We start from the raw sequence: 539,501 nt of genomic DNA, 5'->3' as shown, positions 1-539,501 counted from the left end.
TGTAGCCATACATTTCTATAAGTCATGTTGGCTCTCAGTTCTGACTATCCTCAAATAACTCTATCATTTTTTAGATGTACACTGTATATTCAGGATACTTTTAAAAAGAGCAGATAGCCCTAACTGGTTTGGCTCAGTGGATAGAGCAATGGCCTGCGGACTCAAGGGTCCCAGGTTCGATTCCGGTCAAGGGCATGTTCCTTGGTTGCAGGCACATACCCAGTAGGGGGTGTGCAGGAGGCAGCTGATCGATGTTTCTCTCTCATTGATGTCTCTAAATCTCTATCCCTCACCTTTCCTCTCTGTAAAAACATCAATAAAATATATTTAAAAAAAAAAAAAAGAGTGGATGGCCAAGTACATTTACCCACAGTGGAAACATTATTTGGATAAAGACTCAGTGGTCCACCCTATAAAATGAATATCTTTATTTGTTTCTTCTGATTTTCTAGTAATTTATTATCTCAAATGATTATCCCCTTCAAAAATATCGGTCTGTGCTTTGGTGCTGTGGTTTCATTCTTCCAGCAATGATGAAATAGTGATTAGAAAACACAGTTCTTACCTCTGTTTCTGAGGTGGTTGTTTTTAAAGGAGATGTGTATCATGTGGATTTTCTTTATTAATAAAATTTTCATAATTCCTGAAGACAATGTGTTTGGATGTGCTTTTAAGTGCGGGAACATTGCATATGAACTGGTATATGTACAATCTCTCAGATTCATGTTTACTTTACAAATCTGGCTTTGGGATATACCAGAACTAATATTCATTTTGACCCCATTGTTTCAGGGACTATCTTTACTTTGGATATCTTTACACCTATCATAGCAGTTAAGATGGTAAACGCTCCCCAGGCAAAGGGAGCCAGAGCTGGAAAATATCTTGCCAAAGGTACTTAGAACGCTGATCTTCATTTATATCCATTAATGCCAAGTAAAGCTTGGTCTAAAGAAAGGCATCCATGCTGAGTGTCACATGTTCCATCACAGTATACATTTAATTACATAGAAAATCAGCTGGCCTAGCCCATTTCAAATCTGAACACAAGGAGTCCTTTTTACCAACTCTGAGGCTATTTAAATAGTTGATTATGCTATAAAATGCAGGGGTCCTTTTTGTTTAATTTAGTTAGAAAAGCTTGTAGAATGCAAAAGGAAAGAGAGACTAACTTAGGACACACACTCTGAGCTGGATTTCCTATCCTGATTGTCAGGGCTGTAGGTCTTAGGGCTGGACATCTGTCACTTTCTGGCTCTGTGATTTTGGATAAACCATTTAGTCTTTCACTTCCTCTTCTGTAAAGTGGAGAAAAACATCACTGCCTCACAGCATCATGGGAAAGTTCAATGAAATGGCACTTAGCAAAGTGCCTGGCTTATGGAGGGAGCTTAATACACATTTGGTGTCTTCCTTCCTTAGCTGAGTTTTACGTACCTTGTGACATTTCACATTGATGCAAGCTCTTGTCCCCACATCCAACTAGCAAAGTAGCTGTTTTGCTCTTCCCTCTGTGATTTCCTTTTTATAAGCCAGAAACATTAGCAAATGGGCCTCAAACAGAAATTCTGCTTTTGCTGTAAGATAGCACCAGGTCTTACTGATGCTAGCTCATGGAATGGTGTGCTGGCTGGGTTTGTTGCTTTATACATCTAGATGTTTCTTGAATGCAGCTATCTTCTCTCGGTTCTTCTCCCAGGCAGAAGTAGGAGCTGAGACCTTTCTCCTTATTTTCATATTACTTCTCATTTAATGTAACAGAAGCATGTGTAACCCCAACTTTTAAAAAACAAAACTTTTGAAATAAGCCAATCAGAAAAAGGTAAATATCACATGACCTCACTCATATGTGGAATCTAATGAACAAAATAAACTGATGAACAAAATAGACCCAGAGACATAGAAGCATGGAACAGACTGTGGAATCTCAGAGGGAAGGCAGGGAAGGGTGTGTGGGTGGGAAGAAATCAACCAAAGAACTTGTATGCGTATATGCATAACCCATGGACATGGACAACAGGGTAGTGACTGCCTGGGGTGGGGGTAGGGGTGGACTAGAGGAGGTAAATGAGGGGGAAAAGAGGACATATGTAATACTTTCAACAATAAAGATTTTTAAAAAGAGAAGTAAACAGAAAAAATATGAAAATGTTGATTTCCTGTAAAAAAACAACAACACTGTATTGAGCTTTGATACATTATCCGTTCACTATATAATATATATATATACCCTTATTTATTTAAAAACCAACCATCAAATACCTTCAGTATGCTTGACCCTGTGGGTCACTGATTCTCATTCAAGAATCATAAAAACATTTATGTTTGAGCATAATTGGGAAATACCAACTGGAGCTTCATTCTCTAGGCTGAATATGGAAATACATGAATCTTTACATTTGTAGCAAGTTTTATAACCAGGAATCTACTTTTTTCTCTTAATAAAGTCCATCTTTATAGTTTATAATAAATTATTGTAAATTATTTTTTTATTTGACACATTTATATCTTTTATAAGTTAGTCTTTATGAAGTGCAGGACTAATATTGGTTATGGTATTTTTAAAAAAATCAGATTATAAGCAAATGAACATGAAACTAATGATAGACATGCCAGCTTGGAGACCATTCATTCTGTCATTTCTTTCCAACAAATATTTATATATGTTTATTCCAAAGCATGGGTTCTTAGAGCAAGCCTTTTTGTTGTTGTTTGGGAAGATCCTTTAACCAGAAGGCGTGGGACACACACTCCTCTGTTATTCTTGGGAAAGAGCAGATACAAGGACAATAGTCCAAGTACAAAGATTTCAACGGAGGCATGAAGTCTTCTGTTTAACAAGTTCTCTGCCTGGGGAGTGAGGTGGTGGGGAGGAGGCCTGGAGATTCCTCTGTGGGACCTTGGCTTGTCCTTCCTCTTCCATGTGGAAGCCTGTTGGAGGAGGCAGAGGTTTCTGAGATGGGGTCCAGGCCCACCTGCTGCGGCCAGGAACTGTGGAGGAGGCTTGGAGCATACCTGATGAGGGGGGTGAACAATGAGATGTCAGCGGGCACTTTGGAGTCCCTAAACCTAGAGACTTTGGCCTCTGTGTGGGGAGCTCCATTTACTCTGTGTGCGTTCCTACTCAGACCCCTCTCTCCAGAAACTCTCCCTGGGTAGTCATTGCCGGACCAGGTGTGATTGTAAAGAGTAAGAGGATGACTCTCAAGGACCACAGGGAGCAGTGGCCCTTGGGGCCAGAGAAGATGACTGTAATCTCATGAAGTCCACCGCAAATTGATCTCCCTACATCTCCTCAGGCATGTGTTTATTAGACCATTGGTTACAAAGGGAATGCCTGAAAGTGATGTGCTGGCCACAGTGAATTGTCAGAAATAGAGGAACCAGAGTCTGAAAAATAGGTGACTAAGGTTGGCACTAATCTCAATGCAAGTTTTCTTTCTCTTCCATTCAGGATTGAATTCGTGGGCTCTTACAGAACAGACAATGTTCCCTTAGGGACCTTTATGGGCAAAAGCAGGCTTTTAATTTTTTATTAATATTTTTTTCTAGGTTGCAATAAAGGTGACCCTAGGATGGTGATGCAACTGAAAAAGAAGAGAGAGCTTACTTTATTTTAATATAGAGAAGCCTAAGACACGCGACATTGAGCTTGGCTATTTAACCATAGCTGGGTATGGGCACCTAGACAAATGTAGGGAGGAGTGGCTTCATGAGTATATTTGGGGCCTGTAGAAGGTGACCACCAGTGAAATCCTGGATGCCATCAGGCCTAGCTTGGGTTAGAGAAAGAGCAATCAGCCCTCACACTCACTGACACCTAGATTTTAAAGTTGCCCTGAACAGCTCTGGGTAAAATGACCAAGAAGGCCACGTCCACTTCTGGGATTTATATACCTCTCTCCTGGGCTCCCTTGACTCTTCCAGAGAAGAGACTACTAGTCCCCCTCCTTGCCCCAACCTCATTCCACAGCAAAATCTGCCCCTCCTTTATCTCCTGTCCCCTTTATATGAGACTCGACTGTGGTATTGTTAGCTCAAATGCTGGGGGTTAAGGCTTTAAATAGAGAGCTCTATAAATATTGTTTTCATTGTAATAGCATATTCCTAAAGATCAGAAGACTTTTCAGGCCTAGAGAAATGAGGCATGATGCTGGGGAGGAGACACCTGCCACTAGTCCTCCAAACCCAACCATGTAGGTGGCCACCTACTCTGTCTGGTCAGAAGAACCAGTTTCAGAGCTGGTGGAACTTGGAGAGCATTTCCCAGCAGCCCCTGCTCCCACTGACACTTGGGACCCCTTGTGGGTCTGTAGCTGAGCAAATCTCTGGTTGAAGAGAAGTACCCGGAAGTCTGAGGGAAGGGTTTTTTCCTCCTACTATTTCAGAAGAGGGCATTTTATTGTTGAAGGTAGAAAGTAAGAAAAGGGAGAAATTCATGCAGAATCTCTTTGCCCCGAGTGTCGGGCTCCCTGAGCATTACTTGTGACAACTCACCAAGGTTGACTAACTTTGCTCAGACCCGGCTTCTCTATTCATCCCACACAGAACACCCTCAGAGACTGGCTTGGCTTCCCACTGCTGCCCAGAGGAGGACGTGTCAGGCAATAAGCAGGAAAAATGCTCATTTCTTGTTGAAAAAGTCCCAAATTGTAACTTAACAGTGTAATCTTTTTTTTTTAATTTTCAAAATGTACTTTCCCCCCAGAGTCCTTGAGCACAGACCTGCGGTTTTCTCTCTCCTGGGTTTTACAGTCTATCTGCCTCAAGCCAAGAGACTTGGCTCTGCTCCTCCTGAGTCAGAGTCTCGGCTGGTAGCTGAACCCAGGAAGCCCTGGCCCCACGTCTCTCCCTGGAACCACCAGACCACACAGCCTCCTGTACTCAATCCTTTGGCTGGATGTCCTGCCTCCTCTTTGTTTGGAAAGAGATGTCTTACGTAACCACACAACCTACTAAATGCTCCATTGTCTTCCACTTGGGAGAGCTCAAAATAACCCATTAGTGACTTATGACTTATCAGAAAGATAGACTCTATTACCATGTATCCACAGCCCCAATGAGGTGAGCCTCGCCTATCTTGCTTAGATCAATAATCAGCAACAGCTCAACGACTGTGGTCTTTGCAAAATTCTGAGTTCAGGACAAGGTGCAGGAAATACGAAGCCTAGTTCATCTATAGGTCACAGTCCTTTGCCCAAGCACCACATGAAAGTCATTTGTAATTCAAGAGGAAGACAGGCATAAACAATTCTGATCTGATTATTCTTTCATTAATCTGGTTTTGATAAACAGCTGATGAAAATGGAAGGTGTCTGGTCACCAGAGGAGAGATACCCAGGGAGTACAATCAGTTTCTCTTATCTCCCTGGGCAGGGATTTATTTTGAGGCTCCTATTAATAGCCCACAATGCCAAGGACTGTGATCGTGGCCCTGGATTGCAAGAGCCTTCTGAGCAGAATGAAAGAAACCCTTTGGGTAAGGTCTTCTTCTCCATCTTTATTTTCAATGAATCTCTGATTAGCCCTATTGGGAGTTCTAGCAATTACTTTGAGCTGGCATGTCTAGAAAAAAATATATACCTCTTAGGATTCAATTAAAAATGAAAAGAACCTCTGTGTGGTGTTGCCAAGGAGCTTTCAGTGTATAAGGCAGGGTGTAGACCAGGAGGAATAAAACACTCTGCATTAGGTGACATTTCCATCTGGTTCTGCTGCCAGAGCAGCCCTGGAGAGAGAAGCTGGAGAGAGAGACGGGACAGCCTGCTCTAGCCCGTTCTCTCTTCCCCAGAGACCTCAGAGTCTTTCAGGGATCCCCCACGGCACTTACTTCTTTCTTTCTGCAGCAGACGTCTTCTCATCTGGGATCAGCTACGTGCTTAGTTTCAGGTAGAGGAAGACATTTCTCTCCCTGCTCTGTGGCCTGTGAGCCCTCCGCCAAGCTTTCAGAAAGGGCCCCTCCCTGAACTTGGTGAAGTGCAGCCATTTCCAGCAGCCTTGTGAAGCATACCTGGGCCGCGAAGAGGAAAGAGGTGAGGGCTCTCTTCCCCTCCTACAGCTGCCCCTGCCTAACACCTCTGTTTCATGTGCCAATCCACCAAGTTCAGTGCATGGATCTCTGGACAGCAGCAGCCAAAACTGAGCATGTAAGGAATCTTGCTGTGCTGAGTTTTGTGTGCAAATGTGGCTCAGGTCTCATTATATTTAGCTCACTGAATTAGAGAGTGCTGAGAGTAGGAGGGGACTTCCATTCTAGTTTTAAAAGAGTGATTTCCACCAGGGTCTCTGAAGCCCAAGCTACTTGCTTAGGTGATAGGGCAAACTTTTACGCCACGTAATTGGAAAACCCCACCAATTTTGAAATATTAAAACAAATCTACTTCTTTTTTTTTTTTTTTATTTCCATGACACAAGGTGGAATTCAAGTCCACCTCAAATGAGAAAATGGGATAGTTTCCATTTTATTTGAATACAAGCTGCATCCAAAAATGGGTGGGGACTGCTTGTACAGCAAGAACAACTCAAAAGGCAGTGCTCAGGGTAGCTCATGGAAATGTCATTATAAGTCCATTTTCCTTTATAATGCTAACTTGCTGTGTAAGAACGATTTCAAATACACAGTAGGAAGAAATTCCCAAGTACAAATGTATAATATATGGAAGAAATCATCAAGGGAACTTGTAGAAACCCTATCCCTGCATAATAATCTTATCTGAAGATTATTAATAATATAGCAACACACTCTTTTTTAAAGAATAGCTTCATTCAAATTCTACCCAAAAGCTACAAGAAAAATTTCTTCCAACTGGACAACATGGAAATTTACCAAACCAACAGACTTCTAATTGTGTCGTGATCTCTTCTCATGTGTCTACTGGCCTCTTCCATGTTCAAACATACTTCTGGCATAGGGAATTTTGGAGACAAGATTAAAAAAAACAACAACAGGAAAATTAAGGGATAGTAGAAAGGACTAGAATTAAAATATCAATAAACTATCAGTTCAAGGTAGCAATAAAAATAAAATTTATAGCAAAAAAATCCTTAAGTACAGACTACATATTTTGAGCACATACATAACAATAATATACAAAAATATAGCCCGCTTTAGCTAGACTTGGGAAATCCCAGAATGTTATATTAAGGGCCCTTTGAATTAAGTGTCTGTAAGTCTTTGAGAGGCCATATAGTATGCTCATTAAGAGTGTGGTTCTGGAATTAGACTGCCTGGATTTAAACCCCAGTGTGTGGTCTCGTGCAAGCCACCCACCCTCTCTGTGTCTCCCTGCCTCAGTTTCTTCATCTGAAAAATAATAATAGGGTTGTGAAGAGTGAATAAATAAATGAATGAATTATTATCTGTACCAGATTTAGACAGTACTATGGTCGATGCTATGGAAGTGCTTAATGATGATTGCGATGATGAGTATAAACTGTCAACAAATTAAAATTTAGGGGTACATCAGGAAACCAAGAGAACAGTGCTAGCACCTAAAATTTCTATAGCAAAGCACTCTGCAAAAACACACAAATTAGTAGATTTTATCTTCTATAATCCCTTTTCCCTAGCAAACATGGGAAGGGCCATACACAGGATTTCCTTGTGTTTCTTTTCTAGCCATGATCTCTCTTCAGTGGGAAAAGTGGATTAGGGCTTCAAAGGTCTGGTATCTGAGAGCCCTGGCACACTAACCTGGGGGGATGATATGCCAGGGCCAGAATAAGACTTTTAGAACCTAGAGCCGTCCTGTGGGCCGTTCTCCCATTCCCTCAGGGGTGGGCAAACTTTTTGACTCGAGGGCCACAATGGGTTCTTAAACTGGACCAGAGGGCCGGAACAAAAGCATGGATGGAGTGTTTGTGTGAACTAATATAAATTCAAAGTAAACATCATCACATAAAAGGGTATGGTCTTTTGTTTGTTTGTTTGTTTTATTCATTTCAAACGGGCCGGATGCGGCCCGCGGGCCGTAGTTTGCCCACGGCTGCCATAGATACAGGTGACTCTAGGTTATAATGAATAGTTCATGTGCCTTTAAGGGGGTCAAAAAGTCACAGAGCTTCAAGCAATGGGCTGAATACACTGAGACAAGAAAAACTTCCACCCCTCCTTTGGCGACACTGGTGGATTTATGAATTCAGTGTTTGCACAGATACATATGACTTCTTCCTTCGATCCTAGCTGGATGAGTATTCTCTTCCTACCCAGGCATCAGTTCTGAGTCCCTGCTTAGTGCCAGCGACTCAGCTCCATGCAGGGGCAGAACCTTAGGAAATTCCTGGTAGAGACCGCTGTGTGACAATAATAAAAGGAGTTTTAGGGGTAAAATAGGAGTTTTAGGGGTGAAATAGGCAGGTCTAGGAAATTTTAGAAATTAAGGGGTCCATGGAAAAAGCACAGGGCTACAGAGCTGCAAAGGGTACATTTCCATAAGACAAGGGAACTGAGAGTAGCAAAAGGTACACATTACAGAATAAAGGGCAGGAAGCCCCTCATTCAAAGAGGGAGGAAGAAAGCCCAGAGGAAATAGGAGAACAATAAGGGAAAAGAAGGAGGGAACCTCAGTACTTCACATGAGGCTTTAGCTTAGGAGTTGCTAAAGTGACCAAATCAAAGGGGGACAGTGACCAGTCAGAGGGGATATCGAGGCACAAAATAACCACAGCCTTTATACACTGTAGGAAAAGGGACTCAGTGGGACTCTTCCCCCTCCCCAGATGGGAGCCTGTGCTTATTTCTCAATAAATTCCCACCTTTGCTATACCATTCTCTGTCCCTGGTTTCATTCTTACTCTAACGGACCAAGAGCCCGGGAACCATCCTGCCCAGGGGAACACTGCACATTTCCAATCCAAATTTCCCATTTCAATAAGATGACTCATAGCAAACTGGTATTCTTGAACTTTATGGCTCTATGTCCAGATAGATCAGCACTAGAGGTCAACACTAGAACCCAAGAGAGGACTTTCCAAAACTGTTCTTAACAGGACATGTTGACTGCCCCAAAACCCCCTTGTGCTGGTGCCAGAAGTGGGCTTCAAATGCAAGCCTCCTTTGTCCAATGCTAAATGCAGAGGGCTCTAAATGGACAAATTGGGTACTCTGAAGCTCTAAGATAAATGAGATTTAGATTCACTACATGCCTGTGAATTAAAAATGAAAATTAAATACAGACATTAGCAAACTAACCTGTTGGGGGAAGGGTGCCTTCCCTACCTTTAGGATACATGTAATAGGATCTGATCTGACCACCAGCAGACATTCCAAGCCACATCCATTGCTCTGAAAGTAGAACTATGACGTCAAAAAATAGACATGGAGCACAAAACTCCACCTCAAGCCACCTCCCGCATGCCCCATGTTTACTCTCTTTCTCTGCTTGTCTTTCATTCAGAGGAAGAACCACAACCAGGGAGAAGGACCAGGGAGACATTAGCACAAATGCCCTTGGCTATCTACCGCAGAGTATTGTATTCTTTCCTTTTATAACTCAAAAGCAGCTCTGGATGAAAAAGGGGTGGACTGTCAGAGTGAATAAAATGTGGGGTACTTAAAATGTATCAGGGTTTTCATACTGTGTTCTGTAGAAACAGGATTTACTGAAGGTTCATGTACTCTTTTGTAAGAGGAATGAGGCTTCAGGTGGGCTTTTCATATTTTACAATGTTTTTTAGAAACATCATTTATCCTATACCTCCTGATTATATTCCCATACACACTCTACATCTGTGCATGTCTCCAAGCTCAGTCATGGCCCTCAACATAAAGAAAAAGGGAGAAATATTTTTCTGCTTGTAAGTTTTAAACTCTGAGTTGTGTTATTTACAATCAACGTCATTTATTACATTTATATGACTATAATAAGGCAACATATAAAAAGGGAATAATGTTTTACAATCTCTCTTAGTTTACTGCCGAAGCTTTCTCTTTAACATGTGTTTCTTGTGTTCAAACCATGGTGTTGGAGCTGGAAGGGATCCTTCTTGTCCAACTTGCTCATTTTACAGAAGTGCAAACTGAGGCCAACAAGAGTGACACGTTCAAAGTTACTTGGTTCAATCTCTCTCTCTCTTTTTCCTTTTTAACATAAACATTTGGCATAAATTCTTCTTTCACTTTTTTCTTTATTCTTTGCCATATAAATTAAAATAGTTTACTGTTTGATAGAGATCTGTATTTATGCAACCCTCCGATTTCAGCAAGTTGGAAACCCCTGCTCAATATTCTCAGGTAGGCTAAGCAAGGTTTTGTTTATTTCTGGAATGGGAGAACACTTTACATTCATTTTGCTAATATATTCCAGGATATTTCTTTTACTCTTTTTAAAGAATATAATAAAATTTACTCATCTGCACCCAACCGCAATGACCCTGAGAGAGTAGAGAAACAGAAGGTGATTCAGGGGGACCCAAGACCCTGTTGAAGAGAAGTAGCTCTAAGAGTGACTGGGAAATACCAAGGAGCCGACCAAAGCCACCTCTTTGAGAATGTGTTCCTGGTGGTGATTAGATGGCGTTAGTGACTGAAACTCCCAGGGGAGCTTCCTCTCGGCCTTGGTTAAAAATTGACTCTAGAAACAGGCAGATTGCTATCGGTCCAAGTCTAGGTTTTGCTACCATTTACTAGCTATAGACACTTGGACAAATTCCCTAACTACTCTATACCTAAGTTCCTACATCCATCAAGTTGGAATAAGAGCACCCACCTCATAGGGTCATTGTGAAGATCACATGAGTTAATATCTGTAATGTGCTTGAAATAGTGCCTGTAACATTAGAAAGGCTCAATCTATGTTCATCATTAACATTACCTATTATCAACCTTGTGTCCCAATTCATCTTTGAATCTGAAAATGTGGGCCCAAGATGAAAGAGGAAAGAATTGTTTTATTATGTTTGACCTGGTGCTCAGGAAAACTACACAGTTATGGCTTGACTTGACAATGAGGAACCTTTTTTTTTCTATCCCTAAACCCAGCTTTAGCTATCAAGGCATATTTGCTCATAATTAACATTCAAAATAGAGAGCAGTTTCCAGACTATGCTTTCGTAGAGGACTCTCCGGTAGACCTCAGACTTTTATATTAAAGTCTAGTCTTTGGTTAATATAATGACCCTCTCTGTAACTAATATGCACCAGGTTTTCTCACTGTGGCACTAGATATGCAATAAGGGATAATAGTCCCATCAACTCCAAATCTTCAAATATAGGATTACTTTTAGACTCTACTCCAAATGCTCCTATTGCCAATACGCATTGGGTATTCCTTCCCAGTCACCTTCCTATACTTTTGGTGATGTCCTTTTCAAAGCCAGACCTGTCCTCTGGAGAGCTACATGTTGGTACTTCTAAAGAGTGCTAGGCCCAGCTGGCTTGGCTCAGCGGTTGAGCATTGATCTATGAACCAGGAGGTCACGGTTCGATTCCCAGTCAGGGCACATGCCCAGGTTTCCGGCTTGATCCCCATATGGCAGCAGTTCTCAACCTTTGGGGGTCAAACGACCCTTTCACAGGGGTCGCCTAAGAACATCAGAAAACACATATATAATTACATATTGTTTTTGTGATTTATCACTATGCTTTATCTCTTGTAACAATGAAACTGGGGGTCACCACAACATGAGGAACTGTATTAAAGGGTGGCGGCATTAGGGAGGTTGAGAACCACTGCCATATGGGGTATGCAGGAGGCAGTAAATCAATGATGCTCTCTCATCATTGATGTTTCTAGCTCTCTCTTTCTCTCCCTTCCTCTCTCTGGAATCAATACAGATATATTTAAAAATAAATAAATAAATAAAGAGCACCAGGATTTCAGTGCCAGCCCTCCTAGATGCATGGAAAGGTTCAGTGTACAAGTAATGAGCATTTCCTGTCAATCCTTTTGCCTTTAATGGGGTTGCAATGGACCTCTCAGGAGACGTCACACAATTACCAGTCCATAAGAAAAAAAGTGGGGAAGGGGATCTAAAGAAAATTCCTAGTGGCAATGAAATGACCTGACACTAATACATTCTGAAGTCCATTTTATGCTGGGAAGGAACACGTTGATCTGGGAGTCACTGATGCTGTTCATGGAATCACGCTGCAGAAAAACCTTCCACTGTTTCTAATTTTTTTAACCTGTGTTTTGTGTACAACCACTAATGTAAACACACAAAATGGGCAATAACTCGAGAATCTGGTAGGTGGATTGCATAACTCCTTCCAAAGCAATCAGGTCTTGTTCCTCCTTGCTGCATTAGAGGGAGGGATTGAATATTCAACCTCAAGCTAAGAACACTGGACTTCGAAGTCAGTAGGTAAAGCAGAAATAAGCAGTATCATTGGTCATGCCTCCAGAATAGTTAGAACCATTCTTCACCTGCTCAACTTGATAAAAGGAACAGACTCCTGCTTATCCCCTGCCCAGCAAGTGAATAATGTGAAATCAGCCATGGGGAAGCCTGCCATGGCCCCAGCACAGGCTCTGAGGTGCCCTGGCAACATCACCAAGGCTGGAGGGGCCGGGTGAGGCTGGACTGAGGAACAGAAAAGAATGGCATGAAATATGATGCAGCTGCTGAGCTTTCTTTTCAATAACTTTAAATTATAGCAATTTATGGAGTTTTGGATAACTACTGAAAGGAGAAAAAAGACAAAAAAGACAATCTGTCTGTTTTTAACTTAACTCAAAATGAGCAATAATGAAAGTAATTCAGCCTGGGGCAGAAAGACAGGCTTGCCTCTTTCCCTGCTCCCGGCCTTCCAATTCTATTCCATTTCAGTTAGAAGTTTCCATTTCAGCTCTCCTCCTCTGAGGCAAGAAATCCAGCTCCAGAAGGAGGCTGTCCCTGCAGCTGTCTCCTCTGCTAGGCCTTACCCCAAACCCAAAGTGAGTCCGCAAAGCAGCCCCCTCCAGCGTGGGGCCAGGGCAGTGTGTTGGTGACATGGCTGTAGGAGTGTGTGCCATCTTTCCAGCTTGCTTATTCATGCTGTCCCAAAACACATCTATTAGAAATGGCCAATAACACCTGGATTATTAAATTATTTATGTACTCCATATTCCAAGTGTAATTTGGGGAAGAGGTGACCAAGAAGATGTTTCTTGGTTGTGCTAGGCCAGCTGAGATTAGGATCTGTGGATGGGAATGTGATGGGTATAGAAATAGGTATTAGCTTTCATCTCCAAATCCCCCAAGTATTCTAGATCCCAGAACTCCATTTCCTTCTCTGATCTTCTGCCCTGAGGTGCATTTTATTAGAATTGGATCCATAGATCTTTGAATTCTCTGAGCTTCTTCAGAATGCCTGTACCTCTTAGTCACAGGATAAAAAATGAGGGAAAGGAAATGTAAAAGATACAATACTCCAATACATGTTTGAGTGCCTACGTTGTGTCAGTCATCATTCTAGGAACTGGATGTATAGAGATCAATGCAGTTTACATTCACATGGGAGAAACAGACAATGAAAGTATAAACAAATAAATAGAACATTTTAGATAGTGTCAGTATTATGAGGAACAAAGTCTTATGGGAGAAAATGAAGAGGCAGGGCCACCCTGGGATGATAAGAAAAGGCCTCTTTCAGAACATGCCATTGATCTGAGAAGAAGTCATTCCATGCAGAAGGAACAGCAAGAGCCCATGCTCAGGAAGGAGGTTGGGCAATCAGAGCAACAGAAAGAAAACCAAGGAAACTTGATCAGTGTCAGAGGGATAAGCTGTCACCAGACAGGGATGAGGGGGTAAGTTGGGATCAGATCACAGAGGGGCTTATAGGCCATGGGAAGCGGTTTGGGAGCCATTGAAGTATTTATAAGCAGTGGAGAAACATAAAGTTTATCCCATCTGCTCCCCATTCCCACATGTGATACACACTTATGTATACACACAAGCATAGACATACGCAAATAGGAAAGATATGTGATTAGGGTGGAAACTGAGTTTGGATTCTGAAAATATTTTATGTTTTTATAATTGAATATTACTTTAAATTTTAAATTCAGAAGGATGAACAATTTCTGAGAAATTCAAGAGGAAGGGCTAGGTTGGAAAATAAGGCAAACACTTCCTTGAAGCCATTTTGTAAAATCAACTAGAGGCTCAGTGCATGAAATTTGTGCACAGGGAGGGGGGGAGGAGGGAGCAGTCCCTCAGCCCTGCCTGCACCCCCTTACAATCCAGGACCCCTAGGGGGATGTCCGACTGCCGGTTTAGACCCTTCCTTCCCTGGCTGCTGGCTGCCAGCTGTCGGCTGGGGCCTTCCTTTGTTCCTCACTACCCCTTCGTGGTCAGCGCACATCATAGTGAGTGATTGAACCTCCGGTCTCCCAGTCGAACTCTTGAGGGGACACTTTGCGTATTAGCCTTTTAATATATAGATACCTGAAATGTAACAGCATCATTCACACACAAGTCATGCAAGACATGAATATTTCAAAGTCAACTTTTAAGATATTTCATCATGGCTAAGAACAGGGACACAACAGGGAAGAGATGGGCCATGGCTTTCTCACTAACTCCCCAGGACTTAATATCCATTAACACATTAAGTGCACTATCAGTCACTGGTGACTGACACTATACTTTCCGTCCAGAAGACAAAATAGGCTGGGCACTTAACGTGTTAAGAAAAGGCACCATTTGGTTTAAGAAACCAATAACCAGTGATTTACAAGTGGCCTGGTGTATCCATATTTGCACAGAGTTCCAGGTCTCCCTCTGAGAGCCAGATGAGAACCTTCAGCTTTAGCCACTTGTTTAACCACAATGGTCTCTCTTTGTTCCAGGATTGGCACCACTCTGGAAGATCCAGTCAGTGAAAGGACTTAGACAAGTAAATATTTTGGGGTGTTGACCTCTGAAATGCCTTCAACTATCTCTTTTCTATGTGACTTTGTTTCTCTCTTTCCTTCCTTATTTCCTTACTTCCTTACTTTTCCTTTCTTTCTTCCTTTCTAGAATTTTAAGAAAAAGGAAGGAAAATCCGAGAGAAAAGGAAGATGATTTTTGTTATGAACTCTGTGATTACGTCTACTATGGCTAAAATTACATAATATTTTTCTTGTAAAAGGATGGAGTTTTAAACACCTAGTGATTAGAGGCGTTCTTGCAGACTACAAATAAACAGGAGACTGTGTATCCACAGAATTTCTTGTTGTTTAAAGCAAATATGTACAAAAGTCAAACAAACACTTTTGAAAAAACAAAGTTAATGTCTGAAGAAAACTATGATGGCCTTGAGCTGAGTAGTTATTAACAGAGAATAAATAAAAACATGAATTACTTGTGGATATATTTTTATTCAGTTCATCATATTTATCCTCTGCCAACTTAAAGAAATAATATAAGATAAAATATTGTTTAAAAGTAAAGAAAACAGAAGTCAAATATCAAATAAGATAGGGAGAGCAAAGGTAAAATAGTAAGAGAAGCTACTGTAATTGAGCAAAATTCTTAACTCTGAAAAATGTGGACACTTTCTGCCATTATTTATATATATATTAGAGGCCTGATGCATGAAATTCATGCAAGAGTACAAGAGTAGGCCTTTGCAGCCCCAGCTTCGTCCGGAAGGTTGTCTGGACAGTTGTTCTGCTGTTCGGCCGTTTGGTCAATTTGCATACTATGCTTTTATTATTATGGGTCACTTTCACAGTGATTTTATCATTAGAAGCGGCTTAATGATAAAAAAAATTCAAAGAATAGAAGTATGGGAGATTGAATATTGACCTCCAAAGGTCCACGTTTTAATCCCTGGATCTTATGAATGTTTTCTTATATGGAAAAAAAATGACTTTGAGATGTGATTAAGTTAAAAATCTTGGGATAGGGAGATTATTCTGGATTATCCTGGTGGGCTCTAAATGTAATCACATGAGTTCTTATGCGAGGCTAAGGGAAATCTGTCATAGAAGAGAAGGCAGTGTGACCATTGAGACAGAGATTGATGTGATGTGGCCACAAGCCAAGGAATGCTGATAGCCACTAGAACTGAAAGAGGCAAGGAATGGATTCTTCCTTAGAGCCCCTGGAGGGGAACTTTTCTAACATCTTAGTTTGGGTGTGGTGATACTTATTACAGATTTTTGGACTCCTAAACCACTCAGTGGTAACTTTTTACAATAGCCCTAGGAAACAAATAGAGAAAGCTATTCTGAATTAACACACACTATCATCTTAAAAGGAGGAAAAGATAGTTGAAAGGGGGCAGGAGAACTTTTTTAATGAGGTAGCATTGAAAATGATCTGTATTTCTATATCAAAGGAGTAAAGCACAGGATTTATTTCATTGTGTATTACACATGACTTTAAGAAAAACAGATACTATCCAGCTCATATTGGCTGGTGAAGTTTTAGTACTATCCATATAGGAAGCATTGATTCTTCACCTGTGAAGAAACTATGAACTTTTAAACATTTCTATAAGTCAACATAATACATGCACATAGTAAAAAAAAAAAAAAAAAAAAGAAAAGAAAAAAAAAGAAAAAGAAAGAAAGAAAAAAAATTAAATAATACAGAGGGGTTAGACTGAGAGCTAATTCTCCTTCCTCAGTCTTCCCCACTCGTCCCCAGAAGTAGCCACATTAACCCTTTCTGACTTCATTGCTTCTGACGTCATTCCCACAACTCTGAATAACATGGTTATGCCTCTATTATTTCATTTGATCAACTTTAGGGGAAAAAAAAATACTACTAACTCTCCACTAAGGGTCAACTCCAAGGTTGGGAATCTGAATATGCAAAGGACTTATTGTAGTTATACATGGATTTTTGACTGGTTGATACCCCTAATGCCCACCTTGTTTAAGTGTAAACTGTACAGAAAGAGTATCAGCCCTTCACAAAATCTTTCAGAAAGTACAGGAGGGAACAATTCTAAATTCATTTTATGAGGCCAGTATTACCTACTGCCAAAGTCAGAAAGAGACATTGCAAGAAAAAAACTACAGACCAATAACTTTCATGAGTGCAGACACAATAATCATTAACACAATTTTAGCAATTTGAATCCAACAACATATAAAATGAAGTCAAAGATTGTGATTTATGCCAAGAATGTAAAGTTGGTTTAAGACCTGAAAATCCATATCCTATATAATAAAAGGCTAACATGCAAATCAACCAAACAGCAGAACAACCAGTCGTTATGACATGCACTGACCACTAGGGGGCAGACGCTCAACACAGGAGTTTCCCCTGTTGGCCATTGCGCTCCCACAGGGGGAGCACCTCTCAGCCAGAAGCCATGGTGAGTGCAGTGGGCCTAAGCCATCAGTAGGATGTCCCTTGAGGGCTCCCAGACTGTGAGAGAGTGCAGGCCAGGCTGAGGGGCCCCCCCACCCCCCTGAGTGCAGAGTGCATGAATCTCATGCACTAGGCTAGTAAAATATTAAGGACAAACACCACATAATCATGGATACAGAAAAAGCATTTAACAAAACATACATCCATTTATGATTAAAACTCCCAACAAACTAAGAATAGAAGAGAACTTCTTTAACCCTGGATGTTGTGCTTGAGCAACACCCTAAATTCACTACAACCATTAATTGCATATATACAATAGGTACATTTTAGTATATATATACCTTAGAATAGCTATTATAAAAAAATAAAAAAGATCTAAAGTGGTTAATTCTTATCAGAAGTTGCTATAGACAAGAAGTGTATCTTTATTATCTTTAGAGTACAGTTCACTAAGATTGCTCAATCAATTTTTAGAATGTATTTTAATCATGCTTTTAAAAATTAACCATGTTCCATAGACTATACAACCTATAGCCTGGCATTCAAGTTGCTATATATCCTTGGCACGATTTATTCTCTTTTATCTACTCTATTTTCCTCAAAGCAGCTTTTTGTACCCACTTTTTATCTCTGTGCCTTTACTCGCGTTGTACACTTCATCTACTAGGTGGCATGTTGGGCACTTGTAGCCTTGTTGCTCTCCAGAAGACCTGGAGTGGGTTGAGAGAGGGAGACACAATGTGTAAACAGGCCATTTCTTAGTTGAGTAGCCATAAGCAGAAGAGGGCCTTTATCAGATATAATTAGATAATTTTAACTCAGATTCATAGAATAACTCTTTTTCTTTTCCTCAGCAAAAGTTGAGCATGAAGAAACTCATGTTTCAGAGTTTTCCAAAATGTGGGTTCCTTGGATCATGTACACACAAAGCCAATCATAAGAGGGAACAAGTGAGCAGTTGCACAAATAATGGGGCTTCCATATTTACTACTCTTCAGCCAATATTTATTGAGCGTCTGCTCTGTGTCAAGCACTATTCTAGGTATGAACAGTACAGCAGAATACAAGAAAACAAGGTTTCTGTCCTCATGGGGTTTACATTGTAGTTGGGGAAGATAACCAACAAACAAATAATTGCTGATGGTTATTCTGTAAGGCCTTTGGAAAGCCCTGAAAAGCAGGAAAGGGAAAATGGGAATAGTGAAGGTGGCAGTCACCATTGTATGTGGAGTGGAGGGCCATAGCTTTCTAACAAGGTGACATTTAGTACAGCTGAAGGCAGTGAAGGAGGAAATCATGCAACTAACTTGAGAAAAAGCAACCCAAGCATGGAGAAAACAGCATATACAAGAAATGGTAGGCAGGAGCCTCTTGGTATATTCATGTCAGAGCAAGAGGGGAAAATATGTGGGTGTAGCACAGAATGTTAGGGGTCTGTCGTAGAAATAAGCTTGAGAGGTAGATGGTGCAGCTTATAGAGCATGAAGGACCTTGTGGAGCACTTGAAGGCCTGTTTATTTTACTCTGAGTAAAATGCGACCTATTGAAGGATTTTGAACAAAAACAGTGGCATAATCTGACTTCTGTTTTAAAGGGATTACTCTGGCTTCTGTGTTGAGATTGACTATAGTAGGTCAGAGGCAAAGAGACCAGTTAAGATGCTATTGCAACAAACCAGGCAAGAGGTGATGGTGGCTTAGATTGGGGTGTCAGCAATGGAGGAGATGAGAAGTGCCATATTTTGTATATATTTCTAAAAATGAGCCAATAAGATAAGCTGATGATTAGACATAGGGTGTGAGAGAAGGAAGAGCCAAAGATGATTGCTTATCTTAATCATTTAACAGAAGTTTATGTCGTACTAATTATAGGCTAGGCACTGTTCCAAGTTCTTGACAAATATTGACTCATTTCATCTTTGTAATAGCCCTATGAGATGAGTACTATTTTTGTCCTCATTTTCCTGCTTTCAAGGTTTTGGCTCTGAGAAGCTGGGAGGATGGAATTGTTATCTGCTGAGAGAGGGAAGAGTATGTGAAGAGCAGGTTCAAGTTAATATGTTAAGGTCGAGAGGGCTGAAACAACTGTGTAAAGATGTCAGGCAGGTGGTTGGTTATACAAGTCTGAAGCTAAGGATAGTGATCTGGGCTGGGGATATACATTCAGTGGTCCTCCCTGTAAAGAGGGTATGTAAAACCATGAGGGTGACAGGGATGGGGTGGAGGGGATCAATTGGGGACAGAGAGGGGACATCTGTAATACTTTCAACAATAAAGATAGTTTCTTTAAAAAAAAAATAAAGATAAATTAAATAAGTAAATAAAACCAGGAAACTGATGAGATCTCCAAAAAAATATTAACAAAAAAGAAGAGGACCAAGGACCATGCTGGAGGCCATCCAGCATTTAAATATGAAAATATGAAGACAAACTATCCAAAAAGATAGAAGGATGGCCAATGAGCTCGGCTTCCTGGAAACAAGTGAAGAAACTACTTGAAATCATTTGAAACCACTTGTCTTGATTTTTCCCTTCTAGAAAAAAGATGTAAGTGCCAACCCTTGGCAAGAATTGAGGATGTGGGGTAAGGAAAGATACCTGTGCTTAGGAGGAAAGGGGCTTCCCACAGGGATAAGAAGTTTCTTCAGATCAATAATACATTACAATTAGAAGGGTGTCTCTATGTCTATCAAACCCAAGTATATGTTGTTTCAGTAAAAACCCCTCCCAAATTAATAAATGCTGAGTAGCAACATACTTATTTGTTCTCTCCTCTACTATTATGGCCAATGAATTTATAGAGAATTTTCTTTTTTAAGAAGGCACAGATTTGGGCCACTTATGGGATGGCAAGAGAAAGCCAATGATAAAACCCATGGGCTCTGGAACGTCCCTTATGCTTGAGTTAGAATCCCAGTCCTACCACATCCTCAAAAGGTCTGATCCTCACTGAGAAGGTTTCTCTTTTATAAATCACTAGTGGCCCTGCACACGAATCCGTGGGCAAGTAGCTTGCTGCCATTTGCCTCAGCTGACCGCCCCGCCCATCACTGCTCGTAGCTCGCTGCCCCGCCCTCCTGCTGATTGGTTGTTACTGTCATGGCATAAGGACCATTCGCATATTACCTCTTTATTATATAGGATGGGCTACTGATGAAACCTGTTGTAAAATTAAATGAAACAATGTGCCACAGTAAATGTGCAGCACAGCGCCTGGCACACAAAAGGCTATTGCTTTCATTTGTATGTTGCTGGACTCTTAGGTGTTATCTTCCCTTTTACCTGGAGAAACAGCTAGAGAATTTCTGTTTATACTCAATCCAAATAACTAAATCCCACTAGCCAGAGGGAAATAAATGGAGAAGAGTTAGAAAGTGAAAAATGTATAGGCTATGTATTTTTGTGTGTGTGTGTGTTTTCTTAGAAATAACTTCAATACATGTGTTCCTTTTTTTGGGGGGGGCGGGGGGGGATGGATCTGGAACTAGACCTCACTTTTTTAAAAAGTTGAGATAAATTAGAGATGACATTATGTTTCAGGTGTGCAACACAATGATTCAATATAAAGATCTATTGCAAAATGATCAACACAATAAGTCTAATTATCAGGTTAACATCCATCATCACACATAGTTACAAAATTTTTTTCCTGTGATAAAAACTTTTAAGATCTACTCTCTTACCAATTTTCAAATATACAGTACAGTATTATTAACTATAGACACTATGGTTCACATTACATCCCCAGGGTTTATATATTTTACAACTGGAAGTTTGTACCTTTTGACCCCCTTACCCATTTTTCCCACCAACCACTAATGAGTGAGATTATATGGTACTTGTCTTTCTCTGTCTGACTTATTTCACTTAGCACAATGCCTTCAAGGTCCATCCATGCTCTCACAAATGGCAGGATTTTCTTCTTATTTTATGGCTGAATAATATTTCTCTGTATATGTATATATCACATTTTTAAATCCAACTATCTGTCAATGGACACTTAGATTGTTTCCATTTCTTAGCTAGCATAAATAATGCTGCAGTGAACACAGGGATGCAGATATCTTTCGAGTGAGTGTTTTCATTTCCTTCGGATAAATACCTAGAAGTAGAATTGTTGGATCATCTGGTAGTTCTACTTCTAATCAGTGAAAAATAGCCTTTCTAGGCTTTGCTTTTAATTGTTTCCTTAGTCATGTAAACTTGTCAAGGACCACTATATATTCTGTTCATCTCTAGCTTTCCTAACTCTGGAATCCTTAGGCAACAGCTGAGGAGGACATCTTTATTTTACCATAATATTTAAGAAGTTCCAGAAGGGTGGGGACCATGTGTCTCACTAAATTTAGTGGGGCTACTTACCAACTCATTAAATGAAGAAAAATAATCTAACACAAATGTGTAAATTTCCTGAGCAGTTGGGTTTCAAAAGACTGCAGCCATGAGCTCCATCCCAGACTGGCTTGGCCCTAGGAAGCGTGTGGGTGTGCTGGCTGCTGGAACTGAAGCTGGATTTAATGGTATTCTCCAACACTGAAGCCTTTGCTGATACAGCTGCCTGAATTTTGCAGCTGTTTCGCTGCTGGATTTTCTTATATGTCACAGTTCAAAATAAAGAGAGCAGGGAAAATCCTTGGAGCCACTTGGGGCTCCCCCATGAGCAGAGTGTCCGCAAGCTAGGATGCTTAGGGAGCAAGAGAGACCACGCTCTGTGTTCTGCAGTAAGCTCGTCCTATTACCCTGTGTATGAATCAGCCCAGGTTCTAGACCCTCTGACCGATGGAAAAGGTTGGGGCCCCGGGACAGCCCAGCCAGACACAGCTCCAGCCCATAACTGAAACTGCTATCCATTAAGCTGGCCAGGTGGGAGGGAGTCAGTCTGTACCTGACATACTAGTTTACAGGCCACAGCCATGGGGCCATACGTCTTTTACAACCAGCTGGAGTGTGGGGCCACTTCCACGCTTGGCACCTGGCCCTTTTCTTTCTTGGCAGGTAACTATTTACTCTTCTCTCTGTCTCCAGAAGCTGGGCTGGGGCTCTTAGCGCAACTTGCAGGTTATGCTGTGCAAAGGTTTTTAGCTTCTTTATTTAGCTATGGAATTTCTTCTCCCAACGATATCTCGCGCCAGAGTCCAATACTTAAAACAGTTAACTCTGGAAGTATTTGGCATGAAGTGGAAGTATACGATCCAAAGCTGGCCATCTCTACCTCTCTCAAATTCATCGCACACACATACTTTTAGAGGCACGTTTGAAGAATTTCTAGGACTCTAAACAGAAACAGTTTGATATAGTAGCCACTAGTCGCATGTGGCCACTGAACATGTAGAATAGCTAGTTTGATTTGAGGTCTGCTGTGGGTATAGCACACCCAAAACTTCAGAGTTGGTACCAAAAAAAAAAAAAAAAAAGAATTTAAAATATCTCATTAATGTATTTCTCATTGATGACAGGTTGAAATGATAATATTTCAGATAGACTAGGTCAGTGATGGGGAACCTTTTGATCTCGGTGTGTCAGCATTTTGAAAAACCCTAACTTAACTCTGGTGCTGTGTCACATATAGAAATTTTTTTTATATTTGCAACCATAGTAAAACAAAGACTTATATTTTTGATATTTATTTTATATATTTAAATGCCATTTAACAAAGAAAAATCAACCAAAAAAATGAGTTCGTGTGTCACCTCTGACACGCATGTCATAGGTTCGCCATCACTGGACTAGGTTCATGAAAAGATATTAAAATCAATCCCACCTCTTTCATTTTACTTTTTTAAATGTGACCACTAGAAAATTCACTATTATGCAAGTGGCTCATGTTAGTGGTATGTGTCAAAATTCTATTCAATGGCGCTGGTCTAGATATCCTGCTAAATGTATTCAAGGCTGCCCAGATCACTGGGGGCAGGTCAGGACTCCCAACTCAATGCTCTCCACATTCCTCCATTCTCACAGGTAACAGCTGACAGTGACATCCCTGGGCAATTTAATTGTATGTGATGGGCTAAGAGGAAAGAACTTGGAAGCAAAGGTGAAGGTAGGGTAATATTAGGCCCATGGATGGTTTTTTCAATCACATCTGTTGGTTTGGCATCTAGGAGGAAATCTACCCAGGGAAGGAGCATTGACTTAGAAACCGGAAGGCCTGAATCTTAGACACTTGGATTATTATGCTCTCTCTTTGTGTAAATTGCTAATCTTCCTGGGTATCATTTTCTTTATCTGTAAAGTAAGGGAGTAGGTTCCCAAGTGTCCAAAGTCCTCTTCCATCTCTGAAATCCTGTAATTTCTGTGTTATGTACCCTTGAATCAGCTCTGGCTCCTGGTGAACCTATGAGTGATACCCACAATGTCCTGTCCTCAAAAGCCCTGCTCAGCTCTTGTAGACGGGTGACTTTGGCATCTTTTATGGAGTCAATCCATCTCCTGTTTGGTCTTCCTATTTTCCTGCTGCCTTCTATTTTCCCAGCATTATTGTCTTTTCCAAAGAACCCTGCTATCTCAAGATGTCTCCAAAATGGGAGAGCTCCAGTTTTGTCATTCTTGCCTCCAAAAATGTTTCAGACTTAAATGCTCTAGGACTCACTTGTTCCTCCTTCTGGTGGTCCAGGGTACCCATAGAACTCTCCTCCAATACAATATTACAGATGAATCAATATTTTTCCTATCAGCCTTCTTCACTGTAATTTACCATTTGTGTATTCTCCTCTATCCCCCCTGCTAGCCAATATTTTTTGACAAGGTGCTCCTATGTCCACTTCTTCTTCCTCCTCCATATTCCATGCCTCCTAAAAGCAAAGAAAAGTTGGGTTAGGAATGGAAGATTACTTCAAAGACAACTTCGCCAGCACTTGTTGATTTGTTGATGATAGCCATGGCAAGTGATGATACATAAGTGCTGGCGAGGATGTGGAGAAAAGGGAACCTTGGTGCACTGCTGGTGGGAATGCAGACTGGTGCAGCCACTGTGGAAAATAGTATGGCGTTTCCTCAAAAAATTAAAAATGGAACTTCCATTTGACCCAGTGTTTCCCCTTCTAGGAATATATCCTAAGAAATCTGAAACACCAATCAGAAAGAATATGCACTCCTATGTTCATAGCAGCACAATTTACAATAGCTAAGATCTGGAAACAGCCCATGTGCCCATCAGTAGATAAGTGGACAAAAAAGAGGTGTTACATTTACACCATAGAATACTATGCAGCTATAAAAAAGAAGGATCTTTTACCATTTGAGGCAGTATGGAAGGACTTGGAGAGTATTATGCTAAACAAAATAAGTCAGTCAGAGAAAGACAAGTATCACATGATCTCACTCATATGTGGAATCTAATTAACAAAATAAATTGATGAACAAAATAGATCCAGAAACATAGAAGCATGGAACAGTCTGATGAATCTCAGAAGGAAGGCTGGGATGGAGGGAGGATAGGAGTGATTAATTGGGGAACTTATATGCATACTATATGCATAGCCCAAGGACATAATAGTGTGGTGAAGGCCTGGAAGAAGTGGGTGTGGAGTGAAGGAGGTCAAAGGGAAAAAAAGAGCGGGGGGGGGGGGGGGGGGACATCTGAACTTCCAATAGTAAAGATAAATTAAAAAACAAAACAAAACACAAAGACAACTTCAAGTACTTCCTTTTACCTTTGACCCTAAGAGCAATGAAAGATTAGCTGTGTGCTCTAACGTCTAGCCCAGGAAAAGAGGACCTGGAGAAGGAAGAAGGCAAGTAGAGAAAGGGGTGGGGAAAGTGAAAGGATAAGGGGGAGAAGAGGAAGAAGTTGAAGAAGAGATAATGGGTTTTTAGAAACACATATCTGAAGAAATGATTAATCTATCTGGACTCCTTGGTTTACAAACTCCTAGAAAGCAGGGACTATGTCCTCTGTTTTAGAGGGGGGACCTGTCTTACACAATTCCCAAGCACGCTGCTACACAGTGGATAATAAACATGAAGCAATCTCATCCTCCGGCTCGGCTCACTGCGTCTGTTTACAGCCCTGCCTTTTATGGCTGGCACAGTTATAATAGGCGTGCTAGCGAAGGCCGCTGAAACACACAAGTATGCAGAAGAAGTCACATTCAACAACAAATTTATTAAACTTTTTAACCTCCTTCAGAGCTCCTCTGAAGCAGAAACACCCAGACATTGTTTTAAGTCAGGGAGTTTCCAGCTTTGCAACCGAACGCCCTGGCGGAAAGCCAGGCCTGCCGTCAGTGCGTGGGAGCGCGCGGCATTCTCAGGGCTGTGTTGGAAGTTCCAAGTTTATGAGACATTTATGTCAGAGATTTCACTGTTACCTATGGGCTTAGGGTTTAATTTTTCCTCCAAAATACACTTCAGCTCCGAATTGCAGCATGTGCTAAGACTCTGGTTGTGCTCTGTGTTCTGAAGGGGTCTCTAAACTTTGTCTCAAAGGAAATGATGAGGCCCAAGCTCCTCTGCGGCCCCACCCATACCTGACCGCCCCAGGGAAAAGCAGTGTGGGGGGAAGTGGCTCTGAGGGACTGTCCTAAGGCTGGCCCACAGTGCCCCATTGTCCCCTGCCTCGTGTGGGCGTGAAGAAGTAGAGCAGCTTTCAAAGGCAGCTGTACTCAACCTTTCCTGCCCACACCAGGGATATTAACAGTTGAGGTTAGCTTTGTAGGGAGCCAAAGACCATTTAATTAAAACAGACCTTATGAAAAGGAAGAAGGGAAGGAAGGAAGAAGCCAAAACCAGAATATTTAATTAAAATATCAGATTTGTGGACGGTTATACAAGACTAAACCCGGTGGGGTATGGCCCTGTTGATGTTGGTGACTAATACCTGCTTTACAGGTGAGTTAACACAAAACTAAGCTCTACCAAAGCTAACAGCCAACCACCTAATACTGTGTATCGGGCCGGATTTCTCCCTGAAGGGTCTGCTGAGACCTTCTAAGCCAAAGCCTGGGATTACTTTCCCTTGATATACTCAAGGCATGTGGACAAACTAATCCTTTGGCAGTTTGTCAACTGAACAGGGGCTGCTAAATGCCTGGTGGGTCTCCAGAGAAATGGAGTTGAAACGTGGGGCTCAGGGAAAATGCCCCCTGGGTTGAGCGCACTCTGTTCAGACCGGAGTAGAAGGCCCACAGAACTGTTCCCCTACCAGGGCCTCAGGAAACACACAGGCTTCTCCTCACCAAGGCTTAGGGGACCCAGTCTCCACAGCTCCATTCATACTCAGGCATTGTAACGGGGCAAAGAAGACCTCTTTCCTCTCCACACCCTAGCTTGTCTCCTGAGAACTACTCATAAAATGGACTGGCTTTGAGCTGCAAAGAAAAGCCGAGGTCTCTAAATTGAGGGGAATTGTAGGATCACCATGTATATTAGTCTGCTGGGGCTGCTACAACAGAGTACCACAGGCTGGGTGGCTTAAACAATTTATTGTCACAGTTCTGGAAGTTGAAAGTCCAAGATCAAGTGTCAGCAGGATTGGTCTCTTTTGAGGACTCTCCTTGGCCTAGCGATGGTCCTCTTTTCCCTGTGTCTTCAAATGGTCTTCCTTAAGCATGTGCCTGTGTCCTAACCTTCTCCTCTTATAACAAGCCCAGTCCCATGGGATTAAGGCTCACCTGATAGCTGCATTTTAAATTAATTATCTCTTTAAAGGCCTTCTCTCCAAGTACAGTCACATTCTGTGATAATAGGGGGGTTAAGACGTCAGCATAGGAATTGAAGGTGGGGAGGAACGCACAATTCAGCCCATAATACCATGCCTGTGACTTTCAGGAAAGGCTCAGAACCTCAAGGCAGTGCCCCACTCATGGTGGCATACCACATTTGGATAACCCACCAACGCCATTCCATCTCCATTTCTTACCCAAGTGCCCCTGATTTACTGTCCTTCCTACGCGCCACAGGCCGGTCTTCTCCTGGATCTCATTTCTCTGTGGTGTTGGGGATGTTTCCTGGAACATTTCCCTTGAGGGCGGCAGCATTGCCAAGCTGGAGGCCAATGTGCTCCCTCACCCACCACTCCTCCCCTGCAGCCTTTCCCAGCTCAGCTCATGCAGACAAGGAGGCCCATTTAAGGAGGGTTGTGGTCTTGCCCAAGGAGCCAGGTACACACACACACACACACACACACACACACCCCAACCCCTAGGGGTGGCATTTAAAAAGATAGCCTTCTCTTCATCGGCTTGTACTTCCTGTGGTGTTTATAATCAAGCCTTCTCTGAGTGAAACAGGTTCCAGAAATGGATGTTCAGAATTTGTTGTGCCTCCCACCACTCCTCAAAAGTAATTCCTTGGTCATGCCGGCTGGGAAAGAGAGCAGGATTGCTGAGCCCAGAGATATCCAGCCCCTCTGTTTCTGTCCACGAGCAATTTGAAGTCACTTACTCCTATCCCTGAACCAGACAAACAATGATTTCCTTTACTCTGGGCTTTGCAATTCAACTCTATTTCCTCTGATCACAGCATTGAGCTTGTTACACAAAAAACTGTTATTTCCAATCCTCTCCCTAAGATGATCCTTCCTGGGTGGTCCTCCTTGGGTGGGTCCTTGGGCACCGAAACCCCACCCCAAGTGTTCTCCTCTGCTTAGCATGCTGGGCAGATTCTGCCCACGAAGCTCAGCTCCAGCTCATCAAGAGATAAGATCAGAGACAAGGTGGAAAGGCCTTGTTTTAACAAGGCAGAAAATACAAGGCATTCCAAACGTCAGGCCTACTGTGCAAAAAAACACCCCCCGCAGCACACCCTGGCTCTGGGTGTCCGCTCGCAGAGAGGCGTTCTCCCCTCGTAAAGATGGGGATCGTGGGGTGAGGAAAGAGTCATGTCCCTCCCAGCAGGGCTCCCAGGCAGAAAGCCTTCACTTTCAATTACCCCAGAGCAGCTGTAGGCTGTTGCTTATGTAACGGGCCCTGTGCCTCCTTCTCGGGAGGAGGATGTGGAACCATTTGGTGTTTGTGGAATAATGAGTCATGGTCAGATTTAGGGAGCAGAAACAGTGAATTTCGCCCCTGCATTGCTTCATCCGGAACTTCTAGTAAAGAGTGATAGGCAGTGAGTCAGTGCCCGGTGGGGCCCTGGGAAGGGAAAGCACCACGGAGGCTCTGGAAGGCAGGCCCCTGGCAGGCTCACGTGACCAGCTGCTGCGGGGACTGTGGGGGCATTTGAGGCTCAGCTGGGCACTCTGTGAGGCGACTCACTGTTGACTTAGGCCTGTGGCTGACCTGACAGGGGTTTTCCTATCTCGGTCATTGGCAGTCTCCTTCCAGGCCCCGGCCAGGATCCGGGAGCGTCAGGGTGAAGACAGAGGCTTCTAAATGAATGGAGCTTTCTCCCAGCCTCCGTTTAACCCTAAAAAGTGAAACAAGTCTGAGAGGTGAGAAGAGGGACCTGTTTATATCCACTGAGGAGCTCAAAGGTTTGGTTTTAGCCAGAAAGAAAAAAGAAATTAAGATATACTGCTGTTCGTTACATTGGGAGGTAAAACAGACCCTGAGAAAAGAAAACAAGCCTTGAAAGAAGATGGCCTCGAAATGATTTGTCCTTCAAATAATTTCTAAGAAATCCAGTCAAACTTTATAGATCTTGCACATCAGCAAATCATCTCTCGTAAACTCCTTTCTTACCCCATGGGATGCTTTTAAACACGACCAGCAAGAAATCACAGGCTCTATGGTTCCTCCTTAGCAAGCCACAGCCCAAATCTGTGTGTGTAGTCAGGGGTCTGTGGTGGAGGTGGGGGTTTACCTTTATGCTGTGGTAGGTGCTGCAAGAATTTCAGAGCAACTTGCTTGATAAACAATGATGAGAGCATTTTCTGCAGCAGGCAGAGCTTTGGGATGCTGGCAGCTCCACTGTGAGAAGGAGCATCATTGAGGTCAAGGTCAGACTGTTTGAGCTGAATCCCAACTCTACCTACGGCCAGCGATGTGACTTTGACATATACCAGTAATTGGTTTCGCTGCTGCTTGGTTCCTTCATCTGTAAAATGCAGACAATGAGAGTCTCTGTTTCACAGGGTGGTCATGAGGTCTGAGGGAAAGCATAGAAAGCATTTTGAATGTTTTTTAAACATTCAGTAATGATAATGATAGTGATATCATTGTCATATACACTGAGTGGCCAGATTATTATGACCACCTGACGCTTGTAGACAAATTAGCTATAATTTCGCGTTGAAGTTGCTTGAGGGACAGACCATTATAAATAGGGAAGCAGGTTGTTTACCACGACAGTAGAAGTAATTTTTTTTCTGAAGATATGGGTAAACAGTGCAATTTAACGGCCTTTGAACGTGGGATCATTATAATGATCATATAATGATCATTATCATTGCCACTATTGCCATGTTACTTAATGTTAACCTCATGTCCACCTCTATTCACCCAAAAATATTTTAGTGAGATGGAATAGCATGAGCAGGCCTTGTGGTCAAGCAGATACGAACTTCTCGCATCTAGTAAAATGTCTCTTTAGTATTTTCATTTGTAAAATGAAGAAAATATTATACATATATAGTGAAGGTTCAATAAAATAAAGCATATAAAGTTATTTAGCTTAGAAAGTACTCAATAAATAGTAGCTATTTTGGTTATAATTATCAAGACCATGAATCTGAATTTCTGCTCAAATATGTTTCAGATTCCTTTATCTCATGTAACGAAATGAAGTTCCAAGCCCCGGATCACAGATTCTCCTTCAGAGTATTTGTATGTATATTTATGATATACAATTTCAGAGGGGAGGAAAATTCATGGGAATCTACCTCACCACAAAGTTCAAAAGCAATCTATTTTGGTGTTCGGTTGAGAAAAGACAGGATGAAAGGTGAGGTAATTCTTTAGATTTTTTGAGAAGGGCTCTTTCGGCTGGAGTTATATTGATTGATTCCTGGTTTGATTTACTGCGTGGTATTTTGGTCGGCTCAGCTGACCACAGGAAGCAGACGGCACACCTCCTCTGCACTGGCTCCGAGTGCGGAGGCTGAAGGGACAGCCACAGTGTGACATCATTGTCACACAGCCTTCACATTTAGGGAGCACTGACTAGATGTGTGAGCACAGCTCAAAGGACTTTGATCTCAATTTGTCCTTAGACAACCTCTTTGGTTTAAGATTATTATCTCTACCTTAAGGATGGGAAAATAGTATTGTTGTTGTTTTTATATATCTTTATAGATTTCAGAGAGGAAGGAAGAGGGAGAGAAAGATAGAAACATCAATGCTGAGAGAGAATCATTGACCAACTGCCTCCTGCACGGCCCACACTCTGGGCATGTGTCCTGACCACGATTGAACTGGGACGATCTGGTTCATAGGTTGACGCTTAACCACTGAGCCATGCTGGCCGATGAGAAAACAGTGTTCTGTAGTGGCTTGCAACCCGCCCATGATCAATTACATCACTGTAAGGGGTGCATTTGGGGCTAGAATCCAGGGTTCTGATCTCGGAGGCATTGTCCACCGGGCTCTACCGCCGTTGCTGTGGAAGGTGGGGCCCGCCTGGAACACCCCTGCCGTTGTGGTAAACAAGACATCTGCTATCACATCGCCGCTGAGCAGCATCAGGTGACCTGCCATCCAGGAAGGCACAGGCAGTCTGTGTCTGAAGACACTGCAGCCATGGCGACGGGCTGCACCATCCGTTGCCATCCTTGGGCTCTCGGTGCAACTGAGATGAACTTGACAGAAACAATTCAATTCCACGGGAGAATGAAATCGCCCACGGCACTGCCAAGCTATTCTGTGGAGTCAACGGTAAGGGGAGGAGGTGCTCCCTCCACAGCTGTCCTTTGGTGTGGTCGCCGCCCACGAGAATGACCCCAACCCCCAGTGTCTTAATGCAGCTATCAGAGCCTTTTCAGAGGGCAGAGCTGATGGCTTGGACAAGTTTTCTTTTTTTTTTTTTCTCCTTTTTCTTGAAACAACGCTAATTCGTCCAGTTTTGTGGCTTTTTTATGTGGAACAACATTAGCTCATCCAAGCTTGTGGTTTATTTGAAAACGAAATTCCGGTAAATCTTTCGCACCATCTGGCAGTGCGGTGATTGGCCGTGAGTTAGGAACAAGCCACTGAGCACACAAGAAAACAAAGTGAAGAAAACCCACCCCAAACAGAGAGGCGCTCTGTAATCTCAGTGGCCAAGCAGCCCCACAGGGCTCTCTGAGGACGGGCTGCCCCGGAGCAGGGCAAACCTTCTCTCTCGGGTGGAAACCAGTGTCTCTCAAGAACTGAGGCCCAGGGGAATTTCTTAGGTTAAGCTTTAGCCAGGGTCTAAAATCCTTTCTATAGAAACAGATGAAAAGGGGCCCTCTGAGGGCAAACAGAGGATCTAGAAACCAACAAGAGTGATTAGGAGAAAAGGGAACTTTAAACATCAGTGGTTGACGCTTTGTAGTGTGGAAAAATGACTAGGCCTGGGTCCCCCAGGGATGTAGCAGATATTATTTTTACTTATGTGTCTGCCACACCCTCCAAATCCTGTCCCAGCCTTCAGTATACGCACAACTAGTGTTTCTTGCACTGCCTTGGGCACAGGAGACAGAACTGTGAATCAGACAAACATGGCCGTGCCTTTGAAGAGCTTATATTCTCATAGGAAAGACAGATGGGAAAACATCACTTAAAAGAATGGGTTCAAGTGCAATGAATGTTATTCAGGGAATAGAGAAGGGGTGAGATGGAGAATCCGCGCAGGGGGCCAGAGGTCAGGACCGTGTTTCGCTGGATAGCTTAGGGTAGACTCTCTGAGGAAGTGACATTTAAGCAGAGACTTCATGAAAGGATGTTGCTGGCTATGTGGGGTGTGGAAAAGCCTAGGATGCTGGAGGAACTGAGGGGCCTGTCTGATTGAACAGTGAAAGACAAGGAGGGACGCATGAGAGAGGGATGGAGAGACAGACAAGGGCCGCATCCATAAGGCTGTGAGAGGTCATGTCCCCCTTTACACAGGACACAGGCATGGTCTAACATCTGAAAAGAAGAGCACATTTGTCATTCTGGGAGGATGGACTGTAGGAGGTCAAGTGTGGGAGCAAAAAAAAAAAAAAAAGAACAGCTAAGAAGTTACTCCAGTAGTCCAAGCAAGAGACCTGTTGGCTTGATCCAAAGAGATGGCAGGCCCTGGCCAGTTTGGCTCAGTGGATAGAGCGTTGGCCTGAGGACTGAAGGGTCCCAGGTTCGATTCCGGTCAAGGGCATGTACCTTGGTTGCGGGCACATCCCCAGTGGGGAGTGTGCAGGAGGCGGCTGATCGATGTTTCTCTCTCATCAATGTTTCTAACTCTCTATCCCTCTCCCTTCCTCTCTGTAAAAAAAAAATAATCAATAAAATATATTAAAACACACACACACACACAAAAGAGATGGCAGGAGGGAGAGAAATAGAGATTTGAGGTAGAACCAACAGAATTCACTGATGGATTTGAGGTGAGGGGAAAAGTGAGAGATCAAATAAGGATGCTCCTAGGTCCTTTAGCTTGAGAAACTGGGTGGATAGTGACATTATATACTAAGATGAGGAAGACTGGAGATGGGAATGCAATATTTTGTGGAAAAAGTAAGAAATCGGTTTTAACCATGTTAAGTCTGAGATATCTGTGATGTAGCCAGGTATGAACACTGAGTAGATATTCTAGAGTTTAGTGGAGAAAAAATATAAATTAAGATGTCATTAGCATGAAGCTGGTAAACCCATGAGAATGAATGAGCTGATCTGGTAGATGGGGATTAGAAATACATTCCCGAAAAGACTGTTTGGGGCTTCCTCGTGCCCTGGCCTGCATGGGCCCCTGGGCAGGAGTATACAAGGAGGCTCTAAATCACATCAGGAGACACCTTATGCATATTGTACAGAGAACCCTGCCCACTGGTGCACAACCCCCAATCTCCACCACCCACCTCCCAACACAGCACTTATTGTCCATTAGTCAGAGATGAACCTGGGGAGAAAGCCCCAGGCAGGTCCTGAAAATGGGTCTTGAGTGTTTGGACAGGAATTCCAGGAGGGACATATGTGCTCTGGGTGAACATGTCCCCTCAGATCTGTAAACCCTCACTCATCTGGGTCAGGTGAGAGCAGGGGCCGCTACAACCTGGGATATAGAACAGGGACTCTGGCTAACATTGGCACTGTGCATGCTACACTCCTGGGGAAATTAAAGTCATTTCTTCAGACAGCTAATAGGTAGGCCCTGGGAAGGAAGCCTGTATGACTCACCCTGCCAACCCCTGGACTCCTCCTACGTTTCAGCTACATAGACCTGAACCGTGATCCATACTGATCTTGTCATAATGGGTGTGGGCACCCTTCTCAACTTGCCAAAACTTACATTGGCGAGAAGGAAGAGGAAGCTAACACAAAGGCTTAGGTGAAGGGGAAACAACCCAGCTGCAGAGGCCAACTTCAGCCAGGTTAGTCATAGGCTCCACGCACAGGGCCCAGTGGCCATTTGATGGGCTTTGAAACATCAAGTGTGGTTTACTTAGGTGCCATGGAGAGGCCATCCCTCAGGCTGTGTTCACAATGGGAGTTCCAGACCTGGATGTACAGGATGGTGAAGAACAACATGGCTTCAGTTGGACTGTGCATTCCAGGCCCCGAACCATCAGGTGTTGACTGATGGTCAAAGAACAGAATCCATCTAGTACCCTTCGATCCACATCTGAAAGTTAGCAAGAGTCAGCAGAGGAATTTGAGCTTTAGGGCCGATTTCCCAACATCTTGGGAGAGACAAGGTTATTGAGGATGAGCTACACTTGCTCCTTCACAGTGTGCTGCCCACATCTGGTTAATTTCCCAGAGTAGAGGGCTAAATTGCCTGTCTTTGACATGCTTGGCTCAATCCAAGGCTGGCCTGCAGGCTGGCCCCTCAGCATTCCCTTTTCAAAGATTCAAGGGCTGGCAGCCCTCCCGTCAATTCCAGGACTGGTGACCAAGCCTTATTTGCTCTAAGAATAATGAAATCCTTATCTTTCCCTTCTACTGAGCAAATTCAAAAGAGGCGGATGTCACATACAATAGGGTTATAAAAATAATACAGCTACATGTCACTTTCTCATTCCTTTCTTTTTGTCTTCCTAGCAACCTGGTATCCCTATAGCCAATGAGAGATAGGGCTGTCAGCAAAAGGTCCTGAGAGCCAGGAACGATATGTCTTATTCCAAACTCTGGTAGTGGCACATTCTGTGGCCTTGGGCAAGTCACCCAATCTGTCGGCTCCTTCTTTCCAAAAATGAGAAACAAACTGAAAAGGACTGGGAGAATTCATTAGTTTGGTGGAAAGGTTTGAGCAACTTGGTTCCATCAGTGCAATAATGACCTCTTTCTATTTACCAGACTTTGGCTCCTCTCCTCACTTCACTTTTGATAGTCAAGTGGATTTGCAAGTAAATGAGAGCTCTCAGCAGCAATCTGTAGAGCATTTTAAAAGCCTCTGGTTTGCAGCATCCAGAGAAACTGTTAGGGACTCTTTAGAGTGTTACTTAAAGGGGTTTTCAACAGGACTTAAGTCAAGACTGCTTTGAAAGCAAGTTTATATGGGAGTGAAATTATGCTATATTCCTTTTGCAAATTAAGGCAACAGAAAATTTATGTTTTTGAATTGTGGCCTTGAACTTCATATGTTCAGTTGCTTCAAAAGATTGCCTCACATCTAGTGCATCGCTCTGTATGTGACACTTTTAAATGGTTAACAAATGTTTTGGGCTAGATAGATGGGATGAATGGATGACTAAATAATAGTTAGTAAAAAGTCATGTATCATTAACTTTTACCCTAGCTCTGGAATCCTCAAGATTTGGGGTTTAGGATCCTCAGGCATACTTGATGTTAACTTCCATCTTCTTACTTCAACAGAGTTCAGGTTTTGCTTGGATTGAGATGAAACCAAAAGCAGATGCACCATGCTTCACGGCAGCTGTGGGAGGACACTGAAAAGTACTGTTTGTGTAGAGCAAAAACACTACAGTATGCGTATGTCTTACAGGAAAAAAACCTAAGGCTTGGAGACAGTGAGCATTTTAGTATGTCTTTATCCCTAAGTAGTCACCCATGATTTGAGACGCATTGAAAAAAAAAAAAAAAACCCCTGCACCCAAACTTCAGTCTACCATCTTGCTTATAATTCTCTAAATGCTCATAGATTCTCTATGTCAACACAGGAAGTCACCATCATTAATAATATCTTTGTATAATCAATCTGTAAGATTATTTTCTAAGAGTCTGAACACAACCAGGCCCAGAGAAGAGACTAGTCAACCTTAGTGGTCACCAGTCCATAGAACAGCCCAGACCAGCACTTCACAATGGAGGCTAGGTTTGACCCAGAGCATTCCATGTAGGCTCATAGATGCCATCTCCTCATTCAACCAGGAGGTCCCTGAAGACATCCCTTTTCCTTACACCCAGACTCTGTCTCTAAGAGAAGCAGGGGCAGGAGATAGAACTCTGAAGGACTAAGTATCTATAATAATAATAGCATAACATGCTAATTAGACCGGACACCCTTCCAAACGAAGCCAGGGCTGTGAGGGAAGTCTGGATCCCGGATGCCAGAGGGAAGCTGGTGCTGACAGCCAGGAGAAGGAAGACCTACTCTTGCATGAATTTCATGCATCAGGCCTCTAGTTTTATATACGAGAAACTGAAGAGTTACTTAGAGACTATTTAAATTATAATACCAGACTAAGCTTATTGTAGTTTCTAAAAGCCTTACTCAAAATGTGGGCCCCAATTCAGCTGGGAGCTCATTAGAAATGCACAACTCAGCACTGACTACAGACCTAATGAACCGTAATCCTCATTTTAACCAGATTCTTAGGTGGTTCATTCTTATGCACAGAAAAGTTGGAGGCATTTTATCTAAAGTACAGAACCCGATGTGAGGGCGATCTGGCTGCGACATCTGTCATCCCATTGATCGCCAGGGTTGATTCGGCTGATCTGGCTGGCTAGGCGGGTGTCCCCCTCCTCCCTCACCGATCCATGTGCGTCCCTCCCGAAGCTGCGCGCTCGGTCAAAGAGGACGACCTTCCCCCCCGAGGAGAGGACCGGTCTTCGGTCAAGGGTATACGAGTAGCTGCGCTCCCCTGCTAGAACCTCCAAACAAGCTCTCAAGTACAGAACCCTTTTTTTTGTCCCTTCCCCATTGTCTAATAAACTGAGTGACCAGAGAAGCTATAGCACAGTACAAAACTACATTTTATCTACACATCTCAGTGTATCTTAGCAAGTTGTGGCCCTATCACAGTTGAATGAAAACGAAGAGAAAGCAATGGGAGCCATGTAGGCAAGTTGTTTGAGCTTGTGGCTGCTGCCCTTTGGGATCTTGGGCTTGACGAGGGCCTTGATAGCCTCGGCATGTGTGCTCATGGCCTTGGCGTTGTTGGCTTGCATCTTCTTCAGGCCCTCTTGTGCTTCTTGGCAAAGAGCATGTTCCTCAGGAACTTGGGGTTCACCCCCTTAAGAGATTTGTACCTTTGGGGGTTTCTTGGTGCTGTCTCTGTACCATGTTCAGGACTGGTTGTGTGTGGTGTGGTTCTCGGACTTGGCCATAGCTGCACCAAAGCCTATGACTCCCAAAGTGTCTAGGACCAGAGCTCTTATGAATTTTAAAGGCAAAGATACTTTTTTTTGCAAATGCAGAGATACATTCCTTTGAAACTATGCTGTTTAAAAGAAATGCCATACTTAAGAGTTGAAAAATCCAATTTCTCATTTCCTTCCTTTCCTTATAGCATTATGGTAAGAGCACTGGCCTGGGACTTGAGATGACGTGGGGTCCAATCCTGATCCTCCTACATAACAGCTATGTCTACAGGGAAATTAATAAATCTCCTTGAGCCTCAATTTCATTGGTGACTGTTATATACAAAGCAATCAATAATTTTTTTTAAAGAAATCAATCCAAGCCTCTACCATAAATTTTATTTCATTTGAGTGCATATTATTGTTAATAGAGTGACTCTTTCATCTGTGAAATTTTCAGGGCATCTGGCAGATACTGCAGGTGGGAAGAGGATGAATCTCTTCTGCTAAAATCGTTTCCCTTTTGTCTTGAATTATTTCATGGCACAGAGCTTCCTGGAAACAAGAGACCAGGATGGAAGACCAGGAGGTCGCTGGCATCGTTAAGGTATAAGATTCCCTAAATAAATGTGGTCAGGTTGAAGAATATGAATAGAAGCAAAAGCACAATAGGAATCTGCCACTTAGCCTCCTCCTCCCAAGTGGCTAAAACAAGCAAACAAACAAACAGGCTCTTCAGATGGCTGTGCCTGTGCCATGTCCCTGGCAGGATCCGAAGGGCTAATGAGACTTGCCAGACTTGATCTCTGAGGGGCTGGTCCTGCAGTTCCCAGACAGACTGTTTACTTCCTGATTCTGAGGGACCCATTCCAATGGTACTCAGAATCAATTGCATTTGCAGGTGGATGTTTCCAGCAACAGTGTTCACACCCTGGACAGCTAGATAGCATTAGGGCTAGCACTCCCGGGCCCACTCACTTCTGGTGGGTGGGGTTGGAAAGGGCGGAAAGGCTGAGGTTCCCGGCCTCCCAGCTGCCAGTTCTATTTGGAGGCTGAGAGCAGGGACAGCAGATGGGAGAGTGATGATCTCCTCCTGCTGCAGGTGATTCATAGAGCATCCGGGCGCAAGGCCCACCTGCGACACCAGTGGGAGCAGATGTCACATGGATCCAAGAGCCTTTGCTGGCGAATGAGAACCACATGAGGCTGACGGGTGGCCGGGGAAAGGTGGGCATTAGTCCTCCCAGCCGAGGCCATCCCGGTGCCACATTCACTCTTCTTGCTTTTGCTGCCCTCAGAGGCTTTGGTCTGATTCTCCATTTGCATACTTAGGGCAGCTGCATCTACAGCCGTGTTTGCCTTCCAGTATGCCAGCTGCACTTCCTGCCTTGCTTTCACAGGCATACTACAGCCCTGGCTCTTTTGTGTGAGTTCTATACCACCTCCACTGACAGCCTCACCCACGAGTCCCCCACCTTCCAGCAGGACATAGCCACCTTCTCCCGCTCAGCAAAGCAGCATTTCAGCCAGGTCCTCTGGCACCTACCCCTGTGCAGTCGTGTGAGGCTTGGCTCCTGCTTTGTAGCGTGAGCACTCGTAGACTATGGGGAACTAGAGTAACTCAGCCATTTGGCTTTTTCCCACGAGACAGTCTCCAGTGGGGTTTGACCCATTTCCTTCCCTACTTACTCCTGCCCACAAAGATCAGGATATTTGGCACTGAAAAGCCATCATGTGCCAAGAAGGAATCGAGGTGCCCCTTTTTTTGGGGGGGCGGGGGGGGGGGAGGAATTTTGATACTTCCAGCATCATCTGAAGCAAACGGTGGTTTCTATCTCCGCTTTATCTGAAGAGTTTTCTCCCTTCTGGACACCTTGATGCGGCCTAATCACTCTGCCCTTCCCTCTCATCATCCTTCTCCCATGGAAGGAAACTGAGACCTCATTCGATCTCTAGTCACGGACATAACCCTTTGGTTTACCAAAGCGTATGTCTGTGCTGCCTGTTAGCCTTCCCTCTCCGCCTGGCTGGGCATTACCACAGCAGGAGTCTGGAGTCGCTTCCCGGCTCCCAGCATGTGACCCACACATGCCCAGAAGCATGAGGCACAACATTAACCTTTTAGGAGATTTTCCCGAGCAAATGAGACAGTCCATGGAGTGTTATTTATGTTTCTCCTCCTTTCCTCTTTTTGGTAGCAGCCATTTGGAATGGACAGAGTGAAACAGAAGTCAAAGACCTGTCTGTGCATCCTTTCCCAAGCTGTAATGAAGACGGAGGTTCATTTGCCATCCCGAGGATTGGTGTAATCAAACATACGGCAGAGCAGGATTTTGGAACACTTTCATCAGTTTTGGAAACTACAGCTCTTCTGTGGCTAAATCTCTCTCTCTCTGTCTCGGATTTCAGAGCCTGGACTAACATTTCCCGTGCAGACAGGCCATCCCTTTGCTCTTCTGATTCAGCTGACCACTGTTCACTGTAGCTGCATGCAACACATTCCAGCTCTCTGGGGTTTGGAACAGCACCTCCCATCCCCAGAGAAGGGATTCTCTGTGGGGGCTGAGTTGGCAGTGCTCAGGCTCGCCTTGCGGTCGGCCCATAGACCATCAGAAATCATCTGGGTGTCAACCTGCCAGCTGAGGCCATCCTGGGGCATAGGGATTTATTGTTCACAGGAGAAAGGAAAGAAGCAATTTCCTTAACTCTGCTTTGCAGGCCACCTCCATGTAAGAGGACGTCAACGTTGCCCCAGTCAGTTTGATACCTAAGTCGCCCTGCCTGTGTTCTCCCAGCAGTTCAGGCCTGTCTGCTACCAGGAGCAGGTGCCAACTTGGAGTGCAGACTTTTCCCAGCAGGCCCCAGCATGTGTTGCTGCCAAGGCAACTGTGGTTGGGATGAAGAATAATGAGTGAACCACAAATCCAGAAAAGGAAGAGGAGGCCGCCCTTTTGGCGTGGGCTGACTCAGGTACAAGCTGTCCCTTGAGGAAAGATGTGGGCTGTGAAGACCCCCCCAGAGCCAAGGCCAGACAAGGCCAGGACAGGCAAAGCTGGGCCCCACAGAGCAGCTTCCCAGAACTAGTTTAATCAGACCAGGTAAGGACAACGGCGAGTGTGGCTGCCTGCTCAGGCCATAGTAGGCTCTGCCCAGTGGCAGGAGCAGAAAGCAGTTGGTTGCTGGGAAAGTCCTAAAGACCTGTCTGTGTTCAGTGAGCAAAGAGCTGCACCAAGTAAGCATCTATCGAGAGGTCTGGTGCTAGGGGCGTGCCAGAGAGAAAGTAGAGGTGTGTGCCACATGGGGCCAGGCCTGGCATTCAGAATAATAGGAACAAAGCCATGGTGAGGTCAGGAGTCCAAGCCAAATGAGTAGCAACAGAGAAGCAAGTTCCTTTGGGCCAACCAGTGGCAAATACATGTTGGTATCATCTGATAGAGCATGTTTCTCTTTATCCTTGTGAAGGGAGCTCTACCCTCAGCCAACATGGTTTGCAGCACTCTTAGACAGGTAGGAGACTTGTAATCAGAGCTGCTCACCTACCTTTACTCATTCTGGGCTCCACAGTTTTGCTGTAATTCTGAGGCCAGATCCAAGGCCAGTGGGAATGAGCTGTCTGCCATGGGAAAGGGGGGTAGGAGGTAAGACTGAAAGGCACTCTGGCCATGGCCTTGGTTTTGTTCTTCCTGAAACTGTGCTTCATTTGGAGATTTCTTTAACTTCATGGAAACAACAAAATGTTTTGTTGAGAATGACTGAACTCGCAATTTAAAATAAGAATGGTAGTTTTACATTTTACTCTACATTAATTTAAACAAAATTGCCTGTAGCAAATTAAGAATGTGGATGCGATTAGATATGAAAGCCCAGGCCTTCATCACTAGACAGATGAATGCTGTCCCTCAGTGCACTTGATTGTGCTGTTCTTAACAGGCTTTGAATCATCCAGCTCTATTGCTCCTCTTCCATGTACTCCTTTTGAATAGAATTAAAATTTCTGGTTTGAAGTCTGAATTGAAATTCCCACTGGGCTGAAACACAGATACCATGGAAACTGTCTATATTTCAACGTTAAACATCCCCTGGGCAGCAAAAGCTTGAGATTTTCCTTCCTAAACACTATTGGGTAGCTATAGAAGAGATGTTTAAGTGACATTTTAAGAAAGTGGAAAAAAGCTATTTAATCCTACTTTTTGAAGGGACCAGCTATAAATGTCTAACATTATATGATGTCTGAAACGTCATGTTTGGGATATTCATCTGGTAGGAAGAAGAGTGAGTAAACACGTATTGGGTGGTCACGTACGAGGCACTGTGCTGGTGCTTCCCTATGATTATCTCATTAAATCCTCAGAACAACCTGTAAGGGAGTTTTCTCTCCTGTTTTTATATATGGGCTCAGGAAAATTCAGAGAGATGAAATGTTCCAGACTCATACCTGACAGACTGACATTGGAACCTAGGTCTGATTCTAAACCCCATGGTGCTGCTGGATTCTCTTCTCTTGGTGGTGGCTATTTTGAACTAGAGCTAATAGATCAATGACTGCCTTTCTTCAAGCACTTTTTGCTATAGCTTTGCAGTTTGAAACATTAGCCGCATTCATAATTACATAAATAAACAGACTAATGTAAAATAAACTGACTAATCAATTTGGAAAGAAGCATGATGCTCTCATTTCCCAGTGGCTATTATTGTTTAATATTGTTTCTGTAACTTAAATGTGAGAGATATGCCCACAAAACTTTTGATTCAGAGGCAAATTATTCTGCAAAGTTTATGGTATGTGATAAAAGTGAAAAACAAAAACGAAAAACCTACATGAGATGCTCCCTTCTGGACACCTTGATGCGGCCTAATCACTCTGCCCTTCCCTCTCATCATCCTTCTCCCATGGAGATTCCTTCATTTCCATTTGGAGGTTTTACAAGTTCTCAGATAAACCTTGAGCATCTTAATTCTTGCCTGGAACTGGGTTCCTTTTCCTCTATTATTTCTTTTGTTTCCACCAGCTCATTCTCCTCCATGTGGCATATGCAGATCTCCTGACTCTGGGATTTCAACTTCATAAGGAACTATATTTTAAAGCATGCGTAGTTCTAGTGTCTCTGATGGAAAGATCTCTGAGATAGTTAGAAGTATGAGGACAAAGAAATACTGGCCTGTGTCATATTGATTGTAAAATGCTCAAAGCCCAGACCTGTCCACAGGAAACCTGACTGTGGCAAAGAGAAAACAAAGAGACAGCATTTGAATTTGAAAACAGAAAATCAGAGGCTCTCAGGAGAGTCTTTAGAGAATACAAACTCTTGAGCAATAACAAAAAATTACTTGGGACACAGGTGCTGTTTTTATCACTTAATTCTATTAAGAATATGGAATTGAGATGAAAGGGAAAGAGCTAATAGATCAACGACTGTCTGTCCTGACAGTGTTGATAAACTGGATTTAGATTTGGGACCCATTGGCTTAAGATGCTGGAATACTAGGTTCTTGGCCATGGATATTTCACATGCACAGAAGGAATGTGTCTACCTAGAAGCCAGACTAACAGAACCAGAAGGCTTTTAATTCAATATAGTGGGGGAAGGAGGAAAACACTCAGATTCACCTGGGAAAACAGTTTTATCTGTTCTATCTGGAGGGTGGCAGGTAGGAACATGGAAAGAAGAAACAGAGTGGGAAAGGTCATGGTGAGTCACAAGTATGATGGGGAGCAGCCTTCAATGGGAGTGCATAGAGCATGGGGAATTCACCAGGGGAGCTGGAGATGATGATGTGGGTAACTGGTCCTCTGCCACTGGGCCTGCGGAGACTTCAAAACCAGTGCACACCTTAGATGGGGATAAAGCAAGAGGCCAGGAGGCAGAAAATCAGAGGCTCTCGGGAGAGTCTTTAGAGAAGACAAACTTTTGAACAATAACAAAAAAATTACTTGGAGCACAGGTGCTGCTTTATCACTTAATTCTATTAAGAATATGGAATTGAGATGAAAGGGAAGGAACTAATAGATCAATGATTATTTTTCTGGATTTAGATTTGAGGCCCAGGTTGTGAATTTGATCCAGAGTGGTTAGTAGTGACTGTATTCAAGAAGTAGGCTGTGATATTCTACAGGTAGCCAAGGGTTATTGAGACTGGCTAATGTATGTGCTTGGAAGGTGAGGAGTGGAGGGCGACTTGTTAGAAGGCCTATGGCTGGGTTATAAATACATCATTGGGTTTAATTTCATGCCGATCAATAAAATTGGTTGGAATTTGACAAGAATTAGATGGAATTTCTTATTCACTCATTTATTTATTCAACAAATATAAATTGAGTGCCAACTTTATTGGGGGGGGAGCTGAGAATAGAGCACTGAATGAAAGAGACAATAGCCTTTTAATGATGAAACTTACTAAAAAATAGGAGGGGGAGAGTAACTAAAACAGGATAGCAATTAAATAAATAAAAATATTTAATATGATTATTTGAACTATGAAAAAAGTGGTAAGATTAAGACTCTGACAGTAGCACTAGATGAGTTGGCTCAGTGGATAGAGCATCAGCCTGAGGACTAAAGGATCCCAGGTTCAATGCCTGGGTTGCAGGCTTGATCCCCAGTAGGGGACCTGCAGGATGCAGCTAATCAATGATTCTCTTTCATCATTGATGTTTCTATCTCTCTTTCCCTCTCCTTTCCTCTCTGAAATCAACAAAAACATAAAAAATAAAAAAGGAGACTCTGACAGTATAGATGTAATGAGGTGGACAGTAAACCTTAGATGGGGAGGTAGTCAGATTAAGTATCTCTGAGAGAGTAAAATTTCAATGAAGTTGTGAATTATGATATGGATCCACAATGTGAAGAAATGGGGATATAAAGATCCAAAGCAGAGGGAACCACATTCACAATGGCCCTGAGGGAGGACTACCTTGAAAATTTCAAGCAAAGAATAAGCCAGAATAGCTGGAGGATGGTTAACAAGGGGAAGGTGGAAAGAAATGAGATTGGTAGATAGGGCCTGATAATGTAGCTATTTGAGAATAATGGTGAAGATTTTGAATTTCTAAGTAAAATAAGAAGCCATTGGACCCCCATAAGACTATCAAAGGATTTCCCAGCAGAAATTTTTCAGGCCAGAGGAGAGTGGGATGATATATTTAAAATATTGAAAGAAAAAATTATGTCAGCCAAGAATACCATACCTGGAAAAGCTGTTCTTTAGAAATGAAGATAAGATGGACTTTCTCAAACACACAAATGCTAAGGAAGCTCATTGCCACTGACTCGCTAATATTGTAATGGTGATGTGTAAATCACTTAAAATTCTAGTTTAAAAGTTTAAAAAAACATATTAAAATAACCACAACTACAATAATTTTTATGTAGCATATGCCATAAATCAACGACTATGATATTGTGTGATGCCTCCAAGAGGTGGACTAAATGGACCTAGGAAACAAGGGGGGAAATAGGAGAGATCCTTCTTACCATCACTCCAAGTTGGAAAATTTGTGCTTCCTGTTCTTACAACTCTGGGGCCTATGAGTCTAGAGGTCCTAGTTCACAAAAGACATGCTCCAGCACAAAGAAGGAATAAACAACAACAACAACAAAGAGCAAAACATGTTATCTAGCAAAGAGTGGGTTCAACTTAGGAGAAGAATGAAGAGAAGACTTAAAATAATAGCTATACAACCTACATTGAGAGCAACCTGTACAGTTTGGAACAGCAGGATGGAGGCTTAGGAGGCAGGTATCTAGACTCAGTAGGGTAGAGATTATGAATAGCAGTGTGATAGCACATCCAGAAAGAATTAAGAATATGCATATGGAAATTCTGAAAGTGACAATTAGAAATATATATATTTGACTAAAAATAGAAAAAAATATATAAAACCCCTCAGGTGAAAATAAGTACTATGAAGGAAAAAGACAGTTCGTGATGGAGGGTGCTCCCCTAGCTAAGGTGTTGAAATAATACCTGAACATAGACATGACATGAATAAAACAAAGGAGTAAACCATGAAGTTGAAAAGATAGAGTGCAGGGGAGCAGTCAAGGCAGAGGCAACAACAAGCACAAAGGAAAAGAAAAGGCATTTGTATGTAGAAGGTCAGTGGGAGAGGGGAGGAGTGGGTGTTGGGTATTTGAGGAATAAGGAGATGTATGGAAAAAAAAAAGTCAACTAGGAGTGGCAAACAAACTATTAGAGAAATGAAATGGTAGTGCTAAACAGTGCTGTGTGTGTGCCCATTTGAGGATTATGGTCATCAATTTGAAGTGAGATTATTCAGTGTAGTTATATAATTTTTTTTCCAGAAATGTTAAGACTTGAGGATGTAGGGACAATATTAGTATATAATCAGAACCAGTTTAACCAGGTGAGTATGATGGAGGAAAAAAAAAAAAAAAAAGAGTGGAGATGATTGTGAATTATTCCCATACTGGAATTTAAGCTAATGAGGGAAGTGGGAACATGTAAGGGAGTGATGGATACTGAAAATTTTCTAGTTTCAATAGATTAAAAAATATCTAACCCTGCAGAAGAGGATATAGTTTAGCTGCATGTCAAGATGTACACACATATAGAAATGCATAAACTTGAGTATGAGAACATCAGACAGGCAAATGGGTGGTGTTAAGAAAGAGAACCCACTTGGGGCCAACTGGCAGAGAAGACCCTTTTCTGACCCAGATCTCAACACAGTTTAGAAGCCTACTCCAACCAGGAGGGCATCTGTAGGGAGTCTCATTTGGCTAAAAGTAGAGCATCTGACAAATTCTTGCCTTACTCTGCACACAGAATCATCAATCAGTAAGTAGAGGGAGAGACAAAAGGAGTTTCTACTTTAACAAAGAAGAATGTCTTTGTAAAAGTGAAATTGATGGAAATTTAGAGAGAAAATAGCCTGATTCCCTTACCTGCTCTAAATGAGTGCCGGGAGCCGGTCCATCCTTGCTATTTCAAGGGACCTGGCATATATGGCATACTGTTCTTAATATGTTTGCTCATCTTCTTGGCACTATGTGTTTTAACCAAGGTCACCTTTCTGAGAAATGTTGTTTCCCCAGGTAGGGATTTTCCCCTGAAGTTAGGGAGGGAATAAAACCCCTTAACTAAGTGCCAGGCGGGTAATTAATCACTTTAACTATGAACAATCATGCTTAAGCTACATAATCTTTACTCCCTGGAATGGAGATAAGAAACGCCCTAACCTTTGGAATAGAGATTGATAGGATTGGAATCAACTGGTATAAATACAGATGTAACAAGACAACAGGACACAGAACCTAGACACAGAACCTACACAGAACCTAGAGACAGAACCTAGCGAGAGAACATGGCTGAAGAACCTAGAGACAGAACCTGGCTACAGAACCTGGATAGAACATGGCAAGAGAACCTGACTAGAACCTGGTGACCAAACCTGGCTGGAGAATCTGGACAGAACCTGGCGAGGGAACATGGCTACAGAACCTGGCTGGAGAACCTGGAGAACCTGGCTGGAGAACCTAGCAAGAGAACATGGACACAGAACCTGGCTGGAAATCCTAACCAGAACTTCACTGGAGATCCTGACCAGAACCTGGCTAGAGGAACCTGGCTATGATGATCACCCGAAGGCTGCCTCTGTGTCATTCCTTCTTCACCAACTCCACACCTTTGGGGACCCCTAGACCTGCTGGGGTTGGACCCCAGCAAATGAGCCCTGTTCTTTAGGTTCATGAGATCACTGAATCCTCTATTGGTGTTTTTAGTAGAATTATAAAATAAAAAATCATCTTGGCAATAGGTATATATTCTGACTTCAAGAAAGAAGCTACCTTCTTTTTCTGCAAAATAGCCAAAGGACTACTGGAGAAAAGGATAATCAGATGGAAAAATAAATAGTTGTTGACTTTACCCAAAGGTTGAAGATTATTCAATCAGAAGAGATTTCTGGTGGCAGTTGACAGGAAGCAGGAGTAAAGGATTAACATGAAGAAGCTATAATCCTAATCTTATATGGCTCCAAATGTTTATATTTCGAACTAAGTCTATCAATGATAACAAATTGGTTTTAAAAAAGTTATATTGTAGTGTGTACTTATATAGACTAGCATTTATATACTTCATTTCTAATCCTTAAAGCAACTTTGTAAAGGTAATTCTTATATTTACCTTAGAGTTGAGAAAACTGGGGTTGGACAAAGTAATTGACTTTCCTGAAGTCTCAGGATATAATGGAGCCAAGATTCAAACCAGGTCTCTCTCTGAAGGTCATTCCAGGGTGTCTTTTGCATCTGAACAGCTCAGCATCAAATGTCTGTGAGAGAGCTTTGCAGGGATAAAGACTGTGTTTAGTTGGCAGAAAGCTCATTTAGAACTAACAGCATGGTGTGGTCATCGTAAAACCTAGCATTATCTTAGTTTGCATCAACATAAGTCTTGAATGGTCACCATATGTCTCAGCCATATCTATAGTATTGTGTCCAACTGTGAGTACCATGCATGAAAAAAGATACAGGCAAACCAGATTTTATTCGTAAAGAAATGACCAATTTAATGGAAAGTCAAAATCACATTGAAGGTTGATCAAAGGAACGAGGCATATGGAAAAGGGAATGCCTAGAGGGAATATGATATCTTCCCTAAAATATTTGACAGGCTTGCCCAACCAGTGTGTCTGGGTGGTTGAGTTGACCCATGAACCAGGAGGTTCCCAGTTAGGGCATTTGCCTGGGTTGTGGGCTTGATCCCCAGTAGGGGCAACCAGTCAATTATTTTCTCTCATCAGTGATGTTTCTATCTCTCTCTCCCTCTCCTTTCCTCTCTGAAATCAATAAAAATATGTATTTTCCCCTCTTCCTCTCTCCTGAGTACCTGTGATAGAGACTGGTCTGTGAGAAAGTAAAGTATCCAACAAGAACACAGTGGGGCTCTACTGCAGACAGCATGTTACCCCAGTGTTCACAAGAGAGAAGAAGATGATGGGGTGAGCAGGATGAGAAACCATTCTGTAGAAAGCAAAGATACAGGATCAACGTCAGAATCCCAGAATCATGAATGAGAGATGAGACCAAAGCAAGGCAGGTCAGGGCGAAGGGGCAGTGGTGTGGACCATTTGCTTAAAATACCCATTAATGTTTAAAACTTTTTTTTTGTGGAGCAGCAGGAGTACAATGTTGTGGTAGGTGGGCCTGGCTTCAAATGCTCCGGCAGGGACAGATAATTGGCTTGTTCCGACTCTTTATTAAAGCCTTGTCCCTGGTACTTTAACTTGATTTTCAAGGTCTTCTAAAATCCGATCTGACCTTTTCTTCCTCACTTTGCACTCTCTATTCTTTCTCTGCTCCTCAGATTCCTTTCATCTTCTGGTTTTTGCCTGGAATGCCTTTCTCCCGCCTCTCCTTTGTGCAAATTCTGTTCATGTTTAAAGCCTCCGTTTCTCTGAATGCTGTCCTGACCACTCTAGCCTGATGTGAACTCTCCCCGTTCTGAACTCTCACAGTCATTATTATCTGCCCACACATTTGGCAATTGGTCATTGTCTCCTCGAGATCCTTTTGGAAACAAATCCCCCTCCAAGCCAGCTTAAGCAATAAAGAAATTTATTATCTCATGTAGCAGGAAGCCCTGAATCCGGACAGGCTCCAAGGTTGATTCAGGGACTCAACTACGTCATTGGAGACCCAAGTTTTCTCCACTCGGCCATCCCATGTCTGGTTTCTTCATGGTCAAAAGGTAGCTGCCAAAAGCAGCTATGGGCGCACTCGTCTTCATTTTCATTTAGCGGCAGAGAGTGGGAGTGACTATCGGGTTCCTTCAGTCTGGTTGAGCCAGTATTTGTCACACGCCTATTGCTGGACCAACAACAGTAGCACAGGGAATGACACATGCTAATTGTCTTAGTAATTAGGACTTACAGCTGGTCTGGGGAGGGGGTCATCCTCTCCTCTCTCACCTGGGTGAAGTGGATACTTGAATAACGCTGGGCTTCTGGTAGGAAGCAAGAAGGAAAATGATGAATGCTGCACAGTCACAGGCTGCCCTGTGACAAGTGTTCTTTATCTTCAGTTGCTAGTTATACCTTTTATTGTTACCTTTTCACACTTTTTTTAAAAATCTTTTCTATTCAGGTAGATGGCAAACACCTTGAGACAAAGCCTGTATCTTACATTTTGTAACCCCCCATTGACTTTCATGCAGACATGTCAGTCACTATTTATTGTTTGGGTCTGACTGCTCTGAGAATGACCTACATTCTCTCCCTTACTGGCACCACAGAGGATCCAACTGAAGCTTCTGAGGTTCGGATGGTAAACGAAAATGTAAGGGTTTGGGGAGCCCCCACACAGAAGGAGGTCTTGTTTGGAATCATGTTGTGATTCCTCCTTGCCTCTGCCTCAGGAACCACGTGGATATTAGCATCAAACATTGATTCAGAGAGTAAGTCCGAGGAGACTGGAAATTCTGTAATGCAATAGTCTTCTTATCCTGGGTACTTGCATTTGGAGTGCACTCCATTGCTGAGAACTGCAAAGTTTGCCTTAGCTACAAAGCATGCATTTTATAATAATCCTCTCAGGAAAGATGGTAATCACAAAAATAGATATTTAAGGTAGTTCATTTATTTATTCATTTAACAAACATCTCTTTTTTGAGTACTTTGTTATCAAACTCTGCACTAGGCGCAACTCGATATATAAAGTTGAATAAGAAATTTTTCCTGCCCTTAAGCTGCGCATTAGTAGACATGCTATCACTTCGTCAAATTTGGTAGTTATTTCTGTGTGGCCGCTGGGTTCAGACCTCAGACAATCACCTGGGGTGTCTGCTCTAGAACTGTTTTGCTGTGGATACTTTGCTGGTTTTGGTGGTAAGAAGTACAGTTTCACCTTCCATTCAATGTCTAGCCTAAGGTGATTCACTTAGCTCAGCTTCCACATTACTAAAATGGGAATTAATACTGCTAACCTACTTCTAGTACTAGCTATACAACCCATTACCCATGCGTGAGGCATAATTCTGACAGCCTAAGCTGGAGAATATCATTAGCTGAAGTATAGTAAGATTGGGTGAGGTGGTTAAGAGGTTTCTGAATGAGTCAGGCCTCTGGCACTCAATTTATTAATGAGTCATTTTCCTTGCCTAGCAGACACTGTGGCAGAAAATGAAAGAAGAAGAAGCCATTCAATGTCTGTTTTTAAAAAATGTATTCTGGCCCTCAGTCCACCACAGTAGAGTTCAACATATTTTAGTATTTTAGACCTAATACTTGTCACCAAAGCATTTCCCTGGATTCTTTCAATTTGGAAGAAGCAAGTGAAGTCTTTTCTCAAGGAATGGGGGAATTGGTTTTTATCTAAAACCCCTCTTCCCAGGGGTTTTAGATAATAAATTCCCAGTAGCCAGACATGGCATTTATCTTGTTCTGTGCAGCACCCAAAATCCAAATCTAATAGTTCCAGCCTCTTCTAGAAGCTTCTCAATGATAATGATGATGACAGCTCATTGACCTCACATTTACTTGTCTTACACGATTTTACTAGGTTTCATCTTTATTTTGTGCCAGCTTCCAACCTGTATATATCTATATCCTGGGTCTCTTCATAGCCTTCCTAATCAAGATCTTAAATTTGTCCTTTCATTTTTCTGTTACAACCTCCTCATCTAGTCTCTCTTCCATTTACTCAGAAGAACTAAAAATTATCTTCTACCCTTCTACTCGTACATTAGCTTCAGTCACTTATAATTCTTACTACCATACTGGCACAGGGGACCCTGCTAACTCTGTTTGACACTCCATTCAGCTTGGGCTTCATGGTCATCTGTTATAACATTGCCCTCATCATCCTGGACTCCTCAATCCATTTGACAATTTGCCTTGTTCATTATGCCAGCCCCAAACCCTGGTCTGCACCCACTATGTTCTGTGGACCTGCCCTTGACAATCTGAGACTATGGAATAAAGACTCAAAGTCTCGTGGGATTTATCTTCTATAAATTTACACTTTAAATTTACTGATCTGCAATATAAGAGGGATTTGAAAATTCTGCCAGAAGACTTAAAACATTCCTTCCAGTAAATATTTCCAAATAGTCCATTTTCAAATCTCCAGCCACACCATCCTTGATCTTTGCAAATTAATTTACCTTCTTAACTTATAGAAAATATTAATGCTATTCCATAATTCTCCTTTCTCTTCCTTCTTCTCTCTCTCTGCATGCATATATGTGTGTGTGTGCATCTATGTACATCTATCCATCTATCATCTATCTATCTATCTACCTATCTATTTATCATCTATACTAATAAAAGGGTAATGTGCTAATTAGACTGGGAGACCTTCCGGACATCCTTCTGGACAAAGTCATGGTGGCAGGGCCGAGGCAGAGGCAGCTAGGAGTGATCAGGCCAGGTGAGTAGGGTAGTTGGGGGTGAGCAGGCTGATGGGGGGGGGGGCGGCAGTTAGGGGCAATCAGGCTGGAAAGGGGGGGCAGTTGGGGTCGAGAAGCCCAGTGGGGGTGGCAGTTGGGGGAAAGCAAGCTGGCAGGCAGAGTGTTTAGGTGTGATCAGGCAGCAGGCAGCTGAGCAGTTAGGAGCCAGCAGTCCCAGATTGCTAGAGGGATGTCCGGCTGCCGGTTTAGGCCTGATCCCCGGTAGCCGGACATCCCCCGACGGGTCCAAGATTAGAGAGGGTGCAGGCCAGGCTAAGGGACACCACCCCCTGTGCACGAATTTTGTGCACCGGGCCACTAGTGTATCTATAACTCCTTACTGCATGTCTCTTGGCTTGGGCCTCATGGTAGACTTGAAGATATACTGTCCAGATCCCCCATGAAAGAATGACTTGCTTCCCTGTTGTTTTTAGCTGACAATCTTCAGCGTCAGCTTTTTCAGGATCTGCTCAGCTGCAGAGAGTCACTTTGCCCGATCTCACATCCATATAGGAACAGTCCACATCTATGACTGAGGAAAGTGAAAAAAAGTCCTAGCTGCCAGCCCAACACAGGATGTCTGATGAGCAATCCTAGCTCTTGGGCTCCCTACCACATTCAAATTTCTCTACCTGTTTTTGTTCCTTCATCCTTCTTCTATAGGTGTTCAACCTAATATGTATCTTGACCCCAAACTCTTCTCAGTGTCTCCTTCTGGAGAACCCAACCTAGGAGTGGTTTCAGAAAATAGATATTAAGTTAGGTTTTGACTGCAGGCTGGCAATGAAGAGATCATTGCTGCTGGAAAATGAATCACAGATAGCCCTCACACAAGGTGGCTATCCAGTGTTTAAAACGTTTACCAGTGATGAATTGGGAAGGTCCTGGTGGAAGAGAATACATCATAGGATGTAATGTATCAGGTGCTTGACATATATGGAGGAAATAGTAGTAGAAGGAGAATGATACTGGGTAGCTACTGCTAAAGATCAGTGACGCTCTGCAGAAACTTAATGAACAGCTGAGTAACAGACAATTGAAAGCCAAGTGTAAAGGCCAGAGGGCTCTTTGTTGCATGCAGAAGTCATCTCCTGCAGCTGCCAGTACAAAAAGGGGCCTGATAATATGAAAGACCAAACTTCAAAGATGGTTACACTTTCAGCCAAGGCAGGTCTCTTATGCCAAGGTTGGAACCCTGCTTGAGGCAACTTGAGACCCTGACACACCTGAGTGGGTTTGTATTTCTGTTATGGCATTGGTAACATGATATTGTATTATTTGTTACTATTAGACTGTGAACTCCTTGAGTGTTGGGATTGTGTTTTACTCCTTGTTGTCTCCCTTTCTGTTCTTCTTCATCCCAAAGCTCCCTTGCAACTGCCTGTAAATAAACTAGTGAATGATCCGTACGAGTCTTAATGAATGACTCTCCAGTATTTACTCGAATTATTTATTCCTTAACATCCATTCTCTCATCTTTACTACTAAGTTTCAGAGGGACATATATTCACTTTTTGAATTGTAGCCTATTCCTTCTGACTTAGACTACGTTTCTTTTTCAGTTTTTTTATTCTTTTCCTCTTTATTAACTGCTCTTCCAAGTAGCGCTGCACACGGTATAGGTGCCCAGCAAATATTTGCTTAATAAAATAAATCTTGCATTGTTTCTCTCCATTGTTTGTCTTCAACCACAGCCATGATTAATTTCAACCTCACAGCATTACCCATACTGCTGTTGCCCACCTGCTCTAATCCTGCAGGATCTTGTTCAAGTTCTGTAAGCAAGAGTGGACACTAACAAAGGACAATATCCCCAGAGCAGTGACTTGTACTAGCAACAAGAAAGTATCTCATAGGCCAGGGTGAGATCAAGTCCCAAGATCTGCAGGGTGAGTCAGTGAGCTGAAGAGCCAGGAGAGCCAGTGGCTTAGCTCCTGTCTGAATTTGAAGACCAAGAACCAGAACAGCCAAATGGTGAAGTTCCAGTCTGAAAGCTGGGGATTTCAGATCCAGGAAGAGCCAATGTTTCTGTTTGAGTCAGAGGCCAGGAGAAAAAGCCAATGTCCCAATCTGAAGGCCATCAGGCAGGAGAATTTTTTCTTAGTTGGAGGAGGGTCAGTTTTTGGTTCTACTTAGGCTTTCAACTGATTGTATGAGGCCCATCCACATCAGGAAGAGTAATCTGCTTTACTCAATATATCCGTTTAAATGTTAATCTCATCCAAAACACCCTCCTAGAAACACCCAGAATAATGTATGACTAACTATTGGGCACCCATGGCCCAGTCAAGTTGACACACACAATTAACTACCAGAGTCTTTATCAATAATTTTCGTTCTGAATCACCAACTCTTTTAAATCTATATGGCTTACTTGAAGAATATGGGCACTAATTTCTGAATTATCTGTAGTATCCACAAGAATGCTAGGCACATTATGATTTGGAAAAATCTGTTGGAACAGTAAATGATTTAAGATAAGGACTAAATGTGAAATAAGAAAACATTGGCTTGGTGACCTTGCATTCTGCTTCTTCCTTTTTATCACATCCCCTGTGGCCTTCTCTTCCTCCATGACACCAGCCAACGTAATCCACCTTGGCTGTCTTGGTGTGAAACCTCGGTCAAGAGATGAAACCCCGCCCGAGATATGACAACCACTTTGGGGACTACCTATGTCTTTGATTAGTTCCTTCTTCATTCTTGGATTTGACTTTATTCATATTGTTGACAGTATTACAGATGCCCCCCATTTTTAACCCCCTTTGCCTCCCTCCACTCAACCCCTGACCCATCCCAGGCCTTTATCATGTCTGTGTCCATAGGCTATTGCATATATTGACTGTGTCCATAGGCTATTGCATATATGCATATATATTCTTTGGTTAATCTCTTCCTGCCCCCCACACCCACCCCACTTCCCTCTGAGATCTGTCAGTCTGTTCCATGCATCCATGTTTCTGGATCTATCTTGTTCATCAGTTTATTTTGTTCATCAGATTCCACATATAAGTGAAATCATGTGTATTTGTCTTTCTTTACTTGGTTTATTTCACTTAGCATAATACTCTCCAGGGCTATCCATGGTGTCACAACAGGTAAGAGATCCTTCTTTTGTTTTTATAGCCATATAGTATTCCCTGGTGTAAATGTATCACAGCTTTTTTATCTTCTCATCTACTGATGGGCACTCAGACTGTTTCCAGATATTGCCTATTGTAAATAACACTGCTATGAACATAGGGGTGCTTATATTCTTTCTGATGGTGTTTTGGAATTTGACTTTTTCTCTACTCAAAAGTGACTGTCTAGTGGTGCATTCCTATAGGGTCCTTGCTAGGTAACAGGCAAGTCTGAAAAGCTACCTTGAGACAAGGCGCAAATGGCCTGTGGTATCTTAATAGAATCCTTTGGTTTAAAGAGCAACTTTGCGTATACAACTCATTCAGATGAAACATAACTTTATTATCTTTCCTACACAACAAGGGCCCTGTCTTGGGTGTTTCCACATGTGTTATGTCATTTAATGATTACAACAATCACAAAAGGTAGCATTCCTACTTTAGATATTTAAAAGAATCAGAAAGAGTAATTTATTTGCTGAAGTCAAAGAAAGCTAAGTTCAAACTCAAAGGTCAGTGTCCTGTCCACTTGTTAATGGAGAGCTTCCAGGGCGACATTTAGGGCGAGCAGAACTTGGGGCATCCCTTGCATTGCCTGTCCTTAATGTCTATGCGCTAGCAAGGCCTAGATAAGCACCATGCTTTTGTCCCACAAAAAAGAGGTAGAAGACTGTTTTTCTACATTATTTTCAAAACTGCCACTTAATTCTAGTCTCAAATAAATATCAGCAAAATTATTTTTTTAACCTGTAGTTACTTTGTTAGTCACAGGGGTTTCAACTCGCCTCTTGTGAGGGAGTCAATAGGCAGGGGAAAATGTTAAATCTTCCATAGAGTCCTTCTCAAGACCGTACATTTGTGGCAACATGTATACAATACAGGGATATTATTATCCCATCTTTTGCTTTGGTTACTTAGTACCTCTGATCCTTTTACTAAACCTCAGACTTCTTGGTTTAAGATAAGTTATTTTGTAGTTAAGCTTCTGAAAGAAAAGTTCATTTGCTTGCTTGCGTTTGTCCTCTGTTCATTATCATCTATAACACAGTTAATTGCAAACCTTAAACCATTTAGAGTCTTAAAATCAAATGGATACTCCTTCCTAATATGATACACAAATATTAATTTATTAGCTGTAAAAGAAAAATGTAACAAAATGGACTTTATAAAATTAAAACATCTGTTCTTCAAAGAAAGAAAATAAATGGTAAGATATAAACTGAGATAAAATATTTTTAATACATGTCTGAAAAAGAACTAGAATCCAGAATACATTAAAAAAACACTCTTGGAATTCAATACTAAAAAGATAACACAAATAAATATGGGTAAAATGTGAACAGGGATTCACAAAAGAGAATCTATTAATGGCCAATGAGCATATGAAAACATGCTTAACACCAGTAGTCAACAGGGAAATAAAGATTAATACCACAATGATATGTCATACCCATTAGAATGGCTAAAATTAAAAGGACTAAAAATTCCCAAGTGTTGGTGAGGCTGTAAGAGAACTGGAACAGTTGTTGGTGGGAGGTTAAAATGGGACAGCAACTTTGGAAAAGTTTGGCAGATTCTTAAATGGTAAACATAAACTTACCAAAACTCCCAGAAATTTCACTTCTAAGTATCTACTCATGAAAAGAAAAAATGGTTATGTTCAGTAAGGACTTGTAGAAAATATGCAGACCAGCTTTATTTATAAAAGTTTGAAAAACAACTCAATTCACTATCTACAAATAAATGAAAACATTTTGGGGTAGATCTAAAAATGGAATTCTTAGCATTAGAAAGGAATAACTACTGATATATAAAACATCATGGATAAATCAAATACAATGTTATAAGTGAAATAATCCAGATACAAAAGATTATATATTGTGTGATTCCATTTCTATGAGATTCTAGAATTGGCAAAATTAATCTATGGTGGAAGAAATCAGATCAGTGATTGCCAGGGAGATGTGAGGAAGGGACAGGAGATTGCAAAGGGGCACATGGGAATTTTCTGAGATAGAACTATTCTACATCTTCACTAGAAGGTTGTTACATGGTGTACATATTTACAAAAATTCATCAAATTGTATACTTATGTATGTGCAAACTAATATTCAACTTATAACTCAATAAATTTCATTTCCAAGTGGATAGACACAATATTAAATATGTTGGTATATGCATATGAATTTAATCAGAAATAGATATAATATTTATGTTCAATGACAGAAACTGTCACAGTGGACCAAAAAAAAAAAAAAAAAAAAAAAAAGGCCCAATTGTATGTTGCCTACAGGAAATCTACTTTAAATATACACATAGATTAAAGGAAATTGATGGAGAAAGATATATCATGCTGGTGTTAATCAGAAGAAAGCACACATGGCTATATTCATTTCAGACAGAACAGACTCAGAGCTAGGAAGGTTATCAAGGATAAAGAGGGCCATTACATACTGATTAAGGTGTCAGTTCTCCAAGAAGACACAACAATTCCTAATCTGTGCCTAACAACAGAGTGTCAAATACATGAGGTGAAAAGTGATATAACTGCAAGAGGCAATATATATTCCACTATTATAGCTGGAGACTTCAACACTCCTATATCAGAAATAGATGGACCCAGCAGGCAGAAAATCAGTAATGACCTAGTTGAACTCAATAACATTATCAATCAACTAGATATAATGGTCTTCTACAGACTATTTCATACAACCACAGAATACACATTCTAGTTTTCTAAGGTAGAATCTCAGTTGATTGATTTTAAATCTTTCTCCTTTTTCTGATTCATTCAATACTATAAATTTCCCTCTAAACACTGCTTTTACTACATCTTACAAGAAGAGAAAATTAAATACAAGCAAGCAGAAGAAAAGAAATAATAAAAATTAAAGCAGAAATCAATGATATTGAAAAGAAATCAATAAAGAAAAACAATAAAACCAAAAGCTAGTTCTTTGCAAAGATCAATAAAATCAATAACCCTATAGCCAGGCTAACTAAGAAAAAAAGAGAAAGGACACAAATTAGTAATATCAAACATGAAAAAGGGGCCATCACTACAGATCCCACGGACATTAAAAGAATAAAAAAACAAACAAACCCAACACTATGAACAACTCTACAGACACAAATTTTTAATTCTTTGAAAGGTACAATCTGCCAAAACTCACACAAGAAGAAATAGACAATCTGAACAGGTCTATATTTATTAAATACATTGAATCAAAAATTAATAAACCAAAATAGAAAGTTTCAAGTTCAGATAGCTTCACTGGTGAGAAGATAGAAGAGGAGGGAATACTTCCTAATACATTCTATGAGACCAGCATTACCTTAATACCAAAAGCAGACAAAGTTATTACAAGGAAAGAAAACTACAGACCAATATCTCTCAAAAACACAGATAAAAAAAATCCCCAACAACATACTAGCAAATCAAATTCAATAAAGTATAAAAAGAATTATGCACCACAACCAAGTAGGATTTATCCCAGATTTACACCTTTGGCTCCCCTGGTTCTCAGGTCTTTGGACTCAGACCCTAAGGCAAACTATGGACCCTGGGTGATAAAATGTGTGCCATTGTAAATTCATCAATGATAACAGGTATACCACTATGGTGGGGGATGTGAACATTGGGGCTGGTATGAATGCACAGTGGCTGGGGTATATGAGAACTCCCTGTTCCGCCTCTCAGTTTTGGTGTGAATCTAAAACTGCTCCAATTAATGAATTCTATTAAAAATATTTATGTTCACCTGGCTCAGTGGTTAGAGTGTTGGCGTGTGGACTGAAGGGTCACAGGTTTGGTCCAGTCAAGGGCACATACCTTGGTTGCAGGCTCGATCCTTGGCCTCGGGAGGCAACCAATCATTGTGTCTCTCTCACATCGATGTTTTTCTCTCTCTGTCTTTCCCCCTCCCTTCCACTCTAGGGATCAATAGAAAAAATGTCCTTGGGTAAGCATCAACAACAACAAAACTTATGTTCAACACAGTGTTGTTTTAAATAATGAAAAACTAGAAACTACCTAAATGCCAAGCAATAAAAGTTTGGTCATTAAAACAGAGGACTTTGGTGTGACGGATATATTAGAATTTACAACTAGATTTCCTGCTCCCACCCTAATCTGCCCTACAGGCATTTGCAAAATCTCCCTGATCCAAAGTTCCCTCACAGGAACTCAGGGTCAATCTACTGGACACAATCAGAGCAGAGTTGGGTCCCAGTAGAAGTGGCTGGAGTCCCCTTTTCCCCCAGAGCTCCAAAGTACTCTCAAGATTCTTACAGGAACCAAAGACCATGCCATCCCTTCACTGTCCTTCCAGTTTACTCTGTCTCGACTCCTCCCCAAAACCCAGCTGTGGGGATGAGTCGACAGTCTTCTGCTTTCTCTCACCCCCTGTGTAAGGGGGCCACCACTTACAGGGACACCTGGGCTGCAACTCCCACTGTCTATGGCTAAGGATCAGAACAAAGCACAATGTCTGTGGAGGACCTAACTTCATAGGCACCATTCCAGTGAGTATCCAGAAGCAGACAGTAAACTGATGCAAGCATGGCCCCACTATGGACCCCCTGCAGTTATCCCCCATGCTGGTCCAACCGCCTGCGGAGTAAAGGTCTTATTAGGTTGGCTGACTATAGGCCACCTGAGTTGAATTCAGTTTACTGAATAATGGATAAAGTAGACAAGAGGCCTTTATCTTAGGGCCAATCTGTGTCACCGGGGGTTTTCTTACGTTGGTGAGGGTGCTCTAGTGCCTTACCCGGCTGCTTGAGTTTTATGTATGAGTCATAGTGAATGAGAATTTTTGTTTTGATCCAGTTCAGCAGTGATGTCTCTGAGTCTGACAGGCTCAGATGGACACCTGGATAGACCCATGACAAAACTTTATTGCGAATTATGTCATGAAGGGAAGCTACAAGTCATTCTCTGATTGGTTCCAAAAAGGAAAAAGAAGGCGGGATTACACATCATTTGGTATCACCAATTAGCAAAGTCATGGGGCTGACCCAGTCATTCCAAAACTTAATATCCATAAACTCCAGTGCAAGTGGCCTCTTTCAATTTTTCCCCAAAATTATTTGGGAATAATGGGCCTGAGGGAAGTGAGTGCTCTCAGCCTTGTGATCTGAGCAAGGTTGGGGAGCTGGAGCGGTTTTGGCTGAGTCACTGCTGGCTGCATGACCCCATGCCCATCACCTGACCTCCACAGGCTGTGGCTAGCCCAGCTGCAGAGATGAGCAAATGCAGCCCGGAAGGCCCGGAGGGCCCTGAAGTGCAGAGACAGCCTTCTACACACGGTGCCGTGCAGCTTCTGGGAGTGCAGGTTAGCTCCGTCCAGGAGAGGGGGACCCTGAAAGGGCCTCCCAGAGTGGTAGCCTCATCGGAAAGCCACCTCTGGAAAAGGGACACTTTCATGCTCTATGAGGAGTATTCATTGGCAAAAGCTTTCTGAAGCCTTAAAAATACTCATATATTTTTATGGTGTGATTTTACCTGAGTAAATTTATTCTTAGAAAATAATCAGAGATGCACATAAAAATTCATTCAACACTTTTCATCACAATGTTATTTTTAAGAATGAAAACTGGAAACTCTCTAAATGTTAAACTGGTAAGCGTTATTACATAAAAATGTTGGAATACTGGACAGCCATTCAAAAAAAAAAAATCACGGCTGCAGAATAATTAATGACCTGGGAACATGTTCACACTAGATTAGTAAATAGAAGAGGATTATAAAACAACACGGTTAGAATAATCCAACTGACTTGAAACTATATATACTCCCACACATATAGGCAAATGACTGTAAGGATAGCCACTAAATTGGTAACGTGTTTAGTCTCTGGGTCTTAGAAGTACGAGCCCCCTTTTTATTCATGACTCTTCCTGTATGTTTCAAATTTTTCACAATGAATCTGTGTTCTTTTTGCCGTAAGTATCACATTCCCTGACTCTACGTTAACTAGGACTGTGGTAGACGGGGCCAACCTGCGTGCATACATATGGAGCAAATGAATACAGTGACATATCTGTGAACCGAGGCTTGAGCAATCCCACCCCTGGAGGCTCTCCGGCCTGGGAACAGAGTGGGATTTTTGTTTGAGGAGCCAGAGCCTGGAAGAAGGATGACTCTGTGGGTGGCTTCTTAGATCCTCAATGCACGTGGCTTCCAGCCCTGACGCTGCCTTAAAATTCTGGCTTGCTGACCAAGACTGAAGAGTGAGTTTGCGAAGCAGCTACTTCCCCTAGAGAAGGCCATGGTTTACTCTGTGTCTACTTAATACCTGTTAAGCAACACCTGATCCTGTTCACCAGGAAGTACGTTCCAAGGGAAACTTTTCTTTCCAAGTTAAGCAACATCCTGGGTAAGGGGCCCCGACACCTGAGAATCTTGCCGTTAACTTTTCAAGATGAAATCGACACGCATGTCCCGAGTCACAATACCGCCATTGGCTGGATGGTGATCTCACTCTGGTGCATCCTGTATGGGAATGAACATTTTCAATTGGCACATCTTCCTTTGAGAATAAAGCTGTCTTCCTTTACAATTCATGCTGGGAAGAAAACAGGCAATGTATGAGACAATCAAAGCACATCATCTATAACAGGGTTTTTAAGATGCTATTTTCTGAAGCAACACAGTTATTCTTAATTCCCCTCACCAAAGTCAAGAGGCAGGGGCAGTAGACAATCTCGACATTCCTGCCACCTGGCTTTGAGATGTAGTGTGTCATTTGCCTTGCTTGGGTCAACAGTGAATATGTGCCTTCCCCAAATGGATGTGTTGAAGACGGCCCTATGGCCATGCTAAGTAAGCAGGAAAGGCAGTCCAAAGGCTATTTAACATTGTTGCAGGTAAGTCACAGGGTGAAATGGCAGTAATATTATCTCCGTGCCATGTAAAAGAAATCAAATAATCAATCAGAGTATTAATAAATTTTATTTAGCATCTACTTTGTGTCAGGTACTGGGGAATCAGCAGTGATCATAACACATAACGCCCTTGTCCTCAAAAAGTTTATATTCTAGTCCTCACCAGTGTGGCTCAGCTGTTTGGGTGTCATCCTGTGCACCAGGTGGTTGACAGTTTGATTCCAGGTCAGGGCATGTGCCCCAGTTGCCAGTTCAGTCCTCAGCAGGGAACATGCAGGAGGCAGCCTATTAATGTTGTTCTCTCATGTCAATGTTCCTCTGTCTCTCAAATCAATAAACTATTCTTTCAAAAAAAAAGTTTATATTTTAGCCTTGGCCAGCGTGATTCAGTTGGTTGGAGCTTCGTCCTGTACACCGAAAGCTTGTAGGTTTGATTCCTGGTTGGGGCACATACCTAGATTTCAGGTTCCATCTCCAGTCAATCTCTGGTTGTGGGGTATACATGAGGCAATGATTGATGTTTCTTACATCGATTTTTTTTTCTCTCTCCCCCCCCGCCCATTCTCTCTTACCCTCTCCCTTCCTCCCTCTCTAAAATCAATATCCTCAGGTAAGGATTTTTAAAAAGTTTCTATTCTATTGAGAGGAAACAATAAACAAGTTTATAGTATATTGGGTGATAACCAATATGAAGAAAATAAGGTAGGGTAAGGGGATAGAGAATAAGAGAAGCATAATTTTAAATGAAGTACCTAGGATAAGTTGATAGTGAGGAGAGACACAAAGCAGTAAGGAAATGAGCTAGGTGAATCCTTGCAGAATAATGTTTGAAGTAGAGAAGAGGGCTAGGGCAAGGCCTTGAGGTGAGATGACATCATGATGTCTTAGAGGATCACAAAGATGACAGTATAGCTGAATGAAGGCTGTGGTGAGGACTTTAGCCTTTGATCTGAATCAGGTGAGAAGCCATTGGAGGGTTCTCAGCAGCGTAGCAAAAAGATATGATGCATTGCCACATCAAGGCTTGAAACAAGGAAGGTGTAAAAAGTGGAGCAATTTCAAAGGAAGATATGAGAGGACTGGCTGATATATTGGATGTGAGAGGTGAGAGGAAAAGATTAACAAATATAATTGGCCTAAGCAACTGGAAGAATTAAGTTATTTTCTGAGGTGAAAATGGGGTGAGAAGAATTCAAAATTGAATATACAGTCAATTTTCATTATTTGCGATAGTTAACATTCTATTAAGTCATCGGGAACACTGAACCATGGCTTCTGGGAGAAATGTAGGGTTGGCATCCTGTGAGCCCCTGCTCACAAAAGTTTTCATCACTGATCAACACATAACCTTGTTTTATGTGTGCTTCAGTTAAAAGACACCTAACTTAATGTATATTGCTCATTCTTCATCATTGAACTCATGGCCAACAGCATTATAACTCGTGTCTAAATCCAGCTAATCTAACACATTCTCTCTGTTCGGCACACCACAGCCTCCTTGCGCTGAGGAACACTAGACAGCCCTTCAGCACAACACGTTGGAACCACTTTAAAAAGTAAAATGACCAACAAAAAGCACAAAAATGAAGGGGAAAAATGTGACATTAAGTAGATCACGAAAGGATGCTTATTTACATTATGAGAGCTGAAACAAGAAGGCAGAGTATTGCCATGCTTGCCCTCAGCTGGACCGTGCATGTCCAGTGACTCAAATTTTTCACAGCTCTGCACATGTGTGCGAATGACTAAAAGCACTGGGAGTATTGATTTTGGAGTCACAAGCAAGTTTTAGCAAACAGGCAAATTTGCAAATGTGGGATCTGCGAATAACGAGGATTGGCTGTAATAAGGCTGAGAGTCCTAGTATTCATCCTGGTGGAGGTAGGAAAAGTAAGTTGAAGTCTGGGGAACTCCAGGGGAAGTGTTGGGACTGGAGGTATTGATTTGGGAGTCGTTGCCATATATCTAAATCTATATTTGTAGCTACCATGAGACTGAGTGAAATCCTCTAGGGAGTGAGGAAAAAGAGGAGACGTGTTCCAGAGACGGACCCTGGGGCACTCCAGTGAGGAAGTGTCTGTAAGGGAAACTAGGAAAGAACGGCCAGTCGAACAAGAACCCAGAACGAGTTGTGTTTCAGAAAGAGGGTGTCAAGAATGGGCCAATTGCTGTTGAAAAGTTGTGTTCCATAAAACCTCTAGAATTGACCTTTAGATTAGACAAAATGGAGGTCACGGGTGATTTTGATGAACAGTTTCATTGGAACAACAAAGATAAGTGTCTGACTGGAGTGGATCAAAGAGCAAATGCACAATTCTTTCCAGGAGTTTTGACTTAAATGAGAGAAAAGGAATAAGGTCAAAACTGGAGGATGTTGGATCAAGGATTCTTTTTCAAGGGAACCACCACATACAGCATGTGTGTATGCCGAGGGGATGAACTGATGGGTAAGGGGTGATCCATGATACAAGAAAGGGCAATGGCAGGTGGGCCTCTCCACATTGTAGTAGCTCATGTAACTTCACATCAATTGCATGTGGTCGGTACTATTACTATCTTCATCCCCAGATGAGAAAAGTGAGGCACAGAAAGGCCAGAAACCCGTTCACAGTCACTCAGTGAGTAAGTGGCAAAACCAGGATGCAAATCTGGGCCTTCCGTTCCCAGAGCCTGTACGTTTAGCTGCTTTGCTGTGTTTCTGCAACTTTAGATTCCAACCAAGTCCCATGTATTGATTGTCTTGTACCTAGCAGTCACCAACCAAGGTTGAATGGTGAGAGGAAGGAAGGATGAAATCCCAGAGTTCTGCTTTTCCGATCACCCTGCTCTGAGACATAAACGCAAGCTGGGGAGAAAGGCTGTTACAGCAGCATGAAGTGAAGGCCTTGAAGTCTGGGTCAATGCTAATACCTGATACTTCAAGAATGTGTCTCACCTTCAGAAACACGACAAGGTCAATTTTGTAGCACATGGGAAATAAAATTCATTCTTTGGGGTCATTCCCAAATCAAGAATTTAATTAATCTTCCCATAAGCTTCTCCTGTTCTTATTTTGGTCCCACATGAGAGATTTCTGAGAAAAATAGCTCAGCTTTTTCCAAAATGTATGCAGTTTGGCATTGCTTGGACCCTGTCTACAGTAGTTAAATAAATCACTTGTTGCTAAACAGAGCAATTTATTCCCTTGACATCTACATGGCCCTCTTGGTTTATTTTAAAATATATCAACTAACTTGCCACAACTGCCATTGCTTTTAATGTGTCTGACACATCCAATTTCAATAGCTCAATGAAAATGTCATGTAATAAAATAGAGGCAGGCAGAGCAGGCGAGGAGGGCTGGTGTGTAGACACACCCTTGGAAAGTAAGCAATGAAAATGCTTACTCAGGTGGGATTCAGGAAAGGGTCTTCCTGCCAGCGGTTTGGGAAATTAATTAGATCACATGGAAATATCTCTTTTTACATATTTTCTTTAAAACATTAATTCTCCCATATGTGTTATTTTAACTCATAGACTCTACCCACTCTTCCAAGCTATTTCACAGGAAGTGAAATCACCAACACCTGCCTAATACCTTTTATTTTTCATGTCCATGAAACTTTTTTTTCAGAAATGTAGTTGCGTTATTTAACAAAGCAAAGAATTCTGGAATGTTAGATGTGTGAAATCCATTTATTCATTCCACAAATGAATAGATCCTGTGATTCAGTGCTATCATGCATTGATAAATATCAATGTTCTGGGCACTGTGATATATATTGGGGTCATAAGAATTAATAAGATCAATTCTGACCTCAGTGGGTTTGCAGTCTCATGAGCGTGTTCTGTCTCTAGAGGCAAAAGTGGAAGAAAGTGGCCCAGTCTTAGCTCCACTAGTAACTAATTGTGATAACTACGACAACTGATTTCGAGTCCTCATCTGTAAAACTGAAAAGATATTAAATATTACCTTGGAAGGATATTAAATACCCACCTTTAGGAATGCTGGGGGGATTAAAAGAAACAACGTTATGTCAAAACTTGATAAAATCTTGGTTCTACTTAACTGAACTCAAAGCATACCCCAATTATTGCATCTCCATCTGTAATGCTCAGGAAACTAATCCTGTTGCCAGATATCTACTATCCATCACTCATGTCTTTACAGCTATCGGGTATTGAAAAGAAGGTGTTAGAAGATCACAGTGATGATATCATTTTGTCTCAGTAATTGCAGAGTCTACGACAATATTCATTTGGATGCATTGTAGATTCATAGGTCACAAGCATACTCAGTTAGGAATTTTTTCTCCCTGCTAAGGGATATCTAACCTTTCTCACAAATGAGAACCTGAAGGTAATCCTCAACAACTCTCCCTCTATTGGTCTAAAGTCCTGGACCTCTACCTTATTTGTGTCCCTGGGGTCTGTCCACGCTTCTTCATCAGACCACTGTTGCTCTGGTACAGGCCTTTGGTTTTCTTGGCTGGATCTTTACAACAACCTCCTAGCTAACTGACCTCCCTGTTATAGCTCCTTCCTCTCCACTCGATCCCTTACTCTCCCTCCAGTTACATTCCTAAAACTTAATGTGACCATGTTATGTTTCTTATATAAAAGTTTCTGCAGCCCCCCTCACCCAACTGCTCTTTAAGGTAATGGTCTGGAGTAATTTCATAGCCTGGCTCTTGCTACTCCTCCTTAACCCACTAACCACATGTGACTTTGGTCATTCCATGAACACCATTCATTTTTCTTCTTCCTCTGTTTGCTTTCACTCTGCTTGTGCTTCAAATGCTCATTTTTCCCTGAGCGACTTTCCTTGGCCACTTCTAACTTCCCAGTCAATTGTTCAAACGTCATCTCCTCTGTGCAGTCTCGCTCAGCACTTTGGACATAGTTTTTTACAATGAACTCATGGAGGTTCAGGTTTTTTTGAAGCCCCAAATTTGTAACCTAGGGTTAGAAAGTGAGTTTGAACTGGTGATGATAATATGCTTCTCATTTAAAATCTCTTGAGCTTATATTTATCTGTAGTTTTTCATGTAACCAAATTTAAAAATTCAGGTACAGAGAAGGCTCTTCTGTCACTTCCTTTTTAGTTCAGCATTCAGTTGTATCTCTACGATAGGAAGGTTGACTTCTAAGTGTGGCTGGGACTTGCTTCCTTAGGGCATCTTGTGCTCCCCTGAGCCTGTTCAGTGCTGCCTTTCCAGCTGCCATCAATCGGCAGTGCTGGAGGAAGGAGAACCCAGGGCTCCTTTGGGTAGAAGACCATTTTCTTCACTCCCACTTTTGTCCTCTTGTTTAAACAGGTCGATATGAATGACTGCCCCTCCAAATTGCAATGGCCAGCAAATAATCCTTAAAGAAGCAGAAGTGCTTCCCCTCTACACTGATTTCTAGATTCTCTAAGAGTCAGATGCAGTGCATTACTTTTTATTCAAAATATGTGGAGAACCACAATGCCCAGTAAGCATTACTCCTAGCGCCTTTCCTTTTCAGGCTCACAACACTCTTCCTCCGTTGTCCACACATGCCAAGATACATCTTACTTCTCGTCCACCCCATTCTACTTATATGTGGTGTCATATACAGAAAGTCTATCTCTACAGGTAAAATAAGAAGTTTGATAGGAAAGGAAGGTTGACATGGGAACTGACTGACTCAGAATATAGTTTTCATGTAAAAGGGGATGGCCACCTGTTTTCAGATAAATTAAGAGCAAACTGTGAGAGTGAGTCAAAGTTTTCTCCTTTTTGTTCTTGCACAGGTCTATGATTTTTCTTTCTCATTTTCCCCCCTTCTTTTGATTGATTTTCTTTGGGGCTCTATCCTGGACCTTCTTCTCTTCTTAATGTCTACTCTCTGTCTTTTAGCATTTGTTTATTCCTTTGGTCTTACTGTCATGTATATCTCAATGACTCTTAAATCTTTTATCTTTAGTACCAACTTCTTTCATGGACTCTAGACCTATATATCCAAGTATCTAACAGGTAATTCTTTCTGGATTCCTCTTAAAGAAATAAAACTCAGTATGTTCAAATATAAACGCATCTTCTAGTCTCTCCACAGTCCCACCCCAGTCTACTCCTTCCAGTATTCCCTATCTCAACGGACAGCATCACTATTTTCCCATTAATCCAGTAAAAGCCCAAGACTTATTCTGGATTCCTCCTTCTTCCTTATTCCTCACCCAATTGAACACCAGATTCTGTAGATTCTCCTTTTTGAATACTGAGATAGAAAGAGGGGTTAGTTACAAGGGGAACTAATCCTGTTGCCAAATATCTACTATCCATCACTCATGTCTTTACAGCTATAGGGCATTGAAAAGAAGGTGTTAGAAGATCACAGTGATGACATCATAGTGCTTACTCTCTAAAATAAAACCCTTATCAGATCTTGCCTGGACCTCTGCAATATTTTTAAAATATAATAAGCACTAAATAAACATTTTAAAAAAATAACTGAATATATAAATATGGACCTAGAGCAGTGGTTCTCAACCTTCCTAATGCCACGACCCTTTAATACAGTCCCTCATGTTGTGGTGACCCCCAACTATAAAATTATTTTCGTTGCTACTTCATAACTGTAATTTTGCTACTGTTATGAATCGTAATGTAAATATCTGATATACAGGATGTATTTCGGCGACCCCTGTGAAAGGGTTGTTCGACCCCCAAAGGGGTCACGACCCACAGGTTGAAAACCGCTGACCTAGAGGTTGTTGAAAATCTCAAGGTTTCTTTGATTTTTGTCTGCTGTATCCTCTATTGATGCAACTGGGCTTTTTGGAGTTAAACTTTATATTTCTCAGTTAAAGTTCATTAGCTTTGTTCATTGTTCCAGTTTTCTGACATTATTGTTACTCTGTCATTGCTCATGTTCACTCTACTTCACAACTTTATGTCAGCTCCACATTTTGTAATTTTGCCATGTATTTCTTTATTCCAGACATTGAAATAAATGTTGACCAGGAAAAGGCCAAGGCAGAGATCTAACAATAGGCCAAGGATATTTTACTCTAATCTCACATTTAGTAGAATTGTTCACTTGCAGAAAACTAATCTGATCCAGGACAAATTTTTCTCTCTTGTACATAGGAATATCATGTAATTTTTCTTAAATGCCTAATTGAAACCATTATAAACCGTGGCTATGATATTCACTTAATCTACAATTCCAGTGATCCTATGAAAATGTAAATATTTTGGGAAAATATGTTCTTAGGAAATATTTGATGGAGTAAATACAACTTTAATTTCCTTTAAAAAATATTATTAAACTACCAAATCAATTTTAAAACCTAAAAAATGTCTAGAAAATAAAGAACAGGAATAATGTATAATACTACAGCTATTTTAAAACAATTATCATTACTGAGTATTTTGTTCAATTTTGAGAAACATGCTTTATATAGTTAGTAGTATACATATAATTTGTAGCCACCTTTTAAGTTTATCCTGTTTTCTAATGTCTCATTTTATATACTTCACATAGATTCATATTATTCTATCCCATGATTGAATCATAAATTTTAAGCTTGCCCAAATTACTGGATCTTTGGACTGCATTCAAATTTTGAATTATATATATAATGATATAATGAATACTTTGCATATATAGGTATTTCTTTATTTTATATTTTTATTGAATACATCCCAGAAGTTTTATACTTGGGTCAATTTTCTGGTGACTTATACATATGTTAGGTAGGCAGGTTAATGCTATAGTAACAATCATAAACTCCCAAATCTCATTTAACAACCAAAAAAGCTCTGAAATTTCAATAGTTTGACACATGAAAGTTTATTTTTCACTCATACTACTTCTGCTGTGTGTATTAAGACTCTCTAGCTTGACTGGTGTAGCTCAGTTGGTTGACCATTGAGCTATGAACGAGGAGGTCATGGTTAGATTTCCAGTCAGGGCACATACCTTGGTTGCAGGCTCGATCCCCAGTAGGGGACATGCAGGAGGCAGCCGATAGATGATTCATCATTGATGTTTCTATCTCTTGCTCTCTCTCCCTGCCTCTCTGAAATCAATAAAAATAAAATAAAAAAGATTCTCTAGGGTCCCTAGAGTAGTTCGCTTCAAAGAGGTGACTCAGGGATTTAGGCTGATTTCATCTTGGCCTCCATGATTGATGTGGGGGAGAAAGAACTGGAGGTTGTCCAGAGACTTTTTACTGCTTCAGCTTGTCAACTGCACTCACAATCCATTGGTCAGAACTAGTCGTGTGTTTTCACCAAACTGCAACAGGTACTAGGAAATGTGTCTGTGGCTCCAGTATGAAAAAGAGCATCACTATTGGTGAGCATTAAGGCCTACTCCAGTGGCGTAGCTTTGTACTATCGTGCCAGTTTGGCTTAGCTGGAACTACATTTCCCAGAATCTCCTTTCTCACAGGCTTACAGGTTAATTTTGACCACAGGAGATATTTTCATGAGATGTGGAAGTTAGAAGTGAAGCAATAGCCATTAAGTTCAGAAGAAGTAGGCAAAAGCACTGCTGCAGCTCACAGCTTGATCTCCTGGCTCAGGGGGTTGGCGTGGGGCAGCAGCTAGCCTGCAGTGCTCCAGCTCCCAGCAGACCTTTTCCAGTTTTCTGAGTTCTGAGTCCTGGGTCAGAGGCACATGCAACTCCATGGTGAAGGCCACCAGCTTCTTTTTTAGGTCACATGGGCTATGGAGTTTGGAGATGGTGAGAAGTAGATACAAATCTGCCCCCATGGATTCCAGTTTGCCCTCGCTCTTCCCTGCTTCACACCCAGCTTTTTATCCTGACTGCCAGCCCCCCTCACTTACAGTGACTTCAGACCCACCACCAGATGCAGAAGCACCAGCTTTCCATAGAGTGTTCACTATGGCTGCATAATGGGAAACCCCACTGTAAATCTCTCAGTCTATGCCACCTATCATGATTTTGCTTCCCTGATAAAGCCAAGTTAATACAAAATAAATGAATATTTTTTATAAAGTTGGGTCTAATTTTAAGGTATTGTCTTCAGAGAATTTTTATTTTAATATACTGCTGAGAAGATCAGAATCACAAACATTTGATCTACATTGAAAGAGAAGGAACAGGTTATGGCTTACAGAAAGGTAGATAAAATTGTCCAAAGGGAAGACAATTATAAAACAAAACTAAAAGCACAGTTATGAGAGCAGGGAGCAGCCTCAGAACCTTTTTCCTATGGAAACCAATTTTAGAGGAGAACTTTGAAAGGATGTGCTGAGGAAATCCACCCTGCATGCACGTTCCCACAGCTGTGAGGAGGGCAACTCTACCCGGACCTGCTTTTACCCCAAATAACTGGAGCTAAAAGGAAACAGACATCAGGGGAAAATCCATATTGAAGTGTAAAAACCAGAATTTTCTGTTAAATTGAGTTAAACTGAACTCAACAACTAATTTCTGTTCTTATACATTTTCTATCTGCATAAAATTTGGCTCCTGTGTTTCTTTGTTTGCCATGCAGTTGGCTCCATGTGATGTGTTAGCAATCCTGCTGTCGGGAGGAACATGGGAGAGGCGAAAGTTCACCGATTTCTAGCCTGCGGTTCTTCCCTGAAGTCTTGGCCTCCTAAGGTGCAAAGCACCCCGGTTGGCCAGTCAAAGGCAGGGTAACTTGCGGACGTCCATCACATCCCCCTCCACTTGCATACTCCTGCCCTTCGTGCCAATTACGCTCATTGCAAGAGGAACTCATTGTCCAACCTTTCCTCTGATTTCCAAACAAAACAATTTCTGCCACACTTCTTTAAGGAACTGTGGCACACTGGAAAAAGGCCACATGAGCAAAGAACTCTATTCATTGTTTGCATGTGATTCAAGCAACTCATTTTGATTTCAGCTGGCTGAGGGGAACTATTATTTGAAGTGCTGGATGTTAACAACTAGGAAATCCTAGATGACCAAATGCCTGTGCCCAATAAGTCTAAGCTGTGTATGACCCTCCCCCCCCCCATCCCTACCCACCCATCCCGCCAATACACACACCAATAGGTGTTGGCCAATTAGGGTTTTGACCAACTCTGCATAAATGCTGGGCACAATGTTCCATATGGATTAGTTCATCACCATAGTTCAAGTCACCAATTTTTTGCCTCTCATGTCTCCCTAAGTAAAATAGCAATAATAACGACTTTCATACCAATGGATATGTTATTTAGAAACATGGTCAGAAATGAATACAGCACTTAAAGTATCACACGTGAAATAGTTATAGATATCCAATTTTATTAATAATAATTTATAAATTATACTTATCTGGTCTTGACATATATTAGAATCATGTCTTTTTTTTTTTTTTTTTTTTGCAGCAAATAGAGCAATCCTCTACTTTTGGGGGGAAACCGTCTACTGGTGAAATGAGAAGTACTGGTCTGATAATTCAATAAATCATCCAAGTCTGTGGAAACCTGCCAGTTCAGAGATGATAACTGGATTTGTTTTCAGATTTCTCAAGTTTCACATGCATTTTAGTTCCTGTGCTTGGTTTTAGTCCTTTCTTCTATTCAATCGAATAGCTTTACAATGATTTCAGAGAGAGCAAATGAGTGACTATAAGGGAGATAACAAATGAGTGACTAGAAGGCCTCAACTAGCCTCAGGGATTTTCTAAACACTGGAATCAGTGGTCAAATTTTGCAAACAGAAAGCTCACCATGGCCTCCCCATTCCCTATGTATGGTGTGGATGCCACAATTTCACCCATTCAAGTGACTTGCCTAGTTCCTGTGGCATCTGCGTTTGTTTCAGATGCCTGATCCTCTCTGTTTTGTACTGTAGTATGTGTCATGGCATACTGGAAAGGGTCTGTGGGTCAGAATATGTCGATTTGTTATTCCGTGTAGCTTTAAGACCTGCTGAGGGAACATGCGCCCTATAGCTACTCTTCCACAAAGCTCTTTCCTCTGCATGTTTAAGCAGCATCCCTTGAGTCTGTAATCTGGTATGCCATTATGCCTGTGAAATATTTACTTATTATGTCCCAGTCTACTGGGCCCTGGAGGGTAAGCTCTTTTCTTCCTAGCATCTGTCATTTACTCCTTCTTTCCCCTAATCATAAGGAAGCCCCAATCTTCACTTTCACTGACCCCAGATCCCCAGTCTTCCCATTCATCTTAGTCCCAGGGCATGGAGATAGGGGGTGGCTGCATCACTGTTTATAATAAAACAACTATAAACTAAAAAGAACATTCAAAAGAATGAACTGTGAGTGGAGAATATGACATAAGCACACAGTTCCGACTTGGATGAAATATCTTCCAGATATTATCAACCATCTAAAAACTGCATCCTTGTCATCAACAGAAAAAGTTCAATATTTAAGAAAATAAGCCCTTTTCTAAACTAACTTTTTAAGGGGAAGAAAATGATAAATTTTACATGTATACAATTTATTTATTTATATTATAGTCTTATATGATACAAACATTTTCTCATCTAAAAATGATATTTTAAGAAACATACTTTCATTAAACTATTCAGCATTAACTGATACTTTTAACCTCGTGTGGATTTTAACAAATAAATAGGAAAACATTTCCCTTAACATCAAAATCAAGGATGATTGTATGTAATATCACTATATAAATATGAGAATGTTAACTAATACTTGTCTAGGTCAACTATTCCGGTTGCATTACAAACATATATGTAACATATAAATCAGATGTCAAATTTCTGCATTATTATCTTTGTCATGAATTAATAGCCTGCAAAATGCCTTTTTTGTTTGTTTTGTTTTGTTCATTTTGCCCTGTAATCTCTAAGTATTTAGGCAGAAAAGAAAGAGAAGCACAACTGAGAAATATTTTAATTCTGAACCAATAAGAATCTTTTTAGTTGCAATCTTCTGGCTGCTTCCCACAGGAGACAATATGCTGAGAAAGGGTGAGCTACCACTAACCCAATGGCTTAGTCCTATAAAAAAAAGAACTATCACAGTGTCAGGAAAGACTACATAGTTCATCATCTGAAAGACAGGTTGCTCTCATCTGTAAAAATTAATCTATTCTCTTGATGTTCAGACATAAAAAATATTTGATTTTGTGAGATCCCTAAACTAGAATATGCTCAATCTACCCCTTTTCTTTGCCCTACTCCCCAAACTCTCTGCCTAATTAATATAGTTATCTAATGATATTAAAACAATGATGGTCTTGGATGAAAACAATGGATGCTTTGTTTTACTTAGATTTTGGTGAAGACATTTAAAAAGAATCAAATATGTGAGAGGGTTTAAAGTTTTAATAAAGAATTAAGGGTGATTAGTGACGGTGGAATTCTCATACACTTATTGATTGCCTAATAGGTTCAAAGTTCTGTGCTGCCCGCGGATATATATCTCAATTTCTTCGTCTCTGGACTATGGTACTTCAGCAACTGGTCAGGAAAATGGCTTTCATGTCGGACTGAAGAATTCTCAATTTGGGGAGAGGTTTGGATTAGGGGGGTGTCAAGAGATTCAGCTCAAAAATTTGTTGATCGAGGTTTCAACAGTTTCTCTCCAAGTCAACATTTTAACAGCATTTTAACAGGGCTGGTCTAGGCATCCTTTCTAATCTACCTAGCCCAATGATTTGAGAATTTTAGGATCCAATAGCTTAAACTATATCAAAACAATCTCAAAGCTTTAAAAACAGTCATAGCAAACCTTGCCCAGACCTTCAACCTTGGTGGTAATAAGGTCAGAGTTGAAGATTCTGGAGGCAATTTTTTGTTCTTGGGGGGCCAGGGCCAGAAGGTCAACTTGCAAAGAATCTCCCAGACTTGGGTGTCCTGTGCCTTGCTCTCTGGCCACACAGTGGTCCCCTAACACTTTAAATATCTCAATTTTGCTTTAACACTCTGAAAACATCATTTCTAAGAATAACAAGGGTATGGCAGGTTATTTTCTCTTTCCACAAATTCTAGTTGCATTAATTTAACATAAAAATAATTTGGGGGAGAGATTATTATCTTTCTACATTCTGAAAAGCTCTCACTAAATACAGTTTTAAAATATGCAATTGATATGCTTCATTTTCTTGAGTATTCAATAAAGTCCTTAGATTTTTCCCTCCCTCCCAACTGCAGGAATAAAACCACTCAGTTCCTTTTAAGCACAGCAAACATGAATCAAATAGCTTTTACTCCATATTTATAAAATGCCACTCTCGTAAGTTTTTCAGTATTTCCCGTCATCTTCCACCATTTTCATTTATTAATCTCAATATATTTTAAAGCACACATACACTCAAAAAAACTCTTCCCTGGGGCTTACTGTAGCTTTTTCTTCCCCAAATCTTTGAAAATCTTAGCCTATACATGATTGACATGCTTTTCCCGAGTTCTCTGAAGACCACCTTTTGTGCTCTATATTGACAGAGCCCCTCTGGATCTGGGAGAAAGCAATCACATCCCATTGTGATGTCAGCTTGAGGGGCACAGGCTCCCAGCACTAGTTGCTAGAGCCGCAAATCCATTGCGTTGCATGTTATAAATAAGGACATTGCCCTGTGACAGCTACGGTTTGGAAACACTAACATTTTTCTTTGCAACTCTCATTTTTTAATCTTTTTCACTTATTTTCTATAGTAAAAACTTAGCCACCCAAATATGACTTCCTGTATCACTGACCTACATGCCATAATTAAAAGAAAGAAAGTCCAACCAACCGTGACAAAGGTTGCAGTCAGCGTTTAAGACAAAACCGACTCTTTAATGGCTTAGCAAAAGGTGGCTCTCTCTGCACGGCATCTCCTGCAGCCCTGCCTCTCCCTGCCCTCTCCGTCCACGTAAGTCCCTTCACGTTGCGTTAAGAAGGCGTGATGTGTGCTTTCCAGCCGCTGCATTTTTGAGTTTGGTCTTCTCAACCATGAAAACACAGTTATAAATTGTTCCCGGAGCTACACCAGGCAACATCTTGGCACTTGGTTGTTTTTAACTTTTCAACAATAGGCACTGTTCACTCCCCTCCAGCTCAGTTCTGTATTCAGTGGTCAGGCAGGGCGCTGATGAAAGGCCAGTCACGGCTCTCCCCCATGGTATCAGTGTGGCGGCATGTGATGATTCACATGGGGTGTGTTTGATCCGAGAAAGCCCAGTCTCTGCTTATTCTTCCTTTGTTCTGTCATCTGGGGAGAAAGAGACAGTGTGTTGAGCTGATTTCCTCACTCTCTCCCAGGGCTGGTGGGCCACACCGTTTTGGGTTAACATTTCCCAAGCACCTACAGGGCTGTCTTGGGATCGTAGAGAATATGTTTCTTCAAAACAGAGAGAATATTTTTTAAGTGCATTTCCATAAACAGAGAAAACAAAGCAAACCCGGTCTCTGTGGTTAAGAAACAGGAACCATGGTTCTTTTAAAGCAGCCCTTGCTTGTCACATAATCACCCCCCAACACCAGAGTCATTTTAACAGCTCCCACAGTCACTTTCGATATTATTTTTACAGATGCTAACAATTTTACACGATGTAGGGGATGATTATAGCGATGACAGATACTAATGATGATCTGCCTTTCCAATGAGTTTAATTACTCTGATGGCAGAAAATATGAGTTTCTACCAAAAAAGTGCAAAGAGGTCTTTGCATTTTGGCATTCGTGCCTTCCTTCCCCCTTTCACAGAAGGAGAAGGTTCACACAAGATGGGGAGGTGGAGAAGCAGAAGCCCCTGCTTGCTGAGATGTTCCAACAGCACACCATGGGCTTTCTTAATCGGAATTTATAAATTCCACAAGCTTGCTCCCAGGAGTCTCTGGGTCTCCCGCACTCAAGGTGGTGAATGACTCCCCCTCACTCAGCCCCAGCTCCCTGGACCCACTGACCTGCTCCTTGAGCTCCGCCAGCTGACCCGACAGCTGTTTGACCAGACTCATGGTTGATTCCAACTTCTCCTGCAGGTTCCGAATCTCATTTTGCTCACTGTCACCTTCATTGCTAACAAGGGACATGGCTCGCATCCGAGGAAACCAATCCAAGTTCTTCTCCTAAAAGCAAATAAATATTCAGGAACAAGGGAGTAGGTATGGAAGGAAGCCTGAAGACTGTTTATAGGTGTTCATTATTACTAACAGATAAATCAAACATTTTTAGCGCACTTTTTAGCCACGGATGGGGAGGGGCTGAGGGTTGGAATGAAGTGGGGGTTACATATTGCTCTTCATGAGCTGGGGGAATATCTTAACTATTTCAACAAACTTCCTATGGGCTCCCAGGGAGGTCTGGGATACAACATTGAGAACAGCAGCCTGAACCCTGCAGGCATTCAATGAATCTTGGTGAATGACAAGGTAGGCTCTGAAGGCTGGGGGAGCAGATCCAAATGTGTGGGTACAGCACAGGCCTGAGCTGTTTCTCCTCCCCACCTCCCCCGGGCACAAAAGAGAAAGGGGTGGAGGAACAGGAAAGTGGTAAAAGAAATGTTTCAGTTCCGGCCACCCACGCAAGTTTACCTCCCACTTCCCCAAGACAGGCTCGTAGCGGGCTCAGGAAGAGGGAAGTGGGAGGGCATGGCCCTAGGTTACTCTGTCTGCTCCCTTTGGAAACATTTTACTACAGAAGGGGTGAGGCTTCAGAGTCAGACTTCCCCAGAGGGCAACAGCTGGTCCCACTTCTGTTTTTCTAGGTGGACTTGGTGCAGGTATGTGTGCACGCGATTCCCCTTCATTGCCATGGAGACAAAGGGATAACCAGATACCCAGCTCTCTTGGAAACTGCCTGATGGCCCGGCATCATAGAGTCACTGTGCATTACTTACATTCCATCTTGAATCCTCAAAAAAGCCTGCAAGGGAAATCACACTGTCCCCATTTTACAAATGAGGAAACAAGCGACCCCAACAGTTAAATTACCCACGTCACAAACTAGGAACTGGGAGAGCTAGGATGTGAAGTCTTTGAAGTGGGGTGTGTTCCCACCACTGGCCAGGTATGTCAGTCTGTAACCTTATTTACCAGTTTCCCTAAGTCACCTTCTCCCAGCATCTCCAGAAGTGACCTTCCTGCTTAAGATGTTTTCTACTCCGGAAAAGCCCACTACAAAGTGGCCATAAAGACGTCTGCCTGGCAGATCCTTAGAATGAGCGTTAACACAGTACGTTCCTCCCTAAGATACAGTGGAAAGGCCCAACCCACATATCTCTGCTCTTCTGTCTGATTCTCACCCAGCCCTTGGCTTGGTCCTTTTTTCTTTTTGGTAGTTGTTCTAGTCTGAGAATAGCAAGTTCTTAATAATCCCCTACCTCCAATGGCAATGAAAAGGGATGATAAAGGATTAAGGATAAAACATCTTAAAGAGTTTTAAACTGCATTTAAACTGCTGTAGCTAATTAGCATTTCAAAAGGAGAGTGGTAACTTATTCTGAAATGCAGAGTGACAGCCAGATTCATTCATTCTCTCAATCCTTCCCCATCTATTGCCAGGTATTTAGAGATGAAAATCAGAGAAGACAAGATGTTGCTCTCAAAGAGCTTGTGGCTTCAGACAGCCCTCAGAGAAAAGTGGACAGTGCATTACCTATACCAAAATCACCTGGGCTGCTTGTTAAAATTGCAGATTTCCACCTCATCTCCTCTCACCAAGTCAACCTCTTAGGGGTTGTGCATTATTCCTTCGTGCACTAAACTTTAAGAACTCGGGTCCATAAAAACACAGAAGATAGATGACAACCCTGGGGTAGTGGCATAATAGGGATATGGAGTGAAGGGAAAAGAGCAGAAAAAGCTGGTGTGGGGAATGGCAAGTCAAATAGGGGGCCCGTTAAAGGCCTGTAACTGACAGGATGGGCGGCCTAGTGGGGTGGGAGACCATGCCTTCTAGTGACCACAGCAAAGACCGAAGGGTTTGAGAACCTTAGATAGCTGAGCCCAGGTCGGTTGGTGGAGGCAGAGAGCTGGACCAATAGAGGACGGGGTATCCCCTGAAATCGGTGCCAGAAAGACTAAGGTGAGAGGAGGATAAGGATGACAGCAAAGCAGTGATTGGAATGAGGAGCATGACTGTGGGGACTGGTAGGAAGGATGGAGAAGAAGACACCTGTGCTGAAGGTTCTATAAGCACCGAATCCTGTCAACCATCCAATGAACGCCAGCTCTCTTATCTCTTTAGTCTGTGGATTAAGTACAGTGTTATCTATTATCTGAACTTTACAAATGAAGAAACTGAGGCTAACAAATGTTTTAGCTGGGATCCCAACCCAGATCTGTGTGCATCGAGATTGCTTGGTAAGACTGGAGACTGTGGATAGAAAGTGCAATAATACATTTTAAAATTCGAAAAGTAGAACAACTTTAGGAAGTAAAAATTCTACAATGAGAGTCCTTTAAATCTGATAAAATATTGGCGAATTTGGGGAGTCAGTATTTAATGGGGACAGAGTTTTATTTGGGGGGAGATGAAAATTCCCTGGAGATAGATGGTGGTGATGGTTGCATAACAATGTAAATGTACTTACTGCCACAAAACTGTGCACTTAAAAATGGTTAATTTTATGTTATGCATATTTTACTACAATTTAAAAAAATCACTGTATTTGCAGAGGCTAATCTTTTGGATGAATCATGCCCAAAGTCCTTGAAGTCATCCTGGGGGAGGTCAGCGATAGGGTGGATGAGGGGGCTGTGGGCTGCCATGGGCCAAAATCTGTGATGAATGTATAGGAGTGCCCGGGCGGTATTGGAGGACAGTGATGTGGAGGCTTGGAAAATGCATTTCACGTGAGGGTGAAGGCGTGGTGATGTCTTGGCGGTGGGAGCCGAGTCTGCTGACTCTCTTCTAAGGCCCTTAGTGTCGAGGGGTTGGGAAGACGGCCCATTGCCACCAGCTGGTTAAAAGTGAAGGCACGCCTCTTGGGAGAACCAAGAAGGCAGCACTTGGGGAGAGGAGAGTTGGTCTACAACGGCAGACTCCGGGGAGCTGATGGGACCGAAGGGTTTGAGAACCTTAGATAGCTGAGCCTGGAGAGAGAAGGTACCAGGTGACATAGCGATACCCAAGGTGTGGATGGTGAAAACATCAATTTTCAGAAAGTTTTCAAAAGAAACAGAGGCAAAATATTCTCATGCTTAGCAAGCAGATGGTAACTGAGCCAAAGAGAACATGGGTGAGGTTTCATGACACGACCTGCAAAGAGGTTACTGTATTCCGGAGTCTCTGGCTCTTGAGGAAACAACTAGCTCTTGGAGGACCATCACCCCAACCTTTGGGCTACAGGACTCTCTTTCCTTGCACATTTTTTCTTCCCTTGTTCCTAGTTCATCCATTCATTTACTAATTCTTACTGTGTTTTCTATGTCTGTGCTGGGCGCTGGGAAAACAATAGTGAACAACACCCAGCTCATTCTCATGCTTATGGAATTAACAGTCTATGTGGAGGGAGACTTCAATCAAAGGATGAGAAAAACAACAGCAAGCTGTGCTTAGGGGCCGGGTAGGAAAGTACATGATAGACACTCTCATCCTTTCTCTTAGTCCCTAAAAATCATTCTCTTTTAATCCTCTTTTGGTTTTTCTCATCTTTCTTTCACTGCTTGTATCTTTCTGTTTTTGTCCTTTGCTTGTTTCTCAGTCTTTTCCCTCCTACTTCTGTGCATTTTGTTTCATTTCTCCCTTCCTCTGTATATCAACTGGCCATAATCTGAAAGTAAGAAAAAATGTGTAATTATGATTTTTTTCCATATTGAATGCTTTGTGGTTTCTTTTCTTGGTTTTTAAAGAACTTGACTTGAATGTCTTACATCTCTCACTGAAATGGGAGAAAAAAACACACAACAACACACCAACCTAAATTGTCTTTGTCCTCTTTTTTCACATAAAGCCAGTCTTTTACAGCTAATTTCCGTAACTGATGTTTCTTCAAATTAGTGTAGAAAGTACATCCTTTTCACCAAAATTAAGTCAAATACAGCAGTTTTCTTAGAATAAATGCTGCATTTGCTTTTTCATTCAAAGCGGCTCCCAATTAAATATTCCAAGGTTCCTCTCTCATCCAATGGCACCCTGAGTGGCCTCCATGCAAGGCTCACCCTGAGTGGGCGAGAAAGTTCAGACCAGGACTTGAACCTGAACCAGAACTGCAGGACAGACACCCAGAACAGCGGCCAGTGCACAGGACCTCACTTCCTCACCATGCCAACTTGTATGTGTCCACCCTCCAGCAAAGCAGTTAGATCTGATTGGTTACTTCTCGGTTACTCATACATGCTGAGAACATCTCATGATTATGATGAGCAGATTCCCATGCTGTCTTGGGTTAGTCAGTATGAAATCATTTCCTTATTTCACCAGGAATGAAAATATTTGACCACTGGGTAGTATATAGCCAGGGAAGTTAGAGATTGACTGTTAGACTCTGAGGCTGCAATGTGAGATCCCAATGTCTTGGTGGGTGGAAATTCAGAGCTTCTCAAGGCTTCTCAAATACAACTGGTCACGTCTCTGAAAAGGGACACACAGGGCTTGCTAGGCACACCCCTCTTGGTCTCCCTGAATTCTAACAATAATGCTGCCCCCCACATAGGTTTGTCTCACACAAAGAAATAAGTAAACCTTCTAGAAGACTATGTAAATTCCTCCTTCGGAATAAAAAATGCTCTTTTTTTTTTTTTTTTTCTTTGAGAGCAAACTACTTAATAGTTCCCAAATCTCAAAACTGCACAGGGGAGCTCAGTGAAGGGCCCCACACATGGCTATCATGCCAGAGTTTTGCCCATCATAATCTGATTAAACTGAGTTTGCAGTTGGCCAGCTCACCAGCTGATTTTTTTTACTAGTCCCTAATATTAAGACATTTTATCAAATTGTTCTTTAACTTGTTCAGTCTATCCTTATGTCTTTTTCTTTGTCTTCAAAATACTACCCAAGCAGAGGGGAAGAGTTGGTTGTCCTCTAAGCCTGTCTCCCCTGGGCTAGCAGCATCAACATCATTGGGAAATGGTTTGAAATGCAAATTCTCAGCCATACCCCAGATGTTCAGAATCAGAAGTCTAAGATTGGGGCCCAGTAATCTGTGCTTTAGTAAGCACTAAAAGTGATTCTGATGAGTACTGAAGTTTGAGAACAACCACTCTAATTCAAAACCAAACCAGTGATATCTTAACATCACCAATCATTGGATGAAACTTAAAGAAAACAGGGCCATCTGTAATAATGTCAACAATAAAAAAAGATTAAAAAATCATCCTTAAACAATAAAAAACAATCCTTATCTGTGCCCACGTTATACATTGATTGAGTAATCATATAATTTGTTGGCTTAACAAGGATACAGTTGAGCATAAAAGGAGTGTTATTAAAAACTTTGCAGAGCCCTGGCCAGTGTGGCTCAGTAGGCTGAGTGTTGTCCCATGCCCTCAGAAATAGGCTGGGGTGCACAGCCTATTCCACAGTTGTGGGCTATATCCCCAGGAGAGGGAGTGCAGGGTGCAGCCAATTAATGTATCTCTTTCTTATCAATACGTGCTCTATCCCTTTCCCTTCCTCTCTCTTTAAAAATCAACAAAAGCATTAAAAAAAATTTGCCGAGAGAATGGTATAACCAGGAAGGACTGTTCCAGTCAAAACTATGGTACCTCTGGACTCCATTAGGATCTGGACTATGATTTATGGTACCTGGACCAACTAGTTAGGGGAATGAAAGTGTTTTGTAACAGTATCTGGGCTGCCTCTGTAAATAAGAAAATTGTATTTATGTATTAAGCTGCTGAGAAGATGATTCTGAGGTATTATTTATTAGAAATTCATAATTTGGTCACTTAGAAATTTCCTATAAAAAAGGGATTTGACATATTTCTCATGGGAGTATTCCATACCTAACACTCTCATTATTCCTCATTCTTTCTTTTTCTCTTATAAAATGGATGGATATTAATACTCCTCTGGAATTTCTCCTTAATTCCAATGACCTTCTCTAAATAATTCATTTTTTTCTCTTAGTTTTATTTTCTAAATCATCAGTAGCTTCTCTACCGTCTCTGAACTGTTTCAAAGTCTATCACCAATAGCTGGACCATGGGCATGACACGGAGACCTAACAATAAACTCAAAGTTGGACCAAGATGATGTGCCAAGTTGAACCCAAGAAATCTTACACTCAGGCTGAACTTCCCATCAGCATCAAAGAGGTAATATTTCTTCACTAGATTCTTCAAAGAGGACATCATGTGGATTGAGGATGCTGAATTTAAAAAATCTGAATTGAGTCCAAACCAATATGTTCTTCTAGGATAGGGGCCAGCGAGGTGTGATGTCAGAATGGGACTGAACTCTTTAAGATTACAGCTTTGCAGAGCATAGCAGTGACCACTGTCTAGATGGCTCTGGGACTTGGAGCAACTACAGGATGGTGCACAGCTTGAAAAGAATCTTACTAAGGCTGCCAATGCATCAACAGCTGACTAGCTGTGTCCACAGACAATGTTGTTCTGAACACAATGAGCCCAGCAGCTGGGACCTGGGAGAAGAAATGAGGTAACTTAAAGTAGGATGAACAAGGAAAACTTCAAATGGGGCAGAGCTATGGGCTGCCCAGGATGCAGTGAGGCTGAAAGAAGAGTGTGGTCCACTGTCACTCCAGATGATGGTGGGTGTGGCTCTTTTTGAATAATGGCTCCTAGGCTGATAACAATAAGATGCAAAGACACAAAAGGCCCAAAGTTTTCATGAACAGGAACAGCAGCCATGAGTCACAGAGCAGTTTGATATAAATGCAATGTAGAAACAATTATTGATCATGCAGTAGGTATTACCTTTCTCATCTTCATGCAATTTCACAAATTTTTCAGCTGATGCTATTTAGGTTTTATGCATTTTTCCATACTTGAAACATTTCCCTGGTTGTCTTACTTGTTTTCCAAGTCTTCTATAGCAATCTGATAGAAGACTTGAAAAACTGAAAACAGAGGCTGAAGCAATTCCTACATGTAAAACTCATTTCTGACACATGATGGAGCCAGTCGATAAAATGCTATAATGCCTGGTTATGATTGGCTGCTGATGAGAACTCAGATGCTGCCCTGAGACATTTTATAATGAGCAGTGACCAACTTTTAAATTGCTTCCTAATTTGAGTTTATTTCTTGTCTCCTCAATTAGAGGATGCACATCTTGAGAGTTGAAACCATGTATATACACTCATGTTAATGGCCCCCATAGCAGCCTGGGCAGTTTTGTTCTCACATTTTTCTTCCAATTTGCTTCTTCCTCCACTGCCCTCCTTTTCACTGCAGACCTGCTCACTCCCAGGTCTCTAAGGGAAGACTCTAAATCCTTGGAATTTCCTGAATAAAAGACTTGAAAAACTGAAATAGATGCTGACGTAATTTCTACTTGTAAAATGAGAGAAATGTCGTTATTCATAAGGTCCCTGATCACACCTGCGTTTATGCTAATGAGGTGACACTGGTGAGCCCCTAGTTAGCTTCAGGATGGGGGATAGTTACCAGAAAGACCAAGCACAAGTGGCTAGAGGTTTGGGACTTTGAGAAAACCCAACCTTCAGGGTGGGGAGGGAGGCTGGAGATTAAGTTCAATCATGTGGCCTGTGATTCAGTCTTATAAAAGCCTACTAAAACCTCTAACTCTGAGGCTCAGTGAACTTCCTGGTTGGTAAACACACTGATGTGTAGAAAAGGCGATGCCCCGGATTCCACAGGAGAGGCATGGGAGCTCTGTGTTCCCTCCCAGACCTTCTCCCATGTGTCTATTTGGCTGGTCCTCCTGATTTGTACCCTTCATAATGAAACTGTAAAGATAAATATAATGTCTTTCTGAATTCTGCGAGTTGCTCTAGTGAATTATTGAACCTGAGGGGATTGTGGGAACCACTGAAATTGCAGCCAGTCTCAGAAGTGCGGATGGCCTGGGGACACCGGAAGCATGGTTGGCGCCTAAAGTTAAGGACAGTTGTGTTGGGGTCTCGCCCTCTAACTTATGGGGGTTGTGCTAACTCTGGGTAGTTAGTGCCAGAATTGAATTGCAGTGCCCCTAACTAGGGTTGAAATGGAATAGCTGGGTCAGAATAGGCTCCAACTTGGTTGTGGGCCATGTGGCAATCAGCTTCTGCAGGTGGCAAGGGGGTGGGAGGGTGTCCCAAAAGCAGTGGACAAACAATCAGGAAATGAGGCTAGTTGGGCATCTAATTTTCCGAAGTGTTGCTGGTCTGAGACCTATAAGTAGTTGGCATTTCAGAAGAGCTACAGAAGATAGAACATAGTCAGAGACCTGCGGCTCTATACACAGGATATGACCACACATGGCAGAAAGATTTATCCAGGGTGTGGTTATGGCAAAAGAATAAAGGGGAAAAGGATGATGTTTGATTGTGATCTTAAATAAATTCTCTCTTTTACCCCCTACCCGTTCTGCCTGAAGGGTTAGGAGCAATTTGAAATCCACCAGCCTGTGCATTTTCTCTGGTTTAGACGATTTACTCTAGTTTGTTCTACATAGTCCCTTGTCAGGAGTGAATTTTGTGTGGTACAAATAATCAATGCTGTTGAATCAAAATGTGAAAGCACTGATATATTTTTTAGAATAAATTTTTCTAGCTTAAAATCTAAACTCCTTTCCTAGCCCAGGGGACCCTAGGAGATTCAGTCTTTGTCCTTCTCCTGCACCCTCTTCCTTCCTCAGTAGGCTCAGCCACAGGGGCTGTCCTGGTAGTCCTCCTCACAACCCACCATTCCTGACAGAAATTGGCTCTTTCTGACCCCTAGGTCTTTCCAGGACTTGCTTACTTACTCCATCGAGGTCTCTGCTCAGATGTTACCTTCCTAGAGAGGTTGCTCTTGACAATGCAATTTAATATACCTCCATCCCTCGCTACACCTTTTGCTTGCTTTGTTTTTTCTCATTGTTCCCTGACATGACCTACATCATACACTTGTCTATTTCCAACAATAGAGTGCAAGTTCAAGGAGGGCAGGGCTTTGTCTCAATTGTTCTTAGGGCCTAGAATAGTGTCTAGCACATAGTCGACTTCCGATAAATGTTAGGCGAATAAACATAGAAGCCAAAATAGAGGATGCAGAAGGAGAAAATAATTCTGCTACTACTGCTGCTTTTTCACGAGGGTCTGAAGGTGAGGGGTACTCAGGTAAAAGGCGAAGTGACTTGTGCGGGGAAGGTATACGCTCTGTGCTAACATTAACCAAGGTGCACCCACTCTAGACAGTCCCCCCCTGAGATGGGGCTGAAATGTGCAGAGATCCAATAGAGCAGGCTGTGATTTAAAGGGCAGGGGGTTCTGAAGGCAGCCCATTCTCCAAATCCCAGCTTTGCCCCTCATTAGGTGTCTGATTGAAGAAGATTCTTATTGAAGTTGCTTCCTCTGAAAATGGGAAAATGATGCCTATCTTTTAGGATGTCTGTCAGGATTTGCTGAAACGATGTTGGAAAATGAATGCCATGCAGAAGCTTCTGGTGGGCGGAGAATGGAATGGGAGCGAGGGCAGGGCACTGAGGGTGCAGCATGTAGAAACACATGTTTGGGGCAAAGAGAATGAGAGTGGGAGGAGAGGTCTGTAACCCATGGGATTATGACATCCCTGAAGTCACAGATTTTCAGAGACAAGAACAAGGAGTCACCCTGACGTGTTACATTTTCCCACATCAAGTGCTACTTGGGAATTTCAGAGGGATTTCCCACCACTCTGTCCCACCCCACGGCTTCGTAACCTTGTGGAAACGAGGAGCCTATTCATTTGTTCCATATCCGCAAATGCAACCTTTGCCTATTCGTGCCCACTTTTTAAAAATGCAAATCCCTCAAGTTGCCATGGCTCTCAGAATCTACCGTCTGAAAATCACTGACACACGGAGAGAAAAGGGAGGCCACCTCAGAAGGGAAGGCTTCTATTTTTGTCTCAGTTTCTTTGCAAGAGCTCTGGCCAGAGGGGCGGCACCCCTCCCAGTCAGAGCTGACTCCATTTGTCTCTCCGGACTGGGACTTAGAGAGAGAGCTATGAGGCTTGTTTCCAGGGCTATTTTAGCCCTGCTGTATTTTACTAAACACACGAATCATCCTTTTACTTCCTCCTTTTCTGCTTATCTTACCCGAGGGGCACAGAGAGCCACTTTGACACATCAAGTTGATCTCTTCTCTCATCACCACCTTTCTTCAAAGGTCACTGTTTTAGGGAAGTGATGCTGACTTTTTGCTTTGCCTGGTACCCAAGCCCGGGGTCATGCTATGAACTGTGTTAGAGAAGCCTTGACTTTGAAGCCGTATTTGGCTTTGCCGTAGTTTGTGCTTGAAAATTAGATTATAGGAGATGTGTGCACTTTGGCCCGGTCTCTGGCTTCAATACGCGGCCAATGGATGCGTGCCTACTTAACTTCGGAGCTGACAAGGCTTTTTAGTGCCCTTACAAACAGGATTTATTTGGATTTAAAATTTATTGCCAGGAATGGAAAACTGATGGTTTTGCCAGTGTTGGTAGCCAAGGCTTCCAAGATCCCGTTGAGAGCTCAAGTTTATCCTTAGCTCTCCAACAGATGCTCCGTTACAGCCTATAAATGTCACCAGGCAGACAGGAATACTTTTTTTCTATTATGATTTTAATGTAACTTGAGTACATCTTTGTGTAACAGTTATAAATATTTTTAAAAGGCATTGTAGTTGTTCACCCCAAAGTTTAATCATTTTTTTTTTTTTTATATTTGGGATACTTACTTAAAACTTAAAAGAATGTCACCCATAGCCTCACAGTTAATTGTGTTGTGTTGGGAATTATGCTACCTATTGGAATTAGAGCAACATCTATTCAACATTATTTAAGAATTTGGTTATGATCTATAAGCCTGGTCATGATTTATGCATTATATAAGCACAGTTTCCCCACATTTCTGTCCATCAGAGTCAATCTTTGTCTCTCCTGCCTCATTCTTTAATTTGCTGAAAAAATGTGGGGAATGATTTGGCAAAACAACTATATAATACAGATTGTATTGGTATAGATTATCCACAATTACCAACTACTGGCAAAAAGATCTAATTATTTTAACCTAAGATACAGGTGCCTTTTGGCTAATACCCAAACCAACCAAAATAAAGTTATTTAAAATTCATTTCAAAAGCCTTCTTTCCTAAAGGAATAATCATTGGATTTCTTTAAGCAACAATGTGCCCAGTTGTATGGGAAGTATGTCTCAATTTTCAAGATAAAATACACTTACATGCAATGTTCCAATAACATGCCTAGTACAAAAAGTGAGGGAGAGGATTTTTTGATGTGTACTATCAGGTTAAGCTGCTAATTTTAAAAAATCTTATTTATACTAACAACCATTTTATTACACGGACAAATTTTAGAGGATAAAAGATGCACTGTGCAGTGTAAACTCTTTATCAGCCAAATCCCATTTTTAAAAAACTGTTGACAGTATTACAGATGTCCTCCATTTTCCCCCCAGCTCCTGCCCCATCCCAGTCTCTCCTGTGCTATTCCCTCAGTCACAGTATCACCACCTTAACTACATGGAATCCCATTGTAATAAATACACTTAGGACGGCTGATGCAAGGCAGCAAGGCATTTCTGATACGCCCAGCTTCCAAGTGGCCAGGGATCCAGGGGCTGGAAGACACTGCATTCCTGGGCTTCTAGCTGGCGTCCAAGTGCTAACACCCCATTAAACAGACTGGAATCACTGAGTGTTGCACAGAGCTGTGTGCCGCCTGGTCCAGTTCCCTCATGGAACTGATGAGGGAGGGCTTTCCCTCATGCTGGTCACTGTCAACTGACCTTCAGCCTGAGCTGAAGATCAAACCAGGAGCGCCTAAGAATGTGCTCTTCATCAAAACTAAAACAATGTACACAGCGCTTCTGGAGCCTAAATGCCAAGGTAACATTTTAGGAAACATGTCTTTCCATACTCCCTGATGTCACATGCCCTTAAGGACCACTAGCCTTTTCTGTTTAGTGCCTGGCACATAAGCCCAGCAAGAACTCGGACATTTGGGGGTTGGATGCACACTGCAAGACTGCTTGTAGACTTTTACAGATGTGATTTCTTTAAAATACATACATAAAAACATATCAAGTTCTCTTAGATGTGAAACGCAAAATGTCCTTACTGTCATCCCTCCCCCACCTGCTATTTTCAGTTAGTCACTGATTACTTGTAATTATATTTCTACTATGTCTCTCCAATCACACCCTTTTTTCTACTCCATAAAACCAGTGTCACAAGCTGCTTTTCTGCTCAAACACTACCATTTTCCAACCTATAAAATCTAAAATTTTGGTCTCTTGGTATAATACTGAAGCCTCACCGTTACGTGGCAACCCAACCTCATTTACAGTATGTTCTCTTGCATCCTAGTCAGTTCCTTCACTTCCCTCATCACCTCTTTGCAATGTCGTTGAAGGAATGCATAACTGGGAGACACAAAATAAGGAACCTACTGGCAGTGGATCTTGGGTAATTTGTTCCCTGATCCTCCCTTGGGAGAGGGATTCCAGAACTGACCTGGGAGGCTGAACTAGTTCTTGCAGCCTCAGATTCTCTGAGCCCAGGCTTTATCATTTCAACTCCCATTTTGATTTGTGGGCAAAAAGTTGGTAGATAGGAAAAGAAAAATGAAGGAGAAACCATCCACAGAATTATCAAAAATTGGTACTATTTCAATCAAAGAGTACTTTAAATATTTCATTGCTTTTTCATATTTGTTTTTTCATTTTATTCTCTCGCGAACCTCGTCAAGAGCAGCCCTAATTCTTCCCAAGACACACGAGAGAAAACCGAGGCACACACCTGTCATTGCCCAACCAGTGCCACATAGGTCATGGGAAAGTCAGAAGTAGGATGCAAGCTTTTGGTTTCCAGGTCACAGGACCCTCTCCCTGGAGATCATGAAGCATTGCAATTCCTTTATATGATCTCATCTTATAAAAGAGTCCTACACACCACTCTATAGAATGGACAGCTCGGAGAACCAAGATGGCGGCGTAAGGTACAGACCTGTGTGTGCTGCCTCCCACAACAACATCGAGACTACCAACTATAAGACAAACAGCTATCATTCAGAACCATGGGAAAGCTGGCCCAGTGGAAGCTCTAGAATGGACATCTCTAGAATGCTTGCAATTAGACATAAAAACTCAACTCCTGATAAATGAAATGTGTATAATGACTCCTTATGGATAAAATGTCTCTCAGAACAAAGAAAGACCCAACTGTTAATTAACTGGTAGAATTAACACATCTAATGCAATTCTGTCAATCAGAAGGAAGACAGCTCGGAACAAATGGGGCAGGAGGCAGCGGAACTGACTTGAGCCTAGTGCTCTGTGGGGCACATCTGGCGAGACTCCACATGTTCCTCAGGGAAGATAAAATAAAAGTACTAGTATTAAGAAGAGTAAAAAATATGGTACTCTAGGTTCTGTCATATTTATACTTATTATCGCTTAGCACACTATGTACTTATTTTGTTGATTGCCTGCTACTAAAACATAAACTTCATGAGGGTAGGGATTTTTGTCTGTTTAGTTTACTGCTCTTCTTCAGTGCCTAACAGAATGCCCAGCACATAGTCTGCGCTTAATAAATGGTATTGAACGGGCTTTCACAATAACCCTAAGGTAGGCACCAGTCCTGTCTCATTTACAGAGAAGCAAACCGACACATCAAGGGATTAGGTGTTTCTCAAGGTCACAGAGCTGGTAAGTGGTAAAGTCAAGATTCACACAGGATTCGAGTTCTTTTAAACTCGTCTATACCTGTGTGCAGTGATGAGGCTGTGTCTGCTTCTCTCAGACTGATCCACTGAACATTCATATCATGCAACTCACTTCCTTCCTTTGTTCCAAACCTCTGCCTATTAAGTAACCTTCTGATTATAATCTGATTTCTCAGGAAACCTTACACTGACCAGCCATCATGTGTGGCCATTCTGCTTGCATATTATAACTTACCTTGTTAACTTAACGCATGGGCATTCTGATTTATCCACATCTCTGTCATTTGATTCTGATTACTATGTTCCCACCCTAATTCATTCTGTGTGCCCTGATGGCGTCAAGAATGTGAGCCTGCAATGATTAGCACAGGATGTAGAATTTATCATCTAAGAAAAAGCCTATCTGAAGCCCTGTCCCTGAGAAATCATGGGTGAGCTGCCCCGGGTTAGCCTCCCCAGGCGGTAGCCCAATATCATTGCATTCCCATTTGATTGGATAGAGCATTTGTAGCAAAGCAGTATTCTATCTACAGTCATCTGGTAAATTTTGGGAATGACAACAATGAACAGAAGTTGTGAAACTAAGATTACTGGCTCAGCTAGGGTACCAAAGCAAGCCACAGTTTTATGCTGGAGTTTACTACTAACAAGGTTAAACTGGAAACTCAAAGTAAGTCAATTTTCATGCCTGAACACAGAGGACTTGAGGAAAGGAAAATGAACAATGGGACTGCATAGAATGAAAATTACATTAGTAACTGTCGCAGCCTGCATACCTAACAATATTTTTAATATAAGAGAACATTGCACATTTTCCAAACATGCCAGGATTCAAGAAATAGCTCCAGCAACTTTAATTACATGAATCATTTTTTATAAAATTATTTTTTTCCTTGTCATATTGTATCCTCAGACTCAAGACACAGGAGTTCAGAAGTAATAGATCAGAATTTTCATTAAGTACACATGACATCCTTAAAACTTTAACTTGTGCACGCTTGTTTGCCATTATATATATATATATATATATATATATACACACACACACACACACACATATATATGAGTTTACAGTTTTAACTTATAAAATAAATGTGCTCATCTGAGCACTTATTAAAGAAGGTAAGAAACAGAAAATATGTTCTCTATGGAAAGTAAACCGTAGAAAATATTTGCACATTTTTTAAAGGAATAAAATGTTTTCATTAAAAAGTAAATTTATCATTTAAAGAGTTTAAATAGGATGTTTCTTAAAAACCATTTTGTCTGATTAAGACAATGTTACATGATGAAGGTCGCTAAGGGGTCCAGGCCCAAGAGTAAGGGAGTGTGTAAGAGGAAACCCTTCCACAATGCTGCTCACCCAGCAGACGCCTGTGTAGAAACCATTTCTGATTTGAGTATGTTTAGGTAAGACAGTATTATTCTTGCACACTGTGCAATTTACCAGGAAAAGTATAAATTAGTTTAAACTAGAAAATAAAAATACTTAATTTTTTTAAAAAAGATACCAGATGAAATCTATTTTAAATTAATTTCCAGTTTAATAACCTCTTTTGCTTGTAGACAAGTTTTCAGTGATTATGCAACAAACATTCTCATTTTCTACATCAGTTGGTCTCTTCATGAAACAGTTTAGCCTGCTTTCCTTGTTCTCTTTGCCAACATTGAAGATATTACCCATGTGGTGTAGAAAATGTAGTTTCTGCTAGCTTAATGGCTAATTACAGTAACAGAAGGAGAAAATAAGAAAATCCAGCTAAACTGCAAAAATCTAATGAAGGGCAATGTGAGCTTTAACTACAATTTCACACTCTGTTGTACCTATGAGTGTTTTTGTTTTGTTTTGTTTGTTTTTTTAAATAAAGCCTTGTGGACAATTTTTTTTACTAATTTTAGTTTGATATTTTGATGTTTATTAGGTGTCTATTTTATGATTATCCTATATAATAAAACTGTAATATGCAAATTGACCCTAACAGCAGAACGACTGGGAATGACTGGTCACTATGACACACACTGACCACCAGGGGGCAGATGCTCAATGCAGGAGCTACTCCCTGGTGGTCAATGCGCTCCCACAGGGGGAGCTCTGCTCAGCCACAAGCTAGGCTGACGGCTGCCAGCACAGCAGTGGTGGTGGGAGCCTCTCCTGCCTCCCCAGCAGCACTAAGGATGTCTGACTGCAGCTTAGGCTTGCTCCCCGCTGGCAAGTGGACATCCCCCGAGGGCTCCCAGGCTGCCAGAGGGATGTCTGACTGCCAGCTTAGGCCCGATCCCCCCAGGGAGCGGGTGGACATCCTCCGAGGAGTCCCAGACTGCGAGAGGGCACAGGCTGGGCTGAGGAACCCCCCCGAATGCACAGATTTTTGTGCACTGGCCTCTAGTATTGTTCATAAGCAGGGTTGTCTTTATAAGGAATCACCCAGCTACAGTCCTATCTCGGCCCTATCTTGGAGATAAGATACATTCTTTTGTTGTTGTAATAACTCAAATGCAATCTACCTTGTTCTTCTCCACTACGGCTTTAGGGTTTCTTTTAGGAGAAGAAGACTAAAGAGAATGCAAGGTTTGATGGGAATATTCCTCCTCCTTTGTACACTCCTATTTACATTCATCACCGGAGGGAAGCACCACTTGATCTGGGAGAGTATACTTTACTCGAATATTTTCTTCTGAGAAAAAAACCACACACAATAAAAATGACCTACTGAGCATAAATTGACTACTTGGTCCTACAGAAAATTGCTCATACTCCCATTGAACTGGGGGACTGAACACCCACACTCATTGAACTGGGACTGATTAAAAACAATGCCAGGTTACTTGTGAGCTTTGAGGATTATGTACAACCTCAACTTTCCCCAAATTCTCAAGTTATACTGCAACTTTTGATCTATTCAATTCTGTGGAGTGCCTATATAGGCTTCTATTATATACTAGAGGCCCAGTGCATGAAATCTGTGCATGGGGGATGGTCCTTCAGTCCAGCCTCTTGCAATCTGGGACCCTAGGGGGATAGTCAGACATCCCTCTCAAAATCCAGGACCGCTGGCTCCTAACTGCTCGCCTGCCTGCCTGATTGCCCCTAACCACTCTGAATGCCTGCCTGATCACCTCTAACCACTCGCCTGCCTGCCTGATTGCCCCTAACTGCTTGCCTGATCATCCCTAACCACTCTGCCTGCCCATCTGATTTCCCCTAACCACTCCCTGCCTGCCTCACTGCCCCTAACCATCGCTGCCTCAGCTCCTGTTGCCGTGGCTTCGTCCAGAAGGATGTCTGGAATGATGTACAGAAGGTTGTTCAGCTGTCTGGTCTAATTAGCATATTATGCTTTTAATATTATAGATAGATTGGATGCACCCTATTTACAACAGTAGATATATACTTTTATCTCTGAAGGTCTTTGGAGGCAATTGTGTAAAATACTATATGAAGGATTGTTAGAAATACTGAAAGATTTCATGATGTAAAAAAAAATGCATCAATGTCATTGACATTGAACAAAATGGCTCCTTACTTTTCCATAAACATTTGAACTATCTTGTCCACAAACTTGTTCAATAAATAGTGCATGAAACAAGCATTTTGCACTTTGTCCCATAGATGCAATTTGCCAACCTGATTGATTTCTTTCTCTATAGCTCATCTAATTTCTACATACTCTATATTTTCTCCTTTATTAAAGATGATGTAATCTTGGTTGCTATCATATTCGCATCCACCAAACTATTGAGAACAAGATAGAGATGTAAAGATGAGGCTAGGAAAGGATAAAGTTTCACAAAGCAGCTTTGCAACCGAATATAAAAATATGACAAAAACTCATAATGCAGATATGGAAGATTAATGCAGCAATGAAATTACATGAAGAGAAAAAACATAGAAGAACCAAATTAAGACATATACCTGGAAAAAATAAGAAGGAGCAGTAGGAACAAGTTATTTATTCTGCGAAGATTCACTGTGCCACTAAGATAATAAACAGATCAAATAATTTGCATGTTGCCAGATAGAGAAATTACATTCATGTATGTTAGCCCACTTTCCTATCACGGTTTCTATCTAATTCTCCTTAGACTGTGCCCTGTCTTTCACTAATGAAACTGGTTTTTATTTCTTCTTAGGTAGTACTTTCTTAGAAAAAGAATGAGAGAGAAGAGATATGGCTGACATGGGTTATTGACCTAAATAAATCTGATTCCAGCTTCAATTCTATCTTCTTTGCCATTTTCCTACTCAGATCAGAGCTGGCAACAAAATGATAACCATCTGAACCATGCTTTTCAGTGACTGGTTATGTCTTGCCAAGTAAATTTAGTTGACACTGTAGGATTCCTTGGTGACCACGGGAATGTGCAGAACCTCCTAAGGAAAAGAGCTCCCCTGCTTTTCTTCAAGGTTCATATGTAACTCTCCTAACAACCTCTGGCTTTCAAGTCTATCCAGACTTGTGGTTGATTATAAAACCACAAAATATCAGAGATCGAAGGGTTCTTGATAGATTTAATTCATCTCCATTGGTTTTCATGAAAGGAAGCAAGAGGAGGCTAAATAACCTAGTCAAGCTCTCTTATACAGCTTAATTTCTAACTCAGTCTTCCATGTCTAAGAGAACCATTTTAGAACTGTTGGGTCGCTGATCCGGGTTCCACTTGAACATGTATAGACTGAAGTTATAGTTCCCTCCCAGTAAGTTCCCTTTATCCATTACTGGAAGTCTTCAGACATAGCTTTAAGTATTAAGGTAAATAATATTCTCTTTCTTTTTTAACATAGGAGGACAGTGAGGCAGAGAGGTTAAGCTAGGAAGTAGCCAAACTGGAGTATAAACTCTGACAGTAATATCGGTGTTCTTCTTTCTATGCCTTTTTGCTTACTAGTTAACATCTGCATTATTAGGAATCTGAGCCACTAAGGATATCTTATTACTTATTTCTTATTAATTTGTTTATTCATTCAATCATCCATCCATTCAGAAAATATTTACTAAGTACCTACTAAGTGCCAGTCACTGCTCTAAGTCCTAATGATACAGCACCAAACAAAACAGTCATTGCCCTAATGCAGATTACATTCAAATAAGAAAGACATACAAAAAACAAAAATACAATATCATGGCAGATTTCAATAAGTGGGGAAATAAGCAGGATACGAGGATTAAGAAGGATATAGTCAGGAGAAGAAACCCTTTTTGATAAGTGATTCAGGGAAAGTCTCTCTGAAGTGGTAACATTTAAACAGAGACATGCGGGATGTGAAAGAATGAGTTTTGAAGAATGAGAGAACAAATGCAAAGGCTCTCGGGGAGAAACAGGCTTGGTGTAGTATGGGAACAGCAAGGTCAGAGTGGCTGGAGCTGATGAAGGCAGAAGAGGCAGAGGATGGCGGGTGTCAGAACATATAGGTCTGGACAAGAAGTCTGAGTTTTATTCTATGCACTAGGAAGCCAGTGCAGGGTTCTGAACATGGGAGTGAAATATTCTGGTTTACATTTAAACTTTTACTACTTTGTTCTATGAGAAATACTCAGTAGGAAGAAAATACTCAGTATGGAAACAAAAAGACCAGGTTAGTGGTACCTGCAGTGGTCTAGGTGAGGTTTGGAGGTTATTTGAACAAGAGTGGTAGATGTCTTAAGAAGTAATAGAGAACTATCTATTTTATTGGATAGCGTGGATGAGATATTTTGGTGGAGTGTATGTTGTGTACAAGAGAGATAGAAGAATAAAAAGTTTTAACTTCCAGTTAAGGTTTAAAACTCACTTCCAATTAGTGCTTAAAAAAAAAAAGGAACAAAATGCATGTGCAGAAAATGGGGAGTATCCCAGTATCTGCTGTATAATAAAGTATGTGACAGGATGTGAAAGAATAAGTTTTGAAAAACGAGCGAACAAATGCAAAGGCTCTCGGGGAGAAACAGGCTTGGTGTAGTATGGGAACAGCCAGAGTGGCTTAGTCGGTTGAGTGTTGGCCAATGCACTGAGGGGTTGTCAGTTGGGCTCCAGTAGGGACACGTACCCAGGTTGTGGGTTCGGTCCCGGGTAGGTGTGTGCAGGAGGCAGCTGATCAATGTTTCTCTATCACATCAATGTTTTTCTCTCTCCCTCTCCCTTGTTCTCTCTCTAAAAAAATCAATAAAAGCATACTTAAAAAAAAAAATGTGACTTTTTTTAATCCTGATTCTAGAGAGGGAGGTTCTAAAAGCCTTGTGATAGGAGTGTGTTTTCATTCATAGTCCCTTGGATCACACTCAAGTTTACGTATGTTAAGAGGTGAGATGACTCAGAATGGGGGCTGGTCACCGGAAAGACCAACCATGTCATTAGACGGTTGGGGCTTTGAGTCAGTTGAGCCTCCAGGGAAGGCGAGGGGCCTGAAGATTGAGTTCAATCTTGTTGCAAATGACACTGAAGCTCAATGGAGCTTCCTGGTTGGTGAATGCATCACTGTGCCAGGAGTGTGATGCACCCTGTTCCACAGAGAGAGGGCACAGGACACTGTGTTTGAACCTACCCAGATCTTCTGCGTCTGTTCCTGATCAGCATTTCTTATAATAAAGCTGTAATTGAAAGTATGGTGTTTCTCTGAGTTTTGAGTCATTCTAGTGAATAATCAAACCTGAAGGGTCATGGGAAACCCTGACTTTGTAGCCAGTCGGTGAGATGTGAGTGGCCTGGGGACACTGAGGGCAGCTGGCATCTGAGCTAAGGGCAGTCCTGTTGGGTCTGACTAACTTGTAGGGTCTGAGCTAACTCTGAGTGGTTAGCATCAGGGTCGTACTGCTGTACACTAGTTGGTGATAGAATGGCATCCCAGGTCACTGTCACTGCATCAGACAGAATGAACCTGGGAAAATGACTTATTTACAGCCTGGTGCTGATGAGAAGAGAGCATTCTAATCCTACCATCAGTTTGTCTTAAACAGTGAGCAAATCCATGTAAATATTACATGTTAAAATTGACTTATGAAGCTAAAATCTCTTAACATCTTCCTTTAGGTCATTTTCTCCCATGTGGAATCTTCATTCCAATATTAATAGCTGTGCTTATAGTTTTAAATACATCAATTGTATTATTATCAGTTAACAAACAAGACTCATATAGGATTTCTAAAGCTCCATCTTTAGTTTTGATCCGTCTTCTCTCCTGAACCCATTTTGTTATCTCCAGGCCCATTGTCCTCATAGATGGAATGAACTGGCAACCAAAACCACTGTTCTCCTGAATGTTTGAGGGGGTGGGGGGGTGAGCTAACTATTGACATTTCAGTCAAAAAAGTATTCTTGTAGTCACCCAACTTGAAATCACAGTCTTCTTTCCCTTTCTCCTAACTCCACTGTCTGCAAACAGTTTTCTTATTTTATCTTTTATGGGGAATCAGGGAGTCAAAAGTTAGTGCTGAAAGGACCTCAGAGATCAGGTATTTCATTCATTTGTTCAGTAGATACTTGTTGAGAGCCCCTTTGCTCCAGCTCTAGGTACTGAGGAAACAGTGATGAGGATAATCAAGAGTCCAGTTTCCAGGAAAACAGAGATGATTAAAAAAATAGTTAATGAATTCGCAGGCAAATAATTTCAGATAGTGTTGAGGGCTTTGAGTAAAATATATCAAGGTACTCCTATAGAGGGCCTGGGATCTTCTTTAGTGGGGCTGGCCAGAAATGGAAGATTTTAGTTTCTGAAGGTAAGCATTCCAGGTAAAGGGATCAACAGGAGTCAAGGGTGCAGAATTAGAACCCTCAGAAAAAAAGCCAGGGAGGCTGGGCACAGGGAGAGAGGCAGGTGGGGCTGGCGGGCAGGCCCGCCTGGTTCATGGGTGGTGGAATGAGGACAACAGCCTATCCTCGCTTCTGGTCAAATCACTGTTCCACCTCACCCATCCTTTCTAATTCTGTTCTTTTCATCATCTTTCCCATCAGTGTGATTGTCACTGGTTTCCCTTTCTTCAACCTCTTGCCTTGTTACTACATCCTACTGTGGACTATAAGACTCCTCCTAAAAATTCCATTTAAAACACCATGTCAATCCCCTACTTAAAAATCATCAGTGTCTCCCCTTTGTGGGATCAAGCAGAAAGTCCTTACCTTGAGCAATTCATTCCTGCTACAATTTAGCCCCAACCTAATCCAGGGGGTGGATCCACCAATGCTTTGATATCGATGACTCAAATCTGCTTCTTTCCCTTACACACAACATCCTCTCCTCAACCTGCAGAACAGCTCGTGACTGGTATGTAGCTAGTGCAATCTTGCTGCCTGCTGTCCTCATCCAACCTTCATGACCATATATTACGCTCCCCCAATTAGGCCCAAGGTTCTTGAAGGCTGAGAATTTATTTGTCCTGTATTTGTGTCTCCCTAGAGTCTCTAACCCATTGTCATAGACATGGTAGGCATTAAGTAACAGTTGTTGAGTAAATAATGATTTCTTGAGCCCTGAAAGCTGTTCTGATCCTCAAACTCTCATGTATATTTTAAAATTTAATGAAACATCTACTATGTGTCAGATAGTGCATACATATTAACTTGTTTGATCTTCATAGAAACCATATAGGTAGGAATGTTTACCCAATTTACAGATGAAGAAACTGAGATCTAGGAAGGTTACATTACCTGCCCAAGACTCCCGAAGTCCCCAGTCCGTGTCTAAGCAGCATGCTACCCTGTGTTGCTCTCATACACAGCACCCTTCCACTAACTCCCTTCAACACCCCACATGCTCATTTCATTCTTGGTTATTTGGGCAGAAGTGCGATATACACTAGAAAACAGGTGGGAAGAACACGATGCTCTCAAGTAAGAAGAATATCACCCCCAATAAAATGAGTTATGATACATCCACTGGCCCTATGCCTTTGTCTTCTAAAATAATATCTCCAACTGGATTTAGTGCTTCCAAATGGGCCTCAGCTCAGGAAACAGGAATTCCCCAAGCCATGCAGCCCAGTAGGATGCCCATGCAGGAGGAAACTTAAGAGAGCCAGGATATTCTTTCTCAAGCAAAATGTGTGCCTTGTACTGGAACTTTTTCAAATGTTGGAAAAAAAATGAAAAAGGTGATTACACGACTGAAAAATGCTGCAAGTTCTTCACTTGAAGAAGCCGAAGATGCACTCTTTGGAAAATGAAACAGACATCCTCCGTTGTTCCCATCCTCCAGCCAGGATAAAGGCAAAGCCTGCTGCCCCTCCCACTCCAGGTGAACCGATAAAATTCATCCTTCTATAACGTTTGTGCTGACTCCGGCAGCTCCTGCCACCTCCTTTCACAACAGCCTGCCCTGTCCTCGCTGGGACACTGCCGATAGCATCACAGCATGCCTCTGGGCAAGATCTGTCCCGTAATCAGTTGTAAAGCTCAAATGGAGTTGCTGGTTCCAGCGATTCAAGTGGCGAAGTGAGCTCCTTCCGGACTTTGGTTTTAACAAAGGAACAAGTGCCGCGCGGACTGGAGTCAGAGGCAGGCCACAAGTCAGGAAGGTCCCTCTACCCGATCTGTCCCTGGGGTAACCCTTGCTAACTTTGTAACAACTGCTGACTTTTTAGGACCTGCCTTCTGCTCTCAACAGGAGACTCTGTGACAGGCCACACCTGGCCAATCTCCTCTGGCCCCTTTCCAGGAGTTCGTCCAGTGCGCTGGATTTCACAGGCGGTATTTACCGAAGAAATGGAAGTGGACCATTGCCTAACCTCTGCAGTGGTTCTCAACCTTCTGCCCTTTAAATATAGTTCCTCATGTTGTGACCCAACCATAAAATTATTTTCGTTGCTACTTCATAACTGTAATGTTGCTACTGTTATGAATCGTAATGTAAATATCTGATATGCAGGATGGTCTTAGGCAACCCCTGTGAAAGGGTCGTTTGACCGCCAAAGGGGTCGCGACCCAAAGGTTGAGAACCGCTGCAAGAGGAACGCTATGCAGAATCAGTAACTGTTTGACCCTTAAAAGGCTTAAGAATGCTCTGAATCTGCAAAGTCGCATATTGCTTTGAGCAGCCAAATATTTTAAATAGACGTAGAATAACCAAATATGTGTTGAGCAATAACCCTGAGCCAGCCAATATGACTGAGCCTGTGTTGAACATGAGGCTATGTGTGATTTTCCTTAATCCACATAGGAACCCTAGTAAAGGGGGTATTATCCCCACTTACAGGTGAGGAAACAGACTCAGAGACCAGGGGTAACCAAACCTCAGATGCTATCATTTCAAAACACCGTGATCTCTAAATCCACATTAGAACAACTGACTCCACTAGCCTGACATCAACGACTAATCCCTGGAACACAAATGCTGAATCATTTTTGTAAAATTCAGCAATTATTCTTCAGGAATTCCCTTAGGTGAAACTAGACCCAAATCCCATGGACATGAGCTTGCCTACGCAACTAGGGCAGTACCCCTACGTAACACAAGGGCAGTGTTTCAGCTCAACTGCCGTCTTCACTAATCACTCATGATGTGGTATGGGCTGAGCCGGTCTATCAAAAGCCACTGGACAGAAGTCGCGTATCTTTACGGTATATAGTGCTCGTTCCCACAACTTACAGTTTGATGGCATCTGCTACTCTCTGGAAGAAAGCCAGCATTTCTGAGTAAAATCTATCCATCCCACAACGTGGATTTTTACTGTTGCAGAGAGCCAACTGAGAATTGAACAAGATCTTACGGTAATGACTAGAAGTGAATTTCTTTCTTTTTCTTCCTGGAGTTCTTTCTTGCTGGATTTTTCTCTTTCCTGGCACAGCAGGGAGACATCTTTTTATTAAGTTTATGAGCATCAGAGATGTGAACGTCCCTTTACACGTTTAAAATAAGTGACTTAGGATAGGTCACGATTTCAAAGAGGCTCCTATATATTGAAGCAAATCCAAATCACGTTGCTCAGAACATTTGGGCTTGCAGCACAATCTCATCCTGAAACCTATCAGTGTTGGGTCACAGGAGATCCAAACACCAACCTAAACATTTCTAGGTTCACTGGCTGATGGAAAGTTAAATCTTTCAGAGTCTTCCAATGAAGACTGGTTTTCCTCCTTCCTGGTTCTACTGTTGGATGAGTACAATCTGGATGGTAGACTTTTGACATCATTATGATTAGTTATTGTTGGTATTACATAACAGAGCTCTGTGTCCTTCCATCAAAGGGCATGCTCTCTGAATTACTTTATATAATCTCCCTTGAACAGCCTCATCCAATCTGTGATTTCAACTATCACCTATACTCCAGTGACTTACAAATTGTTCTGAGCATTTATCAAATCTTTGTTGAGTACTTACTATATACCAGGCACTGCGCTAAGCTCCTGGGATACCCTAGTGCAGTGGTCGGCAAACTCATTAGTCAACATAGCCAAATATCAACAGTACAACGACTGAAATTTCTTTTGAGAGCCAAATTTTTTAAACTTAAACTATATAGGTGGATACATTGTTATTAACTTAATTAGGGTACTCCTAAGGCTTAGGAAGAGCCACACTCAAGGGGCCAAAGAGCCGCATGTGGCTCGCGAGCCGCAGTTTGCCGACCACGGCCTTAGTGAATAAGAGAGACAGCAATCTTATTCTTGTGTGAGTTGATTGTTACTAACTTCTTGCTGGAATTACAGACCCATGTATTCAGTTTTGTGTTGAACTTACGCATTTGGACACCCAAACTGTGCCTGTGCAAACTGAGATGATCTCCTCAAATGACTCCTGTGGAACCCCTAGGGTTTGAGCCCCACCTCTCAACCTGTAAGAACTCGCCCAGGCCAGAGACTTAAACCACCTTCTGCCCGCCTGCAGGGAGTCCTCTTCCTGAATCTTTTCATAGCTATCACTTCCTTTCAATCTCCAGTGGCATCTCATTTCAGCTCTCGTCCTTGTTTCTGGGTAATAAAATCTTTCTACCTACCTTCCTCTTGCCCAGGATGGCCCCCTTGAATCCACTTCTTACACTGCCAGGGAACTTGCTTTCTAAAACATACCTAACCTTGCTTCTTTGCTTTGCTATCTCTGAAGGGCTTCCCTGAGCTTTCAGGGGAAAGTAAAATCTTGCAAGCACACAGAGTCCTTGTGATCTGGCTCCTGACGACCACATGACCTCCTGCTCTGAAGCGCCTCCCTCTCCCCCCAGACAGGCCTGCTGCTTCCTCCACCTGCTGCATCCACACCTCCCTGACTCACTCAGGCATCCAGGCGTGACCTCCTGAAGCCTCCCTTTCCAGGCCATCTGCTCTGCGGCAGGCTCCCCCGCTGCACGGTGCCATCACCTCTCTTTTGTTTCATTTCTCCAACTCCTGAAGGCAGTTACAATCTCTGCCTCAACCTTGATTCCCTGAGCAGTCCAGGGCCTGGAGCACAGAGAGCACTCAACTTGTGTTTGCTGAATGAACAAACCTTTAACTGATGGGCAATGGGTTATCGATCTGCATTTTCAAGTCATTTTTTGCCATATCTTAGCTATTGCAGCTTAGACCCCAAGAATTCCAATTCCTTAAATTACTGGAGAAGCAGGAAGAGCTTTCTTCCTTCCAAAGGATGCCTTCTGTTTTTTAGTTTCGTTTTTCCCCTCTACCTCTTCTCCAACACTTGACATACATATATTTGATCTCAGTCAAAGTTTATCTGATTCTTCTGAGGAGAAGGCACAGCTAACAGTAAAATCATAGACATCAGCCCCCAGAAAAATCTACATTTGGAGCCTAGCCCAAGCACTTATTTACTGAGCACTATAGATAAATGATGAACTTCACTGAACCTCGATTTACATAAAATGGGTATAATGAAATAAGATAACATGCAAAGCTGCTAGCACCTATTTTAGTTTCTTTTCTTTTTTTTCTGTGCTCATCCTTTCCCTTTAAGATACACACTTTGCCTGGAATACATTCCCCTCCATTCCATCTGACAAAACCCTCCTCGTTGTTTAAGGTCCTGGTAATCTTCTCTGTGCACGGCCCCTGGTGCCTCCAGCCAGAAGGAACCGTCCTGTCCTCTGGGCTCTGGAGGCTCTAGGTCTTTTTTTTTTTTTTTTTTTTTAATATATTTTATTGATTTTTTTTTTTTTTTTTTTTTTTTTTTTTTTTTACAGAGAGGAAGGGAGAGGGATAGAGAGTTAAAAACATCGACGAGAGAGAAACATTGATCAGCTGCCTCCTGCACACTCCTCACTGGCGATGTGCCCGCAACCAAGGTACATGCTCTTGACCGGAATCGAACCTGGGACCCATCAGTCCGCAGGCCGACGCTCTATGCACTGAGCCAAACTGGTTAAAGGCAAGGCTCTAGGTCTTACTCAATTTGTTCAACAAACCAATGCTGAGGGCCTACTATGTATTGGGCATTCATTAAGTGCTGAGAACTCTGCAGTGAATAAAACAGATGTGTGAATGCCTAAGTCATACAGAAGAAAAATAAACATGTCACAGTATAAACACAATCTTAGGTCAGAGACATCTGAGTGCTCCACAGGGGGTCAGGAAAGAAGGCAGCTGGAGTGGGCGTGTCAGGGAAGGTGCTAGGCATGGAAAGAGCTGGGGAACAACTATAAATGGGTGGCACCCACATATCAAGGCCCTGACCAGGAAAGAAGTATGGCATGTTTCCTGCAAAGAACCGTAGTTGAAGCATAGTTGGCTAAGGAAGGGGAGATAAAATGAGATTGATGAAGTCGGCTGGGGCCGGACTGCGTAAGGTGGGTTACATCCTAAGTACCACTGAACGGCTTTAAGCAGGGACATCCCAGTAGAGTTTGTTTTGGGATTTCTCCAGCTGCCATGTTTGTACATTTATTACATCTCTCACCAGAGTCCTGATTTGCACTACAGCTCCTGGTGAATATAGCCGTCCTCTTTATTACATTAGGGCTGTGTGAGGGCACTGACAATGTTTATTCTTGTTTCTATCAATGCCTAGTGCTCCCCGGTAAATGCTTGTCAAATTAAACCGGAACTTCCTGTGGCCTCTGCCTCTCTCACCTGGCACTGCCATAACTGTGGATGTAATGTGCCTCATCTTTGTGGGAAGCTGCAGTTGCCCACCAGCTCTGAGCGAGTACATCTTTTCCTATTAGGATTCCTCTTGGGCCTTCTTGCCATTGTAGGATGGTCAGCTGACTTCCTGTCTCCCGCCAGCTCCACTCCCTTCCCTGGACTGAATGTGGACAGTCCCTCGTCTGCCTAGCGCAAGGCATCCTGCTGAGAGTGCTGGCTGCAGTGGCCTGGCCTGCTCTCAAAGGAACCACTGCTTCTAGCTCTGCATATGGTCCCAGAGCATTGAATAACAACATTCAATGGGCATTTATGGACCACCTGCGTGTGCCTGGGACATGAAGGACGCAGCAGCCCTTTCTGCTGGCTGTGCAACGTTGGGCAAGTTACCAGTCCTTTATAAGCCTCAGTTTCCTCATGCATAGACTGGGGATAGTAATAGCAGACTGCCTCCTAGGGCTGTTACAAGGCTGTACAAGAGATGTCACGTCAAACACTTAGCACAGCACCTGGAATATAGGCAGCATTCATCATATGTCAGGAGATTAGCAGTCGTATTGCAAGTCTGCATGATTTTATTTAATCCTCACAGTAACTCTAAGGAAGGTCTTATTCTATCCAAGGTCCATATATAGCTGGTACGTATAGATACTGCTGTACTAGTTGTTAAACCTTTGAGGTTTTTCCTAGTTGCTAATTTTTTTTTAATTTTAAAAAATATATATGTTTATTGATTTCAGAGAAAAGGGGAGAGAGAGAAACATCAATGATGAAAGAGAATCATTGATTGGCTGCCTCCTGCACGCCCCACACTGGGGTTCGAGCCGGCAACCCAGGAATTGAACCGTGACCTACTGGTTCATAGGTTGACGCTCAACCACTGAGCCACACTGGGCTCCTAGTTGCCAAATTAGCCATTGTCTCAAACCGTCCAAATTTTCCCCGCCCCCCTATGACCCTGGAGCCTTCTCTGCTTAGGTTCTTCTGGGATCCCTGCCTCCCCTTTCTCCCCATGATCAAGCAACTAAAGGGACAGGGCCTGGCACAGCAGGAGGCCTGCAGGACCCAGGCACAGTTCAGATGGTTCTGTTCTGGGTGCTGACTGGTTGACTGAATTTATTTCATTGACGGGTAAAGTAACGTGCAGATGGGAGAAGTGAAGTCTTTCCACCAACCCTGTAGGTGAAAATCCTACAAAGTCCAACATCAGAATCTACTGCCCAGGTTTGCTCCTTTACACAGAGCTTCTCTTTCGACACTGGTTAGAAAAAGTAACACAATCCATTTTTTTGCCTCTTGAACTTGGAGGACTATCACCTGGACACCAGCAAATTGGGTTTCCGATGAACTCAGGAAGTAGCTGCTGACTTCTCCGAGTCAGCGACTCACCTGCCTGCCCTCATCTTTATTCCCCATCCTGCTTCCTACCATGAATCCCATGAGGACACTCTTTGGCTCAAATCCTACACTTGCTTCCTGCCCTGAGGTCTAATAACCTGACCCCTGGGAGAGTCTTCAAGATGATGACGCTGTGTACAGCCACACAGTTAAGTACTCACCATTTCTATCGCTACTTGACAAACTAAGAGGAGGCCTAGAAAGAGGTTAAAATGTGTGCAAAACTGTGGCAACTCGCATATCTTGCATATGAATACTCTACAAGAAAGTAGAATAGTGTGGAGGACAGATTCCACGATGACACTGAAATCCAGGGCCGGGAATTGAAAGAGATCCCTCTTAAATTGAAGACACATGTGTAGACTTAGACTGTGGAAAGTGAAGGTGGTGGCTCCTTGAATGTAAACGTTCACTTCTTAATTGTGGCATTCTGAGCTGCAAGGACCCCCTGGGCTTGCCCTGATATGTAAACATTTTAAAAAGTGTCTTATTAAGGTTTAAAGTCTTTCAAATAGGTCTTCAAGACTGAGCAGTTACATAATTGGCTCAATTAGATCCAATTACACAATTAGTGTAGATTAGAAATAATAGAATCAGAACATATAATTTCATAATGATACACGATAATAATGCAAAAATTAAGTTGGCAAAGGGTGCTTGTGCAGGAGGGGTGCCTACAGATCTTAGAAGACGCGATGTCTTTCATGAGCCCAAACATCCCCCACCTCCGACAGTTACTGTTGGAAAATATGGTTTAACTAAGCAACATTTATTTTGAATTCTGGACATAGAAAACAGCATCTGGAAACGTGGTAGTTCTTTTCCTCCTTTATGTAGCTAAAGTCCTGGGTGACTCCATTTCTTTTCTGTCTCATTAAAAGGAGGATTTCTCTCTGAGGTCTTAATAGATGATTACAATGAAGAATCCGTGCTTAAGGGTGAGTTGTGCCGACATGCCCACCGACGCACAGGCCTGCCCCGCTTCGAGTGGAACAGCCCAGGCACACTCCGGAGGGTTTGTGCGTGAGTGGGAGGAGCTGGGCTGGAGAAATCCTGGGGGAGAGGCGACAGAGGGATTAAGACGCCTGTCTCTCAAATCCGGTTTTTAATATTGCCTTCATTATACTTGGTTCAGGTGGCCTGACCCTTCCTGCTGCCTTTTTATCTTCTGATTTTCAAAAAGGGGAAAGATGACATTTGATTAATGAGAAATTCATGTCCCAAACTCTTGCAGTTATGTTGGTGTATCTCTCTGTAAATTGTGTCCAACTACCAGAGGACTAAGAAGAAACCATTCATGTGTTAATTCGCTCATGATTTTATTTATTCATTCAGTAAGCATTTCGAGCCTCTCCAGGGAAGGGACTATTTCTTATTTATCCTACATATCAAGCCCACAGCACGACTGCTAGCCTGTCGGAGGGACTCAATGTATATCGAATTGTTTTTAATACATATCACAGATATTAACCTGTCCTGTTCTGTAATTACAGAACAAACAGCTACTCTATTCTTAGTTGTGGCCTTCGAGAAACTTACAATCATTTGTGTGTGTGTCAAGACGATTATCACGTTAACGAAAACATGACTTAAATTGTCCTAGTCGAAACTGACACAATGTCAGGAAACAGTTTTTTTGTCAAGAGTCAAATAAGTAGAAAAACTGAAAAGTGTCATGCACTGAAATGAGGAAATAATCCCCCCAAAACCATGGTCATGGGAGGGTTACAGCCCAGTACCGCCCGGACACTGGAGCACTGGGGGAGGCAGCCAGTCTCTGAACATGCAGTGGTGCCTCTCTGCCAGGCACCAGGGATTTCATCCTGCTGTTCGTCAAATTAACTAGTAAATATCCCCAAAGGCCCCTAACATCTCAGCAAATGAACACTGAAAATCTGAAAATGTTCCCCAAATGTCAGAGCAACATCTGAAAGCTTTGGGCATCTTTTCTAATGATCTCTATTTTGAGTTTTCCTCCTTGGTCATCGTCCTTTGGGTAATGGGAGAAGCGAAGGGGCTTAATGATGCTCAGAGGCCATTATGAATAAAGGCTACAGAATTTATCCCTTACACCCTCCCTTCTAATTTTTTATTTTTTAATTCCCTTTCTTTATTTTATTTTCCTGCACAGTCCTTCTTTTACCCTTCTCATTTTCTTTTTCTTCTTCTTTTTTTTTGATTAATTAAATCTTTATTGTTCAGATTATTACAGTTGTTCCTCTTTTTTCCCCCCATAACTCCCCTCCACCCAGTTCCCACACAACCCTCCTCCCTCACTCCCCACCCACTGTCCTCATCCATCGGTGCACAATTGTTGTCCAGTCTCATCCCGCATCTCCCTCACCCCTTTCCCCCGCAAAAATAGACAGTCCACTCCCTTTCTATGCCCCTGATTCTATTATAATCACCAGTTCATTCTGTTCATCAGATTATTCACTTGATTTTCAGATTCACTTGTTGATAGATGTGTATTTGTTGTTCATAATTTGTATCTTTACCTTTTTCTTCTTCTCCCTCTTCTTAAAGGATACCTTTCAGCATTTCATATAATACTGGTTTGGTGGTGATGAACTCCTTTAGCTTTTTCTTATCTGTGAAGCTCTTTATCTGACCTTCAATTCTGAATGATAGCTTTGCTGGATAAAGTAATCTTGGCTGTAGGTTCTTGGCATTCATCACTTTGAATATTTCTTGCCACACCCTTCTGGCCTGCAAAGTTTCTGTTGAGAAATCAGCTGACAGTCGTATGGGTGCTCCCTTGTAGGTAACTGAGTTTCTTTCTCTTGCTGCTTTTAAGATTCTCTCTTTGTCTTTTGCTCTTGGCATTTTAATTATGATGTGTCTTGGTGTGGTCCTCTTTGGATTCCTTTTGTGTGGGGTTCTCTGTGCTTCCTGGACTTATAAGTCTCTTTCTTTCACCAGGTAGGGGAAGTTTTCTGTCATTATTTCTTCAAATAGGTTTTCAATATCTTGCTCTCTCTCTTCTTCTGGCACCCCTATAATTCGGATGTTGGTACGCTTGAAGCTGTCCCAGAGGCTCTTTACACTATCTTCGTATTTTTGGATTCTTTTTTCATTTTGCTTTTCCGGTTGGGTGTTTTTTGCTTCTTCGTATTTCAAATCGTTGACTTGATTCTTGCGATCCTCTAGTCTGCTGTTGGGATTCTGTATAATATTCTTTATTTCAGTCAGTGCATGCTTAATTTCTAGTTGGTCCTTTATCACAACCTCGAGGGTCTCACTAGATTTCTTGTAGATCTCATTAAGTTTATTGGCAGTTTCTAGAAAATTCTTGAAAAACCTTAAAAGTGTGGTTTTGAACTCTATATCTAGTCATTTACTTTCCTCCATTTCTGTCATTTGTGTCCTGTTTCTTTGTCTCCGCATTTTTTATGCTTCCCTGTGTTGATAAAGTGGTTTTCTGTGCTAAGTGTCCTCTAGGGCCCAGTGGTTCAGCCTCCCCAATTACCTGAGGAGGACACTCTTGGTGCACCCCCTTGTGGTCTTTGTGCACAGTCTTGTTGTAGTTAAGCCTTGATTGTTATAGGTATCACTGGGAGGAATTGACCTCCAGGCCAATTGGCTGTGAGAATCAGTTGTGTCTGCAGTGGGAGAACTTCTGTGCTGGAGACACCCCTCCAGGGCAAGACTTGCTTCAATGGGGCTTTGGTGCTCACTGAGTCTGCCCCCTGAGTATGTGCTTTATGGTTCCACAGAGCTGCAAACTGGATGGTCCCACTCTGACCTCTGGGTGGCTCCTGGCTTCTGGATCTCTAGGGAGGTGCTAATCTAGCCTCTGCCTTAGGCTATCCAGCAAAAGCCTCCCTGCAGGGCTTGGGCAGGGCATGTCCCACGGGATCAACAGGGCGGGGCTAGCAGTTATGGCTGCTCTCAGAGGCTCTGCTTCTCAGTGTCTGGGCAATCACTGCATGCCCCTCCGAGAGAAAGCTGCCCTCAAGTTCCAACCGATGCCAGACAGTCCCGATTCTCCCGTATGAGTCTGGGTCCCCAGAGACTTGCCCGGAACTGGAGCTCAGAGCCTGAGACTCCCTCCCGATTGAAAACGACAACCGCGCCCTCAGCCGCCAGCCCGCTCCAAATGCACCTCCGCACCTTAGTATTTTACTTCCACACTGTGCCTCCTCTGAGTCTCGGTATGCTTTTCTCTTTCCTTCTAGTTGTGGAATTTCCACTCAGCCAGCCTTCCTGTGGTTCTGGATGATGTCCGTTCCATCTTTTAGTTGTATTTTTGAAGTGGTTGTTCGAGGCAGCAAACTCCGGTGTTTACGTATGACACCGTCTTGGTTTCCGCCCCCTTCTCATTTTCTGTTCCCAATAAATACTAGCTCAAAATATCAATTCTCTTATCAAAAATGATGGTTTGCTTGCAAGACAAAAAATCTATTCTCCAGAATACCTTGATCTACTCACATCTCCTATAACAATGTTCCAAAAGATGCTCTTTGTTAATTCAGATACTCAGACAGAGGATATTTGAACAGCGTGGCGTGGAGTTTGAAGGTGGGGGTACGGAAGTTTGGAGTTTCTATTAATATTTACAAATCTTGACTCTATCACTGGTTGGATTTAGAGGCACAAACATACTTCCTTAGGTTCTAACTTCTAGAGGCAATATATTAATTTATTTACAATGTATGTTTTAGTGCTTATTGGTATACATCTTCCTTATTGACATAGCAATAAAGTATAGACATTGGAGGTGAATAAATATTCAGAAGGGAGAAACATCTCCCAAATTTTTATATTCTTTTTTTCTCATTTTACCAAAAGCCAGGAAGCATTTCCTAAGGGCCTAGGGTAAAATCCAAGTTACTTAGTGTAGCAGAATTCAGATGACTTGTTTTGGGAATGAATATAAGGAACTTCCTCATTTTCTTTTGCATAAATCCTTGATTATGAAAGCTGCATCAATTACAAAAAATTTATAGCTTCTTTCAAAGACCTTTTAACAAACAAGCACTTAAATCAACTTGGTAAATGAACCTGTTTGTAAGGAGAAAATATAAAAGTGGTAGGGCATGTCTGGAGGGTTTCTTACCAAACTGTTAAGAGTAGTTAGCCCTGGGTTGGACGGGGGGAAAAAAGTCTTTAAACTGAGCTGTAGAGGTGTTTCAACTTATGTGTTCTAAAATCTTCTCTTTCTTTATAGGAGGATCAGGATCAAAAAGCCACAATCTCCACAGAGAGAGCTGGGAGTAACAGATTTTCTGAATTGGGTTCATCAGCTATAGATTTTTAGAAGTTTTCAAATCGGCTATTTCAGTAAATGAACAATCTTCCATGAGAATGGCTTTTTGTTTCCACCAGTTCTGAGCTTAATATCACCCTTCCTTCCCCTGACCATTAACATTCAGGAACGGTGCCTGCTCTCTTGGATGTGCGCTGCTTGGATGAGAATGAGACAGTTCGTGTTGGAATGAGCTTGTGAGCTCTTCTGCCTCCTGTCACAGTCCTGGAGAGAGTGCTGACAGAAGAGGACGGACAGAAACACAGGTACGTACGTGGATACCTAACAATTCAAGTACAAGTGCCTGGCAGAACACCGGTCTTGATGTCAAGGCTAAAGATGGGTCTACATTTTCACAGCCATCTCCTCTCATGGTGGAAGGCACCTGCTGATTTCCTCATTACAATTTCCAAAGACTTCGACCTGTCTCGTCTTTATGGCCTCTTTGCAGCAAATGATGCCGTTGAACTGTGACACTGAAATGCTCATCTCTTGGCTGTCGACACACTCCACTTTCTGGTTCTCCTTCTGCCCTTCGTGTTGTCTTCTTTTCTACTTACTTTACTTGTCTTTCTTCTTTTTCCTACATGAGAGGTCTGTCTCTGGCTTTCTCTTCTCTCCTCTCTTTATAGTTCTCCCTTCTCCCCCACCTCTCTCTAATCTGATGGTCATTCCATGTGGGTAGTCACAGTGAAAACTGTAAATTACTGAGGACCTATGCTCTGTGCTAAAAGCATTTTACATTTCATCTCACTGATACCACACCAACTATTTTCTGCCTTTTAGATGAGGGAGCAGAATCTCAGGTAGGTTCAAAAACTCACCCAAACTATCCAAGACCATACAACAAAATAAGTGAGGGAACCAAAGTTTGAGCCCATATTTTTCTGGCTTTAAGGTGCATGCTGTTGTCACTACCCTGTCCCCTCTAATCCATGACTCAGTCTCCAGTCACAGTGGCACAGTGCACTGAAGTACAGTCTCATAAGTGCCATGGAAACATTCTTTTGAGTTAATATAGCTCTTGTAATAATCATAACCTGCATGTCTTTTTCCATATAAACAACTCTAAACCTACTTTTGCCCACCACCTGTATATATTAGTTAAATTTACTCAAACTTTGATAAAGTATAACAATGTGAGGTCACACTTCCAATGTAATTATTTACATGTTTATATTCCCCATCAAGCAGAAACAATGTTTCACACCAATAGTCTCTGAGCATCTCGAGATCAAGGCTATAAAATAATGACTATAAATGTATATCCTCAAAGTGATTACTTTTTCCCCTAATTTAAAAGGGAGAGAGGGCAGAAAAAGATATACTGAATAAAATAATATTATGTCCTGTCTACTACCATATGAAGAACGCAGAGAAACAACTTATAGTAGGATGCAAGTCAATAAAAATGTACTAAAAATGCAGAATTATAAAAATATAATTTACATTAAATCTCCTGTGACATAAATATTGTCAAGTAAAGTAAACTACTGCAATATTAACTTGTACTCCTTAATATGTTCGCAGCCGTGGGCAAACTACGACCTGCGGGCGGGATCCGGCCCGTTTGAAATGAATAAAACTAAAAAAAAAAAAAAAAAAAAAAAAAAAAAAAAAAAAAAAAAAAAAAAAAAAAAAGACTGTACCCTTTTATGTAATGATGTTTACTTTGAATTTATATTAGTTCACACAAACACTCCATCCATGCTTTTGTTCCAGCCCTCCGGTCCAGTTTAAGAACCCATTGTGGCCCTCGAGTCAAAAAGTTTGCCCACCCCTGTGTTAGCCTCTGAACATGTTCTTTAGTTGCTCCCCATTTTATCGTTTGTCTTCCTGAGTGGATGGTAAGCTCCCAAAGTGAAGGTTAGAGAGCCACTGATGGCTGTCCTGTCACTTTGTGGTGTTCACCAACTGTTATCCCAGGGACCGAGCAGCAAAGAGGATCATGACACTTCTCATCCTCAAATAGCTAATGCAATTTTGCTGGGTGATTTTTAAAAAAACAAAATCCAATACACAGCTAGATTTATTATAAGAATATCAGATGCAATGACACTCACTAAATGAGTATCATGGATACACTAAAGCTGTACCTTTGGCTTCTCTTTAAGCCAGTCGGTTTTAACCTTCTATGAAACAGACGAAACTTTTGACCACAGGCAATCACACCCTCTGTGCAACACTACTAATCTTAATGAGGAGTTATAAGCAACCAGATGTGGCAGGGTCACTGCTAATGCATCACCAGCACTGATAACCCTATGCAAAGTGTGTGCAGACAGAAAGCCAGTATTTTCCCATTGAAATCGAACACTATACTCTTCCCTTCCTTAAACCCTTGAGTTCTGCAATTCAAGATATTTCTTAAAGTATGACTCTTCTGTTCACATTTGCCAATGGGAAAGTTCCAGATTTTTGGAATTGAGACATAGCAGGAGGTATGAGGCCAGAAGATGACAGATATGACAGATGGTGCAGAACTAATTCTGCAGTAAATATCTGTGCACCTCAGATTTAAATTTGGTTTGTATAACTAAGAAGTCCACTGGGAACCAATGACTTAGCCAGTACAGCGATACTGCAGTGACTGACAGTCCTGTTTAAAAGTTAACAAAACGGGACAAGGGAAGGGTAGAGAAGGAAAAGCATCCAAAATCCAATACAGTTCCAGATCAAACCCTCTGATCACTCACCACAATCATTTGAGCCACGTAACTTTCAGGTCCAGTGTATTCAGTTGGGTCTTTAACCTTCACCAAGACGAGGAAATACAAATAATGCCACATGTTGTGTTCCGACTTGATGTGCTCCTCAAATGACACAGTTTTATTATCAAACTTGTCCCTCTCGAGTCCTGCAGAACACGGGAAACACAAGGTATGTAATCTGTCATTTAATCAGCATTTCCTTCTTAGCCTAAAACAGTGGTTCTCAATGCTGCGACCCTTTAATACAGTTCCTCATGTTGTGGTGACCCCAACCATAAAATTATTTTCGTTGCATCTTCATAACTGTAATTTTGCTACTGTTATGAATCATAATGTAAATATCTGATATGCAGGATGTATTTTCATTGTTACAAATTGAACATAATTAAAGCATAGTGATTAATGACAAAAAATATGTAATTATATATGTTTTCCGATGGTCTTAGGCGACCCCTGTGAAAGGGTCGTTCGACCCCCAAAGGGGTCGCGACCCACAGGTTGAGAACTGCTGGCCTAAAAACACAATAATGTGTGAAAAAATGCTTTCTGTAAGCATGCGTCAATTTACTATGTTATGATTAAAAACAACATAGTACATGAGACCTCCAGAAAAAAAAAGGCCATAGTTTATGGATTTATTCCCAACTAACATTTCCCCCCAATAGATACTTGGAAATGTATTATTATAGATGTAAAATTTGCAGATAATTTCAAATAAAGCCATATCAAAATAGTCAAATTAAATTGGACCACAAGTCTAAGTAAAAAAAGTAAAATTGATTGTGCAAGAGATGGCACACATGCTAATCAGGACAGAAGAAAAAAGTCATTTAATCCAGGAACTTCAAAACCACTTGTGATCAGTGAAGAGTAAGCGAATGTCCACCATGATCTGGGCTCTGAGTGCAATAAGGACTGACGGACCTGTCCACCCCTCAGATGACAGTGTTCCAGCCAGTCTAGGAAGGCGACCGTCTGCTCAACTTCCGGGGCACATTTTCAGTCTCTGGATGGTCATTGAGGAAAGGATCTGGGTAGTAACACTCTTTTTTTCTCAAAGGTTGAAGATTGAATGAAAGGAAATGAATGGAGATGAAGAAAAACATTCATGGAAAAATGGATTAGGAAGCCAAGTAAAATGGGATGTTGGGATTCAGTCTGGTTTTGCAGTTCAGATGTTGGAGAAGAAACCAGGAAATTGAATTCCAATCCTGGTTATTTTCTTTTTCCTAAGCATATATATTTTTTAAAAAGGCCATTGAGCCTTTCAGGCATAAAGAAGACCCTTTCAATATTAAGACACAAAGCACAAAAGTACAAAATCTGTCCCAAGAGAAGGAGTGACCTTTTAAATTATGGTACTGGATATTCTAATGGAAAATACCATAAAATTTAGCTGGCTGATGGCTATGCCTCATCTTATTTGATCTATCATGAGCTCAGCATGTCCCAAATAGAATCCAATCTTTTTTCCCAACCCTGCTCCACCCACAGTCCTCTTTTCATTCCATGGCAACGCCATTTTTTCAGTTATTCAAGCCAGAATCTAGGAGTCATCCTTGAATCCTCTCTCTCTCTCTCTCTCTCTCTCTCTCTCTCTCTCTCTCTCTCTCACACACACACACACACACACACACATACACACACACACACCATCCCATCTATATTGAAATTCTTCTGGCTCTACCTTCAACATATACCCAGAATCTGATCACTTCTCAGCACCCCCACCACTACCACTCAGTCTGAGCCATTATCCTCTCTCATCTGGGCTACTACAATAGTCTCTCAGGATCCCCCTGTCAACTCTTATTCTCTACAGCCTATTCTCAACATAGCAGTCAGGTGATCACTTAAAAATCTAAGTGAGATAGCATCTCTCCCCTTTTCCAAACCCTGTAGATCCTCACCTCCTTAGAGTAAAGGTCAAAGTCTTTAAAATGGCCTGCAAGTAGGGTGGCCAGATAAAAGACAAGATGCCTGATTACATTTGAATCTCAGATAAACAATGAATAATTGTTGAGTATAACTATTTATTCCATATGTCCCATATGATATCTACAGTGGGGCCTTGACTTACCAGTGTCCCGACTAACGAGTTTTTTGAGATACCAGCTGTCTCTCGGCCGATTTTTTGCATTGAGTTGATAGAGTAATTTGAGTTAACGAGCTCCTTAACGAGTTCAATCTCAGAACGAATTAAACTCGTAAGTCAAGGCCCCACTGTATTTGCTAAACCTTAAGTGATGTGGCCCTATAGCTTCTCTAACCTCATCTCCTATTATACTCTCCCTTGCTAACTTTCATCCAGCCACCACAGCCTCCTTGCTGTTCCTTGCATAAAGACTCCCACTTTAGGGCCTTTGAACTTGTCACTTCCTCTGCCCACAACACTCTTCTCTCTGGTAGCTCTTTGACCAACTCACTCACCTTCTAGTTTTTACTCAACTCTCACCGTCTCAATGTGGCTCAACTTAATCACCCTATTTAATCCTATCACCTTCCCTTCCCTTTTGGGGACATTCTCAACCACTCCTTTTTTTCTATAGCGCTTATCACCTCCTAACAGATGGAATATAGCCATATTAATGTTGTTAAATCAAACTGGACAACAAGAAAAAGGTAAAGAGGTAAAAATGATTGTACAAGAAAAATCCTGTCTGCTAATCAGCATAGGAGAAATGTCATTTTATCCAGGAACTTATTATGTTTATCATTTATTGCATGTCCATGGGCAGATACATCTGTCTCTGTTCTTCATCAATGGTCCCAATAGCTTAGAATGGTGCCTGGCACATAGTTGCCACTAAATGTTTATTCAATGCCTTAAGAATATTTCACTAATAAAATATTGTCCCACTAGGTTGGTTATAATAAAAAAACAGATAATAACAAGTGTTGGTGATGATGTGTATAAATTAGAATCCTCATACACTACAGGTGGGAATGTAAAATAGCACAGCTATTTTAAAACACAGTTTGGCAGTTTCTCAAAAATTAAACATAAAGTTACCATATGACCCAGCAACTCCACTTACACACACACACACACACACACGAGAAATAAAAACATATGTCCACACAAAAGCTTGGACATAAATTGTTCATAGCAGCATTATCCATAGGGGGTACAGCTCAGTGGCTCAGGGTTAGAGCATTTGATTGCTTATTCATAATTGCCAAAAGAAGTAGCAACAATTCCAAATGTTTATCATCTGATGAAAGGATAAACAAAATATCCATTCAATAAAAATTTTTCTGCATTAATATAAAGTACTGATGCATGTTACAACATGAACCGTTAACATCATACTTAGTGAAAGAAACAAGTCACAGAAGACCATATATTCTGTAATTCTATTTATATGAAATGTCCAGAATAGGAAAATCTATAGAGGCAGATGGTAGATCAATGGTTTCCTTGGGCTGAGGAGGATAAAAGATTGGGGGAGGGAGAATGATGAAGCTAAAGGGTATGAGGTTTCTTTTGGGGACAATGAAAAAAAATTCTAAAATTGATTATGATGATAGATGCCTAACTCTGAATATATAAAAACCACTGAATTGTATACTTTATACAAATGAGTTGTAAGGTATATAAATTATACTTCAACAGAGATGTTACTCCAAAAAAAGAGAGAAATGTTGAAGTAGACTTTCTCAGTATTCAATTTAAACAATTATCTACCTGTTGCAAGGCACATAGGGCTATAAAAATAATGTGTTTACTACCAATTAATCCATAATGTGGTAGAGGAAACAGACAACAGAATTCTGAAGTGGTATAAATTGCCCACAAAGCATAGAGAAAGGCAAAATGAATTCTCACTAGATATATTTTAAATGGTTTTGAAGAGGTGTAAAGCTTTGAATGTCTGGCCTTGAAACATGATTATGGCAAGTGGAATGGTAATAAAAGATATTTAATTTTTATTTAGCACATATTTATGCTGACAACTATAAAGATGTCTAAATATGCTATTAGAATTCCAACAATCCAATCTGACCTTTTAGCATGCGAGGAAATAGATTCAGAGGGATTCAATTAATTGCTCAAGTCAACACCTTGGTTAGTGGAAAAGTCAGCCAGTATTTAAATAAAAATATTTCTGATGCCAAAGCCAGGTTCTCTTGCCATCTGGGCAGAGGAAATGGCATGGCAAAGCTAGAGATGAAAGTAGATGACCTGTTTAGGGGAGCGTCAGTCCCTCTGGTGTGGTTAGAAGGGAACATTGGGAAATGAAGATGGCACAAACCATATGCCATTATGGTTGGCACAAACCATAATGAGTTTTAAGCACAAAGCTAAGGAGCCTGCACTTTATTCTGAAGGCTTTGCGTGGAGGCGAGCACATTCAGAGCTGGGCTTTCAGTAATGGCAGGATTTAGAGGAAGACTGTGGGAGAAGAGGCTGAGGGTGGAGGCCAGGGACCAGGGCAGTGGAGGGGAAATAAAAAGAGGGGGACTGGTTATCTTTCATCTTCATTGGTTCTTGCTCACTAAGCTTTGTTGTCCATTCCCATGGTTCCAACCATCATCATGCTGATGATTTCTCAATCTTTATCCCCAATACTGACCTTTCTTCTCAACTTCACTTTCTATTTCCAGCAGCCTCATGGATAAAAATCCTTCTGGATAGCTTACAAGCATGTCAAAAATTTGTTTCTTTAGACCTTTTTATTCACTTCTGTTAATGAAATCTCTGTCAACCAAGGAATTTGAAGTGATCTTCAGACTCATGCTCTGACAATCCACTTCTTGTAATCACTCTGACTTTCTCACCATTCTCCAAACACACTAAATCCTCTGAAAACTCAATGCCTCCATCTAGTCTCTTTCCTGCCTTCCAGGTATTCCTTCTTCAAGACTCGCTCAACCACTGCCACCATCTGACTCTCACAGACACAGCCAATTAGTTGATCCTCTCTGTGCTCACAATACTTTGCTATGAAAATGTGTCGATTTCTATCTCAGCCTCTATGACCTTATTGTCTGATGTATTCTTTGTATTACCAGAATCTGGCATTAGCAGCTGGTAAACAGTAGGCATTTAGCTAAAGTTGACAGAGTAATTGAATAAATCCATAGAGACTGGAGAGGAACTTGGAACGAAAACTTAAGAGGGCATGACATGCAATTAGAGGTATACATTTCTGAAGAATTAAGAACGACTCTGACTTAACTGAGTTGAAGGTAATATCACTAAAGCAAGAGGGAAAAAAAAGAGATTTTGGAGGTAGGATACATTTGATTTGGGATGTGCTCAGTTTAAGATGCCTGTAGAACAACCAAACTAGAGTGTTAGGTAGGAGGATGGAGCTTCGAAACAGAGTCCTTTTATAAATATACGAATCCAAGGGTAAATGACATCAGATGAACAATGAAAGCCAGGGTATTGGGTGAGAAGACCAAGGTAGAAAGAAAGGAAGCGTAAGAGGAGCTTCATGTGCTCAATACTAGCTTTTCAGGAAAAATAAGACTATATTTACTCTGTGTTTCCCACACTGTATGACTGAAGTAAGGGCACACAGCCACCTATCACCCAGGCATCCCAATTCATCTTCTGTTTTGTTTTTCTCCACAGCCCTTGTCATCATTTGACCTTCTACATACCTTGGAAAGTAACCTCCATAATGGCAGTGCTTTTTATCTATTTTTGTCCACTGCAATAGCCTGGCACAAAGTAGATGCTCAATAAGTAATTGTTGGACAAATGAGTGAGTGAATGACTTTAGATAATAAGGGCCTAACATGCTAAGAGAGAAATGTAAGCAGCCCCTCTCTCACAAGATAGCCTTTGTCTCCTAGTAAATCATCTAGAAAGATCTTTAATCTAGGAACTTGGCTATCCTTATGATAGGAATTCTGACATCAACAAATCCTTTCTCCAGTTGGTTATTTTGTCACACCTGCTCTGTCGACATCTCCTTTTCACTGAATTTTCAGCCTCTAGTAATTCAAAATTAATCATTATCGCAGACACCAGAGCCAATTTGTTTTCTATGTTTACTGCTTCAGCTCTGTCATCTGCTAATTATCACCGTATCATGACCGCCTTTTGGATCACTAGTAATTGTTTTCTGAGTCATAACTCTCAAACATCTGGTCATTGCCTTCAAGGCTAGAAAAGTCCCATCTGCTCTCCTCGCCTGCCACAATATCTACCTCCTCTGTTGCTGCCACGGGTGTCGCTAGGCACACTCCTGAAGCCAATTCTCTCCCACTGTGGAGATTCTCTCTTCTGCTACTTATACACTATCCCTCTTTGGATCACAACTTAACACCCAGCTTTCCCCAGAACCATTTGTAGATTAATCACAACTATGTTATAGGCTACTAGCACAGCCCCCAGATATCCCAAATGTTTAAATCATTCTTGTAATTAAGTTCATATAACGTATATGGTGTATATTAAATCTTATATGTGGTAAGCAACTCCAGGAATGAATGCATATCTGGATACATGTTATCATAACACCGATCAAGATCCTTTCAGGGCAGAGAGCAGAGAACCTTAAGCTACAGGGATTAGCAGCTAAAAAGTGCTGGGCACCACTTTTTAATATTTAAAAATGTTTCTATTTTAAATGTTCACACTAAATTCATTCTACTTTACAACATTTTATTTGTACGAATATAAAAATACAATTTAAATTTACTCTTAGGTTAAATTACCTAAGTGGCCACTCAAATTTTTGAATAAACATAAGGCTTCTGAGACATGAACCACGTATCAACATCCCCTGTGCCTCCCGGGTTCTCTGCATCCCCGCAGGCATGTGTACGCCAGAGACCACACCCCGCATGTGACAAATATTGGAATAACTCGGAATTAGTGCACCTAGATATTTTTTGCCTACATTATAAATTTTTTTAGTACTTACTTGTTTTAACTTTCTTTTATAGGTTTGAAGGCACATTGGCATAAAGACAATGTTAATTTGGAGCTGAATAACTGGATAGTCATTCATTAAGAAAATATTTATGAATGATCCCCAATACATGCTATGGAAGCATAGAAATGGATAGGACATAGGTCGGGAGCTCTTAAACAAGAGAAATTAACATGTATTGAGTGCTTAATCTCAGCTAAACATTGAGCTAGGACTCCTGATAAACAGATCTCATTTAAACTCACCAAACCCCCAAATGTGGCATTATATTACCATTTTCCAGATAAGGAAACAATAGCTCAAGGTGAAAGGAACCTTGGCCAACATCATCTAGCCAGGACATGTCTATAAAGTTCATGCATCTTCTATAATTCTATATAATAAAACCCTAATATGCAAATCGACCAAACAGCAGAATGACCAGTTGCTATGATCCACGCTGACCACCAAGGGGCAGATGCTGAACGCAGGAGCTGCCCCCTGGTGGTCAGTGCGCTCCCACAGGGGGAGCACTGCTCAGCCAAAAGCTGGGCTCAAGGCTGGCAAGTGCAGCGGCGGTGGTGTGGGAGCCTCTCCCGCCTTTACAGTAGTGCTAAGGACCCCTCGGGGGATGTCCGACTGTCCCACAAGGAGCCGGCCTAAGCTGGCAGTTAGACATCCCCCAGGCATCCCAAACTGTGAGAGGGCACAGGCTGGGCTGAGGGACCCCCCCCCCACCGCCCCCCGCAGTGCACGAATGTTGTGCACCAGGCCTCTAGTAGAATAATAATAAATAGCATCCAACAAAGAAGATAAGGTAACAAGAATGTGTACAGAATCATATAGCTAAGGGTAATGTGAGGGATTTAGGAACAGACATGTTTGATTCTGGTTAGTGAGATCAGAGAAGGCTTCATGGAATAATGGCATTAGACCTGGGCCTAAAAATGAGGGCAGGAATTCAACAGCTTAGGAGCTTGGACATTCTAGAAATTGGAGAAACACCATAACTGAGACCACATGGAGAGTTAAAGATGAGTAATACAGTTGGACTATAACTTGAGCTATAAATAAGAACACTGGGTGATAAGGTAAGCATAGAAAGAAGGGGCCCAATTGTGGGGCATCTTACATGGCAGGAAAATTAGAGTTTTAGAGTTACAGAATGCAATGCTCTTGATAGCTCTCTGAATTCGGAAATGATGAATTCAAAGGGGAAAAATTAGTTTGGCAGAGCTGAGCAGGCCATTGGGGGTGAGCCAGGGTGAGCCTAAAAAAACCAAGGTGTGGCTCTGGGAATATGTTAGTGCACCTGGAAGAGCAAAGAGCAGATACTAAAAATGATGGAGACGTTCCCAATCCAGATAACTGATGGGAGGTCATGCGTGGCAATATGGAAGTCAGGATAAGTTGCTGGATTGGAGGGAGGAGATGGAAAGGCATGATGCACTGGTTTTTAAACACAGTCAAGTTGGCTGCTAGAAGTCATACCCTACTAAATGTCAGTCAACAACTGAAGACAAAGGACAGAAGCCTGGAGAGTGCTTGGAGCTGTGGTGGCATATTTGGCAATAAAGTGATGTTAAAGAGGAGGGCAGAGAGAAGAGACAAGGAGTCAATGATAAATTCAGAACCTCTTATCTAGGGATTAGGAGGAAAAATAGGACCTTGTGATGAAACCAGAGAATGTACAATTCAAGGTAGAAGGAAAGGTCAGCAGGAAATTAATGATGAGATTTGAGAAAAACATTTCAATTTGGTGATGAAGGTTTTAAGGAATTTATAGGTTATAGGCTTGTTTTTTAATAACTATGAAAAGCCAAAGAGAATTGTGACAGTGAAGGGAAACCTTAGAAGAGCAGGAATGGTGGTTCAGTGATGGCCTTATTATGTTGTTCATGTTTTTTGCTTTTAGAATATGGGAAACAGTATCATGTCTTAGAATGAGGCTCACACCCTACTGATAACATCCTTCAAAAAAAAAAACACCCCACCATTTTTTGGAGGTAATGCGCTGACATAATAGTTATTATGATCATAAAGAAAAGGGCTTAGAGGAAGCAGTGTGAAAGCAAAACCATGAAACACAGATATTTTCAAGGGCAGCATCTTTTTTCTCTTTGGAACTCACCCTTCAATACAGTGGTTCACGTCCCAAAATCCCAAAATTATTGTATGGCATCTTCCTTGGCTCCATCTCAATCTTGCTTCCTACCACCTAATCTAGACAATTTCCTTCCAGCAAGTCCCTCCCCCAGCTTTGTGCAATCTGGTACCTGTCCTCACCCTCGTGGAAACTACTCTATCTAAAGCCACCAAAACCTCCTAAATGAGAAACCCAAAGGCTCTACTTCAGTTCATTTGTTATTGACTTTCTCTGCTTTGACAATCAATAATCAATCTCTTTCTTCCCAAACTATTTTCTCCCCTCGTTTCAACATGCCACACACCCTTGGTTCTCCTCACATTACTTGGACTTGATGACTGTATTATGTGCGATCTCTTTCTCTTTTAACTTTTCGATGGTGAGCTTTCCCACTTGGACTCCATCTTCTTTTCTCACTCAGAAGTCTTTCTCTATACTCCAGCCTTTCCTACCATATGCAGGCTGAGGATTCCCCAATTACTGTCTCCATGGCAGACATTCTCTGAGTCTGAACTCATATGTGGATCTCTGTGCTGAATGCATCTGACTGGGGTGTTCAGTGCATACCTCATTTACCAGCATTTCCAGCTAAATTCAGTATATTCCTACCTAAAACTGTTTTTCTTCTCTAGTCTCAAACTCAGCTGTTGATACTACCATCTACCCAGCTACCCCAGCTCTTTCATATTCTTTCCAAATCATTGAGATTTAATATCTCCTAAATATTTCTTTCTTTTTAAAAAAATACGTTTTTATTGATTTTAGAGAGAGGAAGGGAGAGGGAGAGAAACATAGAAACATCAATGATGAGAGAGAATCATTGACTGGCTGCCTCATGCACACTCTACACTGGGGATTGAGCCCACATGCCAGGCATGTGCCCTGACTAGGAATCAAACCATGAACTCCTGGTTCATGGGTCAACCACTGAGCCACACTGGTGAAGCTCTCCTAAATATTTCTTGATTCTTTCCTCAACCCTTAATGCTGCCATGACTGTTTCCTGAATCAAGGTTTCGTTACCTTTCACTTGGACTACGGCAATAACCTCATCCCTGGTTGCTCTGTCTCCAGTATTGTCCCCTGAGGAACAACCTCCCATTCCTGCCACAGAGCTCCAAAACAAAAATAAAACCCTGTCTTCCTCTACTTAACATTCTTTAATGGTTGATCATTCTCTACAAGCCTACAGGATCAAGACCATGCTTTTTAACATAAAAGGCCACATGATCTGGCCAAACTCCTCTCTTGGCATGCCATGCTCAGAAATGTAAGCTCCAGCAACCCTGAGCTTCTTATCGTAACTGAAGATTATCATCATATTTTTCTTCCCTCCATGCCTTTCCTTACACCAGCCACTCTACTTCTACTTGATATGACTACCTCCCTTCCATCTTTTACCATCAGCTCTGGCACCATCTCTTCTAAGAAGCCTTTTCTGACTCTGGCCTGCCACCTACCTCAACCCGACGAGATACAGCAACCCGTGAATTCGATCATTTCCCTTAACACATGACACAGCAATGATATTCATTGTGTTTGAATTCCACAATAGAAAAAGGGCATGTCTACTTTGTTTGTTCCCTTAGAATGTAGCTCATTATTACAGGTTACGACTTGGTACGCCTCCAACTGGTGGAGCAATGTTGGAAAGGTGTAGAAGAGCCATTGAGGGGAATGAGACAGTTGACAAAAGGCAAACCAAAAAGGGAATGGGATTTACTGAGGGTCCCATTTAAGTTATACAAGAAAATGTTGTAGTGAAGCTCTTACGCTTGTTTTGTGACTTTTATCAAAAGATTCTTCAGCCCAACATGGAAGAATAGATGGCGAGTGTAATCTGGAGCTGGGGATTATTCCAGGATTGGAAAGGATTCTAGGATAACTAGGCCAGCTGCAGAGAAAACTAAAGCCAGAAAGCTGCGGTATATGGAGAAGAGGGTAGAGCCAAAGGGGATGATGAGGACAAAGAAAAGGTTGGACCTGAGAGAGATAATGATGGGAGAAGGGAGGACAGAGTGTGTGTGTGTGTGTGTGTGTGTGTGTGTGTGTGTGTGTGAGAGAGAGAGAGAGAGAGAGAGAGAGAGAGAGAGAGAGAGAGAGAGAGAGAGAGAGAGAGAGAGAGAAGGAGAAAACAGATACAGCAACAAAGTACAGAAATGAAGTGTCAGTGAGTAAAAGTTCAAGTTACTGGAAAATATCATCTGTGAACTCATAACCTAACAAAATAAAAAATCATTCTGTTATTTAATCAATATGTTACTGTGATGAAAAATCTGTTTACCAGTTGATGGAACCTTTTGGCATTTTGCAACATATTCCATAGTCAGAGAATCATAGAAATTGCAGAAATAATGACAAGATAGCTTTGGGACGTAATTATTCTATCTATTTATGGAACAGAGAACCCCAGTCCAATGCTCAGTTACATAATCTGCTTCCATTTTGAAATAATTTTCCCCAAAGCATGGCAAGTAAACACCATTCTAGCCCCTCCTGGGCAGTGTCACCTATTATTTTAGTATCTTGAGAACACTTACCACAAATGAAGCAGGTTGTCTTTAGGATTTCTTCTTTTTTCTGCTTCTCACTTCTGAGATCAGCAAAAGTATCAATGATGACACCAAAAATCAAGTTAAGAACAATAATGATGACAATGAAATAGAAAAGAAGGTCATATACCACTCGGGCAGCAAACAAGGGCTCCTGAAATAAAAATGTAAAATAAAAAATATATACGCATACACATTTTCAATGCATGGTGATTCAGCATATTGTCTAGCAAAGGGAATATATTCAATAAATATTTCTAAATTAATATAAATACTATTCCAAGTTGGAAAAATAAGACCCGCTTTCTACCTTCATTTTCTTTAAATGTAATGAGAAAAGCTTCACAGCCTGTTCCCAGAACCCCCTTCCATTCCCTGGGACTTACACCACCCCCATGGAGAGACTTCCTTTTTATTAAGTCATCACACAAAATGCATTTTAGTGCAGTAGATTGCATCCCACAAGTTGCACAAAAGATATACAAATATCGATTCCAAAAGTCAAGAGATTAAGGAGTTGAGGAGGACCTAATGATTTGTCAAATTCTGGAAGTACATACAGCTCAAGCTATTTCTACTTGATGAACAGTATTAAAGTACACATCGGAGGTCATGTAATCCAGCTAGGTCATAGAAGAGGAGACAGTAGATGAACTGACCACATAATACAGCTAGCCTGCTGGAGAACTGAGATTTTTTTTTCAAGCTCCCAGCCTGGTGTTTACAGCCAGTGAGAAATTTTTCAGCCTTGCCATTTTAAGATATGAAATCTTGTTAGAATTTGTTTAAATATTATGTTCATCCTGGATAAATAATAAAGGCTACTCGTATTCAGAGGCAAAGAGTAAATCTTCATGCCTGAGAAACCTGATAGACAAAAGGCAGTCTAGTTTCTGTTACTTATGTAACACTCAACTCTTCTATAACATCCATAACCACGATTTTGTTGCTGTAACACAATACACAGTTCAAACTTGGAAAAAGTTCCTAACCCCGCCAACAGTATAGGGTTTTAGGACATTAGTGATGTCTATGTAATCCTAGCATACAATTAACTGGTTTTAATGGCTACCATTATACTTGTTAAGCAAACGACACAAGATAGTACCCTGAAAACAAAAAAACATATATATTGTAAATGTTAAGAGAGTCTTAAAAAATGATTATGTGCTCCTTGAGAAAATACGTTTCCTCCTGCTCACATCTTTCGATGGCCTTCTCAGCACGTCGCCCACACCACCGCCGTTCCTGAGGCCCTGGTTCAGGACGGTGACGATGCACATCAGGAGAGTGTCACACGTCCGTTCAATTCCGTCTTCGTACTCTTCATCGGCTATAAAAACACACAAATTCAGCAATGCAGCACATTCATGCTTTTTGTTTGTTTGTTTTTAAAATATGTCTTTATTGTGGTGTGTATGTGTTTTTTTAGAGAGAAGAAGGGAAAAGGAGAGAGAGAGAGAGAGAGAGAGAAACATGATGAGCATCTTTGATTGGCTGCCTCCTGCACACCCCCTACTGGGGATCAAGCCCACAACCTAAGCATGTGCCCTGATCAGAATCTGAACTGGTGACCTTCCGGGCACGGATGATGCTCAACCAACTGAGCCACACCGGCCAGGCCAAACTCGTATTTTAAAAATACACAATTTTCTACTTCCAAAGATTTTTTTTTTTCATAATCGTGCCATGACATAATTTTCTGAAGTCACAGAACACCTATTTTATATGTGGCAGCCCATGACTGACACGGACTGATCGAGCCACTGAAATAGTTTTTCCTTCCATTGGTGAAAAATGACAGCATGAGAAGGACAAACTATATGAAATCTAATCTTCACTGTGCATTGTTGTGCTGTGGGGAGAGGATTGTGCTGAGACCTCCTGAAAACACAGTCAGCTCACCCAGGAACTAAAAGTATTGCAGGGAAAAGAGTGCAGAAGGAACCTAGGCAGGCTTGGCTTCAAATTCTAGTCGGTTCCAGGGCTGGGACTTGGGTAAGTTCCTTAACCTCAGTAGCCTGACCTGTAAAATGGGAGGTTTGTCTAAGGATTAAACCCTTCAGAGGATTATATATAAGAAACGTAAAACACTCTGATTACACGGAGATTGGCATACGCACAGTAGGTGCTTAAAATTCAGGCAGATGTTATTTCAGTAATTTGCTTAAGGTCTAAGCTTTCTTAATGACCAGCATGGAGCTATGGATAAAAAGCACAATGTATTTATATGAACAATTTATTTTATGCAAATGTATGTGAAAATATTTAGGGAGTGGTGGGGGGAGAGAAAAAAGATATAACAGGACAGAAAAATTCCTAGTCTTATGTTGTTGAATGGCAAAGTTACCAAACTTGGTAATAATCTCCTAGTCATTTAAAATAGTAAAAAAAATAAAAATAAAAATAAATTAGACACTGGAATCAGGATATCCTAATGTTGATAAGTGAGCAGAAATATATTTTCCTTGTTAGAAAGTTAAAGAACCACAGTGGCACTGAATTTTGGAACTCTGTGGCCACAGCCTGCCTGTCAAGGCCTGAGTGTAAAAACAACCACCACCAAAGGAAAAAAAAGAATCCGCCTAATTCCACTGACCCAATCCATGAACAACCCGTTGGGTATTCTGTTACAAAAGGCTGATTCTCCTCTTGTGAACTGACTTTACTATAACATCACTGGGATGAGGGATCCCAGTCGTTTCACTTGATTCGGAGCTATTTCTTTGTTAAACCACGCACTCCGGGAGGAGGGCTGAAGGTAAAGATGTGCAGGCACCAAGTGCAGCATCAAAGGTCTCAGCCGCGTCTGCGCTGGACCACTTACCTCAGAGGTGAGCCGCAAGGCAATTCAATTTTCTGACTTAGAAAGCAGAAGACATAACACTGGTTTTGGAGGAAGGAGAAATGGGGAAGAGGCAGAGCTTGTGGTGGCAGCAGTCAGAGCAGCAGAAGAGACAAGGTAGGCAGAGAAAGCAGGGAGAGAGCTCAGTCTCCAGCGTGCCATTTAGGTCGCCGACACCTGGTGCTGGGCTCGAATGTGATGGCTAGGAAGAATGTGGAGAAAAACAGTTAGAAACATGTAAGAGAGTTAAAGAAATCTTTAAAAGAGAAATATGGTTTTCTAGTAATGAGGTCAGATGGAATAGATCTCTACGTTACTTTGCCACAATTAGCCTTTCAATCAAAGCAATCTGATATCTAGTGGCAGGATCTGAATTTGTGTATTCAATCAGCAATGTCACACACATGTTTACTAAAGACTTAATGATGGGTACCATCTCTCCCCAAGAACTTAGAAATGAGGTTGTTTGTTCTTTAACAGGTGAGCTAGCAAAATCCACGCACAACTCATGTGATTAGTCATTGTGAAATAAAATAAATGGGCTGCAAATACACAATGAGAGAATTGGCTTTCTGCGTAGCACATAAACAGGGGGGAAATGCCCAGGTCAGGTTAATGCCAGCAACGGTCCACTTAGCATGCTCCTTAATAACTGGTGCACAGGCATGCCAGTGTTACAGAATAGGCTCTGTGAGCTTGGTTAATAAGATTCTATCTTTGTGAGGCAGATCCACTCATAATATGTTAAGCCAAGTTCCCAGGCCTTCAGGCCGAAAGCCAGGCCCTGAGTCATGGCAAATTAAGTAGGCCCTAAGTAAATGCCACCTTGTGGAGACCTATCTACATAACCAGCTGGCCTCCCCAGGCCAAACCTGCCTCATTTCACTACATCAACAGCCCTGGGCTAGGTGCTAGGAACACAGGTGGGAAGATGAAAGTGTTGCAGCCCCTAGGAAACTTACATTCCCCTAGGAAAGGCAGGTCAGCAGGCAAGCAAAGGCAGTGCAGTCACACAGGGTACTGCAGAGGCAGGAAGGGATGTACCTCTCATGGGCTGGGGTGTCAGGGACAAGCATCCTGAAGGAGGTGGCATGTGAGTTGAATCTTGAAAGACAGGCATGTTTGGCCAGTAAAACCAGTGAAAAACATTCCAGGCAGATCAAGTGGGAAGAGCAAAGGCAAAACAGGCATGAAAGCATACAGGGTGTTGGGGAACTGCAAGTGGACTGGAATGATGGGACTTGGGTGGATGCAGACGAGTGTGGGAGCCGTGAGAAGAGAAGTGGGCAGGCATCAGATTAGGAGACACTCATACGCCAAGATGACGGGTTTAAACTTTGTCTGGAAAGCTGTGGAGAGCCACTGGAGAACTTTCAACAGGGGCAAGGTGGTTTACCATGTAGGTGGTGAAACAGTATGAGGTAAAACATGTATTGCAGGTCCTTGAATAATGTCATTTTGTTCAACATCATTTCTTTAGAATGATGAGGAGATGCCACAGGAACTGAACTCTTGTTTACATCAATTAGCCTATGGTAAAACTGGTTTCGCTTTATGTCGTTTCCAAGAATCTATCGCTAATGCCGAGTGAGGACTTACTGTGCTTAGGTAATAAGACAAATTAACATGTGATAAAAGCCACAGAAACAGTGAAAAGAGATTGGAATAGGGAGAGAACCTTTAATACCATGGGGAGGCCCTCGGATTAATGTAGACTCCAAGTTTGCCTTGAATATTCATTCCGTGGACTAAGACAGGAGTAGAGAGGCATTTCACATGGCATGAGCAGAGAGCCCAGAGGTGAAAAAATAAAAATAAAAAAATACTCGCTGCTATGATGAACAGCAAATACACAGCATGCAGAGGAGTGGAAGATAAAGCTGGGAGCTCTCTGTGAAGCTCACGAGAGTTTGGGATTTTATTTGATAAGCGATGGACCATGGTAGAAATCCCGAGTTGTGGGAAGAGAAGGACATATTCAAAGAAGTGATTTCTGACAAGTAATCTAGCGGGTGAACTGAACAGGAGAGAATGAGCAGAGGTAGAAAGACCCCGTAGGAGGCAGTTGCCATAATTCAGGACTGATGTGCTGTGAGCCTCAACAGGGCAATGACAGTGGGGATGGAAAGAATGAATGAGTGGGAGCTGACAGGACTCCAGGCACGAGGGAGAAGACAGCGTTAAATAGCACACTGACGATTCCAGTCAGAAGTGACTTGAGAAAGGATGGTCCCATTAAGTCATAGAAACAGCCAATTCAGAAGGAGGAATTGGGTGCTCTGATGAAGATAAGGAAAGACTCTCAGATAGAAGATGAGAAAACATTTTAAAAAGCTAGAGAAGACAAGAAAGCTCGGAGAGTACTAGGATCCCAGATGAAGGAAGAAAATAATATAAAGATGGAAAAGATATAAAAAAATGTCAAATTACAGAAGGGCCCAAGGCAATGAGAATCAACAAAAGGTAGCTGGATTTCGCAATTAGGTTGTAGGTAATAAGAAGATGGCAAATAGTGAAAGAGAAGATGGTTGATGCAGAAACTGAAGGAGAGAGTGCAGCCAGTGTTTCATAGGAACATTTGTTGCTGAAAGGAAGAGGAATGATAGATTATTAGTTTGCAGAGGAAGGTTCAATTAGGACTTAGGAGGAACAGGAGAAACTGGAAAGTTCAATTAGGACTTAGGAGGAAGAGAGGGAACTGGTGATAGCAAGGAAAAGATGTAAGAAAAATGGTCTAGCTAATGGTGGCAAGGGGGTAATGATGAAAACAGAAGTAGTGATAAAAGAAGTGAAAGATCATGGTTGTTTACATGTGAACGGGAAGAATTAGTGGAAAAAGACTTCTAATATGGAGACATTTGAAAAGAACAAAATATTTACATGTAAGGAACTTAGAACATTGTTTGGGACATAGGGTAGAACAAATTCTAGGTATCATAATGATCATTATTAATATACTAGAGGGGTCCCTCGGGCTGGCCTGTGCCCTCTCCCAATCTGGTTCCTCTCAGGGGATGTCGGAGACCCGGTTTCCACCTGATCTTTACAGGCCCAATCCCCGAAGGCCCATTCCAGACAGGAGGGAGCCGGATCCTGTCACTGAGCGTCTGTCCCCTGGTGGTCAGTGCACATCATAGCGACTGATCGACCAGTCATTCAGTCATTTGGTTGCTTAGGCTTTTATATATATAGATGACTGTAAACTCTTATGCAAAATTATAGTTTTAACATAATCAATACATTTTATACTTGAACAATATGAGATTAAGTTATTCTCATATTCAGTTGAGTATCAGCAAAATAAAGTATTTTTTTCTTAATTCATAATAGAAATAAAATGTTTCATATGAAGAAAGGAATAAAAATATATTCTATTGGTTCTGAAATAATTCCCTCTTAGCTGAAGTGTTTGGCTAAAATGTCAATAGTGTTGAGGTTAAGAAACTGTTTTATTACAAATTCTGTTCTATTACGAAGTTTTTATAAAAATACTGGACAGGCTTGGATAAGATCACTTAATAATGCTATTTTTTTCTGCTTTAACAATTAAATTATTAATTTTTGATGGTTTCTTAGAAAGCAATAGATTGTCATTGGGATATATTTAAAATTTGAGTGCAATTAAAAACACCTTGTTTGTTAGTCTTAAACTTTAATTAAAATTGAGTCATTATGGAAATGCTGATTTTAAAAAATTTTAAATAGGGAGAGAACGAAGATGGCGGCATAGGTTAACGCCGGAGTTTGCTGCCTTGAACAACTACTTCAAAAGTGAAACTAAAAAACGGAACGGACATCACCCAGAACCACAGGAACGCTGGCTGAGTGGAAGTCCTACAACTAGGAGGACAGAGAAATGCATACGGACACTCAGAGGAGGCGCAGTGCTGAAGTCAAATTCTGAGGTGCGGAGTGCGCGAAGCGGGCTGGCGGCGGAGGGCGCGGTTGGCGTTTTCAATCGGGAGGGAGTTGCAGACTCTGAGCTCCAGATACAGGCGAGTCTTTAGGGGCCCAGACTCAAACGGGAGAAGCGGGACTGTCTGGCTTCGGTCAGAGCGAGTGCAGCTTTCTCTCTCAGGTTTGCAGCGGGTGCTGGGACTCAGAGAGGCAGAGCCCCTGGGGACAGGACTGAGAGCCGCCATAACTGCTCTCTCCGGCCCGACCTGTAGATCCCCGGGGACCCGCCCCGACCAAGCCCTGCACAGAGGCATTTGCCGGATAGCCTCTGGCAAAGGCTAGATTAGCACCTCCCTAGAGGACAGAAGTTCTCTCACTGCAGACACAGCTGATTCTCATAGCCACTTGGCCTGGAGGTCAACCCTCCCTGGTATTAGCTACAACAATCAAGGTTTAACTATAAGACTGCGCACAAAGACCACTAGGGGGTGCACCAAGGAAGCATAACAAAATGCGGAGACAAAGAAACAGGACAAAATTGTCAATGGAAGATATAGAGTTCAGAACCACACTTTTAAGGTCTCTCAAGAACTGTTTAGAAGCCGCCGATAAACTTAATGAGATCTACAAGAAAACAAATGAGACCCTCGATGGTATATTGGGGAACCAACTAGAAATTAAGCATACACGGACTGAAATAACGAATATTATACAGACTCCCAACAGCAGACCAGAGGACCGCAAGAATCAAGTCAATGATTTGAAATGCGAGGAAGCAAAAAACACCCAACCGGAAAAGCAAAATGAAAAAAGAATCCAAAAATGTGAGGATAGTGTAAGGAGCGTCTGGGACAGCTTCAAGCGTACCAACATCAGAATTATAGGGGTGCCAGAAGATGAGAGAGAGCAAGATATTGAAAACCTATTTGAAGAAATAATGACAGAAAACTTACCCACCTGGTGAAAGAAATGGACTTACAGGTCCAAGAAGCACGGAGAACCCCAAACAAAAGGAATCCAAAGAGGACCACACCAAGACACATCATCATTAAAATGCCAAGAGCAAAAGATAAAGAGAGAATCTTAAAAGCAGCAAGAAAAAGAAACTCAGTTACCTACAAGGGAATACCCATACGACTGTCAGCTGATTTCTCAACAGAAACTTTGCAGGCCAGAAGGGAGTGGCAAGAAATATTCAAAGTGATGAATACCAAGAACCTACAACCAAGATTACTTTATCCAGCAAAGCTATCATTCAGAATTGAAGGTCAGATAAAGAGCTTCACAGATAAGGAAAAGCTAAAGGAGTTCATCACCACCAAACCAGGATTATATGAAATGCTGAAAGGTATCCTTTAAGAAGAGGAAGAGGAAGAAAAAGGTAAAGATACAAATTATGAACAACAAATATGCATCTATCAACAAGTGAATCTAAGAATCAAGTGAATAAATAATCTGATGAACAGAATGAACTGGTGATTATAATAGAATCAGGGACATAGAAAGGGAATGGACTGACTATTCTTGGGGGGGAAAGGGGTGTGGAGGATGCGGGAAGAGACTGGACAAAAATCGTGCACCTATGGATGAGGACAGTGGGTGGGGAGTGAGGGCGGAGGGTGGGGCAGGAACTGGGAGGAAGGGAGTTATGGGGGGGAAAAAGAGGAACAAATGTAATAATCTGAACAATAAAGATTTAATTAAAAAAAAAAGAAAAACAAATTTTAAGTAGGAAAAAAAAATTAAAACACTGGGCACTCAAAAGGAAGCTGATCAGTTTCTGGTATTCATCAACCTTTTTCGTTAAGTTACAATACCAAAACATATCAAATTTGAATTACTTCTAAATGTTAGCCATCTGTGAACTCCCTTTTCTATATATTCAAATGATTTTTACTTAGAAAAGAACTGTGACTGTATTTTGTATTTTGTAAATTATCTCAAAAAGGCCTTACTTTTCTAGAAAATCCTTTTTTTTTTTTTTTTTGGTTTATTTTTAAGTGAATATTTTATAGGAAGTCAGGGAGGTCTTCAATAAATGAAATAAAAATTCTTTCTTTCCAGCCATAGTTGGTTGCCAGGTACCATGCTGCTGCTGGGACAATGACCCACCAGCATCGGCTGGACCGTCCTCGGCTGCAGCCTCCCAGTCGCCACGAGGCTTGTTATTATGCTGCTGTGTGTGTCTGGGCCTTTGTAATGGGGTCCTGCTGTCCACGAGGGAAAAGCCAAGCCCATCACAAATGCACACTAGGGTTTGCAAATTAAAACATAATCCTGGTCTTAGACATAGAAAAGTTATTTTTAAATCCAAGCGACACATGCTGCCCAGCAAACACCAGGTTCTAGCTTTCGCGCTACTTTCGCAGTTAAACACATGTGGCCAAAATTTAAAGGGGGCAAGGGCTAGAAGACTTACTCCATGGAGTTTGGAATTTTCAATCAGATGACGTTTAGCACTCACCATATTAAATGCAAAAAGGGCTCAGAAGAAAGAGTAGATCGACACAGGCATTCCTGTAGTTCTTCATACTGACTTAGGAATGATCCCTGACTGTGAAAGGCTATTGCCACCATCTCTCTCAACAAGGTCTCTCTCTCTCACACCTCTGGTGCTGAAATTCCTCCACTATCCTTTCCCCCCTACTCTGGTTTTTTTTTTTCCCTGAAAAATCATACCATTCTGCCTCTCCCCACCATTCCCATCTCAGGTGGAGCCTTAAAAAAAGAGAAAGGAAAAAAGACGACTTTGCTCCTTGAACAACACACCTGGAAGGGCTGTCCCCATCAGTCCACAGATAAAAGAGAAGATATGTTCTTTGTGTAATATTTTAGGTGAGTAAGAGGTTGAAGAGGTTTTTATAGGAAGCCTTTTACACATTTGTGTTCAGAGTTACAAACTAATATCCAAATAGACTTTGTAAAGGATACAGTTTGTCAACCTCAACACTGCTGACATTTTGTGCTGGATAAACCTTTGTGGTGGGGCTGTCCTGTGTGCGGTGGGATGGTTAGCAGCATCCCTGGCCTCTACCCACTGAATGCTACTTGCATTCCTCCCAGAGTTCCAACAACTAAACATGTCTGGAGACATTTCTAAATATCCCCAAGGCAGGGGTGGGAAGGGAATTAATCCCAGCTGATAAACACATAAGAAAGAATATTTAAGAAACTGCTTTTAGAACACGGTATGCATAAAGACAATCTATCTAAGCATTCTTTGAAAGAAAACACGATAGGCAGAATTTTAACAATCTCTAAATTTGGGTTAGGAAAAAAAATAATTTATAGAGATTAATCCTTTAGTAATTAAGAGGAAATAAAACTGAGAAGGCTGGAGTTCAGGCTTTGGGGTCAGAGATCTAGATTGACTTACTAGCCATGTGACCTTACATAAGGTCCTTCAGTGTTTGTACCTATAACGTGAGGATAATTAGTCACATCCATCTATCCTTGAACTAGACTCATGCATTTCTGGGACCAAAATGCACTTCTCCTTCCTCTTGGCCCGACTGGCTCCTTCTCAATTCAAGTTTCGGTTTAAATAATTCCTCCTCAGGAATGCCTTTTTATTTGATCTTCCTACTGCCAGGCTTTCTTCTGACTACCCCGCATAGTACCGCCTACAGGACTCACCATAATTTATAACTTTTTATGCTTCCTCCACTATTTTATAAGTTCCATTAAGGGTCAGGATTTATGTTTGTTTACTCAACAGTGTAATACCAAGCATGTTGGCTGGCCAATAGTACAGGCTCAACAAATATTGATATATGAATGAATATACAAGGTTTTAAAAATTATTACTATTACCATCGTCAAATAATGTACTGAGTAGACAACTAATTTCCTGTTTTACAAAAATATTCACTTCATTTTTTTCAAAGTTAAGATTAAAATATCTCCATTGGTTATAGCATATGAAACAATTACCAAAGAATGCCTAGAGGAGCATCAATAACAGTGCCTGGGGAATTGCAGAAAGCCTAAATTCTGCAGAATTGCAAGAGCTGGGCAGCCAGGACCTGGGATATGCTTACACCGTCTGACCTGGAAGACATCCCTCCAGGAGCAGTTACCTCACGGTGCCTCAGGAGCTTCCGGCTCCCATGCTGGGATGAGCATCACTAGCTTAACGGGTCTGGCTGTGCAAGGCCCGTGGGCCAGCCGTCGTTCTGGACTGGTGGGAGGAACACTAGCTTTGTTGTTGGTTCACTGGCAAAGTAATATTCTGTTCTTAAAAATCAAACCATAAAGTATATTTCCTTTAAGATAAAGGAAGTAATTTAAAAGTAATATTCAGATATACAAGAACAATGCAAGAACAGGGTTACTATATATGTTGGAACCATGTTATTAAAATATTTGTGCTAACAAGAAACTAAATTGTAAAAATGTTATTTTTCATATTCTGTTAAGGAGAAAGAATGTTGAATAGAAAAGAAGACATGTACTGGTGACAATAATTGATATTCAAGGTGCCCTAAAAATCCTGAACTATTTAATTTTATCTAGCTACTAGAGGCCTGGTGCACGAATTCATGCACCAGTGGTGTCCCTCAGCCTGGCCTGTGGGATTGGGCTGAAACCGGCTCTCCGACATCCCTCAAGGGGTCTTTGATTGCAAGAAGGCACAGGCCAGGCTGAGGGACCCCACTGGTGCACAATCAGGGCCAGGGAGGGACACAGGAGGTTGGCCAGCTCAGGGGGGACCGCGGGAGTGTTCCAGAGCATGTCCAGCCCATCTCAGTCCCGATCAGCCGGACCCCAGCAGCAAGTTAACCTACCAGTTGGAGCATCTGCCCCCTGGTAGTCAGTGCACGTCATAGCGAGCGATTGAGCAGCCTTATGATATCATTAGCATATTACGTTTGATTGGTTGAATGGATGACCAGACAACCAGACATTTAGCATATTAGGCTTTTACTATATGGGATTTAATTTTACCCAACTACTGAAACCATGTCCAAGTTTTCAAAATCCCTCTCTGTGATTTTTTAAAAAGCATGGATAATGATAAGAGCACAGAGGCATCTGCAGACCTAAATTTGAGATTGTTGACAGGTTCTGCAAGCTGCTCACAGATGAACTTGATGTTGGTCCCCAAGATAACACACCAAAGTGAATCATTAAAGTGATAGTGTGGGAAGGAGTTGAGATCAAGAAAGGCCAGCGTGCATTCAGACTAACCTCAAATTGGGGATGTGGGAGACATTATGTATCTGGGCTTTGGCAAGGAGGCTTTAAGAAGGAGCTTAATAATTTTTTTTTAAGATGGAGAAACATGGGCTAAATGATAGTCTATTTAAGACAAATTTCTATGTGGCTAAAGAATTGTGCTAAAGGTGACTATTTCAATGTGAAGGCATGTTTCTAGAAGCAAGCTAAAGAACTCTGTCCCTAGCACTGTCCTACGCAGCATTTCTAGCACCTTTAATAACAATCTTTTAGAGCAGAGGTTGGCGATTTTTTTTTCTATAAAGAGCCAAATGACAAATTGGCTTTGTGGGTCATGTACAGTTTCCACTGAATATTTTTCTTTAAAAAAAAAAAAAAAACCTTAAAATAATGTTTACAACCATTTTTAGCCCAAGATGACAAGTCAGATTTCCTCATGGGCCACAGTTTGCCAATCCCTGTTCTAGAGCTGATCAAACTTGAGGATGACATGAGAGAGAGAGTACAGTACTTAACAGAATCGAATAGATGAGTTTCCTGACCAGCTGCACCATGTGTGGCACCTTAGAACTGGGAGGGACCTAAAACCTAGAGAGCAGCTGGTCAGAAAACTCCTCATCTATTTACAGGACAAAATGGAATGGCCCTTGGATTACAGGTTGACAGAAATAAATAGAAATAAATGCATGCTTTCACACTTGAAATTCCCAAACTCCCAATCATATAAGTACAGGATAGGAGGCATTTATGTGAAGAATGGCATTTTAGCCAAGAATAAGCCACATACGGGGTCAAGAGTATGGTGGGATTGCAAATCCCACTATCCAGAATAAGATACCACCCCTCAACTTATCCCCCCTGGAATGTTACACCAAGAGTCAGTCCTGCAATATGTGAAGAAGGCTGAAGAAACTGAAGGGGAAACTGGAGGATGCGTGCAACAGGACTTTTGAAACTACAGAGCACAGTAAGCTAGGCGAACAGAGAATGAGCCGGTTAATTGTTTGGAAGCTTTGACTGGGTTCCCAGGAGGTAGGGGAAGAAAAAGTTCTTGGTGACTACTGCTCACAGTGCCTATAGCGGCTGGGACATTGGAATAAATGTATTCCTGTGTTTTTTCCTCCATTTAGGTTATAAAGCACTAAACATTAAGTCAGTAGAAGGGACTCTCCATTCTTCAACCAACATCTCAAGGAAAAGCCAACTCAGGAATGAAGGCACATCATTTATAATCAGACAATGTGCTCCCAAACGGAAGAGGGGAAACCCATCCTTACACTGTGCTTAACTCTTCCTTCCTGCATCTTCCCTGAGTCCAATGTTGTCCTTCATTAGCATAATGTAGATTAAATCCATTACACACACACACACACACACACACACACACACACACACATATATGTATATATACACACATACACACACATCCTATGTAATAAAAGCCTAATATGCAAATCGACCGAACTGTAGAATGACCAGTTGCTATGATGCGCACTGACTACCAGGGGGCAGATGCTCAACACAGGAGCTGCCCCCAGCCCCCAGGCCAGCCAAGGCGGGTGCCAGCACCCACCCCCCTCCCCCGATCGCCCCACTGGTCGCCCCACAGATCGGCCCTGATCGCCAGCCAGGCCTAGGGACCCTACCCATACATGAATTTCGTGCACCAGGCCTCTAGTACATATATAAAACTCTTAAGACATATACTCTCTAAATTGTTGCTGCTTCTGGAAGCAGATCACTAATTCCTTCTACAGCTCATTAAATTTCACATATGCCATAGTTTCCAAACTATTGAGAACAATCAGAGTTTAAAAAATGATTTTTATATGCATGGTTCCATTTGCTCCTTTGGAAGCAGGGGAAATATCATATTCTCTCTGTCTCTTCCTCCCTCCTTCGGTCTCTGGCCAAGCCTTCTGAACAAAGTCCAGGGAATTTGCATAACGTGTCTTCTAAGACAGACAGCTAGAAAGTGGAAAGATCAGGGTTATAACCAAGACTTCGGAATTCTAAGCCCATGCATTTCCAGATTCTTTGTTAAAGGCGATACGGTTAAAAGGGTTTTGCTTAGTGTGGTATGGGTTTGCAATATGGTAGTAGAATTTTTAACAGCGTGTATGACAGGGTAAGTTTGATAAATTCTCATGAATAGAAATAATAGAAGGAACAGGGTGGGGATATAAAGTGGCAGATTTGTAAATCCTTTCTCTAGTTTGAAACTTCTTGGTTCTTTCAGCCTCCATTTTTCTATTTCAAACCACCATGAAATTCCTAGAGCAACTCTATCAAATAAACGTAAGTGCAGATGTAACAAGTTCATACTGCTCTGGAGTCATTTTTACAGACCTGTATTTGAAGCTGGTATCGTGGGTGAGCAGTTTCCCTTGTCACATGTTCCCATCATGGAAGTTAAAGTCATAGTAGGAATGTCGTTACTTCCTGAGAAAAAGAAGAATATGGTATAGAGATAAGTATGCAGGTAGCGGGGTACGGGCAATTCCAGGTACAATTTGTGTGACAAAAGGGACGGAGACCAGCAAAGACCCAGACATGACAACAGAATGACCCGGGCTTCCAGGTTGGTGTTTTTAAACTGAGCATCCCACAGCCAGCACCAATCTCAGAAAGGCATTTGAACTAATAAGAGACAGAATCAGAGGTATGGTCAGAATGAATGACTGGGGCAGGCAGAGTGGAGGAGGAGGTAAGGAATCCACGTAAGAGGTCCCTGCAGTATTCTGGATCAGAGGAAATGAGGGTGAGAAGGGACATGTGTGAGAGACGCCGTCACCTCTGCTTGTCAAAAGAACGTTCCCTCTAACTCCTCGGGCTTTTCTAAGACATGGATCCCCTTGCATGCTGTTAAGTGGAGGCTCCTTCTCCTTCATCTATCAAACCACAGATCGCACTGTTCCCAGGGGCATGCTCTGCATTCTCCTAAATTCCCAATGCCACGTGCAAATTCTCCATCCCCCACTCTCCTTTGTACCATTCCACTCTAGCACTCTCAACCTCCCCCCTCTTGGCTCCCATCTCCTGGCTTTCTGCTTATGACTTCACACTAACCAAGGAACTGCATACTTATGCACTTCAAATTTCACGTGTTACCGGGGTGTGTTTTCCTCAATAATTACCCTCAACCTTGTGGGTAAAGAGTGTTCCATACCAGAAAGAATAAGCTTTATGCCCTGTATCAATAGATACAATATATGGCATTGAAGTAAACTAAAAGTATTATGAAAATAAGGCTATTTTTCCCAGGGCCTGGTATCACATTCACTCTCAATCTATGAAACAAAAATCTCAGTCTATGAAGAATCAAGAGTTCAACTTTGTTCGCTGTTCTCATATGCTAGATTCTTAGTATTTAACGCTTTCTCTTATTTAACAGCTTTTTATATAAATATTCATAAGTACTTTTAGTAGAGATCTTGACATTTTAGGTCTAGTGTTACCTATATTATAAGCTAAAAAGAAAAAAAGATATCTTTTTATTTCTAAGGAACATATTTTCATAATATGACACTAATTTCCTTTATAAGTAATACAGATTCATAAAACTATAGCTATTGGATATATTTGAATTCAGGAATTATGATGCTTCGACTTCAGACTCACCCTGCACTGAATAACTCAATGTGATCATGCCTTGCAAATAATTAAAACTTGAAGAACTTGGAGAATAAGTAGTTTATAATTGACAGATAGTTTAGTAAAAGGGAGTTGGGGGAGCATTTACATAGCTGAGCTTTTTTTTCAATTATTTTCACCTGCAAAAAACTCTGGAAAAAGTAACATTTAAGAAACAAGAAACACAGTAACATAAAATATTTCATGTTCCTGTTAATCAAGACTAAAATTTAGGTATGAAATTCAGTCTCAAGTTTAATAACTTTCAATCTATGATCTTTCTATTTTGTGTTTTAATCACTTAGACTTAATAAAAGATTTAAATGTCATTTAATTTCCCCATATTCTAAGAAAGATACTACCAAATATCATTAGTTTAATAATTAACAAATGTTTAAAGTCAAGAAAGAGTTTGGCTTATAAGGCACACTAATTAAATCATACCTTTAAATTTAATAGCTTGAGGAGAGAGTGAGTAATTTTGTGGTTTCCATTCCCTACAACCCATAAACATGAGAATCACCCACAGAAGCTAACAGCAAAGTGCAGAACTATGATTTCTATTCAGCAAATTAGAAGAGGAGGAAAAAAAGTAACAAAGAAATTTAACCAATACAACAAAAGGTAGGAAAGTGGTAAAAAGAAATCTTTAGAAAGAATAAGTAAAAATTCAAAATAATATAGGAAGAATAAGCCCTCACAAGAATCACAGTGAGCATAAATAAATAATGTCTAACCGGTTAGCCAATAAAAATAAATACTATACAGTAATTCTGATGGCCACATACTGATGGATTGAGCTCCTTAATGACAATATTTTGAGTATTTTTTCTATCCCAAATTTCTTATTCTAGGATGGTTTCAGGTCAAAACATTTATCATTTTCAATTAGTTAAGTACAATATGATGTACTGTGAGCAAACACATATAGAATAACTAGAGGCCCGATGCACGAAATTCATGCAAGGGGCTTGGCCATTACAGCCCCAGTTTTGTCCTGACGGTCGTTCTGCTGTTTGGTCTAATTAGCATATTAGCTCTTTATTATATAGGTTATAAATGATGCTATATGCTCTTGGGAGAGAAGGGAAAAGGGGAAGAAAAACATCCCAAAGTGATTATCCTTCACTGAAGTTGTTGACTGTCTTCAGGATTAGAGTCATCATGGAAACTTCCTTACTGATAGTGGGCTTAGATAATGTTGCTGGTCTGGGATACTCCTCTACACATTGGCAGCTAATATACAGCCTACAAGTATTTCACAGTCGTGAGCTCTTAGTGAACGAGGCATGTTTTCAAAGGAGTGAAAGAAAACATTTCCTCCATTAGTGTTTATCTGTAATCCTCTTAACAAGCTCCCTACAAATCATACCTGCCATCGGAGAAAGCTCATTCAGTGGTAATAGCAATACCTGTAATGGGAGTTCTGTTTTTCAGCCTATCCACTTCCATAGTGAAGTCATCCTTCAGAAAAAGAAACCCAATAATGGAAAACAGGTAGACCAGGATGAGAGCGAGGACTGCCGTTAGAATAATGGAGCGGCCATTGCGGGTGACACTTTTTATGACATTGAGCAGGGTCTCTTCTCTGTACACCAAATCAAAAAGCTAAAAAAAAAAAAAAATTCACAAACATGCAAAAGAGTAAAAGATGAATAAGTATAAAGGTCATTACAAATACAAATGCAAACCATTTTAGTTTATCTATGAAAAAATTACAACCTAAATGACTTAAAAATGAACGAAAATATATATTGCTGTCCAGCTGAAATGTACTAATGAACTGTTTTTTAATAAAAAGAACCCTAACACAACATATATTGTGCACCTGTTGGTTTTGTAACCAACATAATTTCAGTTGTGTAAGACATGAAATAGCATAGTTTCACATTTGAATTTAGAAAAATTATAGTATTATACTTAACCAACTTAGCTTCTTATTCCTTATTTTTACTCTTACTGACATTCTGCAGTTGCTTCTAGATTATGTGAAATGACTAAAGTGAGAATGCTGAGTTAGGTTCACCTAAGTGATGAATAATGGATAGGCTCATGAAATGTATTGTTTAATCAAGTGATTAGAGGTGAAATTATGGGAACAATTTTATGAGCCTGTTTCAATAGAAATAGATATGAAATTTTAAAATAGTTGAGAAATGCTAACATCTTTCCTTAATAAAGGCATATACTGAGGATAAAACATATTACTTTAGTATATACTTTTGGAAACAGAAGTATAAACAAAGATATAATACACAATTTAACATTCACTTAAAAAATGCATAAATACCTGTTTAGAAAGGAAAGAATATTTTAAAAAGTGGAATAATACAGGTTTGTCTTCTGCTACCTGTGAGCAGTGATTAGAAAGTCTAAACTGGTTGAAAGGATCAATTATCCGTGTCCTGCATCCTCTCAGAGACAGCAGGGCCTTGTACCCCACTTTCCTGAGCACTGAAGGTTATACAGTCACTTTCCAACCTAATTGTACCCTTACACATAATTGCTGTAAAGTTATTAACTTGTTTGCTCACCTTAGAAACTGTTATTTTATAATGGTAAAAAATTAAAAAAAGGTTTAACTATTCTGCTATTTATCTTCTGGAGGGAACAGCAAACTCTGGAAATGAAGTCAACATTCTTCAGAACAGACAAATAATTAATCCAACTTCCAAATTAGCGGCGCTCTGGCGTGAACTTATTTACTTGACATAAGGAGGTTTTTCTTAAGTTTATTTCAATAGTGACTGAAAGAAAAGGTCTGACAAAGGGCTCTGGGTCACTTCTGGATAGTTTCTGGAAGTATAGAGCTTCCAGAAGCCCATAGGATGCTTGCAAAAACTGCATGTCCCTGGGCCCCATCCTGTCCTCATGGAGTCAGAATCTTGAGAATGCAAAATGTGTTGACATTGGTCAGGTTGATGGTTCTTTCTGTTTATTTCTAAAAGGAAAATCTAGAGTGTGGTTTTTATTATTTTGAATAAACGATTGACATTGTGGAGAAAACCAGGAATGCATATACATATAATTTTAAAATATTAAAATATTTTTAAAATGTTTAAATTCCATTTTGTTATTATGTCCAGTACAATTTCCTTCTAGTACTATAAACATCAAAACGGACTATCTCCTTTCTATAACCAATCCAATGAAAACAAATTAGCATCCCTATTGTAAGATTTGAAAGATAAAAGCCAAGAGGAAATAAAACTAAAAAATAAGGTTAAGTAACATAAATTAATGTAACATTACTCTTAATAACTCATATAATCATTCAAATACAACTTTATTTTGTCAAATACCTTTACTTGGAAAACAAATATTTACATGCCTCATTTCACATTATCTTTTTAATAGATCTTGGTAATACTAGTCTCCGATACTACCCCTACTCATTTTATAGACCAGAAGGAGGATGCACATATCACAGTCAGGTTAAAGTGCTAGGTATCTTAGGACTTCATACAGGGTAGGGCAAAAGTAGGTTTATAGTTGTGAGTAAGAAAAACAGAGTTTATTCTTGTATGATTATTTATTAATTATTGTATTATTTTCCATACAAATAACTATAACCCTATTTTGCCCACCCCTGTAGGTCACAGGCAGATTTTTTAAAAATTTAATTTAATTTTATTGTATATCACAGGCAGATTTTTTAAATGGAATTTTTCAGGTGAATCAAAGCAGAGAGGGAATTCATTTGGATCCCTGAAACAGAAAAAAAAATTTCCTTTAAATTGGTGAATAATCCGATTAACTATCTGGAAGATAATTTTTAATCTAAACATATGGGACAAATCCACTCTTCACTGTGGCTCTTTCAAGCGCTTGAGAGTAAATGGAAAATTAGCTTTTTTTCAGTCTTCATACATGAGTGTGCTAGATAACATAACAGGGAAGCAGGAGGCGAGCAAACTGGGTCAGCGTAATGGTTTTAGATCTTCAACTTGTTTTCAGGTGATTTTACTGAGACGTGCTCTCCACTGCATGTCAGCTCTGGGCTGGAGAGATAAATAAATTGCTCCTATGCATGATGCTAACCGGGTAGTGCTTTAAGTTTCAAAACATCATATATTTATATTGATTCCTCTCCTGGTTTATGGTCATAAAACATATATGCATGAAGAAAAACTGATAGCCGGAAAAAAAAACTCCACAAAAACCCACAAACACACCAAAAAATCTGTGGAAGAAATCTGAAAATCCATTTAATGAATTAAGTGTATGTAGATAAGCTTCACAACAAAGACATTAAATCTGAAACTGTAAGACACTTCTTAAAACAACGCATTGTCTTTTTGCTAGGTTGACACTTTTCTCCCTCGTTTTACTTATTTGTCACTGTAAAGATGCACATATTTGGCACTATAAATACAATACAGTGGGGCCTTGACTTACGAGTTTAATTCGTTCTGAGACCGAGCTCGTTAAGGAGCTCGTCGTTAACTCAAATTACTCTATCAACTCAATGCAAAAAAATCTGCGGAGAGACAGCTGCTATCTCAAAAAACTCGTTAGTCGGGACACTCGTAAGTCAAGGCCCCACTGTATAATGATTCTAGTACCAAGGAAACATATCCCCATTTTTTCTCCCACATTCCATCGGAGACTCTGTACATGTAAAGGGACATATGATTTGCCTGAAACCACAAGCAGCCTGCTCTATGAAACCTGGGTCAAGCATGGACTCCTTGGTTCCTTCTCAGAGAGGAAAGAAAGAATTCCACCACAGATGTAGTTTCTCAGAGAAAAAAAAGACTAAAAATAATAACAATTCATGCTTTGCCTAGGAAATTCTAAAAATAACGTAATTTGTCCTAAATGTCTGGCCCTGCTTTAAAAAAACAAAATCAAAGGAAGAAGCATTGTGCATTTTTCCCAGCAGCAATTGTCCACTCAGAGATGTACTCACCAGGAAGCTATAGAAGAATTCATGGACAAAGAGGCCCAGCATGCAAACCAGGACATACGCCACGTGGTAGAGAAAGGCCATGTCCAGGATGACTGCTCGGTACCCTCGGGTGCACGTGCCACGGTTTCCAACAAAACTCACCAGAAAAACTATTTTATTACAAAGCTGAAGGGAGGAGAAAAAAAAGATTTTACTGTCTTATTTATCCCCAAATGCACATAAATAACAGGTCATTGACAAAACCTATTGTTCGCAAGTCTGTGGTTTTGTTTAATGATTTTTCATTCTGTAATTTTTCAGCACTACTTACAAATCTACATGTAAACATGGTACAGGCAGAACTGGTATCCTTTGCAGTTCCAGGAAAAGAGAGGAGCATGATTAAGGGCCCCAGCTCTGCAATTGACATGGACCTGAATTAAAATCTTGGTGCTCTCACCACTGCTGGCATGGCTTGAGTTGTGCACCTATAGGCCTGATTGTTTCTTCTAAAAAACTGGAATAAAGGAATTCCCAACTGATAGAACTAGTGAGAGGATTAAACAGTTCATAAAGCATATGAAGCACTTAATGCAATGACTACTTTATTTTTAATATACATTTTTATTGACTTCAGAGAGGAAGGGAGAGAAAAAGAATCACTGATTGTCTGCCTCCTGCATTACCCCCACTGAGGATCAAACTGTGATCTCCTGATTCATGTGTCAATGCTCAACCATTGGGCCACACCAGCTGGGTTGCAATGACTCTAAATACCACTCATTATATTTTCCATACTGAAAGTAACCTATGCAATATTTCTATTATACTAGACCTATAAAAGAAAAATGTCTTCAGAAAATATCCAGAGATCTGTCCTTGATTACTTTTTTTACCCTGGACTTTCTCTACTGAGTATTATTTTAATCAAATAAGCTATAAAAATTATTTTTGCATTTAACTTACTTTAAAAACATAAAAATTATAAATATACCTATATATCTAGGTTAAAATAAATATAACATGTGCAGATATTTTCTAAGCTCTATGGGTGGTAAATTCAATAAACACTGTTGGCGTGTTTATTATGATTGGTATCATGCAAAGTATTTATATTAAAACTATGTTTGATGTTACCTTTTGTGACATAATTTTAGAATACGGAAAATTTATACTGAGAGTCTTTGGCAATAACAGATTTGTGTGATTATTTCCAAAGAACACAATTATCATAAACTTAGGACCATCTACATGTATTTGGTTCTAGAATCACTGCATTATTTATAAACCAGAAAACTAGTTTTGCCTCTTTGTCATCAAGGAAAGAATTACAGAGTTTGAAATTTCAATTTCTTCTTCCAAATTGTTCTCTGAGTTCTTTAGTTATCTATTGGCACCATATTTGTCTTTATATGTCCAAATCTAACTTTGGGGGAAAAGGTTGCTCTTTACAACATTGTTGGTTTTTTTCAATGTATATGAAATAAATTGCCTTACGGAATTATAACATAAGAAGGAGCAAAACACTTTGAAGCAAAATTGAAATATGTGAGGTTGGAAAAACCTTTTCCTTCAACTTTCTGAAGTCGAAATCAATACAGATAAAATGAGAAATGGGCTATCATTGCATGTTGTGAAGATAGCCAAATCAAATCAACAACACAGCAACTAAAAAGTTCAAACCTTTTCTAAATTTCCTCCCTGCTACTTAATTATCCTCTCAATAATCTATGTTATCAATTCTTTCACTAACTTGCTAACAATATGAATAATGTCAAATAGGAAGTCTTACTTTAGTATGCAGTGTTTCATTTATCAAATCTTTATAGATCGTTATTGAAAAGAGCTACAGTGGAACAGATGTCTTTATATTCACTAGCCAAGACCAAGTTTAATATTATATGAAGTCAGTATTATAAAAACTGAGAAACTATATACAAGGTGCTGATATAAATTTAGCATCTGACAATAAACATCATGAAAATGGTGAAAGGTAGAATGTCTGAGTGATGTAATGATATTTAGTGTTTTACTCTTTCAATTGTTTTGAGTGACTGTCGTTTGCATTTATATTACCTGGATTAGGCCATTATAGTTCATCAATATAAAACAGAAATAAGAAATTCTATAAAGTAAAAAATTAGAATTCTGACTTTTCAGAAGGATGAATGATATGCTTCAGACAAATTATTTATATTTAGTTTCCTGATCTCTACTTTCCTAAACTGAATCATAAAACAATTATGCAGGAAAAGTATTTATTTATAAGCTGTTTACACTGAGGAAAGTAACGCAATGAATTCAAATTCTCAAAAGAGCAATACATTTCAGTTCTCAATGCAAAAGCAGGAAATTTCTCTTTTCTAACTAAAAAGGGTCTCTGCCACTTCTGCATAAAAAATAAAGATTTGTCTTATATGTTTTCAGATTGCCTTTTTTTTTTTTTTTTCGTCTTGACCTAGGGCTAGATATGGATGGCTATATCCCTGCTCTCTAGACGAAGCCTTGAAGTGAGGTCAAGGCAGTGACATCCACCTTTTTCTGTAGAGACCAGAAACATAGAAATTGTTGTCTTTTGAAGTGTTCATACCAAGGAGAAATAAATGCAAGGATCAATGATTGGGTAGGAAAGAAGTTGAACTCTGGTTTTCCCCACACCATGACCTTAAAATGTGTACATTTTAAAAATAAAATCTATACCTGTTTTTATAAAGCATTTTCTAGGAAAGCTTCATGCAGAGAATGAAGAACTTGCAGAGACAGTCTCCCTTCTCATGTCATGACATACTTGCTGTTGTCTAATCCTTCATTTGTCAACACCACTATGTAGGCAATCACTGTTTCTATGGCAAGGGCAGCCATAAGTCGAGGCTGAGGGAACTGGGCAAGGCAACTGATATGCCTTTGCAGGACGTGAACACTGCCGTACACTGGAAAGACCTGCATGGGAAGTTGGGCCGCCTGGGTTCCAGCCTTGGCTCTGTCACCAAATACTTTGCTGAACCCTCCTGGTCTTAATAGGACACTGCATACCCATTTCTAAAATGAAATGCCTCGCTGTGAATAAGCCTTAACGTGCCTCTTAGCTCTAGAATTATTTGTGATGTCCTTTCCATTTTACTACTTTATGTAATCGCAGAAATGTATAGGTGCCTTTATATTATCCTTGGTGTCTTATTTGGTTCTATGTCCCTGATCAGAAATTCTATCCCCATCTTACATTGTTCCTATGGGAAAACATGACCTATATTCTAAGAATAAATTATTGTCAAAAAAAAATACTTTCTACTATTTATTGGGAAGTTAAACTGAATTTATTGTTTTGAACTATATTACCATATTTCCATCAACTTTCAAAAATGAGATGATTTGATTAAATCAAACACCATTTCAGTGACATTATATCTTAGGCAGGATAAAGTTCTAAGGTTAAAGTCTAAGGCAAAATTTTCCTGTAGTGAAAATCAGCCTGGAAATCTTCTAAATTTCCAACAAACAGTGCAGTAAACAAGGGTGGTATAAACTTGTTCTTTTACTAAACTTGACACATAATAGCTTTCTCCCAGCACTGCAGCAGTTTTCTGTTTCTGCAACTGGTATTAGAAGTAGTTAGGAACATTCAGAGACCATAATATATGAGAAATAGTGTGTGTGTGATTGTGTGTATGTGCATGTGTGCAGGGGGAGAGAGAGAGAGAGAGAGAGAGAGAATATGACAGTTTTGATTCAGAATATATAACTTCATTTCTTTATGTTAAATAAACACATAGATCAGCAGTATTATGAGCCCTCCCAGGAAACTGTAAGAAACTAAGGGCATGGCACTATTAAATTTCGACACTGGGGCATTAATAGACAGTTGTTTGAGTTGTTTGCTAAACTCCATTTGCTTTACCTCTCTGCAAAAATGGTGAGACCAAGTCCAAGAATAAGGGAACACTTCCACATTACAAATAACTGTGAGAAAGGAAATGATTTATAAATGCCATTAAATAAATTACACATTTCTAGACACTCCTAGAAAGGAAAAAAACATGGTAGATAACGAGTGTTTAGAAGATATCCAAAGATCTTTCACAGGTATTTGCTACATTATTATTTATTATTAAAAATATCTAAAATAGAAACAATGCAAATTAATGAAATGGTTAAACACATTATGTAACAACTATAAGACTGGAAATATTATCCTATTAAAATGACATTTAAAATATTAATGGTGTAAAAAAATTAAGTGACCCCAAATTTACAAAATGAGTATTTATATTTGCAAAAATAAAATGTTAATTTCCATAACCAATGACTAAAAATGTAACTAAAAATGTAGGGAATGGGAAGAACACTGTACTGGCTTATAAGATATACTTTATAACAGAGAAAAACATTTGAATCTTTTGAAACATCTCAAATACTGAGATGACTCCTGTGACAAGATAGAGAAACTGGTTGCAATTTAAACAAACCTTCAATTTTCAGAAACAAGAAGATAAAAATGAAACATAATATAAATAGCAACTGATAAAACATAGATTATCAGCTTAGAACACAGATCCAAGCTCTTTCCTCCCACTTGATTCCTCTTCCAAAAAAGGGACTTTCTGCATTTGCTATGAGAGACACGGAGTCCATAAACAACTCTGTGAACCAAACTACCAACACTTTTATGATCACAAGAGCAACGTTTTACAATTAAATTGTATTCCACATATTAGGTGCTTGGTAAACAGTGGACTTTATTGCTGTGAAATCATTATTTCTGTTAATTATTCCTTTCATCTTCACCCTCCTTATCATCTTGTACACTATTCCTGAAGCTTCTGGGAGGCAAGACCCTCGTCCTCTACCTCTTCGTGTGTTCAGTGCCTATTATATAACAGAGGCCCGATCAATGTTTGTTACTTTTGGCCTAACTCTACTTGGCTATGATTTCACTTTATGAAACTTGGTTTTTTCTCTCTTAGATTAATGTCTATTGAGGACCAGTTACCGGTTTATAAATATTATTTGCTCCTTCAAGTAATTTGGTTCAACAGTCAATGTTTTATTTATTTATTTATTTACTTATGTATGTATGTATGTATGTATGTATTGTTGACACTATTACAGATGTCTCCCTTCAATGTATTTAAAAAAATTTAAAAAGTGAACGCACCAATTATGTTTATAAAAATTCAGATAAATCCATGAAGATTCCTTAATTAGCCTGATGGGCAATAATGCAAAAGTAGCTTATTTCCAAAGCACTGAAAGTATAAGTTCAGTTCATGTAAATAATTTTTTAGATATTTAAATGCCAGGTATTAAGGTTAAAAATAATGGAGTTGTGAGGGAGTGAGGAGGGCATGATTATATCTATAAATGTGACAACCTCTGCCCTCAAGAAACTTATAGAATAATATATTCAGTACTTTACAGAATTCTGTGCTGATAGATCTCTTTGTATGTGTAGTACACTCTCTTTTACTGACAGTTGCTGGGGTCCAACCCCAGCAGGTCCAGGGGTTCCCAAAGGCGTAGACGGAGTCGGCGAAGAAGGATGGACACGGAGACAGTGTTCAGTTGATCAGCAGCCTAGCCAGGATCTCTAGCCAGGATCTCCAGCCAAGTTCTGGTCTGGATCTCCAGCGAAGTTCTGCTTCAGGATCTCCAGCCAAGTTCTGAGTCCATGTTCTCTTGCTAGGTTCTCCAGGTTCTCCAGCCAGGTTCTGTAGCCATGTTCCCTCGCTAGGTTCTCCAGCCAGGTTCTGTCCAGGTTCTCCAGCCAGGTTCAGTCACCAGGTTCTAGTCAGGTTCTTTTGCCAATTTCTGTAGTCAGGTTCAGTCCAGGATCTTTTGCCATGTTCTCTCCAGCGAAGTTCTTCTGTCTATAGGTTCTGTGTAGGTTCTGTCTTCTAAGTTCTGTGTGTAGGTTCTGTCTTCTTGGTTCTGTCTTCTTAGTTCTGTGTTCTTCTAAGTTCTGTGTCTTGCTGTCTTGTTACATCTGTATTTATACCAGTTGATTCAATCCTATCAATCTCTATTACAAAGGTTAGGGCATTTCTTATCTCCATTCCAGGGAGTAAAGATTATGTAGCTTAAGCATGATTGTTCATAGCTAAAGTGATTAATTACCCGCCTGGCACTTAGTTGAGGGGTTTTATTCCCTCCCTAACTTCAGGGGAAAATCCCTACCTGGGGAAACAAACTTTCTCAGAGAGGAGACCTTGGTTAAAACACAGTGCCAAGAAGGTGCGCAAACATATTAAGAACAGTATGCCATATATGCCAGGTCCCTTGAAACAGCAAGCATGGACCAGCTCCCGGCAGACAGTGATTGAGGAATAATTGGCAATTTGGTTGATGGAATGTTCTAGCTCACTAGGAGCTATCATATATACCATATGTAATTTTTGAAGAATTATACTAAGGACCAGAAACATAGAATTGGCCATACTAACACAGCTTTCTAATTCTCATAATTTTGGCTATTTAATTTATTCATTTTCAATAAATATTTGCCATGTGTTTTATGTACAAGGCAGTGTAACTCTATAACACAAAAATAACCTTCCCCTCATTCATTCACTCACTCATTAGCTAATTTATTTAAGGGATATTTGTTAAATACCAATGATGTTCAGACATTGAATAATTAATTATTATCCTTGAGAACCATATAATGTAGTAGGGGAGATAAGGCCTAAATACTGATATCAGAATATAGGACATTTTGCTAGAAACCCAGTATAAGATATAAAAAATGCTTCAGGTATGCATCAGACAGACTAGCAATATATATTTGTTTACCTGGCTGTTTGTTCTTTCATCAACCTGATGATTTACCTTTTCTCACTATCCCTTCGTAGCTCCCTTGCAGAAAGTTGTCTAATCCCTGTAAACTTTTCTCTTGGGTACAGCTGCCGTTATTTGGAATAGTACTTTGGCTTACTTACTCTAAACTTACCTAACTTAAGTTTTGAAATGTGCTTTCTTGTTCTAACACTTTAAAATTTAGTGGAAAAAAAATATGAATCTCATCTATGCCTTTCACAAGTTTATAGGTTTTGCTCACATAAAAAGAGCCCAATTTCATAGTTTTCTCATACAGCAGCCCCTTTTCCTTGGTCATTTTATAAAAGGTGCTCAGTTCTAAAATTCTACTGAATATAATTTAATCTTTCTTAGATGATTTAGAAGCCATCAGGTTGTTAAGAGTAGCTCAAAGTCATTTTTGTCAATAGCTGCTGGTATGGGAAGAAGAAGGCGATAAAATTGGATTGGATTAAATTGATTGCAGAACTGGGTCATGCCCTAAGGGCTACCTTCGTAAATATATCAAATTTTACTTGTCATTTTTTTCTTTCTCTCAAAATTAGGAATGTACAAATTAAATTCTGGTTAATTCGGATTCATAATAAATTAGATTTTACTGTGTATACATGAATTAAAGCATGTAGTTAAATTTTTATATTTAGTACACTTTTAATTAATCTATAACAGTACAAAGCAAAGTACTTACATTAGCTGCGCCAAGAAGTATTAATGTGGGCCCAAGACCTATTGTATATATTGATCTGAGCATTACAGACACAAGAAATGGCCGGATACCCACAGGCTTGGAGAAGAAAAACAGCATGGATGTGCAGATTGCAACTGCTATCCATAGAAGAACTGAGAACAACGGAGAAAGTGTACCTGTGAAATGGGAAAAAAGTTTATTTTTACCAAGAACAAATCTAGAAAATGTTAAAACCTTTGCCACGCTATTTCATATAACACATATAGCAAGTCAAGCCACGGGACACACTTTCAAAACACCCCACTGTGTGTTTAGAGCAGCAGTTCTCAACTTGTGGGTCGCGACCCCTTTGGCGGTCAAATGACCCTTTCACAGGGGTTGCCTAAGACCATCCTGCATAGCAGATATTTACATTACGATTCATAACAGTAGGAACATTACAGTTATGAAGTAGCAACGAAAATAATTTTATTGTTGGGTCACAACATGAGGAATTGTATTTAAAGGGCCAGAAGGTTGAGAACCACTGGTAGAGAAAATGTCTTTGAACACATGACTCATTACATTTCTTTCCAGAAAGTTTGTGATTAATTGCAGGCCTCTTACATACTCACTAGTTATGCCCCTTCTATTAAGTCTGAAAGTTCTTCATCTTTGTCTCCTACAGGAGTTATATAGGCTAAATATTTTGATAGAAGTATCCCATTTGGGAACCTTAATTCAAACGTTACGATTAATGGCCATTAAACAGACAACTAAATCGTGTGAAATCTGGTATTTTTCCACTGAACTCATACTCTGTCAGGTTCTATTATTATCAAGTTTCTATATTATAGATTCCTCTAAAGAATTCAGAATGTAGAATATCCAGTCTTTAATAAAATAGACACAAGTTTTAACTTTAAAACATACGTGTGTGTATACAGATGCATGAATATATATGAATATGTGTGCGTGTATGTGTTTAGAGGTCAATTCAAGTTCTTAAAAAACTGGTAAGTTATTTAAATAATCAGAATCAAAAGTTCTAAGTGTTTTAAAAAGGAATTCTATTACAAACAAAATTTCTTTCGAAATTGCCCAAAAAGGTGTTTAAAAATATTTTTCTGTGAAAAAGAAGTACACTTCATTGACGTTTGCACTGACATGTGGATTCAAGGAATCCCTCTCTGAAGATCACATGGTGCCAAGTTTGCAGAAGTAAATTAAGGGGCAACATTCTTGGGCTGATTAGATTAATGCCAAAACCTCAAACATGTGAACAGGCTGATGAAGTCAGAGGGGAAACAACAAAAGGGAGATTTTTCTACTAGTTGCTTCTTTTGGCCACACCTCTTTATAATTTATAAAATTAATTTCTGCATCAAAACACCACAGGGCTGTGGTGTGTAGAGCTTTTGTGCTACCATCAAAACCATGGGATTATCTGGACTCCTGAAATGAATTCGTGTAAGCCTTTAGTTCACAGTGAGTGCTAAAAGATCAAAAGTAGGTAGGATGATCCTGTTAGACATTAAAAACAAAACAAAAAGTCAGATAGGAAACAGCACTGGTTTAGACGTGTTTATTTTTGCAATGTTTGTTCTTATCATGTTATCTCTTAAAGCAAGCAGTGATGAAAGAGAGTTGGGAGGAGAGATTTGATCTGCCCTTTCACCAAATTTATGATCTGATAAGATCACTTGGGAGATGAAGAAAGGGGTAAATTGCTATGGAAATCACCCTCAATTCCTGTCCTCTGGCAACACTAACAAAATGGGCACCCAACTCATGTTTATTATGATATTGGCTTGGAAGCACTCTATGTCTACAGCACACAGCCTGACCACCAACTGCCCTGACTTCACAGATCTCAAAGAGCCATGGAGGGAATAATGCCTTCAACTTTCTATCATGCTTATCAGGACACCATCAAAACATAAGCTCTGTAAGGGCGAGGACCATTTCTGGGTCTATCAGTGCCTGGCATGCAGTTACAAATAAATATCTGTTGATTAAATGAATAAATCAAAATAATCTGTGATCTTGTTTTAAGCAACTAAATCTCCAGTTACAAATTCCCCAAGCTGTGGAGCTATACTCTGAAACTGCCAACATCTTTACACATTTAACAATTTACACATTTACACATTTAGCCAGACATTGGACTCCAGTATAATTTATAAGTAATGACTCAATGTGTTATGTGAAGTCTCAGCTTTGACTCTGGTAGTCATACTCTGCATTGTCATGAATTGCCTAATCGCCTAATCACATTTTGACTACTTTTCTCAGATAGTATTTGGCTTGCTGAGATTTCCTTTTGATTAAACAAATAATTATACCCATGCACTTAAAACTGGGCATTTGGTCCCTTTAGTGAAAGAATTCACATAGCACTAGCATGGTATCTTGAACATATTTAAGGTACATGCTAAATAAATAGCTAAGTATGCTAAATACATGCTAAATATGTATTTGTGAATTAATAAATAAACTTAAAAGTTATATAAAATGGCTATTAATTTATAGCATTGTCAATTGACAATAATTTATAATCATATTTTGTAAGAAGAATCATTGATTTCTAGCTGAAGATTTAATGCTAAATCTATACTAATAAAAGGGGAATATACTAATTAGACCAGGAGACCTTCTGGATGTCCTTCCAGACAAAGCCATGGTGGCGGGGCCGAGGCAGAGGTGGTTTAGGGGCAATTAGGCCAGGAAGGGAGGGAAATTGGGGGTGATCAGGCTGGCAAGGGGGGCAGTTGGGGGTGATCAGGCCAGCAGAGGGGGCAGTTGGGGGCAAGCAGGCTGGTGGGGGGGCAGTTGGGGGTGATCAGGCCAGCAGAGGGGGCAGTTAGGGGCAAGAAGGCCAGTGGGGGGGGCAGTTGGGGGGAAATAGGCAGGCAGGCAGAGTGGTTAGGGGCGATCAGGCAGGCAGGCAGGTGAGCGGTTATGAGCCAGCAGCCCCGGATTGCGAGAGGGATCCCAGATTGGAGAGGGTGCAGGCCGGGCTGAGGGACACCACCCCCTACCGGTGCACGAATTTCATGCACCAGGACATTAGTACATATATAAACCAAAATCCTCTGACAAACCCTAGAGAAGACGTATAGACTGTCAAACCAACATTTACCCAATGAGGATGGGAAGGGGGACTGTCTTCTCTACTTAATTTATATTTGTATTGATTTCTATAATAAGCATGTATTGCTTTTATAATGAAAAAAATTTAGAATGCATTCTATACATTTTTAAAACTTAGAAAGTATAAAGTTTATCCTCTAAAAAGAAACTTCAAATAGCAAAATTAGAGACCTCGGTTTAATTCACATACTGGAAATCTCCTGTCTACCTGACACTGACTTGTTTATAGTTTCCCATACAGATCATGCTGCTCTTACTTTCCAGTCTCTCTCTGATCCTCTGCCTCCCACATAGACTCATAAGACTTTTCTGTTTTCTCCACCTCACTGCAACCAAAGTAGACATCCATCCATAAGTCCATAGGTGGTCTTCACTATTGTGTTCTACTCCTTTCTCCACTCCTTCACTAGACCATGAGCTCCTTGAAGAAAGGACAGCCTCACCAACCTTTGTATCTCTAGGGCCTAGCATAGTGCCTGGCACATAGCCATATTCCATCAAATGGTTGTAACTGAGTCGAATGAATCAAAATCACCTTGAGAAACTTATTTTCTTTAACACAAAGTACTTTAGGGGGAAAAAGAACTACATCCACATTCGAATATGATGTATTTTTTAAAAATCACATGCTATCTGAATATAAGAAATTCCCTCAACAACAATTTACTCCACTAGCTAGCCCACCTTTGCCGAACTGGGCAGGGATGGTAGGCATGCACTGTTCAACTTCCGAACAGACAGCTAGGAGATTCCCTGGCATCAACAGCTGCTGCCTCAGCCACGCCCAGCTTAGCCTCATATCTCAACTTCCGCACAGGTTTCTTCTTTGGAGAAACATATGCTAAACAAAGAAACCAATTAACCAAATCAAAAAAACAAAACAAAACAAGCCTACAGCCACACAAACAAGGCCTGGATTCCTAAACAAATTAAAACAGAGCTCCTGAAGCCTGACAGTGAAAAGAGATTATCTGCAGATGGGTGGGAGGGTGGAGGGCCCTATAAGATGATCTTCTGAGAATCACTTGCCCCTTAAGAATCCCCTTTAATTCCTGCTCTGGTTGAAGGGAGAGACTACTCCCTGATTAACAGATTTTTCTTCTCACTATCAACATAGATTCCTGGAGTTTTATGGGTCATTATATAATATTGTCAATATTTTTTTTTCTCAAGTGTTTCAGGTTTGGCCACTGGGAGACCTTTCAAATTGGATGCTGTGTTCTTACTATGTCCCCATCATTTTATCCAATTTGTTTAGCACTTTTTGGAAGGAATATTAATGATCAACTAATTCATCTTTAAGTTGATTCCAAGTGCTCCTGGCAAGTTGTCACTGGTCATCAAGTGGGCTTCCCTGTGTAGTAGTAACATTGACCTTCTAACAACATCTGTAACAACTAAGGTTTATTGAATGCTTTACTCATAACACCTCATTAAAGTCTCACAATAAGTCTATGAACAGATAAGATACCTGTGCACCACCCCTCTAGTATTTATATAATTGATATGATGATATATAAAACTGCTTTGGGCAATAATAGGTAGAAATAACAATTTTCAGTGCTTTATTTATCAATATGTACCATAGCTCTTCTGTATATGAGTTTTTGCAAAATAACATTTATATTGACCATAGTTTTCTACCTATGCCACTTACTATAATTCTCTACTTCCAGCAACTATAGAAAAATCGATTTAGTAAGAATTAAATCATTATTATTTTGAAGCTCTAAATAGCTAAGAAATGCATTGAGAGTGTTATTTTAGAACTTTAAAATATTTATCATTTAAAGAAAGACAAGCACTTGCCTTCATCTCCATCGTCCCCAAATGGGTAGAAGAGGGCAACAGCTAAGTTGATGAACACGGCCAAGTTGAAGGAGATGCTCCCCCAGAGGGATATGTGTCTCGAGAACCAGAACAGGGCATGGTTATCTAGTAAGGAAGACGTGCAAAGGGATAGAACAGAAAAATAAATTTTGGTTTCCACACATCAACCCTACTGAAATAACATTTTCCTAAATGCATTTTTGTAAACTCGTATAAAGCATATTTAAATAAACACTTAATATGCTCTATTTTAGAAAGTTTATAATCAAGACCATGAAGGAGTTTCCTATTTGATTCCTTCATCTTTTAGCCAATTCACAACCAAACCATTGTAGAAAGGTGCGTAATTTTGCAATTGCTAATGATGGATAGGAAAGGTGATTCTGTATTAATTCTCTCTAATATATCCCTAGAGAAGATTAGGGAAAAGATAGGTCAGCAGCTGCCTGAGGTCATTTTTAATGGAATGGTACACACTGCTATATAACGTAGAAAGCTGATATATTTGTCCCACGCCAATGCCTTAAAGTCAAATAAAAAAAACAAAACCCTGGCACATTTAGATCTCTGATGAAAATTCCTATGACACAGACACAGCTACCTGAAACTATGAAACTTAATAGCATGGCACTTCTTGGGAACTAGTGATTTACAAGAACTTGTTGGGTTTGCAACAGAAGAGGAAAGTGAAAAATACAATAAGCACTACCCACAAGTGACAATGGCTTTGCTGAATAATTTCAGAAAAGGAACTCTGTATTTGTCATCAGAAAAGAAAGAGCAAATGCATCTATTGCATACAATTTACATGAAACAAAAACCTTTTTTTTCTACCACTCCAAACTAGTTGAGCAGATACGTAATGCATGTAAGTTTGACCACATGACTTTCAGGTCTTGTCCATTCTCTAACTTAATATGGAATTAATTGAAGGGGGAAAGCACATGAATTTTCAAATAAAAATGATAAACTTTTCAAATTATTTTCTGTGAATTCCAATCTCTGGGGTCTGTTGCTTACTGATAAACTATACTACCCTTCAATACACAGTGTCACCTTCTCTGGGAAGGTAGCATTTCAACAACACTAGGATAGGCTACGACTAACTATGATATGAAGTTACTAATGTATCATAAACTGTAAACATCTGCATCTCCAACATTCCTGAATGAGGAGTCCTCATTGTTAAAAGCAGAATATGAAGGTAAAATTAGAAGAGGTTGATGCAGACATTGGTAATAGACCCATCAAATGAATTAGATTCTATCTATAACCTCACAATAAGGTGCTTCCAATGTTTAAAAGTAAAACATATACTGGAAGTTATTTGAAGATTTCTTTTTATAAATGACAAAATATTTATCCAAAAAAGGCACAGACCCTACACACACTAGTTCATTACTCAATTTACCTTTTGTCAAGGATAAAAATGGATATATTTCAAATTTCCCAAATAAAAATGTCGAGTATTCATATGTATTCTGGACACCTAAAATTTTCTCTGAACTTCATAAGATTCTACATAGTAAAATGCTATGGGAGAGTAACTTCTTTATTTTTTTCAAATATTCTGCTAGGAAAGCCTGGCAATGCATGCTGCCACCTTATCTTCAAAGATGGTGTGTCTCAGGCTCCACTCAAATTAGAAAACCACAATCGTTAAAATTCCTAGAAAACTAGAATGAGGACACAATGTTGAATAGAGATATTGAGGACATAAGCCTGCTTGTCTGGAAAACGTCCTCAAAAGACAAAAAAGACCTAATCAAGAGTTTCCTTCTATCAATTTTTGCTGAAAGCTCATGATATTAGTTACACGGGAAAATTAAATTTTATTTTAAACTCTCAAATTTTTAAATTTGAAAATTGAGTATTTCCAAGTAGACTGGAGCCCTGAGAAATAAGTCATGGGAACGGCATTATGCTCATTTTTAACTTTAAAATGACAACATTTCTATTAGGATACAAGCATCACAAAATTTTTAGTTTGATTTGGCAATGTACAGATATAGGCAAAGAAAGGCTTTCTGAAAACCGTGAAACAAGCCGCTCCATCCTAAGATCCTGAGGGGAGAGAGGACGAGCGTGCGGGCACTGGCATCTCCATGCCATTCACTGAGTGGTAAGGCCAGTCAGGGCCCATCTGGGGACTTCAAACCTGCAGCTGTTCAACAGTTGAAACATACAATTGCAACCTTATATTTCATAATATTTATAAAACTATAGGATCAGCACTGGAAGATGACCTAAGTCAGAGGTTTCTGTTTGCATGAAGCTGCAGGAGTCTTGGCTCCAGCCAAGAAGATAGATGGAGCTTATATTCTTAAGGCTGTAGGAGATCTCAGTGACATCAGATGGCAGGAAATTAAAAACCAGTTTAACTGAAGGTGTCACGTATCCCAAAGTACCAATGGGTCTACCACGACGCCCCAAACTCACCACGTTCGTTTACTGTACTTACTCCTGATTTTCTTCTGCCACTTCATTTCATTGTAGAGGTCTTCTGTTTGCTGGAAGAAGTCGTTCACTTTGCTTCCTTGCTCATCCCTTTCGGTCATAGTGAACACTCGGCACTTGGACTCCCGCGTCAGGTATTCACAGATGTTGGGGACAGGAAAGACTATCTGCTCCATGGTCCTATCATGCCGGACAATCTGCAAACATTAATTTACAGACGCTTTAGCCTTTAGCACCTTGGTCTTAGCATACTGTTTTTTTCCTCACAAGTATGTTAAAGACATTTTATGAATTCAGTTAATGAAAAAACAAACAAACAAACAGGCCAGTTTGAAGTATCCTAGATAGTCCTTTACTGGACTACTTTACATTTTTCTCTTAAAGGAAGAGATAGTAACTGACTAAAGTATCATAAATATTATACTTTGTTATAAATAACAAAAGCCCAAGCCTTTATTCTTTCTGGATTACCATTAACCCCATTTTTACTTTCATGAAGAACAGGAGAGAATTAAGAGGGTGTTAGTTAGCAAGTGACTCACTAATCACATTACACCCTGCACTTGATATATCTGCGTCTTGTTCTTAGCCTGTCCTTCCTAAAAAGGGCTGTTGGGAAACAACTGGCCCACTCAACATGAGGCCAGAGAAAGGTGCTCTATATCATTAAAATATTTCCCTATTCGTGGCAACACATACCTTTTGTAGGTAGAATATCCATTCTAGCATATACCTATATATAAATATTCATTATTTTTAACTTTTCTTATTTGGTATTTGTGACAATTTAATGTTAGATTAAAAAAAAAAAAACAGGCTAAATATTTTCATACAGTTTTACCATGTAACAAGGGTCTGTGAAAACCAAATCTCAAGGTTCACATTTACATATGCTGCCCAACCCCCAAGAATGAATCAAGACTGGCCTAAACCAGAAGAGGGGCCTATTTCCCTTTGCCACTGATGGGGTGTTGGTGAGCATGTGACCTGCTTCTGGAGAATGAGGCATGAGGAGAGATCTGGGAGGTAGGGGGAGGCTTTCAGGAAAGATCTGGTTTCCAAAAAGGTAGAGAGCCTTTGAGACCAACAAAATAATAACAACCAAAAAACCAAATAGCTAACACAAAAGTGCTTTTTGGCTGTATATTCTTTGTTCCTGCTGAGAACAAAAGGTAGTATAAGGAGATGATGCCTGAAACTGTGCAGCTATTTTATAACCAGGAGGTGAGACATCACCAACATAACAAGACTGAGGAGAAAGATGGGAAAGGCCTGCATGTGTGAAGACATTATTATTATTACTTTTATTGATTTCAGAGAGAGGAAGGTAGAGGGACAGAGAGATAGAAACACCAATGATGATAATCATCTATCAGCTGCCTCCTGCATGCCCCCTACTGGGGATCGAGCCCGCAACCCCAGCGTGTGCCCTGACCGGGTTCATAGGTCGACACTAACCACTGAGCAACTGACCAGGCATAGAGTGCACTCTACCAGAAAATATTTTTTCCTAATTATGAGAGTTCCAAATTGGATCAGTACCCCCTGAAGTAGTGAGGCCTCTAGCACAGGAAGAACTGAAAGCTACAGAGCTATTATAAAGCAATTCCTCCTTGGACGGGTGAGAAGACCAGGTAATCCACAAGGTGCCTTATCCTATTTCCCGGGATCTTTGAGTCTATAACTTACCGACAAACTCTGATTTTCCACAATATTCATCATTGTGGCGATATGTCAGATACAGTGTTCAGTTTTTGAAATACAAAGATGACCAGGACCTGCCTCATGCGGAGGACAAATGACACATAAGAAGCAATACTGCATATTAAACCAACAGAACGACCACACTGTGGCGGGAGCACAGGGACGGGAAATGAACGAATACTGTGAAGAAAAGAGGGCAGGTCATATGAGGTGGTCTTTGAATGAGCATGAGAATTGGTAGCAAGTAAATGCTCAGTACATGTTTACTGAATTCATGTATTTCCAGCTAAATCTTACCTCACTGCTAGGAAACCAATAAAAGTCCGACTTCAACAATAGCCCCATCTTTCACACACCCCAATCCCCACCTCTGGCTTACCCACTCTCCTGGCTTTTCCTGATCTTTTCTAATCACCTCGCTTTGCACTTTGGCTTCTGGGACCTTTCTTAGAACCATACTGGCTTGATGATCTATTTGTATCCATTTCTCCAGCTCCCTGACTTTGCCAGCCTCTGGTTCCTAAGCACCTGATGCAGAAAGCAACGCTTTGCTGCTGGTCCATCTAATAGTTTCCATTAGGTCAAGCATCCCACAAAAGCTATAGGAATATTAATGTTTATCACTACTAGCAAGGGATCCATTCTGTGACACAGGTCATAACGCTCATTATTCCAAAGGTTTGGCAATAGTAAACAATAAGGTCTAGTGATTATGTATGACGAGAGTTAAGAGCAGTGATGCCCATCATGCACGCTGCTGAACACTAAAATATGTCTGCCAAAGTGAATGAATGTTTGAATGCAAATTACTAGTGACAAGCATCTACCACTCTACCTACTTCTGCCCGATTAGCTCTGCCAACTAGAGTCAGAATGACACCATAGCTCGTAAATGACAGCCAGATGGGTCTCTAACACATCATGATAAGTCTGTGTGGACCCACACCTCCTGAACTGCCACCGGCCATTAAAGAATGTCTCATTTATGGGGGTGGGGAGGTTGACTGTTGCATACCGAAAATGGAAACTCTTACACCATCCCAAGTTTATGCTATCGATATAAAACTTTATTAGTGACTTCAGTGTTTCTTACACTTCCGAATATTTTCTTACACAGAGATCTCTATTTTAATAAGCCTTCTATAGTTTTTAAAAAGAAACCTTTTCTTAAATGACCGCTTCTATTATTGTGGGGGGGGGGGGGGCGCACTGGTAGACACGACGGGCGTTATTAAAAATATTGTCAACTGAACCCAGGGCGCAGGCTGAGCCACGCCCTGGAGGTGGTCCTAGCCAAGAGGCAAGGACGCCACTCAGTCTGACTTTTCCAGCCCAGGTGCTAGGGGGTGGATCCCATTATGGCCCACCCAGATGTGATGTAACTTCCTGTTACTTCGAGTATATATTAAACTTACTTCCAGTGTTGGGGGCCCTGTCTGTCCCTCCATCAGAGGGCAGAAGCCCACCCAGACCCAGCTTCTTCTATTTTTGTGTCTTGTCTCTTTCATTTCTTTCTCAATCCCAAGCGCCTCTACTCAAAGAACCAGTTCGCTCTCTCTCTCTCCCCCCGTGCTGGACGTGGAGAAGGGAGACCCCCCGACATATAATATCATAATCTTTTCTCTAAAACATCACTGCTCTGTGATGAAGCTTCCATGACCGAAACAAAACAGAACCCAAACTACCTTATTAGTTACAAAAGGAAACTTAAATAGTCATGGCCAAAACACAAAAGACAACTTTGAAAAAAATGTTGTGTGCCTCAGATTTTTGTAGATCACTCCTCACATCTCATTTTTTAGTGTGTACTTTTACCGTTTATATCAATTTGGCTTCGTTGTTCTGGGAAACACTTATGAAAAAGGTCGGAAATAGAAAGTAAATAGATCTTTTCACAGTTGGCCCCTTTCAAGAAATAATGGACAGTTACCTCAATCTGTGCGGTGTGGTTGGCATAATACTTTAAGGCTTCATCTCCGTCATCTGGATCTGATCCTGGTTTGAGCATCTGCTGTAATAATTTGTTGTGACGGGCCAACTAGAGGGAAAAAGAGAGAGAAAACAAGTTTTAGACCTTTCCCACTCCCTTTCCTGGAGACAAACTTTGAAATTACTTTGTCCACTTGTACACAGAGCTTCAGTTCTGGGGTTCGTGGCAATTAATTACATGTCAGGAAAGCATGCCTATTTGAAAGGCAAAAACAATGAAATCACAAGAATCCACTATTACTACATCAGTCTTATATTTTTATTTGGGGATATATATGTTCTTAGCATGAGAAAACTAAGTCTTGTCCAGAGTAGTTGCTCAATTAATATTTGTTGATTAAAGTTGTATCTTCCATAATTGTATAATTGTGCCAGGAAAAAGTAAATCCCAGTGAGAGGTAACTGATATCCCCTACAATAAATGTAAAGTACATGCACATGTAAAACAACTCGGTCCACAGTGTGACAGTGCAGTTCAATGGTGCCGATAAATGGCAGCTTCTATATACACAAAAATGGGTATCTGTGTTTCAGAAGCATTTCTCTTATGTCATCTAATCAAGTTTGTACTGAACTCCTATGCTTCTGTTTCTTCACACATCAAAACTGGCACTTTATGGGTACATATCTCAGTTTTATTATAATTGAAACCAGACATTTAAAAAACAAAAATCTCACCATAAATTACAAACCACTGTTACTAGACGTAATCTTTCTCATTTGAATGCCTATAGCACTTGTTGGCTAATTCTCTCACTTTGTAGATAACTAGTAGTGCCTTCACTGTCAATTTTATGGTTCTATTAAATAATTTCCTGAAACCTTGAAATGTCTTTAACCTTTTAGATATTCTATTTATGCCTCAAGTTCCCAGGGGGCTTCTAGTAACAAAGATCTCCATATAATTCTTTTATTCATAACACAGGTCCTGTCTCTTACTCTGTTGCAGGCACAGTCCTAAACACTTAAGTACATGATCTCATTTGACCCTACTAAGAGATCCTGGAGACACACTCTTTTTTATTTTTAACCCTCACCTAAGAATATGTTTTTATTGATTTTAGAGAAAGAGAGAGGGAGAGAGGGAGGAAAGGAAAGAAGGAGAGAGAGAGAGAGAGAGAGGAGAAAGAGGAGGAGGAGGAGGAGGAGGAGGAGGAGGAGGAGGAGGAGGAGGAGGAGGAAGAGGAGGAGGAGGAGGAGGAGAAAGGGGAGGGGAGGGGAAGAGAGGAGAGGAGAGGGGAGGGGAAGAGAGGAGAGGAGAGGAGAGGAGGGAAGAGGAGGGAAGAGGGGGGAAGAGGAGGGAGGAGAAGAGAAATTGATTGATTAGTTGCTTCCTGTAAATGCCCCAACCAGGGATCAAATCCACAACCTTTTGGTGTATAGGATGACACTCCAACCAACTGAGCTCATCCAGCCTGGGCTGGGTAGACACTCTTATTATCCCCATTTTACAAGTGGGGAAATTAAGGCATAGAGCATTTTAAGGGACTTGTCTGTGATAACATAGCTAGACAATAATAGAGCCAGTATTAAACTCAAGCAGTATAGTTCATTTCAGTATTTTATCAACATTTACAGACTAATAAATAAGTCTCTGTATTATGTGTGGGATGTTCATTCAAATTGTGATTACAAAGAATGGAGATAGATTTTAAACAATAATCCAGAACCTATTCCAGAACAATAATCCAGGTTTTAGGTCTCTATCATCTATGTCTATATAGCCAAATAAACATTATCTTTGTAAGTGATAATTTGGTAAATTAAATATTCATTCCATTAACCCTTTGTGGTCGTATTAAATTTGGACATGGGTGTCGTACTGGTCGGAATTAATTTCCACGGAAAGAGCAGTGATACATAACATGCAAGATTATGAAGGATAAATAAGATTTATTAATTATTTTCTGGAACTATGTCACTACTAGTAGAATCACTACAAATGTTATCACTTTCTACGTCAGAGTCAGTATTCAAGGTGCCAAAATAAGACTCTTCATCATTACTTTCACATTCGCAGTACACTTCTTTCGGTAACTTTCTTTTTGCCATTTTGGAGTATTATTTTGAAATATCTTAACAAGCGAGAATGCCTAATTACAGTTAAACGTAACTTGTAAAGCTTTATTTGAAATTCTGCGAAGTATCTCTGAAGCTTGTCGATTTCTTCACTCTCAAAAGGCGACGGACTCGCCACAGTGTTTTGCATGGCGAGTGTGGAACGACCGCGTTTGTTTATATTGAGTTTCGATATCTCCGATTTGTCGGGGCAATGTTTTGGTTCGTGACAAGGTCGCTTAGACACTTAAGAGCTTTCAGAGAAATTATGAACTGATACATGAATGAATAGAGTTAAGATTCATACGGTTCCTTGCTGTGGTGGCTGAGAGTAGACAAACGACCGCAAAGGGTTAATGCTGCTCTAGAGCAAATCATTTTGAAGCTATTATTTTATAAATGAATTTTGGGAATATTTATAAATCACTCAAGAAAACTATTTCCTGTTTTATATAGGTTGGTTCACGAAACAAAGTTTAATTCTGTGTTATTATTTAATAATATTGTATTATTTTCCATCCAAATAAGAATGGGAATAGAGGAAGTAAAAATACAATGAGGTGAACTCCTGAAAAGTATTGTGGGGGGCCAAGAAATAGGTGGTAGCTAGAGAAATGGATAAGATACAAGGAAGGGTTTCTGAAAGATGAGTATTATAATATCATCTTTGTTTGGTTTCTGAGAGAGAAGAGATGTTTGCTAGAGCAACATTTTGACTAGGTAAGAATGGAATGATCTAGTATCTAAATGGAAGAGTTTCCTTATATAGAAACAATTCACCCAGTGCAGACCAGGACACATGTCTGTGAGGCCAGTGAATGAGGCCAGTAAGCATGTTTGTGAGTTTTTGTCCAGAGAGGTTCAGCTGTCTGGTTCCTTCCATGCAAGGAATTTAAATAGACCCATGAAATCTAAGCTGAATAGGGAAGGAAATGAAGCCAGAAACGACAATGAAAAAGTGAAAGGATCAATGAATTGTAGCTTCTAATGTCATTTAAAAATGTATTGGAGTGGAGGTGCTAGAACAATTAGAAGTGCTGCTTAAGAAGGGTTAGTGAGAATGAGATGTTTGAAATGAAGCCTGTTGACAAAGCATAGGGAGCAATGATTGATTAGTAATAACCATCATCTATGTCTATCATCAAATTGCTTCTCACGCTTCCACCCTTCCCTGGTCAGAGCCACCTGGAATACTTCAGCAGCCTTTTAACTGGTCTCCCTCCTCCATCCTTGTCCTCTAGAGTCTAGCCTTAACCCAGGAGCCAGGGCTATCCTCCTGATCAGATCATGCTTCTTCTGCTCAAAACCCTCTGAAGGCTGCCATCTCATTTAGAGTGAAAGCCAAGTCTTCACCAGGGCCAACAGCACTACAGAACCGGCCCCCCTACCTTTCTGAACTCCCCACAGTCCCGGCCACACTGGGCTCCGGACTATTCCTTCCACATGAGAAGCATGTTTCCATCTCAAGGATTCTGTAGCCACATTTTGCTTATTATTCCCTGTCATGCTCCTGTTTATATGGCTAAATAAAGAAAACAACCCCAGGTACTAAAGAAGAAATAGCATCATTTACTATCCTATATAATAAAGAGGTAATATGCAAATTGACCTTCACACCCTCACAAGATGGCTGCCTACAACCAGGCCAGCAGGGGGGTTAGTGAGGGACAACCAAAAGACTGAACAAGTAGGCTGCATGGGGTGACCAAGCTGGCGTGGGAGGGCAGTTGGGGGCAACCAGGCCAGCAGAGGGCGGGGGGGGGAGGCAGTGAGGGGTGACCAGGCCAGCGGGGGGGGGGGGGGCAGTAAGAGGTGACCAGCCTGGTGTGGGGGGGGGGCAGTTAGGAGCGACCAGGCCGGCAGGGAGGTGGCAGTTGGGAGTGACCTGGCCAGCAGCGGGGGCCAGTTAGGAGCGATCAGGCTGGCACACAGAAGTGAGGGGCGTTCAGGACGGCAGGGGAGGCAGTTAGGGGCGACCAGGAAGCCAAGCGAGTGATTAGGAACCAGCAGTCCAGGATTGTGAGAGGGATGTCTGACTGCCGGTTTAGGCCCGATCCTGGGGATCGGGCCTAAACCGGCAGTCAGACATCCCCCAAGGGGTACTGGATTGGAGAGGGTACAGGCTGGGCTGAGGGTACCCATGCACGAATTTTGTGCACCAGGCCTCTAGTTTATTATTAAGTGCTTTAGAAATCAATGGTGAAAACACTTGATAAGTTTCTGGATGAGTACAGCACATTTGTAGGGAGCCATCACACCAAGAAATCTAATTTAAATCCTAATTAAAAACTGAAAGACAGCTAATGAAGATATTCAAGGACAGCCATCTATGATATCCAATGTTACCTGACAAAGACCCTCACAACAATACTTGAAATTAGCTGATGTCACTACACAGCATGGCCTAAAAATCCAACCAACAATCAATATTAACAATAATGAGAATGTGAACATGGGCAGCAGTACTGAATGCTAAAAGGGAACAATATCATTGGCGAGAAATCTCTGGGTCCTAGAAATACTTTCAATTCACAACAATCTTTATTAAGCAAAGTAGTAGCAATTGCTTTATATATTGGGTGGACACAGTGCTTACTTAATAAGCAGTGCCCAAATAATTTTACCAATAAATAGGTCTTATTAGCTCATTAATACAAATAGAAACACTAGTCCTCATGTAATATATGAACAGAGAGATGCCTATATATTAATGCAGAGGGCTCAAAAGCATTGGTGGATAGTTATCTTTATTGAAAAAAATAAAGACATATCACCCACAGGGAAAGATAGCCAATAAAGGCTAGGGATTTGAGTTCATTATGTGTTAAAAATAAAAAAGTAAAATCAATCACCTCATATTAATAACATATTTTTAATTTAAATACACATGCAACACTAAATAGGAATAAAAATATGTATGTATACATAAAAGGCACACACAGTTGTAAGTGCACATATAACTTACAGCAGAGTCTTTGACTAACATTGTGCAGTTTTTTAAAAACCAGGATTGGGGAATAAAGATGACAAACTCAGTCTTTTTACTTTTAGTAACTTCTATTTCACATTTATCTTCGTATCATTAGGATTTTAATGTTTGTTTCCATTTTGGTTCACACAAGAATGGAGTAAAAACATCAAGCAATTGCACTTGAGAGATATTCAACAATAATTATTTTTTGGCTCTTCTCATCTGTGAAATTTTTCGTGTGAGTTCTACTTTCATTAATTGGTAAAGGCAACTGCCTTTCCAAAGATCACAAAATGAGCTGGAGCCTGCAGACAGATTAATTGCCTTATATGTTTCAGGTAATAACTGTACAATGCTTTTATACCAAACATTTTTCCTGTTTGAAGCAGAGAATAATCCAGAGAAGAAGTTGGTCCGACGGTTGTGGGTTATTGTTAAGCTGATTAACAGAGAAGAGTGTATAAACTAAGATTTTACTTATTCTAACGTGCTGAAAACACACAAGCCCTGTATTTTCAAAACATCTGTTTTTTTCTCTGATTGCGTGACCCTATGTGCAAAGCACAAAACTATTGTGGAATTATAGGGTAAGACAGACTTATTTTCTTCTTTTAAACAATCCACTTTCTAATTGGAAGGATTAAAACAATTATTGAAATGTAATTCATATGAGGAAAATAAAGGCAGAAATACAACGAATCATGTTTGATTTGTGGCTTTCAAAAAAGAATCATGCAAGAAATGCTTCTAATAAAAGTTTTAAGAAGTGGGTAAAATGTTCATAGTAGAAAGGGGAAAGAGTCTGTTCAGGCTACTGTAACCCAAAATACCACAGACTGAGTGGCTTATAAATTACAGAAATTTATTTTTCACATTTCTGGAGGTTAGGAAGTTCAAGATCAAGGCACTAGTACAGGGGTCCTCAAACTTTTTAAACAGGGGGCCAGTTCACTGTCCCTCAGACCGTTGGAGGGCCGGACTATAGTTTAAAAAAAAAAACTATGAACAAATTCCTGTGCACACTGCACATATCTTATTTTGAAGTAAAAAACCAAAACAGGAACAAATATAATATTTGTATTTGCATGTGGCCCACAGGCCGTAGTTTGAGGACCCCTGCACTAGTACAACATTTGGTGTCTGGGAGGGCTCCTTCCTCAGGAGCATATGTCTTCTCAATATAAGCTCACTGGCAGAAAAAACGAAGGCTCTCTCTCCATTCTCTATTATAAGGGCAAAAACCCCATTCATGGGGGCTCCGCCGTCACAGCCTAATCAACTCCCCAAAGCCCCACCTCCAAACCCCAGCACATTGGGCATTGGGATCCAACATATGTATTTGGGGGGTGGGAGGGACACACACAGCAGAAGACAATACAAATACAACATAAAGGGCTTTTTCTTCTATCTGTGGCCAGATAAATCGAGGTCTTCTTACCCATTCTCTTCCCTTCTACCAATAAAGCAATTTGGGGATTAGAGGGAATCCACTTGGGAATGGTGCCATCTGGCCAGAGCTACTCTCCAGACTGGGAGGTCCTTTATAAAGAAAACGAGAGGCCTGATACAAGAAATTTATGCACAGAGGGGGGTGTCCTTCAGCCTGGCCTGCACCCTCTCGCAATCTGGAACCGCTGGCTCCTAACCACTCGCCTGCCTGCCTGCCTGATTGCCCCTAACCATTCTGCCTGCCTGACTTCTCCCCTGCCTGCCTGATCCCCCCCAACCGCTGCTGTCTGCCTGCCTGATCGCCCCTAACCGTCTCTGCCTGCCTGCCTGATCACCCTAACTGCTCTCCCCTGCCGGCCTGATCCCCCTAACTGCCGGCCTGATCCCCCTAACTGCTCTTCCCTGCCAGCCTGATCACCCCTAATTGCCTCTGCTTCGGCCCCGCCACCATGGCTTTGTCCGGAAGGATGTCCAGAAGGTTGTCCGTAAGATGTCCGGTCTAATTAACATATTACCCTTTTATTAGTATAGATATCCCAAAGAAGAAACAACTATTCCTCTAGAATAAGGATACCAGAATCATTATTCTTTTCAGAGTAGGGTCAAAGTTGTGTTAGGAAGAAGAAAAGGCATTTCCACATGAGACATTTCAGCTGTGTGGTCTCAGTAAGAAATTATTCACTGTGGCAGCGGATGCTCGCATTCAGACACATTCGATGGAAATCAGCTTCAGGCATTCTTACCAGAGAAGCACTCCCTTTCCACTTCAGTCAGCAGAACCAAGGCTTCGGGAAACCCCCACCAATGCCCAGCTTAAGTCTGAGGTTAAATCGTGAAGGGCTTGTTTCTCCAGGCGGAAATGGTGGGTTTCCCAAAGGAGAGGGGTGAGAACATGAAGAAGTTGGGGGGAGGGGTAGAGCGAGAGGAGAGAATATGGCCCAGGGTGTCACAGATGGACGGTGGAAAGCAGATCAAAGTGCTGACTCTCCACCAAACTGTGTAACTGAACAGGGCAGTTGCGAAAAGTAACAAATCTCAGTCTTTCTTAAAAAGTTAATTCTTGTTCTTTCTTCTCTTTCCCAGATGTCTTCATTCCCTAGCCAAATACATTTGTCTATATTATCTCGAGCAGAATTTGGATTGAAACTGGAAGAAAAGAGAAAGAAACTATGCTCATTCTTCTGGACTTCCAAAATAGCCTCTTAAGAATCCAAAGAGAAGGCCGGGAAGACAGTGTGGCCAAGAGGAAGGCCGGCAATGAGCAGGACAGAAAACAGAGGGGGTGTCCGTTCTGAGGAACAGCGTGTGGTGAGCTGGGGAGAGAACGCAGCCCCCTGAGCACTGTGCGAGGCCGCCGTGGAGGATCCCTGCAACCACAGACCACAGGACCACAGACCCCCCGGGAGGCTGCACCTCAGGACTGTCTTCTCTCATCCTGGCCACACACTCAGGAGCTGAGGGAAGTAAGGAACTGGTCCCTTCCCTGCCCACCAGGACTGAAGGAGGGACCCTAGAACACCAGCAATAGCCTTCACCATAGAATCTTTACCAAAGGAGTTTGTTTGTCTTTTTTAAGAGGTTTTTTATTTATCTAAATCTAAACTAAATTCTTTGTGATTCCTAGAGGTCAGTTTGTCATTTCCATTAAAACAGTGGCCGAATGAAGACAAAGATACATGCAAAATGGCAAGAAATTCGCCAAAATTAAAATAACAATAACACCCACACACAGCTAATTTTCAGATGATCTAGACCAGTGGTCGGCAAACCGAAGCTCCTGAGCCACATGCGGCTCTTTGGCCCCTTAAGTGTGGCTCTTCCACAAAATACCACGTGTGGGCGCGCATGTACAGTGTGATTGAAACTTCGTGGCCCATGCGCAGAAGTCAGTTTTTGGCCTGGGCGAGACTATTTTGAAGAAGTGGTGTTAGAAGAAGTGGGGGTATGTTCGCTGAGGTCGACCCCTCAGTTGAGGACGTTTTTAGCAAAGGCCAGCTTAGGAGCACCCTAGTTAAGTTAATAACAATGTACCTACCTATATAGTTTAAGTTTAAAAAATCTGACTCTTAAAAGAAATTTCAATCATTGGTACCGTTGATATTTGGCTCTGTTGACTAATGAGTTTGCTGACCACTGATCTAGACTCCTATTCATTAGGGTCTGTCTGAAATTGCACAAAAATCAATAAAAGACCTTCAGGGATTATAATAAATACATGTTTGATAGCTCAACCCTGGAAGCAGAAAAAATAAAGACAAGTCTTTGAAATTCCTGGGTCTCACTGATACCGTGGTAATAACCTGGTTATTATTAACAGGGACGGAGTAAAGAGAAGACTAGATAATAGATGCATGCTATTTATACAGCTTTGCCAGGAAGCTGCAGTAAACATTCTCCAAGTCTATTTTCCGCAGATCACTGGGGGCAGGGACTGGACCAGAGACACATGCCCAGGAAGGTCTGTGTGCCATGGAAGGTGCTTACCTGTTAGTCACACCTGGGAACAAGTCAGTGGCCAGAACAGGTGTGGCCCCTGCAAGGGGGCAAAACCTGAACATTTAAACCACCAGACATAGGAGCCTCTCTCCCTCTTGGCTCGTGGCCCTCTAGCTCTCTTGGCACTCCTGCTGCCGGTGGCGTTTTCCTCTGCATTTGCATGGCCACGTGGACTCCACAACGGACAATGGACTTTAACTAGCCTGATGCTCGGCTGGACCCAGCTCCACCATGGAAAGGACACTTTGGACACCGGCCCTGCTGCTGGCTTTGCTGAATCTGAAGCAGCTGCTCCTTTTGCAGGACTGAATTAAGGGGCATGAGGCTTTGGAACCCGAGAAATGTAACTCCAAGCAAATAAAGCCTCTTACTACATCTCATTCTCCTGAGGGGACTCTGAAAATGCTTATTTCAGCGGTACCCCCAAGAACCCTACTCCCACCAATGACGGGGAAATATGGCCCACCAATCTCTCCACAACATCACTATTTCCATAAAGGAAGTCCTGTATTTCTTCAGACCCAGAGACGAGAGGACAATACTAGTTCAGTAGCTTCTTCAAGCACCCAGAAATGAATTTGCTGGGCATTTGCCATCATGTCCCCTCCCTAGTGATTTTTCAAATGTGGTTTGGGAAACACTAGAAGAACAAAAGGATCTTTCTCCATAATAATTAAAATAATAACATGTGCGTGTGAGTTATTAACTACTTGATTTTAATGTAACGCCCTTACCTAGAATGTAAGACCTAGGAGGACAGGAATTTTCTTTTGTCTCTGTTGTGTCCCCTGCATCTCTAACAGTTTGGCATGGAACAATAAATTAAATATTTATTGAATGTATGGATGGATGGATGACTGGAGGAATGGATGGCACAGAGTGTTTTTGTTTGTTCAGTTTTTTAAAGGTAAATGTGTTTAATTTTCCAAAAGAATTGATTTTTAGAAAATGTCGAATTACAATTTGTAAATGTGAAAGATGTTTTAATTTCTATTTCTGGGATAAAGTAGTTTAGTCATTCACTTACAACACAAAGATAGCAGGAATTAGAGCAGCGGTTCTCAACCTGTGGGTTGCGACCCCTTTGGGGGTCGAACGACCCTTTCACAGGGGTCGCCTAAATACATCCTGCATGTCAGATATTTATATTACGATTCGTAACAGTAGCAACATTACAGTTATGAAGTAGCAACGAAAATAATTTTATGGTTGGGGGTTACCACAACATGAGGAACTGTATTAAAGGGTCGAGGCATTAGGAAGGTTGAGAACCACTGAATTAGAGTGTTGCTTATCTCCTCAAAAGCATTTTGATTCTTTCATTGTTTACAGCGACTCCCCCCATGGCAACGAGGTGAAAAAATGCCATCTTTTTGAGGCCCTAACCATATTAACACAGGCCTGTGGGTGACTGGGAAAACTCAGAGCCTTTACTCTCAGAGTCATTGTTGGAGGGAGTGGGCTTATCGCCACACCGAGGGGCCATCATCGGTTCTGCCGCTGACCCTTCACGGGGACACATACAAGTCACTTGACCTTTTCATGTGTAATTTATGCAGCTGTGAAATAACAATAACACCCACGATATTATATCAAAGAGAATCCCTGGAAGATCTGTGCTCCTAATGCTCCATAAGTTCCTCAACCAACCAGGTTCAGGGAAGAGCACAGTGCTACTACAATTCTTTTCTCCTCTAGGACATACCGCTTCTAAGAAAGCATCTATTGCTTTCCTGTCGCTCATGGTCTTGACAAAGCTTCATTAAAGTGGGTTAATTAAAGGCTTGGATTTATAATGATGAGTTCCACACCAGTTCTCACACTGCCAGTGTGCTCAGGGATCCCCTCTGAAGCGCACCAATTAGCCCGATGTAAAACCAGGGGTGGAACGTGGGGGATTGAAAAGAAGCACTGTGAGATAATTTTCAGGAACTTAAAGCTCAATTGCTTGAAAGTTCTCAACCTCAGTTTGCAACTTTCTATTTCTGAGTTACATCAGACTGAGAAACATCATGCTAGTGCCATCTCTATGTTTAACTGTCTCGTCAACAGCTGCTTAAAAAAGGGTCAGCTTTTGTTAGAGTGATTCTCAAAAGTGAGAGAATTATTGCTCAAGCAAACTTCTGCATTTCAAAAGCAGACCTAACAAAAGAGGAAATGAGGTGGCAAGGTGAATCTGAACTCTAAGTAAGGATTCAGATCAGCTGAATCTAAGTTAAAAGAGACAAAGAATTTCCGAACATGTATTTTGTTATGTGTTCAATAGGTGACACCCAACACCCTTTTAAATGTTATCTAGTCATTCAGAAGTTAAATTACCCAGGTTGCAAATGAAAAGACAAAGGGAAGGCGTGCAAAGACAAGAGAGGAAGGGAGGGGAAAAATTGAGAGGCAAAATCACTTAGAAAAACATATTTTCTTTCCTTAAAAAAATATATCGCTAACTGGTAGAGAAGACATAACAAGTAAATACAAACATATTGAGACTACAAAGTGCCTGCCTGCATTATAAGCTTCTTTGGTATTTATTATATGGTGAATTATCGATAAAGGAAACAATATTGTCAGATCCATAAAACATGTTAAAATAACCAAGACCCACTTATCCTAATCCAAAACAAACAAAAAATCGCCTTATAACTTGAGCAATTATGAGCTAAATGAAATAATTAGTGTACTCCTTGCATGTTCATTCTAAAATACTTAACGATAAACCTCTCCTCTGGCCCGGTAATTCTCTGGGCATGGGGACCATAACACTGAACAAAACACACAAGCCTCCTGTCCTTACAGAGTTGACGTTCTGGCGGTGGGTGAGACATAAACCAACATATATATGGTTTCTCAAAATGAGAAAATGCACAAAAGAAAAGAAAGCAGAAGATGGGAGTAATGAGCACTAGGGGGCCGGAGGTTGCCATTTTAAAGCAAATGGTCAGAGACCACGTTAATAGAAACTTAAAAAGCAGAAGAAACAGGAAACTCAAAGGCACAAAGAAGGATTATGTTTCTTGGATTCAAAGCAGAGCCATGAGACCAGGGTGGCTTGAGCAGGTAAGGAGAAAGGTGGTGGAGAGGTGGGTAGCGGGGGCAGAGGAACCAGATCATACTGGGAGACTTTAGAAGCCAATACCAAGATTTGACTTTTGCTCAGAAATTCACAAATATTAGAAGGTTTTGAGCAGAGAGGTGACATTATCTACATGACATTTTTAAGGGTTCTGTGTAGCTGCTGGGCTAGAGAAGACACTAAGAAATGCTTGGGTGAATGGAAGTGGGGAGAAGTTAGATGTCTATTGCAATAATCCAGGTGAGAGATGGTGGTGGTTTTGGACCAGGTGGTAGTGAAGGATGAGGGCGGATTCTGGAACATTCTGTGCCAGAAAACGGATGATGACAGAGATGGCTAGAAAGTAGGGTTGTACAGTGGTTTAGCATCACAGGCTCTGGACAGACATGAATTCAAATCCCTTCTGTCCTACTCTTTAACAGAGTAACTATGGGCAAGCAACTCAACTTTGCTAAGCTTCACTATTTGAAAAATGAGGTTAATAATAGTGCTTTAATATTTGTCTCAGTGAGCTACTGTGATGATTAGATGAGACACAGCACCTGAGACAAAGGAAGCACTTGATAAATATGAGCTGAAATAATAAAAAAATAAGAATAATCAGGAACACAATCATAAAAAGTCTCCTAAGCCATGTTAATGGGCATATACTTTGCTCCACTGGAAGCTATTGCAATGTTTCATGAGGAGACAGACACAACAGGTTGGCATTTTAAATAATCCCTCTGACTTCCCTGTGGGATTGAAAAGGACCTTGGATAGAAGCAAAGAGACAGGAAGCTGTTGCCATTGTCCAGGCAAGAAATGATGATGGCAGGAGAGGAAACTGATGCCAAGAGAGAGAAGAGTGGGCTGATCTGAGAGACATTCAGAAGGTAGAACGGATGGGCATGCTGCCTGGGGGCAAGGAGGGAGGGAGTCAAGATGAATGCCAGGTTTCTAGCTGGATACCTGGCTAGAGAATCATGCATGCCACTCACTGAGAAAGGGAGCTCACAGTCATTCCAGGAAGAGGCACATGACCGTCTCAAGACTGATTCCCTGAACCACAGCAACTCAGATTGCAACACACAGGAAAGGAGATGTCAGGCCATCAAGAGAAGCTGGGAAGGGTCTGGCTGCCTGTCACCACCTGTACCCAAAGGAATGATCTTTTCTTGATATGTGTGTTTAATTTATTACTTTAGAAAACTTCCCTCTTAGTTTGTGTCAACGTCGAACATGTGGGAGTGATCAACTTTAAAACAAGTTAAATATGTGGCACTTCAAGAATCCATGAGATAGTCAATAAAATAGGAGGTGATTTCAAGGAAATCTTGCTAAGAGAGATTGTTTCCTGTTAAAAATATATAGATGTGTTCATTTACTCCTTTAGGAATTCATTTGTGAGCCCTCTTGCGGCATCCGTTTAGGATCTGAGCACAAAAGCTGTCTGAATTCCAGCCAGGCCCAACCCTAATGAGCTTCTGGAAAGTTGATGTGCTTCTGCTTCCTGCTTCTGTCTCAGCCATCTGAGCATGAAGGCTTCGCGGCAGCTCCCAAGCCCACTGACATTTAATTAGCACCGCCGCTGCGATCCCACAGCAAGCCCTACCAGATGAGCACCCCAGAGCACCACGCAGAGTGGGTACAAGCTAAAACAAATCTCCCGTTTGGCAGATAGAGATCTGCCTTTGCACACTGGAACCTGGGAGTATTTCCTATTAGCCCTTTACAGGTACTGCCTTTTGGTAACACTGCTGTGCTCAGGGGAAAGCAAATCTATAAATATAAAAGCCGAAGTGACCGTTACCATCGGAAGACCACCCAGTAGCTATGACGTGCACTGACCTCCAGGGGGGCAGACGCTCAATGCAGGAGCTGTCCCCCGGTGGTCAGTGCGCTCCCACAGCCAACCTCCCATGGCCAGCCAACCTCCCACGGTCCCTCCCCCCCGCCGGCCAGGCTGAGGGACCCCACCTGTGCAAGAATTCATGCACCGGGCCTCTAGTATAAATATGAGGAGCCTTAGGAAATGTTGGAGGATGGACATTTTAAACACACACACACACACACACACACACACACACACACACACACACCCCACTTCTTCAGGAGAGCAACTGCAGTGGGTTGAAGGTACAAAGTTGCTCAGAGTGACAGCAAGACACCTTGAGTTGCAATGCCACCAATATTGATCTCATTCTCCCTCCCCTCTAGATTTTAGAAATGAAATTTCACTTTCATTCTGCATAAGATCAAGATCAGAAGAGGATACTTTGGCTGCTTTGAATCATTGCTTCTCTGGCTCTGATGTGCATTCGGAGTGTATCTACCATTTAGGTAGTAACCCCACAGCCTCCTCTGCTCACTGTTGTCCGTTTTGGGCCTCATCACTCAATACGGATTGCTCTTGGTAAGATCACTGGTGACCTGCTAAGTGACAAATGCTGGGGTCTGGTTGATGGCTGCACCTTGTGCATTGAGTTCTTTGGGATCACGGATCCCAGTCTTCTGTCTTAGCTCGCTTTCATGTCCCATTCCCTCAGACCTTTCATTCTCAACCTGTCTCTATAGGTTTTTCTTCCTCCTCCTTTCTTTAAAGGTGGTATTTATTCAGGGTTCCATTCCAGTTCTTTTCCTGGGAAACCTCATCTATAACCACAATTTCTAATAGCATCGACATACTAATATCTCTGTGCATCGATGTTCCAAGCCTGGCTCTCTTTCCTGAGAAGTAAGTACATATAATCAACTGCCTATTGTATACCTCCAATCCAATGTCCTGTAAGTTCCTCAAACACAAAGGTCTAGAACCAAGCTTCTTCTCTCCTCATTCCACCTCCAGCCCTTCTCTATCTCCAATCTTGCATTGTGAAATGCATCATTATCTACCCACTCACCCTCTCTATCCCTGCAAGTTATCCAAGACTCTCACATGATACAAGGCTCCAGATTCTCACACTGCCTTATGGGGCTCAGGAATACACACCCAAGGAGGAGAGGGTTGTGGTTTTTAATCATTTGTCTTGGTATGATTCATTTTTTTTTCCTGTTGATAAATAGCAGAGATGAATTCCTTTAAGTTCAGAGATGTGGGGTTCACAGATCTGAAAAATCAGGTGATAATCAGATTATCCTGATAGCAGGAAAGTGGAAGGCACAAAAGGAGAAGGAAGGGAATGAAATGAGAAGAGGCGGTGTGGTCAGGTGACCAGACTCGCAGACAGTTAGGGAAGGAAGCTGAAGAGGGCGAAAGTCTGAAGCAGCTTTTTTGAAACTGTGGCCTACGGACAACTTAAATAAAAATATCCGACTGTACAATAATGAGATTTGGGGCTCTGCCCCATTCAATCAAAGTCTCCAGGGATAAGGTCCAGGAATTAGATGCACACTACAATTTGAGAATCACTCTTTTTGATCTCAACTTTGACACACAGCGTTTCCCAAGTTTTATATCAGATGTCAGTAGACCATCCCCCTCCCCCTGCTACGTTTCTTTAGTTTGCCCTCTGACCTAGGCCCTTATATCTGTCTCATGCGATTCCTTCTGCCTTCCTGTCCCCCTCTTCTGCTTCTCTTCTACTTGATTCATTCATACTCTGAATCTAAGAAATGGCCATGGGCCTGCCCTCTCAATTGGTCAGTCAATTCCCATTTCTGTTCAGGCTTTCACTTTTCACATAACACTAAAGTCACAGAGTCACAGCAATGGAAAAGAAAGAACCTCTCATGTTCTCTTTTCTCCAGGCAGAAAGTCTACGTGTATGTGTGTGTGTGTTTTACTCATATACAAAGTGAACTGAGCACTATAAATAGAAACAAGAAAAATACTTAAAAGTAAATGACCTCTCCATTCTTACTCAAAAGAATATTCCAAATGTGGGAAATTATGACTGTGAAGATTATAAAAATCATCAAACGCACAGTTTGGCCAACTATGGCTTGTGGGTCAAATCGGGCCTGTCACCTATGTTTTTAAATAAAGTTTCATTTTAACACAGCCATGCTGATTTGTTTCAGTATTGTTTATGTTTTTTTGCATGAGAGTGGTAAATTAAGTATTTGTAACAATCAGAAAAGCCTAAAATTTTTACCATGTGGCCTTCTGTAAAAAATTTGCAAACTCTTTATAAACGTAACACAAACTTACAACTAGTTTGTGGGTTTCATGTAAGTGTCAAAATATGAAACAGAGAGACAGACAGAGAGGTAGATAACCTCATACATACATATATACATAAAATTCTAGAAGATATCTTTGAACCACACAATTTTACTAGTATATCCCTAAGATCAATATTATCTCATTGATCATGTAAATCCCGACAAGGGACTTTCCAGAACTTTCCCCTAGTATATAATTTCACATAACTATTTGGTTGTGATGCGGAGGAGGGGCTTTTTTGGCCTGGCCAAGGAAAGCGATTTCCTTTTCTGAAACTTGACCTTTTAGTTCAGCAGTTTATCTTCCAGCATTATTTTGTTACGATGGTCTGTCGCTTTCCTATGCCTCTGCTGTAAGTAATTCTGAAACTCAAAATGCCACCAACAGCCACAAAACACAAAAGCCGAGCTAGCTCCTCATGTTACTTGTAAAACTTACATACCTACAGGAGTCTCTCAGCATTAAATCAGAAAAATATTATTTCAAACACCACCTTAATATTCTACCACTGGGCCTATTTGACGAAGGCCATTACTTGGCTTTCTTGGTCCTGACATTCCATCCCGTCTCATATTTCTACCAGGTGTCTTTAGGATAAAGTGTTAATTAACTCTTCTTCATTTATGTTTGGGCTAGAAAAACAAGTTAATCAATAAACATGGTCAGACCCATAGAGGCATGCACTCACACTCCCACAAACACATATATGCAGAATATTACCTTAGTGCTTTGACATAGGGTTTTTTGTACTGGTTTGCATGTTTACCAATTCTATTTCCCTATGGGTATCAATCTAATTGATTTATCTTTAAATACTTACTTGATAATGTCAGCGTATAAATTAGTGCATGAATACAAGTACCATCATTAAAAGAGCTTTGCAAGACTTGGAATGATGCTTTTGAGTTGGTGGAAATCTTGTAAAGCAGCATTCTGTGCCATTTGTTTTTGTGCTATTGTGTTTAGCATTCTATAAAATCGTTAATGTCTCGTTAATTTTATGGCGGCATAAATAAGAACTAAGTCCCCTAAGGAACAGTTTAGCAGAAATTTATGTTCTGTCACTTTTCAATAAATGTTTCTACTGAATTATTTTTTGGGACTAACACCCTGGGAATTTGGTAAGATGTGCCCTCCACTGCTGCCTCCCACGTTGGCACCACACTGCTTTCTCCATCCCCGCCGCAATGTCCCAGAACGCCTACCCTCCACACACATATCAAGGTGCGTATCACCTCTTCCTCTGCTCATTCTTTCCCTATGATGGCGATGCCTTCCTCTCTTTTTGCTATTTATCTATATCTTTTCCGTATATAAGATTTATCTAAAAATGTAAGCATCTCCATAAAAGCCCTTTACAGTAACTCCAGCCAATATTAACCTGTTTCCTTTCTAGTCATCTATAGCACTTGTAACTGTAATACTCACTCATTTATTCACTCACTCAAAAGCATTTACTGTATCAAACACAGTAGTATACACTAGGCAACACATTCATGAATAAAACGTTAACTCCTGCCTTTACTGAATTTGGAGTCTAATGGAGGAAACAAACAATAAATAGGCCATAGTACCTCAGTGATACATATTCTGTGATCAGAGAAAATACAGGGTGATGAGAACACACAGGAGAGGATTTGCTCAGCACTGGGTTAGAGTAACAACGAGGAGCTCAGGTTTAAGAGTCAGAGTCTGGGTTTGTATCTAAGTTGGGAAGACTGTGAGCATCAAGAGCTCCATTATGGATAAAGAGTGAGATGCTGAAAATGACATTCAAATGCAGATCTCAACCAAGCATGTGGATGTATCAGTCTGGTGTGCAGAATAGAGGCCCACACTGAAGATATAAATTTGGGATTTATCGTGGTACAGCTGGTGTTTAAAGTCACATGACTGAGTGAGCTCATCTAGGGAGTGAATGTCAACTGAGAAGAGAAGCAATCCATGGAATGAGTCCTAGAACACACTGATTACAACACTCCTGAGAGGAGCAGGAAAGGAATAGGAACCAGCATAGGAAACAGAGAAGAAGGTTCTGGTAAAGACCCAGAGAGACTAGGAAGTTGTGCTGCAGGAAAGTGAAGTCAAGAAATTATTTCAAGGAGAGAGTGACCAACTCTGTGAAGAGTCAGTGACAGGTCAAATGAGATGAAGAATGAGAAGGAACCATCAGATTTAGCAAGGTGGCAGTCACTGTGAGCTCACCATGAGCTGTTCTGGTGTCACAGTAAGGGATGAAAGCCTGGCTGAGAGGCAGGGACAGACTGAAGAGAGAACAGAAAGAGAGGTACTGGAGATAGCAACTGTTATCAGCTTTGCTATAAAAGGGAGCAGAGTTATGGGCCAGTGGGCTTGGGGAGAAGCAGAATTGTCTGCTTAAATGCTGAGCAAATGATCGAATGATGGAGAACAGAGGAAAATCGATGTCTCTCTGCTCCTCTGGCTCTCCCTATGGCTCCACTCTCCCTCTCTGTCTCTGCCACACACTCCCCTTCCCATGCGCACTCCTAACTGAGATCCCAGAGCACCCCAGCTACACATCTTCCAAGATACTCATCTTGTCACATGTGCTTGTTTTTATGTCCCATGTAATAAAGAGTCAATTCCATGAAGACAGAGACTAGATCTCATTTTTATACGCCATGCAATCCCAATCCATTACAAAATCAATGTCTGTAGAATACCCGTTCCTGAAAGAATCACACAATGTGGCTACAAGGAGGGAGACATCTCTGAGAATGTAAGTCATTGAGGGGAGGGATTTTGGTCTGTCTGCTCACTACTTCACCCTACCATTGAGAATAGTGGGTAATCAATAAATATACACCAACTAAAGATCCAGAGACACAGAAACATGGAACCTATTGATGAATTTCAGAGGGAAGGCAGTGGTGGGGGTGGGGAGTGATTAACTGGGGGAATTTATATGCATATATGAATAGCCCATGGACACAGATAATAGTGTGGTGAAGGCCTGGAAGGGGCGGGTACAGGGTAGAGAGGATCAATGGGGGGGAAAACAACAACAAAGGGGACATTTGTAATACTTTCAACAATAAAGATAAATTTTAAAAAAGAATAAAGTAAGAAGGGGAAAATCACAGAAGTAATTCTGATGAGTCTTAACATTTATGGAGCACTTACTGCACACCAGGCTCTGTGCAGATGCTGCATATGTGAGCAGAAGTATTTGTGTAAAAAAATGCCAGTCTATATAGTATGTTAAGATTTTAATTGAAACTCTCTTTACCTTTTCTTACTACAGAGAATGCATAGCAAGTTGTTTTTTTTGGTGCCTGATAGGCAGTTTTTATTACTAAATTATATTAGTGAAGAAGGAGTACTTATCTAAGCATCTATCACAACACCAATCATTAATATTACTACACTAGAGGCCCGATGCACAAAAATTCATGCAAAAGTAGGCTTTCCTTCCCCTGGCTGCCAGCACTGGCTTCCCTCTGGCATCTGGGACCCGGGCTTCCCTTACAGCCCTGGCTTTGTCTGGAAGGATGTCCGGAAGGACTCTGGGAGGACGTCTGGTCTAATTAGCATATTATGCTTTTATTATTATAAAGTTTCTCTCAATAACTTCTTAGAATTAACAGAAATTTTGTACTTCACTAATAATCATTATTGGGTGCAGTTTTTCATCAATATGAATGATATACTTTACATTTTACATTTGTTGTTGTTGTGTTTTTATCCTCACCTGAGTATATGTTTTTATTGACTTGAGAGAGAGAGAAAGAGAGAGAGAGAGAAACATCAATGTGAAACATCAATTGGTTGCCTCCCACACATGCCTTGACCAGGGATTGAACCTGCAGCCTGGGTATGTGCCCTGATCAGGAATCGAACCCTCAACCTTTTGGTGCATGGGACAACGCTCCAATCAACTGAGCTACCTAACCAAGGCAACTTACTTGTGTGTTGCTGGGGTCCAACCCCAGCAGGTCCAGGGGTTCCCAAAGGTGTGGATGGAGTTGGTGAAGAAGGAATGACACAGAGACAGCGTTCAGTTGATCAGGAGCCTGGCCAGCATCTCCAGCCAGGTTCTGTGTTTTATTGTCTTGTTACCTCTGTATTTATACCAGTTGATTTTAATTCTATCAATTTCTATTCCAAAAGTTAGGGCGTTTCTTATCTCCATTCCAGGGAGTAAAGATTATGTAGCTTAAGTGCGATTGTTCGTAGTTAAAGTGATTAACTACCTGCCTGGCACTTAGTTAAGGGGTTTTATTCCATCCCTAACTTCAGGGAAAAATCCCTACCTGGGGAAACAACCTTTCTCAGAAGGTGACCTTGGTTAAAACACATAGCACCAAGAAGGGGAGCAAACATTTTAAGAACAGTATGCCATATACACCAGGTCCCTTGAAACCTGCAGCGACTGTGTCAAGCAGCAAGGATGGACCGGCTTCCGGCGTGTGTGTGTGTGTGTGTGTGTGTGTGTGTATGCATGCACGCATGCACTCAGTGTGTATATGTGTTTTCCTTGGCTGCCAAGAAACACAGAATAATTAATGCTTAAAGAAAAATTAGCTAATAATCATATATTTTATTACCTCAAATTGCTTTGTGGTAGCAACATAAAAAACATTTTTGGGGTTTGGGGAAAATAGCTGATCTTGGTTTTCTTATTTCAGAAAAGGAACTTGCCATTTTGTTACATTTTCAGGCAAAATTCCTTTAGTTGCTTATATTTCTAAATATCTGCAGCCAAGACTAACAGCAGGTTTTTCATGTAGCTGGGCAATTGGGAGAAGTCTATTTTCTGCAATGTAAGAAAATAAGCTTTTGATATCTAAAAATGTCTGTTTTCAACTAAGTTCAAATTTTGAAAAGTTTCTACATTACCAAATCCCTTAACGAACCTTACCTATTTTGACTGTCATGTTATTCAAATTTATTTATAATCACTCTGATTATAACTCAGACTTTTTTTTATCATTGTTTATCCCCACGGATTACAGACAGCCATGTGCATTTTAAAAGATCTGGTGTGCTCTATAGAGCTGTTTAGAAAACACTGTACACTGCGCTGTCCTATGCCCGTGTACAGATTCATTTTAGAATGCACACCAGCAAAGAGTTGGTCATTATGCATAGTATAGATATTAATTGTATCACCCATTATTTTTCACTCGTGGTTACCAAGAGACGCAGAGATACCACTGATAAATAGTAAGAACATTAGCCAAGACCCTCAGCATACTCAGATTCCTTTTCCTTTTCAAGGCTTTTGATCTTGTATTCTAACAGTCTAATTATACAAGTGCATTTCTTATTCAACCTCAAATTCCTTCTGTAACTAGGTAAAGTATAAATACAGGAATATCCAGTAGCCCATTAGTTACTCTGTTACATTACTTAAAATATATCCAGCCTGGCCAGTGTTGCTCAGTGGTTGAGCATTAACCTATGAACCAGGAGGTCACAGTTTGATTCCCGGTTAGGGCACATACCCAGGTTGTGTGCCCCCAGTAGGAGGCATGCAGGAGACAGCCGATCAATGATTCTCTCTCATCATTGACGTTTCTCTCTCTGTCTCCCTCTCCCTTCCTCTCTGAAATCAATAAAAATCTATATTTAAAAAAATATATCCAGTAGAAGAGCCATCATGGTCCAACTACTCTATAGTCTCCATATAGGTTTCTGTAAGTTTGCTCTGCAAACATAGGTCATGGATCCTCATCCTATTTTTATGGATGAGAAAGCCGAAGTCAGAGAAGTGAGTGGCATAATCAGCTAATAGAGAAAATACAGGGTGCAGGGGTGAATAACAGCTAAGCTGTTTGAACCTTATTCTAGTCAACGTATCACTGAGCTACAAGAGCCTCTGTGAGCTTAAAAACCCAGCTGTGTTTTCCACTTTCTGCACTACAAGCAATAATAAAGATGAAGTAATTGGAAGTTAGTTAAAACCCTTCGAAGATATTAAAGATGGAAGTTATGCATCCAATTACAAACCCATCCTTCTGTTCCTAAAGTAAATGAATCAATGCTGATTACTACGTATTAGATAAGAAAATCGAAGCTGCCGAGAGGTTAAGCAGCATTAAGTCTCTAAGGAAAACCTTTTCAGCAATCTGAGTAATATATACATTTCATATGACTTTAGAATAAATTAAAATTTAGCTATTTAAAGCAATGTATATGCATATCCCTTAAAAATGAATATAGCTCAAGTAATTGTAGCTCCGAGGTGACATTTTTAAGGAAAAAAAAAATAAATTAATGAGGACTGTCAGGACATCTAGCAAATTCCTTCAGCATGACATAAAGAATCCCAGCCCTTGAAACGTGATGACCGGTTTTACCATCCTCTCTCCTGGAAGGCTTTCCATGGGGACAGCTATCAACCAAAGGATCTGAAATATGCTCAGAAATGCTATGTATTTTTCTGACTGGAAAAATACAGATATATAGGAGCATCCCTGCCTGATATCTCTAGCTCTCCTAACAAACCTTGAATGCAATGGATATAGTTGAAGTAAGAGCAGACATAGGAGCCGAAGACGTGGCCAAGGCCTACTATATGCTGCTAGGATTCGGATGGATGCCCTGATAATTATACCACTCAGAAGGAAATTTAAATCTACCAAACATGAAATGTTCAACAGAAAAATAATTGCTTCCACTAAACGTAGCTTCATGATCCTTACACCAAACTAACAATTACAGAGAGCCCAATTTCATTTCTTAGATTGCATTTTTTTGTTGCTCCCATTAACTGTGAATTTGAGAGATCATTGAAATAGATATAATCCAAAGATTCCTTGTTGCTTGGTAAAAGATACATAGGTGTCTATTAGGAGACTTAAACTAAGCATTCTTTCTCCATGATACTTTTCTTCATGGAAAGTTTCTTTAAAAAAAATATGAGGCCTCATGGGTGTCCAGATTTTGTGAATCTACTATTAATTAAGTAGCCAAGACATACATACATGAAATAAAGAACAATTCAGGGCAGCATACATGCATTTTTGCAAGAAATTATTCCCCCAAACATTTCTGAGCATCTATTATATGCTAAGTATGTACTTGGCATAGAAACAGGGAAAAAAGTTTGTGTCTATGCATAATGAATTTATACTCCAGTGGGGGGAAAATATCATTAATTTTGATCATGATAATGATAACAGGAAAATATTTTTATTCAGTTTTTATTGTAATACTTAAATTATAAAATACTATAGTTTTAGAGTATGTCCTGTCCTAGTCATTCATTCATTCATTCATTCATTTTTTTTTAAAAAAATATTAATTTTACAGAAAGAGGAAGGAAGAGGGAGAAAGAAACATCTATGTGAAAAACATCGGTCAGTTGCCTCCCGTATACATCCCAAACAGGGATCGAACCCATAACTTAATAAAGTGCTCTGACCAGAAATTGAACCAGCAACCTTTCAGTGGACAGATGACACTCAACCAACTGAGCCACACTGGCCAGGGCATTCATTCATTTTTTATTCATGCAACATCTGTTAAGTGGCTATAATCAGTATCATTATCAAAGATTTGGAATTAAATTATTGTAATTAATTTTATATAAAAACATAAGTAGATACTACACAAACTCCCAAAACAAGTTCCTTTCTCTAAAATATCTATGGTGCATTTTTGCAGAAGTTGTTGCCTCTGCCTAGAATGTTCCCCCCTTCCCTCCGTCCTTCATGATTCAGTTCAAGTGTCACCTCTTCCATGAGTTATCTCCTGACTCCTAAGGGAAGCATATTTGGGGCATACCTCTATTTTAACAAAAGCACATCTATAATAATAAAAAGATAATATGCAAATTGACCGAACAGCCAAACAACCATCCAGATGACCTTCCAGATGACCACGCTATGACACCCACGGGCACCAGGCCAGCCAAGGCGGGTGCAATGCGATTGGTCAAAGGCCCGGGCATCGCCCCATGATCGCCCTACAGAGGGAGGCCCAGGCCACCAACCGGCGGGCTGCGGTGGGTGGGTGGGGCCTCCCTCTCTGAGGCGATCCACTGTGTAGCCTCGGCCAGGTGGGCGGTGCCTACCTCTTTGTGGTGATCAATCGCAGGGCTCCCAGACTGTGAGAGGGCACAGGCTGGGCTGAGGGACCCCCCCTCCAGTACACACATTTCGTCCACCGGGCCTCTAATTAAATTATAATGCTTTATCTGTTGATGGCATCTTCATTCATCTTTCCAGCTTAGCAACTGAAATAATGCTTGACATAGGAAGTGCTTAATAAATGTTCTTCAGTGACTATCTATATATATAAAACCATAATATGCAAATAGATCAAATGGCAGAACAACCAAACAACCAAACAACTGGTCGCCATGACGTGTGCTGACCACCAGGGAGTGTGCGCAGAACATGGCGGGTATTGGCAGAGCACGAAACATGGCGGGCATCAGCCACGGCGGGATGGTGGAGCAGGTGAGCAGGGGTGCCAGACCAAGGCGGGGCGCCGGTCACTGTCATCGGGTCATTACTGATAATTATTTGCTCCCATGTGCCAGGGTCCTGCTGGGCACTCACACCTATTGCCGGAGCCAGCCCTGCTTGCATCCGCTGCCGGCACCAAGTGCTGATCCCGATTGCTTGGTGCTGTCAGCAGGTGCAAGCAGTGACTGCTGGCCCTAATCGCCCCTGAAGGCTTCTCCACCTCCCCCTGCTCCCAAGGGGCAATAAGGGCAGCAGCCACCGCTTGCAACCGCTGATGGTGCTGGGCCCGCTTGTACCTGCTGCTGGAACTGGCCCCAACCACTCTGCACCATCAGCTCATGTGAATGGCAGCAGCGGGAGCGTGGAGGATGGACCGAGACCCGTCCCTGTGCCCACCACAGCCTCACGGCCCACAGTTCCTTTCAAGGTGCACGAATTCATGCACTGGGTCCCTAGTCTTATAATAAACGAGTCTCAGGTGCATCGTATGTATTTATTATAACATTCAAGTACTAAGAGCTGGTTAAGGTGCAGCTCCACAGGTCTTTGGTTCCACCAAACATGCCAAGCTCACTGCTACTTTCAAGTCACTCTTTGGGATGCTCCCCCTTAATGCCCCATCTCATACTGTTGGCTGTTGCTTTCTCACTGTTGCTTTCTCAATTTCAGCTTTTCAGAGAAAGCCCTCCTGATCACCCAATCTGCAACAGCACCTCGTTACTGTCCTTCATCACAGCTTCTTCTCATTTGCTGCATAGCTGGGTCCACTATCTGCTAACTCTGGTTTGTCTCCTCTTCACTGCTCCCAGTCAGAATGTAAACTCCCTGAGAATGGATCTCTTGCCGGCCTTCTTCATTGCTGTATTACTAGTATCTAACACAGTGCATAAGATCTAGTAAGCATTCTAAAAACCCACACAACTGAGTGAAGAATAAATGAGAACCCTGGATCCCTCACTCCACCAGTGGCAAATTCTGGCTCATGGGCTGCATTCTACCTGCTGGTGAGTTCTGTTGGTACTACTCAATGTTTTTGAAAAATCTGAATGAGTTGTCAACTTTAAAAAATTAGATGTCACATTTTTTCAAAAATTTTAAAATTCATGCTTCTTTTGAAGGAGAAGTGGAAATACAGGGCCTACAATCCTAACTGGAAAGTCAGCAGAGGTGAGCCATGGTGGCCTGCTTTGGAAGACTATCACCAGATGCCCCACCCACACCTGCCCCCACATCGCTCATTCACATGCCCTGTCTGGCCCTAAAGGTGGTTTAATTTTAACCCCGGTCTCTTCTACTAAAGGTCTCTCTGTGACCCATGCTCTATATCACACCCACTCAACTCCTACCAACCCTGCCCACATAGATTGCTGTTGCTAAGTCTTGGACTATATCTTTAGAGATGAGTTAGCATCTCTGCAAGATGACATGAAGAAATTATATAATTAATTACAAAACCTGAAATCATTATACATTAGAATAAAATGTAGGTGAGTGTTTAACAGATCTCAAGGTTATGAAAGAAAACTATTGTTAAAATATTTACAGAGAAAATGAATCAGGGAGAAGTAGATAATACAATTATGACTAAGGGTTATTGACCTTCATCAAAATTCACTGGGGAAAAATAAACCCCACTTGTACAGATAAACACAGTTTTAAGTAATTCACGAGAGAAATAGAAATGAGCAAATAACATATTGAAAAATAATCCATTTTATTAGTAATCCCAACTATGTGACTGAAAATTAGATCCCATTTAATCTACAATTCATTAATTTATTTAACACACATTTATTGAGGGGTTACTATGTTCTAAACACTATTTGCTTGGCAAATATTTTTTAAATGGTCATAATTTTAGAATCCAATAAGATACTGTAAAAACAATTTTATAATATGCATTAATAACCATAAAATAGTTACTACCCTGTGACCTAGTAATTAAACATTTTGGAATTCAATCTAGAGAAAGAATCAGCATAGCAGGCAAAGATTAATGTATGAGGATATTATTCACGGCATAATTTATAATATCAAAAACATTAGAAACCTAAATGTCTAACAATAAGGAGTGACTCAACAAATTATGGTACATTCAAACAATGAACAATTATGCAGACATTAAAATTACAATCTCAAGACCATTTAGTGAGATGGGGAAATGCTTATGAAAAATTTTAAAGCCTGTATTTTAAAAGCAATTTCATATAGCCAGTTTAAAGTGATCCATTCTTTCTTGCTTTATGAGCCTAGGAGTTGTTTTTGCTTTCTAGTGGCTTGCTATCTAATACTCCTTCACTTTCTGTAAAGTATATAATATTTCTCCATATAATTCTTATTCTAGTAGGTATTAAACAGAGGGTATCGCATATTCATATTCATAGCAGCATTACTCACAATACCCAAGATATTAAACAACCTAACTATCCGTCACTGGATGAATGGATAAAATGATATATATATATATTTGTGTGTGTGTGTGTGTGTATATATGACATGTAGGTTATGATTATTACAACAGCTTTATTAACTCTTTGTCGCACTCTGTGTGTGTGTTTACACACACACAGTGGAATCTTATTCAGCTATAAGAAAGAAGGAAATACTGCTGTTTCCAACAACTTGGAGGAACCTTGAGGGCATTATGCTAAGTGAAATAAACCAGACAGAGAAAGACAAATACTGCATAATATCACTTTTATGTGAAATCTAAAAATGTCAAAATCAGAGATAGAAGAAAGTAGAGTAGTTATCAGGGGTTGGGAGGTAAAAGAAATGGGGAGATATTGGCCAAAGGATATAAACTTCCAGTTATAAGATTAACAAATTCTGGGGATGTTATGTGTAGCCTAGTGATTGTGGCTAATAATAATGCACCAATAATTGAAATGTTGCCAAAAGAGTAGATCTTATAAGTTCTCACCTCCAAAGAGAAATGGTAATTATGCAACTGGATGGAGTTATGAGTTAATGCTCTATTGGTAGTCATTTAACAATAAATAAATGTATAAACTCAATGCATCATATGCTTTAAACTTACTCAATGTTATTATATGCTAATTATATCTCAATAAAGCTGTGGGAGAAAATAAAAGGTCTCAAACAGAAAAACAAAAATTGGTCCATGGGACCAAAGAAACAATATGGCCTAATGTATGTTAAACATATCCAAGGTACTAAACAATTCCAGGGGTCCTCAAACTACGGCCCGCGGGCCACATGCGGCCCGCCGAAAAAAATTGTTTTTTTACTTCAAACTAAGATATGTGCAGTGTGCATAGGAATTTGTTTGTAGTTTTTTTTTTAAACTATAGTCCGGCCCTCCAACAGTCTGAGGGACAGTGAACTGGCCCCCTGTTTAAAAAGTTTGAGGACCCCTGGAGACTGTGGGCAGTGACTATCGTATAGAAATACAGGAATAAAGAGGAGAAATAACAGGAAGAAAGCAGAATGTAAAAAAAAAAAACCCAAGCCCTAGAGGGGTGTGAGGAGAGCATGTGGCTGACAGAAAACCTCCTAAAAGGACACATATCTTAATTTTAAGGAAATTCTCTGCATGACCCCATGGTATCAGAACTTAAGAAATTCCCTTTTTTAAGTATTTATAGTTTTATGTAGATCAGACAAGACACTTACAAGAAGCATTATTTGTTTCTTGTAACACCAACCACAAGAACGACCAAAAAGGCTGTCACGGTAGGAAAAGAAGAACTACCTCACTGCCATAAAAAGAATAACAACAAAAATTGAAAGTCTGAGGGCACCAAAATAAACTGTCTGTACAAAAGATGATTATAGTAAAACAAGGAGGAAGTTGAACCTTGGGTTTGGAATTACTGAACCGTGCAAAGGCAGAAACCAATCTGCACGGTCATCAGCATGCAGGAGCCCAGTGATCCCATAGTCACAATGAAAGCCGTGAAACCTGGACTCAACCAAACCCTGGGAGCACAGCTACATGGCTCCCTCTGGCAGCAAAGCTTACAATCACCATTCTCCTGTGTTTGCGCCTTGGTGTGGTAGCTATTTGGACAACAGGTTCAGAAGGAACTCAGCAACTGTGTTTGGCCTCCCAAGAAACCAAGTAGCGTATCCTAGCCTAGAGAAAGCCAACGAAGTCACTGTGGGAAGATAAAAAGAGCACCATGTGCTCTCTTTTATGGGTGAAAACTGAATTGTTCATGAAAACATATTTATAACCTGGCAAGGTAATAACTCTCTGTGTCACTATAAGAAAATGAGCAGATGTCTATTATATACATTGTTCCATATATTTTGACATTCCTACCCCCTCATTGAGTTCCTGGAAAGAACCCATATGGACTCTTATTTCATACTAGAGGCCTGGTGCACAAAATTCATGCACGGGAGAAAGGAGTCCCCTCAGCCCAGCCTGCACCCTCTTCAATATAGGGCCCTGCTGGTTTAGGCCCAATCCCTGGGATTGGACATCTCTCTCACAATTCAGAACCACTGGCTCCTAACTGCTCACCTACCTGCCTGCCTGATCGCCCCTAACTGGCCCCCCTGCCAACCTGGTCATCCCCAACTGTTCCTCCCACTTGCCTGGTCACCCCCAACTGCCCCTCCCTACCAGCCTGGTCACCCCTAACCTCCCCCCCCCCCCCCGCTGGCCTGGTTATCCCTTACTGCCCCCCCTGCTGGGCTGGTTGCCCCCAACTGCTCCCCCTGCCAGCCTGGTCACCCCCAACTGCCCCCCTCACTGGCCTGGTCACCCCTTACTGCCCCCCTCCTTGCCAGCCTGGTTGCCCCCAACTGTTCCCCCCACCTGCCTAGTTGCCCCCAACTGGCCCCCCCTGCGGGCCTGGTCGCCCCACACAGCCTGCTATTCAGTCGTTTGGTCATTCCTCACTAACTTCCCTGCCAGCCTTGTTGCCCCACGCAGCCTATTCAGTCATTACTGTTACTGTGATGGCATCCTGGACAATTTGCATATTTAAATTGTCCAGGACGGACAATTTAATCACAAGGCTTAAATGATTCAGCAATTCAGCATCTCCTTCCCCTTACTCAGTCTGACATTTTCTTCCTGAAGTCTGGCTTTCTTCATGTACTTCTACATTGTACCATCATGGCTCTGCAAACTACTGCTTTTCTAACATTTTCGTTTTGGAAAATTAATAAACCTCTACATATCCATTCAAGCAATTTTCACATATCTTCATTTCAGTATGTTGTTTTTAATCCTTTGTTACTTTTTCACTGCTTCTGAATCCCCATTCCTTGGACAATTTCACCATTATCCTTGAAGAGAATCTGTCGCCTCCAAGCATTCTCATAAACTCAAACCCATCAAAATCATTGCCTTTTTATGCTGTCTTTATTTTTAACTTCTTTCATGTTTTGTGTCATTATCTTTTGATTTATGACTAGCTTGTGCATTATTTTCAATATCCATTATATTCAATCTCCATTCTTCTCAATATCTACCTTAACCTGTTGTTAAATTTGTATTCCCTGCTCTTATACTTAATGCTTAAAACTAAACTGACCTCACATAAGTCCTTTCCTCATTTTGACTTTTTTATCTTTAATCCTCACCTGAGGAGTGAGGATATTTTTTCCATTGATTTTTGAAGAGAGTGTAAGGGAGGGGGAGGGGGAGAGAGGGAGAGAGAGAGAATGAGGGAGACATGGAGAGAAGGAGGGGGGGAGAGAGAGAGAGAAAGAGAGAGAGAAATATGGGGGAGACACATTGATTGGTTGCCTCCTGCTCATGCCCCAACCTAGGCTGGGGATTGAATCTGCCACCAAAGTACATGTCCTTGACTGGGAATAGAACCCATGACCCATTGGTCCACAGCCTGACAGGTGCTCTAACTACTAAGCCAAACTGGCCAGGGCTAAACCATGGCATTTTTATGGTTACTCACATTATACTAGTAATATGAGATTGCATTTTTTAAAATATATTTTTATTGATTTCAGAGAGGAAGGGAAAGGGAGAGAGAGATAGAAACATCAATGAGGAGAGAGACTCATTGGTGGGCCACCTCCTGCATGCCCCTGACTGGGGATCAAGCCCGCAACCTGGGCATGTGCCCTTGACTGGAATGGAACCTGGGACCCCTAAGTCCACAGGCCGATGCTCTATCCACTGAGCCAAACCAGCTAGGGCTGAGATTGCATTTTTAAACATCGTCTGTATGGAAAGGAGGTAATCTGGCTCAAGTATCTATCACTTTGCTGCTTCCAGGGATGACTTCACTGGTCTGGTTGTTCATTTCCCACTTGAAAGCTCCATGATCGGGTCTTGTTAATGACGTTGCTCACTCATACAGAGGGCATAACCTCTCCAGACAGAGCAAAACCAGCTTTCAGTCAAGAAACATGGGTGGCTATATTCCCTAACTTTCTACTGCTCACTCTGCCCTACCCTTCTTTGCTGATTCCGTTCCACAATGCTATAGCTCCTGAAGTAACTCTTTGCTCACATACACATGCTGTGTCACCACATTTCTCTGTTATAGTAGCCAATATTATTTTAATTCTCAGCCTGTGATTTTATTCTTTCCACTCACATTCATTCTCTAGTCATTTTTTTTCTAGCTTGACTCAATTCCTGTCACCTGATTTCTCATTCTCTCTAAAACTACACCCTTTCCACATTCTAAATCTCTGTGTTCTACTTCCTTCAACTTGTCCTTCATCTTAGTTTTTAGTTCCTCAACACCTAAAATACTTTTTGGTCCTTCCAGCTATAACCCATCTGCCCTTATCTGTTTTTCTGTCATATACACATAGATAGAGATATAGGTATAGATATAGACATAGATATACTATGAGAGACCTAAAAATCTTCTCAATGATCCAACTATATTACAATCAATAGCACATCTTTTAGAATCTCACTGTAAATGTAAATATATACCAAAGGTAGTAAAGTTAACACAAAGCTAGTATAAATGTTCAAAGACAAAAGCAGTAAAAATAACTATGATTACAATAATCAGTTAAGGGACTTACCAGGTAATAATAAGATGTAAAATGTGACATCAAAAACATAAAATGTGTGGAGTAAATGTTGAGCTTTACAATGAGATCAAACTTAAGTTGTTATCAACTTAAAATAGATTCTTATAAACATAAGTTGTTATAGGTAAGCCTCATAGTAACCACAAAACAAAAAACTATAGTAAACACACAAACAATAAAGAGAAAGAAATAGGCATACCACAAAAGAAAATAATCAAAGCACAAAGAAAGAGAGCAAGAGAAGAAGAAAGGAACAGAGAGAAACTACAAAAACATCCAGAAAATAATAAAATGAAAAATGCACAAACCTATTAATAATTACTTTAAATACAAATGGACTATATTCTCTAACCAAAGAGATAGAGTAACTGAATGGATAAAAAAACAAGACCAACTATATACTGCAAACAAAAGACTTTACAGGTAAGAACACACATAGATTGAAAATGAAGGGATGAAAAAAGATAGTCCATGCAAATGGAAATCAAAAGAAAGCTGGAGTAGCTACATTTATATCAGACAAAATAGATTTTAAAACAAGGAGTTTAATAAGAGATAAAGAAGAGCATCCTATATAATAAAAGCCTAATATGCAAATCGACCTAACAGCAGGACAATCAGACGGTGGGGGGTGGGGCCAGAGAGTGGGGAGTGCCAGGCCAGCCAAGGTGGGTGCCAGTGGGCAGAAGGAGGGGACAGCGATTGGGGGACAGTGGTGACCAGTGGTGGTGGAGGGGCAATGGGGGGCAGGGCTGGCAGCTTGCTGGCCAGCCCTGCCCCCCAATTGGCCCCACAGGTCACATCCCGCAGAGGGAGGCCAGACTGAGGCTTTGAGGGAGTGGGCCTAAGCCATCAGTTGGACATCCCCCGAGGGCTCCCGGACTGTGAGAGGGTGCAGGCTGGGCTGAGGGAGCCCCCCCACACACACACCAAGTGCATGAATTTTCATGCACCGGGCCTCTAGTTACATAATGATAAAATGGAAAATCCAACAAGAAGATATGAGTTTGCTCTCACCATTCTTATTCAACATAGTACTAGAGTCCTAGCCACAGCAATCAGACAAGAAAAAGAAATAAAAGGCATCAAATTGGAAAGGAAGAAATAAAATTATCATTTGCAGATGATATAATACTATATATGGAGAACCCTAAAGACTCTATCAAAAAACTACTAGAACTGCTAAATGATAAATGAATTCAATAAAGTAGCAGGATACAAAATAAATATCCAGAAATCAGTTACAATGTTATACACCAATAACAAACTATCAAAAAAGGAAACTAAGAAAGCAATCTCATTTAAAATTGCATTAAAAAACCCCTAAAAATAAATTTAGCCTAGGATGTAAAAGATCTGCACTTGGAGAATTATAAGACACTGAAGAAAGAAACTAATAAAGATACAAATAAGTGGAACCATATACCACATTCATGGATAGAAAGAATTAACATCATTAAAATGTCCATACTACCCAAAGCAATCTATAGATTCAATGCAATTCCTATCAATATACCAATAGTGCATTTAATAGAACCAGAACAAATATTCCAAAAATTTATATGGAAGCACAAAAGACCCCGAATAACTATAACAATCTTGAGGCCGAAACCGGTTTGGCTCAGTGGATAGAGCGTCGGCCTGCGGACTGAAAGGTCCCAGGTTCGATTCCGGTCAAGGGCATGTACCTGGGTTGCGGGCACATCCCCAGTAGGAGATGCGCAGGAGGCAGCTGATTGATGTTTCTCTCTCATCGATGTTTCTAACTCTCTATCTCTCTCCCTTCCTCTCTGTAAAAAATCAATAAAAATATATTTAAAAAAAAAAAAAAAAAAACAATCTTGAGAAAGAAAAACAGAATTGAAGGAATCAAACTACCAGTCAGAGAAATACAAGTACCATATGATTTCACTTATATGTGGAATCTATTGAACAAAATGAACTAACAAAAGAAATAGAAACAGACTCATAGATACAGAGATCGAACTGACAGCTATCAGAGTGTAGGGGGCTTCGGGGCTGGGTGAAAAAGGTGAAGGGATTAAGTAAAGAAAAAAATCTCATAGACACAGACACCAGCATGGTGATTACCAGAGGAAAAGGGGGTGGGGGGGGAGGTAGAAGAGGGTAAAGGGAGGATAAATGGTGATGGAAGGAGACTTTATTTGGGTAGTGAACACAATATAAGGATGATGTGAGCCTGGCTTCTGGCTGAGCAGTGTTTCCCCTATGGGAGCACACTGACCACCAGGGGGCAGCTCCTGTGTTGAGCATCTGCCCCCTGGTGGTCAGTGCATGTCATAGCGACCGGTCATTCCACCATTCAGTCAATTTGCAATTAGCCTTTTATTATATAAGACGTTATCCTAATGAATCCAATAAAAATTAAAAAAACAAGAAGATATGAGATTTGTAAACATTTAGGTACCCAATATAGGAGCACCTAGATATATAAAGCAGATATTAACAGACCTAATGGGGAAAATAGGCTGCAATACAATAACAGTGAGGTACTTTAATACCCCACTTACATCTATGAACAGATAATCTGGATAGAAAAATCAATAAAGTAATACTGGCCTTAAATGAAACCAGATGGACTAACAAATATTTATAGAACATTGCATCCAAAGAATACACATTCTTCTCAAATGCACATTGAACATTTTCCAAGATAGATCATATGTTAGGCCACAAAACAAGTCTTAATAAATTTAAAAGGATTGAAATGATATCCATCATCTTTTCTGACCACAGTATATGAAGCTAGAAATTAATTGCATAAAGACAATTTACACCATACACAAAAACCATATAAAGATATAAACATCATACCTGATGGGCCAGAATATAAATATTGTGTCCAACATCTTTTGGGGAAACACCATCATCTCCACCCTCATCGTCTCCATGATCGCATTCCAGTCCTTGGTTATAGGCATTCTTCATCACATCCACCTATCAAAGACATGAAGGGGAACACCAAGGCTAGGAATGCCACAAACAACATGCATTTTACATTGTTTATGAGATATAATGGAAAGCTAGAATGCTTCCTAAGACTTGAAAAGTATCAAAGAGCTCTAAATGAAAATGGCCTTGGAAACACTCTTTAGTTAAATTAGCACAGAAGTAGTTCCCTACAATATTCTTTGTTTTCCTTGGAGAATTTTGCTTTGATTTTTGAATGCTGATAGTGCCATAAGTTCCCATGAATTAGGAGACTCTGGAACTGTAAATATCTAGCCATTATTTATTAAGTTCCTTCTAGGTCATAGGGACCCATGATGGTGGACGTCGTCCTCTGCACTGAGGACCCAATGGTGGATACAACAGAGTATCTGCCCTCAAGTGATGAATACCATCTAGAGCAGCGGTTGCCAGCCTTTCAGACCTCACAGACCACCGGTGGTCTCCGGACCACCTGTTGGCAACTGCTGATCTAGTGGGGGCCCTGGCCTGTGTGGGTCAATTGGTGGAGTATCAGAAGGTCACAGGTACTATTCCCAGTCAGGGCACATGCCCAAGAGGTTGCTGGCTCTATCCCTAGGAGGGGGCGTGCAGGAGGCAGTTGATAGATGTTTCTCATATCAATGTTTCTCTCCCTCTCCTTTTCTCTCTCTCTAAAATCAATAGAAATATGTATATTTTTTAAAAAGAGATGAACACAATAATTCTACAGCAGGACTTAAGTTTGAGGCACCAATTAAGAATAGGGCATGGGCACTAACTCAGTTAAGAGGTTGAGGGTGGGCCATAAGGAGGAAGTGGATGATGAGATCAATGTGTTGTACGCAGAGAAAACCATATTTTAAACGGGCTATTGTACAGTGCTGTTCTTGAATAAATATATAACCTATTGCCCCTTTTAAGCATAAATACAATATCAATTTTTATTGTTCAAAAGATATATAATGTTTGAGGGATACAAACATTTTTTACATATCTTCCTAATATATTCCAATATACAAACAAATGCAAGCTCTTCTTACTCCTCTTAACCCACTGCCTTGCAGATACTAGGCTCTCATTATACATATGGTAAATCAAAATGTATCTTATTTTTCTATCTTCCATCCTTGCCTCCATTCCTTACTATTTTTTTAATTGATTTGAGAGAGAGAAACGTTGGTTTGTTGTTCCACTTATCTATGCATTCATTGCTTGATTCTTGTATGTGCCCTGACTGGAGATCTAACCTACAACCTTGGCATATCGGGATGACGCTCTAGCCAACTGAGCTACCCAGCCAGGGCTCCTTCCTCACTATTAAAAAGAAAGCAAAAGAATGCTTTCCATAGAATTTTCTCATGACACCAACAATGGTTCTCGTAAGACTAGGATTTAGTCATTGGAGCATCGAGCTATAAGGTTTGAGGATGTTGTCAATGCTTTTGAAACCCATTGCTTTTAAGGTATGGTGATATTACTCCATGATTTCCATGTCACAGATGAGGAGGAAAATATAACTTCTACAATAGGAAGGCCCTCTAATGATTTCTGTGGAATTCCCATCAAGTCTCCAATTTTCTCTAGAATAAGCATTATGCAATATTTCACTGATAAAAACAAGTACAAAAGGTACTGATTTTATTTTCATTGTTCAGAAAGAGGTATAACATAATTTTTGAGTGGTACAAACATTTTTCTCACATACCTGCCTCATATATTCCAATAAAAATAAAAGCAAACTTTCATTTTTCCTGTCAAAAGACTTTGCAGATAGTTTAGTGCTAAGAGTAGATAAACCAATGAAATGATAAGGACCCAAATCACACTGGCCTCTGCCCTCATGAGGCCTTCTGAGATATTTGTAATGTGTAATGCCTTGGTAGAGCAGTGAAAGTCACTAGGCTTTTTCTTGACATGCACACTACAAACTTATCCCTTTTAGTGATACATTATTAACATGGGTTTCAAAAGTTTCCTTACCAGTTCCCTGGGTCTCATATTAAAAAGAATTCTTTCTGCATTCTCGCTGTCATGTCTGCTTTCCATAATGGCCAGCAAAAGCTTGGAGGCATTGTTCTAGAGAAACAGACTGGGTTAATGCACAAGAAAAAATCGATTTCATGGATTAATGATCCCCTGCCTTTGTTAATTGAGATTACCAAGACCATTTTTTTTTTAAATCAAACAGAATTTTAAACTGCTAATTTGGTTTGGCTTATTAGCATTTTTAAATAGGATGTTTTACTTTATTGTTAACACAAAATAAAAATAATAAATCATGAGAGATAAGTTACAAGGGATATTTTAAATATTGGTGCAAAAATGTTTTAAAAACAAGACTGACTTAATATATAATGCATTCAAATATTATCATATATTCTTTCACTATTTCCTAATGGGCATTTCTATGATGACATTTTAACAAGACAGTAAGGTGAACTAGTATCAATGACATATTTCAGATAAATGGTATATAATTTAAAGAATTTAGTAAATTGATTTTAACATGAAAAATTAATACATTATCAAATCAAAACTTTAAATTTAAGAAATAATTACTGAAAATTAATCTATAAAATTGGAAAGTCATGAGTTAGAAATACAATATAAATTTAAAGATAACTAGTCCCACAGTATGTCAGTATATAAGCAACATGTTTACCACCTGGGTTATAGAAGAATAATATTTTCTATTTTTGTTTAATAAAGAATGAAAATAGTTGACGTTGTTTTTGAGGTTTTCTAAGTTGGTTTATAAATATGTTATCTCAAAAATTTTTACCTATAGATATAAAAAATGTTTCTGATACAGTTGATTTACAATCAAAACAGGTACCACAGAGTTACAGAAAGTGTTGACCCATAAAACACAATATTCTCGACATTTAGAAAGAGATTTCTTTACATTGCTTTCAATAGTGCTGCCCTAGAATTGTGGCAAATTGTACGATGATAAAAACTACTGGAGAGATATTTCCACAGTGTTTTTGTAATGTTCAAAATATCTCAATCTCCACATATAATCTTTGATAGGAGCACAGAAGTAGAGTCAAATGGCTTTAAGGTGGTTCTCAGTGACTCAAAATTAACATCTTACAGGAAGAAAACTTAAATTGAATCAGTTGTTTGGTATGCAGACATCTCTACACAGATTTTGTTAAAGTTGTTCAAATTAATTTTACTGAGCAGTTTTTAATACCAAATTCTATCCAACTATTTTTTTTTCTTTCAGAAGTAAAATCTAAAGACTATCTTTAAATGACTATCAAAGATGATGATATCAATGTCATGGATGGACCCATCCTGAAAAGATTTTAGCATTTTGCGGGGGAAGTGGCATTAATTTTTCTGTTTCATTTAAAATTTTTACATATTTATACCAATCCTAAAACCCATTTTTATAATGTAGCATCCCATCTGTACAAACAATATACCTAAAAAAATAAGATTCCAGGATTTAAAGGAGAGCTCAAATCCTTAGAGTGATCTGAAATGACCCCTAGAATTCAAAGCTAAAACCTTAGCAACAATAGCAGTCTTCTCTAATGAACCTCACTCAGCAGGCCCAATACATAATAGCTTTAAAATATATCCAATTTCAGAATGCTATTGGCATTATGGTACTTTTTCTAACCAATCTCCTTTTTCATACTATGTTGGAATAATAAGAATTTTGTAAATGACCTACTGAAATCTGAATCAATTTGGATGTACAAAAGCCTATATACACCAAGAAATCAAATGCACGTGTTAGTGTTAATAGAGGGCTTTCTTTGAAACAAAACAAAAAAAAATGACCTATTTACTGATTCAGCCCTTCATAGTCACAAATCAGTTAGGAAATGTAAATTAAAAAGTAAAGGGCAAGACATATGCATAAAAAATTCATAAAATTGTATAGTAAATGAGTATATAGAAATAAGTATACTTAGAATCATAAATAATTAAGAAAAATTATATAAATAATATAAAATAAAACCTTACCATTTTTAATGTAGTTTTTCTCTATAATGTTATCTAGATTTTATTATTAAAAGCACTCTACCCAGGGAAGCCCCCTAAAATTTGACACTACATATCATTCTGTCTTACAAATATTGTCATATTGGCCATTATGTCAAAGCCTCATTTTTTTTTTTAAAGAAAAGTACACACACCTCATTGTTTAGGTAGATAATGATACTTCAAATATTTCAAGTCAAATCCATTCATTTGGCATTTTTTACAAACCCTTATTTATCCAACTGTCACATTTTGAAGAGGTATACCTAAATTGTACTTAGTAATATATACAATTTTAAATGATCCTTTTTCTACAAAGCATTTTTATTTAAATAGCTAAGAATAACTTTGTATTCTTGTGTCATACTCCATCATTTAGTTATTTAACATAGGTCTGGGCTTGTAAATAATCAGGATGCCTATACTTTGTCTTAAATTGATGAATCATCCAGTAATTAAGTTATATCAACTAAACATTAGATTTAAAGAGGTAGTTTTAGACTAATAAAGGATTTAAAAATCCAGAGGCCAAGGCTTTTATATGTTATATCTTTATGAATTATGGTTAAAGATGAATTTAAGATGCAATAAACATTTTTTCTAGTAACTCAGATGAAGCTGCCTGCCATGTAGGCTTAGGCTGGCTTCACTGTCTGAAGCATGATGCCAATGAGGGAAAGGACACAAGTTCAATCTACACAAGCATCACCTTTGCTTTAATGTATGGATGGAAGGACCCAAAGCAGTACATACTGCAACAGAAAACAGTGAAAGGATACAAACTCACCTCTTTAAGTAAAACATTTTCTTATTAAAAGCCATTAGCACAATCTTCACATAAGCAGCACATATGTATGTTATCTATCAATATCTATACTTAGTAGCAGAATTATCAAAATATCATTCTTCTTGGCCATAAATATACAAAGTGAAAATTACATTTGCTATGATACTCGACAGACCTGTCTTAACAGGAAAATTGTTATTTAACCAATGATTTGTTTACCTGTTTAACACTAAACACAAAAATGTGGCCTTTCATAATTCACCTCCACTGAATATCATGCCTTTGTATCTCAGATTTATATAGTTTCTTGTGTACTTTCATTTGTTATTCCCATTCAAACAAAAAATTGAAGGAATTTTTTTTGTAATGTCATCTTGTTCCTGAGCTCTGATTAATGGAACTACTGGGAAGTACGTGTACGGTTTAAGTTAAAGTACCTTCTCAAAGGCAGTGTGAAATGGCTTATAGAATTTTTTGGGGGAAATAAGATTCTAATGTCAAAGGAAACAACTTTTAGAAGGAAGAGAGCCATAAAAAGAAACTGCAGCCTTCCTTTTCCACAGTCTAACAGAAGGTGAATTTTACAAATAGGTGCAGAGAGTTTCAGCACCTTTGGCTCTTCTATATAATAAAAACATAAAATAACAACAGAAGAGACATAGTGAATCAAAGCACCACTTAAATGAACTTCCAGGAAAGTACCCTCCAATTGAACACCACCTCAAAGTTTATTGGACATTTTATCAGGAATTCCGTGTGCATGGTGCTTTCACTAGCCCGTACTGTCAATTCATTCGCTGAAAATATGACAATATCTTGGTTTCTACAAGAGCTACTTGGAGATTTGGAGGAACTCTCAAAGGGAGTTTTATATAGACAATGTCACTTCTCCCCCCCGCCTCTAAATAGTGGATTTACTCTACCTTTAGCTGGAGCACCAGGTCCATTCGATATTTACCAAGAGGATTTATGTCATTTAGGATCAGAGCAATGATAATATCAATTCCATTTGATTCATGGGTAGCAATACATGTCTAGAAAACAAAATGTTACAAAATAACTTCTCTTTAACATAAAAGCCCTAGAAATCATATGACATAAAATAACAGAATCACCTTAGTTTTTTGACCTTTAAAATATAACTAACATTTAGCTTTCGGATTCAGTGGAACCATACAAGCCAAAGGAAGTTTATACCTCAAATCCTGGGAAGATTCACTAAGAGACAAAAACTGAGCAATGATGAAGAAACATGTTTCACTCTTCCTGATAAGTCTGATTTGTATCTGGGACATTTTCATGCAGATAAACGTAATTTCTTTTACAATGAAATTAAATTAAAAGATGGCATAGTATCTGCCAGTCTATAATTCAGTCCTTATATGTTTTGTTAGGAAAATAAAAACATCTGGCAAAGCAAGAAGAAAGATCTTTGAAATGTACACAAGGGTTTGCTTGTTCAACAATGGGATCCCTTTGCTGATTAGTCAGGAATAGTTTTGCGTGGAGAACGGCTTTCATGGTTACCTGATTTTCATGGCACGGGCCCTGGCAGTATTCAGTCAAACTTTCCAGAGTCTGGTTGACCAGCACTACATTCTTCTCATTGATGTAGAGACCCAACAGGCCCAGGCCACCTGTGGTACTTCCGCAAATGCAGTCCAAAAACTGAAGGGTCTCGCAGACAAGGTTGTAATTTGTTTTGTTGTTTTGATTCCTCAAGAAGTTCTGAAGGTAAAAGAAAATATAACCTAAAGGTTAAAAAAAATCCCTGTGTAATTGTTTTCAGTTCTGTGTGAGTGTGTGTGGCAATGTGAAATGGAATCTCTCTATATAAGAAAGCGTTTCTATTTGTTAAATTTCTCCTAGATTTAAGAAAGAAAAAAAAAAGGCAGCCTCTTAGGTTTTTTTTCCTCAAGCATCTATATTTATCAGCATAATTCTTACCAAGCATTTCTCAATGTCATTATCCTGAAACTATATAGAGTTAAATAATAGGTAATAGGAAGAGAAGAAGGAAAAGGAAACTAAAAAGAAGTTCATTAGGGAAAGAAACAATCAAATTTTTCAAGTAAATGACCCCTTATAAAACGTGCACCTTCAAACAGTAAATGGAGGGCAACTTGGAAGTGCCTATTAAAATTTTCAGTTAACTTACAACTCCATTTCCCAAAGTTATTATTTCTATATATTCCACAAAGAGACTCACTGCACCCTGTCTGTAACAGCAAAAACTGGAAACCAAACCATACCCATCATAATAAATAACAGTAATCCAAACGCTGCAATATTGTGAAGCTATAAAAATGAGGTCCATCAATATGTACTGATATAAACATAAGCTAGTAATAAGTGATTTAGCAATAAAATATACTGCTAAGTTAAAAAAAGCAAGCTGAGGAACACGATACAATGTGCTTTTAGAAAAGGTTGACATGCTTATACGTGCATAAAAATTTCTGGAAGGAAAGACAAATTGTTAGCAGTAATTTCTTTGGGGGAGTAAACCTGGTGAGAGAGTAAACAAAAATAAAAACTTTAATTTTTAACTTAATTTATTACTTATATTTATATATTTATTTGCTTAAATTTATTTCTTCCACTTGTTCTTTTTTCTTTTCGTTTGTTTTTGTAATTTCCCCCCAATTTTTTGCATGTGGCAAAATACACCCAAATTTACCACCTTAATCACTTTTAAGTGTGGAGTTCAGTGGTGTTAAATATATTCACAATGCTGAGGTACCATCACCATCCATGTCTCTAGAACCCTTTTCATTTTGTAAAACTAAAAGTCTATACCTATTAACAATCCTCCATCAGCCTTCCCTCAGCCTCTGGCAACCACTATTCTACTTCCTGTTCTATGATTTGACTACTCTAGGTACTTTATATAAAGTATTTGTCATTTTGTAACTGACTTATTTCACTTAGCACAATGTCTTAAGATTCATACATGTTGTAGCATATGTCAGAATTTCATTTTTTAAGGCTGAATAATATTCCATCCTACGTCTATACTACATTTTATGTATCCATTCGTCTGTTGGGTTGCTTCTATATATTAGCTATTGGATAAATCCACCATTTATTCTTATTAAATACAAACTATTTTATAAGTAGCATGTTCCAAACTATTATATCCCACACTCCTATCAGTGAAATATTTTAACAGATTCTACATAATATATCTATTTCCTACATGGACAGACTAGGTGGGTCAGGAAAAGCATGAAGGCACAGCCAGTGCCCTCCCTCTGGGAGTAATGCGTCTGGCCTTTGCTGACAGCACTGCAGCAGCCCTCTCCCAGGTGTGGTGCGATGGTCACCAAGAGCCATGGCTTCTACCATTAATTCCAGATGTATCCCCTTGGAGAATATCCAATTAAATTTACATAAATCTTACCAACTCAGAACACCTGTAGTCTAGACCAGTGAATTTCAATTTTTTCTTAATCTCATGGAACACATAAACTAATTACTAAAATTCTGCAACACACCAAAAAATGTTATGTTTTTTTGCAGATGTGACCAAAAAAAAAAAAAGTAAGGTTACTTTTGATTCATTCACACTGGACAGCTATTGTGTTGGCTGTTGTCTTTTTTTTTTTTTTTTTTTTTTTAATTTGACAATCTCAGGGAAAAGAGGTCAGTGACCCTGACTAAATAGTCAGGTATTTCAAGTTTTAAAAATTTCTGTGGCACACCAGCGTGCTTCTTACAACATACCCATTGAAAATTGCTGATCTAGACCCTTACTAAAGAAAACAACTTCAAACTCTGCTGTCTCTCTAATATTGAATATGTGTTCTTAGAAACTATTTCACCTTTCATGTGGTTTTGCCATGGTGATGTAAGCAGTATGTACAAATAATGCCAAAAAAAAAAGCCAAAATTCCTAGGTACCCCTAAGTTAATCTATCTGACAAAGGAAAATGTACCAAAGAAGATATAAGAGCAGGACTATATTAATTTACAAAGGTATCGACTTCCACTGTTGTACAAAATCCTCTCCTATGTTAACTCTACTTCTAATAAAGACATATAAATGTCGTCTATATCCTCACTCAAGAAATAGACTGTAAATGATGAAAGGCACTGAAATCCATAAAACTAGGAAGGCACAGATGAGCAAATGTGACTTTACTCAACAAATACCAGAACACTAGGATTAGATGATGCTCACTGAAGTTACAAAGATAGGAGCTGAGGATGCAAAGAATGAAACTTAACCAGCCCAACTTTTCCTCCATAAAGGGATTTTCCTTTCATGTTTCATCACTCAGATACAAAAGTATCTCTCCATTTCAGAAGAGCACTATTGGTGTTACTGATTATCTCTCCAAAACACTCTCCCAAACCACTTGTTATTTTTATCCGAGTTTAATTACTTATAACCGCAGGCTGTTTTCTCAGCTTTTACACAAACTAGAACAATACCTGCAGTTCCCGGTTGTGATTCTCACATAGTAACTGAAGAAATCTCAGGATCGGCTGCATGATGGCAATTGCGGGACTCATCGTCACTTCCTCTGCAGACTTGTCCTCGGCGTTGCTCCCTTCTGATCCCGTGCACATAATGTCTATTTCTGGATCCATTTCTCTTCTGTATACACAGTACGCTTTGGATGTTGCTGAAGAAGCTTCTGTTAATTGCCCTTTCATTCCCTCTTTTAAATGTAGTGATGAATCTCTTACTGAAAACAAAGCAGCACTCTTATAGTTCTAAATTAATTTCCTTTTGCTAATTAAAATGAAAAGAAAACCAGGTACCCAAATTCTCTAACAATTGAATAAAAATCACCAGACAAGAGGTGCAATTATTTCCCCCAAAGGAATTTGAGCTAGCAACTAAAAAAAAATTAAATTTTCCCTGGGACACTAAAATCAGGTTTTAATGCTCAGCCAGTTTTAGAAGGGTTCATGTCTTTCTGGTAAATAAAATCTGAGAGCTCATGAATACTAGTACAAGAAGGTGGGAAAATATGGCAGACTTCAAAATGTTAATTGCTTATGATTTGTATTTACTGCACAGATGACTTTATTATTTGAAAAACCAAGAATCTTTCTTTAGAATCAGTGCTATAATTTCTGTTCTTAAATTAGAAATTTCATTAATTCTCAGAAGGTTTGGGGCAGTTGTTTTTTTATCATGCCTCCCACAATGAAATCAAACATCTTCATATCACTACAGTAGGTCCTCCCTTAATGCCACCCACAGGTTCTGTGACCTCAAGCAAAATGACATGTAACAAAACCAATCTTACTATAGGCTAAATAATATAAATAAGAGTTAAGTTCTTCTGGCATCTCATCGATGTTATAATGAAAGGATCTACTTAGAATCAAACAGATATTCAAAGATCTGCTGTAATTGCTTTGCATTAATAATGCATTGTTTGAGTTCGGTCCTGCAGAGTTGCTTCAAGGTCAACACCATCACCATAATAATTTAAGGAGGGAACTCCATATTCAGAGCCACAGTTGAGATCATTAGACAAAGACAAGTGAGATGACAAAGGCAAGTGAGATCTAAACACTGTGTTGGCCTCTTTTCTCTCCTACTCTCCCAAATACTCAAATATTTCCTCACCTCTCATTCGTGGGCCAGATGTCATCAATTCATTGTCATCGTCCCTTTTTTTGTTACCCAAGTCTATGGTATTCACTGTCACAGTTGATCTTATCTCTTTCTGAGCAGCCTTCATTCGGTCATATAGAACTTTGAAGAATTTTTCTGACCTTTTTTGTTCATGCAACTGCTGGTAGAAAGAATACTGCAAGAAAACATATTTTGAGATATCAATACCCGAACAGAGAAAAAGTGTTTTTATGCTTGAAATAAACATAAGAATTCTAAATGAAAGCACACATTTAATGTGCTGCCCTCTTTCATTTCATAAATAATAAATTGACAGCTTTTGCCAGTCTCCTGTAATCTTTAACGTATACTAATAATATCTTGTATTTGCTGAGCACTTTCCAACATATTTTTATATGCTATTTAATTCATCCTATTTATTTTTAAAAATTACAAAGGCACTATAAGAAGTTGTATGCAAAGTTCTTTGATTTTTATGTTATTATAAAGTCATGTACTGGTTCAACATTGATTCATTGAGTGCCTACTACATACCAGGCCCTATGCTAGCACTAGAGACAGAATGAAAAGGGAAAACAAACACAGTCCCTGCCCTCATGAGTTTGCCATCTAGAGAAGAAACCAGCCACTAATCCAATGATCACCCTGTGCAAACGAGTTTATGGAGAATTGCAAAGAGTTGTTTTCCTTTTATCTAAATTACAGTATATTTAATTAAGAATATGTTACCATGGTAACCTCACTCACAGGAATGCACTGATAAATAGGCACTAAGTCCTCTGGTACTTCATTAAGCTATATTTCTTTGCCTGGGTTCCAGGACAAGCCCACCATAAAATAACTTCTGCTTTATGGTTTGTAATGATGTAGAAAGGATTCAATACCAAAAATATGATTAAAATATATCTTGGTGAGAGGTGGAAATACTGAACCTTGGAAGTATCTGCCCTAATCACTTTCTGCTGAGTGACTTAGGGAAGCATCTAGAAGAGGTCAGAGAAAGGAAAGATGATACACTCTAGAGAAGTTAGAACTGGCACTGGCTGGGGAGATTAAAAATTATTAATACTAAAACCATGGGCTCGACACAACACAAGAGAAATAAAGTAAAAAATTAAGTAAGATAATAGCCCCAGAGTTATATAACCTCGCTGAGAAACAGTGTGAAGAAAACTTATGAAAAAGCAACAATTTCCAGATCAAGTAGAGTTGAGCATAATCCAACTAACCTAAACAGCCAATTTGGGGGAGTTTGGCTCTGCAGACATGCTTTCCTGCAGGAAAGCCTGGAACCGTGAAACTTAGGTGAGACTCTAATGACATCAGGTCTGGACATGATTGCCTGTCCTGAAATTATCGATATCGACAATGCATAGTCACCGAATGGTGTATGAGGCTTTGGAAGTTGGCTTCATATCTACAAGGGGAAGCTCCTAAGCAGAAGGCTAGCAATCCCTCAAGAAAAACAGACCAAAAATCCACAGTAACCATAGCAACTAGAGTGAAACAGTTGAGCTGGTTCTGCTAATTCAAAGGATAAATGTAGCATTCACAGACCTTACAGTCCCACAAATTAAGGTGGTGCTTAAACCCTAATATTTTCAATATAATGGAGTTAGAGGTTGAAGGGGAATGTAATATATTAATGAGGAAGTTGTAGGAACTTCATGGCTTTATTAAAATAAAGTTTTATAATTTATATAGTTCCTTGACATATGTTATCTCTTTGATACTTTCAACTGTGTGATGAATAGATAGTGTTCTTAATTCCACTTTGTAGATTTAAAAAATGATGCTTAGTAAAGACAAGTGAATTGCCCAATATTATATAACTGGTAAGCAGTGGAGCAAGGATTTAAATCTAGATTCCCTCTTTCTAAATCAGTAAATTTATCAAGTAACTTCTTAAGCTCAAAACTGCAAATTATTTACACAGACCACACCCCTTTTTTAAACCAGGCCTCTACAAAATCTAACATTATGATTTTAACAAAGATAATAAGTGTGCTTCATATATGTGTATGTAATCTCAACAGGTAGCCTAAGGGTCTCTCTTACTAAATATATGGTTTTTGACTAGGAAACTGCCTCCATAAGCTTCATAGAGTATAAGGAAACTCTAAGGTATTTTTCAGGAGTGAAGGGTGATGGATGAGTGACAGAGGAAGTACTTTCCCCCAAGAAGGAGGGGGGAGACTACATATAGGAGGGCAGAGAAGGGAAATGAAGTGAGGAACTGGAGAGAGAGAATAAGACTAGGGCATGATATAGGGTGAATCAGTCAGAGAAATTTCCCAGGAGTGAGGAGGTAAAAGGTTATTTTAGAAAGGAGATGTTGCGCTAGCCAGTTTTGCTCAGTGGATAGAGCATTGGCCTGCAGACCAAAGGGTCCCAGGTTTAATTCCAGTAAAAGACACGTACCTTGGTTGCAGGCTCCTCCCTTGCCCGGGCCCTGGTTGAGGCTCGTGCAGGAGGCAACCAATTGATGTGTTTCTCTCACATCGATGTTTCTCTCTATCTTTCCCTCTCTTTTTCACTCTCTCTAAAACTCAATGGAAAAATATCCTTGGGTGAGGATTAAAAAAACAACAACAACTTAATAGAAAGGAGATGTTTATAGTGGTTAAGAACATAGACTCTGGAGCCAGACTGCATGGGTTTGAATCCTGACCCTATTTCTAACTAGCCATGTGATCCTGGATAAGGAACTTAAACCACTTATCTCAGATTCTTCTTTGGTAAAATGAGATAATATGAAAGTTACCTAATAGATTGTTGTAAGGATTAACCAAGTTAATACATGTAAAGCAGTAAGAACAGTGCCTGATATTTAGGAGGTATTATCTACCCTCCCCCTCAACCAATCTTTAATAAAGTATATTCCACATATAAATTGACTTATGTAGCTAGGAGAGGAATCAGAGTCCTGTCTCAGTACCACAGGTATAGAGGTATCAAGAGAACCCATGAACTAAGAAAGCAAGACATTGGTTGCTAAGAAGTCTGTGAGAATGTGCAACCCCATAGAGACTACCAGAAGTCTGGGAGAGTCATGAGTTTTAGACTTCGAAAGAGCAAGGATTAGGATTCCAGTTGACCTCAACTAGACCTCTTCGAGCCAGAAACACTCCGCTGACTTCTGGGTTGTACAATCGTGTGGATACATGAGAAATCTGAATAGGGTAAAGCTGGTAAATGAAACTGTCATAACCCATCTTAGAAGGTTCTCACATACAAAATAATTTAATGCTGTTTCATTAACAAATATTTGCTGATGGATATAAAGCACTAGAACATGATCCCCTACTTTAAGAAAGATGAAATTGGAGAGGCAAGGTGTCATACAAATAACAACAAACTAAAATAATCCCACCTAATGACCCTCAGTGGCCCAGAAGCAGGAATTGAGAAAGTATTATAATCCCAAGGATTGCTTCTACCTAAAGATGTCCCCAAAATCTTTCACTTCCATTCTCTGGATAATCTACATTTAACATTGTAGAGTTGTCTAGACAAATTTCTCTAGAAAATCCAAGCTGAATATCTGGTTGTAAAAGAAAGACAATTGTACAAAACAACAAGACTTAAATCCTGCTACCCCCACCCCTTGCACACCACTAACTTCCCTCAGAAGAATTTGTGCTGTAAAAAAGTACCAAGTGAGTATTAAATAAATAAGTGCTATGGGATCTCAGATAAAGGAGTGATTGCCAGATAGGGAAAACTTTGTGAAGACCCATTCATTCATAGAGCCATCACTCCTGTCTATTAACCCCTAGATTAGTCCAGACATGATACCAGACAGAAGGTATTCAAAGCATGTGGTCTCAACATTTAAGGATCCATAATTTACTAGACTTGTTTTCTTTTTTTTTTTTTAGACTTGTTTTCTAACTAAGAAGTATCAGTGTTTTAAGGCTGTGTTTTGGTCATCGTGCTGCTTGCTGTTCATGAGGCCCTTATTCCTAAAGCCCCCCTCTTATTGGCTATGCCATATCATAAAATTCCTATTGTTCCTTGTATTTGATCGCTAAATAAAGGACAATATCCTCGTTCTTAATTAGATGTGACTTCTACTTGCCATGAATAGGGACAACGAATTCTGGAATTTCTAATTAGGTGTGAGCATAGTTTCCTTTTCTGACAAAGGCAAACCTAGAAAGAGCAGGTAGTGAGTGCAGGACTAGGAGGAGGTGGAGCCTCCCCTATGAGCACTTCCCAGTTCTCAGGCTCACTAGCATGCTCTGCTGTGCCTTTGCATGGGGGGTAGGGGGGAAGGGGGCCCAGGGAAACTTGGCAGGAGTTTCAAAGTGAAAATGGTCCCTTCGGAATAGTGGTCTGAGCCTCACACGCAGGTGAGCATATTGTTTGCTGCAGTAGAGCACCAAATTGATGAATGATGACTTTCAAATCACCCTGCCCTGAGCTGAATGAACAAATGAAATGGTTCTCGCCTTGCTAGTGAAAAATTCACCTACTCAGCTGCATCAGGGTACTGAGCACTGGGAGATTAGGGGCAACAGTATGTTACTGCTCTGAACTTCTAACAATGTATAAGGGAGGGATGTGTGGAGATGGGTGGGGAATGTTACTGAGTCCTGCTATAATGCCAAATATTGTGGGAGGAGTTTATGATTATTATCTCAACATTTACTTCTTAGATGAGTCAAATGTCGCTTTTTCTTTTTAAATATATTTTATTGATTTTTTACAGAGAGGAAGGGAGAGGGATAGAGAGTCAGAAACATCAATGAGAGAGAAACATCGATCAGCTGCCTCCTGCACACTCCCTACTGGGGATGTGCCTGCAACCAAGGTACATGCCCTTGACCAGAATCGAACTTGGGACCCTTCAGTCCGCAGGCCGACGCTCTATCCACTGAGCCAAATCGGTTAGGGCCAAATGTTGCTTTTATCTGCTGGGTGTCAGCCTAAAATTTCCCTAAGCAAATCAGAATTTCTGGTATAATGTTAGGGAGGATACTTCTAGGGAATGTTCTGCTTCACTGCATAATTTGCAAAGCTCCATAGTGTCTATAGCAAATCAAATACATTTATAAGGAAAAAGGGATACAAGACTGGTTTATATATGTGTGCAGTCATGAGAAGCTAAAAGAAAACGCATTACTTTCCCTTGGTTTCTATGACAAATCAATAAGAAACACAAGTAACAGATGTAACGCTCATCATGATGAGCAGGTACCTGAGTTTGTGTATTGCCTCCTTCGAGCAAGGCAATGCCAAGTAAAATGCCTTCGGAAAAAATCCTGTCGTTTTTGGTGTTCACTATAACATCGATAACAAGTTCAGATGCACCTTCTTTGTCCAGTAGACACTGAATATCTGACATTGATATCCCCATCTTATCTGAATCCTGCCCAGAAAAGCTTCCTGCGATTAGAAGATATAAATAAATTTTAATTACAGACATTATTAACATATAAGGTTTTGAAATTCTTAGACCTTATGAATATTTAAAATTGGTACTCTTTGCCTACAAAGTTAAATACAATATAAGCTTCAGATTTTTAAAAATCAAGTTTATAAAAACATAACTTTTAATGAAATGTATACCATCTGTAAATTATTTCTCTTACTAAAAATACTTTTGAAAAAGAAAACTAGCTTGATTTTTAATTTACATGTTAAGAAATTCTAACTTAGTTTACTTTACCAAGTTAAAAGAGAAAATTAATACTAATGTTCAAATCCATCATATTATGAACCTGAAATGGCAGAATGGTTCTTAATAGTGCTTTTCATTGATTTTTTTAATTTGATTGAGATATGATGGACATATAACATAAGCTTAAGGTACACAACATAATGATTTGGTATATGTATTACTGCAAAGTGAAGACCATAAAAATATTAGTTAACTTTCACCACTTCACATAATTAAAATTTTGTCCTTGTGAAGAAAACTTTTAGAGTCTACTCTCTTAGCAACTTTCAACTATACAATATAACACTGTTAAGTATAGCCATTGTGCTGTATATTACATCCCCAGGATTTAGTTTTTTAACTGAACGTTTGAACCTTTTGAACACTTTATTTAATTCCCCTATAGACACCTCTGGCAACCACAGATCTCACCTGTTCCCACGGGTTCTGTTTTTTAGATTAGACATAGTGGGATCACACAGTATTTGTGTTTCTCTGACTGACTGATTTCATTTAGCATAATGCCCTCGAGGTCTATCCATGTTGTTGCAGATAGCAGTATTTCCTCCTTTTTTTCATGGCTCATAATAGTGCTTTATAAATGAAATTTTTATATTTGTGCTATGTTAAGTGAAATATGAGAGTGCTGGCTGAAAATTTGATGAGAATTTTTAAATGAAGAAAAATGGTGAGACTTGCCTCCCCCTGGTGCAGATTTGCCGTAGGTTCCGGAAAGGTGTCCATTTATACCAACTCCATAATCACCTTTAAAGTATCGATTCAGGAGTATTTTTCTCAATGTGTTACCCTAAAAAAAAAAAAAAAAAAAGAACAAGAAAGTGTTGGTTATTGTTTCTTTTTCCAATAAAAGAGAAAAATATCAGTGCATTAAAGTGCAACTTAAATGCATTTCATCAATGATGTTGAGATGTGGAAACAATTTTATACTGCATAAGATTTTTGGAGGCAAAATTTTGCAAATATTTCCCAATAAAATAACAATTTTGCTTCTCACAGAAATAGAGACTAAAATACAATATTTTTCAATAGACTGTACTAAGAAAATCACAAGTGCTATAAATTTGGGGTGCTTCAAAAGCTTAGGGTCCCAGTGTTGGTAAGAATATTCGTGGCACCTGAAGAGAAATAGATAAACACCCTAAGAATTAGAAAGCAAGACCTTAATTAGATGAGCTTAGTAAAATGCACTAGCAAAGTGCCAGGTATACAGCAAGTGCTTGAAAAATTAAGCTTAGTAAGATCGTAAATTATATCTAATCTCCAAGAGCTTTATTAAAAAAAGACAGTGGGTAAAAAACACAGTGTATTCCTTTATAAAACATGCAATTTAAAAATTCCTAAGTTTTCAATTTTGTACTAGTTACAAGATATTTTTAAAACAATATATTTTGTGATATAGTCATTCACATGTACTTAAGCAAAACAGATAACTCCAAATCTTCCACTGCATTATCTATTATTATTTTAATAAAGAGTAATTTAGAAAGTATTTTTAAAGAATACTTGTTTAAACTATTTAAATGATCACGTCGATTACTGAGGTACTATCCCCATCATGCAGATAGGGAAACTATGCCCAAGTGTCTATGTAATTAGCTGCACCTTATGCAGCTAACAGATTGAGAGCAAGACCTGAACTCAGTTCTTGACTGCAAATCTCGGCTATTTTTCTACACTTTGCTGCACGCCCCCTTCCCAACTACGCCTCCCCGCCTGCTGTGACAAGTGGCTCGCATTGCTCCTTCTCTTTCATGCTTTGGTTATCCTTCTTTCTCAAGCCCTTAAGATTTTGTCCTCAGTTCTCATGTTGTCCTCCTCTCCTCAACTTCCCTCTCCCCCGTCGGCAATTTCGTCTGATCCTCAGTTGCACAATCCCTTCTGCAGGTCTGACTGCCAAATGTGCTTCCTCTAGCCTTGACCTTGCTCTCCTAAGCGTCTCGTCCCGTTTCCACTTAGAATTCTTTAGAACATCTGAGGTTCTGCTGGCACCTCGAACTCAGTTTTTCACTACAGACCAGTCCTTCTCTCATAAACTTGTTCACTTTTCAATTTCCATTTACGTTAAGGAGATCACAATAATTCTGGTCATTCAGGCTGCAAACTTAAGGGATCATTTACTAGTCCTCACCCTCCCCCAACTTGTCAATGGTTTGTGAAATCCTGCCTATTCTATCTTTTCAACTGTAGTTTCCAATAGCGCCCTTATTAACCAAAGTGAACTATGTGATGATTTCTCACCACAGTTTTCTAAGTCTTTCTCTTTGTTCACCTCATACTCTTTGCCTAAAAAGCTCCTCTATCTTACTGATGGACACATCCTACCTTCCCTCTTCATTCTACAAATATTCATTAGGTACCTACTGTGTTTTGGGAATTACTGTAAGTGAATAAGACATAGCCCTCCCCTCCAGGAGTTTACAATAAGGTCAGTTCCAAAACAGAGAGGCATACAAGGCCCTGTGGAAGCACAGAAGAGGAAACAGTGGACTCTGAAAAGGCTTTACATGTACACCTCCCATTAACCCACGTGACCACCAGAGGAAAGCCATCCTGTGCCCAGCCAGTGTGCACCACATCCATCCCAAATGTCACAGTGAATTTTAACAGACACTCAAAGTGTCTTGAGTTGTTTATCTTTATAGCAACTTTTATTTATTGATACTTAAGTTCTTAGAACACAAACATTTATGATGGCTTCCTATTTCATGTTTACTTCCTTTAAGACTGTTCTATATAGAGGAGTAGTGAGTAAAGGTGATGACTGGTCTTGGAAGAAATGGTGAGATGCAACAGCTGATTCCACCAATGAATACAACTCTACTCTCCCTTACAAAACTTAAGTGAGGTGCCTGGAGAAGACCAGAAATGAAAAGTGTTTCCTTTTTTCTTTTAAGGGAAAGTCTTATGAGTTGAATTACTTTCATCTGGCCAAAGAATGACCTTCCAAAAGGGGAGGGAAAAACAAAACATAACATTTTTTTGGAGTCAAATGAGCTTTTACTATGTATCTCATCACAGTAGAAAGAGATGCTATAAGAGAGTTTTAGACCCAGAAACTATGGGATTGAAGTAAGTTGTGGAGAAAAATGAACTGAAGAACTAAATTTCTTTAAAGGGTAGCTCAGTTTGTTGCACTAATCACGGTTCTCACCTCTACAGACCAATGTATTGCTTATCACCCTGAGCCTGTGAGATACACTGGCCCAGCTGTCCAGGCCTGTTTTCCTTGAAATTGCACAAGTCAGTGTCACTGTCTAGAAGAGCACCTGCTATGACTAGAGGCCAGGGGCTGGGGTCCTTGAAAACTAGCTCCCTGTTGATTCTCCGTAAGAAAGACTTTAACCACTTCTCACCACAAACCCAACCAAGAGATAAACAAGAAATAGTTTATTTTCTTTTAAAATGGAGAAATAGAAAACCGCAATTTACCCTTTGCTTTAAAAAATGCCTGTTATATTGCTAGAAGAATAAAGTTGCTTGAAACCAACCACAGAGTGCAACTGTGCAACATCAAATTTTTGAAAAACATGCTATTTATCATTATTGCTACATTCTCTTCGGGGGCATAAAGTAAAATCACAGGTACTTATCAAATTCAATCACATCAAAATCAAATGAGCAACACTCTTCTCATCCAATCCCAGCCTAGTTAGCAGCACGTATTTTCTAACTGTAGGCTATGGCAATGGCATAGAAAGGGGAGTGGGTTCCCCATATCTGGGTTCTTAACTCTGGAGCCACACTGCCTTGGGTTCCAATCCCTCTACACCACATACTAACTGGATGATCTTAAGCAAGTTACTTTACCACTCTGTGCCTCAGTCCTAGAATTATTAAATGGAATACTCATATCACTTACCCTCATTGGTTTCCTGTCACGATCAAATTGGTTTCCTGTCACGATCAAAATATATAAAACAGTCCCTGGTACACAATAAGTGCTTTATAAGTTATGTAAAGTTGACATGATTGTTGTTGGTATTAATATTATCCAGATCATTTATAATTCACAAAGTGCTTTTCTACACACTTTCTCACTTTATACCAAACCTTCCCACAAAAGTAAAATAAATTCTAATATACTAAGAAAATGGCAAAAATAATAAATAATAAACTACCCCAAATCCTAATTTGTCCACTATTAATCAGTCCTTGGAAGTATGTACTCATTAGCTAATATGCATACACTTCACTATATAAAATGTACCTTACAATTTCAACTAAAGTGGAAGAAATTCTACCTTGGTTCAAACTCCATAACTGGTGCTGAAAATGAACAAAGAATAGGTTCAGATAGAACAAGATTATGTTCTGTGTGACTTAATCACCCTCATTTAAGACTAGAAACCTTTAGATATTGCTACATCACAAGTTTAGCAGAGCTGATTTCTGTTGGCAAATATCAAGTTCTGACTTGAGGGATGAGAGGCAAACAGTGTTCCAACTTGTCCTGGGCCTTCTTAATGCCTCCACTCTCTGTGATGGGTAACAGTGCTGAGAACACAGATGCAAGTCCTTACCACAAATTCCTTACACTCAAATCAAGTGATTGTAGGACCACTGTCAGAAATTCCGGTGCCAGGGTTGTAAATTATTATCTCATAGCTATGATTGCAATGGCAGAAATTTGGGGAAGAATTAAAAAAGCATATAAAGCCATTTTGAAAAGAATTCTACAACAATTGAGAAGTTTGACTTCGGTACTTGCTCTTCAATTCCAAAATGAATTCCCAACTGGGCTTCTCAGCGAAGGTGTCTTTGTTGGATTAGACCAAGTAGAAGGAAAAAAAAAAGAAAAAAGTCCTTTCCAGTGTTTTCCATATCACAGTCAATTCCAGGCCACAAGACACAGCTTTTAGCCAATGTCTTCATGTGAACACATCCCAGATGTGCTAAGTGTAACGGAGCCAGGATAACTAACAATCACCTTCTGAAATTACAACAAAACATCTCCATAAAAAGACATCTTCTGTGGCCAGAGAAGTAATGCTGACAGTTTGTGAATATCTGGGAGGACAGCTTTTATCCTGACCACTTCCTGTTGCACCAACTCCAATGGATCAAAAATTAAGAAGCTTAGAAATTAGTGTTTTTGGTGGATAGAAAAGATAAAAAATGTATTAGTCTTAGAAAGGATGAAATATTTTCTTTGATTCTTGAGAGAGCACGACACTGTTCGCCTTAATAGGAGGTAACAGCATTGACAGTGAATATTTCAACAATGTGAACTAATCTGCTCCTTTGCCCCTGGGAAACTTATACACTAAGGTAACATTTTTTTCCATTGTGGACAATCTAGTCATCATCAAAATATGATACCACAACCAGAATCCTAGAAAACCGAGTCCTCAACTAAAAAATTCAAAAGGTAATAAAAATTGCAAATTAAAGATGCTTAACTTAGGGTTTCCCCTCAAAGACCAAAGATTAGCTACGAATAAGCTTGGACAACACCTTCAAGGGGGCGATTGCATGTGCCTGTAGACCTCACATAGTCTTTTAACATTAAACTTGGTACTATTAGCCTAATAGGTGTTTCCATACCCTTTTTATTTAAAGACAGCATGTCTGATTAGATATTTTTCCTCATTTGAATTCCCAGGGGTAAAAAGCTACATTTTTAATTTTGAATAAATCATTGTAACAGCTGTATCCTAATGGAATTACATTAGGTCCATCATTATAATCAACTACATCTTCAAGGAACTCCTCTGGGAAAAGGTGACTAATCTCCCTATAATGTAGCTGTCTAATGGTTTGAATTTCTTGGTCACTGATTCCAAGGAGTATAGGCCAACACCTTCTTCTGATGCTTTTCCCCAGTTTTCATAAAGTGAGAAACACAAACTTCAGTAGGAATAATTATTACACAATTTCACAAGATGCTCTTCATCAACACAATGACACAATCATTATAATCTTGAAAAATATAAGGATGTCTCAACAATTTTAGTAAAAAAAGTTTATGAAATAAAAAAAATCCCATTTACCATTGCAACGAAAAAATTAAGATACCTAGGAATAAGCTTAACTAAGGAGGTAAAAGACCTGTACTCAGAAAACTACAAGACATTGAAAGAAGAGATAGAGGAGGACATAAACTAATGGAAGAATATACTGTGTTCATGGATTGGTAGAATCAACATCATTAAAATGACCATACTATCCAAAGCAATCTATAGACTGAATGCAATCCCCATTAAAATACCAACGGCATATTTCACAGACCTAGAACAAACTCTCCAAGAATTCATATGGAATAAAAAAAGACCCCGAATAGCTGTAGCAATCCTGAGAAAGAAGAACAAAGTTGGAGGGATCACAATACCAGATATCAAGCTATATTACAAAGCCACTGTTCTCAAAACTGCCTGGTACTGGCACAAGGACAGACATATCAACCAATGGAACAGAACAGAGAATCCAGAAATCAACCCAAGCCATTATGCTCAATTAATATTTGACAAAGGAGGCAAGAGCATACAATGGAGTCAAGACAGTCTTTTCAATAAATGGTGTTGGAAAAATTGGACAGGTACATGCAAAAATAAAATGAAACTAGATCACCAATTTACACCATACACAAAAATAAACTCAAAATGGATAAAGGACTTAAACGTAAGATGGGAAACCATAAAAATCTTAGAAGAACCCATAGGCAGCAAAATATCAGACATATGTCATAGCAATATCTTTACTGATACAGCTCCTAGGACAATGGAAACTAAGGAGAAAATAAACAAATGGGACTACATCAAAATAAAAAGCTTCTGCATAGCAAAAGAACCCATCAACAAACAACAAGAAAGCCCACTGCATGGGAGAACATATTTACTAATGTTATCTCCGATAAGGGTTTAATCTCCAAAATTTACAGGGAATTCATACAACTTAACAGAAGGAAGATAAACAATCCAATCAAAAAATGGGCAAAGGACCTAAATAGACACTTTTTTGAAAGAGGACATACAGAAGGCCAAGAGACATATGAAAACATGTTCAAAGTCACTAATCATCCGAGAGATACAAATCAAAACAACAGTGAGATACTATCTCACACGTGTCAGAATGGCTATATGAACAAATCAACAAATGACAAGTGCTATCGAGGATGTGGAGAAAAAGGAACCCTCGTGCACTGCTGGTGGGAATGCAGACTGGTGCAGGCACTGTAGAAAACAGTATGGTGTTTCCTCAAAAAATTAAAAATGTATCTCCCATTTGACCCAGTAATTCCACTTCTAGGAATATATCCCAAGAAATCAGAAACACCAATCAGAAAGAATATATATTTATCCCTATATTCATAGCAGCATAGTTTACAATAGCTAAGATTTGGAAACAGCCTAAGGGTCCATCAGAAGATGAGTGGATTAAAAAACTGTGGTACATCTACACAATGGAATACTATGCTGCTGTAAAAAAGAAGGAACTCTTACCATTTGCAACAGCATGGATGGACCTGGAGAGCATTGTGCTAAGTGAAATAAGCCAGTCAGAGAAAGATAAATACCACATGATCTCACTCATTTGTGGAATATAATGAATAACATAAACAGAGGAACAAAAATAGAGTCAGAGACATCGAAGCATCAAACAGGCCCCATCCAACCTAAGTGACAAGGCAGGCGGGTAGGGAGGTAAGAGGTCAACCAAAGGACTTGTATGCATGCATATGAGCATAACCAATGGACACAGACAGTAGGGGGGGGCGAGGGCATGTGCTGGGGGTGGGAATGGCTGGGGAGAAGTCAATGGGAGAAAAAGAAGATGTATGCAACACTTTAAACAATATAGAACTTAAATAAATAAATAAAAGACTGGAAAATTTTCAAACCAATTATTCATACACCACAATGACAATCCCCTTCTATCTTCTTTCCTTCTCTTTTTTTAAAAGAATATTCATTGTAAACACATATTACATTTCTGCCATGTGTCAGGAACTAGGCAAGGGGTTGTGAAAAACAATTGTGCAGCATCTGCTAAAAGAATGTTCAAATACGATGGAGTTGAGACATATGGCACTGTTTTTCAAAATAAAGAATTCTCGCCAGACCATTCGATTCCATTTGTGAATTTAAACAGTAAATAGTTATATTTAAATTTTTTAATTGATTTTTAGAGAGGAAGGTAGAGGGAGAGAGAGAGAGAAAAACATCGATGTCAGAGTGAAACATCAATTGGCAGCCTCCCGCAGACCCCTCCTGGGGATGGAGCCCGAAACATGTGTATGTGCCTTAACCAGGAGTCAACCTCTCCATGCGCAGGACGACACCCAGCCAACTAAGGAACACTGGCCAAGGTGATATTTGAATTTTGGATGATGATGCTGGAGATAAAAGTGACTTTAGTCATTGCTCCAGGCGTATCAATTATCATAGCCTCTACAAATAGGGCTGCTGAGAAGGCTTTTTAGGGGATGTATCTGTGCCCCAAAACTAGTACTAAGGAAAGAAAACTATTTTCTTTGGGGCATAATAAAAGCCTCTCAGTATTTTATTTCCAGGAAGCATACAGACTGACATCAGACTCCACAGACTCATACACTTCAACCGATTTAATAAAGGGTCTTGCTTAAACTCAAGAGGTTGAGAATTTACAGAACCCCTCACTAACAGTACTTGAGAATGGATTTTTTCTGCTGATAATTGTTTAGTCTTCTGAGTAAGCAGTCTTTATCTGGTCTCCAGAACATAAAGAGTTCACAGAAGATTAAATAAGCAAGAGATGAACCGGCAAGCTTTCGATGCCATTTCCCTACTGAAGCAAAACTACTAGACTCACACATCATAAATCACTCCCTCATAAAATTACACTCAAATGGCACTACACGCAGCCACTGAAGTTAAGCCCATAATCCCCTCATAGAGAGAGTAGGACGCTACTAGAGTACTATTTGTTAGTGAAAAAAATGGCATCAATATGCTGCCAAGGCAAACATGTGCCCTCACAGCAAAGGCTAGGAAACCGGAATTTCAAGGGGTAATTTCAAAGCTTCTGAGAGAACTCTGTGTTCCTGAGGGATGGTATGGTGAGAAATATAGCTCAATAATAGAGTCAGGTTATGCGAGGTCTCAGAGAACACAAGAGGATAAAGGATTGGGAAGGGATGGGAATAAATGTGAGAACCGACCTTGATCTAAATGGTAATGTGAAGTACAATGGGCAGTGGGAAAAGTCAGATTTAGCTTGCTTCTTTAGGTGCTTAAGTGCTGTGATACTGTTATATTTCCACACAATTCAGTAAAGATTTATACATAAGTTCAATTTTGCAAAGTGGCGTAACAAGAGGTGAGGAACAACACACAAAGAGGTGAGACCAGCATACCTCTGGTGAGACCAGAGTGCCTCTGCAGCCCTGTATTCACCTTCCTGTCTCTGTGGAGTCTCTTACGTTCCCAGTGCAGTCTCTGAGCTCCAAGCTAGTATCTACTGATCTACAATCAAGAGAGTGTCGACCCAAAGGGCAGTGAGAAGAGCACATGAATCTAAGAGCTGTCAGGGAAACAACATGGTAGAAAGAAGGAGAGGGGAAGAGAGATAGAGGTGGGGGAGGAGAGAGCCAAGAGAGTGAGAGAAAAATATTTCCCCCAAAATATTAGAAACTGTCCTTAAAAGGAAGGAAAAAAATTAACACTTGCATTAATTATCAATGTAAACATTTTAACAAAACATGTATGAAGCTAAATTTTAATGAATTTGGAATATATTTAGAACTTCCTAAGATAGGAGAGAAATACATAATGGGATCTATGGAATGAAGAGGAGGTCTGCATAGCACAACTTCAAAGGAAAGTCTTGTCTTGAGAATTAAATGAGAATATCTACAATTTCATATACAAAACATACTATTTATGGAAGCTCCCAGCACTAAAAAGCTGTATACTTAGTGGAAATTATAATGTTTCGGAGGCCAATGTAATTGATTTGGATCTCAGTTCTGCCGCTGGTTTTTTGATCTCAGGAATTTTACTTGACTGCCCTGAGACTCAATTTCCCCATCTGTGTATAATAATATCCATGCTGCCCTAACCGGCTTGGCTCAGTGGATAGAGCGTCAACCTGCAGACTGAAAGGTCCCAGGTTCGATTCCGGTCAAGGGCATGTATCTTGGTTGCGGGCACATCCCCAGTAGGGGGTGTGCAGGAGGCAGCTGATCGATGTTACTTTCTCATTGATGTTTCTGACTAGCCCTCTCCCTTCCTCTCTGTAAAGAATCAACAAAATATATTTTTTAAAAATAATAATATGCATGCTGCCAGGCTATTTTAAAGATTAGAAATTACATATGAAAAGCTCTATGTTCCTAGCCCACATAAGTGCTAAATAAACAGTTACTGTAATATTTTTTAGTGCTTAAAGGAAAATAAGACTTGCACAATTGATAATATATATAGCATATTACAACGCCCAGTGCCAGGAAGACAGCCAGAGCTTTTAACTGCTGACACACATATCCCGCTCCAACCTTCCACAATTTTTTGAGAACAGGCTAATGAAAAACAGCATTCATTTTGTAGATTACTTTGAAGCAAACTTGATCAGTATGTCATGGTTTCATAAAAATAACACCTACCCACACTTAGATTTCAACCATCCTTAGTACATGTACAAAGTAGAAGTCTTCGGAAGCCAATTTAGATCAATGTAAGAAATATAAAAAAATATTAAATATATTTATAAAATTTTAATGTAATAACTGTTCATTAGGAAAGACTGTGCTTCTTAACCATTCTCCCCATATTCACTTGATGCCTTCTAATTCATTCTCCACTAAGTACACACAGGGTTGTGAAACAGCAGAGGTCTAGAATTCAGAATATATGAATATATAAAGAATGATTAACAAATCAGTGAGAAAAGTAATCTGGTACAAAAGTGGACAAGGAACTAAAATAGCATGTCATATAGGAAACACAGATGGCTAAGAAACATGAAAAAATGTTCACCTGCATTAATTAGTGATTATGGAAACATAAATTAAGACAATAATAAGACACCATTTATCAACCCAGTAGATTGGCAAAGATTAAGTCTTACAAAAACAAATGCTGGAGAGTAGTGGATCAATTATGAGAATGAAAACTGGTTTTTATGTACACCCACTCTGGAAAACATATGTTCTCACCCAGCAATTCCAAAACATGTGCCCCAGGAGACACATAGTACCATGTCCTACACATTCATATTAGTACTAATATCAAAACAAACAATAAGCGATATATGTTGTACATCATGTCTTATACCCTTGGCAAATGTTTGAGCTACGCATACTGAATGTTATTTGCATACTAAATATTTTTAGTGCACAAACTTATTATCTATGGTTCTATGGCTAAAAGAAGGCAGCAAACTATTAGAATACTTAAAAGTAAGGATGAACAGCCAAAACCGGTTTGGCTCAGTGGATAGAGCGTCGGCCTGCGGCCTGAAAGGTCCCAGGTTCGATTCCGGTCAAGGGCATGTACCTGGGTTGCGGGCACATCCCCAGTAGGAGATGTGCAGGAGGCAGCTGATCGATGTTCCTCTCTCATCGATGTTTCTAACTCTCTATCTCTCTCCCTCCCTCTCTGTAAAAAATCAATAAAATATATTAAAAAAAAAAGTAAGGATGAACAATTCCAACACTCAATCTGAATACACTAATATGCCAAAGTCCAAGTTCTTCCCTTGTTACAATATATCTATTAAAACAGAATTTTCATCTTTTAGTGAAAAGCACAGAAACCACCTTGACTCTGTACATCACGCAAGGATCTGACTTAGCAACAGAATCTCTAATATTATGTGAACATGTCATTTTAAAAAGAGAAAAGGTCACTAAAGTCTTTAAAAATATTGTTTGGGTCATAACATACAAAACATGATAAAATTAAATAAAATTCTATTTTATCTCATTTTCCCATCATGAAATGAAAATCTTTCTTTTAGTGTTTGTTGTTAGACATTAACAATTATGTAGACCTAATTTTGATCCTTTCTTGCATCAGCTTGTCCATGAGACCATATATGCCGTCTACTCTAATAGAAGCAGTATCTGCTCTCATGAGCTCCTAATTGTGTTCCACATGTCAGCATTAATTTTCAAAGAATTTCACAGTGAAAATCTATGAGACAGTGATTTAGAACTAGTGGAAACTAGGAATTCTTTTAACACTCATCAACATTTCAAAGCACCCATACAATTATTTTCAAAAGCAAATGAGGTCTCCATGCAAACAAACAGAAAGATGCCCCTAGCGGACTAAAGGACAGAGGGCCGAATGCCTACCTTAGGAAAAGGCTTTTTCAGAAAGTCTTTGGGCTTATACAGTCTTTTGAACACAATTCTGAAAATCACTTGGATTCCCTATGGCATACACCACGGCAGATATTTTACTACTTTATCTAGAACTGCAACTGAAATCCAGGGCACTGAGAAATTAACACTTTATTTTTAATAACAGCCAAGGCACATCTGCTGCTAAGGAAGCCTAGCTGCTGGGTCGTGCTAGGCTTGGTTCTGCACTGTCAACCTGGATTTTCACAGGCCTGTGAATCACCTGCTGACGTTAGCTTCTGAAATAAACAAGACAAAATATTCTCAGGCTGAAAAGAAAGCTTAAAATCTCCAATAAATTAGATTAGAGATAAATCAGCTATTTTTAATTAGAAAATTGAAGAGGAGAGGGAAATGAATCAGTTCAGATAGCTACAGCTTGCTGATCTAATACTCTCGAACTAGGAAAGAATAAGTCCATAACTAACCCTCCCCTCTTTATCTGTCTGTGTGTGCATGTGTACATATCATTTTTATACTCCTGGATATTAATGCATATTTGTTAAGTTGTTTATCAAATCTTTGAGCTATGAAAACTCTTGCTTTCTTCCCTGGGTATAGGTAAGCATAGATGACCGGTTTGCCTCCAAAAACAACAAGTGAACAAGCACATCTCCTTTTCTATTATATTTCTTTTTTAAAAAATATATGTTTTTATTGATTTTAGAGAGAGAGGAAGGGGAAGGAAGAGAGAGAATCATCGACTGGCTGCCTCCTGCATACCTCCTACTGGAGATTGAGCCCACCATGGGGCATGTGCCCTGACCGGGAATCCAACAGGCCACCTCTCAGTGCATTGGACGATACTCAACAACTGACACACACATTTTAGCATTTCTGATTACAGGTCACTCTGAAATCAACGGTGTGTCACAGCTTCACTGGCCGCATTCTTTTTCTTTCTAGTGACAGAATTGATGGCATATTAGATCTGATGAAAAGAGTTATATTGAATGAAAAATAAGGATGTCTTTTAACCTGGCACTGCGACACAACTGAGCTGCACAGCATGCGGCACTACTCTCGTACCCATTTCTCATTTTATATAAAGCAAGATGAAATGATAAATCATACCAGAAATTTGGAGATTTAATCTTATAATTAAACTATGTTCTTAGTGTTTTCCCTTTTCCATTGCTCCATATTCTATATGATACCTAAGTTTACCACCATCTTAAGTTTTGTGTCATGTGCTCTGAGTTGGGCCTGCATTAAAATTAATAAAGAAAATTAGTATTAAATTGCCCTCCTTAAAAACAATCACCCCTTGATACCACTTCATACTTAGGATGGCTAACATAAAAAAGACAAACAATAAACAAATCGACGGATGTGGAAAATTGTGACACTTATACATTGCTGATTGTAATATAAAATGCTGCAACCACGTTGGAAATCTATTTCATAGTTCCTAAGAAATAAACATAGAGTTATCATATGACCCAGCAATTTCTGGCATAGGGACATGCACGAAAGAAATAAAAACATGTGTCCCCCCCAAAAAATTGTACATGAATGTTAATAGTAGCATTATTTATAATAGCTAAAAAGTAGGAACAATCCAAATGTCCCTCAAATGATAAGTGGATACACAAAATGCAATATGTTCATACAATGGAATATTATTTGGCAATAAAAAGGGAATGAAGTACTCATATGTTACAACATGGATGAGCCTTGAAAACCTTGTGAAAGAAGGCGTCTAAAAGAGGCAAATCCATTGAAACAGAAAACAGATTAGTGGTTGCCAGGAGCTGGGGGCAGAGGAATGGGGAGTGGCTGCTAATAGGTACGGGGCTTCTTTCTGGAGTAATAAAAATGTTCTAAAATTAGGCAGTGGGTATTATTCCAGATCTGTGAATACACTAAAATTCACAGGGTGAATTTTATGATGTGTGACTATCTCAAATAATAATATAAAATCAATCAATTAAATTGGTTAAAGGAATCCCCTCTTTCAATTATTTTTAAATACATATCTTAAAGAAAATAATGTCGGTTCTGTCTCAATTTTTGCTACACAGCAGAGGCGCTGCCGCTGTTTGCCACAAAGTGCTTGCCTTTAAGTGCATCTGTGCAACAGATGTATTGTAACGGCACACATTTTGAATGTTACATCTGTTAGTAAAATGTGAAGAGGCTCAAACTACAAATTAAATATAAAACTGTATGTGTCAATTAGGAGCCAATTTCTTGTTAAAACTGCCTGATGTTTAAGGCACAATAAATCAAGCTAGTATCTAGGCCTGTTTTGTGTCTTGACCTGTGTGGGAAGGCAGTCCAGTGCACGGAACACAGGCTAGACAGTTTCCATGGATACCTCACACCATTTGAGGTGTAGAAACTAAAAATTATAAACAACTTCACAAAAATTATGCTTCACATATTAGTAAACAAATATAAATCTTTCTAAAGAAAGGTGCTAGAATTTACTTCGTTGATAAGTGGATAAATAAGGGTTTGGGTTTTTTGAGAGGGGTGGTGAAAAGGGAGACAAAGTTTTTAAAAGGACAGTTTTTAAATTGTGTTAGAATTCATAGTCTAGGAAGAAACATATTCAAAATGCATCTATCATCCTCAGGTTCACAGCAAACCTCAAGAGTTTTAAAAATACTTAGCTTTTATAGGAATCAACTATATTGAATTATTCCAGCTGCGTTTAATTAATCTGGCCACTGCATACTAATATGCTGATCTTTTCAAATAAATGTACACTGTAATTATAGCCAGGTCACTCCACCCATCACCCTTCTGCTTCTTCCCATGAAATAAGACTACACGTCTTCCAGATGTAGCATAAAAACCGCAGTGCTATTCGCCAACCGTTTCCAAATTAACAAAATAAAGCCTGGCAAAGACACGTGTAGCTGCCATGAGAAGAGGAGACATTCCTTACACCACTTTGCTGAGAAGACCTGACCACACACACGCTTATCCACACCTTTAACATGTTAGAGAAGGAAGAATGAGGAAGTCATGGCATCAGTGTTTTCCATGTCCCCAAATCACTTCCCCTGTTAGGCAATCAAGTCAGGTTTTATTCCTGGAACTCAAGAGATAATCAACATGCCTGGGAAAGTTGTTTCCTTTGGACCACAGTCTAGTCATTACATGCGGTCCAGCATGAGGGAAGGGAAAAAACACCAATTGTCGTAATAAAGGAGATAAATAAATCAGAACACTTTCATCAAATGAAACCAATATGTGATCAGGACAATTCCACAAACATGCCATTGGATAGCAAACCAGCAGAACACCCAGCTTACCAGCAAGAGGCGAATGCCTAAGCCTTTGCCAAGCAGTCTTGAAAAGTGTGCATATGTTTTAATTAAGTGTGAAAATAAAGACAACGTTTTGAAAAATTAGAAAATGTTCACTGGAACTGTTGAGGCAGGAGTTGGGAGTAAAAGAACTGTACCTAGAAAAACACCCACACTAAACAGGACTCTGCTCTCAAGTTCTCCTCCCTGTTGCCCATTCTCCTCCCCTGTTTCTGATTCCCTGTCATCTCGATGCCCCAAATTCTTCCTGTTTTTCCCGTCTCTATTCACCTGAGCTGTAACCAGTCCCTTCTCTGCAGTCCCTTTTGCTTCTGGGTGTCTAATGTTTTAAAGGTAGGAGGGATCGCTCTCAATAGCAGCCGGTCAGCAGTGCAGTGGCCTTCGAACCTGCTACATGCTCCATCTCTGTGCCATTCCACTGCTCCTACTGCCTTCACCAGCTCCTTGCCACCTTTCAAGGCCTCAGCTTAAACATCACTGTCTTGGAAAAACTGTTTTCTGGACACCCCTCCCTTAGCTGAACTTGCATCCTCCAGTTCCATACTCTTACAGCGCTCTGGACTTCTCCTTCAGAGTAATTAAGGTAAAAAAAAAAAAAAAAAGAAAGAAAGAAAGAAAAGAAAAGAAGGAAGGAAGGAAGGGAGGAAGGGAGGGAGGAAAGAAATCACTTGTCCGACGATTTGGTTGGTAATTGACTTTCTTACTAAACTCTAAATTCTATGAAGATGTAACAGATGGTTCACAAACACATCTCACGAACTTAATAGTTTTTTGTAAGCAATAGTGTCTCAAGCATTTTTTCTATTTCCATATGCATCTGCATTCTGTCATCTGCATGATCCCCTAATGAAAATATTTTAGAGAATCAGATTCTCATTTTTGAAAATCACCTAAAAAGCCATACTATGAAAGAAATATTCTTCATCCTATTTTGGCCTCAGATGAATAGAAAATAATCACTCGCAAACATGTGAGACCAACATATATGTGCACCCGTGTTTGGGACATGTGTGGGATCGATGCATAAACAACTGGAAGATGGTAGGGCAGAAGGGAATTTCCATATGTCCACTCCAACTGCAAATTAAGTCTGAAAGTCTAAGGCAGGGGTCCTCAAACGTTTTAAACAGGGGGCCAGTTCACTGTCCCTCAGACCGTTGGAGGGCCGGACTATAGTTTAAAAAAAACTATGAACAAATTCCTATGCACACTGCACATATCTTATTTTGAAGTAAAAACACAAATGTTTTCGGCGGGCCGCATGTGGCCCGCGGGCCGTAGTTTGAGGACCCCCAGTCTAAGGCATCTCTCTCTGTCTTCCACTTTCACCCTTCATCCTCCAATGGTTTCTTCAGCTCCGACCTCCTCGATGCCTTTCCACACGATCTTACCATTCTGGGCACTAAGATCCTGTGCTCTGCAGTCCTGTCACCTGAAATGACCTCCTGGTACCTCTCTGCCCCATCTGCTCTTTACCTCACTTCAAGCCTCCGCTGCAAACATCCCTCTGGCTGTGTTTTACCTCTGAATGGACAGAGACGGGAGCCAGTTTTTAATTGTAAAGCATCTGAGCAGACACTGGACAGGAAGACGTGCTGCTGCATCCCTGGGAAGCGGCCCTTACACCGGGACTGCTCAGGTTTGTGAAAGCCGTCTCCATCCTGTGCTTTAAAAGCCTCTGCTTAGGTCAGAATTAAGATTCATGATGATATTGCTAAATTAAAGACCCTTGAAAAAAGAATATTAGCTTAGTTGTTCCTTCTGGAAAACATGGTTTATACACAGCCATCAGACAGCCCTGCCCGGTGAGTCTGCTGTTACCAATGCAGAGAGTGAAAGACAAACCCTCTGGTTTACTGCTGAGGGGCCACGTGCCAGAGGCGGGCCAGCTGGTCACCAAATCCTCTCCTTTTCTCCCAGGCACATGGCAAGACCGCACTGCCCAGCCTTCTGTGTAGTCAGCTGGGGCCACGTGACAGGGAAGAAGCAAACAGAAGGTGGGCAGAAAGGACACAGAATCAGCCCATGTGGGACTCTTGTGTCCTTTCCTCTTGTACCCTGATGCAAAAGGCACTGCACCCAAGGAAGATGCCGACCCCAAGGTGGCAGGAAGCCAGGGCTCTGGAGAGCTGGGGGCAGGGGTGAGGTCATCGGAGAGCTGCCCTGCCAGAGGGATTTGAACTTTTCTTAGGCCAATGGAAGTTACCCTGCATTCTATTAAGCCACAGAGGTTTTCAGGTTGACCTGCTTCGTTAGTTAGTGTGACCGTGAACAATGCAGGCAGGGTGGGTCAGCCTGGATGGGAAGCCACTGGTCTTGTCCAGGGCAGTTCTGGCTGGGACTCTTTGGAAGGTGTTCGGTCCAGACACCCCCCACCCCCCGTCTGAAGACACTCTGACTCTGAGCACACACTTGTCATGAAGCTGCCATGGAAAGTCATCTGTGCATATCATCTCATTGACACCAGCGTCTTCTCAGGTTTCCCTTAACTTGGTGCAGCATTCCCTCTTTCTCTGCCTTATCTCTCCTACCCAATTTTTCCATTGTCTCCAAACCATCATCATTTCAATACACACACATGCGCGCGCGCACAAACACACACACACACACACACACACACACACACACACACACACACACACTTCTCCCTGTAGGTGTCCTTGAATAGACCCAGCCTCATAAAAGCTACTCAGAAGGAAAATCAACTGACATCAAACTCTAGAATTCAGCTGTGTTTCCACCAACCTTGTCGTTTGTCCCACCTCTGAACCTCTGAAAACAATTTCCCTTCCACAGTGACAGCCTACGGTTTAATAAGCCTCTGAAAGTACTTAGAAATCCCTCAGTTAAATATGTCTTCTAAGAATGATGTGATATATTTAGGACTGATGTAAAGCAAGGCCTTGGTTTTATTTCTTATTATTTTACCAGCTATGCAAAAAAAAAAAAAAATGAACTAAATTCCTTAGTATAATCAGTTCTCATGTAAAAAGCTTCTAATTAACTTCAATCTTTACAAAGAGAGCGAGGAAAAATGAAAGTGTGAAGGGAAGGAAAAGAGGGCACAAGCACTGATGGATGGTCCCGGCTGGAATTTGCATCAACTTAGTTTGTGATACAAAGAACAAAGTGATTATTGCTACTTCTTCCAATGATATCCTGAGAATTACTTACAGGAATATGTACCACAGTCGTGCTATCTCGGAGCCTGCAATAAATCCCTACGAAAGGTGTTCTTCTGCACTGGATCAATCACGTCCCACCCTGGCTGGAGGTTATGATAATTATTGGAAAGTAAATTGTTATGTTTTCATCTGACTGCCTGTTGCCCTGGCAGGTGTTACTGCCAGCTCTGTCTGGAAATAATAGTACATCAAGCTATCCTGGGTGACTTATGTAACCAGCTATTATCATTTGAAAATTGCCAGCTCACGGATCTTGCTACTGTACGCCTAGTGACACTGCTGGAACACTGATTTCAGTTCATGTATAGCCTGACTGTTGCCAGGAACTGTATTTTAAAAGGGAAACTGATTCTAAAGCTTCACCTTCAACCTTAATTCAAACCACTCTAAGTTTGGTTACTAATAATAACCAAAAAGGAATCCGATTTGAAGAACAGGTGACCTTAAATTATTTATTTTAAGTTATCAATTAAAACTTGCATTTAAACTTCAGGCAAAACACAATTACCTACAGCTGACAGGATGTATAACAACGGACTAAAATTAACCATCAAACAGAATGGAATCTGTATATCTTCTCATTAACCAAAAGTAAGATGGTAGAAAATTATTCTCCGAAACTTTGGACACTTTAACAAATATAACAAGTAATATCTACTTCAGTGCTCACGTATTTTGCACTATCAAAAGTAACAAGACACCGGAAAGAACAGGAGGAAACAGGGTCCACAAATCTTACTCAGCTTGAACAATTTGCTCCAGTACCAGCAAGAGAACAAAAAAAGAAGAAAAAAAAAGAACCTATAGGTATAAAATGGGGGGACAGGGAAAACCCCACAAAAAAACTAGAAGCTTTATGTCATTTGTTAATGAAATAATTTTCCTGGAAAATCCAAATACTAGCACCAAATGTCAATAATAAACCTTTTTTTTAAGGAAATGAAAGGCAAAAAAGAGAAAAGTAGCATCTCCCTCATTTTTTATGGGGACTTTCAAATTATTCTTATAAAATAAGCAAAATGGATGTAGAAACCTGACAAATAGTGATCAACAATAACAAATACCTATAACCTTTTATAAGTATCAGAGTGAGTGTGTGTGTGAGTGTGTGTGTGTGTGTGTGTGTGTTAGCAAATTCCATAACCCAGTGAAGTTTGTTCTAGGAATACAAAGATGGTTCAATAGCAGAAATATTTGAAAATCTATTAACAATATAGAAAGTTAAAGGAAACAGATATATTAAGTATAAAAAAGTCATATGCTCATGTTCTATAGATGCTGCTAATCCATTTGAAAAAAATCAACACTTCTGATTTTTTTTAAAAAGCTCAAAAAATGGATCCTTCCTTAACAAAACATATTTATCTTAGCTCCACCCCCAAAATCATGCTTAATGGAAAATATTAGAGGCATTCCCAATAAGGCCGGAAAGAGACAAAATGTTCACTATTACCATTAATATTTAATATTGTGCTGGATGTACAAGCCAAAACAATTAGCAGATAGAAATGATTTTAGAGATACAAAATTTGGGAACTATCAGTATTTGCAGATGATGTCATTTTATCCTGGGAACACCAAAGAGAATATAATAAAAACTACTGAAAACAGAAGGAGAATCATTACGATAATGAGATTTAAAACAATGAAGAAGCTCTCTGTGTACTGATATGGCACGATCAATGAGATATATTGTTAAGTAAAAGGAGCAAGGTGCAAAAGTGTAGTGTGACAAGTAATACAATAGCAGAGGTAAAAAGACATATCTGCATTTGCTTGCATATGCATGGAGAAATTCTGAAAAGGTACGAGAAAATTAATAGTGATTTTCTAGTTGAAGGATGGTGGGAATAGAATACAAGGGTGATGAAAGTGGGAGATAAACTATTCTCTTTACAGTATTTTTGTACCATGTGGTATATTTCCTAATCAAAAGCTAAGTTTAAAATAACTTCTATCCCACTTCTAGGAATATATTCCAAGAAGCTAGAAACACCAATCAGAAAGGATATATGCATCCCTATGTTCATAGCAGCACAATTTACCATAGCTAAGATTTGGACACAGCCTAAGTGCCCATCAACAGATGAATGGATTAGAAAACTGTGTTACATATATACAATGGAATACTAAGCTGCTGTAAAAAAGAAGGAATTCTTACCATTTGCAACAGCATGGATGGAACTAGAGAGCATTATGCTAAGGGAAATAAGCCAGTCAGAGAAAGATAAATACCACGTGATCTCACTCATTTGTGGAATATAATGAACAACATAAACTGATGAACAAAAACAGATCCAGAGACAGAGAGGCATCGATCAGACTGTCAAACCTCAGAGGGAAGGTAGGGGAGGGTGGGGGTAAAGGGGAGAGATCAACCAAAGGACTTGTATGCATGCATATAGGCCAAACCAATGGACACAGACAACAGGGGGGTGAGGGCATGAGTGGGAGGGATTTGAAGGGTAAACAGGGAATGAGGACACATGTGTAATACCTTAATCAATAAAGAAATTTTAAAAAAGAAAAAAGATAACTTCTGTTTTGTAACTATACAATAGAGGAATATAAAGTACAGCATAGGGAGTATAATCAATAATATTGTAATAACTGTCTGGGGCCAGGTAGGAACTGGAAATATTGGGAGGGACACTACGTAAAGTATATGATTGTCTAACCACCGTGCTGTACACCTGAAATTACTAACACAGAATATTGAATATAAACTGTAATTGAAAAATAATATTTTTAAAAATTCTATGAGAAGCAAATAAAATACATAAAAACTAAAAAAAATAAATAAATAAAGTAAAATAAAATAACTTTTATTGGAAAGTATTTTCTTAAGATTCTCCAAGAAACTCAAGTCTGCCAGTTATTAAGCTATTGCCTCTCCGCTCCAAACTGGCCCTTGTACTGCTGGGACTGGAATTTTATAAATCTTACTTAATCTTATTTCTGCTTTGCTATCTTGACCCAGGCTCCTTTCCACCAGTAGGAGGCATGAGAGAGAGACTATAAGGCTGGAGGAAGAAAAGATTTGTTCCTTCTTCTTTTTTTTTTTTAATCTGAACAATAAAGATTTAATTTAAAAAAAAAAACAAACTAAGAAACTGTATTATGTGCTTTTGATTTGCATGTTAAAGTGTTAAAATTTTAGAAGGTAATCTTTTACAGTTTTTGCATGTTATTATAGAACATAACCTTTGCTTTTCTTGAAGAAGGTACATTAGATCTTAAAAGGTTGCCAAAAAAGTTAGTTAGAACTTGAAAAAAGGTTAGCAGCAAGAAAAGCCTCATCTCAAAAAAACTTTTTCCATGGGGAACATAATATCACATTTGCTAAAGCCTTTTCCAGAGGCCGAGGAGGAGTCTCCTCAACTGGTTCCCTCCGCTCCTCCTAGTGAGGAGTGGGAAGACACGTTAGAGGAATGGCCTTCGAGGTCCTCTCCACCTCCGCATGCACGTCCTAATTCTGATATGCTTAATTCGCTCTCATTTGAATCACCTGTGCAAAAAGCCATCAGCGAAGGATTGAGGGAAATACCGGCGGAAGAAAGGCTTGCTTTCCCTATCATAGAGGTACCTGATCCACAGCTACCGAATCAGGTAATCAGACAGCATGTAAAAATTGACTTTAAAATGATGAGATTTGTTCCTTCTTGTCTGCTTCCTGTTGGCTTCCTGTTGACCTCCTGGTTTTGCTTCTCTTCCTGTGAGTGGCATTCCAGCTGCACATTCTTCCGCAGGGGTGGTTCCTGCCCATCGCTGCAACGAACCCGGCTTGTTGTTTCTCCAGCATGGCCTTCCCTCAGAAACATCTGCTCCTGGCCTTTGCTGGCGGCCTCGGAACCTGTGCACATCCAGCCACAGGGTCCCCACTGCTCAGGCTTTCAGTTTAGTAACTATAACCTCTTCCCTTTGGCCTAGCCCTAGAGGTGATAGCTGCCTCTGGACGTTACCCATAGGACATGTTATTGCTTTTTTAGTTTTTTATTTCTTCAATCGTAGTTGACAACTCTTTATATTAAATAATATGTTAAAAAAAAAAACACCCATGTTTTTTCTTTCTCCTGACTCAAACCTGATTAATATACCAAGCAAATCTTTTTATTTTTTTAAACACACTCTACTTATGCATGAAATTAGGAATTTGTGAGTGTGGGTCTTCTATAGGCTAATATAACTTGGGAAAATTGTAACAGAAGTCAGGTATTGGAAGAATTCATTTATGCCAGAAATATAATTTTTTTCTTTTTAAAGTACCTCGATAAATTATTTTCTGGACCATCATCCCTTTAATGTAGCAATATGAGTCACTGTGCAAGAAAGTACATTAAAAACAAACAGATTCTGCCCTTGAATATTTCCTTTCTATGGTATAAATCCTCAAAAAGAAACTTCACCTAACCAACCGGATAATGCTGATTTCATTTATTTTATTACCTGGAACATTTTTGCAAGGTGGTACCTTTTCAATAGATACGTATAGCTGACATGAATAGCTAGTTCATCTACAAAGAAAAGTTTATTCACTCATGACTGAGCTTCAAAACACCGTAACATACTTTATTATTACTTACTTATTCAAAAGTGCAACACCTGAAAAACTGCATTATGTAATACTAGTATTACGTCAATACTAAATTTTAAGTGAAAATGTCCTAACAGCTGCCAGTCATATATACTTTGGTAAATGTACTAAGACAGTTGATTAAGAATGTGTTTCTAGAAAGTACGTGTTCTGCAATATTGTCTGTACCCTGGTTATTAACTGAGGACTGTAAATTTTTTCAGACTCAGTGTATGCAATTAGAGCCCCCTCTTGAGTCTATCCAAAGCCTGAGCCATGATGCTTTCTTTGGTCCAAGTATATAGGTTCACAGAACCAATTTGGCCTTTGCAAACATTCCCCCTTAAAACAAATATTTGTGGTACAAAATAAGATCTTTGCAGAAAGATGTGGAGGTAGCAGTGGAAGGATAAAAAAGATCTCATAGGGCCCCAGTCCCAGCAGTGATGGAGCATACTTCATCGTTTAAAGATGCAAGCAGGAGCCCAGGCGGTGTGGCTCAGTGGTTGAACATTGACCTATGAACCAGGAGGTCACAGTTCGATTCCCAGTCATGGCATGGGTTTCAGGCTCGATCCCCAGAAGGGGGCATGAAGGAAGCAGCCAATTGATGATTATTTCTCATCGTTGATGTTTCTATCCCTCTCTCCCTCTCCCTTTCTCTCTGAAATCAATAAAAAAAATATATTTTTTAAAGATGCAAACAGGAAAGGGGGGGAAAAAACCCCAACAGACTCAATTATGGTAGGGTAGGGGATGAGCCAGTCCCTTTTCATTATTTTGTAAACATGCAGCAGCCATCCCTCTAATACCAACTCTGAATCCACTCACTAAGGAAGTCACAACAGCTAGCTTCAATTTGAGACCTGGAAGCTGCCTTCTGGTGCTACTGAATTACATTTCCCCACTATATTCTTTTGACTACTATAAAATACTCGATGGTAGCCACAGAATACTTTATGCCTAGTGTAGAAAGATCTATTTTCTATGGAAGTTCTTGCCAAGAAACAAAAGAGAATGAACTATGATTTTTACAGTTGGGGTTTGAATATACAGGATGGTATATACGTATGTGTCAGCACAAGGAAGAAGAGCAACATACGAAGAGCATAAGCAGGGATGTTCTAGGGCTATCTCTAGGGCCCAAAACACTAAACAAGAAGTAGCTAGCAATTCTGATTGCTTGCATCATGATTGCCTGGAAAGCTATTTTAAAGTGATAGCTGCCCAGACCTTTACTCTAGGCGTAATGCAATAGGATTTCCTTGAAGTATGACCAGCCTGTCACCAGTCCATGGAACAGCATTTGGTGACCACTGGTATAGTGGAATGAAAATGCTTATGTTCTGTCTTTGAACCCTTATCCAGTCTCCTCCTTGCAGGGTGGCCCTGGATAGCACATTGTATTTCTCTACCCATCAGTGTTCCCTGTGGGTCAATGGAATATCTACTGCAGATGGTTTGGAAAATTAAATGAATGGGAAATACATATGCATGTTAAATCTCACACAAAATGCAGATCATCTATTAAAATGAAAAACTGTTTTAATCTGGGTTTTAATATGACATGTTAGAAAACAACCTGCTAGTGAATATCCATGTACATTAAAGTCAAGATTGAGGGTTATCATGAGCAAATTTGTGTCCTAAGAAGGTTTTTAAAGGATAAGAGTGAAATAAAAGCCTTTTCTCAGCAGGGGAAAGAAATCCTACAACAGCGCTGATTTTGCTCCACTTCAAGACCACTTCACCCCAAATCACAAAGAAGCTGCACACCTAATCCCTGTTGATATAACAAAATGTAAGCTCTCTGCGTGACATTTCAGTGCCTTTGGTTTCAGCTCTGTCCCAAACAATTTCAATGAACATCAACTTCTCACCAGGACTTTCGGTTGAAACCTGAAATCCTATTTGGAGAAAAACCAGGGTAGAAGGAGCTGGGAGGCCAAGCCCACATCATTGATTTTGATTGTCTAACAGTGGCTCTTGAAGCCCTTAGAATGATAATAATCCTCAATTTCTTTCTGAGTTCTCAATTCCTCAACATTTACTATTAAGCTCCCTCCTCCATTCCAGATCTCCTTTTGTGAAAAGACATTAAGAAGTCTCAGCCAAACAATATGGGGTTAATTTCTGATGGTCCCCAATTCCTTAAAGTGACTAGCTACAATTTCACAAAGAAAGTAAATTTGCTCAATATTAAAAGGATATTGAACTCACAATTTAAATTCTTTCTAATGAAATTCCTCCCTGCCAAATTATCACTCTATCAATTTCTTTATTCTCATTCATATATCATGGCATTAAAAAAAGAAATACCAGCAGGCTTTAAGCAGATTCCCCCAAACAATGACAAAAATCTAGTTTTAGAAAAGAAAATCTATTGCTAAGTGTCTGGAAGAAAATATTTTTTTCTCTAATATGAAGGTTGGATTCCCCACCCTCCTTTATTTATCCAGGTTACATAATGCTTAAATTCTGCTTTTCTGTGGCACAGGAGAGGATGTATCTATAATGCAAATATCCTTGCTGGAATTACAATGGCAATTTCCCAATTTATGTGCAGCTAATCAACCCATTTGCTTTCTAGTGTAGAGCAGTAAAAGCTTATCTCATGCAGACTCACGGATCGTTCAAAGCAATCTAATTGAATTTCAGGGCTAAGAGCATTGCACAACACGTGATGTGTCTCCGGTGGAGCACAGTGCCAGACACTGCAGGCGTTACATAATCCCACGCTGTCGTTGGCAGGGGCCGCCTTCTTAGCTGCCCCAGTGGCTTGGCAGTCGCGTCTCCTCCAATCATGCCCTGCAGCTTTAATCTGCACAGAGTGTTCACATGGACAGTCACATGTTTTAAGACTTTCACAGCAACAAATAAAACAGAGACCATTTCCCTACTGGTAGAAACAGTGCAGTAAAATCAGTCATACAGCACATGCAAGATTATACCAGGATAGAAGACGTAACACCCTGCAGCTCCTGAGGAAGCCAGAAAGAAAGCTGCTATCAAAGATTCTACTTTTCAGATAACTAAGTGTGAAATAATAAGAAACATATATATTGGTTTCTGGCTCCCATTCCAGCTAATATTTGGTCTTTAACCCCAGTTCCTGACAAGAAACTCCTAAAACCCTTGTAATTGTCTGAATGAGAGGAGTGTCCCACAGAGAACTCCTAAATCCCTTGTCATTTCCTGGCTGACAGTGGCGTCTTTTGTGCTAAAGAGGCATCTATTGGCGGGTTTCTGGACGGGGACTGGTCCCCAGAAAGACCAAGTCATGATTTCAAGTTTGAAACTTTCAGCTCCTGCTCTCCACTTTCCAGAGAGGGACGAGGGCCTAGAAATGGATGTTAGCAATCCATCATACATACCCACATGACTAAGCCTCCATAAAAATCCCTGAGGTACAGTGTTTGAAGAGCTTCCGGTTGGCTCCATACCTCTCCCTCATATACCTTGTCCTAGGCATCTCTTCCATCTGGTTGTTCCTAAGTTTGTAACCTTTAGAAATAAACTTGTAACTTAGTAAGTAAAAACTGTTTTTCCTGAATTCTGTGAGCTGCTCTAGCAAATTATCAAACTTAAGGCGGGGTCTTGGGGACCTCGGATTCATAGCCAGTCAGTCAGAAGCACAGGTAACAACCCGGATTTACTACTGGCATCCGAAGGAAGGGAGTGGGACTTAACCTGTGCTGCCTGATGCTACCTCCAGGTAGATAGGGTCAGAATTAAATTAAATTACAGGACACCCAGCTGATGGTGGAGAATTGGTCCATCAGAGGAAAACCTACATATTTGGTGGTCGGAAATAAAAGGAAATAGTGCATTTTGCCTACACACGAGGACATGCAATGTTATCTCTGCCATTTCGAATGAGTTTTCAAATTGGGGAGGTGTGGGAATGACACATTTAAGACACTGCATAGAGTGTAACCAACCGTCAAATGTGAGCTGGCTCTTCTTGAACGTGAGCCGCAGGGGTTCCTGTTAATTCCCAGTCTTATATGCTCATTAGTGTACTTCCAGAGATCAATTAGAATACACAATTACAAATATTAAGTATATTAGTTATCAAGTAGTATAATTAGATTTGAAAATATTGAGCTATTATATATAGCTAGACATTTATCCCTTTGCCTTTTTTTCTATTTTATTGCTAATATAATGGCCAAATGTAAAAAAAAAAAAAAAATCTCCAAAATATAATATATACTGAAAAATAAACACCTATTCATACTTTGTTTAAAATTTTAAAAATGTATCTATGTACAGACCTGATCACAGGCACAGGGTGGTATCTGCAGATTTTTTTCAAAAAGAGAGATCAGGTTAGTCTATACCAGGACTGTGTAATAGAACTTCCTGTGCAGGTGGAAATATTAAATGAAGAAAAAAATAAAACAAAGCACATGAACCATATTTTTCCTGGTCCTAAGATGTATCTGTAACTCCACCAATATAAAATATTATCAAAATAAGTAATGTAATATTAGAGTAGCTAAAGATAAGCTGGCTACTAACTAAAATCAAGTATCATTAAACAACAGAATCTTGAATAAAATGTAACTATATATTGTAAGTAACTTGATTTAGAAAAATGCTTTGATTTCATGTGATCTGAATACATATTTATAATTATGGAGAACTCAACATATATATGGGATGAAATAAACTAGGCATTTAAAGCTGTAGACTAGATTCTGGAAGCAGGAGAAATCATTTGTGAGATGGTGGCACCTACTGGTGAGTCGCGGTATTGCAGCCCAGCTCTACAGGCTTCAGTCAATTTATCTGTCCTCTTAGAGAAGAGCCAGAAAGAGGACATCACAAAAGGTTTCAGTGCAAAACACCAGTCTCACTACCACGAGGGAAGCGTGGACAAGGAAGACAAGGAATGGCAAAGAAGAGACCCTGGAAGGGTCCCGCTGACCTCTCTCCGAAAGCTTCCCAAAGCCCAGGTCCTCACACCATTCACTGTATAAGATCCTTGGAATTGTTTCTCGTTTGGAACTTACAAAAGGCATATAAAGCCCATCCTTTTCAAGTATAACAGCCTTAGAAATGCATTTCAGAAGCTCTCAGCCGGACAATGACAAACCTCTCCTACCCGACCTTGCTCCCTGCAGCATTTCTCAGCAATGGTATCACTGCAAGAGACACCTTACAGAATCTCTCTCTGAGCAAACATCTTTCTTCAGGAGCTTCAAGGTGACTGGCTGCAAGGTTAATTCTAGTCCCACAGCTTTGACTTTAAGGCCTCTCATAAATTGTGTTACTTTCCAAATGTATTCCCGGTGCAAGTGAAATCAAATGTTGCAGCATATAAGTAGGATTACTCCCAAGAAGAACAGTGTTCTGGGTGATTTTTTTAAAAGCTGCACCCTGAACCATTCTGCACTTACCCCCTTGCCCTCCATACTATGCACTGCTCCTGATGTTCTCTGGGACCCCCTCTCCAGAACCTTGGACTCACCCTCTCAGACCCCACATGGTTCTTCTGCTGTTAATCTTCCGCTTCTTTCTTTGAACATAATTTGCACTTACCATTTAGACTACTTCACTTTCAGCCACTCTAGCCCTGTCCCAGGCCCCAACCTCCTGGCCAACATTCCTGCTAGGCTTCCCATGAACAGGACTCAGATACTGCTTCCTACCTACGAGCCTCACCCGGTCTCCAGATCTTTGCTCACACTCTCACCCGGCCCTGAATGCCCCTTTCTTTCCCTTCTGCTTATAAAGCCACATTCTTTATTCATAATCGAAGGCACTGTGATATGTACTTCAGATAAAGTCATAAATACAGGCCTATTGAGGAAACAAACAATAAGTAAGTAAGCAATAACAAAAAAAGAGAAACTAGATGTTTGCCACTTTCTGAAATGTACCAAAAAAAAAAAAATGAATAGGATGATATTTTACAGGACAACTGGGGGACGTTATAGAAGCATCTGAGCTGAGAGTGTGACAACTAAGCTGAGACCTAAAAGATAAAAGGAGTCAGGCACACAAAGAGCCAGAGGAACCGCATGCCAGGCAGAAGGAATAGCAAGTGCAAAGCCTCTAAATGGAAAGAGACTGTTTTGTTTGAGGAATAGAAAGGACACCGTGGTGGCTACAATATAGTAAAATAAAGAAAAGAGGTTTAAGAGATGGCACAAGCTAGATCACGCAGGGCCTTATTTATATTCTGATAAGAAATGTGAATTTTCTTTTAAAGAGAAATAGAAAAACATCAAAGGGTGGCATCATCTGATTTATGATTGGCAACTATTATTCCAGGGAAAGAATGAATTGGAGGTTACAAACAATGGGCGCGGGAGGTGAGCTAGGGGTCATGTGGCAGTCCAGGCAGGAGATGATCAGGTCTTGGAGCAGGATAATGGGCTGAGACCAGGGGCTGGCCAGGCAGATGAGCAGCTGGGTGTGTGCAAAATACATTGACAGGTAGAAGCAATGGGAGTGCTGATGCATTTGCTGTGTATGACGAGAGAGAAGGAGCAATCAAGAAGGACACCTAAGGTCTTGACTGAGCAGTTGGATGGATGGTGATGCTATTAACTAATAAAGAGACATTTGGGGTGAGGAGGGCACCAAAGACTCAGTCCTTGGGATATTCAAGGACCCGCTAAAACTGTCCCTCCTTCCTCAAATTCCCTGGGACCAAAAGTCCATAATGATCTAGTCCTGCAAAGTTAAGGTGACACTCATTTTTAGAGTCCCCAGCTTTAAGAATAATTCCTAGGAAATGGCTTGTAGCTATACCAAACCTGTCAAAATGTCTTCGGTGCATGACTTAACATTCTGCCTCTAACACCTATATAATGCACTTAGCAGGTAGCAGAGGCTTTACATATATGAGTTACTTTGCACATGTACTCACATGACACGCCTTCTATATTAAAGCACCAACTTCGTGTGGGCAGATAACTGACACTTCCTGGTGCCCCAGAACTTGGTATTGTGCATGAAGCAGGCTGTGAATACATGTTTGTTGTTGATCTTGAAGAGTATGATGTTTAATGGGGACTTCAAATTCTTTTTTTTTTTTTTTTTTTTTTTATTGCTTAAAGTATTACAAAGGGTATTACATATGTGTCCATTTTATCCCCCCGCCCTAGACAGTCCCCTAGCCTCCCCTATCCCCCCATGTCTTATGTCCACTGGTTATACTTCTATGCATGCATACAAGTCCTTTAGTTGATCTCTTACCCCCCTACCTCCTGCCCCGCAACCCTCCCCGGCCTTCCTGCTGCAGTTTGACAATCTGTTTGAGGCAGCTCTGCCTCTGTATCTATTATTGTTCAAAAGTTTATAATGGTCTCTATTATCCATGAATGAGTGAGATCATGTGGTATTTTTCCTTCATTGACTGGCTTATTTCACTTAGCATAATGCTCTCCAGTTCCATCCATGACGTTGCAAATGGTAAGAGTTCCTTCCTTTTTAGAGCAGCATAGTATTCCATCGTGTAGATGTACCACAGTTTTCTAATCCATTCATCTACTGATGGGCACTTAGGCTGTTTCCAGATCTTAGCTATGGTGAATTGTGCTGCTATGAACATAGGGGTGCATATATCCTTTCTGATTGGTGTTTCTGGTTTCTTGGGATATATTCCTAGAAGTGGGATCACAGGGTCAAATGGGAGTTCCATTTTCAGTTTTTTAAGGAAACTCCATACTGTCTTCCATAGTGGCTGCACCAGTCTGCATTCCCACCAGCAGTGCACAAGTGTTCCTTTTTCTCCACATCCTCTCCAGCACTTGTCGTTTGTTGATTTGTTGATGATAGCCAGTCTGACAGGTGTGAGATGGTACCTCATTGTTGTTTTGATTTGCATCTCTCGGATGATTAGTGACTTTGAGCATGTTTTCATATGTCTCTTGGCTTTCTGAATGTCCTCTTTTGAAAGGTGTCTATTTAGGTCCTTTGCCCATTTTTTGATTGGATTGTTTATCTTCCTTTTGTTAAGTTGTATGAGTTCCCTATAAATTTTGGAGATTAGGCCCTTATCGGATATGACATTGGCAAATATGTTTTCCCACACAGTGGGTTTTCTCGTTGTTTTGTTCATGGTTTCTTTTGCTGTGCAGAAGCTTTTTATTTTGATGTAGTCCCATTTGTTCATTTTCTCTTTCGTTTCAAGTGCCCTAGGAGCTGTATCAGTGAAGAAATTGCTTCGGCATATGTCTGAGATTTTGTTGCCTTTGGATTCTTCTAGAATTTTTATGGTTTCCTGTCGTACATTTAAGTCCTTTATCCATTTTGAGTTTATTTTTGTGTATGGTGTAAGTTGGTGGTCTAGTTTCATTTTCTTGCATATATCTGTCCAATTTTCCCAGCACCATTTATTGAAGAGACTATCTTGGCTCCATTGTATGTTCTTGCCTCCTTTGTCAAATATTAATTGAGCATATTGGTTCGGGCCGATTTCTGGGCTCTCTATTCTATTCCATTGATCTATATGCCTATTCTTGTGCCAGTACCAGGCAGTTTTGAGAACAGTGGCTTTGTAATACATCTTGAGATCTGGTATTGAGATCCCACCTACTTTGGTCTTTTTCAGGATTGCTGCAGCTATTCGAGGTCTTTTTTTATTCCAGATGAATTTTTGGAGAGTTCGTTCTAGATCTCTGAAGTATGCCGTTGGTATTTTAATGGGAAGTGCGTTGAATTTATAGATTGCTTTGGGTAGTATGGACATCAAATTCTGAAAATTCTATTAAACATGCACCACCAATCAATAAGGTTCTGATAGAGCTGAACACTCAGCAATTTTAGGGACTAGAAATCAGTTACCTCCCAATTCAGGTACACAGGTAGACTTAGTGGGAAAACCAGTCCCAAATACTCATTTTAGAGAAATGTTTTCTAGTCAGTCTTGACTGAAAGGTACCTATGCTAATGGTTCTCAAGCCCACGGAGAAAATAAAGGATTTAGCATCAGGGAAACCAGCAATTATGCATAGCTCAGCGGCAGCCCACAGTGAGCTACCTGTACAGATGGCATGTAATTAATGTTTGTGAGGAAAAACATCAAGCTCTCTTCCACCTATACTATCAGGCAAGAAGGCTATAGACACAATACAGGGTGGAGCAAAAGTAACAATACAGTTGTATATACCCAAAACAAGAGTTTATTCTTGTATTATCATTTATTAATTATTGTATTATTTTTCATACAGACAACTGTAAACCTACTTTTTCCCCACCCTGTACTGGTATTGCTCATAGAAACGTGGGCTGGTATGAATAAAGGCAATTAAAATTTATTTTGTAATGAGGTAAAAATTCCCAACAGAGAAAAGTCAGTAGGGAAGTTTCTTTTTGCTCACTTCAAGTGTCCCAGATGGAGAAACTCGCAATAGTGACCCTTTTGACGTCCGTCTACCCACTTACTCCTCCCTATAAAAAGCGAAGTTCCGTATCTGATTGGTGAGTTGGAAAGGAGGAATGGGATGCTTAGCCAAGAGCTCTTCCTGACCACAAAAGCAGGTGAATCCTGGACTGCTCTCGGCCACACTCTCAGAGGCTGGTCCCTTCAGGGGAGCGTGGAGTTGTTAATAGGATGAGGCAAAATATTAACAAACACGGATCTAAAGCATGGTTTCTAGTGGATATTCCAGTAATTAACTTGACATTTTAATCTTGGTCTGAATGACTCCTGTGTCTCTCAATTGTTCCAAATCCCTGACACTTAACAAATAGTTTGAATTAGAACCAAACAGGGTGTTGACTTTTCATTTGGACTTAAAAATATAAGATACAATACACTTCGATGTTCTAGGAACACTGCATCTGCCCCAGAAAGGTAGCATCCTCTCCCATATTCTTCCTTAGTCACCTATCACAACGCCCATCCTTAAGAAAGCCTGTACTGGGGAGGCTGTACTGGAATAACATTTCTTCACAGGTCACTGAAACCTTGCTCAAAATTACTCTCCACATTGCAGAAGAATGAAACTTTATGTAATATATCTTTCTTAAATTCAGGTTCATCACTCATGAAATTCAATCTCCCTCCAAATCAAAGCTGCATTTTATTTCCCCTTTTGATATTGCTGCCATTTGGATGCTCAAAATATCATGCAAAGCAGACACAGTTTCTTGGCTAAAATTCATGGCCAAATAAACCCTCTGTATGTGTTTGAGGAAACCTGGCAGGAGTAGGAAGAATTCCTCACCTAACTAGTTTAGTTCCATACTCTACGCATTTGCTGCGTTGAGCACTGGAGACACGTAAGATGGAAAAGACTCTCCGTGGTCTTCTCCTTGACAGTCAATGGCACATCCATTCTTCCAGTTACTGGGGCCACATTCCTTGGAGTTTTGGTTTTTTGTGGGGTTTTTTTCCTCTCTCTCTCTCTTTCTATTATACCTCATATTCAATCAACCAGCAAAGCCTGTCCATTCAAATTTCATTACATATGCACAATCCACCTCCCCTGCTACCAACCTGGTCCAAGCCACCTTTGTTTCTCACCTAGATCCCTACAACAACCACTTAAAAATTCACTGTACTGTCATACTTAAGTGTATCCTCTATATAGCAAACAGCAGTCCCTGTATATTATCATGGACCATATTTCACTTACTCCTATGGTCCTACACTCAAAAGTCTCCCAATGGTTTCCTGTCCAACTTGGGAAAAACCAAAGGTGATATAATGTCCTACACAGCCGGTCCCCCATACTCCTCTCTGATCTCATGACCTAGTGCTATCATCTATCTATCTATCTATCTATCTATCTATCTATCACTACACTAACTCTTATCTAGCCACGCTGGTTTCCTTGCTGTTTTTCCAATACTGGAAGCAAGCTCCTCACTCAGATCTTTAGCACTTGCTATTTCCACTGCCCTGGACAGAGCTACATGGCAAATCCCCTTACCTACCTCAGGTCTCCATCAAATACCATCCATGCAAAGAGGTATTCCCTTAACAGCTACATGAAACCAAACCCCTTCCAGATTTTGTTGTTCTTGCCCTGCTTTTACCCAGAAAGAAGCAACAACGTAATTTAATATTAAAAAGTAAAGATCCTAAGGACCAGGCTGCCTGGGTTTTAATCCCAGCTGAGTCACTGGCTGGTTCTGGCTGTGAAAATGGAGGCAAATGACTTAACTTCTCTACACTTCAGCTCTGTCACCTATAAAATGGAGACTGGAATTATACCTGCCTCATACAGTTACTGTGAGGATTAAATATCTACATAAAGTACATTTAACATTCCAAAAATGATTCCCAGTACCTATGAACATGCAACTGATATTACATTTTTCCATCGCCGTATTTCCCCCTTCCTGACACATTTGTTTATTTATTGGTTTATCATCGGCTCCCAGCAACATGCAAGCTCCACACAAGAATTAACCTTTTCCTCTCATTCCATTTTGTTTTCTATCATTAGCAACTGGTATAGCTCCTGGCACTTAATAGTCATTCCATAAATTTACAAGCTTGGGAAGCACTTTAAGTCTACCCTCTGATATTTCTGGACAGGAATTTACTTATTTTGTGGTCACATTAAAATCTAAATCTAGAAAACAGAAGGAGAATGAGAGAAACATGAGAGAGGAGATCTCAGAAGATCACATGGCTCAGCTTCGACTTTTAATTTAACTTGATGAAGCAGATGAGAACCAAGGAGCCTGAAATCCCACAGCTAATAGGTGCTACAGCAGGAGCCCCAAGGTCCCAGACCACTCCAAGATTACTTCAATTGCCATATTTGGTCTATGTAGAGTCAGCTGACTAAGCTCATCTATATATATAAAAGCCTAAGCGACCGTCCAACCATTTGACTGTCCAACCGGTAGCTATAACGCGCAATGACCACCAGGGGGGCAGATGCTCAATGCAGGAGCTGCCAAGCTGCAGTGACTTGGCAGCTGTGGTTCTCGGGTGCGTCACCCAAGAACTGCCCTCTCACAATCTGGGAGCCCTCAGGGGATGTCGGAGAGCCGTTTCGGCCTGATCCCCGCAGGCCAGGCCGAGGGATCCCACCAGTACACGTATCCATGCACCGGGACTCTAGTGTTTAATAAAGTTGTATACAGTCAAGAATCTGTAGATGATTTTTTGTTTCTTATTCATCTAAGGTCAGAACACCAGCTAACTTCCCAGTCATTTGTTCTGAAATGTTGTAGATCTGACATCCTCAAAGAAAGAGCCAGAGACCACAGAACACTTGGAATTATTTGAGCCATTTTCTTGTCCATGTTTATATCATGGAAACTCCATTTCTGTACTGCCAATATTAATAATCTTCTGATGATACTAATGATATTCTGAGGCTCAATCTCCCATTCTCTTTTATTGATTGTTCAGGAATAAATGGAGAAGGATTCTGCTATTCTTGGACCCTCCCATGGGGGCTATGACAAACCAGAATCAGCGCAGCCATAATCTCCATCCACAGTGTCTCCTGCTTCCCACTTCCATCTTCAAGAAGTGCACCTAAGATAGTCCTCCCTGAGGTCAGTCTCCACCTTAAATTATCCCCCGTCGGGTTCTTAAAAGGTATGAGTATGGTTCCACGAAGAAACCCTCATGCATGTAGCTTTGTCAAACACCAGGGATTATAGCAATAAGTTCAGAGGCTAAAAAGAAATACTATTTTGCAGAACTATCTTATTTTGGGTTCTTTTAATGCATTCTATCTAATTTACAAACATTAAATCATAAAAAAATTATGTTCAGCACAAAAGCCAAAAATAAATCTCTTTAGAATACACCCTTTTATGATTTAATTGAAACTCACTGTTAGTGTTGAACTATTAACGTTTTTAGGTTTGGAATTAGCCTCTGAGTGCTTAGTATAATTGGTAAAATACATCAATTGCAGTAAATTGTTTTTATCTTAAATACCCTTCGGAGTCAGATATAAGATAACTGACTGGGAACCAGAATGTTAATTTCGGTGTCGAGTTCCCTTGGATTACCATAAATATTCACGGACCTTCCTAATGCACCTCATTGTATTCTGCATGTTGATATATCTGAGGCACATGTGACGTACAAACAAGCATGGCACGCTACAGTGAAAGACATTTCAATAAATGTACTAAAAATAACAGCAGTGAACAATATCAGAGAAAAGATTTCCACATTGATGTCAGTAACCTAATTTTAACCATTCATTTACCACACACTAGTTGTGTGTATTCATTTTTAAAAAATATTTTCATTGATTTCAGACAGGAAGGTAGAGGGAGAGATAGAAACATCAATGATGAGAGAGAATCTTTGATTGGCTGCCTTCTGCACACCCCACACTGGGGATCAAGCCCGCAACCCAGGCATGTGCCCTTGACCGGAATTGAACCCAGGACCATTCGGTCCGCAGGCCGACACTCTAGACACAGAGCCAAACTGGCTAGGGTTGTGTGTATTCATTTTGAGTAAAAAGCTAAATTTAGAGAAATTCAGCAGAGGACAAGTATAAATACTGGTTTTTAAAAAGTGTTGCTCAACGTTATCACTCCTCCTAGCTTTGTAATACATCTGTAATAATGATCGGATGATTGTTACTCTTGTATAACTCAGACCACCTCTCTACTTCCAGAATAGTAGATTCTCTTTTTTTCGCAGGTGGTATCTTCTCACATACACCTTTGATTCTCCACTACCACATTCTGTGCCTTATGTTTACTGTGTTTACATATATCTATAAATGTGTATCAGAATGATCCAAGAAAATTCCCTTTTCCTATGCACTTAGTGAAGTAACCAATCATTTAGAATCTCATGGGAGAAATTATACCAGAATCAAAATTAAAATGATCAATTATCTCAACTTCACTATGCAAATAGCCATGAGTTCAGGACAGAAGGAATTACTCTGTGAATGTATCTTGCAGTCTATTTTTCTGGTACTGCTTTTCCTACCTTTGTTGGTATGAGACAACTGGTTTAAAATATGCAAGAAGTAGAAAAACTTTACCTAAGAAAAGAAAATAATGCTGCCTTCAATTATCAGAAAAATCTTCTATAAACCAGGATATTTACAAAAGTAACACTATGACATGGCTCGGTTTCTTTTTTAAAATAATGAAAATACCACTTCAATGTTAGCTCCCACATTCAGGTGCAAGGAATAAGGCACCAGGGCTAGGCTGTATCACAGGCTAAAAGTAATGTTCCTGTTTGTGTCATGTTTTTGTAAAATTAACTTCATTTCTTTGTGGAAATAAAAAATAACTGGCCACTTTCCAAAATAAACATAAAATTGAGAGGTTTACAAATAACTTGTAAATAGTAATGAAAACACTTCCCAAATGGTACATTTTTCAATGAAGGATTTAAGTGCATATTTTGCTACGAGAGGATAAGAATGATAAATTGCTAAAATGATATTCCATCTACTTGATTTTTAGCAAATACAGAAACTCCAGAGACCACACCTGAAACATCTAATTCTTCGTGATTGTGCTGAAACATTGTCAAAAGTGCTCCAGAAAAAAACTGCACCATGCTCTGGAGAGTCAGTCCACAGCCAAAGAATATCACAAACATTAAAATTCTATCACATTTTCAAAATTCTCATTCTGGGCTTTCAGAACCAGTCAGATCTATATAATGCTTCAGGTTTATACTCAAACATCTCTCCACGTGCTTGTCAGTGTCACTGGGGTTTGTGTGCCAATCAACTGTTTTCTTTCAACATTAATCTACGACATGAAAGAAGAAGAAAGCAAAACCCCTTTTAGATGTGTATTTGTTGGCTTCCAGTGGTTCTCTACCTGTGAGTAGCGACCCCTTTGGCGATCGAATGACCCTTTCACAGGGGTCGCCTAAGACCATCCTGTATATCAGATATTTACATGATGATTCACAACAGTAGCAACATTACAGTTATGAAGTAGCAACGAAAATAATTTTATGGTTGGGTCACAACATGAGGAACTGTATTTAAAGGGCCAGAAGGTTGAGAACCACTGGCTTAGACTAATTTAAATAATACTGTTTAGAAGGAACTTCCTAAATCTGTTTGTAGATGCCAGCAACCTGCTCAGTGCATGCTGGCTGCCCTCAACAAAATGAGCACAGGAGAAGCTTACCCAGAAACCATCTGGACCTGTCCCATCTATGCGTAGGTTTAAAGAGGGAGGTGGTCGTACAGGTTGAGTCACATCACCCAAAAATTCCTATGTTGAAGTCCTAATCCCCTGTCACCTCATAATAGAACCATATTTAGAGACTGTCTTTAAATGGGTGATTGAATTCAAACAAGGTCATTAGGGTGGACTCTCATCCAATATGCCTGGTGTCCTTATAAGGAGGGGAAATCTGGACACAGACACAGGAACAGAGGAAAGATCATGTGATGAGAGAGAGAAGGTGGGCACCTACAAGCCAAGGAGAGGGTTCTGGAGCAGATCCTTCCCCTACGGGCCTCAGAAGGAACCAACCCTGCCAGCACCTTGATCTCGAATATCTAGCCTCCAGAACTGTGAAAAAGTAAGTGTCTGTTGTTTACCAGCCTGTGGTATTTTGTCATGGCAAACCTAGAAAATGAACACAGGTGGCACTTCATTCATTTGTATCTTACCACAGCATCTGCAATAACATATGACAGGTTCTAAATAATTGTTGGTCATCCGCTAATACCATAAAGGTAAGGCCAAGCTTTCTCCCCATAATCTCCCTCAGGTGCACAATCCCTGAACCAGGAGAACACTGCTCCACACGCCCGTCCTCCTAACCACCTGGAATCACTAGCCTCTGGCAGAGGCCTCCTTGGAGTGGGCCCTTCATTTACTCCTCGGCTTCTGGCCCGATTCTGGAATAGTTCCCAATTTTTGTGAGATTCTCCTCCTTCCCTAAAATAGAGGCACCGCTGAAATATTCAATATGCTCTTTCCAGAAAGTATCCCCGGCAGGAATGAAAAAGATGGTATGCAAACATGTGAATCTCATCTTACTCTCAGAGTATGGCAGACGCAGAGCTGAGCGGACTCCTGCCAACAGGGCCTGGAGGAAGCAGTGCTTGATCTCAACTGTGAGATACATTCCCAAGCCATGACACAGCTTTCAGATAGCAAAAGACAAGAATCTCTCCGGCTTTAAATATAATTTTTACACGATTCTAGGTAGAGCTGAAGAAATAATAATTTCATCACTCATTGGTGAGTTACCATATTTTCCAGTTTATTAGCTCTCCTTTAATAATAGAGTACTCTGGCTTGAAGAAGTGAAAAGGAAAACCCAAGCCATTTATGAAATCCACAGAATAGAGCACACCTTTCCAGATCTTATAATGAGAGCTTGCAATCTACTTTTTAAAACAGATTACAGTTAACGGTGAACAGCTAGTTTACTAGGGAAGAGAAGACCTGTAGTGGTGATTACATAATCTTCCTTCAAAATGTGCTGTGTCTGCCATCGCTGGCTTCACACACAGATGACGTTTTCCTAACAGGCCTTAGGATCAAGTGTCTATGCAAAGTGCATTTCATTGTTAATGTTAAAAATTATTTTACTGATTGAGCAATAATTAAAACAATTTAAAATGTGCCGAATTACTGCTCCCTCAAGGGAGCAGTAAACTAAATCATGAGCTAACCCCAAACAATGCCTACAGCACTTACAATGCTTTATATGCGCCACTGAGTGCATGGGAGAGGCCACACTGACCTATAAAACTTTATCAACAGTCATTAAATAACACCCTTCAGTGGAAGAGGTGCTCGCTGTCTCATCCGATGCAGATTTACCAATTACTTATCCTCTCATACAAAGGGATGCTGAGAAATGAACACGCATCAAATGCCATCAGTGAACATACTGAATAGGGTCCAGTTCAAAACCATGATTCAGTTCTGAAGTTTATACTCTCAGACCAAGAAGGAATTAGTTATCCACCGTGGGACTAAATCGATCAAGTGCATGGGAAAGTTAAACTTAAATGTCTTCCTGAGGTACTGTCAAGGCTTCCTTTTGCAAAATGAATGCAGAACCATTATTCCAATGGCAGTCAATTTAATTAAGTAAAGGAAAAGGAGAGAGGATTCAAATACAAAACAACCCACGAGTTTTGAAATTAGAAATTTTAGCCCCCACTCTTAAAGTGGGAATTTTTCCAAAGAAAAATCTTGTGTTATGAGACAATTATTTAAAGATGGTGCATACAAAGATGAAAAGAGTCCAAAATGAACAACTTCTTAGTCAAGATTTCAAAGATTAATATTTATGAAAACAATTGGCAAACAACAGTCCATGATCCAAGAATAAAAAATGTTGTAGCAGATGCCTTGTCAAAAGGCTATGGGCTGAGAAGTAGCGGACTCTCATCCATATGTTTTCTCAGCCTTGAGAAAAGCTACCCTCAGTCCTTTCAATGCCGGAGAACATGGAGTGCCTGTGTACACAGTGAAGAAGCAGCTTTTCTGTCAAGGGAACTGTGAGCCAAGATTTCTGGTTTCATTTGGAAAGAAGTGGCACACAGAGTTAAGTGGAACATGAGTAAGAAAATCAGCCAAATAACTTAAATAATCTAAATAACTCAATGTGTCCAGAAGCAGAAATTACAGAAGAAATTGGAGTGGTCATTGTTTGTTTTGGCCTGCCTGGCATCCTTTCCCCCATCTTTTGGCCACAAAACTCCAATTCTCTCATAAGGAACCGCCCTGCCCCTCTCCCATGCTGTTTTGCCAGGATTGTTTGTTATGCCCTGCCTTCGACAGCTGCTCAACAGTTGGGTTTGTGACTATGAAATCTCCCGTTAAATAAGCAGAGGACGGGAGCAAGCTGAGCAGCTGGGAAATGAGAGAGATCAGTGGTCCTGACCGGGTCAAAGGACAGTCTTAACTGGGGTAGCTAAACAAGCGAGCAGAGTGGGAGAGAGTAAAAGTCAGGCAGTGGGATGCTGAATTAGCTATCGTGAAGAAGCAGGCCCTGGCGATGAAAACTTCCTAGGTGTTACTGAAAAAGTGGGTGATGGATGTGGGGGAGAGAAGGTCAGTGCAGATACAGAGGTCAAGGGCCTGAAAGGCCAGAGTGTTGAGTGCACAGCCCACGTGGATGAAAATCACACCTGAGGATGGCAGGTCCGGGGGTCCAGACACTGTGCACCAGGTTCCAAAGCCTTTGATGGGTGAGAGTGGCCCGGATGTTGGCAGATGCCAGGGTGATATAGACTGAGGGCCTTCATTACCCTCCAAGGAGCTGAGGATTTTTAAAAAGAGCAGAGGAATCAGTCCAGAAGTGACCATGAGCAGCAACAAGGACACAACAGCCTCTTCACATGGTAGCTGAGAGAAGAGGGGCTCCACAGACAGAGCTGCTGAGAAAGCGGGGTGGCCTCAGGGGAGTGAGCCTTCATGTAAAGCTAGAAGGTGGAGGGAACTCACAGAGAAGGAGGTAAGTTTGCTGAGGGGGATGGAGCAGGAGAGAAAGGTCTGGGAGACTGTGGAGGAGAGAAATGGCAGGGTCAGGGCAAGGACATAGAATGTCATGGAGATGACAGTGGGGCTGAGGGCAGAGGAAGAATTCAGTGTTAATACAGTGTACACTGAGTGGTAATGGCATCGTGGGACTGATATCAACATTCTCTTCCTAGAGAGTGGGCAGTCGTCTGGCAGCCAGAGGTCTTGTCTCACTCTGCCCTGGGGATGGGGGCCCTGAGCCAACTCTACATAATGGTGTAGCCTGTTTGTTGGAGGAATAAATGGGTCGATGGTGAGAAGCCTAATGAAAGTATCCTTCTCAAAGTTATGCCCAAGGGTGAGAGCATTGCTGGTCACCACTCACCCTTTGGGAATACTTCCTGAATTGTACTTTGGCAATTTGAGAGAAAAGGAAATCAACTCATACCTGGGATGGAAACCATATAACTGCATGTCTTTGAGTTGGTATCTTTGACATTATTTCATCCATGTGATATTAATTATAAGCATTCGATCTGATTTTAATTGTCCACATGCCCTCATTTAGATCATTTTGTATCACCGATGCATTATCCCAAGCTGCCATGTGTGTACATTATCGCATTCCATTTGTTTTCCCTGTTCCATCATTCTACAAGGAGTACAGTCTACAATCTGACTTTTCATTAAAAACTCAGCCAAAGGCTAAGAACAACCAAGGAAAGATAAACCCAACAATTGCATCGAGCAATCTGCAAATATTCACAGTGGTTTGTGTTGTTTTGTTGTAACTAAGATCTGTACAAAAATGCTTGAGGTTGTCAAGCACCAGATGAAATGTGCAGAAACCAAGCCTATCCTAAAGAAATCAGTAAATGATAGATGTTCAAAACCATTAAACGCAAGAAGAAATATCTTCAGGTGGTTTATGTTATTTTATACAAGAAACTGTTTTCCTCTGACAGCCATGGGTGACATTCCTACAGCTTTGCAAGCTGATATGAGAATATAATGAAAGACAGTCTCATGCAATGGTTGTAAACATAGGGTCAGAGCCAGACAGCCTGAGTTTTCATCCTGGTTCCATCATTTTTTATTTATTTATTTATTTTTTAGTTTTTGCTGTGTGACGTTGGTTAAGTTCTGTAACATTTTTGTGCTGCAGTTACCTGAATGTGTTGTTAGGAGGGGTAAGTGACCAAGCCAGCCCTGCAAGTGAAGAGTGAATTTCTAAAAGCCATTGTTGCCTTTGTACCCACCTTCAATGATCAAAATCTTGTTGCCCTGATGAAAACATAACATAAAAATTCTAAAGTGGAAGAATATTCTAATTGTGTTTCTAAAATAGATCTCTTATTGTAAGGAGACACGGACATAGTTCCATACTTCCAACCATTGAGATATCTAGTTAAAACAGCACACACAGACACAATCACAATATAGGAATGATTAAGATGATACCGCATATCTGCAACATCACTTACTGTATCCAGTGTAAAGCATTAGAATATTACCAAAAAAATGCACTCACTTCTAAAATATGTTTAATAAGCATTTTTACATAATGCAACTGATGCTAAAACTGAAATTAATTTTTCCTTTGTGAAACAGCTATCAAATTCTTAAGCTACAGTACGCTATGTGTAGCAATTCTACTTAAGTTTGTTTATTTGCCTCCTAGAGAAATGAGTGTGTGCATGGAAGGGGAGTGATTCAGCAATACTGTTCCAGTAAGAGGAGCTTGATCAACTTTACAGATTCACAACAACACAATTCCTGCTGGGACTGACAGGTCTGCATATTTGATGCAGGAGTTAAGTTTCTTGGTATAATTCTGATTTATTCTTTCTGCTCCTCCTCAATATCAGAAATAAAAGATTAGTTACAATGGTGTGTTTTTCCAGCTGAGGAAAAGAATAAGCTCTTATTAACTCAGCTAACAGTAAATTTGAGAATTAAAAAAAGAGGTGGAAGATATCTTAAAAATAACTCAAGGCATCATTTCTTTAAGAAATAAAGATCTGTATTCCTCAGCACTCCAGATACCAACTTTTACATGGAGAAGCCACCGTCTGCCATCACTGTTCGATGTGTAAATACCAGTTACCCGACCTGGGCATTTGTAGAGATCACAGCCCTCGATCCGATGCTGTGCTGTGGGTTGAATGCCACCTTTCCACAAGGGGCTGACTACAGTGGTCATCTTAGAAAGTACTGTTTGGAACTTTTATATCTAACATCCAGGACACTAACAACGCAGACCATGACCGCAGGATGGGGTTTGGGAGCTCTGACACTGATCTGCAGGTCTGTAAAAATAAAGCTCGAACATCCCCTGCAACTACTGCATCACAGTGTTCCCAATCAGCTTGGTCGAAATCTGTAAGCCTTTGCTAAGTAGCTCACTGAGTCAATGGTTTATGCTTTCCAGTGTACATGCAAATGTTACAAAGAATAAAATTGAAAGAACTTTTCATTTTATTTAGTTGAATATATGAGAAAATAGAAGAGCTGTGATTACAAGTCATATAACCTGTTGGCTCTAGCATGCTCAGGAGACAAAATATTTGGGTTGGAATACCAGCTCTCTCCCACCTACTGGATGTGTGGCCTAAACTCTACACCTCAGTTTCCTCACAGTAAAAGGGAGATAAAAACACTTACTATAATATACTGTTGGAGATTTAATACATAAAAGGACCAGGAACAGTATCTGATACAGAATAAGCTCCTGATAAATGCTAGCTACTATCTATATATATATAAAAGCCTAAATGACCATTATGATATATATAAAAGCCTAATGACCAGAATGACTGGTCGACCAGTGGCTATGATGAGCACTGACCACCACGGGACAGACACTCAATACAGGAGCTGCCCCCTGGTGGTCAGTGCACTCCCACAGCCAACCTCCTGCGGCCCTTCCCCCAGGCTGCCCCCTCCCCCCCACCAGGCCCCGATCAGGGGGCCAGCCAGCCAACCACCTAGGGTCTCTCCCACTGGCTGGACGGCCCCCCTGATAGGCCTTGATCACTGGCCAGGCTGAGGGGCTCCACCCGTGCATGAATTTGTGACTGGGCCTCTAGTCTATATATAAAAGGCTAATATGCTAAATGTCCCTCCACCAGTCCGAATGGTCCCTATGATGCGCACTGACCACCAGGGGGCAGACACTCAACGCAGGAGCTGCTGTGAAGTGCACTGGCCATTTATAAAGAAAGGGCATCGTGGACCTGGCACCGACAAAGCAATACTTGGCTTCCCCCAAGTGGGACACAGGCTCCACCACCACCCTGGAGCGACAGCCCACCAAATTGCAGCCGATGCTGCCGAGACCCCAGGGCACAAAATGCGGCCCACAGCCCAGCCCAGAAATGGTGGCTGTGGGTGCCGGATAATGATGTCACATAGTAACGCCCAGCTTCCTCTCCCTAGCAACTAGCCTCCTTGGAGTTTCTTCAGCCCAGGAACACGACTTGCTTTATAGCCAGGTGCAAACATTTTACACTTTAACCAAATGTCTGTGAAACATTTTCCCGTGCCTCATCTCATTTGATCCTCACAGAAGTCCTGGAGTAGGTAGATAGGAGACTCGGTGGAATCCTATTTTCTTTTCATTAGCCGGAAAATAGAAATTTAGAAAGTTTAGAAACTTGACCCGACTGAAAAGAAGAAATGGTAGAACTTGAAAATGACTTCAGTTTTCTCACTGCTCAGAATATAGTCAAAAACTGCTATAGTTAAATATTTCACCCTTTGTTCTCCCTGCATGATCTATAATAATAATCTGCTTCGTATTGATATTTACTGCTGTGTTGCTGACAATTACCTGAAAGAGAAGTTGGGTGCTTCACTGGGCAGGACAAAGTTTAGCTAGATCAGAAAGTAGGTCTAATTAGGCAAGTTTATCTATATATATAAAGCTCTCGCTGGTGCCAATTGCACACATGTGTTTCCATCTGTCATTGTCCATCGTGAATTTGTTTGACACTTCTATTACAGAGAGGGGGTGAATAGCAATATTAAAATACTTCTTCTAATTAATTTCCTTTCAATGTGCATGAATCCGTGCACCAGGCCACTAGTTACTTTATAAAAACCAGTGCTAAAACTTCACCACAGCTATTGTAGTTTTTTTCTAGATCTCTCTGCAATAGTATTCCAAGAATACATGGCATTCTAAACCTGAAAATTTGAAGGATAGTGAACTTGATTAAACATCTTCATTATTTTGTACATTATATGTGTATCAGTGTAATTTAAGGGTAAATAAGAATATATTCCATGAAAAATTATGATTGGCATTCAAAATAGGTCAACTTCTTTCATGCAATGTAAGGAAAGGTACTTCACACTTCCAGTTCTGCAGGCTATCACTGAATATGTCCAGTGTTCATTATCTCTTCCTATTCTAAAGTACAGAGCTACAAATTTTATATATTTAGGATCAGTGGTTACAGAAACCTTGACTATTTATGATTTATAGATGTTTCTCTTTTTGTGAAATAGTTTATAATATTTTATAAATCCTAATGAAATGTAGACTAAAGAGTATAAAATGAAGAAAATTGACACCCCCTCCAAAATCCTTAAAACCACACCAATCCTCTGAACCAGTGATGGTGAACCTATGACACGCGTGTCAGAGGTGACACGCGAACTCATTTTTTTGGTTGATTTTTCTTTGTTAAATGGCATTTAAATATATAAAATAAATATCAAAAATATAAGTCTTTGTTTTACTATGGTTGCAAATATCAAAAAATTTCTCTATGTGACATGGCACCAGAGTTAAGTTAGAGTTTTTCAAAATGCTGACACGCCGAGCTCAAAAGGTTCGCCATCACGGCTCTGAACACAGCCCTTCTTATTTCCTGCCAACCCCTGCCCCCACCCCATCAGCCCACCTCTATTCAATCCACACAGTTCCTTTTATCTCCATTATCACCTCTGGGAAACCCTTTTTCAGATCTGGACCTAAAATATCTTTAAATCCACAAAACAAAGGTATGGTGCTATCATTAAGCTAATCTGTTCAAAAACACACTTATCCTAACAGGTGTTTCCTCTTTTGTGGTAGAGAGCTTTTGGAAATAAGAGTAGAATAAAATGGCTTTAAGGTTTGGAAACATTAAGAATCATACTGCCCTCAAGCCATTTTAAAAGGGTCCTTCTTTTCTCTTTCCTCCTCAGATTTCCTAATATACATGTTTTAAGTGCAAATAAATATACATGCTGTTGTTATCTAAAACAAAGCCTTTTGAATATGGCCAATTCCAAAGGCATACTGAGTTCTCAAGGTTATTAGTTACATTCTTTGTAATTTTTTGTTTTTCTATCAGAATTGATTAAATAAATAATATATGAAATTTTTTCTAAAACTTGGGTAACTTTCCCTCTTAAAGAATTTCTATGTACAATTTTCATGTTTTGTCCTTCAATAAAAAGTATTATAGCATACTATAACATAGAGTACATACATGGTCACTAGATGGCTTCACATACAGATACACATAACAGAAAATCACATTTTTTTTTGCTTCTATTACTCTGCTTAGAATCTTAAAGATATTGCTCACCCACTTCTCTCTCAACCTTTGGCACAAACTTACAAACATGAAACAAGAAAGAATATAAGGTAAAAGTAATTTAGGACCTGTAATGAAAGGTATTATAAATTATAAATGTTTGTAAAATAATTGACTTTCAGATAAAATGGTAGTAAATTATGACTTGGCCAACAGAATCAGAAAACTGGATTATTAAAGGTGGAAATTGCTTTAAAGGGCATCTGGTTCAACCATGAAGCAACTTCATGCTTCTTTACTCTATTTTTATGCTTCATTGCTCTATTTTTAAAATTTTAGCTGTTACACACACACACACACACACACACACACACACTCTCTCTCTCTCTCTCTCTCTCTCTCTCTCTCTCTCTTCTAGTATTGGAGACCAAAGAAACAAAAATGAAAACAGAGATTTGCTTTTAAGATGACATTTATAATTTAAATAGGTGGAGTCTTAAATGTAATATTAAGATAGCTAATGTGAAAAATCCTGGTATGAGTTTTTTGTTTGGCTTTAATTCTGAGAGATCTGTTGGAATGTTCCAATACACAGACAGTACAAATCTAGCTGATTAGGTATTAGACAACCAGGCATTAGGTAACCTATGGGATTTAATGCAAATAACTTCTCTGTATCTTTCCACATTACAAATGTAGAGATAACACTGCCTACTCTACGTACTTCCTGAAACTGGTGTTGAAAGGTAGCAAAATATTTTAAAATACTTTGAAAACAGCTAAGTACTGTAAATTTAAAGCATTTTAAAATGTTCATTTGCACTTAAACTGCCCTACATAGCCATTTTAGTGAGCGGCAGGTAAACTCTCTATATTCCACATGTCATTTCTCACTGTCAGTAAAAGGATCACAATTATAGAGTGGGTAATAGCCTTCCCCCAAATATCTATGCCATAACCACCAGAACCTGTACTATGTTACCCTACATGGCAAAAGGAACTTCGCAGGTGATTCAGATAAGAATCTTGAAATGGGGAGAGTATCTTTGATTATCCAGGTGGGTCCATTGTAATCACAGTGTCCTTGTAAGAGGACTGCAAGAGGGTCAGAGTATGAAAAGGGGAGGTGACATTAGTGTGTGTGTGTGTGTGTGTGTGTGTGTGTGAGAGAGAGAGAGAGAGAGAGAGAGAGAGAGAGAGAGAGAGAGAGAGAGAGAGAGAGAGAGCGCGCGGAGGGAGAAAGAGACTGGAAGATGCTATTCTGCTAGCTTTGCAGATGGAAGGTGGAGTCACAAAGTGAGGGATGCAGGCAGCTTCTAGAAGCTAGAAAAGGCAAAGAAATAAATTCTCCTCTAAAACCTCCATAATGAATGCATCGGTGCCAAAATCTTGATTTAAAGTTTTTGACCTCTGAAACAATAAATAATAAATTTGTGTGGTTTTAAACCACGAAGATTTTGGTAACTAGGAAACTAATACAATCATGGAAACACAGCCAATTATCCACTACTGATAATCAGGGTTTTTTTTCTGGGAGCACATGGGTTGTAAAATAATGGCTTTGACCAGTTTCTGAATCTGTTACCCAGTTCCATGTCACCCAGACTGGTGAGTCATTTAACAGCTCCCCTCCACTGTCACGGACAATTGAGCACCAACTATTTAAGAAAGGCCAACTGACAACACATGGAGGTCAACTAGTCCTGACTTCATTCCAAAGTAGATGTTAGAATCATTCTAAATCTAATATGTGTTCCTTTAAAACTTCCTGGGGAAAGAAAAATCTTCTACTTCCACTGGTAGAAATGCTTCTCCTTCTAAAACATTTAGAATTAAAGTTATCTAAACTCTAGAATTCTTTCACCTATTTATTTTTTCTTATTCTGTCCTTAGTAGACATGAAAATTAAGAAATGATACTTGTAAGTCCCTTTAAGGTTCTTCTTTTCTTAGTTAAATGACTGCATTTCCACATTCTTTAATATTTTCTTAGACATTTTTTAAACCTTTATCCATTTGGATTGTTATATCCTATCTTGTATTCTCTATGACTTAAAAATTGGATACAAAAACCTGCTGGACAAAATACCCTAATCTTTCTTACGAGTGATGCATTTGTCAAAGTTGGCTGTGCTCTAATAAATAAGATTAGGCATAGAGGAAGGCGTTTTGGTTAAATCCTTTTCTGGTACTCACTGTGTGACCTGGGGCAAACCACTTAACTTCTCTGAGTCTGAATTACATCATTTATAAAACAAGGAGCTTGGAATAAACACCCAGAAACAGCCTGAAGGGTCATTAAAGAGAGGCACAAAGTCTCTTGAGACGTTCTAATGAGAACGTAATCACCACTGGCTGGAATAGTTGATAAGTACCACCCATTAGCTACTCTACAAAGATAACACTCGGAGGATACAGGCTTGTCTGGATTTTAGCAATCCATGATTCCAGATGTAGCATGGATCAGTGCAGGAAAAGCCAGATTCTTGGTGGCTAATGGATGAGGAAGGGTGAGGGCGGAAAGCACAGGAGACAGACATAATGGTGGGCCTGGAACACCAAGGACAGTGCAGAGTCCCTGAAGGTTTCTGAAATGCTCTCATGATCTCAGCAGACTATTACAGGAGTCCGCCGGCATGTGAATTGTACCACGTGGTGGCCCTTGCCATGCTGTCATCCATGGCTTCATCCCCAGTGCTCAGGCACAACAACCAATAATTAATAGTCGCTCACATTATATGTGTTAACTGACTGAGTGACTAACCCCAACTAGCCTTTCTCATCTTAACTTTCTCTGAGGGCTTTGCCCTGGTGGTGACATTCACATTGTATCTTATGCAAATGGTACCCCTTGGACTTATGAGAACAGCAGGCTTGCCTCTCTTCAAGGAGGCAATGAATGGACTTGAGAGAACTGAATGGACTACTGGGGTTTTCTAGACAAAGATAATGAAAGCCTAAACTAGCAATAGCGGTGGGAATGGGAAAGAAAAACAGATGCCAGCATAATGTATTTAGGGTGGTTTAGGAAATATACTAAAATACTCTTGACTAGTCAAAGTAAAGTCTTACTTGTTTTCTTTCCTATTTTTCTTTAGAGTAATTCAATAATAATCTGTTACAGAAAATTGGAAGGCTTATAATTATCTCCTGTTAAGCACAAGTTAACTGTTACCTTAAAGCTCATGCTTCTGTCAAAAATTTATATTGACCCCATTTTTCTATTTTAAGATCTAGCACTTCAGTCAAAAATAAACAATTTAAAGAAATATTTTAAGGAATAATAATTTTTAAAAAACCCACAACAAAAAGCCCTAAGGAACTCTGCCATTTTTTAAAAGCATACCACATACGCAAACTTATACGTTTTTTCCTGAATCCTATGTCACAGAAACATTTGCTAAAATTGCTCTGTCTTTATTTTGATAATTTGCTTTCCAAACAAAGTTTAAATAATGAAGAGAACTACTGTAAAGCAAAAGTCCTTTTGATTATTGAGTCAAACATGTGATTCAAATAGAGTATTTTGAAACTATGCAGCTTCTATTAATATTCAAGATTCCATTGGATTTCTTTTCTATGAGACATTTTTTAAAAGAGAGAAACCTATAACTACAATCTTTTTGGAATTCGATACCATATACACAAATAAATCAAATGAAATTCTTCCGATTTTAAACATATCAGATGATTAGTATTTACAGGAACTAATCAAAAAGTTATTAAGAGTCAGTAGTGCCGCTGGTGTAGTGGTATCATGCAAGATTCCCAAAAAGTTATTAAGAGTATAATAAAAATTTTGTTTGAAACCACACATAAAAGTAAAAGGTAGCTATCTAAAAAAGCTACTCTAGATTTATATTTTAAACGTAAGTCTATAACCTTGGATATTAAACATGTTCCTAGCTATCTCTTAATGAGCACCTGAGCTGTCATTTTTAATAAGACTGGCAATTATTACCTACTAGAGGCCCGATGCATGAAATTCATGCAAGAGTAGGCCTTCTTTCCTCCAGCTGCTGGCACCGGGACCCAGGCTTCCCTCACAGGCCTGGCTTTATCTGGAAGGTTATCCGGAAAGACGTCTGGTCTAATTAGCATATTATGCTTTCATTACTATAGATAAGTTGGTATTTTCTGAAAATCATTTGTGCAATACTTAAATAGTTAAAATAGAAACTTACTAACCCATTTATTTTTTAAAAGTATTACTTCATAATAATTGGTAAAATATTATAGAAAATGACATGAACATATCCTATATAATAAAAGGCTAATATGCAAATTGACCAAACAGTGGAACGACTGGTTGCTATGATGTGCACTGACCACCAGGGGGCAGATGCTCAATGCAGGAGCTGTCCCTGGTGGTCAGTGTGCTCCCACTGTGGGAGTGCCACTAAGCCAGAAGCCAGTCTCATAGCTGGCGAGTGCAGTGGCAGTGGTGGGAGCCTATTCTACCTCTGCGGCAGCGCTAAGGATGTCTGACTGCTGGCGGGGAGTGAGCCTAAGCCAGCAGTCAGACATCTCCCGAGGGCTCCTGGACTACGAGAGGGCGCACCCCCCGAGTGCATGAATTTCATGCACTGGGCCTCTAGTATTTATAATAAAAATCAACATGTGCCAAAATACATAGAATATTTCAGTGCGAAGCAGAACTTTATACAAACTCTTAATAATGCACCTCAGTTGCTCATTGTTAAAAAACATCTTTTGGTCCACTGACGCTATATGAAAAAATATATACATATTCAGGATAAAACATCATAAAAACAAGTAAGCCAGATACCTGGACCACTGTAATCTTAAATATTTCTCAAGTGAAAGCAGACAGGAGAGATGAATACCATAAAAACTCAAACTACGTAATTCATCTAAGTATAGAGGCCATTAATATGTAATGCAAGTAATTACATAATAACCTTCTGTAATTCATTGGTGACAGTATTCTAGAAATTCTACTTTATTTTCAAATACTAAAAAGTTTTTAGAAATACCTCTTCCACAAAGATGTCTTTCTTCTCTAGCATTTCTCGTAAAGTCTGAAGAATTTTAATGCACAGTTTTTCTTCTTTCTCCATTAGTTTCTTCGTATGATTAATCAACCTTAAAGCAAAACATTAAGCCTTAAATAGGAGAGCGATTTCTCTTCAAGCTATATACTATCATCACATGCTAGAGGGAAATAAATCACACTATTATTTAAGAATATGAAGTAAACAATATAAATGCCTGTTTTCAATTTTTTTTAAAAATTACACTTAAGCTATAGACTCTGCATTATAAAGCCTCCGTTGTGTTACAGGCAGTATATCTCAGTGCTTCTAAATTTATTCAGATAGCATATTGTTTATGGGACACAATACTCTTTGAAAAACAATGAAACACTACTTATCTTTAATCCCATATGAACTGAAACAACTTTACTGGGAGAAATATGAATGTTTGCAGTATATTACATTTTTATGTAATGTTATACTACATTATTTTCTATATACTGTATTACATTGATTATACAGTGCTAGCAGGACACAACATTACAACCTTAGCATGGGCTGCTTTTTAGTTTCCATTAATAATAATATGCTATTTTTTTCACCACTAGAGCTTGGTAAAAACAAGCAGTTTTTGTGATTAGAAGCAAAACAAAAACAAAAGCAACAAAAGGGGCAACATTAAGACATCTATCCATTTACTAAAATTTGAACAAAAATTCTGATTAATATTATAGTGGTAACTTTTGCACTGGTGTTCTGTCAAGAGAAAAGTTTGAGGATCACAGTTACATAGCATCCCCAAGAACTCAAAATCAAATAAAATGTTCATTATCAGAATTTCTAGCTTAGCATAAACGGTTCTTCATTGAGCTGATTTGTAAGATGACCCTGTGAGACATGTCTTCCTGGAAAAACAAAATGATGTAGGCTATAAGGGAATGATCTGATTATTCCAGTGACATAACAGGAGTGCTATGGGACAAGTGACATTTCACTAGATAATAGCTAGTTAAGTGGCTTACCAGGTGTCAGTGTGATGGACAAGGACTTCTCATGGACTCTCTTAATTCATCCTTATAACAGGCCAATGCTACAGGTTACATTGCCAGTCTAATTTTACTAATGAGAAAACTGAGGTCTAGAAAGATAAAGCAACTTGCCTCTAGTTATATAATTATTAAGGGGTGGCATCTGGAAATAGTCCCAGGTCCATCTGACTTCAGAGCCAGGACTCTGAAGCCCCACTCTGTGGTGACATGACTCTGCTCACTGATCTCTTGAGTCTCAGAGGTACTGTGAAGAGTCCCAATAAAACTCGGCTGCACACAGCCACCTCTTACACGACATGATAAGGGCTATAGCAGCTGTATTGGCAATGTCATAAACTAGACAAAGAAGCTGTCACATTCTGTTGGGGGAGTTGCCCAGGGCTGACAAAGAGGGTTTCAGCGACAAGATGACATTTAACTATGAAGATTTCACCTGGCAGGGAACAGTGGAGCGGTAGAAGGCATCCCTGCAAAGGGAACAGTAGGAACAAAGGGTGGAGCCATAAAGCTGACCCTCTCGTCCAGGAAATGATAGTTCTCTCACTGGCCGCTGACACTTAAAGTCATGGAAGAGGAGAGTGTAAAAGATGTGGTCGGAAAGAAGAAACTGGGAATATCATGCTAAAGAGTCTGGAATTTACTCTATAGAAAATAGGTTACCATTGTTTTAAAGGACCTGAATAACCCTGCCTACATGTGAAAAAAAAGTCCATCAATGGCAGTGGGAAAGATGACATGGAAGAATGAGCGCAAAGCAAGAGATGAATAGGGCATGTGATGGGGTAGGATGCAAGAGGCGATATGGAAATGAAGTAGCCAGGTCTTCACAGCAAAGGAAACCATCAACAAAATGGAAGGGCAGCCTACTGAATGGGAGAAGATATTTTCAAACAATATATCTGACAAGGGGTTAATATCCAAAATTTATAGCATTCATACAATATAAAAAACACACAATCTGTTTAAAATATGGTAAGTCAACCTTTCTCCAAATAAGACACACGGATGGCCAAAAGACACATGAAAATATATTCAACACCTGTAATCATTACAAAAATGCAAATCAAAACAACTATGAGATACCACCTTACATCTATCAAAATAGCTATTTCCAAAAAGACAATTACAAGTGTTGAGGATGTGAAGAAAAGGGAACCCTCATACAATGTTGGTGGAATTAAAAATTGGTGCAGCCACTATGAAAAACAATAAGTAGATCCCTCAAAAAATTAAAAGTAGAACTACCTTATGACCTAGCAATTCCACTTCTGGGCATTTATTTGAAGAAAATGAAAACACTAATTTGAAAAAAAATATATATGTACCCATATATGTCCATTGCAGTATTAAATACAATAGCCAAGATATGCAAGTATGCAAGTAACCTAGGCATGCACTGACAGATAAATGCATAAAGATGTGGAAGATACATTCCATTGTGTGTGGGGATATATATATATATATATTATTACTCAGCCATAAAAAAGAATGAAATATTGCCATTTGCAACAACATGGATGGATCTAAAGGATATTATGCTAAGTGAGATGAGTCAGACAGAAAAAGACAAATACCATATGATTTCACTTATAATTGGAATCTAAAAACAAACAGAAAAATGAACAAACAAAACAAAACAAGACTCATAGAAACAAAGAACAAACTGATGGCTGCCAGATGGGAGGGCAGAAGGGGGAAAGGTGCAAAAAGTAAAAGGAATTGAGAGGTACAAACTTCTGGTTATAAAATAAGGCCCAGGCATGGGCAAAAAGTAAAAGGAATTGAGAGGTACAAACTTCTGGTTATAAAATAAGGCCCAGGGATGTAATATCCTCATATCCAGCAATATCCTCATATCCTCACCCACACAGGAGTTGGCTGTGATGGATGATGGTCAAGGGGACTGGCAGCCTCAACCAACTCTCCATCCAGATACTTTCCCAAGAAGACCAAGTAGCTCTGCCTGGCCATCTTGAGTCTGTGATTTACTTGCAAATCACTCAATGAAGTGCCCTATATGTTAAGACATTTCTCTTCTTTCTGAGGCTTATTCTACTTTTTCTCACAACTGCTTATACTTGCAGATCTTCCTTGAAAATGTTCACTTACCATTTAAATGAAAATATTCTAGGATAAATATATTAGCTATAACGGATCTGACAATGCCACAAAAATGCTGTGAAAAAATAAGTAAATGAAAGATCTGCAGAGGAGGATCATCAGGGCAACATGGCAGAGTCCTGAGTCTGAGACATAATGGCTCTCTACCTGATGCCTACGCGACCCTCAGCTTCCTCATCTCTAAAATGAGGCTGACCTCTCAATCTCTGAGTGTTTTTGCAAATCAGATAAAACAGGTAAACCCACAGGAGACCATCATGCACATAGTGAGATCACAATAAATGTTAGCTCCATTTGCTTTCTATGTGAGTAAAAGTTGGTGACTTTAGATAGGAATCTTTTGTAGGGTCACACCCTATAGGTATAGAAAGGAATCAGAACCAAAATATTATTTGATGTGATATTGTGTGCCAACCATGACACATTCCACTTGCAGTAACTTTTAATAAAATGTGACTTTCACCAGCATAAAATTTCAATGACATCAAATTATTTTGGAAGTATATTTTAACATGGATTTTGGACCTTTGACACACTCTATGGCTGTCCTTATGGGCCGGCAGAGTAAAACGCAGAAACGTTACAGGCCATCTCAGTTTTGTTGTAATGGACACTAGCAGGGTCGCAGATCGCACCCACTTACTTGGACATGAAAGCACCACATCGGATCCTTGCATCGCTCCCCTCAGGGAACAGTAGCTCTGGACTGTACAACACATCAACCAACACTGAGAACTCTGCCTGCATCATTGGGCTGAACTGCTGCTCCAAGGAAGCCACTACATCCTAAGGAAGAAAGCACCAGAGAACCTGTGTGAAGACCTAAGTCAGACTTCATCCTTTGAAGACATGACAAGCTGAGGAACACTAACCAGGAATGAGATGTGGGAATTTCACAGATATACCCCATTTTCCCATGGTACCCAATATCTGTTCTTTCAGTACAGTCTGGTTTTCTGTATCAGTGCTGCCTGTGTCTCTGTTGTAATTTTTAAGGTAAGGGAGAGGTGGGTAGCTTATATGATTTCTAAGGATATACACACAAGATGAAAAGCCAATAAAACCATTGGTACAGGCGTTGAAGTGTCTCGGGTTGTAATGGACACATGACAGGTATTCATCAAATTGGAATAAATTGGAGCATGCCTGTGCAAGAGCTAAAAAAAAGGTTTTCTATGTGTCATTGGTCATCTAGAACTAACTATTTCTTCCAATGGGGAAATTCCTTGCTATATTGTTTGAAAAAATGTATAGAATATAATCCCTTTCCTCTTACAATAAAGAGTCTTAATAATATCACCTAGTTTCCAATCATCAGCACCTCTTAAATGCCTCTCACGCCCTCTATTTCCATCCAGTAGCCACCAATCTGTTGACCTGGCCTTCATTGTTGTATGCAACACCTATTTCTCCATTGCATTCATACCACAATCTGGCTGAGATCTTAAGTAATTCTTAACTAATCTGCCTCCTTCTAGTCTCTTCCTGTTAATCCTATCCTGCAAACCAATAACTGCTTAATCATGTATAATGACATTTTCCCCCGCCCAAAATTTTAATGACCTTTAATGATTTGAATAGCCTTCAAGTTTCTCATACTGAAACTAACTTGCCTTTTTAATCACATATAATGTTTATCTATTAAAACTCTGAACCTCCACCAATTAATCTACATGTAACCTCTCATAATATCTATTCCAGTTCATGTCTTGACCATTTCTTCAACACAATACCCTCATTCGCTCCAATGAAAATCTCTACAGTTATGTGGGTAGGAAGATGTCTGTTATGGTTTGAATTGTGTCTCCCTCAAAACTCCTACATTGAGGTCCACATCCTAACCCCCAGTACTTCATAATGTGACTGTAATTGGAGAGAGAGCCTTTACAGAGGTAATTAAGGTAAAATGAATTCATATGTGTAGGCTCTCATCCAATATGACTGGTAGGAAGTTATAAAGTAAAGCCTGGTCCCCAACTAGAATTTGATATTTTCAACCATATTTAACTTGTGTAACTACATATGTTAATAATGTAATTTAGAAAATTATAATGCCTTTTCATGCTCGCATTGTACCTGTAACTTTTCAATAATATTTCTATAATCCCAAGCAGGTCCTCCAAGAGCCTCCTTAAAGCGGGGTCCAGAGCGAGCCGACAGTCTCCAACCCATGGCTGCTCTCTGCACCATATTTGAATGGTTCTTCATGAAAAGAGTATTAACTTGACTATCCAAATCCACTGGAATAGCAATTCCACGATTCTTTGCTGAAAAAGAAAGATTTTTAAATATTTCCCTCTTTATTTGACCAAAGCTTTTTACACATTATCAAAATAATCATATAAACAGAGAACAAATAGAAAAGAAAACCGTAAGATACATGAGACCTGAGATACTTAACAATATTGTACTGTACATTTGCAAGTAGCTAAAGAGTAGATCTTTAAAGTATTCATCAAAAAACATCTGTAACTATATGAGGTGACAGATGTCAACTAAATTAATAATGGTAATTATTTTTCAATATACTTATAACAAATCATTACGTTGTACACCTTAATACAATGTTATATGTTAATTAAAAAGAAAAAGCATCAAATCTTTAAACTCTGCCATTAAATTATTTTATATAACTTCAAAATTTTTAACATAAAAGTATTTCAATTTTTAAGGCCAGTTATTATAGTGGGCTCATTAAATATTCAAGAACTTACTTGCTTTCTTGATGCTTACTGTTCAAAACGTACTTTCTACAGCATCACTATAGAAAAACCCTGCATGACAAATATGCACATTTGTACTTTCCCAGGTGCCAAGGAAAATAAGAAAATCCTGCGGGCCCATTCATTAATTAGTGTGTATGTGTCTGTGCACACGCATGTACATACACACGAAATTTCAAGTGATAAAATACCCCAGAGAAAGAAAAGTTTTTAATGGAAGATATACAAAGCCCGCATTGGAAAATGGCACACAGTATATGTCCTTCTTCCCCAAATCAACTGAAATTTATATTTTATCAGACTTATACGACAACATTAAAAAATGAGAATGCTTGTCAGGAGGAAAACAGAAACGTGGAGGCATTTCTGCTGCGTGAGGATGGGATTAGTCCCTCACAGAAGGAAGAGGTGAAACTGTGTTACAAGAAATTCAAGTTAGAACAGGCCTCCCTAGGTGCACAGTCAACCAACACGAAGAGTGGCAAGGGGTCTGGGGCAGTCATCGGGGCAACTCACTCAGTAAAAACATCTGAATAGCTTGGAATTTAAGGCCCTCCTCCCTCTGACTAGCATAAACAGAGCAGCTGGCAGCAGTGGGATCTATTCAGAGGATAAAGTTAGGAAATGTAGCAATGTTCTCTCCAGAAAGTGGGATACCTGCCTGGAAAGAATGCCAAACGCAGGTGTTAGGACCTGACAGAGAAGTGGAACAGAGCTTGAAGGAACTTCCAGAGATCTTCTTCAATAAGCTGCAGAATGGGGGAGAGAGAAGAGGCAGCTCCAGCAAAAAATCAGGCAACTCCAACCTCTGAGCAAAGCCTTCCTTATTTTAATACCTGTTAGTATTCCCAGCCTGACTTCTGCGAGAGAGAGAGAGAGAGAGAGAGAGAGAGAGAGAGAGAGAGAGAGAGAGAGAGACTGCATATCATTTACACAGCCCCTCATCCTGAACTCTGGGTCAGCCCTGTCATTTACAGGAGACTGCTAGTAGAGAAATCAACCTTCAATTTCTGTCTTCTCTACACTGGAAGCTGCTCTCCCAGCACAGCCCCTCATCCTCTGGAAATGCAGCCCGAGCCAAGTTTGTCTCCAGCCCCTCCTTGGTCAGGCGCACCTCTCAGCTGCTGAGCCGGCCACTGTCTGCAGTGGTGCTGATAGACCGGGGACACTGGCAGAGGAGAGCCTCAGCACCTTAGCAGCCCCACATCACCTGACTTCACTTAGGGAAAAACACGAAGGGAAGGTGGAGGCAAAGACTGGATGTGTGCAGCTGCAAGCCGAGAAATGCCAATTAACACCAGAAACGAAGAGGAAGTCTGGAACAGATTCATCCCTAGAGCCTTTCGAAAGAGCGTGGTGCTGCTGTTGTTTTAATATATTTCTGTTAGTGCTCGCTTCGGCAGCACATATACTAAAACTGGAACGATACAGAGAAGATTAGCATGGCCCCCTGTGCAAGGATGACATGCAAATTCGTGAAGTGTTCCATATTTTTTAAAAAATAAAGAAATTTCTGTTGTTTTAACCCATCTAGTTATGCGATTTGTTATGACAGCTTTACAATACTGATATAAATGCCAACAGGAAGGATAAAACTACAAGGATTTTCGGGGGGGGGGGGGGGGAGAGATTCCTATAGAAAATCAGTCTGGCACCAGACTTCCCATCATCAATAAATATTGAATGCTAGAAGTTAGTAAAATAATGGATTTAAAGACCAGATGGACAGAGATTTTGAAACTAAGAGTTTATGCCCATCTGAACGAAAAGTCAGCCGGGCCGACTTTTGAGACACTCAGTTGAGTGTCTACCTATGAACCAGATGTCACCATTTGATTCCGGGTCAGGCACATGCCCCGGTTGCGTGCTCGATCCCCAGTGTGGGGCATACAGGAAGCAGCAGATCAGTAATTCTCTCTCATCATTGATGTTTCTATCTCTCTCCCTCTCCTTTCCTCTCTGAAATCAATCAAAATACATTTTAAAAAAAATCAAATGTCATTCCCAAATAAAAACATTTCATAATATGCAAGACTCAGAACTTTTTCTCTTAAACCCTCTGAAAATTACTCCCAAAATGAGAAAGGAATCCAATAAAATGTCGACATGAATATAAGAAATCATGGCAACTGGGTGTGAATATGAAGCAGAGAATAAAGCTAGAGACAAAGGAAGACCAGTTAGACATTAGTGACTGGGAAATTCTCTTCCTTAGGAAAGGTTCAATATCACAGCACTATATTCTGTCTCTGATGTTTATGCTATTAAAAAAGCTTACCCGTCATCATATTATAGAGCTCCGAAAATGTATTTTTAAATGTTATCAACCTATAAGATATTTCATTATATTTTAGAGTAGAATACAATTATAACAACATAAAACCTTCAATCTATTAAGCAGTCATTAACAGATTGGGGAGTAAGGGAAAAATGAAGGCAGTATTTAATTTCTTTGTTGTTCATAGTGTGGATCATATAGACATTATTTAGAGCTGCCAAATCAAGAGATAGATATATAAGGATATCATTTCAAGTTATAATGACAGCCAGTGAAAGACTTTATAAAAATGAATGGAAATAGGAAGGAAAGAATGGAAGCAGAGGGAGAATGAGAATGAATGAATAAATCTGGCTTGTTTCATATAATGAAAGGAAAGCAACAATAGTAGGCAGTATGGAAGCTGAAAGGTACTTAAAAACTTCTTTGAAAATAAACAATTTTAGCTACCTATACAAAGAGTCACCAGTTTAAAAAACAGCTCCGGCTGAAGTTTCAAGGAAATAACACCTCTAAGACAACCCTGAACTATCAGTTGCACCACTCCCTAGATTTCTCTAGTGAGTGTTTTCCTAATATTCCTTATAAAGTTCCCTTTCCCAAAGCATACAATGTGTCTGTTTACGACCATCACTCACAGCAGAGCAACTGCACTCCTGTCTCATCTGAGGGACAGACACTGCCAAGCTGCACATATTTTTATAAATACTTAATCCCGTGCGGTGAGCAAATCTTGGCAAGACTCTCATCCTTTTCTGGCTGCTTCGCACATAAGCTGGGTTTGCTCTAAACATTTATAAGTCAGAAGACAATACTGCTTATCTGTTATTTTCTGAGCAACAAAAATCATAAGCCTTAATATTGCTCAAAACACATTATAAATAACCCAGTTTCCACTACCATCGAAACAAGTGGGGGAGGGGCGTCGGGATCTATCTCCCCTTTCAGAATCAGGAACATTCGATACAACCAGCCATCCAATAAGTGTTGTTTCCATGAATGTAACTTACACAAAGAAGAGCTCAATGAATATTTTTAATGACACCATTGGGAATGTAGCCCAATGGCAGCACCTCTGTTCTTAGCGGCACCCTCCCCCCACTCCCACCCACACACACCCATTAGTGAGGTCAGGAACATCTCACCCACCTTCCAAATTCCCAGATGTCTTTGCGAGTGTCTGCCACTCTCCCACTATAGCCAGCACCGCAGGCTGAGAAGACTTCAATATTCCAAAATTTGTTGAAAGGGATTTTTTTTTGTTTGTTATTCTCAAAACTGTGCCACTCTAATTGGTATTTTCTAGTCTCCCATCTTAGCACAAATTGCACAATATAAATTAACTGGGTAAAATATACTATTTTCTCATTCTCACAGGTAAATTCTAGCCAAAGGCTAAGTCACAATTTCTTGGGAAGAAAAGAAAATTAACTATTCAATTGGGGAAAACAGAACTTGAATTAAAGTAAGTCAGCTGTGTAGATACTAATAAAAATTGCTCAAGCAAATGTAAAAAATATTAATACCTTTAAAGACATGGCCTGAAATAGATTCTCTGCACTGTCAAAATATTATAAATATGAATTTGAAAGCAAAATTTAACAGTGCAAATTTGGCTTTCCATATATTGTTTTAAAATTAAAACCGAAAAGAAGTTGTGACTAGAAAAGAAAATAATTCATTCATGATCTCACAGGAACATTAATAACTAGAACAATATTTTCCAAATGCAACAAAAAATGATCAAAACTTAGCTTATGTTTATTCAGCTAGAAAAAGTGTTATGAATAAATAATATATTGAAATGTGAACTAGGGCGTATTCTTGGGATAATGGTTATTCCCTGACTTCTCTTCCTCTTAATAAAAAAGAACTAATGAATTTACTACAACTAGTCCCTCTTCTGGTATGTAGCATTAACTCCAACTGTGTGCTTCGGTGGTCACATTAACGTTTAAAACGCTTAAAAAAGAAATGCTCCTGCCCTGGCCAATGTGGCTCAGTTGGTTGGGCGTCGTCCTGTGCACCAAAAGGTTCCTGGTTCGATTTCTGGTCAGGGCACATGCCTGGGTTGCAGGCTCCATTCCTGGCAGGGGGTGTGCAAGAGGAAGCCGACTGATCGACCAATGTCCCACCCTCACATCAATGTTTCTCTTTCTCTCCCTCTCCCTTCCTCTCTCTCTAAAAATCAATAAAAATATTTTTTTTAAAAAAAGAAAAGAAATGCTGCTAAGTTAGAGTACAATTGAGATACTACCTTGCTAAGAATATTTGGTCAGAGAGTAAGTATATGGAGTCCTTAAAAAACTAATAGGAGAGCGCATGGATTATTAATAATGCATTTGTCTTTTGTAGAACCTTGCCTAGAGAAAGTTTGTTCCCTCAGAGGAGCTATCTTTATCCACAGGTACTTTGATCATTAGGCTAACCTACTAATTAGGCTTATAAATCGTGAAAATTCTCTGGATATGACAAGTCTTCACAATCATTTTAAGATGTAATCAGAATCTATTTCTAATTATTATTCATTAAATATTGCATATTATGTAAAAATGTTAATTAGACAAAATTACTGATGATATCTGCCAGACCAAGATGCCTGAGAACACACATATTGCAGTGAGAGGTGCCCTGAAAAAAAATGCTTAGAACGATAAACTGACAGGTAGGGGGAAAGGCAGCAGAAATGCAAGCATTAATTAGAGCACGTGGTTGGTTGTCAAGCCCTACCATACGGGCCCTCAAGAACAGCAGGTGTAAAGAAAGGGCCATCGGGGTGGGCAGAGAGTGGCACTTATTCTGTATCATGTGAAAATATCCAGGAGACATCTGTACTGAAGAACGAGTGTGTTTAAATATGAAGAACATTGAAGATATGAAATGCATTTTTCCTGTTTGGCACTCAAACTATACTGAAACAATCCCCAAATTGAATAAAGAATATAATGTTATGGGTTATGCAAGAACTAATATTGGCACACCTGACGAGTCATCTGGAAAAAATAAAGTTGATGCTATACCCTATACCTTACAACTAAATATATTCCAGATAGCTCAACATTATAAACAGCCACATCAAAAACACAGACAGAAAACCTACAACCATGAAAATTCTCAGTGGGAATTAAAAAACATCTCAGACTGATCAAGGACATTCTGAAGATAAAAGAGAATCTGAAAAGCCTAAAAGAAAGTAAGTTTCTGCCTACATAAATAAATGGTCACATGGAGAATGAAAATTTAAGAAAAAAATAGTTACTTATAAGCAAAGAGTTCATTTCCTTAATAAATAAAGGGCTAACCAAATTATCAAGAAAAAGAAAACGTTTAGAAAAAGCAAGCAAAGCATAAGAAGTGACAGTTCACTGTAAAGGAAATAACAATGACTTAATCATATAGAAAGGTTCCTTTCCTCATTTATAAAAAGATATATACTTTAAAACTGTAATGATATTTTCTACTTATAAGGTTGGCAAAAATCGGGAGGTTTGAGAACATACCACATTGTCAAGGGGAAAGATACTCTCCTACATTGCTTGTGGCATGTAAATTGAACAATCTCTACGGAAGACAGTATCTGTCAAAATTAAAATACCCCAAAATTCTACTCCTAGATAATTACCTTATTCTCCCTCATGTGCAAAATGACTGGGAACAACATAAACAACAGTGGGGTTAAGTAAATTAAAATACAGGCACACAGTAGAATATTATGCAGCCAATGACAAGAGTAGAATGTTCATTCATCTATATATCTAAAAGCCTAAGCAACTGTTACAACTGGTCGACTGAATGACCAGTCGACTGAATGACCGGTTGACTGGTCACTATGACACGCACTGACCATCAAAGGGCTTCCCCCTCACGGTCAGTGTGCTCCCACAGCCAACCTACCGTGGCCGGCCAACCTGCCACGATCCCTCCCCCTAGCCGGCTGACCCCCATCAGCCCCTATTGGGACTGGGCGAGATGGCCCCGATTGCCAGCCAAGCCGAGGGACCCCACGCGTGCACGAATCCATGCCCCGGGCCTCTAGTTTATTTATAATTACCCATTTATTTGATTCATGCAATAAATATTTTAGTAGCTACTGTGCTCTAGGCACTGAGTCAGACTCTGGAACTATGTAACAGATAAGGTACTTAGTTTTACTGCTTTGTAATTTCTGTACTTGTTATATTTACCCTGGATATGCTAGAAATTCATTGAGGGCAGGAAATATGGTTTGACAGGCTGAATTTCCCCAACAACTAAAAATAAGGTATTTCAGATAATGAAGGATCATTATAAGTCAGCTGAGCTAAATACATGAAAAACTTTATAAGATTTGGTCCTATCTTGTAACATATGCAGATTTAATTTTTAAAAAGTAATAATGGAGTTTTTAAAAAACATAATTACAGGAATGTATTATGTCTAATTCTTTTTACAATCAACTATAACATCCTAGATACATGAAAACAGATATGTTTGTTTTAACGGAGACTAAATTTCTTTTCTCAAAGGGTTAATATTTTATACATGTTCAAACTGGGGGTCGGGGAACAACTGGCTTGAAGATTAATGTTGATTATTCAAACCATTTGTAACAGATATTTTACAGAATTTCCATTTGGAAAAAACATTTTGTTGCCAACAAAGTACCCAATATTAATCCTCCCAAATCATTTGAAGATTATGAAACATATGGAACAAAATTCTTTTTTAAATGCAATAATATGAAAGTCATTCTTGGATGCTTTTTCTCAAAGTACTTCTAGCACATACTGTTATATTTTATATAAATGAGTAAACTGAGTAACAAGGACTGACCCAGGGCATTCATATTCATCCATAGTTTGTATCTTCAAGGTACAAGACGGGTAATGTTGCATGAACTGATTTGTGATAGTACAGTGTCACAAATGTCTGCTAGCATGTCGGTCTAGAAGGGCTTCAGATCCTGGCTCTGTCCCCACCTGTTCATGTGACCTTCGGTGAGTTACCCAACCTTGTAGAATTTGGGAGGAGGGAAAGAAACTAGGAAAAGTAGATGAAGCTCAGATGATGAGGGATTTTCTAAGCCATGGTAAGGAATATGACTCTTACGTGCAATGGAAACTTTTAAGCAGGTGAGTGATTTGACCTGATGTGCAATTTGAGATCATGCTGTTATTTAGGAAATGGACTGTAGCAAGACAGGAATGGAGGTAGGGGGTTGAGTAAAGAGACAATTCTGTAGTTCATGTCAGATAATGGTGGATCTGAACAAGGGTGTCTCACAAGACAAAGGAAAAAATATATACTTTGCAAGTGGAACCCATAGAATCTGATGTTGTGTTTAATGGAAGTGAGCAAAAGGGAAGAATCAAATGTGACCCCTAAGGTTTTTGAAAGAAAATTAGTTGTAAAATAGTTATTCTTTACAGTGGTATAAAAATATGCCTCTTACAGCTGTCATATATTAGTTAAAACCCTAGTCTTAGGAAGCTGTAAAAGAAGTTCATTCTCACCTTCAAATGTTGAGAGATAATTATTATGATCCCTTCAGATATCTTTTGTCTAAATATTTCAAGTGTTTTTAATCGCTACTCAAGTAAGATGGGTTTAGATCCCTTTACTACCATGAATGCTCACTTCTGAATGCCTTTCATTTTGGTTATATGTTTTTCCATGATCAGTATTCACCAATTATTAAAAAGGTAAATCTAACCATCACAAAGCAGAATTTGCTTTTCACCTTCTTCATTCTAGTAGCTTTCCATTAATTTCATTTTGATAGACACTTCATAATTATTGTCTCTCAAATTCAAATAGAGGAGTTAGGTGCAGATTGATGATGATATAAGCTAGAATGAAGTGAAAACCATAAGAAAATATAAGTAGTCAAATGGGGTCAAGTGAATATGGGGGTCAGGAATGAGTTCTATGGAGGAATTTGAGGAATGAAAAGGGTGCTGAGAGGTGGCAATGGTAGAAACTGGAAAAAGAAAGGGAAAAAGTTATGGTGTGAGTAATGCATGGGGCATGATGGCTCGGTGTGCTGTCACAGAGCAGGGGTGTGAGAACCAGTGAGCAGTGAGGTCAAAAAGGACGAAGGTACGATTGTGCTGTGGAAGCCACAAATGTTGCAATGAGGAATCCGTCTACTTAGTTAGGCAAAGGGACGCCACTGAAGACTGGGGTCTCCGTTGTCTCAATAGATAGAATTTCACTTCAAGAAGATTACTCTGGTAGCAGATTTAACTGAGGAAAGAGGGGAGTACAGAACAGTGAATTCCAACACAGGTCCAAGAAGGAAGTAATAAGGGGTTAAACAAGGCTTTATAGAGAGGGAGGAAGGAGAGGTACAAATGCAGAGGGCCAGTAGGAACAGAATTTCCAGAGCTTTGATAACTGTTCAGGTAGAACCAATAAGCACGGAGGAGGAAGAAAGCATGCCTCTCACAAAGATGGAACTGAGGGTTTACACAAAAGCATCACTCTTCTAAACCTTTCTTAATCCTCAATTTAGAGATTGTTTAAAATTTTTTTATACTTCCCATCACATATGTCTTCATTGCATATAAAAAGTAACTAGAATTTCCCATTACATTGTAAGGTTTCTGGCCAGTAGAGGAAATGGTAGAAAATGAAATCTTATGGTTTAGAAACAAAAGCTATCTTCAGACGAATACAGTTTCAGTGACTATTTTAAACCCCCGAAGCTCTGCTATTCCGCTATGCTTTGACTACACAAGGAATGCCACTAAGGTCAGAACTCAGATGAAAGCACAACATGAAATCTCAAAGTTCTTTGTGTCTCAGTTTCTAAATGTGATGAACAGCATGCCGTCTGTGCTCTGCGCTGGGCCAACTGGTGTTTCCCCCATTCCATTTGCTAAATACTGAGGGAGGAATACGAGGAGGAAAATAAGGAAGAGGAGACCGAGAGGGAAAAAGGAGAAGGGGGAAAGGAGAGACTTCCTTAAAATGTAAAATATAGACGTATACTTGGCAGCTGAGACAATGTGTGCCTGGGAGAAAAATATCAGGTTTCTTTGCCTTTCCTTTGGATTTTGTCTTTTTACTGGTTAGTCAATTTCCCAGCTGATTTGATCCAAATAAAAATGCTCTTAGTCATGTTTTATTATAACTTGAAAAGTATACTATTAAAAGCTCAGAAGTTATGTAAAAGCATGAACAACAGGACTGGATGCATCTATAATTCCCCCACTCAGAGATAAGCAACATTATTTTATTTATAGCCCCCTGGACATTTTGCTATGTGTATCTTTTTAAAATAAAAACTAGCTTCTCTTCTATGTCCTTCTTCATTGTGGACACACATTATGGCCTCTTCCTTGATCTCTTCCCTTCCCTGCTTGAATCACTCAATCCTGAAACTTAAGAAGGAACAAAATTAAGTGTCAGCGCTGGGCAAGGAGCCCACCAGGAGCTGAGGCACTCCAGAGCGCTGGTGCCCAGACAGGAGTGGAGGCTCCTGTGTAGAAGGCTGCCAGCAGTGGAGAATCAGAACAGAGTGGGGTGAGAAGAGCACTGAAGAAGAGCCTGGCAGGGGTGTCAAAGGTGAGGAGGGTATTCACGTGACCAAGTGACCCCACATAGAGAGCAGAGACCACGCTAGGTGGAGAGGATGTCCCCGAGAGGGGCAAGCAGCCTGACTTAGAATGTGGGAGCCTCCCCGGGAGGGTGTCAGCGGTCAAACTGGCAGAGGACACATCCTTTGGGGTGGCTAAGCCCAAACAGGCTATGGGAGAGCAAGGTGTGAGGAAGAAGGAATCGCGGGTTTGGAAGGATCAAGGTGATTCTTTTACTGAAGGAGAACCAGCATGCTTGTGTGTTACGGCCATTGAGTCAGCTCCAATGTCACCCTATGAGTGGGTGATATCCATAACGTCTTGTCCAAAATAGCCCTGTTCAGCTCTGCAGACTCATGCCTCTGGCTTCTTTTATGGAGTCAACCCATCTCCTGTTTGGCCTTCCTCTTTTCCTGCTGCCTTCTATTTTCCCAGCTTTATTGTCTTTTCCAAAGAACCCTGCTGTCTCATGATGTCTCCAAAGGAGGACAGTTTCAGTTTTGTCATTTTCGTCTCCAATAATGTACAGCTTCCTTACAAGCTGAATTTTTCAATTCAGGAATAGTATATATCTCCATTCATTAGAATTTTTTGTATCCCTCAAAATTGTATTATAATACATTCTCTCCTGTTTCTTGTGAAGTTTTCCCTTAAGCATTTAATATTTTTATTGCTATTGTGAATGATATATTCTTCACAATGTATTCTGTTTCTTTTTAGTATACAAAACAATCTACCAAGCCTCATTAGTCTCTTAGTGTTAATAATTTTCAATTATCCTCTTGGGCTATAACTGCTTTTTAATTTATTGTAATTAAAAGTGAGCGGCCATTAAATTTTGTCAATATAAAATCACTTAAGTATGGGGAAAAAACTAAAAAATGTTTAAATAGTCAGTAATTAGTTAAATCATTTATTCAGTATCCAATATTTACTGAGCACATACTATAACCTTAGCCAAGTTACCTCATCTAGAAAATGCTGTTGCTGCGACTAAGAAATGTAAATACGCAATAACCCTACTTAAGAATGAAGTGAGATAATAAATGTGAATTGCTTAGCATTGCACATGGTAAGTGTCCCATAAATGTCAGCAGTAAGGACACACACTGTAAGCTGCCCTTCCCAGTGCCTGCAGAACCAGCCTGTGGAGAGAATGGTCAAGCTCCTCTGACTTTTAAGTCCAGCCAAGCCTGTATTTCTTTTCCCTCCTCCCCTCTGCCATCTATAAGGTGGCCTTAGTTAATATCAACAAAAGAAAATATGAGAGAGAAATCTATGAGAAATTCTTTCTAGAATTTACTAATCCTTGCCATTTGTAATGTTTGAAGCCTTCCACACATAATAGATTCTCAATAAATACTGATGGATGTCAAACAAAATTAGAAAACTAAAAAGTCCTCAATAAGGCCTACGACCAGATGAAGGTATTAATAAGAGTGGCTACTTAAGAGATAAGACAATCCCAGAATGAAATTTGAGATAATCAAACAAAACTCATTCCTACAAAATCTCACTGGTTTAAAAGTGCCATATGTAATATTAAGTTTAAGTTTAGAAATAGAACAATTAAACAATAAAATAATTAAATTTTAACATCGTTTTCTAAAAGAAATATAATAATTCTATTATCCTCTCCAAAATTACACAATATTCAGAATCATTTGCTAATCATTACTGCTAAGCTTTACAGAAATTATACCAGCTTTCTTACTAAATTATAACTGAAAAGCTGCTTATATTGCCTATTAGCCAAAAGCCTGATTTCTTAAACAAAATGTAAAATCCGACACTGTGACTTACCCACTTCAGCCAAAGTTCTGATACAGGACTCCACAGAGGCCTTCTGGGCTGGGTTTGGCCAGGTGCAATTGTAAATTCTGAAGGCAGATTGCAGCAGCTGAATAAAAACTGGCTGGTGTGTCTGAAGACAGAAAGAAAAAAGGCAAATAGGCCACTAAACCATTAACACACCTGATACAGTATTTATACATTATCAAAGTATAAATGAAACATAATACCATTTTTTTTAGTTTCAGAGCTATTAAATGCATATTAATTCAAAAAATATTTATTACGTACCTACTTCATAAGAGGAATGAGCCAGACACTATAGAAAGTCAATTATTTGCATTTGAACTGTATTCTTAATCATAAAAATATGGCATTTCTTGAAGTCAGTGACATGAATTTAAGTACATTTTTATAATCTGGTTTATTTATCAGTATAAATAGAGAGAAGGTGTTCTGGATGTATTTGTTTGATTGTACATTTTGGTTTCCATATGATGGGTAAGTAGAGGAGACAACAATTTTGAAGTGGTTCAATCAAACGGTTTTAAAGTTTATCCTAAAGAAAGTATAATTGAAATTATATTTTTATAAGAGCAATATACAGTCATTGTAAAATATTTGGAAACCACTGACATGAAAATCACCAATTATTCTACTATGTAGAGATAATCAGTATCAAAATTTGAAGATAATTACTGTACTGGGTTTTTCCATGTATGTATGCATGAAAACATGGATGAGTGTATAATGCAATTCTGTGGCCTGTTTTACTCTTACTTCATGATCATTTTCCTAATCATAAATATTCTTTTTAAAACATGATTTTTAATAAATACTACAGATACACTGGATTTATTTAGCTATCCCCCTGTTTGTGGTGGATATCAACTTTGAAGTTTATAAATACTTGAATGAAAACCATGCTATATAAAACACTGCTAATTCTTTCAGGACAAATTACTAAAGTGGAATTTTTGAGTAAAAATGCCTATCCATTTAAATAATTGTGTAATTTATTTCAACAGTTGGCAAACAGTCATTATACAATATGAAAGTTCCCATTACGCTTAGAGGGGGAGCAAGAATAATTTAACTTGAAGATGGGGCCTCTCTATTTAAAATAAAGTTCGGTAAACTCACAAAGGAGAATAACAGTCATTAGCATGAGAAGTGTCATCCTAGAAATGTAGGGGATGGCTTCCTTATCAGGTTAAAGTCTCTCCTACGTGACTAAGGCACATAAATTCTGTGTGGAGGAATGCTTCGCATGTGTTGGTTTAAGCTACCTGGAGGCTGGTACTGTTGTCTGAGAAAGGAGAATTGAAGAAGCCGCTCACGATGCTCATGATGGACTCAGTCACACACTTCTCCAGGGAGGTGTCTGCGTGTTTCCTGTCTGTGGTTGTGTTGCAAACCTGGGGGTAAAAATAAAACAACTTAATACATTCTATCACATCTTTGAATTATGAGTCAATACTGGGACCTTCTAAAAATGGTCTGAAATGGCGGTTTATAACATTTCTCCTGCTTTTGCAAGTTGCTTTGAATAGAAATACCTCTGCCTAAAATCTGTGTTAGGTTCTCCTTTAAATTTGGTTATCAGCTCATCCTAGACCCAAAATCCAGTCACAGACACCCCTCCCCTCTTGCAGCCCCTTCTTCATGAACTGCATCTCCCTACTGTTGGACACAACCGTCTCCCTCCATCCCCAAGCTTAGATTTTCTGAAAAATACCTTACCACTCAATCTGAAGAAGTCAAAGAGGAAACAGTCATAAGTATAAGAAAGTGGTGAATGTGATTAGTGGTGGCTTATATCTGTATACATTTTCACTTATAACACCAAGCCCCAACGAGAGGATGCAAACCAGAAAGTATCTGGAAAGGAAAACAGAAAGCTAAAAGAGGGTAAAATTATTTCCAATAATTTTGACTTTTTCATCCCCATCTGGGTGCATTTATGGGCTTGCTTCTCAGAGTAGGGAACGCAGGAAGAGACAATACCAGAGCTGAGGATCAATCAGAGAACATAGACTCTGAACTTTATATGTGATTTAATGTGGCAGAAATTTGTAATTTTGCTAAACAAACTGTAAACTTCCAAGTATGTCAGGGTAGACAAATCACAAAAACTAAGATACATGATTAAAAACAAATGAAAAACAAAGATGGGTGATGAAAAGACAAGAAGATAAAAAGAAGAAAAAAGGAGGCGGGGGAGCACGCAGTCTGAAAAAATACAGAGTTAGAAAGTTTAAGTATTCACGTAATATGGTGGGTAAGTATTATGGTGGGCATATGTTCCAGATATTTCAATAAGGTGGTTAATCAAAAAAATAAGTAAATGCAATTTAATGTAATATTGCTTTAAAACCTTTTACACAAATAAATTCACAAAAGAGAAATATTCCCTTCTCAAACCATGTGCCTCAATGTTTTGGTCTGGAAAATAACAGCAATTGCTAAATGGAGGTAGAAGAAAGAGCAGAGGGTTTGTTTGTTTCGCTGTTAAGTTACTTCCCATGGGGGCAATTCATTTCTTCCTCATCTACGAAATGACATCTACCTGACAAGGCCGTATTAGAAGTAATCTCATAGAGTTATTGCAGGGAACAGTGCAATTAAATTGTGTCAAATTCTATAATCATTTCATTATCATTCCAGCATATAACACAGTACGTGGCATATACAAGATATTCAATAAATGTTGTGAAATGAATGAATCAATTAATTTAAAAAAAAAATGGAAGAACAAGAAAGGACTATTATTTTGTTTTCGGTTAACTTTGGGTTAGGCTATTATCTGTGCAACATCTAAGCAAGGACTAACATTTAATGTGGCCCCAGAATAATATAAAATTGATTTTCCTATAATGGATATGAAGTAGGATTTATTGCATTTAGTATCTTTCCAGCACTGGCTTTTATAGTGAAAACTTCTGATCAGTAAGATAAAAATATATTAAAGTGGAATAGGTACCAGACCAATGCTGCCATAAGCAGCCCACATAATCTTCCTCCTCACCCAGTGACATTTCACACAATTGTGGGGGGCTCTCTGGAGCTAGAGTATCAAACTGCATTACCTACAAATGCACACTCGCTAAAGAGGCAGCAAGACTTGCTTTAGTCAGTGGATTAATAAAAGTAATTTATTTCTAGCTAAAGGCTTCCCTCAAAATCCTGGGTAATGAAAAGTCTGAGTTTAAAAAATTTTTTCTTTAAGTAGCCAAAATGTCAGACAAATGTATTTAATTATTAACTCTGCAGACATGGATATTCTGTTGATGAGCTGGCAAAGTTTGGGGTAATAAAAGAAGACACATAATTTGTAAATTAGTATATATTTATAACACCAAATTTATTTTTGTCTTCATTTCAGTGCAACCACTAATTATATAGCTATAATCAAGATTTTTTTATTTATGTCCTATTATAATTTTAAAAGGCACATAATTTGAACATATCTTCTTCATAATATAAATTAAAGTATAATTTTTTAAAATACATATAATTTGAATATATTATCATTAGAAATATAAATTAAGTAGAAAGTAAAAAAATATATTTTTTTAAAGTCTGGGTTTACAAAACTGTGTGGAATCTATTCCTCAATTACTTTGGATAAAGAATTCAAATACTTTTTCAAGATATTTTTTCTGGCCCCAGCATTGTCCCATACACCAAAAGGTTGTGAGTTCAATTCCTGGTCAGGGCACATACCTAGGTTATAGGTTTGATCCCCAGTAGATGTTTCTTTCTCACATAGCATTCTCTCTCTCTCTCTCTCTCTCTCTCTCTCTCTCTCTCTCTCTCTCTCTGTCAATAAAACATATCTTCAGGTGAGGAATTTTTTAAAAAGGTATTTTTTTTTTTGCCCATATAAATAACATTTTCACCTCTACAGCCTTGCTGTAATATTGTAGAGAGGCAAGATATATAGAAAAACACTTTTTAAATTAAAATCTTTAAGCATTTCAGTAAAAAAGAACCTAATAAATAAATAACTATATTTCTTTCTCCTGATATTTATTTTTATTGACTCTTGTCAATAATAAAATCACATCACATTCAGTTAACTTTTAATGTGTAATACATATATTTTTAAAGTTTCAACCTGTTTGCACACATATATTGCCCATGTAGTGTCATTTTCTCAATACTTATTTTCCTTTTTTTTAAAATCCTCCCTTGAGGATATGTTAGGTTTTTTATTAGATTTTTAGAGAGAGAGGAAGGGAGAGAAAGAAAGAAACATCGACGTGAAAGAGAAAGATCAATCAGTTGCTTCCCATATGCACCCTGACCAGGAATCCAACCCACAACTTAAATATGTGCTCTGAAAAGGAATGAAACCCACAACCTTTTGGCCTTTGGGACCAGATTCAAACCAACTGAGCTACCCAACCAGGGCTCTAAATACGTATTTTAAAAGGCAAGATTTATCGATCATTTTAATGCACAATCACACTTTAATTCATTTTTGGGATGAGTTGAGGTATACATAACCCAAAAAAACAATACAAATTATTTTTTTACTTGCTTAGTTTTTCCTTCTTGGGGGTCTTTTGTGTAATTTCTCCCCCCTCCCCCCCTATTATAAAGACCTGAGCAAAATTCTTTACCTTCAGATTCAGATTTTTTGGGAATATTTCACCAAAAAAAGGAATTAACAGATGAGGATATGTAGACAGTTTTATACAACTTGCTGGGCAATAATAAATGTGCTGTGCTATCAACAACCTATGTGTGAAAACACTGTATGTTTCCTCATTACCACAACCTAGCTCTTGCTTTCAGACTCTGCTTGGAGATCAGAGTGAAAGAGAAAGAAGTCAGGTAGCTACTCTGCCTCTACCTCCATCCTCAATATATATTAACTGTAGGAACCCAGACACAATATTCAAAAATTCAAAATTATCCACAAACCTAAAATCCAGATCAAACCATGACTGACATCACGGAATCTTTTTTTCTAATCTTTCTGCTCTACCATATCTATTTCTGTAACTAAAATCATTCTAGGTAATCAGTTTTGTATTCTTTTTTTATATTTATCGTGCAATTATTATTAGCACTTCTCACATTAAAAATCTTCAAAAATAATCTAAGTGACTTTATAACATCTTATAGATATAACATAATTTTAAACCATTTCTCTACAATTAAATATTTAAACTATTTCTATTTGTATATTATCATAAGAGTATGTTGTACTCCTTTGACCATAAATTCTTAATATTATTTCTAATTATTCCCTGAGGACAGATCCTTGGAAGATAAATTACTTGACACATTAAAAAGGTATAAAGGCTTTTTTTTTTAATGTACATCAAAATATTTTTTAGAAAGACAGCCTAAATCAACACTCTCATCAGCAAGGTATGTGAAACAAGATTTAATACTATCTTTTTATTCTTATACCTCATAGCTGGAAACTGGATCTTATTTTCCTTTGTATTTTTTTTTTTTAATTTTAACAGTTGACTATTTTTCAGGCAATTTCCTTTATTTCCTCCTCTATAAATCATGAATGCCAAGCTTTTGCTCATTTTAATATTATACAATGTTAGTTTTTCATATATATATATATAAAAGGATTATGTAAGGATTATTATCTTTTTGAATATATAACTTTTCCTATTTTGATGTTCTTTATGTTTATGTATGTTTTATGTACTAAAATTTTCAAATAGTGAAACATTTATTATTTTTCTTAGCTAATTTAATTCATTGCTTTTATGCTTAAAATGAATTTTTTAATCCAAAGACAGATAAATATTTACCTATCTTCCACCCATTTTTATCATTTCATGATTATTTCTAAAATCCATTGCAATTTATATTATATGATGTTAGGTTAGGAGCTGAGTTCATTTCACCCCAAATAGCCAGTGTCCTCAAATGTCATTTTGATTTAGTTCTAATCAACAATTTTGTTGAATACCTATTCCATCCCAAGAATGTTCTACAGAGTGGGGCAAAAGTAGATTTAAAGTCATATTCTTATTTAGTAATTAGTTTTATTTTTTATACAAACAACTATAAAACCTGCTTTGCCCCATCCTGTACTTACCTGTGATCAATAGATGAACAAAATATATAAAAATCACTATTTTAATTAAATCATTAATTTGAATATCCAGGGGAAAGAAAACTACAGCCCATAGGTGAAATCTAGCCATATCCATTCATTTACATCTTATCTATGGCTCCTTTCCCTTTCGTGATTGCCGTAACAGTTATGATAGTTGCCTGAAAGCTGAAATATTAACTATGTTGCTCTTTATGGAACAAGTTTGCTCATCCCTGAAAATGGTTGATCATTTCTTTATTATACATTAATACTTTACATATGTAAAAATCTGTTTCAAGCAATTTATTTCATTTCATTAATACATCTACTTAACTCTATGCTGAGGCCACACTTTGTTTTCAATTTCTCTTTTGAGATATTTTTAGCTGCAGTTGACATTTATTTGTCCCATAAAACATATGGAGTAGCTGCTATGTGTGAGTCACTGCTCTATGTCAGGTAGGTAGCAGTAAATCAAACAGACAAAAATCTCTGGCCTTATTTGCTTCCGTAGAAACAAATGCAAATACATACAAAAATGTCAAGTAGAGGAGGTGGGATGAAGCAAGCGAAGGAGGGACAGAGGGAAAAGGCTGCTTCTTTACACAGAGTGGTCAATGGAAGTCTTTGAATACTTTTTTTTTATCTTTATTGTTCAGATTATTACAGATGCTCCTGTTTTTCCCCCCATTGCTCCCCTCCACCTGGTTCCCACTGAAGGGTATTCTTTAAGAAGAGGAAGAAGAAGAAAAAGGTAAAGATAAAAAATTATGAACGACAAAGTAACAACAAATACATATCTCTGAAGACTTAAGCAGGGACCTGAAAGAAGAGAGGAAAGAAGTCATGAGGACACCTGGAGGACACATGCATCCCAGGCAGACACAAATGTGCTGAGATGGGGAGTGTTTGGCATATTTGAGGAGCAGCAATGAGGCCAGTAAATGGGACAGGGAGCTAGCTAGCGAGAGAACAAGAAGACATGGGGAAGGGGTCGGTGGACAGAGGAGAGGCCAAATCATATAGGAGTTTCACTCTGGGCAGAACCTGAGCAAAGCAAAGGAGAGATGTGAACAAATTATTATCATTCATTTTCATCATTATGGCTGCTATAGAGAGACTGATGGAGGGAGGGGGCAAGAGTGGGAGCATGGCCTGGCCGGAGTGGCTCAGTGGTTGAGCATCAACCTATGAACCAGGAGATCACAGTTCGATTCCCGGTTGGGGCATATGCCTGGGTTGTGGGCTCAATCCCCAGTGTGGGGCGTGCAGGAGGCAGCCGATCAATGATTCTCTCTTATCACTGATGTTTCTATATCTCTCTCTCCCTCTCCTTTTCTGGAATCAATAAAAATATATATTTTTTAAAAAGAGTGGAAGCATGGAAACTGGTTTTTATGGCTATCGCAATAATTCAGATGAGAGTTAATGGTACCTTGGAGCAGGATGGCAGTAATGCCATGTCCAGAAGCAGTCATATTGTAAATATCTCAAGGTTAGAGTTTGCAGAATTTGCTAAAAGGCTGGAATTGGAGTGTAAGAAAGTAATATTTACAGATGACACCAAGATTTTTTGCCTGAATGCTGAGATTGAATAATGGAATTGCCGATTAATGGAATTGCCATTTACTAAGGTGCAAAAAATTTGAGAAAAAAAAATAGTTTTTGCAGGACATGGAAGTGAATGAAGAGTTTGAGGTTAGATAGCCAAGCAATGAGGTCATGTAGGCAGCTGGATATGTGAGACTGGACATTTGAGGAAGGGTCCATGCTTCAATCAGACTGGTATTGCAATAAGGAGAGTGGATGAGATTGGCAAGTAAGTGATCGTACACACAGAGGGATCAAGTCTAAGGTTTGAGCCTGGCACATTCCAATGTTTGAAGCTGGAAGGATTCAGAGGAAACAGCAAACTGAGGAGTGGCCTCAGGTGGGAGACAAACAGGACAGGACTAATGTCCTGGTGGCCAACTGAAAAAAGTGTTTCAAGAAGGAACTGATCAATTATGATCATTGCTGCCAATGCAGAAAGTATGATGCAGGCCAGGGACCAACCAATCCTCAATCAAGAATAGCCAGACAAGAATGCATTGCACCATCAGTATAATTCAGCATGAATGTTGAGGAGAAAAATAGAATTACATCTGAGGGAAAGGTGCTACACAAAGAATAGGCTTTATAGAATATTTTCTACCCTTCATTTCCCTGCATTGCTAATAAAACCATATAAAAATAATCCTTTAATGTGAGACTTGGCAGTAGCTCCTTCCACTTAAGAAAGTCAAGAAAATTAGAGAATCAAACCATCAAAGAAAACCTACTCAACCCTATCAAGTTAAAAAACTTGGAAAGTGTGTTACTAAGTGCCTATAAATTTGTCTTTCCTCCTACTTCCTATGACTTGGTAGGCGAAGTAAAGGGCGAGTGTGCCTCAAGTGATCTATTTGAAAATAAAATACTCGGACGCTTCTTGTTAAGCAGTGACTGATGGGACAATGCCATGACGCCGTGTTAGGTGTGCCTCTAAGTGATTTCTTGTCTAATTTCATGCTTCCCATACATCACTTAGAGCACTACTGGCCATTATAGAATCTTGAAATTGATAGCAAAATTGGGAACACGTTCAAAAGAAAAAGATATAGTCTGAGGCTAACATTGACCACAGCCCACCTCCCTCCATGCGCTTTCTCATAATGACTCCCAAACCCTGACCCCACAATAATAATCAGTTGTAAAGGCAAAGAAAAGCATTTCTGCCCTATAAACACCAATTCTATCTGCACTGGAACGTAGATCAAAGTGGGCTGCCGTTAAATGCTCAGAAGACAGTGGAACAACTCTTCGTGGGTCTAATAGCTTCGCTGCCTGCCTAAATCTATGGGACCTGGATGCAGTCTTTGTCAGAAAATCAGAATGGAAGAGGTATGTGAGACAATCTAGCACCAGTTTATTGAAGTCTTTCAGAAAGATTTTCTTAGATGGGTCTTAACAAGATCAAAGAAAAGAGGGCGCAAACAGGAAAATGAAAGATACTAGTTAAGGTGACTTAATAGAAAGCATTACCCAAGAGCAAACAACAAGCCTGGTAACAGGCACACAAAGAGTTGACTCTAGAGAAACAAGAGAAGACAGTTTGAACGTGGTAATGTTACTACCGATTAGTGTTTTATTTGCCTGTTAAAGATTATTCTCCAAATTTCTACTAAAATAATCATATGCCTCATGCTGACAATCCCTGCCTGAGACATGGGGTGCCATCCCAGATGCCATACTTTAAAAAAAAAAAAAAAAAACTAATTAGAGAGAGTCCAAAAGTATATTGAAAATTATAACAAGCCCAGAAAGACATGGAGAAAATGATGAGAGACATGAGAGCTGTTCTAACATATCTGAGAAGCTGTTATGGGAAAAGTACTGGATTAGGCTGTAGCAGACTTCCCAGCTTGTTACCAGTTAGGCAAGTCACCCTTGCTAGCAAATAATTTCTCCACAAAGAAGTCAAATCTGAGATCAACCTAAATGATCTTAAGTTCCTTTAAGTTGTACAATGTTATCATTTTAAAGTCCTGTTGCTTTAAGTAAACACCTATGCTTTGCTTTACAGGATAAGAGAGCTGCTGCTTTAACATACAAATAAGGGGGAAACAAGGAGAGAGAAAAATGCTTTTTACAATACAGCTAAGCTGTTGTGGAACTGAATCATTCCTTGTGGATACAGACGGAAGAAATAGGTAAAAAATAGACTACGTAAGAAATCTGGCTCAAAATTAGAGCTTTTAACAACTAAAATTGTGCAAAACTGGAATCATTTGTTTCAAAAAATAGTTATATCATTGTTGATGGTAATATACAGGCATGTGCTAAAAGCTGTAAACTCTACCACTGCCAGTCTCTTCCAACCCTAAGATCCTATAGTAATTCTTTATGTCCAATTTACCAAATGCCTTTCCTCAAGATTACCATTTCTCACTGATGTAAATCAGTTGTGCCAGGATTTCATACCTTTGTTGTAACATTTCTATGTTAGGTCGCTATTGTGCTTTTCCAGCTTCACGGACATGGTTCCTGGCTCTTGTGGACGTTGGATGCTCTCCCTTTTGGTTATTCTCAACATTCTTATTTGGTGCAGGTCTTGGGGAAACTTTTTGAAATTGCTTTAAAGGCTACGCATAACCTTATAATAATAACAGTGATGTTACCATGATATGGATACATGGATAATGTTATTAGCTCTCTTACCAGGCGTCAAGCATGTGCTATGCAACATCTCATTGAATCCTCTCCATAACCCTATGAGGAATGTGTTATTATTGTATTCGCTCTACAAATGCGGAAACTCAGACTCAGAAGGTTAAGTTCCTTGCCCAAGGTAACTGAGCTAATAAAAGGCAGAAAAATCTGGACTTGAACCCTGGCTAATGCCTCTAAAAACTCTACTCTCAACTCCCATGCTCTACTGTAGTGGTTTGCAAAGTGTGGACCCTGGATCAGCAGCTTCGGTGTCACCTGGGAACTTGCTAAAAATGCAAAGTAGCACAACTACTGAATAAGAAACTCTGAGGGTGGGCCTCAGCAATCGTGTTTTATTTTATTTTTTAAATATATATTTTATTGATTTTTTACATAGAGGAAGGGAGAGGGATAGAGAGTTAGAAACATTGATCAGCTGCCTCCTGCACACTCCCCACTGGGTATGTGTCCACAACCGAGGAACATGCCCTTGACTGGAATTGAAGGTTGGACCATTGAGTCCACAGGCTGATGCTCTATCCATTGAGCCAAGCCGGTTAGGGAAGCAATCGTGTTTTAAATAACCCTCCACACAATTCTGATGCTTGAGAACTACTTAGATTTGGGAACTACTGCTCTACTGACCTGAACATTTGCCTAGAAGGCCACATTCTACTTATTTAACCACATTTTTTATATTTTAATTTGAAAGTGTGTGGTAGCTTCTTAACCTTTCTTAAGGGGAGAAAGAGAAATCTTAGATATGGTAACATCAGGTTTCCTGCCCCTTCCCCGAAATAGAAGGGCTGATCCCTTGCCATGCTTGGTAAGGGGATAAGAGAGCTGCTGCTTTAACATACAGATAAGGGGGAAACAAGGAGAGAGAGAAATGCTTTTTGCAGTACAGCTAAGCTGTTGTGGTTAGACATAATAAGTGAATTGACCAAGAAGATACTGAAGTTCCCCTAGAGTCTTCAGACAATAAATAACATTAATTGTCTACTTAAAACAGTGAAAATAAAACTCCTTCCTACATGTACACTTTTTTTAAGAAAAAGAATGTATACATCAAATGAGAGAGTGTTTCAAAGGCAGCATAATCAGTGGCAGCTATCGTCAGCTTTCTTTGGTTTAAAAAATAAAAATCCCTTTAGCATTGCAGCTCATGCCGCCTTGAATGTGACCTTGATCTTTTTCAAGCTTATCTTTAGCCCGTAGCACGGTGCAGCTCTGCAAATCAGTCCATAATCTCTTTACTGTCTCCCTGCACGTGCAGTTTTAAAGCTCAGTCATCGGCATATAAACCATCCTTTACTTCAAGGTCTCTGGAGATACTTGTCACCAATCAGGCACAAGGACTCTCCTAAGGTCACAGCAGGGGTGGGGGAGAGGGGTGGCAATTATGAGTGCTATGTAAATCCTCTATAGAACAGGATGATATCTCCACAGGTACAGGCTTAACTGAGAAAGGTAATGAGTGCCTTTGAGTTCTACAGAAATGAAGTAGAACAGGAACTGCATTCCTTCACACGTGCTTGAACATAGGGGACCTCATTCACCCTGCTAAAAGAGTTCCTGGACTGGAATAATGCATGGTTTATTGTATTATCCAAGATTGCTCTTGGATGTCTGGATCTGGAGTTAATTCTTTATTATATTCCCTTTGTCTTCCCTCCTCCCAGAAAGAATTGCACGGAGGCAGTGAACTAATGGGTAACAGTCAGCATACCTTCTTATAAGACAGTGAAAATATGGACCTCACCAACCTCTCTCCTCCAAGTACCTCCCCAGTGAGGCCTATTCACATCTACCAGCACTCAGGAATGCAGGAAGCCAGAGGACTGGGACAGGCCAGCATAATAGGTCCAAGGAGTTATCTATACACTATCTTCTATTGGTGAAACTCCTATTTCAACATTATGTCCCTTAACTTTAAAGAGAAAACCAGAGAAGATTAAAACACACACACACATACACACAAACAAACAAAAAAACCCTCAAATAATAGACCCTGAACATAATAATAACTCAGCATGCAAAAAAGGAGGATAAGCTACACTAACTAATATTAAGTGCAAGCTACCAAAACCATCCTTTCCTTTCTTTATCCACTCATTCATTTATTCAATATTAATAGAGCAAAACATATGCTAGAGAGTATCTAGAAAATACCAACCTGCTCTACATGTCCTGCTCAAAAAGCCAAGCAAGAGGAAATGGACTCACAGTAAAAAGAAGAACATATTTTGACCGGCAGGAGTAAAGACACTAAATGGTTCAATCAATGGAGAAGTCTCTGAAGAAGCAACAGTGAGCAACGCTACATCCTGAATCATCTGCTCAAGGTGCTGTCTGTCTGAGGGCCGTCATCAAGACCTCTCAAGATCCTTTCCATCTGGGGTTGCAACTGCACTCATGACAAGCGGTTGTATATAAACTGACCTCTGCCAAATGTCTCTCTAACCAAGGTCAAAAGACCACTAAATTTCCATTTAATAACAGACCAAGATAGTCAGCTGTAAAAGTAAAACTGAACATTCTGTCGCTCTATACACTGTACTGGGTATTTTGTATACAAAAATCTCACTCATAATCTTATGGAAGTCATTCCCAACTTTTAATATAATGGATTATATCCAGAGGTAGTGGGTTTAATTCCAAGTTTTCATCTGGATGCTTAATATTGTTATTTATATATATATACATATATACATATATATATATATCCTATATAATAAAGAGGGAATATGCTAATTGACCATCACGCCCTCACAAAATGGCAGTGCCCACAGCCACAAGATGGCAGCACCCAGTCCCCTCAGCCCTGCTGGGGGCCTTGGGTCCTCCTGCACCTTCCACTGACTGAGGCTCAGGCAAGCAGGGCCGGCCAAGGCTTGCGCTGCTGGCAGTGGCAGCAGCAGAGGTGTGATGGGGACATCGCCTTTCCCTGATCGCCAGGTCGCCTCCTGCCCCTGAGGGCCCTGGACTGTAAGGGGGGCAGGCTGGGCTGAGGGAACGCCCTCCAGTGCATGAATTTTCATGCACCGGGCCTCTTGCATATATAGATATATATCGACAACTGAACATGAAGTACTGTTTAATGATCAAAGTATGACTTACCCTTGCCATATCCACCAAGAAGTTCTCAAATAATTTCCAAATGTGGTTACTTGTGTAAATCTCTTTCATTTCCACTTCAGTGTCAACGTAACAGTGATTAACGAAATTCACATAAGCAACTTTAACCTGTGCAAGTTTCAAATACAAAAGCACGTGAGTTTTCTTCATTGTTCCTTTTCAAATATCAATTATGAAAAGTTAAATAAAATCTGTTAGTTCCCATAATACATTATGGCATGTTTTGTGTCTACCCAGAAAGCAATCCCAACTCCCTTCTTTTACTAAAACACCCCATCCCCTGAGCCAGGGTAAACATGTGACCTTGTATTCCATTCTCCTGGGCCCAGAGGTTTTAAACCAAGTCTATCTATTTGAGACACTAGGAGTCAAAACTGTTCCCTTTCCCTCTCCCCTCTTTTTCTCCTCCTTCCTCTCCCTTCCCTCCCCTACTCTCTCTGACTCTGCCATATTCTTTCTCTCCCTTCCCCTTCCCCAGCCCTCTACTTCATTGCTAAAGTGGGACAAGGTTAAACTGAACTCCAAGAAGCCATCTTCTCCAGGCATGTGGAGGAAAACTATGCTCAGAAGAGAATAAGGCAAAACTACAAAGAAAAGGGGAACAAGAGATGGAGAGAATGCTGACATTGCCCAAACCTCTTGATCCATCTGAACAACTAACTATCCTTCAAATTCCCAAATAGAGATGTCAACAAAATTCCTGAATTTTTAAAATTTAACCTAGTTGAAGTTAGGTATCTGTCACTTGTAACCAAGAGAGTTCTAATAAAATGCTTAAATGTATGGACTAAATAATACTTTGTCATCATTCAAAAATATTGAAACTACTATTTCTGAGAAGAAACAGGTTCACAGTTTACAAACAAAAAATTTAATTGTATTATTTTAAGATATAGTAAAATTCCTTTCCAGGTTTAGCGAAATTCCTCATAAAGGACTAGGATGAATCTCACCAACTTATACCATTTTTTAAAATGTGTAGGCAGTAGTTTTTTTGTTTTCCATTTTCTTCTTTTCTTTATTTTTATTGAAAATAGGAAGACTGTTACAAATCTACCCAGAAAATGTATGTGTGTGTGTGTGTATACACACACACACACACACACACACACGAGGCCCAAATGCACAAAATTCATGCAAGGGGCTTGGCCCCCGCCACCTTGGCTTCATCCGGAAGGTAGTCTGGAAGGATGTCTGGTCTAATTAGCATATTACACTTTTATTATTATAGATGAAATCATGTAAACAACTTCAGGGGATTCCTGGAGTCCAAGTTAGAACCATAAGTAACACAGAGTCAGCATTCATGTCCTCAAGTGCTTATTCCTTCTTGACCGAGGTCCAAGATACACTTTCAGTGACAGGGTTCTTGTGCGAGGACTGACCACAGGGTAGGGAGACAGCAGAGCCATTTGATGCATTATCATAATCACCCTAACAGCAGCTAATATGCACCCATTGTTCGCTGCGTGTCAAACACCTTCAGCATTTTGTATATAATGTCTTACTTAATTCCGTCCTCCAACAACCCTATCAGATCTGTACTATAATTATTTCACTTTAAACTGTGGAAATCGAAGATTAGAAAGGTTAATAACAAGCCAGTCGAATGGCTACAAAGTAATGGCTCCAGGATTCTGATTCATTCTTTAAAACATTTGTCTATTCATTCAAAACATATTTATTAAGTGTAGGCTTAGGCTCAGCCAATATAGTGGTTAACAGAAACAGACCTCATAGTTTCTAGACCTCAGTTGTTTATAGACCTAGACTTCATCAAGTTTATAATCTTGGGGAAGGGTATGAGGGCTACAGATATTTGTTAGCTAATAAAATTCAAGTGTCAAACTTCAAATGATAGAATCTACTCCAGGAGGCCAGGGAAGTCTTCCTTGGAGAAGTCATGCTTGAATCAAGATCTAAAGGAGGGAGAGTGAAGTGGCAGAACGTGTGTAGTCAGAGAGAGCTGCATGTGGGAAGAAGCCTGGGCAGGAGCAGGCCTCCGGTAAAGACAGAACCCACGGAGGTACTCACTACACTAGGCTTCCTTTCTTTGTATCTTATTTCAAACCAATCAGGGCATGAAGTACCTCTGGTTTGAGGTGCCAATAATTCCACAAAAATATATACTTCAAGTTTATCATTACTACAGAGGACGATTTGCAAGTAGGAAAGTTAACCTCACCTGATACCTCTGAAGTGACTATGCTTTAAAATGTTTGGATTTATATCACATTCAGAGTAACACATTTATGAACTTTGCAATAATACAGCACAGTAGTAGAAAAAGAGAATATTGCAATGTCCATTCCTGGAAGCCTCATTAATCCTGTTGGCAGACAACCAGTTTCTAATGAGTTTTGTTCCCTATCACCAGAGCCAAACTAGGACAGAGGGTAAAAGATGATGTGTGAATAAAGCAAATATGCGTGTCCATATTTCCAAGAACGCATCTGTTCTATAAAGCCAGGTAACCCTTTGGAGTCCAACAGATGAGCCTACAGCCCCATCCAAGCCTCTCCTACCAATGACTGCGAATTATTTATGAAGGGTCTTCTTCATTCTCAAGAATATACTAGAAGCTACAAGTAAATCTCTCATTTTGTTCACAGGGTCATATTTAGAATTCAGAGACTCCTACGGTAGCTTCCAATGGCTATACTTTAAAAAAGGTTTATCACCTCTCATAGCTTTTATAGAACTAAACAAAGGGTCCAGCCGACATGGCTAAGTGGTTGAGTGTCGACCTATGAACCAGGAGGTCACGGTTTAATTCCCGGTCAGAGCACATGCCCAGGTTGGGGGCTCAATCCCCAGTGTTCTCATTGTTGATGTTTCTATCTCTCTCTCCCTCTCCCTTATTCTCTGAAATCAATGAAAATATATTTTTTTAAAAAGAACTAAACAAGGAAACATGTTAACGCTCTTTTAAATTTTCACAATCATATAACTAAGCACAATTCCTTGGCTAAATATATTATCTCATTATAAGTAGTGGCAAGGGAACTTCTGGCGCTTACTTGAAATTAGTAAAATTCTATAGCTGCTAAGCTTTTGCCAGGCTTACCTCGGGGATGCAGTCATCGTGGGTCACCACCCTCACTATGTCGTCCAGGGGCAGAAGGGAATTGCACTTGATTTCCGTGTAGACATTTTTCCCCTCTGTACAAGCTGCCAGCAACTCCACCAAGGTGATGTGGTAGGCCAAGGGGCCACTCTCATCCCCTCGGTCTCTCTCTGAACACATCATATGGAGAAGGATGGGAAATGATGCTCTATCATTGTAAAATATCAGCACATCTTCACCCCCATTTATCAACTGAAATGATAACAAGAGAGTCTACATAGCAGACCAAATATTCATCCTTGCAATTACTGCCAAAGGCTTGTTCTATCGGGAAACGTGTATCTCTTTGCAAAAACTGAGTTAACATTGCAAAAGCAGAACTATACCAAGGCAGAATGGTGAAAGGATTCTAGTCAGGTGCTCAGAGATCAGTCATGAACTCTACCAAAACCAGCAGGGGGGATATGGGAACGGTGGATGGGGCAAGAATTAAGTGACACAACGATAGTAAATTGTTCATCAGTGAGTTAAAACATGCAAAATATTCAAATAAAGTTACTTCCCTCTACTGCAATGAAAGACTCCAATGTCAAAGCATAGGAAATCTCATAAGTGTAAATGTAATAAAGCAGAATAAAATATTCCCGTCTCCTTTAATAGTGACAGCATGGAAAAGCCAGCACATTGAGCCAAATGCAATTCTATAATAATCTGGAAATTCCAGTGTCATAAGCATCAGTAAAGAATAAATGTAAAAGCAGAAATAGGAAAAATAAAGAGAAAAAGGAGGTGGGGGCGGGGGGAGACGAATAAACTCTTAGGATATAAATTTTCCTTCCTCTTTTGTTTATATAATTTTAGTGGAGAATTCTAGTAGGTAGTTTTTTATTGCTCAAAATCCATAATGTATTACTGTTTATATAAGTAGCAAATTTCTAACCCCAATGTGAGTTATTTTGGTAGGTAACACACCTTATATAATTTTTGTTTTATTTAAATTAATAACATTTAAATTGATAAGAATTAGCTTTGAAATTTTGTTGAAAGAGAATGTATATGTGTCAAAAACATGTATTTAAACACAAAACACTTCTTTGTACCTAGGAACATTTCATCTTCTAAGTGTCATAAAACTGGCTTAACTATTTGCTGCTTTCCTATTTTAATTATTTCCTTGATAATCATAATACAAAATCATATTAGTTCCCACACACTTCTAGGCAATGAAGAATTAATATAAATGTAAATGTAGATAAGAAAAATGGTAAATATCACAAGTTAAAATGTTCCTTAAAATGTTTTAACAACAAAATTTACATTAAAAATTCAAAACCTTGCCCTGGCCAGTGTGGCTCAGGTGGTTGGGCATTGTCTAGCACACCCAAAGGTTGCCAGTTCAATTCCCATGCAGGGTCCACATCATACTGTATCAATATAGAAATCACCCTCAATGCACAAGTTAATGTACATAGTTGTGCAAATCCCCCCAAACAATATAATCTACTACATCACTTTTTGGTGCCCATGGTTGAAAGATGTCTTAATCCATACAGGCCTTTAGAAAACCATTAGGTCATAGGGCAATGATTGACCCAAATGGGCTCAAAGAACTCTCAGTTCTCCAACATATCCCTTGGTTCCTAGCGAGTCACTTACTCATTGCATAAATCTCACTCAATTCCAAACATCACAATGAAAATGGCCAAATAAATTCAGTACTTCATTCATTTGGTCTCCATACACATTTAACTTACTCTAAATAGCTAAGTTTTCAATTGTGATAAATCACTGATGAATAACTTCTACGAATTCAATTCCTTTCAAAGCCCTCTGCAAATAGTAGCAGAGAACACCCATTTGAGATTTCAGGAAGCGTGATAAAGGCACTGGAAAAGCAGAGTTTAACCCATTTTTGTTATACATTGAAAACTTGAAACTATAAAATGTTGTCACTTTCATTCTAAATAATCTACAATATTTTGTAGGATTTTTACCTTTATTTAAAATACACAAATTCATTAAGAAAAAGAAAAGCTCTTAGAAAATTATAAAATCAACTTATGCTACTTCACTAGAGGTAAGCAACACATATTCATGCTTAAGTAGTCATGATTAAATTATTTTCCAGAGTCTTTTCTTTTCCCTTGCTCTAAATTAACAGAAAACACTTATTTGATCATATTGTTTGAGTGAAGTGGGTAATGTGCAAACCGAGAACATACCTCTGTCATGATCATATCCTGGCATTTCTTCACATATTTACCATCTGCCTTTACAATCGTTTGTAAAAACCTCAGGTATTCCACGTGGCGGCCGTGTGTCTCGATGCAGTGCACAAAATGCTGCACGACTCTCTCGCTAATTTCATTGCACAGATGGTAATTGTTCATGAAGATGTGCCGCATGGTCTCTGCTTCAAGGAGCTAAAGAGAGAGGACCGTGCTCTTGTGATTCTGACAAGGTCAACTTTCTATTCTTCCTATAGTACATAGATGAGCGCCCCTGCCTGTGATCAGTTTTATATTTTATGCAAAACCATAGTAAGCTTTCTGTGCAAGACTTCGACAAAATGCAGTGAGATCACTCACCATGAAAAGAAATCTGAGCTCACAAACAAATTTAGTTGGAAAAATGAGCTGATTATCATCATGTGGGCAACAGTATTCTTGAGAATAATTTAATGATTGGTTATTCAAAGTCAGCTCTTCCTTAGCATCAGCTGAGCCACATTTTACAGGGCAGAGTGAGCGCTCCCTTTGAGTTGTTCATATGTATCTTACTCATGGCACTGTAGAGTTAGTTCTTTCTTTTTCCTAAAATTAAACTATATACATATAAATAAAATCTTCAGTTGCAGGTAAAATTTGTGTAATTTTTCAAGTTTCTTTAACTGTTTCCTTAATGGAAATAAAAGATATTCACTTTTAGGGCCAGAACCCTTTCCCTATCAGGAAAATAAAAATGAGGTGATGAATAAAATTCTATTCATCAATGCTTCTAAATTAAATTTGATGGACACTTTACTACAAATATTAGAAATCACTAAAATACTTACACCAGGTGTTAGGAACAAATTCAGATGTTTATGAAGGAGAACTTGATTCTGTGGATTTCCCCGACAGAAATTCTGCAGGAACGTATGGGCGAGGTTCATGATTTCATTCATCTTTTCATCACTCTGTAAGTTAAAGAGTGGCCCATGATACAGAGAAACAAACAGATCAGAACAAAAATACTCTCAAGAAATATGTTCTTTCACACATGCCCTTCTCTTCTCTCTGCCACTGTTTCATACTCGACATTTTCTGTGCCTCTTCTGTTTCTTCACCTCTCCTGGTTATCCCCACAGAACACCTCTCCCCCATTTTCTAGATGTTTCTCGCTTCTTTATTTACCCTATTATCAGTTGTCCTTCACTCTTTCAACCCCCTTTGTTTCACCTCCCTTTCTCCCCAACCTCCCTGCCTGCCACTGTGTTTCCCATCATTGTGCATAGCTGTCTCTTTCTCCTGCCTCTGACTCACATCTCCTCTGCTCCATCCCTCTCTCTCTGGGCTCCACATTCTCTCTGGTCCCCCCTTCTCTATTGCACCCTCCAATTCCTCAAATTCTCTCCTTTCTTGGCTTTTCCCTCTTTCCCAGTATTTCTATGTATTTGGATCTTCCTAGGGGTTTTCTTTCTCCTCTTTCCCCACCTTCTATATCCCCCTCTTTCTCAACCTTCTCCCTTCCCACTGCTTGTCCCACACCTCTTCCTCCTCCTGCTGCCTCTTCTACTCCTCCGCTTCTGTTCCCTTGTCTTCTTGCCTTGTCCTAACCTGTTTCTCCTCCATACTTACTTTTCTTTATTCCCCCACCTCTAAATTTCTCTCTCTATGCATTTGTGACCCTATCTTCATTCTCTCCTCTTCCCTCTCTCTGCTCCTCCTTTTGCTATTAACTTTGTCTCTTATTTCCACCTCTTCCTTTTTCTCTTTGCTTTCTCCCTTAGTTTTTCCCACTCTCTCGTTCCTGAGGTGAAGCAAGAAGAATGCAAGGTGAGCCTGGGACATTTTAATGTGCAGAATAGCAAAGAATGATGGGACACATTAGAGGACAGAGACACTGGCTTACAGAGCTAACTCCCTTCGTTAATTCTGAAACAATCTGAGAATCCAAATAAATAATACTAGAAAACTAGGATAACCCATTGAGAAAAACAAGCATCTACAAGTCCATACTGGTAGAAAGAAATGAATAGAATGTAATTGTGATTAAAAATGGAAATTTAGCCAAGCCGGTGTGGCTCCATGGTAGAGTGCCAACCTATGAACCAGGGGGTCAAGATTCTACTCCAAGTAAGGACGCATGCCTGGATTGCAGGCAGCCGGTCAGTGATTCTTCTCATCACTGATGCCTCTCTCTCTCACTCCCTCTCCCTTCCTCTCTGAAATCAGTAAAAAAAAATATTTTAAAGGGGGTAATATTTACATAGTTTCAAAGAAAATCTCCATAAAATACTTATTAGTGATAAAGGAAAAATGAGTACTTCACAGTGGAGAATCCTGGCAGACACAACTTTATGAACAAGGGGACAAACCAGAATTGTGTGCCGCCTGACAGGAAGTGGTGGGAAGAACGTTGTGTCACTTCCTTAAGATCCTGCCAAAGCTGCACAATGAATCTAATCACGAGGAAACATCAGATGACCCAAAAGAAGGGACAGTCCTCCCAATAGTTGGTCTGCCTTCAAAAATGTCAATGTCGTGAAAGTCCCAGCCATCAGGAGATTTAAATAGACAGGACAACCCAACAGCACCTGTTTCACAAGTGGATCTTTCTGTCAAGGGGCCACGCATAAGATGATGGGAATAATGTGAATGGCTTGTGAGGATTAAGTGGCAGCTCAGTGTCAAACTCTTCCCTGATCTGGAAGGCTATCATGTGATTACGTAGAAGAGAGTCCTTGTTTGTAGGAAATACACACTAAAGGGCTTGAGGGTGATGGGGAATCAGATCAGAGTCATACTTTCAAATAGCTCAAGGGAAAAAGTTCATTGTAACCTTGCTATACGTTTAAAATAGTATCAAAATTATAAAAAAAATTAAAGAAAACAAGTAGCTAAGAACTAACCTTTTCATAGGGTATCTGCAGAAGATCCAGCACCACCGAATGAGCGCCCATGTTTTTCAGTAGCCGTTGATGCTGATTCCGACACTTTTTATTCTGTATGCAGAGTTTACTTAGCCGAATCAAAATCTTTTAAAAGAAGAGCAGTAAATATAACAAACCTAACATTTAATATAAAAGATGCACAGAAATTCTTTACCATGCAAGCATTAACCCACAGAAAAATAGTTCACTTCTGCTAACCTCCTTCACAATCCGGTAGTTATTGCTCTTATTGCTGTCAATCTGAGGTATCCTTGTTCCATCCTGAACTGGACTCAAATTGTTTGATTCCTAAGATAAACACAAATACATATGTTTATGCCATATGTAGCATAGTGATAAATGTATTTATTTTGTAAAAAAATTAATAAATACATTTTGCAATTATTTTGTAATGAACGTATTATTCAACTTAGACATTTCCTTTGTGTTTGTTTGTGTTTTTTTCTATCCAATACAAAGTTCCTTGGCTTGCATGAGTCATGCTAATTACCATTTCCCAATAACAATCAAATTATAAGATCAGTAAAAGAAAAGTTATTACATATAACATTATCAGTGTATTTCTTTATGCTAAATTTATCAGACAAATCATGACTTTATATTGCCTAGAAGAGAAAAAACAGTAAAAGTTCAGGGCATAAAAGTATAATTATATCATCAGGGATGAACTTCAGGGGGAAAAAAAGAGTAAAGGAGAATGTAATAATAGCTGGAAAACACTTCAGGAACACCTTAACCCACAAATTCCTTGGCAGGTTACCATGACATCCTTAAAGGCCAACCAAGCAAGTACAAAACCATGAAAATGAAGAAAGGAAAATAACATTTATATTAAAAATAATATTTTAAATCAATACGTTAATAAAGCTTATTAAGCGGACCTGAAAAAGGAGAAAATATTTCATTATAGCAACCATTATCTGTAGCATACAATAAAAAACAAATATATAGTATACAGATTTTAGGTATCAAGTATTGGAGTCACCATATGAAAATAAAATGCCAGTTACAAACAACGTAATACATGAACATTTATTAATACCTAACCCCTGCCTGGTATTAGGTAAGGTGAATGGGTCTAAAAGAAATACAAGGTATGGTCCTTCCCACAGGAAAATCGGAGTCTACCTAAGAAAACAGAGAAATATAAAAATAAGGATTTGAACTGAGCAGAATTCACTACTCAGAGAGAGAGGGGAAATAGCTATCGCTTTAGACAGCTTTATGAAGGAGGTCAAGTTGAAGCCAAGGTCCTGAAAGATGAAAACCAGTTAAGTATGCAAGATTTGTGGGAGACTGGGAGATACCTGTCAGGTGAAGAAGTCTCCTGAGCCAAAGGCATTGCAGAAAAATAGACATCACAGTGTGCAGAAAGTGGCAAGAATTGACAGTGGATGTTGCAAGAAAGAGTGCAATTAGGTAAAGTAGAGCCTGATTACTGCACTGATTTACAATATGTACAAAATTGCACGTGGAAAAAATGTCAAGTTCAACTTGGGTAAAAAAACAAAGCAAAACACACACCTATATTGATGGTGTTGGGCTCTCTCCGTTAAAGGCGGCGCCAATCTAAACTCAGGAAAAAGTAACAAAAATATATAAAGCCAATAGATACTATTATTATTACTTCATTTGTACCAAGCTGTTGTTCCTACTCTGTTCCATAACAAATCACAAAGTTAATGCAAACCAAGAAAGAAAGAAAAAAACTTTCCTTGCAAGTCAAAGAATGTCGATGAAATATTGCAAGCAAAGTGCCTTGATCAACATTGAGCCTTTGCCACTTCTCGGTAAGTTTTGTAATCCTTTTTTGCTTCTCTCCAGGCAACTATTGTCAAAGATGGAGGTTCCCAGCCTGAACTCTACCTTAGCAAGGAACCTCTTAGGCCACTTTTACCGAGCATATGGAAATTGCCTACACTCATTTCCTCTTTCCATCTGAAAATTTCCAGTATCACCCACAAGCCTGACTACCTTCCCTTCTGTGCCTCAGAGAGAAAGAACTCTTGATGCATGGATTTTTAAAATGCCATCTTCCCTGCCTCCTCTCCCTGCTTCCTTCCTATCTCTGTGCACAGGCCATTTTTACACTCTACTGATTCTTTCTCATCTCTTTAAAAATATGGCCAAGTTGAGGCTACCCAAGCCCTTGCAGTGATCCTGCCCATTCCGGGAAGTTGTCTTGCATCTCCAATTACTGTTCCCACTAAATTTCTCCAAAGAATAATCTATAACAAATTGTGCTAAAGGTGTTGTACGTGCCAATGACTTTCATTACCAAAACTTTCTCTTAGCACTTGATTTGGTGTTTCACTACCATGTTCTTCAAACCCTGCTCTTCTTGTTTTATTGTGACATGGTACTCTTCCAGGTTACCTGCTACCTTTCTGACCACCTTGTCTCTTTTATTCAATAGAATTAGAACTGCAAAAAGTAAAGGACATGAACACTGAAAGACTTCGAAACATCACTGTAGAATTCAGGGCTGTGTCATTTATCTATACAAATAAATTCTAGGAGGAAAATGAAAGCAGTTCAACTCCACGCCAGGTAAATAAGAGAAAAACATGCAAGATATTGTCTGTTAGACAGTAAACACTAAGTGAATCCTAAAACATTATAGAAAAAAATAAAAAACTATATATGTAAGTGAAGCCAGTGCAGAGGAGGGAAGGAGCCCAAGTGCTAATACAAATGGAAACTATTTAGACAGAGACTGGAGGTAAGAGAATGAGACAAATGGGCTTTCTATTTGATAGCAACAATAATTTATAGTGAGAAGTGCCGGAGACCAAGTCCAGCTGGTCATAATTTCAAGAGTTTCATCAAAAGGTTGATGAGATTTGGGGACTCAACAGGGTTGAGTCACACATGTAGTCACCTGCATCTGGGAATGGCTTCAAGGCATGTCCCCAAACCTGAATAGGATACATTAAATTGATTGTGGCTGCCAGACAACTAAAAGGCATCTTAATCTACATGTTATTGCCTCCTACTGGCCAAACACCTGTACAGCCGTAGGCTAGTTCTTTCATTCTGACAATGCTTGTGTATACCTTTTGAAGTATATATCTCTGCCTCGCCTCAGGACAAATTGTGTTAATAAAAAGCATGGGGTCCTGGGGATGGGAGAACATAAGACCTTAGACTTTAAGACCTTAGAACTTAGCTCCTTTAGCTAAGCTCCTCTGACCCCCAATGGCTTTCAAAATTATATCTCGTCTCCGGACTCTTTATTAGTCTCTGAATTCTTATTTAACATCTACGCATGGCCTTCTCCAGATTCCTGAACCTTTCTTGATGTTGGGATAAGAACCCTGGCAGAGAAGTAGAAATTGCAAAATCTAAAAATATAATTAAATTTCCCTTTCTGATCATAAAAGTGAAAGCTGGATTTTATTTTTTTAATGTTTTTATTGACTTCAGAGAAAAAAAAAAGGGAGAGGGAGGGAGGACTAGAAACATCAATGATGAGAGAGAATCATTGATCGGCTGCCTCCTACATGCCTCCTACCGGGGATGAAGCCCGAAACCTGGGCTTGTGCCTTAATTGCGAATCTAGCCAAACCGTAAATGCCCTGGTTCATGAGTCATTGCTCAACCACTGAGATACACTGGCTGGGTAGAAGCTGACTTTTTAAAAGACCTTATTGCCCTGCTTAGGTGGCTTGGTTGATTGGAGCATAGTCCTGTACACCAAGAGGTTGCGGGTTCAATTCCTGGTCAGGACACATATCTAGGTTACTGGTTCGATCCCCAGGCAGGGTATATACAGGAAGCAACTGATAGATGTTTCTCTCTCACATTAATCTTTCTCTATCTCTCACCACCCCCCCCTCTTCTTTTCTAAAATCAATTTTTTAAAGATCATATTCATTTTTCTCTAGAAGAGAAGAAATATTAAAGAAAACCAATTTTGTACCACAAAGCAGGATTAAGATATTACCAAGTTCAAAGACTGACAAAGCTCCTAAGGTAGAAAAGAGAGCTTTTGGATATATGTCAACTTAAAAAACAAACAAACAAAAAACACACAGTTAAAATAAAGGGAAACCTTTGGCAGATATATTCAAGTCTATTTTTCAAACAATGACCTAAAGAAAAAGCAACTGTCTTGTTTTAAGAAAAGTAATCTCACACAAAGCTCATACTACATTAATCTCATACTACATTACAAAAAAGCTCTTTAGTTCAACCTAGGGGAGGATATAGACAATGCTAACCTCTATAAGTATAAGAATTATGAAGAATAAATATTTTGATTAAAAATTGCCAGCAGTCTACAAAAGGAGTCAACACTGGAGAATTCAATAAACAGCCCCTTTTAATTTTAGAAAATAATTTAATGTAATTAAACTGAACACCAATATGGACCCACAGAACATGTGGATGACTCCAAAGCAGTAATTAGGGGAATTTAAGAAATACGTAAACTATATAACCATGGTTAAGTTTTTTTTTCTTATTTTGATGCCCAAATGCTCCAAGTTGAAGGTGTTCCAAGAGTTTTCCTCCACAAAGAGGAGAAATTGGTTGTATTTTTATATCTTATACAACTTTCGTCCTAGGTCAGTGGCCAAATCTACAAAGCCCTTATTCTAATGACAAAATACTAGTAAGGTGGAAAATGTAGAGGTGTAATTTGATTCAAAGTCCTGAAACTGAGTAGGCTCCAAAAAAGTGTGCAATACTAAGAACAGTGGCATGCTTATAGATATCCAAATTGTCCTTTTGACAACAGTGATGAAGAAAAATGACTGCACTCCAAAAGTCCTTGTACTTTATTGTAATTGCCTTCTATCATCTGGAAGAATTTAATTTTATTTCCTCTAATGCAATATGGAAAACTACTTAGTTAAGTGATTTTAGAGAGGCAGCTAGATTTTTAACTGCATAGTATATACTGTAACATAAAGTAGTAGTAGATTCAGAAACAACACATCAAGAATACTCTAGAAGGATCTAGAATTTTCTAGAAGAGTCTGTAAACTGGAAAGGCAGCAGGATTCTAGGTAAAGACTCAAAGAGTGAATACCTAATCAAATATTGGATCTTATTACGGCTTCCATTTACAATTTATTTTGCATCAGACAAGGACACTCATATATCAAGAGTAAAACGATACAAGAAAATAATACTGTGTGAACTATATAATGAACTAAATATTGGCACCAATTAATGGAGCTCCATCTCCTTCATTTAAACAAGGGAAATCATGCTTTTAAGAAAGAACTTTCCAAATCCAACAATGTAGGACTGCCCGCACCTGCAGCTGGATTCAAATAGCTTAGTGCATGTCTTCTCCTTGTCCCCACCACACTGAAGTTAAAGGATGACCCTCCTCACAGGACTGCAAAGCATTTTGCTCACCATCTGAATCCTTGGCCTTCTCTTTCTGTAACCTCTATTCAACCGAATTCAGAGGCGTCATTTACCAATCACTCTCCTCCCAACTTCAGATGTCAAATATCTTCCCTTCCCCTGCCCACCTCCCTCCAAAACATAAAAAAAATCTAATAATCAGTCTTTTGTATGTGATTGACCAAAAAGATTATAATTTAATTGAAGCTCTTATACTAAATGTCACCTCCTTCAGATAACCTCGTTGTGGGATGATTAGGTATTTTTTCTCCTGCCATCTAAGAGTAATATCATGTAACAGGCATTTAGGGAGATATCTAGAGTGTTGTAGAATCCCAAAAATTACCCTTAATCTACTTATCTGACCTTGCATGTGAAGCTAATAATCCTGGCTCATGGGTGAGTTTCTGTTTCCCTGGTTGGCGCCTAAGGTGCTTGAAGACTTGGCCTGAGATCTACAGTGCACAGAAGAGGCTCTGTCCACCATTCCTAGTATATAATTTCCCTCCAGACATCACTCAACTCAGGCCCAAGTCCCTTCTCTTCCAGAAGGTAAGTACATATTCCTAACCCTATCCCAAACCTGTTTTCCCTTCCCAACACAAATACAGTATTAGTATTTTCTTCCTCATTTGATGTCATGTGAATGAGTATTTAATAATGGTTAATCAGAGGTCCTAGAAAACACCCCTTTATCCTTGACTATCTGTATCTCTGGTACATACAGTAACAAGAAAGAATGTGCTACTGGCGTGTATTATTTGCTTAGAGAGATAGTGGGAAAATAAAGACTAGACTAATGATAAGTATGTTCGAGGTAAATGAATAGCTGTTTTCATAAGAATGTAATTATAACACAGACATCCATTATAAAACAGAAATGTACAACACTTTTTATATAATACTTTTTACAATATTTGTGTACTATAATATATAATACTCTTTAATATAATACTTGCCACTATTACATAAAATGTAGAAAGGATGGGCAACCCTTTAGTCAGCAGGGTGACTCAGAAGCACTGTACAGGAAATGAAAACAGGGATATAATAGAGCTCACAGAGACTATGTCTGGTACCTGATATGTGAGTGGAAGAAGCTTCGCTGGTCACATTCATATGATAGCCCACACCAACGTAGCTTTGAGAGGGCGTTAGATGCACAGAATGTGGGAAAAAGGAATCAGCACCTTCTTTTAGACTCACTCTTTAGCAAGAAAATATTGCAGAAATGTTTATGCTTCACCTAATGATATTTGTTCTGATTTGAATGAATCAACTTCCATAGTTTCCTTATAAGCCATTTTCCGAGGAAAAGAAACCATATAGGAACTTTAATCCTCACTAACAACTTATAATAAATTGAGAACAAATAGCAAAGTGGAAAAAAAATACAAGTCAGGTAGTTTATGCTAAAACAGCATTAATTTAATGTAAGCCAAAAGACAAGTGGGGAAAGATTCTTATAGTGGAAGTAATTCAAAGAACCAAATTCATATAAAAATTCACATTACAACCAAATAGAATGAAGATGTGTAAAGTAACATTTGGCTCAAAATAAAAAATTAGTTTTCAGACCCATGTCTTGTGAAAGGCCTTATTAACTGATACTCATCTTTAGCAATTAACTAAGGTAGCCTTAGCTCAGGCATAAAGGACAGGAGTATCTAATCTAATAAAAGAGAAACATGCAAATTGACTGTAACTTCACTACACCCAAGCCATGCCCACCAGCCAATCAGGGCAACTATATGCAAATTAACCCAACCAAGATGGTGGCTGGCAGCCACGGAGCTGGAGCAAGCAGGAGGCTTGATTGCCCTGGCAATGGAGGAAGCCAAGCTTCCCGCCTACCTGGACAGCTGCGGCCTCCGCTAAAGGCAACAAAGTTTCAATTATAGAAGATAAATAAATCCCAGACACCTGCTTCTAGCCAGTCTCCACTGGGGGCTTGGGTGGCTGGGGGCCATGGCCAGCGTGCAAACAGCCATCAGCCCCTCACCCAGTCTGGCCACACCCTCATGGGGTGAGGGTCCCTACTGGGGGCCTTGGTCAGCCTGAAAACAGCCATCAGCCCCTCCCTCAAACTGGCCATGCACCCCAGCAGGACCCCCCACCCTGAAGGGGGTGTGGCCAGCCTGAAAACGGCCCTCAGCCCCTCACCCAGGCTGGCCAGGCACCCCAGTGGGGACCTCCACCCTGATCTGAGACACCCTTCAGGGCAAACCAGCCAGCCCCCACCCATGCACCAGGCTTCTATCCTATATAATAAAAGGGTAAAAAAAAAAGAATTAGAACCAAAAAAAAAAAAAAAAAAAAAAAAGGTAATATGCAAATTGACCCTAACAGCAGAACGACTGGGAATGACTGGTCACTATGACACACACTGACCACCAGGGGGCAGACGCTCAATGCAGGAGCTGCCCCCTGGTGGTCAGTGCACTCCCACGGGGGGAGCTCCGCTCAGCCACAAGCCAGGCTGACAGCTGCCAGTACAGTGGTGGTGGTGGGAGCCTCTCCCGCCTCCTCAGCAGTTCTAAAAATGTCAGACTGCAGCTTAGGCCTGCTCCCCGCTGGCAAGTGGACATACCCTGAGGGCTCCCGGTCTGCCAGAGGGATGTCTGACTGCCTGCTTAGGCCCAATTCCCCAGGGAGCAGGCCTAAGCTAGCAGGTGGACATCCCCGGAGGGGTCCAAGACTGCGAGAGGGCACAGGCAGGGCTGAGGATCCCCCTGCCCCGAGTGCACAAATTTTTGTGCACCGGGCCTCTAGTATGTCATATAAACAAGTAAAATATATGATGAGGTCTGAGGCAAAAAATAGAAAACAGAGACAAGAAAATAAATCCCATGAAAGGAAAACTCAGAAAATCACTCTCCAAAATTAATGGATAAAAGTTCTTTGTGCAATTACGATAGCATCCCTCAACCAGATAGTGTAGGAAGAGCTGTCTAAAACTCATGGATGTTTCTGGACCAAGTCATGAAGGTTAGACATTCTACCAGTTACTTTCATCACGAGTCTGTCAATCACAAGTTTTGCCAAAGAAACAAAGTTCATACAGAACTATTTCCTGCTGTGCAGAATCCAAGTACTAACACTTGGGAAAGCACAATTTTCTTTCAAGATATCCTTCTAGAATCTAGAGGGAACTGCCTCCTTGCCTGTTTGCTTCATCAAAGAAAAAGGATCAGATGTGGTAGGCAAAAAATGGAAACCAGTCTTTACTTTTAAGGAGTAATGGGGCCCAAGCCGGTTTGGCTCAGTGGATAGAGCGTCGGCCTGCAGACTCAAGGGTCCCAGGTTCGATTCCGGTCAAGGGCATGTACCTTGGTTGCAGGCACATCCCCAGCAGGGACTGTGCAGGAGGCAGCTGATAGATGTTTCTCTCTAATCGATGTTTCTAACTCTCTATCCCTCTCCCTTCTTCTCTGTAAAAAATCAATAAAATATATTTTTAAAAAAAAAAGAGTAATGGGATGTGGGCCATCAGTCAAAGAAGGTGTGGCTAGGGAGAAATAGAAAAACAAAACAAAACAAAATGAAGAGAAGGGAAGAAAAGGAGAAAAGGAAAGGAATTAAATTCATTCTCTCACTAAGATAAATCTGCAAACTAAAATTCAAGTGCCTGTGAGGAAAGCTGGTGTTCAGAAAGAACACAAAACACTCAACAATGAGATTGTATCATTAAATGCAAACAATCAGGAACTCTTCTGAAAGGACTTTTAAATAGAAGGCTGTTTAAAATCATCATAAAGTGAGAAATACTACTTCTCACCCCAGGTGGGTCCCCCTGGTTGTCACATGCCCAGGATACTCCACAGCATCACCCAGCATAGATAAAGAACAGCTTTATTGGGAAAGGGGAAATACAAGCTGAATGTCAACAAGAGTAGAGAAGGCATGTAGCCCCCTTCTTTCCATCATCCCAAAAAAGGTGCTGAGCACTCTGCTCAACAGGAGTATGGGTCTAGATTTCTGAGGAACTGCGCCCATAACCCCACCTCATAGAAATTCTTCAGGGCAAGTCGGAGAGTAACCTATCAATCAAGATAGGTTACCAGGCTCGGCACCAGGCTCTCTGGAATTGATCAGGGACTCCAGCTATGGACCCACAGCAATTGGACTGCTCCTCCTGAAGGGCAGAAGCCACAGGTCCCATCAGAAACCAAATTAGGGAACAGCCTCTTAGAAGAGAAGATAACCACCCCACTTCCACCCCCCCCCACCCCACCGCCCCCCCCCCCCCCCCACACACACACACACACACACATTCACAAAACGAGTCTGGCCAGCTTGTTGTCCAGACAACCCAGAGTGAGCCCTGGGGATATTTTTTTCAGTTCATTTTATTCCTTACATCACACATCCATTAAAAGAGCAAAAAGTTATGAAGCAAAACCCAGAAGATATAAATCTAGAATGCATGAATATGACAAAGAATCTATTGGAAACCCTGAAAACGAAAATACTAGTAGGTATTGTATTTGAAGTAAAAACTAGGTAGGTGGTTTAAACCCCAGACTTTAGATCAGTGAGAGAGTGTTGTGTTTTTGTTAAAGAAGCAGGAACCACACATAGGGATTACAGATGAGAGATAACTATAGATATATCCATTAGGCACAATCACTGTGAAGAAAAATTAACAGCCAAAACAGATAACATGAGTGGGCACTTCTTTAAGAAGCACTGTGATACCCAAGTGGCCTGCTTCTCAATCCTTAATTAAGAGGTGGATGAACATGAAGGGCAATCCTGACTTAACCCACTCGGATACAGTTTCCGAAGTTAATCCCTCCTTCCTATATTTAGAAGTCAACATGTATTTGAATGTGATGAATTAGTAATGCTACTGATACTGCCAACTTGCTATACTCTAGCTTTTAAGCTTTCAGCAATGATGGTATAGTCTTCAGTGCCCTGGAAGATATGTTTAATAAAAGGAAACACTATAATACACAAAAACACAATGGATTTATTATATGACCAAGTCCATCCCATCCTCCTATTTATAAGAGATCAAGTACAGTAATGGGATCATTTTGGACCATATATGAGATTTGTTCATAGATGGACCATAAATTCACATTTATTGCCCAGAGTAAACACAACTTATTACTGGGGGGGGGGGGGGGGACACACAACACTTTTATGTTATTGGAAACATTCTTTTATGACTAAAATGAAGAACCACATTAAGTTATCTGGTCTTCTGATATCTAAGGAGGCACCTCGTTATATCAGTATGAGCTGTTTGAAAACAATGTCAATCATCCTGTGTTTAGAGCCTTTGTAAGGGTTTACTACACAACAAAGGATGATTATCTGTATGACCTGCTAGAGAGCTGCCTGTGACTGGCTGTTTCCATTCAGATTGTGACATATTTCATCCTGTTGACAATAAACTTTCACTGTCTTTGGCAGTTGGTTTATTGCAGAACATGGATTGTTTGGCTGTGTACAAGTTAGTAACTCTGTAGTTTCGCACTTTTTTTCACCTAATATTCATCAATTATAATGTTCTATTCTCCTGGCTCCTCAATCCACCTACTTGTATACAGCCATTTCCCTGGCTCATGCTTACATAACCTCACACCTGAACATGGACAAGAGGCTCCTAATTGGTCCCCACCCCTCGTCTCCTGTTCTGCGGAACCACCCTGGGTTCTGCCAGACCATTTCCTAGACAGTCTACTCCCCTCCCTACCCAAGGCTCTTCAAAGGCTCCCAAATTCCAGTTACTTCAAATACAAATCACTTATTCTTGCTGAACTCTGCTTCTCTTGTTACTATTATTGAATCCATTAGCTAAGTAAATCCTCCCAATCCTTCCAAGGAGGAAAGCCTTCTCCATGCAGCCAGGCCCACAGTGGCCTCTCCCTCTCCTATACTCCACAGCTCAGTATCGAATCAAACGTTACATCATACTGTTTTAAGGATCCATTCTTGTGCTCATTCTTTGACACCAAGAGTCAAATCTCGAATATGAGACTTGATTCCAGGTATCAAACTTGAAGAAGGGAAATGAGAAATTCAGGTGTGTACAGAGGCAAGGAGGCATGATGGTGGCGCAGACTGAAATAGCACTTTAAGCAGAATGTTCAAAACGAAGATTTTTGCTCTGGGGAAACTTGACAGCAATCAAGTAGAGGGAGTTCAGACGGGGCTGACACTGCCTCAAACCCGGCATCAGAGAACAGACATTGCAAGGATAAATACAGGGGCTGGAAATAACAGAGAGTCTTCCACTGTTGAGAACTGTCGAATATAGAATATGACAAAGTAGGAGTTGTACAACACTTCTGAGTGATAGATAAAATATTTAAAATATCTTTAAGTTAAGAGAAGGAAGCAATTGGAGGCCAGAAAGACATCAAATTTTCAAAAGGGTTATCAAACACTGGATTTAATTTTGGCCTTGATGGCATCAGTCTGTACCTGATAACCTGGACACTGAGGTTGTTGCTACTGTTGCTTTTGTTTAAAGATTTTTTAATGATTTTTTTAGAGAAAGAGAGAGAGAGAGACGCACTGATATCAGAGCAAACATCGATCACTCCCCCTACCAGGGATGAAGTCCGCAACCCAGGCATATGCCCTGACTGGGAATCAAACAGGCGACGTTTCAGTGCACGGAATGATGCCGAACCAACTGAGCCACACTGGCCAGGGCTGGACACTGAGTTTTAATATGTCTCATACACACACACAAGGAAAGGAAGCAAAGCCTGGTTCCCAAGCAAGATGGAAGGTCTGATCCGAGAGCCTGCCTTGGAACCAGGAATACCTAAAGGAGACACCTACAGAGATAAAGCAGGGGAAGATGGGTCCACAGAAGAGCAAAGGAGCACGTCTTGGATTTGGCCTGGCAGGAGCCATAAAAACAGGCGTGGGGAGAATAACTCTCCTGAGCTCCTATATACAAAGACAAGCCCACTTATCTCAAGATTGGGACTAGCATTCCCAATAAAGGAGCCTTAAAATTCCCAAGCCAAAAACGTTGTTCCATATGGTTACAAAACATATTTTAAAGTGCCTCACAGATGCAACGGAAATCTTCTCTGGATTAAACATAAGCCTCAGAGGCATTCCACATATAAAGTTCTAAAGAATCTAAATTTATAATATTTTTAAATTACTAAATATCTAAGTAAACACATTCCCAAGGACTTCTGCAATAATAGCGAACTTTAACCTGCAAATGGCCCTCTATTACAAAACAACTAGATCCTAGATATATAACCTATTTTAAGTACATTTCTAGATTCACAGAAAATAAAGGATGACCCCAAAAGAGCCCACCCTCCATCTACAAAGGAAAAAAAAAATGTAACCTGAAGCCAGATCAGAGAGGTCCAAGCTGCAAGGTAACATAAGTTTCCCTGAAGGCAAATGTCAATACTACTAGCTCTGTAAGCCAGAGAGTAAGTTTACTCTGAGCAAGTGTCAAATTTGAGACGCTCACCCAGACCACTGCCTTCTGACTTGGTCTCAGGCTAGCAGTGCCCCCTGGCCACAGCCATAGGCCATCACAGATACTCTAAGGAGAAAAGCATGCCAGATTTCAACCTCCAGGTCTGAAGTCAAAGATAGGAGCTCAATATCTACTCAAATGTTTAGAGCTGCTTTACTCAAAATTGGAAGCAACCAAGATGCCCTTCAATAGATAAATGGATAAACAAACTGTAGTACATCCAGACAAGGGAGTTTTTTCAGTGATAAAAAAGAAAAAGAGAAAAATGAACTAGCCAGTTATAAAACAGGGGTGGGGAACCTTGTTTTCCGCCAAGGGCCATTTGAATACTTATAACATCATTCGCAGGGCAATACAAAATTATCAACTTAAAAATCAGCCTGCTATATTTGGTCAAACATTTAATTAACTCACCCCTAATGCCGTGGCAGGGCCAGACCAAATGATTTTGCAGGCCTTATATGGCCCACAGGCCATATGTTCCCCATCCCTGTGTTAAAAGGACATGGAAGAACCTCAAATGTCTATTAGTAAATGAAAAAAGCCAGTCTGCAAAAAGCTATATACGGTATGACTGCAACTATATGAAATTCTGGAGAAGGCATAACTACAACGGGACTAAAAATTATCAGTGGTGCCCTAGCTGGTCTGGCTCAGTAGATAGAGCATCAGCCTGTGGACTCAGGGTCCCAGGTTCAATTCTGGTCAAGGGCACATGCCTGGATTGCGGGCTTGACCCCAGTGGGGGGGTTGTGCAGGAGGCAGCTGATCAATGATTCTCTCTCATCATTGATGTTTCTATCTCTCTCTTCCTCTCCCTTCCTCTCTGAAATCAATATATATATATATATATATATATATATATATATATATATATATTTTTTATTTTTTTTTTAAATATATCAGTGGTTGCCAAGGGTTCATGAGGAAGGACAAATGGAAGAGCAGAGCAGACTTTCAGGGCAGTCTAACACTGTAATGGTGGATAAATGACATGTATTTGTTAGAAGCCATACAATTGTACAACACAAAGAGTAAATCTAAAGTAAACTATGGACTTTAATAATAATGTGTCGATATTGGCTCATCAATTGTAACAAATATGCCAAACCTAGGTACATTAATAACAGAGGAAATGGGGAGAATCATTAATATATGGGGAAGTTCTGTATTTTCTATACAAGTTTTTTTCTAAATCTGAAAATAAATTCTATTTTAAAAAATATATATATAAGCTCATTTCAAAGATGACCAAAAATATAATGAAGTGAGAGTCATAAGAAACTCTCAAATAATTTAGATCATGGAATTATTACATACAGGCTATAAAAGATCCTTATGTAATCACAAAAATAGCAAGCAACAAAATGTGATTGTAAATGACCAAATATATTTGAAAAAAACATTATTTCACGTATGAAAAATATAATTGCTGGAACTTAAAAGTCAATAGGTGGAGTAATTGGCCAATAAGACATATCTAAGTAGATTCATATGACTCTAAAGAAATTTTTCAAATTCAGCACAAAGTCCCATGTAAGGGAAATATAAAAAGGAAACTAGTAGATCTGGAGGCAATAACAAGGTTTAACATACATTTAGTTAGAGTTTCAGAATTAAAGCAAGACACTAGTCTACAGACAGCAAACTTCTCAACAGAAGCAACAAAAAGCCAGAAAACATGCATTACTATAACCAGAAGTCAAAGAATTCTCAACTGATGAAAGTGTTTTGTTCCTAGTAAAACATAATGTGAAATATATAGCATCTAACAAAATATATCGCATCTAATAAAATAGCCTTTTAATACATATAAAATAAAAATCAATAGAACTACAAGAGAAATTTTATAAACCTACCATTGTAGTAGAAAATATCAGTAAATCTCAGTAACTGATATGTTAAGAAAACAAAAATAGTAGTAAGTAGACAGATGATTTAAGCACCAATATATAAGGAATCCTGCACTCATTCCTTCTCAAGCCACATAGAACATTTACAAAACTTAATGGTATAATGGGCCAAAAGCAAGTCTCAAAAAATTTTGGAGAACTGATATCATCATAACCAGATTTTCTTGCCACCATTAATTAAGAATTCAATACCAAACAAAAAAAAATTTACCTATACATTTGGAAAATTTTAAATTCACTTCCAAGTGATTCTGGGCCAAAGAAGAAAGCATAATGGAAATGTTTAAATATTTAATGCTGAACAATAATAAAAATACCATTTGTCAAAATTTGTGGAAGGCAACTTCTTAAAGGAAAAATATACCATTAAATTGTTTTAAAGTCTGAAAAGCATGCCAACATAAAAGGTTAGAGAATAGTAGAATAACCATAATAAAATAGCAACCAAATCCAGAAGCTTAACAAAGCCAAGAGCAGGTTCTTTAAACAAGATAAATAAAATAGATAACTGTGGTAAAATTGAGGCACAGAAAAGAAAGGAGACAAAATAAATAATATGAAGAATGAAAAGGCGGTAGGAAGCTACAGATATAGAAGATAATGAAAGACTATGAATAAATAATAGCAATAAATTTGAAAACATGTGACTTAAAATATATCACTGATCCAAAACAGAAAATTTAAATGAATTTATAAGCATTAAAAATAATTAATCTGCAATTAAAATCATCTCCAAACTAAATCCAAGACCCAGGCAGATTTACAGACAATTTTAACCAAACATCCACAGAAGAGATCATTCCAATCTTACATACAAAAAATGGTAATATTTTGCACCTTATTTGTTCAATGGAACTAGTCTAAACCTGGCAGGAACAGTACAAGAAAGAAAAATTACAGACCAATCTTACTGACAACATAGATGTAAAATCCTAAACAAAGTATTAACAAACCAGATCTAGCAACATAAAAAATATCAACATGATGCCTTTATTCTAGAATGCAAGCTTACTCTGATAGAAGCTGTATTTGTGATTCATGTTATTAAAATTAGTAGATTAAAGAAAAATAATACTGATAGATGCATTAGCTACATCTAATTAAAGTCAATAATTATTCATGGTAAAAAATAAAATAATTAGCCAACTAGGAATAGAAGGACACTTCCTCAATTGATAGAGTATCCTCAAAAAATGTAAAATAAACATTATGTTCAGTAGTGGAATATTAAAATTATCACCTTTAAAATGAGAAGTAAGACAAAAATGACCAATCTCACCACTTCTATTTAACATTGTACTGGAGAATCTCACTAACCAATGCAAGAAAGCAAGAAAGAAATAATAGATAAAAAGATTGTGTTCAAGTTTGAACTTACAGCATCACTGTGACTTGAAGTAAAAAAAAATTCTAATCTTAGTAGTAGGTATATATGAATTGGTGGGGACTAACTACCTGCCCATGCAGACATTTTAAGAAATTTACTATATCATCAATGATGACATTGGCACTGGCTTACTATCTAAGAATTATCATTTAAATACTGCTTTAAAATTTTAATGGTTATTTCATAGTTAGTGAAATGTGAAAACAGCAACTAATTACTCCATTGAAAACTAAAACTAATACAGCAGAGACTTACCATCATCATCTTACTACTCTTCAGATCAAACCTAGACTTTTGGTGTTTTCATGTTGATAATAAAGCATATATTGTCCTTCCGTTTAGATACTATTGTCACAATAATGAAAGGAACGGTTTACAAGTTGCAATAAATAGCCACAGTGAATGATGACAACAAAAGTTCACCTTTTTTTTAGGTCTAGGTTAAAAGCCCATTCCTTTTTTTTCCTCCATCTCACTCCCTCCTATTGTCCCGATTCCTGGATTACACGATTTTCAGTGGAAAAGTAGGCAGATGAGGTAAGAAGTGGTAGCAATGGATAAGAATTACCCAAAGTGCAGGTTAAAGCAGTTAATTGACTTGGCAAATGAAAATTTTATGTTCTGTTACTCAGAAAAAAAATTTCTTTATAAACAATTTTGACTGTGGGGCCTATGTTTCAAAAGATATCATTTGAATTATTTCAAAATAGATACTGAAAACAAACCTCAATTGGCTCTTCACCACCTTTCACTTGGTTTTCACCCATTTCTCCATTCTCATAGCTGCTGCTCTTCTCAACCCATAGCTCAGATTTTTCTACAGTTAGACGAAGCTGGTCTAGATCTGCCTTTATTTGCTTGTAGTTATCTACATCTTGATTGGACACCAGCAATTGCACCTGGAAACAGAAGAATTTCATTCCTTAATTTACTTAAGAACTTTCGTATTCCTATTTCATTTACGTCTAAAATTGCAAGTTTTTACATATTTATCTATCAGTTGAAGATTAATACTACTGGAATATTTATTGATATTTAGATGTATATTGACTGGGAAAATTTACCTGGAAGTATCTGTAAACTCTATCCAGTATATTCACATGTTATAAAGAATTACATATGTAAAAGGAATGAACCCTAACAAAGTTCTTCTAAGTGCTAAAAAGTGATTTGAAATAAAAGATACCCTAACTCTAATTTCACTGCGAAAGTTAATTTTTCTGAGACTCTCTCTGTTTTAAAAGAAGTAGAAACATAAAAATAAGTGGAAGGACATACCAATATCGTCTAAACCTCATGATATCAACTTCTATTTTATCATAACTTATATGTATCATATGGCATACAAATATATGCACAATTATATCAATTTATATAATTACTTTTTAAAAATGAAAAAAATAATTTATATTCTTGTAAAGCTTCCTAATGAAGACCAATGCTCTAATAAATAAAATATATATTAGTGAAACATATGTAAGCACTTAGGTATTACTCATTAAGTCTCAAGATTCGATGCCCTTCAAAAATGACGAAAAAGATTAGAGCCACAATAATTTCTTTCTTTTGATGTAAACATTTTTCAATCACATAACATTATATTTCAGTGCTACTGCTTGTCCTACCTAAATTTATCAGTAAATCTGAGGTCAACATAGCAGCAGCTGCAACAAAATTCCTAATACAGCATTATCCCCTAGTGGTGCCTTCCTAAATCATAGTGCCTGTCATTTACATTAAAGATATTAACTTGCCGAAACCGGTTTGGCTCAGTGGATGGAGCGTCGGCTTGCAGACTGAAGGGTCCCAGGTTCGATTCCGGTCAGGGGCATGTACCTGGGTTGCGAGCACATCCCCAGTGGGAGGTGTGCAGGAGGCAGCTGGTCGATGTTTCTCTCTCATCAATGTTTCTAACTCTCTATCTCTCTCCCTTCCTCTCTGTAAAAAATCAATAAAATATATTTAAAAAAAAAAAAAAGATATTAACTTAAAATCACCTGTGGGCACTCTTTATAAAATAGATCACGCCTTGGCTTATGACAAGGCCATATCTATCCTTACAGCAGAACGTGTCTCCCGGAAAAGCTGCACAGTCTCATTGAGTCTGCAGCCAGGAGTCAGGTTGGGTGTTAGAAGCAGCGCTTTGGGAGTCTCACCTGTTTGAACGCCTGCAAAACTTCCGATCTCTGGCTGAAGTGCTTGAACAGAAGCTGCAGAGCTCCTGACAGCAGAGGAGGGTAGTCATGCATGATCAGATGGATGAGGACCCGCAAAAAGGTCCTGCCGCCTTCGTCATCAAGTTGAACTGGATTTTTTTCCTTTCTAGAAAACCAAAAATAATTCTAAAATAAACTGTGTTTATTTCAAACCTACCCATAGGTAGTTAAAACTGTGTATGCATTCCAAGATAGTACTCCCCCACCCACACCCACCCCAAAAAATAATTGGGAAGAAAAAAGGAAGGCATTTTTACTTTTTCTTCTCTCATGTGACTGAGAAGGAAACAAAGCACAACGAACAGCCTGTGTCTGTCCATGAAAGCAGGGGCGACCCACTAGTCCTGGTGTCCAGGACGGAGGGGTTTCCAGGCTGTGGGGCTTTAAGCGTTTGCTCTGTTTCCCAGGCACACCGGGATGGGTTAGTCAAGGAGGCAAAGAAAAAAGATAGGAATGTGAATCAACCCAAAGCGTCTGTTGAGAAGACATACTAGGTTGGATGTACACCAAGGATTGGCTTCCCTGCAGTGGTTCTCAACCTTCCTAATGCCGCGACCCTTTAATACAGTTCCTCATGTTGTGGTGAGCCCCAACCATAAAATTATTTTCGTTGCTACTTCGTAACTGTAATTTTGCCACTGTTATGAATCGTAATGTAAATATCTGATATACAGGATGTATTTTCAGGGGTCGCGACCCACAGGTTGAGAACCGCTGCCTTAGAGCCTACAGAACTCTGAGTGTCCGGTGGGCTGGGGCTGAGGAGGTGCAGTACGCATGTGCACACGCATCCCACCATCCCCTCAGCAGCTCTGTGTGTTTCAAATATTTGGACTCTGAGCAAGATTCCTCTGGATAAAAAGTCCACTTATTTTAAGGTGAAAATCAGACACTGGTTTATTCTTCTCCCTTCTCGAGAATAATGAAATACTTGAATAGGAAAACACACATGATAACAACAAAAATGGGCAAAACAATAGAAAACCAAAGCAAAGCCAAATGTTTGCTACAGATAAAAGTCCTTTTTGGTTCCCTTGATCTTTCATTCTTGTTTGTCTTCCTAACCAAAGAAAATGCAAGAAAAAGGCTTAGTATATAAACTTGTTTAAGCTCTCGTGGCAAATCTGTACTAAAAATGAATGCTAGGAGCTCGGTCATTTGTAGTTGAGACATGTTACTTTCCTTTTAGACTGAAATTAGTTTCATTTCTGAAAAAGAAGGAAACAAGTTAAGAGTAACAAAGAGCAAGGCCACTGGGCAGTCATGCCAGAGGCATTTCACTTCTTTGATCATGGCTATTTCCAATTGGCAGAGAATATCCGTATTTCTCAGATATAAAGTTAATGATGACATGGAAAGAAGTGACTTTCTTGCCTCAAATTTCTCAGCTGTATGGAAGGAATGTTTTGTAAGATGCAGCAATATTCTTACCAGGGGAGTTAAAGGTCATTAGTATGCTGTCATTATTTGAGGAAAGAAGAAAAGAATTCAGGAAAATACACTGATCTCAGTTCTCTTGTGCTTTTTTTTTACCTGCCCTAAAGAAAAGTTATGCTTTCTCTTCTGCAGTAAATTATCAGCTTCATTTTTTGGCCAAAAAAAATTATACTCTAAAATTAAATAGATACAGGAGGTGAACAATAACAAAATATCAATAAAATTCTAAGTAAATTTTTAGTCACAAGATAAAGATACACAAATGTTACTGTACCTTCCAGCAAACATAGTTTCTGCCTGAGCTGCAATTTCATCTATGTCAGGAACAATAGCTGCAAAGATAAATGGGAAAATCTATTATTTATCTTAGTGTAATTAAGTCACAATATGTATAGTGATATAGCTAAAAATATTCTGTCTCAATTTCTTTATATTACCATAAATCAAAGGTTTTAAAAGTTATAATACAGTTCCACCTTAGATATCAATATTTTAAAGTGAATTTTACATTTTTAACATATATTGCTATAATCAAAGACATATTTAAAAGATCAGAAAGACATTTACAAAGTTGCTTCACCCATATAGGTGTATGTATATGTGCATCAACTAAACATACACACACACATACATCATTTAAATGGGTGATGACATGAAAGGATAATGTTTTTGAAAGAATCAAAATATACCTATAACGAACCTTGTGACTTACATGGTAATCCAAAACAGCATGGTCTTTTTACCTAAGCTTACTTCTCAAATCCCATCCCTTCTTCTCTTGGGACACAGTGCTTAATTTTTTTACATGACCCAATCATGATTCCTCACCCATCCCCATCACTAACATTTTGAAGATACCTTGATTAAGATAACATGTTTAAATGACAAGTACACACTTTATTTCTCATCTCCAAAGCATAAAAAGAAAGCAGAGCAAGACATAAACAGGGAAAAGGAATTCTCCCGCAGAAAGCTCTGTCTTGCAAATACAACCAATGCCAGAAGAAATCAGGTAAATGAGACAACTGGCTTCCTGGGGGTGCCCCCCTGACCTTCCCTCCCACACTTCACTGACACTTAGCGCTCCTGCTTCCAGAAGTCTGGCTTCGGAGAGCCAGTCAGTTTTATGCTACTGTCAATGCAACCGCCAGCAAGGCTTTCTGGTCCTGCCACACCATTCCTGGAAACAGTCCTTTGGGGTTCTGCACTTCTGGGAAGCGTAAAAACAACACTGCTGCAAACGTGCCAGCAGTGACTTCTCGCTTAGGCAAGCTTCCCCGTCTGCAGAGGCACGCTGCCTTTTGGGCGGGACCGAGCCAGACAGGGGAACATTTGGTCTAGCATCCATTGTAACTAAACTCTGGAAATCACTGAGTCATTCCTGTCAGATTGATTGACGTACAAAGAGGAGGGTTCCTGATGTTGTCAGTGGTGTGGTTAGAAGAACGTTTCATATCTGCATACGAGCCCTGTCCCCAGAAAAAGAATTCTGTTAACTGGCTGATTCTTTAACACATAGTTCACTATCCAGAAAAATGGCAATTTAATATTTCTTAGGTTTCATAAAATACTTTCTATAGTCAGGAAATTTTCACAATTATTTTTATGCTCTGTAGTCATTATGGCCCTCCACTCAAGAGACAGGTTGGCTTTATTCTTATACTGTTTAAATGTGGAAAATGAAATTCACTAATAGTTTGTAACCATGAGAAGTGAAAAACAACACACATGGAAAGCAAAACCCACAGTCACACATTCACACCACTAGGACATGCCATCTCCTAATTCAAGAGTTGTGCACAGGCTTCCTACAAAACAGCTTTCCTCTCCATGGCTGTATTTCGTATTGTTCTTTGATCCAGGCCCCCCGCCCCCCTCCCCCCCAAAAAAATTCCCCCTGGATTTTCACCAAAATAGCATCATGCTTAAAAGATTCAGACTGTGGAGTTGGAGGGACTTCAGAGAGAATCCCTGCTCCATGACTTTCATGACCTTCAGCAAGCAACTTAATCCCTCTGACCTTGGTTTTCATATCTGTTAAATGGCACAATAAACAGTACCTCCGCCTGGCAGTGCTCTAAAGATTAAAAAAGAAACCATTCAAGCACCAACTAACAGTAAATATCCTCCCTCCCATTTGAGGCAAGTTATTTAATGTTCTGCCTCACTCAGTCCCTTCATGTCTGCATACATTATTTCTACATTTTATGGGTATTATTTCTACATTTTGTCTCATAGAAATACTACTGTGTTTTAAAATATGAAATGTACTTTCAAGTACTGGGGAAAAGAAAATGCAAATAGTAAAAGCTGTCACAAAGGAGGTACCTGCTGGAATTAATGTATCTGGAGAGCCATTGGCAGACGTTTCAGCGTTCTCATTGCTCTCTCCGAACTCCTTCTTATATATTGACAGCATATAGGAGATCCTGTAATCTAGTCGGACACTCAGGATAAACTACAAGAAACATTCAAAACAAAGTAATTTTCTTTGATGAGCACAATGTTTAAAAAATATAATTCATTACACAACACCAAGAACATAACTACCAACATATCACATGAACTAGTTAGATGTTTATTGGTAAAGGCTTCAGTTGCATACGCTCATCAGCCATAAGACTAAGAAGAGTGACGTGTTTTCATTAATCGATGTCAATAAAATCCCAAAGCATGTTTTTGAAAGAAGAAAATATAACTTCCCATGATTACTCTCTGAATATTTCAGGTAGAGGTATCCTCTGGGTCTAGATGAAGCGGTAACGATGACATCATCTCACTGAGCACTTCACAGAGTGTCCATTGGGTCTGGGAGGAGAATGCTGGCGCTGTGACCCTCATTCATGCACAGGAAGGCCAAGGTCTCAGCTGCAGTAGTGTGGATACTGCTGCCCCACCGTCAGTCCTGGGCCTATGCTCTACAGGGCAGCTGAAGTCAGCGCATCCTCATATGCCTTGGATGTGCCTCACTGGTGCTCGTTTTCCTTGGGAGTGTGCTGTTGTCCTTGCTCTCCTTACTGACGCACTGACAGGAGCCAAGTGCCATCAGGTTCCTGTCTGTGCTCAGCACTATGAAGAATGCAAACACTTGGCCCACAGCCCTCCAGGAGCCAATGAGCGAGTTGGGAAAACAAACATACACATTGCTAACGTAATCAGGAAACTATCGGGGGCTAACTCATGCCGTGTAGAATCCAGTGGGGATCAGAGAAGGAAAAATACGTTCTATAAATTTCTGAGTCGAGGAGGGAAACAATAAAGAAGTGGTCCTAGACAGTTACCTTCCACGCCGGTGTGCCTGCCCTAGGCCCTGAACAACCTTTGTCCCAGGACAATTATCATCATGCCCCCTACACGCTCACGAGTCTCATGTGGACAGTAAACAATGGCCAAGCAATTTTAGAAAACGTGGTATTTTGTGCGACCATCTCGTCTTATTTCACACTGACACTCTTGCACCGCACTCCTCCCTCCTTCCTCCTCCTGTCCCCGTTCTCTCCTTCTCTCTCTCCCACTTCTCTGTTCCAACAGCACAGGTTGGTTTCTCTCTCGCCTTCCCACATTTGTTCTGTGTCCACTTTACACCTTGAATAGTCTCCTCCTTCACCAATAACCTGCTTGTGAGATACCCTCCAGGGCCCAGTTTAAATTCCTTTATTTTAGTAAAACCTTCTTTGGTTCCCCAGCCCAAATCAAGTGTTCTCCTTTTTGCTCACCCAGCACTTTATTTACACCTATAGGTCCAAAATTGAAGCTCAATCTCTCTCTCCCTCTTATCTCTCCCCCCCTCCCTCTCCCTCTTCCTCTGTTTTCCTCTCCCTCGCCCTCTCCCTCTCCCTCTTCCTAATCCCTTTCACCTAGACCTTTATGCCCCTTACGGGCAGCACACATGCTCCATGTCAGCTATGGTCACTTAAGTTCAACAAACATTTGTTAGGCGAGGTGCCGAGGGAAGTGCCAAGGGTACAGACAGGGTTCCACAGAGATAAGACCTGCCTTGGAAGAGCATATATTCTAGAGGGGAAAGCAAACACCAAAGAGACTCTTTTATTAGCACATGGTGAGCACTGCAGCACAGACTGTCTGAACCGCTTCTACCTGACAGGGTTTTCAAAGCAGGAGACGGAACATGGGAAACGAGGCCTGAGAAAGGGTCAGCGGAGTTGGCAGCTTTCAGCAGCATGGTGGGAGCAGAAGTGAGAGTGCAAGTGCTTAGAAAAAATAGCATTTTTATTTTAAACCTATACAAAGAACCAATTCATAAAATATGAATTAATTTTTAGTTGAAGTTACTAAACTTCATAGAATTATCCTATATAATAAAAGGGTAATATGCAAATTGACCCTAACAGCAGAACGACTGGGAATGACTGGTCACTATGACACACACTGACCACAAGGGGCCAGACGCTCAATGCAGGAGCTGCCCCCTGGTGGTCAGTGTGCTCCCACAGGGGCAAGCTCCGCTCAGCCACAAGCCAGGCTGACGGTTGCCAGTACAGCGGTGGTGGTGGGAGCCTCTCCCGCCTCCTCAGCAGCGCTAAGGATGTCCGACTGCAGCTTAGGCCTGCTCCCCGCTGGCAAGTGGACATCCCCCGAGGGCTCCCGGTCTGCCAGAGGGATGTCTGACTGCCAGCTTAGGCCCAATCCCCCGGGGAGCGGGCCTAAGCCAGCAGTGATCATCCCCCAAGCGGTCCCAGACTGCGAGAGGGCACAGGCCGGGCTGAGGGACCCCCCTGAGTGCACAAATTTTTGTGCACTGGGCCTCTAGTATTTTATAAATTATAAATATAACCAATGTAAAAAAATTATCTTCCTCTAACATACAGGGCTGGGAAAAGGTAGGTTTATAGCTATTTGCATAGAAAATAATAATGAATAAATAATACAAGAATAGACTCTGTGTTTCACATACTCACAACTGTAAACCTACTTTTGCCCCATCCTATATTTAATTATGAGCAACCAATGGAAGATGGGAAGAATGAAAACAAAGACAGAGAAAGAGTGTTGAGAGAGGGCGAAATTTGTGCATGGGTAGGATCCCTAGGCCTGGCCGGTGATCAGGGCCAATAAGGGCCTTCCAGCTACCAGCTGGGGCCTTCCTTCTGGCTGCTGGCTGGGGCCTCTCTTCCCCGGCTACTGGCTGCCAGCTGCCGGCCACCAGCCAGGGCCTTCCTTCATTCCGTGCCGCCCCCTGGTGGTCAGTGCACATCATAACGAGCAATAGAACTACCTGTCTCCCAGTCAAACTCCCGCAGGGGCACTCTGCATGTTAGCCATTTATATATATATAGATAGAGAGATAAAATAAGAGAGAAATTAGACCAAAAAAGGAGAGATGCGTAAAGTGATAGGGAAAAGAAAGGAAGTCCCTGAGTGAGGAGGGAGAGCCAGCAGAAAGCAGGGGACTTGCATAAGGAGCATGGCCCCAAAGACATTCTTTAAGAGGATGTTCTAAGAAAGAAACACATTCAAGAACAGCACCTAGGAACACAGACATGGTGAATCAGACACAGACACAGACACACACAAAACAGAGACCAGAAGTTCAACCAGAACTAGGGGTTGTGGGCTCATTTGGTCCACAGGTTGGGGGATCGTAACCTTTCTCAGTTTCAGAACAGGAAGACTAAGGGGTTTTTTAAAAAATAGCTTATTGATTTTTAGTGAGAGAGGAAGGGAGAGGGAGAGAGAAACACTTATGGGTGGCTTCCTACACACCCCCTACTGGGGATGGTGCCGCTACCTAGGCATGTGCCCTGACTGGGAATAGAACCGGCAACCGTCAGTGTCCGGGACGATGCCCGAACAACTGAGCCACACCAGAGCAGACTGATGAACACAGTGTTGGGAGGCCTGCCAAAACTTCTCAGACTCAGCCCTTTGAATTCCTGGAGGAACTGTAAAACCTTTTGTGACTATAAATCTAATTACTTTAAATAAAAATGTACAGGCCCTTCCTGGACTACTAACCCACTTCTGGTAGCTCAGTCTACTTTAAATTATGATGGCAGACAGTAAACTGTATCCAGAATCTTAATACACCCTTGAAAACTCCAGGCTTTATTCTCCAAACCTGGAATAAATGCTATACACATATAATTGAAGTATCATAAAATTACTTTTCAAACTTTAAAAAAAATGTTAAGAATTCATAGCTATTGCCCTAACCGGTTTAGCTCAGCGGATAGAGCGTTGGCCTGCGGACTGAAGGGTCCCAGGTTCGATTCCGGTCAAGGGCATGTACCTTGGTTGCAGGCACATCCCCGTGGGGAGTGTGCAGGAGGCAGCTGATCGATGTTTCTCTCTCATCGATGTTTCTAACTCTCTATCCCTCTCCCTTCCTCTCTGTAAAAATCAATAAAATATATTTTTTAAAAAAAGAAGTCATAGCTATTAATAATAGGAAATTTATTCACTAAACCAATAGAATGATAATTTACCTCCTTAAAATTTATACAGCTAGGTTAATTTATATACATTTATATATATTTATTTATATATAAAAATATGCATTGCATATATATGATTTTATATATGTTATACCCATGTTATTCCTGGCTTCTTGGAAACAAAAATACAAAAAGAGATAATCATTCATATAAAATACTAAAATCAATTAAAACCAATTATCAACATTTTTGTTAATAACAAATTAAATTATATTTGAGTTTCTTGATACAATGACAAATTTGGATACATGAAATCACATGCCCAACTCAATTAAAAAATAGAAAAAGGGCTGGAATTCAATCATTAATTTTGCCAGATCTGAAATCCATCTTAAATGAAGGTAAAAGTAAATTAGGGTTAATACTAAACAAGAAAATACATGGGAAAGAGGTTTTATCCCTCTCAAAGCACTCCATATTGCTAGATGTCATCATTAATATATTTAATGAAAATATGTAATTAATATATTAAATAGTGTCAGTGTGAGATTTCTTACCAAGCTTGTCATTATCTTAAAATAAAATTAGATCATAGCATTTCAGAGTATTTACAAAGTGATTTGAAGCAAAAAGTATAAGAAATTAAATGAATCAGTACAGTTAGGTATTGGTCACCTTGCTTTCATTATGCAACATACCTGCAAAATCTCAATAATCTTCAGCTTGGTGTCCATCACGGTCACGTCTTCCTGCTCGGCGGGGCTCCCTTGCTTGCTGGGATGGATACTCGGCTGAACATCAGGCACACTCATGGGGAAGATTGAGCCTCGACTGAGCACCATCTGGGTCATCATCTCTCCCACCCCATGGATGGTTCTCATGACATTGTTTCCTGCATGAGAAGAGGCCTGAAGTCAACACACTCAACCTCCAGAGAAACAACTGTAATATCCGATTGGTCACACCCAGACTGAAGACAGGACAGGCAGAGTATAAAGGACAGGAAAAGGCAGCATCGGCACTGCTGTGGCTCTTTCCTTGCCGATAAAGTTAAGGCATTGCAGACACATTTCAAAATGACAGGTTTTAAAAATGAAAGTTTCATTTTCTCAGAAAATGCTTTCAGATGATGCACCAAGAGTGAGTTGCTGTCAATTCTAAGGACATCCAAATCAGGTCCTTCTGTAACACGTTAGTTCCTACCAACAATCACACCGATGGGCTCTAACTTTTACAGTAACATAACAGAACGTTTGTTAATCTCCACAATAAAGAGACACGAAAACATTTAAATGGTGACTAGTATCCTAATGCTACCCTCAAACCAAGGACTTCCTTAGCTTTGTTTTCATATGGCTTATAACAGAGCTTATGGGGAGGATGGTTCCAACTTCATTTTAGGAAAAAGTCCCATCTGGCGAGGAAGCATGTGTTAGCCAATATAGTTCCCTTTCCTTCATCCTATCTGAACAGAAAACTATTACTCAAAATCCACAAAGGCAATTAGGGAAACAAATTGTTAGAGGCAATTAGGGAAACAAATCAGTGAGAAGCATGATCATTTCAGTGAGGGGATCACTCCCCTTCTGCCTCTTCTCCTGAGTGTGGCTTCTCACTCATTTGTCCTCCAATAAAATTACACGTGGACTCATCCCTTACACGCACTGGAGCTGCTATACGGAAGGATCCTCCTGACCCAGCTACAATTTACATTCCCCAGACTGACTGTTGTTCCGCATTCTAAATTCCTACAACAAGCAGCCAGGATTCAGAAGGACAACTATGTGCTTTCCCTTCACCACAGTGGTCTTTGCTTCATGGGTGTTCATGGAGCTTGGCCTCAAGCAAAGGTCTAAGAATCTGGCCAAGAATTTTTCTTTCCCTGAGCGTCTCAGGGTGCAAACCAAGAAAAGGACAATGGAAATACAATGGAATCAGCTCTAGGTCAAGAATGAAAAACTATGGGAATACCTACAGGATCAAAAGGCAAACAAAGCAAAGGAAAATATTCAAAAGATTTCTCATAAGAATCTTGATGGTCCCATGCAGATAGACAACAATTACCACTGAGCCACTGGTAACCACTATTATTTACACATTGTGAAAGGTGGAATGCCTTTTAAACTTTATTATCTTATCCAGAACTTAAATTAGTACAGTGGGGCCTTGACTTACGAGTGTCCCGACTAACAAGCTTTTTGAGATACCAGCTGTCTCTCCGCAGATTTTTTGCATTGAGTTGATAGAATAATTTGAGTTAACGAGCTCCTTAACGAGCTCGGTCTCGGAACGAATTAAACTCTTAAGTCAAGGCCCCACTGTATACATAAAAGAGGGTAGTGTTCAAATAGCATATTTTTGAGTAGGCAAAGAAGTTAACATTTTTTTTCCTAGGCTGGCATCTTCCAGGAATAAAGTAACATGGGGTCTCATTCTGAGAGTCTGGGACCTTTTATTACACTGCTACTTGCATAAGCAAAAAAAAAAAAAAAAAGTGGCGGGTATGGGGTGGTGGGGAGAGACAGGGAAACAAAAAAATATGGAAGATATGGAAAATAATTTCCAAGTTTGGATAAGGTTGAGACAAAGAATTTCAGACAGCCCTATTTTATCAGAATAACCTCAAGGCAGAATACTTCCTTGTCTGTGGCTCTCAAACCACCATAGAAATTGAGTACTGTATTTCCAAATCCCCCCCCCCCCCCCGCGCCAACCCCATTTGCTACATGGATTTGCAGGGATGCACATCTGGTTGCTGGCAATGGATAGGGGTCATCCATGTTCAACCAACACATTTATCCGAAACCTAATTTGAGTATGTATATGTGTTCACCTCCAAGAGATGCTTTCTCACCACTAACGCAGAGCAGGCTCCTTTGTTATTCTTACCCCTGCTTCACACAGAAATCCTTGGCACCCATAGTGTCTGCATCTTATTTAGATTTGCATGGAAAATAACAATTTAATCCAAACGATTATTACACAGAAAGTTAGCCCAGACAATCCTTTCCCCAATATAGATCCTGTCACCAAGACATTAAAAACTAGAGGCCAGAAACATAATAATATGTAACACATGTTGTCAATGAAATGGAAGGGTTCATTCCTGTTGTACCACATGCTTAGATGCCTGGAGCATGTGGCTACCACAAAACTCCCCTGACATCTCCATGTACGGCCAACTCAGAGGTCTCAAATTAAAAGATGTTATATTTCCTCATTGCTTGGTGGTGAGAAGTGCTTAAATTGTGAACGACTACAGCTTGAAACACATAAGTCAAACGCCACATAAATCACAGACGGGCAAGGCTCTGATATACATTTTTCTACAGAAAATTTTCTAATTCTAGACCAAGTCAGAGATGATCAGACATCAACATTGCAAAAGAAAAAACCTTACTAGTTCTCTTCTCAACGATAATTATTTTTCAGTAAAACGGCTACTGTATTATAATATAAATCCTCTGGACAAATTATACCCTAGAAATTCAGCTTTTCTATGTCTTTTATACTAACCCAGAAGCCAGAATTTGGATTTATGCATAAAGTGTATGGAAGTGGTTTGAAAATATGGAAGTCATCTTTGTTAAGAAAAAGTATGAAGGAATTGCTTGGGGAAAAAAAGCAGATGGACTTTTTAGTTCTTCCGTTACATGATCATATAGATATTTTCACTAATCCTAAAGCCCTCAAGAGATATAGTAAGTACATATTAGTAATGATGATTGGGAATAGATTGAGAATACACTGTTTCTTTGATGGTTCCAATGAGCCAAGTTTACATTACCAATTCCAGAGAAGTGGGAAGCAATAAGGAATTTAAATAACACTAAAGCTGTACTAACCGTAATTTACCTTTTCTCTACTCAATAGTCATTTTACTTCCAGTGATCACTATTGGATTAAACAACTGTTAACAGTTATATGGTTTATAGAGGTATAAGACATTTAACAGGATCTTAACTTGATTTAAATTTACCTTATGTCCATTGTAGTTTTATTTTAAGTCATCTTTAACTGTTATCTCTTTCTATGAGAAATACTTTCCTCCTATGAGCACAGAGAATAAAAATGATAATTTGAATTTTCTAGTTATTCAGATTTCAGATAAAGAGACAACCTTCTGAGCACTCATAAGAGAAAATAGCTTTTTGATTAGAAGAATTCTGTGAATAATTGTTCATAGTGGTTTCATTGTTCTATGACTACTAAAGTCAGCTCAATCTTATAGTGATAAAAGCCAAAGTATAAATAATCTGAAAACCACTCTTATTTCCCTGAAATGTATTTTTTTACAGTTGGATTTGAATAAATGCATCTGCTATTATAATAATTCATTTAAAACACAATGATGTTAAACCATAAAGATATGACTCAAGCCTGGCCAGCATAGCTTAGTGGTTCAGCATCGACCAGTGAACCAGGAGGTCACAGTTCGATTAGCCTGTCAGGGTACATGCCTGGGTTGCAGGCTCGATCCCCAGTATAGGGTGTGCAGAAGGCAACCAATCAATGATTCTCTGTCATCATTGATGTTTCTGTCTCTCTCTCCCTCTCCTTTCTTCTCTGAAATCAGTAAAAATATATTTTTTAAAAAGAACTATGACTCAGGAAGTCTTCCTACTTCCTAGCCCTGCTGAGCAGTTCCTTCTAAACTCCGCTGGCTTGAAAACGCCTACGCTCTAGAACTGGAGTTCTCTGTTTCGAACATTCTCTGCAGCAGTGCTTCCTCCAGGTGATTACGAGTCTGGGTTATAAAATAGCTTTTCTGTATGCAAAGAAAACAAAAGCATTAACACAAGATCCAAGCCTTAATTAAGCTAGTAATGTAAGCAGAGGACAAGGTAACATGGATTAAATGGAAGATCAGAATTTAACCCCCTAAGAACAACAGACGAGCAGCACTCCAAGTTTCCAAGTTAGAGCACAGGGTTTTTGCAGAGCTAAAGATCCAGTCCCCATCGAGTTTTTACTCCACCTGCTGGACCTGGAATAAACTTGCTATTATTTCTTTGCCTGGAGTTACCTTACCCAAGTTGGCCACTGGGCTTGCTCCCTCAGTCCTTTCTGATTGCTGGTACAATATCACCTCCTCAGATCAATGTCACCCGCTCTAAAGGACTGCCATCACCTGCCTTACATCTCAGTCATGGCATTATCACTGTCACACATCATATTTTATATTTGTTGATGGTTTTATTGTCTCCCCCCTCAAAAAAGAACAGATGCACCATGAAGACAGGGCTGGTTTAGTGCTGTCTCCAACAGCTAGAATATGTCTGACATCCAACAGTCAATAAATGCTTGTTAGATTCATACACACAAAAAAAGGGAAAAGATTAGGTTAACAAATGAATTAATAAAAATGAGAATGACTTTTTTATAAGGCTTGCATAAAAATTAAATGTCATTACATTATAGGCATGTCATTTTTCATCAAGGTGAGTTCTTGCTTCCTTTCCTTTATACTTCCCTAAATTTCTTCAAAAAACATATATGATTTCATATTACTTTAAAACTTACTTGTTAAAAAGAAAAACACTATAAAATATAACAATGAGGTAAAGCTAAACAATGAATCTGCCTTTATTAAGTGCATATCGCATCCCATGTACTTTGCTAAGCCACATACACCCTTCATAGCAGGGCAGGGGGGTTGGAGAAGTGACAAAGCCTCAGATTAAAGTCAACCGATGTTATCATACATCTTTTCCCCCACATCCTGTTGCTTCACTAAAAGACCATCAACTTACAAGTTTCTAAAGATTTCATACTAGAACTCGGAAAACCTACCAAATGCAGAAAGAAAATATTCCAATTAACAATCTGTACTGAAAATGTGGAGTTACTATTAATCATATAATCAATTTGCTCACATTATTCCCAAGTGATCTTATCCAACCAGTTATGATTATATAATGGGCCACACACTACTTGTGGAATTTTGTTTATATTATACAATTTAATTTTAAGGGCATCCATTGTTCAGAAAGCATTTATTAAGAAGGCCCTGTTCATCTGGCTCTGTACCATGAGCACAGGGGATGGAAGGACATAAGAGAAGTAGAAGAATTTACAATATGGCTAGGAAAACATAATACATGTCCAAAAAGGAGATTAAGAACAAATATAAGGCAGATGAGACACAACTAATATAGCGTGGGCAGTACACAAAATTACTTAGGAAATTGTCTTTAATTGGGAAAATTATCTTAGGATAAGGAAAGTGAAGAGCAGATTCACTGAGGAAATATAATTTTGACCTAGGTCTTGAATGGAGTGAAGGATTTAGATTACCGTAGTGTGACCTTCCTCTAATTACTTCATCATCCAATGTTCAGAATCTTAATCCTAATAAGATATGTTCCAATTTCTTGTGAGGAAAAAATTATACAAGATGTGCAAAACATGAAAAATAAAAACTGCCACATAGTTGTAAAGTATTATTTCAAAATAAAAAGTGGAGAATATGTGCATGCTTTCACTACACCACTGAAAAACAAGTCTTCTCAGTTTCATTATATTCTATTGTAGTGATCACCACCTTACTAATGAATGAATATATGCGGTTCCAAAACATAATCACAGCTCATAGCTTTTTACACCATGGATGACTGACACACAGTATCACCTCTAAAAGGAAAAGTCCTTCAGAGGAGCGGTTTATAAAGAGTACACAATGGATAAAGTAGATAATTTGACACCTAATTTTCTTCACTCCAAATAAACACTAACTGAATACATTGTGTTGATAACCCATTTACAGATTCCAACTGTCCAAGAGCTTAGAAATAGAACAAAGGCAAAACCTATTGAAAACATGTTACTAACATACAGTAGTGTTATTACCCATCTTTTTCTGAATATCAAAGTAGACTGCTTAGCAGAAACTTTCCCATCCCACACCCTAAAGAAGTATTATTCAAAGGATGAGTTGAAAAAGAAATTCATACAAAACAGTGGTTGAGTTCTACATCTTATTTTGGATTTCATCACTGTCAAAGACTGACAAAGTCATTTCAATATTCGAAACCTCAAGATTTTAACTTGTGAAGCTGATTTTTAATTCTTAATAGTTGGTAATCCAAGTGAATTTACATGCTAAATGAGTTTTACAATTAATTTAAATTAATTAGTAATTTAAATATAGTGAAATGCACAGATCTTTAATAAAAGGTTTCAGAAGTTTTGACAAGTCTTTGCCCATAGAAACCACACATGTCATCCAGATACTGAACATTTTCATTACTCTAGAAATCTCCTTTGTGCCCTTTCCCAGTTAATCCCCTTTACATTCCCCTCTCCATCACCAGCAAAAGCTCTTAGAGTCACATATGTTGAATAATGTAAATATGATTTGAGTTCAATGATTATAGCCAAAGAGTATACTCAAATCATTGTTAGAGTACAGAAAATCCTACTCAAATCGCTGTTAGAGTAGAGAAAGTGTACTCAATCACTGTTAGAGTACAGAAGGACCTCTGGTTTCTCTCTGCTCTGTTGTTACCTCGACCAGATAAATATTTTTGTCAATGATGGGTGAAGTAGCATGATTTTCAAATGCAAAGATAATATGAAACAAGGAAGGTTAACTAACACAGTGAATGACTCCATCAAATCCCAAACTACAGCAACAGGATGGACACTAATAGGTTAAATACAAGATAAAATCAAAATATAAAATATCCTGCACTTAGGTTCAAATAAAATCAACTGAGTCCTAGCCGGTTTGGCTCAGTGGATAGAGCATCAGCCTGTGGACTGAAGGGTCCCGAGTTCGATTCTGGTCAAGGGCACATGCCCAGGTTGCGGGATCGATCCCCGTTGGGGGGCGTGCAGGAGGCAGCCAATCAATGATTCTCTCTTATCACTGATGTTTCTCTCTCTCTCTCCCTCTTCCTTCTTCTCTGAAATCAATAAAAAATATTTTTTTAAATCAACTGAGTATATGATGGGGAAAATGTTATGTAACAGCACAAATTAGAACTTTAGTTATGTTCAAATTCCGTAAGGATCGAAATTAGCCTTGAGGAGAACCAAGATGGCGGCATAGGTTAACGCCAGAGTTTGCTGCTTTGAACAACTACTTCAAAAGTGAAACCAAAAAACGGAAGGGACATCACCCAGAACCACAGGAACGCTGGCTGAGTGGAAGTCCTACAACTAGGAGGAAAGAGAAACGCATATGGACACTGAGAGGAGGCGCAGTGCTGAAGTCAAATTCTGAGGTGCGGAGTGCGCGGAGCGGGCTGGCGGCGGAGGGCACGGTTGGCGTTTTCAATCGGGAGGGAGTCGCAGACTCTGAGCTCCAGATCCGGGCGAGTCTTTAGGGACCCAGACTCAAACGGGAGAAGCGGGACTGTCTGGCTTCGGTCAGAGCGAGTGCAGCTTTCTCTCTGAGCTTTGCAGCGGGTGCTGGGACTCAGAGAGGCAGAGCCCCTGGGGACAGGACTGAGAGCCACCATAACGGCTCTCTCCGGCCCACCCTGTTGATCCTGTGCGACCCGCCCCGCCCAAGCCCTGCACAGAGGCTTTTGCCGGATAGCCTCAGGCAAAGGCTAGATTAGCACCTCCCTAGAGGACAGAAGTTCTCTCACTGCTGACACAGCTGATTCTCATAGCCACTTGGCCTGGAGGTCAAACCCTCCCTGGTATTAGCTACAACAATCAAGATTTAACTATAAGACTGCGAACAAAGACCACTAGGGGGTGCACCAAGGAAGCATAACAAAATGCGGAGACAAAGAAACAGGACAAAATTGTCAATGGAAGATATAGAGTTCAGAACCACACTTTTAAGGTCTCTCAAGAACTGTTTAGAAGCCGCCGATAAACTTAATGAGATCTACAAGAAAACTAATGAGACCCTCGATCTTATATTGGGGAACCAACTAGAAATTAAGCATACACGGACTGAAATAACGAATATTATACAGACTCCCGACAGCAGACCAGAGGAGCGCAAGAATCAAGTCAATGATTTGAAATGCGAGGAAGCAAAAAACACCCAACCGGAAAAGCAAAATGAAAAAAGAATCCAAAAATGCGAGGATAGTGTAAGGAGCCTCTGGGACAGCTTCAAGCGTACCAACATCAGAATTATAGGGGTGCCAGAAGATGAGAGAGAGCAAGATATTGAAAACCTATTTGAAGAAATAATGACAGAAAACTTCCCCCACCTGGTGAAAGAAATGGACTTACAGGTCCAAGAAGCGCGGAGAACCCCAAACAAAAGGAATCCAAAGAGGACCACACCAAGACACATCACCATTAAAATGCCAACAGCAAAAGATAAAGAGAGAATCTTAAAAACAGCAAGAGAAAGAAACTCAGTTACCTACAAGGGAATACCCATACGACTGTCAGCTGATTTCTCAACAGAAACTTTGCAGGCCGGAAGGGAGTGGCAAGAAATATTCAAAGTGATGAATACCAAGAACCTACAACCAAGATTACTTTATCCAGCAAAGCTATCATTCAGAAGTGAAGGTCAGATAAAGAGCTTCACAGATAAGGAAAAGCGAAAGGAGTTCATCACCACCAAACCAGGATTATATGAAATGCTGAAAGGTATCCTTTAAGAAGAGGAAGAGGAAGAAAAAGGTAAAGATACAAATTATGAACAACAAATATGCATCTATCAACAAGTGAATCTAAGAATCAAGTGAATAAATAATCTGATGAACAGAATGAACTGTTGATCATAATAGAATCAGGGACATAGAAAGGGAATGGACTGACTATTCCTGGGGGGGAAAGGGGTGTGGGAGATGCGGAAAGAGACTGGACAAAAATCGTGCACCTATGGATGAGGATAGTGGGTGGGGAGTGAGGGCGGAGGGTGGGGCGGGAACTGGGAGGAGGGGAGTTATGGGGGGGAAAAAAAAGAGGAACAAATGTAATAATCTGAACAATAAAGATTTAATTTAAAAAAATAAATAAATAAATAAATAAATAAATAAAATTCCGTAAGGATCAATACTATTCATCATTACCAGAAACATGCATTTTCAAGTAGGCTGCATTACAAAAGTAAAGTATTCAAAATGAATGAGAAAACAGCTGTCCTTGCCTCTGTGCTGGTCAAACCAGTGATCAATGACGTATGAATCATAAGGGGACGTGTTAAAGCAACTGCAGAAGACTGCACTGAGCAGAGAAAACACTCGGGTGACACGCAGACCAATTTCACATACAGAAAGAACTGACATGTGGAAGTGACGTTAGATGTCCATGTGGCTCCGGGGAACAAAAGCAGGGCTGCTTGTTCGAAGTTAGAGGGAGGTATATTTCAGATCACCTAACAAAAGAGACCTAATAATTGGAGCTGCTGGAAATAAGAGAGACTTGCCTTTTGCAGCAATAAAACCTCGGTTGCTCAGGTGTTAGAGGAGATCCCAGAAGGCCATTTGTAATGGGTGTTACATGAAGGTCTGAAATTCATTCTACAATCACTTTCTATGCGAAGGCTCTGTAAATATGTTTGGGTTCCACAGTGTGCCTTATTGTAGGTCACGGGTACTCTCTTGATCAGAAATTGAGAGAACTGGCAAACCTACCCCAGCTTATTAACTAACACATTGAGGCATCTGATTCTGAGGCTCAACTAATATTTATAATTCGAGAAATCCATTGGAATAGAGAGGAGGTGAGGACAACGTGGTCCTCTTTAATCCTTCTCATTTTTTGTCAGGTCATCCCTAGGTATGGATTTTGTCCTAGTAACTCAGTTTGGTAGTTTTAATAGCACTTCCTGGGCGCTAGCAGTCATTCACACTACTCCTCAGTAACTCCAGACGTTTCAGAGTCACCGTACAGCTTAAAGAATAAGAATAAACTCCAGCCCTAACTGGTTTGGCTCAGTGGATAGAGCGTCGGCCTGCGGACTGAAGGGTCCCAGGTCCGATTCCGGTCAAGGGCATGTACCTTGGTTGCAGGCACATCCCCAGTAGGGGCTGTGCAGGAGGCAGCTGATCGATGTTTCTCTCTCATCGATGTTTCTAACTCTCTATCCCTCTCCCTTCTTCTCTGTAAAAAAAAAAAAAAAAAAAATCAATAAAATATATTTTTTTTAAAAAAGAAGGCCATCATTTAAAAAAAAAAAAAAAAAAAAAAGAATAAACTCCACACTAAACTTCACCCCCTGTGTGCTGATACCTTCGGGAAACCAAAACCCAAAGCGCTCGATGATGCTGCCTTTGTTTCTGACATATCCCACAGAAACACAGACAAACCTAGAATCAGAGTCCTCTGCCTCTCCTGAGCCAAACAAATAACAAAGTGTAACAAAAATCACTTTCCGAATTAAAACTTTCCGTGTGTACCCCCTGACTGAGAACCATAAGGAGGTTGTGGAGATACTGTGTGACTCAGTGTAGCATGTAAATTGTGCAGGCAACACACCCTTTTATGCCCTTCTCAAATTTATTGGTCGACACAGTTAAATGAATATCTGAACCATATTACTCTGTTAACTTGGTGCATCACAGATCACTGTAAAAGTATAACATTAATCACTAAAATTGCTAAATTAAAACTGCAGGAACAAAACACCAGGAAGTATTTTAATATGAACTGGCATTTGTCATGTTATCTCCCACTCATTGGTAGTTTGGAAAGTCAAACTAAAATTTCATGAGTAATAAAAGAAAAACAATCATATATTTGGAATGTCAAGATCTAGAAATTATTCTGTCATTCAAATGCATACATATTTACATAAAATATGTAATTTACGTAATTCACCAAATGCATTTCACTCAATAGATAATTTTGAAAATCAAGTTTGCATGTAATTGTAGTATATTAGGCATGGTACAAGTCAGCCACAGAACCAGAAATAAAATCTATTTTCATAGTTTGTCCTCCCCACCCTGGTTCTCTCCACCAATAAATTCGAATCTTTATTATTGAATTATCTAGGTAGTAACTCTAAGAGTCCTGGAGCCCTTTGTAAGTCCCTGAGGAAAAACAGACTTATAAAAAAATGATTACAAAATTAACAAAAGAAAACACAAATATGTATTTGGAATATTAGGATCTCTAAATATTTGGCTCCTTCAAATGCATGTATATTTATATAAGGCATATGACTTACATATATTCATCCTATGATAATCAAGTTATGAAAGCATGTATGAAAGAAGTAGCTCATAGAAAGGTATCTAAGAAGACAAAATTGTTCAGTATTACCAGGGAAACAACTAGAATCTGAGGGATCTAACTCAAATTGTGAAGACCCTTGGGTACCAATTTAGGGAGACGGATGATTATTCTCCAGAGATGGTGAGAGCTGGTAAAAGAGGTGGGTGTGTGACCTGGAAGGATCCTTACGCTGCAACGTGGGAAAATCCACTTCAGGGAACGAAGAGGAACATCCAGCTTCAGAGATATTTAAATGGTAAAACTTTCAAGACTTGTGACTGAACCTTTGTTTCTAAGACAAGCCAAACAACGGCTCCTGAGAAGGCGGGTCTGGGTGTAAAAACTTATTTTGACCAGTACAATTAGTTTAAGTTAAATAGAAGTCTTTAGTAAACACCTACTGTTTTATACAAAACTTTCTTGGGAAACTTGGAAAAAGTAGAAAACACAGTCTCTGCTGACGAAGAAGTCATCTGTACAGAAAGCAGTGTGATAACAGCATAAAGAGCATAAACTGTAGAGCTGTAGGGTGTTTTTAAAAAGGGAAGAAAAAGAAAAGAAACCTGAATTCAAAATTTGGCTCAGCAAGCTGCAAGCTGTATGGTCCCAGGCAACACATTTGACCTCTCTAAGAGCCCATTTCCTGGGCAAAACAGTTACCATAGTAACCAACTTGCTGGATTGTGAAAAGGATTAAAGACAAAAATAGGCAAAAGATCTAAAGGTGTGCTCAGCGTTGAATATAAATCCTAGCTACCCTTATTTAGTAATGCTTTGCCAAATGCTTGGCCTGGCACATGGTAGAAACACAGTATAAAATAGACATATTTCACAGTTATTCTTCACCTATTTTTATATATGCATTTGATTTTTTAAAGGAGCCTGGCACAGATCTTGTGTTTGAAACTCTCTGTTTCCTATGAGATCAAAACTTACAGTTTTGCCAGCCATGGTACTTTTCTGGAAGGTACGGATAATGGGTGCTGGGGTGGCCCTGCCCAGATTCCCTTTCAGGCAAGGAGGATGATCGTCTCAGTTGCTACAGGAGCCTCCTGGAGGACAGCCCTCCAGTGTCAGCCCTCTAATGGGGACTGCCTAGTCTGAACACAGCTCCTCAAGCAAGGCCACAAGTCCACCCCAGGGGGGCCACAGGGAGATAAAGGCTCAGCCCCTTCGCTCCCATGGGAGACAACTCTGAAAGGACATCCCAGTTTCAAACCATCAGGAGCCTCCACTATGACTGCATCTCAACCCTATTTCTCACTTTGCCCAATCCTGTCACGTCCATTCCACTGGTGTTCATCCTAACAGCTCACCCTAATAAATCTCCTTCTACTACTCTCTATCTGAGTCCGCTTCCTAGGGAACAAAACCTGCAATCAGTAATTCTGGAGCTGCTGGGAGACAGTTGTCATGGTTTTTGTCATTTAAAAATCAGTGCAAGAATCGCAAGGCATGGTTTTGCTTTCCGCGGTTTCAGTTACTCACAGACCACCATGGTCAACTACAGTCTGAAAATATTAAATGGAAAATTCCAAAAATAAACAATTCACAAATTTTAAATTGCACATCACTCTGAGTAGTGTGATGAAATTTCCTACTATCCCTCTTAGGATGTGAATCATCCCTTTATCTAGCGTCTTCATGCTGTAGCCTTCTTGGTTATCAGATTGACTGTCATGGTGTCAAGTTACTTGTGTTTAAGTAACTTATTTAACTTAATAATGGCCCCAAAGCACAATAGTAGTGATGCTAGCAATTGAAATATGCTAAAAAGAAGCCATAAAGTGCTTCCTATGAGTGAAAATGTATACATATATAGGAAAAAACATAGCATATATAGGGTTTGGTACTACCCATAGTTTTGGGCCACCCACTGTGGATCTTGGAACAAATCCCCATGAATAAGGGGAGATTGTTGTACACATATACACAAAGGAACAAGAGAAAGCCATCACTGTGATAGGACTGCATACTTGTTCTGTGTCTTCTTCAAGTCTACAGCTTCCTTTACTGGAAGTACGTGAACTGCATAGAGAAAAGTGTGGGCAGAGGGAGCAGCATATGGGAAGTAGCCAGGTGTGAGGAACAAGACACATAGTGGAGATAAGAGTTCTATCTGAAGCAAAGGGACCTCGCTGAGAGCAAAGATGAGGGAGAACAGGTAGAGAAAGGCCATCTAAAAGAGAATCTTGAGAGGCAGAATGGTGCTGGGGAAAATTAAGTCCAGAAACCAATGAAAGGGATTTCAAATGAGGAATGGTAATTGTGGTATCTTTCCCCTGCAAGTAAAACTTGCTAACACTTCCAAGCACTGCGAGCTCTACTGCAAACTTAAATTCTTCATAGGGACCCAAAAAAAGTTCCGTCAGATGAAAAATTAAAAGGAAATAAGGGCCCTAGCCAGGTTGGCTCAGTGAATAGAGCATCAGCCTGTGGACCAAAGGGTCCCAGGTTAGATTTCATCAAGAGCATATACCTTGGTTGCAGGCTTCTCCCTGGCCCGGGCCCTAGTCAGGGCTCGTGCAGGAGGCAACCAATCAATGTGTTTCTCTCACATCAATGCTTCTCTCTGTCTTTCCCTCTCTCTTCCACTCTCCCTAAAAATCAACGGAAAAATATCCTCGGGTGAAGATTAACAAAACCAAAAAAAAAAGGAGATAAGGGGCACTAAAGAGTCCTTAATATGAAGCTGCCTCATACCTTAGGCACGTGCCCTTTGGTTATGGTCACTGTACTAAACCTTCTTTCTGTTCTTTCTCATTCCCTCCCTGCCCTCCCCACTCACCTGGCACCCAGATAAGTTCCTCCCTGCTTGCTTGCTTTTTGAGACACACTCAATATTTTAAGTGAACTAAAGCTTTTGGTTTCAAAGCATTCTAGCTGGCGTCTTTCCACAGAGCAATCCCAGCTGTTAACCAGGAGATATGCTTCATGGATATCTGTTACAAGGTGTGTTCTGCAATACGCATTAGAAAGAACAGCACTCAGTGAGGGAATGAGAATTGCATACTAATCTTGGGAGAATCGCAATTTTGAACTGAAAGCAATGATAAAGATCATATGTAGACTCACCTCCTCCTAATTTGATAAAGGAAGAAACTGTTTTGTGGCAGATTTTTGCCTGCAAATATTTTCTTCCTTTCCCGCCCATATAACAATATCAAGAAATGTTCCTGCTCCCCATCCTATCTCAATTTCCCTTCTCCTTTTTAATAGCAACGACGCTGCCAGAAAAAGCGTTTTAAGGTAGATCATGTGAAGTCCCTGACAATGCAGAACGAAAAAAGTTGAAGCAGCGGCAGTTCTTTGCTTCGAGATGGAGAGTTAGCATGCTCTTACTCTCTTTCCCAAACCTCCTGCAGTGGTCAGCAAACTGCGGCTCGGCAAACCACAGCTCACAAGCCACATGCGGCTCTTTGGCCCCTTGTGTGTGGCTCTTCTACAAAATACCGACTTCTGCGCATGGGCCACGAAGTTTCAATCGCACTGTACATGGGCGCCTGCACGTGGTATTTTGTGGAAGAGCCACGCTCAAGGGGCCAAAGAGCCGCATGTGGCTCGTGAGTCGTGGTTTGCCAACCACGGTCCTAGGGCAAAGGGGTGCTTTTGGACATACATATCTCCAAAGTGCCTCTCACTACCCACTATCCCTCCCTCTCCCCTGGGTTGGGCCCACAGGATTGTAAGTCACCTAGGGCAGCTCCAATCCTTTAAGGCAGGGGAGGGAACCTTTTTTTCTCCCAAGGGTCATTTGGATATTTATAACATCATTCATGGGCTATACAAAATAATCAACTTAAAAATTATCCTGTTATATTTGGTCAAACATTTAATTAACTCACCCCTAATGCCTTGGCAAGGCCAGACCAAATGATTTTGCGGGCCTTGTATGGCCCTCGCGCCGGACGTCCCCCATCCCTGCTTTAAGGGCAGGAGGATAATGTCAGGCTATGGTTACCTGTGTCTTCTTCTCTAAGAACAAAGGCACTTCAGCTCCAAACCTGAAACTTCAAAGGAAAGAAAATCCTAATAGAACATGGAATTCTCCACTGATTTTTTTTTTTCTTAGTGGTTTCCCATTTTCAATATTATTACATGTACGACAACAAAAGAAAACTGGGTGATGAACTGGGAAGTGGTCCACATTTCAGGGCTTGAGTATGTAAAGTCCCAAGAGTTTGGAGTTGTGGAAAAGCAAAATGATAGGAGACAAAAGGAACTATTTAGCTCTTGTTTCATCTTTCGGTGGTTTTCTGATATATGGCCTTTTCACGTGTGGTAAGTTCAAGGGCAGGGAGACAATTTTGAAGAGAAATGATAATGGTGGCCCAGATACCCTAACTAGGCCTAAAAGTCACTCAGTGGTTAAGACTTTATTGCTCCATGTTGGGGGTCCAAATGTGAATAGCAGTTCATTCAAACAACAAACAGATAAGGTGAAGGCTAAGGAACGAATAACTAAATACTATAAATTAGACCCAAGCCACTTCCAGGCTGTGTCAAGTTCTACACTCTGTTCAAATGGAGATGATACTCTCCCCAGCCAGAGTTCACATGTTATGTTGCTCATTCGAAGAATGTGTCAGAGTCACACTTGTCCTCAACTATTTAAGTGACTCTCCAGTAGAACAAAATGCAGATACCGACCCTGCCGTAAAAGGTGGTCTTAATTAGTAGCAGCATCCATCCTTAGACTGTGCGTGTAGATAAAGAGAAAAATGTATAATTTTTTTAAATGGAATGTACTTTCAAAACTGTATTTAAAACACCCAGTTTATCAGCCGGCGTATACATTTGTTTTTGAACTTCTATACATGACAAAAAAGAACTCTGCTTGACATAATCCTTCAGCCCAAAAGATCAATTATACTGAATGGTGCCTGTGCATTTTACTAGTAAATCACTGAGAGCAAATGATAGGTATTAGGCAAAGCAAATTGACTCAACAACATAGCCTGCTGGGAGTGAATACATTTGTTTGGAAACAATATTTCTTTCCTTAAGTGAGACATAGCCAACGAAAGGTACTGGATTGATAGTTCTGAAGATCAGAATCTCCTGTTTCACTGCAATCCCCGCCAGGGCAGTGCCACTCACTGCGTCTCCCTGTGAGCATGCCTGGATGATTTTCTGAATGGACCACCTCTGGGAAACAAAAATGAAAAGCTGCTTCTAGCCTAGTAATTTCTGCTGAGCATGCCAATAAAAGCCACCCTGATGGTGAGCAGCCACAGCATGGGGGCCTGACTCAGACCCCAACCAGCTCCAGAATGAGGACAACTCACAGAGGTGGGCTGCACTGTACCCAAGGACCCAGAGAAGAGAAACTTCTGTAATTGCCACTTTCCAAGCCAGCCATCCCCACAGCCTGACACACTCATCACGGACATCTAAACCTGCAGGACTTCCCAGAAAAACAAAGGCAGGCTGCACATGCACACTCTACTGAAGACAGGGCCGCCGAGGCCAGCAGGAATGGAACTCCGGGAAAGGTTCGCCTTTTCCTCCGAGCATACCTCTTCTTCCGCTCCCCAGGGTCCGACCTGCCAAACAACCACTGAACACATTTCTCTGAATGTCCAACCCCTACTGGGCTGGGGCAGAATTAATAAGAGGTAAGTGGATCAGAAGAATAAAAATAGACCTGGTTCTACTGCACAAAAATTTCCAGACACAGTAGGAGAAAAGAAAAGTGTTATCATTGCTTGAAGGAACTGGTTGGTCTAGCAAGAATGCTTATGAAATTTATGTTTAAAATCTTGTGCTTTGCAAAATGAATTCCAATTGAAAATAAGGTTTCACTAAAATAGGAAAATATAATCCAGATCATCCTATATAATAAAAGGATAATATGCAAATTGACTGCAGTGGCAGAATGACCAGAATGATGAGTCACTATGATACGCACTGACCACCAGGGGGCAGACACTCAATGCAGGAGCTGCCCCCTGGTGGTCAGTGCGTCCCCGAAGGGAAACTCCGCTCAGCCACAAGCCGGGCAAGCAGCGGTGGTGGGAGGGCTCACAGGCTGCCAGAGGGATGTCTGACTGATAGCTTAGGTCCAATCCCCCCCCCACCCCCCCGGGAGCAAGACTGAGCTGGCAGGTGGACATCCCCTAAGGGGTCCTGGACTGCGAGTGCATGAATTTTCGTGCAATGGGCCTCTAGTTTGAATATAAAAGAGCCAAGATGATCCCATACTGGGTACTATAATGTGGCCACATTGCATGGCCCTATGAGGTGTTCTTTAAAAGAAGTTCTTTTTTTCCCCAGGTACTTTCCATAATCTGGGATTTCCTCTCTGGAATCAACCTCTGACTCACCCTGTACCACAGGAATTTTTCCCAGGCCTGATGATCCTGTCTCCACATTTGGAGATTCCAGAAATGTGTTCTCTCTTGCTTCTTTTGTTAAAAATTTATGGAGTCTAATAGACCTTTTGTTAGGAATTTATAGTCTAACAAAATTCAGCTTTAATAGCATGCCTTCTAGTAGAGCTATGATATAATGCTTTAATGTTGAAGTGTCGGCTTACATATAATAAATCATTTTCCTCCCGGGCTAATTATTTAATTTACGAACTTTTCTGTTTTGGAATACTTTCAAGTTTATGGGAAGAGTTGCAAGAATTGTACAAAGAATTCCTATAATGCTCTCTGCCCAGAATTGTCAGAATCACAAATTCTGACACATTTATGTCCTCCCTCAGTCTCGCACTCTCTCTCTCTCTCTCTCTCTGTGCATACTATAATATTTTTCCTGCAATATGTGAAGGTTAGTTGCAGACATAGTGACCTTTTAACCTTTAATTCTTCAGCATGTATTTGCTAAAAACAAGTACATTCTCTTACATACTACTATTAAAATTCAGAAAATCTAACCGATAAATACTACAACCTAATATACAATACATATTCAAATGCCACCAATCGTGCCAATGTTTCTGTAGATAATACTTTTCCTAATCCACAATTACATATTGTATTTAGTTGTCTTGTCTCTTTAATCTCCTTTAATCAGAAACAGTTTCTTAGCCTTTACCTTACATGACATTGACATTTTTTTAGTTCAAGCCAGTTTTTCTATTAAATGTCCCACAATTTATACTTCTCTGATAATTCCTCATGATTAATTGGATATTATGAATTTTTGTCAGGAATAGGAGATCGGTGATGTTGTGTGCATCACATCTAGAGACACAGAATGTTGCTTTGTCCCCTTTTTTTAAATTTTAACCTCTATATTTTGTTTACTTAAAGAATATATTAAAAGACTGATCCCCTACATAAGTGTTAACTTTAAAATTTATGAACCAAAATTCTAAGTTCAATAACAATTTTCTAAAATAGAATCTCAATGGGCAAATAAATGATCAAGTGGTGCAAAGGACAGAAAGACTTATTTCTTGCAATTTAATTATTAGGAATGCAGTTTACTGACTAAGGAATCTCCCTGAATATGCTTGTCTATATTAGTACTTGAAAAGGAAACTTTTTACTAAACAATCTGAAATCCATGCATAACTCAATACATTTGCACTATTGGCAACTTTAAGACCAAATAATATGTCCCTGTGAGTCCATTCTTTCCTATTCTATGTAGTGTAAAAATAAAGCCACATAAACACTTTTTCAAATGCACTTCAAGGCAATATTGACAAAAAGGACAGTACTTTATATTTTGTCTTGCAAGTATATATGCTCCAAAGAAATCTAGATTGGAACGTTTAACTAAAAAAGCATTGTCCTTCCAAATGTATGCCAGTTAATGATACTAAATAAGCATTTGATGTTAGAACAGCAAAAATGACTCCTTGAGAAGAAATGAAGAAAGCTTCTCTCAGGTGTGTCATCTGTGATATAATTATAATTGTTATCAAATCATGCTTAACAACAAACTACATTTTCTCACAGTTAACATCATGTACCCAATCAAAGGAATGTATAAAAGAAGTAATTTACCCTCCAGTTTGCAGATGTCAAGAGAAGTGATCTTAAAAAATAATATAACAGTGATCTTAAAACAGTGATCTGTAATACTTTCAACAATAAAGATAAATTAAAAAAAAAAAAAACTATGGTCCTTCAATTCAAATTAATTTCAATACAAGAACTAAAATAAAATATTTCATGTATATTTACTACTCTATTGGTGGATAAGCACATTTTGATTCCAAAAATATAGTCAAGATCCACAAACCCCCTCCCACAAATTAGGAAAATGAATTTCCTCAAATGAAGAGATGCTGCTCTACATGACATACCAGTCTCAAAAGGGAGAAACACTTGAGTTTTGGTTTGTGCAGTACACATTTGGGCATTTCTATAGGCACAAGAAGAAGTTTCTTAGAAAATTATAATTATAAAAACTATCATGAATCATTTTTAATACTGGAATAAAACTATGGTGTTTCATACCTTAATAATGAAGTAAAATAGTGTGTGTCATAGTTAAGCACAAGTCACACTAAATGGGAGGTAATCCATGTACAATCACTTAGCACACAGAGTGCTCAATGATTACTAGCTTGATAGATAGAAAAATAGAAAGTATATTTCTATAAGCCAACAAACTATTTAAATTATCCAGCGTTACTTTTCCTTTGGCTTCCAACACAACACATTCTCCTGGTGTTCCTCTTGATGCACCAACCACTCTGTCCCAGTCTCTGGCTGGCTCCTGCTCTATCTCATGGGTCAATGTTGGGAGTATCCAAGGATGCAATCCTTAGTCCACATTTCTTCCCAACCAGAAATCCCTCCCTACATGACCTTCTTCAGTCTGCTATCTTGAATGTCTTCTATGCATTGATTCTCACATTTATATTTTCTAGCCTGACATTACCCTAAATTTCATTCATATATCCAACTGTCAACATAGCACCTCCACTTAAATGCCAATAGGCATTTCGAACCTAACATGCCCAAACAGAAATCCCGATTTCCCCTCCAACCCCACTCATCCACTAGTCTTTCTCATCTCACTAAGTAGTACCACATTCACCCTCTGCTAATCAAAACTTGGGCATAATCCTTCATTATCCTCTTTCCCATTCCACCTCCAAGTCCTTTCAGTAAAGACTAAAACTCCAAATTTATCCACTTCTCAGCTCCTCTACCACCACCATCCTAGTTTAACACCATCATCCAATTCCCCAACAGCCTCCAATCTATGGTCTTTCTAACACTATGCCTACATAGACCTTTTCTATTCTCCATTCTGCAGCCAACGTTATCAGATTATATCAATCCCTTCTCAAACCCCTCCTCCGAAGGTTACTCATCAAACTCAGAACCAAATTCAAATTCAAGATCTGTGAGGTTCTACAATCTGGGCTTCTTCAACCTCCTCTCCTACTATTCTGCCCTTCTCTCACCTTACCTCAGCCAAAATGGCCTTCCTGCTGCTCCTCACACGGATCAAGCTTACTTTGCCTCAGGACTTGCTTCCTTGCTGCATATAGGCATCTGCTCAAGCATTAGAGAAGTTGTTCAATCCATTCTAGCTAAAAATAATTGTAACCAATTTTGTTTTTCTTCATAGCATTATCTGATGTTACAGGGTATATTCATTGGTTTTTCATCTGAACATCTCCCCAAAGAGAGGCAACAGGGGGTGGGGCCTGCCAATTTATTTATTAACCGTCTGTCCTCCCTGTGGTTAAGGACTTGGTTTATCTTGCTCATTGTTTAGTCCCAGTGACTTGAACAGTGTCTGGCATGCAACAGTTATTCAATACATTCTTACTGAATAAATTAATTAATGGTTCTCAGGCAGCTAAAAGATTAGTTAAGATATCCAGAGGTAAATGGAGTTCATAAGAACATATGGTAATTATAAAATATTTCAAAGAGTAAAAATGTGTCTTAGAGGGCAGGCATAGACAGAATAATGGAAAGTACATATAAGACAGCAAATTTTGCCCTGGCGGGGTGGTTCAGTTGGTTAGAGCATCCAGCATACACCAAAAAGGTAGTGAGTTCCCCATAGGGCACATACCTAGATTATGGGTTTGATCTCAAGTTGGGGCATGTACAGTAGGCAACCGATTGATGTTTCTCTCTAACATCAATATTTCTCTCTCTCCTTTTCCCTCTAAATTTAATAAAAACATATCCTCAGGTGAGGATTTTTAAAAAAAGGTAGCAAATTTTCAGAGGAAGAAAATACTTTCTTTACAGACAAACTCTAAAAGCAAACTATAACCACTGAGACAAAAGTCAAGATCAACTTCTAACTTTTTAAGAATGGTTTCTTTTAAAGTAAACTTGAGATTGTAAAAGCATTTTACCCCCAACTATATGTATTTCCTTTCCTTTTTGTTTCATTTGTTTTCAAAGTGCCCCTCTCTCACCCTTACTACTCTCTTTGAATATATACTATATAACAGTTTTAGTCTGCTGTGTCTAGGAGATTAGCATTCTGGACAATTTCACCATGTAGAACTGAGGTTATCTTCTTATTTACAGAATTTTTTTAATTGCAATTTTAAATATGAGTTCTGTTCCATCATTCTGTTTTTCTTCTTCAAGGACTCCAATTATTCACATGATGGCTCTTCTTTGTCTTCCATTTTAACCACTTTCTCTCTGATCCTTTATAGTTATTTATTTATATCACTGACATTCTCATCATTGTTCACCCGCCTCATTCCATGATGCTTATTAAACTTTTGTTCAAGTCTATTCTCCCTTGGATACCTTGTAATTTATTCTGTATTTCTAAAAAATAAATAAATAAAATCTACCATTTTATTCCGTTTCTACTCTGAGTTCAATCAACTTTAATTTCTTCTTGTGTACTTTTTCCCATTTTCAAACTTCATTTCTGAATTTGAGGTTCAAGGTGTTTTTCATATCCCATTATTTGTTGAAGGCATTTAATTAAGTTTTGAGTGCCTGTTACAATCTTCTTCTGTGTCATGGTTGCTTTTCAAAGAAGAATTTCCACCAACTGAAATGTTTGGCTTCTCTATTCTATTTTGATCTTGCAGTAGCTTCATATAAATGAAGACTGATTACATCTAGCCATTTCTTGGACAAGGTTGACAATATGAATCAGTTTACATATCTTTAGTTCAAGAGCACCCTCTCCTGTATGTGTCGTGAAGTGCCGTTTCTTTAACATTTGGCGTGTTTGTTTTTTTTTTGGGGGGGGGGGGTAAGAAAATTTCTATTTTGTTCAATTTCTTGTTTTATTTTATCTTGTGGTATTATATATTTCCCACCTTACTTCTTTTTCCCTCACCAACAAGACCTTAAAGGGTGCTTCTGCCTTACTTTTAATCTTGTTTATCCCTAGAAGCATTTCCCCCACCCCCAACCCCCAACACTGCTATCTGTGTACTCTTAAATCCCTTCCTCTTTACTGAGTATTTTTATATCGACCTTTTCCTCTTTTAGTATTTTCACACTTAGGATAGACTTTATTTTTCCGAGGGTGATTTTCACACAGTCCCCTTTTGTCCCTTCCACACAATTTTTCCAGAAACCCTGAACTATCCACAAAGATTGATAGTGAAACTCATAAGATTGCTCTACTGAATACTGATATTACTTTTCTACATATGGTAACTGAAGCTTATACTGTCTTCTGTCTTCTAGCTCTGCTAAAGCTGAGGGATTTATGTGGCTTAGTTTGTTTCTCACTGACCTGCATAGTTTTTGTTTTTTGTTTTTGGAAGGTATAAAAGGACTTGATATTTATACAGCAGCAATTAATTACTTCAGATACCTGGATGTTCTTAATTCATAATTCCTAACCAGATATTTCTTCCTTATGTCTTTAATTAGATTTCTGGTTTTATTGTTTTAATCTTGCAATGCATATTGTGATGGATACATTGTGTTGCACCCATATCCCCTCTTCAGAGCTGAGGCATCCCTTCCCCTAGCTGCTTGGAATCATGGCTGCTGACTACTCACAGCTGTCATTTAGCGCGGCCCTTCCCCAAAGGGAACTGCATTACCCATGGCTACACACCCCCTCCAGGCCAAGCCAGCAGTAAATAGCTGGCTGATACAAGGATCCAAAGCTCAGCTCCCTGTGTTACTTCGTGACTACTCCGAAGGGCCATCCTAGCTGGAGAGCTCCCTATAGGATCTGCTGAGGTCTCAGTGGCACTTGTATTATGGATCAGCTCCTCTGTCTGCCCAATCCCAACTTCCTCACTTCCTTAGTGGTGTCTATCCTGAATGCACTCTTCAATTTACCTTCTGCAAACATTCTCTACACCTTGGGGGATTTCCAGGGGGGAACTCTTGGAAAAGATGAGTATACTGCCTAAGTTAATAATGGTAAAGGCTGGAGCTGAAGCCAGGCACTCTGACTCAAAGCCCATTCTCATCCACTTCACTGCCTCCCACACTGGCTTTGCATTCACTGCTTCTCTGGTATGACGCTCAGTGGGCCCGTTCTTGGCATTTTTCTATTCCCTGCTATGCAGCACAGCCAGCCTATGTCACACACCAGAATGATCATATATATTAAGATGTTTTTTATCTTTAAACACATAATATTATCCCTAGTGGATTGGCCATATGCTAATTGCTAAAGATGGATCTCACTGACCTTATAAATTTGTCTCTCAAAATGTTAGCATTACTACATGTTTGTAAATCCAGCCTATTATCACTGCCCTACCATAGGATTACTTTTTAATTGTTCACATATATTATTAAGTACACGTTAACAACCACTTCTCTGCATATTTGTTCTATGTCTCGCCTCCAAACAATACCAAAAAGAATTTAACTTTTTCTCAAAAATTCTTACCTCCATCTTGAAATTTGCTTAATCTTTCAAAATACGATGACATGGGGACCTGTACAATGTCTAGGATAGCCAGAAGTGTTCGTGTGAGCCTTAATAATTCACTGAAACTATAAAATCCAAAGTATATAAGATTCCGAGCCAAGTGGACCACCTTAATTAAGAAAAAGAGGTAGGGTACAAAAGAAAAGGAAAGAAAAGAAAAACATTAGGAACTAAAATTAGCATTGACTTTTCATTATCTAAATTAGAACCGTTATTTCTAAACATTCTAATTCTCTAACAACTGGAAATTTACATAACTGCCAAAGCAACCACTAATTCTGATTTAGTTAAGTTTAGAATTAAATCCAAATAAGACAAGTTCATCAACTTCATCAAAGTCCCACAGTCTCTCATCATTGCTGTTTCTATCTCTCTCTCCCTCTCCTTTCCTCTCTGAAATCAATAAAAATCTTTAAAAAAAAAAAAAAAGTCCCACCAAGGAAGCAAGAAGACAAGATTTTAGATGTTTAAAGGTGGTTAAAGAAGTTCACATTAGAATTATTTACCTCTTAATTAAATATTAAATTATTTAAGTCAGTAAGCTACCACTTACTAAATGGTTACATTAATGAATCACTTTAATAAATGGTTATTATCTATGAATTTGTCCAGAATTATACGTTCCCTATGCTGCTTTGCGGCCTTCTGAATACTATATGACACACTAGGTATGAAAGCCAGCTTTCAAGACGGTCCCCAATGCATTCCCCTTCCATATTGTGTCAGGGTTAATCTGAGTGACAAATGCAGCAGAAGTGATGGCATGCACTTCCAAGATTAGGTCATAGATGATTGCAGCTTCCATGTTGGGCTCTGGCTCTCTCTCTCTCTCTCTCTTTCCCAGGGGAAGCCAGGCGCCATGCCATAAAGACATAAGCAGCCTGTGAAAAGGCTACCTAGTCAACATCCAATTAGAGAGTTTGCCTACCAACAATCACATGGGTGAGCTTAGAAACCCCAGGTGACTGCCACCACAATCAATATCTTGATTATAATCTCATGAGAGACCCTGAGCCAGAACCCCACAGCTAAGCACTCCCAGACTCCTCACCCATAAAAACTAAATGTTTGCTGTACTAAATGTTTGTTACTTTGAGATGCTAAGATTGAGGAGTGATTTTTTACACACCTGTAGGTAGCAAATACAGCAGGTAACAAGTAACAGCATCTTCTCTATAGTTTTGTCATTATATCTCCAAAATGATATTATAACTAGAGGTATTTCAATTCAGTTTAATGAGACTAAAAACACCACCTCCATGGATATGAAAAAATGTATCCAAACATATCTTAATTATGCAAAACTGTCTTTGTTCATTAAATGAACAAAGCTTACACAAATGGAACGAAACCAAAAAGAAATCAAGAAAAACAATAGCTAATCATAAATAAAATATTTTGTATAATTAATGCATCAAATCTATTTTTTAATGAACGGCAGAGAGAATCATACCTTCATGAAATGAAACTACCTGGTTATCAAAGCATCCTAAATGGGGAAAAATCTTTATGTTCAATGTATCTAATTTTTTTACAGGAAAAATTGAATAACTTCATGAATGAATTGTTTCTTAGAATACCTCAAATGTCAGTTTGTTTTTTTCTTTATCTCCAAAAGGGAAGGGCTGATTTACAACTTCTTTCAGGTATTCCTCAACAAATTCCATTGTCAGTGCAAATTTCCTTTTCATATCATTTCTGGAACAGTCAGTTATAGAATCATATCTGCAAAGATAGAATATAAAGCAAGTTAACTGGATTGCAATCATTAAAATAAGAAGATATACATAATTTAACTTCCTGGCTTCTTAAGCTTGGATTGTAATAATACCTTCCTAGATGTTGTGTCCTAAGCTGTATCATAGGGCTATTGTGAAATGAGATATCACAGGTAAAACACCTAACTCGTAGTGAGCCATAACATTAAGTACTCAACAAATTGCTATGCCTATTGGCAATATGATTTCTGTTTATATTTCCAGAAGGATGTTTCTATTATCAAGGGTTGTCACTTTACTTTCTAAAAAAGAGCATCTTGTTTGCATTTGGAAGATAATAACCTGAGTTTGAACACAGAAATGCTTTTCTCTGTATTTTATCTCCAAATTGGTGTCATTTTACTTTTATTTTCATCTACTGAATATAAAGTCTTCGAGACATTTTTCCACACATACTCATGAATCGTGATCTTGGTGGGGATTTCCGTCCAGAGCCTGGCATAGCGCACAGGCACCACGGACTCCTGGGGGTCCCGGTCGACGTGCATGTGGAGCATGAGGCGACAGAAAGATGCTCGGAGGTCAAAGGGCAGGCTCTCATCCGACATGCACCGCAGGATCAAATCCACCGAGAGCTGTGTCGAGATCTGGTTGATGGCCAGATACTGGCGATCCAAGCACATCCTTGCAAAGAGGTTTAGCTGGTACCTTAAAAATTTAAACAGATTATATCATTTGTCTTGAAAAAGTTCTTAAACATCACAGGATCAGTCAGTATCTACTTTTATGACACCAATGTTTCCAAGAGTATGTGATACTGGAGTCAAACTTTGTTGATAGTAGGTTAAGTAATCCAATAACAACATATATGTGAAAGTGTCTCTATGCCCGTTCAGTTGCCATTTCTCTTACTTGGTCCAGCAACATGCATCTGGTGGAGACAGTCACTGGAGTCTCTGTTCTAGGTTTCCTAGGATCACAGATACACCCTGATGACCACGATTACAGCTCACATGAAACTCAGCTCTGGACTCTAGTATCTACACTCTAAGCTTAGATCCACTCAGTTCCTAAATCAAATGTGTTCCACTCAAATGGCATCAGGACACTTAGATTCATCAGCCTCTGAGATCAAGGATTAGCCTCCGGCTTTTTGGCTAGAGGTATAGAAACCAGGGAACAGGAGGCATTCCCTGCCTTTCTTAGATTCCTGTCATTTGGGCCCAACCTAACCCAAGGGCTTCTGCCTTGGTTTTCATCCCATAAGTTCAAAGACAACAGCTAGGTTCTTGCTCACAATATACTGACCGCCAGAAACTACCATCAGAACTTTGGCTGCCATATGCCACTACTGAACTTGCGTAACTATAACACTAGTGTCTCTTAAGCCTTAGGTCTCTACATATGTATAAGCACTACATACCCTAAACTACTGGCTATCTCTCTCTGAGGCCACATCTGTAGCTGGATCAGCTTCCCTGCCCCGAGTTCCAGCTCTCTCTCAACTCCATTTCTTAGGTCCTCATATGTCTCTCATATGCACCTGCTCCAATGAGTAATAGAAAAAACCTTTACTGCACAGAAAACCCAACAATTCTAAATTAGTGGGAAATCAGGAAATCACAAGAGGTATATGTAGAGAACACAGATGTTAACTTTTATTTTTAATATTTTAAATAATACTATATATTTTAGCTACCCTAGTAATGACAATTCTTTTAATTGCCTCTTCCTAGATACCTGACTTTTAGGAGTCTCAGAGAATCTCTTTCAATGAGTATGTGAGACTGAGAACTACAATTCTCTACAATACTTTACCGGTAATAGGTAAGAACTTCTAAATCAGCTTTGGTGCCTTCTTTGGCTTCCTGAGCAAGGTGCCTGATAGCTTTGCCATGAGGTTCCTTGTTGCTGTCAATCCAGTAGAGCCAAACCTCTTCATCATCAATGTCGTCTGAAAGGATGGAGCTCTCCAGTGGGTTGTCCATTTGCATTGAGACCAGCCTTGAAATTAACAACATACAATATCTACTAAGAATTTCACTGAGAAATATGATGAAGAACTACAATGCTCATAAATAATAAACAGAAAAAGATGACTCCATCATCTGGGCTTACTTGGTTTGAATGAGAATGTCTGCATTGCCTGGGCTCAACATAAATTTGCAGATGAGTTCTTGAGTTACAGGTATAGCGGTGGTATTGGACACACACAGATCTGATAAATAATCCAAAAATCTGGCAAAAAAATTAAATTGAACATTAAGAAAAGGCATTTTGTAAAATCATAACAAAGACAAATTTAAGGACATAACAAACGTGGCTTTTAAGATCCATTTGTTGGTATTATTTCCATGCACATTTTTCCGACGTGTTGCTCAGCTACTACATCATGAGAAACACATTAAACATCAAATTACTTGTATTTAATACAAATATTTCTAAAAAGGACATAAGCTCACTTCTATTTATTCATCCCGCAGCACACTGATTTACAACGTTTAGAAAATCATTTATCTGCCCTAAAGTGAAATAACCCCAGAACTGAATATCAAAACAAAAGCAGATCAAAGCTAATGCTGTCCTGAGTAAAACAGGAACACAGCACACACTTAATCAAAGTGCAATCAGAGGCCCATTTCCACCTGCTAACATTTATGGGCTGTGCTAATTATAATTAGTTAAGAAAATTTTATCAGTTGGCTTGGCTTTTCTGCATTCATTTCTCTCAGATAAGGCATCATAGTGTAATACAAAGAGAATTTGAGGTGGAATCAGAAACCCTTGATATACCGCTGATTCTATTCCTTCCTATTGGGCTATTGTTGAGTAAACTATTCCCTGGTCTTCTTTTTCCTCATCTCTAAAATGTGGATAATAATATACAACCAGTGTACTTCGTGAGAACATGCAAGGAATTAAATGACACAATGTATATGAATATACTTTAAAGTACTATAAAACTATATGTTTTTACATTTAAATATGTCTAGAAGGGGTTTAGGTCTGCTATAAAGCAATAACTCTTTATCATACATAATTATTATAGCAATAAGCCTCATCTAGTTTTGCCCATAAAAGGGATATAAAAGAAGTTTAACTTTAAAAAGTTGTAAGAATACAGCAAAAAGCCACCATCCCCTCTAGAAAAGAATGTTGCATGAACCACTTCAAACCTTGGCTCACGATTTCTCCTGAGTAAACTGACGAATGTTTCTATTTCTTTTGCTGTGATATGTTTCTCTAGTAGTTTTCTGTTGTTGTGCAACAAAGCTGTGATGGTATCTTCTGCCAAAATATCATAGCCAATCTGGGACTGCATGACACAGAAATTCTTAGCAATATATTCCTGCAAAAAGAAAGGCTGTCAGAATACACTGCCAAACAGCTTAGAAATGACAGGTTCCATTACGGTCAGCAACACTGATTCAATTATTCATAATAGAAAACCCACTAAAAATTATTGTACAAAGAAAAGCAAGTAAATAATTCTTCAACAAATAGGACTTTTTAAGGAAGGAAATGAAAATATTAGCATATACTTAATTTAAATTTTGACAAAAATACTATATACACAGAAATACTTTTAAATATGGGTGCTTATACTCTTGAAGAATAAGTGAGAAAAACAATAAACCTAGTTAAAGTAACAATTTTTATGACATGGCAACTAAAGATTTCACCACCCTAACAGATGCCCTTCTTCTAACACTCATTAAGTCATAAGCAATGATTTCAATATAATTATGGAAACAAAATAACTCTGTGATCTATACTGTTACACAGAGAATTATGCCAGTAGACCTAGGTGATTTTTCTTTTTGTACAATATGCCACAATGACCTATTAAATCTTCTCTTTAAAATAATGATAACATTTCCTACTACTTTTTACCTTTAAAAAGCTATCAAATAAGATAACATGATCAATCACTTAATTGATCTGATCCATTCATCCAATCATGTTTCTTAAAAGCCTCCTTCATTCCAGGCACTCAGCATAAGGCAGTATACAGGATAGATAAGCTTTCATAGAGCTCTCACCTAGTGCGAAAAAAAGGCAGGTAAATGAGCTCATAAATAAGATCATTTTACATGTTGATAAGTGAAATGAAACAACTAAAAGGATGGAGAAAGGTGGCAACTTCAGAGAGAGCAGATGCTAAGGAAGTGACATTTGAGCTAGGATGGAAATGATGAAAATACTGAGGTGATGAAAATGACAAAAAGGAGGCAACGTGGGAAGAGAAGCCCGCTAGGCTGTGGGAGTAGCGGGTGCGAAGGCTCTGTGGTAGTGAACCCAAGCTTTTTGTGATCTATAAACAAAGGGTGGCCACTGGAGCTCGAGTGCGGAACCGAGTTGAGAAAGTAAGAGCTAAGGTTGGAGAGGCAGATCTTCGTGGCTGTAGTAAAGGACAAAGATGTTATGCTAAGGGCAAGAGAAAGTCACTGGGGAGTGCCAACCATGCATTAGTTAATATGCTCCTTATTCTTCACACTAACTCTCCGATATTCCAAGCCACTATTGCTCATTTCCCACAGTCTGTGTACAACAAGCAAGATTGGTAAGCCTACCCCCGCCCCCCTACAATCGAAACGTTGTCACTTCAGTTTCCTGGGTATTCTCCTTGGGGATGTATCTGTTATTTGGGAGAATTCATTCATTAGAAAGTGGTTTTGCTTTTTTATTATTATTATTGGAACCTATCTATTCCTTAAAAATTATATTGGTTGCACAAATCTAATTATATTTCAGGCAGCAATTTTGTGGTCTTTCAAAATAATGGCTTTCTGTTGGATAGCCAATTAAATAAAGGAACTGTCTTCTGTTAGTACATCATTTTAAAGACACATATTGATTTACACACTTTTGTGACTATTGTAATTATACTAAAGTATGATGCAAACCTCCAAGATGTTTGATAAATAGGTCAAGACGTTCACAAATAATCAAAAGAAATTAGAGATGTTGCCAAATCCTATAAATAAAAATAAACAGAGACTCAATATGGGTTAGTGCTAAATCACAAAAGAACTCCCTCTGAGGACTCCATAAAACATAGCTACGGATAAAGGGAAACAAGGTAATTATGCAAAAAGTAGAACATAAGTCTGCTTACATTTTAAAATCATGTTCTAAAAATATTAGAAAACTGGTCTATGCTTAATACAAAGCATTCTTAGTTCAACAGAAATGAGAAAGGTATTGAACTGGAACGTGCACGGAATGTGAAGGAAAATAAAATCTAACTCTAGGGAATGCTGGGAATTGTTTTCTTTTGTCAGCTCAATGATCTACATCTTGAAAGACATCCCAAAAGAGATAAAGGGTGGTCCATCCACAGTCATATATTCTAAAAAAAACAAAAAGCAGATTTAATGTTCTGGAACTTAATTTTTTTTCCCAATAAAATAAGGACAACCCTTTATCTTGATATGTCAAATGAATACAGTGAAGCTGGGACAAATAATTCCAATGACAGCATTTTCACTTGGGAAGAAGGATGTTTGTAAGTAGGATTAAATTAAAAAGTATTTAAGGATTTGTTTATATAGTTGCCTTCCTCACTCTTGCCCCTTATCATATTAGTTATCTCTGTTTTACATATTCTTGTTAGACCTTTTCTTAATCTTTAAACAGAATTTCAAAACCAATGTATTTTAACACATTTTTCTTAGAGCAAAATTTTTTTTCTTGCCAAAAACCATTCAAATTACTAAAAGGAAACAGTGTGATGAGTAAGAGCCTGGGTTTGAATACTGTCTTCAGTCTTAAAACTGTATAATCTTTAGCAAGTTATTTAAACTCTCTGTGCTTCAGTTCTTCATCTTAACTCAGTACTGAGTTAAGTTATAAAAAGTGCTCAGAGTTGAGCCTGGCACTCAATAAATACCACTAACTTTTCCCGAATAACCTCCAACTTCTAGTCCTGAAGTCCTAGGCCCTACACATGGCTTAGCCCAACCTGCCTTACCAGCCCTCTCTCACACCATCCTTCCTCACGGACTAAACTCACCAGTAACATTTCCTAAATTATACACTCATCTCTCAAACTGGCTAAGAGAAAAATGGGACACTAGTCTACCTAATAATTTTAAACAACCAAACGTATATTATTGAACACATTGCAAAATATTACATAATTTTAAGATAAAAATGAGGTAAAAGAAATGTCACTTGCAGTTGACAACTTTTAGCTATGTCCCTAGATACACCTGGCTTCCCTGTCTCCGCAGTTGGGAATGTCTTGGGCAAAAGTGCCCTTTCTAACATCCGTCCTTCTCTTTTCATAGATCCGTCTTTTCTAAAATGCCTGTTCCCTTACAATTTATGAAAATGATTCTCATCCTACTCCACTGCTTCCTTCTCCAAGCAACCTTCCTGGATTCCCTCAGCCACAGCTGAGCTATCCCTCTTCTGAATTCCGGCAATGCTTTATCTCTCACACCCCCTCTCTGCCTCTCCTTTATATTTCAGATGCACAGCCATATCTTTCCCACAAGACAATGAAGTCTTTGGCCTTTACATAATGATGTGATACCTCACATGCTCCTAAAAAGCCAAGAAATGTCTCAGTCCTCTTTACATGATGTATCCTGCATGCCCTTGGCCCAGCAGGAGCTAATACCATGCACACAGACAAACTTAGACATCCTCCCTCAACAATTCTAATTTTACATGGAAGAATAAATGCACATGTCAGCTGAAAAATACATACAGGTCATTTTTGTGTGTTCCCAATATGACGCATTTCATTGCAAAGTGCAATTTTCCATTCCTATTTGAAATGTTCTAGAACAGTCACCAATGAACCTTGCCCATACTGTAAATGTTAAACAGAGGTCGTGACCAGCCGCCCTCTGACCTGATTTTTCCGGTAGTCCTGCTGCGAATGCCTCAGCACACGGTAGCAGAGCCTCAGCATGTACTTGTAGGGAGCATATCTTTGGTCCCCCAGATCTTCAAGTCTCAGCATGGGGCCTTCTCCTGCTTTCTCCTTAAAGGGTGCTTTAAGAATCCCAAATACCTACCAGAAAACAAAACAAAATGAAAACCACCTATTCTGATGAATGAAGACAGATGTTTTGCAATGTGTTTTAATTTTTTTAATAAGCACAATGATTCAAAAACACTTTTGAAATATTGATGGGGAAAAAAAGATTTAGGATATAGGATCAATATATTAAGAAACAGAAAAATACTGATAAAAGAATTCCTTAAATTGAATGACAAAAACATTATTTAAATAAAACACTTACTTTTGACTAGATATTACATTTTATTAAAATAAGAAATATAAAGATGTTGGGTTGTACTAAGTTACATCAACATATTCAGATGAACTAAAATATAGTTTGATTTCTATAGGCTTTATAATTACATCTATTATATAGCTTTCTTTAATCAAAATAACATAAAAAACATTTATTTTCACTTGAAGCTGACATCAGAAAATTGCCTACAAACGTTGCTTCTAAACTTCTTTATAAAACAATTTATTGTTCTTGGTACATAACGATGTGGCCAAACCAATGAATCTATCAGCAAATAAGGACCCACATGGACAGCTGGTGGTATCCAGTGACCCAGATTCTTCTTCTAAGGTTACTACTTGGGAAGTATTTAAAAAGCATTGAGGAATTTAACTCGTTTAGGCGGCAAGATGACATAGGATCACCTAGTGATGAGCTGGTAGAATGAGTAAATTGTTTATAAAAGAGCATCTAAGGCCCTAGCCAGTGTGGCTCAGTTGGTTGGAGCATCATCCTGTATACCAGAGGGTGGCAGGTTCAATTCCCAGTAGGGCACACACACACACACACACACACACACACACACACACACACACACGTTGCAGGTTTGATACTCAGGGCGCATGCGAGAAGCAACCAATTGATGTTCTCTCTCACATCAATGTTTCTCTTTCCCTCATTCTCTCTTTCTCTCTCTCTTTCTCTTCCTCTCTCCCTTCCTGTTTATAAATATCAATAAAAAAATTTTTTAAAGCACCTAGGAAAGAGCATGAGCATTAATACAAGAAAGCAAAATGAACAAAAATTATCCTTTAGTTCATGAAATATAATATGAATTAATGTTTCTTCAATAATTCTATATTCACTTAACCTTGAATTTTATACTAATAATACTGAAATAAAGTTTTGACATGTTGGTTAAGATATTAATAAATTATTCAAGGCCCTAAAAGTCCTTGAAATAGACATATTTTTACACATACCCCAAAACCTATTATCAGAAAAGACTTTGTCTCATTAGATTTGCAACTTATCTTTGAAGAAAAATGTTAATTTTATATTTTCAGACAATCAGCTACAGAATATTAATTGACAATATGTCTCCTTTTTTCCTTTCCCAGCTTCACAAATAGCACACATATATTAATATGATTTTTATTTAAGTATCTTCCTTGAGTCCACAGTTAAAGAATACAGAAGGCCATTACTTTATATAGCAATTAACAGAACAAAAAGAATGCATAAAAGCAGGCATGTTCATATGTGCATATTATCAGGAAGTGAATTAATTTACTGCTGTGTTTTAAACAATTTCAGAAAGAACTTCCAGGGTAAAATCTTATAGAGCACTTGTGAACTGATGAACAGATCACCCTACTTTCCTATGGAAGATTCAGAAAGAAGAAGGAAGCTTCCAAGTTCTCCTGAACATTCTACCTAGAAAGTTATCCCAACACAATTTCTGGAGATAGTCTGACCATGTAAAGCTTTGTAAAAAGCTGTGGTAGGCTGCCTCCAAGACAGCCCCCAGGGATTGCTCACTCCTGGAATTCATACCCTTATGGAATCCTGTCTCCTGGACAATGCACTGGCACCGATGGGATGTTACTTCTAAGATTAAGTTATAAAAAGACCATGGCTTCCATCTGGGTGCCCTCTCTTTATCTTTCTTGGACCACTCAGTTCTAAGGAAGGCAAGCTGCCAACTCTTTTTTTAAAAAAATATTTATTGTTGAAAGTATTACAGATGTCCCTTTTTTTTCCCCATTGACCCTTTATAGCCTGCCCCAGGCCTTCACCACACTGTCTGTGTCCATGGGTTATGCATACAAGTTCTTTGGTTGATCTCCACCCACCCACCCCACCTTCCCTCTGAGATTCAACAGTCTGTTCCATGTCTCTAGGTCTCTGGATCTATTTTGTTCATCAGTTTATTTTGCCCTTTCGATTCCACATATGAGTGAGATCATGTGTCTTTCTCTGACTGGCTTATTTCAAGGCAGCCCTGTGGAGAGGCCCATACAAGTGAGCTGGGAAGTGATTCCTCTCCCATTTGAGCCTTGAGATGACTGCAGCCTGGTAAATCCTGAGCAAGAACTGCCCACCTAAGCCACTCTTAGATGCCTAATCCACAGGAATTGTATGTATCTGATGTTTTCAGCCACCAAGATTTTGGGTAACTTGTTACACAGCAATAAATAACTAATCCAAGGACTTTCTTGAGAGTGTAATTCAAAAAATAAAATATGTAAATTTAGCACATGAAAACATTCACCTGTGCCAATATGTTTTGTTCCCGCATTAATTTTTGACGCTCTCGGTTTGGCTTGGTGATAACCACATCCAAAACTTCTTGCCCATTGTTAAGTACATCAGCAACAAAGAAGATAAGGTCTTCCAATAATTTGGTTACAAACCTACAGTAAAATGAAAAGGAAATGTTACCATATAGTGCTAATTTGGGGGAAGAAGTTAATAAACACTAGGACCTGAAACACTGCAAAACAAAGTATTTTACAATAAAAATTATTTAATCAACAAAATATTTAATGCAGTTAATGTGACCAAAATCTTCAAAAGAACATCCCTTCTCCAGTTGCTCCAGTCCCCACTCCCACATCCAGCCCCAATCAAGTATTTGTAATGACTATTATGAAATAAAGCCATGTGAGTCCCAACGACAGTCAGTCAATAGGAGAATAACTCTGGATGCTTTTCCATGAGTGAACAGCAATAAAGAATAGTTCTGCTTTAGGAAACATAGCTATTCTTCTAAATTTCTAAATTCGAATCACTATTTTTACTCTTGGCTCAAACTACATTTTGTAATCCTCACATTTCAATTTCTCCAATATATAGAATAGGAAAAATGAAATGATCTGAGAATAGAAACAGACTAAGCAATCATACTAAAAAATCAGAAGGCCAACAAAAAGCAAGAAAAAGAACAATTTTAAAATAATTTTTTAAAGGTGTTTCTAATCCTCAAAGAGATAAAGCAATTATATTCATACAAAAAAAGACAACATATAAAGTGAGATGTGAGCAATGAATAGGCAGATATGCAAAAGAACCATTAACACTAAAATTATAATAATTTAAATAAAAATTTAATTTGTGAAGGTAAACTATTCTACATACATTGCAAGAAAAATTAGTGATTTATAAGACAGTATCAAAAGATATCTATAAAGCAGCACTGAAAGTTTTTTAAAACCAAATTATAAAAATAAAGGGAAAAGACAGGAGGCTGAATTAAGAGGCTCCAACCTGCATTTAATAGGAGTTACAAAAGAGAGATGAGAGAAAAAGACAAAGAAGCAATATTTGAAGGAAAATGGCTGAAAGTTTTCCAGACTTGCTGGAAGATATAATAGTTTTACAACAAAGAAAATAATCTACAAAATTACCAGAAAGTAAGGGGAAAATGCCAATAAAGAATAACAATTCCATTAACAGCAGATTCCGTAATTGAAACAAGAGATAACAGAAAATAATTAAATTATAATTTTAAAAGACTAAAGAAGTCCTTGCCAGTGTAAGTGGTTAGAGTGGTGTGTGCACACGCCCCTCCCCAACGCCCCCAAAGCATCAAAGGGTGGTAGGTTCGATTCCTGGTCAAGGGCACAGACCTGGGTTGCAGGTTCAATCCCCAGGCCCAGTGAGGTGCGCGTGGTAGGCAACCAATCGACGTGTCTCTCTCACATCAATGTTTCTCTCTCTCTTTCTCTCTCCCTTTTCCCTCCCTCCCACTTTCTCTAAAAATCAATGGGGGCCCAACTGGTTTGGCTCCATGGATAGAGCATTGGCCTGCAGACTGAAGGGTCCCAGGTTTGATTCCGGTCAAGGGCACATGCCTGGGTTGCGGGCTTGATCCCCAGTAGGGGGCATGCAGGAGGCAGCCAATCAACGATTCTCTTTCATCACTGATGTTTCTATCTCTCTCACCTTCTCCCTTCCTCTTTGAAATCAATAAAAATATATATTTTTAAAAAATCAATGGGGGAAAAAATCCTCTGGTGAGGATTAACAACAAAAAATACTAAAGAAGAATAATTTTCAATCTCACATTCCATGCATAAAATATCACTTAAGAGTAGAGGTCAAATAAAGACATTTTCATATATGTAAAAACTAATAAGATTTATAACCTCATTGAATAAAGCATGAATTTCAGCAAGAAGAAAAGCAAACCCAGAGAGAAGTGAGATGCAAGAAATAACGGCAAGCAGAGGAAGACATTAAGTATATTAATAAATATAATAAATAACTGAAAAACAATTTAGATGCTAAACTTTACAGTGCAACCAAAGGACTTGTATGCATGCATATAAGCATAAGTGATGGATGCAGACAACAGGGGGTGAGGGTGAGGGCAGGACTGGGGTGGGGGGGAGACAATGGAGGGATAGGGACACATTTGTAATACCTTAATCAATAAAGAAAAAAAATATTTTAAATAAAAGGTGATACATAATAATTTGATATTTATTTTTTGTAATTACTAGACACAATAAAATAAAATTTTTAAATGAAAAGAATAAACACAGAACAATGGTTCTAGACAACTATTCCAAGAAAGATGGGAGGCAGAATATCAGCGCATAATTAAAGCATTCCGAGGTACTTTTCTCCCATGAAATGAAGAAATATTTAATACAGGGTGGGGCAAAAGCAGGTTTACAGTTATTCATATGGAAAACAATGCAGTAATTAATAAATAAGAATATAAGAATAAACTCTGTGTTCCATGTACTCACAACTGTAAGCCTACTTTTGCCCCACCCTGTATCTTCAAGTTTTATAAGAAAGAATATATAGCTAAGATGTTTGCACAAATAGTTTAAATTTTATGTTCTATGAACATAAGGGCAATTTCTAAATAATAGAAATATTATCTATGGCTTCTAAACCAGCAGAGAAAAAGAAAAACTGGAGAGAAAAATATAAACATCGATCTACAGAAAACAATAAAAAAATGGAGAGCAAAGAAAAAGCTACATTAAAGAAAGGAAAAAACAAACAAAATAAAATACCATTAGATATCAAAGTAATTCTAACACATTATGTACCAAAGTTGAGCAAATTAAGACTGTAAGATTAGATTTTAAAAACCCATCTCTCTGCTCCTCAAAGAGTCATGACTAAAACAAAATGGCCAGGAAATCTGGAATAAATGGCTATCGCAAAAGAAGCATCTACTCAAAGGCCAAACAAAAGATAGCTCATGGAGAGATGGTGACATCAGGCAAATACAGTTTAAGGGGACATGCATGATGTTGCTGTAGGCAGACGTGAGCTCTCAGTCGGGACTACTAATCTGGGAGTGCATGCTGTACGGCCGCTGTTCTGGGTGCTGGCCTTCTGTCACCAGGACCAACCGTGAGCCATGAAACGGCCTGAAGACATGCCACAGTCTGTGCCGTTCACCACCGCCTCACCACCGCATGCATACATGCCTCATGGCCCCGTGCCTGGCGTACACCAACAGCTCAGCAAGATGGGAAACAAATGAATATTCAACTATAAACGCTGCAGAGGAACCCCGTATTTTTTTCTGCATCCTCAGAGGTGGAAACATGGCGCAGAAATTCTGGTTTACGATTGCATGTGCCCCTTCTTCCAGCTCTAAACATAAGTCAACTGCCCTCCATTTTCCCTCTGGGTGCAACTCTGCAGAATGAGATCAGAAAATGCTACGGAAGAATATCTGAGGTTGAGGATCTTGGAGCACAACCCGGGAGCTGTGCCTCCACTGTCTATGCCAGGGTGAAGGAAAGGGGGTGTGATGAGAGAGAATGCAAACAACGCAGGCATTTTGAGACAAATCTGCAATATTTTAACACCTTCCTTTTGACCTGGTATCATTCTTCCTAGAGTAAAAGAATATCTAATAATAACTTCATTCTCCAGAGAGGGAGAATGTCAGAGTGGTGAGGTATTTTCAGAAAGAATTTTATACTGAATTCTAAAACCGAGAAAAATCATATAAATGTATTCAACTCTGCCAGGCAGCTTTGAATGAATTTTGATGGAAGGTGGCTTTTTCTAAAATTACTAAATTAAGATCAATAATTGCAACTTCCTATTTCTTAAGCAAGACCTTCTTTTTACTAGGATGTTTTTCACTCTAAAACAGTGGAGAAGGAAGCAGGGGGAATACAAATGCATAATCCCTGCCCAGTCCTGATTCTCCACCTTCCTCAGAATTACCTTGAGAGGTTAAGATTCTCTCCAGCAGTAACAAGAGGAGCACCTCGCACAGGGTTACAGTCCGTAGTGGTAAATGCTTGTAATCCTAATCTTTGTGTGTTTTTTTTCTTCAAGAATCACTGTAATCCCTAGCAAGGGGAACTTTGTAAGTGAGACTGAGTAAACTTTGAGCATATGTGGAGTAACAGAGACTAAAAAATGGATTCATCAAAAGGAAGTGTTAATAGGTAAGAAGCAAATAAAAAAGTGGTATCAGTATCTGCACATCGGATTCCCTTACTGGTCATAACTTAGTTCTGATATTTAACCATCTATAGCGAAGGGAGCAGTGGTTTCAGCTTCTGGCCTTTATTCGTTCTCCCCAGAGGAGTGGAGGTACAATTGAATGCACAATTAGTGGTCGTCAAATGCGGTTTTGTTAGGGGGAAAACAGGTATGAACAGAGGAAGCTGAGAAACAGCTATGCCACTTGTCTGCATATTTATGAGTTTTTTCCCATTAACAGGGGTGGAAATGTATCTTGTGTTGTAAGATATATTTCTAAAAGTTCATAAAACATACATGTTTCATTATGGCATACTTATAATTCGAGCCCCATAAAGGCACCACCTAGAACAGGAAATGGAACATTGCAAGAGCCTCCTATAAAGTGAATACCATCCTGACTTCTGTGACAATTATCTCCTTGTAATTCTTTATAGCTCTGCCAATTGCTTAAGCACCCCAAATAAGAATGTAGTTTTGCTTGTTCTGAAACTTCACAAATACTATTAGAGTGAATGAGCTTGTGTCTGGTTCTCATTCAGTCCAAGGTTTATTAGCTTTAGCCATGTTGTTACAGTATACACAGACGCAGTTCATTTATTTCCACTGCTATACTGTGTTCCATTGTCTGATATTTACCAAGATGGGACTCACTTATTCAGCTGGTGACGGGCGGCTGGGTGGTTTTCAGTTTGCGGTTATTTAGAATAAGGCTGAACTTTGTTACACATGTGTCCTGGTGCACATGTGTGGGAGCATCTTTCGGACAGATGTTCAAAATCATTCAGCCTAGGAGGGGAGCTGGTGAGTCATGGAGTGTCTGCTGCTTTTTTTGTGCATGTGCGGGTGGTAATCAGTGGGACCGACCCTCCTAATAAATCTTTGCATGCACAGGGCAGTACTGTTAACTACAGGCACAATGTTGTGCAGCAGATCTCTAGAACTTATTCACCTTGTATAAATGACACTTTATACCCACTAGAGAGGATCTCCTCATTGCCCCCTGCCCACCCCCAGCCACTGGCAACCACCATTCTACTCTCTGTTTCTAAGAGTCGGACTGTTGTGCAACATGGTTTACAGTGGCCAAGATAAGGAAAACATCCTCAATGTTTATGGATGGATGACTGGATAAAGAAAATGCAATATATACATACAATGGAATATTACTCAACTTTAAAAATAAGAAAATCCTGTCACATGTGACAACATGGGTGAACCTGGAGGACATTATAAGTGAAATAAGCCAGTCACAGAAGAGCAAACACCGCATGGTTCCACTTATAAGAGGAGTGTTGCCTCTTTAACTTTTCTAGTCACCATCAAAACTATTTTCCAAAGTGCTTACACCAGCTGTGTATGAGAGTGCCAATGTATGAAGGATTAGATAAAATATATGTATAGTGCCAACATGAGGTAGGGGTAAAATAATTAACATATACCAATATCATTCTCTTTCTCACTTATTTCCAAAACCAGAGTTGAAGAATTAAGGAGCCAGTTTCTCTGAGGGAGTTATAAGAGCAGAGAGCTACACCATGAAGACCGTTTTCTGGTATTATATATTTGGGTGGGTTTTCTTTGTGTGTGTGTGTGTTTTGTGGTATCTGATCAGAGAACTGTATCTTGAACAAGTAAGAACAACAACAAAAATACTTCTTTTAGAACCTTTAGAAATCCAAAATCGCAAATCAAGTGCAGCAAAAGGTACTGTGAATCTCTTATGAAACATTTAAAAGGAAAGATCAGCCCAGCCAGTGTGGCTCAGTGGTTGAGCATTGACCTATGAACCAGGAGGTCATGATTTGACTCCCAATCCAGGCACATGCCCAGGTTGGTGTGTGCAGGACACAGCCAATCGATGATTCTCTCTCATCATTGATGTTTCTATCTCTCTTTCCTTGTCCCTTCCTCTCTGAAATCAATAAAAACTATTTTAAAAAATAAAAGGAAAGGAAATGTTAGAGAGTAATGAAAAACAACTCTTTTCAAGCCAAACTAAAATGGGAAAAGTAAATATTCCACAAGATTTGAATGTCACCATTTTCAGTCACTCACCATGACCTGCTCATCAGAATCAGGTGTGCTGCTATGGCGCGCACTCTGAAGATTGCTTTAGGGTGCTCCCCATAGAGCACAGCATATATGAGTTGTGTCTATTAAAAGAATACCATTGTGGTAATGGAACGTTTACCTTCAACGTAAGAGGCCTCTCTTCATCTGTGTCTATAGGAAAACTAGTACTGGTTACCCACGTGTTCACCTAAGGTTTACTGCAGGAGTGGACAATTGAGTCCTGATGATTTAAGAGTCATTTTTAAAAGTTACTAACCTCCTTTCATTCTGAGTTATTGTGCCGTTTTCCAGCTTTTTAACCGTGGTTGCCAGCACTTTATTTGCGTCATTGGCAAAATCTAAGTCTCGCACCTCAGACAGCGGGACAGACACAATGGCGAATGCTTCTTTATCTTCTTTTGTTTGGCAAGTTCCAATCTGCAATGTGGTGGGGTTTTGTCCATTCAGATGAGTTGTTTCTTTTTAAACAACCATGCAATGTACTTCAAATACCAATACGCCTTAGTACGGTTTAAGAAATGCAAAACAGGAGTAGATCATGCAAACACATAATTCCCACCCACAACACCTTCTATAAAAGGCAAAAGGAACACAGATTGTCCATGCCCACATCCTGCCTTGTTCCCAAACGCATCCCTATCACACTTGCTCTTTGCTTCCGTTTCAACAGAGAAAGTGCAGTCCTGGAATCTTCTCCCCTTTCTCCAGGCTGCCCCCACCCTTGGGTATCTGTGCCGCATCCTCCTCAGCCTCACAGCCCTGCCAAAGCCAAGCCACTTAGCTCAGCTACCTAAGTAGCTGGCAGACACGAGAGCGTGATGAAATGAGTTGCAATACTCTCTAATACGGGTGAGGATGGGTTGAAAGAAATATGTCAGTCACCCCTTAATCCTATTCACACAACATTTGGCTGAAAATCAAACCATTTTCAGGAACATTTACCTTCAACATAACAGGCCTCTCTTCATCTGTGTCTATAGGGATACTAGTGCTGGTGACCCATGTGTTGGTACATAAATGTCTTAACCGAACGTAGGAGTTCCTAAAAGCAAAATAATATAAAACACAATATAAAGTTAACCCACTTACATATTAACATATTTAACAATTTCATACACAATATGAATACAGATATATTTTAGAGTAGTAATTGACTCAAGTATTGATCAGTCAGGTCGAAGGAAAATTTCTGAACTATAGACTCTTTCAATGCATGCAGTATTATTACCTAAGTGTGACCAGCAGTATCAGAATCAACTGAGAACTTGTTAGAAATGCAAATTCTGAGGCTTCATCCTCATCCACTGACTCAGGAACTCAGAGGGTAAGGCCCAACAATGAGTATTTTAACAGGCGCTCCATGAAATTCTGATAGATGCTAATGTGACAAGCACTGATCAAGTAACCAACTCAGTTAAAACTGCTGACAGCAGTCCTTTTTTTTTGGGGGGGGGGGGGGGTTAATCCTCACTTGAGGATATTTTTCTATTGATTTTAGGAAAAGTGAAGGGAGAGGGAAAGTCAGAGAGAGAGAAACATCAATGTGAGACACATCAGATTGGTTGCCTTCTGCACATGCCACAACCAGGACCAGAGATCAAACCTGCAACCAAGGTATGTGCCCTTGACCGGAATCAAACCCAGGACCCTTCAGTCAGCAGGCCAACACTCTATCCACTGAGCCAAACTGGCTAGGACAGTAGTCTTTTCTGTAGTTTAACCATCTGCATGTAAAAGTATACACCGTTGATCTCATTATTCATGGATTCCACACTTGTTTTAAACAGTTCCCAAACACGGTGCGGTTTACTATACCCAAGAGCAAGGCTGTGCTGTGCCTTTAGGAGAAAATACTCCTGTTAGATAAGCTTCATTCAGACATGAGCTGTAGTGCTAACAGCTGTGAGTTCAATGTTAATGAATCAACAGCAGAGATTAAATGAGGTGTCTTTAAACAGAAATATACATAAAACAAGGTTATGTGTTCAATGACTGCCAAAAATACTGTGACCAGAGGCTCACAGGAACCTAACTGTGTATTTCCCCGATGAACAATGGCTCAGTAGTTGCTACTTCAGGGTGCTGGGAATAATAAGAATCAACTGTATATGAACTGTGAGAGTGCCTGAGAAAGGACAGCTAGAACTTCTTCCAACTCAAATATCATCCTTGTTAGTGAATCTTCTCTTATCATTTCATGAACATAAATGAGTTTGTCAATTAAAAGAGTACCATTGTGGTAAGTCCTCTGCTTTCAAGTTCCTGAGAATTTAGTAGGAAATGTATGACATACATGAGTCATAGAACATGAGACAGAAAGCAATAAAAGAAAGTCAACTAAAATGCCAAGGGCCTCAGAGAAAGTAAGAGGTTCATTCAACTTCATGGTTCTGCTCATTCATAAAAGTAAATAAAATAAAGACTGGTTTTTCAAAAATCATTAAAATAGCAAAATCCAACCATTGTCCAAATCATCAGAAATTTTAAAATAACTGTTTTACCATCTTCTGCATAGATTTACCCACGAGATGTTATTTGGATTCACTTGTCTTCCCAACTGTCTTTTAAGCATCTGGAAAGTGTGGGCCACATCTTATTCAGCCCTGTGGCTGTTGCCCCTACTCTTACGCCTATACTTGTTCAATAGATGCTGAGTCAACCTAGATTGCTGGGTCCCAAACTAAAGATACTACACTTACATATAATTTTATATTTTGCAAGAATTCTGAAAATGAATAACTCCTTCATTTGCCACGCAAATGTGTTGCTATTAAGGTCTCGATATAATCTGAATGTCTAAAACATGAAGGCACTGTAGCATAGTGGTTAAGAGTATAGATTTTTTAGTTCCCACACGTCATGATCAAATACCTGGGTAATGATTTTAAAAAGTAAAGCCTGCATCCCACAGCCTAAACTCTGGCTGCACTGGTCAGAGCACAGAGATCCCAGTGCTACCCAGGTGATTACAATATACAGTCAACTTGAAAAGCCCTGCTCTCTGTCTCTCGTTCCTTATTTGTAAGTGTGCTGCCAGGACTAAATAAGGACTTGGCAGGGCTTAGCACTTAGAAAGTGCTCAAGAGCTTTAGCATAAGTGTAGTTATTATTAAGTGTTCATTAACATTAGCTTTAATATAATTAATGACAAACGAATCTGTTCATACAAAACTCTGTTCAACACTGAGAAAGGCTTCAAAGGTTCTACTAAATAGTAATAGATTAACGCTTTCAGATAAAGCAAGGCTCAGGGATTTGTCATGGGTCTGTGCACTTTATAGAGAGAGCTTTTCATCACTTCCTTAAGCAAACTTTCTTGGTTAGAGTTCAAGAAGGACTCCATTTTGCTTTTAAATTTAAAAGGATGAAAGTCTTATGAGGATTAAGATCCCAATACTGAGAAGAGAAGGCCGGAGGCCTGGGTCAGGTAACACCTTCAGAGGGAATCTCTTTACAGGCCAGCAGAACAGGGAAGTGTGAGGTACACCTCGCAGGAAGCCAAGATCTGGCAATATTTCTCCTGAAGGAGAACAACCACGAAAGCCTCTGGGAAGCTCAAGGAGCAGTGTTCTTCAGCAGTGTTAGAACGGCAGCGTTTTAAACTCCCTGAAAGCAACCTATAATGTCCGCATTTTGTGTAAGTACCATACGTCTCACCACTGTCATTTGACCAAGGCCAAGGACAATATTGCTCTATTAAGGACAATTTAGAACCATCCTCTAGACATAATAACATGGGCAAGACTCATCTATGCATCTAAAGCAGCGATTTTCAACTGGCGTGCAAGAAATTTTTCAAACATGCAACAGCTGACCTCTTTTCCCTTACACTGTCAAATAGAAAAATGGCAACAGCCAACACAACAATAGCTGTCTAGTGTGAATGAAATCAAATTAGACCTATTTTTCTGTCAGATCAGGAAAAAATATGATATATTTTTTGGTGTGAAACAGAATTTTAGTAATTAGTTTGTGTGCCATGAGATGAAAAAGGTTGTAAATCGCTGATCTAAGAGAGTGCATCATAATATTATTGATGGAAGGTAGACAGGGGTAGGCAAAAGAGGTTTACTAAAGTAATCAAATACAAGCAAAAGAATGTAAGATATTTTCTCACATTAGGTTCTGGCTACCACATTACCAATCCTCCTCTCTCTTCCTCTTGCTCACTTAGGTCCAACTTGTCTCCCAGCTGGCCCTTCAGAATACTTGGTAAATTTCAAGATGTTTCCATTTCTGGATATTCCTGCTGCTTAAAACACTCCTAATATAGAGGACTGATTCCTGAAATCATTCAGATAGTTTCTCAAATGTCCTAAATCAGAGGCCATTTCTGAATACTCAGACGTAATAGAACTCTCTCCAAACTCTGCATTTTTTCAAAGCATTTTCATTACCTGACCTTATATTTAATGTTTGTATATCACCTCTCTCCCTCATTTAAATTTAAGTGAATAACCAATGTGTTCAGGGTTGTCTTCCCAAAGCCAAGTGCAATGCCTAGAGTTTAATCAATGTTCAATAAAGATTTGTTGACTGACTAAATGAATAAACAAATTAATGAAAACTACCTGGGATTTAACATAATAAAAATAAAATATATCAATATTAATAGAAAGCTTCTAGATTATTATTCATTTTAGTAACCAAAATCCATACAAGAACAATAAATGATTGCTATACATTTTTCAGAATTCCTTTGGTGAAGCACATTTTAATTATTTACAAAAATAAAGCAAACTATGTTAAACTACTCACAAAAGAGGCATGATTTGTTACACACTTGTTCTTCACTTATGCTCTCTCCCTTTATATCACAAAAATTACATAACATTATGGTTTTAATGTTTTACCTTTCAGTGAATTTATTCAAAGAAACACTATCCCTTAACCATCACTTATTTTCTTACCTAGGAACCAGGCAGTCCGCTCTCTGAAGAGTGGTGGCATCCAGTTCAAAAAGGGACGCAATGTCATTCCCATGTGGGACCGAGACCAAGGTGTACATGATCTTCTCCCCTGCCTGCCGTTTCTTCTTCGACGTTGGAAGATCTCCATCTCTCTGTTGAGCAGATGCAAGACTATTTACTTCCATCAGATTTCTAACTAAACTCTCCAGTTATCTGGGATATAAGGTTTAAATCTGCAAGTTATTTCTTCATTGGGTTACAGTGATGCATATTTCACATGAACCAAAAATAGCAGGTCAGGCCGGACAGCCTTTGAGGCAATTATTATCAACAGTGCTAAGCCTCACACTCCTGGAGGGCTGGCAGGATCTGGGCAAATTATCCAGGCACCAAAAGTCACATTAGTTATGTTCCCTTCCTTTACTAACCCTATTTACACAGTAGTAATTTTGACCATTCCACATTTAAAACAAACACAAGGAAGAACTAGTGTGTTGAGTCATATAGATGTCATAAGTCAAACAGTAAGCATGACAGTGTTTCAGAGCTCCTGCCTAAATCCAAAACCATAAACGGGACATTAACCTGGAGAGAACGAGAATCACCCACAACATTCCCATTCAATTCATTGGCTTGTTCCATTAGAACCAAGAACATACTATAATGGCACATGAGGTGAAATAAAGTGAGACCTTCACAAATAAAAGCCTTCATGATGATGTGACACCCAGTCAATATTTCTAGGTCACCCTTACCATTTTAGCAGGCAACCACACAAGACTGATGATTAGGTATTTCTACTTGAACTTCCCCACGTCCCAATCCTCCGTGGAAGAATTTGATGCACAAGAAACCAAAACATAATATAAGCGTGGTAATTAAGTACATAAATGTAATTACTTATACACATTTATTGAAACAAATTAAATTTTAAAATGAGAGACAGACAGAGAAAGAGAGCACCATTTTGTACCATCACAGGAAGCTGCTCAAAAGGCAAACGAATGCAGTCCATGTCCAACCACAAGCATTTGTTCAATGGCTGCTATGACAATGAAATATTACGCCTGATCACTGCAAAACATTGACTTGCATTTCCATCCCAAGATTGTGAACAGCATGTTCCTTGCATCAGAAAACGCTTGCAATTTCATTCCGATGTCTTCTGCAAATGCCGCTCAAGCTGGTAGCACCTCTGAACTGTGAACAGGCAGAGAAACTGCCAGGGTTTTGCTTTGAACCTAGAACTACTCTAAAAAAATAGTGTCTATTAAAAACTCCAGAGTCAAGGAAATATTTGTAAATCATATATCTGAAAAGAGAATTATATCCAGAATATATAAAGAACACTTACAACTCAATCGTAAAAAGACAACCCAATTAAAAATTGAGCAAAGGATTTTAATACACATTTCTCCATAGAAGACATACAAATGGACAAAAAGCACATGCTATGATGCTCAGCATCATTACTAATTAGTTAAATGGACGAGGGCAGCTATAATCAAAGAGACAGACACTGACAACTATCGGTGAGGGTGTAGAGAAATCATAACACTCATGGACCACAGAAAAACTTGTACATGAATGTTGGTAGCAGCATTATTTATAACAGCCAAGACGTAGAAAGAACCCAAATGTCTATCAAATGGTAAATGGATAAACAAAATGTGGTATATTCACACTGGAATATTATTCGGTCATAAAAAAAAGAATGAAATACAGATACATTCAACAACTTACATCAACCTTGAAAACACAGTGCTAAGTGAAAGAAGCCAGACCCAAAAAGCCACATATTGTATGAGTCCGTATATGAAGTGTCCAGAATAGGCAACTCCATAGCGACAGTAGATTCGTGATTGCCAGGGCCTAGGGGGGAGGGGGAATGTAACAAATATAGCTCTTTGAGGGGATGGTAACCGTACTCTCACCATTGCCGAGTGTCGATGCAACAAATTAGCATTCCAGGCTTCTTGGAGGAAACCCGTATGTCTAAAAGGAATAAGTGTCATCTAATTTCCTAAGCCCTGCACACCCATCTTATAATTATAATTTAGCTTTTAATATATAGATTTTCCTTCAAAGAAAACGCATTAACTGATCCAATGATTTAGATATACCTAGCAATTGAAAGTTGGCATTGTGGTTTATACATCAGTCATCTGTGAGTTCATTTAGCAAGAGCCGATATACCTGTATGCACCCCCTTTTTTCAATGCTAATGAAATGAATTTTCTAGACTTATAAAAGGAAAGCAGGTCCAGGTTCCTTGAGATGGCCCTCCTACCCAATCCTCCTTGGTAACATCTCCCAGTTGGGGTCCCAACAAAAGTAGTCAGAGACCTATTTTACACTGAACAATAAAAATCTTTTCCAAGCATAGAAAAACCTCACTTCTTGGGGCTAATTTTAAAAGGTCACTCTCGCCGAAACCGGTTTGGCTCAGTGGATAGAGCGTCGGCCTGCGGACTGAAAGGTCCCAGGTTCGATTCCGGTCAAGGGCATGTACCTGGGTTGCGGGCATATCCCCAGTAGGAGATGTGCAGGAGGCAGCTGATCGATGCTTCTCTCTCATCGATGTTTCTAACTCTCTATCTCTCTCTCCCTTCCACTCTGTAAAAAATCAATAAAATATATTAAATAAATAAATAAATAAATGGTCACTCTGAATTACTCACTACTTAAGACCCAATTTTAATTACATAGGATAAGAGGAATGTACTATTGTACCACTAAATAATTTACTTAGGTCCTTGGAGGAAAAAGCTTTAATGAATAGATAAGTTGCGTTTATAAATAGCCTAATAATTGTTAGTGTGAATAAGAGCTTTTAACCTGTTAAGAAATTTTTAAAGAGTGCTGCATTCTTAAATTTTCTGCTTCCAATCTCTTTCACTCTGTGAATTTGCTTAAACTCTCCTTCGGAAACAGTTTGACAGTAAAATTCAAGCCAGCCCCTCAAAATTTTTAAAGAGTAAAATATAAATAATGAGCTATAAGCATACAAGTTTTAAAAGTATGGCTCAAGCTTCATTGTACAAGAAAATCGGTCATATATTCCTATAACACAAAGACAGTTCTGCTCAAAATGATGTGCTTGTGGCTTTTGTATATAAACCCATATCATTTTTTAAGTAAGAAAAAGACACAAAAGCACTAGCTCCCCACAGAGAATTACAGAAGCACAGTGCCCTCCCTCTTGCATCATGAGGATCCATGAAGGTACAGCCGAGCTTAGACAGGTGTTAAATTTAACATCAGCTGGCTACCCAAAACACTCCATTTAGGGAATGCAGGGCCTCAGAAAATTAACCTTGTCTGCTGGGCTCTTATAAAACTAGCATTTTCACTTGGAAGAGAAGGCATGCAGCCTCCCGGGTTATAGGAGGTGAAAATCCTTTATGAAAATCAGGCCCAGTAAACTCATGGCCTGCCTGGCTCCCCTGCCTGTCCTGGGACAGCCGGTGGCAGCACAGCAGTTAGCCTCCTGTAACACCTTCTCTGTTGACTCATTTGTGAGTCATCGGATTGTTAGCAGAGACATCACGTTGCAATTCTGCTGTCAGGAGCCAGAGACATTCTGTAAGAAACAATGTATGCGTTTGCAGGGCTGATTCAGACCTGTGTGAGGCCACAGCAGCATAATGATGTGCAGGCATCTGTGTTTCTGTTCAGACCCTCGGGGGCTCTGCCTGCTGGCTTTATGTAACAGACACAATCCTGCCATTTAAAGCTGCAGACACTTCTTTTGCCATGGTTCCCCAACAATCTGTTATTCTCAAACTAAACCCTAGTAGGACCTCTTTTTCTTTTCCTTATCACACTATCATTGATGAATATATAGTAAAACTCAAGGAAATGTGGTGGTCTTCTTTCAGAATCTGGTACCCACCAACCCACCCACCGCCCACCCCCCCAAAAAAAAAATTCTACAGAATAGAATTTTCAAGTATATTTCAGCAAAGTTTCATAGTTCCTAGAACATTTTTGTTTCTGTATGTTTATGCACAAAGACTGATGATTTTCACCCTAACCGGTCTGGCTCAGCGGATAGAGCTTTGGCCTATGGACTGAAGGGGTCCAGGTTCGATTCCGGTCAAAGGCTTGCACCAAGGTTGTAGGCTCGATCCCCAGTAGGGGGTGTGCAGGAGGCAGCTGATCGATGTTTCTCTCTCATCGATGTTTCTAACTCTTTATCCCTCTCCCTTCCTCTCTGTAAAATCAATAAAAATATATATATTTTTTTAAAAGACTGATGGTTCTCAACAGGAAGAAGTCTGGCCCCCAAAAGGGCATTTGGCAATTTCCAGATACACTTAGAGTTCTGCAGCTTGGAACAGGGGGAGCCCCTGCTGGCATCCAGTGAGTATAGAGCCCATGGAGGCTGCTGAACATCCCACAATGCAAAGGAAAGCCCCCCACGACAAAGAATCATCGGACCTAAGACATCAGTATTGCTGAGCTCAAGAATCCTCAGCACAGACAAAAGACGCTCCCTGGAAAACATCAAATCACGTCCCGCATAAATATGGTCATGTTCAAACGCACGGTGCCACTCCCCAAAACCCCCTTCAAGGAGCCATTTGAAGGAATGAGCGGCCTTTCAAGGAGAAGAAACGAATGACTGTCAGGTTCCCGGCCGGGCTTGACACAGCTCCAGTGTTTACAGAGTCCCTGTGGATGCCACACATTTGTAAGATTGGAAATAATAGGCTCTTTTGTAGAATAAATACAGCAATTTGGGTCTTAATGGGAGCTCTGACACACATCACCTCATTTCAGCAGCACCATGCATTAACCTTTGACACTTCAAACATGGAAGGCAGAGTTTTGATACAGGTTGATATATTACAGGAAAAATATTAACTGGATATTAAACAGACAACACAGGGAAAATTAGGAAAGAAAATAATTAGCACGGCCACAGCGAACCCAGGCATACTGGAGCCCAGATCTGAGGTGAGAGAGAATTCTGTTCTGCTTTGGGAAATTGGTTTCATTTTTCATAGGTGAAACTCGAACTGCTCCTTTGTTGTTTTTTTACACAGAAACATAATTATTGCTAGGTGGTAAATGCTCTATAAAATGAGGAGCCATATTGTTAGCTTTATTGTTCCATATTCTAGGTTTTATTTACTTTCAAGCTGGGGATTTTGGGAGAGGAAAAGAATAGAATGAGATGCCTCCATTTGGATGTGTCTCTGAGATGACAGATGACATCCAGTCATAAAGTCCCACAGCAAAGGCAGAACCACCTGTGTGACCTGCAATTAGAGTATTGCTCAAACAAAAGAGTGCTCTTTCTCACCTTTAGAGGTGAATAAAGAAATTATATTCCAGAATCAAAAGGAAAAAAAAAATCTATCACGTCTAAGTAAAAGCTTGACTAACACAAAGAGTGAACTTCATCAGGGATTTATTACTTATATTCTTTATGCTGCTCCATAAACCTTCATACGCTCTATTCTCCCACTCGGCTCTGCCCAGAATTATTAGCAGCACCACCAAATAGTATGTAGCTGAAAGGAGATGAGCTCAGAAATTCAATTCAATTCAACTGCACTATTTGAAGCTTTGATATGATGCCCTTTGAGTAACACACTTTAGAATATCAGAAAAATTAGTCATCTAGTTATTTGATGCTTCAATGTCCCCCTGTAAGTAGAACACAGATTACCCCGAATAAAAAAAACGATAGTCCTACTGTCCTATTTAGTCCTACTGTCCTATTTAAACATAATTCCATTTCTCCTGCCTAATTTCTTTTCAATTCTGAAAACTAAATCGAGACCCACCATATCTCTCAGATGCTAGCTGTCTTCAGCGTTCAATCACAAATGGCCTTCAAGTTGCTAGAAATCTCCCTAAATATCCACTAGTAGACACCTTATAATCTAAGCCATATCGTTCATCTTTTCCCTTTTAGCTTTGATCCACAGCCTCTACTCAGAGACTCTCCTTCAGAGACCCTAGTCTTGAAATTTCCTATTAACTTTTCAATTTGTTCATATAAAATATAAACAATATGTTTGGGATTTGTTGGGGGTGGGGAAGGGGAGAACAATTCTACTCACCACATTTTTTCCTTCATTTTGGGCATCTCGATAATCAGGATTAAGCTAAAAAACAAACAAACAAAAAAACTAGTTTTAACTGCTATTAAAAGCACATTAACAAGATCTAAGATCTTTAATTCAGTTCACTATTGTACCCTTAACTAAGTATAATATGAAAAGAAGCTAAGAAAGAAACCATCAGCCGGAGCTCCAATGGCGCAATCGGTTAGCCCGCGGTACTTAATAAGAAACCATTAGCAAATATTACAATTTAAAACCTCACCTTCAAACTTCAGTTGAAGGAGACAGGAGCTAAACTGCCAGGTGTATGGGCTTTACTTATGAGAGGAGCTGACATCTTTGAACTGGTGAGAGCTGACAATCCCACCTCGTCTGAGGAAGCATTCAAGAGAGTTCATTTTACACACCACAAATTCTACCACTGACTAATAACTCAGACACCAGTTCTTAAAAATACAGCAAAGGGAAGTTTTAACAATGAGTCAAGATCATGTTCCACATGCTATACACACAAGAAAAGGAAACTGCGCAAAAGGGGAGAAATATATCAGCTATGTGGGCCAATAATGCATGAGGACTTTTGAAACCAACAACAGCGTGTGTCTGTGGGCTTGGACTGTGGAGCTTAGTGTCATTCCAATAAGAAGGATGAATTCTGCACGTGTTGTCTCTCAGGCTGCAATGTGTTCTTTTAATAATTAATAAAGGGTTGCTGCTTCAGTGAATTTATTAAAGTGATAATAATCGTGAGGAGAAGGAGAAGGAGAAGGTTGAGGAGGAAAAGGAGGAAAAAGAGAAGCCACCCAAATAAATCTCTGGCTATATAAATTCACCAATATTTACTAACGGCCAAATAAATATATGCTTCAATGTATGTTGTAATGATACTGTTGCTTTCCTTCTCTGAATATAACACGAGCAGTAATTATTAACATAAGTAAACTAAGGATAAATTGAAAAAAATATATTTCTAGAAAAGAAGATAAAAGACATGGTCATATGGAGATTCCTGAATATTTTACTACTTTAAAGAAAATATTTCCTTATGTTAACAATAAATTATAAATCTGGCATTGGAGAGAAAGACCTAATATACTATCCAATCATTTATCCAATAAATATTAATAGAGCATCTATGATGGGTAAAGTACAGTAGTATATGGTATTTTAGGGAAAACAAAGAGAATATGGTCCCTGATCATAAGACCATACAATCTAGGCGGAGAAATAAGACATAAATACAGTTAGCCTAAATACAAAACAGAATGTGGCAAGAGATATAAGATAGGAATGAATAATTTATAAGTAATACAGGTCAGAAGAAGGAGGAATCTGTGGTTGGAAAATTTACTCAAGAATAAATGGATGCCCTGGTCGGTGGTTCAATGGTTAGAGCATCAGCCTGTGCATCAAAGGGTCTCCAGTTGAATTCCCAGTCAAGAGTACATACCTGGATTGCAGGTTCAATCACAGACCCCTGTCAGGGCGAATGTGGGAGGCAACCAATCTATCTGTCTCTTTCACATCTCCTCTTCTCTTCTCTCTCTCTCTCTCTCTCTCTCTCTCTCTCTCTCTCTCTCTCTTCCTTTCTCTCTTTAAAATCAAATTAAAAAAAAAACACAACAGACTACATTCATGGAGAAGGTAGCATTTGAGAAAAGCCTTGAAGGATGGGCAGAACTGTAACTGGCAAAGAAGGAAAGAAGGAGTGAAGCAAACAGGCAGTGCAAGGGGGTGAGTGCTATGTAGGTGAGAAGATGAGATTTGCTCAGAGAAGACCCATAAATGTCACTTAAGCAATACCTTTTTATGCTTTTAGTGGTTACTCCTTCCTCCTTATAATTATCCTATTAGAAGTGATACTTAACCACACTTTACAGAGGAGGCCCTAGGATACATCAAGGGAAGTACTTGTGTAAAGTCTCACTGCTGGTGAGTGGCAGGGTGATTTGGAAGCACTGGTCTGAAGGTCCCGAGGCTACATCTTTTAGTTCCAACAGTGTGACTCCCTCCCTGCCTCCTAAGGAGGAGTGGTGTGGCCCAAGGTGGGAAGGAAGACCAGCACAGACCAATGGGGACTGGAAGCCACAGGCTAACAGGTTTGCATCTTCAGAACAATTCTCAATATCCTTGGGAAGACATTTGCAGAAACAAGACATTAAACATCCTCAACTGGCCATGGAGACAGAGGATGAAAGAGTCAAAGTAGCCAAGGCTGGAGTAAGAAGTGGGAGAGAGCCAACAAAAATAGCAGTGCTGACATGGGAAGGAGAACACGGATACAGAAGATTTTACAGAGACAGTAACACCTAAAGGTGTAAACTGAGAGAGAAAAATATGTTTATCATGACTCTCAAGTTTGTAACCCTGAACTAAGAAAATTCACCCATGCAGGGATATAATTCAATCTTAGTTTCAATGGCAGTGGGACATCTGAGATCAAATTAATGGACCACTAAAGCCATGAGAGTGAGTGACATCAAGAGAATACACAGAGCAAACACTCACTGCTAACCTCTGAAGGGAGTTCTCATTTAAATGGCCAAAGAGGACTAGAAAAAAAGTCACGTAGAGAATGTCACATCAGTATAGAAAAGTGGCAGAGAGAGAGTATAGGAACACCTAGGCAGTGAAAGTCATGGTCATACCACAATCAAATGAAAGACAACTGCAACTTCCATCTAACACAATAGCAAGAAACAGACCGAAAGCATGTAAGTTCAAAAGGAAAATGTTACTTTTTAATAATAAAATGTTATTTATTCTATTACTCTTATACATGACAGTAAAGTCATTAAGTTATCATGTGTGTATTTTTAAATGTTCATATATGTATATTCCTCTTTCTAATTGCTGGCCTTTCAGAGCCAATCTATTATTCTGATTAATAAGTCTTAAACAAAGAAGAGAAGAATAACATTTACTAAATGCTTATATGTGCAGGCACAATTTATATTTTGATATATAATTTTTACTTGATATATAATATATAATATCTGCTATATAAATATTTGTGTATATAGGATCAGGTATGTATGTTCTATTGTCTTTATGCATATATACATACCTATACACATACATACAAACCCTGCTCTCCAGATAAATTTAGGGATATTTAAAACTACAGCCATAATATTGATAAGATCCTATGCCAATGTACAGGATCTTGAATACTGTTTTAACTAATTAATTAAATCCAAAGGCCATTGCATATTTAGGAAATAAGTATTTACTGCCACCTGGTGGAAGTTTTGCCTTCCTACAAACAAATAAGTTAAAAAGGCAATATAAAAATCTTTAACCAGTAAAATTATTTTGCACTGCCCGAATCTGTCCTGCTTTGGTAATATTCAAAGAAAGGAGGTGTAGAAAGCAGCAGATCAGAAATTGTGATGCCTCATTTATAATTCTTCCCACTATTTACTGAGGCTCCCTTATTATGATATTCAAAATATAATAAAATTACTTTCTCCCCCAGAGATACAGCTGTTAACTCTCCTGTACCAACAGGTGACAAGAGTAGAAGATCTATGGCAAACTGGCAATGAGTGTGCTGACAACTGACAATTGTGCTGTGTACGTCTGTCTTCCTTCCCCTCAGGTCACCTAATGACATGAATGGCCCACAGAAACTGATATTATAGGGAAAGAACTGAACCATAATGCAGTCCCTGGTGAAGTCACAAATATATTATCTCATTCATAATTTAATACTTTATTCCACATTTTGTCCACGGCTTTATAGCATTGTGTATTTCTCCAAAACAAATCTTGAATTCTATAAAGCAATACTGTTGGACTCTCTAAATTGAATAAGGGTCCATTTCTAAACCCCGACTTACTTTAGTATCTATGATATTGTGAATTATAATAAAAAATATATATTTGGTCTTCAGCTCCTTTCCTAGCACAGAGCTTCTAAAACCCTTGGAATTTCCTAGGTTGTGAGAGAGATAAAGGTGTCTTTTGTAACACTAAAAAGATGACTTTGGAATCCCCCTAGGTAACCTAAGGATGGAGGCTATGATTGCAGGGTTGGGACTTTACAAGGCAGAATGGTGACTTGTTCACCAATGGCCAATGATTTAATCAATCATCTACACTAATAAAAGAGAAACATGCAAATTAACCTTCACTCCCTCACTACACTACACCCACCAGCCCATCAGAGCGACTATGCAAATTAACCCAACAAAGATGGCGGTTAATTTGCATATGCAGGTGCTGAGCAAGACTAAAGACGACTGAAGATGGCAGCTGCCATGGAGCTGGAGTGAGCAGGAGGCTTGGGTTGCTCCCTGCGACAGAGGAAGCTGGCCCTGTACTCTGCTCAAGGAGGGGCTGGGGGCCTGGTTCGCCGGGGGCAACCCAGGCTTCGAGTTCACCCTGGGCTCCGCTGGAGGAGCTGGGGGGGTGGGGGGGGGCAAGGAGGGGCTGGGAGCAGCCGGAGCAAAGAAACCAAGCCTCACTGCTGCGGCTGGACCAAAGGCCTGGGTCCCGGGTGCCGGAGGAAAACCAGTGCCGGAAACCAGGGGAAGGAAGGCCTATTGCGCAAATCTTCATGCAATGGGCCACTAGTCCTATATAATAAAAGCGTAACATGCAAATGGACGGAACGGTGGAACGACTGGTTGGCAGGGGGCGGGGCGAGCGAGCAGGTGGCGCCAGGCCAACCAAGGCATGTGCCAGCGGGCAGAGGGAGGGGATGGCAATAGGGTGGAGGGACGGTGACCAGCAGCAGGGCAATGGGGGCCAGCACCATCCCCTGATCAGCCCGCCAGTCATCTCCCACAGTGGGAGGAGCCATCAGTTGGACATCCTCTGAGGGCTCCCAGACTGCAAGAGGGTGCAGGCTGGGCTGAGGGACCCCCCTGAGTGCACATATTTTTGTGCATCAGGCCTCTAGCAACTATATAATGAAGCCTCCATAAAAATTCAAGAAGACAGGGCTCATCTTCTGACTAACTTATTTTGCTTAGCATAATACTCTCCAGATTCCTCCATGCTGTCTCAAGGGTAAGATATCCTTCTATTTCCTCTTTTCCCCCCCTTTTTAAAAAATCTTTATTGTTCAAAGTATTACATATGTCCCCTTTTTCCCCCACCTACCCCTCCAGCCCATTACCCCTCACCACCCCACTGTCTGCATCCATGGCTTATGCGTATATGCATACAAAGTCTTTGGTTAATTACCTCCCACCCACCCACCTTCCCCCGCCTTCCCTCTGAGATTCCACACTCTGTTCCATGCTTCCATGTCTCTGGATCCACTTTATTCATCAGTTTATTTTGTTAACTTAGATTCCACATGTGAGTGAGATCATGTAATACTTGTCTTTCTCTGACTGGCTTTTTTACTTAGCATGATACTCGCCAGGTCCTTCCATGCTGTCTCAAAGGTTAAGAAGTTCTTTTTTACAGCTGCATAGTATTCCATGATGTAAATGTACCACAGCTTTTTTATTCACTCATCTACTGATAAGCACTTGGGCTGTTTCCAGATCTTAGCTACTGTAAATTGTGCTGCTATGAACATAGGGGCACATACATTCTTTGTGATTAGTGTTTCAGGTTTCTTGGGATATATTCCTAGTTCCTCTATAGATACCGATTTATTTGAAACACAGTTCTTTAAAGATAAAACCCATTCTCCTTAGCTTAGTATGTGTGGCCTGAAAAAGGCAGCTGCCCTACATCTGGCCCACCCCTCTCCTGCAACCTTCTACCGCCACACCCTATAGGTGATATATGTACCACTTCTATGGAGCTAGTTTGTACAATACCCCAGGCCTCCTTCCCTGTGGAAAAGCTGTCCTCACTGCCTGAGCACATTCTCTCTTTCGCACCTGCCTTCCTCTTCCATCGGGCAGGTCCTCCTCTGGCCTCCTCACCCTTCCTTGTCTCTCCCTGGCACCTTTACCAAAGGTGTGTTGCACTTCAGTGTTTTCTCATAAGCCCGCCATGATCCAATTTCTACAATACATTTATCTCATGGTACTGAGAGCTCTCAAGGGTGAAAATTAGATTTTTCTAATGACATCACTGGTATCTACCAAATGTTTACAAATAGCTGTCCAATCCCAACCCCCAGGGTAGCTACCAGGATCAACTTCAAACTTCACTCCTATTACTAATTAGATCCCATTCAAGCACTTACTTTCAAAATCTACAAAGGGTTCGTCACTCAGTAATTCTGGTTAGAACCCCTTTCTTCCAGCTGCCCTCTCTTTTTACATTGTCTACACAGGATTTAGACATTCCACAGCTCTATCTGTCTCCTTGGCAATGTCAACAAGGATTTTCCTTTTATTTCTCTGCCAGCCTGGGTCTATTGCTTTCTTTGAGAAGCATGGAAAAGTTCACCCCAAGCAAGAGCCTTCTTTAGTTAATCTCACACGAACCTGACTCTACCTGCACACACACATAATCAGCCCTCCACGACCTTGCCTGCTGATAATCCTGTGTCATCTATTATGTGCTGCTTTCTAAACAAGAAGGTTCAGAAAGGGCAAGGACTGAGTCCTCTATTTCCTGCTCTACCTGCAACATTCTCTATGGTGCTGTGCAGTTATCAGGCTCCTAAGAAACATATTAGAGCAGGTATGAAATCTTAAAGATGACTTTGCTGTTTTATAAGTTCCAAAACAATTACTCACAACTCCAGCATTTTCAGCATCGCAACGTGTGTCTTGTTTTTTAGGTAGTATTTAGATATTAAAATAAAACTAAAAAATAAAATAAATAAAAGCCATGGAGCTTTTTCTCTCCTATAATAAAACAAATGCTTCTAGGATGTTACAACTCAAAATGTTGGAAACTCCCCACCCCACCTCAATGACATGAACAATGCTTTGCAATTAAAGATCTGGGCATCTTTAAAAAGCAAAAGGATAATCATTGTTTTTCAACTGTCACAGGCTAGTTTCCACCTATTGTTGAAAATCAGTGTTTTATCAAGCGACAGTGACTACAATCGCTGTGACTTTGCCACACCTCTGGACACTTTCCCACCAGCAGCACAAGCATCTGAGGAAGGACTTGTCTGGACAGAGCCGACATATGAAGTATAAAACCCCAACTAATGGATGTCAGTATTTTGAAACTATGACTTCTTTTTTGGTACTACAATACAACACAGAATCACCCAATCTGTTATACTAGTTAAAATCAGTAGAAAACAGATTCCTAGCTATCAATTTTCAGATATGTATTTAATGCTTAATTCTCCTTCTCTCACCTTGCCATAAAAAATGTTATCTAAAATATTAAAGATGACAGAAGAGATCCTACAAACACATCAGACTCTTTAATGAACACAATAGCATCTGACATTTAAAGTCGTGTTCTCTAGAATACAATGAAAAGACAATCTTTCAAGTTCTTGTAGAGGTATGAGCTGCTTTCTACTTTTCAGAGTTTAATGAGTTCATTTATGTATTGAGGTCATGGATCTTCATTAAAGTTAATAAACAATTTAATTCTTAACAATCCAATCATTTGAATGGATCAAATGACACAAGTTTTAATTACAGAAATTAATGAGGAAAACTAACAATGTGTAATTATATAATTTTTGTAGACAACATCCGTAGCTAAAACAGCCATTGATTGGAAAGTGAATTAAGAAAAAGAACCACGAACATAAAAGCCAAAAGAATTTTAATCCTAGTTTATCTTTTATGAGACATCTAAGTAGACTTTTCTAATTCTTTTTCTAGATAAAAATTTTCTACCTGATTACTTAATTTTGTTTCAAACAGTTACTTTTCAAAAAACTTCAAAACATTTCTGATATAAGGAGCCCATAAACTGCAAAGCTATATTTCATTCAGCTGAAGGGATTCATAAACAATGAGTCAGTTATTTATAAAATAAGAAGAATCCTTATTTATCACAGAATAAAATGAATCATGCCGCTTACCTTGAGCCACACACTCACTGTGCCAAGCACTTTACCTCATTCAATTCTCTTAGTAATCTTATTATATAAATATTGTGATTATCCCCCTTTCACCAGAGGATATTGAAGCTTAGAGAGATTAATTTTCCCAAATGTGATTCCAAATGCTTCTCAGATACAAATCCCTAAATTCTCCTTCCCATTATAAAAGGCTGAATAACTTCTTTACACTCCTTCATTCATTCCAAACATATTCATCAAATAAGTTCTAGGCACTGTCCTAGGTGCAGGGGAAACAGTGGTGATGTCAAGAAAATTGCCTGCCTTAACAGAACATACATTCTGATAGAGAAATAGGTATGTATAATATAAAATGCACAATAAATCAGATGGCAATAAGCACAGATTAACAGGATGGAGAGGGCCATGGGTGTGAGTGCCAGTTTAGACTGGGGATCAGCATGTGTATGGAAACATCCTGTTTCCCACACCTTTTTCTCATCAGTTCTCCATCCCCTCTTCCTTACCCTCCCTCACATCCTAACCCCAAAGTTAGATAAGTAATACCAAAAACTCCAAGACCAAATTCTGGTTGTAAATCCCAGAAGAAACGAAGTTAAAAAACAGAAAGAGAGTTGAGGAGAGTAGAATAAAAGGATTTTTTCATACATCTAAAAAAACACAGTATTTTCAAAATTATTTTCAAGTTAGATAACCAAATTTTAACCAAATCATTTCTAAAACATCTATGCCTTTACTTCTCTCCACCCTTCATACCTATCTGACTGTCAACATGCTTTTAGCGGAGAAAGAAAAGAGCGTACATGTTTTTACCATATTTATTGACAGTTCTCGGATAATTCTATGTCTGAGGAAGAAAACCCTTTCCTCTCCAGTGGTATCAACAATGAAAGCCACCCAACAGTGAAACAGTGGCCACTGGAGATGAACCTGAAACTACCCAGACTATACCACAATGAGCTCATCACCTCTCCAATGCAGACATTCTGAAAGAGTGAAGCTCCATGGGAAATTTTAGGACCAATCACATGAATATGCAAATCAGATACCCCATTCCACGTGACCTTCCAGTAAACCAACCCCCAGGGTTCTGCTGCTGTTTAGTATTTTTATTGCTGACACTATTACAGATGTCCTCCATTGTTCCCCCTTTACTCACCTCATGCCAGCCCCAGGCCCCATTCCCCCTCCCTCTGGCCATCACCACACTGTTATCTGCGTCCATGGGTTATGCATATATGTTCTTTGCCTAATCTCTTCACCTTCTTTCATCCAGTTCGCCCCCCCCCCCTTCCCTCTGACATATGTCAGTCTGTTCCATGTATCCATGCCTCTGATTCTATGTTGTTTAATTTTAAGACAAAGATTATTTTAAGGCTTCAGTTAATATTCACATTTGAAGAAAAATGGATCCGTCAACCCAGAACATGATAGGCAGTAATGAAACATGTATAATGTACTAATTGGGACTTGCTCCTGAAAATATAATGTACGTTAGAAAACCGAACTGCCCATTTCTCTATTTCAGAATCAGAGATTCCATAGGACTGCATCCATCAGCCTTACCTCTGCCGCCAAGTAGTTCCCGGTTGCAAGGTGTTTAAATCTGAACAAGCTGTTCCACTGTCCCGCACCCCCACGGCATGGGTCGTGATGAACCACCTACAGACAAAAAGAGCAGGGATAATAATGGCTAAAATATATTCACAGACCTGGCAAGCAAATGCCAACAGTTTACACAGGGTGCCCGCCTGTTGACGCTAACTCCTCAAATCTAAAATGTGTTTTCGTGAGAGGACAACAGGGCAGAAAAATAAAAGTCCCCATAAGTGAGCAAAGGACATAACAGTGAATTCACTGTACACGCATGATACTATGCTTTATGTCTGCAAATACAGCTTCACCCCGAAGACATGTTCCCAGGCCAAACTGGAAAGATGGTAGGGTTCCCCCCCATTTGGTATTTAAGGATTCATTCAACAAACAGTATGGAAAACCTGCGAGGTGCCAGGTGGTCTTCTAGACCACAGGGACACGGCAATGAACAAGATTAGAGCTTTCAATGAGTAAGATTTGAGGAACCAGGGGAGGCTACTTTAGATATGACAGTCAGCATGGACATCCGCCTATGACAAGACACACAGCATGAGGAGGTGATGTGTGAGCCGAAACCCAGAGGATAAGAATGAGACAGTCATGCAGAGAGATTGGAAGAGCTCATTCCAGGCAGAGAGAACCACAAATGCCCAGGCCTGGAGGTCTGGACTAAGGTAACTCTTGGCCCTTTCCATGTCTGCTTATGGCGAGCACCATGTCCTTTGATGCCTGTCCTTGGAACTGGCCTTTCCCCAAATGCTGAGCCACTATGCTCATTGAGAATAAAAGCAGAAGATCTGAAACAGGTGGTAACGACCGGTTTGGTGCAGTAGCAAGACTCAGGCTTTACAGCCTGAAGATGCCTGTGTTTGAGTCCCGGCCCAGCCAGTTACTATGGTATGATTACAGTGAATAATTTAATATCTTCAAGCCTGTGTCTTCATATATAAAGTGGGGTTAATTCATAGGATTGTTGTGGAGATATCATAAGACATTCCAGAGCCTAGGAGTACTTTTCATCATCTCCCTCAACAGGTTAGCTTCTTTTTATTAATACTGACTACTCTTGAACTCCTGCTCAGCCTCAAGTTCTGTATGTGTATATAATATATATAATATATATTATGTCTTTTTCTAGACTCCATCTTCTATGTCTTCTCCTACTCCAATAGCTCAAATGAGATAATAATTATGAAAATACTTCCAAGTGGATGAAGTCTTTAAAATCATTCCTCCTATGGCCGGAAACCAGCCAATCCTACAAGGCTCAGTTTTCAAATCAAACTTCTTTCACAAATCCTTTGCTAATCACACCAGCATCTGAGACCTTGTCAATGTCTGAATTCTTGCTCCCTTGGGGGAGCCACAGATACCTTTGAGAATCTGATCAATCTATTGGTTTTCTTATGTACACAAACATATTTTATATACACATGTTAGAGGTTAACAAATAACTTGAAGATCACCATTGATCCCAGACTAAGAACTAGACTATAGTAGGTCTAGCAATGGTAGTACAGCTCCCTAGGGAACAATTTGGAGATACAGAAAGGGAGATGTTTTCATTTGTCTCAGTGACTTGGGAGAAATGCTTTTGGCATTAATAGATAGTGGACAAGACATTATACATCCTGCAATTCACACATGTTAGCTATTCTGTGTGCACACAGGGCCATCCCACCTTCACCCTCCCATGCTTCCCTGTATTACAGGGGCTGGAAGCCTGGCTGGTGGGGTGCTGGAGACATTTCATCAGAATGAAAAGGAGAGCGAAGTACAGAGAGGATCCTCTTTTGGCTCCAGGAAAGGTGGTGGCAGCTGCCTGGTGAAGGCTCCTACAGGCAGGGGTGCAGGCTCCTACAGGCAGGAGTACAGGCCCCTACAGGGTGGGGTGCAGGCTCCTACAGGGTGGGGTGCAGGCTCCTACAGGCAGGGGTGCAGGCTCCTACAGGCAGGGGTGCAGGCTCCTACAGGCAGGGGTGCAGGCTCCTAGAGGGTGGGGTGCAGGCTCCTACAGGCAGGGGTGCAGGCTCCTAACAGGCAGGGGTGCAGGCTCCTAAAGGCTGGGGTGCAGGCTTCTACAGGCAGGGGTGCAGGCTCCTAAAGGCTGGGGTGCAGGCTCCTACAGGCAAGGGTGCAGGCTCCTAAAGGCTGGGATGCAGGCTCCTACAGGGTGGGGTGCAGGCTCCTAAAGGCTGGGGTGCAGGCTCCTAAAAGCTGGGGTGCAGGCTCCTACAGGCTGGGGTGCAGGCTCACTGGGTGGGTGAGGACTCCCAAAGCACAGGAGGAGAAGCCTGTCCAGGCTCAGAGTGGGGCAATAGTGGGTTACTGCACTGCCAGATCCTCATATAAGACTACTGCTCCCAGCCCTAACCGGTTTGGCTCAGTGGATAGAGCGTCGGCCTGCGGACTAAAGGGTCCCAGGTTCGATTCGGGTCAAGGGCATGTATTACCTTGGTTGCGGGCACATCCCCAGTAGGGGGTGTGCAGGAGGCAGCTGATCCATGTTTCCCTCTCATGGATGCTTCTCTCTATCCCTCTCCCTTCCTCTCTGTAAAAAATCAATAAAATAGATATTAAAAAAAAAAAAAGACTACTGCTCCCAACCCGTTTTCCCCATCCAGTCCTTCCAATAACACTGAAACCTAATTTCCTATATGAAATACCTCTTTTCTTGAAACACCTGATGCTCAGGTTTCCTGACTGATACACCACACAACAGAGAAACGTGCCCCAGCCTACCTCCTTCAAATCTCCTACAGAAAGAAACCCTCCACAAATATAAATTGGTAATACGTTGATACATAATCATACTAAAAAGCATTTACATCAAGTTATATGAGAAGTCCAATAATTTAAGAGAAATACACTATGAAGAGAGACGCTTAAATGAATTCAAGACATCTCAACATTATTGAATAATTTATTCGCTCTCTCCCTTCTGACTGCTCAGCAGGTTATAACATTTCCAACTAATGCATTTTGTTGAAATGGATTTCAGTGCAGTGGTACAGTTACAGCCGAAGCTATAAAACTAATAGCAAATATATTGAAAAGATTCAAAACTCCTTTCAACAAATTTAGAGCCAAACATCAAACAGGCAGAGGCACATGAAATGCGGGGAACTCACTGGAGAGGGAAGTCACTATGTGGCCTTTTCATCACTGTATTTTATTAATAAAGTTTTAAAATAATATCTCACATTATTGCTATCCCTTTATTTTTTTAATTTTCAGAGCACACAAACTGATAAGAAAGTTATGGTGTGAAAATACATATTTTAATTATTAATTTCTTTTCAGGTAACTTATCTTTCAGTCTTACCAGGATGAGAGAAGTTGTCAGGGTGATGGCTCTTTTCCCCAACACCTTCTCAATTCCTTATCTCCCACTGAGGGATATGGTCTCTCCTGAATGCCACAGACTGAAAGGATGCCTCAACAAGTGGCGGATTTCAAGATAGACAATGTGTTCTTTGTGCTATTTCATTTCTATTACAAACCATGTCATAACTTAGAGAATTATTTTGATGTTACACTTATAATGAAGGCTCGGCTCATTTGCATAAACATCATACTACTTCATTTCTCTGTTTCAGTAGTCTGTAATTTGCCTTATTGTCCCTGTTTCAATTATGGTTATTTCCCTCTTTTTTAATCATGTACAATTAAGTCTCTTCTGTTAAGCACTAAAGAGTTTAATTATGCACCTCTGCTCTTTCGTTTTCCTGTGCTCATATAGAATGCTGTCTTATCCTCTGCGTTTACCACTTCTTTCATGTGTCCTTCAAAGTTAGGTATACATACACTATCTTCTAGAGTAGGTATTTGCATGTTGAAGTACATATTATTTTATTATAAAGTATTTTCCTTTTATTTCTCCTTCATATTAGAATTTGGGGCATTTTATTAATTTTTAATCATGAGAATATATAGATAATATTACCTATGAGTTTCATCTTAGGATATTAAAGGAAGTATCAGAGAATATATGCTGTAAAGGGCGAGTAATGGGTTTAAGGTGGTTGAGATCCACTGTATAAGCCTGGATGTGCATTAAGTCAAGATGGAATTTATCAGATGTTGGCTTGGTTGTAAGCAATTATGCATATCTTATCTCCTCCACTGTATTGAAAGGTTCTGTAAAGAAAAATCCATATCTTACATTTTCCTAATTACTCTACCATATTGGGACATTTAAAAAATACTTTTCAAAGGTTGAATGAATTCCTAACTATGGCTCTCCTCATCCCACTAGAAAAAAAAAATGGCATTCCCGAAGAACTAACTGTTCTTTGCAGTCACGGTAGGTCTGAGGTTCACTTAAAGTGAGTCATCCCACCCCATCTTAACTCCAATGACAGTTGAGACACATAGCCTTCAGTCTCATCAATGTTGACAACACACATTTCACAATGGATTTTTTAAAAGCAAAATCACATATACGCCCATATTAAACAAGAGGGAGAGAGGGAGAGGCCCCAGAGAAGACAGGTAAAGGAAATAGTAATGTATCAAATTGGTCACTGAATAAAGAAGTGCAAGTCAGTCCACAAAAAGTAATGTTTCATTCGTCTATCATAAATGAAGCGTATGACGATAAAACAGCCTACTGAATCCTCTTTTGTTGATGTAAATATTTATTAAAAGCCAAATAATATTTCACTCACCTCTATTTCCCAGAGTGCTTTAGAACTAGTAGCAGAAGTGGCTGATTGACGCAAGGTTGTACGAAGAAAAATGTGCTGTTTTTTCTCATATTCATCACAGGTCAGAAATTTCTCTTGTTCTGCATGAAACAATCTAACGACGTCACCCTAGAAAAACAAGTCAAGGAAACTGTATTTCCAAGAAAAGGCTGACCATAAGACATGAGGAGCAAGTGTACCTTTCTGATTTTGACAATCTACTTAGTGTTTAACAATTATTTCTACATTTCAAAATACAGGAGAGGAAACTAATGAAACACTTTTTGTGAGTATACAGCCACATTCTAGGTTGATAGCTTTATAGTCACACGCTACACGATGAACACCAGGGGATGCGCATGATTTGCATCTGGAAGTTCAGTAAAACTGCCTTTGATTCTTCCAGCAAATGTTCTGTGCAGCACATACTTACACCTTTCAGCACATCCTCTCGGTAAGAACTATATTTCATGAATAAAGTGATTTTCCAGCTGGTGTTGCAATTAACAGCATTCACCTATTAATGAAGAAATGTCCAGTTATACCACTACAGTTCCACGTTATAACAGAAATTATTTCTTCAACTAGCAAAAGGTGAAAAAAGACAACTTTGTACAATGACGTAGGTACTTCCACACAAATGTCTCCAAAGGACCATCTGAAAATAGCAATACAATAACTAATAATTATCTATTTGAACCTTAGGAGTATTCATCAGTGTCACTAGGCTTAAGTTTATGAAAACAATGAAAGAAACTATATGCCTTTTGTTCTCTCTCATGAGAAAATGAACGAATTTACTTGTTTTCCTCCCAAACATACCTCTTTGCACCCTGGGTTATCGAGAAGCTCGATGTTGCTCGCATGCAATGGCTGTCCTGCGTTCACGGGCATCAGAACAACTTTATCGCCAACAACAATCTAGGAATCAGAAAGAAGTCGCCATTCAGACGCTGTCTGGCTCTTTGGTCTATATTGGAAGCTAAAAATAACTCCATGAAAGTCCTCCTTGTTGACTTAACTCCTGGCCTGTTTTTCCTCCGAACAAACTTCAGTTCAATTCTTTTTCTCTTTCAGGTAAAATTCTTCTGATAAATGATCAGATAATCATGTCCCATAGTGCCCATCAGCCTGAATTCATAAAGCTACTGTAGATTCTTTTCTCATCAGTCTCCCCTTTCAGTGAGAGCTTTCTTAACATCGATAACAGGTCATTATTCCTCCCCATGCGGTCTTAACGCTATGGGCACAGCACATAGAGATAGTGAATACAACTGCCTCAAAAACCAATCCGCCTAAATAGTAGAACCACTTCGATTAGAAGTAGCTAATGATATACATTTGTATTATCTCTGGAATCAAAAACAGACCTGTTAAATTTGACCCTACCTATCATCTCAGAAATTTATTAAACATTCTAATGTCATCTGGATTCAGGAAATGCAGCATGAGGAGCGACCTTGTAGAACTAGGTTTACTGTTTGGGGCTTTAGGCATCTCCTTCAATTTTACCTTAAACATATCAAACTAGTAGTGCTCCTTAATCCTGGTGTTCAATTTTAAATTAAAATTAAAATTGGTTATGTGAAAAATGCTCTACAGAAGTAAGTCTAAGTTGATTTTTTTATTTATGCTATCATTACCTGCTTTATCTTCAAGTACTTTTATTTATAACTCCAAATGTGGGGAAATTAAGTTATGCATTCTTAATGATAATAATGAACAGTTTAATTTTATAGATAGGGAAGTTGCTTTTGTGATTAAGTTCCATTAAAGACTTATTACTGAAGTACCTACACTGCCATTTATAGAATTTCTCACCATCTGGCAAATGAAAACAAATACCTTCCCTGTGCATATTTCACAACTGAATATTAGAAGAAATTCACTTGACAGACAACTGACAAACAAGTTAGGACTCTGACAACAATAAACAGAACTTCTGCCCATATCCTAGCCTAGACCAAGATATTAAGAAATGTCATTTCACATTTTCATGTAAATCAACCTTTTATAGATTATATAGAGGAATCCACATTCACACATGGTACTGTGGTCACATATCTGGAGATTCAAATATGACAGAGAAGTCTGGTTTGCAGAAATAGCTTCTAAACATCAACCTTCCTTTCAAGTCATCATCATTCAGATGATGTGACACACAGACCCATCATAGAAACTCTCTGTGTATAGACAAGGAGAGATCAACAAGAAACAGTGCTGAGGGAGAGGTAAAGGGGGCAGAGCTGGGTTATTTTTGTGTAAAAAAAGGAGGAAGGGAAGGGAGTAAAAGTATATGCATAAGAAACCCTTCTAGTGGTTAACTGGAAGAGGGGTGGGAATTGGGGTGATGGTAAAAAGGCTAGAAGATGTTTCACAATATATCTTTCTAGTATTTTCTATTTTGAACCATGAATTGGTATTTCTTAAAATTAAATATAAACAAGAACATATAAAAGTCAACATGACATAATCATATTCCCAACATCCTCAAAAAAGAAAAAAAAAAAGACACCACAACTTGTTATTGCACATGACCCCAAGGCAGCTCTAAGTCTCGGCCACCTGCAAGGCCGAGCAGTCCTCCTTACTATAAACAGTGGGGCTGACTCCACAGCCTCGCGGGGCTGCATCTGGTTTTCCAATTTCTTAAAGAACGTTGGGTCTGGTTTACTCTGTCATTCTTATCTGAACCAAAGTAAATATGAGCCAATAAGTTGCTAAATGTAATGTACAGTTTAGCTATGTACTTCCAAATGAAAGAATGCTTTTGGCTGCACCAATATTCACTGCTCTAAGTCTTACTATTTTACTATAGTTGTTTGTAAGCTTTGAGCCAATCCATATGTTATATGTACTTTAAAATAACACCCATAGTGACTTATATTTTAAAATATATTTTTATTGATTTCAGAGAGGAAGGGAGAGGGATCGAGAGATAGAAACATCAGTGATGAGAGAGAATCATTGATCAACTGCCTCCTCATGGGCGGGGATAGAACCCACAACCCAGGCATATGCCAGGACCAGGAATTGAACTGTGACCTCCTGGTTCATAGGTTGACACTCAACCACTGAACTACCTCGGCCAGGCACAACTTATATATTTTTAAGAGACCAGCCACATAACCAAAATGCTGCAAATTCTAAGGTTTCATAAGAACAGTAATCACGAGGAGAATCTAATATTAATTCATTGATTTCCAGGTCAAGTTCCTGATGATTACTTTGACTAACCAAGCTGAATAAGACTTTCAAATGAAACAAGCAGTATGCCAATCACAAGAAATAAAAGGAACAGTAAGAGGTGAATGGAAGAATACAAAAGAGGGTAAGAAATAGTTCCTATTTTCAAAGAATACACACCTACTTAGATAACTTGGTAAATATAAACCTTGGTGAGATTCTCAGAAGAGTGCAGCCTGGGGCCTGATCCACTGACCAAGTCAGCTGCCTTCTGAGAAGCTATCTATTGAATACAGAACTTGAGGATAAAGTCATTTTCTGCCACATCACATTTGCTCTAGTGCACAAACATCTAAACATTTTCAATTCCAAAAGCACTTCTATTGATTCTACGTACCAGCCAGGTGAGATTCAAGCTGGGATCTTACTGAATTTTAAGAATATTCTAATGCCATTAGCAGCTACCCTTCTTTTGAAATGGCACCTGGTATGGGGGAAAGAACTTTGCAATAGAAAGCAAAACCATCAGTGTTAGTCCTGCCTTTGCTATAAATCCAAGGCGTCCGGTTTTACAAAATAGCAAAATCTACTTGCTATTTGAAGAGTCTCTTTCCCTAAGAGTTGAATTTTTCTCTTGATTGAAAGGGGCCTATCCTTTTCTCACTTTTAAAATCTACCATTATGGTAAAGAACTAATGTCTTCTTAGATCAAAGCTGAAAATGAAAAAACCGGCTATTCAATCATGGGAAGATGAATGAAAATAAAATATTTATGTACTCTGCTCAAGGCCACCCCCAGGGACTTTCTAGCTACTCAACAGCAAGCAAGGGCTTCTACACAGCTGGAAGTTGAGGAATCCATACATCTATTTTCCCCCAAAACTATCCCATAATTCTTTAGACATATGACCAAGGTACAGAAACCACTGCTTTTTGAAGATAGAAGCATTTTTCTCCCCAGCCTCATTCTTTCATTTCATTTCAGTAACCAAACATCTTGTTGGATACTTATAACCTAAAAGTAATTGCTAAATAGTAAAATATAATTTTAAAGATCCTTTGAACCTTGCAATTTCCTCTTCTAAGTTTAATATAAATTTTTTTAAAAATCAGTAAATATTAAACCATTTGTTGTGAAGTGACAGTATCTGCATTTGCCTCCAATAAAATACTGCAGACTTAATATTTTAGAAAAAATGCTGCCTATTCCTAGGGAAGAAAATGAGCATTATAGTACAACTATTTATGTGGCAAATGCAGGGTTGTGGTGGTGCTTATGCTTTCACAGCATCCTCCGTCACACACAAAAGCTACATGGTGGTGAGCAACAACAGTGAGCCATTTCAGCAGACAGCGATGCGGGAGGTTGTTTTAGCCATGCTTTATGGAGCACATCTACACAAAAGGATTTCTACGGCACCGAACAATTACAATGTCCATTTTAACCAAGACCTAGTGTTTGGGTGGTGGCTTCTTTTTATTTCCGCAATACAACTAATTATTCTAAATAGTTCATTACATTCAACTCTCTGTTGGTCCCATAAAGGCATTTGGAAGTACAGAAAGAACAGATAAAATAAATAAATAAACAGGAAAGAATGCATTTTTAAAATCTACAGCTAGTCTAATCACCTGGTATATCCAATCATTTCATCGCATTCCTTCAGAGCCTGAGCTCGTGTTTTGTCTGTTTTGACATTTAATTTTCATGGGCCTCCTAAAGACAGGGACACTACTCAGTGCGGGGCTGGAGAAGGGAACAAGCAAAACAAGGAAGGGAAGAGGTTGTTCATAAACATAATCAGCCCCTGAATAATTGAGAGTTGATTGTAATTAACTACCTATTCAAAGTAAAATATATGTATCATGCTCACAGCACACATCACTTGATGCCAAAAGAAAAAAAAAAGGTAAGACTTGTTTCTTGAGGAATCAACACAAGACTTAAAGTGCATTACATCCCTGCATGCCATGCTGCACCCGAACCTTACCTAGGAGGGCATCACCAGATAATTTATTAACAAATTAAACCATGAAGCTTGCATCCTGTGGAATAGACTTTGTACTTCAAAATTCACTGGAAAATAGATTCGTTATAAAAGAAGACATTTCTAAAACAAGAAATATCCAACACATTTGAAATATAATTGAGAAAACTATCAGAATAATTACATATTTATATTGTTCTGAACTTATAATGTGGTTGTTTTTTTTATCTCAACGACTTTTTCTTAATCACCTGACCCAATATTTGTGGGGTATTCTATTTAGGAAACTTATTCAGTATTGACTATCAATCAGCATATATTGAGCAACTCCTATGTGCTAAGGACTATCACCTGCTGCTTTATTACACATAAAACATCTTACTGTGGGTCTAATTCAGCAGTTCTCAACCTGTGGGTCACAACCCCCGAAAATACATCCTGCATATCAGATATTTACATTAGGTTTCATAACAGTAGCAAAATTACAGTTATGAAGTAGCAACGAAAATAATTTTATGGTTGGGAGTCGCCACAACATGAGGAACTGTATTAAAGGGTCCCGGCATTAGGAAGGTTGAGAAGCACTGAACCATTTCACGTAATTTTTATTTTCTCTACTCCGTAAACCAGACCAAAATTTAACAACTGCCAACACTTACAGGAAAGAATATGCACATGTTCCACAACGTAGGTTCAATGCCATCAATGAGCAAGGGCCAACCTATAGCTCCTCATACATTACACATCTATTAAGATGTATAGACTGTAGACAGTAGACCGTAGAGCCAGTGAACAAAATACCAGCATGGTTCACTGTGCTCCTCTATTCATTCAGAGGAGCAGACATGATGTGCTAGGCAGAGTTCTGCTTCCTTACAGCCAGGCTCCCTCCTGATTAGGCAGAAACGCAAGCCCCACCGCTCTCTTCTAAAGCACAGCCAACATTAAGGTTACTTAAGTTCCCTGACACAAATTTGAGTTGGAAGGTGATATTATATTAATTTAAACTTTGTCCTTTTAAAATTCCTGAGCATAGTTTGTATGACAAATAAGTGATTTTAACCTATTAAAGATAGGAATATAAAATAATAGGTGAAGACTGAGAACGCAAATTCCTTGTTACTTTATGGGTTCTCTTATTAAGGATTATTGTCTTTATGAATGCACTGTTATTCTCTGAATTTTATATGTACTTACATTGTCCCCCTCGCTTCTCAGCTTCCAGAAGGGATGGATGTAAAACCAAGACCCTTCATTTCCTGCAGCGTCCAAGGACACGCGCATGGCATTCTTCTCCAGCAGAGCAGGTAACCTCTTGTTGACAGTCAGGTACTTGTTGCTCTTTATATGCAGTAGCTGTAGGGAAAAGACATGGGTTACCCCTTATTCTGGAATCTCCTCTGTTAAATACATGTATACATTCATGCACATACCATGTACCCACATAACAAGGTACCCATTAAACAAAAACTCCAAACTCACCAGCTTTCCAACTTGACTTCTTTGGGTTCCTCCTCACCACCACCCCCACTTCTGATTCAAATGAAGTGGGCACATGAGGAAAACCAGGAAACACCTCTGACTGATTTTCATCTCTTTATAAATAATAAAATAAAACCAGGCTTTCCAAAGGGACCTGGAAGTTCCCCCAAACCACATTCCCGCGCAGCCACAAAAACAGACCACTCTAAAGAAAAACCACAAAACTAAAATAATGTACAGGCCCACTTAGTATGAATAACCATCCCTGCCCACAGACATCCCCAATCCTTTCTCTGTCAGGAGGCAGACGGCACAGTCTACACGGGCTGCACAACTCCTACGGATGCTGAGCCACCCCTTCTCAGATGAGCCTAGAAGCGCCGTTTCTTGGATTTTTTTTGCATAGCATGAACAAAATTTTTCCAAAACATTATTTTACTGAGTAGGAAGACTAAAACAAATAACCTTCCTCTCTATTATTATGATCATTTCAAAAATGAATGTTATTTAAATACAATATAAGAAGGAAAATATCTCAAAATAAAGAGCAATTCTTTTTTTGTTTTGGTGAGGTTTTTTTGTTAATTTTAGAGAAAGAGGAGGGGGGAGGGAGGGAGGGACGGAGGGAGGGAGGAAGGAAGGAAGGAAGGAAGGAAAGAAGATCAGCTGCCTCCTGCATGCCCCCTATTGGAGATTAAGCCCACAACCCAGGCATGTGCTCTGACTGGGAATTGAACGGGCGACCTTTTGGTGCATGGGATGATGCCCCATCAACTGAGCCACACTGGCCAGGGCAAAGGCAATTCTTAAAAAAGAAATCAGCTTTTTGAAAAACTCATTATAATATCCTTGGTTCTTATCCTATCTAATAAAAGAGAAACATGGTAATTAGCCGTACATCTGCTACCCTTCCCATTGGCTAATAAGGGCAATATGCAAATTAACTGCCAGCCAAGATGGCGGCCAGCAGCCAGGCAGCTTGAAGCGAATATGAGGCTTGCTTGCTTCAGTGACAGAGGACTCCAATGTTCCCCACCTGCCGCTGCCGGCCTCTGAGCTTGCAGTTTGAAACATTGTTACAAATATAGAAGCTAAACAAAACCCCAGAAACCTGCTTTCAGCCAGCCGGGATCTCAGAGCTGGAGTTGAAACAGTGTTTCAATTATAGAACCCAAACAAACCAGATACCTGCTTTCAGCAGCGGAGGCCTAAGAGCTGGAGCCAAGCCTCAGAGCTAAAGCTGGCCCAGAATTAAAAAAAAAAGAAAAAGAAAAAGAAAAAAAAGGAGCAGTTGGGAGCTTCAGTCACCTGCCAGCCTGAAAACAGCCCTCAGCCCCTCACCCAGACTGGCCAGGCACCCCAGTAGGGACCCCCACCCTGAAGGGTGTGTGACCAGCTGCAAACAGCCATCATCCCCTCATCCAGGCTGACCAGGCACCCCAGTGGGGACCCCCACCCTGATCCAGGACACCCTTCAGGGCAAACCAGCCGGCCCCCAACTGTGCACCAGGCCTCTATCCTATATAGTAAAAGGGTAATATGCCTCCCAGCACCGGAATCAGCGGAGCCGCAAGGCCTCCCGGCACCAGGATCAGCGTGACAGGGGGCAGCGCCCAAACCCCCTGATCGCCCTGCGGCTCTGTGTGTGACAGGGGGCAGGGCTACAACCTCCCTATCTGCTCTGCTCTGTTCGTGAGAGGGGAAGGCGCCCCAACCCCCTGATCGGCCCTGCTCTGTGTGTGACAGGGTGCGGCGCCCCAACCCCCCCCCCCCCCACGGGCTCTGCTCTGTGTGTGACGGGGTAGAGCCATAACCTCCCCATTGGCCCTGCCCTGAGTGTGAGAGTGGCGGCGCCCCAAACCCCTGATCGGCCCTGCTCTGTGGGTGATAGAGGGTGGCGCCCCAACCGCCCCCCCACGGGCCCTGCTGTGTGTGTGACGGGGTAGAGCCATAACCTCCCCATCAGCCCTTCCCTGAGTGTGACAGGGTGTGGTGCCCCAATCCCCCAATCAGCCCTACCCTGAGCGTGACTGAGGGTGGCATCGCAACCTCCCGATCCGCCCTGCTCTGTGCATGACAGAGGGTGGCGCCCCAACTCCCCAATCAGCCCTGCTCTGAGCCAGGCCAGGGGCTGCACCTAGGGATTGGGCCTGCCCTCTGCCACCCGGGAGCAGGCCTAAGCCAGCAGGTCGTTATCTCCTGAGGGGTCCCAGACTGCGAGAGGGCACAGGCCGGACTGAGGGACCCCCCCTCCCCCCCGAGTGCACAAGTTTTTGTGCACCGGGCCTCTAGTCCTATATAATAAATGCCTAATATGCAAATTATCCCCTTGGGAGTTCAACTGCTCGCTATGACGTTCGCTGACCACCAGGGGGCAGTGCGGAATGAAGGAAGTCCCCGGCTGGCACCCGGCAGTTGGGGGAAGGGAGGCCCCAGCTGCAGCCGCTAGGGACCCTACCCGTGCATGAATTTCATGCACTAGTTTTATCATCTATAATAACAAAAGTATAATATGCTAATTAGACTGGACAGCCAAACGACCTTCTGGACATCCTTCTGGATGAAGCCAGGGCTGCGAGAGCCGAGTCCCTTGCACGAATTTCGTGGATCGGGCCTCTAGTAAACCAATAAAAACTCTCATGGGCCAACCCCACTTCTTTTGGATCCACCATGTGAAATCTGGGTTTTTGTTTTGTCCCTTTTTTTAATGTGTTTTTTATTGTTGCTAGTATTATAGATGTCCCCAGTTTTCCCCTTTTGTCCCCCTCCACCTGGCTCCCACCCCACCCCACGCCTTCACAGCACTATTGTCTCTGTCCATGGGCTACGCATATATGCATATAAGTTCTTTGGTTAATTTCTTCCCCTCCCCCAACCCTGCCCTCTGAAATCTGTCAGTCTGTTCCATGCTTTCATGTCTCTGGATCTATATTGTTGTTCAGTTTATTTTGTTCATTAGATTCCATATATAAGTGAGATCATATGATATTTGTCTTTCTCTGACTGGCTTATTTCGCTTAGCCAAATACTCTCCAGTCCATCCATGCTGTCGCAAAGGGTAAGAGAGCCTTTGACAAACTGGTTTTTATAAACATGCCTCACCCCTGACTTCACTAATCTGTTCAACTATTATTTTCCCTTTGACCCAGTTGCCTTATTTATTTCTATTTTATTGCGTTATGTGGTATTTCTGAAAATGCCTTACATTCTTTTTGGAACAAGGTGGGGCATATAGTAACAAATAACCAAGTAAAAAGCTAATAAATCTAGTGAAACACAAGAAAGGAATGCAGCTGAGATAAATCAGTGTGCACACTAATTGAAACAGAAGCTCTCTTAAGAACAAGTCAAGGACAATCCCCATCTAAAAGTACAATTTGAAACTTTCCTCTCTGTACAAAATGAAAAGATAAAGGTTCTTATGTTACACGTTAGCCCATTAATACTAACGGGCTATTTTATTACATGTCCTAATGCCTTTATTACATGTTTCCCCATCTTTTTCTTTTTGATACAGTAACTTGTGGATGCATCTAGAGAAGCTCACTTCTTAATGTGTATATAGCAGACTTATTACTAAACACCTAGAATAGTGTGCTGAATGTCAACTGGAAATATCATGTCATCTTTAAGTACCACCAAAGAACAAACTACTGCACCCCAAAATTTTAATGCTATTTGGTATTCCAACAAATGCAGATTATCCATAAAATATTCACCTCTTTTAAGGGAAAGTAAATCGACACTTACTTGGATAACATTACTGTATTTCACGATTTCTCCCAACAGCTTCTTGTTTTCTGATTCATTTTGTTTTTGTTCCAATTCTGCAGCATGCTATAAAATGATTATCAAATATTCAGTGTGAAAACACTGCAAACAGAATGCAATAACTGACACAGAAATAAGGGGTTTTTTAGGAACAAGGAGCACAAAGGATGCAACCATGAATAAAACAGGTTGGTTGCTTTACTCCTGGTGCTTAGGGTAGGGTGGCAATCATTAAATACATGATTATAATACAGTGTGATGATTCTCTCAATTTGATGCTGAAATGTGGCCAAAAATATCTTGGGAAGCTTTTATGTTGGAAATTTCAGAAAAGCCCTAGGCTCGGTGGTCTTATAATTACTTCCAGAGGAATACGGCTAGAGAAACCAGGACAGTAGATGAATTTCAAAAGTCTCAAAATATAGTTTCAACGCTCAAAGTAACAGAAATTTTAATGACACAAATTAAGTCTTATCAAATTTGTACTCAGCCAAATCAGAAACACCAGACTTTCTTTTTCCAATCTTTCAGAAAAAATAATAAAGTACTGTGCCAAGTAAAATATAACTGGATCTGCTATTCCTACAGAGATTCTGAATTGGTTTCCAGTTTGATGTGAATCTCTGAATTTGTCAGGCACACCCTAAAAAATAGCAGCAGGAATGTATTACCTACACACCAGGAAATCAGGAGTCACACCCTATAACTTAAAAGTCCCTTCCAGTTTCAATGTGTTGCTATTCTTCTAAATCTCGGTGGACTGAGTGAAATCACGAGCCTAGGAAACAGATTTTTTGTTACTGCTGTACCTGGTCTACCCTAAGCCAGACAAATAGAAGCCTGGCTCTTACCTGTAATTTCTTCAGCAAGGCTGCCTCTGTGTGGTTCCCTTGTTTGGCTTGCTTAGCTTTCCAATATTGTTTCTGGGCAGAATATCGATTCATAGGACACACCTTAAAGAGGCAGTCTGTGACAAAACAATAAGCAAAATCATGTAACTGAGAAGATCAGCATTTCTTACATTTTCCCATTAGCCGAAGCACTGGAATCTTGGAATCCTGAGAGTAAAGAATATTTAAAGGTCATTTAGCCCATCCTTCAGCCAACTCTTAAATTCCCTCTATTACATCCTGTTCAAATAACTTTTTAGACTGTGAAAACACCCACTTCTTCATTACTTTAAGTTTCTTAAAGGGTACTTTAGCTGGAGTAATTTATAAGGAAATCAAACCAAGTTAACCATAATATTAGAAGCACTGTTTATAATAATGGGGTATGTGGTCTCACAAATTGAATAGAATGACATTAGTGACGTTCACTGCTTTATATGACTCTGCACAATCAATCACTCATTTTATGTATCTTTGACAGCAAAGGGATGCAAACAATAGAAACAATCACAACCACCGCATTTCAGTCACCCATTCCCCAAGTTTCCACATACCTGGGTGAATAGGAAAATCTGAGACATAGTGTGTTATAGCAGGGGGGAGAGCAAAAACAAAACAAAAAAACTAAACCAAGATTATAGTCCTAACTCTCCCACTTAATATCAGAATAGGATATCTAGTGAAATGACATCATTAGTGATATCTCTAAGTCAAAAGGCAAAAACTGCTTTTTCCCTTTTTTAAAAAAATCTTTTCAAATCTCACTTATTTGTTATTATAATGGCATAAATGATAAAAAATTATGATTGCAAACTTTTAAAGGAATTTTTTAAATTCAGAAGAAATGGCTAAATTCTGTTAGTTGACACCCCCGCCTCCCATAAACAGACAGGCTATAGAAAACTAATTATTACTTCATAGTTTAAAAAGTATTGATGTCAGTGTATAAATTTTGTATAAGTATCAGAAAACAGGCACCTTTGAACTGCTAAAAGTAGGGTGAGAGACCATCACAAATACAATATGACACAAGACTCACCACTGGGCACATGAGTGTGAAAACCAAACAACTAGACCTAAGAACAGTTTTCCTCAGCAACGTATAAGCCCTAGAAATTATTTTCTATATACTAGCCTCTACAAAGAAACCATACAAATTTTTAAGCACAAATATAGAGGTTGCTTACCAATATCTCCAAATGAGTGCTCCTGATTTAATGCAGACTATTTGACTATCCTATATGAGGCAAGTAACCAAACTCTACATTGTGTTAGTGCTGCAAAAACCCAAAACCTTATTTAAGTAAAAATGAACTCTAATCTGCAGTCTACACTTCTGACCTCTTTCATGTATGGGAAGAAAAGAGAAAAACTGGGTTTGCCATTACTTCAAGTTCCTAATCAAGTTCGTTAGGAAACGCTCCCTTGACAGAGAAAATGTTTTTCCTAAGTTCTACCCCACCCCAGCAGCACTCCTAATTAGTGTTATCTTTGGGTAGCTAGCTAAGAAAGGGTGTCATGATCCCAATTGTTGGGCTGAAGTTGTTGTGAAGTGAAGCCACACATCCTGCCAAGCCAGGCATCCTACCCAGCCAGGTGGTGTTGCTGGGTGCTAAGATGCAGATCCTCTCCTCAGAAAGCTCACCGTCTAGTCATGGGTAAGACAGGCAACTACCACGTGTCCAAGTTTCACCTTGGAACTCTGGGGAGGTGCTGTGGGGCATGAAGGTGCATGTGGTCAACTTCACCAGGGAAGGCCAAAGAGTTTTTCCAAAGGAGAAGACACAAGCCAAGTTTCAAGGAACCAATAGGAATTCAGCACATTGCCAAAGGGGTTCAAATGCTCTAAGCCAGTGGTTCTCAACCTTCTGGCCCTTTAAATACAGTTCCTCATGTTGTGACCCAACCATAAAATTATGTTCGTTGCTACTTCATAACTGTAATGTTGCTACTGTTATGAATTGTAATGTAAATATCTGATATGCAGGATGGTCTTAGGCGACCCCTGGGAAAGGGTCGTTCGACCGCCAAAGGGGTCGCGACTCACAGGTTGAGAACCGCTGCTAAGGGGAGGGGCATTCCAAGGAGACTGAAGGTGGGAACGAAGGCACAGAAGATGAATGCTGAGGGGCCCTCCAACCTTGCAGGGAGGCTAGGGCTCAGGCTGCGAAATGAAAATGCAGTGGTTTGCTGAAGTCAAGGTCTGGAGAATGCCACATGCCAGGCTAGAGAGTACTAATATGTGCTTTATCTCATGGAAAATCCCAAACACCATGTGAAAGGCGATGTGAACAAATTGGCGAGAAGACCAGCACCGAGCCAGCGTGCTGAGAGACAGTGAGGACCTGCAGTTGGGCTGTGGGTAATAGCCGATTTCAAAGAAAACATCAGCATCAACAGGCTTAATAATCTGTGAGATGGGAGGGGAGTGAAGGAGAAGGGAACATGAAGATAGCCAAATGAACAAGTTTCCACCCACGCTGTCTGAGATACAAAGCCTTCGATCTCAAAAGCCCTTTCTATTTGCAGGGCCTTACTGTTAAGGTCCTCGTCAGCAATCCCCCACAACAGGTGGCATCGCTTTTCATATTACATATAGTGAATAACCAATCTGCTCCACTGCTACTGTAGGACTATTTTGGTTGATGGGAGGGAACAAAGTTTATACAGACTTCTGTAAATTTGCTTAGTTGATGGCAGTGGTGGTGGTGCTGGTGGTGGTGGTGGTGGTGGTGGTGGTGGTGGTGGTGGTGTGTGTGTGTGTGTGTGTGTGTGTAGTTCTCTCTGCCTCTTTTAGAAAACAGAAAAAAAATCAACTGTCTTGGGCTAGTCAGATATTTTGTCTGATTCTCAATTTATTGCAAAATGCAAGTGGTTAATAATACCTGCCATGCCTAATTCGAAGGGCTGCTGAGATACGCCCAAAAGACAATCTGTGTGAAAGTACTGACGCTGTGAATTTTAAAGCCCTCTTATAAATATGAGGTATTACTATTAACATTGCTTCATTAGTTCAGCAATAGCTTCACTAAGATTAAGAGCTGACTAAGCCCTAACAGAGCTCTCAGCACAGAGCAACAGAAAGTAGGGTTGTCAGATTAAACTTGAATACAAACCCAAAGTGCCCAATTCACGACCAGGTATAAGCCCCTTTGGTTTACAGTGTGTTTGTATAAAACTCCCAAATACCCTGAAACAGCATGGCAGTGAGCAGCAGATGCAATCTCCATTACCTTGAAATATCTTATAAAATATGCAGACACAGTCACCAAACCAGCAGGGGTGGAGCCTTGACAAGCCTCCCACATTTCCCAGCCAGCGGGAATCCAACTGTCTCAGAGCTACAGGCTTCCATCAGCCCTGGTCACCCTGCTTCTCAAACGCTCTCAATCTCTCTGATGTGGAGGTACATACACTGCTAACAAATAGGTTTTAGGGAGGAGTCTCATCAGAAAGCAGCCCAGTGTCATTTGTTAATTAGGTTAACAACAGTCTCTTCATCATTTCAAGACCCAAAGAATAATCAAAAAGAAAAAGCTGACCTCATAGGACAAACACCAAAAGCACAAATAAAAGAAAGGAATTTGAGTTAATTTTTTTAAGCTTAACCAAAAGACCTGTGACCAGGAATTTTGCAGAATTTCAGAAGTTGAGAAATGTTAGAAATCTGACGTAACGTGCTACATTCAATCAGGCAACATTATAAGAACAATGCCTTAGAATTAGAACTTTTTTTTTTTACAAGTGTGGAAGGAAATTCAGCCCACAGAAGTGTTCGCTTTAAAATGAAAGACGCAAGGGCCTCTTCGGCCTGCTGACAAATGCTAGTGGAGGGAGTGACTATGAAAGTCCTTTGAATGGTGTGGAGCACAAAATCCATGGCATGTGACCCTGTATCTCAAAGAACCAACCTTCCCACATGATTCCGGGTAAATCTGGCAGGAAATCAGTCTAAACCTCCACTTACAATACCTATCTAACTCGCTTTGACATGTTTTTGCTTTGTGCCTATAAAAACACTTTCTAAAGTATTCGTATCCAGGCAGTTTCTGCACCCGGAGCTGTCTCCAGAACTCCATCTGGGGCTATTATATGTAAAGTTCAAGTTACGCAGTGGCCAGCAACTTCCTTTGGTAACTGGTGGAAGGAGCACTTTCTGTTTCATTTCTCCTCCCTCCTAACATTTACATGAGGCAAGACATAGTACCCCGTCAGCAAATGCCAGTCACAAAGCGGGCATTCAACAAATGGCTCTTTCTTGGTAGCCTGTAAAATGACCTCATATGATTACAGAGAATGTGGTTGCCAAGGCGTTTATTATCTCCAGGTGGAGAAAGGTGGGGAGGGAGGCAGCTGGAGCTTTTCTCTTTGTGATATAAACAGGATGCAGCAGAGCTCAATGAGACAATGGGACCTTCCCAAAGATATAACAGAAAGTGGTAAGGAAACTCTCCCTAGGGTTAGGGACAGGCAGACAAGGGCCATTAGAATTCACAGTTGGTCAGGGGAGAGGTAGGCACCCAACCAGCTTAAAATATAACTGTAGCTCTGTTTATTCAGTTTTTCTAAGAAACGCATCCTGAACCGGTGTCTGTACAAAGTTCTTTATGCTTAGAAGTTAAAAAGGAATGTGTTCTCCTTCAGCATAGGAATTTCATACTGAACTTTTGCCCCCTTTGGTCACAGCCTATGGCAGGCGTGGAGAGAGAATCAAACAGGGACAGTGTTCTCTAGAACGTTGTAAAAGCCAAAGAGAATTTACATTGCAGGTGTTCGGAAACATTAACATTTACCACAGCACATGGGTGGGCAGCCGTGAAGACTACAGAATAACTTCCTCCAGGCAAAAGTCCACTATTTTACTATTGACGGAGGGAGGAAAGTGGCCTTGTGTAGTTACACATTGCCAACATGTTAGAACTCAAAAGGGCTTCCGATGTGAAGGCATCAATAGGAATGTTATAGACTCTCAGTCTCAAACATCAATTACCTGATTCATACATTCATGGGTAAATACTCCAAAACAAACAACACTTTACTTTTTTTCTTGCTCCCTTTGGAGTGAATAAATTCAAATAATATTCAAAAGCATTGATGCTAATTTTCATTCTTGTCTAAGTTTAATTTTAGGATTAAGCAAACAATACCACTACACATAAGTGGAATTTCTTTCCCAAGAAATCATAACATATCATTTTTAATTAATTTTCCCATTCTCAAAATGTCATTATTAACACAGATAATCAAAAAGTGTAATAAGCAGACTGATTCAGGAATCAAAATGCAAGTCTGTAAATTCCATTACACAAATATCAAATCCAAAAGAAAAGAAATGGAAATGAATTTATACATATACAAATGTATGTAGATCTATATATAACATATACATATATAAACAATACATATATAATAATTTATTTTATATATTTATTGGTATTTTATTTACAAATATATGTTTATCTATACATATAAGACCTCATTTAATTATTCTAAAAACTCTTTGAGGTGAGCATTAGTTTTAATATGAGGAAAGAGAAATTCGGAACATTTTTCCTAATCTCAAAGCTAGTCTTTAGGTTTAATCCAAATCAATCTGTCTCCAAAACCCATCTTCATAATTTAATAAAAGATACTCAATATTTCTCAAATTAAAACTTAACAGATACATCTATGTACAGTTACTGAAATTAAACCACACAACCTGACAGTGTAGCTGTGTCTGGTTTCATACCCCAAGACCTGCTGAATTTTTCCTACAAGGACCCAAAAATGTATTAAAAAGAGACCATCCGAATATCTATAACTATGGCCTAATAGAAGGAGCAAGTAAGAAACACCTGAACAGGGGATTTTACTGCCTCAAGTCCTCCACTTGGAAAGTAATAATTTTTAAATAGCTGAACAATTAAACTGTTAATACAAGTAAATTAACTTTATAGAAATAGGCTTGCCTTTTTAAACCCATTTTAGCATGGCAATAAAAATTCCCGGCTTGAAAAAAATGTTTAAGTCTAACACAGGCTATTTTATGCCATTATCGTTATGTAATAGAGATATTTAGATTGAAGAATTACTTGCTGTTCATTGGCTAGTGAATGAATTAATTACTATCCTCATATGGGAGACCTAGAACAAATTCAGTTTCTTGTGCCAGCTAGGTCCTCTGTGAGTAGAGATTGATCCACAAAAACAAGAGAGACCATGGAGTCCTAAACGTCATTATTATAGATTTATGCCCAAGGGAAACTGGCTCTCTATTGATGATTACCACCAGAAAGCATCTACCTCTACAGGTAATTTAGGAGTCAATGGATAATAACTTTAGGGCAGTGTTTTACAAACTGTAACTGTGCACACCAGGTTTGCAATCAATGTATTTGGTCCCAATCAGCCTCGTTTGCATGGAGTGGAATGGAAAGGAGTGGGGTGGAATGGAGTGAGGTGGGATGAGATGGAGTGGAGTGGGGTGGGGTTGAATGGGATAAGAAGAGAAACAGAGAACACTGCAAGTAGCAAGTAGTCTTTCAAGAAACTTGTTTCAGGGGGACTGGGGGGCATGCGTGTGTGTGCATGTGTGTGCGTGTGTGTGTGTGTGTGTGTACATACATACTATATTACAATGTAAAATGTATTTTTTACTGAGTGTTGTAATAAAGTGAAAGTCACAATTTTCAAGGCCTACACAAGTACACAGGTTAGGGTTAAAGGCAATGGAAATTTTTAAAAAATAGAAAGAGAAAGAAATCCTGTGGGCAAAGGGAGAGGAAGCAGACGGCCAAATGAAAAAAATTTTTGGCTCTATGACTTCTGAAAAACACGGAAACTATCCTTTCAGTAATTGAGCAATAAAACTGTTATATAGGCAATTACAATGGAAGAGGAAGAAGCCCTTTTAAAAGTTTCTTTTTTCCACACTCTGGTTGACCTCTACCTGTACTATAGCACCCATCTCTCTGATGCTACCATTCATTAGCTAACATGTTTGCAGGGAACTCTACATGCAGCACCTATTATGTGCTGCAGGAAAGATGATCAGAATCTGTAGAAAGAAACTCCTGCCAAGTTGCCCAGGAAACAATCATTGGATGCCTCTTCTTTCTTCTCTGAAAGGCCTTACTGTCTGTTTTGTGTCCTATTAAAATGCAAATACCTGAGAAGGGAACACACTAAGGTCTTGGTTCTCAGTTTAGCAGTGGAGAGAGATACAGCTCCCGGGGGGGGGGGGGGGGGGGCGCGGGGGACCTGTGCCGCAGATCTGGGGAAGGAACCTTTCAGGGTACCAACATCTGGCAAAATATGTGGGAATGCTGTCTGTCAAATTTTCAGATGACACTGACTGAGGAGAAATAGCTAATTTGACATATAAAAATCTACATTTTCAAAAATCTCTACGGGACAAACATCAGCACCATTAAACTTTAAACAAGTTTAAATATAAAGTTCTGAATTTCTGTTCAGAAAAAATTCAACTGCTTAACCAAGACTAGTAACAGCTAATATGGGGGGGGGGGGGGGCATAGACCTTAGGCTTGTGTTCAACTTCACATAATTAAAATGGCCATACATCCCTTTGTGCCCAGGACAATTCTGGTTTATGTCTGTTACCTGAGCCTAGTTATTGTGTCTGCTTTCATTCTCAAAAGTGTCCTGATTTGAACGATAAAGTGTATAATCACCCCAAATATAACAAATGAATACTGTGATGGGGGGCCAGGGAGGGGGACCTGAAAAGCTGACACAGCCATTTTGGCCTGATTAATATAAGAACGGAGTTTCAACCAGAGGAAGTAAGAACACATCCAGACTGCTGGGCTCCATTGTGCACGTCCAGAATATGCGGCTCAATTCTAGGTGGCACACTTAAAGTGGCACCTCATAAAGTAGCGCATATCTACTGAAGTGAGGCAAATGGGAAAGCACGCAAAATGTAGAAATCAACCATAGTGGGAACTGAGAAAAGAGTAGGTATAATCTCACTTTGTATAGCTAAATACCTACATGTAAAAGAGGGAAGAAGTTTCTTTCTGTGTCAATCCAAAATCAAAGCAAAATTTTTTTCAACGTAAGGAAAATCTAGCCAGCAATTGCAGAAGTCCAAAAAAATACAAATTAACCAGAGGCTAGTAAACTTTTACTGTAGTGCACAGGCAGAGCCGATGAGAAATGCTGCAGAAGGGACCCTGCATTGGGAAGGAGGTCCCTTCCACCTTCTGTTTTATAATGGGAATCGTGGGGGTGAATGGCATGGAGGGGTAGAGTCCGTGTCCTTTATTCAATGATAAAAAGGTCAGGCCTCTCACCTGCCTCAGCTGTATATATCACATGTGACTTGGCTTGGTGTCTCACTTTTAAAGAGACCAGGAAATTCCACCCCTGGACCATGTAAAAATCTCCTACTATTAAATATCTGCCAGTACTAGGTTAAAATGGACAGCTAAAGCATCCCATAAATATTCACTATGATTACTTCCAACTTTACACTCCAGGTGAACAAATGCAGTTGTGTTTCTATCTCAGAGCTTTACCAGTAGAAGCATGATGATTGTTATTGTGATACTAGAGGCCCGGTACACAACATTCGTGCACTGGTGGGGAGGGGGTTCCTCAGCCCAGCCTGCAGCATCTCACAGTCTGAGACCCCTCGGGGGATGTCCAACTGCCGGCCTAGGGGGCGGGGAGAGCCTAAGCTGGCAGTCAGACATCCCCTGAGGGGTCCTTAGCTGCCATGGAGGCGGGAGAGGCTCTTGCCACCGCTGCTGAGCTCACCATGAGCCCAGCTTCTGGCTGAGCAGAACTCCCCCTGTGGGAGCGCACTGATCACCAGGGGCAGCTCCTGCATTAAGCATCTGCCCCCCTGGTGGTCAGTGTGCATCATAGTGAAGGGTCATTCCATCGTTCAATCAATTTGTGCATTAGGGTTTTATTATATAGGATTTTCTCTCTTAAGTACTTTATTTGGTAAAATACTCCTAGATTAAAAGATGAGTAGAATATCAAAGGTAAAAGAAATGATAAACAAGAAACATCTCCCTCCCACCCACCCACACACACACATAAACAAACAAACATATGCACACAAACACACACTAACAACAGCTAACACTGAATGGTCAAACATCCTGATAAGAGCTTCACATGAATTCTTTAGTCTTCATAGAAAAATATGAGACAGATACTATTATTATTCCCATTTGACAGATGGTGAAGCTAGAGCTTGAAGGTTAGGTCAGAGTTAATAAGTGGCAGAGCTGGGCTTCAAAACCAACCAACTTCAAAGTCTGTGCTTTGATGCTTTAAAGATGGAGATGGAAGGGCACACATAATCAGCTACTTTCTAGTTTTAAAAGCAGAGCAGTAAAATATTGGAAAGCTGAGAAGTGGAAGGAAAGGTGGGACTGGAAATGAAAACAGGCTGGATATGAAAAGTAGGGACCTGAGAGATAAGATAGCAGAGTAACTAATGTAGGAGGCAGGACGTGGGAAGTATAAGAAACAATTGTGGCATTTTCTTCTCCTTGCATTTTTTTGTCTTCTTTCCAACCTATTCTTGTTATTTCCTCCGTAACTTTAAATTTGCTTAATGTTCTCTTCCATAATTTCTTAGGTTCTCCCTCATTCTATGTCTTTCTGTTTTATCTCCTTCTGTTTTCCTAATCATTTTCTTCTTTTTACCTTCTCTTATTTCACCCTTCCTTCAATATTTCCTTTACATCTTTTCTGAACTTTTTTCTTCTCTCTCCCTTACATGATTAAAAAAATTGTGCTTAGAGCATATTACTCTTTTCTTCAGATAAGATCATATCTTTCATATTTCAAATAAAAATATAGATGAATAAGGCACTTCCTTATCAAACTCTACTTAAAATTAAGTTGCAAAAGCAAAACATCTATCTAACAGTAGGCATGCAGCCAGAATGTAACAAGTATTCTTACAAGCCAACTACTAGTAAATAACACATACAACCCAGTAAGGTATGAACAGACACATCACAAAGAAGATCTATGGAAGACCAACAAGCGCATGAAATGCTCAACATTATTGGTCATTAGGGAAATGCAAATTAAAACTGCTAGCATAAGTAGCTACATATTAATAAAGGAAGGGAACAAAGGAAATCAGACATTATTAAGCATAATCAACTAGGAAGCATAAGCCAGCTTTGCTAGGAAGTTGCAACATTCATAGGAACCCCAGGGATTGCAGCATTGTCCCACCAAGGGGATTAGAGTTCATCCCTCCCTTGTGTAGGGAGGAAGGACCAGCTTTCCAATCTCCCCAAGGTACAACCGGCCCATCCCCCCAGACCACGCGGCCGGGGGCAGGGGGCGGGGGGGGGGGGGGGCGGGGTGAGACACAAGCACATGTGCAATAGAAGCCAAAATGGCAAAGGAGGAAGTGCTTCTATGAGGCAGGTGCAATAGGAGCCAAGATGGTGACCACAGAGGCCTGTCTGTCTAGCCTGGAAAAAGGATCAGATTGGATAAGGAACACGGAACCTCAGAAGATCTAAGAAATAGACTGGGCAGGGGGTTGGCCCAGCAGAAGCCCGTGAAAGATTGAGAAGTTGATTGGTTATTTTGACCAATCTCAATCTCTCTCTCTCTCGCTCTCTCTCTCTCTCTCTCTCTCTCTCTCTCTCTCTCTCTGGAACACATGTTGAACCCGTTCCTTCACACATCTTCTCTCCACAGCACCCATGTGACCTTGCAGCTGGGGCCAGTGGTCACACAGAACTCAAGCACTCCCAGCCCAGCTTGGGTACTGAACACAGCAGCGCCAGCCAGAGCACAGCCAGGAACTGGCAAAGCTTTGATATAAACTTTGGCATGGCACTGAATCTCTGGACATTGGCCCTATTTGGGGGCCTGATGAAGACAAGGTTGGACTTCTTCCATGGGGGAACTGATGGAGATGGGACATTGGAAACCTGGGGACAGCCTTCAATTCTCACCCAAATAAGTCTTACCACACCACAATCTCCCAAGCATGGGTCTCTCAGAATGCTTTCTTTGCGATCTTGTGAAAGAACCCCACTTCCATTGGCAAGAAAACCACAATTACATGCCACTACACACCCACCAGAAAGGCTAAAATTAAAAAGAATAACAATATCACATATTGGTGAGGTGTAGAGCAACTGGAACTCTCGTATATGGTACATACATACATTCTGACACTCATTCATGGAACAAATGCAAAATGGTTCAGCTTTCAAAATGTTTTGGTAATTTCTTGAAAAGTTAAACATTCACTTAATATCTGATCCAACAATTCCATTGCAAGGTATTCATGCAAGACAATGAAAACGTATGTCCACACAAAGCCTTGTATGCAGATGTCCATGTCAGCATCCTATATAATAAAACCCTAATATGCAAATAAACTGAACGGCAGAATGACTGCTCACTATGATGCGCACTGACCACCAGGGGGCAGACGCTCCTGGCTCACAGCTGGCAAGTGCAGCAGCGCTGGCGGGAGCCTCTCCCACCTCTGAGGCAGTGCTAAGGAGCCCTCGGGGGATGTCCAACTGGCAGACATCCTCCAAGAAGTCCCGGACTGCAAGAGAGTGCAGGCTGGGCTGAGAGACCCCCGCCCCCATGCACAAATGTCATGCACCGGGCCTCTAGTTATTTATAATAACCAAAAGGGGAAGGAGGAGGACAATCCAACTCTAAATGTGGCAGTATGCTTGAGCAACGGAACACTGCAAGGATGAATCTCAAAAACACCATACTAAAGAAGCCAGACACAAAAGTCTATATTTACATGATGCCATTTATAGGAAATTCTAGAAAACGTAAAAGTATTATCACCCAAAAGAAAGTCAGTGGTTGCCTGGAAATGAGGTGAGAACAAGGATTGACTGCAAAAGGACAAGAAGAAACTTTTCTGGGGTAATGTGCAGTGTTGGTTGCACAACTGTATATATTAACCAAAACAACTGTATACATTAACCAAAACATAGTGAGTGAATTTTATTGAATGTAAATTACTGTGCAATAAAAGTGAAAATGTATTACTCTATTTGTATATGGCCCTCAATTGTTTACTTTTCTATGGATCAGTGGTTTCCCATAAGTACTCTTAAAATAAAAGATTAACTCTGAACACACAATAAGGATTTGTTGTTGTGTGGGCTGTGGTTTACTTGCTTTGGAAGAAAGAAGATGGGGTGACTCGTTTGCTGCACAACAGGAGCTAGCTGGCTGCCCTGCATGTGGTAGCTCTCCAAAACATTTGGGGATTGACTGGTAAGGCACACCCAGGAGTGAAGCAGGCAGATCTGGTTGAACCTAGTGAGACAAATTTTCCTAAACACAGCACAAAATAAAGTCGGGGCTTACTCCAAAATTTAATGTTAATTTTGAGAAAAGAATAGCCTGGAATACCCTGTCAGACCTGAAAGTGAGGAGCCAACACAGACTACTGAGTCCCGCCTAAAGGACTTGAAGAGGTTCCCACCGAACACAGATGAGACTGAGCATCAGCTTTAATGACTGAGCAGGATCAAAGCGCATCAGCATCAAATTCGTTAAAATATAAGAGTTCATGGTTATAAAAATACTTACTGGTCATCTTTGGAGGTTAGCGTACCAACTCATTACTCCAAAAATGAGTAAGTAAAGGAAAAAAATAAGCATTCAAAAAGAAAGATAAGGAGTCATGATTTAAGGAATTATCTGTTACCTTACTGTTCTAGCAGTAATTATAAAATATTTTAGAGAGCCACCTTCGTGCATGTCATTAGAGATGCTAGGAAATGTCTACTGGGAAATGCAAAATAATACTTCTGAATAAAGGTTTCGATGCTTTATTAAAAAAATAAAGAAAGGTAAGAAAAGGGAAAGGTACATAAACACTAATATAGTACAAACACAGAAGCATAACTACGCTACCCTGCCAAGTAGAAGCAAGCCGCACAGAACTGTACAGTGTGCTCCCAGTGTTGCAAAAACAGTGTTGCAAATCTATACAATGCTTTTACATGCTCAATAAAAAATCTGGGAGGACAAACCCTTCAGCGTGGTTATCCCTGAGGAATGGAAATGGGCGTCGCAGAGGAAGGAAAATGATTTCCACTTTGTACTTTTACTACTTGTGTAAAAGTTTTAAACCAATAAATTTGTAAACAAAAAATTCATTTTCCCAAGAAAAAGGCGTAATTTATTGTGGACTATTTAATTGTTAACTCCACTTCGTCCACACATGTTCTTTCCATGGAACTCAGTGATTGAGTAGCACCCAGTAATGCACCCGTTAAGAAAATGTGAGACAGGAAACGCAACAGGACTGAGAGGGTAAGACTCCTGGGGATGGAGGGAGACGAAGGCATGCACATCCTACCCGGATGCCAGCTGTCCCTGCAGCCACGCCGAGGCCTCTCAGCCTGGGAGAGTCCCGTTCAACAACAACATATTCCTTTTCACCTCTAGCAGTGAAGGATACAATCAGAAAAGTTCTCAAATGCTAGCGGAACTGAAACAAATGAGGAGCCCACAACAAGTACAACGACTTCTCCAAGTCCTCCAAGTGCTAGTGATTCTTACCTCCTTTGCCAACTAGGTCAGGGTCTCTGTATTAGCCAGTTTTACATCTGTGCATATATGGTCAGCCATATGTCTACATCAGTTGACAGTCACAGACTGGAGTGGAAGATCATAAAGAGTCAGGAGGATGGAAGAGTATTGATGTTTTAAGGCATCACAAAATAGAGAAGGTTCTTAATCTGGGAACCATGAGCCCACAGTTGGATGGGATTCATAAAGGTCCACAAATCTCCTAAAAAGTGTTAGAAAATGTGTGTGTGTGTGTGTGTGTGTGTGTGTGTGTGTGAATGAGTGTGTGCGCGCGTGTGTGTGAGTGTGTGTGTGTGTGTGTGTGTGTGTGTGTGAGTGTGTTGGTTCGCAGGTACATTTTCTATAAGTCAGCCTATAGCTTTTATCAGATTCTGAGAGGGATCTAGACCCCTCAAAAACCTGTAGGAACAAACCATTCAGGGAATAAACCATTATGATCATCTTAGGCTCTCAAGCTGGTAACTACACAAACAGTGAGTCATAGGTAGCTATGAGCTAAATGCTGCTTTGTTAATCAACAGAAAAAAAAAAAAGTATATAAGGAAGGAGAGGATTGTTACAAGATGCTTTAAAAGAAAGAGGAAGAGGCCCTGGCTGGTGTGGCTCAATGGGTTAAGCGTTGTCCTGTGCACCAAATGTTTGCCGGTTCGATTCCTGGTCAGGGCGCATGCCGGATGCTATTGTTGTAGCCAGAGGAGAAATTATGGTGATTTGGATCAGGTCAGTGAGTTGGTAAGAAATCAGATTCTAGATACATACAGGGATCATACAGGCTAGATCCCTGGTAAGGGGTGTGCAGGAGGCAGCCAATCAATGTCTCTCTCTCTCTTTCTCACTCTCTCCCTCCCTTCCCCTCTCCCTTCCTCTCTCTAAAAGACAATTCAAAATCTTAAGAAAAAGTGTGTGTGTGGGGGGGGGGGGGACAGAAAGAAGAGTTGATCCTAAATGTGTGCCAGACAGGGAAGAACTCTGGGAGCAGGTGTGCAGGAAACCAAGGGAGTGCCCAGCACCAGACATGCGTGAACAAGCATGTCTGTATGATGTGGAAAGACAGATGAAGATGAAGAAGAACACAGAAACCCCACTTCTGTGTATTTACCCAAGAGAAATGAGGGCTTTTGCCCAGCAAAAGACATGCCAAGAGTGTTCAAAGCAATATTATTCATCATAGCCCCTTACTGCCCACCAAGCAGAGAATGGATAAACTTTGGGGTATTCATAGAACAGAATCCTAAAAAGTAATGAAAAACATGAATTGCTGCTACATGCAACATCAATAGATTACACAGACATAATGTTGAACAGAAGAAACCAGCCACAAAAGAATATCTACTTTTCACTCCTAGATAAATACCCAAGAGAATTAAAAACATTCATCCACTCAAAAACCTGAACGTGAATGAATATAACATTATTCATAATAGCCAAAAATTGGAAACAACCCAAATTCCTATCAACTGAGGATAATTAATAAATATGGGATATACACACAATGGAATATTACTCATCCATAAAAGCTAAAGATTTACTGATTCATGATCTGACATGGATAAACCTTGAAAACATTATGCTAAAGTCACAAAAGGCTTGTATGTTTCCATTTATGTGAAATTTCCAGAACAGGCAAATCCGTAGGGGTAGAGAGTAGATTAGTGGTTGCCAGCGGTGGAAGGAGGGGAATGGGAAGTGACTGCTAAGAGCTGTATCGTTTTCAGGTGATGAAAACGTTCTAGAATTCAAGAATGATTAATGGTTGCACAAACTTTTGAATATAATAAAAACCACTGAATTATGCACTTAAAGAGTGAATTTTAAGGTATGTGAATTATCTATGTACCAGAGGCCCAATGCACGAAATTCATACAAGGTGCTCGGCCCCCGGCCCGCCACTGCGGCCGCCTCTGCCTTGGCCCCTGCCCACCACGTGGCCGCCTTTGCCGCGGATTCGTCGGGAAGGTCGTCTGGAAGGATGTCCGGTCTAATTAGCATATCATGCTTTTATTAATATAGATTACTGACAATATTTCCCATGCAGTACTTTACACTCCCATGATAATTTTGTAACTCCTGAACTACCTAACACTATGGTCCTGCAAACCCCACAGAATCGTGTCTAGCACACAGTATGTGCTCAGTGAAGCAATTTCACCTTTCCAGTTGCCTAGATTAAAAACCCTAGAGACATCTTTGACTCCCATCTCTTGCATCTCATGTCCAAAATAATAAAAAACCCCATAGGCTCTACTGTTAAAATGTATCTAGAATCTGATTTCTTTCCATCTCACTGACCTGATCCAAATCAGCATAATTTCTCCTCTGGCTACAACAATAACATCTGGACAAGTCTCCCTGTTTCTGCCCCTGCCCCTCTGACTGCTGATTCTCCTGGAAGGGGGGGGGGGGGGCGGGGGGGGGGGGGGCAGAGCTTAAAGGTAAGTAAGTCAGGTCCTGTCGGCCTCCACTCAAACCCTCCAATGGCTTGCCTCCTCCATCACCCCAAGGACCATCCTGACCTCACCTGCTACCCCCACGCCACTCACTAGCTCAGCCCCAACCATCCCTCCTGCTTGGTAGTTAGTCCCTGCACTAATCCAGGACACCCTACTTCGAGGCCTTTGACCTTATGCTCCCCTTGCCTTTGACTTTTCTCCAAGATTTCTGCAAAGTCAGACTATCTCCCCTACTTCAGGCCTCCACTCAAATATCAGTGAGGCCTTCCCTGACCCTGTGGAAAAAGCAACCCCTTTCCACCCAGCACTCTTTGTTCCCCTACTTTATTTTTCTTCACAGTATGCCATCTGATAAATGCCTGGCTCCTAGTAGGTGCTCAATGAATGTTTCCTGAATGAAGAAATACATACGCATGAATAAATGAATGAAATAAATATTTGTTATATTAATTCCTGGATGTTGAATAAAATTCCACAACCTTTGGTACACTCTGAACTTTTTTTTATCATAAGGATGGTTATTTTTACCATTAACAGGAGCTATAAGACACAATCAGAAGAACCTGCAATGTAACTGGACCCTATTTGAGATATGCCTAAAAAGTAAAACAAAAAAATAAAGCAAAAGGAAATGTGCTCTCTTTTCTTGATTGTCTTAACATCTACACGGCCTTTTGGAGAAAGTGGTTACTATGACCTTTTATAAGGAAAAAGTGAGTGTGGAGGAAAATACTGTTACAGGGAAAATGTTATTCATTTATATTGTCAGAAGCTTTCTGTTAATAGTTAGGCAAATGAAGGTAGGTGCAATGTTTTTCAGATAAATGTGTTTGCGAAAGTGAAAAAGATTTCCCAAGTAGCAACATTATAAATGCTCTCAAGGGTCAAAGGGGCCCATCCTGCCAACAGATAAGCAAGAGCCTTGCCAGAATGGGCTGGCTTTGATGTTACCAGGAGTGACAAATAACAGACCTCCCCTGCTCCTCGCCCGCTGGATGGGAACGTGGGAACACAAAGGAGGCCTGGCCTCTTTCCTTTTATCCTTGAACAAACACAGACATAGAGCAGATGTGACTTCACTAAGTAGGAGCTGGTTCAAGTGATGAGCGGTTTGGAATGCACTTCTAGTGATGACATACTGCGACATTCCCACTCAGTAGGGACTGTGTCCAGACCAAAGACGAAAGCAACCCTCTGCACCACGGACATAGGAGATTATTTGAGGCGTAAATTCGGGAGACTCCTAACAATCTGGTCAATGGTACTGGATTGTGTTTCCATAGCCCACACTGCAACGTTGAACTCCCTTCTTGTCAGAGCAGTTGCTACTGAGCTCGCTGCCTCGCATTGTGGGAAGAAGCTCAAGAAAGGAGAAGGGTTTCCTTAAAATCCTCACCGGCAGAAGGCATAGAAGTCTACACGAAAGTCACAACTTAACCAAGCAAACATTAGGAAATCATTGGTTTGGGAAAGATAGAACAAAATGTGGTGATCCCAATGTTGTTTTGTGGAGCACAGTTATCAAAAGGCAGTTAAGTGGCCCTAACCTACAAAGAAAATTTCACCAGCATGGCTTCTTACTCGTAACTCAAATTTTAGTTCTAATGCTGAGAACTGAGGCTGGCACAGTATATATTCAATAAATGCCAACACAACTGAAGCTACTTCTAAAATGGGTACCTCGTTCTTCCAAGAAGCCTTTCCTGACTATATCGACTCACAAAAAATCCCTACAATCCTCAGACCCCTAAAATACTTACACTCTGACAATAACTATAACTGTTTTTGTTGTTCTTTAGTTATTTTATGCATAGATGCTTATCTTCCCAACTTACCTCCCAACTCTCTCAAATCCAGAGACTGAGCACTAAATTTCTTTGGAATAACCTAACAATACCTAACCAGGGGGACACAGAGCAGGATTAAGTAAGAAACATCTCTCCTCATTCACCCTAATGAGCATAAACAACTCATATGTAATATTCTACACACACACACACACACACACACACACGTGTGCGCACGCGCATGTTCTTGTATGGTCTTCATGAGCAGCTTCTTTGAAGACCCAATAAAATATGCATGCAAATAGAGGGAACCTGGAGAATGAGCCCATTCTACGTCGCCCCCTGTCCCACATTCACTGAGCTTAGAGAAGACAGGGCCAGTGTTTCCTGTAGCATTCAGGAAGCACTGGACGTGAGTTTGAATAGAAAATGAGCAGAAACAACCTGACAATTTGCCACTCTAAAACATGTAAACTTCTTTCCTCCCCTGCGGCTTGGTTCTACGTAGTGTGGCGTGCCTCCCCAGAGATCTGGTCTGCTAACCCACATCTTTGTCAAAAGCCTGCGGGAGATTTCATCCAGAGGTGCCTACCACCCCGGGCTTGCTGAGAGCATCCCAAACAATCTTTTTCTTACTGAAGCGCACGTGGGCCATTTAGGACTAATTTATACAGTACTCACCACTAAGATGCGCATAAAGAAAAGTAGAGATTTTTCAAGGTAATTCAGCAAAATTGGGTATTTCAAAATAGTGCTTTGTTGTATACACCTGCCTTTTCCTCCAAAGACCTCAAGTGTTCTCTTATAAGTTATTGTATGTGTTATTTTGTTTGGTTTCTCAATGAACTTGAGCCTAATTCCCTTAGCAGCTACTTATGAATGACTCTAAAGGTGAGAAAGGTGTGCTTCTGGATTCCCTTGCAAATTCACCAAAACACTTTTGCTTGCTAAATATCCAAATAATTCAAAACTGAGCAGTTACTCAGGTCAGGGCCAAACTGTCTGAAGAGGTCATCAATCTTCCAAAGTTTCTCCATACGGGTTAAGCATTACTTAATCCAGCTTCAAAGGCCATCTTGTTTTATCTGAACTTTCAGTTAGTACATTAAGATGTGCAACTTTAAATTTTTAAAGAAAAATAATTTATGAAATTTGCCTTTATTTATTTATTCATTCATTCAGTTTTCAATTCTACAATTAATTCTGCTCCCAATACAGAGCTCAGAAAATACCTACTATCACTTGGTCCTCACTTGATTGTTAGTACTGCTACCCTTGCAATTCTTGCTTCCTCATCAATATCATTACCTATTTTTGAGAGTAGCCAATTCCAACAGGTATGCATCACAGGGAACCATATAAAACTAGAACTTTCATAGATTTAAAAATAAAATACTGGTAATTTCATATAGTTCAAACCCAATATATGCTTAAAATACCTTCAATTTCTCACTTCTTCATGCTACTCATTCAAATATTATAAAGTTTTGTCTAACCAGATTCCATTAGGTTTTTCTGATATGTCTCTTGTTCTGCTTTACAGCCACCATTCTCCATTTGCTAAACTTCACTAAAGCTCATCACTCACCACTTCTCAACAGGACAACTGTAACTGTGTCCTTGCTTGACTCTCCATCACTCCTATCTCTCCTTCTAATCCAGTCTCAAGACCACTGACCAGTTTCTTCCAACACCATTTTCAACAGGTCTTCCTGTCCAAAAATTCTTCTGCATCAAATACAAATTTATTTACTTCACTTTGAGTGCCCACCAGCAAGTCACCTATCTCATGTCATTCATTCATTAACCTTTGTCATTATTCTCCAACAGATTCTCTGTTCCAGACCCACAAAAAAAATCCCTTTTTTTTCCTTCTTAAGAGACTTATGTGTGTTACTCAATCATCTGAATGATTCAGTCTTTTGAATTGGGAAATAGTGAAATACTGATAGGATCCACTACATCAGCAGTTCTCAACCTGTGCGTCACGACACCTTTGGGGGTCGAACGACCCTTTCACAGGGGTCGCCTAAGACCATCGGAAAACATATATATAATTACATATTGTTTTTGTGATTAATCACTATGCTTTAATTATGTTCAATCTGTAACAATGAAAATGCATCCTGCATATCAGATATTTACATTACAATTCATAACAGTAGCAAAATTACAGTTATGATGTAGCAACAAAAATAATTTTATGGTTGGGAGTCACCACAACATGAGGAACTGTATTAAAGGGTCGCTGCATTAGGAAGGTTGAGAACCACTGCACTACATTCACCACCAGCTCTTGATCCTATGAGAAGAAATAGAGACCCTTGTTTTCAAGCATGGTGCCATGATTTTAGCAGTTCATGTCTAAGGATCACAATAAAAAATTATGCTTATTTTAGATCTCCAAACCTACAGATCTCAGGTAATGCAAAAGTTAACTTGTTCATTTGTTTTTCATGTTATCAGTGCCCACAAATGTCATAAAGGTAGGAATAAACACCAAAAATCGAATTTCCTTTATTATGACAGGATACCCTCTATTAAATAGACAGCCTGACTCAAGTAGTAATTTTAGATACTATGACTCATACTATACTATGAAAGTGAAGAAGATGTGCATGATTCACTAATCACAGACTGTTAGGATAACCTTCCCAACTGCTATTTGCTGAGTGACCAACAGGGATAAAGCATGGAGCCAGAACATGAAGAATCTCGCACACATAAAGAACAATCTTGAGTAAACCATAGGAGAACAAGAAAACAAAACAAAAAAACTATTTTGGCCCTTCTAGAGAACTAGGCAGATAACAGGAAGACCTGTTTCTAATCCCTCTTATGAACTCTAATGGAACTTTACACAATAGTAGCACATTTCATTCCAAATCAAGAGAACTTTTTCTAAATTTGGAAATTATTCACCATGACATTGAGCTTCAGGTCACAGGTTGATATTTCCAAGTACAATACCCAATAAATTCTTTATTTTCATTTTGCAATCTGGGTAGACAGCTCCATAGCATAGACTCCAACTGCCCACCCCCTCCATAAAGTAATATATTGTAACAGACATCTCTCTGAGGGCATGCCACACTCACCCCTGCCCCCTAAGGCAGAAGAAAAGGAAGTAGATACCAGAAGAGACAGAAGAGGTGAGATAAAGTGGGATGGAGAGAAACTCTTCTATGGCATTAGGAAAACTAGCTAACATTTCAGACACTGTGCAAACATAGCAACTTTAGATATCTTGTTGCACTTAGTCTCCAAAGCAACTCTATGAGGTGGCTGCTCAGGATCATACAGCTAGTTAACTCTACTCAGGCAATGAAAACAGCTGAGTCATCATAATGCAAAACACACACACACACACACACACACACACACACACACACACACAGGGCAATAGGTTCCCAAAAAGGTGTGCACATTCTGAGGGAGTGCCCAGTGTAGCACGGTGTGAAAGAACATCCTAGAAGCTAAATTTATTTACTTTTAACTTCTATTTATAAACTTATTTTTGTATATACTCAGTAATATATAGAGTTCAGAATTATAGTAATACATATGTATAGTTTATAAGTAAATGCATATCTATTACGCTTACTTTTTTTCTGATCTGGCATATGATCAAAAAAGTTGCAAGACACTGCCCTTAAGTTCAGAGCAATGAATCCACTTCTGAGGGTACAGTTCCTGCAGTCACTGTGGCTTCTCCAGGACCAATCTCCAATTACTGGAGCCAGTGCTGTAGCCAGGAAGTGGTGGTGACCATGTTCTCCCTCACTTCTCTATATGTTTCAATAAACTCCCATCAACGCAAATCAACTGCGTTTGTTGTTTGTCTTTGCAGAGCAATTGATTACTTTTTTCAAATTTTGATTCCATTATAATTTAACCTAATTACTAATTAACATGAAAGGAGCAAAGAGAAAGCCAAATTGTATAGCCATGCCATTTGTGCAGCTTTTCTAAGAAGCTGCAGTTTAACACTTCCCAAGTAGCCACTGTCCATTTCCCACAGATCCTAAGGGAAGGGACTGGACAGGGGGAGCATAGACTCATACCCAGTAAAGTCTGGTGAAACAGGGAAGGCGCTTGTCTGTCAGTCACACCTGAGAACAGGTCATTGCTCAGAACAGGCATGGCCACTGCAAGCACAGAAGGGAATATTTGGAATATTTAATGCCCTAAACAAAGAAGTTTGTGCTCTTGTGTCTCAGGACTCTTGGGACTCTTGTTGCAGGGGGCGCACTCTCCTGGCTCCCCTACATTCGCCCACATGGCCCATAGCCAGGTGGCCCCCTCACAATAGACTAATGGACTGCAACTAGCCTAATGCTACACCAGACCCGACTCCACCATGGAACATAAACTTTGGACATGAGCTTTGCTTCTAGCTCTACTGAATCCCCAGCTGCACATCTTCCAGGACTGGATTAAGAGAAATGGGACTTTAAAAACCAAGGAATATAATTCTACCAAAATAAAGCATTTTACCACATCTCATCCTCCCGTGGGGGCCTCCGGAAATGCTCATTCCAGCAGTACCCCAAGAACCCCACTCCCACTAGCCACGGAGAAAGACCATCCATGCTTTTCTCCAATAACCAAATCAATGGTCCTTGGTGAGGAAAAAAGGATTCCCTGCCTTAACACTAGCTTTTCCCTAAAACGTAGTCCTTCTTATCATAATGGCTCTAAAAATTTTTAACTTCTTAACGTCTCTATTAAAAGATGCAGGTCCAGTGCATAAAGCCTCTTATTAGAAAAAAACATGCCCAAGTCTTCACAGATCAGACACTGAAGAAGCTCCAGGTATAACATGATAGCTGATCCAGTTGCCATACTATCCTACATGTCTCCATCTCCACTATGCTTGTTCCATCTGCTGCAACCTTCATACCCATCTCTCAACAGTCTACAGCTCCTCCTTTTGAACTGGACATGTGAATGGGAAGAGAGATTTTCTACATTCTCCTTAGCTCAAATGAAACTAGCCAAATTTTATTTTCGATTTTCTTATTAAATGACAAGAAAAATATCTAAGGAAATATTTACAAAACCTATGGTTTCTCAAACAACAGGCTATTCATCATCTATGAACCACATTCATCCCTACATATACATAGTCTCTTCTATGACTGAGGTCAAGAGGCCAAACCTAAACCTCTGGGCACAGCAGGCCATTGGACCCTGAGGGGAAAAAGACTATCTGTATTGTTTAGAATAAAATTGTCAGTGTCAAATCATCATGCTGTACATGTTGGAATATATACAATTTTGTCAATAAAGCTGGAAAAAATAAAAAAAAAATTTAAAAGTACCTAACTTATAAAAAGTGTTCAATAAATACTTTAGATATAAATGAATGATGCAGACACATAACTTATGAAAAAACACCCCTCCCCCAAAAAAGTGATGGGCCATTATAGGAACAAATAGAAAGAATTTCCTTCTCTTAGTAACAAGACAGTTATTCTTTCAAAATTCTCTTACAGTTGAAAACAAATTCAAATGAGTAGAGTTTTTTGCCTTTGTCCATGCAAATCAAACCACAGTAGCAAACTCAGATACCACCAAAAATACATTATTCATTTCATCATAACCAAGCTCTTTTGCAAAGGAATAGAAAGAGTGGTTTGTAAATGTCTGTCTTCTCTGAACAGCTGCTATTTAAATTGTGAGGTGTCATTCAGCTGTAAATTATAGCTTACCTAAAGAAATTACACTAGCTTTGCAAACTCCAAGCAAATCCAGATAAACTAAATGCAAAATTACTAATACTGTGAGCTGGCACACACAAACTACCTAATGAAAGATGAAAACAATTCCTTCAAAGACTAATGATTAATTAGAGGTGGTGAAGCAGGACTGCTTGTATTTGAGTCTTGGCTCTGAATTCTTTCTTAGCCAGAACTGGCAAGACACTGAAATAGAGCTTTAGCAAGCCCAGGAACAAGGTAGGTGACCTCCACGTCCTCTTTACTGGAGCTGCCAGTGATTAGTGTTAACTGGTCCACGAAGCCCTAGCAAGTCTAAACTGAGGAAAGTCACAGCATATGGAGGTCACCAGAACCAAATACTATACGATTGCATTGTGATAATAAAGATGAAACTAAAAACAACTCTCAGCATTTCAAGGACGAAAGGAAGGAAAGAAGGAAAATTTAACTACATCATAACATCAATATTTCTGATTCTTAATAATTTCGGAAATGGTAATTAGGAAAAACACAACCCTTAGTGACCCTACTTTGTGCCAGTGGCTGAGCTAGTTACTTGACACAAATTGTTTTATTTAATTTTCAAATATCCAAAGATGTCTGTAATACCATCATTTTACAGTGTGCATACTAAGACGGAGTGGGATTAAATAACTTCTCAACATCACACACCTATGAAGTGGCAGAGTCAGGGTCTAAACCCCAATCAGTCTGACTCCATCACACCCAGAGGTGGAAGGAGGAGGCCCCCGTCAGGAAATAAGGGCCAAAGCCATGGTTCTGTAGTAGGTAGCGAGACGGCATGAGCAGAGTAGGAAGCATAGGCCAGGTATGGATTGTCACCAGGATGGGAAGCCCCAGGTACCTAGCAACAGGCAAAACTGGGAGAACAAGGAACTCACCCCCAGGGTGACCTTTCCTCCCCTAGCATAACACCCAGCATATGGTTTAGAACCCCCAGACCTTTCATATCGCTGGACAGTGGTTCAGACCCTCTCTTGACCTTTCCTCCCCTGGCATGTCACTAGTCATGTGGTCAACCCCCTTAGAGGAGGAATAAGGCGGCCAGAGAATAGCCTCATATGACTCTCCTGTAAGCCCTTGCATGACCACTCTCTTAAGCCTTAAACCCTCCGGAGAATGAGGCTCTGGCCCACATCAAATAATCTTAAGAACAAAGCCTCAGAGTTGACCACAGAGTCAGTGTTTTGGTCAAATGAGATGTGACATTTAGACCTCATTTGGTTTCACCTCCAAGTCCAGAAAAGAGCAAAACCAGAGGAGCAATGCCATGGCTAACATCAGGACCCGATACAATGACTAATGACCTCCTACCGTAGTGCTGACCAATCAATAGCACCATAACCCTGAAAGGACACACCTACAAAGATGATGAGTATTCTATTGAGATCCTCCCCTGGGATCTTCCCTAAGATCACCACCTTTAGAGAGGGGATTAAAAACTTAGGACAAAGGATGCAGAGTGCACTCTTTCTCTCTCTTAGGTATGCCCATGACTTTCCTCACCTCTTTCTTTCCCCATGAATATCTCTCTCTCTCTCCCTCTCTCTCTCTCTCTCTCTCTCTCTCTCTCTCTCTCTCTCTCTCTCAATTCCCCCCCTCCACCCCCCGCCTTTCCCCTACTCCTTCATCCAGCAAGTTCTCTCTGCCTTTCTTTTCTCTAAGCTCCAATGGCCCTTCTTTTGCCTCTGTAACTTGTTTCCTAAGCCCATGCAGCCCAGCTGGCTCACTTCTTCCAGGGCTCACTTCTGCTTCTGTAACTTTCTAAATAAACTTTGCTTATATTTGAGTCTTGACTCTGAATTCTTTCTTAGCCAGTACAGTACTCAAGTACCAAGGCTGTTGAACCAAGGTAACGTTCTGGTGCTATTTCTCCACTAACAGTTCCAGGAGAGAAGTAAGCCCTAATGTCCTAAGGAATTCACTGATCATGAATTAACAACCTCAGTCTTACCATGTAGAATGGACTGGTTATGCACCATCCTTTAAAGAACTGAGGGAAGTTCCTCACATTACTATGTTCCGTGGTAGAAGAGAACTCCTAGTGTGAAAGGCTGGAACAGAGCTTCTGCTAGTTTCCTCGTAATCATGTAAAAACACATGTTCTCTGAAGTCTAGTAATGCTGCTCCTAGGAAAATACCCTGGTAGGAAAGTGCCAAGAGCCTTTGATAATCTGGTGAAGCCCACTGACCATGTCTCAGAATAATGGTTTACTATCAGCATTCATAATTGAAGGCAACAAACCAGTGAAATTCATGAAACCAACATAATGAAATTAAAGATGTAATATTTTTTCTATCCAAGTTCATGGACCCAGAAAACAATCAGACATGTACATTTAACTTATGGATACATACATATGTGGTAAGTCATAAAGCTAAAGAAAAGAAAGGGAATGATTAACATAAAAGTCTGGACCGTAGTTACCTTTGTGGGGGAAGAAAGGAGATACAATTATTTGGGGGCACAAAAGTGACTTCTTTGGTACTTGTATGTCTATTTTTGAAGCTAGCTGGTAGGCATTCATGTTTTTTAACGGTGTCATTAGTGGAGAAATTCTTACCTATTTTCATTGCTTCACAGAAACTCAAATTGTGGAACTATGGCATTTTTCTGTGCTTTTACTTACACAGGGAAGGGAAGGGGCTAATCTGATCATCTGAATGCCTGTAACTGGGTTGAGTTCTGCATGTTATAGATTCAGAATCAGCAAACACACTTGACCAAAATGCCTTAAGCCAAATTTTCAAACCTAGCCTCTCAAGCACAGATGACAATTTCTGGTACGCATCTTCCATACCCACCTCAACTTGTCCTAAGTGAAAAAGAGGCTACCCAATTTCACGATTTATTACAAAGCTACAGGAACTGAGACAGTGTAGTGTTAGTGAAAGAACAGAAAAATAGATCAATAAAAAAGAATAGAGAGTCCAGAAATAGATCCAAATAATTACTGTCAACTGCTCTTTGACAACGGAGCAAGGGCAATACAATGGTAAAAAGACGGTCTTTTCAGCAAATGGTACTGGGACAACTGGACACCCACATGCAAAAAAATAAATCTAGACACAGACCTTACACCCTTCACAAAAATTAACTCAAAATGGATCATAGATCTAAATGTGAAATGAAAAACCAAAGCTCCTAGAAAATAATAGAGGAGAAAACCTAGATGACCTTGAGTATTGTGATGACTTTTTCAATATAATACCAAAGGCACAATCCACACACACACAAAAAAAGAACTGACAAGCTGAACTTCATGAAAATTAAGAACGTCTGCCCTGCAAAAGACTCTGTCAAGAGAATGAGAAGACAGGCAACAGACTGAGAAAAAAAATATTTTCACAAGACATATTTAGATAAAGACTGCTACCTAAAATATACAAAGAACACTTAAAAGTTGACAATAAGAGAACAATGACCCAATTAAAAACCAGGCCAAAGTTCTAAACAGACACTTCACCAAAGAAGATATACAGACGGCATATAACTGTATAAAAAGGTGCTCAACACCATATGTCATTAGGAAATTGCCAAGCACTATATTTGCTGGGGATGAAGAAGTGAGCACAACAGTTTTATTTTCTCTCTTTCTAGAGTTTTTAGTCTAATAGGGAAATGTATATCCTGGTAATGGAAAAACACAAATATTTCTTTCTAATGGCATTGATATTTCATGGCTTACTTAAGCATTCCTAAATTGTTGAATATTTTTATTGTTTTCCTTTTTTAGCTATTACAAGGAAGACAGCTAAAAATAATCTTTCTGCAAATTCTTTAACCACCTTTGGGCTGCCTAGACCCACTAGAACAAAGGCTTTGCCTGATACTATTATCAGGTCTAGATCTAGATGTGCTGTCAGACAGATGGTATGGAAGATCTAACGGGCAAAAATTAGAACACTTCTTTGTGTAAGTGAAATGTAAGTATTATCCTACTAGTAAAATTCTATATGAAAACCCCAAAACAAATAGCCAGTATCTTCCATAGGACATACAGCAAAATAACTAAAGATACCTTCATTTACCATGAATTTTGCCTATCCTATATTGACTCAACAGCCTATGTTAATAATACATTTTATGAGCTACTTTATCGTTGAACTTGTATGCCCATGAGCAGGGAGAGATGGAACTTTCTTATTTAATGTTTAAGATAAGAATGCTTAGCTTGTTGGTTATTTTGTATTCTCCTTCCTGAACCAAACCCTTGTAAAATATGTTTGGTTCATCTAATAGCTCTCCAGGAAGTCTGGGCCAATTTATAGTTCTTCTTCAACATGAGAGGCCTATGTCCACATAGCTTCTCTTAAAGCTTATAACCTTTGCATATTTTGGCTGACCAGACAGACATAATAGTACACAAAGTTGTTTTAACTTATAAAACACTTAAAGGTTTTTTTCCCCATTTTCTAATGTCATTCAATACTACTTGTAAATAGTAAATTCTCACTTAGGACACATTATGACAGATAAATCTTTTTTCCTACTTTTGCATATTTAACTTTCACCATTATAAGTAATACTGTGACGAGTATCACATCACATATTTCTCATCGCATCTCATATTTGGTTCTACAATCTTTACACTTCTCAACTCAGTCATTCACAAACATTCACTACAGGCCTTTCCTGCTGTAGGCGCAGTGCCTGAGACACAAAGCCGGTCCTCGAAAAAAACTCAGAAAATAACTGTTTCCCTGTCTCCTCATTCTGTGCTGCCTCCTTGGTTTGCCTGCAGTCTTCTTGGTTTCTAATTACTCTCCCTGACTACCATTCTTGCCTATTCCTTGCCTATTTATTGCTTTTCACACATGCCTTTTCCCACAACTCAACTAAGCTTATTCCTAATCCTTGCTATCTGACTGTTCCTCTAGCAAGTATCTCTCAAAATGTTTGGTCTCAGGATCACTTTATACACATAAAAAGTATTGCAGACCCCAGACAGATTCTGCTTTATGGGTTATTTTTCTCGGTATTTACTGCATCACAACACAATCCTATATAATAAAGAGCTAATATGCTAATTAGACCGGATGGCAGAACGACCTTCCGGAATGACCTTCCTGAACAACCTTCCTGAATGACCAGTGGGAGGGGCCGTGAGGGCCGAGGCAGCCGGGGCTGTGAGGGCTGAGCCCCTTGCATAAATTTCATGCATAGGGCCACTAGTTGGACATAAGCATACATTTCATTAGCGAACAGCAGAAATGAAGCCATTGCACTTCACGTAGCCTCTGGTAAACTCCATGCAGACTTCAGAAAGAATAAAAGTGGAAAAGGCAAGTAATGTCTTCAGATCATTATGAAAATAGTTTGATCTTGCAGATCCTGCCAAAAAGATCTTGAAGACCCCCAAGCTTGAGAACCACATTGAGGCCCTGTCCTACGACTTCTTGTGCTACTTATTTCACACTGTGCACTGACCATCTTTCATGGCCTGTGGCAGCCACAGGAAGTGCGTCTTCGGCTTGCTTGCTTGTTATACACCATGATAGCATGACTCACAGGGCAGGTGCAGTGAGTGCTCCTTATTTGCCTTTGCTTTCAAAGTTATCAGTTTTCCAAGACCCAAAGATGTGGGGTCAGTGTTTCTTGGTTCTTAATGGTCTAAGCTATTTAAGTGATGAAACCTTGAATTCCGGGCTTTTTAATAAACTTTATTTAGGAAGGCAAGGAAGGAACAAGCAGCAAATCCAAAGAAGCCTCTAGAACAGTGCTACCCATCTCTGTGTTAGGTGAATGTAGGGAACTATCTTGTTCTCCTGGCTTACCTACCCATAAGCCAATTAGTGGAGATACCTGCCTTTATTTTTATTAACAATGCTGGCCAAATATATAGAAAGAAAATAAGGCTGAGAAAGAAACAGGAATTAAAGGACTGCCACTGTTGCTAAGTCAAAACATTTGTTATATTCAATCAGTTGCCTTTTGTTTTGCTTTTACATCTGTCCACTGGACAGTCCCACTGTCTATTTTTTTAACATGACATTTCAGGTATTGAATTTTTTTTTCTTTAATAAAACATTATAGAACCCAACTCCCAACCTAAGCACACAATTAACTCTGATTAACTCCTTTTCTTCAATGTTTACCCACATCAAGGTATTTACTGATGCAGACACAACCAGACTATAAGTTGCATAACTATGAAACTTTCCACAACAAACACAGCTGCTCTTGTGCTTCATGTAGTACCTCTAAACAGAACCCGAAGGACAGATTCCTCAGTCCTGTTTCTAAACAGAGCTGAAGCTTCTGTGGTTTAGAAAATGCTACTTTCAAAACCATTTTAGCCTACCTATCCTGATGCTTCCAAGACAGGACTCTCTGGATGCCATTCTTTTATTTTTTTACTAGAGACCAGATGCACGAAATTCGTGCAGGAGTAGGCCTTTGCAGCGCTGGCTGCCTCGGCCCTCACAGCCCCGGCTTCATCTGAACAGTAGTTCCACTGTTGGGCCATTCGGTCGATTTGCATATTATGCTTTTATTATTATAGATTCTACTTTTTAAATATTCCATAGCTTTCTTTTCCTTTCTTTTTTTAAATTTATTTATTTATTAAATTGATTAGGGTGACATTGGTCAACATGAACATATAGGTTTCATGCGTGGATTGTTATGTTACAAAATCTGTATATTGCAACGTGTGCCCAGCACCCAAAGTCAAATCTTCTCCTGTCACCTTATATTAGGACCTCCTTCTCCCACCACCTCCTTCCCTCTGGCAACCACCACACTGTCTGTGTTCATAAGTTTCAGTTTTATATCCCACATATGAGTGAAATTATATGGTTCTGAGCTTTCTCTGTCTGACTTATTTACCTTCTATTTCTGCACAGGCCTTGAGAGCCTCTGGAAATTCAAGTTTAAGCAGCTTTAACTCATCCAGTGGAAGATTCACACACACCAACCACAGCCACATAGCAAAACATTAGAGAAGCACCAAGACTTAGTGAGTAGTGAGTTCCTGGGGATCCAGCACTTCATTTTCAGGGCCTAAGTCTCTCTTTGTAGGGCCGCCAGCTAAAAATGGACAAGCCAGGCTTGAGACAAGCAAAGGTAAGTGCGTGGTGCATCGCCAGCTGAGACTGGATCTCTCCTCTGAGGGCTGTTAAGTTTTTACCTGTCTTATTCTTTAAAAGATAAAGTTTCCAAACTACTTCCAAGTATTTGTAAAACAAACAATGCCACCTGCCAGCAATGTTGGCTTTCTTCTGAAATTGCTCTATTTACCTTGAAAACCACAAAATGTAAACAAGGGCACCTGATCAGAGAAGATCTTGAAACTGCTCACTCACTAAATTAACACCTGGGAAGGAAAGGCAGTTGACTTGGACTTGAACACACAATGTTCAAATCAATCTTTTATCTTAGTGGTGGCTTGAATAGTTAATGATTAGTAAGCTTTATGGAGATACGCAGAGACTTTTATAAACAAAATAAAACTTCTATTAATTTATTTCATACTCAAAAGAGAGTAAAACCAGTAAGGCCCACCTACTATACAGCACAGAAGTACAATCTTAATTCACACATACTTCCACTTAAAATAACAACCATGTGTATGCCACTCTCCCTCCCACTGGAGAGATTACTTATGCTACAGGGGATGTGAAAACTGAAGTGATTTGACTTTTTAGTTTGTCTTTTAATATGCCTAATACATGACAAAATAAAAGAGGATAAAAAATATAATTTATTTTAAAATAGCTACTATTTATTTCATTGAAGAGTTTTCTCCATCTTCCCACACAAAAGTCACAAAAGTATAGAGTGGGGAGACTTCTTTTTTCTCTTCTTTTTTTCAGTGAAATCGGGAGAGTATTGGGGAAAGTTATTTAACGTCTCTGTACCTAAATTTCTTCATCTAAAAAGTGAGATATGTCAGAGGATGTTACCCCTTCCCCCCAATATCCACTCTCTTCCTTTAGGGAACAGAAATGCGCAAGTTTTAGGTAGGCACATGACCAGCCCACTAGCACATTCTAGAGCTTCCTTACAGCAAGATACAACCATGTATATTACTTTCCTGTGGCTGCCATAACAAATGACCACAAATTTGGTGGCTTAAAACAACAGAAATTTATTTTTTTCTAGTTCTGGAAGCCAGAGGCCCAAAGTCTAAGTGTCCTCAGGGCCATGTTCCCTCTGAAGGTTCTAGGAGAGAATCCTTTCTTGCCTCTCCCGCCTTCAGATGGCTCTAGGTATTCCTTGGCTTATGGCAACACAATTCCATCCTTTGTCTTCACATAGCCTCTCTTCTATGTGTGTGTCTTCTCCTCTTCTGTCACTTATAAAGACATTTGTCATCAGGTTTGGGGCCTACTTGGGTAATCCAGGATAATCTTATCTCAAGAGTCTTAATCTAATTACATTTACAAAGACTCTTTTTCCTAACAAGGTAATATTCACAGGGGCTGAGAGTTAGGACATGGGCTTATTGGAGGAGGGCGTACCATTCCACCCAGTATACCATGTGACTATGAAACATGAATAAGAGTGATATATGCAATTCCACATGTCCTCGTGAAAGGATCTTCTTGCCCTTACCTTCTTTGTACTAACTGAAAAATGGTGACTCTCATCAGCAACTTTGAAAGCCATGTGTTGAGGATGGTAGAGTTGTAACATGGTTCTGGATCACTTACCTAGAAACTATTGAGAAAGAAACTTCTTCTATCTTATATAAACCTTTGGTTTTTATTGTTGTTTTAGTTCTGTTATAGCACCTTATCTAATACATGCAGATAATAATATCTTAATAATACACACTACTTAGGGCTGTATAAAGATTAAATGGATGAATAAAACCTAAAGCCTTGTGAACATTATCTGACATACAACAAAGCCTAAATAAGTGTTCATGATCGGCAACAGAAATAGTAGAGCAGTCCTGGTCATATTTAGTTATCACTGATTTACTTGTCTATATCCTGAAGACCTAATTTATATTGGGGTAATGGCTTTATTTATACTCAAATAAATAAAGCACTTTCGTTTCAGTATTATACTCAAAAGAATAGCAAACATTCCATTACTGTATAAAGAGGAAATGCAATTTTGCTTTGTATACCAATTATTACCCTAGGAACTACTTTAATGAAAAAGTACAAAAGGCCTGAGAAGCCTAGATGTCCCTTCCCCACAGGTACAAATCTTTCAAGTTACAGGTTAAATGCTATCTTAATAAGCTTTCTTCATCTCTCAAAACAGGAAATTAAAATCTCCATCCTCCCACAATACTGTCACCATACCTTTTTAATTAGCCCTTATCACTTTCTCCCTTGTGCTATAATTATTTATATGCATATCTTATCTCCCTCATTAGATTATAAATTCCTTGAGAGCGGCATTCATTTCTGATGCATTTAAACCGTAGCAACTAGTTCACACACTGCATTGCACACAGATTTTCAACAAATCTCTACTAAATGCATCCAAGATCTTGCAAAGTGTTGAAAAACATCAGCTTTGGACAAACCTGTCTAACTCTACAACCTTGAGCGTGTTACTTTACTTCTCAAAAGCATGGATTCCACATTTGTAAAATTTGGCTATTAAGAATTAAATAAGGTAACATGGATAAAGGTCATCATAAGCACTCAAAGTTTAAAGTTTCAATATGTAGGCCTTTCTACTGTCGGAAAAAGTCATCTTGGCTACTGAGTTAAAACATTCAGAGATGAAAGGTATTTATTCAGTATTTACAAAGAATCTGGACACACAACTAACTTTCCACACAACACTGGAGGGGAGACTTTTACACTTGAGCTGGCAGCTCAGGAAATTTGGCCCCAGTACACGCTTAGTAAATGAGGGAGTCAGAGAGTTGTCCTCACTCCACTAAATCATGTGCATCACAAGGGTGAATTTTCTGCCCATCACTGCTTACTCTTAAGCGAGAGAAGTAAACTTCATAATCTAAAGCCGTGAATCAAAGTTCAAACATCATATATGTTTCAGATACACAACTAATTGTGTGAGTGCTGCCTTAACAGCAATTCATGAGACATTCACAGTATGAAGTCCTATTTTTCCACTCAGAACCACATCAACGTCCCTCAGAGACTAAAGTATTCAAACATGCAAGTACTTTTATAGTCCTGATTAGCTTCAACAAGAGAACCAAAGAGGTAATATAGTCTGTTTTTATTTCATCCCTTCTTGAAAAGCTCACTAAGAAAACTTATTATCCAATTTCCATTGCCACTTAAGAGTTTAATATTATGGGATTAGCTATCAAATGTTTTCAATATAATGACTTACCACAAATACAACGAATCAACACAGCAGTAACATTCCACTGAACAATCTTAAAGATGTTTTAGTATACATCATGTCATTGTTGGCTTGCATTTCCATTGCAATTTTCTAAACTTCTCTGAATACCAGCTAACTATAATATGCTATAACCTAAAAAATGTTTAACTTAGCACATATAGATTTTTTTATCTTCTGTTATTCACATTACAGGATTATATGTTAGAATGGATATTTGGCACCAACGAATTTAAATTTAGAGGTGTAGAATTTAAGACTATATTAAAATAGGGCTTCTGGTAAGATAAACGGTGGATGGATAAATTCAGTATTCACATCTTCCCATGACTACATTAAAATTACAATTAAACTACAGAACAACCATCATTCAGAACAACCTGAAATCTAGCCGAACAGAAGTCCTACAACTAAAGATATAAAGAAGAAGCCATGTGGAGACTGGTAGGGGGTTCAAAGACAAGGAACAGGCTGGTCCCATACCCACTGTGGTGACTAAAAATCAGGAGGGATAGCTCAGCTGCAGAGGTCCCGCATGAGGAGCGAGGAGTCCCAGCCCCACACCAGGCCCCCTGCCCAGGATTCCAGTACCCAGAGGCCAACTCCTCACAACTTCTGAAAACCAGCAGGAATTATGGCTGAGTGAGGAGGGCTGCTGGAGTCCCAGGCTCTCCTCTCAAGAGGCCCATGCACAAACTTATTCAGATTCTGAGCTCCAGCACTGTGGCAGGGCATACAGGAGGAACTGAATAGTCTGACATGAGAGCAAGGGTTGAAGGGCTTTCTCCCAGACATAAGTGCTGACAGAGGCTGTTGTTCCTTTGCTGAGCCCTTTTGCCACAGAGTCAACAGGCAAGTATAATATCTGAGTTTCCATCAATCTGGCTAACATTGTCCCACCCTGGTAATTCCTTGAGACCCATCCCACCCAACTTGTAGACCCACAAGTGGCTTTTCCTTATGAACGTCCTATCTTGGCTCATGCTTCAGACTTTCCTAAAATATCTCAAACAAGCAACATCTGGCCTCAGAATGTCCTGTGCATCTTGCTAAGTGGCCCCAGGCCTGGCATTAACAGCAACTGATCTTGGTTTGCAACTTGGCCTCTCCCAGGCACTTTCAAGCCCAGTTCAAGTAACAGCCATCTTCAGGTTGCTTTGTAGCTCATGCCAGGTGACCCCGAGCAGGGCACAGGCAGCTGACCTTGGCTTGCACCTCCTGGGAGGCCCAGAGCCAACACACCTGGTGAACAACTTCAGACCATGCCAAAGCAAAAGCCAACCACCACCACAAGTGACACACTCAAGGTGCAGACTCAGCAAGCACCAGAGCCCAGCTAAGGCAAGTCCTGCTCCATGGGATCAGCCACTGCACAGCAGCTCCTCCACAGCTGTCGTGGCTAGTCCTGGCAGCCAACTGACCTGGGGGTAAATCGCTCCCATTGAGATGCCAATAGGGATCAAGGCTCAAGTACAACAGGAGAGTAGACACAGCCACAGAGAGGGCAAACCTAGAGTGCCCCACTTTGGTGACTGGGGAAGCTGCACCAATGGGCCTTATAGGATACCTACTACCTAAGGCCACTCTACCAAGAAAGGGAGATGTAGCAGCTCTACTCAATACACAGAAACAAACACAAGAAGGCAGTAAAAATGAGGAGACGGCCCTAACCGGTTTGGCTCAATGGATAGAGTGTTGGCCTGCGGACTGAAAGGTCCCAGGTTCGATTACAGTCAAGGGCATGTACCTTGGTTGTGGGCACATCCCCAGTAGGAGGTGTGCAGGAGGCAGGTGATCGATGTTTCTCTCTCATCGATGTTTCTAACTCTCTATCTCTCTCCCTTCCTCTCTGTAAAAAAATCAATAAAATATATTTTTTTAAAAAAATAAAATGAGACAAAGAAACATGTCTCAAATGACAGAAAAGAACAAAACTCCAGAGAAAGAGATAAACAAAATGGAGACATGCAATCTGCCAGATGTAGAGTCCAAAGCAAATGTTTTAAGGATGCTCAATGAATTTAGCAGAAGAGTAGATGAACTTAGTAGGAGCTTTAATAAAGAGATAGGAAACATAAAAATGGAGATGAAAACATAAAAAAGAACCAGTCAGAAATGATTAACACAATAACTGACATGAAAAATACATTACAGAAAATCAACAGTAGAATAGATGAAGAGGACTATCAATAATTTGGAAGATAAGAGAACAGAAAACACATAATCAGAACAGCAAAAAGGAAAAAAGAATCCAAAAAATGAAGATAGTTTAAGGAGTCTCTGGGACAACTTTAAACACACCAACATGCACATCATGGGGGTGCTAGAAGGAGAAGAAAGAGAGCAAAAATGATGGAAAACTTCCCTAACCTGGTGAAGGAAATAGATATACAAGTCCAGGAAACACAGAGGGTCCCATATAAGATTAACCCAAAAAGGCCCACACCAAGACACATCATAATTAAAATGACAAAGCTTCAAGACAAAGAGAGAATCTTAAAAGCAGCAAGAGAAAAGCAGTTAGTTATCTACAAGGGAGATCCAAAAGACTATCAGCTAATTTCTCAACAGAAACTTTAAAAGTCAGAAGGGATTAGCATAAAATATTCAGAGTGACGAAAAGCAAGGACCTACAACTAAGATTACTACAACCAACAAAGTTATCATTTAGAACCAAACAACAAATAAAGAGCTTCCCAAACAATAAAAAGCTAAAGGATTTCATCACCACCAAACCAGTACTATAGGAAATGTTAAAGGGCCTTCTTTTAGAACAGTGGTTCTCAAACCTGTGGGTCACAACCCCTTTGGCAGTCAAACAACCCTTTCACAGGGGTTGCCTAAGACCATCCTGCATATCAGATATTTACATTATGATTCATAACAGTAGCAACATTACAGTTATGAAATAGCAACGAAAATAATTTTATGGTTGGGTCACAACATGAGAAACTGTATTTAAAGGGCCAGAAGGTTAGGAACCACTGTTTTAGATGAAAGAAAAAATATTTAAAAAATATAAATAATAAGAAGGCAATAAATACATACCTATCAACAATTAATTTAAATGCAAATGAACTAAATGCTTCAATCAAAAGACAAGGTGGCTGAATAGATAACAAAATAAGATTCTTACATATACTGTCTACAAGAGACTCATTTCAGACAGAAAGATTGAAAGTAAAGGTATGAAAAAAGATATTTCATTAAAAAGGAAACAAAAAAAAAAGCTAGGGTAATGTCTGCTTATACCAGACAAATTGGACTTTAAAACAAAGGATATAATACCAGACAAAGAAGGACCCAGCATTTCCACTTCTGGGTATTTAACTGAAGAAACCCAGAACACTAAATCAAAAAGACATATACATCCATATATTCATTGTTGGCATTATTTACAATAACCAAGATATGGAAGCAACCTAAGTGTCCACCAAAAGTGGTGCGTATATGCAACGGAATATGACTCAGCCATAAAAAAAAGAATGAGATCTTGCCATCTGCAATAACATGACAGACCTAGAGGGCACTGTGCTGAATGAAATAAGTCAGACAGAGAGAGACAAAGGCCATGTGATTTCATTTATATCTGGAATCTAAAAAACAAAATAAATGAATAAGCAGAACAGAAACAGGTTCATAGATATAGAGAACAACCTGGTAGTTGCCAGATGGGAGAGAGTTGGTGGGAATTGGTGAAAAAGGCGAAGGCATTAATAAATACAAATTGGTAGTTACAGAACAGTCATGGGGATGTAAAGTATAGTATAGGGAATATAGCCAATAATATTGTAACAACATGTATGGTGTCAGATGGGCACTCGATTTTACTAGACAATTTCAGTGGACAATTTCCAGAATGCTGGTAACCTCCAACTTCAAGCTCCTGCATCTCTCTTCTCCTCGTCATGAGGATGATCCCTGACACCTGGAGAACTTGCCCAGCTGCAAGGAGGGGCAAACCAGAAGTGTGTTGTCAAAAGAGGGTGATAACACCTCCCGGGGCAACCCACAACCCAGAGGAAGGAAGTTAGCCCCAGCCTTGCTGTCCCTGGTAGGAGATGCTGTGGAATGTTCCTCATGGTTTCTCAGAAGGCCCCAGCAGGACTGAGTTCCAGTTGCCACAGTGGGGGGCATTCAGGAACACTTTATTGCCTTTCTTTCTTTAGGCTCACTCTTCCCCACTTTCTCACCTCCCAAACAGGATCTCCATCCAACTCTTCCAGGGTCTGATTTGCAGGTACTCCAACTAACACAGTCCTGATCTATTTCTCCTCAGATATATTCAATTACAGTGGAACAACACATGAAATGAATCACACATATGCCTTTTATGTACTTAACAAATTTTAAGATGTCATGAGACTGAGAATTTGAATAAATAATTTGGATGAGAGCTAAGATCAGAGAGAGAGATACAGAGTTTGGCAGGCTAAAACAATGAGCCAATGCTAACAGTATGAAATGTAACAGATTCTCTACTTCAAGCATGTCAAACTAACGGCCCGCGGGCCACATATGACCCACAATGAATATTTTTGCAGCCCAGCCAATATAACAGTATGTAAGAAATGTTTTAATAAAAATGTCGTAACTTAATTTTTACAATGTCTTGTTATACATAATTATTAATAATGAACTACAACGTTCACTAGTGACTAATAACTATAATCGTGTTGCATTCATTTCCCTTATGCGCCTTACGCACAGGCGCACCATTTCTCTCCACTAATACTAGCAGTGAATATTTTAGTAGCCGACTGCCACGTCAGTCTTGGACTGACTTGTTTGGTATGTGCAACAGGAAATATTTTCCTTCGGAGAACAAGAAAAATAGGTTTATTTGCGTTACACTTATTAATTTGTGCAGTTATTCGTTGTCTGGTAAGTTAATGTCCAAGAAAAAAATATTAATTTTTATTAAAATGTTCTATTATTTTATGTTAACAATTACTCATTTATTTCAGCCCTTTGTATTCAGCATGTCTCTATCGAAATAAACCTATGTTTCTATGAAAATTGAAGCTTTTGTTTCTTTGTGGCCCACATAAACTTAAACCTTGTTTATTTGGCCCATGTTAGCCTTTGAGTTTGACATGCTTGCTCTACTTGGTTCCAAAGCACCAATTATGCAATACAGGAGGAAGGACATGAGGACTTGTAGAAGCAAATGAAAGGGCATCGAGAGTTTGGGTTGATTAACAGATGGAAGTAAATTAGGAACTCCTGCCTAGGACTCCAGAGCTTCAAGTACGGCATGAAAAAAGAGGGAGAGTCTCATCAGACTGCACCCCCATGTTCCGTTCTTTCTATGCCAGTAAGAATTACAATGACCAACAGGAGCTCACCAGAGAACAAACAAGGTAGAAGGATGAAGACCAGAGAAATCACTGAAGAATGTATAGCTGGCAGCAGGTGGAAGAATTTTTAAAAATTAAAACTGTAGAAGAAAAGATCTGTAGGACTACGATCATTCTAAACAAACACTTAAAGGGTATTGTGTGGGGAAAGGATTAGATTTAATCTATGTGGCTTTAAGAACCAAACGGTAAAGTTTATAGGAGGGTATAATTCAATAGACAGTATGGTACACTGGTTAAGAACAAACAGCTCTGGCGTCAAACTTGGTTTGAGTCCCATCTCTAACCAGTAATGACCTCGATGACCTTAAGATGATTGCATAACTTCTTTATACCTAACTCTCTCAGCTGCAAAATTGGGATAGCAACACTTTCCACTTTCTAGAAATACTTTATAATAAATCATAGGAAGCCCCAAGCACAGTGCAGCAGGTAGTGAATGCTCAATAAATGCTAGTTATTTCAAATCTAAAACAGTTTCAATCTTCATCAAAGAAAATTACACTAACTCCAAATCTGAAGGAATTCAATAAAGCAATTGTTAAGGTAATAGAGGAAGTAATTGTAATTGGCTCATACTGGAGAATCACCGTGTTAGACATGATTGACATGTTCAAGCACATAAAAAGTCGCAGCCACTGCCTCACAAGATGACTTTTTCACTTATGCATTTGAGTGTGTCACCACCATGAGTAGAAGCAAAATGTGAGAGTCCCAGCCTTTAAAATGACGTCCCTGCATTATCTGAAGAGATGGGGTTGAGTTTAAAAATGATCTTGTCAATCTTCCTCTGAGTCCTCGATTTTCACTAACTGCTTTAGTGTTGACTGCACAGTAGAGAAATTCTCCACTTTAGTTCCAATTCCTGAAGCCTTCTGATTTATTCGTTCAAAACGACCTTGTGCTTGCCAGAAGTGGCCACTTGGTAGGCATGGTGGATTACAAAACAGTCACATGTCAAACGACAACAGAATCTCAGAGTTGGAAATTCCAAAACCAAATGGCCCACCCGGGAGGCCACCAAGAGAAGGGCTGTCTTCCCGTCCCTCAGCCCTCCGGGAGAGTGGCTCCCTAGGTTCTCCATTTCATCGCCCAAAGGGTAATAAAAGGACACACAAAGCTTTCTTCTTTGACTTATATCAGCTTCTCCTTCTAAAAGAAAAACTTGTATCCACAAGCACAGACTTTTGGGAAAAATCCACACCATAGTAGAGTTCTCTAGAGAATGGGCGGGGCGGGGGGAAGGGGAGAGAGTGCATAAAGGAACAAGGAAAGAAAAAAAAAGAAAAATCAAAAGACTATAAAGTCAACAAAAATAAATGCCATGATGGAATACGAGAGGAGAGGGTTAGATTGTATATCAAAAAGTATAAACAGTGATAAGTCATGTTGATATTTTGTACCCTGATATGATGAGAGAAGGACAGTTAACCTCAGCGGTATTTTCAAAACCTTAACCCCAGTCTAATCATGAGAAAACATTAGGCAGACACAACCCGAGACACAGTCTACAACATGCCTGGCCAGCACTCCCCAAAAGAATCAGGTCGTGAAAAAACAAGGAAGGACCTAAAGTGTCACAGAGCAGAGAAGACTAAGAGGCAACGATGACTAAAGGCTACATGGGATCCAGGATGAGATCAGGAATGAGAAAAGGACATTAGTGGGAAAACTGGTGAAATCCGAAAAGTCTGGAATTCAGTGAACAGCAATGTACAAATGTAATTTGTACGCGGTACATATAATTTCTCATGTACTATGATTATGTAAGATGCTAACATTAGGGAAAACTGGGTGAAGGGGCAATCTCTTTAGCACATTCTTAACCACTCCTCTGTACATCCAAATTTATTCCAAAGTTTATCTTTTAAAAATAGAGAACATTTTATCATTGAAAGAATTTTACACTCACTCAAGAGACAGCCACTGTGCTTCTGTTAACAGTATTCTGATAGTGTGCTTTTTACTGAAAATAGCTGTCTGCCAAGTTTTAAATAACTCTTGGGAAGTTATTTATTTGTTAAAATTTAGTTTCCTCTGTTCATATGTGAGGCAATGTGACACAGTCAAAAGAACATTTCTCCTTGTATAATGGTGTGTATTGGGGAGAATCCTTTTAGCCTTTTTTGGAACTTTAGCTCCTCATTCAAAAAATGAGGGGAATTACACTCTATTTTTAACCAGCTCTATATTTTGATTCATTTGAAAAAATCAGTATGAAAAGCAAAAGCCTTTTCAAATCAATGTGAGAATACCATTTGGCTGAGGCCAAGGAACTGAGGTGTAGTGGGCTGTTGATACCTATTGTTTCTTCGAGTTTTCTAAAAAGGAACAGTCAGGGAAGGCGCTCTGGACACTTGGCAGAGGACTGTGGAAACGCAGGGCTGCTGATTCTGGGAGGCAAGTCCATGAAAAAGCAATGGTTTTTGAAGTAAAGGGAACTGGGGGATACGCTTGGGCAGAGAACAGTGTAATGCAAGGGCTGTTAACCAAGTGAAGGGACGAGGCACCTGGGACTCCAAGGCCTGCTTGGCTATTGAGCAAGCCCATCTCCAGGAGCCCTCCCCTGGTGCTCCATCAGGATGGGTTCCAAGAATTACAGGGGACGAGTTAGAGCTTTAAAAGGAAACCCTGGCCCTCACCGGGTTGGCCCAGTGGATAGAGCGTCGGCCTGGGGACTAAAGTGTCCCAGGTTCCATCCCGGTCAAGGGCACATGCCCGGGTTGCTGGCTCGGTCTCCAGTAGGAGCTGTGCAGGAGGCAGCCTATCAATGATTCTCTCTCATCATTGATGTTTCAATCTCTCTCTCCCTCTCCCTTCCTCTCTGAAATCAAAAAATATATATTTCAAAGGAAACCCTGAATCCCCAATCAGAAAGGACCCCCTTGTCCCATGATGAATGGGAGTGAGGGAAATAGTTTAGTCTTAAGCTAGGGAGAGAAAATGAGAGCAAAGAGCAAGGATGATGTTCGATTGCAGGAAAAGCCAGCCTTCCAGGGGCAGGACGAAGCACCTTGAGTGGTTTCTGCTGTGAACCAGTGCCCGCTGAATAAGGTGCCCCAAGGGTCTGAGTATCGGTATGTAATTACCTACTGGGTACAAAGCAGTTACCCAAGGGTTGCCTCAGACACACTAAAATAATCTTTGCACTTTAAAACAATTCACTGGGAAAGAGAAAAAGAAAAAAGGCAGCCACAAACCCCGAAAGTTTATCTTTGAAAGATTAATCTTGCCTCTAACTGACAAAGAAATAAGACTACCCATGCTCCTGGCAGGGAAGTTGGGGAACCCCTGGGACCCAGGTTTTATCACACAATCCCAGGGCAAAGTTTGGGCCTCTCGTCCAAAATCATCTAATGGCTATTTTTTGGGATGTCTACTATGGGGGAAGCTCTATGCTTGAAAAACACAAAAAGAGAAGAATAAAATCCTGCCCTTGAAGAAGTTATAAGATAGAGCCAAATATGTTTAAAGGAAATACATCCTGCTTATCTATTCCAAGTTAACTGCCATTTGTATAGTGACTTAAAACACGTCCACGTTTATTCTCTGGAAAGATTTCCAGCCTCACAAAGCCTTGTGTGTTTGGCCTTGCTCTTGTTACTATCCACCCCGACTCCCACGGGCCAATGACAGGATGTCCTCTGAGGCTCAAGGCGGTTAGGTGACCTAGTTACAATGACACAGCCGGTGAGCGGCACAGTCAAAACCTGAACCCCATGCTTTCTCCCTTTACAAATGCAGATTTGTTGTCCCAGTTTGCGTTCAAGGCTTTTTATCTTTAAGGAGCTACAGTTCACAAAGGAGTCTCTGTGGATTCGTTTCCGTTTATCGTTACCACTCTGACTTCGACGTGCCTCTTCCACCTGAGGCAGCATTGTTTTTCTTCAGCTTAAGGAAGTTCTCACACGTATCCCTTCACATACTGCTTCACGCCCATTTGCCTCTCCTTCTAGAACTTGCTTAGATACTGCCAAACCTTCTCAGTCTGTTCTCCAAGCTCAGCCACATTTTCCTTTTTCCTATCTCTCTGCACTGTATCCTGGGTGAGTTCCTCAGTTCCCTTTGCCAAAGCACTAATTCTCTCCTCATCTTTACATAATGTGATAGATTGAACTTTTTTTTAATATATATTTTATTGTTGATAGTGTTACAGATATCTCCCATTTCCCCATTTCCTCCCCTTTCTCCCAGCCCTTACCCACTCCCCCCAGGTCTTCACTGCCCTATTGCCCATGTCCATGGGCTATGCATATCTATACTAATAAAAGGGTAAGATGCTAATTAGACCCACTAGATCAGATGCCTTCCGGATGTCATTCTGGACTCCTTCCTGACAAAGCTAGGGGCATGGCTGGCCTGCAAACCACCTGCAGCCCCTCACCCAGGCTGGCCCTGCCCCACAGCAGGGACCCCAACCCCAATTGGGGGTGTGGCCAACCTGCAAACCCCTAGCAGCCCCAAGCCCAGGCCAGCCCTGCCCCCCCAGCAGGGACCCCCACCCCGATCCAGGGCCCCCTTCAGGGCAGGCCAGCTGGCCCCTACCAGTGGACCAGGTCTCTATCCTATCCTATATAATAAAAGGGTAATATGCAAATTGACTCTAATGGCAGAACAACCAAAATGACCGCTGGACCAGTCACTAGGAGGCACACTGACCACCTCTTCCTCAGCCAGCAGGCTCCAATCGCCTGGTGGCCACTTGCAGCAGGGGCGGAGCCGGCAAGCAGGTGGGAACAGCTGACCTCTCAGTCCCTCCTCCCCCCCCCCCCCCCCATCAGCAAGCTCCAATCACCCATTGGTGAACGGGGAAATGGGAGTGGGTGGCAGCGAGAGGCGGAGCCAGCTGCAGGCAGCTAGGGAAGATGGTCCTGATTGCAGGCCAGGTCTAGGGATGAATTTCGTGCACTGGGCCTCTAGTAAATATATAAGTTCTTTGGTTTATCTCTTCTTGCCCTCCCTAACCACACATTGAGGTATGTTGGTCTGTTCCATACCTGAAGGCTTCACGTCTTATTTTGTTGGTCAATTCATTTTGTTCATTAGATTCCACAAATAAGTGAGATCCTGTGATATTTGTCTTTCTCGGCTTGGCTTATTTCACTTAGCATAATAAAGGTCAAACTTTTTAGAGCCTGTCTGTCTTCCATTGGGCTTCTCTACCCTCTCCTGTCTTGGAAATCATTTCCACGCACTCGCTGCACAGTCTCTAGCAGGTTGATCTGCTTTTTGTCACACTGCTGACTCCCCTTCACAGTAGTTTTAGCGAGTCCTTCCTTATAATACAGAACCAACACTAAATGGCCCCGTCCTGATTAATGAGACGCTAAGTTGCCTTTCAGAGACAACAGACCAAAACCACATATCATGCAGCCGAAGCATGTGCAGAGGAGAGAGCTGTGACCTCCAGCTGCACCGGGAACCAAAGTCTCACCACCACTACTACCCCCACTGAACCAAAAGGCAGCACAGAACCAGAACTTGACACCCAGGACCCTTTCAGAAGCCAAGGGTCCACTGTCCAGGAAGATCTGGTGCTGGCGCCCCTCTACCATAAATGGCTAAGTTCCAAGGTCCTCCAGCTAAAACACGCCCGCCAGCACTTCGCATGCCTGCTCCAGTAACCCTAAAAACCCGTTAGCCCAGTCCAGTGAGCAAGATGGATTTGAGGCACCCTTAGGTCTCCCATCTTCTCAGCGAGCACCTTCTTGACCAATAACCCTTGTCTTACTCCAAACTCAGACATTTTGAGTGTTGGCCTTTTGAAGTGTCAGGCATACAAACTTGGGTTTTGGTAACATCCCCAGTGGGGAGTGTCCCTACTGCACGATTTTACGGGTGCTTCTCATGGGCAGTGTACTTCCCACAGCCTGCCTTATGTTAACTTTCCCACCTGGGGAGAAGTGTGGATCTCTTATTCAAAGTGACCAATTTAACTCAAAGCACATTTACTGTGCTTGTCACTCTCTCCACCAGGTTCTGTGTGTAGGCAGAATGAAACATGATATTTTTATAATGAGAATTGTGTGGAAAGTGCCTATCACAGAGAGTAAAACGTGGGAAATATTTCCCAGATGTTAGCATTCCCTTCCCCAGGGCAGTAAGTAGCACGTCCTGACTCAGCTGTGGGCTCTAGGGACTCCTTCCATTCTCTCTCCACATTTTTATCCCTTATTACAGCTGCTTTTCACCATGTGAGAAGGATGATGGTGGTAGGTTCAAAATGAATGTTGTTTCAAAATTATTTTTATTGTTATAAGTACACACAAACTATGAAATTGAGCAAGCTTCTAATTACTGGTTTTAGTTGCATATGATTATTTGCAGGTTTTATTAATCTTCCTTTCATTACAGTCAAATAATAATCTCCTGCTAGGACTAATTTCTCAGTTGATAGTATCAAGCTATTTCTACAACTACACGTAGAAAAGAGTTCTAAGATGATTGTTAGTTACTACACACCATCCAAAGTGACATTTGAAAAGCTAAGCTCACACATCACTGTCACCCTAATGGAGATTTTACAAAGATAAACTAAAGAGCTGCTAATGAAACACTAACATTTATAGTTTAACTGTCACAGAAACATATATACATTCAGCTGAATTTACTGGTTTGAAAGTGGCCTCTCACAGTTTATTTCCAAGATTTCCTTTCAATGGATAGGCTATTGTCCAGCAAAAATAAAAAAAAGAAAGAAAACTATTCTTTCATAAATAATGAAAAACAATGAGGAAATTTTTGAAAGAATTTTCAAATATTTATATTTGAAAGCTTCACACTGAATATCTGTATTTGAAAGATTCACATTGAATAAATTACTTATTTTAAGATTAAAAATAATCCCTGCTCCCTGAGATCACATAATAAAAATACATATTTGTTTCTTACCTCTGAACTTCTTGGGAGGGTTGGCAAGGTCCCCTGCCTCCGGGTGCACCACACACCTGTCATCCACTAACCTAGAAGGCAAAGCATGATTATGTTGTTAACACTGTCATGTTCAAAGAGCATAGACAGCACATGGACATTGTATAAAAATATACAAAGAGTTTTAATACTATTCTTCATTAAAAAGCTTTTTAATGTCATGGACTTATAAAACAATGTGACTATAAAGGGATTAATTAAAGCAGGATTTATGAAATTCAAAATTAAGAAAGATTGGTAAGTGGTAGGACACTGGTTAAATCATGACATAGACAAACCATGGAACATTGTAGAACTCTGTAAAATTCCATTTACAAAATGTATTAGCCTACAAAACATTTATAATATGTTGTGAAAATAGGTGGTAATCCTATATAATAAAAGCCCAGTGACCAAAACGCAGAACGACCAGAGACCAAAATGACTGTGGATCCTTGCTCAGGCTGGCCCCACCCCCTAGAGGGGATCCCTACCCCAATCAGGGGCAGGGCCAGCCTACAAACTGCCCATGGCCCCTCACCAGGGCCGGCCCTGCCCCCCAGTGGGGCCCCACCCCGATTGGGGGTGTGGCCAGCCTGCAAACTACCCACAGCCCTTCACCCCAGCCAGCCCTGCTCCCCAGTGGAGACCCCCACCCTGATCCGGGGCCCCCATCAGGGCAGGCCATCTGGACCCCACCCATGCACCAGCACTCTATCCTATATAATAAAAGGGTAATATGCAAATTAACCCTAATAGCAGAATGATCAGAATGACCGCTGGACCAGTCACTATGAGGTGCACTGACCACTTCTTGGTCCCTTTCCCTGGCCAGCAGGCTCCAAACGCCTGATAGCAAATGGGGAACTGGGGGTGGGTGGCAGCGGCAGGTGCGGCCAGCTGCAGGCAGCTGGGGAAGATGGCCCTGATCCGTGCACTAATTTCATGCGCCAGGCTTCTAGTAAGTCAATAAAACATAAAATATATGCTTATATACACACATGGAACACAGGCACCAATACATTAACTTTGGTCAGATTACCTGTAGTTTTTATTTCCCTTTTTTTTTTTTTTCCTGTGTTTTGTTTTTCTCACTGGGAATGTATAAAATGATGAAGTCAGGCTTACAGAGTGACCACCGGGTGGGTGGTTATGAGCACACATCCTGCGTGCAAACCTGGCTCACCCCCCTCCTAGCCAGGTGACTGGACCTCCTTCTAGACCTCACAGCATTGTTAGGAGGGTTAAATGGCTTCTGATGCTAAGTTTACAGTCATGACTTAATACCCACAAAGTGCCAGGTACAGTTTCTGGCATATAGGAAGCCCTTAAATAAGTGTCTAACAGATCAATAAAATCAAGGATCTTGCCTGCCTCGTTCCTCACCATCCTGTCTGCTTCTAGAAGAGTGCCTGACACATAGTAGGTCCTCAGTAAATATGAATCCAATGAATGAACTGTCTTTATAGTTACAAACACGTTTCATCCCTACTAAAGGAGTGACAAGAAGCCAATTTCTCAGAGAGAGAAGCAGAATCCCTGTCCTGAGAGCCAATCACACCCCTGTTCAAAGGGGAACATTTAACCACCAAAGACTGACTAGCGTTCGTTTTCTCCACATTTTCTCCAGTGGTGGGAATAACTGGCTCTTTCCCAGGATATCGTAAAAACGCAAGTGAATTAGTTCCAAGTGTGTGAATTCATTTGAAGGAAGATGCCCACATTGCAATTTTCTGTTTTACATAAAAATAAAAATAAACATATTAACCAGACTTGCTAGTATGCATCAACTCCAACATAAGAAAAACCCAATTTGTGATCAAATGTCCCCTTAGCTAGGATGATTAACCACATCAAAACTGTGGTTCCTGGTTTATCTGGTTACCAGATACTTCCTAAATCACCAGATTTGTCTACGGGATCCAATTTCCTCAAAACAAAATGCTAATTTGGTCAAGCAATATGGCTATTTCTTTTATTTATTTATTTATTTTTACATACTTCATTCATACTGGTTTTCTACAGTGTGGTTTTACAAGAGCTGCCAAGCATGCAAAAAATTCCTTTTAAGAGTCTTTAAAACTGTTTTCTTAGAAACAGGAAGTCACACTGGGTCAAGAGAAAGCAAACCCAAGCCTCTCCAATATCCAACTTCAGTCTGTAACACTGAATGCAAAAGGCTCAAAGAGTCCTGAGACTACCAAACGTAATATTTAATTTTTTGAAAAAAATACTGTGAGGGAAAGGTCAGCTTTTCTAATTAGTTGAGACATGTTAAGAATCCAAAACATAACAATAATAAAAAAACATAGTCTTATTTAGAGCACGTTAAAATTATATAAAAAGTAGCAGACATTCTACTTATTCTTCGTGTCTATCTATTCCCACAGAACTACAGGCTCCCACCAGAAGGCCCTCTGAGGGCCCCCACCTGCGTGGGCTAGCCATCAAGAGGAATGGGGAAAGCTAAAGGTAAACAATCAGATCACAGTGCATTAATGTAAATACTTATGCCTATCCTCAATGACCTTGTAAACCCGATAAAAACTTAATCATTAAGAATGACTTCCCTTCTAAGAATTTGCCCTATTCTTCATACCCAAATGTCTGTAAAACTCACAAAAACAATCAGTTCATCTCAGGACTGCAACTGAGAACAGAAGGGTAGAAAAAAAGCAAAGAAGGTGAATCTGTTATAAAGACATATACGATCATTGAAGTTAAAAGTTAAACAGGATTTTAATGGTGATCACTGGCACAACTTTTACAATATCCCCAACACCTCTTCCTGAACACCTCCAGGGCCAGAGTACTCCTCATTTATCATCTTTCTAACAGTACTGCTATTGGAAATGTGTTTTATGTGGAGGTGAAATAGAACCCTGTGCTTCCCATCACAGTACTTAGCATATTTTTATACATATAGATATATACATATATATAAACTTTATATATATATATGTTTCATATACTCAAGTGTCAATATCCTAGAAACTAACCACCGGAATACAGATGTGCCCCAAACAAGTGGGACAGGGCACTCCTCCCTCCTCCTTTCCGATACTAAGTGTACAGTCATGCATCCTAGGATTCATAGTAGCTCCTGTAGCAGTCAAGCCCACCTCTGCCGTTCACTGGGTTTTTATAACTAAACCACGATTCCAGGATCTTTCGTGTGTACTACTGATAAGACAGGCTCTCACATCCACCATCGGGTCAGTTATTTTCTATAATCTAAGGACAAGAATTCAATAAGGATAAATATGAAGATCGACCTTTAGCCTCTGAGTAGAAATCATCTGGAAATCATCTATTGCATCTCTAGATAATTCATTTAAACACCCTGTCATGATTACTGCCCATTTTAATTACTCATAAACAATGCTTCCCCAATTTGGCTAATTGGCTGAATCCTATGGGGAGTTAAAATAATAATCATCATAATAAGAGTAACAACAACAACAAAACACTTCTTTGGTATAGATCTACAAAATCAAAATGTCTAGGGATCAGGAATAAGACTGTATTTTTGTGAAAGTTCCCTAACCTGCTTTAAATAGATAAGATATACCTGTCTTGCACTCCCATGGTACCCTAGGTGCCTCTATCAATAGAACTTACCACACTCCATCCTAGTTTCTCATTTATGCCTGTCTCTAACACTATAAATTATTAAGTTCCAAGAGATTCAGGCCATTTGTGTTTTGCTCACCATTATATGCCCAACTTTAAATATTAGGCCTCAAACACTTCTAATGCTAAATAATTTTAATTAAGTGAATGATGATTCTTTGAATCACTGAACAAATCAATAATGTCATTTTTGGTAGATCATACCTAGCCAAAGAAATACCTAGAACCAATAAACAGCTGCCTAATAGTAGATGGAAGAAAGGGTCAGAAATATTTTCCATCCAGATATTTCTCAGAAAATTATCACAAGTGTCAAATCCTGAAAAGGACCAAGACAGCCTGCTCTAAATAACAATTTCTCATGTAGTACCTTTCAACCCAGTACATTAGCACCCTTCATAATGGGCTGCATTTACTTCTCCCATGTCTGAATCAGCAAGTAGCCAACAGGCACCTGCCTAAAATTCTCAATCTGTCCACTGACACTCAACTATCATAAAACATGTAATCTTTCATATATATATATATATATATATATATATATATATATATATATATTCTCTTCATAAGGTCACAACTGTACATTGTTTATTTTAATAAGAAAAAATCATTCAGCTATTAGACTATCCAAGGTATCTATAAGCAGATTTCAGTAGCTACTTTGAATGATTTTATATATTAAAAAATATACCTTTTACTACCTCCCTCAGCCCCCTGCACCTCTTGTAACCACCACACTACACTGTTGCCTGTGACTATGAGTTTTTGATTGTTTTGACTATGATTGTTTGTAAATGTCTAAATACATATGAGTCAAATTTTTAAAATACATATGAGTCAAATTTCAACTGGGAATATAGATATATCCCCTAAAGAAATCTTGATTTTTAAAATACATATGAGTCAAATTTCAACTGGGAATATAGATATATCCCCTAAAGAAATCTTGCAAACATGAATCTAGAAACATGTACAAGAGTGTTCGAGGCAACACTGTTCAAGGTGGCAAAACTGGAAACACACAAATGTCCATCAATAGTAACATAAATAAATTGCAACTAAATGAAAATTTCACACAATGTGTAACTATTTTGAGAGTGAATAAACCTGGCTTCTTACCTAAACTGTTCCTCCTCCCCACAAATTCCTCACCACCCCGAAACATCATTCAACTCCCTCCTGTACCTTCATTTAAAAGTAATAGGGGATTCGGGGGGGGGGGGGGGGGGAGGTAGTGAAGGTGGGCAAAAGGGGTGGGAGAATAGGGATGGAAAGAGACTTTGCTTAGAGCGATGGGCACAAGATACAGTGTGCAGATCATGTTCTATTGAGTTGCACACTTGAAACCTGTATGGTTTTGCAAACCAATGTCACTCCAATAAATTCAATTTTTAGAAAATGAAAGGTCAAGAAACAGAGGTAGTGCTAAATTAGAAGGCAAAAAACCTGAGTTCTAATCCTTGGTCTGCCACTCTATAACCAGCTGTGTTTATGCTGTCAACCTCTCCTAGCCTCATTTGTTAAATGGGTCAGTTGTGACCTCCCAGTTCCTTCTATTTCTGTGTTACTCATTTCTCTGATCCTGTTTTGTAATTAGAGTTGGCCTCTGGTATCATCCTTCAATAGCAGATTCTGACATTTATAATATTTTATGAACTTGCAGTTATAAAGTTTAACTGTTTAGTATTGATTTTTTAAGGGTATGCATTATTTCAGCATTCCAAGCAAAGTACAAATATGTGAGTTTGTTCCATTCTTTCACCATTGACTTAGAACACAGTATTTTAAAATCTTAAGATCTAAAAAATAAAATAAAATCTTAAGATCTTGCTATTTAGTCATATGGACATCTTTCTTTTTCTTTTTCGTTTTACCCACCAGTACTCAAGTTGTTCAAATAAGGAACCAACCTCAAGGCCTGTAGATTCTTGTTTGTATGTAAATTAATATGTCTCATAATTCAGAGTAACTTAACAAGAAAAACTAGGTTCTACAAATGTCCAAACCTTACATCGGATAGGTCCTGCGGAAACAGTCTTGCACAAAGCTACAACAATTTAAATCTAGCAAAGAAGGAAGTAACTTCATTGCAAAACTTTCTTCCAAAAAGTGTTCTAACTTGTAAATGCAAAACAGATGCAATACACTAGTATCCTCACAGTTGCATTCATATTTTGCCTGTCTATGATGACAAGAGGAGTTAAACTCGCTTTTGTTTGTCATGTGACATGTGGGGGTTTTTAAAGTTAAAGCAATACAATTTAACATTATATTCTCTTCTTAGATGTCTTATTTCAATAGTACCTAAAATACAAGTATTTTAAGCTTAAATATTAAACGGATGTTTAATTCCTTATATAAGTTTTTTGATCATGCATAGGTTTGTTGCTACTAAAATTTCTAAAACAGGTTACTTCCGAAGTTGAAATTGTGTTTGCCATTAGATATTTAAGATATTTCCAGTTATTTTTCCATGAAAGATAAGATCCATTTAAACCACTTTTAAATTGCTGAATACACACTAAATTTTGAAGTGCTACTACATGGAAACCCCTGAAAATACTAGATGAGTCCTTATGTTTAAATTTTTGATCAGGCCAAATGATTTTTTTTAAAGTAGATAGCATGTGGACTACAAAAGGAATGTTGTTGCTCACATGTTAACCTTTTCAAAATCATTACAAGAAGCCATGGTTTTCTGAAACAATTATCTTTAGAGCGAAGATGCTGATGCAACTGGTGGAAAAAGTTACTCATTGCCTTTCAAAAAGAAACATGTATATCTGACCATGATTTCAGAAAGAATTTGTCCCAGTATTTGAAAGCTTAGAGCCCTCACCAACCAAAAAAGTAAATCATAACTTTTTCTTCTCATATGTAAACTTTCTTTTCTAATCCTCTCTTCACATCTTTGAACCTATTACTATTGCAAGTCAGTTTGCACAGCATTCTCTCCTACCCTGTGCATTGTGGTTCTCCTGAAAGTCAAAGGATTTGCAAAGTGTATTTCTCAGGATAATGAATGGGCTGTTCAGTGATGGCTGAGTTGACCTTAACAACTATCAGTTTTCAATCATCTGCAAAAAGGTAGGAAATCATTGGCCCTGCAAAAAGTGACTCCGTAGGCAAGTTCAGGTCCTGAGTTTTCGCCACCTGGTTGGCACCAATTTGGAGGTGCTCTCAGGAAAAAGGCCATAAAGTGGGAATTCACCTAGAGACACTCCCTTATCTCAAGTAGAGACACGTCCCGTCCCCTGACCCACTTGGTTTTGGCCACTCTTTCACACCTTCACATAGTTGTTTTTCATATTTTGTCCAGAGTTTATAGTTGTTATTTTGAAGGCTAAATTCAAGAAATATGAGCTCAAATCTTTTTTAAATTACTGATAAGAAAAGGCAACAAGATGCTATGCATGTGTCAGCCAAAAACAACATCAAACAGATAATTATCAACTAAAAATATATCTATTATGAATGTGTACAGACATGAAAGATAATTTAAAAAAAAAAAAGAGCAAAGAATAAGAGCCCATCAAAAATGTGGATTTGCCCTGACCGGTTTGGCTCAGTGGATGGAGCGTCGGCCTGCGGACTGAGGGGTCCCAGGTTCGATTCTGGTCAAGGGCATGTGCCTTGGTTGCGGGCACATCCCCAGTGGGGGGTGTGCAGGAGGCAGCTGATCAATGTTTCTCTCTCATCTATGTTTCAGGTTCTCTATCCCTCTCCCTTCCTCTCTGTAAAAAATCAATAAAGTGCATTTTGAAAAAAAAAAAAATGTGGATTTGATAAAGAATTTCTAGAAGTGAAAATTAATTGTCAAAATAAGTAGGTGGGTAGGTGGGCTTGAGATAGCAAATTAGACACAGCTAATTAATGAACTAGAAGATAGATCATTAATTACTTAAATTATTCAAAGTGAAACAGGATAAGAAGGACAGAGAAAATATGAAAGAGGGGTCAAGAAATATAAAGGCACCCAGCCTGTGTGACTCAGTGGTTGAGCATCAACCTATGAACCAGGAGGTCACGGTATGATTCCCAGTCAGGGCACATGCCCAGGTTGTGGGCTCGATCCCTAGTAGGGGGACATGCAGGAGACAGCCAATTAATGATTTTCTCTCATCGATGTTTCTCTCTCTCTCTATTTCTTCCTTCCTCTCTGAAATCAATAAAAATATATTTTTTTCAAAAGAAACATGAAGAGTAGGATGAGGTTACCATGCATATATAATTATCATTCTGAAAGGAGAGAATGGAAAAAAAGACAAATTTTTTAAGCAGAAACTTCTTTGTTGTGATAGCCATAAAAAATATAAATAATTTCTTATTTTCCTTTGTGGACAATTTTTCCCCTTTGCCCTTCAGTCCTGTTGAAAGGAGAATACCAAGGATTGTGTTAATGCAAATATAAGTAATGAGTTCCTTTTAGAGAGGCTTCAGTGACCTGGTTGTGCTGCACCCGTGAATTAGTCATCTGTAGAAGGTACATCAAAGAGCAGATTAAGGCCTCAGTGGTTATCTTGGGGTTATCAGAAGGCTTCACTTATAAGCCTGGTAACAAGGCTTTTGTGCCCCGGATATTCTCTCTTCACTTCCCAGAAGAACCAGAGATCTATAGATCCTCTGACTTTCTATTCTTGGAAAGTCTGTATAGCTATCTCTTTGCAAATCTTAATACCGTTCACCAGACACTTTGAAGTATTCATTGTCTCTCTCCACCTGACACTAAGATTGATATAAGCTCCCTTAACCCACCAATATATCTGGGCATCATTGCACCCTTGGACACATTTTGCTGACTCTCCAAAAGCATGAATATTCAATGATTATGAAAATTTCAGTACTGCTACACAATTTATGCTTCTACATATTTTATTCTAGTTAAGAAAAGATATCGGTATAGAGTAGTGAAAGTATTTTCTCATGATAGGTCCTTCTAATTTTGAGAGTCAATGCTTCCATATTTCATCAGTCACCACAGACATCATCCCGCAGACCAAAAGGTTGTGAGTTTGATTCCCAGTCAGGGCACATACCTAGGTGTAGGGAGCTGGCACGGCCATGGCATACTCAGCCCCAGGGCGCCTTAGGTGCCACGCCAGCTCAGCCTGGTTCAGTGACCCTGAGTGGAGGTGATGAAAGGCTTAGAAAAGACAGACAAGAGAATGAAAACTGGGTCTCGGTGGGACGCTGCCTCTCTGATGGACGGCGCCCGCACCCACAAGCCATGTCTTTATTTTATAGCAGATGCCACGAGGCAAAGTAGGGGCGTGATCAAGATGTTTACAACATCCTCGTTGGTTTCAACCCTACTCAACTACATGCACCTGAACTATATCACTCAGGCACATGGGGCCATGTGTTCAGACCATAGGTTCAAGATTACAACTATAGCTGTTGGCTATAATTATGCTGGAAAGGCTCTGCCCTCCAAGCTGGAACTTGAACATGGCAACGAGAGGACTGTGCCCTCTTATTAGTCCGAGGCTTGAACCTGTCCAAAACACTGTAGCCGCTCCCCATACCTAGGTTGTGAGTTCAATTCCAGGTCAGGGCCTTTAGGAAGGCAACCAATCGATGTTTCTCTCTCACACAGATGTTCCTCTCTCTCTATTTATCTCTCTCTACCCTCCTTCCTCTCTCTCTAAAAATCAATAAACAGATCCTTGGGTGAGGATGAAAAATAATAATCCAGTCAGTAAGAGCTCCTAGGCCAGCGGTTCTCAACCTGTGGGCGCGACCCCTTTGGGGGTCGAACGACCCTTTCACAGGGGTCGCCTAAGACCATCGGAAAACACATATATAATTACATATTGTTTTTGTGATTAATCACTGTGCTTTAATTATGCTCAATTTGTAACAATGAAATTGGGGGTCACCACAACATGAGGAACTGTATTAAAGGGCCGCGGCATTGGGAAGGTTGAGAACCACTGTCCTAGGCAGAACAGAAGTATATCAGGAGCATTTCTTTCCTTTGTAATCTCCGAGTACAATGCAAATGGTGAGTTTTACAGCTGGAAGGATCTGCCTCTTCCCTGTTCCTTGAAAATGCTGCCCTTTTCAAAAAGAGATGGCTATGAGAACCAGCTACCACTTCCTGGCTAATTACACATAAAAGGGAAACTTACCTGGGAGGAAATAGTTGGCAAGAGAAGTTCCCTGGCAAGAAACACTCTGGCAACTGTAAATCCATTCCCACCATCATTACAGCACGAGAAACGAGCCCTTTTTTCCAGAAAGTTGCAGGGTAGGAAAGTTACCTTGTTAAAGCTCCAAGCAGAAGACTCTTGTTTCTGAGTCAGCCAGTCACTGGGACATTTCTAAGAACTGCCAGAAAAGGAAAGAGCTAAAAACTCTCCTAAAAAAACCTTCCCATTCTCACACAATGCCTTCAGAAATACAGCTTCCATCATTGAACTAACAGTGGCTAAATATGAATAAATATGGGTTAAAAAGACACCACAGATGTCATTCTAAAGTCATACCTATAATTAGTATGGATGGCATCAACAGGCGTAAGACACCCTGTTACGCCATTTCTGTGCCCAAAGAAAATAAGCCCAGACTTATTTGTGTTTCTGGCAAGGATCTGAGTGTGGCTGAAATGACAGACATGCCCTCTTTGGGAGTGTTTTAATTAAAGAGAGAAGGCCTCTCCTCCTGGGGGAGAGTGAATGAATCCTTACCAGAAAATAATGAGGCAACCCATAGGACCTGTGTGAAGCTGAGCCAACTGAGGGTAAACTCAAAGGTAAAGAAAAACAAGCAGAGAAGTCTGGTGGCTAAAAGGAGCTACACATATGTGTGTTGAATTAAATTCTTTCCCTTGCTTCCAGGTTGGACAAATAATTTTTTCCAAGCACCGGAGGCAGAAATAGTAGTAAAGTAGAATTTATAATTAATCTTAAGTAATGAATTTATCTCTGAATGCAAGAAAAATCCTAGTTTTAACCCCTAGTCGTTCAGACAGTGACCATCATAACCACAAGTAAAAGTTCCCAAGGACCAGTGCAAAGACCCTGCAGTGGGAACGTGTTTGCCATGTTTGAGGACCTGCAAGGAAGCCAACGCGGCTGATGGACGTAAGAAGGTAACAGATTGAAAAGAAAGTCAGGTCAGGGAATAGGATGGGCCAGATTTTAAAGGGCCTCCGACATCACAGTAAAGACTGACTGACAATAAGATAGGAGCCGCTAGAAGTCTGGAACAGAGAAAGGTCAGCATGGTCTGGCTTATTTATAGGTAAAAAGATCCCTCTGGTTGCCAAGCTGAGAAGAGACTGGTGGGAGCGAAGGAGATAGAAGTAGAGCCCACTGTGGAGACAATCACAGGAATCCGGGGAGAAATGTGAGGGCCCTCAATGTGTTTCCTACAAACTATCAGTGTCCTAACTAAGGAGAATAGCAGGAAAATTCAGGAGACGTATAAATAGCTATTGTCTCTTTAAGAGCTATTATTATGTTGACCTGGGAGTGAAATTATACAGATCATTTGTACTTATTTACCATACTAGAGGCCTGATGCACGAAATTCGTGCAAGGGGCTCGGCCCTCGCAGCCCCTCACAGCCTTGGCTGGCCCCCGCAGCCCTGGCTTTGTCAGGAAGGTCGCCCAGACAGTCGTCTGGAAGGTCTAATTAGCATATTAGCTCTTTATTATATAGACTAGTGTTATGGCAATTAGTATTTATCACAACACAGTATTTATCATAAATAAAGTGCAGTTAAGTACTTCAAAGTCAAAAAACTAGACAGTGTCTGGTACCAAGAAAACATTTAATAATCATTAAAATCAGTAAATTAATTATTCACCTCTTGGTGAAATGTTATTTAAACATGATTTTTAATAGAAAAAAAAATGGCATAGACCTGTTGCTCGTAAAGCACACTGTTAAACATCCTATCTAATAAAGAGCTAATATGCTAATTAGACCAAACAGCAGAATGACCATCCGGACGACCTTCCAGACGAAGCTGGGGCTGTGAGGGCCGGGGCAGCTGGGGCTGCGAGGGCCAAGCCCCTTGCATGAATTTCGTGCATCGGGCCTCTAGTACTATAATAAAAGCCTAATATGCAAATTGTCCCCTCGACCTAGAGTTTGACCAGGGGGCAGGGCTGGCCAACCAACCACCCACAGCCCCTCCCCCAGGCCAGCCCCACCCCTGATCGGCCACCCCCACCCTGATCAGGGGCAGGGCCGGCCGGCCAACCTTGGTGGCCCAGATTGGGGCAGGCCGGCTGGGCCCCACCTGTGCACAAATTCGTGCACCGGGCCTCCAGTTAATTTATAAGTATGCGCCTCTTAACAAGGGGGATACAATAAATTTATTAGGAGATTTCATCATTGTGTGAACAACATAGAATACACTTATACAAACCTAGATTAGATGGTCTAGACTTCTACATCGCTGGGCTATGTGGTATAGCCTATTGCTCCTAGGCTATGGGTCTATACAGCATGTTACTGTACTGAATACTGTAGGCAATTGGAACACAACAGTAAGTATTTGCATATCTAAACATAGAGAAGGTAGAGTAAAAATATTGTATAAAAGATATAAAATGCTACGCCTGTATAGGGCACTTAACATAAATGGGCCCTTCGGGACTGGAAGTTGCTCTGGGTGAGTCAGTGAGTGAGTGGTGAGTGAATGTGAAGGCCTGGGACATCATGTGCACTACTGTTGTAGACTTTAGAAAGACTACACTAAATTGATTAAAAAAAAAATCCTTTCTTCAATAATTAATTAACCGTAGCTTACTCTTTTTTACTTTATAGACTTTAATTTTTTTAACTTTCTGACTCTTTTGTAAGAACACAACTTAAAACACAAATTGTGTAGTTGTACAAAAATATTATTCTGTGTTTTTCTATTGAAATTTTTTTTTTTTTTACTTTTTAACTATTTTGTTAAAAAACTAAGAAATACACACACACATTAGCCTAAGCCCACACAGGGTCAGGACCATCAATATCACTGTCTTCCACCTCCACGTCGTGTCCCGCGGGGAGGTCTTTAGGGGCAATAACACGCACAGAGCTGTCACCTGCTATGACAGCAATGTCGTCTGCAACACCCTGAGAAGGACTGCCTGAGGCTCTTCTTGAGGAAGCGTCACTCTTTTCAGAAATATGTCCATGGTGGTTTGCTGGGTTGGTTTCTTCTTTTTTTTTTTTTTTTCATCATAGATCTCCTTGCAAGCAGATAATGCACCATGAACATTCATCTCTATTAATGAAAACCTTTTTGATGTTGGAGTATCCACATTTTCTAATGAGCTTGGGAAGATTTGCAAAAGCTTCTGCTATTCCCTTCACTGTGAATTTTCTTGGGGGTTCTTCTTTTTCTTCTGCAGTTCCTTTTCTCTTGCCTCTTCTTTAGCTTTGTGTTCCTATTCCAGTTCCAACACCTCCTCATTAGTCCACTGCACAGGAACCACCCCTAGGAGCTCCTCAATGTCACCCTCATCCACACCCGGGTTAGAGTTGATAGCCATCTCTACCACAGCCTCGTTGGTTTTTTTCAACCCTGCAGCTACAACATTACAACAGCTACAGTGTCACTAGGTGATAGGAATTTTTCAGCTTCATTATAATCATATGGAACCACAGTCATATACGCATCTGTCGTCGACTGAAATGTTATATGGTACATGAATGTATGAAAGGTGCCTTCTGCATATGTTACTTTTTTTATGCCCTTACCCTTTTAGAAACTTCCATTTCCCACTTAAAATTCTTAACATGGCATGGTTAAGAAACAATGGAATCCCTCTACCACTCAAGGGAGGGAATGAGCTGTAGGCTGGCCGCTCTCTCTGCCATCACCCCAGACACAGTGCTTGGTCCAGAGAAGAGTACTAACCCAAGCTGGGCCTAAGTGCCTTCATAGAAGCAGATATGAACAATGAAAGGAAAAAAAGGAGATTGTATCTCCCTCTAAGACCAAGCATTATGAGGGGAAGAGTAGGCCTAGAACTGCCAGAAACCAGAGAATAAAGCCTACAAGAAAAAAGAAGTGAAGAATGAGACATTTTTTGCCTCATCATCTGAAGCCTTGATTCCAGCTCAGGGGTGGGCAAACTTTTTGACTCGAGGGCCACAATGGGTTCTTAAACTGGACCGGAGGGCTGGAACAAAAGTATGGATGGAGTGTTTGTGTGAACTAATATAAATTCAAAGTAAACATCATTACATAAAAGGGTACGGTCTTTTTTTTTTTTAGTTTTATTCATTTCAAACGGGCCGTAGTTTGCCCACGGCTGTAGCTGTACCTGACCAAGAACCCACTCTTGGACTTCCCAGTAATACAAACCAAAAAGTCTCCAGTTCATTTAAACTGATTGAGTTTCTGTTCCTTGCAAAAGAAGAACATACATGAAGGTCACATAGCTAGTAAAGAGCTGATAAAGTATAAGCAACCAGGCAATCCAGACTAGCCACACACCAAAAAGTAAAATATGTTCATTTTTTTCATTGATTCATTCATTCAACAAATATTCATTGTGTGCTGATCATGAGCCAGGCACTGTCCTAGGCACTGGGGAAACAGCAGACTACAGGACAGACCAACCCCAGAGCTTACATTTCAATGTAAACACCATGACTGCATGTTAGCATGAGTACTCCTAAGCTTGGGTCCAAGGAGGGGACTTCAGGGACTCTTGTACACCCTCAAATATATGTACAATCTTATGTTTGCATATATTCATTGGAAGTTGCAACATAAATTTTCCCTTAGTGTCCAAGGGACATATGAAACCCAACAAGATTAAGAAATACTCTTAGAACATAAGCATGCTTTAGGATCAGGATGTCTCAAAGTTCTCATGGAAATTCTCATATCTTTACCTTAGCATAGTTGTAATCAAAGAAGACACTCTATTCAACAAGCATTTCACAGACATATCACTCTCCTTTAAAATGTGTTATGAAGCTAACTCCTTTAATAATTCCTTTTTTCTATGGAAACAAAACTAACAGCTAATCTGGTTACCTTAATCCCAAATAAGCATCTCAAATATTAGACTATAATTAAGGGCTGTATGGAGAAGAGGGTAAAATAGATGCTCTCCTCTAGATCACAGTCGCATCTTCCAAGGATGCTGTCTATGGACAACATATAACTCCATAATTTTTCACCGATGGAAAAGCAAAGAAACTGCACATATCTCTTCAAACGGAAGATCCCCCAATTAAGTCTGAAAGGGCCATATTTACAAATATGCTATCATCAATAGCCAATATTATTTTTATTCTTTTCCCTTCACCACTTAATTTGGTAGTTTCTACGTCATAATTTAATACAATGAAAGAGCAAGCAAAATGTCAATAACTCTGAAAAGTCATAGGAAAATTATGGAACAGGATGGAAGCTTCCCTTCAAGTTACATGCCTCATCTCTAGAATTTTAAATGAGAGAAAAATAATTTTACAAGACAGTTGTTTAAGAAAGGTATCATCTTTCATTTGAATGGATGGGCATATCTCAGTCCCTCCTTTCTGATTTCTTTCTAAGCATAGACACAGCCTGTGTTTCACACCTGCTTTTTCTGGACCCAACAGGAAAGGTATCTCCTTTCATCTGCAAAATGGTTTTCTTCTAAACTGATACTGAAAAAATTCCTATCTGGTAAAAAAGAAAGAAAGAAAGAAAGAAAGAAAGAGAGAGAGAGAGAGAGAGAGAGAGAGAGAGAGAGAGAGAGAGAGAGAGAGAGAGAGAGAGAGAGACAGAAAGAAAGAAAGAAAGAAAGAAAGAAAGAAAGAAAGAAAGAAAGAAAGAAAGAAAGAAAGAAAGAAAAAAAAAAAAAAAAAAAAAAAAAACAGGACCCAGGGCCACTGCTTTCCCTTGCTCAGAAAAGGTCTTCCGGAGATATTTAAACAGCAGCTGATTCATGACCACTAATTTCTCACCAAAACTTCCTCTCAAAGTGTGATTGGTGGCTTTCATTTTGGCTGCTCCTACTTCTGGGCTACCAAAAGCAGTTACCTTTTCAAGGCAAAAGAACATGTTCCTCAACCTCCTGCCATGCTAAGGAATGAAACTGAAGACGAAATAACCAAATGTACACAATGATTGCTTTTATCCTACCCAAATAACCCACAGCTTCATATTCACCAGGCGCCCGCTACTTTTACTCTTCTCTAAAAGATGCCTCCCTAGGGATACGCAAACTCATTTGACATTTTGGTAAGATTTCCCCAATTCCCTCCAAGATGGTATAACTCTCTTGCCTCCTAGACAGGTGGGAGAAAAACAATGTCACCTGCAGCCACTTTGCCCCAAGAATAAAACCAACTACTGTCTTCCAGCAGCCTATGTTCTTGTTACTTCTACATCTATATCTGTTTCTCTCGTTCTTTCCCTTTCATAATGTCAAGCTTTAAACAGATTTTGAGTAAAACTTCTCCAATGCATTTTTAAAAAACTGCCTTTTCAGCAACTGTTTTTAGGGTCTAGTCATATTGCCTAACTGATGATTTCCAACCAAACTTCTAATCAAGAAGAAAAAGACAAATCTCCACAGTTACCCCATCTTAGGGGACAAGCTGTAATGACCTAATGTAGACTTACGCACTGGCCTCTCTCATAAACCAATACAACTGTCAGCTTTCTTTTTTAAATATATTTTTTATTGATTTCAGAGAGGAAGAGAAAGGGAGAGAGAGAGATAGAAACATCAATGAGAGAGAGAATCATTGATCGGCTGCCTCCTGCACGCCCCCCCCCCCTTCCCCCGGGGGATCAAGCCCGAAACCTAAGCATGTGCCCTTGACCAGAATGAAACCTGGGACCCTTCAGTCCACAGGCCAATGCTCTATCCACTGAGCCAAACCGGTTAGGGCTCCGCTTTTTTTTTAAGTCCTTTTAGTTCTGCATATGTAAGTAATGACACTGTTCATAATAACAAATGACATGGGGAAAAAAATACATTCCTAAGAAGACAAACAATTCTTCAACTGTATGTTGTTTCTGGATGGTACACTAGGGCTCTGTCACTGAAAGGCCATATCCATGCAGGCTGATGGCGTCGGCTGCCAGGATAAGTAGAAATTATCCTAACCCCTTAAAAAAAAAAAAAAAAAACCTTCACGATCACACGTGGCCCTTGCTTTTGTCCTGTGTGCGGTGGGTCTCTGAAAGGCACAGGATCCACTCTGGGCTGAGAGTTAGCATTACCGACAGAAACACCTGCTCCTTTTATAGTTTCCTCTCCAAAGTAATTTTATGGATAGTTCCTATAGTTAATGGTCTCCAAAAAATCCTTAGAGTTCTTTTTTCCCCTGTAGTGCCCTGTATTTCAATGTTCAATTCGTGAAATGGCCTCTCTTTAATTACCTGCTTTATTCCACACTCTAAACCACTAAATTCTCTCTGAGTATAAAAAAAGCAGGAAGGTAGGGACTTGCCACTTTCCCTGTGTCCACCCTTTTTAATTCTTCTCTTCTCAATTCAGCGCCCCCAGGGATTTTCAGTCCTCCTTCCTTTCACACACCAATCAAAAGCCTCTTCCCTGACCGTCCAAAATCTAAATTCCAAGAACTTGGCTGTACAGGGGCTGTTAGCAGGCCAGGCACTCAAGCATTCCAAATGTGGCCCAAAGAACTGCCAAGCGGCTAAAAGTTCTCTTCAAAGAGTTTGGAATTTAAAAGCAGAAGGGGGTGAAGGATGTGATAGAAAATGTTTTATTTTTCCTTCACTTAATGTTAGATTTCCTTTCACTTATGGATATTTTTTTATTTAGACAAATAACTGTGCTTAGTACTTCACCCTTTAAACTTCCCAGAGCACTGGAGTTCATAAAACAGCTTGAGCAGACTTTTTTTTAAAAAAAAAAAAAAAATCAAGTTTTAAATCCATGTTTCATCCCTGTGTCTCAAGTTTTTTAAAAAATGTAATAAGGTAGGCTACCTTAATGACCCTCTGAAAATCATATTGATCTGTTGAATTATAATCAGATGACATTTTTAGTGTAGTTTTAAACCACTGCCTAAAACAAGATATTTAATTATGCATATAACTAAAGTGAATTATTTCTATTTTCCAAATATGTACCTTCATCAATAAACACAAAATAAGATCAAGAAAATACTAGGTCATGTAAATAATTCAACATTTTCTTTTTATTAGCACCACTGCTATGGGGGAAATTATAGCAAATCTGGAAAAATAAGCCAATGATATTAAAATGTGTGATATTATTCAACTCTTGCTAATAAATAGATTTAAGTTACCTCCTTGAAACTTTATCACTAAAGAAAAAGAAACCTAATACTAATTTTTAGAATATCTAGCACATACCAGGATAGCTGCCCAAATGCTGCCACAGGTATAATGTCATGTCATGCTCCCAAAAGACCACCATGAACAGAAAATAAGTAGTATTCGTACTCCCAGTGTAAAGATGGGGAACTGAATTCAGAGATTGAATGATTTGCCTAAGTTCTCAGAACCTCTTCAGGGTAGAACACTATTCAAACCTCAGCAATTAAACAGCTCTTTCCAAAATCCACATTGCCTTTAAACACTCATTATCAAACATCTATTTACTCAATGATTTGACTTCAACCTTGAAATTAAATGATTTCTAGATAGTCATATCTTAACCTACCACTAGTTCAAGATGGACTCAAGTTTTAAATATGTAAGATGGAGGGGGGGGGGGGGGTTGACACTGACTCTAAAAAAACTTTACTGTGTCTCTTGTAAAAGGCTACATAAAGGTCTCGTTTCAAATCTTACATATTAATTAGGCATTGTAATTCAGATCTCGGTCTATTACAAAATATATTTGTTTTACTGGGAAATTTTTTAATTACAAACATTTTAGCGACAACATTTTCTAATTTTTGAGATCTAAATTAATGATTTTTTAGTTTAAAAATGTGTGTTTTAAAACTTGCTTATAGTGCACCCTACTTTGCACGCATTTCTACCATAATAATTCATTCTTGTACATTGTGCACACATAAGGCACCGCAATTATTCCATACAGGAGATAAGCTATCTAAACTAGAAGCCAATAAAATCACAATCAAATGTGCTGTGAGAAATAAGACATTCAAATGAACAGACTTTCATGGATGGGATTCACTTATCAAAGCACATTTATTCAGATGCTAATGAACAATGTACTCATTCTGATCAAGTCTGTTTCATAAACTCCCCTCCCTTTTGTATTTTGTATCAACGTCGCTGAGGGATCGTGTAGGTACAGTAAACGGGTGCCTTCCCTCTTTGACCCCTCATCATGACGCCCACCCTTGATTTCTTCAGAAGCCTTTCCTGCAGGAGCTGAGGCCAAAGGAAAGTTTGACCAGGCCGGACTACTAAGGCTTTTGTGTGGATGTGAAAGTCCTCAGAAAACTCTCCTTTCCGTTAGGAAGTGGACTCCACCGCAAGCAGTGCTAGTATAAAGCCAAAAGTAGTAAACTGGGAGGAGCATGGTCTTACATAAGTTCCAAAAGAAAGTAAGGCTGTCACTTTTTAAAAAAAACATTTTTTATTGATTTCAGAGAGGAAGGGAGAAGGGAGAGAGAGATAGAAACATCAATGATGAGAGGGAATCATTCATCGGCTGTCTCCTGCACGCCCCCTACTGGGGATTGAGCCCACAACCCAGGCATGTGGCCTTGACTGGAATCAAACTGGGGCCCTTCCGTCTGCAGGCCGAGCCACTGAGCCAAACCAGCTATGGCAGCCGTCACATTTTAAAACAGGATTGTAAGGTAGGAAATGTGGCTCAGCGAGGGCGGAGGGTTAATCCTGTGTGGCTGCAGTGCACACGTGTTATCCTGGCCTTTCCAGCATCCACTACGTTCCTTCTTTCTGGCAACAGAGCCCTGACAGAAGGGTGGAGAAGGGCTTTCTTCTCCCACTCAGAGCACAATGACGTCACCTCTACAATCAGAGCATCTCATACCTTGGCCACAGTGTTTGGCTAAAGATGAAACCATCCTAGTCCTGGCAACAGTGATGAGTGAGTAGAACTTCTAGAGTCTGAGGAAATGAGCCGCTCTCTTTTCAGCTCCGTGTAAGGGGAGAGGGTACAGACAGTACTGCTGAAGCTGAGAGCAACCACGCTGCCACCAGGGCAGAAGGGTTGCCTGAGGTTGGGACCGACACTGATGATAACTCAGAATCAAGGATAACGAGAGGGGCTGTGACAATGTTACGCCTACACCCCAGTTGCCTCGATAGCAAAGTTCTCCTTTTTGCTGACAATTGTTCCAATGGGTTTTCTGTCTCTTGCAACCAAAAAACATCCTGATTAAGAAACGGTCTTCAGATCCACTCATCCACTATATAACTTTTCAAGCTTTCATCCATTACCAGTTACTCCAATTTGAATAGAAATAGCAAACTGACATAAACTGCACCACAAGGAATTTATGATAGCTGAGAGGAAATATCTCATCATGGAGACATTTTCAAACAAGGGTTTGCAAAGTGCTTTTTTTTAATGTTTTTAAGGTTTAAATTTTCAACAGTTCACATATATCTATACACATACACACTAAGATTCCATTAGATAGTAAACTCTCCTTTTATAGCATAATTAAAAGAAGACTAGAGGTAGAACCTGAATAATTTTTGGATATATCTAAGAGGCAGGAGCAAGATACATTCTCTCTGCCTTTCAGATCCCTATGGTTTTGTCTACAAATCATTAGTATTCCCAAGAGAAGTAGCCATCATAATTTGATTAGTCACGGTTTAAAATAAGACAAACAAATAAGATAAATTTATTTGTAAACTGATTAAGTGTCCAAATTAAATAAATGTTTTTGCTTCTCCCTCTAACAGTCACTGAAGTTCAACAGGAATTCTTGGCCAATAGGAAACTACAGAGAAAGGACAGTAGCCCCAACTGCCCAGGGGAAACTTGTGAAAATCCTCTATTCTAAAGGCTCCAAAGCAGTTTTTGTTTTGTCTCATAAATAAAACGAAACTGTTTTCTTTTACCTCTATGTTCTAGTAGAAATGAAATGTCAGCAACTAAAATAACATGTTGGCTTTCAAACGGAGCAAGACTTGAAAATTCTAGTCAAGGAAGATATGGTATACATATGCCAAGTAATAAGTAATAGCTTATTACTAATGTTGATACGGTTCGGGCGTTTGCATTACATAAAAAGACAGCATGCATCAAACCACTAATAAAAGATAAAACAAGTGCCTGCAATTTAGTAACCTGCATTATCAAAGTTAAGAAAGGGGGTGGGAGGAAGGCCAAAACCAAAATAAACAACAGATAAGACACTGTGCCTTTGAACAGCCTACTAAACAAATACCAGCTTAAAACCTGGATTACTGCAAAATTTTATAAACATAATAGAGTGGAACTTTTAACATGAATGCAATATGAAACCAGCCAATCTTCCAAAAAGATTCCATGCTGATATTTTTTTAGATACAGGAATAGCAGTAATGGACAGCAAAAATAAATAAATAAATAAATAAATAAATAAATAAATAAATAAATAAATAAAAATTTAAAAAATAATAAAAATAAAATAAAAAAGAGCAGTAATAGCTTCCAACTATTTAACACCTAGGTGCCTGATGCTTGCTAAGTTTTTTATATTAATGGCATGTTAACTGTCATTAATCATCCTGGCAATATATAAACTAGGGATAATCTCACTTTACAAATACGGACATTGAGGTTCTTAGTATTAACTTCCAAAGATCATACCATGAGAAAGAGTGGAGCTGTAATTCGAAACTAGGTTTGTCTGAATCAAAAACCCGTCCTCAAACCATTGTGCTAAAATGGTGCTCATTCATTCACCATATTTCTTTAGTACCTACTACTGCGATCATCTGCAATGCGTTGGGGACAGATCTGTGAGCAACACAGTCACAAAGCTTACAGAGTTTAAAGTGCAGTGGGAGAAACATACAATCTAATAATCATAGAAATAGAAGTAAAATTAAAACAGCAACTGTGATAAAATTTCTGAAAGAAAAGGTGGACTATATGAGCACATATAAAGCAAAGGGAGCTCACACAGTCTGGGAGATCAGGAAACGTTCATGCAGGTGAGTCATAGAGCTGACCTCTGAATGACATACACTGGTAGGTATAAGTTAGGTGAAAGGCATTGAGATTGAGAGGGGAAACCTAGCAGACAGAGGAAAATACATGTGAATAGGCCTCAGAAACGAGCTCAGAACAACTGTACAACTAAAGAGAGAAAAACAACAACAGGCATTTGTGCCTGAAGCAGCGAGCGGGGGAAGGGAGCATGGTACAAGATGAGGCTTCTATCTCAGAACCCTGGAAAGCAGGAAGTTATGCTGAGCTTAATGACATTTTATCTAAATGTAAACAAATAAAAAAAAAAACACCTCCTTTCAAGTCTATATGTTCCATTTTTAAAAGTAATGAAGCTTCAAGAGTAACAATGAATATTTTATTTATTAAATCTGCTGAGGTCTGATGTGAAACACTAAACAAAGATTGTGTCCCTTTGCTGATTCTGATGACCAGCTACTTTTCTTCCCCACTATAGCTGCTGGATTCAGGCTGCCTTCAAGTACCATCCTGATTCCTCCTGTGCCTACCATTTCATGCCTTTTTCTATAATCTTTCTTTTTATCACTGTCCTATCTTCCTAGAGCAAAACCTGATTGTTTTATTGTCCTGCTTAAACATCCTTCAATGGGTCCACTATGTTTAATGGGGAATACTTGAGTTGGCCTTGTCTGCCCATCTAGCTTCATCTTCTGTTAGAATATTCTCGGGCCAGGGTTTGAGGATGTCCAGAGAGCAGTTCATTTCTTGATGCTCTGTTACTCCTAACTGATTGGCACAGTTCAAGATGTCTTCTTCCTTGCCCACATTACGAATAGCTGAAAGGGGGCAACTGGCGAGGGAAGGCAGTTGGGCAGTAAAAAGCCTCCTTCAAATAAGGCCAGACCTCTAAGTATAGTCCATAGCCACACCTGGCTGCAAGGGAGGCTGGGAAATGTGTTTTGGATTCTGGGCATTCATCAACTCAAGTGCTTCTGTTAGCATGGAAGAAGGGGAAAAATGAATTTGAAGGAATAACTATAGATATAGAAATTGAAATTAATATGCATTTTTTTCTAAATCAAATAGAGCCAAACTAACTGATGCAGTTGATATTAATTCTTTAGAGTTTATTGTATTTTTTTCTGTTTTTTTTGTTTTGTTTTAGAGTTTATTGTATTAATTATAAGTTCCACTTGGATAAAAAAATGTGCAATGTGAATGTTGATCTACTCTTTAGCAAATGTTTCTAGTATAACTTTAGAGAATCTATTGCCAAACTAATTACTGCCTCTCAGAACTTCTACATAATTTAAACAATTTTTATCCAGATTCTCCAACAATTAAAAAAGTGTTTTTATGCTTGCAATTTTATAATATTTTTATTTATATATTTTAGGGAGAGAGAGGAAGGAGGAGAGGGAGAGAGAGAAACATCAATTGGTTGTCCCACTTTTTTATGCATTCGTGGGTTGTTTCTTCTATGTGCCCTGATCAGGGATCAAACCTCAACCTTGGCGTTTTGGGAGGATGCTCTAATCAACTGAGCTAACTGGCCAGAGCCAATTGTAAAATATTTTTAAAGACTGTGTGTGATTCTCCAGCACCTAAAACTTTAGAAATAAGCACTTGGTTTCACCCTGAACAACGACTTCATTTGTACTGATCATGAAAGGAGGCTCACTTTTCACATGGATTCAGAATTGGAACTTCTCTATGAAGTCATGTCCTGCCAGGTAAATAGGAAAGTAAGGTAAATAAAGGCCTCTTTCTCATTTGCTATCAATCCTAGAGATGGACTAACTTTGTAAAGTTTTAAATAACACTTTCATTGACAACAAGTCTTGATTTGACTTAAAATGTCACAATATTTACCATTCCTAGCCACAAATACATAGCCCTGAATACAACAAAATTCCTTTCCAAAATTCCTTTCTTTACCTTACCTGCTTTTTTTTTTTTTTTTAAATAAACCAGGGCTGAAATTACACTCTTTGAAAGTAAGATTGAAGCCAAAAATCTACTTGAAATGCAAAAGTTTAAGTAGTTATGTCCCTGATATTAGCAATGACCTTGAACACTTAGCCAAACACAAGTAACTAGTCCTTAAATCATTAACTTACTTTGAATTCCTAATAGGTCTGTGTTTGGTGATTTGGGTAACAGATTTTTTTAGGTCACTATCTTTACTTGGAATGACACACTTCAACTGGATTAATCTGGATGTTACAGAAATGAAACAAAACTGATAATATTTTGTATCTTTCATCTCAAAGTTACTTTTCTAAAGATATTATATTTTTAAACAACTATCATAGAAGATCTTAGTATGCTAGAACTAGAGTGAATAGGATGACATTAGTTTTTTAAATTATTTTATAATTTGTACATACCTGTATTTTTCATTTTATTTTTCTGTACTCTATGCAAATATACTGTCAAAGAAGTCCTCATTGTACACTGCCACCAATGAGGAATCCAAGAATAAAAGTGTAGAACAACACTAGAGCATTACAAGTTCTTAAAGAGAAAAACCAAACATGTATCTTTTGGAATAAGCCTGAGGCAAAGCACATTATAACACACTTAGATAGACTATAAATTAATAAACACCAAAAATACTGACCACTTGTTCTCCTCAACCTGTATGTAACCTAACCTTTCAAGACACATTCCTAAATTTCAAAAATGAAAATTATAAGCTGTCCTATGCCCTCTTGTATTTTCTCAAATTCTATAAATTTTTCGACTACTTTCTGGTTTTATATTAGCAAACTATTTCCAATTAAACTTTTCTGCCAATAGTAGTTAAAGTACTGGATGCATTATTTATTATCCATCAAGAGAACGAGCCGATCTAAATTAAGAAATGGTCTCATAAAATGCTTATAAATTCACTCTTTGCACATGTAAAAACAAAGCTAAACTTTTAGAAATATTAACTTTTCTTTAATGTGGCTATAGCCTGCAAACCATTAAATAAAGATATATAATTACCCTTTCCACTCTGTAAGTTTTATCAGATGTTGGGCTAGGCAAGTGTAGATATATGAGATTATTAAAGTACCTATTAGAGCAAGATTTAATGGCATCATAAATCCAATGACAACCTTCATCCATTTTAAAAGAATTACCAGCATGGAATCTCAAAACATTTAATAAGTACAAACAATTACACTGGCTTTTTTCCAGAGAGGAACTGATGTTAACAGTTACTTAGAGATTTGAGGATAGGTATATTTTAATTCACCAAATATTCATTCAATAAATATCTATGGAGCCAAGCCCTTGAGACACTCAGTGACAAAATAAAAGATCCCTGCCTTCAAAGAGCTCACATCCAACCAGGAATAGACAGGTGATAAACACTGAGTACAATAAATAGTAAAGTCTATTTTCTGTAATAAGATGATGTGAAAAAACGTAAAGCAGGATAAGTAGAATAGGAAAAGCTGAGGCAAAATGTTAAGTATGTTACCATATGACCCAGCAATTCCACTGCTAGGTATACCCAAAAGAATTATGAACATATGTCCACACAGAAACTTGTAAACAAATATTCATAACAGCATTATTCATAATAGCCAAGATGTAGAAACAACTCAAATGTCCATCAACTGATGAATGGATAAACACAATCTAATGTATCCTTACAATGGAATATTCAGCAATAAAAGGAATGGCGTACTGATACATGCGACAACATAGGTAACTCTTAAAAACATTAGGTTAAGTAAATTAAGCCAGACACAAAAGGCCAAATATTGTGTGATTCCGTTTATAAAAGGCACTTAGAATAGATAAATTCATAGACAGAAAGGAGACCAGGAGTTATGAAGGGGGTGGATACAGGAGAGAGAAAATGGAGAGTTATTGTCACAAGGGTACAGAATTTGTTTGAGATGATGAAAATTATCTGGAAATGAACAGTGGGGAAGGTTTCCCAATATTGTGAATGTACTTAATGTCAATGATTTTTACACTTAAAAATGGTTAAGATGATAAATATTTTGTTATGTATATTTTACCACAATTTCTTTTAAAAGGCACTATGAAGTTACTATTACATTATCTACTAAGCGATGACATCTAAGTTCATGCCCTGGTCCTTTTTGTTCTCTTTCCCCCATAAAACACTTCCTTAGAAGCATACAGGGACTTCCCTGATCATCGGATCTGGCATTGTGACTTGCCTTCGTGCACATAAGTGAATAGTCCAAGTGAGGCTAAATTCTATCACTCTGTAATTTGAAATTTAAGAATAGAGACACATAGTCTAGGAAATACTGTATTTGAGTCCTGTAAAGGATCAGAGAGACGGTTCTGCTATGAGATTCCCACAGAAGCCCCGAGTGTCTGCCTTTCTTCAGTTGTTGAGCTCATCATTCAATTTCTTTGAGCTCCTCCAATATCCTTCTAAGAAACTGCCTTCTTGGCTTAAGTTAGCCAGAGATAGTTTCTGCTCCTTACAAACAAAAGTGCCTTACCTCTAATACAATATACTCTTTCAATTCCTAAGCTTTACCCATGTGGGCAAAGTGATATATGTTTCCTTTGCCTTTCAAATCCTATGGGCTTTGGAGATCACATATTAAGAATTGTGACAGCAAGGGATACTTATACATTGTTTTTCAAGAGTTCCAAGACAATTCAATACAAGGATTGCAAATAATTTAACTAAATGTGAGTAGAAACAGGAGCTGGAGAGCACATTACAAATTATACACTTTGAGTTGCTACTAGAAAAGTTAACTGACAACATTTTAACCCAGTTTTGTTTTTCATTGGTGTTTGTTTGTTTGGGCTCTTATATTTAGCTCTAATTACTCATAAAATTCCTTACATAATCTGAAGAAACCTCTTTTCAATAGGAGGGAATATGTGGAGAGTGGTAGTGTCTGCTATTAGTGACTGTTTCATAATTAGTCATTCCCACAAGGTCTAGTAGAGCTAGATATCTAGGAATTACTTAACTGAAAACCTCAGTTTTCCCTAGGACTGTGTTGAGAAATTGCTTTGAATAACTATTGTACAATGAAAGTCCAGCATTTTGCAATTTTCACAGAGATTTTTATGATGGCATTTTAACAGTGGCTCAAACACCTCTCAGGAAGAGAATGAACCTCAATAACACATTTGAATTGTAAGAATTTAGATATAACCAGAGATTATGTTTTCACTTCCTAAGTCTTTTTTTAGTTCACTTCCTAAGTCTTTCCCTGCATTCACGGGATTCTTCTACCTGTGGTCTTTATCACTTGTTTTAAAATGCCAAAAGGAAAAAAAGGTCATACTGGACTCCATACACACCATCTATCCCGGGGTGGTGTCTGTGTGTGTACGTGTGTGCACTGAACAATCATAGGCACAGTGACGCAAAAACACTTACAACTATTTTAGATAAAAAGTTGTCCTTATTACCAAAGTTTCCAGGGATCTATAACACTTTAAGTTCGTGATTAATGAAGAAAAACTATGAAACACTGGGAATGGAGAGAAATGAGGAGGAAAAAAATAAAAAGAAAATATCCAATGGAGATGGAAACATTGCATAAATTCTCCCATATAATTGCCAAGTCTCTTCTTGAGTGGGCTTTGTAGTCCTGTCCTCATTATCTCAGGTCTAAACTCGGCCTTCATGACGAGGTATGAAGGCAATCTAAATAAACTCAGAGGGTCTGAACCAAACAAAGTTCTCATGTTTGGTAAATAAGCATAAAATATGTTCTTAGACTGTCTTCTGTCTTTGCATATTACAATCAAATTGTTAGCTTCCTTTTATGGAGCTATTAGAATGAACAGTAAAACTTCAATTTTTTTCAGTGAAAGAATAAAGCTCCAAGAATATATGATCAAATTACAGGTATAGACTTGGGACGACTATCCATCCTGATTGTCCTTCAAAGTTCAGCTCAAATACCACCTCCTCCTTGAAGCCCTCTCCAGGTCATCCTAGGCTAAGAGAAAGAATCCTCTTCTGACTCCCTATTATACTGTTTTCAAAATCATTATGGCATTTGGGAAAAAATTTGCTTTATGTTTGATTTTTCAATACTAGTCTTATCTCCATTACTAAATAATTCCTACATTGATTTCACAATTACTTCTTAAACACCTACTATGGAATTATCACACATACCAGGAATAAAAGGATTAAAAAAAACAGTCAGTTCCTGATCTTGTGGCATTTACAATAATGGGAGAAAAAAGGTTAGCAAATGCCTTCATGTCTCCCATCGATCCTAGCCAAGTGTCATACACATTCTCAAAAAAAGTTTGAGTTTATGGGATAACTAGAGGCCTGGCCTGCGGGATCGGCCGAAACCAGCTCTCTGACATCCCCTGAGGGGTCCTGGATTTCGAGAGGGTTCAGGCCAGACCAAGGGACCCCAAGGATGCTCAATGATCGGGCCGGGGAGGGGCCAGGGAGGTAGGCCAGCCAGGGAGGGACCGTGGGAGGGCTCCAGGGTGTGTCCGGCCCATCCCACTCAGTCCCGATTGGCCAGACCCCAGCAGCAAGCTAACCTATCGGTCAGAGCATCTGCCCCCGGGTGATCAGTGTACGTCATAGCAAGCAGCTGAGCGGCCTTAGCATATCATTAGCATATTATGCTTTGATTGGTTGAATGGAGGACTAGACAACTGGACACTTGGCATATTAGGCTTTTATTATATAGGATAATTAAATATAGGTTAATATCTGCCATCTCTTGATCCTGTACCCCAGCACATAGTCAGAGCTCATTAAATATTGGTTGAGTGAATTCATGATTCAATCTGCAGCATGCCCCAGCATAGTCAGAGCTCAATATTTAAAATAAATATTGTCAATGAACAGTAATAAGAAACTGAAGAATGCTTAAAACATAGTCAGAGCTCATTAAATATTGGTTGAGTGAATTCATGATTCAATCTGCAGCAATCATCAGGAAAGTTGCATGGGCTTGATTCAGGATGTGTGTAGACACATTTTTAACTTTAGGATTAAAGGTTTTTTCTGGATAACTTGATAATTTAACGTATTCTTTTTGTTAGTAATTTTTATTTATTTTGGAATAATTTTAGAGAAGTTTCAAAAACAATACTGAGAGTTCCCATGTACTTCACCCCTTCACCCAGTTTCCTCTAATGCTAGCGTCTTACATAACCATAGTACATCAAAACTAAGAAATGAACATTCACACAGTAGTAGGACCAAAACTCCAGATTTTATTTGCATTTCCAGTTTTCCCATTAGCGTCCTTTTTCAGTTCCAGAACCCAGTTCAGCATACCACACTGCATTTAGTCATCACTTCTCCTGAGTCTACAATGTGACAATTTCTCAGTCTTTCCTTGCTTTGTGTCTTTAGTTTTTGTTCTTTGTTTTGTTTTTTGTTTAATCAATTCGACAGTTTTAAAGAATACTAGTCAGGTATTTTGTAGGACATCCCTCAATTCGGATTTTTTTCTCCTAATTATACTGGGGGGAGGTGTTTTACAGGAGAATACCACAAAAGTGAAGGGCCCCTCTCATCACATGACATCAGCTGGTGACCATAACCTTGATCACTTGATTAAAGCAGTTCGTCATATTTGTCCACTGTAAATAATTTAACTTATTTTTAATTAAGGGTTGGAGATTTGTGGGTGTGCATTAGTATAAACTATAAAATAGCGATGGTTAATCAATCGATTTAAAGTTTGAGAGAGCTAATCCATCCATTCCAAAGACATTCAATAAAAGTATTTAATCAATTGATTTCAGTCACACACAGACACACACCCATACACACACACACACAAATCTCTCACAAACTAATACCTACAGAAACTGACTCAGGCAATAAAAGTATCATAGTGAGTACGAAGCTTACTAAAATGACCAAGTCAGCCCTGCTAAAGTGCACACTTCTTACATGCGTAAACAGACTTCTTCTAAAATTAAACAGACTATATATTTACTGCATAAGTTAAATCAACCCATTCATAATTATTCAGCATTACTGGGCAGGCAAACATTTTTCCATAATACATTTTAAAATACCAATAATAACCATGAACAAAAATATTTCATGGTAAACATATGACCATCTATTTCAGCAACATGCAATTTCCTAGTTTGTGGTTTTCCTCCACTGGCCATGACCAGGGAAATGCTTTATTTGTGCTTTTTAAAATAAATATTGTCAATGAACAGTAATATGAAACTTAAGAATGCTTAAAAACATTATTTTCATTTCAGTGAACTTACCTGACTATAAAAGTAATAGGTGTGCAACTAACATATATAGAATCTAAGGAAATATATAAGATATAAAAATTAAAATCATCCATCCATTTATCATGCAGTGCCAATACAATTTGATTTTCTTTCCCTATTTTCCATGTGTCTTATTTTATATAATTTCACTTAGAATGATAATTTTCTAAAGGCATATATTAAAGACTTCCCCACCTAAATCTGCATGGGAGTAGAATGATAATCACAAAAAAAAGGCATCAATACATTGGAAAGGCTTGGTTTTATACATTAAATAAATGAATGAATGAGTGAATGACCATCAAAGTTTCACTACTTTGATTATACCCTGTGACTCCTTAACCAAATTCTGATATAAAGAAGAATAAAGTTCATTCTGTTATTATGCTCTAAATTTGTCAGAAAAGTCCACTGTTATTTCTTCTTTTACATTTACATATGAAGCCACACCCTGTGTCTAGAATTCATTTTAAAGTTTGAATCTGTGGTATTCTGTCTATATTCTGTAAGTTATCTACATACTATCTGCATTAGAACAGTTCCAAAGGGAAAATGTGGTTATCAAAACTGTTGCCTGTGCAGGAAAAAAAAAGGGGTTCTGTTAAATGTAGAATGAAGCCAAGCAGTTGCCCCTGAGTCCTATTCTACCAAAGCCAAGAATCAGGGGCACCTGAAAAGCAAGGATTGTTTACCTGAATGAGCTCTCTAAGAGAGGGTCTAAAAGCTGCAATGTTATTTATGGAATAGACTTCTAAGTTTAAGAAATAGCCGCCCTTTCAGCTTAAAATAGACTTTATGTTCACCACTTCAGAAACTGTCTTTGTATTCAAGCTGATTTCAGGTTCCATAACACAACACTACTAACCCTTAGCCCTCCAAAGCAACTCAGTATTCTTCCTCCCCACGAAACACACATGCCAATGTCCATTGGATTTTTTGATATTTTATCACAATAACATATGCCTTAGTCAAAACAAAGCTACGTTCACATACCTAGCTTAGCAGGAAATGGTGGCTGTTACTTGGAAGAGTTCTATTTGGAAGATACTAAAGATAACTTACAAATCATGCAAAAATAATTTGGCTATAACCATTCCTTGATTCATCTATGACTTCCACTAATCAAACAATCCTAATAAGAGATTTTTAAACCTATAATAACAGCATAATTGAGTAAAACAAAGAAAAGTGAATAAATCAAGTCTGTAAGCATTTAATTTTTTTAAGTGTAAGCAGGAAAAAGATCAGGCAAGGAAATTCAAGGAACTGTAATTGAGAATAAATGTAACCATTTACACAGTTTTGTTCATCAAAGGAATTAAGTCAGAATTATAAACTGTGTGACCCACCATCACACTATCTGATGTCCACCTTTGAACATGGAAACAAAGGAGCTGAAAAGTCCACTGAATTGGCCAAAATCAAGCAGGAAGTAATAATGAGAGCCCTGATCTCTCTGGCTAAGAGACTATAGTCATGTGCCTCCTAACAACAAGGATACTTTCTGAGAAATGTGTCTTCAGGTGATTTCCCCAGGCAAACATCATAGACTGCACTTACACAAACCCAGATGTCTAGCCTATTACTGTAACTGCATGTACTACACCGTTATACAGCTGATTGTGCAGTAGGATTGTGCTCACCAGCATCACCACAAACATGTGAGTAATGTTTTAAGTTAAGACTAGAGGCCCAGTGCACGAATTCGTGCATGGGTGGGGTCCCTCAGCCTGGCCTGTGATCGATCAGGGCCGATTGGGGCCGATCAGGGCCGGCCGGCCAGGGGGAGGAACCGCAGGAGGTTGGCCAGCCCCAGGAGGTTGGCTGTAGGAGCACACTGACCACCAGGAGGCAGCTCCATCATAGTGAACAGTCGACCGGTTATTCGGTTGCTTAGGCTTTTATATATATATATATATATATATATATATATATATATATATATATATATATACAGACTAGAGGCCCGGTGCACGAATTCATGCACGGGTGGGGTCCTTCTGTCTGGCTGGCAATCGGGGCCGATCAGGGCCGGCCGGTGAGGGGGAGGGACCACGAGAGGTTGGCTGGCTGGGGGAGGAACCGTGGGAGGTAGGCCGGCCGCAGGAGGTTGGCTGCATTGAATGTCTGCCCCCTGGTAGTCAGTGCATGTCATAGTGGCCGGTCGTTCACTCGACTGGTTGTAATAGTCACTTAGGCTTTTATATATATAGATGTTACCATGGTTAAGGAGTCACTAGGTGTTAGAAAATGTTCAGCTCCATTATAATCTTTACGGGACCACTGTTGTAATATGCAGTTGACCAAAGCCTTCTTATGCCTTGTGGGGCTTTGCAGACTGCCTCAAAGTGTGGTCACCTGACAATTTTCTGAGACCTTAACTAGTAGGTGTTGATTCTTGATAGATCCTGAGATCTACGTGTGCACACACACACACCAATACATACATGCACACTTGTCATTTACCAATCTGTCAACCATGCAGAGAATAGACAATGAAGGAATTCTATACCTTTCACTGCTTTTACTATCACATCCATTCTTGGAATTCTGCTATGCTCATTCCCACCATGTGGTACCTGATCATTGATCAACTTGAGGTACCCAGAAATATGAAGTGTCTGATGTGGCAACATCCAAAGAAGAAAATCTCAGTGTAAAGAAAAGGAATGAAGAGGAAAGGGACAATGCTGTATTCGAAATGGTACAGCACATTCCGAAATTCCCTTCTTCATTTTTAAAATAAAAACTATAGCCCTAAATTACACCAGTAGCAAAAATTCATTTATTTAAAATATTTACCATCTTCACTCAATAAGATTTAAAGCAGTTTTTCCTTAAGTCAATGTAAGTGTTTCCAAAATGGATGTTCAGATGAAAATTTAAGTGAGAAAATACATAGCGGGTCCCCTTTGCACCTACACAAACTGGGAAAAGAATACTTCAGTTTGCAACGAACAATTCAGTATTCAGAAATATCAGGTAAACCCTGGTTAAAGAATAACTAGAGAAAAAAGGGAAAATGCAAATCTTTGCAACTGAGACATTCTAATTTCTCACAGACTGGGAAACCAACTTACAAGCTGCGTCACAGAGCCTAAGAAAATCCTCCCACATGTCCAGTTGGAAGGGCCTTTAAAGAAGGGCCTGATAAACACTAATACAGTGATTTTTTCCAACTGAAAAATGTGTTACCTAATTGCAAAAATTCCCAAAGCTAAATAATAATGTATATCCTCCCAAATTTATTTACATCTTTAAATGTTGAAAGTCAGGCAAATTTTATCTGCAGACAAGTATTACTAATTACCTCAAAATGCTGTGTAAACTCCGTTCTCATTAACCACCCTCCTAAGTTGAATTTTAAAAAAAACAAAAACACCATCCTGCTGCTGTCAAAAGTGTCAAATAGCTAAAGAGCTAAAATAGAATCAGAAACTTTAAGCCTGATTTTTAACTCTTCTATTGAGTTTTTAATATGAAGGGGAACAAACTGTTTTGACTAAATACAACGGCAATGTCTCCAATCCAGGTCCTGATTCACTTTAACAATCCACACATCTTTTGAATAAATTTAAGGACCACAAATATATAAGCATAAGGTGGATTTTCCTAGCACTTTCCAAAAAATGGACTCTCATTTTCTGTCTCTTTCATTCAATTTTATAATACCCCAGGGGAATGGGCACAGCTGACACAAAAAGAGAATATGACATGGACAAGGTCACGTGGCTAATTAGCAGCAGGCCCAGAACAAGATCTTCTCCTAATAGAAGAGCAAGAAAATTCAACTGAAGGCATGAACTCTGTCTTTGACACAGAAAGTGTATAAATAATGACGCTACAACGATATAATGAAAAACCATAGCTACCACGCCGCTTTGATTTCATAGCCCCAAAATCAACTTGCAAAAATACATCTCTACCAATTGTATTCTAAGCGAACAAAATAGATGCTGTAACTCTGCCTAGCAAACATTTCATGTGGCATACATACAAGCTCCTGGGGCTTTATCACCCCTAAAAGAATATGACTCCTAAAAGGACAATGAGGTTCCACAGGTTAAAATTAAAAAAAAAAAAAAAGAATACCCAATCAAAACACCAGGCTTCACCAATAGCAGCATTTCTAAAGATCCTCAACTTAGAATCAGCTGCACAAAGGCCTTGTGATAGCAACCTCAAGACTCGGTTTGTTAACAGAAAACAATACTGCACAAAGTTTCCAAAGCAAGAACTACTGGATACAAATAAGCAATATTTATACAAACGTATATACTACACGAAAGGTCAAGTTAATATTTTACTCACGGCTTAAAGATTATGATGTGCAACCAAAGAAACTAGCTCTGGAGTGGGAATCTGGAGACAGGGCTGCAGTTCCAGCTGTGGCATTAATGCATTCTGTTTATTGGCTAGGTCTCGTCATTTCTCTTGCCCTCGGTTCCTATATCTCTAAAATGAGGGCAGACTCCACAACTGCTAAAGTTGTAGCTTCCTGATTTCCCATCGAAAGCCCTCCGTGCAAATAGCTACCCATATATAAAACATGACTTTTTGTTTGTCCAGATTGTACACTTTATTCCTAACCCTTTTTATTATTTTGTCCACAGCTGTAACCATTGCTCATGGTTACAATAGTTAACACTTTATGTAAGTGCTTATTCATTGACAGATACCATGCCAAGCACTTTACATACATTAACTTCTTCCTCACCACAACCCTCTGAGATAGAAACCATTATTCTCCGTGGGGTTTTTTCAAACGTGAGGAAACTGAGAAACAGCAATTATGTAACTTCCTTGGGGTGTAAAGGGTCACAAGTGGAAAAGCCAGGATTGGACCCCAAGCATCCAGGCCCTGGAGCACTCCCTGCTTAACTGCCACAGGTATGGAGTCTATGGAAGCTAAGTGAGAAATGCAGCAAAGTTCACTGGCAAAACGTTGTTGGGGGCCCAAAAAAACTGAACTAACACTATGAACTCTCCCAGAAACAAATGGTAGCTCAAGACTTACAAACTCAACATCAGCACTGGCCAGGCTTTTTTACCCCCACGCTTCAGTTTCACAAGTAAATAACACTGAATTTAAAGGGATTAAATTAAATCTACCTTCCTTCTTTCACCCATGGGGAGAGGTGGGTGCACACATAACAGAAACTGGAAGTTCTGGCGACTTCCACGCCCCCTGCCGAGTAGTCACCACTCCGTTATAACAGGGCTGGAAGTCACACTCCCAGGGCACTGCATGTTAAGTCACGTATTCTAAAACCTCACAGCAGAAAACAGTGACCGAGTAGAAACACCAGTTCCGCAGCCCGAATTCTCTGAACTCAGCAGTCTACTTGCTGAGATCATTTAGTAACAACTAAATATATGCTCATCGAATATATTGCGGTGTGCATTTGAACTGCGACCTGATATTCTCAATCGAGACCGTGAAAATACCAGCCATCAAAGAAGTCCTATTGAACCATCTAGCACGCGGTTTTAATCTGTATCCCATTCATAAGTCAACGCGAATCTCAAGGGCATTGCCCTTAGTTGAGTTCCAGGTGAGGTTCATCATCTCAGTGGGCCAAGCCCCGGGGAGTGGAGAAAGTAGGTCTGAGTTCTAGCACCCGGAGGCCGACGTGACCTCCGAGGGTCCCAGCGCCCCGGAGGGCCCTACGCTGCGCGGATGGCGGGGCGAGCCCCGGTTTGGCTAGGCCAAAAGGAAATTACTTAAGCGAGGAGGGCATGGGCCGCTGCACCCGCAGGGCAAAGCCACACTTGAGCTCACCACTTCGCTGGCGTTAACAGGTCCTAGGCCACGGACTTTTACCGCCGGCTCTTACAAACCGGGTCTTGAGAGACAGGGGTAGAGAGCGGTAGCGAGAAACGATTGGGGAGAGGAGGTGTGATGCTTCACCTTTAAGGGGGGAAAACACATTGCAATCAAAACAGCCCGCGGAGCAGCCGGCGAAGACTTCGCCGGGCCTGTCTCAGGGCTTCTGAATCACTTCCTCCTTTTCGGATGCGTCTCTGAGTTGGAGAAAACCTAGCCTCTCCGGGCAGCTTCCTGCGCGCGGGCGAGCCGAGCGCACCGCGCAGTCCGCGGGCGCAGCCCCAGCCCGGAGGCCGGGCCCCGCGCGGCGGGAGCCGCAGGACTCAGCTGCGCGCCGAGGAGACCACCGCGCCGCCCAGCCCAGCCCGCCCCGGCTTACCCCAGGGTGCTGATGAAGCCATTGACCGAGCCCTCCGCGTACAGGGACACGATGTCCCCGATGTAGAGGAAGCTGGACATTTTATCAGACATGCTGCTTCATGCTCCGGAGAAGACGTCCTTCCTCTTCTCTGCGCCCTCGCCGCCCTCTCCGGGGAGCCGCCGCGGCGGAGGCGGAACGGAGCGCACGGCGGCAGCGCCGGGAGCGGCTGCAGAGGGCACGGCCGGAGGGACCGGGGGTCGGCTCAGCCCTGCCCCGCGCGTGGGGAGCGAAGCCGCAGCCGCGGACACCCCGCGACGCGCGCAGCCCGGGCTCCTGGGAGCCGAAGCGGTCGCCTCCCCGGCAGGTTTCCTGTTCCTTTCCGAAGTTTGCTCTCCAACACCTTTGCTCCTCCTCCTGCGTCCTCCTGGCCCCCTCCCTTCTCTGCGCCCCGCCGCCGCCGGCCGGGCCACCGGGACGCAGGGGGTGGCCGCCGAGCCTCCTGGTGCCCTCGGGGGAATTTTTGGACCAGGTGGTGGTGCCCATTGGGCGCAGGGGAGGAGAGGCGCCTGGGGAGGAGGGAGTGGGAGGCCAATCAGGGAGCAACGGCCGGGGGCGGAGCTGGGCCGGGGCGGGGCGACTCCGGGGAGGCCGGGCCACCCGGGAAGCCGCGCGGCGGCCGCTTCGGCGGGCGGGCCGCCGGGAGGCGCTGGAGGGGTGGCGGGGGCCCCGAGCCCGAGAGGCCGCGCGGGATAGCGCCCCGGGGAGGCTAAACCTGGGGTGCGGCAGTCCCCGCTGGGGAGGTGAAGGATGGCGGGCGGACACGCTTTCCCGCAGCTTGAAGGAGGCAGTGAGGGTGAGACCTGGCGAAGGGCGGCCGCGAAGGGCTGGAGCAATGGGCTGAGCCAGCGCTTCGCCTGGAGATGAAAAGGAGGAGCCGGAGTGGGATGCGCGGGGGTGGGTAGTTTGCTGATGAAGGGAGAAGAAGGTGTCTTCTGAAATAAAGGGAAAAATAGAAATAAAAGATAAATACATAATAAAGAAAATAAGAGGGAAAGGAAGGGCAGAAGGAAGGAAAGGGTTTCTATGTGGAGTGTGCCGTTCGGGTTTTTATCTCAGGTATATGGCGTGCAACTTGACCTGTCAGCAGACGCCCAGGTAGAGGCAGCCTCGGGGGAGGGAAGCGTCACTTGGCCACCCATTTTTATAGCCAACCGCTGGCGGTAAACCTTCTCTGAAGCCTCCATGACTGCGCCCCCTGCTGTGAACTTGGGACCCAGAGCCCAGGTTTAACCTTGCACCCCCCACCCCTCCCGGAGCCCACTGTCACTGCGTCCATGGCGGTCTTCGTTTGCTGACTTTTAAAGCTGCCGGCTCTTGGGAAGGACAAATACCATACCATATGATTTCACTTGTGTGTGGAATCTAAAGAACAAAATAAACAAACAAAACTGAATCAGACTCATAGATACAGAGAACGGACTTATGGTTGCCAGAGAGGCGGGGGATTGGGAGGTGGGTGAAAGGGGTAAAAGGATTAAGTACAAATTGGCAGTTACAAAGTAGTCATGGGGGTGTAAAGTGCAGCACAGGGAATGTAGTCCATGATATTGAGATAACAATGTATGGTGCCATGTGGGCACTGGAAATATCATGGGAACACTGAAAAGTAGATGATGTCTAACCACTATGCTGTATGCCTGAAACTAATACAAAATAATAGTGTTAACTGTAATTGAAAATTATTTTTTTTATTTTATTGCTTAAAGTATTACAAAGGGTATTACATATGTGTCCATCCCCCCCCCCCCCGCCCTAGACAGTCCCCTAGCCTCCCCTATCCCCCAGTGTCTTATGTCCATTGGTTATGCTTATATGCATGCATACAAGTCCTTTGGTTGATCTCTTTCCCTCCTACCTCCTGCCCCCCAACCCTCCCCGGCCTTCCCGCTGCAGTTTGACAATCTGTTTGAGGCAGCTCTGCCTCTGTATCTATTATTGTTCAAAAGTTTATAATGGTCTCTATTATCCATGAATGAGTGAGATCATGTGGTATTTTTCCTTCATTGACTGGCTTATTTCACTTAGCATAATGCTCTCCAGTTCCATCTATGACGTTGCAAATGGTAAGAGTTCCTTCTCTTTTAGAGCAGCATAGTATTCCATCATGTAGATGTACCACAGTTTTCTAATCCATTCATCTACTGATGGGCACTTCGGCTGTTTCCAGATCTTAGCTATGGTGAATTGTGCTGCTATGAACATAGGGGTGCATATATCCTTTCTGATTGGTGTTTCTGGTTTCTTGGGATATATTCCTAGAAGTGGGATCGCAGGGTCAAATGGGAGTTCCATTTTCAGTTTTTTGAGGAAACTCCATACTGTCTTCCATAGTGGCTGCACCAGTCTGCATTCCCACCAGCAGTGCACAAGTGTTCCTTTTTCTCTACATCCTCTCCAGCACTTGTCGTTTGTTGAGAAAATTTTTTTTAAAAAAAATTTAAACTGCCAAATCCTAAAGCTCCAGCAGTCAAAATGAAACGTGGCTGGACACATTTCCACACCTTCTCTGTTACTTCGGTAGTCCCCATCTTATGACATCATTTTAGAAGCCTTTGCCCTACGTTTCCGAAAGACCCATAGAGGGAAAACTCAGAGCAGCGCTTAGGACCCAAAGAATTGCAACCTAAGTAATCCCTACAGAGCAAGGTTTGCAGAAAAGCGAAGGAACTGAAGGCGTGCAGAGGGGTGTGTGCCAACTTGTACAACTGGCCAAAATTTTAATTTCAGTTCAAGAATGTCCTACAGTTCAAAAAAGATTTTGTTTGAGACATAATCACATAATGGAAGATGAAAGAAGCACAAGCTTCATAGGCAAATGTTTGTGTTTGGAAAGCCTGGAGGATAGAGAACAGAATGTTAGACCCAGAATCCAGGAAATGCCAGCGCAAAGCCTGTACATGTTGAGATAAACTAGATCCAGTCATTGCCCTACCATACAGCTGACAGATCTCGCTTTACTTTTGTGTTCTCCTTTGGAAAAGGTTACTTAGCAACTTAGATATGCCTGTTATATGATGGAATGTCCCCTTTGTCTATACGCATATTACCATTGGGGACCTCCAAGACATTGGACATATGAACTACTTAAAAACTTAAGTTGGAACAAGACAATGACCCTGGAAATGAAGGTTTCTGTTTATCAAAGAGATCCATGGATTGCATTCTATTGTTCATCATATTGCACAGTCCTGTGCCATATATCTAATGGATGTTCAACAATTATTGATCAAAGTCATGAATGTTTTTCTTTGTTTCCTCTAGACACAACCTATCTGTGGGCAACATATTACAATACAAGTAGGTGATTGTTTGTGCTAATGGCTAATGAACAGGTAAGAACTTCATGCCAAGTACCCAAATCCAATGGCTTTCTTCCTTCTAACCTCAGCCCTACACCCACTGCCCGCTGAGGATTGGATCAGGTCACATTTCTGTGTTGGCATGACCAGAACAGTCAACTAACCCTCAAAGGCTCCTTAAAATGGTTTTCCCAGCCTTAGCTATATGGAAACTCTGTCCTTACATTTGCTCAGCTCAGAAACCTTGGAATCTTTTTTTATTTATTTTGTTTTTCAATTACAGTTTACATTCAATATTATTTTGTATTAATTTCAGGTGTACAGCATAGTGGTGACACCATCATATACTTTACAAAGTGTTCCCTCTGATATTTCCAGTATCCACCTGGCACCATACATAATTATTACAATACTAGAGGCCCGGTGCATGGATTCATGCACCAGTGTGGTCCTTCATACTGGCCTGCACCCTCTCACAATCTGGGACCCCTTGGGGGATGTCAGACACCCAGTTTTGGCCCAATTCCCCACAGGCCAGGTGGAGGGACCCCATCGGTGCACAAATTCATGCACCGGGTCTCTACTATGCATATAGAGTAGGTCCTCAGGTTATGTTGAAGATCCATTCCTACGGTGCCACATAACGGAACCCACCTACATAATCACATCACTCACATGGAGCACATACACAGCAGTAATGAAGTGAAAGAGTAAAAAATAGTTTAAAAGAAAGATAACAATTCCTGACCTTTACTTGTGGTAAATAAATAATAAAAAACATAAAGCGCATATGTACATATGTCGAAATGATGGAACTTTTTTTTTATAAATAAATGGGAGATGGCCACGTAACCACGTAACCACGAGACAATGTACATCGAGTCCGACGTAACCCAAGGACTGTCTGTAAGATCTTTGGTTAATCTCTTCCTGCCCTCCCCCCTTCCTCCTTTCCTCTGACATTCAGTAGTCTGCTCCATGTTTCCATGCCTGTGGTTTCCACTCCTGCATTGAGCGTCTGCCCCCTGGTGGTCAGTGCGCGTCATAGCTACTGGGTGGTCAGCTGGTCGGCCGGTCACTTAGGCTTTTATATTATTGACTGTACTCTTGGAATCATTTTTAACTTCTTTCTTTAACACCTCACATTCAGCCTATCAGCAATTCTATCAATTCTGCCTTCAAACCATGAACAAAATGTTCCATCTTCCAATAAAAACCCATCTTTTTCATCCAAATGGCATCACCAACTTCTTCAGAATCCAGGCACAAAGTCTTGCAGCCACTTTTCATTTCTTTCTCTACCTGTTTCTTCCTTTCTATTGTCTCAGAAATGTCTCTCCTTTACCTTCCCTGCCATCCTCGCTCTGCTCTATCCTGTTGCCTGCTCACTGAAGTCCACCTTTCCAGCCTCCCAGACTTGCCATCCTCATGGCAAGCAGAGCCTTCTCCTTACAAAGTTGACGTGATCAAAACCACACAAACTGACAAGGACACCCCATGGTCTACAGAAGGAAGTTCAAAGGCTTTCATCCGCTGGTGTGAATATCAGATATTGTGAACGTCAGTCCCTCTCAGTGGATTCTCCTGTGCTGAGACTATGTGACACTTAATGGCCTGGCCTTCCACACGGTCCATGAGCTGCTCTCCTTCTCCTTTCATAACCTCAGTTTTCACTCTTCTACTCCTGATTTCCTCATGAAGAGCCAGACTTCCCACATGTAAGCTGGCACTTTTTGTCTCCATGCCTTTGAATGTGATGTTCCCTGTTCAGAAAGTCCTCTTCCTCTCTCCCTTCTCCCACCGCATCATGCCCAAGTCCCACTTCCCCAGTGAAGCTTCCCAGGCCACTCTGCTCCTAACATTCAGGGGTCCACAGGGCAAGAGTAATTGGAAGAAAGTCAATCACCACCTTTTACACCCCCACACACACACCACACCCCCTCTGCACACAGGGTCCTCTCTCGTGCGTGGGGGCAGGGCTGGCCTCAGAACACAGCAGCTCACTCAGCATCATTGTCACAAAACTCTCTCTTTTCCCTAACAGCCCGATTGTTTTATATCCTTGGTCTGAGAGAAGGATTTTTAAGCATTGTAGCCCTGATTTTGGAAATGTTTCCTTTCAAAATTTGTATCTTGGTCTTATTTATTGCATTTTATGCCTCCATTGAAACTCCCAATTCAACATCCTATTAAAATATTCTTCTGACCTATTTGATAGGGTCACAGGATCTTGGAGATATTTACATTGCCTGCCATTGAATTGCTCATGGCACAGTCTTGATAACAGAGAAAATGAGGATTTTGAGGGCAAGTATATGAATATTTCAAATCTTGCCTACTTCCGTTTGCAACAAATCTTTCCCAAGTATAATTTTATTATGTTTCCAGCTAAATCTCAGGACAGCATTTATCCAACACTAAAAAGGATTCCATAACTGAATACCAGAATATTTAAGAATACAACCATCACATAGAACAGGTTTAAGTTACTAACACACTAATTTACTCTCGGCCAGTCTTTACTGAAATAGATAATGTCTAAGGCCTCATTTTCCTTATATGTAAAATAATGACCATAATGGTGCCTACCTCCTAAGATCCTTCTGAGGAGGTTTAAATTAGAAAGTACATTTGAAGGTGTTGACATGGCACCTAACGCAGAGTAAGTGCTGAATAAATGTTAGCTATTTTTATGATTATCCTTATGTGAGAGAAAGTCAATATTGAGGGTCATGAGAAAACCAAGCATGAAAGATGCTGTAACCTATGTAAGACTCACTCGTGATAAAGCCAGCACCAGGCCTGTCTCCAGAGACCCATCAACAGCTCTTTCATTTACACATCAGTCCCGTCAGTAGTCAGTGTTTGATAATTATTGAAATTTTGATCTTTATCAAAGATATTTGAAATTTTTTTTTAAATGTTTGTAAGAGAAGAAAATCGAATCTTTAACAAGGAAATGTCAGACATAATAAGGAAAACAAATTTTGAGACATAAAAACAAAACAAAACAAAAGTGGCTCCATTTCCAGCCTGGTGCCACAAAACCACCCAGCATGTCACGTGGAAACTCTTCCTTCCCAAGCTGACAGCTTTTGTATCTTCACAGAAGAGAGCCGATAAGAGCCACAGAGAAAACTGCCAGCTAATGACTGAGCTTGCACTGTCAGGCTTGTGGTCCCCGGGATGACAATGGGGAAGACGTAATGCAGAACGTGGACTGCCCCCAACCTCTGACAGACTTCCGGTGGCCATAAGTAGGGCAGCTTGGACAGTTCCGTTCCTAAAATTCAAACTAAGAGAGATTTCTCAAAGTATAGTCCAGCTTCCAAGATCCCCAGCACTCTGGACTGCTCTTAAAGGTTTATTTTAGAAATATTTACCTCTCTTAATGAATTGAAACAGACTACTAAGGCCAAACTCACCAACTGGTAAATATCAATGGGAAAGATATGAGAACAATTTTTTAAATTAAATTTGCTGGATAATATTAGAAATAAACTACAATAAAAACAACCCAAAATACTCAAACACCTGGAAGCTGAATAGCATGCTATTAAATATTGATTGGGTTACCAATGAAATCAAAGAAGAAATTCGAAACATCCTGGAAACTAATGACAATGAAAACACAACAATCCAAAACCTATGGGACACAATGAAAGCAGTCCTGAGAGGGAAGTTTATAGCTCTACAGGCCTATCTCAAAAAACAAGAAAAAATGGTAGTAAATCATCTAACTCTACAACTCAAAGAATTAGAAAGAGAGCAACAAGAAAACCCCAGAGTGAGCAGAAGGAAGGAGATAATAAAGATTAGAGCAGAAATAAATGACATAGAGACCAAAAAAACAATACAGAAAATCAATGAAACCAAGAGCTGGTTCTTTGAAAGGATAAACAAGATTGACAAACCTCTAGCCAGACTCACCAAGAAGCAAAGAGAGAGGACCCAAATAAACAAAATCAGAAACGATAGAGGCGAAATAACAACAGACCCCACAGAAATACAAATGATTGTTAAAAAATACTATGGACAGCTCTACTCCAACAAACTAGACAACCTGGAGGAAATGGACAAATTCCTAGAAAAATACAACATTCCAAAACTCAATTAGGAAGAATCTAAAAATCTCAACAGGCCAATAACTATGGAAGAAATTGAAGCAGTCATCAAAAAGCTTCCAGCAAACAAAAGCCCAGGACCAAACGGCTTCACAGGGGAGTTTTACCAAACATTCAAGGAAGAACTAAAACCTATCCTCCTCAGACTACTACAAAAAATTCAAGAGGAAGGAACACTTCCAAGCTCATTCTGTGAAGCCAGCATCACCCTAATACCAAAACCAGGTAAAGACAACACAATGAAAGAGAATTACAGGCCAATATCCCTCATGAACATAGATGCCAAAATCCTCAACAAAATCTTAGCAAATCGGATCCAGCAGTACATCAGAAAGATCATACACCATGACCAAGTAGGATTTATCCCAGGGATGCAAGGATGGTACAATATCCGCAAATCAATAAACGTGATACATCACATAAACAAATTGAAAGAAAAAAACCACATGGTCATATCAATTGATGCAGAAAAAGCATTTGACAAAATTCAACACCCATTTTTGATAAAAGCTCTCAGCAAGGTGGGAGTAGAAGGATCATACCTCAACATAATAAAAGCCATATATGACAGGCCCACAGCCAACATCATACTCAATGGACAAAAACTAACACCATTTCCCCTAAGAACAGGAACAAGACAGGGATGTCCCCTCTCACCACTCCTGTTCAACATAGTACTGGAAGTGTTAGCCATTGCAATTCGGCAAGAAGAAGAAATAAAAGGCATCCAAATTGGAAAAGAGGAAGTAAAACTGTCCTTATTTGCAGACGACATGATATTATACATACAAAACCCTAGAGACTCCATCAAAAAGCTACTGGACTTAATACATGAATTTGGCAGTGTAGCAGGATACAAAATTAACCCCAAGAAATCCGAGGCATTTCTGTACACCAGTGGTGAACTTTCAGAGGGAGAGATTATAGAAACAATCCCGTTTACCATCGCACCAAAAAAATTGAGCTACCTAGGAATAAACTTAACTAAAGAGGTAAAAGACCTCTACTCAGAAAACTACAGGACGTTGAAAAAGGATATAGAGGAAGACATAAACAGATGGAGGAACATACCGTGTTCATGGATTGGTAGAATCAACATCATTAAAATGTCCATACTACCCAAAGCAATCTATAAATTCAACGCACTTCCCATTAAAATACCAACGGCTTACTTCAGAGATCTAGAACGAACTCTCCAAAATTCATCTGGAATAAAAAAAGACCCCGAATAGCTGCAGCAATCCTGAAAAAGACCAAAGTAGGTGGGATCTCAATACCAGATATCAAGATGTATTACAAAGCCACTGTTCTCAAAACTGCCTGGTACTGGCACAAGAATAGGCATATAGATCAATGGAATAGAATAGAGAACCCAGAAATCGGCCCGAACCAATATGCTCAATTAATATTTGACAAAGGAGGCAAGAACATACAATGGAGCCAAGATAGTCTCTTCAATAAATGGTGTTGGGAAAATTGGACAGATTTATGCAAGAAAATGAAACTAGACCACCAACTTACACCATACACAAAAATAAACTCAAAATGGATAAAGGACTTAAATGTACGACAGGAAACCATAAAAATTCTAGAAGAATCCAAAGGCAACAAAATCTCAGACATATGCCGAAGCAATTTCTTCACTGATACAGCTCCTAGGGCACTTGAAACGAAAGAGAAAATGAACAAATGGGACTACATCAAAATAAAAAGCTTCTGCACAGCAAAAGAAACCATCAACAAAACAACGAGAAAACCCACTGTGTGGGAAAACATATTTGCCAATGTCATATCTGATAAGGGCCTAATCTCCAAAATTTATAGGGAACTCATACAACTTAACAAAAGGAAGATAAACAATCCAATCAAAAAATGGGCAAAGGACCTAAATAGACACCTTTCAAAAGAGGACATTCAGAAAGCCAAGAGACATATGAAAACATGCTCAAAGTCACTAATCATCCGAGAGATGCAAATCAAAACAACAATGAGGTACCATCTCACACCTGTCAGACTGGCTATCATCAACAAATCAACAAACGACAAGTGCTGGAGAGGATGTGGAGAAAAAGGAACACTTGTGCACTGCTGGTGGGAATGCAGACTGGTGCAGCCATTATGGAAGACAGTATGGAGTTTCCTTAAAAAACTGAAAATGGAACTCCCATTTGACCCTGTGATCCCACTTCTAGGAATATATCCCAAGAAACCAGAAACACCAATCAGAAAGGATATATGCACCCCTATGTTCATAGCAGCACAATTCACCATAGCTAAGATCTGGAAACAGCCGAAGTGCCCATCAGTAGATGAATGGATCAGAAAACTGTGGTACATCTACACGATGGAATACTATGCTGCTCTAAAAAGGAAGGAACTCTTACCATTTGCAACGTCATAGATGGAACTGGAGAGCATTATGCTAAGTGAAATAAGCCAGTCAATGTAGGAAAAATACCACATGATCTCACTAATTCATGGATAATAGAGACCATTATAAACTTTTGAACAATAATAGATACAGAGGCAGAGCTGCCTCAAACAGATTGTCAAACTGCAGCGGGAAGGCTGGGGAGGGTTGCGGGGCAGGAGGTAGGGGGGTAAGAGATCAACTAAAGGACTTGTATGCATGCATATAAGCATAACCAGTGGACATAAGACATTGGGGGGTAGGGGAGGCTAGGGGACTGTCTAGGGCGGGGGGATAAAATGGACACATATGTAATACCCTTTGTAATACTTTAAGCAATAAAAAATAAATAAATAAATAAATAAATAAATAAATAAATAAATAAATAAATTTGCTGGGGTAACATTGGTTAATAAACACATAAGCTATAAGCATGCGATTCTATGATACATCATCTGTATATTGCATTGTATGCCCACCACCCAAAATCAAATCTTCTTCCCTCTGGTAACCACCATAATGTTTGTGACTATGAGTTTTTGTTTGTTTGTTTGTTTTTCTTGTTTGTTCATTTGTTGCTTTCAATTTTATATCCCATACTAGAGGCCCAGTGCACAGAAATTTGTGCATTCATCCTCTCCTAGTCTGGGAGCCCTCAGGGGATGTCCAAATAAGGTGCAGTCTGCCCTCCCTCTGCAGGGGGTGACCGGCAGGCAGATTAGGGGATGGCACGGGCAGCGAGAGCCAGCCGTACTCCCATTGCACCACCGTTGCTGGTGGCCTCCCTCTGCAGCGAGCCTATCTAGGGACAGCGAGTGGCTGGTCCCACCCCCAATCACTCCACTGTGGTCACTGGTGGCCTCCCTCTGACTGGGCTAGTGATCAGGGTATGGTGCCGGCCCCCATCACCCCGCTGCTGGTCACCACTGCCCCACACACACATCACCATCCCCTCCCTCTGCCTGCTGGCATGTGCCTTGGCTGGCCTGACACCACCTGCTGCTCACCGGCCCCAACCCCCGCCAACTGGTCTTTCTGCCGTTTGGTCAATTTGCATATTATACTTTTATTATATAGGATGAGTGAAATCTATGGTTGACTTTTTCTGTCGACTTATTTTCTTGGTAGAGGGAAAAGAGATGGACTGTGATGAAGGAAACTAACATACATTAATAACTTTCATGTGTGAGTCTTTGTTGCTGAGCACTCTTCATATATTACCTAATAACCCCCATGAGATAATTGCTATTATTACCCCATTTTACAATTAAAGAAACTGAGACTTAGAGAAGCTAAGGAACTTACCTGGTCACCCAATTAGTAAGACACACCAGGAGTGGAAGAAAAAATAAAACTATAACTCAGAAAAGGGCAAGATCTGGGAGGATGCACCCAAGGAGAAATTTCAAAGTCTTTTTTTCACCCCTGACCCCTTCTCCAAGTTCGCCTTGGTTTCCTCTCTTTTGTGTACACGGTATGAATTGCAGCACGATGGGCTTGCTTGTGTGTATTATTTCAGACATATACATCCTGATTACCCAACCAAAACATGAGTTTGTTCAAGGCAAGAACTCTGTCCTGTGCTTCTCTTGCATCTCTCTCACACCCACACCCAATGCTGAAGTCATTCAGAAATACTCCAAATCCTGTTCATAATATTCCCATCTCATGCTCTGCTGGGGCAAATGCTCTGGAGATGGGCTTGCATCCCATGGGCTTTTCTATCTTTTCATGTCATTTGGCGGAATGTTGGCCAAGTAAACATCTAAAGGACTGGGAGGAGCAAGGTGTTTGTGTTTATTGGAATTCTAGGTACATTTGGAAAGAAAAGGGAGTAAACCTCACAGAGATCAGAAACTTGGGCCTTCTGAAGGATGCTCCTGGCAATGTGACCGGTACTTGAAGTCTCAGAGCAAAACACTGGGGGAGAGGGGATGGAGCCAGCAACTTGTACAGGTGGGCACATGGCCACACTCTTCAGGCCTGATTATTTGTAATAACTCAATATATGATAAAGGAAGCAATGAAAAGCAATAGGAAAGCATAAGATTATTGAAGAAATTATGTTGAGATTATTATTTACCTTTATGGAGAGTAGCACAGTTTTAGGATATCACATTATATCACACTAAAATAAAAATAAATTCAAGTGACTATATTATTATTCAGTATTAAAAATGGAATTAAATATTAAACACTTTGTGAATAAGAAATACATATGCATTATAAAAAGAAAGCAAAATATCAAGTAAATTCCATTTTAAATGTTTACATTTAAATGTTTACATCAAAATTCTAATAATATAATTAAAACACAAAAATAGGAAAACTATTTGCAACAAATGTTATTAGCAAAAGTTTGATTATAGGCAAGAAATTAAATTAATATAATAGTGAGATATCACTTCTTATGTGTCAGATTAGCAAAAATATATTTAGTACTAGAGGCCCAGTGGACAAAATGCATGCATTGGTAGGGTCCCTAGCAGCTGCCAGCCGGGTACTCCCTTATTCCCCCGGCCGGCCCAGCCCCTTGTTGAACTTCCAGCTGACCTTTCAGTGAAGGGGACAATTTGCATACTACACTTTTATTATATAGGATATCCAGTGCTGATAGTGAAATAACCAATCTCATATCAATATGGAACACTGGAATATATCTTAAGGAAATAATTCTATATATAAAAATGCTTTATCCACAATTATGTTTATTATAGTAATAATAATAAGCATTGGAAACAAAATACATATAGAACAATAGCAAATCACTGATGTAAACTGTAGTAGCTGACATGGTATACACCTATGATTTTTATTAAGAATATATATATATATATATATATATATATATATATATATATAAAAGCCTAAATAACTGAACGACTAAATGGCCAAACGACTGGTCGACCAGTTGCTATGATGTGCACTGACCACCAGGGGACAGATGCTCAACGGAGATCGGGCTCCCTCCTGTCTGGATTGGGCCTGCGGGACCAGGCTGAAACTGGCTCTCTGACATCCCCCAAGGGGCCCCTGATTGTGAGAGGGAGCAGGCCAGGCCTGGGGACCCCACTGGTGCATGAATCTGTGCACCAGGCCTCTAGTATCCTATATAATAAAAGGGTAATATGCAAATCGACCAAACAGTGGAACAACCAGTCACTATGATGCACACTGACCATCAGGGGGCAGACGCTCAATGCAGGAGCTCCTCCCTGGTGGTCACTATGCTCCCACAGAGGGAGCACTACTCAGCCACAAGCCGGGCTCACGGCTGGTGAGCGCAGCGGCCCGCCTTCATGGCAGCGCTAAGGATGTCCAACTGTGGGGAACAGGACTAAGCCATCAGTCAGACATCCATTGAGGGCTCCTGGACTGCGAAAGGGCACAGGCCGGGATGAGGGACACCTCCCCCCTGAGTGCACAAATGTCATGCACCGGTCCTGTAGGGTAATAATATAAATGAAGATATGGAGGAAAGGGAACTCTCGTACACTGTTGCTAGGAATGCAGATTGTGGAAAATAATCTGGAGAGTCCTCACAAAATTAAAAATGGAACTGACTTATGACCCAGAGATTCCACTTCTTGGCATATATCTGAAGAAACCTAAAACACTAATTTATAAGAATACATGCAACTTTATATTAATTGTGGCATTATTTATAATAGCCAAGATATGGAAGCAACCCAAGTACCCATTAATAGATGAGTGCATTAAAAAGCTGTGGTACATATATACAATGGAATGTTACTCAGCCATAAAAAAAATGAAATACCATTTGTGACAGCATAGATGGACCTAGAGGGTATTACGCTAAGTGAAATAAGTCAATCAGGAAAAGACAAATGCCATTATCATTTCACTTATATATGGAATCTAAAGAACAAAACAAACAAGCAAAATTGAAGCAGAGTTATAGATACAGAGACTGATAGTTGCTTCCCAAAGGGAATAGGGGTTGGGAGACTGGATGAAAAGGGGAAAGGATTAAGAAGTACAAATTGGTAATTACGAAATAGTCATGGGGAAGTAAAGTACAACATAAGGAATATATTCAGTAATATTTTAATAACTATATGGTGCAAGGTATGTACTGGAAATATTGGGGGAACCCTTTGTAAAGTATATAATTATCTAACCACTATAATGTGCAACTACTAGTAAAACTAATGCAAAATAACATCGAATGTACTAGTAAACTGTAATTGAAAAATAAAAAAATATCTTATCTAATAAAAAAGAAACATGGTAATTAGCCATACCTCCGCTACCCTTCCCATTGGCTAATCAGGGTGATATGCAAATTAACTGCCAGCCAAGATGGCGGCCAGCAGCCAGGCAGCTTGAAGCAAACATGAGGCTTGCTTGCTTCAGTGACGGAGGACTCCAACGTTCCCCGCCTGCCGCTGCTGGCCTCTGAGCTTGCAGTTTGAAACATTGTTACAAATATAGAAGCTAAACCAAACCCCAGAAACCTGCTTTCAGCCAGCCGGAATCTCAGAGCTGGAGTTGAAACAGTGTTTCGATTATAGAACCCAAACAAACCAGATACCTGCTTTCAGCAGCGGGGGTCTAAGAGCTGGAGTCAACTCTAAGAGCTAAAGCTGGCCCAGAATAAAAAAGAAAGAAAGAAAGAAAGGAGCGGTTGGGAGCTTCAGTCACCTGCCAGCCTGAAAACAGCCCTCAGCCCTTCACCCAGACTGGCCAGGCACCCCAGTGGGGACCCCAACCCTGATCCAGGACACCCTTCAGGGCAAACCAGCCAGCCCCCACCCATTCACCAGGCCTCTATCCTATATAGTAAAAGGGTAATATGCCTCCCAGCACCGGGATCAGCGTGACAGGAGGCAGCACCCAAACCCCCTGTTTGCCCTGCGGCTCTGTGTGTGGCAGGGGGCGGGGCCACAACCTCCCTATCCGCCCTGCTCTGTTCGTGACAGGGGAAGGCACCCCAACCCCCTGATCAGCCCTGCTCTGTGCCTGATATGGGGGAGCTCCCCAACCCCCTGATCGACCCTGCTCTGTGCGTGACAGGGTACGGAACCCCAACCCCCCTGATGGGCCCTGCTCTGTGAGTGACAAGGGGCAGCGCCCCAACCCCCTGATTGGCCCTGCTCTGTGCGTGACAGGGGGTGGCGCCGCAACCTCCCCATCGACCCTGCCTTGAGTGTGGCAGGGGGCGGTGCCCCAACCCCCCAATTGGCCCTACCCTGAGCGTGATTGAGGGTGGCATCGCAACCTCCCAATCTGCTCTGCTCTGTGCATGACAGGGGGCGGCGCCCCAACTCCCCAATTGGCCCTGCTCTGAGCCCGACCAGGGGCTGCACCTAGGGATTGGGCCTGCCCTCTGCCACCCAGGAGCAGGCCTAAGCCAGCAGGTCGTTATCTCCCGAGGGGTCCCAGACTGGGAGAGGGCACAGGCTGGACTGAGGGACTCCCCCTCCCCCCGAGTGCACAAATTTTTGTGCACCGGGCCTCTAGTAAAGAATATAAAATGATTTATATCATGATTAAAAAGAAAGATAGCCCTTGCCTGCAGACTGAAGGGTCCTGGGTTCAATTCCAGTCAAGGGCTCAATCCCCAGCCCTAGTCAGGTGCATGCAGGAGGCAACCAATTGATGTATCTCTCATACATCAATGTTTCTCTATCTCTGTCTCTCCCCCTCACTTCCACTCTCTCTAAAAAATCGATGGAAAAAATATCCTTGGGTGAGGATTAACAAACAAACAAACAAACAGAGAAGGCAAGACAAAAGTTCTACTGAGTATAGTAGTAGTCACTAAAATGTAGGAAACAATGTACTAGAAATAAAAACTTGCATGATAAAACTATGGGTAATCTTATCTACTTTCCTAATCTTTTAAAGAGCATATATTATTTTTTAAAGTGAAAACACACAGCAATGAATGACATTTGCTTTTAGGTGGAAAATTTCCAAAAGAAGAAATTAGGAGAAAGATTTTTTAAAGCAAACTCTACACAGTAGCATGAAGGCAGAGCTGTGGAAAACGAAATCATTACATTTAGTTGTGCAGAACACATGCTGGGAAACTGTGTTTTGATCTTGGTGTTTTAATTGATATTTTTCTATTCACATATTTTTAAGAAAGTGTTGATCGTGTATTTTGTAGTGAAATCATAAGCAGAGCACATACAATTTCGTGTCCGTCCATTTTTGCTGGGTTGGTGTCTTCTGATATCTTTCAGAACATCTCAGCAGAAAAAGGTGCTACGTGAAAATTCAAGAAGCCTGTGGAAGTCGAATGCACCCTTCTTGGAGGAAACAGCTTTAAGATTGGAATGTAGTTCTCCATGACAACCTTATCAGTGTTTGGAGTCTGCTTATTTCCAGGTGCCATGTTCCAGGAAAGTGTTGCAACTAAACATATTACCATTTTACCTTCGCTAGGGGCCTTAGGCTAAGCAAGGATTTGGTCATGTTCACCATTACAATCTCTGCCTATGATATTGAATAAACCTTGCAATAAATGACACGGAAATACCGATAGAGAGATAAAGTGCTAAACCCTTTCAATCTGAGCTTTTTGCAGATATTCAAATGGACCTCAACTCAACTCCCCCAAATTCTCCCAAGCCAGATTGCATCTACTCTCCTGAATGCTTTAAGGCTATTGTATACAACTTTAGCATTTTCTACCGAAGTCGGATTACACTAGAGGAAACTCAGTTTTCCTCCCAATGCTGCACTCATCACATCTGCCTCACACAGACTTTCATTTCCCTGAAAGGATGGCCACCTGCCACATACATCACTTCCTACCCATGTTTGTGTGCAAACTAAGATAATACAGCTCCAGGTTTTGAATACATGCTTACTTCCTGGTAGACTGTTTAAGAGTCTATATTTGCACTGTAGAATCTCTGAAAGAACTTGTAGATAACCGTGGGTGGAACCAGAGGATGAACAGGGAGCAATCATAGCAAGTTTAAGAAAACCTGCTAGCAAGTATCTGTTCTGTTTGCTTCTGATACTATTCTACTCACAGGTCACAATTCCTCCATTCCCGCATCATTTGAAGTATTCTCCCCTAGGGTCATTCCAGAATTGTCCATATCTCCGACACTAAAATTTCTTGATACATACCATCTCCTTTAATACACAGGCATATACACGCCTATGAAAACATACCATATTGGTTTTTCGGCAGCTATATTACAAATCGACATTAGCTTTACTTTGCATTCTTCGGGTTTTAATCATCTGATTTGTAGTTATTAGTATTTTCTTCCAACTCAATATTATCTAACTTGTTTTTTCCTTTGCAGATTTTCTTACTGGCAGCCCTATTCTTGGACAAAAGACAGGGACATGGAGAGGGGAGAGCAAGCTCATTTTTCTATTCTTACCCCTGCTGCAACACAGCCCACCAACCCAAGGGCCATCACCCACCAGGCACCATTCATGTCTATTTCTGATACAGCTTTTGTTTTTTCCCAAGAGCCCTGTTAAAGTTTATGTTGCATTAGATGTTTTCATGTTGCTTCACTTCTAAGTATCCACCCATTTCCTCCACCTAACTGCTGAAAGCATCAGCCTTCATTTTCTCCCTGTGTTCTTCTCATCAGGACTAGGTCAACTCCTACCCAATAAGACACAGGATTTGGACACATAAAACGAGTTGTGTTGCCATCCACCTGACAATGTTCTTATAAAGCAAGTAGACATAAACGTTATAAAGGCTTTAAGTATAACCATTTATTCAAACTCAGTGGGACATACTGGCAGTCACTTAACTCATTCAGCAAATATTCACACCGAGCAGCTCCTATGTGCCAAGAACTATGAAAAGGGGTAAATTTTCAAGAGTGACAAGAAATTGTGTCTGCCCTCAAGAACTGTGACCTTTATAAACATCCTTTAGAAAATGCCAGCAGATTTTGGTAAGTCATTGAGTAGGTATTAAGGAAAAAATTGACATTAAATATTTTATGAATTATGTAGTCTAGTTGCACCATGCTTAAAGATTGGTTCTAAAGTCAGAATTAAGGTGATATTGAATTACCCTTTAAGCATTAGAATCTCATCAAGAACTGTCACATGCTCCTACTCTTAAAGGTATGATGCTGCTGAAACAGAGAAGAACAGATGAACAACTCCCTCTCATGCTCTCACCAGGAGCTACACCCACTCACAGGCAGTCAGAATCTCCTTAGCTACTCAAATGGTTATTTTATGAACAAAATATTACAGCCTAAATTAAATTTGACTATATTTCAACTTCGCAATAAAAGTGAAGCTCCTGAATTTCTTGGATTGCCCCTTTCCTCTGATAGGGATGTGGTATCATGTATGTCATTAAGAAAGCATTTAGCAGGGGGAGGAGAGTTTAGAAAACTGGCCTTTTGAGGAAGAAAAAAATCAAAGCATATGCTGTCACCCATGAACAGTGAGTATAATAGCATATGCCCTCCAAAGCGTACATATACACACACAAAAATTCAAAACTTACATTTTTATTTTTTATTTTTAATTTTTTATTTTTTTAATATATTTTTTATTGATTAAGATATTACATATGTGTCCTTCTCCCCACGTTACCCCCTACTCCCCCCCCCCACCCCTCGCTCATGCCCTCACCCCCCCGTTTTCCATGTCCATTGGTTAGGCCTATATGCTTGCACATAAGTCCTTTGGTTGATCTTTCCCCCTTACTCCCACCCTCCCCTACCTTCCCTCCAAGGCCCGACAGTCCAATCAATGCCTCTCCGTCTCTGGATCAGTCCTTATTCATCAGTTTATGTTGTTCATTATATTCCACAAATGAGTGAGATCATGTGGTCTTTATCCTTCTCTGACTGGCTTATTTCACTTAGCATAATGCTCTCCAGTTCCATCCATGCTGTGGCAAATGGTAAGAGTTCCTTTTTCTTCTTCCTCTTCTTAAAGGATACCTTTCAGCATTTCATATAATGCTGGTTTGGTGGTGATGAACTCCTTTAGCTTTTTCTTATCCGTGAAGCTCTTTATCTGACCTTCAATTCTGAATGATAGCTTTGCTGGATAAAGTAATCTTGGTTGTAGGTTCTTGATCTTCATCACTTTGAATATTTCTTGCCACTCTCTTCTGGCTTGCATGGTTTCTGTTGAGAAATCAGCTGACAGTCGTATGGGTACTCCCTTGTAGGTAACTGACTGTCTTTCTCTTGCTGCTTTTAAGATTCTCTCTTTGTCTTTTGCTCTTGGCATTTTAATTATGATGTGTCTTGGTGTGGTCCTCTTTGGATTCCTTTTGTTTGGGGTTCTCTGTGCTTCCTGGACTTGGAAGTCTATTTCTTTCACCAGGTAGGGGAAGTTTTCGGCCATTATTTCTTCAAATAGGTTTTCAATATCTTGTCCTCTCTCTTCTTCTGGTACCCCTATAATTCTGATGTTGGTACGCTTGAAGTTGTCCCAGAGGCTCCTTACACTATCTTCATATTTTTGGATTCTTTTTTCTTTTTCGGTTGGGTCTTTTTTATTTCTTCGTATTTCAAATCTTTGACTTGATTCTTGGGATCCTCTTGTCTGCTGTTGGATCTCTGTATATTATTCTTTATTTCAGTCAGTTTATGCTTAATTTCTAGTTGGTCTTTTTTCATATCCTTCAGGGTCTCACTAAGTTTATTGGCGGTTTCCATAAAATTCTTGAAAAACCTTATAAACGTGGTTTTGAACTCTATATCCAGTCGTTTGCTTTCCTCCATTTCTGTCATTTGTGACCTGTTTCTTTGTCTCTGCATTTTTTATGCTTCCCTGTGTTGGTAGAGTGGTTTTGTGTGCTAGGTGTCCTGTAGGGCCCAGTGGCTCAGCCTCCCCAGTTACCTGAGGTGGACACTCTTGGTGCACCCTCTTGTGGGCTTTGTGCACAGTCTTGTTGTAGTTATGCCTTGATTGTTGTAGGATCACTGGGCGGAATTGACCTCCAGGCCAATTGGCAGTGAGAATCAGCTGTGTCTGCAGTGGGAGAACTTCTGTGCTGGAGACACCCTTCTGGGGCAAGACTTGCTTCAGTGGGGCTTTGGTGCTCACTGAGTCTGCCCCCTGAGTGTGTCCCTTATGGATCTGAGGAGTTGTAATCTGGATGGTCCCACTCTGGCCACTGGGTACACTGGCTCTTGGATCTAAGGAGGTGCTAATTTAGCCTCTTCCTGAGGTTACCCAGCAGGAGCTATGAGGATATCTGCAGATTCCCCTTCTTTTTTCGAGTTTGGAGGTGCCCAGATGAGGCCCAGCTGTGAAGCAATGCAAGCTGCTGTGGGGCCTTGGCCTTCTCTTGGAAGTTCTGGGTCTGTTTGGCCCAGCTGCAATTTGTTAGGTAATTTTCAGGTTGCAAAAGGCCAGGGCATTCATATGCAAAAGCCTCTGCTGCAGCCTGGGTGGGGCAGGGTCTCCGAATCAACAGGGCGTAGCAAACAGCTATGGCTGCTCCTCAGCCCTGCCCTAAGGGGCTGCATGTCTCAGTGTCCCAGTAATCGCTACAAGCACCTCTGAGGGAAAGCCGCCCTCAAGTTCTGAGTCCTGCCTGCTGCCAGACAGTCCAGTTTCTCCCCGTATGAGTCTGGGTCCCCAGAGACTTCCTGGAACCGGAGTTCAGAGTAGTCGGGAGCTTGTGACTCCCTCCCGATTCAAAAAGACAGCCGTGTCCTCAGGTGCCAGCCCCTTTCTGTGTGCGCTCGAGCCTCCGTACCTTTGCACTTGACTTCTGCAGCTCCTCTGAGTCTCAGTGTGCTTTTCTCTTTCCTTCTAGTTGTAGAATTTCCACTCAGCCAGCCTTCCTGTAGTTCTGGATGATGTCCGTTTTGTCTTTTCGTTGTATTTTTGAAGTTGTTGTGGGAGGCAGCAATTTCCTGGTGTTTACCTATGCCACCATCTTGGTTTTTCCCCAAAACTTACATTTTTAAAGATACTTATTAATTATAGAGATGCACATGGGTAGAAAAGACAGAATTCCGTGGGTTTTGACAATTAAGGGATGTCAAATCTTTTCATACAAAATATATTCAAGTATTTGCTCAACAAAATAGTTAAAATCGAGCACCTGTAGGAGATGTCTCTTCTACTTATAAAAGCCAAACCTGTTTTATTATTGGTTTCCATCATTTATCCTCAATTAAAATAGAAGCATGATGTTTAGTGTCTCTGTGTGTGAATTTCTTATAATCAAGTATTATTGGGCAGTGTATTTTGACCTTGCAAATGTGGTGGGGGTTTTTTTTGTGTGTTTTTTTTTCAGTTCTAAAGGAGACAAAAATGGGAATTTTTTCTTAAGTTACACAAACAAAATGTATAGAAAGAGAAGGAAACCAAAGCAAAAGGAATGGAAGGGAAAGAGGAGGGGAGGGAAATGAAGAGAGTGATGAAGAAAACGACCTGGGGATGCAACGCGGAACAAGACAGGCAGGCTGGGCTGGGAAGAGCAGCCTCTCTAGAATCCGCTAACTCATCAGCAGTTGTCTGTTACGGTGGGTGTTAGAATGTCAGTGCAGTAGATGCTTTCATTGACTGCCTTTCAAGGAATAAAGAGGTACATTTTGTTTGAAAGTAATCACCTCCCATGTGTAATAATTAAACAACAGGACACTAAGAATTTCTGATTTTGTTTTCTCAAGGTTTTGGCTGCTTCCAGGATATAGCTTGTTCCCAAGCAACTAATAAAATTACTTGCACATCAATTTTGATCAAAGCTATAGTATATTTTGGATTTTGATGCACTTGCAAAAATTGCAGTTAAGGGAACATTAATTGGTTTTATGTCTTTTTTAGTATGTATTATTGTGAATAATAAAGACATGTTTGCGAAGCCAAAGCAAAGCAGGAAACTGTGGTAATTATCATATCAAGCAACATCACATATTCGCAATTACCTATTGTACATTGGCAATTTTCAACTAACCTGGACTAACACCTCATTGAAGGCCAGGAAGGAGAAACCTCCATATCACAGTCACCCCTTAAGGACATGATCTGCTTGTAAGATAAGAGACTTAACTGTCTATATATTAATATTTAATATGAATTCTTATAACAAATTCTCTTGGCCTGACCATTTATACAAAGTCTTCTTAGAACAACTTTACCACTTATGACATACTTTAACAGTTTTTACAATTTTCAGAATTACTTTTATGTCCACTTGAGTGACATACACTTAAACAGGTACAGTGAAAAATGGGAGAAAATATAAACAAATTATAGGCCTGAAAATATGAAGGATATCATACATGCACACAAAACTATGATGTATGCTATTAGATTATCAAAACTTGTTTCTTTGGTACCATTCTTGGGAAAATAAAAAGAAGTTGCCCTTTCTCATTTTCAATCAATCCTCTAATTATTAATGAAAAGTACCCAATACTTTCCAGCTACATACTTACTCTGTCCACCTTCAGATTTTTCACTTTTATTCCGAGTTAGAGGGATTTCTCAAATTGGATTTTATTATCAGAAAGTGCATCTGTTCTTCATTTGGTACAATTCTAAAGGTTACATTATTAAATTTTACGTGATCTGAAGAAAATTGCCATATAAATGTCTGACAATTGTGTAAAGGTAAAATCTATATTCTTGGCAGGTATTCTACAAGTCACTCTGACCCTTAAAAATGAAAGTTCTTGGATCTCACTGTAACACTTGCATATTGCAGATGAACAGGACATTTCTTACTCATCCATTTGTTCAACATAATGTGTAATGTATAATTCAAGATATATTATAGGAGCAGAGGGTGTGCCTCAGAGAAGTGAAATGAATCAATGATCATGAGCTTTGTATTACTCAATCTCATTATAAGAAATGACTGACTCAACATTAATTGCTCTTAATATCCTGAAGATGGTACTAATAAGGTGACAATTTCTACATATAATTTTCAGTTAATATTTTTAAGTTCTTCAGGATTTTACAGGTGAAGAAGTTAAAACATTTAATGTCCGTGTTTCCCATGGTGTGTATACTAACAATGCAAAATGAGGTGGAGAACCGAAGCAGGTCTCTGGGTGACTCGGACTGCGGTCTGCAGGGTCCTGTTTCCATTCTGGTCAAGGGCACATGCCCGGGTTGCAGGCTCCATCCCCAGTGGGGAGGTGGGGGGGTGCAGGAGACAGTCAGCCAACGATTTTTCTCATGTTGATGTTTCTCTCTCTCTCTCCCTCTCCCTTCCTATCTGAAATCAATAAAAATATTTTTTCTTTAAAGAAAGGACACAAGGAAGGCAGGGTGGCAGGCATGCTCTGATCGCCTCACTCTGGGGCTGTAGAGACGGGAGGAAGGAGGAAGGCTCATAGGCCAGCTGAGGGTAATGCTGAGGGCAGAGATGGGGTCTCGCCTTGCTTCCAGTTAGGGTTCCAAAAGAAGGCTGCCTTTCAGGCCATCCCCACACTAATGAGGTAGGCATGTCAGAGAAAAATATGGCAACCCAGTGTACTTGGACAGAGAGGGAAGTTTGAAACCAGGTCCCCAAACTTGGCTTCTGCACTTAGGTGGTATAGATGGGACCCAAAAGTGCTTATCCCAAGGGTAAGAAGGTGAAAGCACATGAACTGAGGCCCAGTAAGTTTGTCAAAGGGCCACTGTAGCAAATCCTTCCCCGCTCCGGTGAAGGGTGAGACGATTCATAATCCACTCACTAGGCCAATGGCCATGTAGAGAACAGGGCAGAAACTCAGAGGGGACCATCGTGTGCGAGGTAATGCCAAGTCAGTCAAGGAGAACCGCTGGGCTGGATCAAGCTAAGTGCCAGGGCCAGCAGTTACACAGTGCAGACCTCAGCCATGAATGCCGGCAGCGTGACTGGCCACCTGGCAGACAAGAGACATTGCCACAGAAAACAGGGAAGCCAGAGCACAGAATAAGGACACCATCCCCCCAAAGCCACAAGGTCACAAAACCACATCCCTCCACGTGCAATCTAAAAGACCAAGCATCTTCCCTTACATATTTACCTAAAGAGGTTGTTTAAATTTTTGTAACTGGATCAAATTTTACACGGAATGGACTGAAGTCAGCTTTTTCCTAGTCATCCAGCAGGTGGGGCCTTGATGAGACTAGACCCCTTCTAGACAGTACAGTGTTATTTCTCGTTCTAGCTTTATTAACATATAACATTGCATAAGTTTAAGGCATACAACATGTTTATTTCATACAATGAAGTTTCAGACAAGTGAAAGAACTACATTTTCTCTGCATCTCTAATTTGCAGAATAAGTAAATATGTGACCCAGAAAGTATTACTTCTCTTCTTATATTCAACATATAGTTTTTTATTATGTCAAACTGTCATTTCTGAACACATGCAGAGAAATAAAGAATATTCTCCATGTCTGGCAGGTGTGGCTCAGCGGTTGAGCATCGACCTATGAACCAGGAGGCCATGGTTCAATTCCCAGTCAGGGCACTTGCCTGGGTTGCAGGCTCGATTCCCAGTGTAGGGTGGGCAGGAAACAGTCGATCAATGATTCTTTCTCATCATTGATGTTTCTATTTCTTTCTCCCTCTCCCTTCCTCTCTGAAATCAGTAAAATATATATGTGTTTTGTTTTGTTGTTTTTTGTTTGTTTTTTTAAAGAATATTCTCCATGAGCCTTTCTTGATCTCTGGAGCTAGAAGCAATGCCTCCCTATTCTGCATTTTTATAGCACATCAATTCTCAAAATATGGCCCCTGGACCATCAGCATCAGCACCATCTGGGAACTTGTTAGAAATGAAAATTATTGGGCCGCATCCCTTACTGTATCAGAAACTCTGAGGGGTGAGGCCCAGCACTCTGTATTTTAGCAAATCATTTAACAAATATTCTGATCCTTGCTGAAATTTGAGAACCATCGTCATAGCACTCAGTGCCTCCTTTTATGAGATCTATTACACTTCAGCATTGTGGGTTTTAGTTTTACTGTCCTGTGGTGCCCAGGTGTGAATATTCCATGTCTTCAGACTAAATGTACTTTAATCATCCTTGTCGCAGACATCTGTAGACTCCTGTGTCATCCTCAACTTCTTGCAGGTTTATCTTCTGGCTCAAGATTCCTCTTGCCAACACTTCTCTGTTCATAACTCATATTGCTTACAATATCCATATGAATGATCTTTCTCACATCCTGGCCTCTGACTTAACCCCATTACCTCCTTTCTGCTTCCGCTGCTCTCTCTATGATCATGCCAATGATCTTACCATTGCCAATAATTTTAACCCATAGTATCAGTCTCAAGCAGTGTACTCCCTTACTACCATCTACCTCCTATCTTTCTAACTACCCTAACTCCAACAACTTTTAATCCCCATCATCTCACTAATACACCAAATCCACCACTATTACGAAGCAACCTGCCTCTCATATGTCCTGTCTTTCTTTCTTATTCAGTTGGATTAGAGTCAATCATTATAATCACTCCCATGCACTATTTTCAACTCTCTTGCTCTTCTTTCTTTTTGTGTTATTCACCTAGTAAACTCCAACCCTGGTTAAAGCCAGTGTTCAGCTTCCTCTACACCTGCATTGCCAACCGATATTAATAGAGAAAAAAGTAAAATCATGCTGACCAGCCTCATTCTAAATGTATTACTACTGGACCTCTAGGGAGTGTGACAGTCATAATACATTCTCTTAATCCATTCCCCCTCCCACTCCTCTAGATGACTACTTCAGACCTTCTCCTCCCTCCTCAAAGGCCAACAGCTCCTCCCCAATCCTACTCCCACCCTGCTGATCGCCTTGCTTCCTATTCCACTGAGAAAATAGGAGCAATTGTAACAGAACTTCCACAAGCACCTGCCAGTGCACCCTTGATAGTTCCTGTTGTTATGGCCTCACCCCCACTCCAGCTACCCCTCTTACAGAAAATCCCATGAACCGACTTGTGCACATTGGCTGTCTCTAATATTTGTTGTCTTATTTTCCTTTGAATCTTTTCGCTTTGCCCCCATTGGACCACTGAAACTACTGTTGTCAAGTCACCTGTGACTAAGCTAGGGTCCTGTCTTCATTTTCTTGGCCCATCAGCAGCGCTTTACACAGCTGCCAACTCCCTCCTCTCTGATACATTTTCTTCACTTGGCTTCCAGGACACTATACTCTGGCATTCCTGGTCCTTCCCTGACTACTTCTCAGTCTTCCCTGTTAGATCCCCAACACACAACGGAGCTCTAGGGCTCAGACGTTGCATCTCTTATCAGTCTACCTTCACTCACATGTTTTCCACTCCAACTTCAATTCGAAGCCGATATCCAACTTCCTAGACATCTACACTTGTTTGTCTAATAGAGAACTTTCGGTCTTGCTGGTCAGCAGCATTTGGCACAAGATTGCTCGGCTGCTGTGTGGACAAAGAATTCAAGAAGAACAAGAAATGCTATAGGGTCACTGGTGGGAAGGCTAAATAAAGTTGTCATCCAGGTAAAAAATTATATTGATGTGAACTCTAGTGGGGATGGTAGAGATGAAGAGAAGTGGACTCATTGAACATTATCTGAAAGGTGGAATCAAAGGACTTGATGATGGATAGGATATCAGTAAAGAGAAGGAAAAAATTTTAAAGACAGTATCTCCTAATGTTTACAGTCATCGCAAACTCTCAGGAAAAAAATGTACCAAAATGTCCTGTGGGAACCTGTGTCCTAAGGGTAATAGAATGGCATTAACTTTCTAAGACCAATTATGTCTTAACAATCTCTTAAAGGGTGTGACGAAGTTCTATTTTTCATGCAATGTCCAGTAATTGTTTATTGGACTATAGCAGAAGCAAAACTTTGTCTCAGGAGAAACATTAACTTACAAATATGTGAAAATCTGATAAACTGTGGGAAGAATTCTGAAGAGACTCCGGAGATAGATAAGCTCATTCTTGTAGTGAAGGCAGAATCAAGATGTGATCACTATACCTGAATTCTAATACGTGTGCCTCCAAACGTAAAACTGCTTACCGTGTATGAGCTGAAAGGGCAACTAATGCTTGTGGGCTGATTGTCTCAAAGTCACAAGTTGAATGCAACCAAATTTTAAATGGCACAGTAGGAATTCTAAAATAATTTTATTTTTGTATGGGAACAAAAGTAAGCCTAGCTCACATTTATTGCTCAGATGTAGCCTGTTACTCTCTACCGCGACATCTTCTAATTCTTCACAAACACAGAACTTAGCTCACCTTTTATCTTCATCAAAAAGTTGTTTTCAAATTTTGAAAAAGGGAGGTACATTCCTTTCATTGAAACAGGAGGGAAGAGGAAGATGATGTGTGCAGAAATTGGTATGTTCATAGAATTGTTCATGGGAAGATGAAAAGCCCACCTGATTCTTTTTTTTCTCAATGAACTGAGCTGAAGAAAAGAGAAATGGGAAAAAGTGGGAAATTTAAAAGAGAAAGGAAACATGAAATAATCAGAACGAGAAAGAGAGGAATTTAGGAAGATTCTTATTTGTAGTATGAAAAATGAATAGGCCCTAACCGGTTTAGCTCAGTGGACAGAGTGTTGGCCTGCGGACTGAAAGGTCCCCGGTTCGATTCTGGTCAAGGGCATGTACTCAAGGGCATGTACCTTGGTTGCGGGCACATCCCCAGTAGGAGGTGTGCAGGAGGCAGCTGATCGATGTTTCTAACTCTCTATCCCTCTCCTTTCCTCTCTGTAAAAAATCAATAAAATATATTTTTTTAAAAGAAAAATGAATAGATTGATAGAAAGTTAACATTTGCTATAAGGAGTATTAGGATGCTGCTAGATACAAATACAGTTCCTATTTCTGTGTTTTGAATAAAAGGATCCATATTAAAGTGTATGCATTAAAAAAATAATATGCTGTGCAATTTTAAACTTTTATTTTGAAATTATAATATTTTTTGTTTATTACTCTGAAACAAATAGTACCTATTTTCTGTGATGAAAACAATAAGGAAAAATTAATCAGCAGGAATTCTGTTTATAGTCACTTAAGCAAAACCATTTCCTTTCTTTGAATCCCAGCTGGAAATGTCCACAGGGCAACGAGTTGCTGCAAACCCAAGGTACAAACACTCGTCACAGGACAAACAAAGGAAATTATTCCATCATAAATCTGCCTATCATCGAAACAGCCTGTTCAGACCTTTGCAGAGGCCTTATCTGATCCCTGGTTCTCCTGCTCCAGCTGTTTCTCTCTCCTTCTCTCAAGAAGAGACAGGCATGTAGTCACTGCAGTCACACAACTTGAAATGTGAGATGGGGCATTGACATTCAAACTGGCTCAGGGCTCTCCAGATGTTTACATTACTCTAATATAAATCCCAGGCCGTCTGTGCATGAGACTCTTCGGTGCAAGAGGACTCAATAGCTCTCAAGGGAACACATTCCAGATTGGATAGCAATTTCTTCCATTGGGCTGACATCATTTCCCTGATGTTTCCAGCTCTTTTCTGAGTTTGTCCCATTAGGGTTTTCCACAACTCTAATGCTTATTCCATATGCTAACCTTTTAAAGTGGGAAGACAGCTATCATACTCTTCCCCAACTTTCTTTCTTCAGGTGTCTTCTCCAACTTTTTAATTCTAGTTTCTCCTTCTTACATCCTTTCACAATATTTCTTGGGTTGTGCCCCTATTCGATTATATTTATAGTGTGGTGTCCAGAACTGAACACAATTTTCTAGGTATTCTCTGATAAGGAAGAATAGAGGGAAACTATAACCTCTTTCATTTGAAGTATTGTATGTTCTTTTTATTGTTTGCTATATTACATATTATCAACATAATATTTCATTCTTAAGTTGCTATAGGTCAGTGGTTCTCAACCGGTGGGTCGCGACCCCTTTTGGGGGTCGAACGACCCTTTCACAGGGGTCGCCTAAGACCATCGGAAAACACATATATAATTACATATTGTTTTTGTGATTAATCACTATGCTTTAATTATGTTCAATTTGTAACAATGAAATTGGGGGTCACCACAACATGAGGAACTGTATTAAAGGGTCGCGACATTAGGAAGGTTGAGAACCACTGCTATAGGTCTTGTTCATAAATATCGTATCAATTTATATGGCTGATTTTCAGGAAGTAAGAACAAAATCTTAAATGTTACCTACATTGATTTGATTTTGCTTGCTTTATCTCATCCCTGTAACTATCAAGAATTTATTAAAACCTGATTCTAATATCTAAGTGTATGCATACATTATCCTTTTATCTTCATGGAATCTTCTGATGTTTTTAATAAACATTGCTTCCAGTATCATTAATCAAATCACTGATCAAAATGTCACTCAAAATTCTTGACCACAACTTACCATAAGAAATATATTTCTATTATTACTCACAACACATACTTACATACAGAACTTTGAAACAAAATGTCATGAAACAAGACCTAACTTTACTATATGGGATGTGCTCTGAAAGTTTCTAGTCTATTTACATATATGTTTAAAAGAGGCTGGTCCAGCCCTACCTGGTTTGGCTCAGTGGATAATGCATTGGCCTGCAGACTTGGGGAGTCCTGAGTTCAATTCCAGTCAAGGGCATGTGTCCAGGTTGCAGGCTCGATTCCCGGTGTGGGGGGTACAGGAGGCAGCCAATCAATGATTCTCTCTCATCACTGATGTTTCTCTCTCTCTCTCTCTCCCTTCCTCTCTGAAATATATATATATATAAAATTTTTTTTTTAAAGATGCTAGTCCAGTTCTAGTAAATTGGTTTCACAAATAGGTCACAACTGGCTGATTGAAACATCACAATAAAGAATTATTTTAACTCAAGATATTTTCTAATATTAGTGTCTTTTATCTAATCTAAAACTACCTCTACTTTAAAATTGCCGACTTAGTTGTGTCTCTTACATTTGGAAACATTCACACACACACACACACACACACACACACACACACACACACACACACACCGCCCCATGCTGGGTGTCATCTCAGAGACACAGGTTATCCAGGGCAGTTAGAGCAAGAATACAGGAAGGCAGGCGACTGCAGGGATAGGGAGGCAGCTATCTGGTGAGGATGGGATGGTGCCAGCAGATATGTGGTTCCCAAAGGTGGGTCCCAGGTTCCAGCTAAGTGCATTTGGGTGAATGGAAAGGGTGAAATTAGCTCTCCCCTTGCCCCACTATTAAGGATAACTTTCCCTTACCACCCTAACTCAAGTATAGTTAACAGGTACATAGTGATGATGTATTGTCATAGCTCAAACACATTTTCCTTTCCCAGATTCCAAAGTATGACAGAGCAGACACAAAGCATACTTTTCATTGATGTTTTATATCTTCTCTACCCCAATAGCCAAATCACTATCAAAGTCTGATTGGAAAACAATGTTGATCACACTTTATTTTTAACTGGTTACAGATTATAATCATGGCCACTTAAAATACATATCAATGATAAACAAATGTCCTTCAAATAGTATTTTAAATATGAACAATTTCTAGGAGTCCTACAGATATTTCTCAACTGGATATATCTCCTATTTTATGGATTGGACGATGGTATTTATATTCCTTTCTTAATTTTTACTTTAAATGCAGGTGGAAGATCCCAGCACCTGGGAGGGTTGAATGCATATAAATGAGTCTGTTTATCTTTTTGACTCTCCTTTCCTGAGCTCCTTGCTCACATGGAGCCCCTACACCCCCATGACCAGTCCCACAGCATCTTAAGAAACCTGGAGTCCAGGGGAAGGAAGACGAGAGTGCATTTTTCATGCATGGATGACTATTTATATAACATGCTTGCAGTATTTATGGCTTGAAGCAAAGAAGCCATTTGAAACCCTACTCTCTAATAAACAATATTAATAAGCAACTCCTAGAAATAGCTAACTTCTGGAAAGAATAACAATTCAGGCAATTATATGCCATCTTTATGATAAATAATGAATATTGCATCCCAAAGCCAACTTCCACATTTCAAATCATTTAGAAAGATAGAATTTTACAAGGACACTGTTTGAACAAATGGTGGGAGAGAAAAATGTCTAGTAGAAAAGCTTTCTCTAGATAACACTGGGTTCCCCGCTGAGGACATTTCCTTTATTCCTCACAGTGTTCTGTCATAGCACTGTGGGGTCTGTAGGGCTGCTTTCCTTTCTCAAATTGCAGGGACAATGCCAAGCCACAGGGCCCTAGTACATGCTACACATAAGAAATGTTGAACCCGATTGAGGCAGGGTTCAACATTACATAGAAATGTTGGTATTTTCCTTATAATCATGTACCTCTTACTGTGTCATCTTGGGCCTCTTCTTTCTCTCCCAGACCCACCCTTCGTCTGGTTTACAAAAACTGTACTTCAGTCAGCTTGCTGCCTAATTTTGTCTAGGAGAAAACTAAAAACTTAATTAGAAATAAAATATGAACGATAAAAGCTATCATTAGAGCTTTACTTCTTTAATATAAAAACACATACTCATCATTTCATTTCTCCTGAATTTTCTCTTTTCCACACCTGAGTGCTTCTCTGTGCCCCTCTTCTCGTTTCACAGGAAATGTCTCCACACCGTGATTGTATTTTCTAGTTGTTGGTCTGCCGCAATCAGGTTCAGCTCAGGTGAGCGGCGTTTCTTTCCTTGTTTTACAGAAGTTATTCAAATTGAGTACTGACTTCTCTCACACAGAAACCACAGGCCTTAGTTTCTCTTAAGTTGAGGCAAAAGGATTCTCTCCATCTTATCAGCAGTTTAGTGACAAACCTACTATTTCATAATCTGTTTCATTAACTTGACCGTGTTAGTCATCATTAACACATGGAATTGGCCACAGCCTGCAGTTACCTGTGTCTGTCATGAAGTCTTTCCTGCTGGGGGTCTACTGCATACAGGGACGTTTTAAGCAGGAGAATGGAGCCCTTTTAACTGTAGTAGGGGCTTCTCTCTGCCACCAGCGGGAACCATTTTGACATATATGGATCTCCACGCATTGGACCAGATTCATCCCAATGGTGCCATCCATTAGTGGATGCCAAGTGCCTAATCCTAGGATCTGTCCCAATTCTACAAGAATAATATGATTGGCATCTGCTCAGAATACATCCCTCAGGAGTCTTCCAAAATCTCTTTGGAGAAGGCATTGTTTAAAGCTGTGAGACACTATGTAATTGTAAGAGAAGTCCTTCCTCAACACTAGAGATGTGGCAGCCTCCCTCAGATCCAAGGTCTGCCACTTCCGATTGTGTGCCTTTGAGTGTGTTGCTTCCCATCTCTGTGCCTTGGTGTCTTCGTGGGCTGTGACTGTCTGTTGGTCCTCAAGCCCTGTTCTGAGTGATCCTTGGTGAGCGCTCCTTGACCCCCACATCACCCAGACTCCCTTGACCTCAAGCTTCCGGTGGTTCCAGCCAATGGGAACTGGGAAGGAGGAAGGGTGTGTTAAAGTATTTGTTCTGGAACACCTCATTGTTCACTTCACCTGCTGTCCCCACCCCTACACCACGGGGGCTCTGGCCACATTCCTCAAGACTGCAGATGGCTTCTTAGAATAGCTCCTCATCTGCTTTGGTTACATCATTTCCTTTTGTCCTAGGAGAGGGAACAATTTCCTTCTGCTGATAGTTTCCTGGGCGCCTCCATACCCCTGAGTGACTCCCTTAAATCTGCTACACGTATGCAAATAGTTCTTTTTTAAAATCCTCTTCAGAATTCCATCTGTGTGTGCTGCCTATTTCTTGCTGAAGCCCTGACTAACACACCTCATAGGACTGCTCTAAGGATTAAATGAATGTGTGCATATAGCTAGGACTGTACAAGGTGCAGTTAATGCCATGTGATTAACTGTTATCACCACGGCTGCCCTGTTCCTTTCCTATCAGTCCTGGGAGACACACCACTGAGGTTGCCAAAATAGATAGGGTGCCTATCGCAAGAAAGCCTCAGGTGTCTGGAGTGCTTCCACCAAACTCGTCCACAAGCCCATTCGCACAGGCTTAGCTGGAGAAGCTAGAGCAAAACTGACTCAGCCGCAGGTGGGAAAACCAACAGGCTGGGGCCACAGGAGCATCCGGGCTCTCAGCAAGTAAACAGGCATTAGCTGAAGGACTTGTCATCCTGGCAGGATTCGGGCTCCAGGAACTGAAAGATCAAGTCTTTGGTTGACATGATAGTTGGAGGGTCTGGCGGAGTGCAGAGGAGGATAAGATGCCCCAAACAAAAGTCATCGACCTCCCAGCACAGCCACGGGCCAGCTGGCCGGTTCCCAAGTTTCTGAAGCCCAGGAGGACGTCAGTGTTCGGGACCAACAGGAGCTTCTCTAAGAGAGTGCCAGCTGGCAGCTCACACACACATTTGTGCTGTGAGGTCTAGTTTAGGCAGGAACCAAGACGGTTCTTGATGAACAGGACTGAGGACATAAACAGATCCAGAGGCTGCCTAGAGCCGTGGTTAAATACGGGCTCTCGGGAGAGCCGGACAGGATTCAAGGTCAGCTCCGCCGCTCTCTCGCTGTGCGGCACTGGGCAAGCCACTCAGGCTCTCTCGCCTCCAAGTTCTTGTCTGTAAAAGTGTGACTAGCAAATCCTCTCCTGAAAGTGGTTATGACAACTAAACAAGGAAGTTCAGGTGCAGTGCTTCCTATAGCACCGGACACATAGTAAGTGCTCACAATGTTTGCTCTCCTAACAGCCATCATGATTATCATCTTCATATGGTCTTAACAGTCAGCAGGTGAAAATCTTACAGGCACAAGTTAATGAAAGGGTAGCAAGGCTCGGGAGGCTATGACAAAGGAAATAGAAGTTACCCTGTAAGATGGTATATTAACCAACTTACTCTTTCTCCTTTTGTCGGAATAGCAGGTGCACAAAATCAAGACCCAGGAAAATTGCAAATCAGTAGCTAATCCTCAGGGAGTGTCTGCTCTTTGACGGTGATGTAAAAGTCGAGTTCTAGAATCGTGTCAATCTGAATTCAAAACCCAGCTCTGCCGCTTGAGAGCTGTGTGACCTTTGAGTGACTTACTTTATCTCTGAGCTTCAGCATTCTCATCTGTAAAACGGAATAAGCAATAGCTCCTACCTTATAGAATAGTCATGAATATTGAGATGATGCATGCCAACATGGGCTCCCATTAGTTCACTTCTGACAGAAGGAAGTTCCAAGAGTTAAAATCTATAATAATAAAAGCATAATATGCTAATTAGACTGGATGTCCTTTTGGACGACCTTCTGGACGAAGCTGGGGCTGCAAAGGCCGAGGCAAGCTGCTTCGGCTGCAACAGACAGGTGGGCTGTGGCGGGTGGGCGGGGCCTCCCTCTGCGAGGGAAGCCAGGTGCCAGCAGCTGGGGGAAGGAAGGCCTACTCTTGCACGAATTTCATGCATCAGGCCTCTAGTGTTAAATAAAATAAAAGACATCCCTAAATACATTTGGAAACTTTCAGAATAAAAAATTCTGCCATAATAAAGAAGATTGATTAGAAAGGGGCATGAGGGTAATTTGGGGGGTAATAAAAACATTAAATTCTTGTTTGGGGTGGGTAAATAGCTGTATAGAATTGTCAAAACTCATGAACACTTAAGATCTGTTCATTTTATTGTATGAAAATTATACTTCAGTTAAAAGAAAAAGAATAGTTATAAATTCTGCTCTGGAGCTAAGATTTATATCCCATTCAACTCTATCTGAAGCCTGGAAAATAGTATTGATAACATTCATTTAGAGAAGTGAGGAGGGTGCTGTTGTCCATATTGTGCACAATTAAAGGCTCTCTAGCATTAAAGGTACTGTTTCTGCTCAAAAACTCATTCACTAGAAACCAGTAAGGGCAATGGGGAGGCCCTAGCCCTGAGCTCATCAGATCCATGGATTAATGAATCTAGGGCTTATCTTCACTGATTGTACTTGGGGGTTATATCTACAATATGGTGAGGGCAGTCACACCCACCAAACAACCTATTTTACATATTTCAAAACAGTGGCTATAGCCTTATGATATAGGAGTAAGGAATGCATGCCTGTTAGAAGAAAGGATGAACACATGAATGATGGATGAATGATGAACAAACAAGCATTTACTGAACGACTATCATGCATCACTTGGATTACTTAATGTAATTTAATTCTCTCAAAAAACTTGTGAAGCAGAGGTTATTAACACCACTTTAAAAATGAGAAAATCTGTGCTTTAAGGGTGAAGTGATAAGCTTAGGGCTCTACAGCCAGATCATAGCAGAGGAGAACTCCTTATAATCTGTTACATCCGAAATAATTTCCACTTGTTACAAATAATATATATTTTAATTGTAACAAATGATAGTCTTAAGAGCTCCTAGGCATTTTATTAGAGCTTGTATGCATCCCTTAGCATGCACTGAGAGGTTTAGTCTTTGTGTCATTCCAGCTACCTCCATTAGGGACTTAATCAATACAGAGATATGAGGTAGGATACACTTTTGAAGTATCAGTCAATGTTTTTCTTTAATATTTCTCCTACTTCTTCATTCTTACCATCTTTCACATAGCAGATAGGTTATTCTGAGCTCTATTACCCCCAAACAGAATAGGTAAATAGAAAGCAAACCAAAAACAAAAAAAGTGGTTTTTTTTGGCATTTGAGTCTCCAAAATCCAGGTTGCAAGGGCATGGGAAACATGTAGGGCATAAATAAGATTTAGAAGTCTACTCAGTCATTTAGAGAAAGCGCTCCCACCCAATATTACGCAAAGATTTCCCAGGTGTGGGGAAGGAGAAAGGAAGTCAGGACTTAGATGCTGCCGGGCCAGCATGGCTCAATGGTTGACTGTTGATTTAAGAACCAGGAGGTCACAGTTTGATTCCTGGTCAAGACATATGCCTGGGTTTCGGGCTTAGTCCCATCTGGTGTGTGCAGGAAGCAGCCAATCAATGATTCTCTCTCATCATTGATGTTTCTATCTCTATCTCCCTCTCCCTTCCTCTCTGAAATCAATAAAAAACAAAAAAAGAACATAGATGCTAATGTGGCCCCTGTAAAAGGGCCCTACCCCCTCTCCTTCTCTTTCATCCATTCAAATGTCAGATGGAAAGGAGGATTACTGAAGCTCCAGAAAGATCCAGATCAAAAATAGCCTGGAAGAGAAATGGCTGTGTGATGTAGACAGATACTGAGGGTGTGGTCCCTGTGGGAGCTGGAGTGGTGGGAGGTTTTTCTATTCCCAGTGTTGGTCATCACAGGGGATGCCAGCATAGACACATGATGACCAGAGACTAGATTCAAACCATATACCTCATGTCCCAACTTTGTCACTCAGAACACCCTCCAGAAATTAGATGCAACTGTGGGAAGGGTGGGAGGAAATCCCCAGGTTAACAGAGATTAATTTCTGCTGCATTAGAGGAATGGGAGCTCAAAACAGAAATTAGGTTATAGAGCCAAAACCGGTTTGGCTCAGTGGATAGAGCATCGGCTTGCGGACTGAAAGATCCCAGGTTCGATTCGGGTCAAGGGCATGTACCGGGGTTGCGGGCACATCCCCAGTAGGAGATGTGCAGGAGGCAGCTGATCAATGTTTCTCTCTCATCAATGTTTCTAACTCTCTATCTCTCTCCCTTCCTCTCTGTAAAAAATCAATAATATATATATATATAAAAAAAAAGAAATTAGGTTATAGAAAAACAAATTTCTTGCACAATTAAGTTTCCTGAGTGTTCATTTTGCTACAGTTATATCTGTAGCAGATGGTTATACTTCAGATAGAATCAAGAAGGGAATAGTATTTGAAGCTTACAAATAGGAATCTAGAGAAAAAAAGGAAATTGACTAAAGATGAAACGTCCCTTTCAAGTTGGCCCCTGCATTTGATGCTCTTACATTCACTGAAGTCGTCCTATTTGTTTGTTTAGCTCTGATTGAAAATTCCTGACCTTATTCCTCTTGAGTTATGTGACCTTTGGCTTGTACCTTCGGAGTCTCTGATCATGTTAAACTTTGTCCTGGGACTTGTTTATTTTTGAAGCGAAAGTTTTTAAGGTGAGTCATGGAATCCTTTGCAAGAATCCTCCTGTGCAACATGAACCATGACCTTTCTTTCATGTCTCTTCTCTGTGTGCCTCTCACTTCACCGCAGCTCCTCCCCTTACTCATGCAATCTCTAGTTTCCCATACATCACCTGTCAGGGCCTAACCCCAGATGCTCACCCAGCCAAGGCAAAGACAAACTGGGGGAGAGGTGGGAGCCACCAACCAGATGTCTTTGAAAAAATGTGGACCTTTGAACCTTTGGAGATTTAGTGACCCAACTGGACCGCTGAGTGGGTGGGAAGGGAAGGGGTAGTGGAAGTAAAGAAACTAGTTACAAGGCTATTTCAGTGGTTCAGGAAATAGACAACTGTGTTTTGGACTAGATAGTAATGTTGAGACATGCTTAATTTAGGAATATAATGTATTTCCCTTATTCTTTTTTATTTAAGAAATTATATATAAAAGCACGTGTTTTAAATCAGCTAAGCAGTTTAGGTGAATATAAATATTTCCAGTTCCTTAAAATGGGTAAAAAGTGATAATAACAAATATCTATGAACTCAGAAGTGCTGGCATGAAACCTTAACATAGTGTTTCTATTTTGAAAGTAGAACCAACAGGATTTGGACATAGGGTATGAAGAAAAGGGTAAGGTTTGATTCCTGTGTAGGCCACAGTTATCTGGAATTTCACATGCATGGATAAAATGTGCCAAAGGGTGCATTTAAACACTGAAGTTGGCTAACTAGAAACCAAATCAAAAACAAACAAACAAAAAGGAAATATCTTAATTTTTAAAACTTGAACTTGTCATGGAATCAAGAACAATAACAAAAACCTCAGTATAATCAAGATATTTAACCTACCAATAAAGATCACCTACAGCACAAAGTTACATCTGATTTCAAAGCAACATGCAAAACAGAAGGTCCCGAATTAACTGAAAGCCAGTAGATTTTTCTTCTCCGCGTGGAGTTCAAAATGCAATCATATCGCTACAGTCAACTAGGTCCCCCTGCTGGTGATTAGAAAAATTACCTCTGGGCTGGCGCAGTAATTACTAATTCTGCCCTTAGGCAAAATGAATGAAGTAGGCCAAGTTATCTTTCATGTTCTGTCCCTCCTTTCTTCTGATCCCTAATTCATTTCCACCAAGACTCACTGGCACCCAGGGCTCCCACACAGCATGCTGCCTACAATCTATATTCCAATAAATAGCATTTCGTTTTTCTGGGACTCATGAAAACATTTTTTTATGTCTCACTTGGTAACTCACCATTTCTGTTTGTAACTGGAAAATATGTGACAAAGGATCAGATACTAAGTCTTAGCTCTGTAAATAATGTAGTGCTGTTGCCTAAATACATATGTTTTTTTCTCAATAAGTGAGAATAAGTGAAATTTTCAGATGGGACTAGAGATGAGAAGGGGACACTGAGAAGAGCACATGAAAAAGATCTAGATTTCTCATCGTGTCAGGCAATCCTGGTAAGCCTGGTGCCCACAATATTCCCTGTTTAAAACTAGGCTTTTCCACCTCACAACCCACTTCCCCTGCTCCCCTCAGGGAGAATGGTGGTTGCCCGACCTCCAGATCTAAAGAAAACAAAACATGGTGGGTGGGCCAGGTGGTCAGGACCCAAGGGCACTAAGGCAGCCTCGGGCTTCTCCAGGCAAGGTGCAGAAGACGGCTTGCAGGCCTGGATGGGCTTCTACAAACAATAGCAGACAGAGCAAAGTTTACTTTCTGTCACCATGGAGACAATCGCTAAAATTCCTAACTATCAAACTCCACCTTTGTGCCCAGACTCCAGCAGAGAGGACACAGAGGGGCCCAGGTGCTGCCAAGCAGCACCCAGTGCGTTTGGAAGGGAGCACTCAGGCTTGGCTCCTGAGAAGTAAATGAAATGGTCTTCATGCTCCAGTGAGAGTATTAAGGTTTATTTAACTGTTATTCCTGAGGAAAACCCCAACACATGTCAGTGCTAGAGCCATTCCTGTTAAGAGCCTGGGTATCGAAGGGCCCTTTGGTGTGTGATATCTGATTCCCTTACTTGAGGGGTATGCTCAGAGCTCACAACTAAGATGTGAAATAATGTCTTTTGTCCATCGAAACTTTATTTTTTAGAGAAGTTTTGGGTTCACAGCAGAATTGAGTAGCATTTACAGAGATTTCCCATATACTCCCTGCTCTACTTACATGCATAGCCACCCCCATTATCAACATCCACCATCAGAGTGGTAATCGGTTACAAATGCTGAACCTATATCAGGGGTGGGCAACCTTTTTGTGAGTGCGTGCCAAAACCAGCAAAATCTCTGACTCATAATTCTTCTCGTGACAGCCCCAATTTTTTGAGAACATGTTACGCCTACTTGATATCTCTTAAGGTGTGCATATGTGAAGAACCTTGAAGAAATAATAAAATTCATTCGAGCAACAAAAACACAGTATATGATGATGAAAAATACATTTATTTTTTAATGTATACACTGATAGTCCGACAGAAAACTTTATGACTCTGTTTGATATTATCAGTGGGACTTTTGCTGCTGCATCACTGACGACAGATTTTACATCAGGTTTATATTTCGTGACCTTCAAAGATATGCACGAGCTACTACTTTTAAAAATATATATATATTATTGATTTTTTACAGAGAGAAAGGGAGAAGGATAGAGTTAGAAACATCAATGAGAGAGAAACATCAATCAGCTGCCTCCTGCACATCTCCTACTGGGAATGTGCCCACAACCAAGGTACGTGCCCTTGACCGGAATCAAACCTGGGACCCTTCAGTCCACAGGCTGACGCTCTATCCACTGAGCCAAACCAGTTAGGGCACGAGTTACTACTTTCATCTGTCAGGCTACTCCTATTACGAGACTTAACAAAATTCATCACTGAGAACAAAGATTCACAAGCGTATGTGGATGAAACCAAAACACTGGTCGGATCTAGGAAGGCAGGGAGAGTTAAGGCAGAGGCATAGAAATTGATCTTCCCCTCTCTCGTCAATCCATGTCTAGGGTCTTTAAGATAACGTATGTAAAATTATTTATTTATCTAAGATGCACCTACACTGAATTTATCTGAAAAATGAAAAAGTCAGTATTAAGAAAAAAATTGTAAATGGAAGATTGTAAGAGAGGGTTTTGCGTGCCAGCAAAAGTTACTGGCGTGCCATGTTTGGCACACATGCCAGGGGTTTCCCACCCCTGGCCTATATTGACTCATCCTTATCACCGGCATCTATGGTTTACATCAGGCTTCACACTTGGTGGTGTACCTTCTACATGTTTGGACAGATGTATGATGACATGTCCTCATCGTTGTCATATCATACAGAGTATTTTCACTGCCCTAAAAAATGTTCTATACATAAGGATTTAATTTTTAAAATAAGATTGTTTTTGTAAACATGGGAATATACTAAAGTTTGATTAGTTCCAAACTAAAAACTATCTCCACTTCCTTTTCCCACTCTAATCGAAGAGTTACATATGCCAGGCGAATGTACAAATGTTCATTTATTAAACAGCCTGTCTTGATATAATACATTTTAAAACTCCTCTGAAAGGTCAAAAAGGGTCAAATAATTATATTTTCATCATCCGTCCTTGCTCTCTTTCCCACCCCACCCTCCTCGAGCCTTCATCTTTCTTCTGTGTTAGGGAGATCATTCCTAGCATATTGTTTTATATGTTGTATGGTTCTATGCATTACAATTAACTAAAAGCTCAATGTGGAACCAGTAAAGTGGAGAGAGATGGTTTAGGCAGCAGCTTCTATCATTTCTCATCCAGGCTCTCATCACATTGAAACAGGCATACCTCAGAGATAATTCAAGTTCAGTTCCAGACCACCTCGGTAAAATGAGTATTGCAATAAAGTCATAATCTTTTTGCTGGCGGAGGGGTCTTGCCTTTGATTTGTAAGAAAACAACACCCTGCAACATCTGTGAAATGCAATAAAGCTAAGTACATGGAAAAAGGTATGCCTGTAATGGAATTGTCTGTACTCTGCCCGAGGTCGTGTGCTGTAGGATCGTGTGCTCGCTGTTATATCCCGAGCACTTAGAAAAATGCCAGCCACAGTGGGTGCTCAAATATATTGTTTAATTATTGAATAAACTGTTGTTTGTGAGATCTTTTATTCAGACAGTCCAAACTGCTTAACTGTCTCTTTTTGACCATGTTCCAGATTGCCTGCTTGACCAGAACTTGGGAGAAAGGAGATGGTCTCAGCATGAGTTGCTGTCCCTACAAAGATGGGCCACATTGAGCTATCGCTTTCCCAGAGGTAATGGAAGTTTCTACTGGCAGCTAGAAATAAATCAAAGAAATGACAGAATTTTTAAGCTGGGAGAAACCTTGAGTCTGTGTGGCTATAAGCAGCCAACAGCAGCGAGTGTGGAGCTTCCCTTTTTGTTGGTTTGGTTGAAATAGACCATCCTAGGTTTTACTGGATCCCAGAGGCAGAAGCAGGGAGAGTCATTTGCCTTTTCCTAGGAACACAATGTTTACCACCTCACTCTTTGCATTGAGTAGTTTGTTCACATGAATTTCCAAAGCAAACTATTTTATCAGAAATGTTCTTAGGAAACAGTACCTGTTTCTGACCCCAGGGCACCTGAGCAAGTCAAAAGACAAAAGGGAAGGCAGGGAGGGATGTTTTCTCTGGGGACAGCACCTGCACATCTGGCTGTCTCCGCAGTGGGAGTTTACAACTGCCTTTCAAGCATCAAGTATGAATAAGTCCCAGAGGGTCCCACTTAAATCAGTACTACTTGTTTCTTAACATTAACTTACTAGGAAGGATTTTACCCAAGTCTCTCTTAAAACTCACATTTCACATTTCAAAGTCAAATGATGTTAAGTGGCAAGTGTCAGGTTCCAGGTGCCATGGATGTCACAAAGGAACCAGTTAGAGCTACAGGCCCACTTACCTTGCAATAAATTCTCACTTCTTCTTTCTGTGAAACTTAATCCAAATTATGTGGCTTTGTAGTCACTGCACTCTTTGTGTCAAAACAAAAATTGCATCCAACTTACCAGCAGGATGGCAGGTAAGAGACCCTATATGATTCTCCCAATAGAAACAAATAAAATATTGGATAAAAATAGCAAAAATGCAAGAAATATTCAGATCTTCAAACCAAGTCAAAACAGCACTCTGACATATATTTACAGTCTGAATTTATACTGCCACTGTGATTCAAAACACTTAGGCTGCTAATTTTAAAAAATATGTTTTTATTGATGTTAGAGAAAGAGGGAGGCAGAGGGAGAGACAGAAACATCGATGAGAGGGAAACATCAGCATCTATTGGCTGCCTCCTGCAAGCCCCCTGCTGGGGATCGAGCCTGCAACCTGGGCATGTGCCCTGACCGGAAATGAACCGGTGACCTCTTGGTGCCTGGGGTCAATGCTCAACCACTGAGCTGCACTGGCTGGGCTGACATTTTTATTCAAAGTGGTGATATTGTCCCCTAGATGTTTGGCAGAAGAAAATAAAACCCAGACCTCAAAAATTCTCAAAAAGATCCAAGGAAAAGGAGTAACTCACAATTGGATATCACAAAATACACAAGGAAACAAGGCACCATGAATAAGAGATAGAAACAACAGAGGGCAAAGATCCCAAAGAACTTCAGATGTTGGAATTATTAGAATAATAAAATAATTATATATAATATGTTTAAAGAAATAAAAGTGAAAACTCCAATATAAGTACAGAACAAGAGACTCTAAAACAAGATGTTGAGAAGAACCAAATAGAATTTTTAAAAGTCAAAAACTGAATTGATAGCAGGTGAGTTACACCTAACCAAAGAACTTGAGAAGTGGAAGATGCAAAGAAATTCAGAATATATCCCAGAGAGAGATAAAAATTTGAAATAGGAGTTAAAGACATGGAATGGAGCATTAGGTCTATCATTCTAGAATGACATATTAGGGAATAAGTAGTATTTATCAAGATAATGGCTGGGGATTTCACAGAAATGTTAAAAGACACAGATGTAGAGAAACCAAAACCAAACAAAAAGAGCAAATTGAAAAAATAAAACCTAGTCACAACTACAAAACACCAAAAGACAAAAAGATTCCAACAGTGTCAGAGAGAACACACATTATCCACAACAGAATAACAATTAGACAGACAACTGACTTTATAACAGCAATAATGGGAATCAGAAGGTAGTGAAATAATGTCTTCAATAGGCTGATATAGAACAACTATCAATCTATTAGTCTATACTTCAAGAACTAATAAGTAATAATTTGAATTAATAAATTTTCAGACAAATGAAAACTGAGAGACTTTACTACCAAAAGAGCTCACTAAAGAAACTTTAAAAGGAAGGACTTGGTTGCAAAAGAAATGATGCACAAAGACATTGGTAATATGTGGGCAAAATACATTGATTGTTTGTAATAACTAGTTACACTGATTGTAATGTAATAAAAAACAATGGTAATAATTGACCTAAAACATGATTATAGTAGTTTATAAATAGTGAGGGGTAGTCAGAATTAAAAACATTCTAAGGTCTTTGCATTTTTTGGAAGGTAAAAATATTGAATAACTGGCTCTGGTTGCATAGTTCAGTTGGTTAGAGCATCATCCTGATATGCCAAGGTGTGGGTTCAATCCCCAGTGAGGGCACACACAAGAATCAACCAATGAATGCATAAATAAGTGGAACAACAAATTGATCTCTCTTTCTCTCTCCTCCTTCATCTCTAAGAAATATCAATAAAAAATGTTGGATAACTGCAAACTCTGACTAGTGTTCCCATTAAAATAATCCAAATAATACCCTGGTTTCTCTTCAGATCGCATAAATCTTTCGCCTTTTTAAAAATAATCCAAATAACCACTAAAATAAAAGACACAGTGCATGCCCAAGCCAGTTTTGCTCAGTGGTTGAGCAGTGGCTCATGAACTGAGGGGTCAAGAGTTCGATTTTGAAAAAAAGAAGAGCGATTTTGGTCAAGAGCATGTACCTCAGTTGGTCAAGAGCATGTACCAAGCCTCGGGTTGGGGAGCATGCGGGAGGCAACCAATCGATGTGTCTCTGTCACATCAATGTTTTTCTCTCTCTCTCTGTCTCTCCCCCTCCCTTCCATTATCTCTAAAAAATCAAAGGAAATAATATCTTTGGATGAGGATTAACAACAACAATAAAAAGACAGTGCATATTAATTCCAAGTTAGGGCATGTGAAAAAAAATAAGAAGAGGAAGGGAAAACTCAATGAATTTGAGAGATAGCAAAAATGAGGAAGAGATGCAGAAAAGGTAGCACAAATAGAAAAGACATGATAATATTTATTTCTACAGTCCTAATATTTCAATAACCACAATAAATGGAAATGTATTAAATTTTCCCATTTAAAAAAAAGCAAGTGTCAGACTGGATTAAAAAAAAAAATGCAGCTGTTTAAAGCTGTTACTCCTAAAAAGAATACAGAAAGGTTAAAAAAAAAAAAAAATCCACAAAACCCAACCTGATAATCAATAATATAAATCACTCAGTGTTGTGTTTTCCCTGAACTTTCTAGTTTTGGAATTAGGCTAAAGAAAAGTGGCCTCCACAGTCACTGTAAATAAGCAGTTACTAGGCAACCACTGCATGCAAGATATCTATGTGCTGTAGGAGTTCTGAAGGAAGAAAAAGAAACCAGCTCTAATCCTTATAAGCTCACAACTTGAATTAATTTTCTAGCCATAGATTTTTTTTTTATTGGCATGGCTTTTAGATCTTGTATGTGAAATGTTCTTTTCTTTGGGACAAGTGCCCTAAAATTAAGATTTTGAAACCATGGGATCATCCTCTATTGTTTACTTCTATCATCCTGTTCATCAAAAGGGATACAGAATCTAATACTCTGACAAAGCCTGTCTTAATTAACTTCGAATTGCTATAATTTGTTGCAAGGAATAGAACAAAACCCTAAATTCCTACATATTTAAATGGACAATATAGCTTTCTAATGGACTAAATCAGGGGTGGGCAAACTTTTTGACTTGAGGGCCACAATGGGTTCTTAAACTGGACCGGAGGGCCGGAACAAAAGCATGGATGGAGTGTTTGTGTGAACTAATATAAATTCAAAGTAAACATCATTACATAAAAGGGTACGGTCTTTTTTTTCAATAGTTTTATTCATTTCAAACGGACCGGATCCAGCCCGCGGGCCGTAGTTTGCCCACGGCTGGACTAAATCATATATTCCCACACATCCAGTAACTCCGTTTTAGGATTTCTTTAGCAGTGTGTATTATGAAATGGAATGTGGCATGTTCAGTCTCTTCAACCCTCTGGAGTCACTGAAGTGTTGCTTCCCTCTCAAGAGCCAAGTAACAAGGGCAGTAACTTCTGTTAATTGTCTTGCCATGAGGGAGGATGATTCACATTAGTTTTCCTGACTCCTCTAACTATAAAATTATAAAATGCAGAACCGAAAGGACCATAGGGAGCTTCTAGTCTGAACCTCTCTAATGTAACAACTGAACAGTCTGAGACCCAGAGAGAGGAAGTGATTTTCCCAATGTGTCCCAGCTAATTACAGAAATGAACAAGAAGCCAGGCCTCTTAACTCCCTCAATTTAGAGAGCTTCTTATTTCTTTTACCACTTTCCATTGATCATTCTGTTACAGCCTCAAATGCCTAGTAAAAGTACAAACTGTTGACTGGAAGGAGCTTCCTATTTCAGGACTCATCAGAATGATGGATTCTAACTTTCTTGGGCCATTAACTCCAAGATGCTACAGCAAAACAGATGGCAGTTTGTCCAGATCCACATTCCCGCTCAGAGACACACATGCATTGCTTCCTGGCACCATCATTCTATTCACAGGGAGCTCAAAGACTGAACCTCTGTAGATGTGGGCAACCTGCAGAGTGGTAGCCATTATGATACAAAATACTGATTTCCCAAAGGCAGCTTCACACATGTTGCCAGTGCTATGTTTGTTACATTGCCCCATCCCCAAAAATCATTTTAGTGAAATATTATTTTATATTTAGACAAGATGAAATCCTTTCTTAGAAGTACCTATTTCCACTCTCCTCTAGTGAAACAAGGTTGAAGAAATGGAAAAGGACCTAAGATAAACAACTAAAGAGCCTAAAGGACGGAAGTGGTTTCTCCATAGGAGTCTAATGAGATGGGGATATTAACCTAAAGGACAGCCAAGTGGTGACTTAAGTGCAGAAAATACACATTAAGAGATATTCTAAGGAGGGACTGACTCACTGAAAAGCAAGACGATAATCTTTAAAGTACCTTCAAATTGTGTGGTAGTTATAGTCACAGGGATGTAAAGTACAGCATAGGCGCCCTGACTGGTTTGGCTCAGTGGATAGAGTGTTAGCCTGCGGACTCAAGGGTCCTGGGTTCGATTCC

The 539,501-nt window shown here is 40.0% G+C and overlaps 2 protein-coding genes and 1 non-coding gene across 9 annotated transcripts; 2 read left to right on the top strand and 1 right to left on the bottom strand.

The window, feature by feature from the left end:
- Positions 1-71,468: 71,468 nt before the first annotated feature.
- On the bottom strand, positions 71,469-493,439 carry ITPR2 (inositol 1,4,5-trisphosphate receptor type 2). 7 transcript variants are annotated; one of them, XM_036302046.1, is made up of 57 exons: positions 493,308-493,439; positions 457,187-457,257; positions 411,047-411,162; positions 410,175-410,261; positions 406,140-406,298; positions 400,591-400,689; positions 400,202-400,285; positions 399,751-399,897; positions 395,051-395,146; positions 385,561-385,605; positions 379,484-379,635; positions 375,516-375,615; positions 374,830-374,990; positions 368,296-368,437; positions 365,633-365,794; positions 361,944-362,116; positions 360,886-361,005; positions 360,586-360,771; positions 359,224-359,475; positions 358,630-358,774; positions 357,008-357,158; positions 332,785-332,978; positions 328,020-328,149; positions 325,966-326,023; positions 324,195-324,360; positions 322,764-322,937; positions 306,102-306,191; positions 305,862-305,987; positions 303,804-303,926; positions 302,971-303,171; positions 300,749-301,021; positions 297,664-297,789; positions 285,524-285,652; positions 284,247-284,367; positions 271,960-272,150; positions 270,527-270,669; positions 266,714-266,822; positions 215,132-215,240; positions 213,971-214,158; positions 208,759-208,942; positions 207,606-207,862; positions 204,696-204,896; positions 204,092-204,202; positions 200,360-200,455; positions 198,263-198,385; positions 163,744-163,851; positions 160,114-160,306; positions 157,632-157,757; positions 152,691-152,866; positions 145,214-145,378; positions 141,714-141,909; positions 139,018-139,110; positions 125,951-126,081; positions 124,737-124,902; positions 113,164-113,324; positions 75,988-76,149; positions 71,469-75,293 (listed from the first exon to the last, which is right to left on the bottom strand). In XM_036302046.1, the coding sequence occupies exons 1-57, from the start codon at positions 493,397-493,399 to the stop codon at positions 75,207-75,209; spliced, it is 8,127 nt and encodes a 2,708-aa protein (XP_036157939.1). In that variant the 5' UTR covers positions 493,400-493,439; the 3' UTR covers positions 71,469-75,206. The 7 variants fall into 7 exon arrangements, with proteins under 7 accessions (XP_036157939.1, XP_036157940.1, XP_036157941.1 ...); XM_036302047.1 differs by having other exon boundaries at positions 75,157-75,293; positions 300,749-301,000; XM_036302048.1 differs by lacking the exon at positions 200,360-200,455 and having other exon boundaries at positions 75,157-75,293.
- Positions 273,994-274,101, top strand: LOC118652200. The gene has a single exon (XR_004966469.1). It is a non-coding gene; the product is annotated as a U6 spliceosomal RNA (small nuclear RNA).
- On the top strand, positions 493,376-496,996 carry LOC118652120 (translation initiation factor IF-2-like). Its single transcript, XM_036302054.1, has 2 exons — positions 493,376-494,142; positions 496,611-496,996. The coding sequence occupies exons 1-2, from the start codon at positions 493,408-493,410 to the stop codon at positions 496,665-496,667; spliced, it is 792 nt and encodes a 263-aa protein (XP_036157947.1). The 5' UTR covers positions 493,376-493,407; the 3' UTR covers positions 496,668-496,996.
- Positions 496,997-539,501: the final 42,505 nt, after the last annotated feature.

This window comes from Myotis myotis, unplaced genomic scaffold, assembly GCF_014108235.1.
Source record: "Myotis myotis isolate mMyoMyo1 unplaced genomic scaffold, mMyoMyo1.p scaffold_m19_p_3, whole genome shotgun sequence".
Taxonomy (NCBI): Eukaryota; Metazoa; Chordata; class Mammalia; order Chiroptera; family Vespertilionidae; genus Myotis; species Myotis myotis.
Note: the sequence above shows the minus strand (reverse complement) of the source record. Positions and strands in the feature narration are given on the sequence as shown.

Excerpts from the sequence above, each read along its gene's own strand:
- LOC118652120 (XM_036302054.1), top strand. The coding sequence starts at position 493,408 with ATGCTCCGGAGAAGACGTCCTTCCTCTTCTCTGCGCCCTCGCCGCCCT. Across the intron at positions 494,143-496,610 it reads GCTTGAAGGAGGCAGTGAGG|ACACAACCTATCTGTGGGCA; the intron begins GTGAGACCTGGC and ends TGTTTCCTCTAG.
- ITPR2 (XM_036302046.1), bottom strand. The coding sequence starts at position 493,399 with ATGTCTGATAAAATGTCCAGCTTCCTCTACATCGGGGACATCGTGTCC. Across the intron at positions 400,690-406,139 it reads TGAGAAGCGAGGGGGACAAT|ATTGTTGTTGGCGATAAAGT; the intron begins GTAAGTACATAT and ends TCTGATTCCTAG. Across the intron at positions 326,024-328,019 it reads AGATACATTAATTCCAGCAG|CTATTGTTCCTGACATAGAT; the intron begins GTACCTCCTTTG and ends TTATCTTTGCAG.